The 556016-nt window shown below is 42.4% G+C and overlaps 7 protein-coding genes, 1 long non-coding RNA gene and 1 pseudogene across 25 annotated transcripts; 4 read left to right on the top strand and 5 right to left on the bottom strand.

Annotated features, from left to right (window-relative positions):
• Positions 1-22441: 22441 nt before the first annotated feature.
• On the bottom strand, positions 22442-117489 carry ATP6V0A4 (ATPase H+ transporting V0 subunit a4). Of its 7 annotated transcripts, XM_053218027.1 has the most exons (26): positions 117252-117489; positions 116527-116844; positions 95079-95173; positions 94900-94965; positions 94688-94806; positions 93910-93932; positions 91486-91619; positions 90322-90400; positions 89930-90024; positions 82643-82768; positions 82099-82193; positions 80393-80519; positions 75328-75410; positions 74112-74205; positions 71355-71567; positions 67717-67867; positions 66731-66870; positions 64988-65145; positions 61827-61920; positions 57647-57765; positions 55813-56029; positions 52677-52778; positions 31416-31544; positions 27655-27772; positions 24333-24504; positions 22442-22866 (listed from the first exon to the last, which is right to left on the bottom strand). In XM_053218027.1, exons 7-26 carry the CDS (start codon positions 91600-91602, stop codon positions 22773-22775), a joined length of 2523 nt encoding a protein of 840 aa, XP_053074002.1. In that variant the 5' UTR covers positions 91603-91619; positions 93910-93932; positions 94688-94806; positions 94900-94965; positions 95079-95173; positions 116527-116844; positions 117252-117489; the 3' UTR covers positions 22442-22772. The 7 variants fall into 7 exon arrangements, with proteins under 7 accessions (XP_053074002.1, XP_014922531.1, XP_053074003.1 ...); XM_015067045.3 differs by lacking the exon at positions 93910-93932; XM_053218028.1 differs by lacking the exon at positions 94688-94806.
• On the top strand, positions 116429-124722 carry TMEM213 (transmembrane protein 213). Of its 5 annotated transcripts, XM_027075562.2 has the most exons (4): positions 116444-116714; positions 120262-120333; positions 121180-121392; positions 121473-124722. In XM_027075562.2, the coding sequence occupies exons 1-3, from the start codon at positions 116633-116635 to the stop codon at positions 121347-121349; spliced, it is 324 nt and encodes a 107-aa protein (XP_026931363.1). In that variant the 5' UTR covers positions 116444-116632; the 3' UTR covers positions 121350-121392; positions 121473-124722. The 5 variants fall into 5 exon arrangements, with proteins under 5 accessions (XP_053074006.1, XP_053074005.1, XP_026931364.1 ...); XM_053218031.1 differs by lacking the exon at positions 121473-124722 and having other exon boundaries at positions 116429-116714; positions 120265-120347; positions 121180-121318; XM_053218030.1 differs by lacking the exon at positions 121473-124722 and having other exon boundaries at positions 116433-116714; positions 120262-120347; positions 121180-121318.
• A 16064-nt stretch (positions 124723-140786) lies between these two features.
• Positions 140787-291878, bottom strand: KIAA1549 (KIAA1549 ortholog). The gene is made up of 22 exons (XM_053217785.1): positions 291810-291878; positions 288870-289060; positions 288195-288754; positions 230574-233240; positions 226093-226181; positions 224823-225000; positions 223215-223345; positions 220638-220821; positions 219344-219403; positions 217729-217877; positions 207438-207615; positions 204324-204508; positions 196951-197147; positions 195130-195245; positions 186501-186706; positions 184759-184982; positions 183647-183800; positions 177777-178094; positions 166927-166973; positions 160290-160447; positions 148932-149077; positions 140787-146525 (listed from the first exon to the last, which is right to left on the bottom strand). Exons 1-22 carry the CDS (start codon positions 291876-291878, stop codon positions 146271-146273), a joined length of 6462 nt encoding a protein of 2153 aa, XP_053073760.1. The 3' UTR covers positions 140787-146270.
• Positions 291879-305587: 13709 nt separating this feature from the next.
• ZC3HAV1L (zinc finger CCCH-type containing, antiviral 1 like) lies at positions 305588-317907 on the bottom strand. The gene is made up of 4 exons (XM_027075564.2): positions 317463-317907; positions 316441-316576; positions 311544-311802; positions 305588-309766 (listed from the first exon to the last, which is right to left on the bottom strand). The coding sequence occupies exons 1-4, from the start codon at positions 317828-317830 to the stop codon at positions 309633-309635; spliced, it is 897 nt and encodes a 298-aa protein (XP_026931365.1). The 5' UTR covers positions 317831-317907; the 3' UTR covers positions 305588-309632.
• Positions 317908-324642: 6735 nt separating this feature from the next.
• On the bottom strand, positions 324643-386109 carry ZC3HAV1 (zinc finger CCCH-type containing, antiviral 1). The gene is made up of 13 exons (XM_027075565.2): positions 385331-386109; positions 368287-368422; positions 362990-363242; positions 358356-359492; positions 357577-357675; positions 354579-354702; positions 351608-351782; positions 348977-349097; positions 344244-344346; positions 341440-341521; positions 340546-340676; positions 339149-339282; positions 324643-328538 (listed from the first exon to the last, which is right to left on the bottom strand). The coding sequence occupies exons 1-13, from the start codon at positions 385636-385638 to the stop codon at positions 328273-328275; spliced, it is 3069 nt and encodes a 1022-aa protein (XP_026931366.2). The 5' UTR covers positions 385639-386109; the 3' UTR covers positions 324643-328272.
• LOC128314705 (uncharacterized) lies at positions 333087-338181 on the bottom strand. The gene is made up of 2 exons (XR_008296596.1): positions 336594-338181; positions 333087-336494 (listed from the first exon to the last, which is right to left on the bottom strand). It is a non-coding gene; the product is annotated as an uncharacterized LOC128314705 (long non-coding RNA).
• A 16394-nt stretch (positions 386110-402503) lies between the features above and the next one.
• Positions 402504-450258, top strand: IFT56 (intraflagellar transport 56). Of its 4 annotated transcripts, XM_015067050.3 has the most exons (18): positions 402508-403551; positions 404058-404195; positions 407023-407115; positions 409938-410052; positions 412032-412081; positions 415986-416131; positions 417040-417211; positions 424923-424997; positions 429591-429693; positions 430942-430997; positions 432319-432372; positions 433273-433336; positions 435298-435386; positions 435599-435682; positions 437838-437907; positions 439580-439686; positions 444991-445124; positions 447959-450258. In XM_015067050.3, exons 1-18 carry the CDS (start codon positions 403549-403551, stop codon positions 448068-448070), a joined length of 1665 nt encoding a protein of 554 aa, XP_014922536.2. In that variant the 5' UTR covers positions 402508-403548; the 3' UTR covers positions 448071-450258. The 4 variants fall into 4 exon arrangements, 3 of the variants coding, with proteins under 3 accessions (XP_014922536.2, XP_026931368.1, XP_026931369.1); XM_027075567.2 differs by lacking the exon at positions 402508-403551 and having other exon boundaries at positions 404100-404226; XM_027075568.2 differs by lacking the exons at positions 402508-403551; positions 404058-404195; positions 407023-407115; positions 412032-412081.
• Positions 450259-469115: 18857 nt separating this feature from the next.
• On the top strand, positions 469116-555554 carry UBN2 (ubinuclein 2). 5 transcript variants are annotated; one of them, XM_053218021.1, is made up of 17 exons: positions 469116-469589; positions 475261-475350; positions 495916-496017; positions 499702-499839; positions 500687-500790; positions 502788-503277; positions 507958-508028; positions 513155-513284; positions 516443-516561; positions 517064-517177; positions 517762-517905; positions 518631-518681; positions 520785-520827; positions 524744-526294; positions 532391-532622; positions 533056-533145; positions 536204-546553. In XM_053218021.1, the coding sequence occupies exons 1-17, from the start codon at positions 469116-469118 to the stop codon at positions 536251-536253; spliced, it is 3993 nt and encodes a 1330-aa protein (XP_053073996.1). In that variant the 3' UTR covers positions 536254-546553. The 5 variants fall into 5 exon arrangements, with proteins under 5 accessions (XP_053073996.1, XP_053073995.1, XP_053073998.1 ...); XM_053218020.1 differs by having other exon boundaries at positions 475258-475350; XM_053218023.1 differs by lacking the exon at positions 495916-496017.
• LOC113604272 (uncharacterized) lies at positions 486106-486174 on the top strand (annotated as a pseudogene).
• Positions 555555-556016: the final 462 nt, after the last annotated feature.

Genomic DNA, 556016 nt, shown 5'->3' with positions numbered 1-556016 from the left:
ATGAAGAAGAAGCTCATCAGACCATACCATGTGGATGCGATAATACAAAATCCAGTATGTGGGAAGTTGTATAAGATAAGTGACCTAACTTCTTCAATGAAGAAATGGCAAGCTAAAAAGAGGAAAGGGGAAATTATAGACTAAAACAAAAGTGACAAATCAACCAAATAAATGAGTTGATCTTATCTGGATCCTCAGTCAAAAAAACTGACTATAAAACAGCAACAACCAAGAGAATGAGAGGAAAAAACGATGAGAGGAAAATCAGGTCAATGTCAACAAGCATGAAAGTTGGATGATAGCAAGGAATTTCTGATGACACCATTAGGTGGGAAAATGATCTTATGGCTATGGCAGAAAAAAAGAATCCTTACATCGTAGGGATATGTATACTAAATATTTAGGGACAAAATGATGTGATGGCTGGGATTTGTTTTAAAATAATTCAATGGTAGGGTGGGAGAGGGTGCATAAGAAGTAGATGGGCATATAGAAGAATAAAGAATGGCCATATGTGGAAAATTATTGAAGGAGGGTGATTGGTTCATTGGGGTTCATTTAATACCTGCTTTTGAAGATGTGTAATATTTTTCGAAATAAATAGTTCAAAAAGTGAAGTTCTAAGATTTTAAAATAACTTTTCCAATGTCAGACCACTAGTAAATAGCAGGATCAGAACTCAAACCAAGGTATTTTTTCCCCAACGTAAAGAACTAGCCACAAACCAGTTTATAGCCACACATCAAGGTCATTTAAGTTGGCTAGGGGCCAGCTCTGTATCTTATATTGCATGGACTCCTGTGAAGACGTTGAGAGAAGGTCTGATATGTTCTCTGCCCTAAGGAGTCCTTATTCTAGTTGGGGACACCAAAGATACACATCAAAACAACTATACCATAATGTAGCTATTATTTATTTTCCTAAAATGCTGTCACAGAGACACAAATATTCCCAGATGAGAGAGAGATCAATAATGCTCAGAAGTAAGTCCATGAAATCCTCTTTCTCAAAGGAAAACATGAAAAGTTCAAAAAGCTGTTGCTTTCCCACAGTGGAAAAAGTAAAAAATAATTGGCCTCTCAGCCCATGTAAGAGCCTGAAAATCATTCAGACAGACTGTTCTGGAACTACCGCTCCCTTTCCAGACTTTGTCCAAACACCCTTTGGATAAGTGCTCTTTATCTGGTAACTTCTATAATGAAGTAGTTAGCGGAAAAATCCCCTTCTTTTGATTATAAAAAGGACTTCTATACACATCAAAAATTGGCTATGACTAACACACTTACAATTTGGAAGATGAACAAGTAACAGATTTAACTTAATCAAAATTTGAAAACAAGACCATTCCATGAGAATGGCATAGTGGTGATGATTGTACAACCTTGTTACTGTACTAAAATTCACTAAATTATATGCTTTAAAATGGTAAGTTTTATTGCATGCAAATCACATCATTTTTTTTCTTTCTAAAACACAGTAACGCAAATCATAGCAGCAGACTTAAAAATCAAAAGTGATTCAGGCCATTTATCGTCTTCGAGAATAAAACCATTTCGTTGGGCGGGAAAATAATCTTTTAAATCCCAGTAAGTTCATTTTAAGTTCAGTTACAAACAAAACGCTTAACAGTAAGCTCAATCTTCAGTCTTCAATCAACACTTAATCTCTCCTACGAGTCAAGTTTTACGACTTCTCATAGCAATCAAAACATGGTTTACAATTTTAACCATCACAAAGGCTTATGTTTTAGAAGAGTAATAAAACAACCTCTGGCAATTCTACTTTTCATAGTGAGTGGCAAGAAAAGACACACAGGAAGTCTGTTTTTTACTGAGCAGAGCAAGTTTTAATTCATATGCTTTAAGCTGATTAGATCATTCTGGGGGTCATGAATATCCTACATTCCTCCATTTTCTTATCAGCAAAGAGAAGCGATTCATCATGGAGGACCTGGAAAAAGGTATTAGGTCCAAGATAATTACTTCACAGCTTTCTTGAATGAAAACGGATCCCAGTAAGGGAGACTCCCATCCGTGATTTCATTCTTTTTTCAAGATTTTATTTCTGGGGAGGGGCCAAGACGGCAGAATAGCCCGGAAGCTTTTTTGTGTGCCTCTCGCCCCTAAAATGCAGCCAGATCAACACTAAACCGTCTTGCACACCTAGAAAACTAATTTGAGGCTTAACACGACAATCTACACCACCTGAACCACAGAACTTGGCAGGTACCTGGTGCAGAGAGGTTGGGGGGGGGGGGAGGGAGAAGCTGCAAGGGCAGGGAGCGGTTTTTGCTCGCAGAGAAGGGGGGAGAGTCCGGGAAAAGCACCCCACCCCCACCCCGTCCCACCGAAAGAAGCTGGAAAGAAAAAAGGAGAAGTGGAAACAGCCACGTGGGTCTGAACCAAAAAGGGAGAAAGAAGAGGGTTTAAATTCCATTAAGACTCTATATACTGGGAGAGCACAGAGTGTGAAACTCTGCAGCTCCATACCTGGCACAGCTCCGGTAGGAAGGGTGAATTCCCAGGAGTAGAGAGCAAGGTCTGAGGGGTCCTCAGGTCACACAGGGAGTGGCGGTTCCCCTGTTGGGAGGACATTTGAAAGAAGCTGTGCAGCCTCCCCACTGGCTAAGGTCCCAGCAGACCCTGGAGAAGAGCCACATTCGCTGGTGCTGGAATAAGGACATTGAGGGTGAAGACTGGCACCCGGTGTGTGTTGTGATGCTCCATAATCCCTGCAGCGCTGCGGCTACACAATGGCATGAGCTTTTTCTGGGGGTGGGATGGCACCCAGCCGCAGTCTCTGGGCATCAGCAGCAGGGCAGTCCTGTGAACGTTCCTGGGTGCGGCTGGCACCGGGCCATTGCTCAGGAGACCCTCCCCCAGAGGATCCGACCCGATCAAAGCTACAGTCCCTCAGAAGGGAGGGGTCGGGAGACACAGCCGCATCTGAGATAAAACTCAGGAGGCAGGTGCCACCTGGCAGCCTAGCAGCTTGGTCACCGACAGCGTAGAAGCGGGGAGTGGACGGAAGCGGGAGACAAAGGCAGGGTGCTTGATTGCAGTGGGGGAGAGCACAGAGTTCTGATACTACAGTCTGGGTACCTGGGTGATGCCATTTCACCCGCCCCGCCCCATGAATGCGCCTACACACCTAGACACCCCACAGCAATCCACTCCAGGAAGCTAACCAGCGCCATCTAGTGGAGGTGGAGCCGTTACACTAAACCCCGCCCAACTGGGCCAACAGGGCTCTTGACAACGCAAATCTCTCCACCTGCTTAGTTTACGGAGGATTAAGTGCTTCATAGCTTGACTTCTATGGGAAAGCGGAGGTAATTTCCTATTTCATTCTGTTCACTGGTCTTTTTTTCAGTTTTTTTTCTTTTTCTTTTCTTATTCTTGAATAGAGAAAGAAAAAATTTATTATCTTCCATTTTTATTACAAGACTGTTCTTTATTTTTCTCTACTCTATTTTTTACTTTTTTGTACAATTTTAAAAATTCTATTCAACTTTCATCATTTCATCTTATTCTATTTTATTGTATTCATTTTTCAAATTTTCAAACGTTTTGTGTTTTTCTTTTCTTATCTTTCCTTTTTTTCTCTAATCTACCAAGCCTCTTCCAACAACCAGACCAAAAAGTACCCAGGATCTAGCATCCTTTCTTTGGTTTCTTTGTGTTGTTTTTAATTTTTTTTTCACTTTATTAATTCCTTTCCTTCCTTCAAAATGACGAAACAAAGGAATTCGCCCAAAAAGAAAGAACAGGAAGAAATGACAGCCAGGGACTTCATCAACACAGATACAACAAGATGTCTGAACCAGAATTTAGAATCATGATATTAAGAATACTAGCTGGGGTTGAAAATAGATTAGAACCCCTTTTTGCAGAGATAAAAGAAGTAAAAGCTAGTCAGGATGAAATGAAAAATGCTATAACTGAGCTGCAATCTCAAATGGATGTCGGCAGCAAGGATGGATGAGGCAGAGCAGCAAATGAGCAATACACAGGACAGACTTATGGAGAATAATGAAGCAGAAAAAAAGAGGGAAACTAAGGCAAAAGAGCATGAAATAAGAATTACAGAACTCAGTGACTCATTAAAAAGGAATAACATCAGAATCTTAGGGGTCCCAGAAGATTATGAGAGAGAAAAAGAGGTAGAAAATTTATGTGAGCAAATCATGGCAGAAAATTTTCCTACCCTGGGGAAAGACACAGACATCAAAATCCAGGAAGCACAGAGAACTCCCGTTAGATTCAACAAAAACCAACCATCAACAAGGCATATCATGGTCAAATTCACAAAATACTCGGGCAAGGAAAGAATCATGAAAGCAGTAAGGGGGAAAAAAGTCCCTAACCTACAAGGGAAGACAGATCAGGTTTGCAGCAAACCTATCCACAGAAACTTGGGAGGCCAGAAAGGAGTGGTCTTTTCTTGGGAGGCCAGAAAGGATATATTCAATGTGCTGAATCAGAAAAATATGCAGTTGAGAATTCTTTATCCAGTAAGGCTGTCATTCAAAATAGGAGAGATAAAGAGTTTCCCAGACAAACAAAAATTAAAGGAGTTCATGACCACTAAACCAGCCCTGCAAGAAATTTTAAGGGGGACTCTCTAAGGGGAGAAAAGACCAAAAAAAAAAAAAAAAAAAAAAAAAGACCAAAAGCAACAAGACTAGAAAGGACCAGAGAACACCACTAGAAACTCCAACCCTATAGGCAACATAATGGCAATAAATTCCTATCCTTCTGTACTCACTCTAAACATCAATGGTCTAAACGCTCCAATCAAAAGACATAGGGTAACAGAATGGATAAGAAAACAAGATCCATCTATATGCTGTTCACAAGAGACCCATTTTTGACCTAAAGTCACCTTCAGAATGAAAATAAGCAGATGGAGAACCATCTATCATCCTAATGGCCACCAAAAGAAAGCCAGAGTAGCCATACTTATATCAGACAATCTAGATTTTAAAATAAAGGTTGTAAAAAGAGATGAAGAAGGGCATTACGTTATAATTAAGGGATCTGTCCACTAAGTAGACCTAACAATTGTAAACATTTATGCTCTAAACATGAAGCGCCCAAATATATAAATCAGTTAATCACAAACATCAAGAAACTCATTGATAATAATACCATAATAGTAGGGGGTTAACATCCCACTTACAACAATGGACAGGTCGTCTAAACAAAGGGAACAATGGCTTTGAATGACACACTGGACCAGATGGACTTAACAGATATATTCAGAACATTTCATCCTAAAGCAGCTGAATATACATTCTTCTCGAGTGTACATGGAACATTATCCAGAATAGATCCCATACTGGGACACAAATCAGCCCTTAGCAAGTACAAAAAGGTTGAGATCATACCGTTAATATTTTCAGACCACTACGCTATGAAACTCAAAATCAACCACAAGAAAAATTTTGGAATGATAACAAATACTTGGAGACTAAACAATATCCTACTAAAAAATGAATGGGCTAAGCAAGAAGTTAAAGAGGAAATTAAAAAGCACATGGAAGCCAATGAAAATGATAACACCACAGCCCCAAATCTCTGGGACTCAGCAAAGGCGGTCATAAGAGGGAAGTATAGCTGGGGGAAGATGGCGGCATAGGAGGACCATGGCTCACCGCACGTCCTGATCACTTAGATTCCACCTACACCTGCCTAAATAACCCAGAAAACCGCCAGAGGATTAGCAGAATGGAGTCTCCAGAGCCAAGTGCAGACGAGAGACCCACGGAAGAGGGTAGGAAGGGCGGCGAGGCGATGCGCGCTCCACGGACTGGCGGGAGGGAGCCCGGGGCGGAGGGGCAGCCTGCCGGCCAAGCAGAGCCCCAGAGTCTGGCTTGCAAAAGCGGAGGGGCCTGACGGACTGTGTTCCGAAAGCAAGTGCGACTTAGCGTCTGGGAGGTCATAAGTGAACAGCTCTGCTTGGAAAGCAGGAAGGTTGGAGGACAAAGGGCGGGAGAGCTGCTGAGCCCCGGACGACAGAGCTCAGTTTGGCGAGGCACAAAGGCACTCGCCAGCGCCATCTCCCTCGCCCATCCCCCAGCCAAAAGCCCAAAGGGAACCAGTTCCTGCCAGGGAACTTGCTCGCTCCTCGCAAACACCCAACTCTGTGCTTCTGCGGAGCCAAACCTCCGGCAGCGGATCTGACTCCCTCCCGCTGCCACAGGGCCCCTCCTGAAGTGGATCACCGGAGGAGAAGCGAGCTAAGCCTGCCCCTCCTGCCCCCGTGCACCTTGCCTACCCACCCCAGCTAATACGCCAGATCCCCAGCACCACAAGCCTGGCAGTGTGCAAGTAGCCCAGATGGGCCACGCCACCCCACAGTGAATCCCGCCCCTAGGAGAGGGGAAGAGAAGGCACACACCAGTCTGACTGTGGCCCCAGTGGTGGGCTGGAGGCAGACATCAGGTCTGATTGCAGCCCCGCCCACCAACTCCAGTTATACACCACAGCACAGGGGAAGTGCCCTGCAGGTCCTCACCACTCCAGGGACTATCCAAAATGACCAAATGGAAGAATCCCCCTCAGAAGAATCTCCAGGAAATAACAACAGCTAATGAACTGATCAAAAAGGATTTAAATAATATAACAGAAAGTGAATTTAGAATAATAGTCATAAAATTAATCACTGGGCTTGAAAACAGTATAAAGGACAGCAGAGAATCTCTTGCTACAGAGATCAAGGGACTAAGGAACAGCCAGGAGGAGCTGAAAAACGCTTTAAACGAGATGCAAAACAAAATGGAAACCACGACGGCTCGGATTGAAGAGGCAGAGGAGAGAATAGGTGAACTAGAAGATAAAGTTATGGAAAAAGAGGGAGCTGAGAAAAAGAAAGATAAAAAAAATCCAGGAGTATGAGGGGAAAATTAGAGAACTAAGTGATACACTAAAAAGAAATAATATACGCATAATTGGTATCCCAGAGGAGGAAGAGAGAGGGAAAGGTGCTGAATGGGTACTTGAAAAATAATAGCTGAGAACTTCCCTGAACTGGGGAAGGAAAAAGGCATTGAAATCCAAGAGGCACAGAGAACTCCCTTCAGACGTAACTTAAATCGATCTTCTGCACGACATATCATAGTGAAACTGGCAAAATACAAGGATAAAGAGAAAATTCTGAAAGCAGCAAGGGATAAACGTGCCCTCACATATAAAGGGAGACCTATAAGACTGGTGACTGATCTCTCTTTTGAAACTTGGCAGGCCAGAAAGGATTGGCATGAGATCTTCAGTGTGCTAAACAGAAAATATATAGCCGAGAATACTTATTCCAGAAAGTCTGTCATTTAGAATAGAAGGAGAGATAAAGGTCTTCCCAAACAAACAAAAACTGAAGGAATTCGTCACCACTAAACCAGGCCTACAAGAGATCCTAAGGGGGATCCTGTGAGACAAAGTACCAGAGACATCACTACAAGCATAAAACATACAGACATCACAATGACTCTAAACCCCTATCTTTCTATAATAACACTGAATGTAAATGGATTAAATGTGCCAAACAAAAGACATAGGGTTTCAGAATGGATAAAAAAACAAGACCCATCTATTTGCTGTCTACAAGAGACTCATTTTAGATCTGAGGACACCTTTAGATTGAGAGTGAGGGGATGGAGAACTATTTATCATGCTACTGGAAGCCAAAAGAAAGCTGGAGTAGCCATACTTATATCAGACAAACTAGACTTTAAATTAAAGGCTGTAACAAGAGATGAAGAAGGGCATTATATAATAATTACAGGGTCTATCCATCAGGAAGAACTAACAATTATAAATGTCTATGCGCCGAATACTGGAGTCCCCAAATATATAAAACAATTACTCATAAACATAAGCAACCTTATTGATAAGAATGTGGTAATTGCAGGGGACTTTAACACTCCACTTACAGAAATGGATAGATCATCTAGACACACGGTCAATAAAGAAACAAGGGCCCTGAATGATACATTGGATCAGATGGACTTGACAGATCTATTTAGAACTCTGCATCCCAAAGCAACAGAATATACTTTCTTCTCGAGTGCACATGAAACATTCTCCAAGATAGATCATATACTGGGTCACAAAACAGCCCTTCATAAGTTTACAAGAATTGAAATTATACCATGCATACTTTCAGACCACAATGCTATGAAGCTTGAAATCAACCACAGGAAAAAGTCTGGAAAACCTCCAAAAGCATGGAGGTTAAAGAACACCCTACTAAAGAATGAGTGGGTCAACCAGGCAATTAGAGAAGAAATTAAAAAATATATGGAAACAAACGAAAATGAAAATACAACAATCCAGATGCTTTGGGATGCAGCGAAGGCATTTCTGAGAGGAAAATACATCGCAATCCAGGCCTATCTCAAGAAACAAGAAAAATCCCAGATACAAAATCTAACAGCACACCTAAAGGAACTAGAAGCAGAACAGCAAAGGCAGCCTAAACCCAGCAGAAGAAGAGAAATAATAAAGATCAGAGCAGAAATAAACAATATAGGATCTAAAAAAACGGTAGAGCAGATCAACGAAACCAAGAGTTGGTTTTTTGAAAAAATAAACAAAATTGACAAACCTCTAGCCAGGCTTCTCAAAAAGAAAAGGGAGATGACCCAAATAGATAAAATCATGAATGAAAATGGAATTATTACAACCAATCCCTCAGAGATACAAACAATTATCAGGGAATACTATGAAAAATTATATGCCAACAAATTGGACAACCTGGAAGAAATGGACAAATTCCTAAATACCCACACTCTTCCAAAACTCTATCAGGAGGAAAGAGAAAGCTTGAACAGACCCATAACCAGCGAAGAAATTGAATCGGTTATCAAAAATCTCCCAACAAATAAGAGTCCAGGACCAGATGGCTTCCCAGGGGAGTTCTACCAGACGTTTAAAGCAGAGATAATACCTATCCTTCTCAAGCTATTCCAAGAAATAGAAAGGGAAGGAAAACTTCCAGGCTCATTCTATGAAGCCAGTATTACTTTGATTCCTAAACCAGAGACCCAGTAAAAAAAGAGAACTACAGGCCAATATCCCTGATGAATATGGATGCAAAAATTCTCAATAAGATACTAACAAATCATATTCAACAGCATATAAAAAGAATTATTCACCATGATCAAGTGGGATTCATTCCTGGGCTGCAGGGCTGGTTCAACATTCGCAAATCAATCAATGTGATACATCACATTAATAAAAAAAAAAAAAGAGAAGAACCATATGATCCTGTCAATCGATGCAGAAAAGGCCTTTGACAAAATCCAGCACCCTTTCTTAATAAAAACCCTTGAGAAAATCAGGATAGAAGGAACATACTTACACATCATAAAAGCCATTTATGAAAACCCCACAGCTAACACCATCCTCAATGGGGAAAAACTGAGAGCTTTTTCCCTGAGATCAGGAACACGACAGGGATGTCCACTCTCACCGCTGTTGTTTAACATACTGTTGGAAGTGCTAGCATCAGCAATCAGACAACAAAAGAAAATCAAAGACATCAAAATTGGCAAAGATGAAGTCGAGCTTTCACTTTTTGCAGATGACATGATATTATACATGGAAAACCCGATAGACTCCACCAAAAGTCTGCTAGAACTGATACATGAATTCAGCAAAGTCGCAGGATACAAAATCAATGTACAGAAATCAGTTGCATTCTTATACACTAACAATGAAGCAACAGAAAGACAAATACAGAAACTTATCCCATTCTCAATTGCACCAAGAAGCATAAAATACCTAGGAATAAATCTAACCAAAGATGTAAAAGATCTGTATGCTGAAAACTATAGAAAGCTTATGAAGGTAGTTGAAGAAGATACAAAGAAATGGAAAGACATTCCCTGCTCATGGATTGGAAGAATAAATGTTGTCAAAATGTCAATACTACCCAAAGCTATCTACACATTCAGTGCAATCCCAATCAAAATTGCACCAGCATTCTTCTCGAAACTAGAACAAGCAATCCTAAAATTCATATGGAACCACAAAAGGCCCTGAATAGCCCAAGTAATTTTGAAGAAGAAGACCAAGGCAGGAGGCATCACAATCCCAGACTTTAGCCTCTACTACAAAGCTGTAATCATCAAGACAGCATGGTGTTGGCACAAAAACAGACACATAGACCAATGGAATAGAATAGAAACCCCAGAACTAGACCCACAAACGTATGGCCAACTCATCTTTGACAAAGCAGGAAGGAACATCCAATGGAAAAAAGACAGTCTCTTTAACAAATGGTGCTGGGAGAACTGGACAGCAACATGCAGAAGGTTGAAACTAGACCACTTTCTCACACCATTCACAAAAATAAACTCAAAATGGATAAAGGACCTGAATGTGAGACAGGAAACCATCAAAACCCTAGAGGAGAAAGCAGGAAAAGACCTCTCTGATCTCAGCCGTAGCAATCTCTTACTCGACACATCCCAAAGGCAAGGGAATTAAAAGCAAAAATGAACTCCTGGGACCTTATGAAGATAAAAAGCTTCTGCACAGCAAAGGAAACAACCAACAAAACTAAAAGGCAACCAACGGAATGGGAAAAGATATTTGCAAGTGACATATCGGACAAAGGGCTAGTATCCAAAATCTATAAAGAGCTCACCAAAGTCCACACCTGAAAAACAAATAACCCAGTGAAGAAATGGGCAGAAAACATGAATAGACACTTCTCTAAAGAAGACATCTGGATGGCCAACAGGCACATGTAAAGATGTTCAACGTCGCTCCTTATCAGGGAAATACAAATCAAAACCACACTCAGATATCACCTCACGCCAGTCAGAGTGGCCATAATGAACACATCAGGAGACTATAGATGCTGGAGAGGATGTGGAGAAACGGGAACCCTCTTGCACTGTTGGTGGGAATGCAAATTGGTGCAGCCGCTCTGGAAAGCAGTGTGGAGGTTCCTCAGAAGATTAAAAATAGACCTACCCTATGACCCAGCAATAGCACTGCTAGGAATTTACCCAAGGGATACAGGAGTACTGATGCCTAGGGGCACTTGTACCCCAATGTTTATAGCAGCACTCTCAACAATAACCAAATTGTGGAAAGAGCCTAAATGTCCATCAACAGATGAATGGATAAAGAAATTGTGGTTTATATACACAATGGAATACTACGTGGCAATGAGAAAGAATGAAATATGGCCTTTTGTAGCAACGTGGATGGAGCTGGAGAGTGTGATGCTAAGTGAAATAAGCCATACAGAGAAAGACAGATACCATATGGTTTCACTCTTGTGTGGATCTTGAGAAACTTAACAGAAACCCATGGGGGAGGGGAAGGAAAAAAAAAATAAAAGAGTTTAGAGTGGGAGAGAGCCAAAGCATAAGAGACTGTTAAAAACTGAGAACAAACTGAGGGTTGATGGGGGGTGGGAGGGAGGGGAGGGTGGGTGATGGGTATTCATGAGGGCACCTTTTGGGATGAGCACTGGGTGTTGTATGGAAACCAATTTGACAATAAATTTCATATATTGAAAAAAAAAAGAGGGAAGTATATAGCAATCCTGGCCTTCCTAAAAAAGGAAGAAAGTTCTCAAATACACAAACTGAGAGCTGAATACACCTCAAAGAGGTGGAAAAAGAACAGCAAATAAAACCTCAAACCAGCATAAGACAAAGACAGGAAATAATAAAGATGAGAGCAGAAATCAATGCTATCAAAATAAAACAAAACAGAACAGATCAATGAAACCAGGAGCTGGTTCTTTGAAAGAATTAACAAAATTGATAAACCTTTAGCCAGTGTGATCAAACAGAAAAAGGAAAGGACCCAAATAAATAAAATCAAGAATTAAAAAGGAGAGATCACAACCAACACAGCAGAAATAAAAACAATAATAAGAGAATATTATAAGAAATTATAGGCCAATAAAATGGAAAATCTGGAAGAAATGGACAAATTCCTAGACATATAAACTACCAAAACTGAAATAGGAAGAAATAGACAATTTTAACAGACCCACAACCAGTAAATAAATTGAATTAGTCATCAAAAATCTCGCAAAAAATCAGAGTCCAGGGCCAGATGGCTTTCCAGAGGAATTCTACCAAACATTTAAAGAAGAGTTAACACCTATTCTTTTGAAGCTGTTCCAAAAAATGGAAATGGAAGTAAAACTTCCAAACTCATTCTATGAAACCAGCATTACCTTGATTCCAAAACCAGACAAAGACCCCACTAAAAAGGAGAACTACAGACCAATTTCCCTGATGAACGTGGATGAAAAATCCTCAACAAGATACTAGCCAACGGGATCCAACAATACATTAAAAGCATTATTCACCATTGTAAGTGGGATTTATACCTCGGATACAGAGCTGGTTCACTATCCACAAATCAATCAACGTGATACATCACATTAATAAAAGAAAGGGCCAGAACCACACGATCCTCTCAATAGATGCAGAGAAAGCATTTGACAAAATACAGCATCCTTTCTTGATAAAAACCCTAAATAAAGTAGGGATAGAAGGATCATACCTCGAGATCATAAAAGCCATACATGAAAGACCCACCACTAATTATCATCCTCAATGGGGAAAAACTGAGAGCTTTCCCCCTAAGGTCAGGAACAAGACAGGGATGTCCACTCTCGCCACTATTATTCAACATAGTATTGGAAGTCTTAGCCTCAGCAATCAGACAACACAAATGAATAAAAGGCATCCAAGTTGGCTAGGAGGAAGTCAAAATTTTACTCTTCACAGATGACATCATACTCTATATGAAAAACCCAAAAGATTCCACCAAAAAACTGCTACAACTTATCCATGAATTCAGCAAAGTTGAAGGATATAAAATCAATGCACATAAATTGGTTGCATTCCTATACATCAATAATGAAGCAACAGAAAGACAAACAAGGAATATATCCCATTTACAATTGCACCAAAAACCATAAAATATATAGGAATAAACATAACAACCAAGATGTGGAAAATATATAGACTGACAACTATAGAAAGCTTATGAAAGAAATTGAAGAAGACACCAAAAAATGGAAAAACACTCCATGCTCTTGGATTGGAAGAATAAACATTGTTAAAATGTTGATACTACCCAAAGCAATCTACCTATTCAATGCAATCCCTATCCAAATAACACCAGCATTCTTCACAGAGCTACAAAAAAACAATCCTAAAATTTTTATGGAACCAGAAAAGACTCCAAATAGTCAAAGCAATCTTGAAAAGGGAGACTGAAGCTGGAGGCATCACAATCCCGGACTTCAAGACATATTACAAAGCTGTAATCATCAAGACACTATGGTACTAGCACCAAAACAGACACTCAGACCAATGGAATGGAACAGAGAACTCAGCAATGGACCCACAAATGTATGGCCAACTAATCTTTGGCAAAGCAGGAAAGAATATCCAATGGAATAAAGACGGTCTCTTCAGCAAGTGGTGCTGGGAAAACTGGACAGCGACATCCAGAAAAATGAACCTGGAACACTTTCTTACACCATACACAAAAATAAATCCAAAACAGATGAAAGACCTAAATGTAAGACAGGAAATCAAAACCCTAGAGGAGAAAGCAGGCAAAAACCTCTTTGACCTCATCCACAGCAACATCTAACTCAACATGTCTCTAGAGGCAAGGAAAACAAAAGCAAAAATGAACTCTTGGGACCTCATAAAAATAAAAATCTTCTGCTCAGCGAAGGAAATAATCAGCAAAACCAGAAGGCAACCGACAGACTAGGAGAAGATATTTGCAAATGACATATCAGATAAAGGGTTAGTACCCAAAATCTATAAAGAATTTATCAAACTCAACATCCAAAAAACAAATAATCCAGTGAAGAAATGGGCAAAAGACATGAATAGACACTTCTCCAAAGAAGACATCCAGATGGCCAACTAACACATGAAAAAATGCTCAACATCACGCATCATCAGGGAAATACAAATCAAAACCACCTCACGCCTGTCAGAATGGCTAACATTAACAACTCAGGTAATGACAGATGTTGGCGAGGATGCAGAGAAAGAGGATATCTCTTGCACTGCTGGTGGGAATGCAAACTGGTGCAGCCACTCTGGAAAACAGTATGGAGGTTCCTCCAAAAAATTAAAAATAGAACTACCCTACAACCCAGCAACTGCACTACTAGGTATTTATCCAAGGGATACAGGTGTGCTATTTTGAAGGGGCACATGCACCCCCATGTTTACAGCAGTGCTATTGACAATAGCCAAAGTATGAAAAGAGCCTAAATGTCCATCAATGGATGCATGGATAAAGAAGATGTGGGGTGTGTGTGTGTGCATATATAATGGAGTATATATAATGGAGTATATATAAAGATGTGGGGTGTGTGTGTGTGTGTGTGTGTGTATAATGGGTGTGTGTATAATGGAGTATTACTTGGCAATCAAAAAGAATAAAATCTTGCCATTGGCATCTACATGGATGGAACTGGAGGGTATTATGCTAAGTGAAATTAGAGAAAGACAAATATCATATGACTTCACTCATATGACAAATTTAAGATATGAAACAGATGAACATAAGGGAAGGTAAGCAAAAATCATATAAAAACAGGGAGGGGGACAAAACACAAGAGACTCTTAAATATGGAGAACAAACAGAAGGTTACTGGAAGGGTTGTGGGGGGCGGTGATGGGCTAAATGGGTAAGGGGCATTAAGGAATCTACTCCTGAAATCACTGTTGCACTATATGCTAACTATCTTGGATATAAATTAAACAAATTGTTTTTTTTAATAAGATTTTATTTTTAAGTAATCTCTACACCCAACGGGGGGCTCAAACTTACAACCCTGAGATCAAGAGTCTCACAGTCTACTAAGCCAGCCAGGCACCCCATATGATTTCATATTTTTCTTGATTGAAAGGGAGACTCATTTTGTTTCTATCATATAAATGAAACTAAAATGTAGCGTGATTTTAGGCCACCGATGAGAAAAAGAAAAGAGAATTCCTTGTGGTAATGACAATGGACTTCAAAACATAAAATCTTTGCATATAACACTTGGTTGTAAAGTGAGAAATATTTATATGGTCCAAAAAAAAAAAAGTTTGTTCATTCATTTTCAGGTTTAGAGTCAGCATTTGAAAAACTACATGGACTTGATTATGGTTTCAGAACTGAATGAAAATGTTAATACCCTCAACAATGACTAAAACTATCCTTAAAAAGAGAGAGATGAAGTCAGTAAGGAAAGTTGGATGGATGGGGCGGCAGCCCACCCAAAAAAGCATGAGAACCGGAGCTCTAAGTATACTAACAGTAATCGCAAAAACAGCCAATAGAGTAACTAAAAATAAAAGCAAGGAAAAAAACAAGAACAATATAATAACTTACCTAACGTGAAAATATGTACCCCCAGATGGTACATTTTATATTTTACGTAGATATATGAAAATTCCATGACAGTGACTATCTTCGGGGCAAAGGAAGGAGAGCTTGGGATGCGGGTGAACGGGAATGAAAAAATGCATCCATATAAACCTACACCTTGTGCATGCCAGGCATTAGAGCATGTCCGTGCTGCTGGAGGAGCTCCCACCAGCTTCCGAGGGCGGACTGTATACATCTCTTCCCAACTCTGTATTCAGTAACATCATGTTGGTAATTCAAAACCAGCCATGGTGAGACTATTTACAGCAGAGAGATCGGCAGACACTACAAATCTAGGCACCATCCCCCTCTTCAACCCAATCTTTTTATTAAACACACCACTACCTCAAAGCCCCTATTCTTCCTTCCTTACCAGTGACTCTTAACCAGCGACAAGGGAGGCTTGAACATTTTTTCCAGGTGATCGTTACTGTGAGCCCTACGTAGCCCCCACCTGATATCCATCATTCTATGCCCTTCGAACAGTTCGTGTCAATTTGGCAATGGGTCAAAAGCTTTAAAAGCTAGTTTCATCTGAACGGGTAATCCCAGTTCTTGTCATTTGTTCCAAGGAAATATCTCAAATATGGAAAATGCTCTCTATACAAAGAAGTTTATCTAAACACTTTTTTATCCAAGTCTATTTTAACAATAACAAATAGGAAACAACCTACGTAGTGAAAGTAGTAGAAAGGAAATGGTTAAACTGATAATACATACAGCATCTAAAATTATATTGAGGGGGGCGCCAGGGTGGCTCAGGTGGTTATGCACCTGACTCTTGATGCTGGTTCAGGTCATGACCTAATGGTCATGAGATCAAGCCCCGCATTGGGCTGCATGCTAAGCATGGAGCCTGCTTAAGTTTCATTCTCTCTCACACTCTCTCTCTCTCTGCCTCTGTCTCTCTCTCTCTCTCTCTTCCCCTCCCCCCCCCCCGCCCCTCTCCCTGGCTCATGCTCTCTCTCTAAAAATAAAATAAAACAAATAATTTTATATTGATGTAGACTTTTTAATAACATGAAAAACAGTTGCGATTGGTTTTTTAAAAGGATACCTATAAAATATTAGGAGAATGACAAAGAGGAAATCATGACATAAACCTTCATCGTTTATGGTGAATAGTGGATTGAGACTGTCTTCAGTTGATAAACTAAGAAATAAAATACAATTATGTTGTTTTAACTATAAAGATAATTACCAGAAAAACTTAAAAAACAAAAAACAAGACAAAAGAAATTTCTCTGGGGATGGGGAAAATCAAGTCAGGACATTGTTTATTTCTGTTATAAACTCATCCCGCAACTTGATTTGTTGCCATATGCACTTTCTACCTCAATACAGAAATTATAAAATTCAATACATGCAGACAAAGCACAGACTGTCTGCAACATACATGTTTAACAAAGGCTCGTGGAGGTCAGGAAGGAAACAATGGAGGGGCCAAGCCATGAGGGACAAACACAAAAGAACACATACAGTGCTGACAAATGAAGTTATGTTCAACCTAAGTAGTTATCATGCCTTCAAATTAAAAAGAGTTACCATTTTCCTTTATCAGGTTTGCCAAAGTCTTAAAAATTGATTCTATACCGCGAAAGAGAAATAGGCACTCAAATTATCACTGGGAATGTCCACTGCTACCTTTGCACAAGGCAATTAGGCAGAGATGAAAGAATATTGACTAAGCAATTTCATTCCTAGGATTCATCCTAATGGGGTAGTCGAAAGGTAGACAAAGATACATACAAGGAAGGTCACCACTCTGTTGTTTTCACAACAAAAGAATTGGATACACCCTCAACGCCCACCAGGGGAGAAGTGGCTAAACAGAATACCATTTAAAAGCTCTTAGTGAAAGGCCATTTCGTGCTGAAAGCATTTTCCAAGATGTGTGTCTATAATGCAGACGTATCCACAACGTATGGGTATGTACATATTGATCTCAATTTATAATATTTCACTTAAATAGGTACCTGCATGGAGATTTCAGGAGAGATGTTGTCTGAAACTTTTTGTCTTTCAGTAAGTATTTGTGGAGTACTACTATGTACTAGACCATAGAATATAATGAAAGGGTCTCTGGCGAACAAAGGGACAGATTCAGGCAGGAAGAGTGGGTCCCAGGGTTAAGTGGAGGTTGCTCTGGCACACAAAGGGGGGCCCGTGCTTAACGAGTCCTCAGACCTGGGGAGGCTTCTGCAAGCAATTCTAAGTGGAGGCCTGAAGAAGAAGCAGGAGCCAGCCATGAGGACAAGGGTAAGAAAAGAATTACCTAGGGCAAGGAGAAGTTAGGGTTTTTTCCCCATTCTTCCTTCTTTATGCTTATCTCATTTGTTTGAATTTTTAGAAAGGCTAGTTCTTGTACCACAAAAATTCTTTCTGCAAAAGCAAACCAATGTATAGTTGACGTCTTGCTTCCGGTGTTCACTAGGCCACTGTCCTAGGCAGGCCTTACCACTGCCCCCACTGCCCCCCATCACCGGCCATGACCTATCGGGTCAGCAGTAGGCACTTGACCCAGACATGATCAAATCACTAACTGGCTGGAAGTGCCCAAGGTGGCCTGGCACAGGAAGCCCTCTTTCGTGGTAGCAGTGTTTGCACAACATTGTAAATTACACAACTAAATGCCACTGAATGGGTCACTTTAAAATTGGTATAATGGTCAGTGTTATGTTATAGATATTTTACCATAATTTCAAAAATTAAAACAAGAAAAGCCATTTGCAAATGTGTGTGTGTGTGTGTGTGTGTATGTGTGTGTGCATGCACATGTCTATGGACTCAACAAATAAATGTCGGTAGTACATATAAACCACAAATTACAAGAAAAACATTAGATTCTAATAGATTGATGGGCAAATTATATGAACAAGCAATTCACAAGAATATATAAAAACTGGAAGCAAAACTGGAAAACTGTTCACCTTCTGTAGTAACTGACAAAACGGCAGTCACAAAAAAATCCTTAGGCATCATTTTATACCTACTAAATTAACCTAAGAAGGAAGAAAGGACAGAAAGAAGGAAGGAGGAGGGAAGGAAGAAGGGAAGAAGAATTAGAGGAGGAAAGGAGGGAGAAAGGGAGGGAGGAAAAGGAAGGCTCAGTAGCCACGGTGAGACTGAGATTGAATGGATTCTGTTTCTTCTTCCTCAGTTTCCTTCTCTGAAAATGGAAATAATACCCAGCTACCTGTGGGAGAAGTAGCTTGCTGTCTTCCCAATAAGGTCCTCCCTTGCACCTCGCTGAAGAAAGTGGTCACTGAGAGGCAGATGAAGGCCCTTCTGCCCCTCCCCCCTGCATGATGGCTGATGCTTCATCAGGCATCTTGGGTCATGATGCAAATGTGAAGATGGAAATATGGAAACTTCAGGCCAAGTCTGGCAGAGCATAAGCTAGAAAGAGCCTGGAAACCTTTCCTACGGCTGTGGACCACTTACCTCCAGACATCTACATGGGAAAAAAATTAAGCGCTGTCTGTTGAAGACACTGTTATTTCTAGTCTCTGTTCCTTGAAGTTGTGTGCAATTATTTTATTTTTAGGCTAGCTGAGTGTAGCAGTGGGAGGGAAGAAGGAACAAAGAAATATGTAGATGGCCGTGATCAACGGATGGTAAACACCACTGCACTCAGACCAGCCAGTTGTGTATAATTCTTAACTGAGAAGCTTCCTCTTCAGTTTGTTACAAGGATCAGATGTGATGAGGTTTGTATAATATGGCACAGTGCCCGCTGCAACCTAAGCACCCATGGGAGTACTATTTCTTATCCCTGAATAAGGGTATCAACTAAATGTCTAAAATTTTTCCATAATCACAAATCAAATACACACAACATAAGTTCTTAAGTATTTTCAGAGTTATCAAATGTGTGCAAAAGCATTTACTGCTTAATATTCCACTAACATTAAAACACCTTGGCCTCAGATGAAAAACCACCCAAATGGGAAAAGAAATTACTTGTTTTCTGAAATAGATTGACTATTTGGGTGTTGGGTGTTGGGTGCCATGTTGGGTGGTGGGGAGGGGAGTTCAGTGGTGTAGACAGATTATGAGGATTTGGGCATTCACATCTGCATGCTATAAATGGGCTTACAGTACATGTTATTAAGAGGACACCCAACATTAACTCAAATTTAATAGATCACAGATATTTTCCTTGTATTCTCTAGGGTTTCAGCCAAGTTTCATAAGGAAAAGTTTTCATAAAAAAGGGGACAGAACGTTCCATAGAGATAGATATGAGGTACATTACAGATAGAACTTGTAATCTCAAGTCTGAAATGCAGTGTTGGAAAAGCTGAGTTGGCATCTTCTATTGTTTCCCTAAATCATTCTGAATCCATTCTAACCTAGGAAGAGGAGGGATAATCAGTTGGACCAACTCAAGAAGAGAAGGAATAACATGGTGAAGAATGTTTCCCACCCCTTACCATCAGCTCCTTAAAAACTACAATGGGAAAGTAACCCATGACCTAGCTTCAAAAAATCTGTAAAAGGGGTGCCTGCCTGGCTCACTCTAGGAGCTTACAACTCTTGATCTCAGGGTTGTGATGTTGAGCCCCATTTGGGGCTTTATTTTACTTAAAAAATAAAACCTTTAAATAAATAAATAAACAAAATATCAGTAAGAACTGACACGCTGAGGTCTACTCTGAAATTCAAAAGGCTCACGTGGCATTCAAGCTTCATTAAAATAAATTCCAGGGCACTGATGGACTTTTTATTCCATTGCATTTTGCTATACTGAATTTTTTAGCCAGAAATAATTGAGCCATGTTAGAGCTTTTTAAAACTGAACGTGCTTGTATGTGTGTATGATGTAATTGATTTTGCAATATCATCAGTATGAAGAGGGAACTTTTCATATTCCATGTGCCTTCAGTCAAGTACAAATGGTCAAACTCCTACCTCCCCAACCCCCACTCCAAAGCAGGAAAAGTACATCCAGATCTATGCTGCCCGTCGGAGTTTCTTACCTCTGTATAGTCTTTGGAAAGCTTTCCAGTTTCAGGCTCTTTCGCTCACTCTTAACACAGCCAAGTGTCACGCAGCAGTTAGACCATTGGTGGCCCCAGGAGGGGCTTCTGGACTTACCTGCCTAAGAAGCCCGGCCCCCTGGTCTTCTCCTCCTCTTTTGGCTCAGTTCTGTCAGTGGAATTCTTTAAGGAGCAACCTTGTGGTGTGGGCAAGTGAGTGACATCCAGGTTACACCCCCTTTTCTGTAGCCCTTCACCCAATCCTTTTTTAAAGGGGAAATTATGTCTCTCATTGAGATTAAAGAAGGCTGCCAAATCTTGGAGGAAAATAACAGTTTTCAGGGAGGCCATGGGAACTTCTGGAAAAGCAGGGCTCTAGGTGAGGGGCAGAAGGAAGCTTTGTCCTTTCAAACCTTTTCTCACAGCCATCACTGCTTAGAAGTAAAGAGGCAAAAAAAAAAAAAAAAAAAAAAGTAAAGAGGCAAAGCCTGGTGATCCATGTACACGTAGCATATTTTTAGATAGTTGTTGAGAAGGGCAGTGATGTCCTGAGAAACTTGAAATTATCCAGTGACCTTGGCTTTTATGGATTTAAACTAACATTTACATATGGCTTTTGTCTGTTCTTTCCTTCAGGCAATGTTACCGGATAAGTAGCAGGTCCATGCCCCATGCTTTACACTTCCTTTCCACAACCCAGAGAATGGAGATCACTAATCCCCCATTTTGGCAATGAGCAGAACAACTCAGTCTCCTGCCTGGGGACACATATGATAAAGTATCAGAATTGGAAGTCAAAGATGTCAACTATCATTCTTAGGCTCAACCTGCTTTAATCTCTGAAAATTTTCGAGCAGCTAATTGTGCCTTAAGTTGTGCTAGACAAGTCATGACACTGATACAGAAGGTGACATGGAACCTTCCTCGGGTCTGAGCCATGACACTTCCATGCGCACCCATCAACCCCACTACCAAGCAGGGCAGGAGGGAGCTGAAGAACCCAGAGATATGTCCAAAAGGCAATTTTGGATTTGGTCAAATACTCTGAAATCTTAAGAACTAGATGCTATGTAGAAAGTGCCTTGAGGCGCCTGGCTGGCTCAGTCACAAGAGCATGCGACTCTGGATCTTGGGGTTGTGAGTGTAAGTCTCACGTTGGAGGTAGAGTTTACTTAAAAAAAAACGAGGGGCGCCTAGATGGTTCAGTTGGTTAAGCGTCTGACTTGTCTCAGGCCACGATCTCACAATTTATGAGTTCAAGCCTCACATCCTGCTCTGTGCTGATGGCTCAGAGCCTGGAGCCTGCTTCAGATTCTGTGTGTGTTTCTTTCTCTGCCCCTTCCTCTCTCTCTCTCTCTCTTTCTCAAAAATAAATAAACATTAAAACCATTTTTTTTTAAAGTGCCTTGTAAACTGTAAAGCACTGTACCAATGGTAACAATGCTTAATTCCACTGGTCTAGTTACCTTGAAGATTATGATTAACCTGGATAACTAAATAGTTATCTAAATAGTTGATGACACATATTTTACTCTACAAAACTGGCTCTTAAGAGTTTGACAATCCAGGAGGCTTAGAAATGACTTCAGGGCTGACAGACCCAGAGAGTATCAGGGAAGACCTGTCTGGCAGACTCCTGTCTGGCAGGCTGTTTTCCAGAACTTTCTCGAGTCTTCAAATCTCTTTCTCCAGTTCCTGCAGCACAATGTGCATCCAGCAAACAGTCGCTGATGATATGTTGCCACACTTCATTCCACAGGGCTTAACAACACATAGAGCCACATGGGGCCAGCCCTCCGTCCAGGGAACATTACCCTTTCTTTCCCACCTGGAGTGGAGATTCATGAGAAAGTTCCTAATCTTATAAAGCTTAGCCCCGGCCAAGGAAAAAACATGTCTGAGGAACCAGGAAATGAAAGAATAAAATAAACATAATCCTCTTAAATTAGTTTGTGTAACTCTATTGTTTAGCTTTGGCCTGTAACTATCAATACTAAATATTACAGAATAATTTTGGACAAAGACATCTTAAAGAACAAGGAAATGGCCCAGAAGTTTATTTTCTTGCATATAATACTCACAATATTGCAGGAAAACATCAGTGTAGTGCTCCCCGTTTCTCAGTCATTTCAGTTTTTGACAATGACGACCCCACATGAGGTCGGTTCCTCTGTGACATGGTTAAGTTGTATCAAATTCCAAGGCTTATAAGTAAAATATACACGGCTTCCTGTCTCCAGGTAGCTAAGAACAATCATCCATTGACCGCCTAGCACAGGCTGACATCGAAGACAAAGCTGAACTTCTTTCACAGGCACAGAGACTGAGGCAGAACATGCGGCAGCCACGGGACCTGCCGCTATTCCTCCGATGTCCCTTCCAGGATGTATTTAAAGGAGAAAGGAGAAAACTTGTAACCGGCCCCAACATAGAACTTGTTCTGGAACTCCACCCTTGGGGGATGGGGGAGGGCAAAACCAAAAAAAAAAAAGCGAGATAAAAACATGTAAGCTAGAGGCTGGCCGGGAAGGGAAGAAGCGGGGCATTTGTAAAATCAAGCACAGGGTCAGGAAGGTGTGCCAGGGAAGACACTCAGGTTGGTGGCCACTACAGGGATCCTCGGAGGCTTATAAAAATCCTTCTCTTGCCTCCCAGTCACACTTTTCCTTTCCTATCCCACCCCACTTCCTCCAGGCCCCTGCCAGCAGCCTCTCAGACCACGGCAGAGCCACCCTCCCCCCGGCTCCCACAAGCAGGGAAGCGTTCGCTGTGAAGTCTTATCTCACGAGCTAGTGATGAGAGAATGTTTCACGAGGTTCCACGTGGTTTTTCTTCTCCATCCTCATCTTAACCATGGGACTTACGCTGTTTCACAATACCCAGGACCCTGACTTAACGTTCTCGTAACTTACATCGCAGACATCACGCATGATCATTCACGCTTGATTATGTTACAGGGTTCATTTCCTTAAGGACGTGGGGAGAGCCGATGTCATAACCTGAGGCAGGGGCGCTGTGATTCCCTCCACTCCATACACGGAGTATGTAAAAACTTTTCTTTATGAACAGCGTGCACAGAGGGAGGTAGAAAGCATCGGTGAGAGCTAAAGACAGTCTCTCTGGTTTAAGGGTATGAGCACACACTCAAAATTCTTGGACAACCTATGACTTGTTAGAAAAACAGGAGCTTCAACAAATGTTTTCATATTTGTAAGCCTAGTGAGGGCTCATAGTCTCTGGACACATCTGCGGATGTCAAGGGCCTCCTGTGAGTGCCTTCCTCCTTCCAGGTACCCTTCTTCTGTTCCCACTTTGTAGAGGTTAGTAGCCTGTATTTCTGGTATAGTTCCTGCACTCAGCACCAAGGGCCTAATGTCCCAGATTCACTAAGTATGCCGCTGTGAGACTATCTCAGATCTGTCATCTTACCAATACTTGAAGTGTTCCTTATCTTGAAGCTAGTTGTGATATAATAAACGAACTCTTAAAAGAGAACAAGGGGTGCCTGGGTGGCTCAGTCAGTTAGGCATCTAACTTTGGCTCTAGTCATGATCCCACAGTTTGTGAGTTTGAATCGGGCTCTCTGCTGTCAGTGCAGAGCCTGCTTTGGACCCTCTATCCCTCTCTCTCTCTCTGCCCCTCCTCTACTCTCTCTCTCTCTCTCAAAAATAAATAAACATTTAAAAAGTAATAATAAAAATAAAAGAGAATGAGTAAATGGGAACTAACATTAATCCTAGGGCAGCCATCATATGTGTATACACATACACACAGGCACACACATACACACACCTCATCATGTAATATTAAGCCAACAGGGGACTCAAACTGGGTCAGGATGTGACCTCAGCTGGCTGGTCCTATGGCCCATCATCTCTCTCTAGAGCACACAGAGCCTCCCCAGTGCAGCCACGCTCACCAGTGTAGTCGCAGGGCGTGCAGGAACGCAGAGAGACCCTCCATGATCAGAAGGATGGCTACCGTCAGAACAGCAAATATGGCAAAAATGATAAAGACTCCAATGAGTCCTCCCCAGCCTCGCACGCGAAGGCCAATGTTCATCACCATGGTCCAGAGCACTTCAGACAATTCTGTAAGAGCAAGAGAAACCTTCTCAACCACAGAGTTTATGTGGCAAGTGCAGGGTTTTTTCATGCCATATACCTGGGTCTGCACACCCTAGAATCCCAACAATGTGCTCTTCAGGTAGAAAACTCAGGCACATGTGCCCTGGGGTACCTGTATGAGACTGTCTAGGGCAGTGCTCACAATAGAGGAGTTTCTGTCATGACAATAAACATACGGAGGCACAGTATTCACCAGTGAAAGTGAGCAAACTACAGTTACCAGCAGCAACATGAATAAATCTGAGCAACAAAATGTTACACCAGAGAAGCGAAACACAACAGAATGTGTAGAATGTGATTTGATATGGACTGCATGTTTGTGTCCCGCCCACCCTCCAATTCCTATGTGGAATCCCTACCCACCACAGTGAGGGTATTTGGAGAAGGGGCCTTTGGGAGGTGATTAAGGGTTGATGAGGTCATAAAGGTGGGGCCCTCATGATGGAATTAGTGCCTTTATAAGAAGAGACACCAGAGAGCTTGCTCACACTCTCCCTTTCGGGGAGATACTACCATTACATTGTTGGGTTGAGACTGGAGGTCACCCAGCCAAAAGGTCAAAGTGGCATGGCCCAGAGAGATAAAGACCTGTCACTTGCAAGTGGATATTTGGACACGATGAGAAGAGAGACATGTGAGGGCACAAGGGGGAGTATCTGCACCTGTGCTGTGCCCTGCCCCCCAGCCCTGGCTTTCTGCTGGAGTAACACAATGGGAAAGTGTGTTAATTTCCAGTGTTTCAATCTCACCTCCTCCTTGTACCCCCATCTGGGTGATTTTTGAAGCATGTATCCAAATACAGCCTCCCTCAACTTAGGTCTCAGCATGGCACTGATGAACAGATGTGATAGAGTAAGTACATTTCCATTGTTTAAGCTGCTGAGATCGGGGCTGGTAGTGACTGCAACACGTTCTAGCCTTGGTTGACTAACACAGCAGGCTCACTACTGGAACCACACAGGAAAGCCAAGGCACACACAGGTTAGCCTGCTTGCCTGAGTTACTGAGCTAAAAGTGGCAGAAGAGAAACTAGGACTTAAATCAGCATCTGTTTTCTGCCAAACCACCTCTTCAAGCAAGTTTGTTAGCATGAGTTGAAGATATTCCGTGGGAACTATATGTCTCAGGAAGTTCTAGAAAGATCCAATGGGTAGACCGTGCCGGGCAGCTATAAGCCATATGGATTTTCTGATGTCAAATTGCATCTTCAATGGGCATGGACTGGTCAGAGAGCACCCTCCTGTCCCATCTGGGCTCAGCCCTCTTGTGACGTGACGCTTCCAAACCACATCTGGGATCAGAGCTAAAGGCTGACATTAAACACCACTTGACCACACAAAGCTCAGAGATCCACTTCGGGGCCCTGGGAAACCACCTCACATGAGTGCATGTCAATGCACAAGCAAACACAGGCAGGTGCTTGTGGATGTATGCATCCAAACACCTGTGTGCACACAGGTAAAGTGTATGTGTGGGAGTTGATGTAAGGAAATGAACACAGCCCAAGCCGCGAAGGCTAACAGTGAGTACTTGCATTTCTGCTAAAAATCAAGAAGCAGGCTCACTTTCCTTGCTTTGGTTTCTACCCATCTAGCACACACTTTGGCCTGATCTCTCACACATTGTGCTCAGGGCTGGGAATGCAGGGGTGGAAATCAGGGTCAATGCCTTTCAGGAGCTCACAGTCCAGTAGGGACACAGGCCAATCAGGACTGAACTGCAATCAGTGTTAGGAGGGGGCACTCCCAGAACCCAGGGAAAGGGCACCTGCCAGACTGGGGATCAGGGAGGAAGATTCCCAGGAGAGGTGCCGTTTGCATGAACTCTGAAGGAGGAATTAGAAATCAAGTGAGGAGAAAGCTAAGGAAGAAAGGAAGATTTCAGGAAAGGGGGCTGCAGGGCCAACACAGAGAGGCCCAGAGTGCGTGGCAGCCTCAGGAGCCTCAGTGCAGGTCCTGGTGGCCACTGCCTATGAAATGGGTGGGTACCAGGGGCTGGTGGGGCATTAAGGGCAATACCAAGGGACGAGACTGGAAAATCAGGCAGGGATCAAGAAGGATCTTACAAAGTAACTTGATGAGTTAGGATTCCAGACTTAAGTAACCCCTGGGGATGGAATCCCCAAAATTGGGCTTAGCATGACCCTGTGAGGTGGTGAGTACCGCTGGTGGGGGGGTGGGTGCAGGTCAAGGGTCAGCCAACTGGCCTACTTCCCACCAATGCTCACAATCAAGGCAGGCCTTCTCTCAAAGTGAACCCCCCAAAGATGGCCATGTTCTAATCTTAAGAAAAAGCTATATGGCAAAAAGGGATTAAGAATGGATTAAGCAGGGGCACTTGGATGGCTCAGCCAGGTAAGCACCTGACTCTTGATTTCGGCTCAGGTCATGATCTGACAGTTCATGAGTTCGAGCCCCAAGTTGGGCTCTGCACTGACAGCGTGGAGACTGCTTGGGATCCTCTCTCCCCCTCTCTCTCTGCCCCCCACCTCAACTCATGCTCTTATGTGCCCTCTCTTTCTCTCTCTCTCTAAATAAATAAACTTAAAAAAAAAAAGGAATGGATTAAGCAGACAGGATTAAAGTGAAGGGGTGCTGAGATAAGGAGATCATCCTGGATTATCCAGGTAGGCCCAAGGTAACCACATGGTCCTTAGAAGAAGAAACCAAAGGAGTCAGAGCGAGAGAAAATAGGGACATGATGAATGAAGCAGGAATCAGACTGATGAGCCCAAGAGCCAAGAAATGCAGGTGGCCTCTAAAAATAGAAATGGCAGGGAAATGGATTCCCCCCTAGAGCTTCTAGAAAGAACCCAGCCCTGCTGACATCTTGGTTCTACAACTCCAGAACTCTAAGACAGTATATCTGCATTTGTCTTGAGCTGCTAAACGGGGGCAATTTGTTATAGCAGCAACGGGAAACTGACACAGAGGCTAACTACTCCAGTAACATAAAGTCAGACCTACAGAAAAAGTCACTTCTTCCTAAGAAAAACCAACCATTCTTTGGGCAAACATGCCGTAAATAACCCAGAGAAGGCACTTCTCCAAACAAGCGCTTTGCTTCTGTTTCCCAGGGGAGATCTGATCGTGACCCCGAGGGCAGCTCACTCACGTGCATGAGCCAGGCTGAGGGCCCAGAGCCGGAGGTAAGAGGCTGTGTTTGAAATGCAGCCCAGGCAGTACTCGATCGTGTGGATGGCTTGATGCACAAAGATGTCCCCAAAGTTGAACTGAAAGAGAGAATTTTTTATTCTATTTCATTAAGTATTTCCTCCATGAAAGGTCTTACTAATGATACACCGATGAATAAAACATGTGCTCCGCTCTTAAGGCACTTCCAGTCGAACTAGGGGAAAACAAATATTAATATGCTCGTAGAGAGAGAGTTAGCAGCGCAAAGTAGGGTACAGTGTGTGTGCAGGAACATTTCCCAGAAGTAGCTGAAAGAAGTTCAAAGAAGAGAGACCGGTCGGTAAGGTGTCACAGGAGGTGAGGTCTGTGCTGGGCCGGGAAGGCTGGGGACGCATCTGGAAGTAAAAGATAAGCAAGATCATTCCTGGTGAAGAAAATGACTCCCGGTGAGGAAAAGGTGGGTGCTTGGGAACATCAGGAAGGCAAGTTCTGGGTGGGAAACAATTTGGCTGGAAGTAGGTGCTTGTTTGGTGAGGACTAGAAAGGAGCCCCCAGGTGCTGAAGTTTCAGTAAAGAACAGAGTTGGGAAAATAAGTTGGAGTCAATGAGCAACCATAAACAGCATCTGAATGAAAAGTGGCCGGGGTGGGGAGGGGGAATAAAGAAGTCTTGGGGGGATGATTAATCTGTGACAAAATGGACTAGCAAAGGCAGAGCCTTATAAGCAAAAAAGCCTGTTTGTTGACTAGCTCACTAATCTAGAGATGAAGGGGAAGAAACAGCACACACACAGCAAGAGCATGCTGTTCCCTTCATGCACTCTGATGCTGTCAGGGGAACAGTGTGACTGGTACCATCCTGGCCCTCGGGTGGCTCACAGCGTGGTGGGGACAGGGTGCATGGAAAAGTGCAATAATCAAGACTCAGCAGTACTGTGGGAATGCAGAAAAAGGGCCTCTGACCCAGCAGGGGCCAGGGTCAAACAGGGCTCTGAGGGTCTTGAGTCCGAGGGGCTAAAAGAATGCCATTGACAGAAATGGATAAGTTGGAGAAGGACATTAGTGATAGGTTCAGGTGTGTTGTGTCTCCGGTGACAGCTGGCCACACAAGTAGAATCTCTCAGCACACAGTGACAGAGGAAGAACAGGTTCAGAAGAACAGTCCGGGCTGGAAGTGAACACCTAGGACTCACCTGTGGGAGGTAAGGGGACCAGGAAGACACACGAGGGAAAGATCACAGAGCTCCCAGCCTGGGAAAAGTTCATGTGGAGGTGAGAAAGAAAGACATGGATGATGGAAAGAAGAGGTCAGAGTCCCAGAAGGAGTCACAGGGCTGCGGACAAGGATAGAGAAATACCGAGGAAGGCACGGAGGGTGCAGTCAACCATGTCAGGAGCTCTGGAGAGGAGACAGGAGTCAATGCAATGAAAGACAGGACTCAGCAATGAAAACAGCTGGGAGGAGGTGAAAGGCAGGGAAGGGCAGAGAGGGCAGAGAGGCAAGGGAATGGAGGAATGAGTGGTGAAGAACGAACCCCACCCAAGGAGAGGGCTGGCTTTGTCCTGGCTCCAGGGAGGCAACCTCTAAACTCCTGACGTCTCCCACCTGAAAGAACTGTCTGTGTTCTTCACGGTGAGCCCCTGGGACCACATCGGACGGCTCCTGTGGTTGGAGGGTTGAGACTTGGAGCCATGTGTTACCAGCCCAGCCTCCAGGGAGAGGATGGAGTTGGAGAGTGAGCACAACCACTGAGTTGCATGCCTACATAATGAAACCCCAATAGAGCTTTGGATGCTGGAGCTCCGGTGAGCTTCCTGGGCTGGCAATGCTGTGTGCACACCACCACATGTTGAGGCTGGGAGACTAATGTCTCTCTGAGGACACAGAATTCTGAATTTGGAACCCTCCCAGCGTCAGGTTCTGTCCACGCGCCTCTTCCTCCAGCTGCTTCTGATCTGTATATTTGAGCTACAGTAAAAGCCTAATTGTAAGGGTTAAACTTCATTGAATTCTGTAAGTCGTTCTATAAATCACCAACCCTGAGGGAATCTGAGGGGACCCTGAATTTGTAACTGACTGGTCTGAAGAGAGGGTGGTCCTGGGGGCCCCCAAACCTGTGGCTAGTGTCGGAAGTCTTGGGCAGACTTGGCAGTCTGCAGACCTTGACCCAGAGTTTGGCCAACACCTGGTGTAGACAGAGGTCAGAGAGGACCCTGAGGGGACAAAAGAGCCAAGCCTGTATATATGCTTGGCAATGGACGATCCACACATGATTGTACTTGGGGGAAGGGACCTACAAATGGAGCCTCAAGTCGCCCAAACAAGGGCAGCCAGTACATGGCAGAGGCAGAAGATGAACACCGAGAGGGTAAATATTGAGGGCATGGGAAGAACAGACGAGAGAGGTTGTACTGGACGGGCTGGGACTGGATGAGTCAGACGATGTGTGGGCTGGATTCTAAAACATCCCCGCAGGTCTGGCAGGCTTAGTAATATTAATAGCCACTAATATGGGTTACTTTCTGTACCTGGAATCTTCTCGGAAAAACTTGATCCAGATTTTTCATTATTTCTAATTGACTATCCATTAGTTTAAATGAATTTTTTTTTTAAGTAATTAACACCACAAATGGAACTTCTTATAGCATCTCTCAGGCTTCACAGGAACCCCGTCCCCACTCCAGGATTAGAACAGAGCTCCAGTTAAAGTCCCCAGCCCGTTCAGGCTTATGGGATACTTCGGTGGTAATATAAAAACAGCCACCTGCCTTCAGCTGGGAAAATGTGGCACATTCCTGAGGGGGAGTGGCTGCTCTTGGACAGAAAGGCGCAGGGAGGGAGGAGGGAACAAAGCAATTCCTGAATTCACAGGAGAGGCAGATAACGTTACAAAGATAGGTCAGCAAAGTCTCAGCAGAGCCAGGGTTGGGTTGAGACAGGAGAACAAAGAGGGGACAGCAGCTGGGCATGCTTCTGCTGGGGAGGCGGGCTGAGAATAAACAGCCTGCCTTTTACTTCTTCAGTCGGGCTAGATTCGGGCTCTGCTCTCATGGTGTGAGGGGTACTGACTGGGCACCTCATAATAAACATAGCTGACTCCCAGGGGTACAATTCTGAGTCAAGGAGGCCTCACTAGCAGGGCGCCTGGGCAGCTCAGTTGGTTAAGCGTCTGACTCTTTGATTTCGGCTCAGATCATGATCTCACAGTTCGTGGGATCGAGCCCCTCCTCAGCCTCTGTACTGACAGCGTGGAACCTGCCTGGGATTCTCTCTCTTCCACTTTCTCTGACCCTCTCCTGCAACTCACACTTGCTCGCTCGCTCTCAAAATAAATGAATATACTTTAAAAAAAAAAAAAAGGAGGACTGACTAGCACTGAGGACCTTCTCTGTCAGTAAATCTGAAGGCTGATATTCACCCCACGTTCACAGATACAGCAGTAACTGGGTTAAAATATTAAAACACTACTAGATTGGCTGGTGAGTAGCTGTTGTTCTGATCCTATATGCACTCCCCCTCCTTTGGGACCACCCCAACTTCCCATGACTTTGCAACTACAGGACTGCCACCAGCAGGGTCTCCCTGACCCTCCCAGATCTACTGCCTAAGTGCTTTCAGGTGAGCTGGTGCCCATGCCCTACTTACTGGCTGTTAAACATTTGACCATCACCCTTGGTGAGATCCCACATCTAGAATCTGTACAAACTGGGAAATCTTTGTTGGGTGTTGAATCCCACATACCTCTTCTTCATGGTCATCCTGAGCCCCGTGGCCACCTGCAGAAGCCCTCTGACCTGTGCTCATGGAAGGGCTGGAGTTGTCACCTTCAATGTCCTCGGTGGCATCTTCTTGGATCATGGATGCCTGCAGCTGTCAGCAAGGAAGGAAGTGAAGCACTAAATTCACCCTTTGAACTAGAATTACAACAATTCTACATAAAATAAAGGCTGTTGCCAAATATTGACTATGCACCGGACACTGTTCTAAACTCTCTCTATATCACTTCGTTTAGCCTTTGTAACAATGTTTTCAGATACACACAATTATCACCTTACTCTTCTGAGAAGGAGATGACAGCACAGGAAGGTTAAGAAATGTACTCAAGATCATACAGCTTGTAAGGCTAGTTAGTGGCAGAGCTAGGACTCAAACTCAGGCAATCTGATTCCTGAGTATGCCCTCTTCTCCATGGTGCTCCAGAATGTGCCAAATTAATCCGTCTTTACAGTAAACCGGTGCACGTACAAGAGTACCTTTTATTGTTAAAAAATAATATGCATTGTCATAAAATTGTCCGTTGGTACCTTTGACATAATCTTGTGACCGACCTGAACAGCCAGATTTCTATAGGCAAAATTAGGGGAGATTAGTGACTGCTATGGTCTGAATATTTTGTATCCCCTCCCTAATTCATATGTTGAAATCCTAAACCCCACAGATGATAGTAGTCAAAGGTGAGGCCCTTAGGAGGTACTTAGGTCACGAGGATGGAGCCCTCATGAACAAGACTAGTGCCGTTAGAAAGGAGTCCCTACACAACTCTCACCCCTTTCACTGTGTCAGGACACAGTGAGAATGTGGCTAAGGACCAGGAAGGTGGGGGTCTCACCACAGTGAATATGCTGCAGCCTTTCATCTTGGACTTCACAGCCTCCAGCACTGAACAATAAATTTGTTGTTTATAAGCTACCCAGTCTGCGGTACTTTGTTATAGCAGCCCAAAAGGACTAAGACAATGACTTTTTCAATACTAATATAAGTTTTAAAAATAAAAACATCACTTCATAAAAATAGCTAAGAAAAAAATTCAAAGAAAGAAAATCTAGGTATAATTAGCATGTAATTTGGCCTAGTTTTATCCCTAGGTCTGAATAGAAGATCTCTTTCAAGTCACTGTGAAACTTAATGTCCCATGTCCAAAGTGTTTCCTAGAATGATTTCATGGGGGAAGGGGGGGTATTGCAAATTAGGCATTAAGATGTCTTTGCCTTTCTTTCTTTAGTGGTTCTGCACTTACTATTTACAGAGCCATGGGCAAAGGTAAAAATGGAAGTCCATATGCCATATATTTAAATATTTAAGAGTTATAAATCAAGCCAACAGACTCCTAAACATATCCATCCCTAAACTCTAGCCCTTTCTGGTCATTATCCTAGAATTGATTAAAATGAAGATGAATAATTTTATAGAAACATGATACTGGACTTTGTGAATCCTAGTGCCCATCTTCCCCACTTTACTAAATACCCCACTATGTTTGAGCAGAGTTCCCAGCGAAATAAAATGCACAACTCAATTTTAAATTTAGTTACTGACAACTTTCTAAAAACACATGTGCCCAAAGATATGCACAAGGATATTTACAGATTATCTGTAGTCACTAAAACTAGAAACAGGTCGAGGACTTTCAGGGAAGATGGCAGAATAGGAGGGTCCTAAGCTCACCTCATCCCATGGACACTCCTAAATAACACCCACATCAGTGTAAAGAACCCAGAAAACAACCCAAAGACTGGCAGAACAACAGACCCTCCACAGCTAAAAGTAGAGAAGAGGCCGCATCAGAAAAAGGTAGGAAGGACAAAGATGAGGTTGGGAAACAAACTGACCTATGATACTGTCTACAGGAGGAAGGGACACACAGGCATGGAGAAGGGAGAGGAGCAGACCCCACACCAGGCGCCCCACGCCTGGGGGACCCACACTGGAAGGACAAATCCTCATATCATTTGGCTCTGAAAAACAGAGAGGCATAACGTAACAAGTTCTTATAATCAGTGGGGCTTGACACCTAGAACTGTAAAACTCAGCAGGCTCTGCCCAAGGAAAGTCAGGAGGTGACAGCAAACTGAGTCCCCACCCTGAAAGAAACAGCATAACAAACAGACCTGCTGAGATACAACAGAGAAGCCGCAGTTTGAAAAATAGGGATATAAGGGAAGGAGATTTACTTATTAAACTCAGAACTTGTGCTGGAGGGGCAGAGACTTTAAGAGACTTCTCCATGAACAAAAAGCTGGCATAGCCATTTCCCTCCCCATCCCCTAGCCTAGGTACACAGACACCTGCAGGAACCAGTCCAGCCAGCGAACACTCTCCATCTACCTTGTTAACAGCAACCCCACCCCACCAATACCTCTGCATGCTTTTCTGCGGACCACAACTCCAACCTACCCCTGGCAGAAGTCCATCTAAAGCAGCACCACAAGCATGGCAGTGTGCAAGCAGCCCCCACAGAGGCCAGCACCATCCCAAAGTGATTCTTGCCCTGGGTAAAGGGGGAGATAATCACACAAACCTGTTCAAGTGTGGCCCCAGCAGTGGGCTGGGGGCAGATATCGGGCCTAACTGCAGGCCCTGCCCACCAACAAAAGCTTCCAAGGGACAACACAGGGAAAGTGTCCTGAAGTTCAGTGCCACTGCATCTCTGGCAAATGCCTGGTGTGAACCACCTCAAGCCCAAGGTGGTCCCAGACTGGCCACAGGGACCAAACCCTGCCCACAACAGGTAAAGAGTCATTGCAGATGACTGGACTTGCAGAAGAACTGGACTGAAGAAGCTCAGCCACAAAAGTAGGGCAAACACAATATGCATAGGAAACATCCCTGAAGCACAAGATCCTAGAGAACAGGGGACATTGCACTACTTTCAAGAGCAGAAGACATGGCTGACATTCCTAACACATAGACACAGAGAGTGAGACAAAACGAGGAGACAGAATAATATGTCCCAAATGAAATAGAACAAAATCACATCAAGAGAGCTAAGCAAAAGAGAGATAAGTAATATGACTGATAGAGAACTTAAAGTAATGGTCATAAAGATACTCACTGGACTTGGGAAAAGAGGGGAGGACCTCAGTGAGACTCTCAACAAGGAAACAGAAAACACGAAAAAGAACCAATCAGAGATGAATAACTCAATCACTGAGATTAAAAATACACTAGAAGGAATACATAGTAGGCTAGTGAAAGCATAAGAATGAGTCAATGACCTGGAGGACAGAGTGATGGGAAGCAATCAAGCGGAAAAAAGAAAGAAAAAAGAATAATAATAATAAATGAGAATAGATTAAGGGAACTCAGTGACACCATCGAGTGTAATAACATTTGCATTGTAAGGGTCCCAAAAGAAGAAGAAAGAAAAAAATGGAGGCAGAAATTTTACTTGAAGATATAATAGCTGAAAACTTCCTGAATCTGGGGAAGGAAACAGGAATCCAGATCCAGAAGGCACAGAGATCCCCCAACAAAATCAACCCAAGGAGGTTCACATCACAAATGGTAATTAAAATGGCAAACAGTAGTGATCAAGAGAGAATTTTAAAAGAAGCAAGAGAAAAAAAAAAAAAAACGGTTATATACAAGGGAAACCCCATAGGGCTATCAGTGGACTTTTTAGAATAAACTTTGCAGGCCAGAAGGGAGTGACATGATATATTCAAAATGCTGAAAGAAAAAAAACCTGCAACCAAGAATACTCTGTCCAGCAAGTCTATCATTCAGAATAGAAGAGATCAAAAGTTTCCCAGACAAATGAAGGTTAAAGACATTCACCACTACTCAAACAGCCCTACAAAAATGTTAAAAGGGGCTCTTTGAGTAGAAATGAAAGATTGTAATAAAGAGTAAGAAAAGAAGCATAAAAGCAGTAAAATTAAGTACATCTATAAAAACGAGTCAAGATGTTCAGTAAGTAAAAGGAGGTAAAGTAAGACACCACATAACTAAAACATGAGGAATGGAGAAGAGTAAAAGTTTAGTGCTTTATGAATGGATTCAAACTTAAGTGACCATCAATTTCATATGGACTGCTATATACATAAGATGTTATATATAAATGTAAGGGTAACCACACACCAAAAACTGGTAACACATATGCAAAATATAAAGAAAGGGGAATCCAATTATATCACTAAAGAAACCCACCAAATTGTGAGAGAAGAGAGCAAGAGAAGAAAGGAACAGAGAATTACAAAAACAACCACAAAACAACTAACAAAATGGCAATAAGTATGTACCTATCAATAATTACATCGAATGTAAATGGACTAAACACTCCAATCAAGAGATATAGGGTGACAAAATGGATAAAAAAACAAGACCCATCTCCATGCTGCCTAGAAGAGACCCACTTCAGACCTAAAGCCACATGCAGATTGAAAGTGAAGAGTGAAAAATATTTATCACGCAAATGGAAGTGAAAAGAAAGCCAAGGTAACAATACTTATATTAAACAAAATAGGCTTGTTTATGTTTATTTTTTTATTATGAAATTCATTGTCAAATTGGTTTCCATACAACACCCAGTGCTCATCCCAACAGGTGCCCTCCTCAATGCCCATCACCCACATTCCCCTCCCTTGCACCCCCCGTCAACCCTCAGTTTATTCTTAGTATTTAAGAGTCTTTTATGGTTTGCCTCCCTCCCTTTTTCCCCCTTCCCCTCCCCCATGGTCTTCTGTTAAATTTCTCAGGATCCACATAAGAGTGAAAACATATGGTATCTGTCTTTATCTATATGACTTATTTCACTTAACATAACACTCTCCAGTTCCATCCACGTTGCTACAAAAGGCCATATTTCATTCTTTCTCATTGCCAAGTAGTATTCCATTGTGTATATAAACCACAATTCTTTATCCATTCATCAGTTGATGGACATTTAGGCTCTTTCCATAATGTGGCTATTGTTGAAATTGCTGCTATAAACATTGGGGTGCAAGTGCCCCTATGCATCAGCACTCCTATATCCCTAGGGGAAATTCCTGGCAGTGCTATTGCTGGGTCATAGGGTAGATCTATTTTTAATTTTTTGAGGAACCTCCACACTGTTTTCCAGAGCTGCTGCACCAGTTTGCATTCCCACCAGCAGTGCAACAGGGTTCCCATTTCTCCACATCCTCTCCGGTGTCTACAGTATCTACAGCCTCCTGATTTGTTCATTTTAGCCACTCTGACTGGCGTGAGGTGATATTTCAGTGTGGTTTTGATTTGTATTTCCCTGATGAGGAGTTACGTTGAGCATCTTTTCAAGTGCCTGTTGGCCATCTGGATGTCTTCTTTAGAGAAGTGTCTATTCATGTTTTCTGCCCATTTCTTCATGGATTATTTGTTTTTTGGGCATGGAGTTTGGTGAGTTCTTTATAGATTTTGGATACTAGCCCTTTGTACGATAGGTCATTTGCAAATATCTTTTCCCATTCCGTCGGTTGCCTTTTAGTTTTGCTGATTGTTTCCTTTGCAGTGCAGAAGATTTTTATGTTCATGAGGTCCCAATGAACTATTGGGGATGTGTCAAGTAAGAAATTGCTGCGGCTGAGGTCAGAGAGGCTTTTTCCTGCTTTCTCCTCTAGGGTCTTGATGGTTTCTTGTCTCACGTTCAGGTCCTTTATCCATTTTGAGTTTATTTTTGTGAATGGTGTAAGAAAGTGCTCTACTTTCATTCTTCCGCATGTTGCTGTCCAGTTCTCCCATCACCATTTGTTAAAGAGACTGTCTTTTTTCCATTAGATATTCCTTCCTGCTTTGTCAAAGATTAGTTGGCCATACGTTTGTGGGTCCACTTCTGGAGTCTCTATTCTATTACATTGGTCTGTGTGTCTGTTTTTGTGTCAATACCATGCTGTCTTGATGATTACAGCTTTGTAGTAGAGGCTAAAGTCTGGGATTGTGATGCCTCCTGCCTTGGTCTTCTTCTTCAAAATTACTTTGGCTATTCAGAGTCTTTTGTGGTTCCATACAAATTTTAGGATTGCTTCTTTGAGCTTCTAGAAGAATGCTGGTGCAATTTTGATTGGGATGGCACTGAATGTGTAGATTGCTTTGGGTGGTATTGACATTTTAACAATATTTATTCTTCCAATCCATGAGCACGGAATGTTTTTCCATTTCTTTGTATCTTCTTCAATTTCCTTCATAAGCTTTCTATAGTTTTCAGCATACAGATCTTTTACATCTTTGGCTAGGTTTATTCCTATGTATTTTATGATTCTTGGTGCAATTGAGAATGGGATCAGTTTCTGTATTTGTCTTTCTGTTGCTTCATTACTAGTGTATAGAATGCAACTGATTTCTGTACATTGATTTTGTATCCTGCGACTTTGCTGAATTCATGTATCAGGTCTAGCAGACTTTTGGTGGAGTCTGTCGGGTTTTCCATGTATAATATCATGTCATCTGCAAAAAGTGAAAGCTTGACTTCATCTTTGCCAATTTTGATGTCTTTAATTTCCTTTTGTTGTCTGATTGCTGATGCTAGAACTTCCAACACTATGTTAAACAACAGCGGTGGGAGTGGACATCCCTGCTGTGTTCCTGATCTCAGGGGGAAAGCTCTCAGTTTTTCCCCATTGAGGATGATGTTAGCTGTGGGCTTTTCATAAATGGCTTTTATGATGTTTAAGTATGTTCCTTCTATCCTGACTTTCTCCAGGGTTTTTATTAGGAAAGAATGCTGAATTTTGTCAAATGCTTTTTCTGCATTGATTGACAGGATCATATGGTTCTTTTCTTTCTTTTATTAATGTGATGTATCACGTTGATTGATTTGCGAATGTTGAACCAGCCCTGCAGCCCAGGAATGAATCCCACTTGATCATGGTGAATAATTCTTTTATATGCTGTTGAATTCAATTTGCTCGTATCTTGTTGAGAAGTTTTGCATCCATATTCATCAGGGATATTGGCCTGTTGTTCTCTTTTTTTGCTGGGTCTCTGTCTGGTTTGGGAATCAAAGTGGTGCTGGCTTCATAGAATGAGCCTGGAAGTTTTCCTTCCCTTTCTATTTTTTGGAACAGCTTGAGAAGGATAGGTATTACCTCTGCTTTAAATGTCTGGTAGAATTCTCCAGGGAAGCCATCTGGTCCTGGACTCTCATTTGTCGGGAGATTTTTGATAACTGATTCAATTTCTTCTCTGGTTATGGGTCTGTTCAAATTTTCTATTTCTTCCTGTTTGAGTTTTGGAAGTGTGTGGGTGCTTAGGAATTTGTCCATTTCTTCCAGGTTGTCCAGTTTGTTGGCATATAATTTTTCATAGTATTCCCTGATAATTGCTTGTGTTTCTGAGGGACTGGTTGTAATAACTGCATTTCATTCATGATTTGATCTATTTGGGTCATCTCCCTTTTCTTTTTGAGAAGCCTGGCTAGAGGTTTATCAATTTTATTTATTTTTTCAAAAAACCAACTCATGGTTTCATTGATCTGCTCTACCGTTTTTTTAGATCCTATATTGTTTATTTCTGCTCTGATCTTTATTATTTCTCTTCTTCTGCTGGGTTTGGGGTGCCTTTCCTGGTCTGCTTCTAGTTCCTTGTGGTGTGCTATTAGATTTTGTATTTGGGATTTTTCTTGTTTCTTGAGATAAGCCTGGATTGCAATGTATTCTCCTCTCAGGACTGCCTTTGCTGCCTCCCAAAGCGTTTGGATTGTTGTATTTTCATTTTCGTTTGTTTCCATACATTTTTTTATTTCTTCCCTAATTGCCTGGTTGACCCATTCATTCTTTAGTAGGGTGTTCATTAACCTCCATGCCTTTGGAGGTTTTCCAGACTTTTTCCTGTGGTTGATTTCAAGCTTCAGAGCGTTGTAGTCTGAAAGTATGCATGGTATGATCTCAATTCTTGTATACTTATGAAGGGCTGTTTTGTGACCCAGTATGTGATCTATCTTGGAGAATGTTCCATGTGTACTCAAGAAGAAAGTATATTCTGTTGCTTTGGGATGCAGAGTTCTAAATAGATCTGTCAAGTCCATCTGATCCAATGTATCATTCAGGGCCCTTGTTTCTTTATTGACCGTGTGTCTAGATGATCTATCCATTGTTGTAAGTGGGGTATTAAAGTCCCCTGCAATTACCACATTCTTATCAATAAGGTTGCTTATGTTTGTGATAAATTGTTTTATATATTTGGGGCTGCAGCATTCGGTGCATAGACATTTCTATTTGTTAGCTCTTCCTGATAGATAGACCCTTTAATTATTATATAATGCCCTTCTTCATCTCTTGTTACAGCCTTTAATTTAAAGTCTAGTTTTTCTGCTGTAAGTATGGCTACTCCAGCTTTCTTTTGACTTCCAGTAGCATGATTGATAGTTCTCCATCCCCTCACTTTCAATCTGAAGGTGTCCTCAGGTCTAAAATGGGTCTCTTGTAGACAGCAAATAGATGGGTCTTATTTTTTTATCCATAATGATACCCTATGTCTTTTGGTTGGCGCATTTAGTCCATTTACATTCAGTGTTATTATTGAAAGATATGTATTTAGAGTCATTGTGATGGCCATAGGTTTCATGCTTGTCTCTAGTATTTTGTGGTCCTTGCAACATTTCACTCACAGAGTCCCCTTTAGGATCTCTTGTAGGGCTGATTTAGTGGTAACGAATTCCCTCAGTTTTTGTTTGTTTGGGAAGACCTTTATCTCTCCTTCTATTCTGAATGACAGACTTGCTGGATAAAGGATTCTTGGATGCATATTTTTTCTGTTCATCACATTGAAGATTTCCTGCCATTCCTTTCTGGCCTGCCAAGTTTCAGTAGATAGGCCTGCTACTACCCTTATGTGTCTACCTGTGTAAGTTAGGGCCTGTTTATCCCTAGCTGCTTTCAGAATTCTCTCTTTATCCTTGTATTTTGCCAGTTTCACTATGATATGTCATGCAGAGGATAGATTCAAGTTACGTCTGAAGGGAGTTCTCTGTGCCTCTTGTATTTCAATGCCTGTTTCCTTCCCCAGATCAGGGAAGTTCTCAGCTATGATTTGTTGAAGTACACCTTCAGCCCCTTTGTCTCTCTCTTCTTCTTCTGGAATTCCTATGATACAGATATTGTCCCGTTTGATTGCATCACTTACTTCTCTAATTCTCCCCTCATACTCCTGGACTTTTTTTTTTATCTCTCTTTTTCTCAGCTTCCTCTTTTTCCATAAGTTTATCTTCTAATTCACATATTCTCTCCTCTGCCTCCTCAATCTGTGCTATGGCCGCCTCCATTTTATTTTGCACCTCATTTACAGCATTTTTTAGTTCCTCATGACTATTTATTAGTCCCTTGATCTCTGTAGCAATAGATTCTCTGCTGTCCTCTATTCTTTTTTTCAAGCCCAACAATTACTTTTATGACTATTATTCTAAGTGCTTGTTCCGTTATATTGCTTAAATCGGTTTTGATCAATTCGCTAGCTGTCGCTACTTCCTGGAGTTTCTTTTGAGGAGAATTCTTCCGTTTCATCATTTTGGGTAGTCCCTGCGGTAGCTCCAAACTGCAGGGCACTTCCCCTGTGCTATCTGGAGAAACTTGTGTTGGTGGGTGGGGCCACAGTCAGACCCAATGTCTGCCCCCAGCCCACCGCTGGGGCCACAGTCAGACTGGTGTGTACCTTATCTTCCCCTCTCCCAGGGCCAGGACTCACTGTGGAGTGGTGTGGCCCCGTCTGGGCTGCTTGCACACTGCCAGGCTTGTGGTGCTGCTTCAATGGGATCTGGCCAAGGGCATATTAGACGGGGTGGATCTGCAAGGTGCACAGGGGTTAGAGGGGCAGACTTAGCTAGCTTTGCTGTCTGTGGTCCCCTGTGGGAGGGGCCCTGCAGCACCAGGAGGGAGGCAGGCCCATCAGAGGGATGGATCCACCGTGTTGGGCGTTTGCACGGTGCAAGCAAGTTTGGTGACAGGAACTCCATGCATGTTTATTTTTGAAAGAGAGTGCAAGCGAGGAAGGTGCAGAGTGGGGGGGGAAGGAGGATCTGAAGCAGTCTCCATGCTGACAGCAGAGAGGCTGATGTGGGGCTCAAACTGATGAACCAGGAGATCATAACCTGAGCTGAAGTCTGACATTCAACTGACTGAGCCACCCAGACACCCCTCAAAATAGACTTTTTTTAAAAGTGTATTTATTTATTTTAAGAGAGAGATAGAGAGCAGTGAGAGGAGGCATGGGACAAAGAGAGACAGAGGGCGAGAGAAGAAATCCCAAGCAGGCTCCACACTCTTAAGGCAGAGCCCAAGGTGGGGCTCAATCCCACAAACCATGAAATCACGACCTGAGGTGAATGCTGAACCAACTGAGCCACCCAGATGCCCCCAAAACACTGACTTTGGATGACACATTGGGCCAGATGGCTTTAACAAATATATTCAGAACATTCCTTTCTCAAACAGCAAAATCCACATTATTTTCAAGTACACATGGAACACTCTCCAGAACAGATCACCTGTTAGGCTAGAAAACAAGTGTTAACAAATTCAAAAACACTAAAGTTATAGCATACATCTTTTCCAACAATAAGGCTATAAAACTAGAAATAAGCCACAAGAAAAAAATCTGGAAGGAACACAAATACATGGAGGTTAATTAACAGGCTACTCAACAATGAATGGGGCAACCATGAAATCAAAGGGGAAATCAAAAAACACATGTAGACAAATTAAAATGAAAATGAAAAGACAAATGATCCAAGATCTTTGGGATGCAGCAAAAGCTGTTCTAAAAGAGAAGTTTAGGGGCGCCTGGGTGGCTCAGTCAGTTGAGCGTCTGACTTCGGCTCAGGTCATAATCTCACAGCTCATGAGTTCAAGCCTGCGTCCAGCTCTGTGCTACCAGCTCAGAGCCTGGAGTCAGCTTCAGATTCTGTGTCCCTTTCTCGCTCTGCCCCTCCCTTGCTCATGCTCTCTCTCTCTCTCTCTCTCTCTCTCTCAAGAATAAATAAAACATTAAAAAAAGAGAGAAGTTTATAGCAATACAGGCCTACATCAAAAAACAAGAAAACTATCAAGCAACCTAAACTTACACCTAAAGGAGCTAGACAAAGAACAAAAAACAAAACCCAAACTATTACAAGGAAGGAAATAATAAAGATTAGAGCAGAAATAAACAGAACAGAAACTTAAAAAACAAGAGAACAGATCAATGAAACCAGGAGCTGGTTCTCTGAAAGGATCAACAAAAATTGATAAACCTTTAGCTAGACTCATCAGAAAGGAAGGAGGGAAGGAAGGAAGGAAGGGAGGGAGGGAGGGAGGGAGGGAGGGAGGAAGGAAGGAAGGGAGGAAGGAAGGGAGACTCAAAATCAGAAACGAAAAAGGAGAAATAATAACCAACAGCACCAAAATACAAAGAATTATAATAGTATAAAAGAGTATATGCCACCAAACTGAACAACCTAAAACAAACAGATAAATTCTTAGAAATATATAGCCTACCAAAACTGAAGCAGGAAGAAATATCAATGTTATCCATCACATCAGCAAGAGAAAGGATAAAAATCGTACGATCATTTCAATCGATACATTAAAAAATTTGACACAGTACAACATCCACTCATGATTTTAAAAACCCACAATGTAGGTTTAGAGGGAACACACCTCAACATAATAAAAGCTATATATGAAAAATCCATAGTTAACATCACATTCTATGGTGAAAAACTGAGAGCTTTCCCCCACCCCAAGATCAGGAACAAGACAAGGATGTAAACTCTTGACACTTTTATTCAACATATTACTGGAAGTCCTAGCCACAACAATCAGACAGCAAAAGGAAATAGATGGGATATGAATTGGTGAGGAAGCAGTAAAACTTAAATGACCAGAAATGAGTAGGAGAGGAGTTAAAATGGCGGAGAAGTACAGAGACTGGGATTTCCCTAGTCCCTCAAACACAGCTGTATTGAGGTCAGAACACTTGAAACACCCAGGAAATTAACCTGCAGAGTGGCAGAGGGATATCCACAGGTTGAGGGAGACAGCTTGGCGGGACAGAGGTGCGTGTATGGGAATTGGGGGAGATAAAACAATGTAGGCATTGAGGGGAGGGAACCCCCTATGCGGAGAGACAAAGGAGAAAGATAGAGAGGCTGTGGTACTGGGATGTTGTGCTAGTACAAGAGAAAAACCTCTCCAGACCATGGACTAGGGAACAAGAAATATAGACAGTGTCCATTTCTATTTGCAAACAGCCTCAGGAGCTGAAGATCGGAGTTTCCAAAAGGGACAACTTTCTCTGGACCTGAGTGGCAGTGTGCACGTGTCTCGGGGGGAGGGGAGCCGGCCTTGGGGGGCATTAGTGATCTCAGGGCACACTGGGAGAGAACAGTCTCCTTCCTCGAGTACTGTGGGAAGAGGGTTTATTGCCTCCCCCAAGGACAAAAGACCCTGCAGGCACCAGTCAGAGGCCTTTACAGGGCAGGGTGGAGGGGTGCTAAACTAGAATAGGGTCCACACAGTGCAGGACCCTTTAAGACGTTGGGTTTTGAATCCCAGCCAAGCACCTAGGAGGTGAGGGAGACTGTGGAGCAGGGCAAGCTGCCTGCCTGTGCTACCCTGTGAAGGCTGCTTGAACAGTGTGGTCTGGGACACCTAGTCAGGGGAAGGAAGATTGGGGTGTCACCATTTTTCTCCCCATCACCTTCATGGTGGGGCTTCAGGGAGCAGCACACAGCCCCCAGTGGAGGCAGAACCCACTTACACCAAACCCCACCCCTCCTGGCAACTGCTTACCTACCTGAGTGGGACTGACAGTGATAAAACCAGTCTCTCCTCTAGACCAGCACAGCCACTGGTCTAGGCACCAACAGACAACTGTCCTGCAGTTTTGTATGTTAGTCTGTTTCTCTCTCTCTCTCTCTCTCTCTCTCTCTCTCTCTCTCTCTCTTCCCTTCTCTTCTCTTCTCTTCTCTTTTCTTCTTTTCTCTTCTCTCTTTTTTTTTCTTTCTACCTTGTTTTTTCTTTTGGAATCCGGCTCATGGCTTCTGATTTGATTTTTGGTCAATCCTTACTCTCTCTCTGTATATGTTTTTTCGGTTTTGTTTGTTTCATCAGGCATTTCTACTCTATTCTTTTACACCTTTTCTAGATCTCCTTTCTTTTCCTTTCTCTCTCTCTGGATTAACCTTATCATTTCTTTGATTCTCTGCTTGGTCTTTTTTTTTTCTTCTTCACCCCTTTCATTTTTCTCTTTGTATGGGATCAGGTTCCCAGCCCTTCCCTTTTTTCCAGGGTTACTTCAACGAGCAAATCAAAGCACACCTGGTGGAAAGTCCCAACACTCCACCACGATGAGTAAGGAGGAGCTCAGCAGAGGACTGACTAGTGGGACAGAACAGCCAAATACACAACCACAGAGTGCACGCAGCACATTCCAGAAACATCTCCTGAAGTGCCGGGCCCTGGACAGTGTATGGCTCCTTTTTAATATAGTAGTACTTGCAGTGCATGGCACATAACAAGCTATTAAAACACGTAAAAGACAGAAACCTAGCCAAAATGACAAAACAGAAGAATTCTCCTCAAAAGAAAATCCAGGAAGGAATGACAGCCAGAGAATTGCTCCAAACAGATATAAACAATATATCTGAACAAGAATTTACAAGAACAGTCATAAGTCTAATAGCTAAGCTTGAAAAAAAAAAAGCGTATAAGACAGCAGAGAATCTATTTATGCAGAGATCAAAGACTTAAGAAATGGTCACAGTGAATTAAGAAATGTTATAAATGGGATGCAAGCTAAACTAGACACAGTGACAGTGAGGATGGAAGAAGCAGAGGAGAGAATAGGTGAAATAAAAGATAAAGTTATGGAAAATGACGAAGCTGAAAAAAAAGAGGGAAAGGAAATTATTAGAACACGAGGGGAGAATTAGAGACCTAAGTGATTCCATGACATGAAGTAATATCCATATTATACGAGTTCCAGAAGAAGAAGGTAGAATGGCCAGAAAGCTTATTTGAACGAATTAGCTGAGAAATTCCCTAATCTGTAGAGGAAAACAGACATCCAAGTACAAGAGGCACAGAAAAATCCCTTAAGTCAACAAAAACAGGTCAACACCACAACATATCATAGTGAAACTAGCAAAATACAAAGATAAAGAGAGAATTCTGAAAGCAGTTAGGGACAGAACAGGCTTTAACCTACAAGGGTTGACACATAAGGATGGTAGCAGACCTGTCCACTGAAATTTGGCAGGCAAGCAGGGGGTGGCAGGACATATTCAATGGGCTGACTAGGAAAAATATGCAGCCAAGAATCCTTTATCCATCAAGGCTGTCATTCAGAATAGAAGGAGAGATAAAGGCTTTGCCTTCCCAGAAAAACAAAAACTGAAGGTGTTCATGGCCACTAAACCATCCCTGCAGAAGATCCTAAGGGGGACTTTGTGAGTGGAAAGCAACAAAGACTACAAAGGACCAGAGACATCACCACAAACATGAAACCTACAGATAAAACAATGACACTAAAACCTTATCTTTCAATAATCACTCTGAGTGTAAATGAACTAAATGCCCCAGTCAAAAGACACAGGGTATCAGAATAGATGGGAAAAAAAAAAGATCCATCTATATACTGCCTACAAGAGACTCATTTTAGACCTGAGAACACCTGCAGATTGAAAGTGAGGGGATGGAGAACCATCTATCAGGTTACTGGATGGCACAAGAAAGCCAGAGTAGTCATACTTACATCAGACAAACTAGATTTTAAAACAAAGACTGTAACAAGAGATAAAGAAGTGTATTACATCATAATTAAGGGGTCTATCCATCAAGAAGAACTAGCAATTATAAATGTTTATGTCCCCAATGTGAAACACCCAAATATATAAATCAATTAATCACAAACATAAACACATGTATAGATAATAATACCATGATTGTAGGGGACTTTAACACTCCACTTATAACAATGGACAGATCATCTAGGCAGCAAATCAATAAGGAAACAACAGCGGTCAATGACACATTGGACCAGATGTTAATGACACATTAACAGATATATTCAGAACTTTTCATCCAAAAGCAGCAGAATACACACTTTTTGATTGCATATGCAACATTATCCAAAATAAATCACATACTGGGTCACAAAGCAGCCTTCAATAATTATAAAAGGATTGAGATCATACCATGCATATTTTCAGATTATAATGCTATGAAACTTGAAATCAACCACAAGAAAAAATCTGGAAAGCTCCCAAATACATGTAGGCTAAAGAACATCCTACTAAATAATTAACAGGTAAACCAGGAAATTAAAGAAGAAATTTTAAAATATATGGAAGCAAATTAAAATAAAAACACAATAGTCCAAACCCTTTGGGATGCAGCAAAGGCAGTCCTAAGAGGAAAATACATTGCAATTCATGCCTATCTTAAGAAGCAAGAAAGGTCCCAAATACACAACCTAACCTTACACCTAAAGGAGCTAGAAAGGCAGCATCAAAGAAAGCCCAAAGGAAGCAGAAGAAGGGAAATAATAAAGATGATAGCAGAAATAAACGATATAGAATCAAAAACAAACAAACAAAAAAAAAACAGTAGAACAGATCAATGAATCTACGAGCTGGGTTTTTTTTTTTTTTTTTTTAAGAATAAATAAAATTGATGGGAATGTAAGCTGGTGCAGCCACTCTGGAAAACAGTATGGAGGTTCCTCAAAAAACTAACAATAGAACTACCCTACGACCCAGCAATTGCACTACTAGGCATTTATCCATGGGATACAGGTGTGCTGTTTCGAAGGGACACATGCACCCCGAAGTTTATAGCAACACTGTCTACAATAGCCAAAGTATGGCAAGAGCCCAAATGTCCATTGGTGGATGGATGGATAAAGAAGATGTGGTATATGTACAACAGAGTATTACTCAGCAATCAAAAAGAATGAAATCTTGCCATCTGCAACTACATGGATGGAACTGGAGGGTATTATGCTAAGTGAAATTAGTCAGACAAAAATCATATAACTTCATTCATATGAGGACTTTAAGAGAGACAACAGATGAACATAAGGGAAAGGAAACAAAAATAATGTAAAAACAGGGAGGGGGACAAAACAGAAGAGACTCATAAATATGGAGAACATCAGAGGGTTACTAGAGGGGGCATGGGAGGGGAGATGGGCTAAATGGGTAAGGGGCACTAAGGAATCTACTCCTGAAATCATTGTTGCACTATATGCTAACTAACTTGGATGTAAATTTTAAAAAATAAAAAATGAAATTAAAAAAATAAACAAAATTGATAAACCCCTAGCCAGACTTCTCAAAAAGAAAAGAAAGAGGACCCAAATAGATAAAATCACATATAAAAGAGGACAGATCACAGACAATACCACAGAAATACAAACAATTATTACAGAACACTATGAAAAATTATATGCCAGCAAACTGGACAATCTGGAAGAAATAGACAAATTCCTAGATACATACACACTACCAAAACTGAAAGAGAAGAAATAGAAAAATTTGACCCATAAACAGCAAAGAAATTGAATTGATTATAAAAAAATCTCCCAACAAATAAGAGTCCTGGGCCAGATGGCTTCCGAGGGGAATTCTGCCATACAGTTAAAGCAGAGTTAATATCTATTCTTCTCAAGCTGTTCCAAAAAACAGAAACTGAAGGAAAGCTTCCAGACTCATTCTATGACATAGTCAGCATTACCTTGATTCCCAAACCAGACAAAAACCCCACTAAAGAGGAGAATTACAGGCCAATATCCCTGATGAACACAGATGCAAAAATTCTCAACAAGATACTAGCAAATCGAATTCAACGGTAAATTAAAAGAATTATTCACCATGATCAAATGGGATTCATTCCTGGGCTGCAGGGCTGGTTCAATATTTGCAAATCAATCAATGTGATACGTCACATTAATAGAAGAAAGGATAAGAAACACATGATCCTGTCAACAGATGCAGAAGAAGCATTTGACAAAATATAGCATCCTTAATAAAAACCCTCAAGAAAGTCGGGAGAGAAGGAACATACCTTAACATTATAAAAGCCATATATGAAAGGCCCACAGCTAATATTCTCAATGGGGAAAACTGAGAGCTTTCCCCCTAAGATGAGGAACATGACAGCGGTCCAGTCTCACCGTTGTTGTTTAACATAGTGTTGGAAGTGCTAGCCTCAGCAATCAGACAACAAAAGGAAATCAAAGGCATCCAAATTGGCAAAGAAGAAGTCAAACCTTCACTCTTCACAGTTGACATGATACTCTACAAGGAAAACCCAAAAAACCACCAAAAAAAATTGTTACAACTGATAGAAGAATTCAGGAAAGTTGCAGGATATAAAATCCATGTACAGAAATCGGTTGCATTTCTACACACCAATAACGAAGCCACAGAAAGAGAAATCAAGGAATCAATCCCATTTACAATTGCACCAAAACCCAGAAAATACCTAGGAATAAACATAACCGACAAGGTAAAAGATCTGTATGCCGAAAACTATAGAAAACTTATGAAAGAAATTGAAGAAGACACAAAGAAATGGAAAAACATTCCATGCTTATGGATTGGAAGAACAAACATTGTTAAAATGTCAATATCACCCGAAGCAATCTACACATTCAATGCAATGCCATTAAAATAGCACCAGAATTCTTCTCAGAGAAAGAACAAAGAATTCTAAAATTTGTACAGAACCACCAAAGTCCCTGACTAGCCAAAGTAATGTTGAAAAAGAAACCAAAGCTGGAGGCATCACAATTCCAGACTTCAAGATGTATTACAGGGCACCTGGGTGGCTCAGTCGGTTGAGCGTCCGACTTCAGCTCAGGTCATGATCTCATAGGTCGTGAGTTCGAGCCCTGTGTTGGGCTCTGTGCTGCCAGCTCAGAGCCTGGAGCGTGCTTCGAATTCTGTGTCTTCCTCTCTCTCTGTCCCTAACACACTTGCATTCTGTCTGCCTCTCTCAAAAAATAAATAAACGTTAAAAAAATTTTTTTTAAAGATGTATTACAAAGCTGTAATCAAGATAGTATGCTATTGGCACAAAAACAGACACTTAGATCAATGGAATCGAATAGAGAACCCAGAAATGGACCCACAAATATATGGCCAACTAATCATTGAGAAAGCAGGAAAAGGTATCCAATAGGAAAAAAAGACAGTCTCTTTAGCAAATGATGCTGGAAGAACTGGACAGTAACCATGCAGAAAAATGAAACTAGACCGCCTTCTCATACCATACACAAAAATAAATTCAAAATGGATGAAAGACCTAAATGTGAGGCAGGAAACCATCAAAATCTACAGGAGAAAACAGGCAGTAACCTCTTTGACCTTGGCCACAGCAACTTCTTACTTGACACGTCTCTGAAGGCAAGGGAAATAAAAGCAAAAATGAACTACTGAGACCTCATCAAGATAAAGAGCTTCTGCACAACAAAGGAAACTAAAAGGCAGCCAATGGAATGGGAGAAGATATTTGCAAATGACGTATCAGATAAAGGGTTAGTATACAAAATCTATAAAGAACTTATCAAATTCAACGCCCAAAAAACAAATAATCCAGTGAAGAAATGGGCAGAAGACATGAATAGACATTTCTCCAAAGGAGACATCCAAATGGCAAACAGACACGTGAAAAGTGTCATCACCAGGGAAACATCACTCATCACCAGGGAAATACAAATCAAAACCACATTGAGATACCACCTCACGCAGGTCAGACTGGCTAAAGTTAACAACTCAGAAAAACAACAGATGTTGGCGAGGATGTGGAAAAAGGGGAACCCTCTTGCACTGTTGGTGGGAATGCAAACTAAACTGGTTCAGCCACCCTGGAAAAGTGCGGAGGTTCCTCAAAAAATTAAAAATAGAATTACAACCGACAACCGAGAAATTGCACTACTTGGAATTTATCCAAAGGATACAGGAATGCTGATTTGAAGGTGCACATGCACCCCAATGTTTATAGCGGCACTATCAACAATAGCCAATTTATGGAAAGAGCCCAAATGTCCATCAACTGATGAATGGATTAAGAAAATGTGGTGTATATACATATATGTACACAATGGAATACTACTCGGTGGCCCTCTAGTGCAGAGGTTTCCAAACCACTTTCTGCAGGGGCCGCAGGTTATAGCGTATAGAGGAGCCTGAATACGTGGGACTTCTGCTCATACCCCTGAGGCCCATCAGAACAAATATGTTTATAATCTCAATATACTGGGCCTCCTTAAGGTTTCACGGAGGGAACTGGATGGGGGGCAAATAACGCCCTAGTGGGATCATCTCTTGGATGGAGGTGGTAGAAATATTTCTAACGAAACATGAAAAAGGATCACCAAGACCCTAATCAGCAGCCTATAAAACCGATCAACAGCCATGTATTCCAAGGAATCCCAAGGAGACAGCCCTCCATGCAGTCTTAGGGAGCTCCTACTACCCAGAGTTGGTTTAGGGGGTATCATCCAAGATGGCAGACTAAGAAAACCCTCTATATTTCCTTCCCTATTGTGTAAGTTACCATGGGGTAAAGAGAGAAATCAACCAGGTTGAGATCAGCAACTGTTTACAGCTTTTGCGTAGCAAAGAGCAAGGGAAGCTATTGTTTTAGAGTCTGGGGACTCAGGTGGGACTCATGGACTTAAGCTCATTAAATTTACGGACAGGTAGAAAAGAGAGTTGCATCTATGTCTATAAAGAGCTATTTGCCATGTTCCTTTGAAGTACTCGGTCACCTCTAGACAGCCTTCCACCTCAGCCACGCTTTACCATCTGGGTCTCTTACAAATGGACTAAACAATAAACAAGTATTCTTCTTTGCTTCGCCTTTCTATTTATTTATCTCCCATATAAATTGTATTTATCAGACAATTTCATAACTAAACAAGGCAGGCAGGACACAATAGGGAGAGAAGCAGGTGATGTGGAGAGAGGGTGCCACCTAGGGACGAGCCTCTGGAACTCCAGTCTTCTCATCTCCAGGTCCAGAACTCAGCCAGGTCAATACCCAACAGATATTGGGGGGGGGGCGGGGGGAGAATTTATCTGAAAATATTTACAACAACTTAAAACATATGTGATCTCAGCAAGTTCCACTTACTCTTTTGTACTGATGTAGATAGAGAAAGCAGAGAGTGATAATCTGAAACAGCACTCGTGTGGATTTCTAGACTTTGACGTGCCCTAGGAGGTCAATCTTCCCAAATCCCATTTGATTTAAACTGATAGTAAACTCTTCTTCGCTCCCTGAGTAACTCTGGGGCTCAGAAGCAGTTCAGACAAAAGGAGGAAATGGACTGAAATTGGTGTTTGGCAATGGGGAAAAATCACAAATAAATAGAAGCTGGCTTACTTGTATGTGTTTACAACTTCACTCAAACAATCTATGACATGATAGATGAACAGTGAAACCTCACAACTTTAAAATCTAGTAAAAACAACTTTCAATATTCATTAATAAACTAAAACTGTAGTAAAGTACTTTTATTTCCAACTAATGAAACAACCGTGTTCAGACTGTTGTAAGTCATTAGCTACCTGTAGACTTGGTGCACACACATGTGTATACACACACATACACGGATGCACACACACACACACACACACACACACACACACACCCTGAGCAAAGTTTGCAAAATATAAGATTTAAACATGCTTGCCCTTAGTAGAACATTATTCTAAAATAAGACCCCCCCCAATGGGAAAGGATGAAATATGGCCTTTTGTAGCAATGTGGATGGAACTGGAGAGTGTTATGCTAAGTGAAATAAGTCATACAAAGAAAGATACCATATGTTTTCACTCTCATGTGGATCCTGAGAAACTTAACAGAAGACCATGGGGGAGGATAAGGGGAAAAAAAAGTTAGAGAGGGAGGGAGGCAAACCATAAGAGACTCTTAAAAACTGAGAATAAACTGAGGGTTGATGGGGGGTGGGAGGGAGGGGGAAGTGGGTGATAGGCATTGAGGAGGGCACCTGTTGGGATGAGCACTGGGTGTTGTATGGAAACCAATTTGACAATGAATTTCATATTTAAAAAATAAATAAAAATGAAATAAAATAAAATAAGATCCCAGGGAAATGTGGAGCTCTGTAGAAGGAAACATGCCATGGGGGGCGGGGGGGGGGGGTAGTTTCTTTAGGTCCTTCGGGTCTCAGGAAGCCCAGCAATCTGTCTAAAGCCCAGACTTCTATTTTCAAGGAGCCCACGTTCTTACCCACAGTGAGTGAATGTAAATGAACGGCTCTTACCAGGGATTTTTGATGATTGGCTCTAAGAATAAATGGCTTAATCAGAAGCATCCAAGGCACAGAAATCAAAGCCATGATAACAAAGAAACTTTGGACTTCTTGCTGTAAGATTAAAATGGTAAGATCCCGTCATTTTAAGGTGATCACACAACATACTTCATATGATAAAAATGGTAAACATGGATCATTTTAGTTGTACCTATTTTAAGAGATCTAAAGCATTTCAATGAATCCACTCACTTTTTACATCTTGGAGTACTCCTATTTCGGACCAGTGGTGCCCTGTGTCAATCCAGGGTAGTCACTGGAAACCCACTCTCTTATTCTTTACCGAGTACCCCCTTGCTATCTACCCATACCATATGTGAACAAGTATTCATGAGGCACATAAGGGCAGCTTTATGTATCCCTTGCCCCATGGGAATAGCCCCTGGCCCTGCATGAAAAGTGTGACAGGCCCCATGACTTCACTGGTCACTCTGTTGTAGCCAGAAGTCCTTGGGTCACTTTAAGTCACAAGCATTTATCTCAATTAGTAATTTTATCTTTCCAGTGCTAGATAATTATCTGAGCTCTCTTGCTCTTTCAAAATAAAAAAACAAAGCTTCCTTACGCTCTCCCCTGACCAGCACGCTCTCGCTGTGGGTGAGTCACATGACGTGGGGCTCTGGGGTAGCCATGTTGAACTCTCCCCGGCTGTCTCCCTCACAGTTCCCTCTGGGATGAGGCACCCATAGTCTTTATGCTTCTGCTGAAACTCGGGAGTGATCCCCCCTTATCATCCTGCTACACGCTTCCTATCACGCCCTCTTGCCCCGGCCTCGCTTGTGATACACCTTCTAGTCACCAGTTTTGAAGAGTGACCTAGAGCTGTCAAAAGAACCAGGCAGCCCAGGGAGGCTTGGCCAGAGCTATTGGAAAGGAATGGACACTGGGTGCTTGGAGGAAGGAAAAACGTTCCTTGAGCCTTCCCTTTTCTTCAACTGTTCTGGCCAAGTTCTCACTGAACGCCAGGGGATGATTTTTAGCCCAGTTGTAACAAGATTTGCCCTGCTAACGGTGGGAACATCTTATCTGCCCAATCTTCTATGCTTCTCCACTCTGGAAGGCTCAGGAGAGGGAGGGAAGCCACAGAAACACACACTGTGCTTGCCAGCTCTGACTCCCTGCACACAAAGCTACCTCCCTGCAGTTTGTCCATCTTTATGTGAGGCTTTCCCACCTCGTGATGTACACAGCAACCAGATATTTATATTTATCTGTTGCTCTTGTCCTTTGATATCCAGACAGGGCACCAAGTCGGCCAGGGCAGTGTTGGGAAGGGGCTGAATTTATCAACTGACATCGTCTCTTCCAGCTGCATGACCCTAAAATGACGTCATGGAAACCTGAAACTATGTCAGGATAATTCATCTTCATACTAGGGCGTGGGGAAACCAGCCAACTCCCAGTAAGGGTTTTGAATGGGAAAAAAGCTGGAAAAGTCACTCACTGTGCAATGTTCAGTGTATATGCCAGACCAGGTGAGGACTTTAGTTTCTAGGGAAGGAGTTAGCACATGAAATAATTGATGAGTCTGAGTCCTTTGCCTCAAAGGGAAGACTTGTTTGGGAAATACAAGTAAACTTTCATTCGGACTCCAGCACTGAGTCAATGAACCTTCCAAATATATTTACTTAGTGCTTACAATCTATGGGTGGTTCATACAACCATTCATTGATGTATAACAAAACGTGCTACCATAGTAAAGTAGGGTTACCTCATAAGAGCTTTCAGAGGCACGTGTCTTCTTTCACTATCATCTAAAATCCTGCCTGATTTTTCAGGGTGCCTGGGTGGCTCAGTCGGTTAAGCGTCCGACTCGTGATCCTGGCTCAAGTCATGATCTTACCGTTCGTGAGATCGAGCCCCACGTCAGGCTGTGCGTTGACAGCACGGAACCTACTTGGAATTGTCTCTCCGTCTCTCTCTCTCTGCCCCTAGCTCACTCACGCACTTTCCCTCTCTCTCAAAATAAATAAATTTTAAAAATTAAAAAAAAAATATTCCTTATTTTGCATAAAAAATGCCCTGTCACAAAGCATTTTCTCTTCTTACTGTTTGCTGCTCCCACAGAGGAGGGGGCCACACCTAGGAATCAAACTCATGAGGCCGTGCATGGGAGGAGCGGAGCATGTGTTTAATGCGGACATGCAGGGTGAGCAACCACGGGTAAGTTACACGAGCAACAGAGGGTCACCTGGCACTGGGCAAACAGCCATGGTACTTGCTACAGAGCAATCACAACTTATGTAAGCACAGCCTCCCTGAGCGAAAATCTACCTTCACACGGTATCATCACAGGGAGAGGCCAGAGGGAAACTATTTGTGTTAACCAAGAGTTACTCACTGAGTTGTTTTTATATCCAGCTCCCATGGAACATTTATGCTTTTTTTAAAAAAAAAAAAAAACAAAAACGTTAAGTCGACAATGAGGCTGAATTGCTAAGTTGATAATGAAGTTCCAGAAGTGGAAGAAATCAGAACGGCCGCACGGTCCAGGTGCTGGGAGGTACTGTCCCCGGAAGAAGAATCAAAAGAAAAAGAGAGCCAGAGAGAGAGAAGTCATCTCTAACTAGCCATGGAAGCTCTGAGCAGGAAGAGCAGGGATTTGGATTCTAGTTTTCCAGGGGCCCCCTGCCCATGTCAACAGAGGGACTCCTCTTCTGGTCTCTTGCCAGTTTCTTTCTCATACACCTCAGCTTATGTTTAGAATCAAAGATGATGACATTTTAAGGTGCTATGCAGACCATGTGCGGTTTCAGGCCAATCCATCCGAAGGACTTGTTTTTTTTTTTTTTTCCTTTCTTCATAGACGACGCACAAGCCAATTTTCAACTGCACAGCGATACCCACATCGGGCCTCACCCCAACAGGAGCAGGCAGAGCGGCAGCGGCATACCGTCCCCAGCACCTGTGCACTCATCCAAGTCTAATAAACACCTTCGGAAATTGAAAGGACCTAACAACCCCGGCAGGGTGCTAACCTGGTGCAGTCTTGCAAATGACTACACTCTGCAACACTTGGGAGCATGAGACAGACGTGACACCCCCCCGCCCCGCCCCAGCGCATAAAAGAAGGAAACGCCACAGATACCTGATGTCTGTACAGGGGTGCATTGGAAGGGTCGTCATAGTTAAACAGAAACATGTTGATGAAGTGGATGAGGATGCTTGGGGCGTGCCAGGACATGTGCACATCAAAGTGGCACCACTTGAAAATGATCATGAAGACCAAGTATCCAAACAGACACAGGATGAAAATCATCTCAGGAATAAACTGCAGAACGATGTTGAGAGTTCTTCCGAAGTATCTGGGGGTGGGAAACACACCCATTATCCTCCCCAAAGCACGAAATGTTCTTTCCCCCCCCCCCCCCCCCCCACCGCATCCACTCTCCTGGCAAGCAGCAGTTATGCATGGATGGAGAAGAAGAGAAAGGAAGGATTCAAGAGAGCCAGAGTCTGGAAGGTAGCGTTGGAAGCAAAGGGCATGCCTGTAGGGAGAGCTGGGGATCCGGCCACAGTTTCACCTGCACATCTAGCTTATACGAACACATTCAAGGGCACAAAGAGTGTGCCCTTGAGGAGCGACTAGGAAGCGCTTCTTCTAAGACAGGGGTCGGCAAGCTAAGGTTCACGGGCCAAACTGAGCCCGTCACCTGTTTTTAAACAGCCCAAAGTTAAATAAAAATAGGTTTTATATTTTTAAACGGTTGGCCAAAAAATCAGAAGAAGGAGAAGACTAGTTTATGACACATGAAAATTATACGTAATTCAAATTTCAGGGTTCATTGATAAAGTTTTATCAGAACACAGTCACATTCCATTTACAAATTGTCTATGGCAGCTTTCATGCTACAATGCCAGGACTGAGTAGTTGTGACAAAGGCCATCGAGCCTGCAAAGCTTAAAATATCTACCCTCTGGCCCTTTACAGAGAAAGTTTGCCAACTCCTGCTCTAAGATACAGAGAGAGGCTCAGAAGGCTGAGTTGGGGGCCACCAAGTTAAAATGTCAGAAAGGGCCCCAGGCCCATTGCTAATTCTAAGAGTTATCTGAGGGAAAGGGGAGATCCCGCAACAAAACATGACTACTAGACAGAGGCCTGCCTGACATGCAGTGATACCAATGATAATCTGCTCCAGAAAATACATTCTGGGATTACCTCCCATTTAACCCCACGGCCCTTTCAGGTAAGCAGGAGTACCAGGGGTCCCTAGTCACTAGTCGTGACTAGTTTGCTCACTAAATAGATCTTATTTTTCAAGCAGAACTGTACTTCTGTGAGCTTTCAGGTCGGCGGTCACCATGGGACTGGCTCTGGCCGGTGGGAACGGAAGGCGTATGGGTCACTTTGGGGTGGAAGCTTAAGAATCAATGTGTAATTGACCAGTTTCCATGTTTTCGTACATTTATATCCTTAGAGAACAGGTTTAAGATGTTTAGAGAGGCAGGTCGATAGAAGGAAAGGAAAGATAAGACAACATTAACAGTCCAAGTGAGAGGGTGCAGCCATTTGGAAGACACTACATCAGGATTCTAGGACTCTGAGGGCACGGTGGCCCAAATGCACTTATGTCTCCACTTGCCCACTGGTGGGAGCTAATCCTGGATATAGCGGTGACCCCAAGTCTTTCAGGTTGAAGGGGACAGAAGATGCTACGGGCTTGCCAGTCTCTTTCTGAACCCTCAAATATGCCTGAGGCGAAAGGTCACTCATATTTCAGTGACCCAGCTTGGGACAGACAGAGGTCCCACTTCTGCCAAACCTGCCCGTCCTGGCTCAAGCCAAGAGACACAGCGAAGCGCTCCCTGTGGCAAGGAAGAAACCCTCACACAAGGAGACGCAGGACCAATGTAGCGGCTCAGTCACCGCTCATCAATGACGCGGTCAGATCAACGGGCAGAAAGTTCATCGTGAAACTCACACATGATTGAAAAGGCTGAGAACGACACCGAAAACCATCTGGACAATTCCCAGGATAACTGACATCTTCATCTTGTAGGAGTTCAAAAACGTTAGTTTGTTTGAAGCCAAGTTCCAAATCTGGATGGGAGACATGACAAGGAATACGTGAGATCGGAGTCGAGAAGTTCTCCCGGCATCGGGGGAAATAGCAGGACTCCTCCTGAGAAAGTCACTCTGGGGACCATCCATCTTTTCACATTCTGACCCAGTTCAATGCGGACATTTTAGGTTCAGGAAAGGAAGGGGACCAAACCCCTTTTAAATGCGATTCTAATGACAAGTTTGGCAGAATTATTAGTGCCATTAGGAAGATATTACGTGGCTAGAAGAAAAAAAATCCTACACGATTTCTCCTCTGTTCTAAGGGAAAAGACATTCTGAAACATCGTGGAGAGATCTCAAACTGGCCTCACTTCCACTTGGTAGTGACGTAGAGCTCTGGCCCATGAATTTTTCCAATCCCTTCTTGAGAATACCACCTTTGACTTGGCATTTCTAAAATGCTTCACGTCACAAAGCATTTTCCAGGGCCCATCGCAAGAAACCACACTTAGAGTCAATATTTGTTAGCGCTATGGGCAAGACATGTTCCCTGCCTTCCACACAGTCCCTGTTTTTTTTTTTAATTTAATTTTTTTGAATATTTATTTTTGACAGGGAGAGAGACAGAGCATGAGTGGGGGCAGGGGCAGAGAGAGAGGGAGACACAGAATCAGAAGCGGGCTCCAGGCTCTGAGCTGTCAGCACAGAGCCCGACATGGGGCTCGAATTCATAAACCGTGAGATCATGACCTGAGCCGAAGCCGGACGCTCAACCGACTGAGCCACCCAGGCGCCCCTACGCAGTCCCTGCTTTAAACAGAACTGCCAGGCTTGAAAAGTGAGGGGCACATGTCCCGGCCCTCCCACCAAGACTGACACACAGAGCAAGCACTCAGAGTGGCTAGGGGGTTGGGTAGGGTCCCATGCTAGTTAATGGCCCCACTCACTGGCATTCTTCTTCCCCAAAGACATCTCCAATATCCCCATGGTCTCCACTCCCACCCCTATGTAAATGGTTCAGTCTTTGCTCTTACCTCTCAGCCCTCTTCAACTTTAGACACATCCCAAACTGCCTGCTAGATATGTCTTAAGGGTGGGGCACCTGGGTGGCTCAGGTGGTTAAGCATCCTACTTCGGCTCAGCTCATGATCTCATGGTTCGTGGGTTCGAGCCCTGTGTTGGGCTCGGTGCCGAAAGCTCAGAGCCTGGAACCTGCTTCGGATTCTGTGTCTCCCTCTCCTTCTCTGCCCCTCCTCCACTTGGGTGCTCACGCACCGGCTCACTCTCTCTCTAAAATAAATAAGTGTAAAAATTTTTTAAAAAGATTATTCATATGTCTTAAGGGTTCGCTATACCACATCTCAAAGGTAACAAAGCCACATCTTCCCACCTAACATGACTTCCTCCTCCAAACTACTTTGCTTTGGGTAAGAGCTCGAAGCTCTGCTAGGCACGGCCTCAATGCAAAGTCACCCTGCACCCACCCCAGGCACACAAGCAGGCAGGAACCACACCTCACCGACACGTCCTTTACAATGTCCTGAGCAGCTGCCAGCTGGACCATCACTAAGGGGGCTGCTGGCAAGGTAGGCAAAGGGTCTCTAGTAACAGGTGCCCAGACACCAGAGACGTCTCCTCTCCCTTCGCCATCTGCCTTGACATTTGGGCTGCACCAGGCTTGCCCTGTACCCTCTGCTCTTCCCTTTGCCCGCCTGCTTGGCCAGCCCTACGGGATCACCGAACATGGTTAGGGCAGGGTCCCCAGCACGGTTTAGGCCCAGTCAAATCTGATGAACTATAAATTAAGTACCAGGCACAAACTAAGCTCTTTAAATGTACTATCTCATTTAAGTCTAACAACCCTACGAGACGGATGTAAATATTCGCATTTTACAGAGAAGGGAAATTTATCTCAATCTCGGGGCGATTAAGTTCTCTACACACCTAGGAAGAAATAATACTATAGCAAATAGGTTATTTGACCTACTTATTTTCCAGACTCTGTTCCAGGTGTTTGATACATAAAAATCATTTAATCTTCTGAGCAACCCAGTGAGTTAGCGCTGTTGTTATATCCATTTTGCAGATGAGGAAACAGAGACACAGAGGTATTAACTTGCTCAAAACCACATAGTGAGGAAATAGAAAAGGCAAGATTTATACACAGCTATCTGAGCCAAAAGCATAGGCTTTTAACCATTGTGTTACGTTCATTTATTTAAAAATACATACACTTTTTCTTTTTCTTTTTTTTGGTGAGAGAGAGAGACAGGGGGAAAGGGAGAGAGAGAAAACCAAGCAGCCTCCATGCTGTCAGCACAGAGCCCCACACAGGGCTCAGATCATGACCTGAATCAAAATCAAGGGTCTGACGCTCAACCAACTGAGCCACGTAGGAGCCCCTCTACGAACACTTTTAGAAAGACCTGTCAGCTCTGATAACCAAATATCTTATGATGTGATTCACAAAAAAGGCTGCACATGGTCAATAAATGCTGCTGTAGAAATTTGCATTATGTAAAAATCCAACCCTTCATTAATATATATAGGGTCTAATACAGGCACAGAAACGTTCTGTTAAAGGGGGTATCTCTGGGGAACAGAATTGCCAGAACATCAGAGATAGGGAAGGAGACTCTTTCTTTTCTAGTTTATACTATTTTGTGGATTTTTAATCTCATATAACTCTTATTTTTTCACAAAAAGACCAGGAATGTTCAAAAACGTAAATGTTACTAGGGAAAAAGTCAATTCTTCTCAACATCGCACTCCTCCTCTACCCCTCACATGTTTCCTTTCTTCTCTATCGGGAAGATGATAAAATTGCCACAGTAGATACTCTGGCTCCGTGGGTTCTGGGCTACGATGGCCTTTGAGGAGCAGAACCGGGCAGACAGGATATGCTGATGATTCAGGGGTGGGCTGGGAAGGTGAAAAGAGGACAGTGGCAGCAAAGACATTCAAAGCAAAGGAAGGTCAACCAGACCCTCTGTCTGTCCTCCTCCGCAGCCCGCGTGCTAATCGTGAAATTCCTCGGACCACAGAAAAAGCCTTTCAAGCAACAAAAATATCAACTTGCGTTTGTTTTCAGCACTTTGCGGCTTACAGCTCAACTTTCAAGGACTTTACCTCGTGTGATAAAATTTAGAATACGAGTGTCCCTGAGTGGCCAAGTATAAACAAATCCCGGGTGATGTCTTCTGCCTTTGTAAGGGAGGGGAGACAGGCAAGCAATGGGAGGACTCAGGCTAACCGAAGAGGAGACAACCCATAAGATCCGAGAGTACAGTTTTAGGGTCCGTACTGTTTACTCTCAAATGGCAGCAACTAAAACTAAGGTCTCAGGATCTCTCCCACAAAAAGAGTTTAGAAGAAACATTTATTGACAACATTTGCCAAGTTTCCGTCTAGCTCGGTCAAGCTCCCGGCTAGCTCGGTCAAGCTCATTTGGAGCACAAGGCTGCCACCTAGTGGCAGTTATGTGTTGGGCCATCACGTATAAGCCAACAGGCATGTGAGCCTTCTGGAAATCCCTTTAGATCTGAAAGGCTGTGCAAGGAAGCACCTTTGTTTCGCTTGGCTCAAATCCAGTTGAGACAGATATAACGAACACAAAAGTTAACTCGTACCATTTTTTTAAAAAAAACTTGTGTCAATTCTTAGGCGGTAAAATTAAGCAAAGCTAAGAGCAAATCCATACTTTGCTAGGATAAGGGAGATGTTACTCACTACAAGAAAATGCCAAGGTAAGGAACTTGATCCGGATGCTAATAACTTCTCTAACATGCATACTTTCCAGGCAACCAAGGGCCTTTTAAAGAAGCAATCATTAACCACCAGGGGTATAAATTATTGGAGAAGGAAGCAGATGTTTGAGCAACTATATGGAAAATGACCCAGGGGCTAGGTAAAGGGTACAGGTAGGACATTTACTTGAGTCCTGCACAGTGCCACAAAACCTCCAGTATATGTAATTCTAGCTCAGTGTGTAAGTTTGTTGATTTCAAAGGTTCTGGCACTTTCCTCCCCTCTACATAGAGATCTCCTCAGCAAGACATTTTACGTAATAAATATCTAACCCAAGAAGACATTATTACCGGATCAATCCCAAATGGGTATGGATTTCCAGAGTACACTCCTGGAATGGCTGGGTCCAGCTGTAAATATGGATTTGTTTCCATTACATGTGCACTAGAGAGGGGAAAAGGAAAAATAAAAACAAAACCAATGATTAACCAGAGGTAGAAAAAAACACTATAGTGCCGTTGGTCATGAACTTGTAAGCCAATCAAAGCCTCACTGTTGGTGCAACTCATCATTTGGCTCATTCAATCATTCCATGAATGGGTACTGAATACCTACTATGTGCCAAGTATTGTCCTAGGTGCTGAGACTATGCACATTACCATCTGGCCCCAAGACACTCACAGTCTGAGTCTCCAAAGGCTCTCAGCCTGGTGGAGTATTGTAAAGAAAAGCAGTTATACTACGTCAGAAAAAAAGTCGGTCAGGGATGAAGGAGCATATAAGAAAGAAATCTCAGGCCGGGGACAAGCCTGGGAAATCATCCCTGCGTACACATGGGCTCATCTGGAGGTATAATTTGGCTTTCACCCACAGACCCTAATCTTCATGAAACTTAGCTCTCAAAAGTTGCAGTCCATTGAATGTCTTTATTTATTTATTTTTTTGCTCAGGTAAGTTTTTTAAATCTTAGTTTTTATTTTATGTGCAACAAAGAAATTTTAGAACAGAAAATTTCAAAACTACATAATAGTAAAGAGCATAATATATTAAACTTCCATATAGCTACCCATTCCCCAGTTGTCAATACATGCCCAGTCTTTTCCATCTGACCCTCTACCCAGTGCTGCCTCCCACCAAATGAATCATTTCCGATTAACAGACCGCTACTTTTATCCACACATATTTTAGTATATATTTTAAATGATACAGACTTAAAGAAAATTAACACAGTCTAGTATCATACCTTAAAAATTACGAGCAATCACTTAAAATCATCAAACATGCAATCATTGCTCAAATTTTCCCAAATTACTCATAACTTTTTAACTGTCGGTTTGTTTAAATCATTGAATGTCTTTAAATCAGTGTCCCAGTTTTGCCCGGAAGCATGAACGTCAGTGGGTAGGAATTTCTTACTATCTCTGCAAGCCCCAAGGGGATGAGAATATTAGGGGTGTTTGTTTGTTTGTTTGTTTGTTTGTTTGTTTAACAGAGCACACATCTATAGAAGGGCCAAGAAGGAATACTGAAATGATGAAGAAAAGAGTGCTGGCAACTTTGGTTGGCTACCTAGAAATATACTCCCTCCCTCCTACAACTGAGGTGCTCGAAGGTGTTAGGGAGCAACAGGGGGGATCAGGAAGCCTGATCTCAATGACCAGACCCTCAGGACACAGTGGGAACAGATGGCCTCACTGGCCGTCTCAGACTCAGACCCTAATGCATGCCTCAGTGCATACGGTTACACCGAACTAGAAGAGGTTTGTTTGTGTGTGGACAAAGCCGCTCCCGATAAGAGGGAACCGGCGCCCACAGCTAAGGCATGACCTCTGCTGTTGACATAAACAAGTTCACAGAACACCAACATCAGACAAAGCCACCCTCTGACCTTGGTGGATCCAGACAAAAACAAGACCGATCCACATCATATCTGATATTAAAATATGGACATATCAAAATAAGGGCAATGCCCAAACCACAAAAATGACCAAACATTGCCCTCATCCTCCTAGAAGCCAGACCCTGTAGGCCCTTTCCCTACGTCCTCTTGCTGAGATGCCCATGCTCCCCCACTGGTACACCAGCTCCCTGAGTTAGTAAATTCAGTTCTGGGTGATGCCAGGCATGCTTCTGGTGGTCCTTGGCTGAAGAACGTTGTGACAGTGTCCCTAGTCAATTCTCAGGGAAAGCAAGCCCGAGACCTAGCTTGTGACTGGTGACCAAAACCAGCTTGCTGTGTCCTTTGCCACTCTGATGGATGACTGCAATTTTCTTTTGTCTCCCTGTTAATAAGGTCCCACTTCATACAAGGGATGCCTGGCATGTGGCTGAGTGTCCCTCAGACTGGGCTTGGCCTCCGAGAGCCTTGAATTGGGGCAGGGGTCATTCCATTCACAGGTGCATAAAAGAGTACTCGAGCCCACATTTGCAGAATGACAAAAAGCCAGGTGACTCGGACCTTTCCCAATCACGCTCCTGGGTAAATGAGATTTCATGGAGGTAGTTTGGTGAAATTGTGCTGATTTAACATGCTTCAAAGCCCATCGCTATGCTTACGAGTTTACATCTAAAGAGCAGAACTAAGTAATTTGTCTTTAAATTTATGAAAGCTTTGTTCTCCTAGGCATCTCTTCAGGGTACTTAATCGTAAAGCAAGTACAAAAACAAAAGCACTTGTCAATATAGCCATCTGTATTCTGGAAAATGTCCTATCCTTCATTTCCTTCCTTCCTTCTTCTGTTCCTTCTTCCTTTCCTTCTTCCCTTCCCTTCCCTTCCTTCCTTCCTTCCCTTCCTTATTGTTTAATAGTCCTGTCCTCTACTGCAAGGAAGCTGGACCAGCAAAGAAACTAGGGGGGATGCATTGACCCCCCATGACACAGCCACCCACACAGCTACTCTTCGCCAGCTACTCTATCCTACCTGCCCTCCTCACTCCATCACCCAAAAGACAAACACAGGGAGCTGCTTATGAAAACTAGCCACCCCCTCCTTTGCTTTTGACATTGAATGGAGTCACTCTGAACCATCAAAGAAAATGCCCTTCAGGTGAGTCTGGGGCCTCGAGCACTGGAAACCAGTGATTTATATAATTCAACACCACATCAGGCTTCTGTCCTAAGTGCTCACTGCGTCCAGTCCCCTGCTGGAACTAGGTCTGCTTCAAATGCAACCTTCTCCTCTGGGGAACTTAGCTTCTGTGACTGACACCAAGATGCCCAGTTTGTACCTGCCTCACTATTTGTTTTCACAGTAGTGTTGGCACATGCTACAGACACCATGATATATACTTAATTGAAATGTTACAAACTATCTCCACACAATAGAATGACCAGCACAGTTACTGAGGGACTGGTTGGAGGTTGCTCACTTGGTAAATAAAATGGAATCATTCGTTGAATTTGTGGGCACGCCTCTGAGCAGAGCCAGGCATAGACTTCTTGACCATGAAAAGTGCCCCTGAAGCCACCTGGACAGCCAAGCGAGTGACCCACCTCTGTCTGTAAACTTACTTCCACGTGCCATTTCTGAACATCGGTCGGACACTCCAAGAAGAGCCAAAGATGTTGAAAGACTTGGAGAAGCAGTCATTGTAAATCAAGCCCGTGTAGATGGAGAAGATGCCCATAAGGAGAATCAGATAGCGTCCGTGGAAGAAGGTGTTCCAGATCTGGTCTCAGGGAGACAGAGAAGATGGCCGTCAGGGGGGTTGGCACCAGAGCCTGGGGTGGGGGGGAATGTGTTATGGGATGTCTCCAGCACCAGTGGAACATCCACGGCAAGGCACAGAGGCCCCACACAGAGGGGCCACAGCACGGGGCAACATCAAAGCGATCCAAATAGAGCACACACACCGTAATTTCCCCGAGCCTAAATGCATCGGTCAGAAAAGTCCTAGACCAGTGGTTGTTACTGTGGAAGAAAAACCATATAAGCCTCAGAATCTTTACGTCATCACTGGTTAGAAAACATAACTGAAGGGGCGCCTGAGTGGCTCAGTCAGTTAAGCATCTGACTTCGGCTCAGGTCATGATCTCTCGGTTCATGAGTTCGAGCCCCGCATCGGGCTCTGTGCTCACAGCTCAGAGCCTGGAACCTGCTTCAGATTCTGTGTCTCCCTCTCTCTCTGGCCCTTCCCCTCTTGAGCTCTGTCTCTCTCTCAAAAATAAATAAACATTAAAAAAAAAAAAAAAGAAGAAGAAAACATAACTGAAGCGGAGGCTGAGGCCTCACACGTTATGGAGGGACATGAAAGTGTGCAGCCACTCTTTCAAGTACTTCTAGGAGACAAGCTCCGAGCTGGATGCATATGGCAGCTAAATTTCATGGCAAGTCAAAGCTCCACTCATTCTGTCATAAAATCAAGTCTTGTCTAAGCACGTCCACTAAGAAGAGTCAAGTGCTTTCTATAATACTGGATGATGGGTGTCAATCATTCACAGACCTGCCAAAGTGTAGCTCTGAGATTTCAATTCTTTATTCTAGGAAGCTACGGCTCTTACAATGTTGGTCACACAAAACTATATTGGCCAGAGGTGGAGTTTCCCACTAACCTCGCTTATGATTAAGCTGCTGTGACATCACTGAACTAGCTCTAGTTAAGACAACTTGTAATAAAAGTTTGCAGATATTCTTAAAATTCAGAACACAGCTAAAGGCATGTTTCCAGCTTACAAGATGTATTCCAGTGAACACAGAGCTCATAAGAACACTGAGCATGGACTGATTGTGGGAGAAGGGCTCTGCCATGAGAAAAACTATTTGTGACATTTTAAGTGAAAAAAAAAAAAGGCCACAAATTAATATGCAATATGTGAGCCCTATTTTTAAAAATGTTGAAAAATTTGTGTATAAGCGCAGAAAAAATACAGGAAGATAGATAAAAACATTAGTTGTGATTTTCTCTAGGTAGTTAAATTGTTGTATTTTCCCAATTTTAAAAAGAAACATATATTGTTTTTTATAATCAAAGAAAAAAATTCATGTTAGGAGGGAAAAAACTTAGAAATAAAGAGAGATCAATGCCTTGTCAAGCAATGTACAAAAAACAAAAATGCTGAAAGAAATTGCACCACACCATCCAAAGCACTGACCTTTGGACAGGAATTTCTAGGCTGAATTTTGGCCCCTTTATCCTTTCTATCCTTTGCTTTTCATAAAACAGGTTGGTTTCTTTAGTGAAAACAACATACACATTCTTCAGATTCTACTTATAACCTCGGAGAACTGAGGCAAGGTATTCGACGGACACCCACCTCGTTGTTGGTCTTCTGGGAGAGCAAGCGTCTCTCATTAAGGACCATCCAAAGGGCTGCCAGGAGCATGATGATCCCATGACCACAGTCTCCAAACATCACAGCGAAGAGGAAGGGGAATGTGATGATGGTATAGGGAGCTATAGAGGGGAGACCCACAACAGCCTGAGTCCTTCCCACGGCCAGTGGCTCCATCAAAGATCTGTCTAACATGATCCGTGACCCACAAGCTGGTTCCCTCGTATCTTTCTGATTCTGTCTTCCCTCCCCATCCCCAACATTTGCTAAGCTCACACACACATTAGCTTATCAATAAGTAAGCATTATAAGTCCCTGTTTACAGATGACCTGAGTTTTGAAGCAGTTTGGTGACTTGCCCAAGATCACAAAATGTATCGGGTCTTAAAACCAGTTTCCCATCTCTGAGTGTTTCGTATACTCCACATGTATCACACACCTCTACTCACAGGATACCCAGCCTATGGGGTCGCTGCATTACAGGTCACAAGATTAGGACTCTGCTTGGAGAAAAAGAGCACTATAGACTACGTGGCTGAAGGGCACCTGGTCTACCCTTTTTATTTTACAAACCAGACTACCAATATCACACAGCTTATGTCACTTAGAATCCAGTCTTCTGACTCCAAGTCCTGGAAGCCAGCTGTGTGTTCCCATCTCACCCACAAAACAGCTACAGCTCTGTGAAAATGTTGAGAGATGACCCCACTGAATCGTTAAGGAAACAAGAACTGAATTTGACTGCCTAATAAGGCGATGGTTCAAGGGAAAACAGGTGAAATCTTGACAAAGAACAAATCTTTCACTAATCACCGTTTAGGCAACCAATGCAGAGCATTAGGAAGCCAAACAAAATTTTAGGAATGATCCAGTTTTAAGCAATTCACCTCCTAGGCTACCCAAGGGGTAAATCTTAACCAGTTTTCATTTTCAAGTTGCCCCATTATACAATGCATCAGACACTTTACCTGGGTTTATTTCCCGGTAACTGCCCACACCATATGCATCTACAATATTCTGGAAGCCAGCTGTGAATTTATTGGTCCTGTTAAATGTGGGAGGAGATGTTTTAGACTGCACTGCAGTCAGGATGGGGACCATGGAGGAGCCACTTAGTTCCTACAAAAGAACAAACAAACAAAAAAAATTGACAAAAACGTAAGGAAGAGTGTGAGCACATGGATGTCCAATTCCTGCCATCCCTTATAGGTGAACTTGGGACAATTTCTTGACCTCTCCGACACCCAAAAATACCTTCCTAATATCTAACTTATCTTACAGGAGAGTCATCAAGAAAGTGGAGTTCTGGCCATTTCCATTCTCCTGCTCCTGCCAATTCACCTGTTATGCCCAGTTCTGGGTCCTCTCCTCTTCCTTTCTCCCTACTCACACCCTCAAGAGTTAACCCACTTTCTCGATTCTGCCCTTTTCTTCCAAATGGTCCTACTCCCTCCCCAGTTTCGATTCTGTTTTAATTTCCTGTCTGGGCTTTCAAACTCTCATGTCTCAGCAACCCCACAATATCCAGGAGCCTAAAATCAAACTCATCAACTTGCCCCAAAGCCAGGTTCTCCCTTGGCCTCCCTGCTCCTTCAGCAGACTCCGTTCTCCCGATCCCTGAACCTTGGGAATCATCAGACGCGTCTCTTCTCCTGGTTCAATCAATCGATCACCAAATCCTGCTGATTGTCCCTTTAAAGTCCTTCTTTTTCTCGCTCCCATAACCACTAGCCTAGCCCTGAGCCTCCCCATTTAGCCTACGCTGCAGATGGTGCAATCCTTCTTTCATAAAATGAAACAAACAAGTACTGCTTCCGTCATGTTACTCCCCTACTCAAAAATCTTCAAAGGCTTCCTATTACCTAGAGAATGGAATCAAAATTCTTCCATTTGGTCATCAAGACTTCCTTCCAATATTGACTATTGCTCCCTTCACACCTTCACCCCCACTACTTCTGCACAGAAACGGGTGACTTTACACCAGCCACCTCTCTTCTTCACTTACCCAGGTATGAACCGTTCCCCAGGCTCACTCCCCAGGAACCTTTCGGTCAGTCCAGAGTCTAACGGTACTTACCACCTGCCCACTCAGTGGGACTTAGCACTGGCTAAATGACTGCCCATCAATCCTCCTAAAATGCCATGAGGTCCGTATCACCTTCCTACCCAGCCCCACTTGACAGGTGAGGGAACAAAGGTCCAGAGAGGTTAAGTAACTTCCCCTAGGTCCCACCGCAAGCGGTGGAGTTCTTTACTCTCTTGTGATATATCTTTTCATGTGTGAGATTATGATCTCCCTAAGGGCAAGAATTATGGTGCTTCATTTTTCTTAACATGTGCCCCAGCAGCTGACATAACCCCTGGCATAGAGTAAGTATATTTTGCTTGTTTGTGATGCTGACAACGAAAGTTAGCCTATTACACTTCTCTCCTCACCTCCCACCCACGTAGAGCCTTCTACTCCTATCTGGGAAAGACTTGTTATTTCAGAGGGCTGAAGACACTGAAGAAACAGTCCGAAGCAGACTTGTAGAAGTTTGGCCCCTCTGTGATTACAGGATGACCCTGTCTCGTTCACATACGTGCGTCAGGACACCTCCCCGGTGGCCCTGCTGTCTTGTCCATATCGCACGGAAATGTTTCTAAAATGCAAACTGGATTGTGCCGCTCTAGCATGGGCATAAAATCAGATCCCTTATACCACTGTTAAGTCCTTCAGGACCTGCCCTGCAGCCTCTCCCTGACCTTCTTCCCATTCTTGAAACTTGCCACACTTTCACTCCAGCCAGGTGGGCCTGCACTCCACGCTCCTCCCCACCTCCCTCCACCTGCTCACTGACGACCCTTCCATGGTTCAGCTCAGGCATCACTTCCTCCAGGGAGCACCCCTGCCCTTCCCAAGCTGGGTGAAATGAATGCTCTTTCTAGGTGCATTGTTGGACTACCATATGGGGACATTTAAATCCAGCCTTCTGGCTTCAGGATCACAGTCAGGTCACTTGTACTTTGTGTGACTCAGTTTCCTCATATGTACAAAGGGGATAAAGATAGCTCCTGCCTCCTAGGCCAATTCCATGTCAAGGCCTTTACTTCCAGATCCTTCAGCTTGAAATTTCTCCCTCCTCTCCTGTCACCTGCTCCTGCTCCAAGCCACCCGCTCAGAGGGGCCTTCTGAGGGCAACAGCCCTATCACAGTATTGTAAGACCTAAAATTCCAGGTGTCACCTTGATGTCTTTGAGTCTCACAGGGCCGCAAAGTCCAAGCCATGAGTTCCTCTGTTTTCATCAGATTTGCCTCCCATGGAGGGGGAAGGGCTCCCCACCCAGCTAGCTCTCCCATAGGCCAGACCATTTGCACACTGCCCAGTCTTCGGCCCAATGGGCTTCACCCTCCTGCCACCCCAGAAAGGTATTCTAACAAGCTACTCACGTCCTCCCCTGGAAACCAGACCCCCTCCTCTTGTGGGAGGCTGCCTCCCATAGCCCAGCTGGCTCATTGTGCCCCCAAGTGCAAGCCCCAAGTACAACCTCCATGCGGCCCTGTGTGGGGAGTGGTGTCCTCTTGCCCTGGGCTATAAGCATATGTGACTAATCAACTGCTGCCAGTTTCATGTGTCCGATGGCCAGTGTTGTGTGTTTGGCCATCTTGTACCATTTAGGGCAGAGTTTCTTTTCTTCACCAACGGGGTGAACAGGTGATCAGAACAAAGCCCATCTCCCCCCACCCCATCCTCCACCATCTGCCGCCCTCCTGCTCACCACCATCACCACCTGAAATCACATTAGTTATGGACATGCCTACTATCTGTCTTCCTTTCTAGAAAGTCTGTCAGACCAGGGCTTCGTTCTGCCTGCATAGCCCTGGATCTGTTCCTGGTGCACAGTGACCATCTGGAGAGGTGAACGACGAAGGCTGTAAGATGAACCAAGGTACAGAGTGCAGAGCATAGCTGTGGGCACAGAGTGAGCACAGGGGTCTGGCTGTTTGTCTTTCTGGCCAGACGGTGACCTTCATGAGGGAACGGACATACCTACGGTCACACCACATGTGGGACCTACAGTCTCATCTAGCAGAGTGACTACCACATCAGTGCTCAACATGCGCTTGCAGTAAATCAGAGAGATGGTGGATATCTGTCAAACATCGAGAAGAAAAGGAATTTTCTGATACATGCCCAGCACTAGATTAAGAACTGAAGATACAGGGGCGCCTGGGTGGCTCAGTCAGTTACACATCCAACTTCGGCTCAGGTCATGATCTCGCAGTTCGTGAGTTCGAGCTCCGCATCGGGCTCTCTGCGGACAGCACAGAGCCTGCTTCAGATCCTCGGCCCCCTCCCTCTCTCTCTCTCTGTCTGCCCCTCCCCCACCTGTGTGCACGTGCTCACTCTCTCTCTCTCTCAGAAATACATAAACATTAAAAATTTAAAAAAAAAAAAAGAAGAACTGAAGACACAAAGATGAAGGAGACTTGCCACTTGTCACCAGCAAGTCACTTACGAACTTCATGTGACTTAGGAGGATGACAACCTTAGCGCCTGACATAGGGGCTGCGGAGGCTGGACGTGACTCCTCCTCCCCCTCCCCTGCTCCATCTGCCACTCACCATGCCTTGCTCTAATGCCCTCTTGATGCGCCCAGTGTCTGCCACCGGGAACCAGATTTCAGCAATGACGCACTGCTGGGTGACGTCAATGTTGCACATGTTCAGGATGTGGTAAATAGCTTTCATCTTCTGCACTTTAATGACCCAGGAGTGCCAGTTGGCAGCTGCTTCTTGGAGGAGGCGCTGACGGTGAGACTCTGTTTGTGTGATGACCTGGGCGAGACAGACACACAGAGAAACAAGGAACACACAGGGAGCCCCGCAATGGGGCAAAATGGAAGCTCGTCAGTCATAAAGGCTTCTTCCGCTCTGGGCTCCCTCCTCTGGCCTGTGGCCCTTCCCCGCCCTCAACCCTCATGAGCAGAGTATCTTCCCTTGTGGAGGTTAATACCCTTGGGCAAAGATCATATCTTCCTTTTCTTCTAAATTCCTTACAGTACTATTGTCATACGTTGAATTGTGTCTCCAAAAAAGATAGGCTGAGTCCTAACCGCTTGTATCTATGAATGTGACCTTATTTGGAAACAAGGTCTTTACAAATGGAATTAAGTTAAGGTCATACTGGAGTGGGGTGGGCCCTAACTAATATGACTGGTGTCCTTATAAGGGATTTGGACATCTAGGCACACAGGGAAGAATGCCCGGTGTGATTCAGGCAGAGACTGGAGTGAGGTATCTACAAACCAAGGAACACCAAAGATTGCAGACAATGACCAGGGGCTAGGGAGATGTCTATGTCTCTTCAGGCTGCTATAATACAATACCATAGAGGGTGGCTTACAAACAACAAAAACTTATCGTTTGCAGTCCTGGAAGCTGGCGGTCTGAGATCAACGCACTCACCATCACGGTCAGGTGAGGATCCTCTTCTGGGCTATCCTCACATGGTAGAAGGGGCAAGCGAGCTCTCCGGGGCTTCCTTCATAAGAGCACTAATCCCATTCACGGGGGCCCCCTCCTCATAACCCAATCACTTCCCAAAAGCCCCACCCCCTAATACCATCGCCTTGGGCATTAGGTTTTCAACCCAGGAGTTTGGAGGTGGGGGCAACACAGAAAAGGACCGCTTCCTAGAGCCTTCAGAGGAAGCACAGCCCTGCTGACACCTAGATCTCAGATTTCCAGCCTCTAGAACCGTGAGAGAATAAATTTCTGTTGTTTTAAACCACCCAGTTTGTGGTAATTTGTTATAGCAGCCCGAGGAAATTAATACATCTATCAAACTGCTTTTCGTACCTAATGTCTTCAATAAACAACAAGTGAATTAATGAAGGAGGGAATGGACAATTTTGCCCACAGAGTTTATTTATTTAATGGGATTCATTTTTGTTCAGGGCTATAAGAGAGTACCCTTCTCAGCAATGTTCTCAGGTGGCTCCCCAGGAGCGTAAGTTTGGCATAACTTCTTTTCCCCATGAGGTTTTCCTAAAATCTAGTAGGGAGCGTTCGGGGAAAGGAGTTCAAGGGTAATTGCTTTAGGGAAGCACAGTCTCTTTGACAAGTGAGAAAGAAGGAGGAGAAGGGATTAAAGAAATTAAGCAAAGATTTTTCTGGGAAGGCAAAGACGTTTGTTATCCTAAGAGTTTTGAAACACACACACATTCCCACACCTAATTCCTGAAGATACTCACGGAGGATCCAGAACTGTGCTAACAACCAACACGGCAGACACATGCGGCCATTAAAATTTTAAACTTAATTAAAATGAATTGAAAATAAAAATTCAGTTCCTGGTCAGTCAGAGAAAGACAAAAATCCTATGCCTTCACTCACAGGACTTTAAGAGACAAAAGAGATGAACATAAGGGAAGGGAAACAAAAATAATATAAAAACAGGGAGGGGGACAAAACAGAAGAGATTCATAAATATGGAGAACAAACTGAGGGTTGCTGGAGGGGTGGGGGGAGGGGGGATGGGCTAAATGGGGAAGGGGCATTAAGGAATCTACTCCTGAAATCATTGTTGCACTGTATGCTAACTAATTTGGATGTAAATTTTAAAAAAAGAAAAAAGAAAATTTTAAAAAAGAAAAAAAATGAATAAATGTTAAAAAATTTAAAAAACAAATTTTAAAAAAGTGAAAAAAACATTCAGTTCCTCAGCTGCCCTAGCCACGTGTCAAGTGCTCAGTGGTTACGTGGAGCTCATGGCCACGGCATTGCAAGTCAGACAACATGTCCACAGAAAGTTCCGGTGGAACGCATTCATCTACAATAAACAACCTGATGTAGGCCCAGCAGCATTCAGAGACTACTTTGAAAGTCTACTGAAGCAAGTGTTCTAATCACAGAAGTGCTGAGTGTCACCCTGGGGGACGACTAACTTTACAAAAGGATCTGAATTTGAGGTATGTGCCCTCGGTGAAACAGGACTCACTCACTGTTTTTACAGAAGTAATTGGTCAGCTCAAAGAAGTGTGTGAGTCCATGGAAAAAGAAAACGTCAGACTGGTTGGTCAACTGAATTGGCTAGTTAGCTGTACCATAGATGTGGCCTCGGTGATAATATCAGACTGGGTTGGCCACCCAAAAGCCGACTGGGGCTGCGGTCAGTTCTCAGCCCAGGAAGAGCAGGACTGACATCCCCAATCACCCCCTGCACCCCCGTGAACACTGCTTTCTGATTACGAAATCTCCTGCAGTGGTAGCTGGGAGAGCACAGCTACCATTCCAGCCAGGCTGGAAGCGAGGGCCCTGGGACACAGGACTTCTCTGGAAGTGGGGGAGGTAGGTTACGCGCCTCAACGCCTCACTCACGGTGATTAAATCTTCCAGCTTCACATTGATGCCGGCCAGCATCTCTCTGCGCTCCGCTGCAGGCTCCGGGCAGGGATATATGATGGCTCGAAACCTGTGTTTCATACATTCCAAAGGTCACAAGGCGGGGGCTTACTGCGGAAAAGCATTCCGCATGTCCTCTTCTGCTAGCCATCACTGGCTTCGGTTGGATGGCCATCCTTTTCTAGAATAACTGTCTCTTTGGCACTCGGAAAGCGAATCCCAGTTCTAAGGGTTCCCAACGCATCGCTCGCACTATTTGAATTAAAGCTATGGTTCTATTATATGAATGAGCTTCGTTCAAACCAAAGAAACTGTGGGCTGTTATGTAAATAAGACTACAGCGTGACTTGTCTCTTCTTGTCCCCAGAATATATTAATGCAATAACGTCCTTCCCTACTGAATAATTTCTGCTGGAATAAAACGATTCTGTAAAATCAGAAACAATTCAGCATGCAGTTTGCCTACTCATTAGTGGCTGATAAAGGGTGTGAGAGGGAATACACTTATTTGATTACAATGTCTACTTTTAGTTACCTTGAGTTTTGCTGATTCAAGTCCTCTCTGCTCCTAGTCCCACAGCTCTTAAAAATTATTTGCATTTTAAAAAATTTAGGGGCGCCCGGGTGGCTCAGTCAGTTGAGCTTCCAACTTCCGGCTCAGGTCATGATCTCACAGTCTGTGAGATCGAGCCCCACGTCGGGCTCTGTGCCGACAGCTCAGCCTGGAGCCTGCTTCAGATTCTGTGTCTCCCTGTCTCTCTGACCCTCCCCTTCATGCTCTGTCTCTGTCTCAAAAATAAATAAACATTAAAAAATTTTTTTTTAATTTGTTTATTTTTTTTTTTTTGAGAGAGATAGAGAGAATGTGAGTGGAGGAGCAGCAGATAGAAAGGGAGACCAGAATCCAAAGCAGGCTTCAGGCTCTGAGCTGTCAGCACAGAGACCAACTCAGGGCTCGAACTCACTACAAGATCATGACCTGAGCTAAAGTCAGATGCTTAACTGACTGAGCTACCCAGGTGCCCCATAAAAATCAGTCTCATGTTTAACATTATCTGGTCAAACGTCAGAAAGTTGTTCTAAAATCCTAAGGGATCTCAAAGAAGGCCCAGTCAAGAGTACTCTGTCTCCCATCCCTCTTCACCTAATCATGACCCAATCCCTGATGAAAGAGCCATGAACAGTCTCTTACCCATCACAGATCTTCTTGATTTTCTGTCTGAGTTGCTCTCCTTGATAAAATATGATGAAAATATTCTTCTTAATTTCTTCTTTCTGGAAAATCAAAAATTATATTTATATATATATAATGTTTTCTTTGTGGTTATAATGTAACAGAAATGTAAAATCTTGTTTTCATATTTTAAAAAAATTATAAATTTGGGGCACCTGGGCGGTTCAGTTGGCTAAGCATCCAAATGAAAGAAAGAAAGAAAGAAAGAAAGAAAGAAAGAAAGAAAGAAAGAAAGAAAGAAAGAAAACTTCACCCTCTCCCAGTTAATCTAATTCGTTATTCCTTATGATTGAGGGCAAGGCCCCTGAAACAGGTCAAGGCAGCCTTAAAACAACAACCAACAACTGGCTACACTAGCTGGACTACAGCTGGGTCTGTTTTCAGCTCTAACCCTACACTTAAGAGACGGGTTGATAAACAAGAAACCATGCAGAAGACAGGAATCAGGATATTATAAAGCTTAAAATGAAAATAGCTGACCTAGCTCGCTAAAGTTAACTCACACACAACTTTTAATGTTTATTTATTTTTGAGAGAGAGACAGAGACAGGGCATGAGTGGGGGAAGGGAGACACAGAATCTGAAACAGGCTCCAGGCTCCAAGCGGTCAGCACAGAACCCACCACGGGGCTCAAACTCGGGAACGGCGAGATCATGACCTAGGCCAAAGTCGAATGCTTAACCAACTGAGCCACCTAGGTGCCCCAACTCATATACAACTTCTATATTTCAGGGGTGAGTGGGTGTTCGATGTTTAACAAAGATAAAGCCATGCCTAATTTTTGACTCACTGTATGCCCATAAGAACACTGATTAAAATGCAAATCGAAAGTTCAAGTTTGACAGTTCACAACAAAGAGAAAATATATATTTCACAAATATATATGAAAATGTTCAAGCAAAGAAATGAGCTATTTTGCTCTTATTTAGTTCGGGGTGGATGGGGGTAAAAGTAAAGTTATGAAATCCATTGTTGGAAAAGTTATAACCACACACCATTCAGAGCACTGGAATCAGGTATGGCCCCACTGAAAAGTCATTTGTCAGGACCCATCAAGTGTCATGAAAATGCCCATACCCTTTAAACCAGCAATCCTATTTCCTTGAATTTATATCATGGAAATAATTCAAAAGAAAATAATCCACATGCACGAAGATGTTCATCATAGTGTCTATATTCTGGAGAAACACAGGAAATAAAGTCCATAAATAGATAGTTAATGTCACATCACCTCACTGGAAATCCTAGGCATCAATTAAAAAGAAGATAAATTGAATCGTCTCTTTGGCAGCAGGTGAGGGGTATTTAAGATTTGGGGAGCTGCTTGGTTTACATTATTTCCAAAGGTTCCTTTGTCCAAGAAACACTGGTCCTTTTCTGAATCCTTCAATTCCACTTGTCCCTCAATCCATCAGAACCAGGAATCTGCTCTGATCTCATCTGATCTGCTCAGTGACCTTCAATGTTAACAGGCTAAGGTCATCCTTTTCCAGATGCTGACTTTATAAATACTGTCTCTACCACCATGACTATTACATGCCAAAACATGTAATAGTCATGTTTTGATAGTCAGTTGTCAAAGTGATGATTTAAAGTCAATTTTTGAAATAATATCTATAAGGGACACATAGTGATATAGAGGAATTTTGTATTAGCTCAGATCAAGAGAAGGCCAAAAAAATGTTTCCATGTTTATTACTACAACCTGCCTATGGCTTATGAACAAGAGAAAAATAGCACTAGAGAAAAGTAAGCTTTCTTCCTATTTTAAATTTCATTTAACTATGAAATTGTTTTCCATGAAATAAAACCTAAGTTAATTTTTTTTCCCCTCTATCCTGGAAAAGATGATGACACTCAGAAATAAGCCCAACTTGGAATTAAAAAGTAAGGTGACTTAGGGGCGCCTGGGTGGCTCAGTTGGTTAAGTACCGGACTTCAACTCAGGTCATGCTCTCACAGTCTATGAGTTCCAGCTCCATGTCTGGCTCTACACTGACAGCTCAGAGCCTGGAGCCTGGTTCAAGTTCCGTGTCTCCCTCTCTCTGTCCCTCTCTTAACCATGCTCTGTCTCTCTCTCTCTCTCTCAAAAATAAACATTAAAACAATTTTTTTTTAAGTAAGGGAATTTAAATACTAACTGGAAGGGCAGAGGAAGTAAACCCTACAGAATTAATAGCAGGAAGTGCGTGGCACTCAGCAAAGAGCCCTCTCAACATCCTTGTTTGAAGCATCCTGTCCACTGACTACCAATATCAGTATGCTTGTTAAAAATGCAGAATCTGGGGGCACCTGGGTGGCTCAGTCAGTTAAGCATCTGACCTCTTGATCTTGGCTCAGGTCATGATCTCACAATTCATGGCTCCTCAGTGACAGTGCGGAGCCTGCTTCGGATTCTCTCCCTCCTTCTCTCTCTCTGCCCCTCCTCTGCTTGCACCTCGCCCTCAAAATAAATAAATAAACTTTAAAAATAAAATAAAATAAACCCTCTAAAAAAAAAAAAAAACAGGGCAGAATCTGAGGCCCCACCCCCACCCCACTGTATCAGAATCTGCATTTAACTAGGTACCAGGGTCACTCATGTGCCTGTGCACACTGAAGCTTGGATTGCATTGACTGAACTCAGTTCTTAGCTAAACTTCCAGGAACTGGTAGAGCTGTGTCTTGGAGGTGTTACCAACAATCAGACCTTGAACTGAACTTTTGTAGGTTTTTTTTTTTAGAAAAGGGGGCAGATACTGGCACAAAAACAGACACTCAGACCAATGGAAAAGAATAGAGAACCCAGAAATGGACCCACAAACGTATGGCCAACCAATCTTTGACAAAGCAGGAAAGAATATCCAATGGGATAAAGACAATCTCTTCAGCAAGTGGTGCTGGGAAAACTGGACAGCAACATGCAGAAGAATGAACCTGGACCACTTTCTTACACCAGACACAAAAATAAACTCAAAATGGATGAAAGACCTCAATGTAAGACAGGAAGCCATCAAAATCCTAGAGGAGGAAGCAGGCAACAACCTCTTTGACCTTGGCTGCAGCAACTTCTTACTCAACAGGCCTCCAGAGGCAAGGAAAACAAAAGCAGAAATGAACTATTGGGGCCTCATCAGAATAAAAAGCTTCTGCACAGTGAAGGAAACAATCAGCAAAACTAAAAGGCAACCAACAGACTAGGAGAAGATATTTGCAAACAACATATCAGATGAAGGGTTAGTATCCAAAATCTATAAAGAATTTATCAAACTCAACACCTAAAAAACAAATAATCCAGTGAAGAAATGGACAAAAGACATGAATAGACACTTCTCCAAAGATGACATCCAGATGGCCAACCAACACATGAAAAAATGCTCAACATCACTCATCATCAGGGAGATACAAATCAAAGCCACAATGAGATATCACCTCACACCTGTCAGAATGGCTAACATTAACAACTCAGGCAACGACAGATGTTGGCGAGGACGCGGAGAAAGAGGATCTCTTTTGCATTGTTGGTGGGAATGCAAGCTGGTGCAGCCACTCTGGAAAACAGAATGGAGGTTCCTCAAAAAATTTAAAATAGAACTACCCTATGACCCAGTAATTGCACTGCTAGGTATTTATCCAAGGGATACAGGTGTGCTGTTTTGAAGGGACACATGCACCCCCATGTTTATAGAAGCACTATCAACAATAGCCAAAGTATGGAAAGAGCCCAAATGTCCATCAACAGATGGATGGATAAAGAAGATGTGGTGTATACATATACAATGGAGTATTACTTGGCAATCAAAAAGAATGAAATCTTGCCATTTGCAACCACAAGGATGGAACTGGAGGGTATTATGCTAAGTGAAAGTAGTCAGTCAGAGAAAGACAAATATCATATGACTTCACTCATATGAGGGCTTCATGGGACAAAACAGATGAACATAAGGGAAGAGAAGCAAAAATAATATAAAAACAGGGAGGGGAACAAAACACAAGAGACTCTTAAACTTAGAGAACAAACAGAGGGTTGCTGGAGGGGTTGTGGGAGGGAGGATGCACTAAATGGGTTAAGGGGCATTAAGGAATCTACTCCTGAAATCATTGTTGCACTATATGCTAACTAACTTGGATGTAAACTAAAAAATAAATATAAAAAAGAAAGATATGTTAAAAAAAATAAATATACATTAAAAATTTTTAAAAATAGAGGTGCCTCAGCTGGTTAAGCATCTGACTTTAGCTCAGGTCATGATCTCACAGTTTGTGAGTTCAAGCCCCGTGTCAGGCTCTGTGCTGACAGCTCGGAGCCTGGAGCCTGCTTGGGATTCTGTGTCTCTCTCTCTCTCTCTCTCTCTGCCCCTCCCCTGCTCGTGCTCTGTCTCTGTCTCTCAAAAATGAATAAATGTAAAAAATAATCAATTAATTAAAAAAAGTTTTTAATAAAATATACCATGAATATATATACAATAGAATATTACTCGGTGATCAAAAGAATGGAATCTTGCCATTCGCAACAATGTGAATGGAAGTAAATGTATTATGCTAAGCAAAATAAGTCAGAGAAAGACAAATATATGATTTCACTCATATGTGGAATTTAAGAAACAAAACAGATGAACATAGGGAAAAGGAAGGGAAAGTAATATAAAAACAGAGAGGGGAGCAAACCAGAAGAGACTGTGAAATACAGAGAACAAACTGAGGGTAGCCGGAGGGGACTTGGGCAGGGGATGGGCTAAATGGGTGATGGACACTAAGGAGGGCACTTGTTGGGATGAGCACTGGGTGTTAACATGTAAGTGATCAATCGTTAAATTCTACTCCTGAAACCATTACTACACTATATGTTAACTAACTTGGATTTAAATTTTTAAAAATAAAAGAAACGAGGAAAAAAGGGGGGGGGGCACAGAAAAGAAAGGAAGCAGATATTAGCTTCAAAGAACTACAGACTCACTGTTTCAGAGAAGCCCCACCCCCACCGCGCAGGCCCAAGGCCCCAGGAAGCCGAGGAGAGAGTTCTCTGTAGCCCGGGACACCCACCGTGACGGGATCCTCCAGAGTCACATCCATCTCACTGAACTTCAGGTAGATGTTCCCTCGGCAGACTCTCCACAGCAGCCTCTCAAAGGAAGCCATCCTCTCCCTGTTGATCACACCGGCCGTGAACCTGAGCAGACAGAGGCACTGCTGAAGCACGGAGAGCAGGAGGTAGGGAGACGGCCCCGTAGGACGTGAGGTTATGCCACCAGGAGACAGAGGCCCACTTCGCCCTGAGCAGGAGGCAACGACTCAGCCCTTGGTGGCAGGCGTAGGGAGGCCACCCTGCATCAGAGCCCCAACCCCACCAAGTCGTGTTTCCTCTCATGTGTTGAGGTTTCCCTACTCACCCCGATACTACGTATTCACTTATTTGCGATTAGAAATACAGTAGACCATTTGTTATGGCATCAGAACTAAAGAAAGGAACTATCCCAACTGCTCCACAATGGGCTCTGGGTATTTTTACAAATAATGTACTAAGAATGAAATATACAGGGCGCCTGCGTGGCTCAGTGAGTTAAGCCTCTGACTCTTGATTTCTGCTCAGGTCCTGCCCCTCCGGTGGTGAGACAGAGCCCCAGATCAAGCTCCGTGCTGAATGTGGTGCTTGCTTAGGATGCGCTCGCTCATGCGCTCTTTCTCTCTCTCTCTCCCCCTCTCCCTCTCTCTCTCTGCCCCCCTCCCCTACTCGTTCTCTCTCTCCTCTCTCTCTCTAAATAAATAAACTTTAATTTAAAAAATAGAAGTGTTGGGGCGCCTGGGTGGCTCAGTCGGTTAAGCGTCCGACTTCAGCTCAGGTCACGATCTCGCGGTCTGTGAGTTCGAGCCCCGCGTCGGGCTCTGGGCTCATGGCTCGGAGCCTGGAGCCTGCTTCCGGTTCTGTGTCTCCCTTTCTCTCTGACCCTCCCCCGTTCATGCTCTGTCTCTCTGTCTCAAAAATAAATAAACATTAAAAAAAAAAAATTAAAAAAAATTTTTAAAAAATAAAATAAAATAAAAAATAGAAGTGTAACATACATACTAATTTCCATTCATCTCTACTTTTAAAACCATCCAGGTGTCTAGATAATTTCTGACAGAAACTTTATACTCATTTCAAAATGGTTACTTTCGGCGATCTATTAGTTTAAACCTACGCTGATCCCATATTACCTTCTGATCAAATATTTTCTATACGGATTCATCAATTTGACTTGGACACTGAATGAAATCCCTCCATTTTGAATCACCACACATTTTGGTGGGTATCATCATATCACATTACTGCCCCTTATGGATGAGCTGCTCACATAATTACCTCATTTCTAATTGCACTTCAAATGGCAAACTCCAAATCTATTTTATTATCAAAGCAGTATTCCGAAGATAAGGAAGCGAAACCCATCTAAACAATTCTTGCCATAGTCTTGCCCTTGCGTGTGGGGACAACACAAACATTGTACTCTTCAGGCTCCAGCATGTTAGTTTCACCACTAACACGAAGTTATCACTCCACCAATCTGAAAAGGTTACTCTGGGGTTTATTACTGTGTGGAGGCCTTATATTTATTGAAATAGTCATCATTCCAGGGGCTAGTTCATTCATTCATTCATTCATTCATTCACTCACTCACTCAAACACTTGGGGAAATCCAACACCAACCAGGCACTGAGCTGTGGACCAGAAACCCATCTACATGTAACTTTCAGAGCAGAGAGACACTAACCCCAGCTTTCCAGTCACATATGCAGGCGTGGCTCTCAATTCCAGGAGGCCAGAGGTATCCTCCGTAAAGAAATCATCAGCTAGGCTGGTTTCGGTCTGAAAGTCAAAGAACCATTTATTTTCTTTTACATGCATTTGGACTACCTTAAAATCTCCCTGCGTCTCAAGGGTTTGTCCATGTTTCATGAAACTTTAATTTTCCACAAAGAGTTAGTAGAATTCAAAAAGTAGAGTGCTCCTTGCCAGATCAAAACCTTCCCCAGTCTTTTACTACCTAAAGCCCAAACCTGTCCAATCTCATGCTTTGTTCTGACTTTGTCTTGGTGTTTAGGGCGCGTACTTTTTAATGAGCGCCATAACATTTCTGCCTTTAGTTCACAATGGCAACATGTTTCACCCAGAATACCCTCCCCCTCACTAATGACCTAGCCATGGGACAGAAACACAGTGATTTATGCATATTCCAAAACCAGTCAGTTTTCAAAATGGAAACTTGAGGCCCTGGGGGGAAAGGTCCCTTTAATAAATAATCCCCAGATAACAACCTCGAAGAAGTCCTGGGTTTTCTTCAGGAGATGTTTGAGTTCGGTCAGTTCTAGGAAGCTTTTCTTTAAAGCCTGCTGGTTCTGGTTGGCTTCCTGTAATTCTCCTTCCAGTTTTTCTAGAAGAGTCTATGCAGAATGGAAAAAGAAGGTAAAGCAGGCAGAAAGTCCTATGACATTTGCCCTACCTTTACCACTACAAATAACTAAATATCAAAAAGAATTCAGTGCATCATAAGGTAGCCTGGAGTTGAGTGGCCCATTCAGTGCAACACAGTATGACCACAGAGCTACAAGCTAGATCCGTTTTCACCAAATGGGGAGGATTAGAAAACACTTTGGGGGGATGGAAATTAGCTTCCTGAGGAAGGCAAGGCATTTCAGCAAAGTACGTGTCTCTCCCCCATTTCAAACACTTAAAAGGGAAGCTAAAGTGAATTTACATGTTGAGAATTCCTTCCACCTCAAATACACTGTACTGATAAAATACAAAAAGAGAAATCACTAGTTCTGGGTTGGAGTCTGGAGAACCAGGTACGAGCAAGAGAAAAAGGCTACATAGAGAAACGGCAAGATAGGCAAGAAGACAAAATCAAAAAATAAGAAACAATCTTTCTTCCAAAATGAGCATACAAAATGAGTAAGTCTCAAGAAGAAATCTTACGATAAGAAAAATCACCAACAAAATCAACAGTCAGAACACAAACTCACACTGAGTGCAATTATTTTTATGGAATAGTCTGAAAAAGAGTTTAAGGTTTTTTTTTTTAGAATGTTCAAAGAGCACCACGTACACACACACACACACACACACACACACACACACACCCCTACACACACACACACACACACACACCACTAAATTATTAAATAAACATGTCCTAAAATGAAAAAACAGGTAAATATAAAAGGGGAACCATTGGACATGTGGGGCGCCTGGGTGGTTGAGTCAGTTAAATATCCAACTCTTGAGTTCGGTTCAGGTCATGATTTCACAGTTCATGGGTTCAAGCCCTGAGTCGGGCTCCTGTTCTGACAGGTCCGCACTGTCAGTGGGGGAGAGATTCTCTCTCTCCCACTCTCTCTGCCCCTCCCCAGCTTGTGCTCACTCTCTCTCTCTCTCAAAATAAATAAACTTTAAAAACAAGAAATCTTGGAAATGTAAAATATAGGTATTGAAGTTCAAAATGTAATAGGTGAGGATCTCTCTGTTGGGCACAATTTGTGAATGCACTACTGAGATTTGGCAAATAATTAAAAAATTTGAAAGCTCAGGGTGCCTGGTTGACTCAGCTGGTTAAGGGGCCAACTTGATTTTAGCCCAGGTCATGATCCCAGAGTGGTAGGATCAAGCTCCACATCAGGCTCTGCACTGACCATGGAGCCTGCTTAAGATTCTCTGTCTCTCTCTCTCTCTCTCTCTCTCTCTCCCCCTCTGCCCCTCTCCCTGACTCTCTAAAAAAAAAAAAAAAAAAAAAATACACACAGACACACACACACAGACACACACACATATGAAAGCTCATTTCTCACTTATTCAAATGTCCAACAACAATAGAATGGATGAAGTGTGGTACATTCAATACAAGAAACACTACCCAGCAGTGAAAATGAATTAATTTCAGAAACATGAAACAATATGGTGTCTTAAAAATAAAACGATGTAAGAAAACAGAAAGTTGCAAAAGAATAAACATGATTTCATTTACATAAAACTAAAATGTGCAAAGCTAAATCATATGCTATTTAGAAGACTAAATATGCGATAAAACTCTACAGAAACAAAGAAAAGAAAAATACAAAATTCAGGACAGTGATTGTCTTCAAGGGGGGAGGAGTGCAGAGGGGAGTGGGGAGGAGAGGGGAAGGGAGAGGGGGGAGGGGAGGGCACACAGAGGGCTTTACCACCATCACTGTGGTCACCTTTATCTCATTCGGAGTGATGGCACTCAGTGTTTACTGTATCATTATTCTTTATACCTTACACACAGTTTCTAAAAATTCTACTGTATCAATTCAACATTTAACAAAAACAATGGTCAGTGAATCAGCAACCATAATAGATGAAAGTGGATTAAGGTCACCTGTTAAAAGATGGAGACGATCAGGCTAGATATTTTTTTAATCTACCTAAGAGACACTTTTACCAAAGAGATTAGAAAATAAACAATAAAACAAAAATATTTCTGCAAATGTTAGTTCTCCTCCCTCCCAAAAAAAGCATATTAATATCAGAAAAAAATTGAATTTTTAGTATTTTTTATGATGGAAAATTTCATACACATTGCAGAGAGAACTCCACCATGGGCCCCACATGCACATCACCCAGTGATAATCACTACCCTAAATTTTGAACACTAACTATAGTGGCAGAAAGTTGGGGGAGAAAACGAAGTTTTTTCTTAACTGCTTCTTAACCATTTGCTCTATATGCTCAATGATTCTATTAAAAATAGTGCTGGGGCCTGCTAGGAATTTACCCAAGGGATACAGGAGTATTGATGCATAGGGGCACTTGTACCCCAATGTTTATAGCAGCACTCTCAACCATAGCCAAATTATGGAAAGAGCCTAAATGTCCATCAACGGATGAATGGATAAAGAAATTGTGGTTTATATACACAATGGAATACTACGTGGCAATGAGAAAGAATGAAATACAGCCCTTTGTAGCGACGTGGATGGAACTGGAGAGTGTGATGCTAAGTGAAATAAGCCATACAGAGAAAGACAGATACCATATGTTTTCACTCTTATGTGGATCCTAAGAAACTTAACAGAAACCCATGGGGGAGGGGAAGGAAAAAAAAATGAGGTTAGAGTGGGAGAGAGCCAAAGCATAAGAGACTCTTAAAAACTGAGAACAAACTGAGGGTTGATGGGGGGGAGGGAGGGAAGGGTAGGTGATGGGCACTGAGGAGGGCACCTTTTGGGATGAGCACTGGGTGTTGTATGGAAACAAATTTGACAATAAATTTCATATATTAAAAAAAAAAAAATAGTGCTGGGGCACCTGGGTGGCTCAGTCACTTGGGCATCCAACTTCGGCTCGGAGCATGATCTCACGGTTCATGAGTTCAAGCCCCGTATCAGGCTCTGTGCTCACAGCTCGGAGCCTGGAGCCTGCTTCAGATTCTGTGTCTTCCTCTCTAACTCTCCCCACTCACACTCTGTCTCTCTCTCTCTCTCTCTCTCTCTCTCTCTCTCAATAAGTAATAAACATTAAAAAAAAAAACCTTTTTTTAAAATAATTCTGCCTTTAAAAATATTTTGGACAACAGCCCATTATTTAAAACATAGTTTACAAAGTGATAGTTAAATGCAAAAAGTAGAAAATTATAATGTAGACAATGGACATGGGGTTACATAAAAATATAGCTGATAAGGATAAAACCTAAAAACTGAGAAGTTATGGCAGTTTCTGCTGAGATGGTGGATTTGTGGGTAGATTTTTTTTCTGAATTAGTATTTCCTCCAGGATTGTTATGAAAGCCTCTTTAGAAAATTTGCAAGTCAAGGGCCCAAAGCCACTTGTGTACTCTTGCACAATCTTGAAGGATTCCCCTTCATAGGAATGCTGGAGGAACACTCAACTGCCAGACCGTTGAATCAGTCTGTTCCCTTGGTCAATGGTTAGACAAATATTGCTACGTATAAGCTCATGCCATTCTAATTTCATCTTTACAACAAATAATACCCAGGAGGAAAATACTGAGGAAGGGCTGTTGGTACACATTGGACTGTAATCTAACTGGTTACCAGTATAAATGTATGAAAGTGTAGAGTTTCAAAACCAACCAGTGGGCCAATGCCTACCTCCTTTGGAGGCAATGATTTTTGTTTTTTTTAAGTACTATCTGAAATGTATAACCAACTCAATATCTTCCAAAATATCCAGGTTTTAGTATGGCCAGATCCAAAATATTTTCCAGGGGAGTTGCCAGTCTCATATCTCTGTTAGAGTATCTTTATTTATACTACTAAAGGCTTCAAAAATTTCAAGAATTTTACATTATCTTTAAAGAAAACAAACAAACCCAGCCAGAGATAAGGCTCAGCTCAGTGAAGCTCCCCTACCTTCCTGCCTCCTTTAATGGGCCCTTCCTTTTCTTAGCATAAAATATCCAATTTTTTTAATCAAGATCTACAGGGCCTTCCAGGATCTGGCTCTGCCTACCTTTTGACGTTCTTTCTCACTGCCTCACCCCTCCCTCCTTTCACCACCATCTGCTCTAGAAGCTCCTAATGGACGTGGCCATGTTTTGTTTCTCTCTAAGCTACCTTGTGCATGGTGGGCACTCAAAGTTTTATAAAAGGAAGGAGAGAAGGAAAGAAAGGGGTAGTCCCCTCAGTTATAATGTCCTTGGCTAAAGAAAACAGCTGGCTGAGGCACAGCTGATCCCAGAAGCCAGTCGAGGAGAGGCCTCAGTCTAGAGTAGATACAAAGCATGAGTCATTTCCCACCAGAAAGATGATTAGTTACCAACACATTGGATCCGGCAATTTCACTTCTGGGTATTTATCCGAAGGAAACAAAATCACTGTCTCGAAAAGATGCCTGCAGTCCCGTGTTCATTGCAGCATCATTTACAAGAGTGAAGACAACCTAACTGCTCATCAACAGATGAACGTATAAAGATGGGGCATATGTGCACAGGGAAATATTACTCAGCCATAATAAGAAGGAAATCCTGCCATAACAATGGCATGGATGGACCTTGAGGGTACACTAAGTAAGATAAATCAGGCAGAGAAAGACAAATACTTTATGATCTCACTTAAATAGGGGATCTTAAAAAAAAGAAAGAAACAAAAGAAAAGAAAAGAAAAAAAACAAAAAGTTGAACTCATAGATACAGAGAACAGACTGGTGGTTATGGGGGCTTCGGGGTGTGAAATGGGTGAAGGTGGTCTTCCAGCTATAAGATAAATAAATCCTTAGGCTATAATGTATAGTACAGTGACAATAGTTAAGAAACGAAGGAAGACAAGACAAGAAAAAGAAGATCCCATCGTGCCAGCAAAAGTCTTGTTCAGTAGCATCATATAGACAAGATTTCACTGCTTCTAAGAACTTTGTGTCCTGGGTGGCTCAGTCAGTTAAGCGTCCGACTTTGGCTCAGGTCATGATCTTGCAGTCGGTGAGTTCAAGCCCCACATCAGGTTCACTGCTTTCAGAGCTGGGCCCACTTCCGATCCTCTGTCCCCCTCTTTCTCCTCCTCCCCTGCTTGCGCTCTCTCAAAAATAAATAAAACATTACATTTGCAACTACCTGGATGGAACTAGAGGGTATTATGCTAAGTGAAATTAGTCAGTCAGAGAAAGACAAATATCATATGACTTCACTCATATGACACTTTAAGATACAAAACAGATGAACCTAAGGGAAGAGAAGCAACAATAATATAAAAACAGGGAGGGGAACAAAACATAAGAGACTCTTAAATATAGAGAACAGAGGCTTGCTGGAGGGATTGTGGGAGGGGGGATGGGCCAAATGGGTTAAGGGGCATTAAGGAATCTACTCCTGAAATCATTATTGCACTACATGTTAACTAACTTGGATGTAAATTAAAAAATAAATAAATTATTTAAAACAAAAAGAAATATAAAGTAAAAAAAAAAAAAAGAATCATCAATGGATCATAGAACAGAATATTTCCATAGCCTCCAAGTATCCCCACACAAAATATTTAAGTGAACAATGGGAAAATATTAACTTTACATGAGTGCAATCTGATGAATACAACCTTAACCAAGAGATCAAATTTAATGTCACCAATTCTGGGACAAATGGATATCATGTGCCAACTTACATAATGCACTGAGAAGGATGTAGTATCACTGTGTGGTATTCCCGGCAGAAATGCATAAGTTGAATCTAATCATAAGCATAGAAAATCAGGTAAACCCAAGTTGAGGGACACTCTAGTAAATGGTTAAGACTTCTCAAAATTGTTATGGTTGAGTAAGACAGTAAGACTGAGGACTTGTGGCAGAGAGATAAGAATAAAGTGCAATAACAATTAAATACAATGCATGATACTAGACTGGAGAGGAGAATAGACAGATTATAAAATTTGTCAAATTTTCTGTAAATGACATTGTTGAGACAGTTGGTCACATTTGAACAAGGTCTGTAAATGAGATATATAATAGTATTGTCTCAATGTTAATGTATTGATTTTGATCACTGTAGTGTGTTTATGCAAAAGGATGTCCTTGTTCTCATGAAAAGTACTCTAAAGTATTTAGGGGTTAAGGATGTATCTACAGCTTACTCTCAAATAGTTTAGAAAAAACTTGTATGCACATTTATCTGTGTGTAGTGTGTATAAGGAGGAGAAAAAGAAAGAAAGAGCGAAAGGGAGTGAAAGAGAAAATAAGAGAAAAAATATGCAAAATATTAACGGTTAAGGTATGTGAGACAAGTATAAACAGGAGTTTCCTGGCCTATTCTTTCAATTTTTCTATAAATTTGTAATTATTTCAAAATAAATGTATCTCCCCCACAAAAAGTATATGGGTTCTGAATACCAATGGGATAAGTTCCTGGCTCCTTCATTTATTAACTCTATGATGACAGAAATGTTACTTGACGTCTGATTCAAATATTTGACCTGTAAATAGGGACAATCATTGACCAATTACAATTACATGTAAAACATACAATATGTTTTGAGCAGTATTTTGGACCTAGGGAATACTCAATAAAAATTATATCTCTCAAATAGATAGATAGATAGATAGATAGATACAACATTAAAAAAGAGAGAGAGAGAATTTATGTCCATCAATGAAACCACTTCTCAAAGTGGCGTGAGCTCCCTTCGGGCTGCAGTAGGAGAAAAAAAGAGCTCTCCCCATGATCTGAAGTGACTCTAAAAATTGTACAGTGGGGGTGGGTGCCTGGGTAGCTCAGTGGGTTAAGCTTCCAACTCTTGGTTTCAGCTCAGGTCATGATCTCATGGTTGGCAGGATTGAGCCCCATCTCGGGCTCTGCACTGACAGCATGCAGCCTGCTTGGCATTCTGTCTCTCCCTCTCCTCTGTCCCTCCCCAACTCACATGCACACACCCACTCTCTCTCTCAAAGTAAATAAACATTTAAAATGAAAATAAAAATTTTACAGTGGGATTTTCCTGGGGGATTAATACTGAAAAGTGGACAGTCACATAAATCCGCCCCTACACCTTCTGCAACTGGGTAAAGATCCGTGAGTGGTTTTTTTTGAGCTCCTCAGGAGACAGGCTTCATGACTGTCTTTAGCAAAGTAGAAAAGAACCTACCTCCAGGGTAATCATTTCCCGTGGGAGAGGGGTTGGTGGGGCTTTCTCTGGCAATTGAACTGTGATCTCATTTTGCATCTCATCTTCCAGAAAACCTGTGGGATGAAACCCCACGAGAGAGCCCAAGGTGATTGTGTTTTCTCACCTAAGAAGTGGGCCCAAGCAGACAGGTACCTTTCAGCCAGCCCAGCTACCTGAGTTCCCTGCCACCCCCGCCCCCGCCCCCCCAGGACTGCCATGGCACCAGCAACCCAACCCTAATTTCCCCACTCTGTCTCTAGAATCACCTCAAAAAGTATACAAACAGGTACATGTTTGTTATAATCTAGTTCTGCAAACCATTTACCTCCCAACCAGGTGACACTTAGACAGTAAACAGAAAACTGGCTTACGGAGAATTCTCTCCAGCGACTCACACCTTCTGACTTCATTCACAAATTTTCTTTGGAAGCTGTTCACATTCACATTTAACTAGAGTGGGGGGAAACCAGAAGCCACACATTAGTAGCAACAGATGCCAATGTATTCCCTTTGGTTATTATTATTATTAATGCTGGGGAATTATTATTATTATTATTATTATTATTATTATTATTATTATTAATGCTGGGGAAGGTTGCTGGAACCATCTTCGGAATAGATACTTCCATGCATGAGACAGGTAAGTTACAGGCAAAACACACCTTGATGTTCTTATACACAATCTCCCAAATGCCTCAGCTCTGGTCTTCCTACACTTAGAAAGTCCTCCCACAGTTAAGGTTTCCTTGCTTTTAGTTGGATTTACATCCAAATGAGCCTTGAAATCCTCAGTGGAGTCATGAATACGACAGGATCTTGAAATTGCATAGCTCCATGCAATGTTATCACAATCATCAACAAAAATTCAGTGTCCTAGTGATGGTGACCCTCAGCTCAGCCCAATAAATGTTATTAAGGAACTGCCTCACATCAGGTCCTGTACTAGAAACTAAGAACACACAGAACAAGACAAGATCCTTCCTGCAGGAGCCTAGTTTTGATTGTGATCTTGGTGAGGAAGTAAAGGAGTAAAGAACGTTGTTCAAAAAAGCTTGGTAAGGATCCAAACCACCTCTGAGAAATGATACCCCAACATCACACTCAAGACTGTCTAGCCCTAGAATGTCACTCTAGGGAGACTGTGCACTTTGTCCTCAGACCAGCTAGTTAGGAACAATTGGTTTCTGTCTTCGGAACAAGGTTTGGTAGTCCACATGCCCATTGGAGACCTCTAATTCTTTGAAGGTACTATGTAGGAAATAAAGTATAATGCCATCTAACATGGAGTGACTGCATTAGAGCCTCAAAACATTCCTATAGAAGAGATACATCTAGAGGAAAGGAGAACATGTTTGCAAGTCACTTCTCAACGTTATCACAAACCTTAGCCAGAACAACTAGAACCACGTGGAATGCCATCTATCCCAGCTCCGGGCTCTACTCCCTGAACTTAGTTCACTACCAAGAAGTTGGTGTGAAAGAGATGTCTACACCCACCCCACCTTCCTCTGGTCTCCCAAGAATGTGGCACCTACATCTTTGAACTGAACCAGTCCAAGCTCCCCAAGCTCAGCCACACAGCAATATGCAGCCTCCACCTGGAGAAACAGCTGGGACAAACACATCTCCTCACTGCGAAACACGGACGCCATCTTGACACAGCCTTGGTCTGCAGGAGACAAAGACATCGGAGGGAATAAGAGTATAGAAGCCTTAGGATGAAAACTGGCTTTAGTTGCATTATATTAATATCTGACAGGGGAAAAAAATCCAACAGGAATGACTCTTAATTCTAAAAATATAAACAAAAACAAGATAGCACTTTTCACCACCTATCGGACTGGCAAGAGATTAAAAAATATGAGTAAAGACCCATGTTGTGGACGGTATGAGAGAGCAGGCATCTTCATACACTGTACTTTAGTCTTGGAAGTGTACATTTGGACAGTTTTTTTCAGAGAGCAATTTGTCAGGGTCTATCAAATTTTATAGCACTCATATCCATGACCCAGGATTTCCACTGCTATTCATCTGGACAAACTTGGAGATGTATGGGAAAATGTATGCACAACGATGTTCCTGATAACATTGTATATCATAATTATAATAAATGGATCTAACCCAGATATCCATCAACAGGACAGTGATTAAGCTGACTCACAGAACCCTGTGCAGTCAGCCAGAATGAAATAAATCTGTATGTATGTCCTCTGTATGGAAAAAGGGTATTCATGTAGAACCCACTCCCACCAAAGACCCTCTGGACTGATCTACCACTGCCAAGCCAAATCAATTTCCCCAAAGACCAACCTTCTGGAATAACTATCACACCTCCAGAACGGGCCCCTTTTTCTCATTTCATTTTATAATATATACAGTAGCTGCTGTTTGACAGACACTGGGGTTATCCCTTCTCTGCTTTAATTATTCTTGTATCTCTATTTCTCATAGAATCAAGTCTAAAACCCTTGATTTGGCCAACAAAAAGACTGTATATCTGGCCTTTGCCTTCCCCTCCAGCTTCATTGCCCTTCACACTGCTCTCTGGACACACAATGTCTCCCAGAGCTCCCTCCTACCTCAGGACCTTTGTCCATGCATTCCCCTAGATTTGGAACCTCACTTTCTTCCTCCCCAAGTCCCCTTGGTTTCCATGCACCCAACACAATCCTGTCATTGGAGCCTCAGTGCAAAGATCCTCTTCTACCCTAAGCCGTTTCAGACCACCACCACCACGTGAAACCAGTACTCCCGGAAGATAAATCATCAGCAACTACTTGTTTCACGTTTGTGTTGCCCACTAACCAGTCAATTCCATGAGGTGAGAACTATGTCATGTTTTCCATTCCATCACCAGTATAGCTCAGCCACAAAGCAGGTTCTCAAAAGTTACTGCCCAATTTATTGACTAGAGACCAAACATCATCCCTCCCTCCAGAATGCATCGCCTGATGCTGCATTTTTTGCCTTTTGACACCTAGATGAATCAAAACGTTTCATACTACCCTCTCTGATAAATAAAGGAATGTTTCCGTAGAAGAGAGACACAAGACATCAGCATCAAGCAGACCAAGAACACAGTGTAAAGGGCCTTCTTACCCCGGCTTTGTCCCAGCAGGCTCTAGACAGGGATCCGCAGCAGGGCGGGGGCTGCAGCTCTCTGGTACTCCCTCGGCCCAACCCCCCTAGCAGGGAGTCCCCAGAGGCAGCTGTGTATGGTCAGGGCCTGTGAGTGGCAGGCCTGGGACCAGGATTCCTTGGGTGGCTTCCCTAAGGCAAAGAGCCCCTCCCGGTGCTTCTCTTCCCTAGGTGCCTACAGAGCCCAGAGGCAGCTCTGTTGTATCAACACCTGCCTGGGAGTGAGGAGAACCTGCCTCACCGGCCAGCCCTGCTCAAACCCCCTCCCTCCCCCAGCCACCTGAGCCCAGGGCCACGACCTTGGAGCCCCACCAGGAAGCAGTGACTTTCTCCTGTAAGGAAAGTAACTCACCCCTCGGTGAGCAGTTTTGGGAAAGGTTTCTAGAGGACTTAGAAGGGCCCTAGAGACAACCTTCCAGTGCATCTACTAAGCACATCAAACACTCCTTCTTGTCACTGTAAAATGAAATCGTTTGGGACATGAAAAACAAATCATGCCCACATCTTATCAACAACTATCTTCAAAAACACTTCACTTGCAACACAAAACAGACAGATAAACACTCAATAGCTAAGATTCAGCTTCCAATGTGGCCCAGGTAAAGAGACAGGGCCAGACATGACTATTTACCCTTTGACCGAGAATTGCTGTCCTGATCAACTTATTTGGTGGAGAGGGGCGAGGAGCAGCGGAGTAAAGCAATTACACCGTGTCTCCTGGTTGGGGGTCCTCTGCAGTGGCCACCTTCGTTCACACTAATGAGCTTGGCAAAGCAGCTTTCCTCAAGGGGGGGAGGGTGCAGATCCCTTCATGCACCCACCTGGGGTGAGTGGCACATGTACCCTAGAACAAGAAGGGCGTTTTGTTGTTGTTGTTACTTTTTAGAGTGGAAAAATTAAAGCAACCGCAAAAGTACAGAGACCAATATAAGGTACCCCCATATTCACACTGCTCAGCGTCAACTGGTGAATTTTGTATCATCAGTTCTTTCACCCACTTCTCCCACCCACCCCAGGCTACGTTGAAGCTAATCCCACACATAGTTCTTCTTTCAAAATATTTCAGTATGTATCTCTAAAAGATACATTTTCATGTACATATATTATATATATTATAATATATAATATATATTATATATAATATATATTATATATTATATATTATATATAATACATATGTAACCTAAAAGATACATTTTCATATACATATATTATATTATATAATATATATTATATATTATACATTATATATTACATAATATACATAATACATATGTAACCTAAAAGATACATTTTCATATACATATATTATATTATATATTATAATATATTATATATTATATAATTATATAATATATATAATACATATGTAACCTAAAAGATACATATTCATATATATTACATATATAATACACACATATAATACCATGGTCACACTTAAAATTCAACAGTAATTCAACAGTAATCAAATATCCCGTCAATATTCAAATGGCCCAGGTTGTCTGAGGTCTTTTTTAGTAAGCGCCTCAGGTGATGCTTGTGCGTTATCAAATTAGAACTATTGCTTTTGAGAACACAGGGTGGACAATCTAACTTTACCTTGGGAGGCAGCAGGGTGAATGCAGGCAGTTTGGGAAGATCACCTGAGAAGGGGCAGCTTGAACCTGGGGGAGCGGAGGCCAGGGCCCCTGGGGGGAGCAGGTGGCCTGTGACGAGGCCTGTAGGAAAAGCAATGCTCGGGTTGCTTCAGACACAGAGGTTGGCCAGAGCTGCCCACCCCACGTGGCGGAATCACTCGAGTCCAGCCTCACCTGGTCAGACTTCTGAAGGCTGAACTCAGGACCCACAGCACAGAGCAGAAGGATTCGAACTGGCAACTGCAAAGAGAATGCCCGACACTGATTCCGTCTCTCTTGCCAGAAGAACTCGAGGCAAGAGGAGCCCCTGCCTCGACTGGTGCCTCCCTCCTCATGCCCCTTCCGCTGCCTACCTCTCATTCTGCTCTTCAGCCCCCCTGGGGTTTGCTGGGTCCCCCGGTCAGTGGGTGGTGCAGACGTCCTCAAATGTCCCGGTGCCCAGGAATCACTGAGGAAAAATATAGACGAAAAGCACACCTCGATGGTTAAGACCAGAGTTTACAACCAAACGACCCGAGCCACGATCCCAGCTCTGCCATTGACCCTGGGGAAGCTTATTTAACCCCAGGTTCCCAGTATCCTCATCTGCAAAGTATAACAGAATATTAATTATTTTGAATGGAGAAGGAGAGGAGGGAGAACGCATTTCAAGGTTTGCTTCTTTTTTTCCCTCCTAAAGTCCTGAGTGGAAAATGCAGAAGGACAACACACTCATAGGACACTGGCAGGACAATAAATTAATACAATCTGTCTGAAAGGCCATGTGTATATCCTTTGACCCAGCAACCCCACTCTAGGAAGTTCATCCTACGAAAAAATGTGGAAGTTGTATATGGAAATTTAACCACAATAATGTCTATTGCAGCATTATGTGTAATAGGTGTGTAACCATAAATGACCTGAATTCTTTCATCCATTCAAAAAATCTTTATTAAGAGTCTACTATGTGGCTCCTTCTGTTAGGGGCTGGGGGGGGCGGGGCGGGGGTAGGGCAGTGAGTAAGAGACAAGAGTGCTTGCCCTCACGAAGCTTCTTGTCCACGGGGCAAGAGACAAACAGTAAACGAGTAACAAGTTAGCCAGATATCACAGATTATAAAAAGTGCTATTATAGAAAGATAGGCTTTAGAGAAAGGAAGAGAGACTACTTTACGTAAGCAGATAAGGCCATTTAGGCTGAGGCATGGAAGATTTAAATGAGTCAGTCTTGCAAAAAAAAGTGGGGTTGTGGGGGGTGGGGGTCGGGGGGGGGTGGCAGGAGGTATTCTAGGCAACAGAAACAGCCATTCAAGAGCAGGGAGGTGTAAGTAACTTCATCCCCACAGCTGATTTATCTATTGAATGCTTCCTCTGCGCTGGGTATCGTTCCTGCACTTTAGAGTTCTTCAAATTACATCACATGGGCCAATCCATTTAATCGTTTCAATAACCCTAGGAGGCAGACAGTATTCTTATTCTCAAGTCACATATGAGGAAATAGAGGCGCAAAAAGGCCAAGAAAGTGGCCCAAGATCACACAGTCACTCAGGACAGGTCATCTAACACCAGAGTCCCTGTTTACAACTATGCGTGATATTGTTTCATAGTCCAAGAAGGTGCAACACGTTCAAGAAACAGAAAGGAGGCCAATGTGGCTGGGGCATGAGAGGGGTGGGGAGAGGGAGTATAAAGCACATCAGAGTGGAAACAGGGAGCCACGGAAGTTCTGATGGGCCGATAGGAAATTTGGATTTTGTTCTTTCGCTTTTTTTAGGAAATTTTGATTTTATATATTTTGATTATGATTAGGAAATTTTGATTTTATATATTTTGATTATGATTTATATATATTTTATTTTTTATAATCATACCAGGAAGCCCTTGGAAATTGTGAAGCAGAGAAATGACATTACTTAACTGATTCACATTAAAAAAAAATTTTTTTTTTTAACATTTATTTCTTTTTGAGAGAGAGAGTGCAAGAGAGAGACAGCGCAAGTGCATGCACGTGGGAGGGGCAGAGAGAGGGAGACAGAGGATCTGTATGCGAGCATACAGCCCAATGTGGGCTCGAACTCATGAACCGTAAAATCGTGACCTCGGCCGAAATCAAGTCAGCCATTTAACCAATGCAGCTACCCAGGCACCCCAACTGATTGACATTTTTGAAAAATTACTTTGATTCTGCTTCTGGAAAGATGGAGTGGAAACACTTTTTCTTCCCAATAACTAAAACTGAAAACCCAGAACATTATACGTACAAGAAATATTAGAAGACTCTGAAAGGTAGAGAGAAGACAGACCTTCTAGGAACCTCAGGGTGTGAGGAATGACAGAGGCAAGTTCTCTGGGGTTTCTTTTGCCTGTTATGTTCTAGGCATGGTGCTGCAGAAGCCAGCAAGATAGGCAGATAGAAAAAAATCCCCAATACAGCCTGCTCTCTCTAGCCAAGGCATCAGGAAAGAGGCAGCCTAGTAAGAAAGAAGACTTTCAGATAGTAATCACTCTAATCCAGCCAAACACCACAGAAAAAAACTGTGATTCTATGCCCACCCATGTCAGCAAATCCCAAGTGGAGAGCCCAGTCTTCTACCCTCCCCCACGTGCACCAAAGCGACACCCTCCAGTGTCGTGTCAGAGAAGGCCAAGTGCAGAGTCTGAACTGCCAGACCCACCCTGTGGTAATAAGACACCCTTTGTTAACCTCACTGGGTGATGTCAGAGGAGATCTAATGGGAACTTTCCCGATTGCCATTGGCAATGAGGCCACCCCCTCATTGAGGTCATGTGGGGAGCAGTAACCAGGCACTCCTCTCCTCCCAGCCAGGGTCTTATCAGCAGAGGTATAATGAATAGAAAAATAAAGTAGGAGAAACCACTCTAGTTAATTTCAAGACTTACCATACAGCTACAGTAATCAAGATTGTGGTGCTGGGGGAAAGACAGACAAACAGGTGAATGCAAGAAAATAGAGAACCCAGAAACAGACCAACACAAGTCAGGCCAACTGATTTTTGACACAAGTGGAAAGCATTTCAGTAGAGGAAAGATCACCTTCTCAGCAAATGGTGCTAGAGCAAATGGACATCCACAGGCCAAAAACGGAACAAAGACCTAACAACCCTCACACCCTTGACAAAGATTAACTCAAAATGGATCAGGGATAAATTTCAAATGTAAAACTATAAAATTTTGAGCAGAAACATAGTAGAGCATGTTCAGAACCGAGGGTTTGGTGAAGAGTTCCTATCAAGACACATAAATTGCTATCCACAAGAGAAATAAAAAAAAAAATTAATTCAAAAATTTGCTGTGCAAAAGATTCTAGAAAAAAGGAAAAAAAGACAAGCTCAAGACTGGAAGAAAATATATGCAAGTCACGTATCTGATAAAAGACTCATACCTAGAATTTATCAAGTTTTCAAACTTCCACAAAATATCAAGCAATCCAACTGGAAAAATGGGCCAAAGCCATACGACATTTTACCTAAAAAGATGTACAGATGGCCACCAAGCACAGGAAGAGCCGTTCAACATTATTAGCCATTAGGGAAATACAAATTAAAACCACCATGAAATATCAGTATATACCTATCAGAACAATGACAAATAATAAATAGTGACAATTCCAAACACTGGCAAAAATGTGGACAGACGGGATGTGTCATGTATTGCCAGTGGAAATGTAAAATGGTACACTCTGGAAAACTGTTTGGCAGTTTTTAAAAAAAATATTTGTTTTTAATGTTTACTTATTTTTGCGACACTGAGACAGAGCATGAGATTGGGAGAGGCAGAGGGAGAGGGAGACAGAATCTGAAACAGGCTCCAGGCTCTGAGCTGCCAGCACAGAGCCTGACACGGGGCTCAAACCCACAAGCCACAAGATCATGACCTGAGCCAAAGTCAGATGCTTAACCGACTGAGCCACCCAGGAGCCCCTGTTTGGCAGCTTTTTAAAAAAAACTAAATATGCACTGTCCTTAGGACCCAGCAATCACACTCATGCTCTTTATCCCAGAGAATGGAACTTATGTTCACCCCTAAAAAATCTATACATCAATCATAGCAGTTTCATTCGTAATAGCCCAGAACTGGAAACAACCAAAATATCCTGCTTATGGTATATTCATACCTGAGAATACCACTCAGCACTAAAAGCAATAACTATTGATAAACACAACAACCTGGATAGATCTCAAGGTGATTAAGTGAAAAAAAAAAAAAAACAATCTGAAAAAGTCATGCAGTATATGATTCCAGTTAGACAACATTCTCTAAATGACAAAAATTATAGAGATGGAGAAGAAATTACTGGTTGTTAGGCATTGGGAATGGTCATGGTGGTGGTGTATGTGTGTGTCTATGAGGGAGTAACATGAGGAAAACCTTCATGGTGACAGAACAGTTCTATAGCTTGACTATGGTGCTGGAGATGTGAATCTATACATGTGATAAAATGACACAGAACCACATACAAGCTTTCTATCATTGTCAATTTCCCCATGTAAATAACCAATGGGGAAAACTGCTTGAAGGGCACACAAGACCTCCCTGTACTATTTGCAACTTTCTGTAAAATCTGTAATTATTTCAAAATAAAAGGTTAAAAAAAAAAAAGATTTAAGAAAGAGCAAAGAAGAATTGTGCTTAGCTGGCGTTATACAGTGGAGAGAGGACAGAGACAAATCTCTGGAGATGTGTGTTCTAAATCAAAGTAGCCCGGGAGGTTTGAGTGGCCCCAGGGAAGGCAGCTACCCATCAGGAGACTCAGTTCCTTCACTGGAAAAGGATCCTAAGCCAGATTGGTGGTTTTCAAACTGGTGCACAGAACCCTGGAGATTTTGCAGAACCTTCTTCAGGGGCCGCTTTGAGGAAGAAGTAAAAGATCAAGGCGGTTAAGCGAACTCTGACACATCTCTGTGATAGAATATAGTGCAGCTATTAAAATAGCATGAAAAGCATTCTATAGACAAGGAAACAGGTTCTTGGAACGCTGTTGATAAAAAGTATTTTATGAAACAGTATCATTGAACTTTCTTCAACATGTATAATCAATACAGGAAAGATGTGGAAGGAACTATACTGAAATCATCGTGGTGGATAGGATTTGGATTTAGATTTATGTGTTTTGTCCTTTTCTTTATTCCCTGATATTTCCGTAACGAACACATAAAGCTCATATATTATAGGTCTTCAACTTTGGGGCCAGAAGGCTTTTGGATTTCAGAATGTCGTCTATTTTAGAAAGTTAAGCCAGGTATATACTATATGTTATATAACACCACATGGGCCCTGGGGGCAGCACGCTGTAATCAAAGCAGGTTAATCCTTCTGTACTTAAATATATACATCCTCACTATGAAGAATCAATAAAAATTACACATGCCTCACGTTAAATCAGGTCAGACTGTGCTGCCACGTGCATAAAAACATCTTTGTTTTCAGAGCTTTATGGATTTCTGGAGAGCAGATCACAGATTATGGACCATAAAGACAAAAACAGTGCAAGAAACTGCTTTGAGGGGAAACTTTAAGCCCTCGGTGATGCAATGTTACAAAACAAAATGTCAACTTGAGTGGGCCTCATATTCACAGCTGTGTAAGTAATAAAATGGACCTGGACCTGGAGACAGATCAGACAAAAGAAGAGAGGGAAGGTAACAGTTGTACGAGAGTAAGGATAGAAACGGCACCGAGTTCATTTCCATGGAGCATTACTGGTGCTCGCTGAGTGCCTCTCAGAGGCCAGCACAACGCTAAGCATCTACAGATGCTCATGAAGCATGTCTTGATGCTTACTCATCCAGGGCTTATTTATGGGGCACCCCCAGTGCGTCAGGCCCTGTTTTAGGCTCTGCAGACACAGCAGGAAACACACCAAGTCGCTGCTTTTTTTTATTATTTTTTTTAATGTTTATTTATTTCTGAGAGAGACAGAGACAGAAGGCAAGTGGGTTGGGGCAGAGAGGGAGGCACAGAATCCGAAGCAGGCTCCAGGCTCCTAGCTGTCAGCACAGAGCCCAAAGCGGGGCTCGAACCCACAAGCTGTGAGACCATGACCTGAGCTGAATTCGGACACTCAACCGACTGAGCCACCCAAGTGCCCCAAAGTCACAGCTTTTATGGGGCTTACGTTTTAGTGGAGATGAGAGAGACCAAAAAGAAACAAGTATTCAATTTAAAAGATAATGTCAAACGCCGATAAACTGAGAAGAGCAGTGTGAGCATATTATTTGGAGATTAAAAAAAAATTTTTTTAATGTTTATATTATTTTTGAGACACAGAGAGACAGAGCATGAGCAGGGGAGGTGCAGAGAGAGAGGGAGACACAGAATCCGAAGCAGGCTCCAGGCTCTGAGCTATCAGCACAGAACCTGATGTGGGGCTCAAACCCTCGAACCCATGAACCGTGAGATCATGACCTGAGCCAAAGGCGGTCGCTCAACCGACTGAGCCACCCAGGTGCCCCTGGAGATTTTGAAAGTAACCATAAAAGGAAAAAATTAGTCAAGTGTAAGAACAAGGCTGCAGATGGAATGGAGAGGGAGGAGATTTGAGCATTGCTCTTTCAAACCCTTTGTACGACTTGATTTTTACAGTTTGTATCCATCAGCTAATTTGAAGAAAATCAAACATTTAATTAAAACGACAATAAAATAAAATAATCTCAAAAATATTGACTGAGCAACTATGAAGTGCCAGGCAAGGCACTAGGCGCTTAAGGTACGAATTGGGCAAAACAGTGCCTGTTGTGGTAAACTCTAGCAGGGCAGGCAAAAGTAATAATCCCAATATCAATGGCAAACAGATGATGCCCACTATGGGCAAATTTAAGACAAAACCCTAAGAAATAGGTATTATTAAAACCCTCGTTGTTATTGTTTGTCTGGTTTGCAGATTAGCAATCCGAGATGGGTAACACATTCAAGGTTGCTCACTAGCAAGTGGTAGAGAGGGGACTTGAACCCAGGTAGTGTGGCCCCAGAGCTGAGACAGTCTAGTCTCAGTAATCAAATTATTATATAACCACGGGGACAAATGTGTCAGAACTAAGATGGGTACACTGAAGGAGAGAACACAGCTCTCTAAGTCGTGTAACTTGACTCCTTCTTGGGGAAAGAAGGCAGTATACACAGGGCAGAGAGAATGAGGGGGTGGGGACAAAGCGGGCAGGATGAGGACATGATCTGCAGGCTGTATTAAGGACTGTGCCTTTATCACAAGAGCATCTGGGGCCCTTGAAGGCTCTGAAGCAGGTAGGGTAGGGGTAAATGGCACAACTTGGAAAACATATTTATTTTTTGTAATGTTATTTATCTTGAGAGAGTGAAGAAGGGGCAGAGGGAGAGAGAGAATCCCAAGCAGACTCTGAGCTGCCTGCAGAGCCTGACAAGGGGCTCGAACCCACAATCCAGGAGATCACGACCCGAGCTGAAATCAAGAGTCTGATGCTTAACTGACTGAGCCACCCAGGCGCCCCAGAAAACACGTTACTAACTGCAGAGTGGATGCAAGGAGAGGCAATCCCCGCAGCAGACAGAGCAGTTCTGAGACCAGCACTGTGGCCCAGGCAAAAGACGAAATATCGTTTCATCGTTAATATCCCGTGTGACAAAATGGAAAGCACACATAAAGCCCTTTTGTGGCATAACGAAGTAAGAAGAGTGATGGTTTGACTTGCCAGCTGAATTAGCTATTTTGACAGAACACCATTCTTACTTGAAAAGAACAGCTGACACACTGTGGTTATTTAGACATAGGCATTTGGCAGGCATTTTCTCAGAAATGATCCAAATGATTCTGTCACTTCAAAGGAAAACAACTGACATTGTTTGTTGCCAGTGATGAAATTCTAACTCTCAAACAACAATTAACATTTTGGAAAACTTTTATGCGCCCACATGAACGTGACAGCTTCTCAATGCTAACAACTTTTCTGATGAGGATATTTCTGTGGGGATATTTATAAATGTGAGTTTTAAAAGTTATTGTATAAAGAAATGGGACAGCATTTGGGAGATCTGCAAAACTCAATGAACCATTATTTCCCAAATGTCCAATGCATGATGTTATAAAGTCATGCTTGGGCAAACGATCCATTGAAAAGTACATGCTTAACCAAGGGATTTTAATGAAAAGGTCATTGATTTGGTTTCAGAGTCCACACTGCAACTAAGCTTTTAGAAAGTACTACTTGTTGGGGCACGTGGGTGGCTCAGTCAGTTAAGCATCTGACTTCTGCTCAGGTCATGATCTCACAGTTCCTGGGTTCCAGACCTGCTTGGGGCTCTGTGCTGACAGCTCAGAGCCTGGAGCCTGCTTCGGATTCTGTGTCTCCCTCTCTCGCTCTCTACCTTTCCCTTGCTCACACTCTGTCTCTCTCTCTCAAAAATAAATAAACATTAACAAAAGTTTTTTAAAAGGCCTATAGTATCAAAGAAAAATGTCCACAACTACTGAAAAGTCTAGTAAAACATTTTTCCTGGGATGAATCACTAAATTCTACTCTAGAATTAGTAGTGAATTCTACTACTGTAGTAGTGTTAGTTATTACACTATCTGGTAACTAACTTGAATTTAAATAAAATTAAAAAAATTTTTTTTCCCTTTCTAAAAACTACTTAGTTACGTGAGACCAGATTTTCATCGTATATTTCAAAAAAAAATAACATAGAGCAATGAGCTGAATGTAAAAATAGATATGCAAAAGACACCCAGCTGTCTTCTATTGGTCACACATTAAAGAGATTTGCAAAAGAAAGCAATCAGTGCTACTCTTCACGAAACTGTTTTGGAAAATACAGTACTTTCATAAAAAGAGGTGTTTATACTAACATAATAAACAGGTTTGTATGAATTTAAATGAGTTCACACACAAGCATTTTTAAATTTGTCAGTTTTAATTCCTAGTGTGGGAAATATTAGTAGATAGGATCCACATAAGCCAAAGCTCTTTGGGGTTCTCAATAATGTTTAAGAGTGAAGAGGCTTCTAGACCAACACATTGGTCTGCCACTGGCCTGGGGTTTATCAGCTCACTAGAACTGCCTCGACAGGGGACACCACAAACTGGGTAGCGTAAACAACAGAACTCATCGTCTAGGAGTCCTGGAGGTGGACGTCTAAGATCAAGGTGATGGGGGTGGGGAGTTACGATTCCTTCTGAGACTATGGGGAAGAATCTGTTCTATGCCTCTGACCTGGCTGCTGGTGATTTGCTGGCCATCTCTGGGGTTCCTTAGCTACAGAAGCCTCTGGGATCTGACTTCATCTTCACATGTGTGTGTGTCTGTGTCCAAATCTCCCCTTTTAATAAGGACATGTTGGTTGGGAGCAGGGGCCCAGACTACTCCAGTAAGAGTATGACTTCATCTTAACTCATTACCTCTACAAAGACCCTATTTCCAAGTAAGGTCACATTCTGAGGTGCGGGGTTAGGACTTCAACATATGAATGGGGGGGGTGGAGGACACAATTCGGTCTGTGACAAGGGGGAAGCAATGAAATCAGGCCTGAGTGTAGGAGACCTGAAAGGTTCCAAGGCAGGACAGAGGAGACGGACCAGGAATGGAGATCGAGGAGAACAGTCAGAAGAAAGAGAATTAGAGAGAAGTGTCTCAAGAATTGTGGAGGGCTCACACAACAGGAGAGCTGAGAAGCATCTGGAGGTGCCTGGTGACACTGATGGACCTCCTTCAGGGGCATGAAGGAGGCAGAATTCAGAGACTGGGGAACTGGGAAGTCACTGGCCGGTGAAGAAAGACAATACCAACAACTCTTCCAAAATACCAGGCTGTGAAAAGGAAGGAGGGAGCAGGGAAGGAACTGAGGAGAAAATTAGCCTCGTGGGAAGATTTCCTCTATTTTTTTCAAGGAAGAGACAGTTAATAATCCAAGACAATTCTGTGAGCTCTAGGGGCCCAGCACGTGTAGAAACTGGCAACTTCTACTTTTCCTTATCTTTTAGGTGCTTGTGGCACAATCACCTTGAATCCCATAAAGGTATCTTTTACATCTCTCTGCAAGTGTCCCGACTGAGCTCGGTATTTTACATGCAGCATTTCATAGCATCGCTGACTCACGCAAGGTCGGAACGATTCAAGTGCGAGCACCCACAGTCCAGGTGGTCTAGGACCAAAGTAAACTTCCCAGATTCTCTCCTGTGATCTCAACAGTGGAGGAAGGAGAGAAAAGGGGAGAGGAGAGCCCTTCACAGTGATGAGCCTCAAGAGGGTTTCTGGCGACGGGCAGAAAAGAGCCAAAGACTGAGTCCTGACCACTCACTGGCCTGAAAGCATCCTTCCTTATTTATTCATTTAAAGATTTTATTTTCTAAGTTTATTTATTTACTTTGAGAGAGAGGGCCAGCAGGGGAGGCACGGAGAGAGAGGGAGAGAGAGAATCCCAAGCAGCCTCCGCACTCCAAGTGCAGATCCCCACACGGGGCTGAAACTCACGAACCGTGAGATCATGACTTCAGCCCTGATCAAGAATAGGATACTTAACCAACTGAGGAACCCAGGCACCTCTCAACCCAATGCTTTAAAGGAAAATGACACTTACAGTTGGCACGAGGTCTTAAGGGAACAACCCCCTTAGAACAGAATCGATCCCCTAAGGCCACCTGTAAGAGTACTGTTTTGGACATTTAGTGGTTTCGTACCACTACTCCTGTTCTTTAGACAAGTCTGGGGCACCATGCCAGTTTGGGCCACTTTACACTTGTCTGGGCAGGTCTCAGGCGAGGCACTTTTGTGCCCGAGGACATTCTATAAGGTGGCTCTTGACCAGCTAAAGAGGCGAGCACTCCCCGTACATCTCTTCAAAGTGGACATTCCTTTAAACAAAGGGCCCCCTTTGTTCCTGTATCCCTCTACCGGGGATTAGGAAGATACTGTGCACGACCACATGTTCAGCGGTACAGGATCAACTTTCAGGAGATCATCATAATTTAAAAAATGAAAAGGGGTAAGTGGAGAGCAAGCTAAAATGCTTGCAAGGAATTTAATCCAAAAATAAAATTGTAGCTGCAGAAGTAACAACCTGATTCTCCACAAACAGTGTCTGATTTTTCTGAACTGAATTCTGGCCAGATGACCTTCCTTCACATAATTGATTTTAACATCCACTTACCTAGCAGTTCCCACCACTGGCCAGGCACTGACCCCACCATCCACAAACCTTCACAATATGCGTTAATGGAGACAAAGTACTAGAGACAGAGAATGGCTTGAGGTTGCTAAAAAGAGAGGGAATGACATTCAACTCACACACACACACACAAATGCAATTTGTTGACAGTAATGTCCAAGATTCACGTCATCAGCACACTGAAGTCAGTGTTCTCTGTGCTGAAACCAGAATCATCTCCTGCCGCGTACATTCCCTTTCCCTCCTGGCCATGGACTCCCTCCAGTGAGTGTCAGAGGGAACAATGGCGCACATCCAACATCAGGTGGGTCCTCACGGATGTTCTACACCTTTCTGTCCCCCAGATCATTCCCTAAAAAAGAAAGAGCCCTCCAACGTCTCTCACTGACTGGCACACTCTCTTCTCCCCTCCATCTCATCTCACCTCCTTCCCCTCAGCACAAGGCTGAGTCTCATTCCTTAGGAGAAGACCCTCCATCATGGAACCCTCCCGCATCCTTTTTCTCCACCTCCACGTTTCTTGACCTGGTCTCTCTGCCTCTCCTCTCCAGAGCAAGCAAACCCACTTTACACCCCTTTCATTCCTGTCTTCACTTGCCAAGTCACAGACTGACTGGAAGTGAGATATAGGAAAATAAAATTTCATCATGAAGAGAAGAGAATGCCTCAACGTTTGTCATGGATGCGTTTTACCCATCAAATCTCCAAATTTGTCACTCAGGAGCCTCCCCAGTTATTTTTCTGTAATAATACTTTCCCCCAAATCCACTGGTGAGGCTCTTTTCAGGCACAATTCCCACCTCTAGTTTCTTCTCCATTTAATATACTGTGTTGAGCAGAGTCACAGAATTGTACCCCTGGAGGAAAACTTTGAGATCCTCTAGTCCAATCCCCTTGCTTTAGGGATGAGTAAACGACCCCAGGGGGTGAAGGGATGTGCCTAAATCCTGCAGCAAATTAGTGGCAGAGCCTGACGCAGAATATGTGCCCCTGATTCTCATGCTCTCTTCATAGCTTTCCTGTTTGTTTCTCAAAGGACATAACATCCTTTGTATCAGGTACTATATGTAGCAGAACCAGTTTATCCCCTCTGGAGAGTCCTGGGGACCCCAGACAAAGATTTTCTCACAGAGGATTGAAGGCAACATTTCCCTGGATTTTTCCCCAAGTGACTCCCTCCCAGAGAACCCCCACCACATCTCTTGGGAAGCATCATCACCAAGGTTACATGACTTCCCCCAAGGTCACACAGAGGGTGACAACGTGAAAAGGGAACCCAGGACTCCTGACTCAGGGCTGGTTGTCCAAGCCACAGGCAGCCTGGACAAGAGACAGATGGTGAAGGAAGGTTACAGAAGAGACCAGAAGACACGGCCGGAGAGAAGAAGCTGGATGCCGGGAAGGAAGGCCAACAATCTCTGACTCGGCTCTCTGGTCCTTTTTACTTTTCACATGGACAAACTGGAAAAGAAAACTGGCTGAGTGTTTACTACAAACGTGTAGTTTATTTCCCTAAAACCTTAGCTTAAAATTACTCTTTGAGAACACGCATCTCTGTTTATTAAACACAAAATGAATCTGACCACACGCAGTGTTGTGCCAACAGAAATACTTTGTACAAATGGTAAGGCTGGGAATGAAGGAGCCAGAAATAGCCACTCATAGGGCTGCAGAGCTGAACAGGACCTGCCCTCCTACTGTTTATTAACTTCACCTTAAAATGCCCTTACCTGTTTGATGCTAGTAACTCACTAACTTTTCTAACAGGTAGAGCTATCCCACAGGGGAACTGGCTGCCTTAACAATTGGTAAGAAGCCTGCTACTTGAGGCATTTTAGCAGAAGTCCAAGTCACAACCTTGAGAGCCAGGAGAAGTCAAATGCAGCCATACCAAACTCTCTAACTTCTCCTTTCATTGCAGGAGAGGATCCTTACTAGGTTAAGGATTGGGCCAGACAGCTTCTAGATCCCTTTCCAACATTGAGAGTCTATGGGTTTTTTTTAAATTTTTTTTTTTAATGTTTACTTATTTTTGACAGAGAGAGAGACAGGGCATGAGCAAGGGAGGGGCAGAGAGAAAGAGGGGGACACAGAATCCAAAGCAGACTCCAGGCACTGAGCTGTCAGCACAGAGCCCGATATGGGGCTCAAACTCACAGACTGAGATCATGACCTGAGCTGAAGTCGGACACTTAATGGACTGAGCCACCCAGGTGCCCCAATACAACTTGAAATTTGATTAAGATTTTTCTTTAATGCAACCAAGGACTTCCTGACATTGAAAATTTTCCCACACAACCAGATAGGTACTGTTAAATGTAGTCTATCTGCTCTGTTGTGACTGTATTGCTTTCCTGTGAAATATCCTTTTTTAAAATATATTAATTTGAGGGGCACCTGACTGGCTCAGTCGGTAGATCATGCAACTCTCGATCTTAAGGTTGTGAGTTCAAGCCCCCACATAGGTGGTAGAGATTACTTAAAAATAAAATCTTTAAAATAAATGAATAATTAAATAAAATGTATTAATTTGATTTTATTGCCTGATTATAAGAGTAATATGTGTTCACTGCAGAAAATTTGAAAGACACATAAAAGTGTAAAGAAGAAAATAAAAATTGTCTCAAAGTGTTAATTCTAGATATGGCTACTGCTGACATCTTGATAGGATGCGTCCCAAGCTTTTTCTTTGCCTATGCACGTGTAATAAATAGCTGGAATCCCACTGAATATATAGTTTCACATCCTGCTCTTTCTGCTTTGTATTACATAGCAAGTGTTTTTCCAAATCATTAAATATCAAAGGAAAAAAATATATCATTCTAAAACATCATTTTAAAAGCTGTCTTTGGGTACCTGGGTGGCTCAGTCGGTCAAGCATCTGACTTTGGCTCAGGTCATGATCTCACGGTTCATGGGTTCAAGCTCTGCATCAGGCTCTGGGCTGACAGCTCAGAGCCTGGAGCCTGCTTCAGATCCTGTGTCTCCCTCTCTCTTCCCCTCACTTGCTCACACTCTGCCTCTCAAAAATAAATAAATGTTAAAAAAATTTTTTTAACAGATAGAATCTATCTTTTATTCCGCTATAAGGTGCTTCTAGGCTTTCATTTTCACAAATATTATAATGTTGAGGTAGAGAATCTTGGATATACATTTTTATGCTCATCTCTATTTCCCTGGGGAAAAAAATTTCCAATGAGCCTCACATAGAAAGAAAGGTGACTAAAATAAATTAACCCTTACAAAGTCTACAACTTAGCTACAAATAGGCCAATATCGGAGACTAGACATATGGTAACACAATGTTGTTGGCCCCAAGTACCTGACTAAGGCAACCCAACCAAAACAAAAACAAAAAACAAAAAAACAACAAACAACAAACAAAAAAACCCATGACTCATCCTACTTATTTTTACAATATGTGTAATTGCAATTATGCACACAATAAAAATAACTAGGTACATAAGGAAACACAGCAACATGGATGAAAACCAGCAGAAATAATAGACAAAAGAAACAGATCAATGGGGGTGAACAAATATTAAAGTTATAAAACAGATTTTTAAAAATTATGGTCACTCTGTTCACAAATATGAAAAATGAGACTGTATAACAAAAAGTTATTTCATAGTGGACAAAATGGAAATTCTAAAACTAACATAACTGAAATTAAGAACCCAATGGGTAGTTATAAAAATAAATTAGACACAGATGATAAGAGTTCTAATAAAAGATAGGTGGCTCAGTTGGTTGAGCATCCAACCAGGTCACAATCTCACAGTTCATGGGTTCGAGCCCCACGTTGGGCTCTGTGCTGACAGCTCAGAGCCTGGAGCCTGCTTTGGATTCTGTGTCTCCCTGTCTCTCTGCCCCTACCTGCTCCCACTCTGTCTCTGTCAAACATCAATACGTTAAAAATTTAAAAAAATATATAGGGCTGAAGAAAATATTCAGAATAAAGCCCATGAAAACAAAAGGATAGAGAATAAAGGAAATAGTAAGAGAATTAGAGCCTGCAGTGGAGAGAAAAGAATGGGACAGTAGTATTCGATGGCCGACAACGTCTCAGTACTGATGAAAGACCTCAAACTCCATATTCACTTGTCTACAAACCTCAAGCAAGACAATTAAAAAGAAATCCATACTTGAACACACTGTAATAAAATTTCTGAAAACCAAAGACAACACAAGAATTTTACAAACAACCAAAGATAAAAGAGACAAATTACTTATGAGGGAGGGTAGTTAGATGGACAGTTCTCAACATAAACAGTGGGAGTCAAAAGAAATAGAATCATATTTTTAAAGCATCAAAAGAAAATATCTGTCAACCTAGAATTCTACACTCAGTGAAAATAACTTTCAAGAATAAAGGAAGATGAGAACATATCGTGAGGAACAAAAACTGACAGCATTAGTCACTCCACTGCGGGAATACTTAAGAAGCATCATAAATGGAAGACCAGACATGCAGAAATGAATCAAGGAACAAGAAATTGGTAAATATGTGGATAAATTTAAGTAAACATTCACTGAATAAAAAAGTAATAATGAGGGACGCCTGGGTGGCTCAGGGGTTAAGCTTCAGCTTAGGTCATGATCTCACAGTTTGTGAGTTCGGGCCCCGCATCAGGCTCTGTGCTGATGGCTCAGAGGCTAGAGTCTCCTTCGGATTCTGTGTCTCCTCCTCTCCCTGTCTCTCCCCAACTTGTGCTCTGTCTCTGTCTCTCAAAAATAAATAAATGTAAAAAAAAAAAAAAGTAATAATGAGTTACCAAGTTAAAAAGATATGTATATAGTTAAAATACATGACTGTAATGATAGGACAATCAGGAATGGACAGGTAGAATTAAAGTTCCAAGCTCTTCCCATTATTTGGGAAGATGGTAAAAGTATCAATTAATATTAGACTTTGATAAAGACAAGAATACGTGTAGTAATCTCTAAAAAAAGGGAATAAAAGACTCAACCCAAAAGTGGTGAGCAAAAAGAGAAAAGAGATATAAAACAGATGGGAAAACCAGAGAGCACTTGTAAGACAGAACTTCAAATCTAAACTGATCAGTAAACACATGCCAAGGTAAACAGATTAAGCGGCCAAATTAAAGACGAAGATTGTAAGACTGGGTTGTTGTTGTTTTTTTTAAGTCCTACACTATGTTTTTATAAAGTATACTTCTAAAACATAATAAGAATTTAGAAAAACTCAAAGACATGATGGGAAAAGATTCAGCATGCAAAACTAAGCAAAAGAAGGGTGATATAGTAACATCAGACAAAGTAAACTTGATGGCACAAAGTATTACTAGGGATAGAGAGGGGTATTTCAAAATGACTTTTTAAGGAAGGTTCAGTTCACTGGGGTGTCAGTTCTATATTTGCATGAGGCCTAATTACAGCCTCCAATATTTAGTACAAAAACAGACAAAACTACAAAGCAAAGAGAGAAACCCACAATCATCTGTCTCAGTACTCAACTGAATAAGCAGACCAGACTTTTAAAAACAGGAAAAATACAGGAGATGTGAACCACACAATTAGCACTGCTGATCTGATGGACTTACATGGAACACTGAACCCCACAACTACATGACACATTCTTTTCAATCACTGCCAAATATTTACCAAAAAAATGGCCATACGATGGTTGTTAATGAATAGCAAAACATAGAAATCATCAAAGTATGTTCACAGATTGCAGGGCAATCCAAGAAAATGGGGGCAGGGAGGGGATGAGATCCAGGACCCACATGGAAGATGGCTTTAGCCAAGAGGAAATCCCATCCTTCTGTTAACCCCACTTCTGTCTGGTACAAACAGAAGCATTAGTGCAGATGAATGAATTATCCTGGGAACTGTTCAGAAATGGTTCCAAATGGAGGGCTCTAGACCTTGTTCACCTTGTTACTTTGATCAACTCTATGGCATGATCTCCAGATTGGACTTCATTTTTCTTAAAAGTGTACTCCTCAATCTCTCCAAATTATAGAGCCATAACGGAACAGCAGTGAGTGTGGTTAACTAGATCCTGCTCAGGTGAAACTACATGTTTCAGTCCTGTGAGCAGCTGGAGATTGGCAATTATTTTGTGAAAACACATTCTGACAAAGCCCTCTGCAGGAAGAGCTATGGACCTATCTCTGGTCACAAGTTAGAATATAGCAGGCATAGTTGTATTTGGGGCCAAGATTCTCTTCAGGACAGTTCATTGGAAATGAAAGCCCCAAGTTCATTTAAATTTTTTTAACGTTCATTTATTTTTTTGAGAGAGAGAGAGAAAGACAGTGTGTGAGCAGGGGAGGGACAGAGAGACAAGGAGACACAGAATCTCAAGCAGGCTCCAAGCTGTCAGCACAGAGCCTGACTAGGGGCTCAAACCCACAAACCGTGAGATCATGATCTGAGCCGAAGTCGGACGCCCAACACCCAACCAACTGAGCCACCCAGGCTCAGTTCAAAGCCCCAAATTCAAAGGCAGTAGTCTCTTCCCAGAGATGGAAGGGATGGGAAAGGGGCCTATCAGAATCACAAGGGAAGCTTCCTTAACATAAAATATCCTACCCATAGGAGGCCATTCCAGGCCACAGAATGCTGAGTTTCAGTCTTTTAGCACAGGGAACACTGTGCCCCCTTCTTCTGTTTTTTTACATGCAATGTTATCAGGGAAAGCAGATAAAATCAGAGGCACTGAGGGCCATGGAATCCCCACCCCTCTGGCCAATTCCATCCCAATCACCACCATGGAGCCTGGCCACAAATATTTTAGCCTGGACTTTTTTAAAAGTATGTGTAACCAAACACCTATCTTAACTATTTAAAAAAAAAAAAAATCTTGAGGAAGTTCCTGCAGAACGTCTAGCTTTAAGCAATCAACTTCCCCATACGCTCTCCAAAGCAAACCTGATATAAAATGTATGGGAGAAGTTGCTAGGTGAGGCAACCAGCTGCATGGAGTTATTACAGACCTGCTTTAAAAAAAAAAAAAAAAAAAACAGCTAATAGTGGTGACATTTATGAAAATAGTTGCTATGCAGCCCTTCCTTTGGGAATTAATGAGTTAGCAGACACCAGTCAAGCCCTTCCTATTTTAGGATAATAAAATCCTTTCATCTGCTAAGAGAATGTTTCTCTTTCAATTGACTCGAAATTGAAACAGTCCCCAGTCAAACAACAGTGGGTTAAAAAGGAGAGAGGGGACAGGTTACTGTTCTTGCCCTCTCCATCTACTAGATCCAGAATTATTTTCATTGGCACAATTTGATACGACGCTGTCAGCTTAGATCAGTGGTGTCACTCAAACCACTGTCACTACCACCCTAGGCCGGGCTGTTTCAAACCTTTCCATGTCCCAGGCTGTCATCATTTTGGAGGGACATGCCCCGCTCACATCAAACATATGAACATGCACCCAACCTCCTACACTCAATTGTTTCTGTTTCCATATTTAAAATGAATTATATAAAATTTGCTTTTGAGAAACAAATCTTTTCTTCTCGAATGCACAGGCTGCTGTTGTTGTTGTTCATATTTTGGCTGAGAACCTCTTTTCGTGAAGGTCTCCAACATTTTTGAGATCCGTGAAAATCTCGTTGACCCCACACACTGCTGTCATCTCTAGGGCCCACTGGATAAATCAGCCCTCGTCTATGAAGCTTAGTGTGGGGTTTACCATGAGGAAAATGTCAAGAAGAGTGTCCGTCCCATTAAGGAATGTCCACCTCCGTGAGAACCCAAGGAGAAAATGTCTCTCTAGTCTGGTATCAGGAACTGTTGTATTCACGCTGTTTTGGTTCTTTTTTCATCTTGTGAGCCCATGAATCATGCATGTGACCATGTTACCCTCTTCCCACTGACCGCCACAAAGCTTAGAAAACATGCATGCCATTTTGTGCTCTAAACTCATTTATATATTTCCTACCCTAACTTTCTCTTCACCTCATTTCTTCCCACTCATTTCAAATTTATTTTATCTAGTTTAATTAATCCTATGTAAGCTTCCTTAAGCCCTTTTTAGACCAAGGCAGGATATAAATAAGCCAATGCGTAAATAACATTATTTTTTCCCCTAAAACTGCCTTTGTCCCATATTTCCTAAGTGCAAGGACCCTGCCGTCAAAAGGGTAGTTAACATTCACTGAGTACTTACTACCGTCGGCCAGCAGCACTGTGTGAAGCACTTCGCATGGATTACTTCATTAAGTCATCAAAGCAAGTCATGAGATAGACCCTCTTCCTTTTCAGATAAAGAACCTGAGGCCTGGATGTATAAAGTAACTTGCCAGGGCCACTTGGTCAAGAAGAGCCAGGCTAGAATTCCACCCGAGGCTGGCCTCATGGCCACCCAGGAACCCCAGCTGGAAACCGTGTCTTCACTCAAGATGCCACTCTCTGGGTTCCCTTCTGTTGAATTAGCCAGCTAGATGCCTCTTGACTCTGTTCCCCTCTTCTCTATCCTTAGTCCAACTTTTAAATTCAGGGCTCTTTCCATCTCTGGCTGGGATTTTTTTTTTTTTTTTTTTAAGTAAGCTCTACACTCAACATGGGGCTGAAACTCAAGATGCCGAGATCATGAGCTCCATGCTTTACCAACTGAGCCAGCCAGACATCCCATCTGGCTGGGATTTTTGCAACAGCTTCTGAGAGGATCTTCTGAATCCAGGCCTGCCCTCGGTGGATTGTCCTCCATGTTTCTGAAATATAATGGTATCCACATGTACAAGTTCCTTACAAGGTGCCCCAGTTGTAAGACAGAGTCCAGTTTGCTTCGTCTGGCATTCAAGACCATTTACACTGTGTACTTAGTCAAACCAAACACATTGTGACCCCACCCCGTGCTTCCAAGATGGTAATTACTCCCTGGACAAGGGGCATACGTTCGTTCATGTCTCGGAGGTCCTGCACACACTGTTCCCTTCTCCTGTACCTAGTGGACTACACAGCTTTCAAGTTTCAGGTCAGCACGCCATCTTTATTGTGAAATGTTCACTGAATCCCCTAATCCCCAACTCTCCTCCACGATTTTCCCATTCTTTGTAGAGACTTCCTCACCATACTTATTTCATTGTGTTGTCATCATTTGTTTGTCCATCTCCCTTACTGGACCCTGAACTCCTTGAAGACAGGAGCTGTGTTGCCTTACCCACTTCAGATCCCTCTGCCATACCAAAGGCCCAGCACATAGTGGCTACTACTCAATAACTGAATGTTCAACCAAGTGGTAAGTCTAAATTAGATTTGTGTACCTGCAGATTAGCCTTCTTAAAGCACTTCCACCCCCAGCTCTCAAGCCCAAGAACACAGGGCCACCACTAAAGTTTGTACCTTAGGGCAAATTAGAAAACAATGCCTGCTCTGAGCTGATGTATTCCAATACACAGTCCAATACAAAGACACCTTTCCTCTGAGCTTACACATGGCTTACATGTCCTTCCGCATAGCTTTGAATGAGCTAGACTTTCTCTCTCACTCTCTTGACTGAACCAATTTTTGTACAAGAAAACAGTGCATATATCTATACATGGCAGGCCTGCATGCACACAGACAATTCTCTTGCCCTTGTGCGTCCTATTCCTTTTATTTGAAAGGCCATCCACTCCCATCTGTGTATACAGACTTTAATACCCAGCCCAAATGTCACCTCCCCTGTGAATGCTTCCCCCATACCTCTCAGGCAGATTTAACCACTCTCTCTTGTGTATTTCCACAACTGCCAAGGATACTATATTGGAGTCTTACCATACAGCATCACAAGTCTTTCTTTACTACTTGGTCTCACTGCTGGCCCATGAGTAGGATCAAGAGTAGATCATGTCAGGCATCATTGAATCCCAAGTATTGAATCCCAAATACCTAGAATGATGCCTTTCATATAAATGGTGGGTATTCAATCAATGTTATTACTTGGTTCAAAATCTTTACAAAGCCTTTTCTTGCCTCCTGATTCTTTCAAACTCCCCAGCCTGGCACTCCAATCTGCTAGCCTCATGGCTATCCATTCACATACCACCTCACCTTCCTCTGGTCTCCTCCCCTATCTGCACTCTAACCACAGTGGACTCTCGAGCACCCCTTCTCTCTGGACCTTTACTCCTCTGTTCCTCCTGCCTACAGTGCCCTCCTCTTCTCTTTGCCTGTCAAAATTCCATTCATCCTTTAAGGCCCAATGCCAATGCCATGTTTTTCATGAAGCATCCTATCAGTAAATGTGGCTTCTTGTTGCTAAGAACCAAAAGTACTTTGTCCTTCTGGAGTCATTCCTGAAACATTACTGTGTTTCAAAGAGGTGTGTTTGTAATAAAAGCACTTTGAGGGCAGGTGTCCCAGACTTTAGCATAGTGTGGTGCACACAGTAGGTTTCAGTAAAAACTGGACTAAAGAGAAGAAGGAATCCAGTGCTCCACCTCAAATGGAAGAGGCAGCCAGCTCAATTTCAAGGAACCAGGAGAGCACAAAACTTCTCTCCTGTCCTCTTTTTTATCAGTAGGGATAAAATGTGAACTCAAGGAAGAATTGCATAAATCGCCCCTCCCTTCCTCCCCCCACCTCACCCCCACCCCTCTCCAGCCAACACAGTTCAGCTTCCCTTCTAGAGGTAAGAGCAAGGAGTGACAGCTGGTTTCTTTTGCTCCACCCCCTCTCTTTTCCCCCAAACACAGAGCAGAAATTCACCTCTGACAACACTGCTTTCAAGCTCCTGCGGACACGGTGCATACAGGACCCATGGCACGCAGCACTCCTCTGTGGAGATAGTGCAGACAGACGCCTTCCTCTCAGCATGAAGCACCTCACCCCTGCACCCCGGGCCACTCTGGCCCTCAGCCTGGTCTTTGCCTCCTTCCACTTGGTTTGCTTGGCAGGTAGAACTGTGAACTTTATTCTTGGCCACCCTGGGAAGGGGGAGGGAGAGGAGGGAAGAAGGGAGGGAAGGAAGGAGGGAGGGTGGAAGGGAGGGAAGGAGGGAGGAGGATTCCTTGGCTAGGGTTGGTCCTGCACAAAAGAAAGAGCAAACATTTCTTTTTCATCTAAAGGATTAGGCAGAAGGTGGTGGGTTGGGGTGGGGGTGTCTTACGTTTACCTAAGACCACGATCAAATAATCAACTCCTTAGCTAGGACAGGAGCAACCATCTCAATTGGCCTTTGCCACAAAGAGGAGAAAGCAATGTACTGACAGTCTCTCCCAGCAAGGGACCAAACTGTCCTAAAATTTTTTTGGTTGCTGTTTCTCAATGGCTCCTTCTCAGTGCCCCTGGCTATTGTGGTTTGCAATCCCCTCTTTGTACTCCTGATCCTCACCTAAGGTCCTCCCTCCTTCCCTTGATCCTGCACTTCCTCTGCAACTTTCACAAAACCTTAAGGTATGAAAGCTGCCAAAGGCTGCCTACCATTCTCCTACCTTCTCCGGGCGTGGGAGATGTTGAGTTATTGTCTTGTCTTCTCACAGAGGCTGGAGGGGTTGAGTGGCAGCCCCTGTCTTGCTTTCTCAGGCTGGGCTCTGCAACTCACGCAGAGAGACCTCCCTTACACTCTCAAGCTCCTGGCTTTGCCCTCCAGCTTTGATCTTGCTCCACAGCTCCTTGAGATTTTCCCCTCCCAAAGCCAACCCGTCAACGTCCCCCTCAGGGCAGTATCTGTCTCTCTCAGCCTCACCACCTCTTCTTCGAAGGTTTGGAGTGTGAGCTCTAGCCACTCAACCTCAACTTAATTCTGGCTTCCACAACTTACCAGCTGTGTGAACTTTAGCAAATTACATAACCTCTCTATGCCCCAGTTCTCTCTCTTATACCATGGGGATAATTGCAGTGCTTATATATAGGGTTGTCATAAAGATGAAATGAGAGTACTGCAGGTAAAGAACTCTCAATAAATTAGCACATGGTAAACATTCAATGACTGTTAGCATATTTGTTTTATTCTCCAATACCCCTCCCCAAGTAAGACTGTTTTACTCCTTTTATTTACCTTCACAGAGACTTGCTTATGATAGGCTCTCAAAAAACTTGACAAATGTAACTACACTGAATTGTTGGGTCCTCCCAGCACCCTGTACTTTGGAAGTGACCCCACCGAGGACCAGTCCCTGACCAGCTGTGCTTATAAGGGAGGAGGATGAGATTTAAATTGTTAGAAATTAATAACTAAGCTATTCAGTTTGAACCATATAAAATTACTGATATTGAGCAATTTTTTTGACTTATTGAAATGGCAATTTCAAATGGTTTAACCTAATACCAGCATCTGATTAAGTAGGTTTTTTCCACTCACTTGCTCTAGATGTAGACCACTTCCATTCTAGGGCAGAGGGGAGATGAAAGTCAAGGCCAAGGAAGTCATCTGGGTTAAAAGGGAAATTAAAAGTTGAATCAGTCTCTCCAAAACAAATAAAGACTGAGTTCTAAGTCATTTAGTTGTAAATAATTTACAGTAACAATCAGATTGCATCAAAGTAATTACTAGACTTTAGGCAGGACACTGGAGTGGCCTGGGTGGGTGGGTGGCATAAAATTAGTGGGCAGCAATTTCATGGCTTTGGCTAAACAAGAAGTTTCCTCCTGACTTGTCCTGCTACGTGACAACAAGCTTCTTTGAAGGACACGCTGACCTGGAGTCAGTGGGGCCTTGAAAGTTTCCAAGCCACACGTTTTTTGTGTTTTTGCTTTGTTTTTGGCATCCTCAAGGAAGCAGAACATCAATATAACGTCCAGAAAAAAATCTTTAAAATTGATCTCTTGGTTTTGATCTACCTAGATTAACACTATCTAATAAACATTTTTTTGATGATGTAAGTTGCTGGGTGGGGGCCAGCAGTACAGGCAGTGAAAGAATTCACCCAAGGCGGAACAAATGAGAGAAGTTTTGCAAGGGAGCAGCAGGCAGGACAGCAAAGGAGATACTGTCTGCCACACGGTGGTGGTGAGGGGCTGTAGTTATAGGGCGGAACGGAGGAGTGTGGGGAATGTATGGAATTTTTCCTCTTTTTTGGTAATCTTAGGAACTGTGCCTGGTTATAATTGGTCAGTTGGGGCCTATGGCTATTTCAAGGTGGGTCACTTGATCAGCCTGTTGGCATTCAGCTCCGTGGTCACTGTGGGCCCTTTTGTCGTCCTCAAGTTTCCAGGGCTCAAGCCCATTGCCTAAAAGTGGCCTCTACAGAAATGTTCCAAATCCAGGCTGTGCTTCCAATATGGTAGTATGTTGGAATGTGGTGATCCATTGTGGTAATTGAGCACTTTAAATGTGGCCAATATGACCAGGAAGCTGAATTTTTTATAGCCACAAGTCACTGCCATATTGGACAAAATGGACTTAGATCATCCATCTGCTCATTGTCAGTTTGAGAGGGAACATGGACAATGGCTTCTCTGGCTTGGGATCTTTATGTTCATGTCCATAGCCCCACCTCACCCCCAAAATGATAGAACTTTGAGAATTCCTGCTAGAGCACTTTTTATCTTTGTGCTCCTTACTTATTAAACGAGAGCCAATTCTAAAGGCTGCATATTCTAGCAACCTGTGGACTTGTTTGTACAGGGTTTCATTTTTGTGATAACCATCTGCCTGAGTAATACCAACATAATCATCAGAAGTACAGAATCAAAGTCAGGTTTCAACATTTATTTGCTCAAGTTTTTAAAGGGAATTGAAGAATTATGGAAAGACATTCTAGTTTTTAAGTGATTGTTTTAATATATACTAGAAAAACCACTTATGGATGTAGCTCTTTGTATAGAAAGCAGCTAAAACAGTGTTTGGAAAGCTGTATACAACAGGCCCTTGGCCACTGAAGAGATGAGATTTGGAGGATATGAGGTGTGAAGGAATGAGTCAATGAGATATGCAGATAAAGCATCTCTGAATGATAACGGTGAAAGGAAAAGGGGAGTGTATTCATTTGCTGTCATAACAACATACCACAGACTGGGTGGCTTCCACAAGTGAAATCTATTCTCTGACAGTTCTGAAGACTTCAGGTGTCACCACCAGATTTGTTTGCTCCTGAGTCCCCTCTCCTTGGTTTGCAGATGACCATCTTCTGTGACCTCACTAGGTCTTTTCTCTGTGCAGGTGCCTCCCTGATGTGTCTTCCTCTTCCCACAAGGACACCAGTCATATTGGATGAGGACCCACCCATATGACTCTGTTTAACCTTGACTGCCTCTTTAAAGGCGCTTTTGTCAAATACAGTCACTCCTGTGGGTTAGGACTTCAATGAACTTCATGGGAGAGGAAACAGTTCAGTCCATAACAGAGAGTTGGCTTTGTTGCATGAAGTCGTAACGTACCTAGAGTGGAACATCTATAATAATCTCATAGTATCACTACTGATTCACAAAACAGATTTCAAACTCTATACCTGGGAATGACTTTTTCTACCACCTGAGACCATCTTCTATCTTTTCTTCCAGAAGCAAGGAACAGCATCAACGCAACCTTGACCACCCACCACCCAGACCCTGGAACCCTGGAGCAGTGTCCCAGTAAGCTTCTCCTGGTAACTGCCCTAACTGCAGAGGTGGCCCTGGACCTGGGAGGGAATCTTAAGCCTCCTTGCTTTCTGTTGTTGTGTCCACTGGCTGAGTGCCTGCCTGGCCTTTCTGTGCACCGGTGTGGTTTGTTCATGGCCTCCAGGACTGCATGCATAGCACATATAAAAAGCTATCTCAGCCTTGGCCTCGATCTAAGCTCATAATATTTAGTATAGGTGGTTTTAGTGACCCATCCACAGGACAGCAGCCAAAGAGGCCTTAGAAACTTAGAAGAGGAAAAAGCCATGAAAATCCGCCTCTATCCTCTGCAGGAGCTTGATTTTGTACCTTTTGCTTATTTCTGTCCATCCCCTACTTGAATATTCCCAATGGCAAGAAGGCCCGAACTTCATAAAGCACCAACCGCTGTCACACACGTCCAATTACTAGAAAGTTTTGCTTTATGCTATTTCTGGCTCCCTTTATGCTGCCCTCACTGAATGACCCAATGTGTTTACTTACGGGCACTTATGAAGGAGGGTAACGGGCAATAACACAGAGAGGTGAAGCATGTGGCTTTGGACTCCTACAGACTTGGGTTGGAGTTCTTGTTCTGCCATCTTGGGTGAGTCACAGCCTCAGCTTGTTCATGTAGAATGGGAACACCAACTGTATCCATCACTCTGGCAGGAATAAATAAGGGAACGTGTGTGAAGCACGTAGGAATAGCGCATGCACACACTTTGGAAATGTTAGCTACCGTATTCTTCCTCCTTGCCTGTTCTTGCGGACGTTGGAGAAGAGCTGGGTGGGCTGGTGTGATGCACCCCGTTGTTCTTGCCCTCCCTTCCCCACCAGATGTGGACTTCTGCCCGCAGGCAGCCCGGTGCTGCCACACTGGAGTGGATGAATACGGCTGGATCGCGGCCGCGGTTGGCTGGAGCCTGTGGTTCCTCACCCTCATCCTGCTCTGTGTGGATAAACTGATGAAGCTCACTCCGGAGGAGCCCAAGGATTTGCAAGCATGAGGCTTAGAGCCGCAGCCCCAAGAATGGCCGTGGCCACCACTGGGTGGGTAACAGCAGGAGGGGAGTGTGGTTGCCGATGTGGTTTCTGCCATGTAACGGTCATCTGTCACCTTTGTGCTTCAGTTGCTCTTGAAAGGGGAGGAAGATGGAAAGGGGGATCCAAGGAAGGAAAGCCAGTGCCGCTTCACACCTAAATTCACAAGGCGGTCGTGCCTTCTGAGCGCTGACAGTCTCCTTTCACAGTCTACGGGGAGTGCTTCTCTTGTAACCACTGCTTCCTTCTGGAAGCACAAGAAACATGCGACCTAGACTCTTGTCCATGCATTCGGAGCTAAACTCAGAGCCTTCTCACCAAAAAGGTCATTGTCTTCCATCCCTCGCTTCAGTCACGGGCACCGCTGTCGCAGTTCAAAACGGAAGCGTCGTCATTGACCCGCTCTCTGTCCTCACCCCCATGTGCCTTGCTTCTCCAGCTCTTGTCCCTTCTTCAAGGTATCTGCCAGGGCCATCCCGCCCCACTCTCCCCGCCGGCACCCCGGTTCTGGCCTTCCTACATCGCCCCTACGTTGTCGCAGACCCATCCCGTGTAGTTCTCACCGCCGGCAGGAACCTGCCTCCCCACTGGCCACTCCCCGGGGGCAGCTGTGAGCATGACCTTCAGTAACACCTAACACAGAACTTCAGTCTGGCCCTCGGCTCCTCGCGGGAGTCTCACCACCTTCCCAGGCCTGTCTCCCCGCACATCCAGGGCCAGGGCGCCGCGGGGCTCCGATGGCCCAGTCTTCAGCCCCCCATCTTCCACTTCTCTGCTGCCAGGCCCTCGCCTCCGGGCCTGCCTTCCAACTCCGCCTCCAGATTGGAGGATTGAAACTCCCTTCCCCGACGGCCGTGGGGGACCTGGAGCTGGTGCTTTTTGGGGCGCATCTGCTCCGCCCTGAAGTGCAGCCCTTGTGAAGACACAGTCCGTGCTACTTCCTCTCGCTCCTGGGGACAGAACGCTCTTCGTAACATTTGTCCCATGAATGAATAGATGAACGAATGAGTCCTTGCCCTAGATGAACTTACGCTTATCACTCCGCATACAGCACTTCCATTTCTCTATAAATGGTTGAAAATAGCCAGTCTCTAAAAAAGCCACTTGGTTTGGTTTCTGTTCATCCTGCACGAGGATGCTGCTGGTCATCGTGAACACTTCCAGTGGGGTCAGGAGGAGAGGAGGGTGGGTTCACCAGAAGGAAGAAAGGACAAAACGACTCTCTCTTTGGGAGCCGATTTCTGCCCTTTGGGAGGGAGTACGTATTTAGAAATAACAATACAGAAAAGGGAGAGGCTTCTGAAGCAGGAAGAAGCATCTCCTGGAGGCGGCAGGTGATTCAAAGCTGCTTGGCTGTTCTTTTAGAAAATCTCGATGCCGGGGCGAGGGAGGGGGGGGTTGTCGCCTGGGTGGCCCAGTCAGTTGAGCTGACAGCTCAGAGCCTGGAGCCTGCTTCAGATTCTGTCTCCCTCTCTATCTGGCCCTCCCCCACTCATGCTCTGTCTCTCTCAAAATAAATAAACATTAAAATTTTTTTTTTTTAAATCTCAATACGGGCCACCTGTGTGGCTCAATGGGTTAAGTGTCCGACTCTTGATTTCAGCTCAGGTCATGATCTCACGGTGTGTGAGTTCGAGCCCTGCATCAGGCTCTCTGCTGTCAGCACAGAGCCTATTTCGGATCCTCTGTCACCCTCTCTCTGCCCCTCCCCCGCTTGTGCTGGCTCTCAAAACTAAGCATTTAAAAAAAGAAAATCTCAGTACATCTCCCTGACAACGGGCACTGAAACAATTGCCTGGCCTCAGTCTGCTGTTTTCTCAAGAGCCAGGTAGTTTCAGAATCTCAGTTGTTGAATCGATAAAATGGGTGGATTTACTGTTCCTACATGTTAAATAAACAACATGCACAGAAGTGTCGGCACGATGCGACGGTATGAACATACACGAGCATGATCCACTTTTTTAGACAGCGGAGGAAAGGGTTTCCACAATCTGTGATGGTTGAATTCTTTAGAGATGGAAAAACCCGGGAAGTCCCACCCTTTGATTTAACATCTGCAAGCATTTTTTTTTTTAACGTTTATTTATTTTCGAGACAGAGAGAGACAGAGCATGAATGGGGGAGGGTCCGAGAGAGGGAGACACAGAATCCAAAACAGGCTCCAGGCTCTGAGCTGTCAGCACAGAGCCCAACACGGGGCTCAAACTCACGGACCATGAGATCATGACCTGAACTGAAGTCGGATGCTTAACCGGCTGAGCCACCCAGGCGCCCCTTAATTTTTTAACATTTATTTATTTTTGAGAGAGACAGATAGAGCATGAGTTGGGGAGGGGCAGAGAGAGAGAGGGAGATACAGAATCCGAAGCAGGCTCCAGCCCGACACAGGGCTCGAACTCACAAACCAGGAGATCATACGACCCAGGCGGAAATCAAGAGTTGGATGGATGCTCAACCAACTGAGCCACCCACGTACTCTCAGAGTGTCAGTTTTCTAAGTGGAAAATGTAGGAAATGGACGTCAGTGTTTACTAACTCAGGGGAAAAGCCTGGAGGGCCGCACGGAAGGAGGCGGGCATAAGGCCCATCCCTGCAACCAGGGCTCTTACCCCGTCTATACCAGACCCCTACAGTAAGATTTCATTTGCTGCTTTAAAAGGCAGAAAGCCAGAACACCGGTCGGTGCCTGACATCCCCTCCAATCCGGACAACTTGTAAGTTTTTAGACTACGTTCAAGCGAATTCAAGTGAATGTGGCCGCCACTGCCGAATTCAGAGTTAGGCGTGTTGTGAATCAATCGCCCTTCTCTCATCTGTACAAGAGGAAGGACAGACCAAACGCAAATAATCCCTCTTCCTTTGAGATGAGAAACACAGTTATATAATTTGACGGTTATGCTTTCCACATGCTTTATCTCAGATCTTCCCTCCCAGCATGGAATCTCTTTATTCTATCAAAGCAAAGATTTGTCAATAAATTAAAAAGGAAAACCTGGAGGGGAAAACCAAGTATCCCCTTCCAGGGATCTAAGAACTCCCTGGTATAAAGCAGCAGGACTTGCCTAGCAGTTTTCATTTAAGATTTTTGCTTTTAGTAAATGATGTCGCCCTCAGCACTGTCACAGGCTGTGTGATACAGAGCCCACACTGCTCAAGGCATTTTCTGTACCAAAGTGTAAGGCGTAGAGATAGAATATTAAACATTAAGGTGTGGTACAATTATCTGACTTTTAAAAATCATCATCTGAAAATCGATTCCGTTTTATATGTATGATACCTAAGGACAAATAAATATATAATTTTTTATTAAAAATAAAATGTGATACTATGCATGCAAAACTCATCAACAAGCCTGAGGCTGGCCTGGGCCTCTTTTCCATAAAAATGCATGTAAATTTACCTTTAAACTTAGAGAAACAATAATCTAGAAATGTTTGTTTTTTAATTTTTTTTTTAAGTTTATTTATTTTGAGAGAGAGAGAGAGAGCATGAGCAGGGCAGGGGCAGAGAGAGAGAGAGAGGGGAGAGAGGGAATCCCAAGCAGGCTCTGCACTGTCAGCACAGGGCCTGAGGCAGGGCTAGAACTCACAAAGCTCGAGATCATGACCCGAGCTGAAATCAAGAGTCAGACGTTAAACCGACTGAGTCACCCGGGTGCCCCTAGAAATGTTTTTGATGGAAAGCAGCTTTCTCTGTGGGCACCCTGGCATCTGTTCTAAGGTCATTTATACATAATGTGCTGTGACTGACTTCCTTGGCTCGTGGTAGGAGTGCCTTGTAGCCAACCTGTACCTGGCGTCTCCTTCCAGCCTTACCTGGTCTAGCGCATCCTCCAGACTTCCTTCCAGAATAATCATTCTTTCTAATACGTAAGTAAATGATCAAGGCACTCCTCTGCCTGAAATGCCCCTGTGACTCCCACAGCTGACAGAGTAAAATCCATACTTTTAGGATGACCCCTAAGGCCTTCTGTAATTGGATCCCCGGGCGTTTCTCTAGCTTAATGTCTTACAAATCCTTCACGCACACCCAGTTCTGAGTGATTTCAGTTCTTAAACATGCCAGGCCTTTCTATCCTCACCACTTTTGCTCTTGACATTCACAGGGCCCAAAAGACACCCTTCCCAAGAGGTAGATTTCTCACGAACCAAGAGAAGCTTACAGCTCAGGTCACCTCACTGCCTGCTTCTCCGCCCCCCCCCCCCCAACTACCTAATTTTGTATTCCTAATTCTGTATTTTTTTAAGAGGGTCTTTTATAATTTTTTTTTCAACGTTTTTATTTATTTTTGGGACAGAGAGAGACAGAGCATGAACGGGGGAGGGGCAGAGAGAGAGGGAGACACAGAATCGGAAACAGGCTCCAGGCTCCAGGCTCCAAGCCATCAGCCCAGAGCCTGACGCGGGGCTCGAACTCATGGACCGCGAGATCGTGACCTGGCTGAAGTCAGACGCTTAACCGACTGCGCCACCCAGGCGCCCCTAAGAGGGTCTTTTAATTGTATACATGTTAGGCCCCATAAACCTCAACCTTGCTCCTCCCCTTCTCCTTCCCTCTTCTGATAGGACCACCTTCTCCCCACATATTCAGAGACTTAAACACCAACAGATTCTAACAGCTCAAGGTCACATCCCTAGGATGACCCAACCTCACCAAATGCTTGCCTGAGAAAGCTCCAGACTGGAAAGATTTAACTCTTTGTTCTAACCAAAGTCTGACAATAGGCACCTGATCACCCTTTCTTTATTAGAGCATTTACTAAAACGGGCTCACAATTGTGAATTCTGCCTCTGTCCCTTTGAGATGTAGATGTCTATTTCTACACCTACATATCTGTCTATCTATCCATCTATCTATCCGCCACAACCGGGACCTGAAAGCTATCCTTTATAAGGTAATCATCGGGAAGGACAGGGCCTCTGTCTCCCCAGCCTCTGGGAGGACAGAATCCTAACTTGGACGACTGACAGCGGGCAGTCACAGCTGGCCTAATCGGCATTTACACTGACCTGACTCTTGTAATTTCTCACTCCGCCAACTCTACTGAGCCCCGGCTCACCCCACTCCCTACCCCCTCATTCCCCCAACACACCCAATCACCTCTGTATAATTGAAGTTGAGTTCCCGCTAGACCCTCTTCCCTAGAGTAATAGTATATTACAATTAAAATCTGTCCTTCGCCACTTCAGCGTCTGACTTTTTTTTACCTTTGACAACGGAGCAGGTTGGACTATACTATCTACCTGCTTGTCTTTCTCACTGGTCCCTCTGAAGGCAGGGGTCCATCCACCCAAGGCCTACATGTGCGGCACACGCTTTAGTAAACATCTGATGATTTAGCCAATCACAGGAGACCCAAGAACATGGCCTGTGCTAACAACCGGAGTAAAGCCGTTACAGGGGAGGAGGCTCTTGGGAAAACTTGGGAAAGTCCTCAAGATTGGGAAACATTTAAATTATTGTCTCCATAAGTTTATAATAAGACATGCTTAAGCCATTTGTGGAAGCGAGTAACTGGCAGGTCTGCCCAACAAGCTAATTCTGCGATGAGAGACAAATGGACCAGGGGCCAGATCATACATAAGAACGGAACTTTGGCTCACAATCTGCAGCAACGAGTCCGGGCAGCCAACCCATTACCTGTCCAGGAAGTCAACTTGGTCTAGGAAGTCCAACTACTGCCTGCACCACCCAGGCCAGGAAGCCAAACCCCTCCACAGCAACTGGCCCAAACAGCCAGGATTTGGTTAGTAACATATAGCTTCGGTGATTTAATTTCCGCCCCCGTTTCCAACGTAGGACCATCCAGGGAAAGCCAAATGTGCCCCTTTAACCAGGCACACGGGATACCCCACTCCTTAGCCCACCTACAGCTGATCCATGCCAACAGCCTACAATCAGGGCGCATGGAAGATGCAGGGCCTCCCCCCTCTTCACGATAAAGCTTTCCCCCTCCCCTGCCTGCCTCTGTCTGCCAAATGGAAGTGACGGTGGCTGGCCCCATCGCTAGAGCAAGCGCGGAATGAATAGCTTTGGCTCCTCAAGTGGTCCTCATTTATTTCAATAGTGACTCTTTGTTGAAAATTTTGTCCCATTCTTCGTACCCTCAAGGAGACGTTTTCACCTCACAGATTCCTGTTACTGGGTCAAATGAAGGAAACTACTGGGAAGGAGGGAGTATTATGGGCTGAACTGTATCCCCTGCAGTTTCTTACGTTGAAGCCCCCAGGACCGCAGAATGTGAACTTATTCAGAAATACGGTCGTTGCCGATATAATGGCTTAAGAGGAGGTCACACTAGAATAGGGCGGGCCCCTAATCCAGCGGGTTTTTTATATAAAAGGAAGACTTGGACACAGATCTGTACACAGGGAGAACAACACGTGCTGAAGGCAGAGATCAGGGTGACGCGTCCACAAGCCAAGGAATCCCAAAGATCCCCAGCAAACTACCAGACACTAGGGGAGAGGTCTAGAACATATTCTCCCCCTCGGAGAGAAAGAGCCAGCACTGTTGACATGTTGATCTCAGACTTTCAGGCTCTGAGCAGTAAGGCAACACATCTCTGTTGGTCTGGGCCACCCAGTTTGTGGCCCTTTGTTATAGCAACCCCAGCAAACTAATGCAGAGCAGGAGTTTTTGAAAAGAGTAGTTTCAACTGGAAACCAAGGGCAGCCTTGTGCTCAAAGGCTTGCAAAGTACAGACCACAGAACTGTAAGCAAGTAGGTAAATAGGCAAGATGCAGTACCCAGGGAACTTCAAGCCATGGGAGTGTGCAGTGATTCACCCTCTACCACAGGACGTCCAGATGGCCTTCCTGCCCCTCCCTGGGCCCCATCATGGTTCTCCTCCCCCACACCACACACTACTTGCCCAAGAACAGGTCAAGAGGGTGGAGACTCTCCTTGGGAGATGCTACTTGAGGTGACGGATGCCAGCCACAGGGTCACACACATCCCGTGCACCCCACAAAGTCACCATTCCATCCAGACTTACCTATGTGAGAGCTGGTGGCAGCAGTGGGTGGAGAATGTACCATTTCAGGCTTCTTGTACAAGCTCTGGGGCAGCAGGAAGTCCCCTTCTGGTAAATTCCTCTAATCAGCCTTCAAGGTACACACGGCTGTGAACATACCTGCAGAGCTCACGTGCATGCCCGCGCCTTGTCCCAGCCCTTCTCTGGGGGCTCAGAGCTTGCTTCCCTCACCTACCTGTCCCTTGACACTGGTGAGCCAGAGTCCCTTGCCTGACTCTACATGGCAGTATGGAAGGAACATGGAGCACTTGAGAAGCCAACACAGAGCACCCTGGAGTCCAGGGTACACATGAGCAGGAGGGCAATTGAAGGCAGCAAGGCTGCTGCCCATTGGCATCTGGAAAGCCCTTCTAGGGTAGCTCATGTTGTTCATTGCACTTACACAGTTTTTCTTGAGGAATGGGCACCTTTAATTTGCAGAGAGGTGTCCTAGGGGCCACCAAAACCTAAGAGGGGGGAAAAAATGACAGGTAAGGTGTAACACTTGGCTTCAATTACAGGCTTGTCTGATACAAATTTCATATTGTTATAAGCAATATATTAAGCATAGAGAATATTTAATTATACTCTGAAGATACTCAGATCAAATATTCTTTTGAAAACTGATTTATAAGCTACCGAGCTGTGACACGGGAGAACCTCAAATGCATATTAGTAAGTGAAAGAAGCCAATCTGAGAGGGCTCCTTGCCATTTGATTCCAACCATATGACATTCTGGAAAAGGCAAAACTACGTCGACAGGGAACAGATCAGTAGTTAGTGGGAGAGAAAAGGATGAATGGGAAGAGTGTATTTTTTGAAAAACCAACTTAGAGAAGACCAGCTAATGGATGGACACCTTCTGCATCACATGCACTGGCATCAAACTTTAATGCCCAATAAGCTCACTAAATCCATTCTTGGGATGGCTGAATAAATTAAAATTATAAATATGCATTTATCCTTAAGAGAACAGAACTCATTTTTTTTTTTTTTTTTTACTTATTTTGGGAAAGTGTATGCCATATTCCCAGCGTGAGACCCAGCCTTCCTCCACGTGAAGTTTTATTCACTCATACCTTGTACTTTCCTCCACTTTTCTGGGTGTCTGTGCAGGATATTGTTGCCATTCTGCCGTCATTGGCCTCTGGAAGGTCCCATGCATTTTTACCCTTTATTCACTTTCATCCCCAATCCTCTCTCAGTTTCCTGCTCCCATTCCATAAGGCAACCACATGAATCCCTATCTATGCTCTTATGAAAAGTTAACGATTATAAGTTTGGGTATTTTGAACCTACCTTACCTAGATCTCATCCTGCCTCTTTGCTCACTCAGTAGTAATGTTTTTAAGATCTATCTACACTATGTCCATATGTCCCAAGCCTCTAGCTGCCACACAGAATTCTACTGTGTAAGCCACCACGGTTCATTTCTCCCTTCCCTCAGATATGCACTCCTGATGGGCTCAAGCCCCCCTTCCACACTGCACCACCATGAAAATCCCCACATGCTCTCTTTATGGGCCTGTGAATGTATTTCCTTGGGAAATATTGCCAGATGCAGTAATGCTGGGTCACAGAAGAAACACATTCTTAATTTAAGTAGTATGGGATACATGCTTTTTAAATCCACACGTAGGTATTTCATTCAATTGCCTCAGAAATTGAAATCGACTTTTTACTATTTCTATCTGCCTGTTCACAATACACATCAATCATGTCCACGCCTTCTCCCAAAATAACATGCACAGCATTCCCACTGTTAGATATTGAATTCGATTTACTGAATTCAATTTTGTTTTGAATCTGAAGACAGAATTGTTATTGATTTGTATCTGATTTAGCATTTTGCTTTCAATGTGAGATTTTTAAAAGTTGGCTGTAAATAAAATTCTAGGCAAGTATGCATTCTGGCTGGTTAAAAATAAAATGTACGGCCCTGTTATCAGATTCTGGGCTCCAGCATGGTCTTCTTGCCCTCAGATGTACCAGGATCATGCCAAGTTTGGGAGAATGTGAAGAAACTGTTTTGTTCAGGAGAGCAATCGGCAGTTGGCTTTTTTGGTACTGAGTGAGACCATCATGTGTTTTTCTCAGAAATGAATGAAGATGTACACAAGGCGGGTCACTTCTCCAAGTCTGCGGAACAATGAACAGATTATGAGGTTAAACACCACCCCGGTTTTTGTGTTAAGATGCTGAGAAAACTTCAGACACCATGACCTATGAGGCTTATGTGGAGGATATTTTGGTCCACTGTTTGGTTTTGTCTTAAAGATTTTATTATTTTTTTTAATGTCTATTTATTTTTGAGAGAGAGAGAGAGAGAGAGAATGAACAACTGGGGGAGGGGCAGAGAGAGAGAGGGGAACAGAGGATCCAAAGCGGGTTCTGTGCTGACAGCAGAGAGCCTGATGCGGGGCTCAGACTCGCAAACCGTGAGATCATGACCTGAGCTGAAGTCAGACACTTAACTGAGTCACTCAGGCACCTCTAAAGATTTTATTTTTAAGTCATCTCTACACCCAACGTGGGGCTTGAACAAACTCAACCTCAAGATGGAGTCTCCTGCTCTACTGACTGAGCCAGGTGCAGTGTTATTCTATAAAATACTACAGTGGAATTTTAAAAAGTTATTTTTAGTACTTTAAACTAATTTTCACAGGCTTGACACATACTATTGGAAGAGTTCAATTCTCCAGGATACAATGAACCTCCCACTGTCTCCCATCATCTCCAATTTGCATTCAGAGATGGCAGCTTTCCAAGCCATCCTGGATAAAGCCATGTGGAAGGCAGCCAGCTCAACAGGAGCAAACAAACCTCTCACCTCCAGCTTCCCAAGGGTAATTCCCGTTGAAGAACCCTAAGCTGGGGGGTGGGGGGCAGGTAGGGAGTAGCAAGGAGCCAGGTGGACAAAATCTGTGGGGTGGAAGGAATTTGCATGTAAGGCAAATCAGATTTCCATGATGGTCTAAGGGTGACAACATTAATTTTTTTTTTTACCCAGAGATATTTAACTTAGCATTTAATGTGATTTACATAAATTATCTTTATGTGCATCTATGGGTTTCAATGAAACCCAAGGAGATAATGTGAGTTGGCCAAAGTCACATTGGAGTTCTTCAAACCCTCATCAGCAAGACTGCCTTGGATACTGAGGCAATATACTAAGTCACAAAATCAGAGTTAGATGAGACCTTAGAGGCCAATGGGTTCCATCTCTCTCCTCCTCCCCTCCCCTCCCCTCCCATCTTTCCCTTCTCTCCCCTCTTCCCTCCCCACTTCCCTCCTCTCTCTCTCTCTCTCTCTCTCTCTCTCTCTCTCTCTCTCACACACACACACACACACACACACACTTTACCACACTTCAAGAAGGATGTGTCCTTGCTCAGTGACCTCCAGTAAACGATGTTCATCACGCCGTGAGAGAGCCCTTTAAAATCCATAAATAAAAATGTTCAGAACTTATGACTTATTGCTGATAATTTGCCTGACAGAAAATAATTCAAAGAAAACAAGACTAGAAAACAGTCTGGAAAATAGTTACTTCTAATAATTTGCTATGCTAGATAATGTAACATATTGGAAAAAGACTGCTAACAAAGAACAGGGTAAAGGTAAGATAACATTGTGGGATATTAGATAGATGTAAAATGATAACCATGAGAACTATGTGGAAACTTTCTTGTTGGTCAAATTATAAAATATTAAAAATATAAATAAAGGGGCACCTGGGTGGCTCAGTCAGGTAAGCATTTGACTCTTGATTTCAGCTCAGGTCATGATCTTGTGGTTCATGGGATCAAGCCCCGTATCCAGCTCCTTGCTGTAAGACAGAGCCTGCTTGAGATTCTCTCTCTTTGACCTTCCCCCATTCACGCTGTCTTTCTCTCTCCCTCAAAATAAATAAACAAACATTTTTTAAAAGTCTCTATAAAAAAATAAATATAAATATAGTTTTGTTTTCTCAGTGTTGGTTTCCGAGGACAATGGCATGTATTCTCAAGGTGGACACTGGGGATCTAAACTGACCCAGGAGTTCTGAAAAATAATTTAAAATACAAAGGAGTCCCTTTAAATCTACTCAGATCATTCACCTCAGTAATTTTACTTCTAGGAATTTATTCCAAGGAAGTAATCTGAAAATCAGACAACTTATACACAAAAGGTATTTAGCCCATCATTATTTATAATAGCAAAACATCAGAAACAACCAAACATCAACATTAGAGAAATGGACAAATTATGGTAGATCCAAAGAAAAAAAACATTATGCAGAAAAAAATATCTAGCCCCTTCCACCATGTGAAGATACAATGAGGATTCTGTAACTCGGCAGATGGAGGGCACTCACCCTACCAAGCTGATACCCTGATCTCCAACATCCACCTCCAGAATTATGTACATCATACTTAGACAATAATGATGAACAAATCAGCAATTCCTTTATTGAAATGTTAAAGGAGGGGCACCTGGGTGGCTCAGTCGGTTGAGCATCTGACTTTGGCTCAGATCATGATCTCACAGTTTGTGGGTTTGAGCCCCATGTCAGGCTCTGTGGTGACAGCTCAGAGCCTGGAGCCTGCTCTGGATTCTGTGTCTCCCTTTCTCTCTGCCCATCCCCCACCCATGTTCTCTCTCTCTCTCTCTCTCTCTCTCTCTCTCTCTCTCTCTTCTCTCTCTCTCTCTCTCAAAAATACATAAACACTAAAAAAATATTTTTAAAGAAAAAGAAATTTTAAAGGAACCGGGAGTGACAACCACAAAAATTTTAAAAGAACCAAGTGTAACTGAGTTGCCAAAGGGGGGAAAAAAATGTTTTTAGTAAAGAAATGAACTCGGATACATGGAAGCTATAAGATAAACAAATAATAAATTATACAAGAATTTGGGGAAAATATGTCTATCTAGACAGAAAATCATGGACAAAAATGAATCTTTAATGACACAAGATAACGTTTATGATAATGCTAAAGAAGGAAAACAGGGGGCACCTGGGTGGCTCAGTTGGTTAAGCATCTGACTTCAGCTCAGGTCATGATCTCATGGTTCATGGGTTGGAGCCCTGCATCAGGCTCTGAGCTATCAGCACAGAGCCTGGAGCCCTGCTTTGGGCTCTGTGTCTCCCTTTCTCTCTGGCCGTCCCCTGCTCATGCTCTCTCTCTCTCAAAAATAAATAAACATTAAAACTTTTTCTTAAAAAATAAAGAAGGAAAACAGGATAAAACATTATATATATACATTATGTCCCTGTACTAGGTAAAAGAAAAGGTATAGTAAAGAGCCTGGAAGAAATGTCATCTAAATGTTGAAGACTGTTTGAGTAAATGCATACTAATCTTGAGCAACATGATGAGGAAATGTGTGTACCTTAATGGCAAGTGTGTGTATGTTTGTGAATTAGATACACTGTCTTCTAAGTTTTAGTCCAACATGTAAAGAACTCGGAACTCTGTTGTAAGGTCCTTACACTACTTGTAAAGCAGTACAGTGTCATCTGCAAATGGACTTGTATTAGTCATAAATGTATATTGCTAATTCTAGGGCAACTGCTTAAAATAGTAAAAATTGATATGCTAAGAGAAGAGAGAAATGGCATGATATAAAATGCTCAAAAAACCAGAGGAGGCAGAAAAAGAAGGGAAGACAAGAAAACAAAAACAAGGAACAAGGTCAGTAGATGAAAATAGTAAAAAACAGAGTAATAATCACTTTAAATGTGAATGGTCTAAATACACCAAATAAAAGACAGAGACTATGAGAATGGATTAAAAAAATAAGACCCAGCTATATATTGTCCACAAGAAACCCACTGTAAATATAAAGACATAGATAAAATTAAAGAGATGGAGAAAAATATACCATACTAACACTAGTCAAAAGAAAGCTACAGTAGCTACACTAATTTTATACAGAGCAGACTTCAGAGCAAGAGAACTGATCAGAGATAAAGAGGAGTATTACAGAATGATAAAGGGGCAAATTTTCCAAGAAGACATTAACAATCCGTAATGTGTAAACTCTTAGCAATAGAGCAACAAAATGTGTGAGGCAAATACTGATAGAACCACAAGAAGAAACAGATGAATCCACTATTACAGTTGGAGTCTTCACCACCCCTCTATCGGTAACTGACAGACCCAGCAGGCAGAAAATCGGTAAGGACACAGTTGAACTGAACACCACCATCAATCAACTGGATTTAATTGACATATATAGACTACTCCATCCAACAACAGCAGATGATACATTCTTCTCAAGCCTACATGTAATATTCACCAAAAATAGACTACATTCTGGACCATAAAACACACCTTCACAAATTTAAAATAATAAATACTACTATGTCACTCATTATGTTACCACAAATAACAGACACTAATAACCTGAATATATCTTACCAGCCACGTAAAATGAACCGGAGTTCATCTTTAAACAAGCACAAGGTTAGACAACTTAATGTGAAATCAAATAATGTTTTTGCTACCTACTAAAAACAATCCCTGAGCTTACAAATTGAAGGAAATGGTAGCATATTCACTTGCAATTTTTTTTTTTCAGAATCAAAAATTCACTGACCTGAATCTGTTTTCTGCTCTGTTTTCTCTCCTTTGCACAGTGGAATAATATCCCTGCTCTTCCGAAGGCTAATCTCCCCACTATGCTCTGAATCCCAGCATCTCTCACTTTTTTCTCTGTCTTCTGCATTAACAGTAACAACTTCCCCCAATTCCATGGATCATCCCCATAAGCACGCAACACATCTGGTACCTCTCATTTTAAGGTTTCCAGTTAGCAAATAAAAATACACATCTAAATCTGAATGTCAGATAAGCAACAATATTTTCGTATGTGTGTCCATGCAATATTTAGGACATACCTAAACTAAAAAAAGTATCCCGTGTTTATCTGAAATTCAACTTAATTGGTTTCCCTGTATTTTATTTGGCAACTTGTATGTCATTTACCCTACATCCCTACCTTTCAGTAACCACCCCATTTCTCTGCATCCCTTCTCAGCAAAATATCTGAAAAGAACTGTCTAAATTCACTTGTCTCTCCATTCCCATCTCCTAGTCTTCCTTCATTCCCCTCCAACCTAGCTTCTTTCTCCAGGACTCCACACAGACTGCTCCTGTCAAGGTCCTCATGATGCATTCATGTGCCGGTAGTATTTCCATACACACTAGTCCAGTGCAGTGAATGTATTTGCTGTTCCATGACATTCTTAACACTGGAGCTGAGATTGCTTTTATACACAAGTGATATGCCAAGTTCTAACTGCAGAAGGGTATTTATAAGCCATTAAACCTTATTCATAGTTATTTTTCCCAGACATACAAAACAATATTCTCCCCCCCAGTGGTGTGGGGGATGGAGTATTTCCCCATTGTACTAACTCTGGGGAAAGCCTGAGCTGGTTTTGGGCAGTCCCTCCTCCATAGCACCATCTCTCCTCCAGGGTCCATATCCTCAACTTCTACCTTATCAGTTCATGAAAGTCTTAGAAAAGGACTGGGTGAGCTGGAAGGTCTCAGGGCCCAGACATGCCACCCTTCTGCTGGAGGCCACATGATGGATAAGCTCAGTGCCATGGCAAACAGGTCCTCACCAGAGGCCAATGGGAAGGACTTCTAGAGAATGGTTTTTCTGTGTTGACCTATTAATTGTTCAGTTCTTTTGACTGGGCCAAGACTTACTACGAAGTATTAGTTCTGTCTTCCAAGATACCGTAAAGCAAATCAATCTCCCTTCTCAAGACAACTCTTTGGATATTTGAAGACAGCTTTGCTTCCTACAAAGCCTTCCCTGCTCATGCGAAACACCTAGGTTCTTCAACTCTTCCTCAAATGACATGGATTCTAATCTTGCCATTCTGGCTCCTCTTCTCCCAGTCTCTCCATCCAATTCATAAACATCCCTTTCCAAATTTGGCACCTATATTCTTCAAGTAACCAGCTGGGGAGGTGGAAATTCTTATATCCTCTCACTGGGTCAGTATATTTCTGTTTGAAGTGTCTGAGGCTGGGTTGATCTTTCAAGTATCCCCAGCACTCCTAACATGCCCATTAACATCCTCAACTCTTTTCCTATTAAGTCCTGTTAGGCCATATTCCATATATATATATATATATATATGGGATACACACACACACACACACACACACACACACACACATTTTAATCCTAGAAGTAGGGCTTTAAACTTAGTAGGAATAAATGATATTTTTATTTATTTTTTGTCCTGTGTTTCTGATTGCCACCCATCACAATATCATCCTTCTAAATTTTGAAGCTTATAAAATTTAGTAGGTCACTCTGAACCCATTGATGTGAAGACCATACAAACTCTAATTTCTGAGGTCCAGGGGCCAGTAACCTCAGAAGGTGAAGCTTTAGTTATCTGGAAAAGGGTTGAGGCACAGAGAAGTGTGTCAGAAACCACAGGTCATGGACCCTGCAGATAGAGCTGAGGCACTATTCCTGCTTCATTCTCCGTGTGGTCAATGGGTATGTAAGTGGCAGGGGGTAGAGACAGATGAAGGGCCAACCAGAGCAGGAAATGCATTGCGCAGAGTTGATGTGTATGCCTAAATTCACCAGTTAAAGAGAAGCCCCACTGTCAAGGAAAAGACATCAAAGCACACACTTTTCACAAGGGTCCCCCAAAAGCCGTTTGTGGGCTGAAGTCTGTAAATTACTAGCATTAAGGCCAAGGGCCAGAAACAATATCGCTTTCTGGACCAGAATAATGCTGTCTGCTACCCACGAAGTCCTCCAAGAGAGCTACAAACACCAGGCACAAAGCCCCCACAAAATTCCACGTATTGTGTCAGGGGACCCGTCGAGCAGTGCCCCCCACTGGTGTGCAGAATTAGGCACTAGCTGGGCCTCTCGAGGTCATGGTGCCATCTTCCTCCAACAGTTAGAAAACTACTGCTTGAAGACCCTCAGACACATCTCCCTGTGCTGCTTTCCAGATTACCCCCAGCACCAATTCTAATCCTTTCGCCCCCCCCCACCCTCCCCCCACCCCATGCTTTGGAATCCAAATCAACAGCTTATTGTAATAGCAACTAGAAAGCAAATCAGTCCCAGTCACCAAATGAGATGAAATTGGCTGAGATATATTTTTTTTAAAGACCAAAATTTACTAAAATCTTGACTGCAATATTTCTGATGGTGGAGTTGTTTTTGTTTCCTTCTTTTTTTGCTACTCTGCATCTTGACCAGAAAAGGTAGAACAAAAAAGGTTAGGGCTAAAGGGCTACATACAGTAATAGGATGTTCTGATTTAAAATTTGGTTATGTCCTCTTTAAAAAAAAAAACAACTGTATTCCTAATCTGTGTATAAAATTGGTCTCACAAGAAATCCAGAAATAACAGTATTAGAGAAATGAAAAGCAATCTAAAAACATACGGGCTCTTGGACTTCAAACCCAGGCAGTGAGGACTCCTGTCTCTTACACTTTAGGACACTCTAAGGGGGAATAGCTTCTTCTAGATTCTGCTCAAAGTAGACCATTCTTTTTTTTTTTTTTTTTTAATTTTTTTTTTTCAACGTTTATTTATTTTTGGGACAGAGAGAGACAGAGCATGAACGGGGGAGGGGCAGAGAGAGAGGGAAACACGGAATCGGAAACAGGCTCCAGGCTCTGAGCCATCAGCCCAGAGCCTGACGCGGGGCTCGAACTCACGGACTGCGAGATCGTGACCTGGCTGAAGTCGGACGCTCAACCGACTGCGCCGCCCAGGCGCCCCAAAGTAGACCATTCTTGCTGCTCTTTAAAAGCAACCACAGGGGTACCTGGGTGGGTCAGTCGGTTGAGCGGCCAGCTTCGGCTCAGGTCATGATCTCATGGTCCGTGAGTTCAAGTCCCACATCGGGCTCTGTGCTGACAGCTCAGAGCCTGGAGCCTGTTTCAGATTCTGTGTCTCCCTCTCTCTGACCCTCCCCCATTCATGCTCTCTCTCTGTCTGAAAAATATATAAACGTTAAAAAAAATTTTTTTTTTTTAAAAAAAGCAACCACAGTGCACAACTACTGTTGGGGAAAAAAAGACCAACATTCATTTGTACGGAAATCAGCAACCCCATTTCAGCTTTTAAGCCATTCTCTTTCTAACTCTTTGTACTGTTTCCTTTAGAACGATCTCAGAATTCTGGGGTGCCTTGGCAGCTCAGTTGATTAAGCATCCAACTTCAGCTCAGGTCATGATCTCACAGTTTGTGAGTTCAAGCCCCGCATCGGGTTCTGCGCTGACAGCTTAGAGCCTGGAGCCTGCTTTGGATTCTGTGTCTCCCTCTCTCCATGTCACTCCCTGGCTTGTGCTCTCTTCTCTCTCTCTCTCTCTCAAAAGTAAATAAATGTTAAAAAAAATTTTTTTTAAAGAACAATCTCAGAACTTTAAGATGCTGAAAGAAAACCACTGATTTAAGGCATATCATCATTTCGCAGAATCAAAACCTAAGTATTTACACTGCTGAATTTTCAAGACACTGGTATAAACCACCCATGACACAGCCACTCTAAAGCAAGTTCACAGTAAGTTTTCTAGACATGTTCTATTTTACGCTTCTGAATGCTATCCTTTGGCAAGAGTACAGCAAAAAATCATTCAACTACACAAATGTGGGTTACCTGGACATGGGGCTGTAATTTTTCAAGTCCTCAACACAGGAAAAATCAAGCCTACACCAGCCTCATTTATTCCTCATGAGGGTGTAGCAAGGAATGTTCAGGAGATCTTTAGAGGAAAAAAGTTACTAAACAAATAGCAGGTGGTCCAACAACAATAAAAACATTTCGTTAGTGTGACTATCTCAGACACTGGTCCAAAGGCTCTCTCTCTTGGGAACGCTACAGTTTCTCGTTTTCTTTTTACCTTAAGCTACGCTTGGCAGGTATAATATGGAAGAGGAGACAGAGGGAAAAGAAATGCCAATTACAGTTTAAATTCATATTCATGTCAACTCGGTGTTCGAGGTCTGGGCATGGGACCAGCCCGACCTTTCTCGTAAGCCTTTGCTACTTCTGGTAACTCCTTGTTCTTCTATAGTTTTGAAGCGATTTGCATGCAGAACATATAACGTTCCCCTTAGGGGAACGAGGTGTGCCAGTTAGTCTACCCTGTATTTTATTTTTTGTTTTTAATCTAAAGCTGTGTTTACTAAAACATAAGGATCTATTCATCAAAACTACCACAACGACTGCTTCTTCAGCTATGTCAAAAACACCAGAGTATCTGGCCATTGTGCGTGCATGTGTATGCTTTAAATTTCCTTTATTTTTCCTTCCAGGATTAATATTTGGTTTTGTCGAATGTGCTTCAACTTTCATAATATCTTATTCTGTTGCTTACTAGGCTTTTGTTTTCTCTTTAACATTAAACCTCTTAATCATTTAAAACATACTTGAAGGTCTCGTTCATAGTGGTCTATTTTTTTCTGATTTTTTAGGTCCAAACTCTCCTTGTGGTTGCTCCTGTGACTTTTCCTTCATGAAGGTTTATTTTCACCCACGACTTGCAGCTGCTAACCACGGTTCCGACTTCAGCAAGAGCTGGCCGCCCAGAGGAGCACGGCAGGTGCTGGGCCGTGGGTGCCCATGGAAGGCTCACGTGAGCCTCTGCACGGGTCTAGGGGCTTGATCTGCATCAAACTTGTTGTAAAATTTTTAGATGATTTTAGATTTCGAGAGAAGCTGTAAAAATAGTGTTTCTGCATGTCCTTTACTGACATTAAGAGAAGTCTTAGTAATCCTAGTAAAGTTCGCAAAACCAACAAAATTAACCTTTGCACAATACCGCTGACTAGCCTAGGGACTTTATTTGGGTTCCACTGGTTTTGTTTTGTTTTTTTTTTCCTCTAATGTCATTTGTTTTGTTCTCGCTGCTCCAGGATCCCATCCAGGTTTCCACATTTCATCTCGTTGTTATGTTCTACGGCATTTTGTTCCCTTGGCTTTCCTCCGTTTCCAGGCGTTGTCTTAGGTTTCATAAACAACTCCAGGTTGACCCTATTACCTTTCAAGATTGTGCAGACTTTGATCTTCTCATTTACCTTTCTAGATAAAGGTAGAGTCCTAATCTTTTGTAGAGTCCTAATCTTTTAATTCCTAAATGAATCTGCAAGCATCAATTTGATTAGTGCAAAACACAGTGAGCAGAAGGGGGTGGCACCAACCCAGGGGAGTGAAAACAATTCTGCGAATTCCACAGGCTAACGAGACTCCTTTCCACTTAATTCCTCAGAAAATCAAAGTCGTAGGTGTTCTCGCCAGGGCCACAAAAATTAGAGAAAAAGATCATCTCCTTCAACCATCACATTTCACAAATGAGAAAAATGATCACGTTACAAAGGAAAGAAACAGAAAAATATCATTTGACACCAATTCATAGCATTTATTGACATTTCCATTTAAAATGCTAGGAAAGCAGTATAAATTGTAAACATGGAAACCAAACACTTGCATAAATTATTTCAAAAACTCTACAGCACATTAGAAAACAGTGCAGCTAATTGAAGGGTAGAAACATAACTGACAAATAGAAGGGAAGGTTCGATTACTAAATCATATACCCACACTGAAATTTAAGTGCCCGTTTGAGACCAGCAAACCATGATTGTCAAGTTCAAGTTGCAGTATTGATGCCACAAGTGGCCTCAATTGACTCTGCGTATTTTCGTACATTATCAACTCACAATCCAGGAAGGAGAGTGCAGGAAGAGTCAGAGGAACGTGGACCTTGACAAAGTAGGAGGAGACAAGCAGGTATCCCAGAACGGCTCTGCTGAGCCTCCTTTCCTGCAAGGGTAATGAGCCCAATCTCCATGCTCCTTCGAAGATGCTCTGGAGGAGGGCTAAGCAGAGTGTATACCCCTTCCTGAAGTGAGCCCTCTGGTGCTTAGAGCAAGTGCGTTAATCGGTGAAAGCCTCCTTCTTTCCCCCCATGAACAAGAGGAACAGCACAGGGTGTCTGGCTTGAACTTGGCCCTGTGCTCTTCCTAACTTGCACACTTAGGTTGTCAAGTCATGAATACTTGAATCAGGGGCATGAGACCCTTCACGACGCTCCAAGTTGTCCAGAAAGTTCCGGTGGAATCAGGGACCAAGCGACTCAAAATCTCTGTCCCTTCTACTATTGACTCTTTCTTTAAATGTGAAGTGGCCCCAGGGCAGAGCAACCCAGAGGAAGAAAGGCAAAGCAAGGAGCCTGCATAACTACCCTGTGGGAAACTAATTTGGACTAGACCACCTCAGCTTAAGACATTCATTCCTTCTCTCACTTGCTTGCAGGTTCCTAACTTTGTTTCATGTTTCCAAAGGCATTTAAAATGCTTTTCCTAAATTTCAATGCTGCTGCGTGTTCTTAAGATAAATTCTCAAATGTACTGTTAACACACACAAGCATGGAATTAGGATCGTACCGTGAGGTTTCAGTTTTCAAGTCTTTTTAATACTAGAGAGAGGAGTCCTAAACACTGAAAGTTGCCTCCAAAAATATCAAAAGAAACCTGAAATATACACACCCCTTATTCATTAGGTAGTAAGTGTGAGCCTGTTACATTTTATGAGTATGTTACAGCAGTTGCTCTTAGAAACCCCTCTCACCTGTTACAAGAATATCCATTAATGCGTTGGATTAAATGTCAGAATGAAGTTCAAGTTACCATCCCATAAAAATGCATTTTGTGATCAAATGGTCAGTGTGCAGGTACAGAAGCAGACCCCCTCACCCTCCCGCCGGGACAAATGTGGATAAGCAGGCTCTGGAGATTGGCTTTGGAGGTAGAAATGGAATGGCTGCAATTCACCTCGAGCAGAGGTCAGTGTGGTACTTAAGACTGGAAGCCCCCTTCTCCCCTGCCCAGAACCTCAACCAGCTTTCCTTTCAACCAGCAAATTCATTCATGTCTGAGAATCCAGTAGGAAAGGGGACGGGAAGTTCATGTAATGATTAACGTGTGAATTACTGCAAAAGCAAATCGGTGTCCGAGTGACCGGTTTGGCCACTGGAGCACTAAGAAGTGCGAATACAGTAAACACTGACCCTGTACACAGTTAAATGGGAGGCTCAAGAAGCACAGCATTACCTGTTTCGGCCCAAAGCCTTCAGGTGCCCCTCTCACCTGTGCTTTGCATCACAGGCCTCACGCCCCGAAAAGTCCGGTTGGCAAAACCCGCTTAGTCTGCTGCTCAAAAGTCATATGCCACCAAAATCAAACCATATTCTGAAATTAAATAAAATCTGGAGAAAATTGTGTAGGTAGCTACAAAGAAGTGGAATGTATTTATTTATAACCTACTCTGCTCCACAAAGGATTTCATGTGGTGTTAGGGCTGACCAATGAGATTGGCTCTATGCCATAAACCTTGGTGGAATTCTTGCAATATTTTCATACTTTATAATTGGTTCCTCCAGCAGTTCTTGGTACCTTTCTCTTCCCTCCTCCAGACTGGATCTCTTGCTGAGCAGACCTTCTTCGCGGACCTGGCCATTTTCTTGCTGTACTACTGCAAACCCGTTCTCACAGTCCCATTTCCTCCTCTTGTTTTATTAAAACTCCTTACAGAGTGCAGTTAGGGATCCTGTCCTCATACTGCAGCAGATCAAGTTCATGTTCAATGACAGCTTCGCCCACTTTCTACGTCCTTCCTCAGGCCTACTCCCAGCTCTTTCCTTGCCATCTCACCACCTCCCCCGTCTTCATTACAGTAGCTTCTCAAGTGGGCTTCTCCCCAGAACCCCGTGGTTTCCAAAGTGCAACTTCCCTTCTCCTGAGTACCCAATGCACTGGTGTATTTTCAATGAATCTTTCTGACGTTCACACCACATTATGTATCTGTATCTTCTTCTGTCTTTTATACCCATCTGTGCTATCTGCCTTAGACTCTAAGATCTCAGAACACAGGGCTCATGGTGACTTTTTTGGTGCTACAAACAGCAAAAAATCATGAGCAGAAAGATGTTTGATAAACTCTGTTTTGAAATTAATGGCAACGGAAGCGAATTTAAAGCAAATCGGGAGAGAAGAAGAGACACACGGAGACCCTAGTTTTGCTCTGGTTACCTCCACGTGAATTCATTCACTGGTAGATGACAGCGTATCAGGCTGTCCAATCCCAGTGCAATCATACAGATAACATCTCACATTTCACCAAGCTTTGTGCTCCCTCCTCAAAGGCTGTTTGCACATATGAGCACATGTGAATCTCAAAACAAGAAATTCTGGGAGGTGGGCAGGGGAGGTCTGTTCTCGTTCAGCTGATGAGGAGAATGAGGCTCAGGAATGGACCTGACACAGCAAGTTGGTGACAGAGTAGTCTCTGAAAACGATCATTTCTCCAACTCTCTCTAAAACTGTAACTCAACTTCATAGCTTGTGTTATTACCACTAGAACTTTCAAACTAAGGAAAAAGAGACACAAAATTTAACTTTTCATTTTAGAACTCCAAGGCCACCCACGATCGACCTGAGGACCTTTCTTTTAAGTAGATCACGTTAACTGAGCATCCGGAGATCCATTTGGGTGTGGTGCTCCCCACAACAGTTAGTCTGTCCTGAGTTCTGTGACAGGTAGACTGCTGCAGGTGTTTAGAGAACACAAGTGCAGACCAAGTGTGGTTTACAACCAACTCACGAACGCTGTGATCCCACGGGCCTGCTCACATCACACCACACACCACCGGTTATCACATGTTATCTTTGGTCTTGACATTTGCTTAATTAAAGTGTATCAATTCTAAGTACAACAATACAGGTAGAATCCTTTCGTGCTCATCTGAAAGGCATCAAGATCCCCTACTGCAGCTCCCTGGAGAACAGACATCTGGTTCTGTGATGGACACAGGAGGTAATGATTCTTAGTACACTGGGTACAAACACAACACTGAGCAGAACAGAAGGGAGCCTGTGTTTATTCCATTTGCTGTCACACAGTCTGAACTCACTGTTAAGATGTCCCAAATAAAATTCTGCTTGGGTATCGGGAAACCTGGTATTTCTGAATGACATGCAAAGTACTCCATTTTGGGGAGAGTCTGGTATGTGACCAAGACTGAGAGGTAAGAAATCAAGCCCAGAGGGGGTCTTCCTTCCCACACTCCTTGGAGCCTTTGAGGGCTGCCTGAAAAGGGGTCTCCGTTCCTTTAACATCCTCGAGAGACTTCCTCTCCTGTGCCCCTTCTCTTCCAGAGGGGCAGGGATGAAATGGCTACATTTAACTTCCCAGAAGCGAGATGCCCTGTATCCTAAGACCATCTGACAGACTTCAATGAGGAAGTGCTGAAACGATTCTGGCCCCCAGTGATTACATTTTGGAAACCTATTTCAGCTGTTGCAGGGTTCTTAAAATTTGATGCAGATTTTGATTCCTCAGAGTCCTGAATTCTGCCTGTTGATTTGTGGTTAGTTAAAAGTAATAGTTGATCTAATAAAAAAGGATTCAGAGTGGAAATCAGTTATCTGTTTTTCTTCTGAACTTCACTCAAGTACCAGAAAGCAGAACGGCCCTTATTATTATCATCCTTCCTCTAATCTGGGAAGTAGGGAAATGTTTACTTCAAGAGTGAATCTCAAGAGAGGCGATACCCTCTGCCAGGCCCCAAGGATGTAAGATGGTTTTAACAGTCACTCAGCGGTCGTGCACAATACAATCAGAAACTGGGAGCAACTCCCTCCTTTCCCTTGTGGTCCTCAAAGCTCCTCTTTACATTTCTTGATTTATTACAGAGAGGCTGGACTGAACTCCATTTCATTTCCAGGTCTTGAACACAGAGAACGTGATTACTAGAAATGCACTCGTGCATAACAATCTGTTGGCCCTAGGAGTTTTCATAGACAATATTTGCTCGTGGGAGATTTCTCATTCAAATGTGATTTGCGAGCAACTCATCAGCTAAGTGCAAGGATTAGTTATGACCTCCTGAAAGCCGCCTCCTCTAGCACTGGCCTTACTGACGGCATGCGCTGAGATGGGATGCTATTGGCAGTCACGTGCGCCCAATTAATTAAACAGCAAATACACTTAAGAATGTAAATCTAAACTTCGATATGTATTTTGAATAACCAAATAAATAGTAACGTTTCCCCTCCCCGCGCTGGGAGGTTTTTTTGTTTGTATTCTCCTCCCTAGGACAAAATGAAATCCTCAACATACTCTTCCACTGAAAAAGCCAAAGTTTGCATTTCACAGACATAAAGGTGAAGGGGGCCCTCGGAGCTGTAGCACCAGAAGTAGAAGGAAAAATGCAGATGATGGCTTCTTTTGGAATCATCAGGCTCTACAATCTATCATTTGGTTTCTCACTAGTAGCTCTGTAAATTCCCAAACAGTCTTAGTATTTTTGTTGTTAATATGACTATTAAAATATGTTCCTATGGAGAAAAAGAGGAAAATCAAGCTGTTAATAAAATGTCTTCAAATCTCTTTTCTCAAAAAACAAAGCAGCAAGTTCATCATACAAACCAGTCTGAATCACATCTTCCCACAGAAACGCTGGATTCCAATAATCCCTAAACCATCTACACAATTTTCATCCTTTACCTTTAAAAAGGAGACTAATTTAGTGATTTTTGTTAGCTTAGTCTTATGGTTTGTCTTCATGAAGTGCTGCTGGCTTTTGGCCAAAAGTACGTAAATTTCGACTGAAACCCAAGTGGTCAAAAAATTGCCAACCGATTAAAAGCATCATGAGCTGTCATGTGACTTATGGCATCTTCTAAAATTGCAACTTGCTCCCTTACATGGGCGCCTAGCCCAGGAGATGCACATCCTCTTACAAACACCCACTCAGTTGATTTCCATTTAGTCTTGCTTCCACGGGAAGCAGATACTTGGCAAATCTGCAAGGCGAGGCCGATCAGCTGTGGAAGTTCTGCACGGCGGTCTGTTTCTGGGAAAGCCGGAGGAGCTCCTCGCGGATCGCTTTGATGAGAGAAGCCGAGGAGTGGCCGGGCTGGAGGTCTTCTGTGGAGCTGGTGGCATAAGCCAGCCCCGCGCCCTGCAGCCCCCTGTGTGGGAGGTTCCCAGGAGGAGCGGAGGGCTCCCTGCCTGAAGTCCTTGGCACCTGGAACAGCGGTGAGGAAGAATACTCCTGATGGCCAAGCATGTGCGTCTGAAAGAACATGGCAAATGTTACTGTATTTCCCACGTAAGAACAGGAGGGAAAGTCAAATTCGCTGGTGGTAGGTGTACTCCCAGGACGACTTCTGACCACTGCCCACCCACCCTGGCTCTCCAATCAGGCCTCAAGGTGGGATGGACAGACTGTGGAAAAAGTGCTGGAGGGGGAGCAGTACAATGCCTAATAAATACTTGCTTAAAAGCAGACAGAAGGAATGATGAGGTTGGCCAAGTCTCTTGGGCCTCTATGTGTGGAGGTCAGTGGTCCACTGGGAGAACAGGAAGGGACCTGGAGAGCTGGGGTCCCTTCCCTGGGGAGATGAAAGGTCAAATGAGGGCATCTGAGAGCTGGAAGAGGTGAGCAAGTCCCTGCAGAGCAAAGGACAAGAACTGCCTCTGCTCTGGGCCTGGAGCTTTGGGAGGGTGTGCCTGTGACACATGCTGAGACCACAGAACACGCACAAGGTCACAAAATCGTTTTCCATTTTATTCATGTGTGTCTATTGACTGTTCTGCAGACCTTTTTCTTTAAAAAGTTATCTGCACTGGGGTACCTGGGTGGCTCAGTTGGTTTAAGCGTCTGACTTTAGCACAAGTCATGATCTCGTGGTCTATGAGTTCAAGCCCCCTGTCGCGCTTTGTGCTGACAGCTCAGAGCCTGGAGCCTGCTTTGGATTCTGTGTTTCCCTCTCTCTCTGCCCCTCCCCTGCTCATGCTCTCTCTCAGTCTCTCAAAAATAAACAAACATTAAAAAAAAAAAAAGTTATCTGCACTGGGGTACCTGGGTGGCTCAGTCGGTTGAGCGTCCAACTGTTGATTTTGGCTCAGATAATGATCTCAGGATTCGTGGGATCAAGCCCCATGCCAGGCTTTGCACTAAGAGCACAGAGCCTGCTTGGGATTCTCTGTTTCCCTCTCTCTCTGCCCCTCCCTACACGCTCTCTCTCTCTCTCTCTAAAAAATAAACATTTTAAAATAGTTATCTGTACTGTAACACACGAGAGTTTTGCCTATATTTACATAATATAAATTTGGCATTCATTTGACCAGAATTATACTTTTCAGTGATTTTTTTTTCATATTTTTTTCAGTGAAAAATCTCTCTTTGGATGTACATATAAGTACTAAATCTGTGGTTTCACTTATGCTAAAAATTAGCCTAATGGTAAACATGGCGTTCAAGCTCTAGAATATTTCTACATTTCACGTTTCCAAATAGTGATAAAAGAGGCAGTATAAAGTGAACGCTAGATCTGATAGGAAAACACAAAGCACAGTAAAAAAAATAAGCTGGGCACAACGAAGGCAGAAAAAGAAAAGTGTGAGCAAATGTCAAGCAGACACCTGAGATTCTAAGTATAAGAGCATATCTGATAGGGGAAAATTACATTCTGGAGTTAATTTTCTTTCTCTGAATAGTAGAACCATCTGGCCATGAAAAGAATTTAGAGTGTCTGCTAGAAAGACACATAAATGCATGTAAAAGTCTTGAGAAAAATGAAGGAAATCATTTGTGGAAATTACCTGTGCCCGTATTGACTCCATTCCTACAAAGGAGCAGTCAAAGCAAGGAGAAGCCTCTAAAAGAAACCCTATGCCTTGGAATGCTCCAACCTGTGAGATGATGGCAGAAGCATCTTGTGGGGGTCATAATGGATATGACGTTGATTAGCCCACAACAAAGCACAAATGGTGAGCAAGTAGGCATGTGAGATCATACACGTGTATACAACAGTAGCACCAAAGATCAAGTCCAGATTTTAGTCACCTACAGGTTCACATTCACTACTTGAAAGTTAAAATCAGTGAGACAGAAAGCAGAATTGTGGTTGCCTGTAGCTGGGGGAGAGGCAAAGGGCACTTAGTGTCTAATGAGCACACACTTCCCATTTTACAAGATGAAAAATGCCAAGGAGATGGATGGGGGTGATGGTTGTGCAACATCATGAATGTATTTGAAACCACTGAACTGGGAACTGGGAAGGGTTAAGATGGTAAATTTTGTATTATGTGTGTTTTACCACAATATAAAAAAATTGGAAAAATTTTCAAAGTAGCTGTTACTTATAGGTCTCTGTCCAGATTTTAATGTAACGAACATCACTTTTATTACTTTTTCTGCAAGGTTATTTTCAAAAATTCACTACTTTAAGTCTAAAATCTGCCTCAATAAAGATGATACACTTTTGAAAAGTTCAATGCCAGTACTCTCCCCCTCTCGGTGGGTGGGAATTTATGATCTAAAAACTGTAGGCAAAAATACACTTATGGAGAAAATAGTGAGGGAGTTAGTTACAACTTTTATGTATGTAGGTTTTAAAGAGCGATCCTCAAAGCAGAGGCAGAAGCAGCTAAATTAAGTGATTATTCCGTGATGACCCACACACAAGATACTCACAGCCTCTCTTCGGCCCGCGTCATCCTCCCCGTAGGAAGGCCAGCCTGGTCCCCCATACTGGCCGCCTCTGCTCGGTGGGATTTCCACTGGCTGGGCTCCAATTCTGCTTGCAATCCCCACCTGTGTCAGGTGCTGAATCTGGGAGCCTGAAGGAACAGAGCGGGCACTTGGGTCAACACTTGTTGAGAAGCGAAGTCGCCTGGCAAGACGCTTGGGTTTTGGCTACAGATCTTCCTTACGGACAAGGGATACAAGCGTTGTTCAAACACGGCCCCAATTCCATCTCCAGAGGATGATACTTCCTAGGAAAAACGGACTGTGGATTTCTTGGTTCCTCTTACTTCCGTTTAATACGGTGCCTAACAGTGATGTTCTTATGTTCCTATATAGACATCAGAGGACAGGGAATAAAGGCTATAGCAGAGGGCCTTTCCACTCATTTCCAAGAGGTTATAAAGAAGGATGATCTTATTGGTTCCAAAGAAAGAAGGGAAAGGTTTTGGAGAAAGCTGAAACCTGGCTCCTGTGTGCTCGTGTTTCTGAGACTCACGAGGAGAGAAAATACAGTATGTATTTGTTCTTAAAAGGCAGGGTGTGTATTTCTTTGATTTCAGAATGTTTACGTACATTTATGTTCACTATACTTACACTGTTTCCACAACTTAGGCATGTCATAATTAAAATTTTAAAGCCACCCACCCAGCCTCTTCAGGGAGCTGTGCTGATGGCAAAGCCAGGAGTCTCTCTACAGCTCATTCTCTACACGTAGACATGCTGTGGCCTCGGGGAGCTATGAAGGCCAGGCTGTAAATGACATATTTTCCTACTCCATCAACTTATGGCATATGGATATATCCCTACTCCATAGATTAAGGGAGACAAAAAAGTGACCTTTAAGCTCTGGGAAATCAAATACTTGTTCCCAAATGCTCCCAGGATCATCAAATCTGTCTATGCTGTGCAGACTGGCCCTACGAGGTTCAGAGATTTCAGAGGTAGGGAAGGCGGCCCTCTCCTTCTTCCAGCCTTCTCCTACTCTAGCTGTCAAAGTAACAGCCTCCATGAACCAAATACATGTTTTTAAACAAAGGAATGGCACAGTTTCATTTGGATCTGTAATAACTAAATGCTAAAGGTCAGAAAAAAACCCTGCTAGGCTCCTGTCAGAGCAATGTACGCAGAAGAGCTCTTGCCAATTGCTGAAGTTTCATAAAATTGATTAAAATTATCAGGACCAGGGCACCTGGTAGGCTCAGTCAGTTAAGTATCCCACTTCAGCTCAGGTCATGATCTTGCAGTTTGTGAGTGCGAGCCCCATGCTGCATTGCCAGTGCAGAGCCTCCTTGGGATTCTGTCTCTCTGCCTCTCTCTCTGCCCCTTCCCCACTTGCACTGCCTCTCTCAAAATAAATAAACAAACTTAAAAAAATAAAATTATTAGGACCATCAGTACGGTTTGCTCAACAGATACTGGTTGAGCAAATCCTGCAAAGAACAAAAATGTAGCACACTGTTCCCCAGCATTTACCAAGGTACACACAAGCGCACAGACAGAAAAGCATACCTTTGTGTTAAAAGTGCAATGGTAGTCGAAATCATAATTCAGACACAATTCTGTAACTTGCTTTGTTTACTTAACAATACGGCACGGGCTTTCCCCATGATTCAAGTGGGGCATCACGCCCAGGAAGCCTGGGTTTGCATTCCAGCCCCAGCAGTGACAGCCCTGTGACCTTGGGCAGCCGGCTACCACTCCCACTGAGCCCTGATGCCTCATTTCTCACATGGGGAAAAAACGCCCACTTCACGATGTTATTTTCAGAATTGAAAGAGATAAAATAGGTCAAGTACCATAAACATAAGAGGCAATTGGGAAATCTTAAATCCTCTTTTTCTGATTCCTTTTGAGCTCTTCATTTTAAATAGCTACACACTTGGGGACTTCCAGAGAAGGTGGCGAAATAGAAGGATCTGAGGCTCACCTCGTCCCACACTGACACCGAGATAACACCCACATCAGTGTAAATAACCCAGAAAACGACCTGAAGTCTGGCAGAACAGACTCTCCACAACTAAACACAGTGAAGAGGCCATATCCAAAAGGGTAGGGAGGGCAGAGGCATAGTCAGGAACCAAACGGACCCTCCAGATTGTCCTCAGGAGGGAGGGTCACTTCAAGTACAGAAAAGGGTGAGGAGCAGACCCCACACCAGGCACCCCAGGCACAGGGGAGTCGAACTGGGAAGACAAACCCCCTTATCATTTGGCTTTGAAAAACCAGAGGAGCTTAACTTCATGAATTCTTACAATCAGTGGGGTTGAACACCCGAAACTTTAAAAACAAGCAGACTCAACTCTGGTAGTCAGGGGGCAAGAGGAAACTGAGTCCCCACCCTTAAAGAGACAAGACAACAAACAGCTCCACTTAGATACAGCATAGAAGCAGCAGTTTGAAAAATGCCTGGGATATAGAGGTATCACTTCCCTGCCCTGCCCCTCAGCCTATATAGGTGACACCTGCGGGAACCAGTGCAGCACAAATACTCTCCACCGAGCTCGCTAACAGTGCACTGCACCCCTGCACTCTTCTGTGGACCTACCCCCTCCCACCCACCCTTAGCACCTCTCCAAAGTGGCTCCAGGTTCCCCCCAGGGCAGAACTGAGAAACCTTGCTAATACCAGGCACCTTATTCCCGCATTCTCCTGCAGACACACCCCCTCCAAAATGCCCTTGGCAGGAGTCCATCCAAAGAGGCGCCCTAAGTGTGGCAGTGTGCCAGGAACCCTGAAAGGTTCCACTCTTTTTTTTTTTAATTTCTTTTAAATCCTAACCATTTTCAACATGCTGTGCCACATATGTCTAGTTTTTCTTCCTTAGTGGTTCATGTTTTGGTAAAGCTTTCTTTGCCTCTGCAGATGTATTGATCTCTCTTAATATGTTACACCATCTTTGTTGTAAAAATACAAGTCAGAAGGCATAGTCCTTAATATTTCTAATTTTATTTTAATAAAGGGAATTGGTTTCCTGGCATGTAGCTAGCCAGGTCTTCTTAAAAAAACAACAACAACAACAAAAAAAACAAACAAAAAACTCAACAGGATAAAAAATGAGAATAGATTAAGGGAACTCAGCAATACAATCAAGTACAACAAGATTTGCACTAGAAGGATCCCAGAAGGAGAGAGAGAAAATGGGCCAGAAATTTATTTGAAGAAATAATAGCTGAAAACCTCCCAAATCTGAGGAAGGAAATAAAAATCCAGATCCTGGAGGCACGGAGAGCCCTCCACAAAATCTACCCAAGGAGGTCCACAACAAAACACATAGTAATTAAAATGGCACAAAGTAGTGATAAAAAGAGAGTTTTAAAAACAGCAAGAGAAAAGAAAACAGTTACATACAAGGGAAACCCCATAAGGCTATCAGTGGACTTGTCAACAGAAACTTTGCAGGCCAGAAGAGAGTGGCATGATATATTCAAAATGCTGAAAGGAAAACAAAAACAAAAACAAAACCTGCAACCGAGAAACACTCTATCCAGCAAGGTTATCATTCAGAATAGAAGGAGAGACAAAGAGTTTCCCAGACAAACAAAAGTTAAAGAAATTCACCACCGCTAAACTAGCCCTACAAGAAATGTTAAAGGGGATCTTTGAGTGGAAACAAGAGAACACAAGCACGCATAAGAAAAATAGGAAGCACAAAAGCTCTACAATTAAGCACAACCATAAAAATCAGTCAAGGGATTTACAAAATAAAAGGATGGAAAATATGACACCATATACCTAAAACACGGGAGGGAGAGGAGTAAAAATTTAGTGCGTTCAACTAAATGGGTTCAACTTCAAGTGACGATCAACTTAATATAGACTGCAATATGCATAAGATATTCTATATAAACCTAATGGTAGCCACAAGGAAAAACCAGTAATAAATATGAAAAAATAAAGAGAAAGGAATTCAAGCATATCACTAAATTAAACCAGCAAACCACGAGATAAGAGAGTAAGAGAAGACGAAAACAGAAAAGAACTACAAAAATACTGTAAAACAAGTGACAAAATGACAGTAAGTGCAAAAAAGCTATCAATAATTATTTTGAACGTAAATGGACTAAATACACCAATCAAAAGATGCAGGGTGATAGAATGGATAAAAAAAGCAAGACCCATCTATAAGGTGCCTACAAGAGACTCATTTCAGACCTAAAGACACATGCAGACTGAAAGTGAAGATATGAAAAAATATTTATCATGCAAATGGAAGTGAAAAGAAAGCTGGGGTGGCAATACTTATATCAGACAAAATAGACTTTAAAACAAAGACTGTAACAAGAGACAACAAAGGACACTACATAGTCATAAAGGGAACAATCCAACAAGAAGATATAACAATTACAAATATTTATGCACCCAACATAGAAGCACCCAAATACAGGAAGCAGCTATTAATAAACATATAGGAAGTATCAATAGTAATACAATAACAGTAGGGAATTTAAACATACCACTTACATTGTTGGATAGATCATCCAAAGAGAAAATCAACAAGGACACAGTGGCTTTGAATAACACATTAGACCACTTGGATTTAACATATATCAGAACATTCTATCCCAAAACAGAATACACATGTTTTTCAAGTGCACAAGGAACATTTTCCAGACTAGATCACAGGTTAGGCCACAAAACAAGTCTCAACAAACTCAGAAAGAATGAAGCCATACCATGCATCTTTTCTGACCACAATACCATGAAACTAGAAATCAACCACAAGAAAAAAATATGGAAAGACCACAAATACACGAAGGTTAAATTCTTTTGAAGTGCACAAAGAACATTCTCCAGAATAGATCACAGGTTAGGCCACAAAACCAACAAGTCTCAACAAATTCAAAAAGACTTAAGTCATACCATGCATCTTTTCTGACCACAATACCATGAAACAAGAAATCAACCACAAAAAAAAATACGGAAAGACCACAAATACATCGAGGTTAAATTACATGTTGCTAAACAATGAATGGGTCAACCAAGAAATCAAAGAGGAAATCAAAAAACACAGGGAGACAAATGAAAAAAGGAAAAAAACTACAATGGCCTAATATCTTTGGGATGCAGCAAAAGCTGATCTAAAAGAGAAGCCTATTGCAATATAGGCCTACCTCAAGAAGCAAGAAAACTCTCAAATAAATACCCTAAGCTTACACTTAAAGGAGCCAGAAAAAGAACAAACAGAACCCAAAACCAATGAAAGGAAGAAAATAATAAATATTAGAGCAAAAATAAATGAAATAGAAACTAAGAAGATAATAGAACAGATCAATGAAAAACAGGAGCTGGTTCTTTCAAAACGCAAACAAAACTGATAAGCCTTTAAACCAGATTCATCAAAAAGAAAAAAAAAAGACTCAAATAAACAAAATCAGACACAAAAGAGGAGAAATAACACCAACACCACAGAAATACAAAGGATTCTAAGAGATTACGAAAAATTATATGCCAACAAATTGGATAACCTAGGAGAAATGGATAAATTCTTAGAAACAAATAACCTCCCAAAACTGAATCAGGAAGAAATAGAAAAATTGAGCACACCGATTACCAGTAATAAAATCAAGTCAGTAATCAAAAAGCTCCCAACAAACAAAAGTCTATGAAAAAATGGCTTCACAGATTAATTCTACCAAACATTTAAAGAATACTTATTCTTCTCAAAGTATTCCAAAAAAACAGGAAGGAAAGCTTCCAAACTCATTTTGTGAGGTCAGCATTACCCTGATAAAGACAACACAAAAAGAGAAAACTACAGGCCACTATCTCAGATGAACATAAATACAAAATCCTCAACAAAATATTAGCAAACCAAATCCAACAACACATTAAAAAACTCATTTGCCACAATCAAGTGGGATTTATTCCTGGGATGCAAGGGTAATTCAATATTCCCAAATCAATCAATGTGATATATCACATCAACAACAGAAAGGATAAGAACAATATGATCATTTCAACAGATGCAGAAAAAGCATGTGACAAAGTAAAACATCCATTCATGCTAAGAACCCTCAACAAACTAGGTCTAGAAGGAAAATACCTCAACATAATAAAGGCCATATATGAAAACCCACAGCTAACATCACACTCAATGGTGGAAAACTGAGAGATTTTCCCCTAAGATCAGGAAGAACAAGACAAGAACGTTGACTTTCACCACTTTTTTTTTTTAGTTTATTTATTTATTTTGAGAGACAGGGAGAGGAAATGGAGGCGGGGCACAGATAGAGGGAAAGAGAGAAAGAATGCCAAGCAGACTCCCTGCTATCACTGCAGAGCCCAACAAGGGGCTTGAACCCACAAACCGGAGAGATCATGACCTGAGCTGAAATCAAGAGTCGGACGTTCAACCAACTGAGCCACCCAGGCTCCCCTCTCATCACTTTTATTCAACATTGTACTGGAATTCCTAGCTACAGCAATCAGACAACAAAAAGAAATAAAAGGCATCCAAATCAGTTAGAAAGAAGTAAAACTTTGACTATCTGCAGATACCTACTAAACATAGAAAACTCTAAAGGCTCCACCAAAAAACTACTGTAACTGATAAATGAATTCAGTAAGGTCACAGGATACAAAATCAATACACAAAAATCTAGTGCACTTCCATACACTAATAATGAAGTAACAGAAAGAGAAGTTTGAAAAAAATCCCATTTACTACTGCACTGAAATGAATAAGACACCTAGGAATAAACTTAACTACAGTGGTGAATGATTTACATTCTGAAAACCATAAACACTGATGGAAGAAACTGATGACACAAACAAATGGAAAGATATTTCATGTTCCTGCATTAGGAGAATACTGTTAAAATGTCCATACTATCAACAGCAATATAGGGGTGCCTGGGAGGCTCAGTTGGTTAAGTGTCCAACTTCGGCTCAAGTCATGATCTCACAAGTCATGGATTTGAGCCCCACATCAGGCTCCTTGCTCTCAGCGCAGAGCCTGCTTGACATCCTCTGTCCCACTCTCTCTCTGCCCCTCCCCTGCTTGCATTCTTTCAAAACTAAACAAACATCAAAAACATTTTTCAACATAACTAGAACAAATAATCTTAAAATTGGTATGGAACCACACAAGACCCCAAATAGCCAAAGCAATCTTGACAAAGAAAAAAAAAACAACTGGAGTTATCATAATCCCAGATTTTAAGATATACTAAAAAGCTGTGGTAATAAAAACAGTATGGTACTGGCACAAAAACAGACACAGATCAATGGTACAGAACAGAGAGCCCAGAAATAAAGCCACAATTATATGGTCAATTAATCTTTAACAAAGGAAGCAAGGATATGCAATGGGAAAAAGTCTCTTCAACGAATGATGTTGGGAAAACTGGACAGCTACATGCGAAAGAATAAAACTGGACCACTTTCTCTACACAAAAATAAACTCAAAATGGATTAAAGACCTAAATGTGAGACCTAAAACCATTAACATCCTAGATGAGAGCACAGGCAGTAAGGTCCCTGACATCGGCCACAGCAACATTTTTCCAGCTATGTCTCCTGAGGCAAGGGCAAAAAAGCAAAAATAAACTATTGGGACTACGTCAAAATAAAAAGCTTTTGGGGGCACCTGGGTGGCTCAGTCAGTTAAGCATCCCACTCTTGATTTTGGCTAGGTCATGATCTCACAGTTCATGAGTTTGAGCCCTATGTCAGGCTCTGCGCTGACAGTGCTGAGCCTGCTTGGAATTCTCTCTCTTTCCCTCTCTCTTTGCTCCTTCCCACCCCACCCCCGTCTCTCCCTATCTCAAAATAAATAAACTTAAAAAATAAAATGAAATGAAATAAAATAAAATAAAATAAAAATAAAAAGTTTTTGCACAGCAAAGGAAACAATCAGCAAAACAAAAAGGCAACCTACAGAATGGAGAAAGATATTTGCAAATGAGATAACCAATAAAGGGTTAGTATCCAAAATATATAAAGAACTGACACAACTCCACACCAAAACAAACAAACAAATAATGCAGGTCAAAAATGGGCAGAAGACATGAACAGACATTTCTCCGAAGAAGACATCCAGATTGCCAACAGACATCTCATCATCAGGGAAATGCAAATCAAAGCCACAAGGAAATAGCACCTCCTATCTGTCAGAATGGCTAAAATCAAAAACACAAAAAACAAGTGTTGGTGAGGATGTGGAGAAAAAGAAACACTTGTGCACTGCTGGTGGGAACGTAAACTAGTGCAGCCACTGTGGAAGACGGTACGGAGATTCCTCAAAAAATTAAAAACAGAATTACCATGTGATCTAAAAATAGAAATACACTACTGAGTATTTACCCAAACAACATGAAAACACTATTTTGAAAACATATATGCACCCCTATGTTTATAGCAGCATTACTTACAATAGCCAAATTGTGAAAACAACCCAAGTGTCCATCAATAGACGAATGGATAAAGAAGAGGTGGTGTATATATACAATGGAATATTACTCAGCCATAAAAAGAATGAAATCTTGTCACCTGCAACAACATGGATGGAGCTAGAGGGTACACTGCTAAGTGAAACAAGTCAGCCAGATAAAGACAAATACCGTATCACTTAACTCATGTGGAATTTAAGAAGCAAAACAAACGTACAAAGAAAAAAAGAGAGAAACCAAAAACACGGACTCTTAACTATAGAGAAGAGATGGTTACCAGAAGGGAGGGGGTTGGGGGGAAGGGTGAGGCGGATTAAGAGGACACTTAACTTGGGGCGCCTGGGTGGCTCAGTCAGTTAACAGTCCAACTCTTGATCTTGGCACAGGTCATAATCTCACGGTTTGTGAGTTCGAGACCCACATGGGGGTCTCTGCACTGACAGCACAGAGCCTGCTCGGGATTCTCTCTCTCTCCCTCTCTGTCTGCCCCTCCCCCACTTATGAGCACATGCATGTGCACATGCTTTCAAAATAAACTTAATAAAAAAGAGTATCTGGGGCGCCTGGGTGGCTCAGTCAGTTGAGCATCCGACTTCGACTCAGGTCACAGTCTCGCGGGCTGTGAGTTTGAGCCCCGCGTCGGGCTCTGTGCTGACAGTTCACAGCCTGAAGCCTGCTTCGGATTCTGTCTTCCTCTCTCTCTGCCCCTCCCCCACTCGTGCTCTGTCTCTCTCTCTCTGTCAAAAATAAATAAACACTTAAAAAAAATTCTTAAAAAAGAGTATACTTTTCTTGATGAAGACTTGAGTAACGTATAGAAATGTTGAATCACTATATTGTATGCCTGAAACTAATATAACACTGCATGCTAAGTATACTGGGATTTAATAAAAAAACTAAAATGAAATTAATTAATTAATAATAAACAGCTGCACAATTTATGCACTGATCCCCTCATTACTAGGCATTTAGAGGGCTCACAATTCTCTATTATGAATAATGTGCTGATAAACACCTTTGCACTCGTTTTTCCCCAATATTTGGATTTCTTTGGGGAGGAGGATCCTAGATTCTCAAAAGTAGAATTAGATTAGCAAATGCAAAGCTTAGTAAGTCATACTGCCCAGCTGCTTTCCCAATGTTTAATGATTTATACCACCACTGGAAATATACTAATAATAATTGCAGCTGATATTCACTGAAAGTTTACAACACGTCAGGCACTATTTTGAGCACTTTGCACCTGTTATCTTCTGTAATCCACACAACAGCCACACTACCCCCACTGTACACAAGAAGAAAGTGGATGTTAATGTTGTCCTGCTACGTTATTATGAAAACAGTTTCACGACTGAAATGGTGTCTCCCCATGGTTTTAAAGTGCATTTCTTCAGTCATGTTCAAAACTGGGCATCTTTCATGTTTACTTTCCTGTGATATACACCCCACACACATACTCCTTCTGTGAATTCATCCTTCCTGTCCTTTGTCCATTTAGGCTCTGAAGTCTGCCCACTTATCAATTTCTTTGAATCATCCTCTCATAAAAATACCTCATGGGCATACCTGCTGAATACTTCCCTGGATTCTATTTTCCTTTGCTTCTACTAATTTTTAGACATATACATATTCGATTATTTTAGTCAAAAGGTAACTCTTCCAGTATATCTTAATATTTTCTATTACAAATTTTTATACAACTTAATCTCTTATTAGAAATTATTAGAAAATAACTTCCTCTTCAAATATTTCATATGTACCATTTCTCTATTCTTCTAGATTAAAGATGAAGCTGTCTGAATTTTGTTTGGGAGATGTAATATGCACCAATGTTCAAATAAGCAGTAATTAACAGGAGAAAGAAAACTCACTGCAAGTACAGCACCTGTAAAATATGGGAAATCCTGTGGGATATCCAGAGATATTTTTGTTGTTGACTGATAGACAATGCAACCTATAATAAATGCCTAGGAAACCATAAAGGATCACTATCCACCAATTATTACAAGTTTCGAAAAGGCTTAAACTAGTTCCTTGTTGACATTATAAAGGTATATATTGTCCAGAAAGTTAGAAAACTGTAAAAGATAAGCAAACATGTAATAGCTCATCTTTTTAAAGCTTCAATTTCTTATTAAACCGTCAAACAGGAAGGTGAAGAAATGAAAATAAAAGTGACTTTGAGTAAAACAGTCAGATGGGTATAACGAACTTCGAAGACTTTTCAAAGCATGCTGAGCTGTACAAAAAAAAAAATCTTAAACTCCACAGACACTTGAGGAACAATGAACAACATTCACAAATATGGTATTTGTAGTATCAACTATTCATGAGATGCAGTTCTGTGACATGAAACAGCAATTTTTAATTCTGGGTAAACTGCCAGGGCCAACCAGCCACATGCCATGTGAGACTCAGCTCAGCCATGTTGGACTTGACTGTCACCTATGAGCAGTGTCCCTCGTCACGAGAACCAAATGAAACAAAAATCTCCCTAGGTTACTGTCCAGCAACATTTGGAGTTGTTTATCACAGGCTGGAAAAGTGCCTTTTTAGAAAACGACACTTGTTTTAAAGCCATACCAAGTGCTCAGAAACAGATCTTTCAGTTTACCGTAAGAATTAAGAAACACTTTCCCTGGCAGAGATGTGCTGTGCACTCCACGTGAAAGGATGTTCTGAGACACTGACACAGGAACAAATCGGAGGACATCAGTCTTGGGATCTCCGCCACTCTCTCTTCCCCCCTCCCCTGCCTGCACCTCTACCGGGATCCCAGGGAGCACAGACTAGTGGAGGAGGTGACGGACACGGGGACAGCGGTACCCTGGGAAGTCTGAAAGGTACTCTGCCGGAATAGCCAGAAAGCAGAGGTTCTCTAGTTCAGAAACGCAAGCTAAACAGCCACATGTACCTGTGGTGCCCCCGACAGGCCGTGGCCGGGCCACCGATGGCATCTCCTCAGGGTAGATCCCTCGGGCAGCGAACGGGGCGTCAGCCGATGCCTGTGTCTGCTGGGACTCAGAAGGCACCAGCTCTGAAGACGGCAGCAAACTGGGACCAAAACCTGGTCTGAAGGCAAAGCAAGCCCAAGCATCAGAACCGCACTGGACCCTGACTCTGGCATTTTATTAACTCCACCTTCCATGCTACAGAAAAAGAAGACCTATCTATTGGTGCAGTATCATCTCCTCTCCCACAACACAGAAATGTTTCCTGTTTGCTCCCTGACATATCTTCAGTACTAAGTACGGTGCCTGGAATAGAGCTGATGCCAGATGACTGAAGAAGAAATGCCCTCATTTACAGACCAAAAGCAGGTGCAGGTCAAGTTCCAGGGCCTGTACGTCTCCAGCCTTGGACTAAAGTGCTGGTTCCCAATCTCGGCTGCACATGAGCATCCCCTGGAGAGCTTTCAAAAACCCTGATGGCCGTGCTGCACCCCAGACTAATGAAAACAGAATTTCTAGAGATGAAACCCAGACAGAGCAGTTTTTAAAGCTCCAATGATGATCCTGCTATTCATTAAGGCTGAAAACCAGTGCTCTAAAGCGGGGATTCTCAAACTTTTTAGTCTTGGGACCCCTTTCCACTCAAAAACTATTAAGGGACTCCTGAGAATTTGTGTTTATGTGGATAGATATTTACTGCATTCAGAATTAAAACTAAAACTTTTTTAAATAACTATTTTCAAAATTCATTTAAAAATAACGGGGTGCCTGGGTGGCTTGGTTGGTTAAGCGTCCGACTTCGGCTCAGGTCATGATCTCACGGTCCGTGGGTTCGAGCCCCGTGTCGGGTTCTGTGCTGACAGCTCAGAGCCTGGAGCCTATTTCAGCTTCTGTGTCTCCCTCTCTCTCTGCCCCTCCCCTGTTCATGCTCTGTCTCTCTCTGTCTCAAAAATAAATAAATGTTTAAAAAAATTTTTTTTAAAAATAACAATATTGAGGTGCCTGGGTGGCTCATTCAGTTGAATGTCCGACTTCAGCTCAAGTCATTATCTCATGGTGAGTTCGAGCCCCGCGTCGGGCTCTGTGCTGACAGCTCGGAGCCTGAAGCCTGTTTTGGATTCTGTGTCTCCCTCTCTCTCTGCCCCTCCCCTGCTCATGCTCTGTCTCAAAAATAAATAAAACATTTTTAAAAAAATTTTAAATAACAATATTAAGCATCTCACATGTTAACATTTTCTCAAGTAGTCAACGATATCTTCTAACCCATTCCCCCCAAAAAAGTAGTTTTACTTTTTTTCAAATTTCCTTAATAGAAGATATCTGGATTCTCATATACCTTGTATTCAATCAGTTGCTTTAAGTTATTTTTTTAAATGTATTTATTTTGAGAGAGAAAGAGTGTGTGCACATGAGCAGGGGAGGGGTGGAGAGAGAGGGAGAAAGAGAATCCCAAGCAGGCTCTACGTGGTCAATGCAGAGCCCGATGCAGGGCTCAATCTCACGAATACTGAGATTGTGACCTAAGCCAAAATCAGGAGTCGGATGCTTAACTGACTGAGCAACACAGTCCCTGTAAGTTATTTAAAGAAGATGATCTGACTTCACATAAATACATAGTTGGATAGGAATATTTTATTTTTTTATTTTCATTTTTTTGGATAAGGAAGATCTTAATAGGCTTTTCAGATAATATTCAAATAATATTTCAGACAAATATTCTTCTTTGACATACCGGAACTCAGCAAAGTTTCCTCAAGGGTTAGTGGCAATATACAATCTGAAGAGTATCAATTAACTTTTCATACTCAGGTATATTCAAACCCACTACTAGTTTGCACTTTGAATGGACCCATGCACGACTTTCTTTGTTTTCTTTTTTTAGTTTTTTCAATGTTTGTTTATTTTTTCAGAGAGAGAGACAGAGGCAGAGCATGAGCAGGGGAAGGGCAGAGAGAGGGAGACACCATCTGAAGCAGGCTCCAGGCTCTGAGCTGTCAGCACAGGGCCCAACACAGAGCTCGAACCCACGAACCATGAGATCATGACCTGAGCCGATGTCCGATGTTTGACCGACTGAGCCACCCAGGCGCCCTGAGATTTTGACATGAGTCATTTGGAAAATATCAGTGCCATGCTTTATGTAGACTTTCCAGATATTGACACATTTCATTTCAGAGTACCAAAAATCACATTCATTAGCATCACCACTGAGCTCATCAGAAAAAAATCCCTTAAGCACTAGGAAGCTGTCAAGCACCTAGTGGCAGACAAGTTTCCAAAATTCAAATTTTCACTTGAAGGCTCAATTTTATCACTGGCAACAAATCCTGCCCGCTATTTTTCTTGACGTGACAGGCTCTCTTCCTTTATTTTCAAGACAGTGGCTGCCAAACAACCCGAGTCTGAATAACAATGTCATCTGATGGTCTCCTCAAACAAAAAACATGGGAGCAGTTCAGATGAGTTCTTAACTCCCACAACGGAACAAGTGCTTCTCCTTCACAATTCCGTTTTCTGCAAAGCGCTTTATGAGTCTTTCCTCCTTTGTCCTACAGACTATTAAAGACTCAAGGGTTTAGGTTTAAAAAAAAAAAAAAGAATAATTTTTACTACTTCATCAAGAACATACTGCATAACCAAAACACCGGCGTTCTGAAAACGTTGTGATTGCACAGTGGTAAAGAATACAATGACCACTTGGGCCGTGTGGTGCCACTGATTCATGATAAGGGTCATGCAGTTTCATCCACCGCTGCTTTTGTGCCTCAGTGTAATCATCAACAATTAAAAAGATCAAATAATGTTTTAGTATTATTATGAACCACGGTTTGGACTTCACAGGCAGCCCCCCCCCCCAAAAGGGTCTCAAGGACCATCACGGGTCTGAGAATCCCACCTTGAGAACCACTCTTCTAAAGAAATTCAAGAATGAAAAAGCATGATAGCTTAATTACGGTGCTTTGCAAATGACAGTCAACCAGGAATTAACAGATCAAACTAGTTTGATGAGAACACAGACTGACTTCGCCTGTATTCTGTAGCGTTATTTCCAGAGCATATCTCATAAATTGAAACCCAAAGCTATTTATGTATTGCTCTCTTTAGATAACTGCGACTGTTTTAGATTGACCTGAGAGAGAGAGGTCTGGTATCTCTGACCTTACAGATCTAAAAGGCACACTTTTCCTTCAACATCTGGATGTTGGGAGTTCACATAATCTCCTCATCTCCTGACCCTCTTGACCATCCACCGAAGAACTACTCTTGCCCTTTCCTTATTTCTACTTTGCCCAATTATCCTCCTCCCGCCTACGTTGACGTCGTTTTTATCCTAAATTGTGTGTTCGGATACTTCCGTGTGATCCAAATCCCCCAGAACCCTTTAATGTAACTGTAAAATTGGTCATCCAAACCAGAACACTTTTCAGAGTGGAAGTTACTAGTATCTATGCCAGAAAAAGAGGTGTAAACTGAACTGAACTGGGCAAACCAGATCACATGGCCCCCATCGTTAACTTCTGCCCTGGGTCACCTAATCTTCACATGCTCCCTTTATCTCTGTTGCTTGTGGACCACAAAGCAGTGCCTGGGCTGGGGAAAAATAAAACAAGCCCCTCTGAAAATGAGGACAAACAAAAGACAGAAAAAAATGAGGAAACCAGATAACATTCCTACTTCTGTGTGACTTCTGGTGATTGTAAGAATAGTCGACAGGTGCCTGGGTGGCTCAGATGGTTAAGCATCTGACTCTTGCTTTTGGTTCAGGTCATGATCCCACAGCTTCTGAGTTTGAGCCCTACATCAGTCTCCATGCTATCAGCACAGAAACTACTTGGAATTCTCTCTCTCTCTGCCCCTCCCCGACTCACGTGCACCTGTGTGTACACTCTCTCGCAAAATAAACCAAATAAAAAAGAACAGTTGATTATGATTTCTGCAATTAACTCTGGTTTTCTGCAATTCCCGCTTTGTAATAAATCATTTGTCCACTCATGTGTGAGTCTGCTTATGGATTCTCTATTCTGTTCCTTTGGTCTATTTGTCTAGCTTTATAGCAATACAACACTGTCTGAATTACCTTACAGCAATTTACAACTTTCAGATTATTCCTCATACCCTGTTCTTTTTCCTCAAAGTGTCTTGAATATTGTTGGCCCTTCACATTTCTACAGAAGTTTTAAAATCAGCTTGTCAGTTTCCACATTTTTTTTTTAAAAAAAAACAACAAATGACTAGGATTTTAAATGGGATCACAATGAATCTGTAGATCACTTAGGGAAGACTGGTATTTTTAATATACTGAGTTACCCAATCCATGAACATTTTCTTTAGAGGGCTTGACTATTTATGGTGAGATGAATACTGAGATATTTTATGTTTCTGAATGCTATTTTATGTAGTATGTGTAAAAGTTTTTATTTTGTCTGATGCTCATAACAGAAATAAAAGAGATTTTTTTCTATACTGATCTTATATCCAGCTACTTTGTAATTTATCTATCTTGCTAAATTCTCTTAATTCTAACAATTTATGTGTTGACATTTTAGGTATTTCTACTAAAAAAAATTGTATCATTTGAGAATAATAACAGTATTATTTCTTTCCTAGAATTCCTTAATCTCTTCCTTCCCTTCCCTTCTTCCCTCCCTCTCTCTCTCTGTCTCTTTCTTTCTTTGCTTTATTACACTATCAAGAACCCCAGGACAAAGTTGAATAGAGGTAATATAATCTTTGCTGAGATAACTATAACCAGATTAGACAAGTTCAATTCTATTCTTTGTTTGCTAAGATTTTTACCATGAATGGACGTTGAATTTTATCAAATGCTATATTTAGTGGAATAAGATTCCCCTCCTTTATTCTCAAAACAGTGAATTACATTGATTTTTTATTTAATTTTTTTATTATTATTTTTTAAGTAGGTCCCATGCCCTGTGTGGAGCCCAATGTGGGGCTTGAATTCAGAACCCTGAGATCCCCTGAGATCAAGACCTGAGCAGAGATCAAGAGTCAGATGCTCAACTGACTGAGCCACCCAGGCACCCCTAGATTGGTTGATTTTGTTTTTTAAATGTTAAATTACCCTTGCATTGTTGGAATAAATCTAATTTGGCTGTGATAGGACATCCTTCCATATACAATACTGGATATCTTTGCTAATATTTAAGTTTCTGCACCTATGTTATGTTCACAAGTAAAATTGGCCCGTAATGTTTTCTTTCTTACAACGTCCTTGTCCTTGTCTCCTCCTTGATAGAGGAAGAATGCGGTTGGAGGTTGGGGGGGCACCTGGGTGGCTCAATCAGTTAAGCATCTGACTTTGGCTCAGGTCATGATCTCGCAGTCCGTGAGTCTGAGCCCTGCGTCGGGCTCTGCGCTGACAGCTCAGAGCCCGGAGCCTGCTTTGGATTCTGTGTCTCCTTCTCTCTCTGCTCCTCCACCTCTCACGCTCTGTCTCTCTGTCTCAAAATTAAATAAACATTAAAAATAATAATGAAATAAATAAAAAGAATGAGGTGGGGAGCATTCTCTGTTTTTATATTCTTTAAAAGAATTTGTAGAACACTGGCGCATTTTCTTCCTTCAGTATCTTTAGTAGAATTCACCGTTAAAGCCAAAGTTTTCTTTGTGGGCAGGATTTTAGTAATGATTTCAATTTCTTTAATAGTTATATGTCAATTCAGATATTCTCTTTCCAGGAATTTTTCCATTTTAAATTTATTAACAAAAGGTTCAGAAAATCTTCTTAATTCCTATAAAATCTTTTAAAAAATCTGTCTTTTAAAAATCTATCAAAATCTTTTTAATTTTTGAAAGATCTGGATTAATATGTCCTTTTCCATTCCTCTTATTGATAATGTTACACAGCTTACTTGATCAAGCTCTTCAGAGATTTATCAATTTCATTAGTTTTCAAAGAAGTAACTTTAGCCTTGTCGATCTTCTCTATTATGGTATTTGTTTTCTATTTCATTAATTTCTATTCTTATTTTTATTATTTCCTTCCTTCTACTTCCTTTAGGTTTAATTAGACCTTTTTTTTTTTTTTTACATTGAGATGGATGCTTAGATCACTGGTATTCAGCCATTTTTCTTTTCAAATGTATTTTGATTCATTTAAGGCATCAAAGTCCCCGCAAAGCCTGGCTTTATCCCACAACTTTCACTATGTCAAATTTTCAAGACTCCAAGGCCCAGGGGTCTGCCCAAAGTCTTGCTCAGGTTCTCAGTCACCTCTTCCGGGATTAGCAGGCACCCCAGGGAGAAAGTTCACCCAAAAGGCAGGGCTCCTTTCTCTGGACTCCCTGGATCTTGGCCCCATACCATTCCATTGCCCTGTTAGCTATCTGGGTTTTATTTTGTTTTATTTTAAAATCTTGTCTGGCTTTTCCAGATGCCCTGAGCAAACAATCTAGCCTATCTTTACTGGAAGCAGAACTTAAAATTCCACCTTTTTTCTCCTCTTCAGGTTAACTCAAGAGAACACACAACCCAGAGGTTTGTATCTGCTCATATTAGCTAAAAGAAACGAGTTTACAAAATTTGTAAAAACCAGTCGATATGAGGAAGTCCTAATGTATTTTCTCCCAAAAACTTTACCTTGGCAATGGGCCTGATGGGGGAGTCATTCCATAGTCTTCATATCTCTGGAAGAAAAGCAAAAGGAAATGAAGATTAACGTGCAACACTTATTAGAAAGTGACAACAGCAAACTTACAAGTTTAGGTTTGCAGGATCAACTTTCAGGAGAATTATTTTCTCATAAAAAGTTGGCACGGCATTGAGGCATTCTGCCATCAAATAATACCAGAAGTTTCAGCTTGGGGAACTGGGCTACCACGCTTTAAACACACACACACACACACACACACACACACAACTATTTTCTAGAACTTTCTTTCTTTTATAAAAGAATGAGTAACAGATAGCCTTTCTGCAGCTTCTCTTCCCTACAGGCTCATTCTCTACAAATCTGTATCTTCTAAAAAGGTCGGCCTTGATGGCCACACTTAGTACAAATGCCCCCATCAATGTGGGCATGATCATTCCCAGAACCAGTGGGTGTCCAATAGCAATTCAAATACACTCACAAAAGTAAAGTATGTGAATGCTGCACCATGTTGTGGAACAATGTGAAAAAAGAAAAAATACAAAGAGAACCAGAAATTAGAGAGACTCTTAAAGACGAGGTGAACACTTTCAGTTTCTGATAGTTTTCCTGTTCCAAAGAGCCCAGCCATACTCTGTCCTTGTGTTCCATCCAGGGCCCCAGAGCCTTCAATCAACTCTTCCTACTTGAGCTAATCTCAAGTATTCTTTGGCTAAATCAATGTCAATATGGCATCAGATTCAAATAAACGTGTGTCTGTTGCATTCCTCATTAAATCAACACACCCTGTCCCTATCATACGTTGTACTCCTCTTCCAACGGTTCTTTCAACAACTGTGAATTGTTATTTTGGAACCAGATATTTCAGCAGAACAATAACTCTGGACAGAGTCCATCCAAGTTCAGTCAGTTTGAACCAACCGGTTGTCCAGGTTCTAGTGTTCCAAGTTCCTAAGTCAGCCTTGCTTCTGGACCTGTCCCCATTTTAGATCTTTTTTTTTTTTTTCAAATCTGCCATTTCATGAATTATTATTTTGTGGTAAGTGCTATAAGCACTAACTCAGACCCCAGTAACAGTACAGTAACAAAGGGCTCACTACCTCTATTTTATAGATGAAATCAACTCACAAGGAATTTAAGTAATTTCCTCCTAGTAAGTCCAGGCTTAATAATAAAAGACCATGCTTTTAACCACTACACTACACTGCCCATGGTTGCCAACCAGATTTCCCCCCTTGAATTAATCTCTACTTTGTGAAGAAAAGGAGAGGCTTTGGAGTCAAACAGACTGACAAAGCTACTCGACTTCCCTGGGCCTATTTCCTGATGCCAAGAAGAATAGAATGAACCCTACACCTCATAGAGTTTGATGGGATTATTACGTCTGAAACTATGCTCAAATTACCTCACCTTTTGAACCTTTCTGTTCCCATCCCCTTGGCAGAGGGAGGGGGATTAGAACCTTGCAGAGTTCCCCAACTGATGTAAAATAGCCAGAATAGAAGGAAAAGGAGTTTCAATTCCTTCTCCAAATAATTAAAGGGAAATCTGAGACCAGATAAAGATTATTCCCAGCAGCCCTTCTGCTTCTCAGCAGAGTTTGAGTTTTTTAAACACATTCATATGCAAAATAAAACAAAACAAAAAAAGATGGAAGTTTATGTATCAGCATTTCAGGAGGTCCAGTAAGTAATAAACTAAAAGACAAACAGTAAAAAAATAGCTGTCCACTCTTCACATGTTTTGCTATCATGGCGCCAGGCATTTCAACTCTATTATAATCAGAAAAAGAAAGTGCTTTGTCCAGAGGCTGCATGCCCCGATGAAAGGTTTACAAAAAAAATCACAGGGGCCCCTGAGTGGCTCAGTTGGTTAAGAGCCCAACTTCAGCTCAGGTCACGATCTCACAGTTTGTGGGTTCAAGACCCGCATCGGGCTCTGTGCTGACAGCTCAGAGCCTGGAGCCTGCTTCCGATTCTGTGTCTCCCTCTCTCTCTGCCCCTCCCGTGCTCGTGCTCTGTCTCTCTCTCTCTCTCAAAAATAAACAAACATTAACTTTTTTTTTAAAAATCACAGACATAATGACAGGTGTTTAAGTGGGTCACACCTGTATAAATCTTTGGGGGATGAAATAGAATTGTATGGTTTCAACAAGCGACATCAAATAAAACTCCCATTTTAATGCATCCCTTCTTTCTATTTATGAAACAGGCCAAAAGAGCAAGAAGGCACATTAAATGGTTGGTGGAATCTGGGATGAGTCGTAAAATGTCCTGGTTCAGGCATCCACACTCGGTCCTTAGAAGACTGTTCCAGGGAGGTGAACTTTACTCAGGAAAGCAGAAATACACCTATCAAGTGGCCTCCGCACCAATGCGTAACTAATACCCTTACACCAGCAACACAGAAAGAGTAAAAATGTCATCAGATGGTAAACAAAGGCCCATCCCTGTGGTCACTGAAGACACTTTGAAATCCACATTCTTATAGTTTTTACTGCAGTCAGAAGGAAATAAGGGGTAATCAGGTTCCTCCTGGGAACAAACAGTAATTTATGACCAATTTGTAAACTTGATAAAATTATATTAGATATGCACAGACACACCTGTGATTCTGGTTTTCTACTATATCAAACTGCTATCATCATCAAAATACATAAGGGTAACATCAAAGGTCCATGATGAGAAAACCACTCAGTAACAGTGTTTACGAAAATCTTGCTATGGAGGTGAGATCTTGATTAAGATAGTAGATTAAGGCACTATCACAGAATTGTTCATCTCCAACACCTATCAACAACGAACGAATAATAAAAGTAATAACCCAAATCAGTAAAAAAACTATTACTAAAATTCATCAGCAGAAACCAAACAAGCAAAGAAAGGAACAGATTCATGCTATAAATGGAGGAAAGTAGTGGCCAGGAGAAAAAAAGGACTATGGCTGAATAATGACTGATATAGTAAGAATAGCAATTCTTTTCTTTTTTCTTTTTGCGAGAGAGAGAGAGCCAGAGTGCAAGTGGGGAAAGCGCAGAGAGAGAGAGAGAGGGAGAGAGCATCTCAAACAGGTTCCACACCCAGGACAGAGCCCGAAGTGGGGCTCAGTCTCACAACTGTGAGATCATGACCTGAGCTGAAATAAAGAATCCAGTGCTTAACTGACTGAGCCACCCAGGCATCCCTCAATTCTTTTTTTTAAGTTCAAAGATGAGATGATACAACAACAGAATGAATGGAAATGAGGAACCAAAGAACTGAAGTAATTTGGTACCAAATTATGTGTGGAAATGATTTGAGGACCAAAACAAAGCCATTATGACTCTAAGAAATCAACTAGCAGGGGAAATAACAGATATGGCTTAAAATCAAATCGATGCCACACAGAAAAGGCCCATGATAATTATAATGAAGGCAGAGAAACCAGGACAAAGTAGCTAAGGCAATTAGAGATAAAAGGATAGGTACAAGAAACAAAGATGAGCCAACACGAAGATAATTGGTATCTTTGACTTCAATAATTAGAGTAAGAAAATTATTTTTTCAGATACAAAAGAAAGTTTCCCTGAAGTGAATGAAAGAACTGAATCTGAAGATAAAACGGCCACTGGTTATTTGGGGAGGGGGGGAGGGGGAATGATTCAGAAAAACTGGCTGAGTGCCCAGAATTATTTACGCTTCCTGGCACGTAGGGTACATCCATCTGTTATTAGGAAAGGGGAAATTAAGACGGCCATGGATTTGTTCGCAGAACAATTCAAAGAGCATTAGGAGGAGAGAGAAGTAACAGATAGATGGCAGCAGTGAACAAGGTCATGTCAGAAAGTGAGATGAGAACTCTTCCTTTGGAAAACTCCAGACTAAGTCAAGCAGCTCCCACAGATTTCCCTCTCCAGCCAGGTCCTCCTGTCCTCCATAGGAGGCATCTCCTATGTCAGCCTCCCAGCTCCCCAGCCTGCTCAACACCAGTATATGGCATTTTACATATCAGCCACCACCCTGACATCCTCCACTCAAGACCAGAAGCAGAGGGACTATTAGGAAGCTCTTGCAATGACGGTAAGAGACGATGGTAGCTCCAATCAAGGTAAGCCAGAGGACTTGAGAGGAACAATCTATAACAATGCAGCATGTTTAACTGACCCCAACTCCCTGTCCACGCCCTTCGGCATCTTGCCCTTAATGTCTCCCTGCTGGGGCATTTGGGTGGCTCAGTTGGTTAAGCATCCAACTTCAGCTCAGGTCATGATCTCCTAGTTCGTGGGTTCGAGTCCTATGTCGAGCCCTGTGCTGACAGCCTGGAGCCTGCTTTGAATTCTGTCTCCCTCTCTGTCCCTCCCTCGCTCAGGCTCTGTTTCTGTCTCTCAGAAATAAATAAATGTTTAAAAAAAAAAATGTTTCCCTGCTTCTGGTCTTGCCCTCTAACAAACCATTCTCCAGTCTAAAATGAGAGCAATCTGTCAAACAGGCACACCAAATCATGTCTTTAGCCTGCTCAAAACTCTTCAGTACCCACCACTACCCTCAGGATAAGGTCTAGGCTCTATCCCATCAGCTTCTTGCTTTCTCTCTTCTGCCTCATGTCTCACCACTCTTACTTCTAGCTGTTAGTCACCCAAAACTGATTTCATTGTTAAGAACATTTGGGGGCAAAAATATAAACAGGTTTATTTCATTATAATTGATATACAATGAACTGCACATATTTACGTATATGAATTGATCAATTCTGCCATCTGTTTGTACCTGCAAACCATGCCCAACAAGATAATGAACATATCCATCACCACCCAAGTTTCTTGGTGACCCTCTGTAATCCCTCTGTCCCACACCCTTTCCTAAACCCACCCCCTCCTTAGGCAACCACTGATCTGCTGTCACGAGTTTGTATTTTCTAGAATTATATATAAACGGAATTATACAATATGCACTTTCTTGTTGTCAAGAGGGTGGCTTCTTTCCCTACCATTTTGTCATACATATAAATAACTCAATCCTTTTTACTAACGAGTAGTATTCCACTACATAAATACGGTACAATTTGTTTATCTCTTCACCTGTTGATGTGCATTTGAGTTGATTCCAGTTTGAGTCTATGACAAAGTTGTCACAACGTACAAGTCTTTGCCTGGACATATGTTTTCATTTCTCTTCAGTAAATATTTCAGAATACAATGCCTGGGTCATAAGTTAGGTATAGGTTTAATTTTTTAAGAGACTGCCAAACTGTTTTCCAAAGTGGTTTTTCTTGGTTTACATTCCTAACAATAGTTTATAAGAGCTCCACTTGTTCATATTCTAACAAGTGTATAGGGGCGTCTCATTATGATTTACTGCATTTCACTAATGACTAATGAAACTGAACATCTCTCCATCTGCTGATTCTTTGTATTTGTCTGCCTATTTTCTGTATTTCTTTTTTGGTGACATCTGTGTTCAAAAACATTCCCATTTCTTACGGGATCATTTGAGAATATGAATCTCGTTCATTTTATTGAGATTAGACTTAGGGCCCAGGATACAGTCTATAATCTTAGTAAATGGTCCATGTACTCTTCTTAAATTTCAATTCCAGGGTAGTTAACATACAGTGTTGTATTAATTTCAGGTCTGCAATAAAGTGATTTGAAAACTCTATAAATTACTCGGTACTCATAATGATAAGTGCACTTTTAAGTCTCCATCACCCATGTACTCTTGAAAATGTATACTCTTTTTGTTCTTCTTGGGTAGAGCATTTTATAAGCGTCAATTAGTTCAAGCTGATAGTAAGTATTAATTTGAGAATTGTTCAAGTCTTCTCTACCTTAATGATTTTCTGTATACTCATTCTATCAATTATTGAAAGAGAAGTGTTGAAGTCTCTGCCTATAACTGCGGCTTCCTTTATTTCTGCATGCAGTTCCCCCAGTTTTTGCTTCATGTATTTTGATGCTCTATTACTAGGCACATAAACATTTAGGATTTTAGGTTTTCTTGATGAACTGACCAGTGTATTATTTTGAAATGATCCTCTGTGTAATGTCCTTCACTATGATATGATTTTGGCGAATATTAATATAGCCACTCCAGTTTCTTGGGATTGCTGTTAACATGGTATATCTTTCTCCATACATTTGTTTTTCTTTCTCCATACTTTTAACCTATTTATGGCTTTATATTTGATGTACGTATCTTGTAGGCAACAGATAATTGGTTCTTATGTTTTAGCCTATCTGACAATCTCTGTCACGTAACGGGAATATTTAGACCATTCACATTTAATGTGATTATAGATAGGGCTAGATTTAAATCTACCATCTTGGTATCAGTTTTCTGTTTTTCCCATCTGTTCTTTGTTCCCCTTTTTCCTCTTTTCCTGCTTTCTGTTGGACTGAGTACTTTTTATCATTCCATTTTTACTCTTTTGCTGGTTATTAGCTATTATTTTGTTATTTTGTTTTTAGTGGTTGCTATAGAGTTTACGTTCTATATATTTCACTTATCAGTCTACCTTCACATACTATCATTCCACTTCGTGTATGGTATAAGAACATCAAACCAGTGCACTTCAATTTCTCCTCTTTTAGCCTTTGTGCTTTTTGCATTTTCACACATTTTACTTCTAGGTATGTTATAAACCCTACAAAACACTGTTATCCTTGTTCTTTCAACAGCCAATTATCTTTTCAAAAGATTTAAATAATACAGAATTTTTTTAAATTACCCACATATTTACACTTCTAGTGTTTTTCATTCATCTATGTAGATCCAGATCTTTATCTGGTACCATATTATTTCTGCCTAAAGAAGTTTCTATGACAGGGGCACCTCGGTGGCTCCATCGGTTAGGCGTCGACTTCAGCTCAGGTCACGATCTCACGGTTTTTGAGTTCGAGCCCCACATCGGGCTCTGTGCTGACAGCTCAGAGCCTGGAGCCTGCTTCAGATTCTGTGCCTCCTCTCTCTCTCTGCCCCTCCCATACTCATGCTGTGTCTCTCAATAATAAATATTAAAAAAAAAAGAATTTTCAATGACATTTCTTGTAATACAAGCCTGCCAGTGATACATTCTTTCAGCTTTTATATGTGTGAAAGGTTTTTGAAAGATATTTTCAGTGGATAGAGAGTGCTAGGTTGACAGTTTTTTCCTTTAGTTCTTTAAAGATTTGTTTCACTGTCTTCTGGACAATGAGAATATTGTTGTCATCCTTACCTTTGTTCCACTGCATACAATGTGTCCTCTTTCTCTGGATGATTTTTAAATCTTTATCACTTAATTTAAGCAATTTCATTATATTTTTTGGCACAGTTTTCTTCGTGTTTCTTGTGCACAGGGGGTCATCAATTTTTGTAGATCTGCAGATTCATAGTTTCCATCAAATTTGAAAAACTTTTGGCCATTATTTAATTATTTTTTCTAACTCTCCTTCTTTTCTTCTGAGACCTCCAATTACATGTATATTAGTCCACTTGAAGTTGTCCTCAGGTCATCAATGCTCTATTCATTTTTTCAGTCTACTTACTCTGTTGCATGTTGGCTTATTTTTTATTACTATGTATTCAAAATCATTAATCTTTTCTTCTTTAATATCTGATCTGCCATGAATCCCATAAGTATATATTTTATCTCAGACGTTATAGTTTTCATCTCTAAATTGATGTGCATCCTTTCATGTCCTCAATGCCTCTAATACATTCAATCTGTCCTCCAGCTTCTTAAACACATGGAACTTCATTATAATTATTCTTTTAAAATCCTTGTCTACTAGTTCTGTGTTATTTTCTTGCCTATTTGCTTAACTGGTTAGTTTTGGATTTCAGACATTATTAATTTTACCTTGTTGGATGTTATATACTTTTGTTTCCCTATAAATATTCTGGGGCTCTGTTCAGGTTCAGGTATTGTGTTTATGCTTTGTTAGGTAGAACTAGGGAAACTTTAATCTGGGGTTCATTTTGCCCCACTACGGAGGCAAACCAATGCTCCTTCTGAGTAATCTAACTGGCGCTCCATGAATTATGCAGCTTTCCACTCTAGAAAGAAAGGAACAGCTTGGGCTGTTGCAAGAAAATACCACAGATTGGGTGGCTTAAACAAAAGAAATTTATTTTCTCATAGGTCTATAGGCTACAAAGTCCAAGATCAAGGTTCCAGCAGGGTTTATGTTGAGAGCTCTCTTTCTGCCTCACAGACAGCTCACCTTCTTCTTGCTGTGTTCCCACATGAGAGAGCACTCTGGTGTTTCTTCCTCTTCTCATGAGAGCACCAATTCTATCAGATCAGGGTTCCAACTTCTGACGTCATTTATATATTTTTTATGTTTATTTTTGAGAGAGAGAAAAAGAGCAGGAGCAGGGGAGAGGCAGAGAGGGGGAGGGGCAGAGAGGGGAATCCGAAGCAGGTTCCAGACTCCAAGCTATCAGCACAGAGCCTGACGCGGGGCTCGAACTCACGTACCGTGAGATCACGACCTGAGCCGAAGTTGGACACTTAAGTGACTGAGCCACCCAGGCACCCCCCACTTATGACCTCATTTAAAGCTAATCACCTTCTTAAAGACCCCAGCTCCAATACAGCCACATGAGGTTTTAGGCTTCAACATATGGATTTGGGGGCACACAATTCATCATATAATAGGAACTTATTTCTACATCTGTGTGAACTCTGAGGACTATTCCCTTTAATTTTTTAGGCAGTTCTTTCCCTAGTCTTAGATAGTTTCATCATACCCTTAAACTGATGAGTACTCAGACAAAGACTCTTTGCAGATCTCTAGAATTCTCTCTCTGCTTTCTTGTACTCTCTATTGTGAAATGTAGCTACCTTTTCCTCCCCTGCCTCCAACTCTGTCTTTCTCAACTCAGAGAGACTACTGTGCTCTGCCTGAGGTCTCCCTCCCTGCACTGCAACCAGAAACTCTCTCAAGATATAAATTGGGACAGGGGCACCTGGGTGGCTCAGTCAGCTAAGTGTCCAGACTTCAGCTCAGGTTATGATCTCACAGTTCATGGGTTGTGCTGACAGCTCAGAGCCTGGAGCCTGCTTCGCATTCTGTGTCTCCCTCTCTCTCTGCCCCTCTCCTACTCATGCTGTCTCTCTTTCTCTCTCTCTCAAAAATAAATAAACATTAAAAAAAAAGATATAAACTGGGACATGTGTAGAGCTCAGCTCATTTCTCAGCAATCCCTCCTTTGCTGCCTAATGCCCAGGGTTGTGAAAATCTTTCCTTTTCCATTATTTTAGGTGTTTCTGGAAGCAAAGTAATCCAACCTTGTTCCTTCATCTTGTCCAGAAAAAGTTTGTACTGGACACTTACTTCTGTCTCCGCCATGCTTCCCTACTACAACCACTAATTAATCTTCAGTCTTCTACTTAGATCACATTTTATCTGGAAAATCCTTCTAAACACCTCCCAGCTCAGGCAAGGGCTCCCTGGAGGTACTCTCCCCCTGCCAAGGGACCTGCCATGCTGTGTTAGAATTACTGCCTCAACTGCCCACATACCCCCTGCCATCATGCAGAAGCTGGAGTTGTGAGCTGTGCAACTGCTCTATCCCAACACCTAGCAGAACACCCCAACACAGCACAGATTTGTGCTCCACAAATCTACCTGAAGGAATAAACAAATGAAAGAAGCTTAGAGAGCAGCTGAAGCCACATTCACTTTATCAGTGAGTTTGTTGTGCATCATCCATTTCCTTGAAGAAAGATTATAAACTACTAGTTATAATTATGAAGTATTTAATACTTACAGTTGTAACATTGAAAACAATAACAAGATGGAATGGTATTCCACCCCCGCCCCCCACCGCGTGGTAGCAGGTATTGAAGAAAATCATCTATTACTAACGGCGTACTGTGAACATTCAAACCAATTTCAGAGATAAAGATGCCTTTAACATATGTTCATTACCACCCAATTTTACCTTAATATGGGTAATGAAATCAGAGGACCCAGTATAAACACTCCTTGAGAAATTCAAATTGTGACTAATTAACTTCCCTCCAGAGTCAAATGCTTTAGTCCAATCACCCAATCTAAAATTAGCGGAAAAAATATTAATGTCACATCTTTCAGTTTTACTTCTTCCCCATATTTTGAGAAGCCACATTTGAAAGGATTGATGGCATACAAAAAAAAAAAAGGATGACAAAGGCAGATGAAATGCTGAAATGTCAAGACCCAAGATGGAAACCTGATATTTGAAACGGTTGTCCTTGCCTGCCTGTGGGCTAGCTGCCTACAATCCCAGAGCCTCAAGGACTACTGCAGTCCCCGGGGGCCCTCCAAGAAGCCTAATTACCTGGTATGTTCTAAAATGCACCTTTTATAAAGACATCAACGAGAATATGCTTTGACAGTTACCCCACCTCCATTTCAGGACACTGAACGGAACCCAGGAAGAGACTCCCATAAAATACCAGTGTTGCATAAAAACATAAAAGGATACTTCCCACATTAAGAATTAACTTAGGAGAGTGGTGCCTGGGTGGCTCAGTCGGTCTGGCTTCGGCTCAGGTCATGATCTCACCATTCGTGGGTTCAAGCCCCGCGTCGGGCTCTGTGCTGACAACTCAGAGCCTGGAGCCTGCTTCAGATTCTGTGTCTCCCTCTCTCTCTGCCCCTGCCCTGCTCACACACTCTCTCTCTCTCTCTCTCCCTCCAAAATAAACAAACATTAAAAAAAATTTTTTTTAAGAATTAACTTAGGAGAATAAAAAACCGAGACCCCTCAGCCAAGCTTTAATTCTTATCAAATACAATCAGTATCATCGCAGTGATTCTGAAACTGAGGGAGGAAGACCACAAAATGCCAACATATGACCCACACGAGAATTCTAGAAGGCCAGGACTTACGCTACAGGGGTTGCTGGCTGTCTGAGCAGGGCTGTAGAAGGACCCCCACTGCGTGGCTCGCCTCTCGTCCCGGGAAGGGGTGCTGTTCACAGGCAGGACAGCTGGGACCCCGGGGCCTGTGACTGCAGCACTGGCAGGCTGGCTGCTGGGGGCCACGAGGGCAAAAGCGTCATCCAGGAGGGAGTGCATGGTCTGGCGTGCCTCCTCGATGGACGGCTGAGGCGGGATGTACTGGGAGGCTGGGAAGGGCAGGCCCGGATACCTCCCCAGCTCAGCAGAGGACGGCGTCTGTACATCGGCCGGGAGATCGGGATCAGACTAGGGCAAGACAAAGAGCAAAGGGAACAAGGATCAGATGTGAGCTTATGTGGTGACGTGAAACCACAGGGCCAAAATGGGATTTAACAATTTTCACTGACAGTGAAGAAAAAGTCACCCATAAGAATTTTTTAAATGGCGGCTAACGATGGTGGTAGCAGGCGGAGCCTGAATCAGGATGGAAGGAAAAAGTGAAGTATTCAAAAATCACTTGTCCATCAAAATTCAACCAACGAGCTGAAATGCACTTCAATACCTGCAAGTGTGTGTTTTTATTAAATGTCCCTAAGCAGCCAAAAATGATGTCTCAGAGTCTTAGTTACTAAACTACCTAGTCAACTTTTCATAGATACCAAAGTCTAAAGCAGTCTATTGACTACAATAAGAAAAAGCAGCCCTACACACCCTCAAGAGAGTTCAAAGTCACCACCATATTACACCTGTGTGTATAAAAAATGTTGACATTGAGGTGCCTGCGTAGCTCAGTCTGTTAAGTGTCTGCCTCCTGATTATCGGCTCAGGTCATGATCTCGTTCATGGTCTTGAGGCAGAGCTCCACGTGGGGCTCTGTGTTCATCATGGAGCCCATGTGGGAGTCTCTCTCTGCCCCTCCCCCACACACGCACACATACACGTGTGCACTCTTTCAAACTTTTAAAAATTTAATACTTATTGTAACTACTTGTTATAGTAAACAGAGAGTATTCAGAAACCACGTTTTAATTTTTAATTTTTTTAAGTGTATTTATTTTGAGGGGTGTAGGGAGGGTCAGAGAGAAAGGGAGAGAGTGAGAATCCCAAGAAGCTCTGACTGTCAGTGCAGAGCCCGATGCAGAGCCTGAACTCATAAACCCATGAGACCACGACCTGAGCCAAAATTAAGAGTCGGACGCTTAATCGACTGAGGTGCCCCCAGAAACCACATGTTTTTAAATGGAACTATCTCTGGATAACGTGAGTCATCAAGAAAGGTTTAAATATTATTCTATACAGGGGTACCTGGCTGGCTCAGTCAGTTAAGCACCTGACTCTTGATGTTGGTTCAGGTCATGATCCCAGGGTTGTACTCTCTCAAAAATAAATATTAAAAAGAGGGGGGAGGGGCGCCTGGGTGGCTCAGTCGGTTAAGCATCCGACTTCGGCCCAGGTCACGATCTTGCGGTATGTGAGTTCGAGCCCCGCGTCGGGCTCTGTGCTGACTGCTCAGAGCCTGGAGCCTGTTTCAGATTCTGTGTCTCCCTCTCTCTCTGACCCTCCCCCGTTCATGCTCTGTCTTTCTCTGTCTCAGAAATAAATAAGCGTTAAAAAAAAAGGGGGGGGGGAAAGAAGGGCACCTAGGTGGCTCAGTTGGTTGAGTGTCTGACTTCGGCTCAGGTCATGATCTCGCAGTAAGTGGGCTCGAGCCCCACATCAGACTCTATGCTGACAGCTGAGAGCCTAGAGCCTGCTTCAGATTCTGTGTCTCCCTCTCTCTCTGCCCCTCCCCTGCTGGATCTCTCTCTCCCTCTCTCTCTCAAAAATAATTATTAAAAAAAATTTTTTTTTAAAAAAGCCTCTGTCCTGTCCAACAGATGATCCATTATTACTCATGCCAGCATCAAACATTTAAGGGCAGTCACTGCTTAACTCCAGACAGAAAACCACACTACAGACTGGCAAACCACAAACGGCCCACAGACCTGTTTTGCTTGGCCTGTGCAGTCTTAAAAAAATAAAGAGCTAATATTTTTTAAAACCTGAAGATTTAATATTAACACTCAGATTTGTGGATTCTCTTGGCAGAACCTGAAGCTGTGGCATCACCCGGCCCTTACTCCTCCAACAGAAACAACTGCTGTTGAGCAGTGGCTGGCTCTTGAGATGGATCCGTGGCTCTTCCCCTCCCAACAGCAGGGGGGTGGTCCCATGCTGTGTATGTGACACCTCGGTCTCTTTCTCTAAAACTGGGCTATCCCAGGAAAGGTTCCAGTAAGTGAGAGCTGTCCTCAAGGAATTGTAAGGATTCGGGGCCCCAAGGGGTTCTCTGACGTATGACGAGCGCTAGAAGAACTCTGTGTTCCTTTCCTTACGAGGCTGATAAAAGGTCCACAGGCAGGCCCTTCTCCCATTCTTGGATTTCTTGAAGAGCAGAAAGGGAAGACTGTGGTCAGTAGTGTGTCACCAGACTAACAGTTCATAGTGGAACAAAGGAAAAGGGTGTCTATAACACATCCCACTGGCGAGTGAAAGGGTCTCTCCAAAGAAAGAAGTGATGCTCCTGGTGGTGGTTCCAGGAAGTGACTAGTTACCTGTTGTTTACATGAAAGAAGGCAAGAAAGAAACAACAGGCCCAAAATGGAGTCACTGCCCCCCCCAGGAGCAAACCAAGACTTCACTGCATTTTCAGCCTCTTCCAGGAATGTGACCTTTAACCAGTCAATCTGGAAATTCCTGATCTGCACCAGTGAGGTAACAGGCGTGATAGACCACCCCCCCTTCCCCCAGAGAAAGGTGACCTTGCCTGAAACAATTCGCTCTTTGTTAGAAAACTTCCTTTTCTGCCCCCTTCCATTTTGTACAGCTCCTCGGAGCTCCTTTCAACTCTCCGCGTCTGATGCTGTGGGATTCAAGAGCTGTTGAGTAAAGTCTATGAGATCTTCAAACTTACTCGGGTGAATCCTGCTTTATAGCGTTGTGTGGCAAGGAAGCGAGCATGTGGCCACACAAAAAACTGCAAGCCTGAACAGAGATTCCAACAGTTTAACTTTTACAGCAAAAAGTATGCTGTGAAGGAGGGACTCCTGAATCTTGCCAAGAAGGCAAAGAGCTACGGAGCCATGACGTTAGAGCTTCCCGTTCTTTCTTCTTCCGGTCTCCTCATTTTGCAGGCTACACTGCCAGCAACTTGCAGGCCAACAAGAGATCTTCATTTTTCTGTATCTCGACACCTGTAGGGTGTTTCACATAGAAGTGGTAGTCAATAATACAGGGGGAACCGTGGTCTATGGAAAGGAAGATTTATCCAGGATCCCTGCTGGAATTTGCATTCCACTCTCTTGAATCTCAGCCTGATAATTTCGTTATTAGTCAATGTGTTTTCCTTCGGACAGGTACACATTCGCCCATCATTCCTCAGAAATACATAGGAAGTTTTTACCTTCAGTCATCAGACAGGATGTACTCTGGTGCCCATTTTGCAGTCTTCTGTAGGAATTCTAAGAGAGTGATCAGACACCCTGGCTGGCCCAGGACAATGTCAGGGTACGCCTGCTGTCCCAGTATAATCATTAATAGAGACTTTTCACTCTCCCAAGTGCCAGGCTTGGATGATAAATTGTATCAGGGGTAGACAAACCTTTTCCGTAAAGGGCCAGACAGCAATTATCTTAGGCTCTGTGAGTCACAGAGACTTTGCTGCTCTGTTGTTTAACTCTAACACTGCAGCAGGAGCAGCCATAGAGAACACACAGATGAATGGTGCAAGGGCACAACAGTGTTCCAATAAAACTTTACAAAAACAAGTGGCTCGCTGGATTTGGCCTGAGGGCCATACCGTGCTGAGGCCTGAATTATAACGGTAACCCCAGTTGCCAAGAAATCTAGGAATATTCCTTTCACCCTAGGAGAAAAGAGCTCATAATGAGAAGACATTTTGAAGGTAGAGTGTAAAATTTAAGAAAAAAACACATGAGTAGTATAATCTTCAAGATGAAATACTAAGAAAAAAGGAGTTAAAAAAAAAAGCGGGGGGGGGGGATTATCTTTGAAAGCGTGTGTTTCAGAATTTTTATGGAATGGAAAAAGCCCATATAAGAAAAATTTCATTTTAAGTAATCTCTGAAAAAATGAAGCCGGCTGACTGAGGCGGAGCTCTCCAGGGAAGGGCTGCTTTCCACCAGCTGAAGGAGGGGTCTCTGCTTTCCACTAAGAAAAAGAGCAGGAAGTACAAGGATGATCCGGTCACCCTGAAGGAGGCCTGATTTCGGATCACTGATGAAGACAAATGGAGAGAGCAAGAAGACGACAAAAGACTTCATGGCAACAGATGACGGGACTCAGAGCTACTTAAAAAAAGACGGGATGGGGCTGCGGATTCCCTCTGAGAGATGAGCCCTGGCTGGCTTGGGAAGTCAAGGGGTAAGAAGGAATGCACCCCCCACCCCACCCCACCCCCCCGCCACCTCTTCTATTTATCGGTTTCACGCATCAGGCCTGCAAGTCTCCGGTGAGACAAAAGCAAAAGTTCAAGTGACCATCCTGGGGAGCCCAGGGGACAGTCTTCTCCAGGTGAAGCCCAGACAGCCACCTGTCCACAGCACAAGAACACTACAAGAGCGCCACCTGCTGTATGAATTGCCAGCCTGGGCTCCCCCGTCTCAGGAATTCATCCACAGCTCATTCCATTCAGGAGCACAACCGTCTCAACCGGAGAACCTTGCGACTCCGTGGGATTGCACCAATCCTCACAAACAGGCACGGCCAGTCTTCAAAACACCAGAAATACAGTCAGTTGCCAAGGAAAAGTCTGGTTCTTTCGGATGATCATGATTTGATGCTATCTAGCCCCAACGTCAGTGTGGTGTTTGCCCTATCTCCATAGTCTTCATATCTTTCCAGGGTAGTTATTTGTCTAATTTAGGAGGCAATGGCTGGTTGCATAAATTCTGTCCAAAGTGATCATGTGCATCACAAACCCCTTTTCCAAGATGTGGGGTTTTTTTGTTTTTTTTTTATTTTTATTATTATCTTTTTTTTTTTTTTTGCTAATGTCTCTCTAAACAAGGATGCCTCTGTAAGCGCATCTCCGGAGGGAGGAAGGGGTCTTGTGCAATGAGCCAGGTTTGCACCCCGGCCCAAGGCTACCGGTGTCCTTCCCGCACTGCTGGAAGTGCCACATCTGGCTCTCCCTCCGTCTTGGGTTGTCTTTGTGTCACAGACCTTTGGGGAGGCTGGCACTTTCTTCCCTACTCAATGGGGTCTGTGTATGTGTGCCTTAATGCTATCAATGTCTGCCTTTAACACTTCAAGCAATTCTGTGTGTGCCCCTTTCCGTTTGAAGAAAAAAAAGTTTAATTCCGTATTTCTTAATTTCCATTAAGCTCTTTGTTCCATTAAAATTACACACACACACACACACACACACACACACACACACACACACACACACACAATACCTTCTTGCACTCTAGGAAGAGAAGGGATAGACAAAACCCTAAATACCCCTCCTATCACCAAGAAACCCAAACAATTCTATGACTGGGGGAAGGAAGAAAAAATTGTTTTCCAGTTAACTTCCAGGAGTACCCATCCTAAAGCATAAGAGAACAGGGCTTGTGTACAGAAAGGACAAACACCGGGTTACGTTTCCAGAGGGCTCACTTCGCAGCCTGCTGGACTCTGTGATTCAAGTCTCCTCTCAAAGGAGCAGCCTACCAGTTCCCTCACTCCACGTGTCTCATGGCCCTGAGTGTCAGTCATCGGCAGCAACATCACACAGGGCAACAGCCACTAGTGGTCACTCTCCTAAGAGCCACCCCACCCCGGCTCCGGAGGCGAGAGTCAGCGTTACATACTGGGCAACCAATGTAGGCAGAGTTGTGGACACCGGGGGGCCTCTTGTAAGTGCCATCGCTGTCTGTGGTGATGAGTCTGTCCTTCTCAGCATCTCCGGGACAGCCGTTGACCTGGTGTTTTCGGCGTGGTTTAGGAGATCGTTTTATCCTGGAGCTGCGGGAGGGGGTGGGGCAGGAAGGAGATTATCTTCATAGGAAATAATCCTTCCTGCCAGTAGCTTATCCACTAAACACAAAGTATTTTCCAAGCATCTGGGATACGGTGGCCACTGTGGTAAACACCCCATAGGATACAAATATGTAAGACATAGTCTCTGCTATGAGGAAGCCACAGTCTACCTGAGCATATTAAACGCACACAACAACAGAGAGTAATATAAGGTAATATATGACCGTGACTTTTTCCGGACTTTCAGAAAAGGGCAAGATCAGTGTGAGCTACCGGTATCATGACTGGCTATACAGCACCTGAACTAGGTCTTGAAGAGCAAGTAGGATCTGCAGAAGGGGACGGATGTGGGGAGAAATGCAAGCAGATCAATGTTTGGCGGGCAACAGCAGGCCCATCTAAGGGAGAGAAAGTTCTGTCTACACTGCTGGATGGGGGAAAGTAGCCAGAATGGGGAGGCAGGGCGCCTCCTGTTACAGGGCAGGTTCCATGCGGCAGGGAACCAAAGCCGTTACAGGTATTGGGCACAGCAAGACCAACCAGAGCAGTGATTACAGCACACACACGCGCCTTAGGGGCAGGGGTCCGGAAGGCCAAGAGACCAAGACTCGGAGGACAGCTATGGGAAAAGAAATGCACCTGCACCTGGCACGGACGGGTGCCCACGTGAAGGAGGTGAAGGTACTGGAGGTAAGGGTGGGATGGGAGAGGAGGGAGATTCCCCAGTGAGAGAGACTCGAGCAGAGCCATCTGAGAAAGAGAAGGTGACTGCCATGTCCAACTAGCTGAATTCGGGGAGGCAGAATAAACCCAGGGCCAGGGTTCTGCGGCCCCTGGAGGAGCAGGCGGGGGAGCATGAGAAGAGGCCCAGCAGGAGGAAGGCCGACAGCGCCTCCACAGGCAACCCTTGGGGGGTGCCCCTGCCCCCTCTGCGGACGCCCACCTCTTCCTGGGCTCTATGAACACTGAGGGCACGCTGGCCGTGGGGTCCAGGATCTTATCAATCTGCATCTGCGCCCTGCGGTATACGCGGTGCCGCTCGCGCGTGTCGCCCGAGGACAGGTCGTCCACCACCGGGAACTCGTAGTGGCCACGGCGCTTGGCGCGGAGCCGGATCTTGTTCCGATGGTGCTCGATCTCGGACTTGTGCCGCAGGGCCGTCTGGATCTGCGTGGCCGAGGGGAGAGAAATGAGTCACATGGAATGTTCCCGAAGGTTCCTGCCACCCACGTGAAGACAGCATCTTGGGGAAGGCCTTTCTTTTCCCCAGACCCGTGTCCAGGCCCCAAAGGGACAGGCACTCCCACGCGGGGGCATACATACCTATGAATCAAGCACTACATTTTAAAAAGAGAGTAAAAAAAAAAAAAAAAAAAAGATGTATGCTATCAAGTTGAGAGGCCACAGGCCTGGTGAGCACATTCCCTTCTTTCTTTCCACCAGATGGAAAATCCACTTAAAGGAGGATTTACCCGTAGCAGGTACAGAGGCGTGCAGACAGCTCTAGGTTAGGACTGGGGCTGAGCCAGGCCAGGACTCGGTGAGAAGAGACAACACACACCATCCTAAACCCGGGACACATGTTCTTGTCACATTCTTAGCAAGAAGCCAATGAGGGCTAGAGAGGGAAAACTCTAGGAACTCTTGATGGGACTTCGGTAAGATGATCTACTTCAAGGATCACCTTTAAAGTGGGCAGGGGGTTTCCACCACACCAATTGCTTATGACTTCATCCTGGCAGAACTCACAACAGTAGCAGGTATTTGTTAGGGGCAGGAAATGCACAGCATGAAGGTATGTGCAGTCCAAAATGGCTCAGGCCAGGTCAAACCTTTCAAGTTCAAGGTAACAGTGACTTGGCCTGGCCTTCTGCTTCCCCAAATCTTACCAACTCACTCTTCCAGGATTCACTGGAAGACGATTTTACTACGCCTTCCTAGATCCTTGGGGTCAGAGCGGATCTATCTGGGATCACCCCCCAATTCAAAGGTTCATTAGGAAAACTGATAGGACTTAGCATTTAGTCCCATTTAATACAGCAAAAGGACGCAAATTAAAATAAGCACAGGGTATGTGGGGTGAAATCTGGAGGAAATAAAGCACAAGTTTCTAAGAGGCCTTTCCCGGGGGAGTCACACTAAATATGCTTAATTCCTCCAGCAATGAGTTGTGACAACACATGTGAAATGTTGTCCAACAAGGAAGCCCATCAGAGATGCAGTGCCCAGGATCGGTACTGGGGGCTGTCCAACAGGCACCCTCTGCCTAGCGTGTACCAAAATCCCAGAGTCCCAGAAGGAAAAGAGATGTTCAAATAAGTCATAACGTTTGCAAAAACGGTCTGGGCACAGTGAACCACTCTGTTCTGGGAATGGCAGGAGCCTTTCTGACATGTAAGTTCCTCAACATCAGCCAAGGGCCAAAACAGGACTCTTGAAGGATAGCAGTCTCATGTTTGCCACATGAACTCTCTGCACAACGGCCAGTGTGCGAAACGGTGTCCTTGAATGGTATCTGATCTAAAAAAGCGGAGCATAAAACTTAAAATTAAGCATACTTCTTAGCAGCTCCAACCTTCAACACTGCAATGTTCACTTGTTGGTAAGCACTGACCAAATCAGAATGTGGGTTTTTTTTGTTTTTTTTGTTTTAATATAAATGTACTTTTCAATATGAGCAAATACCTCTTTGTTAATTTTGTTGGTTTCTGCCACCCGGTCGGCCAGTACGGTGTGCTGAACTGGAGGTCCTGGTATCGGCTGCATGGCAATCAGCTGTATCTTACTGGGAACCCGCCGGCTGGCCTCTGATGACCGGGAGAGCCTGTCCACGTGCTCAAAGATGGAGGCTGATGAGTGCTGCTCGTTCCCTGAACTGGGCGGCGGCGGCCCTGGAGCAGAAGGAAAAGCAAAAGCATAAATAAAGCCATCCCAAAGAAACAGCAAATAATCAATCGTGACGCTGCATGGTGTCAAAACTTGCCATGTTTTGTCTAACGGCATCTCAAAGTCTTCAGGAAGGAAAGAGAGAGGACAGGAGCTGCTTAGTCAGTCACTAAGCAACTTGCACAACTTTTAGAGGAACATTGAAAGCAGCTCTGAACTTCCGCTATCAGTTGGAATGATAAAAATTTAGCCACCAGGGCAATTATACTGATAGAAAAACAAGAGAATAGGGAACAGTGGACATGCAGGTATGTGCTGGTTAACAATGAATACCTCTGGAAAATTACAGAAAAGTTATGAAAGAAATTGAAGAAGACACACAAAAAATTGGAAGAACATTCCATGCTCCTGGACTGGAAGAACAAACATTGTCAAAATGTTGGTATTACCCAAAGCAATCTACATATTCAGTGCAATCCCTATCCAAATAACACCAGCATTCTTCACAGAGCTAGAACAAACAATCCTAAAATTTGTATGGAACCAGAAAAGACCCTGAAAAGCCAAAACAATCCTGGAAAAGAAAACCAAAGCTGGAGGAATCACAATCCTGGACTTCAAAATATATTACAAAGTTATAACCATCAAGACAGTATGGTACTGGCACAAGAAAAGACACTCAGCCCAGTGGAACAGAATAGAGAACCCAGAAATGGACACACAAACGTATGGCCAACTAATCTTTGACAAAGCAATAAAGAATATCCAATGGGATAAAGACAGTCTCTTTAGCAAGTGGTGCTGGGAAAACTGGACAGTGACAACCAGAAGAATGAACCTGCACCACTTTCTTACACCATACACAAAAATAAACTCAAAATGGATGAAAGACCTAAACATAAGAAAGGAAGCCATCAAAATCCTAGAGAAGAAAGCAGGCAAAAATCTCTTTGACCTTGGCCGCAGCAAATTCTTACTCAACACTCCCTCCCTCAGAGGCAAGGGAAACAAAAGCAAAAATGAACTACTGGGATCTCATCAAAATAAAAAGCTTCTGCACTGCGAAGGAAACAATCAGCAAAACTAAAAGGCAACCGACAGAATGGGAGAAGATATTTGCAAATGACACATCAGGTAAAGAGTTAGTTTCCAAAATCTATAAAGAACTTATCAAACTCAATACTCAAAAAACAAATAATCCAGTGAAGAAATGGGCAAAAGACATGAATACACTTCTCCAAAGACGACATCCAGATGGCCAACCGACACATGAAAAAATGCTCAACATCACTCATCATCAGGGAAATACAAGTCAGAACCACAATGAGATACCACCTCACACCTGGCAGAATAGCTAACATTAACAACTCAGTCAACAACAGACGTTGGCAAGGATGCAGAGAAAGAGGATCTCTTTTGCATTGTTGGTGGGAATGCAAGCTGGTGCAGCCACTCTAGAAAACAGTATGGAGGTTCCTCAAAATGTTAAAAATAGAACTACCCTACGACCCAGCAATTGCATTACTAGGTATTTATCCAAGGGATACAGGTATGCTGTTTCAAAGGGGCACAGGCATCCCAATGTTTATCGCAGCACTATCAACAACAGCCAAAGTATGGAAAGAGCCCAAATGTCCATCAACAGATGAATAGATAAAGAAGATGCGGTATACATACACAATGGAGTATCACTCGGCAACCAAAAAGAATGAAATCCTGTGGTGCCTGGGTGGCTCAATTGGTTAAGCTATCTGATTCTTGGTTTGGGCTCAGGTCATGATCGCATGGTTTGTGAGTTCAAGCCCACAATGGGCTCTGTGCTGACAGTGCAGAGCCTGCTTGGGATTCTCTCTTTCCCTCTCTCTCTGCACCCCCCAACTCATTCTGTCTCTCTCTCAAAAATAAATCAATAAACAAAAGAAAAAATGAAATTTTGCCATTTGTAACTACGTGGATGAACTAGAGGGTATTATGCTAACCAAATTAGTCACAGAAAGACAAATATCATATGACTTCACTCATATGAGGAATTTAAGATACAAAACAAATGAACAAAAGGGAAGCAAAACTAATATAAGAACAGGGAGGGGGACAAAACAAAGAGATTCTTAAATATAGAGAACTGAAGGTTGCTGGAGGGATTGTGGGTGGAGGGATGGGCTAAATGGGTAAGGGGCATTAAGGAAGATACTTGTTGGGATAAGCACTGGCTTTTATACATACAGGATGAATCACTGGAATCTATTCCTGAAATCACTATTACGCTATATGCTAACTAACTTGGATGTAAATTTTAAAAAATAAAAATAAAGGGGTGCCTGGGTGGCTCAGTCAGTTAAGTGTCCAACTTCGGCTCAGCTCATGATCTCATGGTTTGTGAGTTCGAGCCCCGCGTTGGGCTCTGTGCTGACAGCTCAGAGCCTGGAGCCTGCTTCGGATTGTGTCTCGCTCTCTCTCTCTCTCTGCCCCTCCCCTGTTCATGCTCTGTCTCTATCTCAAAAATAAATAAAACATTAAAAAAATTTTTTTAATAAAAATAAAAAAGAATTCTCACAGCAAAAGAAAAAAAATTAAAATAATGAACACATCTAGTCTTTCAGTTCTGACACACAAAGAAAACTAAGTTGAAGAGCCACAAAAAGAAAAAGCTGCTGCCAAGAGGGAATTTTTCCCACTTAAAAAAACAGGAGTGGTACCCTTAAAAAAGGGGGACACTGCATGGCATGCATATCTTACTACATTGAACTTTAAAAATTTTTTTAACGTTTATTCATTTTTTTTGATAGAGCATGAGTGGGGGAGGGGCAGAGAGAGAGGGAGACACAGAATCTGAAGCAGGCTCCAGGCTCTGAACTGACAGCACAGAGCCCGACGTGGGGCTCGAACTCAGGGACCGTGAGATCATGACCTGAGCTGAAGTTGGGACACTCAACGGACTGAGCCACCCAGGCGCCCCAACATTGAACTTTTCAGAAAAGTAACCAGAACTTCAAAAGAGAGGGATGCCCCGGTGGCTCAGTCAGTTAAGTGTCCAACTTAAGCTTGGTCGTGGTCTCATGGTTCATGAGTTCGAGCCCCGTGTCCGGCTCTGTGCTGACAGCTCAGAGCCCGGAGCCTGGTTCGGATTGTGTGTCTTCTTCTCTCTCTGCCCCTCCCTCACTCACACTCTGTCTCTGTCTCTCAAAAATGAATAAGCGTTAAAAAAAATTAAAAAGAAAACAGAGACCGGACCTTAGTAGAATGGGTGATTTTCTCCAATTTCTTGCATTTTCTCTAGTGGGGATTTTCTCTAATGCATATGACTTTGGTAGTAGATATAATCCCAATAAACTTTACGTTTCAAAAGGCAAAGAGAGAGATGCAGAAGGAATGAAGAGATGGGAAGAGCTTCATAGAGGTACTTAGATACACTCCCTCTGCTAAGCCACAGTTGTCCCCTGAACACTCTGGACAGTGCTTTACAATACACGACCAAGAGGTCACAAGAAGGAGCGAGAGCGTGTGGAATCTGTTTTAATGCACGCACATCAGTGGTGTGTATGTCTTTGTATTTCGTCTCAATTTGAATTATATCCCACACAATTAGAAATGATTTATAGAATTGTGAATGAATGACGCCTCTCTAGCAAGGGAGCATCGTTATCTGGATTCAGGCTATTCTCGGGCTTTCCTTCCCTGCCCTGGGCCCAGAGGGAGCCTATTTGTGCAACACAAGCACAGCCGGCACCACCATTCACCCTGTGGCAGCTACTCAAATTGCAGGCACAAAGCCTAAAAGGGGGTAATTAGCTTCGCCAGACAGGCTAGCCTTGCTAACCCAAACTTTGACAGTAACAGCAAATGTCACAAAGGGGAACCCTTTAAGCTACTGACACTTAAAGATGAGACGCTTTCCTCCAGAAGGGTTAACAGACCGGGGCACACAGATGACAAAGGAAGATCACCATTCCCCGACTTTCGCGCTGTCTTCCTGCCTGGGTACCTCCCAGCTGCAAGCCTATGCCTCGCTCCTGTCGGTGCCCTGTTCCAGTCCCCAGCTGTGGTCACGGTTTGGCACAATTCACCAACTGCAACCAGACAATATATGTATGTGTATATATCTGTAACGGGGATATACTTTTTTAAGTTTATTTATTTGGGGGAGGGGTGGGGAGGGTTAGAGAGAGAGAGAGGGAAAGCGAGAGAACCCCAAGGAGGCTCCAAACCATCAGTGTTGAGCTCGATGTGGGGCTCAGACTCATGAACTGTGACATCATGACCTGAACCGAAGTTGGATGTTTAACCAACTGAGCCACCCGGGCGCCCCATAACTTGGTTATTTTTATGTTTGCTATATATTGTACAAATAAAAACTACATGGACAATAATGACCAATGGAAGGTACAACTGGGATACACAGAGATTAATCTGCATGAATATGCCTTAAGGTAATAGGAGACTTTGGATTAAAACCCATTTATATTCAAATAGAAAACCAAAAAAACTGTAATGATAGAAATTAGAGTAGGAAGATGTAGACAAAGCAGAATGACAGGGGAAAGAACTATATGAAGTACTGAAATGGTGAAGCTATAAAACATTTTTAAAGAATATTAATTTCATTATCTGCAGGTAAATACAAAGTACACTTCGCTAAGGCCCATGGCCCCCATTAGTATCCTGGGAGGCAGCGATCACATTTCTCTCTTCCTCTTCCTCCCATTCTAGCACCTCACCCGCCACAGGCACTAAGCACAGATATGCTGAATGCAGGACTAACCAACCAGTCACTTCAACTAAGTTTATAAAATTTTACCCCAGAAAGGCATCTGGGAATCTGCTTCAATGAAAAGAATTCTTATCTGTGAATTTAGTCATTCTATGAATGAGTGCTCCACAATTCCTTGACAAACTTTGATGTGATAGGCAGTCAAAACAGTTGCCCTGCAATCTCCCCCAAATTATTCATTTGCTTTGCAAACTCCGTAACAACGCCAAAGGAGGTATCGGCTTAGCTCCAACTGAAACTTCTAGAAGTCCATTCTACAATTCAGAACTTGTGGAATTCTCATGAATGAAGTGCCAACTACTTAAAAATCACATCTTTGGGGCGCTTGGGTGGCTCAGTCGGTTGAGCGTCCGACTTCAGCTCAGGTCATGATCTCGCAGTCTGTGAGTTCGAGCCCCGCATCAGGCTCTGTGCTGACCGCTCAGAGCCTGGAGCCTGTTTCAGATTCTGTGTCTCCCTCTCTCTCCGCCCCTCCCTGACTCATGCTCTCTCTCTGTCTCAGAAATAAACATTAAAAAAAATTTTTTTTTTAAATCACATCCTTGCACGCACATGTTTCGCAGTCCTTACCTACTCAGTGGATTCCCGATGACAGAGGAGGAAGGACACAACATTAGGCAAGAACACCACAATGGTGGCACAGTACCAGGCTGAATACCATTGCCTTCACACGAGGAAGGTGCATCGTCTCCCTAGCTCATCTCTCTCTTCACAGCTCTGCTAAAGGGAACCCGTGGTAACAATGTGACTTACTCTAAAACCACAATAACTGTGAACACAATGACATCTAAGTAACCTCCTAAGGGTCCATAGATGGTCATATATATGCATCATGGTCTACCCACCTTCCAAAAATAGTCAGCTGGGCAGGGGATAAAGCACAACCTCTAATAGACCAAAATCAATGATGCTCTTTTTTCAGCCACCATTGCAATGTGGGTCAGATGACTTGTGACATCCATTGCAAGTCTTGCCAACGAGTCAGAAAGGACCCAGAGGCCAGGGCACCTGCTGTGTTGAGACAGAACACTGGTCCCAGGGCAACATGAAGGAGGGACCCAAGTGGTTCTCAGGCAACTATGACTTGTCACAAAAGAAGGACTTTTACATGAATCACAAAATAATTCAAAAGCTGTGATTAAAAACTCACAATCCTTGGGAATGCTAACTGGTGCAGCCACTCTGGAAAACAGTATGGAGGGTCCTCAAAAAAATTAAAAATAGAACTACCCTACAACCCAGCAACTGCACTAATAGTTATTTATCCAAGGGACACAGGTATGCTGCTTCCAAGGGGCACACGCACCCCCATGTTTATAGCAGCACTATCAACAATAGCCAAAGTATGGAAAGAGCCCAAACGTCCATCGATAGATGAATGGATAAAGATGTGGTGTGTGTGTGTGTGTGTGTGTATATACACACACACACACACACACATACACAATGGAGTATTACTTGGCAATCAAAAAGAATGAAATCTTGCCATCTGCCACAACGTGGATGGAACTAGAGTGTATTATGCTAAGCGAAATTAGAGGAAGACAGATATCACATGACTTCACTCATATGAGGAATTTAAGATACAAAACAGACGAACATAAGGGAAGGGAAGAGAAAAGAATATAAAAATAGGGAGGGGGACAAAACATAAAAGACTCTTAAATACAGAGAACAGGGGCGCCTGGGTGGCTCAGTCGGTTGAGCGTCCAACTTCAGCTCGGGTCACGATCTCGCAGTCCGCGAGTTCGAGCCCTGCATCGGGCTCTGGGCTGATGGCTCAGAGCCTGGAGCCTGCTTCCGATTCTGTGTCTCCCTCTCTCTCTGCCCCTCCCCCGTTCATGCTGTGTCTCTCTCTGTCTCAAAAATAAATAAACGTTAAAAAAAAAATTAAAAAAAAAATACAGAGAACAAACTGACAGTTGCTGGAGAGGCTGTGGGAGGAGGAATGGGGTAAATGGGTAAGGGGCATTAAGGAATCTACTCCTGAAATCACTGTTGCACTACATGCTAACTTGGATGTAAATTTAAAAATAAATTAATTTTTTTTTTTAAACTCCCAATCTTTTCTATAGGGTATTTAAGTTCTATGCAAGCAAAAAAATACCTTCATGGTAGCTTTAAAGAAGTAAACAAGATCTTTCAAGCGAAGTGATATTTGTAGTGAGAAAATCATCTTTCTAAAATATGAAAATAATGTACAGACTGTGGCGTCTCTTCAAATCATAATGGTGACATCTTAGCTTCCAGAACTCACAACATCTAGTGTACTTGCCTCCTTCTGCGGACAACTCAGTCCCACACCTGACATGCTTACTAGTTGGATTTTGAGTATGTGTTGATAGTGATATTTGATTTTTGTTAGCCACACAGAAGATACTGGTTTTAATACTGTCAGTAAGGAGTTAAATGCAGGAACTAAAAGCAAGATTTTCTCAGACAAGCAATGAACAGAAACTGAGAAACTCCAGAACTGATTCTTTTTTTTTCTTTTTCCCTCTCAAATATTTCCTTCCCAGAATCAAAATTAGATTTTAGTTCTGTCTGTCTGAAACAGAGCACCTGTTACCATGGTGCTTAAATAAGTTTTACAATTCTGTGAAACTGGATCCAATAAAGAAAAAACTCTTCCTTTATTCTAAGGGAGTTTTCTTTAACATCAAAAAAGAGCTGGAAGGAATCTCAAAAATGAGCTAGTTTAGTCCTACAGAAGCCCCAAAGGCTACGGGACTTGCAAGGTCACCAGCATGGCAATGATAGATCAGGCCCTCTAGCTTCCATCTAGAATCTGTTCATTTATAGAATATGGTTCACTTGGTACTGCATTTTGAAACAAAGAAATTTATGACGGCAAATGTTGAAGTATAAAAATTACTATTAAAAACAGTATCCTGGGGCATCCCAATTTTCTTTGCATTACTGAAATGGCCCTGAAATATAAATAAAACTCCAGCAAATACAACAGCTGTACTAGCACATTTACTTAACAGAATCTCTTAAACTAAAGCCAAGCTACCTTGCCATCACACCAAGAAATGCTCCTAAGTCTAGTTAGACCTGTGGGCTTAGTTTTGTCACGGAGCAAGAGCTCCATGTTCATGTCTTTGGGACGGACACGAAGTCCGTTTCATACCTGGCCTAAAAAACCACAGACTACAGATTCAAATATGCTACGCCACCCGATTGCACCGAATGACCTATAGGAAGAATGATCTAGGAACAGAACCAAATATAATGCATTTGGACCCATGATACATAAACGACTTTCTGGCAGTGGCAGCTGAGAAATACTGGAATTGGATCCTAAGAAGGTCACTAAATCCTGGAGGTAGTGTTTGCGAGTCTGGTTGTAGTTTGATTTCCTCCTTGTTCTTGGGGGAGGCAAACCATTAGGACTCTCCACTAGAATGGAACATGGCTATGAACTTCCAAACGTACTTGAGTGAATCCCTAACCTCTAGCACAGTCCCCCGCCTCAATCCAGACACCAGAACCACATCAGACAGTGACGGTTGATGCTGAGAAACTCACCATATGGATAACAAATATTCCACTGCAGATTTTTTTGTTAAATGTTTAGCATGTGAAATACCGTAAAACCTTATCCTACTGGAATCTCCATTACTACAGTTAACGTGGAGAACGGGAAGAATCACTGACCACTCTGTAGGGCTCTGTGGGGCGGGCCATCGTTCGCCGTTCCTGGTGTCTTGTCTCCTGCATCCCTCTCACTGGACTCCTCACTTACGGTAGAGTCAGCATCTGATGGAGAAACTCTACAGACACAAAACAAACACAAGCATTAGGAAAAAGAAAGAAAGGGAGGGGAGGGGAGGGGAAGGTCCATTAACTTAGGTGTGGAAGGCAGCCTTCGAGGCAAAACAGACAGAAATGAGACCGTCCAAAAAATCATCTACAAGGAACACACACTCACAGCACATAGTCCCCTCGTGAAGACAGTATAACAGGGCTTATATGGTTCAGCAGGCTGTGTTTCAGCAAATACCAGGAAACTAAGTGCCACACTGGAGGATGGTCCCTCGGCTACCAGGGCCCTGGCCTGGCAGTGTGGGTCCAGCAGAGACTGTATCAGAAGATCTGGGGTTAAGGCCCGGTTCCAGGTCAACTGAGACTACAGAATTCCTAGGAACCCAGGGTGGTCCTGAAGACACCCCAAAGAACCCCACAGCTTCGGCAGAAGCCAACACTTATAACACAAAAGCAACAATCACTCCTGAGATTTGATTCTACATATAAAGAGCAAGGATGTCAGAGAACCCAGGCTGCACCAGGCTAATGAAAATCCTTAACCAGTTAGTAGCCCTTCTCTGTGTGTCCCTAAGGGATGCTAAAATACTACCTTAACCGCAGACCACTGAACTGTTGTGACTAATGTCTAGAATGGGACTACCAGGGGAGGGGGGGGAAAAAAACTTGGCAAAATTATACTAACGTTTTTGATGATCTTTAATGATTTGATTTATTCTTAGCCTGCAAGATAATTAAGCAAGTAACATCTCTCTACATAATTCGCTTTCTTTTGTAAAGATCACGTTGTAACATCCATTAAATTCTTAAAACTAGGCCAGAACCCCCGGGGTAGGTTTTCTGATAAGTCAGAAATTGTGACATCGTTTCAAGTGTTGGTATGATCACACATTTTTCTCCCCCTCTTAGCAGGAGATCAAGATTTGGAGTTCAAAGCTTCAAGGAGGGCTGATAATTTGAAGCTTCCATACCGTGGCGTGACCAGGCTGAGTTCTACAGTCAACTGCATAAAACCTGATCCTGATCTTTGACCAAGCTCCAGCCCTTCTCACAGGATCAGAGGGTGAAAAGGGGGACTTCCAGGCGGCATGTTAACAGGCAGTCCTCCGTGCGCTTTGCTTTGATAGGAAGAATGGAAATACACTGGGAATGGGGAGCTGGGCAGGGGGGAGGTGGTGCGGAGCCCATGGAAACACGCTAACGAGAGAGACAACAGAGACGGCTGGCGAAAAGACAGGCGAAGAAAGGAGGATGCGATGAAAGTCACCTGCAGACAAAGCTACCAAGTCATAGCCAGCCTCTGGCATAATGTCAAGGGCAAAACCAATATGGACTGAGTGTGTATTATGTGTCAGGCATGTTTTATCTATGACTTCTGATAATCATGTCCTGAGGGCCTAGAATGACCCACCCCAGAATACACACACTTGAGCTAGTCAATACCTCACCAAGTCTCAGGGGGACCACCAAACCACGAGAGGCAGCGATTTATAACGCTAAATACTTGAGAAAAGCACCTGGCCTCCTATGGCAGTCCACCCGAGTGGATCAAGAGCCCTTGGGTTCGTTAACTTTGGGCAAGCTGGCGCCAGTCTCCTGGAGTTCCAGACCCAGGGAATACTCACCATTAGCTCTTTTGACACTGGAAACTGACAAACTGAAAACGGAAACATGCTCTGAGATAGAGAACAATACAGAAAGCCCAATAAGAACCTTCCTCGGTGTCGGACGTTCTTGGAAGGGATCTTTGCCTTGGGGCTGGGCACATCTCCGTTTTCAGAGGGTGTGGTGTGATCCTTGACAGGTCCCGGCAGTGGTGCTGGCTCATGAATAATCAGTATGTCGTCTTTATTGTGCTGACCCAGATGCTGCTTCGCAAAATCAAAGCCCTTCACGCTAGGGATCTGCAACTAAAACACACAGACACACCCAAGCGAGAGAGTCAATCTGAAGTCCCGGGACTGTAAAAGGGGATTGTGAGGGCCAGCAAGATTGTGAGTGCCAACTTCCGACCCGAGATCGCGCTTGCCACCCCACCAATCTAACTGAACAAGCATCTCTAAAACATCAACAGTGTGCACAGGGCTGTTTATACCTAGAGTTGGCAGAAAAGGCAGATATTTACGAAAGATGAAAGAAGATTATGGGACCAAATATCTAGACCATGATACAAAAGACACTGCAAGACAATACCTGGCCACCATCACAGTAGCATGATCATGTGCTATGCAGTGGATTAGATGGAGACAGTGGCACGATATACTGGGCGAGATATATATATATCTATATATAGTGGGCGAGATATTCTTTATTGAGAAATGGAGACTGAGGCCGGGATTCGCAGGACAGGAAGAACTTGGAAATAAATGCAAAAGGGCAGCTACACAGAGAATGTCCTAAGACTGTGTCAGGGGTCAGAGAACACCTGAAAGCTGGGAAGAGAGCACATCAGCTGCCCTAGAAGGGTCAGAATGTGGGGAGAGAGAGAAGGCTGCCCAACACCAAGTGCCAGTTTCTAGAGCAGAAAACCACTAAGCGTTTCTAAAGAGGCAGATTTCCAAAATCCAAGCAGACAGGACACAAAGAGACCAATTGGGAAGTAATGAACAATTCTAAAGACGAGGCAGAAGGATATGGAAGCCAAATACAGACGCAAGAGGCAAAGGAGGGAGAGCAGCCAGTGATAACTTGAATGACTTATAGGCAGGCATCCTGAACAGTGGAAGGCACATTCGTCACAAAAGAATGCTAACCTGAGGAGATAAAAAGACAAGTTTCACTTCAGACATGCTTCAGATTGAGATAGCAGGAAACGCTCCAAAGGAGGAGAGCTTGGTGTCACTGGACATAGAGGATGACAGCTTGGGGGAGATTTCAGGCTGGAGATAGGACTTGGAGAGCATCTGTACAGAAGATGACGTGAAGGGGTCCTGAGATATTTTTAAAGATGGAAACAGAGTCTGTGGACAAAATGTTGGGTAACATCTAATAGTTTGGGGCTCAGAGGAAGAGGCGAGGGAAAAAAATAGGTGACTTTCAAAGAAATAAAAGAATTTGTGAAGTCTAATGTAATACAAGGCAAGGAGATAGAGAAGTTCTAGAAAGGAGTGGCTGAAAGAAGTAATGCGGGCACAAAGAGAAAGGAGAAAGAGGTCTTTGAAAAAGCCCAGCTCTCACATTGGTGGATGCGGAAGTCCTACCTTAGGTACGTGGTGGCAACACCAAACCCACAGCCAATGCCCCGTGGACCTGCCGTGACAGAGTCCACGCCTCGGCTCCCAGGGCTGCGCTAACACAGGAAAAGTGCTCAAAAGTATATAGAAATGTGGGCAATAAAGGTGAGGCACCCTTTGCGGTGACACTTAAAGTGTCAGGGGTCAGGGGGAGGCATTATGTGTCATTAATTGGAACTTGAAGAGTATAGGAAACTAAACTGCATTTTAATAATTGCCCCACGGGTCTCCTTGGCAGGAAAGCCACATGCACACCAAAGCCCTTGGCGAGGCTGTATTCCACACTTTATAGAGAGTCCATCGGTCAAAGACAAAGGCCAAAACAACCGAAGGAGTTATTTTAGACAATGGGCTATGTGTAGAAGCAAAAGGTTTTGGCATATTTGTGCTAACTTCATGCCAAACGAGTGACAACACCAAAGGCTTAGATCTGTGATCTCGAAGGTCTTTTTAGCACTAAAAGTCTACAATCTGTGAATAGAAAGGAAGTAGTCGGTAATAATGACTTATTCCAGCAGAGGGGGACAAAACTTACTATAAATGTAGTTTACAAAGCTGTTACTTGGAAACAAGAGGCAAAGACCCGGTGAGGCTCTGTTTTCTAAATTAATGATCCCGTGTGACCAGAGCAGACTACTCCACCACAGACAGGGGCCGTTCGTGAGTGTGCCTGTGGTCTGGGCATCACGCTGGTTCCCCTTTCCTACCTCCTGTCGTAAGAGTCCTTCCCTTGCTTTTTACCCCTGCCGCGCCCCCTGTTAGTTCCATAAACAAACTGCCTCTAAATGGAAGAATCACGGATATAATCAATAGTCACTGAGTCAACCCCGTCAACACTATTTAGTAAATCTCGGTAAAATCTTCTTTAGTGCACTTCCCAGTAAGAAAGTAAATGCCTCTAATGACCAGGAAACAATCATTTTTGCAAGGTAGACAGTCAGCTTTAGAAAAACTGAAGGAGGAGCCACAGACTGCCTCCTCCAAGTAAAGGTCTCCAAAGTGAATAAAGGAAAAAATACAAACCGCACTGCCTCTGTGGTCCAGTCTGTGTACCCCAAGTCTAGGGATTGATACTGGTCACCTACCCTGACAAACTCTCAGAGTTCGTGCAAGAAACAAACACATGTATATGTCGAAATGCTTCATAAAATGTCTAAGTACCATCCAGGTGCAACTGACAACATCGCTGTTGCTATTGGCTGATGAAATGTCAAGCAGTTAACAGAAATTGCTAAGTGTTCTCAGGCGTCAGATAAAAGCTATAAAGTTAGATACAAAATTTTCTAATTCAGCACCAAGATATGACAGGGTAGACCCTCCATAAATATTTGATAACTAAATGAATTTTAAAAAGTCATTTGGAGCTCCAAACTTACTGGATCTTGTGGGGAACCAAGGAAAGGCCCTGCCGGCTCACTGTTGATTCCCACCAACATCTTCGAATATATCCATTAGATCTTGCACTACTTACAAGCAGGGTGAGTCACCACCTTCAACAATAGAAATTTGGCAACTAACCTGTGCTTCTGCACAAAACAAAAGCTACCTTAGAACACACAAAAGGAAGAAATTAGAGGAAAACTTGCCCACTTATGCAATTAGCTCCTTTTGTTTTATCCCTACTTTCCAGAATGCTTTTTTCTAGTTTTTCCATTTCTTAAAAACAAACAAACAAAAAATCTAGAGTTAAGTCTGGCTGTATTGTGTCTCCGGCTTCCCCATGCAGAATAAGCTTCAATCAGTATTTTATAAAAGAGCCACAATTAATTAGGGCCTTCAATATTTCTCTAAGGACCCATTATTTCTGAGGAAAGATGGCTCTCTTTTGTTCCATCCCTCTTTAATATGTCACAGAGGGGGCAGTCCCCATTGTCCGTGCCCCACTGGAATACATCGCCGACGAGTCAGAGAGGGCTGGTAAAGCAGGTCAGCCAAAGAATAGGAGAGATGCCTGATGAATTTTAAAATGCATGAGCCATAAATATAATACGACCTGGGTGGAACAAGATGGAGCGAATCCCCAGCTCTCCGGTTAGCCTGAACCCCTGGGAAGGAACAGTTAAGATGACAACAGAAACCACAGAGCAAACCCCAAACGTGCCTGAATAAAAATTTGCAGTCTCGCAGACCGCAGCACTGTCTATGCATTTCTTATTTGGTGGATGTGATCTGTGAAAAGTCACCACGGTCGCCATGCTGATTCCATTCAGAAGGCGAGGACAAGGAGACGTTACTACCGTCTGTCCCTGCTGCAGCCCTGGGACCTCTGGTCACCCTGCGGTCTTGGAGGTAGCAGCCAAGTGACAGTGGGGGAACTGAACTCCCCACAAACTAGGTGCTACGGGGTCCTTGCAGAGAATCAAAGAGCAACCGCAGGGGATGAGAGGAATTTGGCTGAGATGGAAGAAATGCCCATGAAGCTTCTCTCTTCCATCAGCTGTCCACACAGCCTTCCACAGTGGTCGTTCCCGGCATGAATATGTTCAAGCTGCTCTCCCTGCTGAAAATCCATCATTGGCTCCTCACTACCTAGAGCACCACTGCCAACCCCTGATCTGTCCTACAACCCCTCCCAGCCTGGCTCTTGCCTACCGTCCCCTCAGTTTTTCCTGTGCCCTTCCATAAACCTTTGCTCCATCGTTCCTGACAGATAGACCATTCCCTCCACCTGAGCCCACTTCATCTGGTTCATCTCTTCAACCTCTGAGCTTCAGCCCCAGCATCACCCCTTCCCAGAGGGCAGAGGCAGCCCACTGTCCAATGGGGTAGCTGCCCCTCCTCCCTGCTTCCGTGGCAGCCTGGACAGACTTAGGCTGCAATGTGTCAGTGTCTGGGTCACTTGTCCTCTCTTACTAAAGGCCTCGAAGGCAGGGATTGCATGTCATCTGGACTTGTGACCCAGCCTGGCCCTGCTTGGCTCAGAGCAAAGGCTGGGTGTTGGGTGACCGGATAAGCAGTGACTGAAGCAGCTCCCTCTGGCTGCCCACAGTGCCCACAGGTCAGGAACCATGGTCCCACGCCAACAACAGAGTATGGACTACCCCATCAGAAGGAACAAGCTTCCATGGGATCAGCAGCATCTAGCCAATGCCATCCATGTCTTTAAATAGAGCCTCAAACAGGGCGAGGTGGGTCCAAGCTGCAGTTTTTCTGATACTAGTAAAAAGTGATGGCTTTGGGCTACAGATTAAATAGACTACAGATAAAAGAAAGATATGCGTTAGGTTTGTTTTTTTTAATTAGTGGAAATAAAAAAAGACCCTGTCTCCAAATGTGACAGAATGGTCTCTCCCTCTTATCATATGTCAAAACGAATCCACTCCCAATCTGAAGAGGTTTCTTGCTCATTACAAGGGGTAGTGGGTGTGGACTCTTGGTCAGCACATTTATTGTTTCCAGATGTTTGTAGCTCTGAGATTTGCTCGGGGGATCTAGGGGAGTAGCAGTGCAGCAACATCGGGGGGGGGGGGGCAGGGTGAGCACAAGAAGGAGAAAGAACTCTTGAAGTCACAGGGGAAGCTGGCATCTTTTCAAACTGCCCCAAGGGATGGGCTAGAGGCCCCTCACTACTGCCACGTAAATCTTAGAAGAAACAGTTGTAAAGTAGAGATATTTGTTTCTAAACTAAACACAGATCATCCTTTTCCTATCATAAACACGAGACAAGACCTATATAGCGGGTTCCTATGCCAGCACAACAAAGACCACGCTTCTGAAATGTCACGGGGCTTTGGCCCCCCTTCCAGTGTCAGAAGACACTTACTCCCTCAGGGGCCCCCTCCACGCAGGAGACCTTCCTACAAAGGGCAACTCCGAGGGCTGGAGGTTCTATTTGAAATTCTGTCCATTTGATTTATAGCAACATCTGGGGCACGAAAATATTTCGGAAGTAAAAGTAGGAGAAGGAGAAAACTTGGGGAATATCCTGTTTTGAACTCAAGGGATGTTGTCCTCTGACAGTTGAATGAAGGAACAGATGACAGATGGGCTTCCATGGGGAGTGTTTATGTTGGGCAACATGGAACATGAAAGACCTGACGACATACCCATCTATACTGGGTAAATCTCTCTGTAACATTACTCTTTTCACCGGAACAAAAACATTTCCAAACCTACTGTTGATCTTAGCACAATGAAATTCACGCAATGAATGATTCAGCACATCAAGCATTTTTTCCAGGTTTTTTCCACGCCACTACCTTGCCTAACAACAAAACAACCTTAGCACACTATGTAAATAATAAATGAAGACAGGTAATAAATAGAACCTTAGTGTATAAAATGCTTCCAATACATTTGAGCGCCTGGGTGGCTCAGTCGGTTAAGCGTCCGACTTCGGCTCAGGTCATGATCTCGCGGTCCGTGGGTTCGAGCCCCGCGTCGGGCTCTGTGCTGACTGCTCAGAGCCTGGAGCCTGTTTCAGATTCTGTGTCTCCCTCTTTCTCTGACCCTACCCTGTTCATGCTCTCTCTCTCTCTCTCTCTCTCAAAAATAAATAAATGTTAAAAAAAAATTTTTTAAACGCTTCCAATACATTTGATAATCATAAGCTTCTAACTTAGTCACGGCTTTGCATTTTAGTTAATTCATAAGAAAAAAAATACTTATTTTTTTTCTTTCAGCAGGTATAGGTTTGTAATGGGCAGCATTTCTTACAGCCAAACAGAATAAATTTCAAAGGCTAACTAACAGGCAGCCCTTTATTTCTTCTTGTTCTGCCTCTTGCTTGCTTTTTTTAATCAAACTTCTAGAGTCAAATGAGCCCTCTAAATGTGTGAGACCCACAGAGGGTGTACATTCATAAACACAGTAGATGGACTACCATTTTCCATTCCCTTGGCAATGGCTAATTGGCACGGTGGGCTAGACGTATGCAGCTACTGACTTCTTCTTGGGTACTTGGCATGTTTTTGCTCAGAAAAGATCAACCAAAACTAGACACTTACTAAGAGTCAATATCTTTGCTCTGAAACTGCTATGTGACAAACATTGCAGGAACCACTCAAACATAAATGTGAGAACTGCTATTATTATAAAAACTAAATTGAGTGCTTTGGAATGACATGAAAAAGATGTTTTAAAAACACTGCTGTCAAATTAGGGGTAGGTGAATTAACTCTAAAAGATGGCAGACTTGGAGTGGGTGTTGAAAAAAAATAATCTAGAGAATTCTGCACTCAGGTTGCTGGCTCTTCTCTAAAGAAACCCAAGCTGGAAACAGCAGCTGATGCATTAGAGGTGTTATTTCTTACAAGAAAAACCACACAGAATCTTCTCAGTAAACCAACAATCCCAAAAATAAAATACAAAAGAAAAAAAGATTCAGAGTATATCAAAAGATTGGCAAGTAAGAACCCACTTGTATATTTAAAATGTTTAAGGCATGCAGTATTATTTTTTAATGATTACATGATCTTAATCAAGGTGGACAGTGGACTTCCAATATGGTGCATGGAAAATAAACCAACCATCTAGTGAGGCCGTGTATGAACGAAATTGAGATACAGATCTGAGAAAACCCCCCTTAGCTCCTGTTCTCTGAAGCCATCCAGGGTTAAAATAGATCAGAATTCATACAAAAATGGATGTGATCATCTCATAAATAAAATCACACAACCTGGGAGCTTATAACATTCCTAAGCCTTGATACAGCTTAATCTTCTTGGCACATATTTAATTCTAAGAAGAAACAGGGTTCCAGTAAGCAAATATGAGGCAAAGGGATACCACCGTTAAAGCCACAAAATGTCCCTACTAGCTCCCTCTCCTGTCTTTCAGTATCAAGAGCCTGAACTCAGCCTACCCCAGCCCGTAAGACGGCCTATGTGAACACGGGGCGGTTACGCCCCTTACCTTCTGACGCTGCTGGATGTTGGCCACCGTGTCAGGCTGGAAGTCCAACTTGTCCGTGCGGCAGAGTTTCCAGTAGAGGATGATGACGATCACCGTCACCACGAGCACTGGAATGACCACACCGACAATGACCCAGAGGTTGCTGCTCTGGGACTCTGGGGACGGCCTCTTCACTCTGTCCAAGGCTGCAGACAAAGAAGACAGGTCATTTGCTAATTCTTCTGCACTCATTTACTGGACAGCCCTTCTGTGAGGAACACGAAGAACATGCCTTGTTCTGTGAGAAACCTGGAGAGTCCTTGTCGTTTCAGGTCAAAACAAGTAGTTGGAGGCTGTGATCTCCTGATGGCTAGAAACATGACTCAGTAAACAAACACAACACAGACTCTTACGTCCTCAATGCATTAGCGACCATGGTGACATAGGTGACGTGTCTAAAGGAACATGGCTCATCTGATGGCAGAGCTAGGTTAATTCCAGGTCTCCTGACTTCCAGTGTGTTCCACCAGCTCCATTGTAACCTCACTCCAGGAATGCTTCCATACTAAAAACCAGAAACCCCAACAAGTAATCTGTGAGCATAGCCTTAATTTCCTCACCTGCTTCTCCCTCTAAACCCCTAAAGCAAGATTTGAGGTACCAGATGTCAATTTTTAAATTATGTGAAATCCCACTTACTTATGCCAAATCTGCCACTCCCCACCCTCCTGACCACCCCAACCATTGCCAAGCCTCCCATCTGACGTGATCTTGGAGGGATAGGCTTCAACCCCTCTGCCTTTAATTCCTTCACCAGCTCCTTTCCCTAACCTTGTCTCCTGATCCAGGGCCCTTGACCTCTTCATTCTGCACCCATCCTCTCAAAGGTCTCAGCTCCACTTAAAGCTCAGGTTCCAATCACCCGACAACCCAAACCCAAATGTCCCCCTCCCCTCTGCCCAACCTCCTCATCCGTTGTGATCACTTCCTAAAGACCTCTCCATGACAATAGTAGTTTCCTCCCTTTCTAAGTTGTTTTACTCTGGTTACTTTGGCCTTGCAATCGGTACCTTACTATATTTTAAAATGCATTTTATTACATAAATGTGTTATCTTGATATATGGCGCCACTCCACTCATTAATATGGTCATGACTCTAAGTCTTGTCTCTTGCAATACATTTCAGTCTCCACAGGCAGGGGCTAAGTCTTACGCTTTTTTCATATCCTATAATGGTTAACATGTGCTATGGGATCAAAATGTTTCTGCTCAAAGATGTAACAACACAAACATTCCCGGTGCCGGCTTAAGTGTGGGTTTAGGCCCTGAGAGAGTGACAAGGGAAGGGAGCGAGCCCTCTGAAGCACATGCACTATGCAGAAAGCACAAATGAGAGAGCACAGGCTATGCGGGAAATGAAAAAGAGGACAAAGTGTTAATCTTATTTTTGAATTTGACCTGAATATAGTCTATATATGTGACTCATTTTGCATGAAAACAACTGACCATACGGAAAGAGTGACAGAATCAAACTGAGGAGCTGGGACAAGTGGATCCTCTCCTTGGATCTCACCTAGTAACACCCTGGGGGAGGCACGAATTCACCAAATGAGGCCCTGATACCAGGGTCTATGGCTGCCCTAGGGCCTGACGTTGGCTGAGGCTTCCAATCCTAGGATCCTTACCCTGTGGATTTTAGCAAGAAACTGAGGAAAGAGATGTGCAAAGAGCAAATGGAAGTAGTGGGAAAGGTGCCCGTACCATATTGCCATCGATCTTTTTTCAAAAGTGAAGTGCTTAGCTGGAATGCTGTGAGCACACAGCCTGCTTGAGATTCTCTCTCTGCCTGCCTGCCTCTCTCTCTCTCTCTCTCAGGATGGATAAATAAACTTAAATTATTTCTCATAAAATAAAAATAAAATAAAATAAAATAAAATAAAATAAAATAAAATAAAATAAAATACAAAACGTCCTAGATGAAGAAAACTAAGAGCTTTGTTTATTTTTTTTCTCACTGCTCTGAAACAGAACATACTAACATGCAACCGTATCTGAAATACACAAACACAAACCACCAACAGCTATTTGCTTAAACTCTCTCCACTGTCATCTATGAATCAGGCAAAATGTGCCCGGGAGTCCTCGTCCTGCTTAGTTTCCAGGGACAAGTACAGATTTCACAAAGAATCTTCCATTATCAAGGATAGCCGTGAAGCTGTCATTTTTCAAAAGTGCCTTTGCCTCCTCTGTGTTCCCTACAAAGACCTTTTCAAGAGTCTCTGATGCTCAATTACTTCTCAACACTTACTTATCCCCTTACCCTTGGGAGAAAATATCACCAAGCTCCCTACAAGGATTGCTCTCTGGCTCATAATGCAAGAACATCCACATTAAAATAGCAGCCTGATTCATAAGGGAACATTTAGAGAAATACGCTCTTCCACGCCCCTCCTTCTCCTTCATTTTAAATACCCAAAATCTGGGAGCTGAAAAATAAGGCACCGAGAGCAATCACTGCCAGGGGGCCAAGTATCTTCCAACAATAATACAGAAATATCAAAATACCTCTTTCTAAATTGTGAAGTACTGTGAGGATGGGGAGGGAGAGAAATAGCAATGAAAAGGGAACGGATCAAGGACTTCTTTGTGTTAAAAAACTCAGAAGGAAGCCAGTAAATGCAGAGGGCACCTCCCAGCTTCCTGTGTGACTAACTGTCCCCACCAACGTTCAAAATACGACAGACAAGATTTTGGAATAAATACAGAGAAAGCAAGTTATTTTACCGAAGACAAAATTTTTAAAAGAAAAATAGTACAGGAGCAGGGGAAGAAATATTACAGTTAACTTAAGCTATGAGAACTCACTCTAACACTTGGGATACAAAATGCCAGGTAAGAAAAACAGCAGTGAAGGCTAAGTCAACAAAATAAACAAAGAAGGACTTGTCGAGTGAATTTGCACAACTGACATCTTACTCGAGCGTCCTGTAATAAGGGTTTAAGACAGAAATCTACTCTGTGCACATAAGAGTGCTTTAAATTCAGATTTCGTTGTCAGAAAACAGACTGGCTTTTGACCACAGCACAGCTTGACAATACTTGACAATACTTAGGGTCTATGCCTCATGTACTTACGCTGGGCAACAGCACCTTGAATTCGGTAACCCAAGATAATGGCTGCTCTCTGGATATCTATCTTGTTAATCAGATCTGAAGACTTGACTGCACTGAGTCTTTCTCCATCTTGATCCTCCACAAAGTAGATGAGCTGCACGGGATTGTCATCTCCCTCTAGCCTTGACACGTTTACCATCTGAAAGATAACAGAAACCATTAGCATTTTCAAAGCTCATGTTTCCAGATACCCTTTCTCAGGGCACTCCATCTTGACTGTGGTATTCAGGATTCATTCCAGTCCTCATACTGAGCTCGCTACACCATTCTGGATCCCACAATCCCCACGAGGCTGTCTTGATGGGAAGGTGGACGGTTAAAACGAAAGTTACTCTGTACGGAATAACAAATGTGCTTCATCTTGCTCAGAGTCTGCTCTGAGACACATGGGCAAGTCGGATACAGAGAACGCAAGGCTGCCAAGTCCAGCCAGTCTAGAATTGCTACCAACCAGCTCCAGCACATCATAGGAGAACACTAATGTCCTCCCCACGTGAATCGTAACCGTTAGGTACACCCCTGGTTCCCAGAAACTATTACTGGTTCTATCCAATCTCATCTTGAATCTTATCAGGATTCTCTCTTTTTTTTGGTACGAGGTTTCTCAATCTTCTCTACTGCCATTTTGGTTCAGTGGGGGGCTATCCCAAGTATTGCAGGATATTCAGCAGCATCACTGTCCTCCACTCACTAGATGCCAGTACCAGTAACCATACCCTCCCACACTAGTGGTGACAAACAAAAATGTCACCAGACATTGCCAACTGTACCCTACATGGCAGGGGATGGGGGCAGCAAAATCACCCTCACTTGAGGACCACTGCTCTCAAGATGATAAATCTCACAAATTCTTTAACATCCCACTCTCAGTGATAAATAGATCATCCAGACAGAGAATCATAAGGAAATAGCAGATTTGAGCAACACTATAGACTAAAGGAACCTAACAGACATTTACAGAGCATTCCATCCAGTATCAATAGAAGTGAATACACATTCTTCTCAAGCACACGTGAAACATTTTCTAGGATACCATATGTTGGGCCACAAAACAAGTCTCAACAAATTCAAGAAGACAGAAATGATATCAAGTGTCTATTCTGACCCCAATGGTATGAAACTAATCCATAATAGGAGAAAAGCTGGAAATTTCACAAATACAGGGAAATTAAACAGCACACTCCTGAAAACACCAATAGACCAAAGAAGAAATCAAAAGGGAAATTTAAAAAGTATCTTGAGACAAATGAAAGAAACACAACATACCACAAACTTATGGGATACAGGAAAAGCAATTTAAGAGGAAAGTTTATAGCTATAAACACATACATCAAGAAAAAAGAAAGATCTCAAATAAAAATTAGCTTTACACCTCCAGGAACTGGAAGGAAGGAGGGAAGGAAGGAAGGAAAAAGACAACACCTAAGCCCAAAGTTAGCAGAAAGTAGAAAATAATAAAGTTTAGAACAGAAATAAATAAAATAGAGAATAGGAAAAGTGAACAAAACTATGAGTTGGCTCTAAAAAGATAAAATTGACAAATCTTCAGTGAGACTAACAAACAAAAGGACTTAAATGAAAGTTATAAATAAAATAGGAGACACTGCAATAGATAACAGAAATACAAAGGATCGTAAGAGAATACCATAAATTATACACCAACAAATTGGATAACCTAGAAGCAATGGATAAACACACATGACCTACTGAGACTGAATCACAAAGAAACAGAAAATGTGAACAGACCAATAAGGACTGAGAAGATTGAATCAGTAATCAAAAACTTCCCAACAAAAAAAGCCCAGGACCAGATGGTTTCACTGACGAATCCCACCAAACATTTGAACTATTAATGCTAATCCTTCTCAAAATTTTCCAAAACAATAAAGAGAAGGGAACATTCCCAAACTCATTTTATGAGACCAGTAATACCCTGATACCAAACTCCAATAAGGGTACTACGAAAGAAAGAAAGCAAGAAAGAAAGCAAGAAAGCAAGCAAGCAAGCAAGCAAGCAAGAAAGAAAGAAAGAAAGAAAGAAAGAAGGAGGGAGGGAGGGAGGGAGGGAGGGAGGGGGTGAGGGAGGGAGGAAGGGAGGAAAGGAGGAAAGGAGGAAAGAAAAGAAAAGAAAAGAAAAGAAAAGAAAAGAAAAGAAAAGAAAAGAAAAGAAAAGAAAAGAAAAGAAAAGAAAAGAAAAAAAGAAAGAAAGGAAGAAAGAAAGGAAGAAAGAAAGAACAGAAAGAAAGAAAACTACAGGCCACTATCTCTGATGAATTAGATGTAAAAATTCTCAACAAAATATATTGCTAGCAAACCAAATGCAACAGCACATTAAAAAGATAATGCACCAGGGCACCTGGGTGGCTCAGTCAGTTAAGAGACTGATTTTGGCTCAGGTCATTATCTCACATTTCATGAGTTTGAGCCCCACATCAGGCTCTGTGCTGACAGCTTGGAGCCTGGAGTCTGCTTCAGATTCTGTCTCCCTCTCTCTCTCTGCCCCTCCCCTGCTCATGCTCAGGCTCATGCTCTGTCTCTCTCTCTCTCTGTCTCTCTCTCAAAAATAAACAAACATTAAAAAAAAAATTTTTTTTTAAAAGATCATGCACCGTGATCAAGTGGGATTCATCCTTGAGATACAAGGATGGTTCAACATATGCAAATCAGTAAGTGTGATATATCACATAAAAAAATGAAAGATAAAAATCATATGATCATCTCAAAAGATGTAGGTAAAGTATATGACAAAACTCAATATCCATTAATGATAAAAACTCTCAACAAATTAAGTGTAGAAGAAAATACCTCAACATACTACAGGCCATATATGACAAACCCACAGCTAACATAGTGGTATAAGGTTGAAAGTTTTTCCTATAAGATCAGAAACAAGAGTGCCTACTCTCACTATTCCTATTCAACACAGTACTGGAAGTCCTAGCCAGTGCAATTAGGCAAGAAAAAGAAATAAAAGGCATCCAAATCAGAAAGAAAGAAGTAAAATTTATCACTATTTACAGATGACATGATATTATATATAGAAAACCCTAAAGACTCCACCAAAAAAAAAAAAAAACTATTAGAATAAATGAATGCAGTAAAGTTACAGGATACAAAATTAATACATGAAAATCTGTTATGTTTTTATGCATCAACAATAAGGTATCTGAAAAAACAATAAATAAAACAATCCCATTCACAACAGCATCAAAAATAATAAAATACTAAGGAATAAACTGAACCAAGGAATTAGAAAATCTGTACACTGAGGGGCAGCTGGGTGGCTCACTCAGTTAAGCACCCAACTTCGGCTCAGATCACGATCTCATGGTTCATAAGTTCAAGCCCCACATCAGGCTCCTCTGCTGTCAGCACGGAGCTTGCTTTGGCTCCTCTGTCCCCCTCTCTATGCCCTTCCCCTGCTTGTGGTCTCTTGCTCTCTTTCAAAAATAAAATAAACACTGAAAAATTAAAAAAAAAAATCTGTGCACTGAAAATATAAGATGCTGATCAAAGAAACTAAAGACACAAATAAATAGAAAGATATCCTGTGTTCGTGGATTGGAATAATTAACATTGTTAAAGCATCCATATTATCCAAAGCCATCTATAGGTGCCGTCTATTGCCGTCAAAATTCCAGTGGCATTTAGAAATAGAAAACAATCCTAAAATTCATATGGAACCACAGAGGACCATGGTGACAAAGGAGCCAAGAATACTCAATGGGGAAGAGATGGTCTTTTCAATAAATGGTGCTGGGAAAACTGTGTATTCACATCCAAAAGAATGAAAGTGGGCCCCTCACAAATATTAACTCCAATGGAAAGATTTAAATGTAAGACCTGAAACCACATAACTCCTAGAATAAAACATAAGGGCAAGGCTCCTTGACACTGTTCTTGGCAATGATTTTCTGGATATAACGATGAAAGCACAAGCTACAAAGCAAAAAATAAACAAGCGGACTTTATCAAACTTAAAAACTTCTGCACAGCAAAAAAGGAAAAAAAGATTCAACAAAATGAAAAGGCAACCTACAGAATGGAAGAAATTATGCACAAATCAAATATTTGATAAGGGGTTAATAACCAAAATATATAAGGAACTCAAACAACTCAGCAGCAAAAAACACAAAAAAACTCTGATTTAAAAATGGGCATTATGGCACAAGAACAGACACTCAGATCAACGGAACAGAATAGAGAACCCAGAAATGGACACACAAACGTATGGCCAACTAATCTTTGACAAAGCAGGAAAGAATATCCAATGGAATAAAGACAGCCTCCTCAGCAAATGGTGCTGGGAAAACTGGATAACGACATGCAGAAGAATGAACCTGGACCACTTTCTTACACCACACACAAAAATAAACTCAAAGTGGATGAAAGACCTCAATGTAAGACAGGAAGCCATCAAAATCCTCGAGGAGAGAGCAGGCAAAAACCTCTTTGATCTTGGCCGCAGCAACTTCTTACTCAACACATCTCCAGAGGCAAGGGAAACAAAAGCAAAAATGAACTACTGGGACCTCATCAAAATAAAAAGCTTCTGTACTGCGAAGGAAACAATCAGCAAAACTAAAAGGCAACCGACAGAATGGGGGAAGATATTTGCAAATGACATATCAGATAAAGGGTTAGTATCCAAAATCTATAATGAACTTATCAAACTCAATACTCAAAAAAAAAAATAATCCAGTGAAGAAATGGGCAAAAGACATGAATAGACACTTCTCCAAGGAAGACATCCAGATGACCAACTGACACATGAAAAAATGCTCAACGTCACTCATCATCAGGGACATACAAATCAGAACCACAATGAGATACCACCTCACACCTGTCAGAATGGCTAACATTAACAACTCAGGCAACAACAGATGTTGGCAAGGATGCGGAGAAAGAGGATCTCTTTTGCATTGTTGGTGGGAATGCAAGCTGATGCAGCCACTCTGGAAAACAGTATGGAGGTTCCTCAAAAAACTAAAAATAGAACTACCCTACGACCCGGCAACTGCACTACTAGGCATTTATCCACAGGATACAGGTGTGCTATTTCGAAGGGACACATGCACCCCCATGTTTATAGCAGCACTATCAACAATAGCAAAGTATGGAAAGAGCCCAAATGTCCATCGATGGATGAATGGATAAAGAAGATGTGGTGTGGGGTGCCTGCGTGGCTCAGTCAGTTGGGCGGCCGACTTCGGCTCAGGTCGTGATCTCGCGGTCCGTGAGTTCGAGCCCCACGTCGGGCTCTGTGCTGACAGCTCGGAGCCTGGAGCCTGTTTCGGATTCTGTGTCTCCCTCTCTCTGACCCTCCCCCGTTCATGCTCTGTCTCTCTCTGTCTCAAAAATAAATAAACAGTAAAAAATTAAAAAAAAAAAAAAAGAAAGAAGATGTGGTGTATGTATGTATGTATGTACATACATACAATGGAGTATTACTCGGCAATCAAAAAGAATGAAATCTTGCCATTTGCAACTGGAGGATGGAACTGGAGGGGATTATGCTAAGTGAAATTAGTCAGAGAAAGACAAAAATCATATGACTTCACTCATATGAGGACTTTCAGAGACAAAACAGATGAACATAAGGGAAGGGAAACAAAAATAATATAAAAACAGGGAGGGGGACAAAACAGAAGAGACTCATGAATATGGAGAACAAACTGAGGGTTGCTGGAGGGGTTGTGGGAGGGGGGATGGGTTAAATGGGTAAGGGGCACTAAGGAACCTACTCCTGAAATCATTGTTGCACTATATGCTAACTAATTTGGATGTAAAATCCAAAACAATAAAAATAAAAAATAAAATTAAAAAAAAATGGGCATTAGATCTGAATAGACATTTTTCCAAAACAGATATACATATGGCCAACAATTATATGAAAAGGTAAACATCACTAATCATCAGAGAAATGCAAATCATAACCACAATGAGGTATCACCTCACACCTGTTAGAATAGTATCAGAAAGATAATAGATGAGTGCTGATCAGGAAGTAGAGGAAAGGGGACCCTTATGCATGGCTGGTGGGAATGTACAATGGTGCAGCCATTGTGGAAAACAGTAGGGAGGTTCCTCAAAAAAATTAAAATGGAACTACAATATGATCCAGGTCTCCCACTTCCAGATACATAGCCAAAGGAAATGAAATCCACAAAATCTTGAAAAGATATCTGAACACCCCTGTTCACGGCAGCATTACTTACAATGGCCAAGACATGGAAGCGACCTAAGTGTCCACCTCTGGATGAATAAAGAAGATGTGATGTGACACACACACACACACACACACACACACACACACACACACACAAATGGAACATTATTCAGTGACAAGAAAGAAGGAAATCCTGCCATTTGCAACAATATGGATGGACCATGAGGGCATTATACAAAGCAAAATAAGTCAGACACAGAAAGACAAATACTGTATGATCTCACTTATATGTGGAATCTAAAAAAGCCAGATTCACAAGAACAGACAGTAGATGGTAGTTGCCAGGGGCAGGGGGTGGGAGAAATGGGTGATGGTGGACAAAGGGTACAAACTTTCAGCGACAAGATAAATAAGTTCCAGGTGTCCAATGCACAGCACAGTGACCCTAATTAACAATACTGTATTATATACTTGAAAGTTGCTCAGAGTGTAGATCTTAAAAATTCTCACCACATACACAAAAAAGGGAACTATGTGAGTAATGAATGTGTTAACTAATTTTACTGTGGTAATCATTTTGCAGTATATACATACATCAAGTCATGACGTGATACACTTTAAACCTATACAGTGTCATATGTCAATTATATCTCAATCAAGCTAGAAAGCCATGCTTAAATTCACAATCTCCTAGGTCAAACAGTACTTTGATTTGTCCCAAAATTGCTATCTCTCAGGTGTTAAAGGTAGTCCTTTCACATTAGGACTTCGGAATCTGTGTACCTCCTATATCAGCTTTATACAAATATACCTTTCTATTTTGTTGCTGTTTCTCTTAATAATATGCAACAATTTCGCTGCCCCTTTAGACTCCAGCAAACTGCACGACTGATGTCCTGGGGAAATGCCAACAATGAGTCCAAGCCCTCTATTTTAGACAGACAACTTGAATGTTTGGTCTCTACGTTTGCAACTGGCAAAATGCAGCTGCTACTTGGCCAGCCACGTGTGCAGAATTGTAATACTGCCCCGTGTTCTGGACTTGGCTGCTAGACTCCTCCCTCATCACCGGAAACTTCTGGCAAATCAACCATTTCATGATTTCACTGTGAATGCCTTCTTTCAGATTATTTATAAGCTCCTTAACAACACAGGTCCAAACTCTCATCCCTGAAGAATCTGTTCTTTATACCTCTCCATCCTGAGAAGGGCTCATCTATCCTGCCCTTTGTTTGCGATTTCTAGGCTAATTCCCTGACCACTTCTATTCCCTAACCACCTCCTCCTCCCCGGAACTGGGCTGTAGTGATTAATTTTTATTAGCCTTTAGAGTGGAAGACTATCAAAGGGCTACTGAAAAGCAAGGAGATTATACCCACCTGTGTCACTATCTGCATGCCTGTTTATTACACTGAAAAGTTCTGATACATTTCGGAAATGGGTTTTTCTTGCAGAAACCAGGTACCCATCTACTTGGGTACATAATTAAAGATTCTATAAGCTTATTCAGTCTGAAAGCAACGATCAGTAGACTCTAATTCTAGCATCCTTTCTAGATGACTTACCAGATTCATATCTGGAATCCATACAACCACAGTACAACGTGGCCATCATTTGGGGCAACATTTTCAATTTCATTTTTTAAATTATTTTCTGATTCAAGTCACATGTTTACTCTACAAATTATATGCTCACTGTGAAATTTTGAAAAACACACAAAAAGTATAAAGAACAAAATGAAAATCACCTGAAATTCAACCAACCAAAGAAAATCACTGCCAACATTCTGGCATATTGCCATTTTTTGCATAGGTTTTATATTAATATTTGGATGAGAGTACAGACATTCTTTGGTAGTCTCTCTTCACTTGAGCATTTCTCTATATCACTCAATAATTTTTAAAAAATGACACCGGCTACATAACATTCCAACATGAGAAGATTCACTGTAATTTATTTACTCGTTCTCCAACTGCAGGACATTTAGGTAGTTTTAATACTTTCACTTTTGCAGATTAGATTTTGATGAAGAGTCCTACACTACTGTAGATGAACCCTTGTCCACACATCTTCACACTGTGTCACTCTAAGGGGGACGAGATGTCGGGCAGGCCTCTACTTAATCCATCAGATGGCACCACTGGCCATGTGGCTTGGCTCCCACAAATCTCATATTCCTACCTTAGGGAACTTGCACAATGAAAGTAGCACCTCATTATGCAGCTTTGTGGTGCTCTGTGGGGAATAAGCTTAGGAATTCCCTGAGCTTGCACCTATGGGTTAACAGGGCATATAGGAACAGGAAGCCTCAGGATGAAAGCATCCAAAATCAGGTAAACAAGATTAGGTATTCAGGGAGGAAACGCCCCCCAACTTAGTACAACAGCAGAAAGCTGCTTTCACAGCAAGGAAGGACCAAAATAGGTAAGCGGGGCTACAGACCGCAGCAGGGCTAAGTTGCCCAGAGCAGAGCTAAGTAGCAAAAGAAAGGTGCCATTAGCAAAAGAAAGGTGCCATGTTGACCCTGAGGTGGCATGCTGTGTCCCTCTTGTCCCCTAGGCTAGCTAGCTAAACACACCTTGGTGCCTCATGCCCGCAGTAAACAATCATATGCCCAGCACCAGGATTTTGTTTTATATTGACCAAAACCCTTAACACTGTCTATCTTCGAAAACCCCTTTTCCCTCATACCCATGAGTTAATGTTCACGGTTTCATTGTCTCTTTGTGCACATCCATCACGCTTATAAGCCTTCTGATCCTAATAAAAACGGAGCAAAAACCCTTACTCCGGGCTCTTGTCTCCTCCCGGACATTAGCCTCTCTCTCATTTTAATCCTCCATCGGCTCTCTTGCTGGACAAGAGAGAACTTCAGACCCAGAGTCTACAATGGTGCTCTATAACTGTTTTATGTGCATAAATTAACCTCCACCAAGACCTTGAGCTCTGTGAAGCCAGGGCTGCTAAATAGGGCAAGGCTTTTTACGTGTCATTTTAATTTTTTATTTTCTGCTTATTTAATATTACTCTCAATGTTGTATTAGTTTTTAAAACTTTCTCTATACTCTACTGCACCTGACAAGGAAACCACTCTGGGGAGGGGAATCAAGAACTGTGCTTATGGGCAAAACTTGCTAAGAGGGTGACAGAGCAATGATGCCAGCTCAAGGCACCCCCCCCCCCCCGTCGTCCCCCACCCCAGGTCCAGCTGTGCACCTTCCTCTCTGTTGCCTCCAAACCACCCACCTCTCTGCCCCTGCACTTCTGGGTCTCATCCCACTCTCCTGTCTCTGCAATGCCATGGCTCTAAATATCCCAGCTTGCTAGCTCTGTAAGTCAGCAGTCGAAAAAGAAAAAAAAAATCCAAAAATAACATAATTCACATTGAGATGGGAATAAATTACAGCCCGAACCTCCGACTCTCTGTGAGCGTGTGAATTTCTTCACAGATCATTTCTCGGTTCTGTCATTCATAACCTTTCTGCTAGTTTACAAAATGAGACGTATGGTGACAGATGGCAGGTACCTAGACTTACTGTGGCGGTCACGATGGAGTGTATGCAAATATCCAATCATTATCTTGCACCCCTGAAACTAATATAATGGTACCTATCAATTTTGCTTCAATTAAAAAAAAAAAAGTGAAGACCACTGGGTAATACGAAACAACCACGGTTGACAGGAGGCAGGAAGGATGAAGTGCCTGCAGAGAGGGCACAAAATTCTCCTCTCTCCGATGGCTTAAGGTCTCTTCCAACTGGATGATTTACAGCGCGGATGCTATTAATAATACTTCCACTGCATAAAATGGACATTTTTGGTAATTAAAAAACTACTCGGCAAATAAGGTCACCTGATGGCAGGGCAACCCAGTGACACACTTCCTTTCCTCTGCTCCCCACGGGGTCTATTTGTCTAGACGCTAGTTGAACTGAAATGCTCCCACGTTCAGCCGCTACCTGATACTGCCACCAGTCTAAATGAGAATTTTCTCACGGCACTTTCCATTTGCATGAAAACACAGCGTGTTTTTAGACAGCGCCTCCCCCCTCCGCCCCTCCTCCCTTGGCCTTCTCAGAGTACCTGCACGATGCTGTTCCCGGCAGCGATGGTGGCCCTTCTCCACATCCGCCTCCGGGTGGACACCTCGCTGAGCAGCTGAGCCAGTTTGCGTTCCATCTCAGCCTGAAACACTTCATTCTGGAGCTGCTTCTCGACAACGCCCAGGAGAACTACATTCACAAAACAAAACACATGCAGGCGCCAAAACAAGTTAGCAGTGGAGGAAAAATGGGTGCGTGTGCAGGAGATGTTAACATAGGGTTGCTATAGAGTGCCAGTCCCTAGGGAGGACACACTAAGAGGAGAAAAAGGGAATGTGGACAGGGTCACGGGGAGCCAGGAAGGGCTGCTCAGAGGTCTCATTTACAGCTCCAAGCTCCAAGTGCTACACAAACTGGTGGCCACAAGTCCCAGGAACTCAGCAGTGGAAGAGCTTTGGAGCTAAGAACTCCCACACAAGATCAAACATTTTATTTGCACTTATTTCAAAACTTCTGGAAATGGTCTGAGTTCATATGTTATCTTGACTCAAGACTTAGACTCGTAAACTGACCCAAGAGAGAAGGGTGCCTGCCTTAAACCATCTGCCATAAACAAGATTATCGAACAGATAACGGGCTGGTCGGCGCATTACAGGGGAAAAAGGCGTGTGCTTTTCAACCAGAACTGGCTCAAATCTGCTCTGAGACAGGACCACAGACAAGTCCCTTAAGTGCTTTGAAAATTATCTGGAGGGGCGCCTGGGTGGCTCAGTCCGTTAAATGTCTGACTTCAGCTCAGGTCATGATGTCGCAGTTCGTGGGTTCGAGCCCTGCATTGGGCTCTGTGCCGACAGCTCAGAGCCTGGAGACTGCTTCAGACTCTATGTGTCTCTTTCTCTCTGCCCCTCCCCTGCTTGCTCTCTGTCTCTCTAAAAAACTAAAATGAAAAGGAAAGTATCTGGAAAATGGTGCCACTGTACTATCAAAGAGGTGGAGCCTTTACACGGGCTGTTGTATGTGAAGCGAGGAGGGTCTGCAGGTACCGAGAACCCATAAGTTGTGACCATGACCACTGTACATGCTTCGTCCCCCCGACCAGTTACTTACTGTGCCGCTCACATGCTGGGCGCACAGTGAGGGTGTAACCACCTCTTACACTTTGATTACCCAGTTAGAAAGCCTTTATCTGCAATGCCACAGCTATAAATATCTGACCCAGGCCCACACAACTTTTAAAAAAGCTTCTTAAAAAAAAAAAACAAACCAAAAACAAAACAAAAAAGCTTCTTACTTGCTCACCAAGCTTTCATCCTCATACAACCAAATAAATAAGGCTTTTTAGAAAAAAAGAAATCCTTGCTTTGGAACCTCATCCTGTTCTGGATCAGAAGACGGTCAATTCTTGATAGACGTTCCCCCGGACCTGACGTATGAGTTTTAAAGAAAGCCAATTCTTTTTTGTGCCATAACTCAGTGGGGCGCATTCCCACAGCTGAATCCGAATTCCTTTCTCATTCATTCTTTGCCAGGAATTTAAGGTACATTATGCCCTGAATTTAGGACTCGGAAACAAGAAAGGCAGTATCGCGCTCAATACGCCCGCACAGACTTTTTTATTCTTACAGTTTCCAAAACATTATGTAAGTTAAATATACCTGTTCTCACCCAAGAGGACTTCAGCAGCTGGGATAAGTTGAGCTGTGGGTACTGGAAGGCTATAAAAAGAAAAGGAGGGAAATCTGTAAAAAGCAGGTTTGCAACCATCAGAAAGGTAAGTCTAGAGAGTACCCGGTAAGTCACAGCACACTGACTTTCCTATACTACCGAGCGCAAAATATGGAAGAACAAGATGCCAGACTGGTGTGAAGGCACAGACAATATGCAGTTTCTGAGCATGAGAGTCTCCAGGAGAAAGACACAGAGAAAGAAATAGAAGGCTTGTTTGACTGACACTGTGGACAGTGCTTCACAGAGAGAGCCCGCCCACAAGGTCCCCTTGAAATCTCATTGTTCCAGAGCAATGGTTTTTCACACTGTGTTCCCCAGGGCCCTAGGCTTTCCCAACAATGACTCAGGGTCCCTATGTCCTGGCTTGCCTGGGATAGTCCCAGGGCACCCCGGCTGTCCCACATACTTATTATTTTATCCCTACCTGCACTGCACAGAACTGAAAGGTGCTATTTGTAAAGAACAATTCTCTCCCTGCCTGCTCTTGCATTTGATAAGTTACTCTTTCTAATTTAATTAACAGCACACTAAAACACAGAAAGGTCCTTAGACCATTTGGCTGTTCCATTCTGAAAAAGAATTTGATGTGGGTTTTTTTTTTTTTTGCCTGACTTCAACTCTGGAATCTGCTGTTTTTTTGAAGTAAACGTTTTCCCCACCCCCACCCCTACTCCATTTGCACCGTGAATCTAACTGCTTCAGCCAGGAAGAAAGGTTTTGTTTGGTGTTGTTTATTATTCCTGGTTTGTTTTTTTTTTTCAGTTTTACACGTACATGCAGTAAATTTTACTCTTTTTTAGGATACAGTTTTATGGCTTTGGACAAACGCACAAACTTGCATAACCACCGCCACCATAAAGAACAGAACAGGCACATCAGCCCCCCCCCCCCCAAATTGCCTTCTGCTACTCTCTTGCTGTCTAGCTTCCCTCCCACCCATCACCCCTGGCAACCACAGGTCTGCTCTCTGTGCCTCTGGGCTTCACCTTTTCCAGAACTGTCTTCATCTTTAACAGCCCAGGTTACTCTCAAAAGACAATACTACACCCAGGCCTGAGGGTGAGGAGGGCTCTGGGGACCCTGCCTTGACTCTGAGAAGCTCCAATTTTAGCTGATTTATAGTCTGGATTTCAGCCAAATATTTCAAGTGAAAAGAAGAGGTCCAGCAACGAAAATATCCGTGGTCACTTCCCCAGGGATTCAGGCAACAGCAGTACTCACGTTCAGCAATCTGGAGCACTGGGTATCCCAGGTAGAAACTGAACTCCACCACGCTCAAGTTCCTGAGCAGCTGGCTCACTTCCGTCCCGTTCAAAAACCCCTGTGCGCCTCTGACCGCAAAGATGATATTCACCGGGCCCCGCCGAGGAACCGGCCTGGAAGCACCCATGGTGACATTCAAGATCTGAAAGAAGGAAGGTGGGATGAGCTTCCAAAAGGAAGCAAAACATTCGGCTAAAAGCCTGTCATTTCTCCCTCACCGTTTCTCTCGTTGATTTTTTTTTTTTTTTTGAAGGAGGTAACGTTTTCAAAGGAACGAACTGGCTTCACCACCTGGTTCCCGTCTGCGATACTTAAAATTCTGTTTACTGAAAATGTTTTTTACATTGGGTAGTGCACTGAACACAAGTATTTATAGTCCCTCCCGCTCCCTCCCACCCCAAATCCCCACTGAAATAACAATAGAGCTGAACAAAGGGGAGTAAACCCACAACAGGGCTGAGAATGGAAGAAAATCAGAGATTCTGTCAAATTCCTGGAAGATGGAGAGAGGGTGGGATCATCATGATAGAAGCCAGAACTGAGGGAACTGAGACCCAAACCACACACAGGCCTGGAGCCCAGGAGCCAAGAGCTGGCTGCCCCAGGAGAGCTCTGCAGGAACGGTCACCAGAGGAGACAATCAGGACAATTAATCAAAGCCCGTGTGCCAAGAAGTCGAGTTGACTTTCTCCCTCTTCTTTCCTTTCTAACTGCCACACACAGGCCAACACACAGGAGCTGGCGGCAGCCACATCTTCACCCTGACCGGCCCAAAAAACCGCTCCCTGGGCAGAAAGGATCTTCCCGTCAGAGCAAGCTTAAAGACTGTGGGTTTGGACCCTAACAAGAAGGTGGGGCAAGACTGCGATAACCCCAATGCACACAAGAGACAGAGAAGGAAACAAAAGGAAAAAAGCAGCAGAGCTGCGGTGAGAATTACACCGAAGCGCTCCATCCCCAGGAACCCTTATCCTACAGGGAGGCGGGAGGTCCCAGTCTGTCCCACCACCTGCAGTGGCATACTCTGCCCGACCCAGTGCTCCAGCGAATTCTCCCAGCGGGAGACAGGGCGGATACAGACACAGACACCACAGCTGAAGGGGAGAGCAGCCAAAATCAACAACCTGCTTCTTCACTCCTAACGGCGACCAACCCACGGTCTCCAAATATTTACAGTAAACTAGGAGCACGAACGCGAAGGAACAAGATCAACACAGAACAACAGCTGCAGAGAAAACAGAGACAACTTGGGAACCAGAAGGCAACTTCTAGCAAATTCTCAGTAATCTCCTCAGAGACTTTTCCAGGCGATAGCGCATCTTCACTCAAGGTAATCCTGCATCTTTGCAGAAGAAGCCACAAAGAAAAAGGAGCAAAGAACAACAACAACAACAAAGGATAGCTGAAAGAAAATTCAGCAGAGGGACTGAAAAACATGATGGATGCAGCTGAAGATGAAATTAATGACTTCAGGGGACAAAGTTTAGAAGATCTGTAAAAATAGGGAATTTTCAAAAGAGATGGACCATATAAGAAAAAATAAGAAATATGAAAGGTGGATCCAGGTACACCAAAATCTATTTAATATAAATTGTAGAGGGGACCTGGGTGGCTCAGTTGGTTAAGCGTCCAACTTTGGCTCAGGTCATGATCTCACAATTCGTGAGTTCGAGCCCTGCATCAGGCTCTGCACTGACAGTGTGGAGCCTACTTGAGATTCCCTCTCTCTTTCAATCTCTCTCTCTCTCTCTCTCTCACACACATTCTCTCTCTCAAAATAAATAAATAACCTGTAAAAAATGTGTAAGTCATAGAAAAAGAGAAAAAAGAATGTGGAGAAAAATATCAAAGAAATACAAAAACATTAGCAGTTTCCATACAATACATACAAAGCCTGTTTTGTTGTTGTTTTTTTTTTTTAAACATTTATTTATTTTTGAGAGAGAGAGAGAGAGAGAGAGAGTGTGTGAGCTGGTGAGGGGCAGAGAAAGAGGGAGACACAGAATCCAAAGCAGGCTCCAGGCTCTGAGCTGTTAGCACAGAGCCCAGTGCACGGCTCAAACTCAAGGACCATGAGATCATGACCTGAGCCAATGCAGGCTGCTTAACTGACTGAGCCACCCAAGCGTCCCCAAAGCCTGTTCTTTAATTTGTGGCTATATTCTCTGTTTTTAGAGTGAAGTGCTACATTTCATGGTATTCCACAACGTGAAACACTAGTGTATTTAGGCATTTAGGTTGATACCATTCCTTCTTAGAACATTCTAGAATTTCCGGCATATGCTCATCTCTCTCTAGTTTGCCACATTTGAGCTCCCTAGTTATCCTGTTACTCTACAATCTTCAAATATGCCTAGCCTACTCACACCATGTGAACTCAGGGCCCTGGAAAGAGATCAACCTTGATTCATGTGAACAGAACCTCTTCTAAGAGAGGAAATGAGGAAGAGTGCATTATGGCCTAAACGAAACATGTGAAGCTAGTTCGTCTTCCAAAGACAAAGCACCTTGTTCTGCATCCCGCGCTATTCTCACCTGCACAGTGAGGTTATGCGTCCCCTGGTGGTGTTTGCTCACTTCTGAAAGAGCTATCATCAGGCCTTTCTCGATGCGCTGGGTGAAGCTGCACAAGCCAGTATCCACACTCTGAGGCACAAACTGAAGTACTGAGAGAAGGAAAGCAATCACAGGCCCACGAACCAGGCGTTGCTTTAGTATTGACGAATGAGGACGGGAAAAATACTATCTAGCTCAACTAACACATCCATAGCACGCGATGAAGTACTAAGAGGTATCACTGATGGGTATGGTAGCACAGAAACCTGAGAGGGCTGCCTCTGCACCAAGCATATATATATATATACGATGTGAAGGTGGCTCGTATCATTTTAAAATGGAAAAACAGGGGCGCCTGGGTGGCTCAGTCGGTTGAGCATCCAACTTCGGCTCAGGTCATGATCTCGCGGTCCGTGAGTTCGAGCCCTGCGTCAGGCTCTGGGCTGACAGCTCAGAGCCTAGAGCCTGTTTCAGATTCTGTGTCTCCCTCTCTCTCTGACCCTCCCCCATTCATGCTCTGTCTCTCTCTGTCTCAAAAATGAATAAAACATTAAAAAAAAAATTTTTAATGGAAAAACAATCAGCATCAAAAGATTCAACTGACCGAAACATTCCAAATATGAAATGTGAAATCTTACATAGTTACAGGTGAAATGACAGGATATATGGTATTACTTTAAAACACTCAATTCCTCCAAAAAAACACTGTGGGGATAGATGAAACAAAACTGGGAACACATCGATAATTTTTCAAGCGCGGATGTGTGTGGAGTGTATTAACAGTCCTCATCTCTTAGGGCGCCTGGATGGCTCAGTCGGTAGAGCACACAACTCTTGACCTCAGGGTTGTGAGTTCAAGCCCCACACTGGGCATAGAGCTTACGTAAAAATATAATGACTTTTATTTTTTTTTAATTTTTTAATGTTTATTTTTGAAAGAGAGAGAGAGACAAAGCCTGAGTGGGAGAGGAGCAGAGACAGAGGGAGACACAGAATCCAAAGCAGGCTCCAGGCTCTGAGCTGTCAGTACAGAGCCCGACGCAGGGCTTGAACCCATGAACCACGAGATCATGACCTGAGCCGAAGTCAGATGCTTAACTGACTGAGCGACCCAGGCGCCCCATGAATTTTTTTTTTAAAGGTCTTCGTCTCTTAGAAGCATGGGCTGAAATATTTATGAGGGAGATGACATGGTGCCATTTCAAAATAATGTGAGAGGAGGGCACATAGATGTAACAAGACTGACTTAGGAGTTGAAATTTGCTGAAGCCATATGAGGAATACATGGGGGGCTCATTCAACTATTCTGTGTACTTTCACATCTGCTGGAAATTTTCCATAATTACAACGTGGTTTTTTTATTTTATTTTTTTTAATATGAAATTTATTGTCAAATTGGTTTCCATACAACACCCAGTGCTCATCCCAACAGGTGCCCTCCTCAATGCCCATCACCCACTTCCCCCTCCCTCCCACCCCCATAATTTTAAAGAAATTTTTTTAAGTCCTCCCCCAATATTTTAAAAACATAAAAAATACAGTGACATTTTATTGACAAATCAAAACAACTATGCTCAGTTTTCTCACCCGTGTGCACTTGGAACCTGGACTCTGGCACAAGGAAGGAAGGTTTCACAGCCAAGATTAAAGGAGTTTGGTCACGTACAAGTTTACTGTTTATAAGTACATTTATGACTGATATCGCCGTGTAAACAAAAGGCCCAGATGTTACCAGGAAAGTGAAGTCAGCGAACAGTTCATAAACCTATGAAAATTTAAAAATACAAAAGACAATAATTATCAAATTTGAGAGTACTGTAACTCAAAATTAAAGGAAGTTGTACAAAGTAGAAAAATAACAAAGTAAGGTGAAAAGTAAATGGGGAGCTTTAAATGAAGGGGGAGGTCTGCAAAGATCATCAAAATTTTATTTTAGTTTTCCCTTTTACAGACCCGCCGACCTTCTCAAAAATAGCATAAAATTATAAAAGCAAAGACAGCAAAAAAAGAAGAGCAGCCAATAATATGAACTGAATAATGAGTTATGGAGAATTCCAGGTTGTATTTTACAAGGTTAACTTCAAAGTTGTCGCATTTAATCCACATATGAAGGAGCCCTTATTCTGTTGATCAGTGCTAGCCAAAAAACATTCATGAGCCACAAACGCAACTTTGAAATTTCTAGTAGCCACATTAAACAACATAAAAAGAACAGGTGAAATGAATTTTACTTCACCCAATATATCTGAAATGACATTTCAACATGTGGTCAACCTAAAAAATCACTGGTGAGATAGTTTACGTTTCTTTCTTCACTCATCTTTGAAATCCTGTGTAAATTTTGGACTGACAGCGCATCTCGATTCAGACAAGCCCAAATGTCATGTGCTCGGGAACCACGTGTGGCTCGTGGCTCTGTTCAGGATGGTGCAGGTCTACAGCGTGGCTCTCTGACCTCACCACAAGACAGGAGGTATGAGCACAGGGGCCACTGTAAAACGTACGGAAATCTACCTCTATCTCACTGAGTGTACAGATATATGCATATGCGCTCATTCTAACATCTAATTCAAATTCTAATCCAAGTCCTTTTATGTAAATCGAGGGGCGCAAAAGCATCACATCATCATCCCCATCTCTGGTCTTAGAGACTTTTTCCTCCAATTCTGCCAACACATCTCTCCAGTGGACTACACCTGGCCTCACGTGAGATCAGGGCTTCCCCGATAAAGTGACATTTGAATGGCTATCCAAAGCAGGAGCAGGTGTTCACCAACAGGAGGAGGGGGGGAGAGGAAAGCGCATGCTAGGACGGAGAGGTGCCGTTAACCTGGGCTCCAGGGCCACAGGGACCCACCTTGAGCTCCACAGCACGGTTGAAGTGGATCCTCAACACCTCTTTGATGGACGTAATGATGTACTCCTGCACGGCTCTCCGGGCCAGCACTGCAAGGCAAAGCCGACCACCAAATGCACATCAGTTTCATTATGAATACTGTGGGCATCACACTTCTGGTCCCCAAGGCGGAGCCCATGCTGTGCCAAACTGCGACAGCAGGGCCCAGAACCATTTTTTAAAATAAGGCCCAGACTAGGAAGAACAGAGGAACAGCAGCGGATCTTGAGGCTACCAGGTAAACCGTGCTCACCACACTAAGAAAACCCTCGAGTGTCTCTGCACCAGGGGCTGAGACCAGGGATCAGTGGCTGGGGCCCCGCCAGGGAACAAAGAACACAGAGTTCTCATTGTCAACTGGGCAAATAGTAGGTTTTTCTCTTGGCTATGTCCCTAATGGTAAAACACCAAGTTTTAAAAACGCTCAGCAGGAATATTTTAGAAGGCCTTAAGATGTTACTCAACAAAACTAGATGACCTCTCCCACTATAAAATGAGGTCTCCTACCCCAGCTTTCAACACGGGAAGTGAAGGGGTTTCACTAGTAATGGGGGAAAAGATGTTCACAATTCCCATGTATTAAAATTTCATGTAGGAAGTAAAATATTTCTTATAACACAGTCTAGCTATATTTAACTCTCCTTTCACATCTAAGAAATTCTATTTTAAAATCTGTAATAAGTAAGCCTCTTTCTCGGGGTTTGGAAACATGTCCTGCTCCCCCTTCTCTTCCCCATTTTTTCTTTCCTCTTCCATTAACTTCTCATAATGCGGAATCTAAATACATTTGAAATTATGATTCAGTTTCCCTCTTCCCTAGTCTAAGTTTTTAAAACTAGAGACAGAATCATGCTGTATCTTTCATTCTTTGAAAAAACCCAAACGTTTAAGTTACATTTGATTGTTTTCTCTACTGATCAGTAACTTTTGATAGGAAAAAATGAGAGTTCATGAGACCAGGAGAACAAATCCAGACACCCTGACTGCCTTGCTGAGTGACACCAGTGGCCAGCTTGGCCTGGTCTGCATGGGCTCCAGGAGAACTAGACTGCAACACTGATTTTAAAGAGAAAGACAAAAATGAGTAGGAAAGAAAAAAGCAAATGAAAGGAAGAAGGAAGGGAGGGATGGAGGCACAGAGGAATGGAGAGAGGGAAAGAGGGAGGAAAGATCTCAAAAGCTGAACTTGGGGAATATAGAGACAGAATGGAAAATCAGTGACAGATAAACCCAAAACAGGACACAAGGAAGCACACATCGTACATAGCCCCATCTAAAGGTATCACTCGGGGGGACACCTGGGTGGCTCCGTCAGTTAAGCAGTCGACTTCAGCTCAGGTCATGGTCTCACAGTCTGTGAGTCCGAGCCCCGTGTCGGGCTCTGTGCTGACAGCTCAGAGACTGGAGCCTGCCTTGGATTCTGTGTCTCCCTCTCTCTCTGCCCCTCCCTTGCTCATGCTCTGTCTCTGTCTCAAAAATAAATAAAAACATTAAACAAAAATTTTTTTTAAATAAATAAAGGTATCACTCGGGAGAACCATCCAAATATTACTCTGAATAGTCCACACGGCCCACCATGATCAACTCCACCTTCTCTGGTTAATCTGGGTAAGACCTAAAACTGTAACATCAGGTTATACGTGCAGGAGTCTTTGGGGGAAAAGGATCGTCGGCAACATATATCTCACAGTTTCTCCAAAGATCTAATTTAGGCCAAGAGAGGCAAAAAGGGCGGCCAGGGTCTGTCAGGTCCTGAGTGGGAAGCACAGCCTCACCCCTTAAAAGATACATGCCGTCGGGGGCACCTGAGTGGCACAGTCGGTTAAGTACCGGGCTCTTGGTTTCAGCTCAGGTCATGATCTCCCAGTTCCTGAGCTCAAGCCCCTCATCCGGCTCTGTACTGACAACGCAGAGCCTGCTTGGGATTCTCTCTCTCCACCTCTGTCTGCCCCTCCCCTGCTCTCTCTCTCTCTCTCTCTTTCAAAATAAGTAAACTCAAAAAAATAAAAAAATAAAAAAGAAGAAGATATATCCAGTCAAGTGCTCTCCCAAGAGTCCACTAAGGATCAACAGAGTGTTCTTACTTTTACTACAGAACTCCATAAAAAGAACCCTTTCAGAGGACAAGTACTCACCCCAACCCTCTCTCTCTTCTAAGTAATTACCTAAAAGAAACCAAGGCCAAATCTAAATGAGGATTCTACACGAAGTGATCCTTCTTATGGGTCAAAGATAGCATTTGTTTCCATTTAAAAATACAATGCAGGGGCGCCTGGGTGGCTCAGTCGATTGAGTGTCTGACTTCGGCTCAGGTCATGAGCTCGTAACTGGAGTTCGAGCCCCTCCAGTTTAAGCCCCGCCTCTGGTTCTGTGATGACAGCTCAGAGCTTGGAGCCTGCTTCCGATTCTGTGTCTCCTTCTCTCTCTGCCCCTCCCCCACTCGTGCTCTGTCTCTTAAAAATAAACAAACATTAAAAAAAAATTTAATACAACGTAGCAAAAAAACCATAATGCAACAGCCTAGGTACCTATGCACAACTCTACACATTTACTAAAACTGCTGATGTGTACATTTACAGTGGGTCAAGTTTACCCCAAAGGCTATTAAAAAATACACAATCCCTAACAAAGGATGCCAAATCCATTAACTGTATGTCCTATATGAAAGTTAATCCATTCTATAAATGATATCCTTAAGAGATACTTCTAAAATGGTTTCTCATTATTTGTAGAAAAATTTGAGGGTCGCCTGGGTGGCTCAGTCAGTTAAGTGTCCGACTTCGGTTCAGGTCGCGATCTCACAGTTTATGAGTTCGAGCCCTGTGCCGGACTCTGTGCTGACAGCTCGGAGCCTGGAACCTGCTTCGGATTGTACGTCTCCCTCTCTCTCTCTCCCCCTCCTCCCCTCACGTTCTGTCTCTCAAACAATAAACATTGAAAACAATTTTTTTTTTAATTTGAAAGGACACACTGCAACTCTAAGTATCAATAAATGTCATGGAATTCAAGAAATAAAGAAGCTTTCAGTAGCTCTTTCAATGAGCTTCTTGTAGCGGACCATATAAAATAGATTTGTAGAAAGGCAGAAAAAGTATCATGTCTATAAGAAACTCTTCTCTCTCATCGGGACTACTGTTATCCCCTAGATGAACGTTTATCACTGGCCCCAACCTCATTTCCTAGCATAATTACTGCACAGCCTAATTACCAGCCAAGCTGAACCTCCTTGGGCTGTCTGACCTCTCCACCTGTGCTCACACCCTCCACCATGAGGACACTTTCTTCCATCTCCAGACGACAGCCTTCTTGAGTATGTCAGTCCAATTCACATCCTTCCAAACCCATCCCTCATCATCCCAAGGCCATTCTTCTAGAACTCTTCTTGAACAGCTTCAACCATTCTTATCACAGCACCAAGAAAACACGGCTCGTGTCCACCCTGCTAGAATCTAAGCTCCTTGAAGGTCAGAACCACATCATTCATCTAGATAACCCTTAAACCTTCTAAAAACACCTCACGCATGCTGAGTGCTCAATAATTATTTGTCAGATGAATTCACAAATACTTCCTTGTTTGGGAGAGGGAGGGAGTTAGGAGAGCACAGGCTTCAGCTGCTCCCACCATCTCAGAGGATGGGGTCTCCGCCATGATGAGCAGAGGATACATGGTTCACCTCACTGACGTGATCTCCTCCTACCTCACCCCACCTTTCCCTGTTCTCTCCGATTTCGTGCGACTATAGCAGTGGGGCAGATGCGGGGGAAGCGTCTGCTTGAAGCTAATCACTCAGGCTGTGGACAAGGGGCAGAGATAAAAGTCTGTGGACCGAGATCAGAGGACACGGGGCTGCTCTCTGTTTCATTCTTGGATTCTCAGGATCCAAACGACATTTCCAGGAACATGTAAGAGCACAGCGGCCCCCTTAAGGAAAAGAATAATAAATTAGGAAGAAATTACAGCGGCTGCCCTTACACATTTGCCCAACTAACTGCTCGAACCACACCTGAAGGTTTTTGTTTTCACGACACCAACTACACGTGCACTGGGTTACGAGTTCCAAAGACAAAGATCCTAGCAGATGTTTCTACGGTCGTTTAAATCTTTTATTTTTCTTACTGCTACTATTAACGAACACGTAGTACTCTGTGGGTGTTTCTTACGTGCCAAACGCTAGGTTAAGTATTTTATATGCAGTAATGCATTTAAATCTTTAATAACCCAATGCAGTACGTGCCATGATCGTCCTCGTTTAATAGTGGAGGAAACCAAGGTGTAGAGAGACTCGTTAAGTGTCCAGAGAACTCACAGGAGAAAGGCGAAGGAGTGAGGGCTACTGCCCAAGAGCTCTCCGGGCCCGAAGCCCGTGCTCTTTCCCAGGATGCCTTGTCTTGGAACATTCCATCCAAGCGACCGAGAGAAGTGACTCGAAACAGGGCCTTACCGGTTGTGATCAGATAGGCATCGGGAACCGTAATATCACACACATACGGCGGCTTGGTGGTGACCAGTGCTGGACTATGAACCGCTGCTTCAGAAGTGGAGGTGGGCACGGGATGAAGGGATGGTGGGGGGTGCACAGAGCTGCTCTCGTGGGGATTCCGACTCGTGGTTCTGCTGCTCAGGGTGCTGCCGTCCACAGTATCCCCAGGGGCAGCACCAGCAGTGGGGGTGCTCGGATCAGTGGAGGCGAGCACTGGCAAGTCTGTGGGTGTGAACGACGGGCCCACAGGGACTGGCTCTGTTGGAAGAGGTGAGGGGCTTGCCTCAGAAACAAACGAGGAGGCTGATGACGGGTACACATCGGTGACTGGGAGCGTAGTGCCGGGAATGACTTTGGAGAAAGAGAAGACCGACGTGTGACCGTCCGAAGCGCTGACACTGTCGCTGGAAGGTAGCGGGGTTGGAAAGAGGGAAGAGTCCACGACAACGGGGGTTGTACGAAAAGCAGTCAGAGGTGATGCGGAGTGAGTCCCAATGGTCAAAATGTCGAGGGTGGGCTCAGAACTGGAGGGCGCCAGGGAGGTGACCGCCGATTCATGGGCAATGAGTGACCACTCAAGATAGGAGGTAGTTTCAGTGAGGGCTGAGGTAAAATGAGCTTCGGGACCGGTCAGCGAAACCGTGGACGCCTCAGAGACCTTGAGAGAACCCGAAGGGAAGCTGGAGAGTAGGGGCATTTCAGAGTAACCAGGAAGAAAAGTGAATGTATTTGAAAGAAGGTCTGAACTTGGCCAGAGCTGCGAAAATTCAGAGCTCGTGGGATTAGGAACGGAAAGCGGAGGGGCCTCCAAATTGACAGAGTCAGACAACGGGAGTGTCTCAACCAAGGAAGAAAACGCCTGAGAAATGAAGGCCGACGCATCACTCGATGTCCCTGAAGACGGAGAGGCAAGTGTTTCTGAGGATGGAGACACCCAACTGCTGGGTTCCAGGGGTGGAGTTGAGAAAAAACTGGATGCGGAATCCAGACCGAGGCCGGTGACATGTTGGGAAGAGCTGCCGGGCTCCCAGTCGAGGGAGAGTGAAGGCTCTACTGACGATCCCCGAGTAGAAGACATAAAAGGACCTTGGTCTCTGCTAGCGGGCGACGGCGTGTTCCGGTTTGCTGTGCCCGAGTCAGGGAGCACGCTGCCGAGCAGCGAGGGAAACACGGCTGTCACGCCGGACGGCGTTCCTGGGCTTTCGGGGACAGAGGAGGAGCCCAGAATGGCAGTATCAGGTGACACTGGCACAGAGAGGCGGCCGCGGGAAGGATCCGCTTGAGTGGTCCCAACGCTCCCCATACCCACATCGTCGGCCGAAAGACCGACGCTGGCTCCTGAGATGCCAGCGGATGGAGAAGAAAGCGGAATAACCGGTCGGGAGGGGAAAAGTGTATTATATTCCTGGGGATCGTCTTCAAATTCAGGGAAGTCCGCTACTCTGCTGCTCGGCGGAGAGAGGCTGCTCACTCCCAGCGTGGTCACCGTCAGGGCACCATCCCCTGATCCGACGTCTTTCTCCACCACGCTCGCTGACGCAACGTGCCGAGGCGACGCCACGGCGCAGGACACGCACCACGTGTACGGCCTGAACGGAGCCGCCGGGCTCGGGACGTGAGTGTCGTCCACGGGCCTCGGGACCCCTGACTCGCCAGGCAACCCTGACGCTTCCCTGGCGCTGCCGGGAAGAAAGGGGTTATAAGAAACATCCGCTGGCCGAGTAGAAAAGGACACAAGCGCGAGAGATGAGAACAAAGCCGACTTTGTACGGCCGCGGCCACAGGCAAGGGCTGTCTGTGCCAGACTTGCAGCGGGGTCTGTTCTTGGGAAGATGGTTTCTTCTAGACTGCGACTCAGAGCCGTAGGCATGTCGGGGTATCTGTCCGTGCCTGTGGCCAGAACATCCTCCGGAGGTGGGGAGACCTCGTCCCAGGAGGGAAAAGCCTGTGGAGGGATGCCACTGCCTGACAGCGGAGGCTGTGCGGCCAGAGAGCCAGAAAGAAGGGTTTCTCCATCCTCTGTTCCTGAAGCCGCGATCTCCGGCAAAGTCCTGCTTGCCGAGTGCCCGTAAGTGTCAGTAGGATAAAGCACCAAATTCCTACTGGGACGCGGCAGTATGCCCTCAGAAGTGGAAAAGGCTGACCAAAAAGCACTGAAATGACTGGCGGACTCGGCATACGTTGTTGGCTGTGGCACTGTGTTTTGCCAGGCTGACGTCATTTGCTCATCCTGGAAAGAAATAATGGGCAAAGAGGGAGTCATCACTGGCGGGCTGACTGGGAGATGCTGCAGCGGAGAAACCACGCGCGAAGTGGCCCAGGGAGTTTCCGGCAAAAAGTTATCCATTTCATCATCATCTCTGACTACCTCACTGCTCGTCATCGACACATAATTGGCCACAAGGATGCTGTGATCTGCCATACTTTGGGTCAGTGTTCCTGGGTTTAAAAAGACTGTATCAAAAATAGTGGCAGATGGAGATGATGTGACCTGGAGAGAAGGGCTTTGCTGGGACCCTGGAGCAGTTTCTGTTAAGGCCACATGTGCAGTGCTGTGCACGGTGCTTTTCTTCATCGTGAGCTTCACGGAGGATAAAGAGAGGTTGTGCTGTTCCAGAAAGAGCTCATCTACAGAGAGAATAAAAGCTGGGTTAGTTGCAATCAAAGCCATACTGCTAACGCTTTGTTTCAGATGTAAGAATTTATTCATTGAACAAATATCCACTTGACTATGAATATGTACAATTCACAGTTGTAAGTGAAACAGCTAATTAGGAGCCAGAAATTGCCAGAACAACCGTCAGGGTAATATCCACAAATATTCATCAATGTGAGCACCACCTTCACTTCAGCTTGTGTGGAAGCAGATCCTGCCATTTTTTCTCTTACTTTCAAACGACACCACAGAATACCGGAAATGGAGGAGGTCTTAGGAGGCTGTGTGGTCCATTCTGTCTCATTTATCACACAAGAAAGAGAGATGAGAGAAAGTAACTAAATCAATTACATAATCACCCAGACAGAGGTGGAGTGAGAACCTCAAGAGAAGCCTGCCTTGAATTCCAAGCCCACATTCCTTCTCTTCCACAAGAGCCGGCTCTCAAGAGAAATGAACACAAGAACCCTGAAAGCATCACTCTCTACACAGGTAAGAGAGTTCAAAAGATCCTAGTTTAGGGCCACCCACACCAAGGCCCCAGACTCCCTCCAGGCTCGGCTCCCATCATTCCCTGTTCCCCTCTCACACCTTCCTGACTACGCTCTGGCCCATCCGAACTCCCTCTGGCTTAGGGATTCTGCACATTCTTGTCCCTCTGCCTGGGATGCCCTTCCCCGGCTCTCCACCGGGATTATTCCTACTGGCCCTGCAGATGCAACACAGATACTGCCTCCTCCTTCAATGCTCTAAAGTGGAGTGAGTGCCTCTCCCAAGGCTTCTTACCTGTCATATCCCTTAGCAGGCCTCACTTAAATTAACTGTCTGCTCATTACACTGCGAGCTTCCTGAAGACAAGGACAGTTGATCTGCCTTCCCAGTGCCTAGCACAGTGACTGACATATAGTCAGAGCTCAATACATGTCTGCTAAATGAATGAATGAATGAATGAATGAATGGTGTCTGAGAACCAAGTTCTGTTATGTGCCCACAACATCCTATCTTCCTCTCAAAACTTTCGTATTCTTTACCCTTGTGATAGCTGTCTTAATCATGGAGGTGGCTGAGGTGTCTCCACCTATAATTCAGATACAGAGAGGCAGGATATATACTGGCCCAGGCCCCTAATGAAGGCCCAGAGCATGTGGTATGTCCACTGAAGCACAGGCTGAGGACTGAGCAGCTATCATGACCCATAACAAGACCCTCCTCTTGCTCGTCCAAACAGTCTATCAGAACGTGAGTGTGTGAATCGTTTAGAGACAATCTTGAACTTGACCTTTTTACTTTATTTCTTGAAGTAAATTGTTTCTGTTCTATTCCTGGCACTAGGGCAGACTGGAGATCTCGATGTCTTCTCACATCATAACGCTGAATTATGCTTACTAAATGTTCGAAAACATCTTTTTACGTGACTAGATGAGCCTGCAAGGTGATAAGGGACGTGTGCCATACACAGGAACAAAGGAAGAGTTGGAGTAGTCATCAAGCACTGCAGTCACTGGAGAGAGGGACACTGGACCAGAGAGCCTCAGATAGAGGGACACTTAGAACACGGGGGAATAAGGGACGAGTGTTGGGTCTGAACAGGTGAAGAACACAAATGAAGACCATCTCCAAAAAGGTGAGACCTGAGAAGGACCATACTCTCCGGGCAAGAGTGAATTAGGAAGAAAAACAGCCACCTCTCTGAGAACAGTAAGAAAAAATATCTGTATCAACCTTGACTTTATGTATTTTATAAAATGTCCTCCCAACTTTGGAATCTTTATTACTTGCGTGGTCCTAAAAGTTGTATGTTTAGAATCATGACTCTCCAACGCCTATCAGAGGTTAACATAAATCATCTCTAGAAGAACACTCACAGAGCAGGCATCAAAGTATTCGTGCAGCTAGAGTTCCAATAAATATGAGTGCTACATTTAAAATTACAAAACACGTATAGAAATAAGGTACTATGAAAAAAGGTCAAGAGAAGCCCACAGAAATAGTGTTGGAGCTGTAAAGACTTTAGATACTGGAATGTGGGATACGTTTTTTAAAGTATGTTTAATCCCCTTAAAATAATAAAGAGGAGACTGAAAACATGAGTAAGGAGCAAGAGACTGTAAAAATGGCCAGAAAGATTTGAAAAATAATTAAAAGAATACTTAGAAATGAAAAAACAGAGAGACACCGGCTGACTGAGTCAGAGGAGCATGCGACGCCTGATCTCAGGGTCAAGAGTTCAAGCCCCACGCTGGGTATAGAGATTACTTAAACAAATTTAAAAATTTTAATAGTTAAAATTTTGAAACTCAATATGCAATATACAAAATAGCAATTTAGAGGGGCCCCTGGGTGGCCTAGTTGGTTGAGTATCTGACTTTGGCTCAGGTCACAATCTCACAGTTTGTGATTCTGAGCCCCGCATTGTGCTGTCAGCACAGAGCCTGCTTTGGGTTCTCTCTCTCTCTCTCTCCCTCCCTCCCTCCCTCTCTTTCACTCTCTCTCTCTTCCACTCCCCACTCACACTCTCTCTCTCCAAAGTAAATAAACATTAATTTTTTTTTTTTTACATAGCAATTTAGATATAGCTAAAGAGAGATTTAGTGAACTGGAAGATAGATCTGAAAACTATGCAGAAGGGAGTACAGAGAAACAGAAAGGTGAGAAATATAAAAAAGAGAAGTTAAGAAGTATGGAAGATAGAATGACACAGTCTAACATACATCTGATCCAAGTTTTTAAAAGAAATAATAGAGGGAGATGGGTAGAGACAGTATTTGAACAAATGGTGCTAAAAACTGTCCAAAATTAGTAAGAGACATGAATCCTTCAATTCAAGAAAACCAAGAAATTCCAAGTCAGGTGAATTTTGTAAAAATTCACACCTACACACATGATGACACCACAGAACACCAAAGACGGAGAGAAACTGTTAATGAACCAGAGAAAAATACTGGCAATTACACCATCAGGTAACCCCTTCAGAGAACTAGGAGCCAAGTGATAATGAGGAAAATCTTGAAAGTGCAAAGAGAAAACATCCGACATCTTAGATTTGAATAACTACTACTTTCTATTTGTTAAATTAGGGACATTTTCAGATAAACCAAAAGTGGTAATACCAACAGAAGACCTTCAGTAGAGGAACCTCCCTAAACAAGGATATACTTCCAGGGGAAAGGTAATTATCCCAGAAGGAAGATCTGAGAAGAAAGAACAGAGGATAAATAAATGATAAAGATATGGCTAAATCTAAACAAATACTGGTGGTATAAATGGACAACACTACTACTATGTAATTTGTGAGGTTAAAAAACATGTACTACAGAATTAAAATAGTTTATTACAATCACACAGAAGCTGAGAGAGGGCATTCAGAGATATCTGTGACTCATCGGCAGAAATGGAAATCAAGACTAAGACAAAATTCTGTGAACAGATTTTGTGCGTATTCACTAAAATTAGTAAATGATATTTAGTCATATATTTATTTAGATAAAATATTTCTAGCTGGCTCCACCAGCATGTGAATGTCACAAACTTACACCAGATATAAGCTGTTTAAAGGGTCACACTCCTTTCTATGTAATGTGACTTTTAAAAATGTGACTATTCAGCACTCTCAACAATAGCCAAATTATGGAAAGAGCCTAAATGTCCATCAACTGACAAATGGATAAAGAAATTGTGGTTTATATATACAATGGAGTACTACGTGGCAATGAGAAAGAATGAAATACAGCCCTTTGTAGCAACGTGGATGGAACTGGAGAGTGTTATGCTAACGAAATAAGTCATACAGAGAAAGACAGATACCATATGTTTTCACTCTTAGGTGGATCCTGAGAAACTTAACAGAAGTCCATGGGGGAGGGGAAGAAAAAAAAAAAAAAGAGGTTAGAGAGGGAGACAGCCAAAGCATAAGAGACTCTTAAAAACTGAGAACAAGCTGAGGGTTGATGGGGGGTGAGAGGGAGAGGAGGGTGGGTGATAGGTATTGAGGAGGACACCTTTTGGGATGAACACTGGGTGTTGTATGGAAACCAGTTTGACAATAAATTTCATATTAAAAAAATTTTTTTTAATAAAATAAAATAATAGAATAAAATAAAATAAATAAAATATGAGAGTATCGTTTATTAGGGGCTTCTGGGTGGCTCAGCCGGTTGAGCGTCCGCTCGAGTCATGATCTCACGGTTCATGGATTCAAGCCCCGCGTCGGCCTCTGTGCTTATGGCTCAGAGCTTCAGATTCTGTGTCTCCCTCTCTCTCTGCTCCTTCCCCACTCGCGCTCTCTCTCAAAAAATAAATGTTAAAAAAATTTTTAACAAATAAACAATAAAAAATACTAAATCATACAATAAAAAATAATATTAGAGATTTCAATACTGTTAGGCATTTGCTGTCTTCCTTACAACCTGGCTCTAGGATTTGTCTATGCACTTTTACTATTTACCTATCCCATTCCAAGCATGGGTAAAAGTAATCCTGATACTTCCCACAACTCTGGTGAAATAAGTAGAGGCTGTACTTTTCCACAATAAAGGTTAAATGGTTATAAATCTAAGAAGTAATAAAATCAACATTCTATCCAACTACGAAGCACATAGATATTAAGGTTTTTCTAAGGACAAACCATTTTATGTACTTTAAAACTCTGCTATAATTTATTTTGAAATATAAGATCTGAATAGACAGCAAGATCCCTTTTAAAATGAATCAGAAACATGTTTGAAAATACACTAGCGGGGATAAAACAGTAACGAAAAGGGGTGCCTGCGTGTCTCGGTGAGTTGAGCATCTGACTCTTGATTTCGGTTCAAGTCATGATCTCACAGTTCATGAGACAGAGCCCTGAGTCAGGCTCTTTGCTTTCAGCACAGAGCCCACTTGAGATTCTCTCCTTCTCTCCCCTTCTCTTTCTGTCCCTCCCCTGCTTGTATGCGTGCTCTCTCCCTCTTTCTCAAAATAAATAAAAAACTTTAAAAAAAAAAAAGTGAAGAAAAGCAACATTTTGTGGCTAATTTATGAGCCCAAGTATCCGATGTAATTAGAATTCCATCAACTCTATTCACAAAGGACACAGAAGAGGGAAAGCAAAGCGGTCAAAAAGATGAAAAATTCACCAGATAGTAAAAAAGAGGAACAAACACTTCTAAGAAATGTGACGTGTGCCAAGCTCTCTTCTTTTTGGCCAAGCCCCAGGAGAGGAGAAGCCAGCTCTGAAAGAGACAGCAGCTGAAATGCCACGGGAATTACTTCTATGGTTAATTCAGGAAGAGGTTAGAAAACCCAAGCGAGGCTCTCCCAGCAGAAAAGGCTTCACAGACTCGAATTTCAAGCCCTGGAGATCAATTTTCAAGCTCTAAAGCGTTAGTTCACCAGAGTGAAAGGCTGTCTCTGTGATGACAGAGAGAAAGGAAGGGGCTGGGGAGACACCAGTGCTCCTCACTCGTCACGCACCCAAATGACGTGGGGGTCTTGTTAAGATGCGGGCACCGTCCCGCGGGGCTGGGGCGGGCGCTGAGCTTCCGTGTGGCTCTCAGGTGGTGACAGATCTGCAACCACACTGAACAGCCGGTGTCGAGACACCTTCTGCCACGGAGACCACACAACACATACCTACTAGGTGCCTACCTTGTGCCTCACTCAACCTGGGCTGGGATCTCACCGTGCTGTAGGTAACAAGAGTAGGGACTGCCCTAGCGCCAATGCTGAGTCATGGTGCTTAAAAATTCACAAGGCAGGGGCGCCTGGATGGCTCAGTCAGGTAAGTCTCTCACTTGGGCTCAAGTCATGGTCTCCTAGTTCATGGGTTCGAGCCCCACATCGGGCGCTGTGCTGACGGATCGGAGCCTGGAGCCTGCTTCGGATTCTGTGTCTCCCTCTCTCTCTGCCCCTCTCCTGCTCTCTCTCTCAAAAATAAGCATTAAAAAAATTTTTTTTTAATTCACAAGGCAAACCCACAGAATGCACAACAGCAAGAGCGAACCCTAAGGTAAACTCTAGACTGTGACAAATGATTTGTCAATGTAGGTTCATGAATTGTAACAAAGGCGTCATTCGGTGGGGACGCTGATAACGGGGGAGGCTATGCATGTGTGGGGACAGGGGACATATGGGAAATTACACCTTCTGCTCAATTTTCCTGTTCAGTGAACCTAAAACTGCTCTTTGAAAACACAAAATCTTTTGAAAAAACATATTTATGAAGCTCTTAAAAAACTTTTTTAGAAATCCATGAGGGAGATGCCCATCTCTAGGAACTTGATGGTCTTAGTCTTGCAAGATAAGCAAGATAATTTGGTGGGTTTTTTGTTTCTTTTTAATCACATTGTTCTATCTAGAAATCATCTCCCAAATATGATAGTCGATCATGAAGTCATGGACTTTCCAACCTGAATGGATCGTTAAGACCTTAGCCAATCCGATCATGTTGCAAAGGAGGCTCAAAGAGTTTAAGCTGACTTGCTTAAAATAGCACCCGGGCTGTACGGCAGCCTAGAAAGGCAGGTTCATAAATTCTCAGTGAATGAATACTCCTCAAATGCCACAGCACATTCAGTCAAATCAGTCCGTTTAATTACAATTACTAGTGAGGAAATGACACTGGAAAACACGCTAACTTCTATTACACTGGAAAGGAGCCGAAAGCACAGGCTAAATTCTGTGCTGCTGAAACCCATGCAGAGGCCTGCCTTTGGAGCTATGAGGAACCACCGTCCACCTGGGGACAGCTCACAGGTACAGGCAAGGGTGTTACGAAAACAAAACACCCTCTGAGGGCTAGCCTGGGAAACCCAGTGGCAAAAATCTCTGAAGAGCTTTAATCCAAACACTTGTGACCGATTACTTCTGCTTCTGTGTGAAACTGTGGTTTTCAAAACGGGAGGAGTCATCTCAATCCTGTGTAGACATTCAGCCTACTACCAAAGGAGAGCCCCCTGGAGTTTCCAAGAGTTTAACAAGAAAAGCAGATCATCTAACCACTACCCAATTTGGTCAATAGTTAGCAACTTTTATTCTTCTTGTAGTCCCCAGGTTGTCCTAATGATGATTTTAGTGCCATTATTAAAATCATCCTTCCCCCTTCCCACTCTTCTCCGTAGTTTAGAAAACAGGATCTTTCTTCACTTTCTTTCTCAGGTACTCAGGTACATGAATACCTTCTGCCAGATTACTCTCTCCTCCAACTGGTCCTGTTTTGTTTTGTTTTTTTTTTTTTAATCAAATTATCAGGTAGATAAGAAATACTACTCATAAAAACATATTTGCCAGGTATACAGGTAATAGTACAAAGAAGACTTGAGATCCCATCACCTAGTTTAAGAAAAAAGATTACCCTTTCCCTCTGGCATCCCCCGGGGACCTCTCCCAACCCCTTCCCTTCCACTGAGTCACTCGTGAACTCTGCCTTTCTCACAGCCTTGCTTTTCTTTCTAGTCTTTTCACATGTGTGTATCCGTAAATAGAATATATTCTCCAGCTTTGAGCGTTTTCAAACTTTATCAAAATGGTGTTATATTGCATGTATTCTGCTACAACTTATTTTTCACTGCATATTTTTTGAGATTCATCCAAGTGTACTTTTTTTGCATGTAGTTATCATTCTCACTTCAACATGAATTCCATTGTACGGACATACTAAAATTTAACCATGTATTGTTGATGTACAGCTGGACCACTGTCAATTTTGTTATTACAAACTTTTTTTTAAGTTTATTTGAGAGAGAGAGAGAGAGTGTGTGTGTGTGTGTGTATACACGGGGGAGGCTGAGAGAGAGAGAGAGAGAGAGAGAGAGAGAGAATATCCCAAGCAGGCTCCATGCTGACAGCACAGACCTCAGTGTAGGGCTTGAACTCATAAAACTTGAGATCATGACCTGAGCCAAAAATCAAGAGTCGGATGCTCAACCAACTGAGCCACCCAGGCGCCCCTACAAACAGTTCTGATATGAATTTTCTTACCCATTATTTGGTACACAAATGTATACATAAAGTATAGATGTTCATGTGAGTATGTGTGTGTACATGTATGTGTGTGAATAGGTATGCTTGTACGTGTGCACTTGCCTTTTGAGAATGTATATGCATGTGCACACGCATGTGTATGTGTATGGGTGTTGATGTGTTGTGTACATATGCACGCACGAGAATAGAACTACTGGGTCAGAGGAGATGTTCATCTGAAACTTTACTAAATGATGCCAAATAATCTTTCAAAGCAGTTGAATCAATTTATAATCCCACTCTTGATCCTGCAAATTCTTACTCATACTTAAACATTCCTGGCCATTCAGGTTTTTACTAATCTGGCTGATGTGAAAGGTTTTAAGGTTTTAATTTGCATTTCCCTGATTACAACAGACATTGCTGTTGCCTCTTCTAGTGTCTTTTCAATTCTACTGCCCATTTTGCTATTGGGTTGCCTGTCTTTTTCCTTTTTTTTTTTTTTTTTAATGTTTTATTTATTTTCGAAAGACAGAGACAGAGCACAAGCAGGGGAGGGGCAGAGAGAGAGGGAGACACAGAATCCAAAGCCTGGAGCAGGTCTTGAACCCATGAACGGTGAGATCATGACCTGAGCCGAAGTCAGATGCTTAACCAACAGAGCCACCCAGGTGCCCCCTTCTCAGGCATTTTTAATACATTCTGAATACACAATACTATGTCAGTTATAACTTCTCCCAGTTTGTGGCTTGTTGACTGATTCTCTTTATGTGGCCTTTTGATGAACAGAAGTTCTCAATTTTAATATGGTCAAATTTACCAATCTTTTCTGTTACTGTTTGAGACTCACGTGCATTGGTCTTAAGACAGAAGGTTTTAGAAATCGTTCCCTACATCAAAAGCCATAACAATAGTCTTATATTGTCATACAAAGGTTTTAAAGTTTTGCCTTTCTCACTTAAAGCCACGTGTGCCTGGAGGTGTAAAGTGTGTGCATGCAAGTGTCTCTGTGTGTGTGTGTGTGTGTGTGTGTGTGTGTGTGTACATGTACATAATGTGAGCATGGACAAGAGTATCCCAGACCGATGTCACTCAAAGCAGTTGCACTTTGCGTTACTGGCCTGCGATGAAATAAGGTGCTTGAGCCAGGATATAACTCAATGCATTGATTCTTCAGAGAGTAGGTCGTGCTACAAAAATATGTCAGCTGAACCAGAAAGCATGCTCTGCAAGTGGTCAATTTATGCTCTGGTCTGAGTTCCTTATCTCATCTTGGATGGAAGAATTTGCAGGCCAGCTCATTGCACAGTACCATCTGGGCAGAGGATGTGGGATCTGTACAAGGTCCAGTGGGGTGGGGCGGGTGGGGACAGAACTGGTAATGCAGCCCACTGAAGAACACAGAGAAGACCAGTATGTCTGAGAGGGAGGGAGGGAGGGAGGGAGGGAGGGAAGGAAAGAAGGAAGGAAGGAAGGAAGGAAGGAAGGAAGGAAGGAAGGAAGGAAGGAAGGAAAAAGTGCCCAAAGACAAGGTTAAAGGGAGTTAGGGGATCAGAACATTCAAGGCTTGGAAGCCATGATGTTGCAGATAACAATTTAGTAAACACAACGGGAGGATTGCGTTCCAATGGGAGCATTGAAGGCATTTAGATGCATGACATGATCAGAATGGTGGTTAAAAATCCCTCCTGCTGTAGTATGAAGAACAGGTTAAAAGGAGGCAAGAGGAGATGTGGAGAGACTGGTTATATGGTCACAGCAGTTGAAGCTTGAGAAGACAGTGGCTCACATCAGAGTCGTCTTTTCAGAACTCTGCTACACTCAGTGGGGCCAGGAGACCATCAGCATCAGCCGGGGTGTTTCAGAAATACAACCTCTCTGGCCCATCAAGACACTACTAGGTCACAAACTGCTTTCAACAAGATTCCAAGTGATTCGTGTGCCCGTGAAAGTGTGAGAGCACTAGCCTGAGATTTTCTTTTTTTTTTTTTTTAGAGAAATCCACATGGAGATATCAAGTTTGCAAACAGATATGTGAGCCCGGAGATAAACCTGCAAAAGTAAGAAGGAGAAACCTGAGAAGCAGGGAGAACCAGGAATATGAGATGACAAGCAAACAGAAAAAGAGTTTAGGAGTCAGGAAGGGGTCTGGATGACCCAGAGAGGTCAAGAAAAGGAAAGCTGGGAAGCACCTCCTAGATGTGACAATAGGTCTCTTTAGCCTTGTGGTGGCAGAAGTCAGGTTGCCGTGGGTTGAAAAGTGACTGACAGGTGATGTAATGGGGAATATGTGCAGCAACTTTTGGGGGAGGTTTAGCTGTACAGGGCAGGAGAGGAACAAGATGACAACCAGAAGGGTCCAGGGAAAGGTGTCTGGTTCTCAGATAATAGGTAAGAATCACCGAGGAGCTCAATAAAGATGCAGGCTTCTAAAAATGCAAAATGTCAACCCAATCAAGAGAAAACATCAGACAAACCCAAAGGCATTCTATTAAAGACCTGACTCTTCAAAGACCTCAAAGTCATAAAAGACAAGGAAAGACTGAGGAACGGTCATAGACTAGAGAAGACTAAGGAGATGTGACAACCAAATGCAATTTGGAATTCTGGATTGGATTCCAAAACAGAAGGGAGAAAACTGGTGAACTCCTATAAAGCCTGTAGTCGAGTTAACAGAATTGTACCAGGGTTAATTTCTTCACTTTGATAACTCTACTAAGATGATCTAAGATTCTAACATTAGGGAAAGCTAATTAAAGGTCTATGGGAACTCTGTGTATTAATTTTTTAACTTTGTTATATCTCTAGGATTGTTTGAAAATAAAAGCTAAATTCAGGTTGTCATTCAGTAGATGGGGCGGGGGGCTTAGGAATTGGGGTGTGCTTGTGTTTGCTGCTGTTCTTATTTCAGAATCAACGTTTTGAACCAACGCCATGGGTAATTCTACTGTAAGTACAGGGACTTTTCTTTGAAAGGTACTGGGCTAGAGCAATACCAATGGAACAATCCAGAAGAGAGGAAGAGATGGAAGATGCAGTGGATAAGTGAGGAACCCAGGTGGGAGAGGAGGAAGAAGAAATGGCAACCAGAGGGGAACTGGCCTTTGATCCTCAATTGGAGGACAGACTGAGAAGGGAGTGCAGAGACAGGGCCTCTGTGCACACATGCTGGTGAGAAAAGGAGGGAATTTTGGTCAGAGGAAGGACGGGACAGAGCACACTGGAGAATGTGTGAAGTCGACACGGAGCGGGGAGCAGGGCTGCCTACAGACATAAACAACATGGCCAGGCTCTACCAAGGAGCCACAGTCTAAAACAGAAAGGAGGTTCTCCGTGTCCCATGCTGTTCCCAAATCAGCCTTTCAGCCTACATTTCGATGTGGGGCCTTACCCAAAGAACAATGGCTGATGAGCTCTCTGCAAAGAAAAGTATCAACCTCAGAGTGAATGGCAGTACCCAACGGCATAGCCCCAGTGTTTGAAGATCTCAGACTATGTAAAATTTCTTTTAGACATCTTCCTGTGACATCTTTTGTTGTTCAACTTTTATTAAGTCACAGGCAACATTAAAATGCCTATATTCCCATAGTTCACATCTGTTGTGGACTAAATTACATCACCCACCCCACCATAAAAATCCGTATGTTGAAGGTCTAACCCCCCAGTGAGGCTGTATTTGGAGACAGGGCCTTTCCAGAGGGAGACATGGTTAAATGAGGTCATACAAGTCGGGCCCTGATCCAACAGGGCCTCCTCGTAAGAAGAGGGGGAGACACCAGAGCTCACTCTCCTGGAGCACTGGCACAGAGAAACAGCCACGTAAGAACACAGCAGGAAGGCACCATCTGGAAGCAGATAGAGGCCTCACCAGGGACCACCCCCACTGGCACCTCGATCTTGGACTTGCGGCCTCCAGAACCATAAGAAAATAAAGGTCTGTTGTTTAAGCCCTGAAGTCTGTGACACTTCGTTTTAACGGCCCAAGTGACTAAGACAACACCTTTCATTCCCAACTCTAACAAGAGGTACTAGGATGGAGTAGGGATTACCGGAGACAGGAGCCTACAGGCTTTGGGCCCTACCATTGGCTACCACAGTTAATTGCCAACTTTTTTTTTTTTTTTTTTTGGTATTTATTTTTGAGAGAGCACAAGTGGGGGAGTGGCAGAGAGAAGGGGACAGAGGATCTAAAGTGGGCTTTGTGCTGACAGCAGCAAGCCCAACACAGGGCTCAAACTCCTGAATCGTGAGATCATGACCTGAGCCAAAGTCGGACGCTCAGCCAACTGAACCACCCAGGTGCTCCAATTAACTGCCGACTTTGAGTAACTCCGTTCACATTCCTGGGTCTCAGTTCCGTCTTCAGCTAATAAGATACAGAGTTCCTGAAAATCACTACCTGAAAAACGAGCATTCAAGTGTTGACTCTCTATGTGCAGGCCTGAAATATGACCCTGTGCTCACACTATAGGTTTTCTCCGTCGGGGTTTTCTGTTGTTTGCAACGGAAACAATTCTGGCCACATAAGCAGGAGGGGAAATCAATGGAAGAATACCAGAGGGCCCACAGAATGGACAAGGGGCTCAATTTCAGAAGAGACACAAAAGCCAAGTGCGACCGGGCAGCAGAGAAGCCTGCCACAGACAGCGTCCGCTGACGACACACGCTGGAACTCTGCGGGCACAGCTGCCAATGGACGGCCACTGCCCTCGCCCGCCCCCCAGCTCTTCTACTCCGTGGCAAAACTTCTGCAAAATTCAAAGTCTAGCTGGGAGGGTCCCACCGTCCATGCCTAAATCACATGCCACATTGCCCATCAACCCTGCAGTCCTCTGACCCTCTCACAACGAAAGACTTCCTGAAAAGGGAAAAGGCAGCTTCCCAAAATGATAAATGGCCACTACATCAGTGGCGGGGGGTGGGAGGGGGGGGTTGGTTTTAGCCAATAAAAAGCACAGCCCTTCAACACTGGTATAATATGATCCCCGTCAGAGAAGGAGACAACAGGGCCAAAAGCTCCAGAACATTCCACAGAGAATAGAAGCGGGTCCCATTCTATCTCAAACTTGCTCACTTCCCTGGAGAAATCCCCTATAATTAGTCATATCTTCCATTTCCTCCTCTAGGAGATGGGGACACAGATAACAATTAAGATTTCACTAAAACACGAAGAGAGCTAGTGAGTAACTTCAGAAAACAACAACTGCACTCAAGACTAAATAAAGGTACCACAAAGCTTTTTAAAAAACTCATACTATTGGGGAGGCTGGGTAACTCAGTCGGTTAAGCAGCCCACTTCAGCTCAGGTCATGATCTCATGGTCTGAGGGTTCAAGCCCCACATCGGGCTCTGTGCTCACAGCTCAGAGCCCGGAGCCTGCTTCGGATTCTGTGCCTCCCTCTCTCTCTGCCCCTCCCCCACTCTGTGTCTCAAAAATAAACATTAAAAAAAAGTTTCATACTATTACAGCTAAAACATCAGTAGTTTTAGTGCCCCATCCCTTATCCGTAGTTTGCCTCCACAACTTCCGTTAGCTACAGTCCAGAAGCACGATTCTCCTTCTGACATATGGTCAGAAGGTCAACAGCGGCCTAACGTGACATCATTCACTTCACTTCACCTTGTCATGTAGGCATTTTGTCATCACATACCAACACAAGCAGAGTGAATACAGTATAGTAAGATATTTTGAGAGACAGAGCAGATTCACCTTCTATTATAGCATATTGTTAAAATTGTTCTATTTTGTTATTAGTCCTTGTTGTCAATCTCTTACTGGGCTCGTTTATAAATTAAGCTTTACCAAAGGTATGTCTGATAAGAACAAACACAGCATATATAGGGTTTGGTACTATCCACCACTGCAGGCATCCGCAGAAATGGGTCTTGGAACGCATACCTCGTGAATAAGGGGGGGGCCACTCTATAGGCTTCAGGTTGGGATTTAGGGACTCCCTAATTCTTGGCATGATTTTCTCATCTGAGCAGACAAGGCTATTGAAATGTCAGCTTGATTCAAAGCATGGGACAGAGTATTTATTGGAAGATGTCGTGTTGCTTTGTCTTATTCTTTCCGAAATGAAACGCAGTCCTCTTTTACCAACCTGCAAAAGCAAGACTGTCAGCACTTGAAGTAACGAAAACAAACCGAACCAAACTCTCTCAGCTCACTGAGAACAAAGGCGAAAAATTCTCAGTCAGCCATCTGTTTCTAAAATAATTTAATTCAAAACACAGTCCCATAACAACAGGGAAAAGGACACCGTCAGCCTCAAGATAATCTCCCGTCTCTGGTTACACTCAGGCCTGGAGTGGCACACGACATCCATGACTCAGCATGAGGAGGCACTTTCCCTCCCAAACACAGGGGCCAGCAGACGTTAGTTTCCACACAAATGCACAAGCCCATAACTAAGTGACCAGGAGACATCCCCGCCTCACTGGGTGGGTCCAATTCCAACGAACAGTAAAGAGCTTATGCTCTTATGCTACAGGCTCAATTCCTTAATTCAGCTCTAAATTAAGCTTTTATATCATAAGGAGAGCAAGGGGTTTAAAAGACAGAGGGGAGCCATTCCGGCTGGAAGCAGCCACATAGACAAAGGCTCCATGTCTGGACAATGTGGGATGTGTTTGCGTAACAAATGGTAGTGGCTCCAACTGGTTGGAGAGAATGCTAGAAAAGTTGGCTGAGGAACGTGAGAAAGTCCGTGTGGACAATGGGGATCCAGTGGGTATTTTGAGCAAAGTGGCCTTTTTCTCAGTTACACTGCAGAAAAATCACACTGCAGAGTGGAAAGAAGCAGGAACCAGTGATCCATCAGGTACACAGCTCAGGTACACAGCCAACAGGGTGAGAGTAAGCAGAGCATGATCACACAGGAATGGAAAGAAGTTACAACTCAGAGAGACCGCACAAAGGTAAAACATGATAAAACTTGGCAGCTGGCGGGATGCATGAGGGAAGAGAGAAGAAGAAGTCCGAGGTGATTTCTGAGTCACAGATTCAACTGTCCGCTACAGACAACTCCATCTGAGTACCAAACTGGCCCCTAAGAAAACCCTGATCTCCCATTGGGGCCAGTGAACACCCACCCTCAGTCCCGGTCTTCTGGTTAACTCTCAGATCTCTTCATCCTCATCACCACCACGTAAGATAAGAGTCTGTGTCCTCAACCTTCCTGGCTTAGCACCCTAGCAAGAAAGAAAGGTCTAAGGAGGCCACTAAGGAACAAGCAAAGTGCTGGTGACCCAGAATGATGGACGAAGGTCAGGAAAGTTGACTCCGAGGAGGCTGTGTCTGAGCCAACACCTAGAAGACAAGGAGCCAGGAGAAAAAGCATAGGAGATTAAATCACTCCAGGCAGAGCGGATGGTGCGTGCAAAAGCCTGAAGCAGGAAAGACTGAAAGACAGATGTGAAAATAGCTGGTGTGCACAGCACCGAGGAGAGCCTGGTGTGCACAGCTGAGCACAGGAGAGCTGGTGCGCACAGCACAAGGGGAGCCCGGCTCCGGGCGAGGCTGGCGCAGAAGGCACAAAGCCAACCCCAGGTGGGCAGAGATGTGATTCTAGTGCTCCAAAGAGCAATTTGGGCTGAGGATAAAGATTTGGTGATTATTGGCGGAACGATGATCATGGGGGTCAAATGACCCCCATCAAGGAAGAGAGAGAGAAACAAAGTTCAACTCCCATACTCTGATTCATTTAAGGGGCAGCAATCAGAAGGGGCCACCGTTAGCAATCACACCAAATAGAGCGCTATTTACATACACTTTTCTACAATGCAATTCAGTCAAGCACACAAATTATTCTCATCCTTACTTAATTTATTTCTAGTCACTGACAATCTTTCCCAAACCCCCTCTTCTGCCTGCTTATTGGTATGAAGAGCTTACTGATTAGCAATTATCCATAGCATTAACTCTCTAAGTATCTATAATTACGACTTCTCTTAGTCTATTTGAGGGCTCCGTGGGACTCCAGGATGAGGAATAACATGAAGTTAATGTAAATACTAATTTGCCGAGAAACTAACCAGACCAAATATGTAGATAAGCCAAAAGGCAATTTTCCAAAATTGAGGCTTTACCAGTATGCAGCGTTCTATATTTGTTTTTGCTATTTGAAGTGTCTAAATGCCAGCAGCAAACCAATTTCAGCATTTTGAACTCTTTATGATGAAATTTTCAGAAATACCCCCAAAAAAACTGAAAGACTAGAACCCATTACCAGGCTTCAACGCTAACTTTTGGCCATGCTCACTCTTTTTTTAGTGACAGTAAAGCAAATCCCAGATACAACTCATTTCACCAATAAATACTTTGGTATCTCTGATAAGGACTTTAAAAAACCATAACCATAATCATTATCACAGCCAACAAAATTAAAAATAATTCCTAATGTCATCTAATTACCCATTCCACACTTAGTTTTCCTTGACGGCCTCAAAATACTTTTGTACAAGTGCCTTTTTCAAATCAAGATCCAAACCAGGTACACACCCTGCTTTGGGTGATATGTCTCCTAAGTCTCTTTTACTCTATACTAGTTTCCTCCTCCTTTTTTATTTTTTTTAAGCTCTCACGATTTACTTATTAAAGAAAAAGGTCATTTGTCCCTGTAGCCAGCCCATAGTCCAAATTTGGCTGACTAGAGTCTCATGGTGTCATTTAGCATGTTCTTCCAACCCTCAAATTTTCTATAAACTGGTCATTACATCGAGAGGCTTCATTACATTCAGTATCAATATTTTTAGCAAGAATACTTTCTAGGTGGTCTTTCATATTTCCCATTGCATCACATCAGGACGTGCCTGATATCTGGCTGTCCCACAGTGGGTGACACTAAAATTTATCAGGGCTTTTAGGTGGTGACAGTCTGTTCTATCCATGGTAAGACTCTTCATCAACTTTTCACCTAATGATTAAACAGTCAAGATGATTATTGCTTACATCTATTAGGGAAGTTGGAAGGTTTTCAAGCCTCTGTTAATTAAAAGATATTCCTAACACTTCCGAGATATATTCGCAGAAAGAATAATAATTATTTGGTGTCTGAAACAGTAACATAATTACATAACAACATATTTGTGTGCGTTTGAGAACATTTCTTAAGTCACCTAAGAATTCAATGTGAAGATGTTGAATTCTGTACTGTTCTTTAGAAAGATTACAGATAAATTACTAACTCTGCACATAAAAGAATAAAGCCTTATGTCTGTATGTCACTCTCTGAAGTTCAAAGTTCCTAAAAGGTAGTGAATAAAAAATAAAGGAAATCTTGGAAATGAAGAGAACTATGGAGGAGGAAATAAAATGTCAGAATATCTCCAAAGTGGTACTTTTATTTTAGTCCCTTCCCAAAGGAGACATGAACGAAGTACTAAAATAACCTTAAAACATGATGGTCAAACAGCTTCAATTTCACTTTTTTCCATACCCCTTAGCAGGAGCTTCTAGAAAACAGCAAAAAAGAATTTAATCTTTTTCTTCCCTGTCCTATACGTCAAGAAGTTAATAAACAGTTTAATACCTCTGTGGACAAAAGCAAGAATCCTCCCCGCCTCCAACACTGGAGATTAGTTAATACCTTCTGCGGAATCATTTAATGACCCTGAGAAAGTCTCTATTAATAGCCAAGTCTCCCAGGCCAGCCTGCATGTCCCCCTGGGGCAGGGAGCCTGCAGCTCACTGAACATGCCTGCCTGGCCCAAGTGGTAGGGGAGGGAAGTGGGGGTGCCCTGCCATCAGGTGTGACCTCCAGGGATGGTGATGAGGGAGGCTGAACTCCCTGAATACGGAATGTTTCAAATGTTGCAATGGTTGCCACCGAGCTGTATACTTAAAAGTTATTAAAATGGTAAACTTTATGTTGTGTGTATTCTATTGCAATAAGAAAAGTTGCAATGGTCAGCTGAGCCTACAGGGTTATGTCCGCGACAACCACCCCTCCGCGCCGGGTGATCTCTCTGCCGTCAAAACCCCTTGCTCTAGGGGCACCTGGGTGGCTCAGTCGGTTAAGCGGCCGACTTGGGCTCAGGTCATGATCTCGTGGTCCGTGAGTTCGAGCCCCGCGTCGGGCTCTGTGCTGACAGCCTGGAGCCTGTTTCAGATTCTGTGTCTCCCTCTCTCTGGCCCTCCCCTGTTCATGCTCTGTCTCTCCCTGTCTCAAAAAATAAATAAAACGTTAAAAAAAAATTTTTTTTAAACCCCTTGCTCTCTCCACAACACCACACCACCTCTGTGGGGAGGCAGATCTTAAACTGCACCTAAGAGTTTTCAAGGAACATTTCTAGATTATCATTTTTATTCTTGAATAGCTATGCACAAAAATCTAATTACACAGCAAACAAGAATTCTACATATTAAAAATGGCTTCCCAGTTTGAAAACTACGCTCATTGCATCCCAACACAGGCTTATCAAACTTGGGCTCAGTTGGTTGAGCATCCAACTCGGTTTCAGCTCAGGTCGTGATCCCAGGATCGTGGAATTGAGCCCCGCATCAGGCTCTGAGTTGACAGTGCAGAGCCTGCTTGGGATTCTCTCTCTCCCTCTCTGTCCTTTCCTGCTCACATGCACACTCTCTAATAAATAAACATAATACATAAATACATACCTAAGGAAATAAACGATACAGTAAGAATAACATGTCAGACACTATATCCAGAGGGGTATGAAACTAGCTTCTAAGGCCAACTGTGCATCAGGACTGCTTGTGGGTGCTGCCGCAGAAAGACAGTGTACCTGGCAAAGGATGCTTAGGCCCGTGAGGAGGCCCAAAGAGGCGATCCGGGAAAGGGTTGGGAACTTTCCCAGTGATGAGCTTTCCTGGGCACTGGGCCAGTAACGCATTCGCTGCCTCACCTGCAAGGACAAATGGGAGGTGGGGCCCGCAGCAGGAAAACTCAGGCAGGAATAAAAGGACCAAAGGACCTGTGACCCCCAGCAACCTGGGGTCTCACACAGCAGATGGGCAACTAAAATGGGTTCCTCCAGGTTGTCTATCTTCAATCGCTAAGGAATGCTTTTAGACCCACAAGAAAAGCAAGGACATAATCAGAGAGCTCCTCATTCTTCGTGAAAACGGTGATCACAATGGCTCCAGAGTGCTCCCTCTGTTCCTGGATACCTTGCCTGTAAACCTCAATTCTCACAAAGCCCTACTGGAAGGTACAGGAAAGGAGGCGCCCAGAACTCCAGCTGGTCCCAAGCCTGGCAAGAGAGTCAGGACGAGGACCCTGGTCTGTCTGCAGCTTCGATCACAACATACAAAATGACTACCCTGCATTAAGGAAACAACACCCATCTGAATAAATTTTAACTTAAAAGCGATGTAATTGCCAAGAAGCACATGAAAAGATGTTCAGTGTCATCAGTCATTAGAGAAACCACAACGAGATACCAATTCACACCCATTAGGAGAGCCATACTCTTCTAAAGAGACCAAAAACAAGTGTTGGAAAGCATGTGGAGTAGCTGGAATCTTCATACGCTGCTGCGGCATCCGCCGTGGAAACAGTTTTGCAGTTCTTCAACAAGTTAAACACGGAATTACTCTATGACCCAGTAATTCCACACCTAGGGGTAAACCCAGGAGAACTGGGGCGCCTGGGTGGCTCAGCCGGTTAAGTGTCCGATCTTGATCTCATGGTCTTCGAGTTTGAGCCCTGAGTCGGGTTCTGTGCTGACAGCTCAGAGCCTGGAGCCTGCTTCGGATTCTGTATCTCCCTCTTCCTCCCTCTCTCTGTCTCTGTCTCTCTCTCTCCCCCCTGCTCATGCTCTGTGTCTGTCTCAAATACACATAAAAAAAAAAAAGGTAGGGGCACCTGGGTGGCTCAGTTGGTTAAGTGTCCAACTTCTACTCAGGTCATGATCTCACGGTCTTTGAGTTCGAGCCCCGCGTTGGGCTCTGTACTGACAGCTCAGAGCCTGGAGCCTGCTTTGGATTCTGGGTCTCCCTCTCTCTCCACCCTCCCCCACTCATCCTCTGTCTCTCTCTCTCTCTCTCTCAAAAATAAACATTAAAAAAAAAGTTAAAAAAAAAAAGTAAACCCAAGAGAAATGAAGACAGGTGTTTAAAAAACAAAAATTTGGGCGTGCCTGGGTGGCTCAGTCGGTTAAGCGTCCGACTTCAGCCCAGGTTATGATCTCGCAGTTTGTGGGTTCGAGCCCCACATCCGGTTCTGTGCTGACAGCTCAGAGCCTGGAGCTTGCTTCGGATTCTGTGTCTTCCTCTCTCTGCGCCCCTTACCTGCTCACACTCTCTCCCTCTCAAAGATGAGTAAACATTAAAAAAAATTTTTTTAAACAACAAAAAAGCCCCCAAAAATTGTACAGGAATGCTCACAGCAGCACCATTAACAACAGCCAATCGGTGGAAACGACTCAAATACCCATCAACTAATGAACAGACAAAATATGGTACATCCACACAATGCAGTATTATTCAGCCATAAATAACAAATAGAAGTAGTCATACATTCAACACAGATGAACTTTGAAAACATTATGCTAAGTGAAAGCAGCCCCCCCACACACACACATATTGTATGATTCCACTTGCATGAGATATCTAGAATCAGCAAACCCACAGAAACAGCAGATTAGTGGCTACCAGGGGTGGGGGAGGGGAGCAATGGAAATAGAAGTGAGGGTTGCCTAACACAGTGAATATCTTTAATGCCACTGAATCGCACGCTTTAATTAAAATGGTAATTTTAGGTTACATGTATTTTACTATAATCTTTTAAAGCAATCAATTCAAGGGCTCAAATACAAACACTCCAAATTAAACATCCTTATGCCAATTTAACTTTGGTAAGCCTGCTATACTAAAGCTGACTTTCCTATCAGCTCAGTGTTTCTCAGAATGATCCTGCTCTCAGAATCACCTGAAGATCTTCTTAAAATGTGGATTTCAGGGCACCTGGGTGGCTCAGTCGGTCGAGCGTACCGACTTCGGCTCAGGGCACCATCTTGCAGTTTGTGAGTTCAAGCCCCACAGCAAGCTCCCTGCTGTCAGCACGGAGCCCGCTTCAGATCCTCCGTCCCCCTCTCTCTTCTCCCTCACTCACCCACTCTCTCTGTCTCTCTCTCTCTCTCTCTCTCTCAAAAATAAACATTTTAAAAAATGTGGCTTTCCAGGCATCTCCCCAAACTCTCCAAGAGGATGGGACTGGGGAAATCAGTGCCTTAGCACCCACCATCCCTGTCCTTCCCACCAGTTCCTGCCAGTTCCCACCAGTTCCCCGGAGCTTCTCAAAAGGAAGGTGTTAATCACCTCCTTACTACATGCTGACAGCTGCCGTCTGGGCACTCCCTCTGAGCTGCTAGAATCTGCTGTGTTAGCTCTCAGTTGCATTTGCTAAGTCAAGCCCCTCCACCAGGCAGAAGCTGACCTCGGCCCTGCTAACTATTTGCAGTTCTGTGCCACTTGTGGTCCACAGAGATGGTTATCTTGCGTTTGAGCTTGAAGAGACTTTTTGGTTTTCTATGTTTGTACTTCATCTATCGATGTTACATATTTAAATTTGCCTTCTCACCCAAAACTGTGATTGGTTTCTGACCACCTTCACTTTAAAACCAGATCCCTGGGGCACCTGGGTGGCTCAGTCAGTCGAGCGTCGGACTTCAGCTCGCAGTTTGTGGGTTCGAGCCCCACGAGGGGCTTGCGGCTGTCGGCACAAAGCCTGCTTCGGATCTTCTGTCCTCTCTCTCTGTCCCTCTCCCCCCTCCCACTCATGCTCTCTCTCTCAAAAATAAATAAAACATTAAAGAAGTGTTTAATAAATAAAAAATAAAACAAAACCAGATTATTAATACGGTTTCTTCTAGGCATACTGAAATCATCCTTTAAGACAAACCAGTTTTTAAATAAAATTGTAAATTTTTTTATACGAGTGGCAATTGTGAAATGTATCTCCAGTATGGATCAACAGAAAGCTTGGCAAGTTTTGGTAGTTTTTAAACTGGTTCCCCCATCTCTTACCGACCTCCCTCCCCCCACTGTCCCTCCCCCACGTCTCCCCAGTCCTTGTGTTCTCATCTGCCTCTTGTCTCCTCCCTTTCTTCAGCTGGTTTCACATAAGACTATGAAACCAAATAATATATTATATTCATTGTTACATTTACTAAGTGGGGCTCATTATTCTCTACTTTTAAACACTGGTAATAATTTGTTCTTTAAAAAAGTTTTTTTTCTGCTTGTATATAAGCCTTGGTTGATGTCTCTAGAGGAATCAGTGGCCTCTAAGAGAAAAAAGAGTCCTGATTACTGACACTATTTAAAAAAGAATACAGGGCATCCTCAGTGAGAATTTTAAACCACTCTACTGTCATGATACAATCACTGCCTCTTTCACTTGGCTACAGACAGGACGAAAAGTCTCTCACAGACCAAAAGAACTTTAAAAAACAAATAAAGGACTTACAGCAGTCTTATGCAGGGACATCTAGAGGTCCCCAGGTGTTTGGAATCCCTGACCCACCCGCTGTCTGTAATGTCCCCGCCAATCTAACAATGACAAGGACAAATGCCCCTGCAGCTGACACTACCCAGCTGAGCACCACTGACATGTATGAATCTCCACCGGGGCAGCCTGGGGAGAAGAGCAGAAGAGGACAGGTGAACAACCCCAAGCCGCCCTCGGCCAACTGGTATAGGAAAACCTCAACAGTACATTCCCTTGGATTTTATTTATCAACATGTTCACACCAAGTAGGAGGGAATCAAAGTACACTTTCCCACTTCCTTCTACATGATCTCATTGTTTTTAAGTCTGTTAGTACAGAATCATTGTTTATCCATTGTGTTTCTTGTGTAATTTGTGGTCGCAGTGCTGACCAATTTCCCTGAGATGAAATCGAAAGCAACAAAAATCCATTTATTAACATCAGCAATAGCTACTATTCACTGACTGCCTACTATAGGCCAAGTTTTGTGCTAAGCACCTTTAAGACATTATTATATCACTTAACTTCCCCAAGAACCCATTCTGCAAACGAAGAAACTAAAGGTAGGTTAAGGAATCCGTAAGGGCCACCTGTTTGTAGGATGTGGAACAGGGATCTATACATGGGTTTGCCGGCCACCAGGTGCTCGTGCGCCTGAACCCTCTGGACAGACAGCCCGGGCGGTGGTCTCCAACTGGCGGGTCACACACTCCATCAAAAAATTCCCAAGCACACCTCCACTTATATACTTTCATTCTTTTAAAAACTGTATACAAAGCCTAATGTTTTAATATTAGGAGTCTTACAAATCATATGCAAACTACATTTTAAAAGAAGGATGTAGGAGCGCCTGGGTGGCTCAGTCAGTTGAGCGTCTGACTTCGGCTCAGGTCATGGTCTCAAGGCTCATGGGTTCGAGTCCCGCGTCAGCTCTGTGCTGACAGTTTAGACCCTGGAGGCTGCTTCAGATCCTGTGTCTCCCTCTTTCTCTCTCTCTCTCTCTCTCGTTCACTCTCTCTCTCAAATATAAACATTAATTTTTTGTTTGTTTAATAAAAAAGAAAGAAAAGAAAAGAAGGATGTAGGGATGTCTGGGTGACTCAACTGGTTAAGCATCCGACCCTGGTTCAGATCATGATCTCGTGGTTCATGGGTTTGAGCCCCGTGTCAGGCTCAGTGCTGACAGCTCAGAGCCTGGAGCCTGCTTCGGATTCTGCATCTCCCTCTCTCTCTCTACCCCTCCCCTGCTAGTGCTCTGTCTCTATCTCTCAAAAATAAAAAAATATTTTTAAAAAATTTAAGAAGGATGTAAATATGTGATAAATGACATTATTCAATATCAATATTCAGGGGCCAGTTTCTTACCACATCTGATAAAATACTCCTGCGGGTGGAACTGTGACTCCCCAAAAAGATATGTTGAAGTTCTCACCCCCGCTACCTCAGGACATTACCGTCTTTGCAAAGAGGTTCTTTACAGAGGTAATGAAGTTACAGGGAGGTCATGAGAGTGGAAAGGGGAAAGGGGAAATTGAGACACAGACATGCTCTGATGGAAAAATGAGGTGATGACCAGGGAAAAGACAGTCATGCAGCTGGGGTCATGCATCTTTAAGCCCAGGAAGGCCAATAATCGCCGGCAAATGCCAGAAGCTGGAAGAAGCACACAAAAATCCTTCGGAGGACGCAGGGCCCTGCAGACGCCTTGATACGGACTTCCTGCCTCCAAAACAGTGAGATGATACGTTTCTGTTGTTTGAAGCCAGTGTGGGGTGCTTGGTTTCGGCAGCCCCAGGAGACCATACAGATGCTGCTACTGTCCTTAACAGCAAAGAGGCTGAAAAGCACACCCAGGAGCAGGAAGAGCACAGGCTCGGCTGTCCCCACTTACCTGTTTGCACAGTTAGACTACATGCCACGAGTCTCTACCCCTTCAGCAAAACCATTTGAAGCCACCTGTCTACTAGCGAAAATTTGTTTATATATAATTCGGAAATCTGCTCACAAGAGCATCCATCCACCTCCATCCAACCCAAGCCACTGAAAGACAGCAAACAGAACAGACTCACTGCCAACACCCCCATGCCCCAGGCTCCCTGTCTGTCCCTCAGGATGCTTTATGCTCCGTATGTGACATGAAACCCTCTGTCATACAGACCGAGTGAGGGTGTCAGGGTCAACCCGTACATTACCTATTGCAAAACAACTTCTTGATTTTTATATACAAAATAGGTGTTTTTAAAAATAAGTAAAAGTTCTCCTCCTTTCTCCTGCCCCACCTGGAGACAAGCCCATCCTGCTATCTCATCACACGGGAAAGAGACAGGAAGCTAATGCATACCTGTAGGACTCACCTAACGTCTTAACTACCATTCAGAAGGCCAACCAACTCCATGTTGATAAAGGTCAAATAGTCTAGTCTCACCGGGTCAATATTTACTCAGTATCTACTACATACCAAATAAACGAAATAAATGGTGCCACAGAAACATTAAAAAAAAAAAATAGCCAAGAAGAACTTGAAAATTCTGGGGGTGGCAAGACAATGAAGTGTGTTTGCAAGAGCAGTGGAATTTCCAAAAATACGGTGAGATGCGCTCGAGGAAGGCCTTCGTAGCACAAGCAAGACTTAGATCAGGACTGAAAAATGACTAAACTTACAGAGCAAAGGCATTTGTCTTTCGGGCTGAGGAGGGAGAACATATTATCACAAAGCAGCGGGGGGGGCTCAGGGGATGGGGGGGCTTTGGGTGACCCAGAAAGTGCACACCTAACCTCAAACATCCAGATTCAAGTTACTCTAAAAATTCTTCCAGAAGTGCAATATATACAACAGAATATGAAGAAGCTCCTTGCATATTAACATAAAATGATCTCTAAGATGTGTCATTAAATGAAAACAGCAAGGTACAGAACAGTGAACATGGAAAGTCGTTTGGGGAAAGGGATACACACAAGCACACACACGCTCTTGTTTGTATTTGCATTAATCCCTGCAAGAATACGGAAGATCCTGATACCCTTCAAGGACTGGCACTGGGTGGCCAGGTAACAGGGGGACCAGGAGAGACACTTTCTATTTGTAGTTTGTGCCTTTTGTTAATTAGATGAAGTTTACCCGATGAAAGTACGTATCGTGTAGCCACCACCCAAAACAAGACACAGAACATTTCCATCAGCCCAGAAAGTTCTCTCAGGCACTTTCTAGTCAATCCCACATCCCCAGTTCCTAACTCCCAGGCAATCACTGTCTGACTCTTACCAACATTTGCACATAGTTTTTCAAGTGTCAATGCCTAAAGGGGCACTTCTCCACAGACCCCACCATCCCTTATTGTCCTGTGATGAGCCTGCTTCATTTATTTATTACCTGCCTGATTCCTGCCTACAGACATCTGAGTTTGTGACCTCTGCCTTTTGAATTTCGAACCACGTGAAAGTATGACCTATTCAATAAAAAATTAAGAACAACTTTAAAGTAACAAAATACAAGAATACCATGCCTGCCGATTCTGGCCGGAAATTTGTGATAAGTGATTTAAATACATATTTCCTGAAAAATAGTTAACTTGCTCTGTATGGAGAAAACCCTAAATCAAACTTACGAAACGTTGCAACGTTTCCTGAACTCCTCACTTAGCAGCCTCAGAAGACTCTTAAACACAAATGGCTACGGAAGGAAGCCAGGGAGAAAGACAAGGAGGGAACGTCACAAAATAAGGGGTGTTGAGATCAAGCACAAGGAGCCACAAAGACACATTCTCAGCATGGTGCCACCATTCATAAAAGTGGGCTTGGTGAGGCTGGGGGTTCTGTTACCTCAAGATAATGTTGGCAATGCTTCCAACTTTTAAAAATAAATACGGGGCACCTGGGTGGCTCCATCGGTTAAGCATACGACTTTGGCTCCGGTCATGATTTCACGATTCACGAGTTCAAGCCCTGCATCCAACTCTGTGCTGACAGTGCAGAGCCTGTTTGGGATTCTCTCTCCCTCTCTCCCTCTCCCTGACCCTCCCCCGCTCTCGCTCTCATTATCAAAATAAATACATAAACTGTAAAATAAACAAATAAATAAGTCTGCAGGCCAATGAAACCAACTTCTTCAGGCTAAAATTCAAAACGGGAATACCAGGAAATGTTGGCCTCAAGACTGGAGAGTTCCTCCCTCGTGCACAATTGGTGAAAATGCAAACTGGGACAGCCACTGTGGAAAACAGTATGGAGGTTCCTCAAAACATTAAAAATAGAACTACCATATGATCCAGAAACTCCACTACTGGCTACTTACCTGAAAAATATGCAAACACTAATTTGAAAAGATGTAGGCACCCCTATGTTTATTGCAGCATTGTTCCCAATAGCCAAATTATGGCAGCAACCCAGGAGTCCACTGATAGATAATTGGGATAAAGAAGAAGTGATACATGCACACACACACACACACACACACGGGAATATTACTCAGTCATAAAAAAGGAAGAACTCTTGCCATCTGCAACAACATGAACAGATCTAGAGGCTATAATGCTGAGTGAAATAAGTCGGAGAAAAACAGATGCCATACGATGCCACTTATATGTGGAATTTAAGAAACAAATGAAGAAAAAAAAAAGAAACCAAAAAACAGACTCAACTACAGAGAACAAACTGATGGCGACCCAAGGGGAGGTGGGTGTAGGGATGATTGAAATAGGTGAAAGATTAAGAGTCTACTTATCCTGGTGAGCACTGTATAATGTATAGGATTGGTGAATCATTATATTGTACAGCTGAAACTAATATAACACTGTATGTTAACTATACCAAAATTATTTTTTATTTAAAAAATTTAAAAATGATAAAAATATTGAGAGATCTTAAAGTTACCTAATAATCACTTGTGTTCCCTGGAATGAATGAAGAGGCCCAGGGGCACTGAGGACCCTGGACAAACCCCAGAACTGCCTATAACACACCAGGCTCCCAGTGCCCCACGGATGTGTCACACACACTAAGCAAATACATCTGAGCCAGCCCCCAGCGTAGGAATGGGGGCAGCTTGTGCAAGTTCAAGAGACCAGTGAGCAGATCTGAGGTCAACAGACTGTGCCAAGCCGTAATCCTCCTAAATAATGCCACATTGTCAAGAAGATGGCCGAAGCCATCTTTGTGCAGATTTTAAGATCTGCACACGGGGCGCCTGGGTGGCGCAGTCGGTTAAGCGTCCGACTTCAGCCAGGTCATGATCTCACGGTCCGTGAGTTCGAGCCCCACCTCAGGCTCTGGGCTGATGGCTCGGAGCCTGGAGCCTGTTTCCGATTCTGTGTCTCCCTCTCTCTCTGTCCCTCCCCCGTTCATGCTCTGTCTCTCTCAGTCCCAAAAGTAAATAAACGTTGAAAAAAAAAATTATATAAAAAAAAAAAAAGATCTGCACAAAAACAAGTTACGCGGCAACATGGGCTAATACTTTGGTGGCCTCCATCGCATTCAAATTGGTGTCTGACACCAATTTAATACTTTAGCTGTTAGAAGTCAGGAAGAGGAAAACCTTGCTAGGAGGGGTTTGAGGGGCGACTCAGTCGGTTAAGCATCTGACTCTTGGTTTCGGCTCGGGTCACGACCTCACGGTTCATGAGCTCAAGCCCCACATCGGGCTCTGTACTGACAGAGAGCCTGCTTGGTATTCTCTGTCTCCCTCTCTCTCTGCCCTCTCTCCCCCCACTCGATATCTCTCTCTCACACACAAAAATTAACTTTTTTTTTTTTTTCCAAAAAAGAGGGATCTGAGACTAGAAGAGGCAGAGGCCTGGGGGGTGAGAGCGGAAGCACTTCTGAAGGGCAGGTAATGTTCTATTTCTTGACCTCAGTGTTGTTATACAGCTGTATTCAGTCTGGGCAAATTCATCAAGCTATATACTTAAGAGTACTCTTATATATCTATAATATATAATAAACAACATAATATATAACACTTTAAGGTACAAGTAAAAGGTGTAGAGATAAAGAAAATTTCAAAAATTGTATTTCTATCAAATTTGCAAAACCCTTAAAACACTTCTAACAGATCCATCCAACGCTCCCAACTAAGCTGGTCAGTTAGTTTAAGCCACTTAGCTAAACTATTCAAAAAGGGAAAGGTTGCCTATAATCTTCCTTCTAACCTTACTAGTCTTCCAGAGGAGAATATGCTTTGTGAGCTGTAATTCGTGTGATGAGATGAATTCTTTAAAAATCTGTATGGAAACCAGCTCTGGAATCTGAATTATATGTAAATACCTTAGGGGGCTCTTATCACCTAAAGACTATTTAGCACAAGAATAATCACTTCCAAATTACCTTCCAGTGCTTGCTTCTCACCTTCCCTTATCACAATGCTGAAGCCAGAGGCAAACCCACCAGCCCTGTGATCCCTGCCCTCTCCACTCCTGGGGGGGGGGGGGGGGGGCCCTCCTCCCTCCACCCTTCCCCAGGGCTGAAACCACACCCTCTGATCAGATCCTCTCCCCTGCTTTGCTACATTATCAGCACCATATGATGTCTCCACCGCCTTCACCCTCACCCTGGCCCATCTCTGTCACCACAGTTACCTCCCCAACACTCCTTCCTCCCCAAGGTCAAATGCACCTCTCCCTGCCCCACCAACACATCTTCGTGAGTAACCTGAAGCCAAATGTGGCATCACAGAAGGCAGACTCACGGGACCTTCCCTCCGCCCATGGCTCCGTCTCACCCCATCCTTAAAATCTTCTCTCTCTCTTTCAAACATCAGAGGCTTTTTGTCCCTAGAACATTTTGTCCTTAATCCTGTCGCTGCCCCAGCTATTTCTCCTTTTCCTTTCCCTTCTCTTCCTTGGGCATTTCCTGAAATGCACCGTTAGCAATCTCTTCTCTGCATGTCCTCTTTGATAGGTTTACACTCACGTGGCTGGCCCCAGGGACTGTGTATGTCCATCCCTGGAGTTCTGGGAGCCACTCCCCAATGAACAGAACTGCACTGGCTCATGCTATAAACCCACTTGTTAGACAATAACACGGCTTTCTCCAACTGATCGGAAGCACCACCGACTGAACAAGTCGTTCCTCCAGGATCATTCAGGACCATCTGTGTTAATAAAATGCCAATTTGGTGAATACTCTGGAACCAAGGTAAATTCAATACATCCTGAAGAGCAAATTACCAAAGAAAAGAGTAGTCTAGAAGCCCGAACAATGGCCAGGACTTTGAAAGTGTTCATGAAGTGATGTGAGCTACCTTTATAAATACTGCAGAATATAACTGCTTTGTTTCAGTGAAACAGTTTGGCACCAATGAATAACTAATACATATGGAAAGACCAGTATCTAGAATCAGACAAACTGGGTTTGAGTCTCCACTAATGCTGAGTTCACCAATCCTACCTATAGTGTTTCCATCTATAAAAGGAGGAAAAGAACACATGCCTCACAGGTTTGTTAGATTAAAGGAGATAATGCACGGCTGCAATGCTGATGCCTGGGCTCCACTGAGATTCTAAACTAACTTGTCTGGATACAGGCTGGAATTTTACATTTTCCCAGGTGATTTAATGTGTACAAGGTCAAGAGCCACTGAACAAAACCGTGGCAAGCTTTCAAACCACATGTCAGTTATTCATATAATTATTAATAATATGGCCTAGAAGGCGTGCCTGGGTGGCTCAATCAGTTAAGCATCCTGTCTTCGGCTCAGGTCATGGTCTCGCAGTTTGTGGGCTCCAGCTCCGCGTGGGGCTCTGTGCTGACAGCTCAGAGCCTGGAGCCTGCTTTGGATTCTCTGTCTCCTTCTCTCTCTGCCCATCCCCCACTTGTGCTCTGTCTCTCTCTCTCAGTAATAAACATTAAAAAAAAATTTTTTAATAATAATAATACGGCCTAGAAAAATAAGAATTCAGAGTTCTAGGCATAAACAAGATTAGGCACATAAAAGAAATCAAGCTAAGGCAGGTGTTTTAATAATCTAGAAGAAGCTTAAGTGAACACTGGTCTGAGGGCACATAAAAACAAACATGCTTTCTTGTTCCTGCTCTTCTCGGCAGTAAAATTAAAAAAAAAATTAAAAAAAAAGTAGTTCCCAGGAATAAATTAAGGACTCTATACATCAAGTGGTGTTCATGAAGGTCATCCATAGTTAAGCAGCAGGAACTATGAACTGTTGATGCGAATTCCCAGGACCTGAAGATCCAACCAGCTGCTAATATAATAATCACCTAATGGGCCACTTTAGCAAAATATTCATACTCTCATCTAAAAATTTATTTTTCAGCCACTGAAATCTGCACTTGGCATTAAAGACACTAACACTTGCTCTTATCAGTTTTGTCACTTTGTGATACTTTTAAGATTTTTTTTTTGGATCCTGAAAAAATATTCTAGAAGGTTCTATGAGGCCTTTTTTTTTTTATGCTTATTTTTAAGAGAAAGCAAGCAAGCACGTGCACACGAGTGGGGAAGGGGCAGAAAGAGAGGGAGACAGAGAATCCAAAGCAGACTCTGTGCCATCAGTGCAAAGCCCAATGCGGGGCTCAAACTCACGAACTGTGACATCATGACCTGAGCCGAAGTCATGACCCAAGCCAAAGTCAGACACTCAACCAACTGTGCCACCCAGGTAACGAACTGTGTCACCCTTCCTACAGGAAAACACTGCCAAAGAAAAAAAAAGACCCACAATGAACAAGTTGAATAATCTACAGTGAAAAACAAAAATATGAAAGAAAAACAGGCGAAACAAAATGAGAGCAGCCACCCTAGGAAAGAACATAGAGCTAAATTCAAAAGGGCAAGTTATGTGATCCATATTCTCCAGAAGAGAGTCAATGGAAATTTAATTACGAATTTTCACGTAATAAAATTTTAAAGCTATTTCCTGTAATACGTATAAACATTCTCATCTATCATCTACATGATACAAATACGCACAATGAAACAAAACAACGGAACAAGTGCTCATTTCACACTTACTGTGATTCGTCCATTCAAAGGTGCATTTTTTTTCACATTCTAAGATACCTGAAATTAGGTTGCATTTAACAACCAACAGTGTCTCCTGGCTTAAGTGGCAGTGCTTTCGACTCATGATTTTTCTTTCTCAGAGGTACAGAAAAATAAATGGTCCATCATCACACTGTTGATGGCATCTTAGGTTCAATGACATAGCACACTAGTAATCGGCAGTAATATTACTATGTCAAAGCTTTATGCTGGCAAGGAGCTAATAATCGAAGCAGGGAAACAAGATGGATACACAAAAACTTAGACTGACAATAATAAAACTTAGTTACTAATAAGGGCAAATGACAGAAAGTGCTAAAAGAAGAGGAAGCAGAGGGCATTTGTACAGGTTTTTCTTAAGATTTAATTTTTTTATAAAGTTAATTTACTTATTCTAAGATAGACAGTATGTGAGCCAGGGAGGGGCAGAGAGAGAGAGAAGGAGGGAAGGAGAGGGAGAGAGGGAGAGAGGTAGAAAGAGAGAGAGAATCCCAAGCAGGCTCTGGTCTGTCAGTGCAGAGCCGGATGCACGGCTCGAACTCACAAACCACAAGATCATGACCTAAGAGCTGGACTGAGCCACTCAGGCACCCCTAAGATTTTTTTTTTTTTAAGTACTCTCTACACACCTAACTTGGAGCTCAAACTCACACCCCTAAGATCCAGAGTCACATGCTCCACTGACTGAGCCAACCAGGCGTCCTGCATTTGTGCAGTTTAATTCTGTCACAGCGCAGTCACAGAGCCTTTGGACGGGCCTACGCTGCCACACAGATCAACAGGAAAGACCCCAAACGGGATAAAGCCAGGACTCCGATGAAGTCCCTGCACACATGGCCTCCTCTGAAGTGCCCTCAGGTGGCTCTACCTTCTCTTATATAAACACCGACAGGCTCCTACTATGCGCCACAGACGTCACCCGATTTCTGGGATCTGGAGACACTGTCCCTGACCCGAGTTGCTCAGAATTCAAAATAAATCCCTACAGGAGCTGCAGTACAAGATGATCAATTCTGGAGATGGCTGCACAACGTGAATGTACTTAGCGCCAATGCACGGTGCACTTACAAATGGTTAAACGGTAAACCTTGTGTCATGTGTATTTACCACAACAGCCAATCGATCTATCAGCCACTAGTACGACAGGCAGTACAGAAACAAGGAAAACGGCTGCAGCACAAAGGAGGGGCAACGCTGGGTAACAAACAGCAGAGGGGAGGCCCCAGAAAAGAGCCCAGTTCTCCAGCCCCCATCCTCTCACCTCCAGATCATACCACCAGCGCCCAGGAAACAACGTCCCCACATCCGCAGTGTGGCCGAGATTCCCAAAGCCACACACCCTCTGTCTCCTGGGCTCTGAATCTTTAAAGATGTGCATAGGGTAGAGACCTCCTTCTGGGTAAACACCTGTTCACAAGGAGAGATGGAACAGTCCATGACCAGACAGCAGGGCTGGGAAAAACATCAGTCCTGGCCAGATACTCTCTTTCTGGAAAACAGCTCAACTATACAAACCATAAATCTATTTTGCAAATCCCAACACAGAGAGCATTATTTCGAAACAGTTACTCTGGAATGCATTCTGGTTTACACACACACACACACAGGGTTTGTTTTTTTTTTCTTTTAAAGTCTATCCTTTTTGACCCAGTTATTCTCCTTCTATAAACCCATCCTAAAGGAAATAACTAGAAGTTCAAACGTCTATGTACAAAGTGGTTCATCATAGCATCATATATAATGGCAAGAATAGGGAGCAATAAAGATACCAAACAATTAAAGAATGACTTGAAAAATTCTGCTCTACAAAGGAATACTATGCATTCAACAAAAAAACATTTCAAAGAATATGTAATAGTGGGGTGCCTGGGTGGCTCAATCGGTTGAGCGTCTGATTTCAGTTCAGGTCATGGTCTTGTAGTTCATGAGTTCAAGCCCCACATCAGGCTCTGTGCTGACAGCTCAGAGCCTGGAGCCTGCTTCAGATTCTGTATCCCTTTCTCTTTCTCTCTCTCTATCTCTCTCTCTCCTTCCCTCCCTCCCTCCCTCCCTCTCCCCTGCTCATGCTCTGCCTCTGTCTCTCAAAACAAATAAATATTTTTAAAAAAAATACGTAATAGTATGAGAAATGTTTGCCAGAAAATAAGAATTACAAGGTGCAAAAGTATCTAGATAGCATGATCCCATTCTATGAAAAAAAAAGTCAAATCTATTATATATACAAGTATGTACATTTCCTAGAAGCCTGGAAAAATATATAACAAACCCTTCACAAAATAGTTAGATGCTAGAAATAAAGATGCTTATTTTCTTCTAAATATATTTCCACACTCTACAAAGTACATATAAATGAGTATTATTTGCCACCAGAGACAAACCTTTCTTACCCCAGCACAGAAGGAATCAACATTGCCAGGAACTCAGACTCAGATGCTATTGAGATTGATTGACTGATTGATTGATTGATTGATTGATTGATTTAGGACGGTGCAAGTGAGTGAGGGGCAGAGAGAGAAGGAGAGAGTGGGGAAAACAGGGAGAGAGAAAGAATCCCACACACACTCCGCATGGTCAGCATGGAGCTGAAGGGGGGCTTGAGCTCACCCCAAGCGGGGCTCAAACTCACAAACCATGAGATCATGACCTAAGCGGAGATCAGATGCTTAACCGACTGAGTCATGCAGGAGCCCCTACTGTTTTAAATGACAATCATCTCCAGGGATTCAAGTTAAGATGTAGTTTTGAGGTTCAACCACATGGAGGTGACTGATTAGGATCTTCAAGAAAGTAGTGGGGGTATGAAAAGGAGTTCTGAATTCTGTTTCAGAAGGAGGAAATAGGTAAGAGGCAGTGAAAAATAAAAGCCCAGCTTGGCACTGAGGAAGGCACTTGTTGGGATGAGCACTGGGTGTTGTATATAAGCGATGAATCACGGGAATCTACCCTCAAAACCAAGAGCGCATTGTACACACTGTATGTTAGCCAATTTGACAATAAATTATATTTAAAAAGGGGGGGGAAGCCCAGCTTTATGAAGTTCAGGTTACCAAACTCACCAAATCATTATTTATCCTAGTTCATTTGATTATTTACACAATCGTTCATTCTTTCATAGAATCATAATTTCAATCATCCATTTAATGATTTAACAAATGTTTATTGAGAGCCAGATATGGTGCTAGATGGTGATACAAACACACATCTCTACCCTCCCGAAGTTTCCAATCTAGTTAAAAACAACTATAGCACAGAGTAGCCAGTGCTATAATAGGGATGCACATAAAGGAAAGGTGTCTAAACCATTCTGGTATTCCTGGAAGGCTTCCTGGAGGATGTGATATCTGTCCTGCGATTTTTGAGGGAAGAGTAAAATCAGGCAAAGGACAAGAAAGAGCACTCCAAGCAGAAGGAACAGCATAGAAACAGCATGTAAAAAAGGCACAGATGCACAAAAGAACTCAACATGGTTCCCCTTATGGGGAATGACCATATGGCCAGGACAGTGTGGTAGGAGGAAAGGCAGAAAATGAGGCAGGAAAGGGGGAAGAGGCCATTAACACAGGCAGACCGCAGAAAATGAAGACGGAACAGGAAGACTGCCATCTGGGGCATCACATTGCCCTTCTGATCAAACAAACTTAGTGAACACACTAACGAGGACACGAGCCAAGAGGCTTACAAAGAATACTGCAGAAATCCAAAGTCAATTTCTAAACCTTGACCATACCAGCTACTTTGTTAAAGCACGTAACCCTCAACCCAACTCACCCCCCATATCATTTGCCGTCTCCTCTTTATTTCCATTGCCCCTCTACTCTCTCTCCTTTATCCACCTTCTACTATTCGGTCTTTCTTCTGCTGTTCATTTTCTCTCCAAGCACCCATGCACTCCACCATGGGCATCTACATGAAAGTGTGTCTGTACTTATACATGTATTTCCATGTATATATATCTACATGTGCATCTTAGTACATACTGCTATTAACCTGGATACTTGTACACACAATGCTTCTTGATATACTGACGTGTCTGCATATTTTGTATTTGTGAAAATGTCTATTAATGCATATTTCTGCCTTTTCTCATCTTTGCATGAGTGTTTTCCTCTGGATATCCATGCATGTTTATCTCTGATTATGGTTTTGCACATTGGCACCTGCAGGCCTCACACATGCAGAACATGGGAGCGGACGGTGGTTTCAGCCTCCCCCAGTCTTGCCTTGGGGAACGCTGCCTCCACCATGGTTTATGATCTAGGAACATCGGTTGCCCAAGATGCCCATTCTCTCCTGGCCAAGGAATGGGCACCAATCCTAAGCCGCGGGCTCTCTCCCCCAAATTTGAATCTTGACAGAATAATAAAAAGGCTAAAACTCATCCTGCTGGCTCTGCCCTGAAGGAACAGTCACCACTCCTACAGTCCGGATCCTGAAGATGCAGGCCCTGGGGCATCTTGTCAAGGCCACAGAAGTAGAAATTGACATATATATGTGATTATTTATATAACTTCCCAGCTGTAAAGTTCTCTAACTCAGGAACTATTTTACAATCTGTCACATACTTCCCATGATGACAACTTCACCTGGGACTGTCATTTAGAACTGTACTTCTGGGGTGCCTGGGTGGCTCAGTTGGTTGAGCGTCCGACTTCGGCTCAGGTCATGATCTCACAGTTTGTGGATTCGAGCCCTGTGTTGGGCTCTGTGCTGACAACTCGGAGCCTGGAGCCTGCTTCAGATTCTGTGTGTGTGTGTGTGTGTGTGTGTGTGTGTGTGTCCTCTCCCCTGTTCACACTCTGTCTCTCTCTCAAAAATAAACATTTAAAAATAAAAAAAAAAAAAAAACTAAAAGAATACCACAAATCATGACCATGAACAACTAGAAAAAGTACCATGCACCCATTCATTCACTCACTCACTTACTAGTACAAGACACTGTGTTGGGCATCATGGAATAAAAAGATGATTCTAATGGGATTTACACTATGGGGGAAAAGGGAGTGAGGGATCATGGTGGAGAGGCCCAAACAGCACAGGGTCAAAGGTCTTTACATTTATTTCCCATAAAAAGCCTGCAGTTAAAACCCATATCTTGTAAATGGAGAAAATATAATCTTTGTTATGATTGTTTTTAACCCTGACATTGGCTATCAGTTATTTTAGCATGAAATAGGTCTTGAAAGTTTGGTTGCAAAATAAGATTTAAATTTATGTTGTTAGACATTAATTTTTCTTGATTAGAGGATCCATTAACAAATGTATTTACAGAGTTATGTAAATTTTACCATCAAAGAGTCGTAAGACAGTTAAATTCCTAGGAGCTGACCTGCTGTGTCAAAGGGCATGAGCCACCCTCACTTGTAATGATCACAGAGCAACTGCAGGGAACCGTGCCTCTGAATCAGATATGACCCTTCTTTAAACACTAGCTTTGAGGACTACCCATGTTCAATAGCAAATGCCATGGCCGCATGGTTTCAGGTCAGTTCTCAGGACTACAGGGCAGAGGCCAAGAAGACTGCTGATCCCATGACATGGATAAGATCTGGTCGCGTTTGAGGTTTCAGCTTACACAGAACTTAATCCAAGATAGACAAATCAAAGCAGGAATTAGAGTGATGTCCCCACTCCAACTGGTCGAAGGCTCACTGGGCCACTGGGGTCCAGGAGAAACAGAATTTGTCCCCTGGAGCCCTGTGGCTTATCAGATAGCATGATACGTCAAAAAATAAAGATTAAAATGTTTCCAACGCCAGCAAGGGGCTGAACCTCCCAGACACCCCAGGCTGGAGCCCAAGGTGCAATGGCAGGCACCTCACAGTTTATCTGGAACCTTCTGGGGTAAAGCTGTTCCTTCCATATTGAGTGTGCTTTTCTCAAGAAACGCTTTCTCAGGCGCTGCAGGACTCGACAGACATGTGGAGGTGCCTTCTGGATTTTCCAAAGAGATCAAGCTATTCGGAAGACATACTCTTATGAATCAAAATCTCTAAGAACGTGAATGATAAACACTGGGAAATTGCAGGCGCACTACAGATCCCACGATATGGGCAAAAAGGTGGATGGGACACAAAGTGCAGTCTCTTCCGGAAGTTCATCATAACCTCTCTCCGTGTAGTTCTGTGGACAGACGGGCCCCTCGCAGGCCAGCAGTACAGCCTGAAGAGCAGGAGCCATCTGCCCTTGGCTCTGATCCAGGTGGCAATCAATCCCCACATCCTGCCCTCCACCAAAACACAGTGGAGTCTCCTCCAGGAGCACAGGTAAAATCCCATTCTAAGTTGTCCTAGGAGCAGGCTCAAGACTGGACATTTGGCACTTGAAGGGGACCTTGAATAGGCACCCAATGAAAGAGCAAAGAACATCTGTAAGGTCGCAGGGAGTTGCTTGACACTCTTCAAGTCTATGATGGAAATGCTGCTGAGAGCACTGGGGAATTCTCAGGAGACTGAGGCAGTCCCAGCAGCTGGACAGAAAATGGATCTAGGAGACTTTTATCATGGGTTCACAGAGCCACTCTGGGATCAGCCCCACAGTGTACCTTCTCTACCTGCCACAGAAACCCCCACAGGGCCAACGGAGTGTGCTGCGGCACACAAGTGGTCCTCACCTGCGTAGGCCCTTAACCACTCAACAATCCCTTCAGAGTTTCCTGCTCTTCTCCTTCTGTCGTGATGCACAGATACTACAATCAAACAATTTTTTCATGGAGCCCAAAGTGCTCCTGCCGCGTCACACTTAAATGATAATCACAGCACCATCAAAAAGAAAAAGGGACCATCGGGCATTAACTTCCTCAACAGCATGATCCTCCCAGCCTCACCAGCACCCACCACTCTTCCCCTCCCACCTGCCTCCGTAGAAGAGGCGCCATCTTTCCTGCCCAAGGAGTCTGAATCCCTCCTCCCACCCCCCCACCCCGTTACTAGCTGTGTGACCTGAGGCAAGTTACTTATCTCCTTGGATGCTGCTGACTTCTTCATCTGTGAAAGGGAGTTAATCATTGTTTGTCAGAATTAAATAAATTAACACAATTAATACATGTTGAGCACCTACAAGAATGCCCGGCATATGGGAAATGTACATTAAATATTACTTAGCTGTTATCATGCCTATTGTTATTATCATTTATTTCTGTCCACTCTGAGAACTCGCTCCAGTAATGGTACCTTTCCATTTCCTCTTCATTTTCAACCATTTTGGGCTTGTAGTAATCTCCAAAGGTGACCACCATCAATTCATAAGTGTATGCTATTCCATCCATCAATGCGTAGTTCCCATTCCCTCCTGCCCCTTGAGTCTGGGCTGGTCTTGTGAGTTGTTCTGACCAGCAATATGCAAAAGAGTCAACACTGTGGCTGCTTCTTTTTAATTTTTTTAATTTTATTTAAATCCAAGTTATTTAACATATAGTGTAATAATCATTTCAGGAATAGAACTTAGTGATTCATCACTTACGTATAATACCCAGTGCTCATCCCAACAAGTACCCTCCTTAATGCCCATCACCCATTTAGCCCATCCCCCCACCCAACACCCCACCAGCAACCTTCAGTCTGTTCTCTGTATTTAAGAGTCTCTTATAGTTTGTCCCCTTCTCTGTTTTGATCTTTTTTCTTCCCTTCCTCTATGATCATCTGTTAAGTTTCTCAAATTCCACATATGAGTGAAATCATATATTTGTCTTTCTAACTGACTTATTTTGCTCACATAATACATTCTAGCTCCATCCACGTTATAGCAAATGGCAAGATTTCATTCCTTTTGATCGCCGAGTGATATTCCAGTGTATGTATATGCCACATCTTTATCCATTCATCTGTTGATGGACATTCAGGGTGTTTCCAGACTTTGGCTATTGTCGACAGCCTGGCTTCTTTGGGCTCTTCCCAGACTTTGGCTATCGTCGACAGTCTGGCTTCTTTGGGTAACTTTCAAGCTCAGGATCTTAAGAGAACTGGCAGCTTCTGCTTCATCCCTCCTGGAAGGCTGCCGCCAAATATGAAGTCCTACTGCCCTGAGGCCACTATGCTTTGAGAAAGCCCAAGACAGTCACATGAGAAGAGAGAGGGAGGGCATATGGAGCACCAAGAAACTGGACACATGAGTGAAACCCTCTTAAACCTTGCAGCCCAATCCCGGTACGAACCACCAACAGCCCAATTAATGGCTACAGGGAGAAGAATCACCCATCTGAGCCTTGTCCAAATTCCTGACCCACAGAATCATGAGAAATAATAGATCATTATTGTTTCAAGCCATTCAGTTCGGGGGTGATTGTTACGCAGCAAGAGATGACTGAACAATGCTCCTCTTTAGCACTAAAAGAATGCTCCAATCTTATATCCCACCTTAAAAACACAATATCCCACACAGTTCCTTGATCCTTATTGCTTCCTTTGTATCATCACTGCATCCTCTATTACAGCAGTAACCATGCTGTTGTATAGTTATTTATGTATAGGACCATCTCTCCTACTTGACTGAGTTCCTTGAGGGTCATGACTGACTGCCATATTTATTTTAGTATCCCAACATCTAGCACATGGTGGTGAGAGCTCAGAAAATGTCAGCTGGCAAATGCACACATGTATGATGAATGGGACCTCCATATAACCGGTCTACCTCCAGGCATGCATTCTGGCACTGGAAACCCCAAGACAAAGATGGAATGGAGAAATTTCCAGAACTACACAAAATGCAAAAGGTACAGGAAAGAGACAAAGGGAAGTAACAGCATGGTGGAGTCTGAAGCCACACGTTGAAATCTGCTGAGATTTGGGGGTTGCTTCCGCAGCACGACCAGCTTATCCTGACAGAATACATATTCTACATGTGGTTTTCCTCTCAGGAAGAAGTGAATCCTGAATTGCAAAGAGGGAGAAGAGGAACTTGAAGCCTGTCAATGAGTAAAATCAATATAAACTGTGATGAAAAAAAAAAATAGGACAGCTTCAGGCCTAAGATTTCTTGATATTATTTAGAAGGTTAAACTTTAACACCAGATCCAGGCAAGAACTCCAGGTTTTAATACGCTGTATTTTGTGAAGAACTAGAAAGGCCTTGGGCATATAAAACAATGGAAGCAGGACAGTGAGGTGCACCGGTTGAGTTTTGAACAAGATATTTCTTTTAAGGCATCAACTTACTCCCACCGAAATTTCAAAGTTAATGAGAAATTGATTTTAAACCAGTGGTCGACACCGATTTACCAGCAAAGAGAATGTATTACAACCACACGCTTTGCTGTCAGAAACAAACCACAGAAAAAAAGTGTAGTCGAAACAAAGTAGAAATATTATCAAACCCACAAGGATCCGATCCAGAATGCGAGAGAGGAAATGGAGTACAAAAATGTCACTCGGTGTTAAGAAAAATATTATTCTCTGGGCTGGAAGACAGGGAATACAGGCTAGGCTCATAATATTAACTTTCTGAAACTTTTTATTTTTAAACTTTCTCATTTGTAATCTGCTGGGATCAAACAAAACGACACTTCCACGCACCACTGTAACTTTCAAAAGCCTCTTCCTTCATTCCGAGTAACCAATATGGTGAGCACCTTCTATGTGAGGCTGTCAGGGACCAAGGGAACAAGACCCGAGTGAAAAACATCAAGCACCGGGGGCGCTTTCTGCTGGCTGTTAAACACACCTCTCTTACGGAGAAGGCCAACCTCACATACAAGTCGCGCTTGAACTAGAGGACCCGGCTCCAAAAAGCACCAATAAGCTGCCTCCGTTGCCTACTAATGTCGACCAATCAGGACAAGGCCCTTCCAACCAATCAGGGGAAGGGAACGGTCTCCATCCAAGCAGTGCTTCCCCTACTCTAAGTTAGCGCTGTGTCTCCCTTCGGCCGAAGCTGTAGTCGCAATAAAGCCTTGTCTGTGCCTTTGACTTTTGGGTCCAGCCTCATTTCTATCACTGTGGAGGGCCTTAGGCATGCCCGCACAGCTAGGGCTTCTGTCACGGGCAGGGGCCACAGGTGACCCCGACTGCAACGCTCCATCCAAAGAGTTCACTGCACCAAGCAAGCAAAACTTATTGAGTAGACGTTTTAATGGTAGAGTCATTCTCTAGCGTGGACCCAGAGCGAAGGAAACCCTGGCTGGGGTACACATCCCCACCTCAGGAGTAGGAAGGCTCTCACTAGTTGTGTGATCTTGAGCAAATTAGTGAACCTCTCTGATCTTTACCTTCTCATCTGTAAAATGGAGATCATAACAGCACCCACCTCCCGGAGATAGTGTCTAGATTAAAAAAAGATACACTGTGCCTAGCACGATGTTTGGCATATGGCTAGCACCCTCTAATTGTTGGGTATTGTTCATCATTCCCAGCTCAGCCCAGAGATTTCTGCAGGATAGAAGCAGAGAAAGGAGTGCAAAGGGGGCCTCAGCTGACAGTCCCCAATGCCAATTAGCAATCAAAGAAATGCAACTGTAAAGGAGTCGGGCAAAGATAATAAAGATTGGTAACAGCCTGTATGATGGAGGTCGTAGAAGCAAAACCCGTACTCTGAATCATTGCTAGAGAGAGGGTAGCTTGCTTCAACTTTTCTAGAGAGCAATTTGGCAATATGTATCAAATGTTAATATACGAATACTGCCTGGTCCAGCAATTCTATCTCTGGGAATTTATCCATCCTATAAGGAAATAATTAGAAAAGTACGTAAAGGCAGATATACAAAGATGCTCACAGCAGTGTCTTTTATCACAGCAAAAGCTGAAAGCCACGGAATTACCCACGAACAGAGAACGGGCTAAATAAAGTATAGAACATCCACAGCGTCAAACAAAATCATAATGTGGATCTACATTTCCTAACAACGTAAAGATTCGATGATAAAGTGTGAAGTGCAAAAAAGCAAGTTAGCAAACAACATGGCGAGGATGATACTGTTACTTTGCGTGTATGTGTATGTGCTTGTACGTGTGAAAAAGAAGTCTGAGAGGAAAACCACCAAAATGTCATAATGGTTATCTCTTAGCGATTTTCACTTTCCAACGTACATCTTTTTGTACCATCTGAATCCATTTAATGTGCAATCGACTTTACATTTGAAGCTTCATCATATCGCTCCTCTGCTCAAAACCCTCCCACTGCTTCCCACCTCACCTGGAGTAATGCCCAAGCCCTTGTGAGGGCCCACGAAGCTCCATCCCAGCGCCCACTTCCTCTACCCCCAGCACCCACCTGAGCACCTGCTGATCCCCACCCCCACCTACTCACCTTTGAGCATCTGGGCCTCCTCCCCATCCCCCAACACCAGGCATACTCCCGCCTTTACGCTGGCTACTTCGTCTGCTGGGAACAGTTTCCCTAAATACCTGCTTGGCCCATGTGCTTACCTCCTTCAAATCTTTGATTAAATGTCATCATCGTGGGTGAACTGAGTCCTCCCCAAATTCCTATGTTGAAGTCCCAACCCCCAATACCTCAGAATGTGACATGTGATTAGTTAAGATGAGGTCATAGTGGAAGAGGAGGATGGCCCCTAATCCAATGGAACTGTCCCTGTAAAAAGGAGAAATCATGCACACAGGGAGAAGGCCACGTGAGGATCAGAGGCTTACGGCCACAAGCCAAGGAATAGGGGACATGCCTGGAAACGCCCTCCCTTAGCGCCTTCGGAGGGAACATGGTTTTGCCGAGCTAGATCTGGGACTTCTAGACTTCAGAGAACCATGTGCCAATAAACTGTTGTTTAAGCCACTCAGTTGGTGGCATTTTGTTATGGCACACTCTAGCGAACTAATAGACTCACCTTCTCAATGAGGCCTCCCTAACCACCCAGATTAAAACTTCAATTCCTCACTCCCAAGCCCTCTCTCTGCTCTCTATTCCTTCCTGTGCTTATCACGTAGTGACACAGCATACAGTCAACCCGATGTATCCCCAGGACCCGCCACAGTGGCCAGTCACTCAAGAAAGGGTTGAAGTGGGGTGCCTGGGTGGCGCAGTCGGTTAAGCGTCCGACTTCAGCCAGGTCACAATCTCGCGGTCCGTGAGTTCGAGCCCCGCATCAGGCTCTGGGCTGATGGCTCAGAGCCTGGAGCCTGTTTCCGATTCTGTGTCTCCCTCTCTCTCTGCCCCTCCCCCGTTCATGCTCTGTCTCTCTCTGTCCCAAAAATAAATAAACGTTGAAAAAAAAAATTAAAAAAAAAAAATAAAAAAAAAAAAGGAAGGGTTGAAGAGTGAATGAGCAAACCACACAGAGGGACACAGGTAAAGTCTGCCCTGATGAAGCCTGCTGTCTAGTGGATGGAGACAGTGAATAAACAGACATATGCAACATGGGGATAAGCACCATGGAGAAAAATAAAGCAGAATCAGGAGCAAGGAATTATGAAGGAGGTTACTGAATTTTTAAAACTTAGTTAGAGAAAGCCTCCCTGACCGCATGAGATCTGAGCAGACCTGAAGGGATGCAGTAAACCATGCAGATAATATCAGAGATAAGAATGTTCTAGGCAGAGGGAACAGTACATACACATTATTGCCATGAACACATAATATTTTTATAATCAGGAAAAAAACCAACAAAGCTACTATAATCCTGAAAATGCATACAAATATTTAAAAGCCCCGTTTCCAGCAGTGCCTGGGTGGCTCAGTCAGCTGAGCGTCCAACTTCGACTCAGGTCATGATCTCACGGTTCGTGAGTTCAAGCCCTGCATTGGGCTGTCTGCTGTCAGCACAGAGCCTGCTTTGGATCCTCCATACCCCCCTCTCTCTGCCCCTCCCCTGCTGGAATTCTCTCCCTCAAAAATGAATAAAATACTTGAAAATAAATAAATGCCTCATTCCAAGGACTAGGAAGAAGAATCTGATTTTACAAAGTCCTAAGGCTCTATTCAGCCTCTATTTAGGCCCAAGTCGAAAACTCCAATCCTATACCCCCAGTCCAGTCCCCCATCCCATCCTCCATCAAACAGCTGCCCAGGAGAAAAACATTCAATAATACACAGATGGTGCCGTGAGGTGAGATGAAGGGAGAGGTAAAGGGAGAGGTGAGAGGAGAGGGGCGATGGGTGAGGGGAGAGGTAAAGGGTGAGGTGAGGGGAAACGGGTGAAGGGAGAGGTAAAGGGTGAGGTGAAGGGTGATGGGTGAGGGGAGAGGTAAAGGGTGAGGTGAGAGGTGATGGGTGAGGAGAGGGGTGATGGGTGAGGGGAGAGGTAAAGGGTGAGGTGAGGGGCAACAGGTGAGGGGAGAGGTAAAGGGTGAGGTAAGGGGCAACGGGTGAGGGGAGAGGTAAAGGGTGAGGTAAGGGGCAACAGGTGAGGGGAGAGGTAAAGGGTGAGGTAAGGGGCAACGGGTGAGGGGAGAGGTAAAGGGTGAGGTGAGAGGCGATGGGTGAGGGGAGAGGTAAAGGGTGAGATGAGGGGCAATGGGTGAGGGGAGAGGTAAAGGGTGAGGCGAGGGGCAACGGGTGAAGGGAGAGGTAAAGGGTGAGGTGAAGGGTGATGGGTGAGGGGAGAGGTAAAGGGTGAGGTGAGGGGCAACAGGTGAGGGGAAGATAAAGGGTGAGGTGAAGGGTGACGGGTGAAGGGGGACAGGTGAGGTGGGGTGAGGTGACGGGGTGGGGGGGGGTGAGGGGAGAAGTAAAGGGTGAGGTGGGGTGAGGGGCGATGGGTGAGGGGAGAGGTAAAGGGTGAGGTGAGGGGCAACAGGTGAGGGGAGAGGTAAAGGGTGAAGGTGAAGGGGTGAGGTGGGTGAGGGGAGAGGTAAAGGGTGAGGGGGAGGAGGTAAAGGGGGGAGGTGAGGGGCAATGGGTGAGGGGAGAGGTAAAGGGTGAGGTGAGGGGCAACGGGTGAGGGGAGAGGTAAAGGGTGAGGTGAAGGGTGATGGGTGAGGTGAGGGGCAACGGGTGAGGGGAGAGGTAAAGGGTGAGGTGAGGGGCAACGGGTGAGGGGCAACGGGTGAGGGGAGAGGTAAAGGCTGAGGTGAGGGGTGATGGGTGAGGTGAGGGGTGATGGGTGAGGAGAGGGGTGATGGGTGAGGAGAGGGGTGATGGGTGAGGGGAGAGATAAAGGATGAGGTGAGGGGTGACGGGTGAGGGGAGAGGTAAAGGGTGAGGTGAGCGGTGACGGGTGAGGGGAGAGGTAAAAGGGTGAGGGAGAGGTAAAGGGTGAGGTGAGGGGTGATGGGTGAGGGGAGAGGTAAAGGGTGAGGAGAGGGGTGATGGGTGAGGGGAGAGGTAAAGGGTGAGGTGAGGGGCGACGGGTGAGGGGAAGGTAAAGGGTGAGGTGAAGGGTGACGGGTGAGGTGGGGGGGTGAGGGGAAAAGTAAAGGGTGAGGTGGGGTGAGGGGTGATGGGTGAAGGGAGAGGTAAAGGGTGGGGTCAGGGGAGAGGTAAAGGGTGAGGTGAGGGGTGATGGGTGGGGTGAGGGGTGAGGGGAGAGGTGAGGGGTGACGGGTGAGGGGACAGGTGAGGTGAGGGGAGAGATAAAGGGTGAGAGGAGAGGTCAAGGGTGAAGCGAAGCAGTCCTGAGGCAGAGAGGCCTGAGATCCTAGCCGGTGCCGTAAGCCAAGTGCAAGGGCTATGAGCCCTCTCCTGGCCACCAGACACTGACATGTCCCCCTGCCCCAATCCAGATCTGGCCGCTGATGGTCTGCAGAAGCCCTTTCACCCCAGCCTGTCACCTCGGCCCACCTGTCCCCACAGTGAACACCTGCTGCGTGCTCCTGCCCTGCCCCCAGACCCCCACCCAACCAGCTAGTCCTCACCCAGTCTCACCTTGGGTTGTTTTTTCTTTAATAATTGTGGTTTAAAAAAAAAAGTATTAACCACCCACTTCTAAGTGTACAATTCGGTAATGTAACATATGTTCACACCGTCGTGCGACCGGTCTCCAGAACACTTTTCATCTCGCGGAGCCCATGAAACACTAACTCCCCTTTGCCCCCCTCCCCTCAGCCCCTGGCAACCACCGTCCTACTTTCTGTCTCCACGACTCTGACAACTCTGGGCACCTCACGGAAATGGAACCCTACGGTTTTTGTCTTCCTTTGATGGGCGTACCTCCCTAAGGTCCATCCGTGGTGCAGCACGTGTCCGAATTTCCTTCTTTTTTAAGAAGGAATAATTCCATTGTAAGGATAAGCCATATTTTGTTAATCCGTTCACCTCTTGACAGACGCTCGGGTTGCTGCCACCTCCACGTCAGCTTTGACACCTGTTTGCTTCAGCCACCTCCACGTGCTTTTGTAATCGTCGGCAGCCTCCCTCCCTGACCCTTGCTATCAGCACAGAGAAATTAAGGGCCAGGCAAAAGGCTTCCAAATACGCTCAGGGCCCGTGGGGAGACACGGAGCAGGACCAGCTCTGTGACGTGCACGTCCAGCCAGACACCGGCTCAGCTCTGAACGTGCTACAGCTCCCTGCCTCAGTTTTCCCAAGCAACTTTAAAATCGGGGCTGTTTGGGGGCGACTGGGTGGCTCAGTCGGTTAAGCGTCCGACTTCGGCTCAGGTCAAGATCTCATGGTTCGTGGGTTGGAGCCCTGCATCGGGTTCTGTGCTCACAGCTCAGAGCCTGGAGCCCGCTTCAAATTCTATGTCTCCCTCTCTCTCTCTGCTCCTCCCCTGCTCATGCTCGGTCTCTCTCTCCTTCAAAAATAAATAAAAACATTAAAAAAAAATTTTTTAATAAAAATAAAATAAAACAAAACAAAAAATACAATAAATAAAATAAAATAAAATAAAATAAAATAAAATAAAATAAAATAAAATAAAATAAAATCGGGGCTGTTTACAAGTTAAAGACTCCTCAGTAATTAGGTAACAACTAAAAATGTCTGAAATGCACCCAACCTCAATGAGAAACAGCCGAGGCCGGAGCTTCTCAGCCCTTACTGTGCGTACAAATCCCTGCGAGATGCTGGTAACAGGTACATTCGGTAGACCTGGGGTGGGGCCAGAGACTTCCTGTCTAACAAGCTCCCAGGGGCTGCTGATGCTGCTTGTCTCTGGACCACACCTGGAGCAGCAAAGGCCTAGCGCCTTCTCACCACCCGTTCACACCTGTCTCCTGGGCTTTGCCCAAGTTCCCCTCAAAGCTGGCTTCAGCAGATGGTTTGTTTTGTGTGTTTGAGGCTTTCCCCCTTTGAAAGCTCCCCAGCAGTATTTACCCAGCGTTTTAACGCAGCCCTTCAGGCTGTCTGGCTCCAAAGTTAATCCTAGCACCCAAAACGATAGGGATGAAGGGTTCCTTCCACAGGCCCAAACAGGAGACAGGAGAACAAAGAAAGAAGCAAAGACCGCTTCTAAATGACTCTGCCGATCACCAGGAGGTGGGGGGCTCCTGAGGCCCACCTCGAGCCAAGACATGCCAGGAGACAACCCTGGGACACTGTCGCCAAGGCTCTGGGCCACCCAGGGCTGCTAAAGCAGCAAGCAGAGGGCACTCACCCGGCCTGCTACCAAGACTGGCCTTCCGACTTCCCCAGGCCCCCGCCACTGCCTGGCAATTAGTGCCTTCACCTCTCGCCAGGCTTCTCTACAAACCAGTTGTGTTTTCTCAAGCCCCCGAATCCCACCCCTGCTTGCCATCCTCCCAAAAGATCATCTTGTCCACCTCTCTCCACAAAGCTATCCCCTCCCCAATGTCTGTCTCCAGAGTAGCCCCCCATTTCTCCCTCCCGCCCTCACTGCCCCCTTTCCACCACCTCCTTTAGCCCCACAGTGTCGCATTACTCCTATTTCCTAACTGCACAAGAAGCCCCTGCCTTTCCACCCCCCCTTTTACCTTCCCCTAACTTTCCGCCTTATTTCACTCCTTGAACGCACACAGCAACCCCCCCCACCCCAAAGTGGAAGATGGTCCTCTGCAGGCTGCTGGTCTGTCACCACAAAGTGCACCCTGGGGTTGGAAAGCCCTTCAGCGCTGACCCTCAATGTCTACAAATCCTGAGTGCCTGAGGGAGGGCATGGAGGCCCCAGGCACTTGAAGGGTTGGAGATGCTCAGTATAGCAGCTATTTACGGACTGGTATGGTAGTATTTCAGTATTTTCACTCCCAGCCAAATGTCCGTAATAAACGAATGGGTTATAAATCAGGGCAGGTCTAGTGAACCGTTTTGTGCTAAAGTTCCCTGGTCAAATGCAATAGGGCTCTTACACACTATGCACATAGATTCAATCCCTAAGGCAGGTGTATCTCAAGGTCTCTGAAAATCTGGATTGGCTCCAGAGCAGTCTGGGCTGACTCAGGCGCCAGTGATCTAACACCACTTACTCCCAGATGGTTGGAACAGGAGGCATTACCTCTTAGCCCTGAGCTTCCCCAACTTCAAGTGTATGTACGAAATCGCCTAAGGATCTTGTGAAAATGCAGATTCTGACTCAGAAGGTTTGGGGTGGGACCTGAGATTCTTTCCGCATTTCTTTTTATTTTTTTAAGTGTATTTATTTATGTTGAGAGAGAGCGAGCATGTGCACGCATGGGAGGGGCAGAGAGAGAGAGGGAGTACGAGGAAAACCCAAGCAGCCTCCATCCACTCTGTCAGCACAGAGCCCTATGCAGGGCTCAAACCCACGAACCATGACAGCATGACCTGAGCTGAAATCAAGAATTGGATGCTTAACCAAGTAAGCCACCCAGGCGCCCCAAGATTCTGCATTTCTAACAAGCTACCAGATGGTGACGGTACTGGTCTGTGGACCACACGTTCACAGTGAGTAGCAAGGTTAGATTTTCACTAATGAGGAGAAGCAATGCCTAAAGCTCTAAGCCACAGCACTAGCACACCTGAAGCATTATCACTGAAGATGGATAAAAGGAAGAGACGAAGAAAAAGACCACGAGAGAGCAAAGTATGTGTCCCAGGGGTGGAGATGCAGGTGGTTAGAGGATTTAAAAAAAATTTTTTTAATGTTTTATTTTTATTTGTGAGAAAGAGAGAGAGAGCGCGCGTGCAAGGGAGAGGCAGGGAGATACAGAATCCAAAGCAGGCTCCACGCTCTGAGCTGTCAGCACAGAGCCCAACGCGGGGCTTGAACCCATGAACCATGAGATCATGACCTGAGCCGAAGTCAGACACTCAACTGACTGAGCCACCCAGGCGCCCCGAGGATTTTTTTTAAAAAAGAAGAATGGAATGAACTGCCTTGAGCAAGTCACTGGGCTAGAACGACAGGACAGGGAGAGAGTGACACAAACATTCGCCAACATTCACAACACCATTCACAGGACTGTCGCTGTCTGTAACAAGCTCATTCCAAGGTATCCAACATGTGGACTTGAAATATAAGAACTAAAAGGGAATTTAGAGACAATCTCAGTGACCTCTTCTTACAATGATGAAGAAACCCAGGACAAGGTAACTTGTCCACGGTCACAAAGCAAGTTATCAGCAGAAAAGAGCACACTCCACACTCGGGTCTGCTAACTCACAGTTCAACATGCCTTCCAACAAATCACGCTGCTGGAGCACATGGAAGAGAAATCACGTGAGCCGCTGATGGAAGGTGGGTGGTCGCAACTTGGAAACAAATTAGACCAGTTACGGCAGCATCTTCCTATATGAGAAAATCAACCTAATCATAATTGTAATTACGGTAACTAGCTGCCTCTAGCACCCAGGGCACTGATAGACAACCTGTGACTCCCAGGTCCCCAGCGAATTTTAACAACTCCCTGGCTGGGTTCTGTTTTCAGGATTAAGCGAGGCATTTCCTGACAAAGAAGGTAGCAGCTGTTCCCAAGTGGCCAGGACTGAGAATTTAAAACGAAGTCCTCTATGCCCTTGGACTCCCATCTCAAAGAAAACCAAGCGAACAAGACTGAACAAAAAACAATTTCAACACAATTTTCCATCAATCGTTCTAATCATGAAAAGACAATTGCAAGATATTAAGTGTGTACCCCCCAAATGCTATTAGTTTTAAGCTTCTGGGATTACAGTATCTGGATCAGTGGTTCCAAAGTTAAAGCGCCTAAAACTCAGCTATAAACTTGTTAAAAATGAAGATTCCCAGGTACCACCACCGAAGATTCTAATATAGATACGTCCAGGGTGAGCCCCAGAAATCTAAATTCTTAACAAGCAGCCCCACATCCCTTAGTGATGTTGATGCGGGAGGGCCAGGGATCACACCTGTGAAACATTTAAAGTCTTTGTTTATAGGATACTAAATTGCTCAAAAAGTACAACAAATGCTCGCCTCAAAATGACTAATAAAGTAAGTACATTAAGATAAAAATTTAACAAGCCATGAGAATAAATGCAATGAAAAAAGTTAGAAAAAGAAAATCAGATTTTGCTAATCAAAATAATCACAACTTCCGCATTTCTAAATTATGAAAAATTTAAAAGAAAATGCGTTAGGAAGGGGAAAGTACAACAAATGAGAGGAAGTGGTCATTATCCTTCATAAAGATGTAAATATATACACCCAACACATAAGTGATCAAAAACACAGAAAATTCACAGAATACAAATACAAAATATACAAAAAAATACCCAACCCAGAACTAATAAAAAAAATTTAAGCAAGGAATTACAAATTTATTTTACAAAAGTTTTAAAAATATGGGAATGCAAGCTGGTGCAGCCACTCTGGAAAACAGTATGAAGGTTCCTCAAAAAACTAAAAACAGAACTACCCTACGACCCAGCAATTGCACTACTAGGTATTTATCCAAGGGATACAGGTGTGCTGTTTCGGTGGGACACATGCACCCCATGTTTATAGCAGCACTATCCACAATAGCCAAAGTATGGAAAGAGCCCAAAAGCCCATCAACGGATGAATGAATAAAGAAGATGTGGTATATATATACAATGGAGTATTGCTCGGCAATCAAAAAGAATGAAATCTTGCCATTTGCAACTACGTGGATGGAACCGGAGGGTATTATGCTAAGTGAAATTAGTCAGAGAAAGACAAAAATCATATGACTTCACTCATACGAGGACTTTAAGATGAACATAAGGGAAGGGAAACAAAAATAATATAAAAACAGGGAGGGGGACAAAACAGAAGAGACTCATAAATACGGAGAACAAACTGAGGGTTGCTGGAGGGGTGGGGGGAGGGGGAGGGGCTAAATGGGGAAGGGGCATTAAGAAATCTACTCCTGAAATCATTGTTGCACTGTATGCTAACTAATTTGGATGTAAATTTTAAAAAATAAAATTTAAAAAAGTTTTAAAAATAATACCCAATGCTGGTGATGATGAAGAGAGGCAACTGCATAAATTTTTAGGATTTCCGTGTTACAGCGTTACAGAAATAGTTGATTCATTCAACAACCACTTACGGAGCACCTCGTAGGTGCACCGAGCACCCTAAACAAAACATGCAAAGATTCAGCCTGGTAGGTCTTAGATTTAAATCACATTCTAACTCCCCTTCTAGAAACGTATGCCAAACACACACACACACACACACACACACACACACACACACACAGACAACAAATACAGACAAAGCCTTATCCACATATCTATTCATCATAGCATTATTTATAACAGCCAAAAAAGCTGGAAATATAAAAGAATAATTAAGGAAATTATTAGGATGGAACACCATGTTTTCAAACAATATTTAATGAATAGGAAAATGCTTAGATTAAATAATGAGCGAAAAAAGTAGTAAATGTATTTGTGCAAATATTTCATTTCACTTTTTTAATGTGAACAGCAACAAAAAAACTATTTAGTGTTATCTATGGGTTGTGGGATTATGAGTATCTGTTTTCTGTACCTTCTAGTAATTTCCAAATTCTCAGCAAAATTATCACATTCATAGTAACTATTATTTTAAGGACTTATCCCCGAATAAGATGAGGAAATGGAGCACAATTCTTTCTTTTTATACTGTGGACGCGGGATCGCCTAAAAAATACATTCAAAAGCAAGTCCAAAGTACTACAAGTTGTTTCCACAACAGTGAACAGTCAAGACCAAACTTATAAATGTTTAAACAAACAAAAAAAAGGGCACATTCAAAATGCTGAATGAAACAGAAGTAGGCAAGAAATCAATAAAACACAGGAATTTAAATATAGACTGAAAGGTGGACTCCATTTAACAGAGGTTAATGAGAAGACTGCCGAAGGAGATGGTTTTCAGCCGGCCACACGAGCGAGACTGCTGCCTAACCCAGGAAATCCCATGCAGGATTATGACGTGCCACTTTCTGAACAACGCTCTTTAGAAGGAGAACCACCACAGCAGGGTTCAGCAAAGCCTCCCCCATCCCCACTCTAATGGTGAAAAGACAACACTCAGGACGAGGAGCCAGAGGATCCTAGTGGCACAGAGGAGACGTGGGCCAAACAAGTGAAAGGCAGCCTCTTCCCAGGATTCAACCAGCACTCGCCATGCCCAGGCCTCCACCGTTGTGGCTTCTCACAGCCTTCAACAAGGGGGTCAGGGGCCACCTTTAAGATAGGTCTTCTCTAAGGATGGCCCACGCCTTCCTGCCCGCCAACAAGTCCACGCAGGGATCTGCACTCACTTTGGGTTTCCAACTGGATCCTTGAGGACAGACGCCATGTCCTCCACTTCTAGCGTTGAGATTCTATCACCTGGCCTAGAAGCAGCCATGCAAACCCGAGGAGCCCGGTACACAAATCAGCGAAAGGATGAAGTCTCCACTTCAATGAAGTCAGCTCCAGCACCGAAATATAATGAACTTCACATCTCCAACTTGAACGTTTGCATTGGGGGTTGATGGGAAACAGGAATGACTTCTAAAGACAAGTTACAGAGGGACAATGCAAACAGCTAGATACTTTAAATTTATCAAAAGAATTACTTCTACTCTCCACCACATCTACAGTACATCCCGATGGCCACGCTCACACGGGGAAGCTGTGCAGAAGTTAAGTGCAGAGAGTGTGGAATCAAACTAACCTAAACTCCTGAAATCTTAGCTTCCTCATCTGTAAAATGGGCATAATCGTGCCGAACTCAAGACATGATTGGATCATGTCTACAAAATGCAGCATCTGGCACAGAGGACACACTGCGTAAATGGAAACGATTAGTGTGCCAGGTATCAGATGGGCTTTCTTTGCCGACTAAAGCCAAGGGCACTCTTCATGATTATCTCTTCTCACAGAAAGCCCCGAGTCTCCTCTCCTCTGAATAGGCAGAAGGCACTAATGAGAACTGACGGGCTAGGGCAGGCGAATTGCTTGCACTCTCTGTATACTGCCTTCAAGAGACCCGTTCTGTCGCCCATGCTCTGGTGTGGCTCCCTGAAGCAGTGTTACCCACCCCACCCCCCCCCCCAGCTGTGGGAAATCTTTGTGGAGTCCTCAGGTGTCTATAAGCCTAGAGGTCATGGGGCAGTAGGGGGGAAATGGAAAAGTAATGAGTTTGCACTAACTAGCCAGTGACCTTGACCAAGCCAATTCTCTGTATCAGTCTCCTCTGTAGTAAGGGGAGTGGTTCCATTCTATGATCCCTGAAGTCCCTGCCTGTGTTTCTATTGCACCATCCCTTATGTGGCACTGGTTATAATTCCGACAGTGATGTCCAAGGGACACCTTCAAATGTGTTCCATTTCCTTCCAAAGCCATTTGGCAGTCCTTTGGCCCTGCTCCCATGAGAAGGGAGGATTCGGAGGAGATTCCGTGGCTCTGCTTGTGCTCACCGTGCAGAAGCCCTCCACCCAGAGCTGCTCATTCCACCTTTCCTTTTCTGCCCCCAAAGTGGTCGAGTGTGTGTGCCGGGCCAATCACCAGCTTGGAGTGTGTCAGCTCAGAGATGGTTTCCAGACCATCCTGTGTGTGTGCTCAGGGTGGACAAATAAACATTTCAGACAAGCAATATGAATTAAATCATTTCAACAACAAAACCCGCCCACATGCTCCTTCATAAATGAGCCTTTTAATACCATGCTGCCGAAGAGTCAGTAAACTGCATCTATTATAAAACAACCCTTACTCCTTTCATGCCCTGACACTTAAGAATCACAATATTTTCACACTCTATTGTACTGATGCATTTGCAGAAGTAAGAGCAATAGCTATTTCCCTGGAAAGATCCATGGCCAGGGCGCTTTCCAAGAGATTTTCTTTGAATGTTCTTTGTGTCCTGGTGCACTGGGGGACACCGCCAGCCTGCCTGCATCTGGGGGACGCCGGGCTACTCGGACTAAGGCAATGCCGTCTCAAAGCACACACCCCGAATGGGCCCCTTCGCCCCTACAATAAAGTATTCCCAAACATTTGATATACCACACTGATAGAAACATGCACAAATACAATTTCAGTGCCTGCCTTTTGCAGAGAAAATAAAGGCACATTTGGAGAAGCCACAGACCCGCCTCCGGCTTCGTGGATACCAGGAGAGCTTTGCAGACCTTTGGCAAGACTGGCCAGAATCCGTTCGCTTTTTTCCTTTTATTTTCGCCGTGCCTCTTATTTGCTGGGCCCAAGAAGAATGGAAAAAGCATCTCAAGAAAGGAGGGCTAGGGAGCGGTGAAGAATAAAAGAGGGTGGGCGGGGAAAGCACGATTTTGAAAATAACAGCAATAAAAAAAGGCAGGGTCGCGGCCCGAGGGTCTCGGCGGTGCTTACCTGGGGCGCATGAGGCCGGCCGGGCCAGCAGCAGCAGCCAGAGGCCGGGGAGCAGCAGCCCCGGGCGGCGGCGGAGGCGGCGGGCGCGGCGGGCGGAAGGCCCGTGGCCGCTCGGCCCCGGGACCAGCGCGACCCCGGCGCGGGTCTTCCCCTCCATGGCCGCGCCTCGGCGTCGGCGCCGCGCCCCCGGCAGTCCCGGCCGGCGCCCCGGCCCGGCCTCGCGGCTCGGCGCTCTCGGGCCCGGGAGGGGCGGCCGCTGCGGCTGCGGCTGGGACGGGGCGCCGCGCACCGGCGCGGAGGGAGGCCGGCGAGGCGGGGGCGGGCCGGGGGCCGGAACCGCGGACAGGGGCCGCCAGCCGCACGCCGGCCTCGCCGCTCCGCCCCCTTCGGAGCCTCCGAGCCGCTGCTCGGCAACGCGCGGGCCCGGGCGCGGGGAGGCGAGCACCACCTCCCGGCCGGCCGGGCGCCTGCCTGCGGGGCGGCCGGGCGGCGGGCGCGGGGCTGGGGCGCGCCGGGGCCGCGCCGCGCGGGGCCGGTGCCGGGTCTCCCCCAGGACCCGCCTCCCGGGAGGAGGCGCGGGGTGGGGGGGGGGGGGCGCGGGAGGCCTGGGCCCGGCCGGCGGCCGGCGTCGCCCCGCCCCGAACACCGGGGCCCGCGGCCCGGGTGGCCCCGCGCGTTCCGCCCCCGGGGGCGCCGGGAGGGAGGGAGGCAGGCCGGCGAGGAGGGGTCAGGGCCGGAAAACCTGGCAAGCCCGGAGGGCGGCGGGCCTCTCGCTCCTCCTCTGGCGCCTGGTTTCGCTCTGCTCGGTCCAGTGCGGGACAGCAGGTGTGAGTGGGGCGCCGGCGTTCGTAGGACAGCCTTCGGGGCTGCGGAGGGGACAAAGCGGAGGGAAGGTCGGGCTCCCTTCGCAAGAACACCACGTGCAGTATTGGAGGTGAGAGGAGCGCACGCACAGCTCTCCCCGTCCTTTCTCCCTCTAGAGGTTCTGCCTTCGGTCTGGGTCGTTAAGGAGCCACCGGACGCTCTGGGCCCGGGAGGCTCGCCAACCCCGCGCGTAGTAGGCCTTCGGAAGGCGCCTGCTGAACCGAATTGCCGCGGAGCTGGAGAGAACCGCGCACGTCCAGGCCCTCTTAGGCAATGGAGAGATGTCAGGGGATGGACGTCGGGAGAGTCAGAGTTTGACGATGGAGGGAACGTGAGGAAAGCGAGGAAGGGAGTTCCCGTTTGTCGAGTACCTGCTACGTGCCGGGCATCTAACTGAACACACCTGGTGGTGTAAAGGTCTTGGAACGTGGAATTGGCAGTTTGGGTTCGTTGCGTCCTGTTAGGATGCTTGCACTAGGCAGGGGATGAAAGGTGTAAGCTGGGGGCACTATCTAATTGCCCAGGAAACTATGATGGTTAAGTGGAAAATGTGAATCATCTCCATTGACAGAAGGGTCCGGCTTGCTCTCCAGTCCGGTTCCCAGCTCCAACCCTGCTGGGCAATGTGCTCCCTGGTGAGATTACTGGAGAATCAGTAATAGCCCTTCCTCTGAATGAGTCTGAGGCACCCCTCTGTAAGTACCTTCCGTGTTAGTTTCAAGGAAGATAATTGAGAATAAAGGTTAAAGACAGCTTTTGTTGACGTTCCTAATTTGTTTTCTACTTTACCATGCCTCCCCATCACAAACAGTCCCATGTTCTCAGCTGATTCTCCACCGGCTCCATACCTTACCATCAGCCCATAATCTCCAGGAGTACCTCTGTGGAAACATTGCCAGGGCACCTAGGCCGCTCAGTCGGTTAAGAATCCCACTTCGGCTCAGGTCATGATCTCACATTTCGTGGGTGAACTCATGTCGGGCTCTGTGCTGACAGCTCAGAGCCTGGAGCCTGCTTCGGATTCTGTGTCTCCCTCTCTCTCTGCCCCTCCCCTGCTTGCTCGCTCTCTCTCTCTCTCTCTCTCTCTCTTTCAAAAATAAATAAACATTTTTAAAGAAGAAGAAGGAGAAGAAGAAACATTGCCTGTTCAGGCAAGTCTGGCAGCGCCTGGATACGATGTCCCTAGATCTGTGACCTCTTATTCATGCCTGTCTTCATCCATGGAACTCATTGTATAAAGTGTCATTTGACTACAAACCACTGACTTGAGAGGATTTTTTTTTAGAGAGAGAATCTTTTTTTAAATATATCATTTAATGTTTATGTATTTATTTTGAGAGAGAGAGAACAAGTCAGGGAGAGGGACAGAAGAAGAGGGGGAGAATCCGAAGCAGGTTCCGCGCTGTCAGTGCAGAGCCCAATGCAGGGCTCGATCCCACAACTCTGGGATCCTGACCTGAGCCGAAATCAAGAGTCAGACACTTAACCAACTGAGCCAACTAGGTGCCCCCTGAGATGATTAAATTGCCTTGTCCCGTGGTATTATCTTCTGTTATGAATGTATGCTTTGCCTCTGGAACCAAATTAATATGAAGTTCGAAGATGGTGTCATCCTGCTTAAGAATTCCCAGAGCACCAGTAAACCCCCGTTTTACTTGAGCCAGAATATCCACCTGTCCAGCGAAGAGTTCAACCTTTCGGACTTGGCCCCAACCTCCAGTCAGCTCCCACCTACACTAGAACCAGGGTGTCAGGGAAAGTAGGCTCCCTCTCCATTCTTAGCCAATTCAAAGAAAATAAAATATTTGCCCAGCCATTAAAAAGGGATTGACATCAGTGGGAAATAAAAACTGCAAATCTGAGATAACAGAAATGGCTCAATGTCACCAAGTCCCTATAGAAAGTCTCCTAGTTTCCACGCTCTGAAGGCATAATACTGAATGTTACCCTGTTAGGATTTAGAGCATTCTGCCTGAGTGTCTAAGAAAATATCTCCTGGGCTCTAACCATCCAGCTAGCAGATTGTGTGACTTGGAAGTCCAAAACAGACTGGTACACAGTAGAAGCACATACATGCCCCTACATGTGTAAACACACACAGCCATACACACTTGTGTCTGAGAAGAGAAGACCTTAAGGCCTTAGGGCATTCATACCAAATTATGCAAAAAATAAATCCAGCAAACACTTCTGGGCACCTACTATGAACTACTAGTGCTGTAGGGAGATATAAAAGATAAAAACAGGAGTGCCTGGGTGGCTCAGTGGGTTACGTGAGTTCAGCTCAGGTCATGACCTCATGGTTCATGGGTTCAACCCACACGTCAGGCTCTGTGCTGATGGCTCAGAGCCTGGAGTCAGTTTCAGGTTCTGTGTATTCCTGCCTCTCTCTCTGCCCCTTACCCGCTTGTGTGCTTGCTCTCTCTCTCTCAAAAATAAATATTTTTTTAAAAATAAATGATAAAAATAGTGATTTTAGAGATTGTCTCCTACAATTCTCATTGTATAGATAAAGAAACAAACCAGGGAGATGAGTTTACTGACCTAGGGCTGAGCCCAAACTGGAATTCTCATCTCCTGTTTTCCAGTAAAATATAATCTCTAGGGGAGGAGGGAAAATTAGCCTGGGTTCTCAAAAGGTTTGCTGTCTGGTTTGGGGAGGGTGAGAGTTAGGATCAGTAACACCCTTAGACCTAAGCACAATGGGCCTCAGTTTTCAGAAAGCCCACTCTGGGCCTCCTCCAACTGCACCTCTCCCCCATAGGACAAGAAGTCGGAGAAGCCAAAGGAATACTCGACAAGGAGCCCATTTTCCCCCATGCTTGGGTACCTAGGACCCCAGAATTCCCTTCCTACTTGGTCCCATGCTCACTTCCAAGGCCTGTATGGCCTCTTATTCTCAAAGGGTGGGCCAAGGTATGTCTAGTCCCAAGGAGCAGCCAGGGGTAGGGTAGGGTTCAGGCAGCAGGTAGGGTGAGATGAACATGTGAAACCTAAGGGAATGAAGCCAAGAACCAGGAATGGGAAGAGAGGGTGGAACAAATTCCATATTTGTATGGCAACTTGGCTGCCATATTCCTGCTCAGGATCTCCAGGAGTCTGGGAATTCTCCCTTTGAATCTAGCCTACAAGGTCATCATGAAGGTATGTTCATCAAGGGAGGAGGATAGTAATATTTAATAGGTTGCTTGCTTGGCATATAACTTACTGGTATTTCAATGAATGCTATGTAAGCCTCCAGTTGTATTTTGAAACTGTGCCCCTTAATTCTTAGGAGTAGGTTAGAAATGAGGACAGACTGACTACCCAAAATGTTGGAAATGACTGAAAGACAGTAGGGGATAGCACTGAAAGTCCTGGACTGGGAATCAGAACAGCTGAGTTCTAAACTCTGCTCTGTCACATAAAAGTTTCTTATCTCAGGGAAAAGCTACTCTCAAACCTCAACCTTTCTTATATGATGCCTGGCTTGATTATGCCTACCTTGCCTAATAATATATAAGTGTATCAAACCATCACATTGTATCCCTTAAACTTGTACAATGTTATGTGTCAACAATACCCCCAAAATCTGGAAGGAAACGGGAATAAGAACCATTGAGTTAGAGGTTTGAACCAATCTCTCTGCTAAAAATGAGAAGACAGGAATAGAGAAGAGAGAAAGGAGCTGGGGTAGAGCAAGGATGCAAATATCTGGCTAAAGGGTCTGGACATAATTTTGTAGGCCATGGGGTATCGTTAATAATTTTCGTGAGATATTATTAGAACTAGGCACAAGAAGGATCACTCTATTAACAATATATAAGATGATTTGGAGAGAGGAGAGAGTGGAGAGACCAATTAGGACAAGGTCTTAACTGTGCATGCCTGAAGTTTCAGGATCATAACATTTTTCACCATCAAATGGACAGAACTTTTAAAAAATTGATTATATCCATTTGTGCCATAGCGTGGGGGAAATAGGCATTCTCAAATTCTACTGGTGGGGGTATAAATTGGTAGAGCCATTTTGGAGGACAATTTGGCCTTATCTATCAAAATTTAAAATCAGCTCACCATCTGGTGTAGAAAATTCTATGTATAATACACTTTTGCTTATCCCTCTTTTTTTCTTTTTCTTTCTTTCTTTCTTTCTTTCTTTCTTTCTTTCTTTCTTTCTTTCTTTCTTTCTTTTTCTTTCTTTCCTTCTTTCTCCCTTCCTTCCTTCCTTCCTTCCTTTCTTTCTTATCTTCTTTCTTTCTTTCTTTCTTTTTCCTTTTATTTTCCTTCAGTTTTTGATGTTGTTGTTATCGTTTTTTAGTTAGGCTTAATTCAGATAGGTAAATTCAGTAATTTAATCAGGTAAAATTCACCTTTTTTTAAGTTTACACTTTAATTAGTTTTGGAAAATTTGTGAACTCCTATAGCCACCACCATGTTCAAGACATAGAACATTTCTGTTACCCTAAAATTTTCCCTTATGCCTGCTTGCAGTTTACCCCGACTCTATCCCAATCCCTGAAAACCATTGATCTAATTTCTGCTTCTAGAGCTTTGCCTTTCCCAGAATTTCATATACAAGAAATGATACAGTAGACTTGGTGTCTGGTTTCTTTTACTTATCATAAGGTCTCTGAGATTCATCTACCTTGTTACATGTATTGGTTCCTTTCTATTGCTAATGAGTATTCCATAATGGATGTACCACAATTTGTTTATCCATTCACCATTTGATGGACATTTTGGTTGTTTTCAGTTTATCGTTTTGGGGGGTTGTTTTGCTTGGAGGGTTTTTTTTTTTTTTGGTTTGTTTTTCTTTTTAAACTGTTTTCTTAATGTTTATTTATTTTTGAGAGAGAGAGAGAGCGTGAGCAGGGGAGGGGCAGAGAGAGAGGGAGACACAGAATCGGAAGCAGGCTCCAGGCTCTGAGCTGTCAGCACAGAGCCTGACATGAGGCTCGAACTCATGAACTGCGAGATCATGACTTGAGCCCACGTCGGTTGCTTAACCAACTGAGCCACCCAGGCAGCCCCTGCTTTTTTGTTTTTTGTTTGTTTTTGGGTGCTTGTTTGTTTGTTTGTTTGTTTTTGGCTAGTATGAATTCAGCTGCTATCAGTGTTTATTTCCAGGTCTTCATGTGAACGTCTGCTTTCATTTGTCTTGGGCACATATCTAGGAATTGAACTCCTATGTTATGTAATAATTGTATATTTAACTTTAGAAGAAACTGCCCAATTGTCTTCCAGAGTGGGTATAGTTTACATTCTCACCAGCAATGTATGAGAGTTCCAGTCGTTGCAGATCCTTGTCAGCACTTGCTTTGGTCAGTCCGTTTAATGTGGTAGGGTATGGAGTGATATCTCCTTGTGGTCGTAATTTGCATTTTCCTAATGACTAACAACCCTGAGCACCTTTTCATGTGCTTATTTGCCATTGATATTTCTTTTTTGGTGAAGAAACTCTTCAAATCTGTCACTCATTTTTTTAAAAAAATTTTTTAATGTTTATTAATTTATTTTAAGAGGGGAGGGAAGGGCAGACTCGGTCCCATGAACCAAGAGATCATGACATGAGCTGAAATCAAAAGTCAGATGCTCAGCCAACTGAGCCATCCAGGTGCCCCAAATCTTTTACTCATTTTATAATTGGAACATTTGTCTTATTACCAAGTTGTAAGTACCGTTATAAATCCTGCATACAAATCCTTTTGTGGATTAGTATTTTGTAAATATTTCCTCCTAGTCCATAACCTATCTTTTAATTCTCTTAACAGTATCTGTCAAAAAGCAGAAGTTTTTAAATTTGAAGTCCAATTTTTATTTACTCCTTCTTTTTTTGTGTCCTATGTAAGAAATCTTCACGTAGGGGTGCCTGGGTGGCTCATTCAGTTAAGCACCTGACTCTTGGTTTGGGCTCAGGCCATGATCTCACAGTTTCATGGTTCAAACCCCACATTGGGCTCTGTGCTGACAGTGTGGAGCCTGCTTGGGATTCTCTCTGTCTCTCTGCCCCTCCCCTGCTCTCTCTCTCTCAAAATTAAAAGAAAAAAACTTTGTGGGTTTGAATGGCAATTAGAAAACAGATGAGACATATTCTGGATGCTAAATCCACTGATGAAATATGAAGAAAGAAAAGAATAAAAGACGGACGATTCAGAGACTCTAAGGCTACATACGTAAGGAGAAATGAAGGGAAGTCAGTTGGACAGGCTGGATTAGGGGGAAAGATCATGGGGGGCTGAGCGGTTGGCTGTGGAGGCCGGCCAGCACCCAGGGAGCAACGTTAACACTAGCAGTGGGCAGTGAGGGTGAGCTGAGGCTTGGGAGATAAGGCAGGTAGGGCTCAAAATACAGATACGGAAATCATTTGCACAGAGCTGTTAGCTACGGATGTGCCAGTGAATGGCTGTGTCTGGGAAGACAGGCGAGAAGAAAAGAAGAGGGCCGAGGACAGGCCCCCCCGAGAGAGAGAGCTTCATTATGGAAAAGCTGAAAAGGAATGAAAAAAGTCAGAGAAAGACTCTGAGGGAAAGGCCTGGAGGGAAGTTCCAGAAGGGAATGGTCAGTGTCAGAAACAACAAGGACTGAGAAAAATCTCTTTGGACCTGATGATGTGGTCATGAAAAAGAGACTTGCCATTGAAATGGTGGGGGAGAGGGGCAAACAACTAGGGTAAAAGAATGAGCTGCTTGGGAAATAATGGTGGCCACAGAGAAGGGTACACAGCAGAACTGAGACCTATTTTAGGACAGATAAGACTGAGCATCCCTGGAGACAGGAGGGAAGGTGTCTGAAGACAGTGAGGGAATAAAGAAGTGCAAGGGAGGGATCACCGAGTACAGTCTCAGAGCTTAGAGGAGATGGAACCAAGAGGAACACGCACTTCTTTTGAAAAGGCAGATCCAGTGCCCAATGTATCAGCAGAAGGGCTTAATGAAATCATATTACAGTAAGGAGGGAATGCATGCTCCTCTGTCAATAAATGTAGAAAAACATACAGCATGTTTGGGTTATAACGTTAAATGGGGGAATAAAACCTAAATATAAAATGGTTTATGGGCTAATATAAAACAATATATATGACTGGAAAGGAATTGTGCAATACTTAAGATTGCTGTAGTAAGATGAGGGATTATGAGCATTTTATCCTTCGATGTTGTTGTTCCATTTGTCTTGTCGATAAAACTGTTTGGAATGTCTTCCTCCAAGAGAAGATGATAACAGGCCAAGATGGAGGCTTTACGTGATCTCTAAAGTGTTTCTCTCTCTTCAACACCACAAGTCTCAATTTTGGGTGACAGAATTTGAACTTTAAATGTGAAAATCCAGGGGCACCTGGGTGGCTCAGTCAGTTGAGCATCCGACATTCGCTCAGGTCATGATCTTACAGCTTGTGGGTTCGAGCCCCACGTCAGGCTCTGTGCTGACAGCTCAGAGCCTGGAGCCTGCTTCGGATTCTGTGTCTCCCTCTCTCTCTGCCCCTCCTCTTCTTGTGCTCTCTCTCTCTCTCTCTCAAAAATGAGTAAATATTTTAAAAAAATTTTTTTAATAAATAAGTAAATAAATGTGAAAATCCAAAAAAAGGAAAAGATCAGCATGAGCTACAGTAGGTAGGAAAGGGGTCACAGATGGCATGGGGCTTAAGTTGGGTCTTGAGCGATGGGAACAATGGATAACATTTGTTTAAAAAAAAAGAAAAGATGGGGCACCTGGGTGGCTCAGTCAGTTAAGCATCCAACTTTTGGTTTTGGCTCAGGTCATGATCTCAGGGTTCATGGGATTGAGCCCTAAGATGGGCTCCACATTGACAGCATGGAGCCTGCTTAGGATTCTCTCTCCTCCTCTCTCTCTGCCCTCTCCCCACTCCCACGTGTTCTCTCTCTCAAAATAAATAAATCAATTTTAAAAAGGGAGAGAGCAGGAGATAGGGGATTACAGAGGAGAGAAAGTAGAAAGGCAAGGCAAGACAGTAGAAATTAACAGAATGTGGGCAGGGGACACTTGCCTATCTGGAAGAAAAACTATTTAAAAGGAATCTGGGGACAAAAGAGCAAATAGGTAGGATCAGATGAGCTTGTAGCAAGCAAAGAGTTTAGACCTGCCATGATCTAAACTAAAGATAGGTTTCCCCCGCTATTCAAAAGTAGGGCGCTCCTATGAAACCTTTCTTAAATAGAAATAGCACAAAGTGGAGAGTATATCCCACTTTCTGAAAGTTGGAAAGACATACATTAGTACAATAACAACTATTTTCATAAAAGTGAAAATGTTCTTTGGATTTCTTTCATTAGCAAAAACAGGTACTAATATAAGTCTTTTACAAAAGTGAAGTGGCCTAATGTGAACTTTCAGAAAGTGTAGGATACTTGTCATTACAAGGACTTCCTGCCTATCAAAAGGGAAGGAAGCCTTTGGAGGGAGTGACATTGTCAAAGCACCCATGACCATAAGTATAATGTTTAAAACCAGGATCCTTGTCCTGGATGGAATGGGCTGGAAATGTCTGTCCCTCTTGCACAGTTTAGTAGCCATCATGGCAAGTGAGAATGTTCTTGAAGCACAATCCTGACCTTGCCTCTCTGTCTGTTGCAGTTTCCCCTAAAATCCTTCCCCCCCAACACACAAGCTGCCACTGACCAACTGGCTAAGTCCTCTGCCCACACTCTCCATGGTCATTTCCCACTATAGCCCCACACCCAGCAGCTCCCTGAGGCATGCCAAAAATCCACATTAGAATCACGGCAACAGTTGGTGAAAGCTGTTTTTAGAATCACCCTCATTCTCTGGCATTCTACTAACTCCAACTCACATATGACTGTGTTCTCAAACTCAGGGGCTCTGGCTCAAGTTCAGAATGAGAAAAAATGATAGTCGTCTAGCTCAGTCTCTTATTCTTCCGTCTTGTCGTGAGTTCGACCAATTACATGAGTAAATAAACCAAACCCATACTAACTAGGTATCTGTCCTGATGACCCTGATTCTCTAGAAAACCCCTTCTTCCCTCAAAGCCCTCAATGGACACCCTTGCTAGGAGAGATCTCTGCTCTTGAACTTCTTGGAATTGTGGGCGGAGGATTGCTTCTCCAGAAAGCCTTCCTTGATCTGCCAGAGCTGGCTTTGTTGCCCTTCCTCTGGGCTGCCATAAGTCCCCGTGATGCCCCTGTCACTGCACTGACCACACAGAATAAGACTCCATGTGTCTCTGAGTCCTTCAAGGGCAGAGACCTTCTCATTCGCAACTATTTATTCCCTAATGTCTAGTGCAGTGCATGGCAGGTTTTAGGGCTCAACTCATGCTTGTTGAATGAATAAGTAGAAGTACAAGAACTAAGTTCCAAGCCAGCCTCTTCCCTCACCTCATGCCTCCCTGCACTCCAATGAACAATTCACCTCATTAATCAATTAGATTAACTCAGCAAACTACCCGAAGGGGAGCATGAGTGTCCCCAGTTCTTTGGTGCCCGGGCCAGAAGGGATACACTGACAGAGAACTTCTCAGACCTCAAAGGATGTCCAGAAATGCCAGATTCCTCTACTCTACACTATGAAACACCAATGGAGACTGCATGAAAAATATAAAAGGTCACTTCAGATATGACATTACCTTGGTCTTACACAGAATTCAGTAGGCTATGGTCATTGGCTGCAGCAAACATTTATTAAATTTAGTGAACCAAGACTCTTCACAGAAATAGAGGAAAAACACAATCTCTGCCCTTTAGGAAATGACAATCTCCAAACAATAAAATATGCTCACAAAATTTGAATTTTATAGGCTCTGGATAAAGAGCATCGGATTGTGAGAAGCTGGGTAAAATTATCTGCCCACGAACAACTGTGTGTGGAACTCATCTGCCCTTTAAAAAGGCAAGTTAAGAAATTTCTAGACCAGCGCTGTCTACAAGATGGAACGTTTCTGGGACATTGGAAGTGTTCCATAAATCTGTGCCATCCAGTGAAGAAGCCACTAGCCACAAATGGCTCTTGAGCCCTTTAAGTGTGGCTAGTGTAACCAAGGAGCTCAATTTTTAATGTTTAAAAAAAATTTTTTTTAATGTCTTCATGGATTCAACACACTATTTTTTTTAAACGTTTATTTGTTTTTGAGAGGGACAGAGACAGAGCATGACCAGGGGAGGGGCAGAGAGAGAGGGAGACACAGAATCCCAAGCAGGTTCCACGCTATCAGCAGAGAGCCTGATGCAGGGCTCGAACTCACAAACTGTGAGATGGTGACCTGAGCTGAAACCAAGGGTCAGATGCTTAACCAACAGAGCCACCCAGGTGCCCCACAGACACAACTTTCTACACCAGAGTTTTCTCATTTGTAAAATGGGAATAATCATAACTACCTCGTACCACCCCATAGCACCCTCTAATCTTCCGAGCATCAACTTGAACTTCGGGGTTTGGGTGTGATGGGCTTGTCTGCCTGAGATTCAGACCAGAATCGAATGCAGCCACCATCTCCTGTGACCATAGATGTCTGAGGGACTCCCATGTACAGCACAGATTTGCCACCAGGTGAGCAAAAAATAAGACATCTGCCGATAAAACAGCTATAGTGAAGACAAACACTTCATAAATATAGATACAGAACTTTGAAAACTCCCCTTCACGCTTCAAACAAAGTCCATTGCTCAGCACGCCCTGCAAAGGTTCTCCGACTCCTGCACGAGAAGTCCAGCCTGGGAGAATGGTCCTCTGGTGGCCCCAGCACCTGCTCCTCTCCCACAGCCCCTTGTCCTTCACCCACCATTGATTCGAAGCACTCCTCCTCATGCCAATCCTCCCTGACTTCTCCATTCCCATCTAAGAAGTCATGTCCCTTAGCCTCTTATTCCCGAGCACCTACTACTCGCAACTGCATACTTCATTCTGCATTTGGTTTCATGTCTATTTTGCCACTAAACCGTAATCTCCCTGAGGACAGACGCTATTACTTCTTGTTAAGAGAGGAGTTTTTACACGATGGCTGATTGCTCAGACTCGGGCCAGGACTCTGTATTTATGTTACATCTCCACTACTTGTTAGCTATGACACATTAGCCATTTTGTGCCTCGGTGTCCTCATCTAGAGAATGGAACAATAATAATAATAACTCCCTCACGAAGCTGTATGAAGATTAAATGAATTGGTATACATAAAATTCTTAGAAAAGAGCGTAGCACATTGCCAAGCTTTACGTCAGTGTTAGTGTTAGTTAGTAGTACCCATGGCCACTATTTGGTCAATACCCGGTACAGGGTCCAGCACAAAATAGGGTCTCAGTAAATGAATGAATGAATGAATGAATGAATTTCCATCAGACTACTATAGTGATGTTTTTACATTTTTTTAATATTTATTTTTGAGAGAGAGAGAGAGAAGAGAGAGAGCAGGGGAGGGGCAAAGAGAGAGGGAGACACAAAATCCAAAGCAGGGTCCAGGCTCCGAGCTGTCAGCACAGAGCCTGACGCAGGGCTCAGGGCTCGAACTCACCAACTGTGAGATCGTGACCTGAGCCGAAGTCAGACACTTAACCGCCGAGCCACCCAGGCATCCCTGTTTGTTTGGGTTTTTTTTAATACTATAGTAATGTTTTGATCTTTTTCTTTCTGACCCCTTTCTGCCAGGTTGAAGCATTGACAATAATCTCTCAAAGCATGCTAAGTAACTATGATAGTGACTGGTCAATTTCTGATTAATGTGATTTTTCTTGTTTTTAAAGACACAGACACCAAGTTAATGAAGTACCTGTTCCCAGCTTCTGAGAGTTTTTAAAAATATTATACAATGACTTTGCAATATCCACAAAGTAATCTTCTGATGTTCAGTATTCATCCTGTTGACATGATGAATATATTCGGAGTTTCATGATCTGCTAGTCTTGTATTTCTGGAGATAAGTTCTACTTAGGCATGGTATAGTTTGGAACACTGGGTTTAGATGAAGACAGACCTGACTTTAAATACTGGTTTACCATTCATTCGATAACCATGTAACTTTGGCCGTGACTTTTCCGAGCCTTGGTTTCCTCACCTAAAAATGGAAATGTTAGTAGAAAACCTACCTCGTCGTGTTGTATGAAAAGAAGTTAAAAAATTGGGTCCCTCAGTAGTGTTATTGGCAGTAATAATATACCATGATAATTATTATTGTTCTATACTTCGCTGGAATCTTATTTAAGAATTTTGTAACTAGATTCAAAAAATGAAACTGGCTTCTAATGGAATTTTTAAGGAATTTTCCTTGTCAGTGTTAAGAATAGCACCTACTTAGCTCACAGAATTAAAATGGGATCATGACATAGCTCTCATTTTTCTAAAAAGAACTTTAATTTTTTATTACACATTGTAGAAAAGGTAGGATATACAGGGAATCAAGTTTATGAATATTAAAATTATCTACAGTCTCACTTAACCAGAAGAAGCATTGTTAGCATTAGACTCTATGCTCTCCCAAGCATTTAAATGCACAAATGTGGGCACATACATACCCACATTATCATGCTGATAAAAAGTTAGGATCGGGCTGTACACAAAATTTTGTTGCACTAAACACTATATTATGAACGTCTTTTTACCTTAATAGGTAATACTCCCCAAACTCCCATCATTTTTAATGGAGGCATTGTATTCCAAAATACAAACCTATCATAAGTTGTTCAGCACACTCCCTAATGTTGGACAATTAGGTGGTTTCCTTCATACGTAATGCTGCCTCAGACATCATGCTAGGTATTTCTATTGGCCCACAATCCACCCTCCACCCTTCTCCACCATGCTGTTTGCTTCGAGAAGCGAGACTTTGCAAGACTGCCTCATTGGGCTTCTTCCCTCTCTGGCTTCCGATGCATCTGGCCAGTGTGGGAGGGGGTGGGGGTGGATAACACCAGCAAGAAATCTGATAATGGAAAAGGAACCAAGGGTATTTATTCCCCCAGCTCCCACCCTGAAAATACTACTAGTTGGCCGTGTCCTCAAGCATAAGAGCTAGAATGCATCTGGTGGGAGGTTCTCTCCTAGGACTACTCCTGCCGGGTTCTTGGAACAGCTCCTTCCCTTTGTGCCTTCATGCTTAGGGTGGTATGGTGCCCCCACCACTGCTAGCCCAAGTTATGCCACCCACCTTTGTGGGTTTCCCTTGACCCTGCCTACCTCTTCATAGATAGTCCTTCATTAAATTGTCTCCATTTATCCATTTTAAGTGTACCATCTCCTTCTTGCCAGGAACCTAACAAATATAAACAACTTTGTAAGTAAATTCCTGTCTACATCTTTTATTATCATATGATAAATTTCTCAAACTGGAATTATTTGATCAAAGAGCATGTGTATTTTTTTTTTTAATGTTTTTATTTATTTTTGGGAGAGACAGAGACAGAATGAGAGTGGGTTAGGGGCAGAGAGAGAGGGAGACACAGGATCAGAAGCAGGCTCCAGGCTCTGAGCTGTCAGCCCAGAGCCCGACGTGGGGCTTGAACTCACGAGCCACGAGATCATGACCTGAGCCGAAATCAGACGCTCAACCGACGGAGCCACCCAGGCACCCCAAAGCATGTGTATTTTTAAGACCTTTTACAATATTGCCAACTTGCTCTCCAATATACCATTCCTCCAGCAGTAAAGGAGAACTTCTGCCCTCAGGCCCCTTGTCCAACTGGATGTTATAATTTCTTTTCATCTTTTGCTATGCTCGTAAGCACTGCTATACTATAGAGACAGTCTCATCTATGAAAGTCTGTGTTGGGAGGAGATCAGCTAGTAATCATTGTGGTCTATTTGTTTTAGTTTTCCCTGCATAACTTTCTTGGTGTTTTATTCTATTACCTGTTACAAATTGACCGGTTAGCCCATATTTGGCCTTTAAGAACTCATTAAAATTATACCTGATTTCATCCTACCCATGTGTAAGGGGGCCATCTCTCCCCCATGCTCTGTCAAAGCTGAAATCATTTTTATGTCATGTCCTTCCATACACAACCTTGTCACTCTTTGGATTTCAGAACTTGACTTATGACTAGTCTCTTTTTAATTAATAATTTATTTATTTTTTAATTTACATCCAAGTTGGTTAGCACATGGTGCAACAATGATTTTAGGAGTAGATTGCTTAATGCCCCTTACCCATTTAGCCCGTCCCCCCTCCCTCAACCCCTCCAGTTAACCCTCTGTTCTCTATATTTGAGAGTCTCTTATGTTTTGTCCCCCTCCCTGTTTTATGTTATTTTTGCTTCCCTTATGTTCATCTGTTTCGTAACTTAAAGTCCTCATGAGTGAAGTCATATGATATGTCTTTCTCCAACTCATTTCGCTTAGCATAATACCCTCTAGTGCCATCCACGTAGTTGCAAATGGCAAGATTTCATACTTTTTGATTGCCGAGTAATACTCCATTTTATATATATATATATATATATATATATATATATATATATATATATATGTATGTCACTTCTTTATCCACACATGTATTGATGGACATCTGGGCTCTTTTCATACTTTGGCTATTGTCGATAGTGCTGGTAAAAACATGGGGGTGCGTGTGCCCCTTGGAAACAGCATACTTGTGTCCCTTGGATAAATAACTAGCAGTGCAATTGCTGGGTCATAGGGTAGTTCTATTTTTAATTTTTCGAGAACCCTCCATACTGTTTTCCAGAGTGGCTGCGCCAGTTTGCATTCCTACCAGCAGTGCAAAAGAGATCCTCTTTCTCTACATCCTCACCAACATCTGTTGTTGCTTGAGTTGTTAATTTTAGCCGTTCTGACTGGTGTGAGGTTGTATCTCATTGTGGTTTGGATTTGTATTTCCCAGATGATGAGTGGTGTTGAGCATTTTTTCATGTGTCAGTTGGCCATCTGGATGTCTTCTTTGGAGAAGTGTCATGTCTTTTGCCCATTTCTTCACTGGATTATTTGTTTTTTAGGTGTTGAGTTTGATAAGTTCTTTATAGATTTTGGATACTAACCCTTTATCGGATATGTCGCTTTCAAATATCTTCTCCCATTCTGTCGGTTGCCTTTTAGTTTTGCTGAGATTTATGACCAGTCTCTTACTCTTGACTTATGACCAAGCTTGAGAAAAGTTACGATTTTGTAGGTTATCTGATTCTTCTTGTGACTTCCCACATCCTGAACTGAAGTGCAACTCCACATTTAATTTTTTGAAAATTTAAGTAAATCAAGAATATTTTTTTTTAATTTCTTAAAAGCTTACTTATTTTGAGAGAGGGAGAGAGCATACATGTGGGGGAGGGAGGGAGAGAAAGAGAAAAGGGGAGAGAGAGAGAAGCCCAAGCAGGCTCCACGCTGTCAGCTTGGAGCCCAACAACGCGGTACGCAATCCCACAAACTATCAGATCATGACCTGAGCCGAAACCAAGAGTTCGACGTTCAACCAACTGAGCCACCCAGGCACCCCGAACTTTTGAAAATTTAAGTAAATCAAGAATATTTCTGTAAAAAACAAGACATAAAACCATATATTCATTACCACCTTCAATGTGCATGTACTTGCTAATGGAAGAAATTGAATCCTGCCTCTCGCATGTCACATGGAAAACTTCTCCTATAAATATTGAAGAGTAATGTGAATTGGTTAATAGTGCAAAAATGTTCCCCAGCTGCCATGTGTACTTGCAGTAAATACCACACAACTGCAGGTATGCCCAGAGCTACTGATCAGAAGACAAAGAGGAAGGGAAATGGAAACTGGAAACCACTGATTGTGCAAGGACCTACAGTATCCAGGCAATCCAAAAGGCAAGGATCTATAATATCTAGGCAATCCAAAAGGCAGGCCTTGACAGGTTGATTCGTTTTTACTTCCCACACGTTTCCACCACAGAAGCCCTCCACAAAGTCTGAAACTATATCTGTTTCCAATGATGACAGTGGTTCAGCCCACAGACCTGCACAGAGTTCACAAGCAATCATGTTTTGTGTTGAGGACGTAGGATAAGAGATGTGGAGAAGCATTTCCGTGGGGCCTGAGTGGTATAAATCGTAAGCAGAGAAAACCTTTTAAAGCAGAGGCCCAAGGCAGGGTCCTCTCTTGCCTGGGTCAGGGCAGTACTGATTTAACTCATCTGTGTTTTGATCATTAAACAGGGTAGTATATCTAAAGAACTTAGAACAGCACTACACAATGGTATTATGAGTGATGATTACTTCCTTCTGAATACATTCCTGTATTCTGCCAAATTTCTACAATGATATAATACTTTATTTTCCAACAAATCTCTTGGAAAAATATTCCTAAATAATAATAGGGAAATTCAATGATAGAGTAATACGTTATTTTACAAATAATAATGAATATGAGGTGATGGATGTGTTAACTAACCTTAGTGTGGTAATCATTTCACAATTATATACATGTATCAAATCATCATCTCATACACCTTAAACTTATACAGTGTTATATGTCAATAATATCCCAATAAAGCTGGGGAAAAATTTTTTTAAATAATAATGACATTCCAAATCAATGAACAAAACTCAAAACAGCGCTTAGAATAAACATACTTTGAGCATATAGCAATAAAAATAAAAAGGAAATTGCATACACATATAAAATATAAATCAATTTTATTTATGAACGTATAGATGTATATAATTATAATAAAAATTACCAAATAGTGAAAAGAAATACATTAAAAGAACATATGTCATAACAGAGTTACTCAGAATTTAAGGAGGTTTTAATATAGTAAAACCAGTAACATAATCATGTTAGGTGGTTAAATGATAAAAATTATATGATTATACAAAGATACCAATTCTTACTAAAAGCTTCCAACAATAAATGTTTTTTCCCTTATTAAATAGAGAACATTTGTTTAAAGCCAACAATAAACTTCATATGTAATGAAGAAACATCAAAATTTAGATTTTAACACAATTTTATTTAACACAAAGCAAAACAGAAATACATAAGAAAAGACAAATATGTCTTTTTTGCAGCTATGGTTTTACATTTGGAAGAAACAAAAAGGCCACCTAACACTGGTAGAACAAAGATAATTCAACAAAAGACAAATATTTAAAAAATTAATAGCATTCTAATGACAGAGATTCCCATACTGAGTAGCAATACAGATGTATTTAGCTAAGAAAAAATTAATGTAATAAGGGATATATAAGGCCTAGATAAAACCAAGAACAAATTATCACGAGAGAAATCAAGGAACCCATCAGTAAGGAAGCGACTTAATTCTTTGATGGGAGGAATTAGTGTCATAAGCATAAGTCTGAAACAGTTCATTTTAGACCTTGATGATTCCAAATGAAGCACCAAAAAGATGTTTACCTTAAATAACACATTCCTTAGGGGAAAAAGGACTTTTTGAAAATTAAAAATATATATGTGGGGGCAAAAAAGAACAACGAAGACCAGTATCATACAGATTCCATGGATTCAAACACAGAGTTTGATTCATTACATGACAAAAAATACTTCTTCACTGCGAAGTGTCCAAAAAGAAGAAATTACGGTTTTGTTTTGGCTCAAAGCTAGGGAGTAAAAGCAGAAAGCCTGGCAAAGCAAGTGCTACGCGAGAACTTTGAGAATGCTAAGAGAATGGCCTCTCTTGGGGTCAGGAAAGACTAGCATTTTAAAGAATCTGGTTTTGCCAGGTTTCAAGGCAGGAAGAGGGAAGGATTGGCACTTAACAGGAACATCCTTTACAAACAGAGAGTCATAAAATAAAATGGCACATTCCAAAAATTACAAGTAGGTCAGTACACACAATATTGGTCTGCATTTTCAAAACTCAGTCAAAGCCCAATATTTAAAAACCTGAAAATGTATCATAAAATCTGGATCTGGCTTCTTTCGACTAGTTGGACAACATGACAGCCTGGGTCTGCACGCCCACATGGGTATGAGAGGCAGGTACCCCCTCAGATGGGCAACTTGCTACGACACGTCCTCTCTCCCCCCATTTCTCTTACAGCCAGCTCACATCATCCATTTAGGTCACCTGTCTCATCCAAGAAGGCATTTGAGTTTATGACTCCTACCTTGCATTGTGGGGACCAATGAAGGTTATGGCAAAAGATAGCATGTGATTAGATCTGCATTTCAAAAGCCCAGCTGGGCACAGGGTGGAAGGCTTGGGGATGGTGGGGTGGGTAGAAGGTGGTAAGGAGACCAATGAAATCCACAAAAGCCTGTTGTATGAAAAATTAAAATGGGACTGCCATCACTGAAGGAAAGCAGGGGGCCACCTCGCACCTTCTATATAAATACTCTCACAAGACAGAACTGGAAGACCAAGGAGTCCTACATCTGTGGCATAAGAACAAGAGCTGATGAGGATTGGAAACAAGGCTGTGTGTAGGGGATGGAAAGAAAGAGGCAGAGGAGGACAAAAACTTGAGAGTTCTGAAGGGAAACTAATCTCCAACACTGGGTAACCAGTCTGACATAAGGAACCAGGAGAAAGACGAGTATGAGAACAATTTGTAGGGTTTTGCTTTAAGTTGGTAGTTAGTTGATACTCCAAAAATAAAGAAACCAAAGAAGGGACGAGTCTATAGGAAAGTTAATATTTAACCTAGGTTATGTTGAATTTGTGGGGCCTATGGATGTGCACCTCCCTCATACGCCCTGATAAATGACCAAAGAAAAATCATCTCCAATTCTCCTGTAGTAACTTTCCAACAGCTGAATCATGAGCTGGAAATGAGGGTCAAGTATAATTATATAAAATATCTTTACAGAATGAATACTAACAGAGCTAAGCTTTAAAGGGAATATTATACATTCTCTATGTATTTACTGTACATAAAATATTGTAACAGAGATTACAGAGGGCTAATAACTGCACATAAAAGCATAATTAGAAGATGTATAAAAAAAACACAATACTGTAAAAGTCCACCAAGTCTCTTAATAGACAGGATATACATACATACCCTACACTTTCCATTAAGAATTTAAGATGGCTAAAAAAATTTAATGAAAAATTAAAAAAGAATTTTAGATGGCTTATAGCAAAAATACACATAGTGAAAGGATAAAATGTAAATAATAATAATAAAATGTAAAAATAATTTTGTAAAAAAAATAGCACCAGGAAAAATCAGAACTAGGAAGAAGGAAACAAGGTATGCAGAACAGAAGGGCTTTCAGAAATACTGCTGTGGACAACCAAAGTGAAAAGATTAACCGCGTGACTCTTATTGTCCATGAGGAGAAAACACAGCAATTTCTCACTCTGAAAAGGATGTTTCTGCACACCTTCCCCAATAGAGAAGACAGCATTTCATGATAAAACATGCTTCTAAACTAAATTAATTCAGCTTTATGAAAAACTCACTACCCTTGTCCCTATTTCTCAAAGGTGTTACCGCAGGAAAGTTAAACTTAAAAACAAACCAACAAAACTTTACACACTGACATTTGGGGATATCACAACAGGAAACCCAGAGAAAGATTTCATGATGCTGCTTCTCTGTACCCCTCAATGAAAACAAAGAACCAAACATCTGAGCTTAACTGGATGAAGGAAGCTGGCCGGGGTGGAGAAGGGAGATAAAGGCAACGGGAAATGGGTGAGGTACATAGGTTTCTGATGGTCTCTCCTGATCCACAGAAAGAACGGATACGACTTTGAGGAACAGAGGAACAACATACTGTTTAAACGGTAGCAATGCAGCTTTGGCAAAGAAATGTAATAAAAAACGAAGAGTGGACAGAGTGAGGTAGAGATCTTTGGTGAGCACTCAAAAGTTATAAAGCTATGGTACTGGCTGAGGACGGATCCACAGAGGTGGGTATCATATGAGCACGGTACAAGTGATATCCTCTCGTGAAAATCAAGGAACCTCATCGAAAGCCATGCCATATCAGCACAGAGGAGGGCCCCAGGAACTGAAGGGCAAACACGAAACGCACCGTATAAGACATACAGAAAACACACACAGGAAAATACTCACTTGCATATACTTAAAGAAACGCAAACCAAAAAGACAGTATCCTTTAGCACCTACAAGCCTAAGCAAAAGAAGAAATTTAAAAATTCAGTATGGTAAGGATTTTAAGAGTCCTATTCAAAATTTGTGAGAAAGAATTGAAATATCCCAGAATAAGGGAAACAGTGAAGTAAGCGATCATCTGTTCGTGTATCCGTGCATTCAAATGATTATACGTGATAAAATGCGAATAGGGAAAGGTGCTTATGAAACTTTAAGAAAAAACAAGAGTACAAAGCGTACGTATTCTAGAACTACCACTATGTAAACTGTGTATATGGGCGCATAGGAAAAACCCTGGGTGGGTCACAGAGCAAGTCAGCAGAACCCACTCCTTTTGGAGCTCCCGCCGGCCTGGGGAAAGCTCTTGGGGACTTCGGGCAGGATGGGCCATCTTCACGGTGCACGCTGGACCGACCCCAACCATACTCACGTCCTATCCTCTCTGCCTGCTCAGCGTCCAACCACATCCCCGACCACCGTCCTCTTTGATTTTACAACTTGTGAGGTAGGTACTACTACGACCGTGACTGGAAAATGATGAAATGAATGAGCTTACAAATTAAGCTCAACAGAAGCTTTGTTTTCAGACCTTCTAGTTGGACACGCTTCTTCTTTCACTGACGCCCTTTAAGGTTTACCTGCATGTGGTTTCTTGGCTGACTGAGCGGGGCCGGGCACCAGAGGGCTGGCCTCTGGAGCGCCGGCTACGTGTACTCCTGGTTCCTCAAGGCCCTGGGAACACTCAGCAGAAGCTGAATTCCCTAAAAAGAAGACGAAGAGATGAGCTTTCCTGGGACACCTCTTTTATCGCTCTCCATTTCATTTTGTGTTGGGAGCATCGGCCCAGCAGATCAGATCCCAGCCAAAAGTCCCAACACTGCTCTGGATTTGGAGAGTTTGTGTTTTCTAGATTTATTTCACACACACACACACACACACACACACACACACACACACACACACACACAAGTTCATAGTTAGGAGAGACCCACTAAACAAGACCAGATGAGGGTGATGACAGGCCCTTTACCTGGCCTAGAAGATCCCCGCCATCATTCAGGCTTCCCTAGACAGCCTCCAACACTACCTTCAAACCACCCGCTCAGGAAGTCGGCCACGACCATCCCAACAGAAGAAAACCCCGTATCAAGAAGCACCCGGGTGGCCCAGTCTGCTAAGCAGCCATCAGCATGGAGCCCATTTCAGATCCTCTGTTCCCCTCTCTTTCTGCCCCTCCCCCCACCTCTCTCTCTCAAAAATAAATAAGCATTTCAAAAGAAGAAGGAAAAGAAAAGAAAACTCCGTATCAATAGTTTGGAGACTCTGACTTTGCTGGTTTGGTTTTCCCAAATTTGGCAATTCTCCTAAGCCTATCACCCACTGAAACTGATTTTCAACTATAAACAAATCGAATAGAATAAGTAACCTGAATGCACTGTAGTTAAAAGTACACCAAACCACACTTTGTAGACCCATTTTTTAACGGTAGACTATGCAGCAACATGGGAAAATATTTATGATTCTTGATAAAGTGAAAATTTTAAGATACTAATGCATACTTCGAGCACAACTAGACTGGAATTTGTATAGTAACAGGAGGGACGGCCCTGCAAAATAAATGGTAACAATCATTGTGGATGGAGTGAGTGGAATCATGCAATTTATATCTCTACTCTCTACTTTCTAAATTTTTATGTAATACGGTTAAAATTTCTTAATAACTAAAAAGAACATACTTTCTTACAAGTTCTCATCACAGGAAAACAAACTTTGTAACTATGTATGATGACAGATGTTACCTACACTTAGCTGCGATCATTTCTGCTGTGTATACAAATATCGAAATATGTACCTCTGAAACTAATACAACGTTGTATGTTTACTACCTCAGCAAAAGTAAAGAAAGAAAAAGAAAACACTTTAATTCAAATTTAATAAAGAAATCCATTCCTGTGTTTTCTTTCCCTTTCTAGGCCACTGGCCCACCTCCTTCCTCTTTCTTCCTAACCAAGCTGTGAGGACAGTTGTACCTACTTCCTGGCCCCCAGCTTAGTGAGGAGGCACACTGCTCAAACCCTTGGGCAGATGTTATTAGCCGGCGGTGCAGAAAGTAAACTCTATCCCTTCCTTCCTTTTAGAACCACAGTTCTAGGGGCACCTGGGTGGCTCAGACGGTTACGCGTCCAATTCTTGGTTTCAGCTCAGGTCATGATCTCAAGGTTTAGTGACTTGGAGCCCCGCATCGGGCTCTGTGCTGACAGCGCATGCTTAGGATTCTCTCTCTCTGCCTCTCCCCTGCACCTGCTGTCTCTGTCTCTCTCAAAACAAGTAAGTAAAGTTTAAGACAAAATTAAAAAAAAAAAAAAAAAAAAAAAAAAGAAGAAGAACCATAGTTCTCCATCAGAAAACATCAGAAAATATTGGTCCGGTTTCCCCGAGGATAGAGCAAAACTTACAACGTGAGGTGCTGTCCCCCGCCCAGACTCACTTTCTGGTCAAAACTATGTGTCGGTAGTGTTCTCCCTCTGCTATTCTCACCTTGCCTTTCAAGCACCTTGTGCAGCTTCATATGCTTGTAGGTAGAGATTATCTGAAAATTAACGACACTTGGGACACTCAGTCCTTGGTCCTGCAGCAGCTTCAGGGCTGCGGCATGAATGAGCTGATGGGACCGTTTGCATTTCTGAAGTCTGCACTCCCCTCTGACAAAGGACTTGCACACGTGAAACTTGTTGCACATCTCCTTCATGTTGCAGTAGCCATGCAGCGCTTCCCCTCTGTTGTACAGCAAACACACCTGGCACAGAAATGGAGCAACACTTGACACGTTTGGTTGCACTGTCATTTACGGCAGTTGGTGAAAGAAAAAAAAAAATTATTTTTACGATTTTAGTTTTTAAGTCATTTCTACACCCAACGTGGGGCTCGAACGCACAACCCTGAGACCAAGAGTCACACGCTCCACTGACTGAGCCAGCCAGGCACCCTGAGAAAACATTTCCGCAAAAGAAGCGTGATCAGCCGAGACTTGGGCCATCATATGTTAAAATATAAACTAACTAAACAGTATGACACTGGTTCAGGGATGTATAGGAGATGAAGAAAAAGAGATCCTACACCTAGCCTCAAAATAAAAATATTCCTTAAAGATTTGATAGAGCTCAACAATAAAACTGTATGAGCCTCGTGTTTTCTTAAAAAATTTTTTTTAACGTTTTTATTTCTTTTTGAGACAGGGAGAGACAGAGCATGAACAGGGGAGGGTCAGAGAGAGGGACACACAGAATCTGAAACAGGCTCCAGGCTCTGAGCTGTCAGCACAGAGCCCGACACGGGGCTCAAACTCACGGACCGCGAGATCATGACCTGAGCCGAAGTCGGCCACTTAAATGACTGAGCCACCCAGGCGCCCCAAGCCTCATGGTTTCTTCTAGAAGACTTTTTAACTAATATGTGGTTCCGTGCGATTTTAAATTGTTTATCTTTTTTTAAAAAATGTTTATTTATTTATTTATTTGGGGGGGCACAGAGAGAGGGAGACAATGAATCCCCAGTACGCTCTGTGCTGCACAGGGCCCAACTCGGAGCTCGATCTCACAAACTGAGATCACGACCTGAGCCAAAATCAACAGTCAGTCACTTAACTGACTGAGCCACTCAGGCACTCCTAACTTTTTTATCTTAATGCTTTTGTTGTTCAAAAATAAACACTATTCTGGCTTTCTGTATTTTCTTAAAACAGTTTTTTAATGTTTATTTATTATTATTAGTTTAATGTTTATTTATTTTTGAGAGGGAGATAGAGTGTGAGAGAGAGAGAGGGAGACACAGAATCTGAAGCAGGCTCCAGGCTCCGAGCTGTCAGCACAGAGCCCAACGTGGGACTTGAACTCATGAACCACAAGATCACGACCTGAGCTGAAGTCAGACACTTAACCGACTGAGCCACCCAGGTGCCCTATTTATTATTTTTGAGGGAAATAAAGTGATCAGGCGAGGGGCAGAGAGAGAGAGGGAAAGAGACAGAGAGTCCCAAGCAGGCTCCACACTGTCAGTGCAGAGCCTGATGCAGGGCTTGAACCCACGAACAGTGAGATCATGACCTGAGTGGAAATCAAGAGTCAGACGCTCAACCGATGGAGCCACCCAGGCAACCTGAAACCATTTGGATGAGTCATATTTTTTTCTAGAAATGTGTCCACTTCATTGAAGTTTTCAAATGTATTAGTATCACATTGTACGTATTTCCAATGTGTGTTTCTTTCAACACCACCAAGTAATTCTCAGAGGACAATGACCAGATGTCCCACAGATTTGAACTCCCCCCGAATACTGTCTACCCGGACATAGCGGCAGATCCCACAGGTTAAGGGCTCAGTCTCACGAGGCTGCCCCACTTCAAATGCCCATCTGTTGCTGCCTGAACTGCTATAAAGGTCATCGCCACCTCCTCCTCCAGTTAATGTGCCAGAACAGCTCACAGGAGTCAGATGACCACTTTATTATAAAATGATATAACCCGGGAACACGCAGGTAGAAGAGCCACATGCGGAGAGGTGAGGGGAGAAAAGGTGTGGAGCTTCCATACCCTCTCCTGGGGCCTCACTCTCCCAGCACCCTCCGCGTGCTCACCACCCTGCACGCTGTCCGGAGGTCTGTCCTTTTGGGTTTTTATGGAAACTTCATAACACAGGCATGATCGATTACATCATGGGCCACTGGTAAATGAACTCCATCCCTAGGCCCCTCTGCCTTCCCAGGGGGTGGAAGAGTGAGGGGGAGGGGATAAAAGTTACAACTCTCAGGGCGCCTAGGGGGCTCAGATGGTTAAGCATGCGACTCTTGGTCTCGGCTCAGGTCATGATGTCACAGTTCATGGGGCTGAGCTCCGCGCTAATAGCACGGAGCCTTCTTGGGAACCTCTCTCTCCCTCTCCCTCTCTGCCCCTCCTCTGTTCACACAATCTCTCTCTCTCTCTCTCTCTCTCTCTCTCTCAAAATAAATAAATAAAGTTAAAAAAAAAGTGTTGGGAAAAAAAAAAGTTGTTCTCCTGACAACCAGCTCCCGTCCTTAGGTTACCAAAGGGCTTTCCAAAAATCACTTAACAACAGACACCTTTAGAGCTCTCATCATGTGGGAAATTCCAAGGGTTTTAGGAGCTCTATGTCGGGAATGAGGATGAAGACCAAAAATATAGTTATCATTATAACCATAAGATCACAATGTTTGTCCCTATCGTCTTTTTATTACGTGATGTATCTGTTCCTGTGTACTGTGTCTTTAGGAGAGTGGTGGAAAGGGGTCATAGCCATTTCCATACAAGAGATGTGGGGCACCATTCCTGATTCCTCCGTGGTCCCCGCTACCAAAGTGGCCATGCTGCGTGTCACAGGATACATACCTCCAGTGCTGGGTGACAGGACCAGGGGTGGGCTCCTGTCCCAAGTGCAGCCAGCCCACTGGCTGCTCACAAAACACTGCGGTAGTCGGGTATGACAAGACGAGACTGGACCCAGGAGAGCAGGCATAAGCCACAAGGAAACGGGCTCAATAAGTTCAATAATGTAACAATGTTAAACATCTGTAAGTCAAACAATATCGTAAAAACTAAAAGGTTGGGGCGCCTGGATGGCTCAGTAGGTTGAGAATCCGACTTCAGCTCAGGTCATGATCTCACAGCTCGTGGGTTTGAGTCCCGCGTCGGGCTCTGTGCTGACAGCTCAGAGCCTGGAGCCTGCTTCGGATTCTGTGTCTCCCTCTCTCTCTCTCAAAAATAAATAAACATTAAAAAAAATTCTTTTTTTAACTAAAAGGTAACTGGAAGCGTCGCCAACCCTTCTCTCTCAGAGAGGAAGGACTGGACTGGACCCCCGTTACTGCCATTCTCTTCTCCCTTCCTGCCAATAACCTGCTCCAGCTGCGGCTCCGGGTCCTTTTGGCAACATCGTTGGAATGTATCTAGCTTATAACCATGACTGATCAAGTCTGGCTTCAAAGCCCAAAGAAGTGAGAATGGAGATGTGGATGCCAAGAATAAACCCCGTGGCTAAGGCCGACTCCAGTGCTGCCTTCCACATACAGATTCTACTGCCTTGAGGGCGGCCTTTGCCATCTCACCAAAGGCTCCAGCTCATACCTCCAAACTTGTGACTTCCTTCCCTTCTCGACCCTGAACTACCTTAGCATTAACGGGGCACCACACTCACAAACCACCCTCCGGTTTCCCAACATCCCCCCTTCTTCCCACCCCACCCCTCTTCTGGCAACTTGAATGTCTACGACAGCATCAGTGCTAGAGTAGAAAATTCTACTTTTCACTGGTGGGCTCTTGTAATATTTTCTTTGGGGATTCCAACTGTTTTGTTTTCAAAAAGTCTTTGTGTATAGCTAAACAGATACAAATATGCTAATTTCACCATGACAGCAGTTCTAATGGGCACTGGTTAAACATTTGGAACTAAATCATTTCAAAGCAATTAAAGTTGGTATCTAAAGCCCCAAGAAAGTAAATGGGGGAGGATACTTTCAACAAACGTGACCACAAAAGGGACCTGTATCATTACAGACATCTAATAGGGGCGCCTGGGTGGTTCAGTCGGTTAAATGTCTGACTCATGATTCAGCTCAGGTCATGATCTCATAGTTTCGTGAGTTCGAGCCTCAAGCTGGGCTCTGCACTGAAAGCATGGAGGCTGCTTGGGATCCTTTCTCTCTCTCCCTCTCTCCCTCTCTCTCTCTGCCTCTTCTCCACTTATACAACCCCCCCCCCATAAATAAACTTAAAAAAAAAGACACCTTATCAATTAATAGGAAAACAAATGCCTCAACAGAAAAATAGGCAAAAGCATAAACAGGCAATTCACAAAACACAGGCTTCATAGACAGACGTAAACTTAAATCTGCTATGTACTATGTGACCTTGAGCAAGTTAATGTAGCTGAGTCTCAGTTTCCTCACCTGTAAAACGGGGACACGTTATTAATGAGCTAAGATATGTGAATGACTTAGCCTTCAGTAAGCAATCAAAAAACTAGTGGGTAAGAGCGCCTGGGTGGCTCAGTTGGAGCCTCCAACTCCTGGTTTCAGCTCAGGTCATGATCTCTGAGTTCGTGAGTTTGAGATCTCTCAAATGGCGCAGAGCCTGCTTGGGACTCTCTGTCTCTGTCTCTGTCTCTCTCTCTGCCCCTCCCCTACTTGCTCTCTATCTCTCTCAAAAAAATAAAAATAAAATAAACTAGTAGCCATTTTCGTTATTTCTTTACCACACGCATCCATCACTCCTTGTGGATCAAAGCCTAAAATCACAGAGACTGCATAAAGGTCAGCACTGCACCATAACCTCCACCCATACACCTGACCTCTACAAGGTGACTTTTGATGTTCTCGATCTCCTTCATCATGCATTCAATATGAGGGTGAGTTCTTGGTAACTCACCTCTGGTAAAAGGCACGGGTCATTCTGTAAAAGCAGGATCCGAAGCTGGGCCTCGTTGAGGCCAAAAAGCCCATGGTTTTTCAGAACTTGGATGTTGACGGGTGTGTGGATATCATGGGAAAGGGTACAGGTAGACCTAGGAGAACACAGAGCTCTGGATCAGAGGCCCAGGTGAAGGGGCCAGTCCGCCAAATTCCTGGCCTTCGACTCACGTGTGAAGTTAAACAATTTTCCCTGAACCCAAAGATACACCACAGCTAATAAAGCCAGCACTAATAATAAAAAAGCCGAGTGGAAGCCACTCTCCTCCCAAGGTCACTTGCATTTTAAATCGGGATGCCTGAAAGCCAGCCAAAGGCACCCCCTGCCCCAGTCACCTGCCTCGATGCCTTCTGTTGTTGGCCGGAAGGTGACTGACCGTACTTCTCCACCCCGAACAGCTGCCCACCCCGCACAGCCCACCGACGTTGGGAGTGAAGTGTGCCCCCGACCCCGCTTTGGGGAGCCTGAGTGAACCAAGGATGACCAGAGGCCTCAGAACACCGCCCTCGGTTTCCTGGGGGTCATTCCAGATCGGGCTTTCTAAACCCGGTGAGCACCGACTCACTTGGGTAAAACTTTGAGGTTACGTGCAAAGAAAGGAAGGGCACTCTCGATAAAGGGTCCGAGGACCTCATAGGTCCGCAAAAGCCCCCCAGTAGGACCACCGCAGTAAACGAACTCAAAAGTCCCAGTCCGGATTTCCCGCGGCCGCGCCGCGAAGGTTTCCGCGGGCAGGGGCTGGACTCCGGGGGGCGAGCAGCGGTGAAGAAATCCCGACCGATCGGGACGACTTCGGGCCTCGCTCCGCGCGGGAGCTGGAAACGCAGGGGAGCCCCCCTCCCCCACCCCCGAGGACGCCGCGGGGGCCCCTTCCCGGGCCTTCCCTTCCGCCCTCCGACGGCGGGGTGGGGCGCACCCCCCGAACGCGCGATCCCTTTTCTCCTTCCCCCGGGGCCCCGCTCCCCCGCCGCCCGCCTCACCAGCAGTCGCGGTTCGGGCACTTGCCCAGCATGTGGCGGCGGCAGAGGTGCAGCTGGTCGCAGGCCTGGCACTCGCCGCGCTGGTAGCGGGCGCAGAGGCGCGCGGAGGACACGGCCACCACCCGCCAGGCGCAAGGGCCGGCGCCCGCGCCGCCCGCGCCGGCCGCCGCCTCGGCCTCGGCGTCCCAGAGGCCCTCCCTCATCTCCACCTCCTGCAGCAGGAAGCGGTCGGGCCCGGCCTGGCGCAGCACGTCCCGGAGCCGGGCCTCCGAGAGCTCCACGTGGCCGCGCAGGTCCCGCAGGAACATGCGGCCGCCGTTGGCGCACAGCACCTTGGTGAGGAAGGAGCACACCGTGGGCTCCGCCATGGCCGCGGCCGAGCACGGAAACCCGAGGCGGGCAGACTCCTCCCAGTCACGTCCACGACTCGGGCCCGAGCTCCCGGGGCCGGGCCGGGGGTGGGGGGAGGGCGCGCCGCGGCGGCAGAGGCGGGGGCGGGGGGCCGGGCGGGGGCCTGCGGGCCACCCGCGGGCGCCACCGCGTTCACCGGGCGCAGGTCAAGGGGAGGCCTCGCCTAGAGGGACGTGGGTGGGGGGGGAGGCGTGACCCGTGAGCAAATGAGAGGATCCGAGGTGCCCATGAGGGCTGCAAAGATAAAACGGGTAATGAGGTACGAGGGGCCTTAGGGGGTTGCTGGGGGAAGGACTCCGAGGGAGCCACCAGCGGCATGTGGCTGTCGAGGCCTTGAAACGTGACCGGTTGGAACCGAGAGGTGATGCAAGTGTGAGATACACGCCCTGGATTGCAAAGGTTTTTGGATGCAAAATATCTCATTGAGACCTTTCTCAGTCGTGTTCACTTGATGATATGGAAATAAAAATGTTCTTACAGTTTCGTCTGTTTCTTTGACTTTTCTGATGTAGCTCCGAGCAAATTTTAAATTACATGTGGGGCTCACTTTATTGTCGTTGGACCACACCAGTCTACGAAGCAGCTATCCTTGTTGGCGAGGATGCGGAAAGAGAAGATCTCTTTTGCATTGCTGGTGGGAATGCAAGCTGGTGCAACCGCTCTGGAAAATGGTATGGAGGTTCCTCAAAAAGTTAAAAAGAGAACTACCCTAGCACCCAGCAATTGCACTACTAGGTATATATGCAAGGGATACAGGTATGCTGTTTCAAAGGGGCACATGTACCTCAATGTTTATAGCAGCACTATCAACATTAGCCAAAGTATGGAAAGAGCTCAAATGTCCATCGACAGATGAATGGATAAAGAAGATATGGTTTATATATACAGTGGAGTATTACTCGGCAATCAAAAAGAATGAAGTCTTGCCATTTGCAACTATGTGGATGAAACTGGAGGGGATTATGCTAAGCAAAATTACTTAGAGAAAGACAAATATCATAAGACTGCACTCATATGAGGAATTTAACATACACAACAGATGAACATAAGGGAAGGGAAGCAAAAAGAATATAAAAACAGGGAGGGGACAAAACATAAGACTTTTTTTTTAATGTTTGTTTATTTTTGAGACAGAGACAGACAGTGCGAGCAGGGAAGGCACAGAGAGAGAGGGAGACACAGAATCTGAAACAGGCTCTAGGCCAGGAGCTGTTAGCACAGAGCCCAACACGGGGCTCGGGCTCACGAATCGTGAGATCATGACCTGAGCTGAAGTCGGATGCTCAACCCACTGAGCCACCCAGGTGCCCCAACATAAGAGACTCTTAAATACAGAGAACAAACTGAGGGTTGCTGGAGGGGCTGTGGGGGGGGGGGGGGGGATGGGCTAAATGGGTAAGGGGTATTAAGGAGGACACTTGTTGGGATGAGCACTGGGTGTTATACACAGGGGATGAATCACTGGAATCTACTCTGGGAAACGTTATCACGCTATATGCTAACCAACTTGGATGTAAATTAAAAATGAATAAATGGAAGCAGCTATCCTTTCTGCCCAACAGCTTGCTCATTTAATGAACAGCTTTTGAGCCACTGCTCATGCTGTGACAGAAAACAGAGACACCTAAGACCTAACGGAGGAACTCAACCAGCTCTCTTACAGGGTGGTTGTGGGGATTAAACGAGTCGATGGCATGTAATGTAAAGAACATAAGAGGAAGGTGACTGACTGGCAAGAGGCCAGAAGACCTTCTCTGCCATGCTTAGAAATTTGGACTTCTATCCTGAAGACGTTGGGAAGCGATTAAAGGAATTTCAGCTGGAAGTGGCAGGGTCCCTCTGCGCAGAATGTTTCTCCTGCTCTAGATGTATCCTTTCTGCCTTTCATCTCTGAGCTTAAATGACACGTCTTCAGCAAGACCTTTCTTGACCTCTCCACGCGGAACTTACCACTGATCGTGTCTCTTCTTATTTCTGTATTTGTAGAATTCAAGCACGCGAAAGTAGGCAATCTGCTTTGTCCTGTTCATTGCTCTGTCCATAAACTTAAAAAACAGGGCCTGGCCATACTTAGGAGAGGTGTTTCAGAAAGATCCCTGGTAGGCGTGAGAAGAATGGATTTCTAGAAGAGCAGGGCAAGATAAGGAATAACCGAAGAGGATTTGAGGGACTGTAACTTCAGTTTTCATTGTGTTGGGATTGCAGTGGACAATCCAAGGTAAGAGGCTCAGTAGGCAGTTGTATTGTAGGCACAGGTCTAGAGTTTCCAAAAGATGCGGGGAATATAGACTTGAGTGACATCAGATTATTAGGTCATTGAAACGGCGAGAGTCGATAAGCTCTCTCCGCAAAATGGAAAGTGTGTAAAGCAAGCATGGGAGGATAGAGCCTTCTATTATAGCGACATTAGAGAGGCAAGGGGAGGAAGAGAAAAATCCTAAGGAAGGCGGAAGTAGCTCTTCCTGCCTCACCTGGGTCTTTTGACTACATCTGCACCTGGACTGTCTGCATAAGGTCTTTGTCCTCCAGAAGGAGCAAGCGTGCCGGCCGTTGAGGCAGGCTGGAATTGCCAAGGCATCAACGCTCCAGGAAGAACCCTCGACTAGTGATGTTAGGGAATGAGTGGGGTGGGGGCCCACTCAGACCCCCAGAGTTGGTAGGAAGGTTATTTTAAACTAAAGACAATTTGAGATTCAGCAGATGTAGAAAGAAGCCTTCTTGGAGCTTCCCTTATTTCACAAAAGGCAGAAACTGCTGGAAGTGAGGCTGCCATAGATCCTCTCTCTGGGCAAGTTTCATGGCCATGAGGAAAAATAAAATAAAATAAAATAAAACAGAGATCACTGGCACCTGCATAAACAAACATTATCACAAACTTCCATATCTCGTTTGTTCCTCTGGAAACCATTTGTTCTTCCCACAGAAGGCTTTTCTCCCCTCTCCCTCTCCCCTATTAATTTAGGTACATAAACCGTAATCTTTAACAGTTTAGGGAGTCCCTTTGTTTCCATATGCGCGTGATGAACTCCCCCCCCCACCTTCTCTCCTGTTAATCTGTCTGTTGTCAGTTAAATTCACACTCCAGAAATTGAACCTAAGAGGATAAAGAAGAGTTCTTCCTACCAGATAGTGGCTAAATATCCCAGGGCATTGTTCCTCAGGTGGAACAATTTCAAAGTGTATATTCCATAGTCTCCCAAAGGTTTGTCAGTGGCATTGAGCCCCAGTTGCCCACGGCTGTAACCTGCTCATTAACATGCCCTATATTGCCTTCCTTTCCCTGACTCACCTCCCCACTTCTCTACCAGTGTTTCTTGGAATCACCTCCCAAATAATCTCCTTGCATACAATCCTTTTCTATTTTCTTCCGAGGAAGCCAGCCTAAGATAGAAACCGATAAAGGGAGCCTAGAGAAAAATGAGATTCATTCATGGACACAGAGGAGAAAGTTTCAAGGAGGAGGTGGTCAGCATTATAAAATGCTGCAGGGAGTTTCCCTACGAGAGTGTTGATAAACTAGGCAAGTTTATTCCAGAGGTATAATGAGAAAAGGCAGAATTCTGTAGGCTAAGAATAAAAAGAAAAATGAGAAAATCCAACTTTTTGTCTTTTAGAGAAAGAACCTGAGTGGGGGAGAGGGGCAGAGGGAGAGAGAGAATCCCAAGTGGGGCTCTATCCCACACCTCTGGGATCTTGACCTGAGCTGAAACCAAGAGTCGGCACTCAACCGAGCCACCCAGGTGCTCCATGGGAAAGTCCAACTTTTTAAAATAAGTTATCTGAAAAAATAAGGTAGTGATAAAATAATAATTAGAGGAAGACGTAAGATGGAGGGAGGTGTTTTATTATAGGAGAGGCAAGCGTAGTTCTATGCCAAGTGAACAGAGCCAATAAGAAGGGAACGTTGAAATTTGGCTGAGAAGAATAATTCAGTGGGTGATTTTCATAAGGCAGTGGGAGAGGACAGGACATGGGAAGAATTAACCTAAGACGGAAGAAGAAAAACCTCTTCCATAGACAAGAGGAAAAGAAGCAAGGATGAGTATATAAAAAGACAAGTTTGTAGGCTTAAGATGGAGAAAAGGTCTAATAGCCATTTGTGTTGTTGTTAAGACTGAGAATGGGGGGGGGTGGGGAGGAGTCACATGAGGAGGCTAGCGAAGGTTTAACAAAGCTGTCCTGTGGGGTTGGGGGAATGAGGGCCGAGGAGAGGGCAGGTGGGCCATGAGAGGGCTTTGCCCAAGTTGAATACCAGGTGTACGTAGTGGTGTTAATCCAAACAGCTCTGCAATTCTCTCTAAAAGTGCCCAATATTAAAAATAAGTAAATAAAAACGAAACTACTCAATGTTTATAGAAACAGAATTTGACGAATCCATTGCTAGGTTTGCTAAATGGATGGGACATAAAGTCAAAGGTTCTAGGTGACTGAAAGTATTCACCGAAGGAGTGGCCAGGTGCTGAAGGGGAAGGGGCGGCATGTGTGTAGGGAATGTGAGAGCAAGAGAGCTAAAGGCCACAGCAGAGGTAGGTTATACAAGTTTACAACATCAGGGGCGCCTGGATGGCTCAGTCAGTTAAGCATCCGACTCTTGGTTTCGGCTCAGGTCATGATCTCAACAGTTCGGGAGTTCGAGCTCCAACTTCAACTCCACGATGATCATGCCTGCTTGGGAGTCTCTCTCACTCCCTCTCCCTCTGCCCCACCCTGCTCGCTCCCTCAAAAATAAACTTTTAAAAAAGTTTACAATCTCAGAAGAGCAATTCTGACTAGCGGCAGGAGGGCAATGGATGTTGATGCCTGAAGTGTGAAGATGTTGAAGAAAAAGAGATTATGAGGATCTAAGGCTAGGAGTGTTGGCTATGTTGTCCACAATGAATGGTTGAAGGGGGAGAGAGGTGGAACGTCAAAGGGAAGGGTAGGGACTGTTCCTTAGAGAGGAAGCCTAGCAGAGTGGTTAACATGTGGGTTCTGGAGCTAGACTCCAGGGGTTCGGAATGCTGGTCTGTTACTCATTAACTGTGAAACTCTGGGTAAGTTATTTGACTCCTCAGCAAAGGTATGGATTCTGGAATCAGAAGTGGTGTGATAACTAAAGTATGGGAATAAATGAGATTCATGGGGAAGAGTGTAAAGGAAAAAAACAAAAAACAAAAGATCCCAGAGCAGACTATTGGGGAATGTAGAGTTTTGGGGCACAAAGGGAGAGACATCAGGAAAGGGCTGAAGAGGACAAGAAGACTGACCAGAGACTGCAAAAGAGAAACACAGAGGGTTGAGATTCAGGTGGTATTTTAGGATTTAACTTTCTAGGATTCAGGTGGTTCCTTGCAAGGTGATACGTCCTCCAACCCAGATTCTGAAGCTTTTTCTCAAACGGCTGCCCGCTCCAGGCACACTTGTCTAGCACAGATTTTTGAACAGGTCGCTCCAAGGGCATGCACTAATATCACTGTTAGAACCTTCTCACTGAAACCTGCCTGTTATTCCCTGCTCCTTCCCAGCCACGTCCTTCAACATGGTCCCGGTGGCTCTCTGCGCCTTTAGCATTGAGCATTGCTGGCCCTTTATGGTAATTGTCTTTACGGTAGCCAAGGCAGGACTCTGAACTGCTTGCTCTCTAGCTCTCCTCCCACCAAATGCTGGACTGAGTTCCACCACAGAAATCAAATAACGGCACCTTTTCCCAACTGCAGCACCAAAAATTAAGACTTTAAATAACATCTTCTCAAATAATCATTTCTGAAAAACGGGGAGCCTTCTATGACAAAGCAAATAAAGAAATAACTAATTAGAAAAGACCAAATCTGCCCATGCTTGGTTTTGCTAGTATTTTTGTGCATTTGAATGTGGGTGCTTTGACAGCAATGGGTTGGCCACACATTGTTTCATTTACCTTGGGATACAGATCAAATGGGTTTCCCTTCACTTGAATCAAATTTCTGGTGGCTCAGTCGGTTAGGCGTCTGACTTCAGCTCAGGTTCTCACAGTTCATGGGTTCAAGCCCCATGTTGGGCTCCGCGCTGACAGCTCAGAGCCTGAAGCCTGCTTCAGAGTCTGTGTCTCCCCCCACCCCCTGCCCTCCCCTGCTCATGCTCTCGCTCGCTCTCAAAAATAAACATTAAAAAAAAATTTTTTAAATAAAAAATTTCTGCTGCCATATAGGGATTTTCTTCCTCTTTCTTTCCATCCAACTTTTGTAATCAAAAAAGAATGAGTGGAGGGGGCACCTGGGTGGCTCAGTCAGTTAAGCACCTCTTGATTTCAGCCCAGGTCATGATCTCACGGTTCGTCAGATCAAGCCCTGCGTCAGGGTCTGTGCTAACAGCCTGCTTGGGATTCTCTCTATCTCTCTGCCCCCTCCCCCCTCAAAATAATAAACTTAAAAAAAAAAAAAAAAAGAATGAGTGGAGAAGAGCTTTCAAAGGAGGGACTGATAAGACAATTCTGCCAATAACCATTTATATTTTTAACTTTTGGGTTCAGCCAGGCTGTGTTCCCGCCCCTGAGACCAAGAAAAGTATATTCGCAGTTTCCGCCTCCTTCTCTAAGCCCCTAGACAGAAGATGTGCCAACCAACTGTGGGCTTGTCCATCACCACCACCTGCCTTTCCTTGGCATTATCCTGACAGCTCCCTGGTCATCAAGTCCTGGAACGAAAAAGCAAGAAGGGACAAACATCTACCCCCCAACGAATAACTTAGTGTGTGCAGCTGATTATATTTTTGGAGATACCTAGAAATAAATATAGCAAATTCAGGCAGCAGAGCAAAATTAATATTTCTCTTTATTGGATAGTCTAGAATTAAGCTTGAAGAAGAAGAAATACAACTGAACTACTGAAATATAAATAGTTGAGCTTACTTTATTCAACAAAAGGCATCCGAGGTATCAGCCAATCAAGCATTCAGGCAAGTATCAGGTATGGCACAGTAAATAAGACGGGTTGACTCGGCCCTCAAGGAGCTTACATTCTAATACAGAAAGTAGATAACTGCAAGGTGGACAGATGCTAAAAATGAACAAAGAAAGGCACAAAGACTTTTAAAACCTGGGGGTTTGGGAAGCAAGCATCTCATCTGATGCAGAAGACTCCTTATGGAGGGAATAGTAAACTGATCTGAGGATACTAAGACATGAACTAAGTCAGTGGTTCTCACGGTGGGATTTTAGAAATTGATAGGTTGTTGGTTTCATAATTATTGGGAACTATTCCTGGCATTGAGTGGATGCCGCCAGGGAGAACGCATGTCTGCAGTAGATGGGTTAGTCCCACACAAAGAAGAATTATTCGGTATCCTATACGACTTTTTAACGTCCTACTGGACATTTATGTAGGACCTACAGCTCGCCTGAGAGAATACCATTCATTTTTTCCTCTTAGGCAGTCCGTTATCCTTATTTCAGTTAAGGCAATTTCGCTCTGTTTCTTACAGTTAAGATATATGGTCTGTTACGACTTACCCTAACACTTGTTTTCATCCTACGCTCACACATACCTCTAAATCTTTCATTTCCCAGTACTTCTTTATAGGAAGTAGCCTCTGGACAACTCTGAAACTCCAACCCATTCATTGTAAGTAGGGGTAAGTATCTACTTCGTGATGTCGTATAGAATAGTCATGCCTGAGCATTTACATATTGAAACTCATTTTATTGTCATTACAAATTTCTTTCCTTCTATTTCTCCATTATAATAGAGTTGGGGCATTAAATTGCTTCTTAAAGAAATCCATGTGTGTAAGTAGACTGTATTCCCTACGATTCCTCTCAGGCCAACAAAGGAGATGTGACAAAATGTTATTGCTCTGAAAAGGGTGAAAAGATCTGCTAGGGTTTATAGTTGCCACCATAAGTGGAGGGGAAGAGAGGGTGCTATTGGCATTGAGTACATGAGAGCCAAGTAGGCGGAACATCTTACAGTATTCTGGACAGTTCCTCACAGTAAGAAACTACTACTGTGCACCCTATACGAATTTTGAATGTCTCGCTAGACATTCTTGTATAACCTACAGCTCGTCTGCAAAAAATACTGTATTTCCTCATTTTCTCCATCTCGACAATCTGTAGATTTCCTTGCATAATATGTTTATTTCAATTAACATTCTATTTCGATATTTCTCTTATAAGTACTATCATATGCAAACAAGTTATGCATCACTAGTTTTTATTCTAAGGTCCACTCCTTTCCCTGCTTTTTCATTTTCTTATACTTCTTTGTATAAAATCAGTTTTGACTTTCTACCTTCTTTTAAATTTACACATTAGGTATAAACATCTGACTAGGTCTTCTAACATAGTTGTGCCCAAGTAATGTGCCTTTTATTTCCCTTTTATGTTAATGTTAACTAGTTTTAAATTTATTTCGGCAATTATGTGTAGGTAGAGTATATGACCATTGAATTCATTTTGAGGATAATGAAACAGATGTTACAATGTATTTGTCATTAAAAAAAAAAACCCAAAAACGAAAAAGGCAGGAGTCCCAATTGAGAACCACTGAGCTAGGAGGAAAGGGGAACCAAAGAAGAAGGGAAGCCAGTGTGGCTTGTGTGGAAGAAAATAAATATCAGAGGGCAGGGAAGGGAGAAATCATAATCATGTGGGGCCATAATAAGGATTGTGAACTTTATTCCAAAAGCATGATCAGATCTGTGTTTTTCAAGATTAAGGAAAAAATTTTTAAATATGGCCATTGTTACTACTAAGTAAACAGTATCTCAGAAGGGGACAAAAAAATATTTCAGAAGTAAAACTGGACTTGGGAACAGCTTGGGAGGAGAGGAAGAAGTCAAGAATGACTTCTGACTATAGAACACTGAGGGAGAAAATGGTTCGTTTGAGGGAGGCAGGTAGAGAATTCCACCTAGGACACATTGCCTTAGAGATGCCTGTGAAATATCCAAACAGAGAGGTCTACTGGGCAATCAGAGTTGGACAAACTGCATCTCTGAAAATGTGAGAACCAAGAGCAGGAAATGAAAACTCCAAACAGGAGCTACCATTCAAGGGAAAAAAAACAAAAGTGCATTAGAGTAATTATTTGTGGCAAGCCTCCCAGAAAATAACCCTGCCCTAAAAAAATCTCTATACATGTTACTGGTGGAGTCCTTGAAACCAAGGGGTTGTGCAGATGTCTGTACTGATCTACAATCTGACTAATACAAAATCAACTCTAATGTTAATTAACTTTTATAATCTGTCTGCTAGAAGGAACTGTAACAGGAAACTTTGGCGAATGAATGTTACACAATGTTGAAAGGAAAAACCTGATTCGTTATAAGGAAGGAACTCTTGGTCTAGGACCCTCAACTGCTTTAAAACTGTACTTACACTTGCAAACAATCCGTTATATGTAGAAAAAAGCCCCTTGCAGGTGCAAGGCCTGTTTGAGGCGTTTTCTTTGTTCTGACTCCGCGCTCACCAGGAAACACATCTCGCCTCCTTAAGGGGCCCACCCTCCAGTAGGGATGGCCCGGCTCCTGATTCCTTGGTGAGTCTCATCTGCTACACCAAACGACTACAAATAGCACTCAGGTTTATCAGTAATATTTGTGTGAATCTGGTTACCGTGACTCATATCCCCCCAAAATACAACTACTTCATGAAAGTCCAACCTGAAAAACCTTCTCTATAATCATATATATAAAAAGCCCAAAATTGGGCAGTAAACTCCAGTTGGTTGCTTCTCTCTGAGCCATACTTTGTGGCTCTTTTTATTGCATTCCAGAGAATCAACCTGGATGGAGTCCCCTAAATAAACGCAGAGATAAAGAAATATATGCCCCAACTCAGATTTACTACGAAGATACAATACTGCAGTTATAGCTATAATACCATTTAAGTTACCTTTTCTTCCCCCCTCCCCAGCATTTTCCAAAAAATACACCTCCCCCTCCAACTTTCCAGTCTTCCATCCAAAGGCAGTACTGTCTTACGTCCTTACATCAAAAGGCGTTTTTAGATTCCTCTCAAATTGCCCAAGTTAATTTTCTTGCAATTTAACCAAAACAAAACCATTGCGTACAATAAACGAAGAGTAGCTGGGAGAGAAACTTATAGCAGTGACAGCAGTTTTAGAAGTCAGTCGTTCCCAGCTACATCTAAGACAGTGGTTCCCAAACTTTAGGACGCATTTGAATCCTTGGGAGTTAGAAGTACCATTGCCCAGCTCTCACAGCAGAAAGTGTTTTAGTTGGAATGGGATGCAGTCTGAACATTGGGATTGCTAGAAGGCTTCCCAGATGATTCAAATGTGTTAACAAAATTGGGGAACCATTGATCTAAGGCAATTTGATAACTACATGAGGAAATGTACAAGTTTACTATCTGGGGCAATCTGGCTCTGTAATGAACAGAATGGTTATGGCCTCCTTTATGACGCTGTAGTCATCATTTCTAACTAATCACGCAGGCTTTGTCTAGTTCAGTATATTCAATCACATATTCTGGGTAAATCTGATCTTTCTCGAAGATGACAAACACGGAGGGATTCAACCTTGCATCCACATAGCTGTCATATGGTGGTGGAGGAGGGCTTATGCTTCCCACAGCTCCTTGAGTAAAATCTCCAACCAGGACTCGAGCTACAAACATCACGATGTTTTTGGTATCATACCGGCAATTTTTATGGGAATAGATGGCATCTTTTCTGAAGTAATTTCCTAGAAATAGAAAAAGGGTAAGAATTATCATAAAAGAAGGCATGTAGTTTGTAAGATTATGTATCCGATGGTGTTATCGGATGATGGGTGTTAACTACCCACGTGTCAGCAACACGTTATAGATACTTATAAACTTCCTTTGTACTTACAAAAGTCTATCATGCAAGTAAATTTCAATGCCGTATATAGCCCTAGTGGAATTACCAAATCATTTGCCACTGTGCTGGGGCTCCCAGTGATGGTGTGAGCCACAGGCTACAGTAACCAAGCGGTGAGGTCGCAGCAGCCCAACTCCTGCAAATCATGCAGGAGGAGTTGAACTGTAAATGATGAACCAAAGATACTCCATCAGAGGCCTTTTTAAATTGTGTACATTTTTTTTTTTTTTTTAGAGACAGAGAGAGAGCAAGCCCAAGAGTGGGGGTGGGGGGAGCAGAGAGAGAGGGAGAGAGAGAATCTCAAGCAGATTCCACACCCAGTGCACAGCCCGATGCATGCCCCCCATATTGCATACATTTTAAGGAACAAAGCTCATTTACTACTGATGGGAGGGTCCTAGAAAATGTGGAAGGGAAAGGTGTAGCACAAACCCTGGCAGAGCTTTTCAAAATAGTTGATCTATTGTCCTCAACTATAAAACAACCTCGACACCACTGAGGTTTCTATACTCAGCAGACCAACAGTGATTTCCTGACAAAATCTCCTATTTTAGGGGTGCCTGGGTGCTCAGCTGGTTGAGCGTCCAACTCTTGGCTTTGGCTCAGGTCATGATCCCAGGGTCCTGGTGGGATCAAGCCCTGCATCAGGCTCTGCACCGGGTGTGAAGCCTGCTTGAGATTCTCTCTCTGTTTCTCTCCCTCTGACCCTCTCCACTGCTTGTGCTCCCTCTCTTTAAAAAAAAAAAAAAAAAAAGTTTAAAATATCCTACTTTTAGGGGTGTCTGGGTGGTGCAGTCAGTTAAGCGTCCTACTCTTGATTTTGGCTCAGGTCATGCTCATGCTCTCCCAGTTTGTGAGTTCAAGCCCTGCGCTGATGGCACTGAGCCTGCTTGGGATTGTCTCTCCTTCTCTTTTCCCCTCCCTTGCTTGTGCGCGCGCGCTCTCTCTCTCTCTCTCTCAAAATAAATAAACTTAAAAAATAAATAAATAAAATTTCCTATTTTAATTTTTGTCATTGCCAGATACTTTTCTCTGTCTTTTTAACAGATGTGTATATTTGCAAATTCTGGTTTTCTATGCAAAAGTTAGTAAGTAAAATGAATTCACTGTATTTATGGTAACAACTATTTACTACTTTTTCATTTATACTATTTATTTTTTATCACTGATTTTTTATAATTTTAGATGTTTGAACTCCAGAAATATTGCTCATCCTGAATAGGTCAGATACTGGCTATTCTGGGTAAATGATGTTCAACACTATCACTGACCTACCATTTCTGGCCCCGCTCTCCTTCCCAAACACAGTTACCAGCTTGGAGGGGATTCTCTCATCTGTTTCTGTGTATTTACATACACATATAACACATTTACTCTGGTACAGTTCGATGTTCTTTTATTTGTCCATTAATGGGATTATACAGTATGAACTGCTCTGTATTTTTTTCCACTTTAGCCCTAGAAATTTTGTTGTCACTTCACCTCACCCTACCTTATTCTTTTCAAAGACTGCACAGAATTCCATTGTATGGATGTATCATAATTTAACTACTTCTGTACTGATTAAAATATAGGTTGTTTTCACTTTTTTGTTATTACCAAGACACTTCTCAATAAATGCTTTTAAAATATCCTAGTAAATACACCTTTGGTAGCCTGTATAAGTCTTTCTGTAGAACAGACTGTAAAACTGTAATGGCTGAGTCAAAGGATAGAGCATATTAAATTTTGACAGATATTACAGACTACCCTCCAAAAGCAGCCTAAAAATTTTAATAGCAATGGAGAAAGTCCGATTTCTCCACAACTTTGCCAGCATTGGATATCAACTATCCTTTTAATTTTTGCCAATACAAAGCACACACACAAAAAATCTGAATTTAATACGCATTTCCCTTAATCCGAGTGACATCAAGCATCTTTTCGTATGTTTATTGGTGTATTCCATATTCTCTGAACTGCTTTTTCATATCTTTGTTTCCTGGTGTATTTTTGCCTTTCTTTTTTTTTTTTTTTCATTTTTTTAAGTTTATTTATTTTGAGAGAGAGAGAGAAAGTGTATTCGACGGGAGGTAGGGAGACAGAATCGTGCAGAGCCTGATGCGGGGCTCAAGCCCACAAATCCTGAGATCATGACCTGAGTCAAAATCAAGAGTCAGACACGTGGCTGAGCCACCCAGGCGCCCTGCCTTTGTTTTTTAACTGACGTATACCCAACACAAGCTTATATTCAAGACAGTGTCCACCCAGATCTTTTAATAATTTCATAAAGTAGGCCAGTAGGTAATTGGAAAATGACCAAAAACACAAACAAAACTCATCATCCCCCAACAATTCTACTGGGCCACACACTCCACCTCTGTCATTGCCAGCGACCCTCCCACCCCCTTCCCAGCTAGGTCCAGCTCCTTAGTTTTCCCAGATGGCCAAGTACGCATCTGTACTACCGTGTTAGTTAGCCCTTCTGCAAACAACCTGGGGTATACAGAGGCTGTGCGTTCTTTATTTGTATTATTTCTGACTCGATGGACACCCACTGCAAACTCTGTATCACACTACCCATCTCTGTGCATCATTATACATGAGTCTGCAAAGAACCATTCCTCACACGTCAGTTTCTGGAACTTCTAAACAACTTAAGCTTTTTTGTAAGGAAATCTCTCTAAAACAGACACGTTTCTCGGATTTAAAAAATAGAACACCTTGGGGTGCCTGGGTGGCTCAGTCAGGTAAGTGTCCAACTTCAGCTCAAGAGCCCTGCATTGAGCTCTCAACTGTCGGATGTCTCCCTCTCTCTCTGCCCCTCCCCCAATCTCACTCTCCCTCCCCCACAAGTGCTTGCTTTCACCAAAAAAAAAAAAAAAAAAGAATTAAAAAAAAAGAACAACTCATTGTGTCCTTTCTTTTCTTGATGCGTCAGATGAATATATTAATCCTGATATATGGGATGTTACAACATAGGGATGCCCTGTTGAGTTACTAAGGGGGACAGAGCCATTTACCCCTACACTAATGGTCTACCCGCAGCATGAAAAACAAATGTTAAAGTTGTGTTTGTGTCTTGTGGATCATTTCCCCTCTCATTCTCCACTTAAAACTGTTAACTTTCTTCTCGCTGCCCACCTCTAACATCTCTTTACTCCCACTCCATGCTTGCTGGGCTGAAAAAAAAAAAAAGACAAAACAAGACACTGTTTTGAAATAAAACTAAATGATTCTGAGAAGCTCCCAAGAATAAACGTACACAAGCTTCAGTATAGGAATTTTATGACAACAACTTGGGCTGCTCGTAACACAGTTATTCGCTCTTTCCAATTCCAAGTCCTTCTTTCAGAAAGCGAACATTTCCAGATAACTGAACTATAACTCTAAGTTATCCATGTAAAAGGTGTCAAGTCAAATAAATAGTATGGAGTTACTGGTAAAAATGTATTTGACTTAAAGCACATGGAATAAGAACAATAAACAAAATTTTCATCCGTATTTGTCTTCAGTGTGCATCTGTAGTGCTTGATAAAGCCATGAAATTATTTGCAACATTCCGAGATAGTTGTGCCTGTTTTAAGGGCACTGAGTTACTTTTATACTTGTTAAATTAATTTTTGTCTATTTTGTAATAAAGTCTGAGTCCTGATTTGATTATTCAGCTATTTTTCTTTTTTTTTTTTAATGTTTATTTGTGAGAGAGAGAGAGAGAGAGAGAGAGAGAGAGAGAGAGAGAAAGTGGGGGAGGGGCAGAAAGAGCCGGAGACACAGAATCCGAAGCCAGCTCCAGGCTCTGAGCTGTCAGCACAGATCCCGACGCGGGGCCCGAACTCACGAACCTCGAGATCATGACCTGAGTAGAAGTCCGACACTCAACCAACTAAGAAGCTCTGAGCTGACAGCAAGGAGCCTTAGGATCCTCTCTCTCCCTCTATCTCTGCCCCTCCCCTGCTCACTTGCCTGCATGCTCACACTCTCTCTCAAAATAAACATTTTTAAAAAATAAAATGAATCATCAGTTTTTAAGAATCACATTTATAGGGGCACTTGGGTGACTCAGTCAGTTGCGCATCTGACTTTGGCTCAGGTCATGATCTCCGGGTTGGTGAGTTTGAGCCCTGCTTCAAATCCTCTATCCCCCTCACTCTCTGCCCCTCCCCCAGTCACATTCTCTCTCTCTCTCTCTCTCTCTCTCTCTCTTTCTCTGTCAAATAAATACACATTTTAAAAATACAGAAAAATAAAAATAAAAATCATATAATCTGGAAGTATATTTGCTTCATTCAGTGATCCAACCCTTCTTGCAAATACCTCTTACACGTGATAGATTCTCTGAACCCCAACATCCTCTTGATCCCTTCTGCCTCCAAATGGATCTCGGCCACCCTACTTTTGCCCTGAACCCTTTTTTTTTTTAATTGTTTAATGTTTATTTACTTTTGAGAGATGGAGAGAGAGTGCGAGCAGGGGAGGGGCAGAAAGAGAGGCAGACACGGAATCGGCAGCTCCAGGCTCTGAGCCTGGAACCCGTGAAACGCCAAGATCATGACCTGAGCCCAAGTCAGACGCTCGACCGACTGAGCCACCCAGGCGCCCCTGACCTGGACTCTTACAACACCTGTAGACTTGGACCCGCATCCTTTCTTACACTGCAGCCAGGCCCTGGCACTTGCTTCCCAAAGCCAGCAGTGGTTTCCGGCTGCCCTCCGGAGACAAATCCCTCCCCTGAGCATGGCTTGCAAGGTTTTTCAGGATCAGACACCGACCTCACCGGCCGCACCTTTTGTCACTCACACCGGACCCACAGCCTGCCCGGCCTTTGTCAATCTCTAGTCTTCATAAACACTCTTCTCCCAACTTTTTTGTTTCATTTTGCCTTTTTTGCCTAGCTAGCTTTTGTTTATCCTGGAGGTCATACTTAGACTTTACAATATGCTGTCTTCCTGTAATCTACTTTATCTTTTTTTTCTCACTCTCAGTATAACTGGCATAATGGGATAATATTGTGCTTTTTTGTTTTTCTTTTTACCATTCTTTGTATCTAACCACCTTTTATCTTAGCCAGACACGTTCTCAGCCTCAGAGAGAAGAATCTTTGAAAGACATCTATAAGGAGAAAGGAAGAATCACGGTCAGCTTTTGATTACCAAAATAGGATCTGGATACGCACTGCAAAAAATAATGGACTCTGTTAACTAGAAAGAGCTGTGAATAAGACCGGGGAAAGGAACCCTCTTCTAGGCTGGGAGTCAAAACGGGTCAAGTTGGCTCCAACTCGGTTATTCAGGGATCCTGGGCGGGGCCTGTCAGGGATGACAGAGAGGAGCCCCGTAGCAGAGGGACCCGTGTCCCACTTCCTGTGTAGAACGCCAACATCCCAATTCTCTGCGGATCCCTTTCAGGTTTTCTACATAAAGACACTCACATTACCTTCAAAAATAACATTTTTGTGGGGCGCCTGGGTGGCTCAGTCGGTTGAGCGGCCGACTTCGGCTCAGGTCATGATCTCACGGTCCATGAGTTCAAGCCCCGCGTCGGGCTCTGGGCTGACAGCTCAGAGCCTGGAGCCTGTTTCAGATTCTGTGTCTCCTTCTCTCTGACCCTCCCCCGTTCATGCTCTGTCTCTCTCTGTCTCAAAAATAAATAAACGTTAAAAAAAAAAATTAAAAAAAAAAAAAAAAAAACATTTTTGTTTCTTTCTTTCCAACCATTTAGCACTGGGAGGAGCCTGGGTTGCAGAATCCTGGGAGATTTTAGATATGTTCTGATGCCCCCAGCACCCTGGATCCCAAATATGTTCCCTGGCCTTAAGAGCCTCCCATCTGGCCTCTTGAATCCAGTTTATAACCAGGGCACGTCCTTCTTTGCTTAGCTACCCCCCAGACATGTGCCGTTTCTTCTAATTTCATCTTGCTTCTATTTCTTTATCCAAGTCTGAGTTTGTAATCATCTCCTCTGACTGTGAAGTTGAGTGGCTTTTACCTAACAATTGTTCTTTTTTTTTTTCTTAAATTTTTAAATGTTTATTTATTTTTGAGGGAGAGGGGCAGAGCCTGAGCAGTGGAGGGTCTGAGAGAGGGGGAGACACAGAATCCGAAGCAGGCTCCAGGCTCCGAGCTGTCAGCACAGAGCCCGACGCGGGGCTCGAACTCACGAACCGTGAGATCATGACCTGAGCCGAAGTAGGACACCGAACCAACTGAGCCACTGAGGTGCCCCTACCTAACTGTTGTTCTTATCCTCAGTCCAGACTGCTCCCCTTAACATAGTCACATACAAAATCATACAGATAACAGCCTAAGGGAGTGGTTTCACACATGCACAAGGCGGGGGGGGGGGGGGGGGGGGGGCTTTACTTTCCCTCAGAGAGGAACAACATCTCTGACATCTACCACTGGGCCTCTTTTAGGACAACTGTCTGAATTTTTTAAGATTATGGGCCCAGTGGTTCAAACCCATCTATCTAGACAGGACTGATACCATCACAGGTGATGCAAGTGGAATGTTGACATTAAAAATAAATACAGGGGCGCCTGGGCGGCTCACTTGGTTGAACGTTCAGAGTTTTGGTTTCGGCTCAGGTCATGATCTCACAGTTCGTGGGTTCAAGCCCCGCGTCGGGCTTTGCGCTGACAGTGTGGAGGCTACTTGGGATATTGTCTCCCTCTTTCTCTACCTTCCCCCACTCGTGCTCTCTCTCTCTCAAAATAAATAAACTTTAAAAATAGATAGATAGATAGATAGATAGATAGATAGATAGATAGATAGATACAAGCAAAACAAAAACACCTCCTAACTCGGTGTAACAGGGGGCAGGCCAAGTAGAAGCATCAATACCTTCTCAAGGGAGGGTAGCATGGGAAACATGGGCACAGCTCCTGGACGGACCCCTGGCCCATCTGTGAGAACTGCAGACCCCATTCTTGTCTCTTTCTTCCACACCACCCACAGGGTTTTTTCTTGGCTATCGAGAACGCTCCTCTTTTGCCAAGTTAAGGGAAAAGTGATCGCACGTGAGTAACACTATCAAACTATCAAGATGCACTTCAGAGGGTTTCAGTGCCCTGCCATTTATAAGATAGGAAAACCAGACTACACGTCCATGTATGTCACTATCAGGGCCAAAAACCTAAGAACACGTATATACTCGATTTCCATTTTCTAGGATATATATTCCTTTGAGTTCTAATATAAGAGAAACATTATCTCGCTCAAGATAGTCATCCCATTTCTAGGTAAGTTTTCCTGATGCATTTAAACTTCATAAACATGAAATTCTCATCCAGTCATTGGCTTAAAACCCTTCGTGAGCTTCCCATGCCCTTAGAGTCAGGTTTCAATTCTTTCCCGTGGGGCCGTATCTTACACCACTCATCCCTCACTTTTCACGCTGAGTCTCTAATGCAGATAAACCCTCCTGGGCCGTTCCCTGGGAACACTTCTCCAGCCGGGTCAGGTGTCCATAGGACCTGTTCACTTCCTCTATAGTAGCTGCACATTTGCAATCACTTAATTAATTATGTGAAGTAATTTGGGGGGCGGGCATATCTAGTTAGTTCACATCTACGTCCCCACTATCTAGTGTACAGAAGGCACTCAAAAATATTTGCTGGCTGACTAGAGCGCCTGGATGGCTCAGTTGAACATCTGACTCTTTTTACATTTCTTTTTACTGTTTATCTATTGTAGAGGGAGACAGAGCATGAACGGAGGAAGGGCAGAGGGAGATACAGAATCTGAAGCAGTTTCCAGGCTCTGAGCTGTCAGCAGAGCCTGACGCAGGCCTCAAACCCACGAGCCGTGAGAGCATGACCTGAGCCGAAGTCAGACGCTAACCACCTGAGTCACCCAGGTGGCCCCTAAACATCTGACTCTTGATCTCAGCTCAGGTCGTGATATCATAGTTTGTGACATGGAGCCTTGCACCGGGCTCTGCAATGACAGAGTGGAGCCTGCTTGGGAATCTCTCTCCCTCTCTCTGCCCCTCCCCTGCTTGCACTCACTCTCCCTCTCTCTCTCTCTCTTTCTTTCTCTCTCAAAATAAATAAACTTAAAAAAAATTGTTGGCTGACTGATTGGCTTCTTACCTTTTGGAGTATGTGTGAATTTAATCTTAGTTGTAGGAGTTGAGCCCCCTTTGAGAATTGATACACTATTAATTGTCTCCTTAAGATGAGTGATTCTTTGTGTTTGTTTGTTTTAAGAATTACATGGCTGATACAACCCAACACCAAAAAATAACCTGATTAAAAAATGGGCAAAGGACCTGAATAGACATTTTCCTAAAGAAGACATACACATGGCCAATAGACGCATGAAAAGATGCTCAACATCACTAATGCGAATCAAATGCAAACAAGAATCAGATTTGATTCGCACAAATGCTAATCAAAACCACAATGAGATATCACCTCACCCCTGTCAGAATGGCTAAATTAAAAAGATAAGCAACAACAAGTGCTGACAAGGATCTGGAAAAAAGGTATGCTTGTGTACTGTTGGTGGATAAACCAGTACAGATAAACCGGAACGGCCACTGTGGAAAACAGTATGGAAGTTCCTCCAAGAGTTAAAAACAGAAATACCACAGGATCCAATAATATCACTATTGGGTATTTACCCAGAGAAAACAAAAACACTAACTTGAAAAGATATATGCACCCCTATGTTTACTGCAGCACTATTTACAACAGCCAAGATATTGAAGCAACCTAAGTGTCCATCAACAGATGAACGGATAAGGAAAATGTGCCAAATACACATACACACATATACACCCATACCTACATACATGCACGCACAATGGAATATTACGCAGCCATAAAAAAGGAAGAGATCATGCCATCTGAGATAACATGGATGGAGCTAGAGGTTATTACGTTAAATGAAATAAGTCAGACCGAGAAAGACAAAGACCATATGATTCCACACATAAATGGAATATAAAAAAAGAAAGAATAAACAATCAAAAACCAGAATCAGACCTATAAATAAAGAGAACAAACCAATGGTTGCCAGAGGGGAGGGGATGGGAGGGTTGATTGAGCAAAATGAGTGGAGGGGAGAGGGATACAGGCCTCCAGTTATGGAATGAGTAAATTACAAGAATGAAAAGCACAACTTAAGGAATACAGTCAATGATACTGTAACAGGGATGTAATGGGACAGATGACAGCTACACTTGTGAACATAGCATAAGGAATAAACGTATCAAATCACCAAGCTGTACTACACTTGAAAGTAACATTGTGTGTCAACTAGATTCAAAAAAAAGAAAGAGAGGGAGAGAGAGAGAGAAATTAAGTCAAGTAAAAAGTAGCTCAGGGGCGCCTGGGTGGCTCAGTTGGTTAAGCATCCAACTCGATTTCCACTCAGGTCATGATCTCACCGTTCACGAGATCAAGCCCCACATCGGACTCTGAGCTGACAGCACGGAGCCTGCTTGGGATTCTCTCCCTCTTTCTGTGCCCCTTCCCTGCTCTCCCTCTCTCAAAAATAAACGAATAAACATTTTTAAAAAGTAGCTCATAATTTAAATAAAATTAAACTTTTGAGATTTTTTTTTTTTTAAGTAGGCTTCATACTCAGTATGGAGCCTAACGTGGGGCTTCAACTCATAACCCTGAGATCAAGACCTGAACTGAGATCAAGAGCTGGATGCTTAACTGAGAGCCATCCAGGTGCCCCTGAACTTCTGAAGTTCTTAAAAAAAAAAAGAAAGAAAGAAAGAAAGAAAAGGATTATATGGGAGAATTTAGGAATAAAAAGAAGGAGCTGAAAAAGACACTGTGTGTGTGGGCAGACCCACGCTACTTTAGTCCCCAGGTGACCCAGCATGGCCTGAGACAGAGAGAGGCCTCTCCTCCCACGATTAGAACCTATCAGTGGCAATGGAAGGCTACTTCTAGTGGCTTCACAGGGTTGGACACAAGTCAGGAAGAGCCATAGCTAGAACGGAAGTAAGGGCGGACAATGTAGCCAACAGGTAGAATCCTTTGCAAGCATGTCTGAAACTCTTCGGTCCTTCCACCCTGCAAAAAAACCCAAGACAGGAAGGAGCAGGACTATGGTACAGCAATCAAGTCCCAGGTCAATGTACCACTCTAATTTGGGCATTTAAGATTAACATGAGGGGCATCTGGGTGGCTCCGTCAGTTACGCGTCTGATTTCAGCTCAGGTCATGATCTCACAGCTCATGAGTTCGAGCCCTGTGACAGGCTCCGTGCTGACAGCTCAGAGCCTGAACCTGCTTCGGATTCTGTGCCTCCCTCTCTCTCTCTCCCCCTGCTCCACCACTCATTCTCTCTCTCTTTCTCAAAAAGAAAAACAAAAGATTAACAAGAGCTTAATTCTCCATGCATGCAAAAAGCCTACACGTGCTGGCGAGTACAAATTCATGGCATATACCTCATAAAAGAGCCTGAGATACGATTCTACTAGTGAGGCGTCTCTATTCTAGCACAAACCTCTTCCATATTTGTTTTCATCAGTCCCATGTAAGATCCAGTCAAAATTATTCGCACAGATAGACTCCACATGGGCGCGGCTTGTGGCACAAAACAGGATGTTTTCCCTTTTGTTGTTCATCTTCATTTTCTTCCTAATGAAGGAAATGTGAGACTTAACGCCCAGAGCATTCCTCTCCCCACTCCAGTTAATGACATTAATCCCAAACCAAAGTCGAATTGCCTTAAAATTTTCTTGTTCCAGCTACAAAAAAAGTAAATTTATGAAAACTTTTAAGTGACAGACACATCTGGGGCGCCTGGGTGGCTCAGTCGGTTAAGCGTCCAACTTCGGCTCAGGTCATGATCTCGCGGTCCGTGAGTTCAAGCCCCGCGTCGGGCTCTGTGCTGGCAGCTCGGAGCCTGGAGCCTGTTTCAGATTCCGTGTCTCCCTCTCTCTTTCTGACCCTCCCCCGTTCATGCTCTGTCTGTCTCTGTCTCAAAAATAAATAAATGTTAAAAAAAAAAAAATTAAAAAAATAAAAATAAATGACAGACACATGAAATCAAAGAATCATAAAAGTGAAGCCGAAAGAGAGAAGTTCGAGTTTACACAATGAAAAAACCAGGGGTGCCTGGGTGGCTCAGTCAGTTAAGCGTCCGACTTTAGCTCAGGTCACGATCTCATGGTTGATGAGTTTGAGCCCCACGTCGGGCTCTGTACTGGCAGCTTAGAGCATGGAGTCTGCTTTGAGTTCTGTGTCTGCTGCTCCCCTGCTCATGCTGTCTCTTCCAAAAGTGAATAAACATTAAAAAAAAAAAAAAGAAAATGAGGGGCGCCTGGCTGGTTCAGTGGGTTAAGTGTCCGATTTCGGCTCAGGTCACCATTTCACGTGAGCTCGAGCGCCACATCGGGCTCTGTGTTGACAGCTCTGAGCCTGGAGCCTCCTTCAGATTCTGATTCTCCCTCTTCCTCTGCCCCTCCCCTGCTAGCTCTCTCTCTCAAAAATAAACATTAAAAAACAAACTTTTTTAAAATGAAAAAACCAACTAGACCCTGAAGACACTCTTCACTATAAAATAAACCATAGGGCGCCTGGGTGGCTCAGTCGGTTGAGCGTCTGACTTCGGCTCAGGTCATGATCTCGCGGTTCGTGAGCTCAAGCCTCGCATCGAGCTCTGTGCTGATGGCTCAGAGCCTGGAGCCTGCTTCTGATTCTGTGTCTCCCTCTCTCTCTGTCCTTCCCCCACTCATGCTCTGTCTCAGAAATAAATAAATATTAAAAAAATAAAGTAAAATAAAATAAACCAGTGAACTGGTTTTAAAGTACAGCTTATAACTAATCCTTTCAAACTTCACGTTGAAACAAAAAGAAAAACAAAAAACAAAGAAAAACCCTGATCGTGTGGCCACCAACCTTTCAAAAGCATTCAAAAGCTTTGTATTCTTGATCTTCTTTATGTTTTCAATCTTGAAATTTTTCATGGAAGCTTTAAAACGCTCGCTTATTGTGTCATATTCCAGAGTCTGCTGATTGATCTCTAACAGCTGAGAAAATTAAAAACCATGTAAACGTGAAACACGAGACATTTAAGAGCACGATATGTCCACACACGTGGCCCCTGATGCCATGGGGTATCCTTGCCAGGCCCCTAGCAGCAGGTGGGATAAGCTGGCTTAGGGTTTCCACATCTGGCAGTTCATTCTATTCAGGAACTCGCTGGCACTGGGCCCATCCAAGCAGGCTGACTGATGGCTGGCAACGCACGATGCTTAAAGGCAAAGGGACGCCCCCTGGAGGTGTCGGGCTTGGTGCAGTGACCTGGGAGGGCCTTAAGCTAGAGCAGGGGCAGAGGCACTGAAGGTGCGTAAGAGGTCTGCACTCAAATCTGGAGCGTGACGTGGACACGGAACGGTATAGAACGAGTACTGCCCCAACCAGGGTAGGTGACGAGCTGAGGCAGTTTGTACCCTCCCCCAGAAACCTGCTTTTTAAGTCCCACTAACAGATGAGGCACTTTCACTCTCTGACTTCCCGCTTTTGTCATCCATGAAGCAGAGATCCTAATAGCTCAGAGGGTTCTCTCAAGGACGCGCCCCAAAGGGATCGGGTATGGCAGGGCAGCAAGGTGACCTGGAGGGGGTGGCTCTTCTCTGGGAAAGTAGCGCCATTACCATTTGGAGGCCTTTGAATCTTGATCCATGAATTTCATAGAAGCCAACCATTCTCTCATCCAAACACACAGATCTACAGCTAAGCCCCTTCCCCCATTTCTAAACAATTGATACACCAAAAAGCAAAAACCAGTACCTCATAACCATTCAAGCCGAACTCCTGCTGAGGGAACAATGTCGAGGTTAACGGCTCTGACAGGGTCTGCACCGGCTGATGCCTACAAGTAAGAGAAAGAATTCACTTGGCTCCCTGTTCCATAGGCCCGAGTTCCGTCCCAAAATTCCAGTCACTAAGCCAAGGTTTCCCAGAGAATATTTTCTTTGTATTTTATTTTGGATTACCTTCCTGTGCTTTCCTGGTATAGTTGTACTAGTAATTAGGCTCTTTTAAAATGCAGTTATTATCCGGGGCACCTGGGTGACTCAGTCGGTTGAGAATCTGACTTTAGCTCAGGTCATGATCTCACAGTTCATGAGTTCAGGCCCCGCGTCGAGCTCTGTGCTGACAGCTTGGAACCTGGAGCCTGCTTCAGATTCTGTGTCTCCTCTCTCTGCCCCGCTCACGCTCTGTCTCTGTCTCTCTCAAAAATAAATAAATGTTAAAAAAAAAAAAAAAGCGTTTTAGGGGCGCCTGGGTGGCTTAGTCGGTTAAGCGGCCGACTTCGGCTCAGGTCATGATCTCACAGTTCGTGAGTTTGAGCCCCGCATCAGGCTCTGTGCTGACAGCTCAGAGCCTGGAGCCTGTTTCAGATCCTGTGTCTCCTTCTCTCTCTGACCCTCCTCCATTCATGCTGTCTCTCTCTGTCTCAAAAATAAACATTAAAAAATAATAAAAAAAAAGCTTTTTACATGCAGTCATTATCCATAATTTGGTAAATTAATGTTATTTTCCCACTGATTCAAGATGTAAAAGCATTCCTTCCTTTTTATATTCCTGCTCAACCTTCAAAGGATCTAATATGCGAGCGAGCATTAAGATGTCTTACAGTGTCTTTGAGAAACTATAAACACTGGAGTAGATGAGAAGCACCAGGGAAAGAATCCTGCTGTCTTTCCTGTAGAAACTGTATTTCAGGATAACTACACAGGAGGAAAACTCTTCCTAGCAGACAGTACACAGCTAGTAACTGCAGAATTGACAGGATTAGAAAACCACCATTTCATAACTGCTGATGAAATAAAGGACTGAAACGGTGACCAGCAGGAGCGACTGTAACCATCGAGTGAGAGAACAGATGAGGAACAGTGAGGTTGTTACACAGAGGTCAGACTGGAATGAACACAACCCTGTCTCGTCTTCGTCACTAAAAATAGGACAACTAGGGGTGCCTTGGTGGCTCAGTCGGTTAACGGTCAGACTTCAGCTCAGGTCACGATCTCGCCGTTCCTGAGTTCAAGCCCTATGTCAGGCTCTGTGCTGACGGCACAGAACCTGCTTGGGATTCTCTGTCTCCCTCTCTGTTTCCGCCTCTCCCCCGCTCTCTTGCTCTCTCTCTCTCAAAATAAATAAATAAACATTAAACAAATTTTAAGGAGGACAACTAGACATTATGTGCCTCCTACTGTGATATGACAGGAAGTACAAAGTAGCAGTTAAATTGTACCATTAACGAACAATGGAACCTTGATCTAATCAAGCCTCTAAATCTTGAACAAGCCATGAGCTCATAGAAATTTCTTATCAGATGACCCCATAGGCATTCAATTTGATACATTCTGGGGGCGCCTGGGTGGCTCAGTCGGTTAAGCGTCCGACTTCGGCTCAGGTCATGATCTCGCGGTATGTGAGTTCGAGCCCTGCGTCGGGCTCTGTGCTGACTGCTCAGAGCCTGGAGCCTGCTTCAGATTCTGTGTCTCCCTCTCTCTCTGACCCTCCCCCGTTCATGCTCTGTCTCTCTCTGTCTCAAAAATAAATAAATGTTAACAAAAAAATTTTTTTTAAAAAATTTGATACGTTCTGAATGTGGGAAATTCTCTAAGGACGAATCGCTTAGTTTCTTAAAAACCAACAACAAGGGGCGCCTGGGTGGTTTAGTGGGTTGAGCATCCAACTTTGGATCAGGTCATGATCTCGCGGTTCACGGGTTCGAGCCCCACATCAGGCTCTGTGCTGACAGCTCAGAGCCTGGAGCCTGCTTCGGATTCTCTGTCTCCCTCTCTCTCCGCCCCTCCCACACTTGCACTCTGTCTCTGTCTCTTTCAAAAATAAACATTAAAAAAAATTTTTTTAATAAAAACAACAAAATGCAACACACACACCTTGTTTTGATAAAAACTGAAATAAATCAACTGTGAAAAAGTCATGCCTGATTTGACACCCACCTTGAAATCTGTTTCACATAACCACGTATCACCCGGGAGGGTGGAGGGAAACCCCAACCCCAAAACCCTTCATGAACAATGTAGATTTTACTGAGTTTCATGAGCACACAGAGGAGAGCGACACAGGATCCTCCACAGCAAAATTTCCTCTAAACAATCCCCTTCAATCAACTGTATCATGTCCAAATCTCCTTGCCCAGGCAACTAACGCTTCCCTCTCTTTTCCCATTTCTTCCTCAGCTGCCTACCCTCTACAAATCCACTCAACAAAACATAAGATATGCAGAAGAACCCACAGGAACACAAGCCCCTCTAATGGTGCATCTGGTTATTTCTAGGCACACCCCTTCGATCCTGCCGTGCACAGTGAAGAGGCTGAGACCCGGGTAGCTGAGGCTCCCGCCAAGTCCCCTGTGAGTCAGAGGAAGAGACAGATTTCCTGCTCGCCTACCCTTTCAGCCACCCTGTACCGCTTCACAAGCACAGAGGATGCAAAAGGAAACTGCAGTGTTATGCAAGCAGGAAGATTTCAAGAAAACAGATGCAGGAGTAGATTGGGGAGATCGGCGGGTGAACACCTACAGCATCCGCCAGCAGGCACTGCTTCTGAACACTTACTTGAACCCCCTTTTAATCTGTTCCACATCCTCGTAAGACACGAATTTTGGCCTTCTGACAACATTCTTTTGGGTCTTGGAAGCTACGTTTGTTTGAATCATCCCTTTAGACAGAAAAAAGAAAACAAACAAGAACCGAGAATTAGTTCTAGAAAACGTTTCTTGTTATTTTTCGTAGGCTAGGAATACAGCAGATCTTCACCACTGAACTGTGACATGTATGAATAAGAGAAAATCCTTTTGGATGGAAGTTTCTCGTGATTAAAAAGCTGTATCCTTCACTGCCCTCTTGTAAGACCCAGAAAACAAAGAGGTGATGAGATGAGCAGTCAGCAATTAATCTAATCTCTAAATTGAAGTCAGACAGTAAAGGGGAGGACGTGGGCAGCCAGATAACAGCACATCATCCATATAAGCTACCCTAAACCAGGCATCAATAATTATGGGTTGGAATGTGGTAGCTAGATCTTGAAGAATTTTTCTAGATCAAGTGTGAAATGTCATTTTTAATTCATGCATGTTGTAGACCCAGGTCCAAGTTGCAGCCAGAGTGAGGTCTTTAAAAAGCAAATCATCAGGGCACCTGGGTGGCTCAGCTGGTTAAGCGTCCACCCTTAGTTCACGTCATGATCTCACAACTCGTGGGTTTGAGCCCCGCATTGGGCTCTGTGCTGACAGCTCAGAGCCTGGAGCCTGCTTCCGATTCTGCGTCTCCCTCTCTCTCTGCCCCTCTTCAGCTTGTGCTCTGTCTCTTTCTCTCAAAAATTAACAAATGTTAAAGAAAGCGTTTTTTGTTGTTTTTCTTTTAAGTAAATCATCACCCGGGGCACATCAGTGGTGTGCAACTCCTGATTTCAGCTCAGGTCGTGATCTCCCATTTCGTGGGTTCGAGCCCCGCATTGGGTCTCTGTGCTGCTGATGCAAAGACTGCTTGGGATCCTCTCTCTCCCTCTCTCTCTCTGCCCCTCCCACGCTCTCTCTCTCTCAAAACAAACAAATACACTTGAAAAAAAAAAAGTAAATCAACTTACATTGCTAGTGAAAGTATAAAATGGCACAGCCACTTTGGAAGACTGTTGGGCAGTTTCCTATAAAGTTAAACACCTGGTGCCTATGTGATCTAGCGATCCCACGCCTTCATACTCACCCAAGAGAAATGAAAACTTACACGAAGACTTGCATTTGAATGTTCTTAGTAGCATCATTATAATAACCAAAATGTGAAAATAACCAAACTGCCCATTAACAGATGAATGGGTAAACCAACCAAGGTACAGCCTTACAATGAAATATTACTCAGCACTGAAAAGGGAAGAACCATTGCACGTGCAACCGCACAGGTGAATCGAAACATTCTGAGTGAAGGGAGTCAGCCACGTGCAGAGAACACCACAAGATTCTACTTCTGTGACGTTCTAGGATGGACAGGACTATAGAGACAGCAAATGGGGGTGGGAAGAGTGACTGCAAAGGAGCATGAGGACACTTTTTGGATCGATGACTGGGAAGCTCTAGAGCCTGATCAGGATAGCAGCTGCACGCCATCGGTCAGCATGCATCCAACTGCACGCTTAACACGGATGCACCCCATTGTAGCAATTCTGCTTCAGTAGAGTTGGTGTAAAATGAAACAAACATAAACAATAAAAAGATCAAATGAGATCATGCCACAGCCCTGCTCCCAACCTTCCCGGGGCTCTCATCTCCCGCAGACCTTCCCGCCGCCCTTTGAAACCTCCAGCTCATCTGCAATTTACGGTCTTAGCGCCAGCTCCTCCCTCTCTTGGGGGCCCGCCTTCCCATGGGCACAGGTGCTCCCTTCCTTCCAAAATTCTTCGCACCGCTTCTTTTTCCCCAGAGCTGGTATCACTTTCAGAAACTGCCTGGTATGTCAGCACCTAGAACGGTGCCTAGTGACATGGGTGGTGTTCCAATACTAGATTCATGAATGACAATATCAGAAACAGGAAAAAAAAGACCCTGGAATACCGCAAATGGCTCCGAACTAGTTTCTATGAACCAAGTGAACGAGAACTGCTGGTCACATTTCTCCAGATTCGGGAACAAGGTCCATTATTGGTTCTTCTCTGTCCAACACCCATTTAAATTGCCAAAACAATAGAATAGTACCCAAAGAATAAAATTTTTTTTCATTTAAGTCATTCTTAATTTCACCATCCAACGGAAGAGATTTCTATTCCTTCCTATTGCCCTCTGGTGTTGGTCATGTGTGCACACAGTTGCACTTACCATGCATATTAATTCTTTTAAAAAAACTTTTGATGTGAGGGGCACCTGGGTGGCTCAGTCGGTTGAGCATCCAACTCTTGTCTTTTTTTTTTAATTTTTTTAACGTTTATTCATGTTTGAGAGACAGAGACAGAGCGTGAGTAGGGGAGGGGCAGAGAGAGAGAGGGAGACACAGAATTGGAAGCAGGCTCCAGGCTCTGAGCTGTCAGCACGGAGACTGACACGGGGCTCAATCTCACGAACTGCAAGATCATGAACTGAGCTGAAATTGGACGCTCAACCTACTAAGCCACCCAGGAGCCCCAAGCGTCCAACTCTTGATTTTGGCTCAAATCATGATCCCAGGGTCATGGGATCGAGCCCCGCCTCGGGCTCTATGCTGGGCACGGAGCCTGCTTAAGATTTTCTCTTTCTCTCTCTCTCTCTCTCTCTCTCTCTCTCTCTCTGTCTCTGTCTCTCCCCCTCTGTCCCTTCCCCGCACAGCCCCTGCTCCCAGGCTCTCTCTCTCAGAAAAAAAAAAAAAAAAGTACAAAATATAAAGAGGCCTCTGATGGAGTATCTTTGGAGCCTGGATCAGGATCCCTGCTTGGAAATCTGTCTCTCTCTTTCCCCCCCTTTCTCCTATACCCCTCCCTAACTCCTGTTTTCTCTCTCTCTCTCTCTCAAATAAAATTTAAAACATTTTTTAAATGTTTATTTACTTTTGAGAGACAGAGATAGAGCATGAGTAGAGGAGAGGAAGAGAGAGGGAGATACAGAATCTGAAGTAGAATCCAGGCTCTGAGCTGTCAGCATAGAGCCCAACGCGGGGCTCAAACAAACCGCGAGATCATGACCTGAGCCGAAGTCAGATGCTTAATCGACTGAGTAACCCAGGTGCCCCTCAAATAAAATTTTTAAAAAATTAAAAACAAAACAAAACAAAAAAACCTTGATTTGAAATACAACATCTAGAGGCACCTGGATGGCTCAGTCAGTCAAGCAACTGACTCTTGATTTTGGCTCAGGTCATGATCTGACGGTTTGAGTTCGAGCCCCATGTCAGCACAGAGCCTGCTTGGGACTGTCTGTCTCCCTCTGTCGCTGCCCCTCCCCCACTCACACAATAGCGCGCTCTCTCTCTCTCTCTCTCTCTCTCTCTCAAAAATAAATAAACATTTGAAATACAACATCTAAAGAGGAAAAGTACAAACACAAACTTGGGAGGTTGCCTTTTTCACTTAACAATATCAAATTTTGACTTTACTGCATGGTTTTCGTAATCATAATTTTAACCAATACTCCAATGAAATTGAATGCCCTGTTTTAATCACTATCCGACCACCCTACAGGCTGTTCCTCTACTATAGCATATCAAATAGGCTTTAATAAACATCTTCATGTTCATAGCCTTTTTTTTTTCCCTTCTGGTGAATTATTTCCTTAAAAAGATTCCTGAGACCATGAAAAGGCAATCATATTTTAATATCTCTTGATATGTATAACCAGATTGCTTTCCAAAATACAGTAGCTGGTATAATGGTTTTTGGAGGCTTAATACCCAACAATTGGTACAGGGCCCAAATGCGAGGTACCACCTGGAATGTCAAGGACGCGAGAAAGTCTTATTTACCTCTTTCAAAGCACCTGTAGGGCTGATCCTGAAAGGGCAACTACCCAACCATATACAGGGAGCGTCACAGGGGTGCAGCTGAAAGGGCAGTACATTTAGAGGGAGGGCAGTTCCTGCCCTGATTTCTTACTAAACACAACAGATTGGTAGAAAGTAAACTGAAAGCCTTCCCATGGCAGCTCAAACAAACATGGCAGAAGGCAAAGTCTCTAGAAAAAGGGATGGATAGGGGCACCTGGGTGGCTCAGTCGGTTAAGAACCCGACTTCAGCTCAGGTCATGATCTCAGGTTCATGGGTTCGAGCCCTGAGTCGGGCTGTGTGCTGACAGCTCAGAGCCTGGACCCTGCTTCAGATGCTGTGTCTCCCTCTCTCTTTGCCCCTCCCCCACTCACGCTGTCTCTGTCTCTCAAAAATGAATAAACGTTAAGAAAAATTAAAAAAAAAAAGAAAAGAAAAGAAAAAGGAAAAGTGATGGATAAAGCCACTAACCTAGACGAAGAAGCCCAGAAGGAACAGGGAGGTTTTACAATTCTGAAGGCACCAATGGGTCCAAAGTCTCTACTATAGTCATCAGCACCTGAACTTTTGCCTCGGCCTGGGAAACAGCCTGTCCATTTAGTCCAATGCCCGCATTTTACAGATGAGGGAGCTGTGGCCCAGACAGGCCAGGTGCTGTTCCCAGGGTTACATAGAGAGCCAAGGCTCTCCAGCACAGGTCTCCACTGGCTTCCACACCACCATCCCGCGTGCCTTGCTAAAAAGGAACCCTGATGCTGTGTTCAGCGTGTATATACACTCTGCTCCCATTCCCACGTGCACACCACGTGCCAGATTCCAACAGTAGTGGTCACTGCCAAACGCAGAGTCTTACCCATAAAACTCAGCTCGTAGCTCTGTGAACCCGCCTGAAATGGCACAATTCCCCTCGGAGAGCACAGAAAGAAAGACTCCAGGTACGAAGAGTCGACGTTTGCAGCTTGCTGTTTGTCGACCTGATTGAAAAAAAAAAAAAAAAAAAGGTAAAGACACTCGAGGGTAGGCTTGTAAGAAACCTCTGCCATTGTATCTTACACAATTGTATTTTAGCCACGGGACTTAAACGGGAATGCAGCTTGCCTCCCAAACCAGGCTGTAAAGGTTGCCAGGCTGGGGCCACGTCTCAAGGCCTACGTGAAGGGTCTAGAAATCAGAATGGATGGGTAAAGGGAAGCGTGTGGATTCTAGTGAGGAGACAAGCTAGGCCACCATTCCACTGTCCCCACCCAACGCAGGGCTGGCAGACTGCATGTAAGCCCGAATAGGAGGGGTTCCCAATATTTAATGGCAAGGAGACACTTGTTCATCATGATCTAAACTGGAGGAGTTAATGACAGCAAGTTCCTGCTGGCAGCCTATGATGGGGAGGGGCTACTGGTCCCTTTAATGACACTCTGGATTCTGAGGCTTTCAGCTACACATACCCCTACTCCTTCCCCAGTGAAGATGCCTGCCGGATATAAGGCGAGGGGGCCACAATGAAAGCCTTCAAGGAAAATGTCTATGAACTAGGTCTCTTTAGCCTGGAGAGGAGTATGGTAAGGGCAGGAAAGCTGGGGCTGGATGCGGGGCTGGAACTCACAAGCCGTGAGATCATGACCTGAGCCGAAGTCAGACGCTCAACCGACTGAGCCACCCAGGCGCCCCACAGCATCCAACAATTAAGCCACCCCGTGAAGATGTTTGTGGCAACAGCTGCTGGGACATGATCTATCAGGATCATTGTAAACAAGACTGCCATCCTTGGCGGGCAGTAGGAAATGAGGTATCCAAGATTAGATAGATGACGGCGCGGGTAAATCACATGCCTTCCTACGACCCCGAAGAGCAGTGACTTGGGCAAACACCTGTGAACACAGGAAGCAGCAAGGTAGGTCTGTCACCTCTGGGGACACTGGTTTGCCAATGCGAATCTCTGTCCTCATCTCCCATTCTGACAGCTGAAGTCCTGTATCTCTGCAGGACCCTATTCTAGGCTGGAAGGAATTTACTCTAGGCCAGGGCCTTTCAAACTCTAATTTGTATGTGAATCACCCAGGAATTGTTTTAAAATGCAGAATAAAATTCTGGGAACTGGGTTTTAATTCTGCATTTCAAAGAGCTCCCCCGGTGCCAATGTTGTTGGTCTGTGGACCTGATTTTAACCAGCAAGACCCTCACGTCTAGATCAGCATTGTCCACTGGAACCTTCTGGAACATTTCACTGTACATGTTCTCTGTGTTTTCCCGTGTGATAGCTGCTAGCTACAAGTGGTCGTAGAGCACTTAAATGTGACTATTGTTACCGTGGAATTGAATTGTTCGTTTTGTTCAAATTCAATTAACTGAAGTTTAAAATTAAACAGCCACAAGGGGCTAGTGGCTGTCCTACTGGACACACCAAGTCAATTTCAGTGTCTGAGCATTTGGACAGCCTCTCAAGCTTCACACTTGGTTTTCCTTCGAGCCCTTCCCTCACACTGTACTCCAGTTCTGATTAAGTGAATGAATGAATGAATGCATGGTAGGGTCTTCAATTATTCTGTTTTCTCCCGAAAGACTTGAATGTGTATCTCATGTTCAGTAGCCAGGTCTTGGTTTTTGTCCTGTGCCTACATTACTGCCTTGATCTAGAGCTAAGGTGTGCCTTTGCCTCGGGTGGTTCTCTCGGGCGTAGGCTCCCTGCCCCTCTACACCAGCTGTCACAGGTACAGCAGCTGGTAAACATCTCCTTGGGTCCGGATCCGCCTGATGCAAACCCCATGACAACCAGGCCCCGCCCTCCAGCTGTCACTCTGTCCTGTACCATTGCTGCCCAGCTGCCCATCCATTCAATCATCACCCTGCCCAACATCACTTCCTCTCCCTGTCTACCATCTATGTAGGGCCAAGTCTTGCTGGTTAAGCACTTGAACTTCCTTAAAAGGATATCAAGTCTACATTCTGGAGAGTTCACAGTCAAAGCATATGCACCTGCCCTGGGTTGACAAAAGCTGCTGTTGTCTCCCTTTCTCCTAGGGAGGCTCCTAACCCAGAAATCGCGGTTGCCCCAACTCATATTAAAAATTCAACTGCAGGAGGGGCATCTGGGTGGCTCCGTCTGTTAAGTGTCTGACTCCTGATTTTGGACAAGGTGGTGATCTCACGGTTGGTGGATTCCAGTCCCCCGTCGGGCTCTGTGCTGACAGCATGGAGCCTGCTTGGGATCCTCTCTCTCTCCCTCTCTCTCTACCCCTCCCCCCCCTCAAATAAATAAGCTTTAAAAAAAGAAAATAATTAATAGCTGTTGCTGTTGATGAACGTAATCCCAGAGTATATGTTTGCTACAAAATATACCAATACAGTTGTGTTATAATGTGAAAAAGTACTAGTTCAACTACACCCATGTGCCATGGATAACCATGTAGGTGTCAGACATTTTATTAATATTTTTTCCTGAAGTGGTCAAGTTTAAACAAGAGCCTCCACAAGGAGGAGCGGTACTCACCTTCTCCCCATATTGAACCCATCTGTCGGATTTGTTCCTCCAGTACCAAATCCATTTTGTGGCAAAGACAAAATTGGTCAGCACTGTGACAGATGAAGGTGTGGAGATACGCCGGATAGGATTACAATTACAAACCATCATCTGGAAGTTGATGTTTTTATTTCCAATAGAAAAGCTGAAGAGGAAGAGTTTAAAGTTAACAAAATACCACCCCGATGTTTATAGCAGCATTACCAACAACAGCCAAACTACAGAAAGAGCCCAGGTGTCCATCAACTGATGAGTGGATACAGATATAGTATATCTATACATATATATATATAAATACACGATGGAATATTACTCAGCCATCAAGAAGAATGAAATCTCACCATTTGCAACGACATGGATAGTGCCAGAGTGTATTATGCTAAGCAAAATAAGCCAATCAGAGAAAGACAAACACTATATGATTTTACTTATATGTGAAATTTAAGAAACAAAACAGATGACCACATGGGCAGGGGGTAAAAAAGAGAGGGGAAACAAACCATCAGGAACTCCTAATGACAGAAAACAAACTGAAGGTTGATGGAGGAAGGTGGGTGGGGGATGGGCTAGATGGGGAATGGGGACGAAGGAGGGCACTTGTTATGATGAGCACGGGGTGTTGTATGTAAGTGACGAATCACTCAATTCTACTCCTGAAACCAATATTGCACTGTATGTTAACTAACTAGAATTTAAACACAAATTTGAAAGGAAGAAAATTAAAAATAAATATAAAATTGTGCCCACAAAACCACTGATTGGCTTAATGTTAGCAACTCATGGTAGGTCAGTTTTTTCAAGTAATACTATTTAAATAGTTACATAATGTGGTCCAAGACCTTTTCAGGAAGCCAGGAAAGTCAAAGTTATTTTCATAATAATACTAAGACATTATTTGCCTTTTTCACTTTCATACTCTCACAGGTGCACAGTGGAGTTTTCCCAGAGGCTACACGATGTGTGATTCTACAGCAAATTAAAGAGATTTGCAAAAATATAAAACAATGGCATTTTCTAAATGAATTTTTTTGCTTTGTTTTGGAAAACACTTATTATTATTTAGTTATACATACATATAATAGTTACTACACATGATAATATATATTTACATAAACATAGTTATATAAAAATATGGTATTTATGTTACCATGTAATGAGTTTGTATTATTTTTCAATGAATCCATAAAAATTGAATTTTCTCCGTTTTGATTTTTAATATGGTAAATACCGACGGTTACAATTCACATAAAGAGAGGTTCTGTGGGATTCTCAATATAGTTTAAGACTGTAGAGGGGACCCGAGACCAACAAGGGTGAAAATTACTGCTCTAAGAAACACCTCCTACATCAGTGGTTCCCAATGAGGAATGGAGACATTTAACAATATTGAAAGACTTTTTTGGTTATAACAATAAAAATCTAGTGGATAAAGGCCAGGAATGCTGCTAAACAGCCCCCCAAAAGTAAATAATTATCTAGCCCCAAAAGTCAATAGTGTTAAGGTTGAGAAAGCCAGAGGCAGATTTTCCTAGGGGGGAAAAACACACCTAGAAACAAGTAAGTAGCTGATGCTACCCTCTAGTGGCAAAATGCAGCAACACAGAATCTCCACCAAAAATTCACTATACAGATGACATGTTTGCAATTTCCCCCAAAAGAATTCCCTTATAGGGGCACCTGGGTGGCTCAGTCGGTTAAGCGTCCAACTTCGGCTCAGGGCATGATCTCACGGTCCGTGAGTTCGGGCCCCACGTCGGGCTCTGTGCTGACAGCTCAGAGCCTAGAGCATGTTTCAGATTCTGTGTCTCCTTCTGTCTCTGCCCCTCCCCTGCTCATGCTCTCTCTCTCTCTCTCTCTCTCTCTCTGTCAAAAATAAATAAACATAAAAAAAAAAAAGAATTCCCTTACAACAGGAAGGACAAAGAGGAGGAGGAGTTGTTGTTAACAGAATCATAAACACAGAAAACAAATTGGTGGTTGCAGAGGGGAGGGAGTGGGGGGATAAAGGGAAGTAAGGGATACAAACTTTCAGTTATAAAGTAAGTCACAGGGATGAAAAACACAGCATAGGGAGTAGGGAAAAAAAAAAAAGAATTTCCTTTAGAAAGCTAGGAGGCACTTTATAAATACGGTCATGTATGGTATCACCCAATTCACCCCTGGCAAAAACAGGTAAGTTATCCTCTTAGATACCTCCAGGATTGAGAAACTAGCAAACACAAAGGAAGGTATAAAATGCTAAAGCAGACAACAAAATGTGCCCTAGAACTGTATGAAATTACTCAAATCGCGTTCTACAACTATGACATTGAGCCAAAGGCTAATTTTGAGCTACAATCACTGTACTTTCCATAGTCCTATCATGAGCTTACAATAATACAAGCTGACCTCTGTGTTGTGTTTTTCTGCAGGACATACTGATAATAACTGTGTCACTGTTTAAATCCTATAAATTTGTTGGGACACCTGGGTGGTTCGGTCAGTTAAGCATCTGACTTCGGCTCAGGTCATGATCTCCTGGTTTGTGAGTCAGAGCTCCGTGTCAGCAGGCTCTGCGCGGACAGCTCGGAGCCTGGAGTCTCCTTCAAATTCTGGGTCTCCCTCTCTCTCTGCACCCCCCCCCCCCCCGGCTTTCACTCTGTCTCTCTCACTCTCTCAAAAATAAATAAAAACATTAAAAAAAATTAAACCACATGAGTTTGCAAATAGTCCCAGAATCCCTAGTATTAATTAGCCAGGTTCTTCGTGACCTTGAATCTACCCAGCTTGTGTTTTTTTCATGAACTCAGTAGGCATTTGCCATTTTTATTTCAAGAGTTATCTCAAACTTGAAGGGGATTCTGAAGGAAAATGGTTTTTCCTTCTCACCGTAAGCCTAGCACTATGCTTTCCTTTGATGGCACTGTGGACCTCAGAGGCCAGAGTCTGGCCACCAACTTACCTGTGGATCTGGGGGTCACAATAGGCCTTCTCAATGTTCTCCATGGGCTGGAGGTCCATCCAGGTATTTGCAAGTAATATCTGCCACCGGTAAGGCAGGTGGAAGTGAACTTTGTTGCAGCTTGCTACAAAGACAAAGAGAGGGGGTCTGAGGATCTGGTGAGTGGGGGTTCTAACAATTCAACCAAGTTCATTGCTGACATTCCCCATTGAGGGCTGCCTTTCCCACCCTGCCAGGTTTGCATGCTAACCCATTTCCAGGCTACGCCTTTACCCATTCCGGTTCTGGCCCACACTGCCCCATATCCGTATGTTCAAGTTCCCTTATTACCAATAGAGACTCATCAGAAAAACAAAACTTCCGGGGCGCCCGGGTGGCTCAGTTGGTTAAGTGTCCGTCTTCAACTCAGATCATGATCTCATGGTTCATGGATTTGAACCCCCCGTCAAGCTCTGTGCTGACCGCTCAGAGCCTGGAGCCTGCTTCAGATTCTGTGTTTCCCTTTCTCTCTGCCCCTCCCCTGCTCATGCTCTGTCTCTCTCTGTCTCAAAAATAAATAAAAACACTTAAAAAAAATTTTTTTAATTAATGTCATAAGCCCATTAATACAGGAATACAAAAAATAGTTCTGTCCTTCAGTTTTCAGTATGTCATGTTTACATCATTTTGAAAGGCTCAAAAGATGTGTGATTACTTTCAAACCAAAAGAGGCAGGTTTTGAGAGCCCAGGAAAACCCAGAGTGGCAATGACTATAGTCTGGCTGATTGAAAAGTATATAACCATTCATCAAGTCCGAATCTCACACTCGTTAGAATGGCTGCTCTAAAATCAAACCAACTCAAAACAAAAAGCCAGTGTTGGCAGGACATGCAGGAACTCACACCCTCGCACACTGCTAGTAAAAATGTAAAATCGTGCAGCTGCTGTGGAAAATGGTGTGGCAGTTTCTCTAAACATCAAACACAGAATTGCCAAAACAATTTTTTTAATGTCTATTTATTTTTGAGAGAGAGAGAAAGAGACGGAGTATGAGCAGGGGAGGGGCAGAGAAAGAGGGAGACACAATCTGAAGCAGGCTCCAGGCTCTGAGCTATAAGCACGGAGCCCGACACGGGGCTCAAACTCATGGACCATGAGATCATGACCTGAGCCGGAGTCAGATGCTCAACCGACTTAGTCACCCGGGTGCCCTGCCAAAACAAGTTTTTAAAGAAACACAGAATTACCATAATATCCAGTGGTTCCACTCCTGGGTGTATACCCCCCCAAAAAAGTGAAAGCAAGGTCCCGAGCAGACACTTGCACACCCAAGGTCACAACAGCATTACTGACAATAGCCAAAAGGTAGAAGCAACTCAAGTATACATTCACAGATGACTAGATAAACAAAATGTGGTATATACACACAATATAATATTATTCAGCCTTCATTAGGAAGGACATTCTCACCCAGGCTACATCGTGGATGAAACACGAGGACATCATACAAAGTGAAATAAGCCAGTATCACAAAAAGACAAATACTGTGTGACTCCACTCACGAGGGACCTAGCATCGTCCTACTCCAATGAACAAAAATGAGAATGGTGGGTGCCAGGGACTGGAGGGACTGGAGGCAGCAGGGGGATGAAGCGTTGCTGTTCAGAGGGTATTAACAGTTTACTTTTGCAAGAGGAACAAGAGTCCTGGATTTTGGTGGCATAACAGTGCGACTCTAACACTCCTGAACTGCACACTTAAACATGATTAGGATGGGGCGCCCGGGAGGTTCAGTGAGTTAAACGTGACTCTTGATCTCGGCTCAGGTCATGATTTCATGGTTCGCGAGATCGAGCCCCACATTGGGCTCTGTGATGACAGCTAGGAACGTGCTTGGGATTCCCTCTCTCTCTCTCTCTCTCGAAATAAATAAATAAACTTTAAAAAAAAATTGGGGCACCTGGGTGGCGCAGTCGGTTAAGCATCCGACTTCAGCCAGGTCACGATCTCGCGGTCCGTGAGTTCGAGCCCCGCGTCAGGCTCTGGGCTGATGGCTCGGAGCCCGGAGCCTGTTTCTGATTCTGTGTCTCCCTCTCTCTCTGCCCCTCCCCCGTTCATGCTCTGTCTCTCTCTGTCCCCAAAATAAATAAAAACGTTGAAAAAAAAAAATTTTTTAAATAAAAAAAATGATTAGGATAGCAAAATCTGTTACGTGTATTTTACCACAATTAATTAAAAATGAAGAAAAAAATTAAAAACTTGATTTTGAGAACACAGGGCAGCATCTTCCTTTTCCGACACAGGTCAGTGAGTCTAAGACCACTCAGGGGTCAAGCAGAGGAGATCCAGTGTGATGCACACATCTGGGGCTGAGCCATGAAAGGGAGAAAGTGGTAGGACACTGAGGGGACAGCCAATTGTCCCAGGCACTGTTCCATGGGAAGCCTGGTGGGAGGGCACAGTGACCAGGTGTGGCTCCTTGGCTGGAGGGCACACACAGTCTGTGGCATGCAGACTCAGGCCATGTGTGAGGATCAACTGGGACGAGCCCACGGCCCAGAAGAGAGACAACGCCTCAATGGCAGGAAATGAGCTGTGAAAATGCGTCGGCCGGGAGACCTTTATTTCTGGGGATTTGTTATTTGTTTGTTTGCTTTTAGTAGATGACAAGATGGGTCTCTGACTAACTAGAATATTTTACCTAAAGCCGAATTACAAAAGGAAAAAGTCTATCACGCAGGGGTGGAGAACCCAGGCTGGCTGGGCAGTTTAGGGTCAAAACCCAACTTGGCTAGTTACGTATGTGAGGTCTTAACCTCTCTGTGCCTCTAGTTGCCACATCTGTAAAATGGGTTAACAACAGAACCTACTATTAGGGCTGACGTGAAGTTCAAAGATGATGGACCATCATCAGGTATATGTTGACCACGCACCTAACATACACTAAAAGCTCAGTAAATGTTGGCCGTATTACTACTAATAAAGCTTCTGCTTCTAGAAAGTCTTTAAGTAACTCACCAAGGTGACAACCTTTACACAGATGGTCAAGACAAATTTCCTGTGGGCCACAGTCATCCATCCTGGAAGAGCTGGTATTCTCAACGTCAGATGCAGAATCTATAAAACAAAAGAGAATGCACGTATGCTGGTCTCAGTGTTTAAACCCAAAATCAAGACACCTGACCTCACAATGGGAAAGGGTATCTGTAACTGGGACCACGTTCGAGAAAATTCCAGATTCACGTGTTGCTCATGAGAGCCTAGACAGCCCCTCCGTAAAAGCCAACATGAACATTTGGGTCACGTGAGAGAGATGCTTAAAAATAACCAAAAATAGGGGCGCCTGGGTGGCGCAGTCGGTTAAGCTTCCGACTTCAGCCAGGTCACGATCTCACGGTCCGTGAGTTCGAGCCCTGCGTCGGGCTCTGGGCTGATGGCTCAGAGCCCGGAGCCTGTTTCCAATTCTGTGTCTCCCTCTCTCTCTGCCCCTCCCCCGTTCATGCTCTGTCTCTCTGTCCCAAAAATAAATAAACGTTGAAAACAAAAAAAAATTAAAAAATAACCAAAAATACACCAGGGCCAAACTAGTCCTGTTCTCAGTAAATGAGGCGGCTTATTCCACACGATACAACTGGTTGGTCCTTCAACCTTCATGTCAGTCTCCTCAGCAGTAACACCCCTTCACCTAACCCTCCGACTCTACGTCCTTTAGTATCTACTGGGGAACATCCAAAGAGAAGCCACCAGCCTGCTGCAGACACAAGTCATGGGGCCCCCTTTGTCCTTCGGTGACTTACACAAATCACAGCTTGGACCTACAAGGTCACCGGCAGGGCCAGCAGAGATCTGGGCAGAGTTCGGACCATGGGTTGCATAGGCTGCAGCTCTGTTGCTTGAGAAGGATGTAGAAGGTGGCACCTTGGGCAGAGTGCTGACTTGTGTGGGGGCAGGGGTCTCCTGAGGAGTTGGCAGGACTTGGGCTCCCAGACCCGGACTTTCAAAGTACAACACGTTTTTATCCCCTCTGCAGGTCAATGTGAAGCCAAAACCAGAGGCACCAGTTTTATTTACATCAGTGGTTTCGTCCGCCACTCGACTGGAGCCATTTGGTGTGCTGTGGATGGATTTACCAGGCCAAACTGTCTTCTCACTGTGGTTACTGTTCACAGAGGCCGCTGCTGGATCAGCGCCATCTGTAATCTTGCCAGTGGTCTGGAGACCACCGTGAGTAGTTCCGGTGTCCTGATTCCTAGGTAACGATTTTTCTCTCTGGCCGCTGGTTGTGGTTTTGTAATTTAGACAACTTGTGGAAGCTCCATCTGTGGCCGCTCCATCAACATTATTATCGAAAAGCGAGAAATACTGGACATTTTGATTCCCGCTTCTGCCCTCGGCATTCGTGCCATCTGTGGAAAGCATCCCCGCGCTCTTTCTGGTGGTTGTGGTTTCAGGTGTCCGTGGAGAACCCAGAGGGGAGCCAGAGGCAGCCTGACTCTGGGCAAACAAACTCCCTCTCCCGGTGCCTTTGTCATTCAGCCAGGACGCAGGGCCCCTCCGGTTGGAAGCTGGCATTGGGTCAGAAGGGAGGGAAGTGCTGCCTTGATTCCCGAAAAAGACATCCTCTGGACCGCCATTCTCTGAAAACCGCTGGCTTCTTTCCATGTGACCTGTTCCTCCAAGATTATCAACCTTAGGCGAGACCGGGGAAGGCTGAGGGCAATCTTGACTTCCCAAATGCATGAACTTGTGGGCCAGCTCCCCTACGGGCATGTCATCCAGGGGAGGCCTGTGGCCGATTTGATCTGAACTGGGGGTGCTGGACTTCTGAGTAGAAGCGGAAGCAGGTGGGAGAAATTCTGGACCGCCCTGAAACGATCGTTCTCTGCTCTTGCTTCTCCCTCTGTATGCCACATCTCTACGATGGGAGCAAGGAGCTAGGAAAAGAAAAACACAAGGAAAATTAGCATTAACAGGATTAGGCTCTCGCTACGGTTCTTCCTCAGCTTTTCCGAGTTTGCTACCCAAGCTCTATTAAATTACTTGTCCCAATCTGGTGTGTAAAAATCTGGAGCAGCTTGTCAAGAGGACGAAGGAATCTGCTCTTGTGCTAGTAAGAAATACCACCCCATGGTCTCAGATAAGAGTCAGAGTGAACCTGGCTCTTCTTGACTTCTCTCTTGAGACTCAGATATGAGCCCTAAACCCCCACACTCATAGGTGGGGCTGTCCAATGTGCTCTGGTTCAAGCCAACAGTCAACCGCTATGGCAGACGGAGAGACCAACTAGTTCAAGTCAGGGAGGATTTTTCAACTCATTTAGATTTTGCCCATATTGTGATGAAGGTTCCCCAACAAATTAAGGGATTCACAAAATTTTCCAGAGCTTTTGCCCGCTTGGGATTCTCTCTCTCCCTCTCTCTCTCAAAATAAATAAATAAAAACTTAAAAAAAAAAAACACAAACATTTAAAGAAAATAACTGGTGTGTGAGCTGTGTCCCTCGGGAAGGTGTGCATGTGTGATAGGTGTGCATGTGATACTCGTATGGAGTATGTGTGTATGATGTGATCGTACGTGTGCTTGTGTGTGGTATGCACGTATGTCCACGGTGTGTTGTGTGTGCATGAGTGTGATATATGAGCTACTGTGGGGGGAGGAAGGGGAGGAAGAGGTCCTTTTCTTCAAATTTCAGAGGGCAGCAGGAATAGTCAAAGCAAACAGCCTTCTCCTGCCAACAAAATAGTTAATTAAGTAAATTAACCAGGGCGGATAATAAAGATCTCTCTCACACACACTGAATTTATACTGGGAAACTACACCAGGAAACATCCTTCCAAGTGTTCCCCTGTTCAGAGAGCGCTGTGATGTGGGAGAAAAAACACCAGATGTGGGGCCAGAACACCTAACCTCTGCGCCCCTGTCTAGCAGCGTGAGGCCTTGAACGCATCACTTTTATTTACTCATAGTAAAAACGATTTAAGACTGCTTGCAATAAAAGTCATCTAAAATGTTTGAGCCTCGGTCTCCTTACCAATTAAGGCTAATAATATTCCTGCCTTTCTGTATAGCTTTGCTGTCAGGAACAATAAGGAGATATTTTGGGTGAAAATACCTGGTTGATTATAAAGCATTTCTCGAATATAAGGAGGTGTTATTGTTTATTACGGATCATAGAATCTTAGAATTATGTACTCTATTTGTTTTATAAAATTCATGTCTTTCACAGCCATTTCACCAAGGCATAAAAAAATTACAAGTGTTAATATCATCAGACAATGTGAAAATGCTCAAGAAAGAGAACAGATCGGGGCACCTGGCTGGCTCAGTGGGTTAAGCATCCGACTCTTAATTTTGGCTCAGGTCATGATCTCACAGGTTCGCGGGTTCAAGCCCTGCATTGGGCTCTGCGTTGATGGCGCAGAGCCTTCTTGGGATTCTCTCTCTCCCTCTCTCTGCCCCTCTCCCACTCACATGCACATGCTCTTTCTCTTAAAATAAGATTAAACATTTTAAAAATCTCAAAAAAGAAAGGAATAGAACTGACCACTTCCCACCCGTCGGAATGGCTAATAACCTAAAAACAGAGAATAACAAGTATTCAGGTATTGGTGAGGAGGTGGGGAAACTGGACCCCTCGCGTATTGCTGCTGGCAAGAGAAAATCGGTGCGGCTGCTATGGAAAATGGGATGACGGTTCCTCACACAATTAAACATAGAATTACCGTGTGATGGTAATTCTCCACACCCAGCTGCCTACCCAAAAGAATGGAAAGCCAGGTCTCAAGCAGGCATCTGTGCACCCATATTTCACAGCAGCATTATTCACAATAGCTAACGGTGGAAGCAACTCAAGGACCCAGCCATGGATGAACAGATACACAAAGTGAGGCATACATACGGTGGACTATTATGCAAAGTGAAATAAGCCAGTGTCACAAAAAGACAATTCCTGTGTGATTCTACTTATATTTGGTACCCAGAGTCGTCCTATTCATAGAAACAGAAAGTAGAATGGGGGTTGCCAGGGGCTGGGGGGGAAGAAGGAATGAGGTTTTGTTTCATAGGTATAGAGTTTCAGTTCTGCAAGATGAAGGGAGTTTTAGAGATCGGCTGCAAAACAATGCGAATGTACTCAATGCCATTGAACACTTAAAAATGGTCTGGGCGGGGGGCGCCTGGGTGGCTCAGCGGGTTGGGCGGCCGACTTCGGCTCATGTCATGATCTCGCAGTCCGTGAGTTTGAGCCCCGCGTCAGGCTCTGAGTAGCCTGTTTCAGATTCTGTGTCTCCCTCTCTCTGACCCTCCCCCGTTCATGCTCTGTCTCTCTGTCTCAAAAATAAAATAAACGTTAAAAAAAAAGGCGGCTCAGTTGCTTAAGCGTCCAACTCTTGATACTGGCTCAGATCAGGGTCTCGAAGTCGTGAGACAGAGCCCAAGTCAGGCTCTGCGCTCACAGATCATGGAGGCTGCTTGGGGTTTTCTGTCTCCCTCTCTCTGCTGCTCCCCCACTCGCTCTCGCTCGCTCTCTCTGCCTCCCTCAAATAAGTAAACATTGAAGAAAAAAAATAACAAAAATAAAAACTAAAAATAAATACATTTTTCCAGAAATAGTACTGAGGACTGTAATTAAATTGCATATAGTTTTGCATTAATGCTAGATTTCCTGCATTAATTGTATTGTGGTTATGGAAGACAGTAGAGTGGCCCGGTTTTGAGGAAGTGTGTGCTGATATATTTAGGTGTGAAGGCTCCTGATGACTGCATACCTCAAATGCTCTAACCCCAAAAATGTTTTATGTGTGTGTCGGCGTTGATATATCGAGACAAAGGGATAGAATAATTGTCACGGAATATTTTTGGGACAAAATGTTAACAAGTGGTGAAACTAACAAAAAAATCTGTCTTCCTCCCTTAAAAAAAAAGCTTTATCAATTAGCTTTTAAAACTCCTTTTTTAAAGTTTATTTATTCTGAGAGAGAGAGAGAGAGAGAGAGAGAGAGACAGACAGACAGCGGGAGCAGGGGAGGGGCAGAGAGAAAGAGAGACAGAGAATCCTAAGCCTCAGAGGCCAATGCAGGGCTCAAACTCGCGTACCATGAGATCATGAGCTGAAACCAAGAGTCAGACACTTCACCAACTAAGCCACCCAGGCGCCCCACCAATTACCTTTTAGAAAAACAATAAACATTTTAACAAATCAGGAGGGGGGGGGGTGGTGGGTGGATAGTGGTTAGCATGAAAATCAAATTGCAAAATTGCACATATGCTATGATTATCATTATGCAAAAATTATGTATACATGTAGACAAGTCCTGAAAGGGAAAACAGTCTTACATGGGGAGATAGAATGATTATAGGTAAAGTTACACTTTCCTTGTGATTTCTGCTTATTTCCGTTTCTTCTGCAAATGGAAAAGTAGAAACGTATTTACCTTTGCCCCTGGGGTGTTTCTTTCGGCCGTGCTTGCTGTTGCAGATATCCTGGATGTTCTGAACCACGCTGGGGCTCAGCCCGTGCTCCCTCATGATGGCCAGCACCCTCCTATCCATCAGGTTATGGGACCTGAGGCAGTTGGCATAACCGCAAATCCCTCGGGTAAAGTGCTCGCAGATGTGGAGTCTTTCGCATGATGGATGCTGGTCACAAATAACTTTTCGACCCTCTCCCTTATAATTTTTGCATATCTGCAGAAGAGAGAAACAAGAGCCTGAGACGATAACACCTTGCCTCATCTGCCACACATTCATGAAGAAAAGCCTAAGTATGCAAAAATGTTGGAAGCAAGCAGGCATACAACAAAGGAGAAAATGCACGCGTCTTCCACAATCTACGATGAGTTGTATTCTACTGATGATTATTTGGGGTAGAAGAGGCCTGCAAACTAACGAAAAGAAACATGAATTTAATAACCTTTTCGAAGAATCAAAATAAGATGGCCGGCCACAGGTAAGACCAAACAAGACCCAAAGGGAGCCCTCCGTCACAAAGGAACCCCAAAGAGGAAGGCTATCAAGTCTTTCTGCAGTTAAAAAGACACGTGGATCTGGGGCACCTAGGGGGTTCAGCTGGTTAAGCGTCCGACTCTTGATTTCAGGTCAGGTCATGATCTCAACTGTCCATGACTCTGAGCCCCATATCGGGCTCTGCGCTGGCAGCTCAGAGCTTGCTTGGGATTCTCTCTCTCCCTCCTGCTCTCTGCCCCTCCCCCACTCACGTACACGCTCGCTCTCTCGCTCTCTCTCTCTCTCTCAAAATAAATAAATTCAAAAATCAAAAAGACACGTGTCTTACAACTGTTGTCTCTACTAGATAGAACGTGGCAAAGTTCCTCAAAAGGGCAAGTAAAGAAGGTAATTTTTATATTTCTTTTTTTTTTTCTTTGAGAGTTAGACAGAAATGACCTGGGGAGAGACAGAGAGAAAGGGGGGGAGACACAGATTCTGAAGCAGGCTCCAGGCTCTGAGCTGCCAGCACAGAGCCCCACATGGGGCTTGAATTTGTGAACCAGCAAGATGGCGACCTGGGCCAAAGTTGGGCGCTCAACCGACTGAGCCACCCAGGTGCCCCTATATTTCTATGTAAGTAGAAATATCTACACATCTAGCTCTGCAGACATGTAGTTCCTACTGAAAAGAGGGCATAAGTGCTTCTTACTGAAATACTGTCATGGGGGCCAGACCATATGATGCAGGACTGCAAGACACGGATTTAAAAGTCTGCAGCCCGGGGCGCCTGGGTGGCTCAGTCGGTTAAGCATCCGACTTCAGCTCAGGTCATGATCTCGCGGTCCGTGAGTTCGAGCCCCACTTCAGGCTCTGCTGACAGCTCAGAACCTGGAGACTGTTTCAGATTCTGTGTCTCCCTCTCTCTGCCCCTCCCCTGTTCATGCTCTGTCTCTCTCTGTCTCAAAAATAAATAAACGTTAAAAAAAAATTTAATAAAAAATAAAAAAACAAAAAAATAAAAGTCCGCAGCCCTACAACTGGCTAAGTGATCTCACCTGAATTACTTACTCCCCAGCCTGTTTCCTTTGCTGTGAAGGAGGAAAATACTTGCTCTGTCCACCTAACCCAAGATGTTGAGCAGATTAAATAATCAAATACGCAAATGTGCCGTGCAAAATATAAAATGGGCTACAGATGTTTGAATCATTACATAAAGAACCCTAAGGATGAAAACATTTATCAATGGTTCCAAGAGACTGAGCAAACCACCTCATTGGTTGACTGATTTATCTGGGCACAGAGACATGAGATTCAGACGCTAGCCAACAATTTAAGTACACAGACAACTTCGGACACCTGATTCAAACAGGTATCATTGCTATAGAGCCTATGATCCAGAGTCCAGACTCTACACCATCTGTGCTCCAGGTGTGGTCCCTGGATGGGCAGCATTAATTCCACCTGGAAACTTACATGCAAATCCTCAGACACTTCCCCATATCTACGGTCAGAGTCACCGGAGGTGGGGCCAGCACTCTGGCTTAACAAACCCTCCAGGCAATTCCGATGCTCACTAAAGCTTGAGAACCAGTGTCCTTGAGGCTTGGGCAGAAAAACAATCAGCAACTTCACAAATGCCACTTTGGCTAACAATCCTATGACGGTCCTAATGAGTAAGTTAAGAATGCTCCTGCCTTTATTAGGCCAGAACAAATGACAACAGGTCTTCCTTTCGTAAGTACATTGTAATTTTACAAGCTTATATATCCGGAAGTCAGGTTTGCCGGATGCTTTCATGTTCTCACAGGCCAAGGCAAAGTGACAAAGTGTGAATATTTTAAGGTTTTTAGGACAGGAGTGTGTCTTGTCCATTGCTGCCTCCAAGATTTAACTCAGTGCCTACCACTTGCAGGAGCGCCTAAATGTTAGCAAAACAGCAAATGAAGCAAGAGGATTAAATGCCTTGTCCGAGATCACACAAGTAGTTGGTGGCAGAGTCAGGACTTTGAGAGACATGGAAGGACCATTGTTGACCAACTATTCCTTGCACTAGCTGAACTCTAGCTGATTCCTTCCTGCTGGACCCCTATGACACTATTCCACCCTACTCACCCACACTAGAACACTCCGGTAGGGACTCTCTTGCCCAACGTTTTCGAACACACACTCATGCTACCAAGGCTCTCATCGATTTTCCACTACAGGACACAGCCCCTCAGACATCTAGTCCAGGAAACAGGGCTGTCTCTCCGTCTGCAATCTCAGCCCTGACGAATGGCGAATGGCAATTAACTTCGTTAGCCGTGAGCCTCCCAGCCCACTAATCATGGGTACTAAATTCTTAAAAGGGAAAGGTGTCCGTGCCTCCTTCTCTGGACTGTGTGATAAACGATGACAAGAGCATTCTTCTAGGAGGACTTTCATAGTGCTTTTGTCAATGGGCTCTTCTGGGATCTCTCAGCAACCGCACCTTCTAGTAGGTTCTTAATTGTTGGCCTCCTCCCTAGAGAATGGAAGAGGTGCCACTGCCCTTATTCTCCAAGGACTTGATATAAAAAGTCCTTGGTGACTTTGGGAGAACTGAAGCAGAGATAAGATCTACTGAGTGACCTTCCCAAACCCCCAACTTTAACACGAGACTAAGGGTGGACCATGAGTCAATGCTCTTCTCAAGCATCCTAACAAGCCTTCATTCATTGTTCCATCACATGAAAGGAAAAGGGAGGGATGCCCCTGTTCATCAATGGGACCTTTAATGAGGTTGGCGTATAAGGTACTTTCCCCATGCTGGTAGCCTTGGGGGGCTGGACTGACACGTAGGCCAAAGACCATAGATATCTCAAGACAAGATCTCTAAACCTTGGGCTCCTGGAAACGGAGAGAGAGACAAATCCAAGTATCCAGGTGAAAGAATGCATGTGGCAGGGAGAGAAAATGGGGAATATTTTCCTCCCCTCATCCCGCTCCCCAAACATTTTTATAGAGTGCTTTGCATTCCTATCTTTCTTGAGCTCAGTGGTCAACTCAAAATCACCCCTCTTGTCATAAGCTTTTTCTTCCCTTAGGGAAACACATGAACTTAGAATCCAAAAATGCTTAACCTTCATGGGGCACCTGGGTGGCTCAGTCGTTAAGTGCCTGACTTGGACTCAGGTCATGATGTCTGAGTTTGTGAGTTCGAGCCCCGTGTAGGGCTCTGTGCTGACAGCTCAGAGCCTGGAGCCTGCTTCGGATTCTGTGTCTCCCTCTCTCTCTCTCTTCCCCTCCCCTGCACTCATATTCTCTCTCTCTCTCAAAAATAAATAAACATTAAAAAAAAAAAAGCTTAACCTTCCAAAGGACCCTAATAGCTATCTTGTCTTATATAAAAGCACATCTGCATTCTAATCTTGCTTATCTTATCTCCGCCCCTTCCATCCATTCTACATGGGTCCTTTCATTATTGTTCTGTGCTTCTCTTCCAGCGTGAGGGTAACATCTCCGCTCGAGGACTCTTCTCAGGCCAGGTACCATTCTTTAAACACCATCCTCCGATTTTCAAGTCAATATTCCTACATGGATGAGACTGCCATTAACTATCTGCCATTGTCCCTCTCTTTCTTCTGGTAACAGAAGCTTCCAAGTTTTAGATGCACACATGGTTACCTATCCAGAAACTACATTTCCCAGCCTTCCTTTCAGCTAAGTGTGACCATGTGATAAGCTCTGGCCAATAAGATGGGAGCAGATGTGCTGTATACAATGTCCAGGTCACGTCTTCTAAAAAGGAAACTGCCTTCCGCTTATTTCCTCTTTACATCCCTGCTGGTAGGAAAATGGTGACAATAAGAACAGCTTCACTGTACCTGGAGATGGAAGCCACATGTTCAAAGAAAAGAGAGGTTTACCTACTGGCCTGAGTCCCTGAATGACATCGTGGAATCCAGCTGTCCGACCCCTCCACTGGCTACCTGCCTACCTACATCTAGGCAAGACGAAAAATCAGCAAACTTTTTCTGTAAAGGACCGGATGGTAAATGTTTTAGGCTTTGCAAGCCATTTGGTCTCTGTTGCAACTACTCAGCTTACTATTGTGTTAAGAAAGCAGGAATGGACAATATGCAAATGAATGAGTGTGGCTATTTCCAATAAAACTTTATTTATAAAACCAGGTAGCCGGCCATATTTGTCCTATGGGCCATAGTTTGATAACCTTGGATCTAGACTATCAAGTGAGAGAGAAATAAAATTACATTTTATTTGTGGGGCACCTGGGTGGCTCGTTCGGTTGAGTGTCCTACATTTGACTTTGGCTCAGGTCATGATCTCACAGTTCTTGCATTCGAGTCCTGCATCGGGCTCTGTGCTGACAGCTCGGAACCTGCTTGGGATTCTCTCTCTCCCTTTCTCTCTGCCCCTCCCCTGCTCTCTCTCTAAATAAATAAGTTTCAAAAATTCTATTTTATCTGGATCAGTACATTTTGAGGTCTCCGGTACAAAAGTGCTGCCTGTACCCTCAACCAATATAATATACCCTGTCATCTTCCAAAACCTCGATTCAAAGCCCACCTCCTTCCAGGAAGCTGTCTAGATGTAAAGCGTCAACTATTCTTACTACCGCATCTTCAGATCACTTTGCGTAGGAAGGAAATTTCTGGAATCTTTGGGTCACTCAGCAATAGCCGCCTGTTGACTGCCATCTGTAGAGCCTGGTGGGAACTTTGAGTCATTGTGTTTCAACACATCCATGACACAACACTGCCAATATTCTCTCTGCTGCTGAAACGAAGGAATCATAACTCACCTCCGGCATAAAAAAGGGGTCACTTTGGACGAGAAGCACGGCTAATTCCTCTTTGTTCAGTCCAGAGAGCTCATGATTTTTCAGGACCTTGAAGTTCTCTTCCGAGAGAACCTCGTGAGAATATTTGCACAGATTCCTGGAAGAAAACGAGAATTGTCAGTGTCTCCCCTTCACAGAAGTTAAGAAAAACAGGGAACTTTCAGTTATCAATGTCCACATCCCTTGGTTACTAATCCTGCCTAAAGAATACACTTTAAAAATATAAATGGATGGGGCACCTGGGTGGCTCCATCAGTTAAGCTTCAGACTCTTGATTTCATCTCTCTCTGCCTCTCTCCCAAAAATAAATAAATAAACTTTTTAAAAAAGTCAACGGGAAAAGAGGTTCCATTTCTCAAATATTTTAATGGCACACAATTATTCATCGCTTTGTTTCTCATATGCCTTATATACCGATGCATACCTTTATGATTTGTGTGGCTGCAAAGTAATGGGAGAAGCTCTTAGCTGTAGGTGTCAAACGGCTCTACAGAAGAAGAGGCAGAAATCCCCTTCACTCTAAGACACTGATGATCTACGTCCACACCGTCCAAGAGGACACACTCATGACGATGGAACTGTTCTAGAACCTGAGCTTTCCAAATACGGCCACTGAGAACTTGAAACATACCTAGTGAGACTCAGGAACTAAATTTTCTAGTTTACTTTATTTTAATTAATTTAAATTTGAATAGCCACACGTGACTAGTGCCTACCATGTGGGTGGCAGAGACTTAGGTTGCCGGTGTTGGAAGTGCAGCGGGAGAATCAGCGTCACCGGAGCCTGTCAGAAATTCAGAATTTCTGGCCCCACCCCAGTTATAATGAATCAAAATCTGCCTTTCAACAGCATCCCCAAACGACTTAATGACATTAAAGCCCAAGAAGCACTGATCTAGAGCATTGAAAAACCCTGACAGCAATGTTGTTTTCATTAGACAAACATAATTTGACAGTTATCAGTGTCCACATAAATTCATTCCACTTTTAACTTAAATACACTACCAGTAACTGTTGCCAAAGCCCTCAGATTTATGGTATTGATAGTTACTAATATGACGGGAGGTTAATATTTTCTAGTTGGCACAACCGTTATCAAATTGTCAGGCGGGTAGGTAATGGCCAGATTTTCACTATAAAAACAGCTACCTGGCTACAATTACCTTTGTACAAATAACCTTCCATCTTCTACGGCATTTTCCTGGGATTTACTCCTTTGGGAGTATTGCCTCAAAAGACACAGTAATTTTCTTGGCAGCTTGTGTTTCCTTTTGATCTACTGCTCTCCAGGAAATCTACCAGCAATCTGTGGCTTTGTCTATTTCCCTGCAAGCACATTAACAAGGAGTTTTATCACTTTTGCTACTTCAGTAGGCATGAAATAGACTTAGGCTTTTAATTTGCACTTTATTAACAAGGCTGAATATTCCCAAATGTTGTCTTGATGCTTGTATTTCCTTACTTACTCCTTTCTTTCCTTCCTCCCTGTTTGTTCATCTCCTTGTTTATTTCAAATAGCTTTGCATTTTTTCCCTTTTTACCAAGAACTTTAAGGTGGTTGTTGCTGAATTGTTTTATGATCAGACCCTTCCAACCTGCCTTTCACAATTTTAATACTTGACTCTTGATTTTAGCTCAGGTCATGAGCTCATGGTTTGTGGGTTCAAGTCCCATATTGGGCTCCTCACTTAGCAAGGAATGTGCTCGGGATTCTCTCTCTCCCTCTCTCTCTGCCCTTACCCTGCTCTCTCTGCCTCTCAAAAATAAATAAACTAAAAAAAAAAAAAAAATCTTAAAGAGTAAAAGTCCAGGGTGAGTAGAGCATGCGACTCTTAATCTCAGGGTTCTGAGTATGAATGAGCCCCACATTGGGTGTAGAGATTACTTTAAAAAGTCACTTATTCAAATGCTGCTGTCTGTGTGTAAGGCATTTCTGAAACTCTCTCGAACTGCCTTCAGATCTAGCTATGGAATCTCCTAAAAAAAAAAAAAAAAATCACAGAAATCACGGAATCAACGACTTGTGTCTGCTACCATCTGAGCTCTTAAAACCCAACCAGCCCTCCCACGCACTTTGCTTCTTCGAGAAGTCCAGCGCAGCTGGTCAGGCTCTGGTGACAGTCTCTATCCTAGCCATGTTCTCAGGCAGGCCCTTCTAGGTCTCTGGCACCTCTTGATAAAGCTGACGTCGGCTCTCTCAGCTTGTTTGGGGGCTCTATGGTTTCAGATAACTTCTCCCAGCTCTCAGCACCTGGGCTAAGGCCAGCCTAAGCCCTCAGCAACTGGGCTGAGACTTCACCTTATCACTCCTCCCACCCCCATGGGAGGGGGGGAATCTGAACAGAATCTGTGGCTGGGAGGGCCCAGCCTCCAGCCCAGGCAGAAAGCCCCTCCATTACCAGATGAATGTGAGACTCATTAAGTATAAGGCTTCTCATTCCACAGGCCATTCTCATTAACGACCCTCGTGGTAGGGAGCTGAAAATGACCTCGGTTGAAACAAACACACCACAGCTAGAAGGTTCCGCTGGTCTGTCTCAGAGATACCTGACAACTGTTACTTGCAAAGAATTTAGAATCTTCACTTTCCTCTCAGCTCCAACCCAGATATCCTGAACACCGTGCCAAGACTATGTCACCCTTTGTATGGCTAAATAAGGGTCATGGTAGAGGACAGAGCCCCTCTCGTGACAGCGAGAGGCAGCCTTGGTCTAACCTGTCCTAGCTGAGGAGGAGTGGGGCACTTCCAAGGTCCCCAAAGTCAACAGTTCCTCTAAATAACTCAAGACCACCAGGCAGCCCAATGGGTCTGCCTGAAACCCGGAGTCAGTAGGCTTTTCCGAGCTCACCCACGACACTCCTGCCTGAAGGAAGAGCCCCAGCCAGCACATGCTGCCCTGGCCGGTCCTTGCTGCGGCCTGAATGAAGACTCAGTTTCACTCCTCATTTCTCTCCACCCTCAGGCAAACTGCTCATTCCTCCAGACGCATGACACTCACCTGCCACCCAGCTTCAGTCTGCAACATCTACGTCCAGCCTCTCTGACCTGCAGGCTCCTCCATGAGAGGCCCTACTCCATTTCCCCACATTCCCTAGATGTCTCCCAACTCCTCAGGGGCTTTCTCTTTGCCCTAATTTCAGCATACTGGGTCAGCCTCAGGGGTGGGGCGGTTCAAGCTCACCTGTTTGGGAGTTAAGCCCAAGAGTACAAAACCCAAGGTTTATTGCACGTTTACTGAGGCACGGCAACTCTGCCTCTGTTATTTAATATAGTCACCACAATAATCCTATGAGGTAGTGGTTTACTTTTTACTTTGGGAGACTGAGGCTGGATAAAATGGGAAATCAAAGGTAACTCCAAAAAAGGAACCCCAATCTAAAAAAATAAACAAAAAAACCCAAAAAAAACCCCTAATCTGGTAAAAACAAAAACAGCTTGAAGCTTTTACAAACCCAAAAGGGAAAAAAAAAAGAAAGAAGGAAAGGAAAGGAAAGGAAAGGAAAGGAAAGGAAAGGAAAGGAAAGGAAAGGGAAGGAAAGGAAAGGAAAGGAAAGGAAAGGAAAGGAAAGGAAAGGAAAGGAAAGGAAAGTCATTCTGGCTTATTTAAACCGCTATTCCCCATTATTAAATGGAAAATCAAGAGTGGAGTAGAAGGAGAGAGAATGCACAGAAATCACATTAAGGACATCGCATGTAGCAAGGACACAAGAAACGATAGAAACTATTTCTTACAACTTGCATTGAGGAGACAATTTCAGCCGAACCGGTTGCAGTTAGAGCCGGATGGAGGTCATGTTTTAGGTTTCAGGTGGCAGAACCTTCCTTCCCACTTTGTGCTGACCACTCTGCCCCAGCTCCAGGGCCCTAATGTTGACCAGAAGGCTTAAGTGGGGAAAAAGAGTGAAAATCTGCCATGGCTTCCTCGGGTTCTCTAAGCCAGTGGTTCTCAAAGTGAGGTCCCCCGACCAGCGTCACTGGAAGGTTGTCAGAAATGCAAATTCTCAGGTCCCATCCCAGACCTACTGGTTGAGTCTCAAACTCTTGAGACTAGATGAAGATTTGTTAGGGGGAAGGTTTGTTCCCTCTAGAAGGTTTGTTAGGGGGAGCCTGGGTGGCTCAGTCGGTTAAGCGTCAGACTTCAGCTCAGGTCATGATCTCGTGGTTCGCGAGTTCCAGCCCCACGTCGGGCTCTGTACTGACAACTGGGAGCTTTGGAGCCTACTTCAGATTCTCTGTCTCCTTCTCTCTCTGCCCCTCCCTCGCTTACATTCTCTCTCTCTCTTTCTCTCTCTCTCTCTCTCTCTCAAAAATAAGTAAGTAAACATTAAAAAAAAAAATTTAGAAGGTTTATTAGAACACAGGTTGCTGGGCCCCACCCCGAGGTTGTGCTCCGTAGGTCTGCGCATGTCTAACAAGTGCCCAGGTACTAAAGCCACTTGCTGCTGCTGGCTGGCTGGGGACATTTGCCAGTAGAGGCTCCAGCTACCTTCTACAAAGGACAGGGGGGCCTGCAGAAGGCGGGGGCACGGCCACAGAGAGTCCCCACCTCCCAGCACAGAGACGAGCTCTCCCACAAACCATTATGAAGTGCTCAGAGGGAAAGCAAGTGTTGGCACAATTCTGCCTGTACTTGGAGCAGATAAACTTCAAACAGCGTGAGTTGGGGTGGGAGATGATAACTTTTTATAAAAAGGCCAAAGATGGCCTTGAAAGAGGCAGAATGGTCTCCGCTTCAGGGATCTCAGGCCAAAGCCTACAAACAAATAACCTTCTTTCACTTTTCCCTTCCAGCCGCAGAACAAAATGTTATTTTAACCCTGGCAATAAATCCTCCCCCGCACCTCAGATGAGGTCTGGGCGGCAGAGTGCCTCTCATCCCTGGCTACGCACAATCATCAACCAGGGAGTGTTCAGAAATACCTAAGCCAAACCCTCAGAGCCTGATTTAATTTGACAGGGGGTGGCAGGTGATTGTACTGTGCAGTCACAACTGAGAATTGTTAGTCGGACTAGTCAGATCAGAATCTAAGGGAGGTTCCCGAATTAGACGGTCACCTCCAAGCTCTGACGCTTAGCGAGCTGGTAAACACAGAGCCGGCCCTGGACTCCACAACCAAACCAACGGGAAAAACATACCAACCTAAGGGAGAGTCTTGTTTTTTGACAGTGATGTGTCTCCAAATACCCCTTCCCTTCTCCCACTAGCCCCCTCAGCTCCCCAACCCCTTGTGGGGAGGGGCTGATAAAAAACAAAGATACAGTTGATTTGCACAGAAAACAGGAAATAGCTCATCGTGATGTAAACCAGGTGAAAAAGGAACCAGGATGTGTGAAAGATAAAATCTAGAGAACGCTGATCTAAAGAATAAAATGTCGCCCACCCATAAAAGCCCTAATGAAGTATTATTTCAAAGCCATGAGACTCCTGTTCGCTCTGTTTGTACAGCTGATGTTCAAGGTTAAGTTGCCATGTGACTAGAGGTAGGGATGGCTCAGTGAATCCGGAAGCCCTAGTAAGATGGCGGGGGAGAATCAGAGCAGACGAATAGAAAGCGCAGGAACAGGATAAGGGACGGTGTGGGGGAAGAGAAAGCATGGAGCTGAAGACAAGAACCGGCTTTAACCACAACTGTACTACCCGGAACACACAAGGTGCAAAGAAGAGAAGGTCGACTCACTGCTGCCACAGGGTGAGCTCAAGGCGTACCAGCTGCAGGCCTCGGCCTGGGGACAGGAATGTACCTGGTTGGCTGCAAGACTCTGGGCAACGGAGGGTGATAGGAGGATGGGGGCCCACAGAGGATGGGAGGGGTTGGGGGGGGTGCTGAGGATCTGGGTGTAGTCTATTGTACCAAGGGTGAGGCACCCCCAAATCGTCTCTCTGTTATTGCAGACAATGCCCCAGACTCCAGCACCCTTAGTACCGCCCATTAGAATCACCTAGGGACTTCTAAAAAATGCCAGTGCCCAAGCCATACTCCATACCAATTAAATCAGAATGTGCGGGGGTAGGAGCAGGGCATCTGTATTTTTTTTTTTTTTTGAGACAGAGGGCGCAAGTGAGTGAGGGGCAGAGAGGGAGAGAGGGAGGGAGAGAAGGAGGGAGAAAGAGAGAGAGAGAGAGAGAGAGAGAGAGAGAGAGAGAGAGAGAGAGGGGCAGGGCTCACCTGAAGTGGGACACAAGCTCACGGAACAGTGAGATCATGACCTGAGCCGAAGTCAGATGCTTCACGACTCAGCCACCCAGGCGCCCTGGGCATCAGTATTTTTTTTAAAGATTCCTCAAGTGATTCCAATGTACTGCAAAGGTTGGGACCCATCACCCTAAGTCCACATCAGGGCTGAGAAAAAGCACAGGAAGGGTAAAGCGTTGAGAGGTGGTGGTGGTGTCACCAGAATGTTCACAATTAGAGAAAGTGACCCACAAGACTCCTCTCCTCACACATACCCCTTCTCCTTCTTCCCCTGCCATACTTCCCAACATAAATCCCTTTGGAAATTAAGACAAATGTTAAACTAGAGGGAAAAAGTAATAAACTATTTAACAGTGGTTTGAGGGTTCCTTTCGCGAGAGAGGAAGGGGCAGAAGCCTCTAGAATAGCCTACTCTTTGCCACACAAAGCATGTGCTCCATAAATATATGCTGATGGAGGGGGCAAGAATGCCGCAGGCTTCCTGTAGGTCTTGTGGTTCTATCACAGAAAAGTAACTGATGGGTCACCCTAACCCCGGAGAAAAGCAATACTTTTTTCAACTTGTGTTCAGCCTGCGCTAAAGAATCCATGTCATTTCTCTTTTATGCCCTCAAATGCCGAAGCCACATGAAACCTCGTTTTTGCAATCTACCAGGAAGCAGATCGGTGCTGTTTCTGAAAGTGTGGTTCACGGACCCCTGCAAAACAATCTGTAGGACGATGGGGAAAATGCAGATCCCCGGGCCCAGCCCACCCCTCTGAACCAGAATGTCTGATGTGTGACAGGGAAATCTGCATTTTCGTAAGCCCTCCCCAAGTGATTCAGATATATATCAAAGTCTGAGAAGTACTGCTCCAAAGCTGGGTACCTACTATCCACCAGGGGCTACCCAAGGCTGATAAACTCAGGGTACAGGAAAAAAATGTTACAACTCTTTACGTGTATTTCTTACCTAAAAAAGTAAAAAAAAATATTGCCTGGGCTATAAGATGTGGAGGAGTAGGGGAAGATGGACCGGTTAACTCAGAAGGTGCACAAGATAGGCCTAATAGAAATTTTCTACACCTTGATCGTAGCGAGGGTTACATGGGTATATATCCGTTTATCAAGACTCTGCAACCTGGATACTTTTTTTTTTAATGTTTTTATTTATTTTGGGGAGAGAGAGACAGAGTATGAGCAGGGGCGGGACAGAGAGAGAGAGAGAGAGAGAGAGAGAGAGAGAGAGAGATTGGGAGACACAGAATCCAAAGCAGGTTCCAGGCTCCAAGCTGTCAGCACAGAGCCCGACGCGGGGTTCGTGAAACTCAAACTCACCAACCGCGAGATCATGACCTGAGCCGGAAGTCGGACGCTCAACTGACTGAGCCACACAGGCGCCGCGCAACCTGGATACTTTAAATGGGTGCATTTTACTGTATGTGAATCACACCTCAATAAAGTTGATTTTAAAGTTCTTTTAAAAGATAAAAAAGTGAGGGGCACATGGGTGGCTCGGTGGGTTAAGTGTCCGTTTCTTGATTTCCACTCAGGTCATGATCTCATATTTTGTGAGATCAAGCCCCGCACCGGGCTCGGTACTGACAGGGCAGGGCCTCTTGGGATTCTCTCTCTCACTCTCTCTGCCCCGCCCACCCCCCCAAAAAATATTTTTTTTAAAAGATAAAAAAGTGAGTAAATATTTAATATACAAACTACGAAGTTACACGTTAGTTATGTGATTTTTTAAGTAAATATATTTATAATAGGAGTCCATGCTCAAAATGTTCTCTATTGACAGGAGTCAGGAATCAAAATGTTTGGAAATTACTCCCCTAGGTGACTTGTTAACCTGATGCTCAGAGTTGGTCTGAAATGGATGAAAATCTTTCTGAAGTGTGGCAGAGCCCAAAGGACAGTGAAACGGGTCTCCATTCTCTCCTCGAAGCCGGAGTCCAGCTCCTCTGTTCCCGCTTGTTTGAAATGATTTCTCCCTGGGCCTGAAATCCTAGGTCCTTCTGGATTCCTTCACTCCTTTTCCACCCCCACCCTGGAGCCTTGCCAATTGCAGAGTAGCCTTTAGGTAGAGATCAGAGATACCCGTAAATATGGTCAGGACCAGTAAGCAAATGAGAACCCTTTTATGGGAGGAAAACAAATCTGTATTTAGTTTCACCATTTAATGCTATCTCTATACTATGTAAAAAGTAGAAAATCTATTGTTATCAGATGCTTCTCTGTCACTTATTCAACATTTTACCAAGATTCATAGGGCCGCTTATAATGTCGTTATGTTTCTTAGCTGAATTTCTGCAGAAAGCTGCAGAAATCGAAAGTCAGATTCGGCCAAATGAAAATAAACATGAAACAAATGTGAAAAGAGGATACAAATTCCCAAATGATTCCTACGGGCCCCACACCCCTCTGGGCCCTGATGTCACAGAAAACAGCAGTCTCTATGGCCATCAGCCTAACTGCGAGACTCCACGGACTGAGGACAACTGGTAACAGAAGGAACTTCCAGAAAGACTCCTCGGTAAATACGCCACACATATGACAGGTAACACGCAAAAGTAAAAGGCAAACCTTTGAAACAAACATTGTGCTAAGTGAAAGAAGCCAGACACAGTGGGACAAATACCGTAGGATTCCATTTGTAAGAAATATCCAGAAAAGGCAAATCCACAGAGACAGATTAGAGGTTGCCAGGGGCCGGGGAGAGGGGAAGACAGGGTGACTACAGATGGGCATAGGGTTCCTGTTTGGGGTGAGGAAAATGTTCTGGAACCAGATAGCCGTAATGGGTGTACAACATCATGAATGTACTTATTGCCATTGAACTCTATGCTTTTTTTCCCCCAGTTTGAAGGTCATTCTTTTTTTTTTTATTTTAATTCCAGCATAGTTAATACACAGCGTTATATTCGTTCCAGGTGGATGTTATAGTGGTTCAGCGATTCTAACATTACTCAGTGCTCATCAAGGTAAGTGTGAACTGTAACACTTGAAAATGGTAAAAAAGTAAATGAAGACCATTACAAGCAAAAAAAAAGACCAATAAAATGCAAAAGAAAAATGAAAGATGGAAATAAGAAGCAACTGCTAAGAATTAGGCGCCAAGTAAGGGAAACGTAAATTTGAGCATTAGGTCTCAGAGCGGCTGGAGACCCAGAAATATGTCATGAGTTAAAACCACGATGAGGTAAGATTTCACATTACTTGTATTGGCACAAATTTTAAAAGGCTGACGATGTCTCCTCCAGCCAGGCTTGCAGGTTTTTGAAGGCCACAGCCTGCAGCTGCCTCCTTTGCCTGGCAAAGCAATAAAAGCTATTGTACCTCCTTATCTGTTCCCCGCCCCGCAAAAAAAGGCCGATGATTGTCAAACGGCGAGGATATGAAGCAAGGGAATGCTCACATTCTCCCAGTGGTAGTAAAATCTTGTATACACACTCGGAAGACAAGTTGGTACCATCGCATAAAACTAAAGATAAACGTAGAAGTTCTACTACTAGACATCTAGGGAACTCTTGGTACACACGGAGAGACATCCCATAAAATTCAACGCACCAGGGTTTGTAACAGCAAAAAATTAAAGACAGTCTACATTTTGATAATGAGAAAACATTGACATATAAAGTGCACGCATTTCCTACAAAAGAAAGCTCTGCATTTCAAAGAACTGAAGCAGGGGACTCGGAGCAAAATGGAGGTCCATGCAGCAAGTGCCCAAATGTTGAAAAGTAAACAATCGAGCTCCGAAGTGGTTCAATTAAAACACGTTCCGTCTTCCTGTCTCAATAACGTACTTTCATAATGAGCTGGAAAGCCAAGTTCGAACGGAGAATTCTCAGACTCCACCAAGTTCTCTGGTGGATGTAGAAGGATATAGAACAATGGATATAGACGGGATATATAGAATATAGATAGAATAGGATAGAGGAGGATGAAGAAAGTCGGCCCTGGCTTGCAACTCTGGCCTACCACTTCTCTCTTCTCACCCGCGGCTGTGTCCCACACTGCTGGAGCCATCATACGGAGGCAACAGACATGCCAGCCGCATGTAGGAAGACCTGGGGAAGAAGCCATCCAGGCTGTGGCAGTGGGTTCGGCAATTCCAGGGTCCCAGAAACCCAGAGCATGGTCTAGAATGAAAGTGGGGACTAGAGGTCCTAGATGGCCTCATGGACTCCTCAAAGAGTGAGTAGGGACACAACTAAAAGAGGGCCAGAACTAGGGTTGTGAAGCAGAGGCCCCAGGGCAGAAGACCATCTTGTCCAGGTCTCCAGACGGTACAGAAACGTAAACAGGGCTCTGTACATTAGGGGTGAGTCTCAGAATCATCATGTTGTGCACACAAAAGCAAATTAAATCCAGTATTTGCACACCTAGTATTGATATCATTTATAGGCTTGAAACCAGGCAAAACGATACGAAATATTGCTTAGAAAGACACACTAGAGGCGCCTGGGTGGCTCAGTCGGCTGAGTGTCCGACTCTTCATTTCAGCTCTGGTCATCATCTTGCGGTTGTGGGATCGAGCCCCACATTGGGCTCCACGCTGAGCGTGGAGCCTACTTGAGATTCAATCTCTCTCTCTCTCTCTCTCTCTCTCTCTCTCCCTCTGCCCCTCTCCCCTACTCACTCTCACTCTCTCTCTCTAAAATAAGTTTTCAATTCAAAAAAAAGAAATGCACACATATATTTAAAAAACAGTAAATGTGTGGAAAAAATAAAAATCAAACTCAGACCTGTATCAGTATGATTGCAAATTGGTACAGCCACTACAGAAAGTACAGAGATTCCTCAAAAAGCTAAAAATTGAACTACCGTAGAATCAGCAATCCCACTTCTCGATATATATCCCCCAAAAAATGAAATCAGTATCTCAAAGAGATACCGGCATTACCATGTTCAGTGTAGCATTATTCACAGTAGCCAAGATATGGAAATTTAAATGTCCATCAACCGATGAATGGATAAAGAAAATGTGGCACACGGATGCAGACACAGATATACAGATATGCCAAGGAATATGCGTGATTCAAAAGAAGGAAATCCCACATGGATAAACCTAAAAGACAGTATGCTAAGTGAAATAAGCCAAACACAAATAACTATATGCTCTCTTATACGCAGAATCTAAAAAGTCACACCCACACAAGGTCAAATGGTGGTTGCCAGGGACTGGAGACGGGAGTGGGGTTGGTAAGGGGATCGCGGTCAAAGGATACAAATTTTCAGTTATAAGATGAACAAATTCTGGAGCTCTAAGGGACACCATGGTGCCTGTAGATAACAATAATGTATTCTCAAAATTTGCTAAGTTGATCAGAAGTGTTTTCATCATCAAAAAAAAAGAGGGAAAATTGATGAGGAGTTAGATAGGTTATTAGCTTGACTGAGGGGAATTATTTCATAATGTATGCATATATCAAAATATCACATGGTGGGGTGCCTAGCTAGCTCAGACTTGATCTTGGGGTCAGGAGTTCAAGCCTCACTTGGGTATACAAATTACTTAAAAAAAACAAAAACAAAAACAAAATACCACATTGTAATACCTTAAATATAAACAATGTTTATTATTAGTCCATGCTACCTCCATAAAGCTGAGGAGGAAAATAGAACAGTTTATTTATCTCTAGTTATCACGTATAAGATGGGGGAGATGATCAAGAAAGAGAATTTGGGGGGAGGGATAATAGCAGTATTGTATTTCTGAAGTTGATTCATGGGTACACAGGTAACTCATTGTATGCTTTATATATTTTCATAAGACTCAAATACCACATAATAAAAACTTCAGAGAGAAAATTACTTTAAAAGTAAACAATTCATGCCCTTTTAATTGGCATAAATGTAAAAAGTCTGATAATACGAAGTGCCAGCTGGCCATAAGATGGGGACACTGGGACTCTCAAACATGAAAATATTTGTCAGAATCTAGAAAAGTTGAAACTGCAACCATTCAACACTCAACACTGCAATTCCACTTCGTAATGACCCACTCTGGAAAAGCACCAGAGACATGTATATTCTTGACAGCATGGTTTGTTATCACAAAAAAAAAAAAAAATTGGAAATATCCCAGATGCCCATTATTGGAGCAGTAGGCACTGAACTGTGCTATAAATCATATGAAATACTATATAGCTGTTAAAATGAATAAATTGGATCCTTATGTATCAACATGAATAGATCCCCAAAAAGTAACACAGAGTAAAAATTCCGAATACATAAAACATGGGGCGCTGGGCTAACTCAGTCAACCTATCTTGGAGTTGTAAGTTCAAGCCCCATGTTGGGTATACAGATTACTTAAAAATAAAATCTTTAGGGGCACCTGGGTGGCTCAGTTGGTTAAGGGTCTGACTTCAGCTCAGGTCATGATCTCATGGCCCGTGAATTGGAGCCCCCATCAGGCTTTGTGCTGACAGCCCAGAGCCTGGAGCCTGCTTCAAATTCTTGTGTCTCCCTCTCTCTCTCTGCCCCTCCCCCGCTCACGCTCTATCTCCTACAAAAATAAACATTAAAAAAATTTAATAAATAAAACAAAATCTTAAAAAAATACAAAACAATACTACATTTTGTGCATATATATATATGTATATATATATACACACACACATACACACACACACAAATGTATGTGGGAGGAAATTATAAAAGCATGGGGGGGCAGAACACACATCATAATCCTAACTGATGTTGCTTCTGAAGACTGGAGGGAATGAGACTAGGAAATAGAAAGTAGTTTTAGGCTTGTTATGGTTTTTATTTTCCTTTAAAAGATAAGCAAAAATGAAAAAACGTAAATATTTATTCTGAGAGATGAGTTATAATCTTATTATATAGTACTTTCTTTTATAGAACTTTTGTCATATTACATATTGAGAGTATATACATACTCTGATGCTTGTCACATTATTCTTTGCAATTTGGGCGTCTTTTTTTTTCAATTTATTAAATAGTCAATTAAACCTCTTCCCATCTACCCACCCCACCCAAAGTTACAATTAACCAAACGGGAAAGGCATACAAACAGGAAAGAGCCCAGAGGAAACACCCACATTGGCAAAAAACCGCAAAGCTAGTTGAAAACGCTCAGGCAGCCCGCTTTACACAGTTAAACAGTCATGTTTGAAAAACAAAAAACAAAAAAACTTGAATTAATGAAAGGTCGTACTTCACACAGCTACTTCACAACACAAGTGGCTAGTTAAGAAACCGTGCAGTGATCTGGATTCCACGGTAACTGCCAGCTACCTGCTATGCGACCTTCGGTAAATTTCTGAAGAGGTCTGGGCCTGAGTTTCTTTATATTAAGATGGGATTTATAACACCTATCTCGAGAGCTATAGTAAAGACTCTCTTGGATACCATCTCTAAAGTGCTTATCATAATGCTTGATAGCTATTTGTTCAATGAATGGTAGTTATTGTTTGCGACAGACCTGGGATTAGAACTCCACGTGTGGGCATGTATTTCAGTAAAGCAAAACAGAAATATCTAAACTGATGCACCAAAACAAATAAATACCCAACAGTGAAGCAAGCCCTTGTTGACTAACATGTACTGCTAAAAGCAATATAAGAGAAAGACTAGAACTGCAAGATAGATAGGAGAAATCCTATCCATGAATATAAAAGAATTTTCATATAAGGAAATATAAAGGAAATTTACTAAGTCCAGCAAATTGCAAACTGCCCTCAGGCAGAGAAAGGTAATGGTTAAGTTCAATATGAGTATCAATTGGTCAACAGATCCCATTACCCTGTAATCCACAAGGAAAGTCCTTTAGACTTCCACATGTCAAGTTTTAGATGATTTTATGAATTTTCTAAGAAAGGGGAATAGTTTTAAAACATACTTGGGGAAAAAACGTATTTTCGAGGTTTTGAGTCAAAAAAAAAAAAAAAAAACACCTCCCAAGAGCCCTATTATGAAGACACAATGCACTTTAATGGATTAAAAATTTGTAATTCTCCTATTCAAAAGTGATGAAAAAGGAAATAAAAAATACAACTAGACCAATAAATGTAGTAAGTAAAAATTCATCACTTCACTAATAAGTTTAAACTTATGGTTTAAAATGGTTTTGATGTTTCAAACCACACACACACACACACACACACACACACACACACACACCCCACACAAATACCAGAATAATATTCATAAAACAAAAAACTAAAGTTCCTTAAAAAAAATACTAAAGTTTTTAAACATATTGTGTGTAAGAAATTGAAAGTTTCTATGGGGCGCCTGGGTGGCTCAGTCGGTTAAGCGTCCGACTTCGGCTCAGGTGACAATCTCACGGTCGGTGACTTCGAGCCCCGCAACGGGCTCTGTGCTGACCGCTCAGAGCCTGGAGCCTGTTTCAGATTCTGTGTCTCCCTCTCTCTCTGACCCTCCCCCGTTCATGCTCTGTCTCACTCTGTCTCAAAAATAAATAAACGTTAAAAAAAAAATTGAAAGTTTCTAAACATACTGGATATGCAACATTTTTAAACAATTATGGATTATGTCTTATAGGTTTTTTCCTGAAGATTCAAGTCCTATTATAAGATAATCAGGGAAATTTGAATGCCAACTGGATATTAAAGTATATTAAAATTGTAACTGTAAAAAATTATAATTGTTGTACTGAGGTTATGTGAATAAAATAGAGTCCTTACCCTTTAGAGATACTAAAGAATTTACAAAACACATAACCCGTTGGAGCCGGGGACAGGGATGGAGAGGGGGACAGGGACAGGGATGGAGAGGGGGAAATAAATGAAATAAGATTGGCCATATTGTGAAGACTGCTGAATTGAAATGATGGGCACATGGCAGTTCATTATGCTCTTTTCTCTACTTTAGTATATTTTGAAAATATCCAGAGTAAACAATTAAAAGAGAAATATGGATTTAAAACTAAAAGCCAGGGGCGCCTGGGTGGCTCAGTCGGTTAAGCGGCCGACTTCGGCTCAGGTCACGATCTCGCGGTCCGTGAGTTCGAGCCCCGCGTCGGGCTCTGTGCTGACAGCTTGGAGCCTGGAGCCTGTTTCGGACTCTGTGTCTCCCTCTCTCTCTGCCCCTCCCCTGTTCATGCTCTGTCTCTCTCTGTCTCTCTCTGTCTCAAAAATAAATAAACGTTAAAAAAAATTTTTTTGAAAAAAAAAAACAAAACTAAAAGCCAATGCTAATTGAAGAATTTTTAGTAACAAAACAGGAAAGAACCAAAAATAAAATAAAATAAAAAGGTAACGAGGCCTTACAACTCCTTGTTATTCAGTATAGTGCTAGAACATTCTATCCCTTTCTATCTTCTACCCTCCACCCTCCTTTCCTCCTCCCAGATTTCCTGGGTTACTGGTGACTTAGGAGGACTCCCTCTACACTCATTCATGATGCACCTCCAACTTAGAAACATACTTTCAAATTGGTGCCTCACAACATATTCAATAATCTTTTTTTTAATAACGGAGCACATTCAGCACTTTTTAAAATTGTTTACCATTTTGTCCTAAACAAACTTTAAAAGAAAAAAACTATCTCATTTACCTCATCCATTTAAAACACCTGTATTTCGTATGCTTTTACTACACATATATTGGGGGTTAGTAATCTACAATTTTTTCCTAAAAATCACAAGATCAAAAGATCGATGGCCACCATTTTGCACACCAAGACATCACTTAAAAGTTTTTAAGAAGGAGCCAAGGGTGAAAAGTACTACTACATCAAGAAAAATTGAGCAGAAGTGCACAGGGAGACAAAACACCGGGAGAAAGACTATGGTCGGAGACAATCGTTCACTAATTGAATAGACGTTCAACCAGAAGTGGGATGGGACGGAACTGGGCAGGAAGGGGACAGGAGCCCTCAAGAGAAAGGCTTTGTGATTAAGGTTGAGAAAGGTGAAGAGGGAGTTGGCCTGGGGGAAAGAAGAGGAGAGTGACTGATTGGCAGCATATTCAGGTACTGATGAGAGGAAGAACCCAGATGAAGCAGGAAGGCAGGGTCAGCCCGTGTACAAATGGAAGCCATCTTTGGATATGTGACAGCTGAACCCTAGGGAGTGAGCTCTCCTAGGGAGACACTGGGAAGACAGGTCAAAAGGCTTAACCCAAATTCGGGGCACACTAGATTTAGGAGGCCAAAAAAAAACGAACAAGGGGAAACCCAGAAGCAGCTGCCTGAGGGAAAAGCCGCACTATTTCAAAGTGGTCCCAAGAATGGGCGGTCACCAGTTTGGGCCACCAGGGAGACGTTGGGGCAGGAGCACTGGGAGAGGACACTGCAACATCGAGGAACCTTGAGGAGGCCCTTTCAGGGCAGGCGGTGCGTACTAGCTTCGGAGATTAGAAAAGTGATAATGAGAGGCGCGGAGGCGGCAAGGAATGGACGCCCAAGCGAAAGGGCCAGCTCGCTGCGGTGGAGACGGATCCCGCTGCGGAGGGTGCAACACGCCTAGGAAGGAAGACAGCGCCGAGGGAAAGACTCAAGATTCCAGACAGTGGGGGCGTTTTCCTTCGTTCTCAAACCTGCCTCCAAAAGTTCTAGACCCAGGCTCGCCCCAAAATACTGTATCCCCGCAGTCTTCCCCGGAGCGATATCGGTTGGCCAAATTCCAGAGAAGATCTGGAGGCGCTGGACGGAGGGGAACCGCCACGAGCAGAAGCACGGGCGGGGCAGGGGCTCTCCCGGGGGAGCAGAGAGGCGGGACGCCGGAGGCAGAGGCGGTCGGGTACGACGTCCGCGCCCGTCGCGGAGCAGCGGGCCCCCGACGGTGCTCCCAGACCCGGGCCTGGGGAAGCCGCCCCTTCTCCGTGCACTCACCTCTCCGACTGCGAATAGCGGCATCGGCCCAGCAGGTTGAGTTTGCAGAGGTGCAGGTCTTCGCACGGTCTCTGGCAGTACTTGCGACGGCAGACCCGGGCTCGGGTGGTAGCCACCACGAAGCCGGTGACCCTGGCCCTGTCGCCGGTCTCCAGCAACACGAATCGGTCGGGCCCAGCCGCCTCCAGCACTTCGCGGAGCTGCGCCTCGGTGAGCGCGATCTTTTCGAGCAGCGCGTCCAGGGCCATGCGGCCCCCGTGGGCGCACAGGATTTTGGTGATGAAGCAGCACACCTCCGGGTCCGCCATGGCGCGCTGCGCTGGCCGGCCGCGGCGCGGGACGCTGCTCCGGGGAGAATCGAAACTTATAGGAGCCCCGGGGGCGGGGGCGGGAGCGGGCGGTGCTGCGCTGGGCGCGCCCGGGACCAGCGAGCGCGCGCTCCTCGCCGCCGTTAGCTGAGCCCAGCGGTTTCGTTTTCCCGCTCGGCCCTGGGTCGGGAGGCCGGAACTCGCCGACCCGATCCCCGTGCCGGACTGAAAGTGAACCGCGACGGCAGCCGAAGGGAAAGAAAGCGAACGGCGCGTGCGGGTCTGCCGGCGACTTCCGCACCCGCCGGACCCCTTCGCTGGGTTCTTGGCTCCGCCAGGGTGACGTTCCCCAGCTGGGCACAGCGAGGCTTCTTCCGAAAGAATTGAAACTAAAAATGATCTGGGGCCCCGGTGGAGTTTTTTATAAGCCAGCCCGAGTGGCGAATGACGCGAGTCTTAGGAGCCCCCTGGAGGAGTTCTCTGTTCTCCGCCCCACCCATTCCGGGAAAAGAGCCGACCTTAGCGAGCGCTCGCCCGAAGCTGGGTGCCCGGCCTCCGCTCTTGGTGAATCTTCTCAACAACTCCAAGGATTAGATGCTGTTATCCTAATTCTGTACTTCAGGAAGTAAGTAACTTGAGTAGACACAACCATTAAGCTGGAACCTGGATGTACCCGAGGTTCTCCAGATCTGGCCCCACGCCCCAGATCGTGGTCCACCTGGCCAGGACCGATGTGCACTTTCTCCCCCAACACCATGCCCTCTTAAAGAACAGCGATTATTGCTCTCGCTCTTTTTCGTCTTTGCACGAGCTTTTTGAAGAAACCCCCCTTCTTGCCACTGTTTTGCCTGCCTGTGATCGGTAACTGGGGTGTCCCAGGTACCACTTAATTCTCAACGGCAAGTGGTCACAGAGAGGCATGCTTAGACATATCCCGAAATTTCAGATGGGTTCCTCTCTTTGTGCGTTTGGACAAGGCCTTATCCCTTGTGGAGACCCTCTTGGACCCCCAGAGCCGGTATAAAGATTGTCTTAAAGTGAAAACATTCGGGCTACAGAAGATGCAGAAGGAATTTTTGCCTGAAATTCTCAATCTCAAAGCAGAGCCTCCTTCAGATACAGCTGCCATTAACCCCCTTCCAAGGGAGCTTCCTGCTAATTCAGCCGCCCAGGGAAGACAGACTGCCCACCATTAGCATCAGAAAGCCCAATAGAACCTTCCTTATTCTCCCATTGAAGCTCTAAATAAACTCTTTTGTTAAATTGAGATAGATAAACTTCAGCTATTCCAGGACTTTTCCATTACTGGGAGCTCCCCCCACCTCCCAATGTGAAAATAAACCTTGTCTTTTCCCCTGTTAATCTGTCTATTGTCAGTTAATTTGCAGACCCCCAACCACCATATCCAACCCTATCCAAGTTGGAAGAAGAAAAAGGTTTTCCTTCCAACACTCCCAAGTTAAAAAAAAAAAGGGGGGGGGGACATTGATCAGATAGGAAATAAACCTTTTTTAAAAAATTTATAGAATTCATGGGCACCTGGGTGGCTCAGTCGGTGAAGCATCCGACTTCGGCTCAGGTCATGATCTCCCAGTTTGCGAGTTTGAGCCCTGTGTCGGGCTCTGCTGACAGCCCTGGATTTGCCCAAAGCCCTGCTTTGGATTCTGTGTCTCCCTCTCTCTCTGCCCTTCCCCCACTCACACTCTTTCTTCTTCTTTTAAAACTTGTGTGTATGTATGTATGTAATCTCTACAACCAAGCTGGGGATAGACCTCATGACCCGAGATCAAAATCACATACTCCTCTGAGCCAGGTAGGCACCCCCATTTTGAAGAATTTCTTAAGTTTACAACTGAATCCTATAAATTAAAAAAAAAAATTTTTTTAATATTTATTTTTGAGAGAGAGGGGCATTCTTCAAATGATCAACAGAAATTCTCAGTTTGGTAATTCATGGGGGATGAACTGTGTCTCTCAGGAATAGAGTTCTTTGGCATAAAAGCCAGCCAAACATGGGGCCCACACAGGATCATCTGGCTTGTTCCCTCTAGCTATCACTTTCATAATTGTCTTCGATCCACTTGGCCTTATTTGTGTTCTAACAGGTTCCCAGGACTGGGTTTTCACTGTCAAATTCAACATAGCATTTTCCATGTGACCCTTACATTAGTTAGTCGCTCTGAACATGCAAAAGTTAAAAAACTAAAAACTAAAAACTGGTCCCTGCCCCCAAGAAGCTTGTATTTGAGAAGACATGAAGAAAATATTAAAACATAAGGGAATCGGTGGCTAAATGCTGCGATGGGTCTATAGGAGAATGGAGGAGGAAGAGTACAGTCTGGCTAAAATGTTGGGAATAGAGGTCTAAAATTCTCAATTCAAATCCATGAAAAACAATTATAAGGGAAAGTGGGAAGGGAAGAGGCAGACATTTGGGGAAATTTTGAAATTCCTGCTGTCACAGGTTGCATTCCCCTGATAAGGAGTTGAGATGTTCAGACGATTCCCTGGGGTGTAACACTGGAGAAAGTCAAGGGAAGACGTAGACTAGGGCTATGGCAGCTGTCAGACAATGATACGGATCTGACAAAGTTTGCCAGCCCGATGGGGAGCGGGAGTGAAATGTTGCAGGATTTTGTTTTACCTCAATACCCAGGAATCACTGTCTCGCCGCTTCAGAGAATTAAGAGATGGACACAAATGAGCAGCCGGCAAAAGTTTATTAGAGTATCAGATTAGACAGTAAGAGTGTGAAAGCTCTCTTTGCACAGAGGAGACATTCGAAAGTGAATGCCCAGGACTATAAGCAAGGGTCCTTGTTTTATAAGGTTCTGGTCACCCCCCTCCCTTTCCCTCCCCTCTTGTGTCTTCTCAGGTTTTACCCTTATTGGCTTGACAACTCTAGGTGCTGGGTTATCCGTTCCTGATTCGCTCGTTTCCATTGTATGAGGGGTGGCCTATGGCCATATCATTCCTTGTGGGTCATACCTCTTTGGTCTACTTATTTTTAGTCAGGTCTTTTTGTCAAATTCCTGAGGGAAACCCCAGGGAGGGTAGGTGTGGTATCTGTTACATTCTTAAGAGGAACCTTATGCCCAGAGGGGTTTGCTGTGGTCAGACACTCCCAACATTGTTCCAAAATATGTGTTTTTCCCCCCCACCCAGGAAACTCAGGCCCTGATTTTTCCCTCTCTTCCTATTTTATCCTATTTTTCCCTATCATGCTAACATTGGACAGAAAAGCCCAAGCCCTTGTACCGCCGCCCTGCTCAGTCGTGGCCAGAGGCCACTGGACAAGTACATGACTCGGGCTCAAACACTGGAGCAGATCCCGAAGGAGCTAAAGCTGGAGGGTATCAGCTCCACACATCTTCTAGCTGTTGGGCAGCAAGCCCTGCCTTGAAGGGGGTCTGACTGACACACTCTTGTCCACTACAGTCACCCTGTGTTCCACATGGATCTATTTGTCCATCCGTATTCAGGGGACGGCTCCTTCAGGGCTTCGTGGGCCACTCTTCTTCCTGTAAGGAAACTTAGAAGAGGAAAATTAATGGAATGAACTCTAGCCCCTGTCACTGCAGTTGGTTGCAAGGCCACAACTAGCCCTTAGCATAGCCCTCCACCAAAGGGACCCCAGGGTGGTTCAATACCTTAACTGTCCCACTCTTGATTTTGGCTCAGTTCATGATCTCACGATTCTTGAGTTTGAGCTCCATGTCCGGCCCCGCATCCAGCTCCACACTGACAGCATGCAGCCTGCGTGGGATTCTCTCTTTCTCTCTCTCTCCCTCTCTGCCTCTCCCCCGTTCAAACGTGTGTATGTGTGTGCGCGCGCGCTCTCTCTCTCTCTTTCTTAAAAAAACAAACATAAAAAAAATTTATTTGAGCATCTCAAATCTCCCACTGCAGAGATTTCCCTTCACCACTGCTTTTCAAGACTATAGCCACCCTCCATTTTCAGCTTGTACTGCATACTGGGATGACTCATTCACAACCCCAACTTGGGCTTTTTCCTTCCTCCTTTAGCTGGTTATTGTGGGGCCCCCTCATATGGTCCTAGGAGTAAGCTAGGGCTGGGACGCCAATGTAACCTAATGAATGACATGGAGACGTGGGCTATGTATTCATGCAGCTTGTCTGTACCTTCTGGTCTTGGTTGTGCTCCATATCAGATGGACCGGTTTCATCTTAGGATGGCTTTAAAATTTTTTTTTTAACGTTTTATTTATTTTTGAGACAGGGAGAGACAGAGCATGAACAGGGGAGGGTCAGAGAGAGGGACACACAGAATCTGAAACAGGCTCGAGGCTCTGAGCCGTCAGCACAGAGCCTGATGCGGGGCTCGAACTCACGGACAGCAAGATCATGACCTGAGCCGAAGTCGGCTGCTTAACCAACTGAGCCACCCAGATGCCCCTTCTTAGGATGGCTTTAATGTTAGGCCTGCCTGACCTGTCGATGTGTCCGATGGGGCCTAGCTTGTGATGGCCCATTCTGAACCCATGATCATTTGTTTTCTCTACCGGGGCCCGGTAGCAAGCTAGAAGCTGCTTTTTAGAAGGAGTGTAACTCTTCACCACAGTGGGTAGGAACTTGTTCCGTAATCCCAGGGGTCTACACTGTGATTCTACTGGGATGTGCCACCAATGTCACACTTATTCCATCACTGACACCTCCAACACTGTAGGCTCTGCTCGATTAGGTAATCTGAACAGAAGGGCTGTTTGTATCACAGCCTGGACCTGCTGCAGAGCTCCTTCCTGCTCTGGGCCCACTCAAAGCCAACAGCTTTCCACGTAACCCAGTATGTGGGCAGCAGGACTTAGGTATGAAATGTGTCTTCTCAAGAACCCAAAGATTCCTAACAGGCTTTGCGTTTCGCTTTTTTCCAGGAAGGGATAGGAGATGTAGCAAGGCGTCGTTTTGGGGGGAGGAGATGTCCCAGCGTGCTGCTGGATCATCGGTCCCCCAGAACCTTTGGTGAAATGGCAGGTCACAAATCGTTGTAGGACTTATCTCCCGCTCTCTGGAGTGGGTACGTCATACCAAACCTCTAGCACAGTCTCCGCCTTTTCCTCCTCCTGCCTGAGCAGTACGGTATCATCTGTGAAATGGGTCAACGGGATGTTCGTGGGATGTCCAAACGTTCTGGTTCTCTTCAGACGATATCACAACGGAGGACTGAAGAGTGAACACAACCCCGTGGCAAAACAGGAAATACTTGCTATCCATTCCGTGGGGATATGAACTATTTCTGACCCTTTTTTGTTGAATGGGATAGAAAGAATGCATTTGCCAAATCAGTGGCCACAAACCACGCGCCTCAGGCTGCGTGGCTCTGGTCCAGCTAAGACACTACGTCTGGCACAACTGCTATTGACCAGGAGTACCTCCTTGCAATAGTCCCTAGTCGTTCTCTAGGGTCCATCCAATTGCTGCAGGGTCAACACTGACAAGTGAAACAGACATATGACAGCGACAACATTTCTTCATCTTTTCAATATTTAAGAGTGGCACTAATCTCTGACACCCCCCCCCTCACCCCTGGAATGCAATGCTATTTTGTGGTTACTCTATTGGCCTGGGGAAGGGGGTGGGCGAGGTGTGGTTTTAGCTGCTCTGCTTGGCCTTCCCTACTGTGATAACTCTCAGGCAACAGGACAAGGAGGTAATGGGAGCCCAACTTCCAAGAATGTCAATCCCAACTGCACATTTGGGGATGAGGGAAATGACAACCAGTGAGGCCATGGACCCAGAGGACTCATCATAAGTTGGACTCTTTTCAGGAATCCATTCGCTCCCGTTCTAACAGGGGGCCTTCACATCTCGGGGTATCAGTTGACCTCTGACCTCCTACACAACAGTCACCCAAATGTCTGGGTATCTCCTGTACGAATGTTGGCCAGAGTGACTCTATCTTTGGCTTGCCATCTTTTTTTTTTTTTTTTTAATGTTTATTTATTTTTGAGAGAGCCAAGGAGGGACAGAGAGAAAGAGGGAGAGAGAGAGAACCCCAAGCAGGCTTTACACTGTCAGTGCGGAGCCCTGTGCAGGGCTCAATCTCATGAATTGGGAGATCATGACCTGAACTGAAATCGGACGCTCAACCGACTGAACCACCCAGGTGCCCCCTTGGCCCACCATCTTTACTATGCGAGCTCAATGGCCTCTCCAGCACTGCTTGTTCCCGCCCCCCTAAAGAATGATGCATATATTCTGTGATCATATCCTGCAAGGAGAGCACTGGGAGATCTGTCATGGTCCCCAGCTCACTAATAGAGGTATAAACATGGACAACATAGTTGCCCCCTCCTGAAGCACAGGAGATGTCAGGAGGATAATTACTGTTAGGTATTAGTCATGTTAATGTATACACTTTGATTTTACTGCTATGCTCACCCTCACATCCCTCTCTTTATAAAAATCCATCAACTAAATCTGAACTTTGCAGAGAAGAGCTGCTCAGCCTCTGATTGTCACCAGCCTGATCCCCCCTGTCAGCAAGCTACCCTGAATAAAATTCTGCGTAAACTGTGTGGAGGTGCCTGCTTTGGTTTTTGGTCTCAAAGTGCTTTTTCAATTTGGAGGATACTGCATGGTTCCTCCACTCTCTCACATTCCCTTTCCCCAGTGTTGTCATCCACATAAATGTTGTAGATCTCTTTGGGAAAGGATTGGAGCCACTATTACAGTTCCTTCACGCCATAGTGGGTTTTTAAAATTTTTTTTAAATGTTTGTTTTTGAGAGAGAGAGAGAAAAAAAACGACCAGGGGAGGGGGCAGAGAGAGAGAGAGACACAGAATCCGAAGCAGGCTCCAGGCTCTGAGCTGTCAGCACAGAACTCGACTCGGGGCTCGAACTCACGAACTGGCGAGATCATGACCTGAGCTGCAATTGGACGTTTTAACCAACTGACCCACCCAGGTACCCTGGGTGTTTAGGTCCTTCTCCCTGGGGACCTGGCCACCTCTTCAGTCACTGGGTTCTGCGTCTGAACACTGGTTCAGGAATGGAAACCAGGTAAGGAATTGTGCACTTTTATCGGGGTCACTGTCTCTCTCATTGTCCTGCTCATTAATCCTTATTCTTTTTTTAGATTATACACAGGAAACAGTACTTTGCTGGCTACCCATCTACTTCCCTCGTTGGGAAATTCTGTTCTGTTCAAAATCTCTGAAGCTCTCCACAGGTCGGGGCTGCTGGCCGGCACTCTGAACTTACAAACCCCTGGCTTTTGCAGTTAAGGGCCATCATCCAGGGTCTACGGCATCAGGGTCCTCTCGTCCCCGTTGCTATCGGTGAGTCAAGTCCTAGGACAGCCTTTCCTCCCATCAGGTATGTCCTATGGGGAAAGCACCACAGAACTATCTCAGTGATGCTAGTGTCCCCCCTCATCGGTGATAAATGGGATTCCACTGGGCTGTTCTCTGAGCCCAGTCCTCTGGTGGATCTTCTGCTGGCCTAACATAATGTATCTATTCTACCATGCCCACTTTTCTGAATCTTTTAATCCTTTCATCTACCGTATGCCACAAAAATTCCGGCATCTCAATATCACTCTTCACGGGCTGTCGCCTTCCCAGGCTTCTAGGAGGCACTTGGAAGCAATGTTGCTCTACCCCTCGGGCCTTGCCAGGATGCTAACTCTTGTATCCCACAGACGGCTCCTATGTCAATGAATTCTCCCATATGCTTGATAGAAAAGTTTTCTCCGAACGGGGAGGTTGGAAATCAGAATAGATGGCTCATTTTAAATTTTTTTTTTTTTACTGTTTTTATTTATTTTTGAGGCAGAGAGAGACAGAGCATGAGCGGGGGAGGGGCAGAGACAGAGGGAGACACAGAATCCGAAACAGGCTCTAGGCTCTGAGCTGTCAGCACAGAGCCCGACACGGGGCTCGAATTCACGGACCGCGAGATCGTGACCTGGCTGAAGTCGGACGCTTAACTGACTGAGCCACCCAGGTGCCCCAGATGGCTCATTTTAGAGGACTAACAAGGAAAGGGGACGAGAGGAGACCAGTGGGGAGGTGGCGGGAAAGGGGGAGGGAAGCGTGAGAAATTGTTCAGGTAGCCAGAGAGAGATTTTTTTGTTTGCTTGCTCATTTATTGCTGCTGATTTACTAGAAGATCTGGGCAAATGTGAACACTTGGAAGAAATAAATCTGGGTAGAGCGCAGAGCTGCAGTTGCTGGGGCAAACTGGCCTGGTAGTAGGCTACAGGAGTCAGCTGAACCACCAGTCAGAGAGGGAAGCCCAAGGCAGCAACAAGCCAGCTATGCTAAGTCATAGAAATTAAAAGTCCATAAACATCAGAGGGTTGAGTCAGATGGAATGTCCAAAGTCCACAGCAAACAGATGTTCCCCCGGAGTTGTGGGAAGTCAAGGGAGGAGTCAGGCAGCCAGACAGGGGAGGGCAAAGGCGGGGAACAAGCCGAGGGGATTTCCCTCATTTGACTGAGCTGGGAAAGGATGGGGCTGCAGGTATTGGTGGAGTGAGAAGGGCCACTCTCCTCCGCGAGGACGAATTTACAGACTTTGCTTTGGTGGTGTTCAAATGAGGAACTTCAGGCTGCCAACCTTCACCTGGTAGCACTAGTCTGAAAGTGGAGGCAACAGGTAGGAGTGACCTAAGGGTGGGGCTGATTTGGTGACGGTGGCGTGATGTAGCAGCCTGACTCCCAGTGAGTCTCGCTTTCTGATGTTTGCATCTGTATGTCAACCCCTCCCACACCAAATAGGAGAGATCTGGTATCTCAACAGGATATTAAAGAAATGAGCCTGTGAATTCCAAGGGTACATCATAAAAAAAAACTTTGTGACTTCCTCCTTGCTCTCTCTTCCATCACTCCCTCTGGGAAAGCCAGCTGTGACTTTGTGTGGACAATCGAGCAGCTCTATGGAGAGATCCCTGTGGCAGGGGACAAGGGCCTCCTACCAACAACCAGCACTAACTTGCCAGGCCAGTGGGTGGGTCACTTGGAATGGGATCCTTCAGCTCCCGTCAAGATGTTAGGCGACTACAGTCCAGCAGACAATTTGAATTTAACCTCAGGAAAAACTCTGAGCTAGAACCACCCAGCTGAGCTGCTCAGCAGAAACCACGTGTGATAAGGATATTGATTGTAGGGGTGCCTGGGTGGCTCATTCAGTCAAGCATCTGAGTTCGGCTCGGGTCATGATCTCGAGGTCCGTGGGTTAGAAGTCTGTGGGTTCAAGCCCCACATCGGGCTCTGTGTTGACAGATCAGAGCCTGGAGCCTGCTTTGGATTCTGTGTCTCCCTCTCTCTCTGCACCTCCCCTGCTCATGCTCTGTCTCTGTCTCTGTCTCTCTCTGTGTGTGTCTTAAAAATAAATAAACCTTAGAAAACATTTAAAAAAAAAGAATATAGATTGTAAAGCTGTTAAGTTTGGGGGTAAGTTGTTAGGAAGCAATGGATAATTAATATAATATACCCAAACACACAAAGTGACAAAAGTCCAAAACACAAAATAATGTGACTGTTTAGGGAAATCGGGTAGGTAATCAAGTCCAGAGGAAGACTGAAAGAATGGATTAAGTGAAGAGAGCAGATGAGAGGGACTGGGAAATAGAGCAGGTTATCGGGTTTGTGTAAGGCTGGACAGAGAACAAGGAACCTGAGATTTCTGAGACCTGTGTACATTAGGTCAAGGCAGGACTGGCCATGGCAGGCAGAGAGAAACCCAGCACCGGGCATAATCTGGGTGGACTTTCATGGCTTGGGCTTCCTCCTCGACTACTGTTTCCACCTGGGTTGCAACATGATTGAGGCTGTGCCGTGAACCCCAAGGCACTGGGTGACGAGACCACCAGGCTCTAAGCATTTACAATGTGTTATGTGCTTGAAATAACACGAAGGCTTAAACAAAGGTGGCATGTCCATACAATGAAATATTATTCAGCGATTAAAACGGATGAAGTACTAATACATACGACAACACAGATGAGCCGTGAAATCATGCTAAGTGAAAGGGGTGCCTGGCTGGCTCAGTCATAGAGCCCGCCACTCTTGATCTCAGGGTCTCAAGTCCGAGTCCCACATTGGGTGTAGAGTTTAATAAAAATAAAAATAAAAAAATAAAAACAGATTTTAAAAAATATGAAACATGCTAAGTGAAAGAAGCCAAACATAAAGGGTTACATACCGCATGATTCCATTTATATGAAATGTTCAGACTCGGCAAATCCATACAGATAGAAAACAGATTAGTGGTTGCCAGGGGCTAGGGGAAAAAGGGGAATGGAGAGTGACTGTTAATGGGTACAGGTTTCTTTTTGGGGTGACTAAAATGTTCTAAAATTAGATAATGGTGATGTACAATTTTGGGAATATAATAAAAAAACCACTAAATCATAGGGGCGCCCCGGTGGCTCAGTGAGTTAAGCCTCTGACTTCACCTCAGGTCATGATCTCACGGTCTGTGAGTTCGAGCCTCACAGCGGGCTCTGTGCTGACAGATCAGAGCCTGGGACCTGTTTCAGATTCCCTGTCTCCCTGTCTCTCTGCCCCTCCCCTACATTCTCTCTCTTTCAAAAGTAAATAAACATTAAAAAAAAAAAAAAAAAAAAAGATGTTAAATCACCTGCCCGGGTCACAACACTAAAGCAACTGAGAGAGCCAAGAACTGAACCCAGGCAGTTGTCCTCAGGCTCCACACTTAACCCACTATGTTATCCCGCCTCTTGCTTATAAATGATCTCAGTGAGTCTTAAGCAAATCCGTGAGGTGGATTTTATTTCCTTTATTTACAGAGGGGAAAAAACTAAAATACACAGAGGTTAAGTAGCCTGCTCAAGTTCACACAGGTAAGAAGCAGGGGAGATAGAGTTTAAATCCAGGCCGTGCTGAGTCAAAAGCACACAATCTTGTGTCAACTTCAGTTCACGATCCTGCATTTCAGCAGCTGGCTGACATAGGGAGTTCCTTCTTTCAGGGCTCACTGGATTGCAATGCCTGGTATCTTTCCTGTTTACATTTTATTATGTTTATGTTGCTTTCTAATTTTCCAGTTATCTCACCACCAAATAATTACATAAGCAATCGGAGGTTGAAATCTGTTTCTCTATATTCTCACATAGAAGATGCCTCTTAGTTTTAACAGGTATAAATGCACGTTACCTTGTATGTTGAAATAAATATTGACTCCCATGTCTTTAACTCATTCCAGTTAAAACTTTGGCCATACTGAGGCACCTGGGTGGCTCAGTGGGTTAAGCATCTGACTTTCGATTTCGGCTCAGGTCATGATCTCACAGTCATGAGATCAAGCCCTGAGTCAGGCTCCTCGCTGGGCATCGAACCTGCTTAAGATTCTCTCTCCTCTCTCTTTCTCTCTCTCTCTCTCTCTCCGGCCCCCCCCCCCCGACTTGTGTGTGTGTGCGTGTGTGCATGCTCTAGCTCTCTCTCTCAAAAAAAAGAAAATTTGGCCATACAGAAGAATTTGGGGATTTTCAAATAGATGTCTCTTTTAAAATTTAGATTATGGAAATTTTCTTTTTAATTTTTATTTTTTAAATGCTTTTTTTTTTTTTTTTTTTTTTTTAGTTTAGAGGGAGAGAGGGATAGAGTGTGAGCTGGGGAAAGGGGCAGAGAGAGAGGGAGAGAGAGAGAGAGAGAGAGAGAGAGAGAATCTCAAGCAGTCTTCATGCTCAGTGCAGAGTGATTATGGAAATTTCCCGTACAAAAATATAAAGGTAAATACACACATGCTCATCACTTAATTTTAACAATTATTACCTATAGATTTTCTGTCATCTAGTTCTTCAATTTATTGGTAGTTCAGCCATGACTATATTATATTTCAGTACTGGTTGAATCACTTTTTTTTTTTCATTTTTTTAAAAGTAGGCTCTATGTCCAATGCGGGCCTTAAACTCATGACCCTGAAATCAAGATTCACACACTGTACCCACTGAGCCAGTCAGGCATCCCTAAATCATTTATAAGAAAACAAATGTTAATAGGTGTCATTTCTTGGGTATGTATTTATAGCTAATTTAAATTTTCTTCTTTTTCATTCTCAATATGTTCCAAAATTTCCATGGTGAGTATGGAGCTTTTTTGTAATAAGAAAAATCAAGTTATTTTAAAATAATTGAAAAGCATATTTCTTTGAAGAGTATGTATTCAAATGCATAATCCTGGAGTCAACTTTCTCTTGCTTAGAAGAGTCAAAAAAAGGTCCTTTCTGCATGAGCCTGTACAATTTAGTGCAGGGAGTGGAATAAAAAAAAATTTTTTTAAATATTTTAAAGTAATCTCAACACCCAACATGGGGCTCAAACTCACAACCCCGAAATTAAGAGTCACATGCTCTACTGACTGAGCCAGGCAGGAGCTCCTAGAATTTGGGGTTTTTTTTGGTGTATGTGTGTGTAAAATTTGGTTTTTAAAACATTCTCTTTTTAATTTTTCTTTAATTTTTTTTTTTAATTTTCATTTATTTTTTAGAGAGAGAGAGACAGAGCATGAGTGAGGGAGGGGCAGAGAGAGAGGGAGACACAGAATCCAAAGCAGGCTCCAGGCTCCCAGCTGTCAGCACAGAGCCTGATGTAGGGCTTGAACTCACAAACCTTGAGATCGTGGCCTGAGCCGAAGTCAGACGCTCAACCAACTGAGCCACCCAGGCACCTCAATTTTTCTTTAATGTTTATTTATTTTTCAGAGAGAGAGAGAGATGGAGTGCAAGCAGGAGAGGGTGAAGAGAGAGGGAGACACAGAACCTGAAGCAGGCTCCAGAGCCCAACCAGGGGCTCAAACTCGTGAACCGTGAGATCATGACCTGAGCTGAAGTCGGATGCTAACTGACTGAGCCACCCAGGCGCCCCAGGTCTGAATTATTTTAAAAAACAGACCAAAAACCCAAAAAACACAGATCTAACAAGATGCAATTTACAGATCATAAAGTTCACCTGTTTTAAGTGTACAATTCAGTGATTTTTAGTAAATTTGGACAGTCATACAACGGTCATCACAGTGTGGATTATTCTTTCTAATTTCTCAGAAACTGCTGTTCTAATGCAACTACAATAAAGTTGCCAGTTCCAGCTTTGCCTCCTACGCATGCACCTAGCTTTTGTGTGTTTATGTTGCGATCTGTTTCACAACACCCTCGATTCAGCTGTAGTTGGGAATAATAGCCTCTTCTCAAGTACACCCAGAATGCCACGTTCTGCCCTTCATCATTAAAGCTACAGCCCAAACAGCCGCTACAGGGATTTAGATGCTTAAAGAAGTATCCCAAACTGCTGGAAATCAGAGACTATTTCGATAGATTTGGCAAGATCTTCAGGATTGCTTATACCATTATTGGCAACACTATCCTTAGACCCTCTTGAGGGAAGCCCTGTTCTGGACTCTGGGTTCTGACTGCACCAGGTGTGAGGAGGCCGTGGAGCCAAAGTTTGTTTTGTTTTTTAAGTTTATTTATTTATTTTTCTAAAAGCTTATTTATTTATTTATTTATTTTTGAGAGAGAGAAACAGAGCATGTGAGCAGGGCAGGGGCGGAGAGAATCCCAAGCAGGCTCCACACCGCCAGCACAGAGTCCCATGTAGGGCTCGAAACTACAAACTGGGAGATCATGACCAGAGTCAAAGTCAAGAATCGGACGCTTAACTGACAGAGCTACCCAGGCGCTCTGGAGCCCTCTTCAGACTCCTTGCAGCCATCCTCACCCTGCTGTGGTGCCCAGGACTCTGAATTCCCTGCTCATACAACCCCAAACTTGTCTCCATACCTGCAGAGGTCTCTTCCCTGAGCCTATCCTGCCTTTAGGTCTGTCAGGGAGTGACAGCTGTCAGGAAAGCAGGTGACTACTGTTTGCATTGGTGGGCTGGGTGTCCACACACATGCCCAAAGCCCCTCGGCATAGGATGGAGCCTGGGTTGAGAGAAGGGCATGGGCTGGCACCTGGGGCTGGCTCTCTCTACACTGCCCCCTCCGGCAACAGAATTCTGGGAAGTCTGAGAATTCTAAATTGGAATCTGACTCCCTTCTATATTTGTCAAGATAGGAGGATAAAACATTTTAGCTAACAGTTTGCTAAATTGATTTAAGATTTTTCAATATTTAGAAATATGGTGTGTGGAGCTCTATTTGTACAATTTCATTTACATGAAATGTCCAGAATAAGTTAGTCCGTAGAGACAGAAAATAGAATGGGGGCGCCTGGGTGGCTCAGTTGTTTTGAGGTTCCAACTTCCGCTCAGGCCATGACCTCGTGGTTCAAGAGTTCGAGCCCCACGTTTGCTGTCAGCACAGAGCCTGCTTCAGATCCTCTGTCCCCACCTCTCTTTGCCCTCCCCCCTCTTATTTAATGTTTTAAATAAAAGTTAAAAAAAAAAAAATATATATATATATATATTAGTGCTTGCCAGAGGCTAAGGTGAGGAGGGGAATGATGAATGACTGCTGACGGATATGGGGTTCCTTTTGGGGATGATGAAAGCATTCTGGAATTTGATAATGGTAATAGATGCACAATTCTGTGAATACAGCTTTCCCCTGCTATCTGAACGTAGAGTGTTCCTATGAAACTTTTCCGAAGCTAAAACATCTTAAAGCAAAGAAGCAATTACTGTTAATTAATTATTTTTTAAAGTTTTATTTATTTCAGTAATCTCCACACCCCACGTGGGGCTTGAACTCATGACCCTGAGGTCAAGAGTCGCAGGCATGCTCTTCTGACTGAGCCAGCCAGGCGCCCCCTACTGTTAATTTGTGCAGGAAAACTTTTGAGTGCTCCCAGATCCAAATAATCACCTCTCTGAAGCTTTTCTGATCCCTTAGGACACATCTTGCTAACAGAAGCACAAAATAAATTGAGATAAAGCACAGATGATCACAGACACAATTCGAAGCTCAGGTGGCTTGATGCTGAGATGCCGAGCGTGGTTCTGGGTAAAGGAGCTGGGTGGTGCCACTTTTGCTGCACTGGTGCATGCTGCCCTGCTTGTTGTGGAACAAATGTGGCACGCTCTTTTTTGCTTTTCTTTATAAAAGTGAAAACCCTCTTCAGATTTCTTTTGGTTAGCAAAAACAGGCACCAATGTAGGGTTTTCATAAAAATGAAGTGGCAAAACATGAACTTTTGAAAAGCAGGGGATACTTGTACTAAAAGTCAGTGAACAGGGGCGCCTGGGTGGCTCAGTCAGTTCAGCCTCCGACTTCTGCCCAGGTCATGATCTCGCAGTTCCTGAGTGGGAGACCCGCGTCGGGCTCTGTGCTGACAGCTTGGAGCCTGGAGCCTGCTTCGGATTCTGTGTCTCCCTCTCTCTCTGCCCCTCCCCTGCTCATGCTCTGTCTCTCTCTGTCTCAAACATTTTTTAAAAGTATGAATTTAGGAGCACGTGGGTGGCTCAGTCGGTTGAGCATCCAACTCTTGATTTCAGCTCAGGTCATGGGTCATGGGATCGAACCCCATGTTGGATTCTGTGCTGAAAAGTGGAATCTGTTAAAAATTCTCTATGCTCCCCTGTGCTGCTTGCTCTCTCTAAAATTAAAAAAAAATAATGATAAATAAAAGGATGAGTTTAATATTTGGATGCTCTTGCAATAAGACTGTGGTAGGGTCCCCTCCCTAAAAAAAAAAAAAGAAAGAAAAAGAAAGAAAAAACTCAAGGCAAACTGGATATACGCATACGTGACATCCCTCACGACCTTGTAACATGAAACCACTTAATCAGAATGCATGTTTGTGTGTTACCATATATGGGAAACAAAAAGTAAAAAATATATAAAAAACCAAGCCACGTGGTGTTCGGGGCTCACTTCTTTGGGTATGAACTCAACGAAGTTGTGCCAGCAGGAATAAAGTTGCTTCCTGGAAAGAAAAGCCTGATGTCACGACTCCGTGCAAGAATCCTGCTACAAGACAATTACAAAAGTATGCAGACTTCTGTAAAGAAGCGCTGAAAATAATTGGTTCTTTTTGAATGTTTTTATTTGTTTTGAGACAGAGCGTGAGCAGGGGAGGGGCAGAGAGAGAGGGAGACACAGAATCCAAAGCAGGCTCCAGTCTCTAAGCAGTCAGCACAGAGCCCGACACGGGGCTCAAACTCATGGACTGTGAGATCATGACCTGAGCTGAAGTCGGATGCTTAACTGACTGAGCCCCCCAGGCGCCCCTGAAAATGATTGTTTTAAACTCAACCAAAAGTAGAAATATTTCTAATATTTGGAACCAAAAGAATTACAAGCATAGTGGTGGTGAATTTTTGCATTTCTTAAGTCTATGTTCCTGTGTCTGAATATAAGGATACTTGTGTGTACATAAAAGTGTATGTATCCGTGAATTAGGGTATGTGGTCATTTACTTATTCTCCAAGTAACAGGTGGTGGGAGGCGGGGGCTGGAACATGAGCAGGATGCAAAAGAATCTAGGAAACCATACCTGCCTCTATGATCTTATGGTATACCTGAGTCTCTACAGGGCTGGTTATCTACAGTTGTATGTAATGTAATTCGACTATGCCACAACTATCTACACACTTGGGAATACTCCAGATGTTAGTTTCTTAGTTGGCTAATTCTCAGTACGAAACTGGGGATGCAAGCCCTCACAAACCCCACAGTTTAGACATACTGTTCCCAGCTGCCTCTGACCAGAGTCCGTAGTCCTTGGTTACTGTAAAAGAAACCTGTAAAAATGCCTCAGGAAATAATAGAAAGTTGCCGCCCCAAGTCTGTGGGATGCTGTTCTGCCTGAGATAACAAACACAGTGTGTCATGTTCCCAAGGGATTTTTTTTTTTTTTTTTTAGCTTAGCGATAGTTACAGAATGTAGAACTTTTGCCTTTGTACTCTAGAGATGACCTCACCAATGCAATCTGCCCGGAGCGTTTTGCAGATCCAGGCCCCTAAAAGCAGAACGACCAGGCCCCTGAAGCTGAACGACCACCTCACTACCATCGCACCGAAACCAGACGGAGACGCCAGAAGGGATAAGATGATCAAGAAAGGAAATGTCATAGATGACCTAATCCCTAATCAATCAGCATGATCCAAGGCCCTGGGATCCTTACCCTGAATTTTCACCCTTTTAAAACCCTGCTTGTAAAGCACGGTGGAGTTTGGGACTTTTGAGCATTCGCTCCCGCTTCTGGGTGGCGCCACAGCAATAAATAGCCTTTCTTCGACTGCGGAAGCTCCGTGTCGGTTGTTATTGGCTTGCCGCCCATCGAGCGGACGAAACGTCTGGTTTGGTTACGAAGGTTGCACTGGATGTCCTTTAAGATTGCTTCCAGCTCTAAATTCCACAATGCGGGGATTTCATCCGACGCATGCAGCCAGATTAATTCGGGTCAGGAGTAAAGTAGATAAATTAAGTCGTCCAACCAACATACATTTATTACAGTTACGGATTATGTTTATCTATGTAAATAATAAACTATTTTGGTGAACTCCCGCCTGTAAACGCCAACTTCCTCGGTTCAGCGATTTTTTTCGAAGCTTCCCGGAGACCGGAGGCCGCAGATCACGTGCCAGTCAGCGCCGGGGGTTGCTATGGAACCCAACACGGTCCAAATCGGAAGTGGTCCTTGAAAATGACTTTCCCAGGAAACTTATATTGGAAAAAGAATACCATTCTAATCCGCCTGTTCTTAAAATCAAGCCCTAAGAAGAGATACAAACGTTCACTCCCAGCACAGCAAACGCTGCCTCTCCTCCTGAGGGGAGAACTTCTCCTCCCGCAGCGGCAGCGGGGAGCGGAACCAAAAGGCGGAGGGCACGGGTTCCCCTGGGAGCTTTTCTGCGCGGCGAACCAGACCCCACCCCCCGCGGGGTTGCCGTGGAGACGGAGCCAGCGGTGTGGATGCAGAGAGGCGCTAAGGCTGGGCCTTTTCTGTCCGTCTGGGGAAGAGGCTCACCGAACCAACTCCCAAGATGGTTAGTGGCTCTGAACAATGAGGGAGGAGAACTTTGAGTGGATCCTAGACCTGGAGATCGGAGGTTCCTAACACACTTCTGGGTTAAGTCTAGGAGTGTCAGCGGTGGATGATCTCCCTGCCCTACCCACGTTCTCACGGGAGACAGGGATGCGACTGTAAACACCTCGATGCTTTCTTCCCTCCCGCTTCTCCACTTCACGTCTAGGCTGCGCGTGGGATGGAAAGCAGACCAAGGGAAGACTGAGATGAGAGAAGCTGCGCCAAAGCATCTCCTAGCCCGCTCTAATGAATTGATAAAGAAGATATCATGTAGTAGCTGTTGGGTTCAGCCCAAGTACAGGGTGATGGCCCTTTTAGTAAAATAGTTGTTACAAAGAGTTTGAATGGGCTTCCCTGGGGTTGGTTGTTAAGGACTTGACATGCAAATCCTGGAGCTGTTACTCTGAGTTTAAATCTGACCATCGGAATTGGATCATACAGCTGTCTTTGTTGCTTCTTTCGCAGATGCTTTCAAGGGCCAAGCCTGCTGTAGGCGGGGACCTACCGCACGCTGACAAGAGAAAGAAGAAAGGTAGGAAGATTCCAAAACTAGAGGAGCTACTTTCACAAAGAGATTTCACTGGAGCTATTACCCTATTGGAGGTAATGTCCTAAGAAGATTGCTTCTTAGGAGGTGAATACCAGAATATGGATGAATGCTTGGGTGAACGCTGGTTTCGTTCCAACGTTGTGCTGTTGGAACAGGTGGATGCTTTGGGAGGGGGGGCTCCCTATAAATCGAGTCTGGCACAAGTTCCAGATTCCGTGTTAACGATAAACCTGATTAAAGATGAACTAACAAGATCGGCTTACTTCTTGAGGGACGCTTTTAATTATGTCTAGTCCCACTGATGGTGAATTCAGCTAAAACTCTGGAGGGACATTGGATACAGCATCAGTTCACACATTGTTTATCCCAACCCCTGACCAATTTATGATTTATTCCTCTTATATCTTATAAAATTTGAATCATTTGAATAATACTACGGTGCTTCATGCTTGTTGCCTAGAATACCATATCTTCAGAAAATATTTCAAATCTTTATGGCAGTACTTCTCAACTTCTAATATGCATCAGAATCACTTAGGGTACTTATTGAAACATACATTCCTCTACTCCTGCCTTAGGGGTTATGATTCTTTCTTTTTTTTTTAATGTTTATTTACTTATTTTTGAGAGAGAGCAGAGGAGGAGCAGAGAGAGAGGGGGGGAGAGAGAGAATCCCATGCAGGCTCCATGCTCCGCACAGAGCCCATCGTGGGGCTCCATCTTATGAACTGTGAGGTCATGAGCTGAATCAAGAGTCGGATGCTTAACCGATTAAGCCACCCAGGCACCCCAGGGATTCTGATTGTTTACAATATGGTGCTGTTCAGGACCTGCATTTTTGTCACGTAGCCCAAGTGCTTCTGACATAGATGATCCAAGGACACTACACCTTGAGAAACTGCTTTGTGGGAATCACATGTTATAGGAGAATGAAGGAGCACACCAAACAGTGAAGAGTTGAAGAGTTTTGACGGCATAGCCCAGTTGTGTTTTGCCAGTCATTTCTCCGAATTACTACTCCAGCTATCTTACTTATAATCTATCAACAATGATTGTTTTAGTGAGCTTTATGTATTTCTCAATCTTCCACGTGTGCTTCTATGTTTCTTACTAGCTCTGATATCGAGCATCTTGTTTGACTTTTTTGGTGTCAGCTTTCTCATCATTAAAGTGGGGAAGTTGACTTGGAAGGACCTTCTAGCTCTGTAAGTCAGTGGACTAAGTGGTAGGTATATGTCTAATTTTTGTCAGTCTCTATTTCTCTTCTCTCTTTTTAGACAACAACCACATTTCCCTTACTGTGTAATCTTGTACTACTTTCAGGTTGTCAGGGAGACTCTGCTCTGTGCTTACATTCTTAGGTGGCCTGTCAAGTGCCATAAGGTATGGGAATGGGAACTGCCATGGTTTGGGGTGAGGAAGTCTCATGAGCTTTCCTTTGGCTCCCGGTAATTCCTGGGACAAATTCAGGAAGACTTCAAATAAGAATGTCTTCAGACTTAAGGCACTGTACTCAAATCCACAGCATTTTGCGAAAAGATTTCTAATGTATAGAATTAACTATAGGAGTAAGTTCTTACCCAGACCAGAAAGTATCATTGGATGTCTCCATCTTGTCACAGTCAAGGCACCCAATATTCTGTAGCAATGATCTACAGATATGTGTCGGCTCCCTATTTAGTTTTTTTATCCATGTTTTTGGTTTATCAGCCTGTAGAATGGAAAACTCTCACCTAACCATGGGAGTTCAGATTCCTCTTTCAAAAGCCTCATTCATTTCCTCGAAAACAGGACTTTTGTTGCCTGGGGAATTCACATATATTTTCTCCCAATGGACAAAAATGAGGCCAGGCTTCTGAATATCCTTAATTCTCACAGGTCATGGTAAACCTGTTCAAGGGTTACAGAATGATTTGCTGATTCGCTCTCAGCAGAAGGTCATAACCTATCAAAGATATATGTGTGCACTAATGGGATAGGCTTGAAGTGTGAGTTTGAATGCATAGAGCATGGAGGGTGAGAACACAGGCGTTGGAGTCAGTGGGCTGTGACAGTCCCTGCTACTACCTTCTCTGGCTCTGGTAGCCTTGAGTTCATTGCTTAATCTCTAACTTTCAGTTATTTGGCGTTAGATACTTCACGTAATTCTTGTGTTCCTTAATATGTCCCAGACATATTGGGATTCTGCTTGGGATTCTCTGTCTCCCTCTCTCTCTGCCCTTCCCTTGCATGTGCTCTCTCTCTCTCTCTCTTGCTCCCAAAAATAAATAAATAAATAAATAAATAAATAAATAAACAAACAAACAAACAAACATTTAAAAAAAAGAAAAAGAAAAATGAACGTGAAATGTTTGAAATTATGCATTTCTTTCAACTGGAAATATTAAGTGAACGAGAAATTTTCATCTTGTGAATATCTAAGAAATAATCTATCTGTGTTATAGTTTTCTTGGATAATATAGAAGTCAAACATTAAAATTCTTTTGATTCCTAACCTTGAAAGGAATTGAGAAGATCATATGGCTATATATGTTGTTTCAGTATAGCCTGTTTCAGTTGCTATGTAACAATAATTGTTCCAGCCTTTTGATGATGCCTCACGAAATAAATAAAATTTAGATTCTGATAGTTATTGCAGCATTTAAGAAATATACAGATACATTCTCTGTGACAATTAGAAGGTAATTGTGCTGAGTTCCTTAGGTATATAGACTTAATTAAATGTTATTGTCTTGCTTCTGTTACTTTCAATTTCCTATTGTTCATCCGTAGCTTAACATAGCAGTTTTTTTAAACAGAGGGTTTATTCAAAGCTTTTCATGTTTCTTGTTTGTTTGTTCTGTTTTTCTGGGTTTTTTTAAATGAAATTTTAACCTGAAGTTCAAACGGCATGTTGGGGAACAAGAAGAGGACACTAATTTGTGGATTGGATACTGTGCTTTTCACCTGGGTGACTACAAGAGAGCTTTGGAGGTTAGTAAAAAAAAAAAAAAAGGTATGGAGCACCTGGGTGGCTCAGTCAGTTGGGCATTGACTCCTGATTTCAGCTCAGGTCATGATCTCACGGTTGGTGAGTTCAAGCCCCATATCAGGCTCTGCACTGTCAGTGCAGATTCTCTCTCTCTCCCTCTCTCTGCCCCTCCCCTGCTCATGCTCTCTCTCTCTCTCTCTCAAAATAAATAAATAAAACTTAAAACAGTTTTTACAAATTGTAACAGAAGGGTTTTGAAAAAGTTATTAAGCTCTGTATTATAATAATTCACGCTCTTAGTAAAATCCAAACAATACAGAAGGGAACAAAAGAAAAAGAAAAAAGTCATCCTATCTCCCTTTCCCAATTCTATTTCTTTGTTAACAGAGGCAACGATTGGCTCTTGTTTGATGTATTGCTTCATAAATCTTTTATATGTGTTCAAGTGTATATACTTATATACATATATATATATACACATATATATATCTTGTTTACTCTTTGCTTTTGCATATATACTAGTGAGATTCTTCAAATCTCACTTAGTATTTCTTAAGGAAAGCTTCAGGAGAAGAAAAAACCCTTTGGATAAAATTTCCATGATGCCTTTCTCAAAAGTTCATTTTTATTTTTCTTGGTTCATTTTAGATAGGAAAGATTATATTATCTTTATATTTCTGCAAGTGCAGTTTTGAAAGTTGCTTTTCTTTGTCATTGTAAACAGTACCTATCTAAAAAAATTTTTTTTAACGTTTATTTATTTTTGAGACAGAGAGAGACAGAGCATGAATGGGGGAGGGTCAGAGAGAGGGAGACACAGAATCCGAAACAGGCTCCAGGCTCTGAGCTGTCAGCACAGAGCCTGACGTGGGGCTCGAACTCACGGACCGCGAGATCATGACCTGAGCCGAAGTCGGCCGCTTAACCAACTGAGCCACCCAGGCGCCCCTAAACAGTACCTATCTAATGAGCAATCTATAGGATTATGAATCTAGATAAAATTTTAGATGCCATCAGTCAAACAGTTTTTAAATCATAAATGAAATTGTTTAAATACTTACCACATATTCTTACCCCCAAAATGTAATCTAAGGTTATTTTAAAACCTGCATAACCAGAATGAAAGTGTCCAAGGTCAGGTAATGAGGTAAGATGATGAACAAAAACAACAGGGGCGCCTGGGTGGCTCATTCAGTTGAACAGAGGACTCGATTTTGGCTCAGGTCATGATGTCATGGTTCATGAGTTCAAGCCCCACATCAGGCTTGCATTGACAGCACGGAGCCTGCTTGGTATTCTGCTTCCCTCTCTCTCTGTCCCTCCCCTGCTCGCACATGCTCTCTCTCTCAAAATAAATAAACTTTAAAGCAACAAAAACTGGGGTTCCTGGGTGGCTCCGTTGGTTAAGTGTCTTACTTAGGCTCAGGTCATGATCTCACAGTTTGTGAATTTGAGCCTCATATCAGGCTCAGTGCTGACACAGCTCAGAGCCTGGAGCCTGCTTCAGATTCTGTGTCTCCCTCTCTCTCTGCCCCTCCTCCACTCGCAATCTGTCTCTCTCTCTCAAAAATAAACATTAAAAACAGCAACAACAACAAAATCAATTAGGGCAAAGGGAAGATATATAAAAGACAATAGAGGCTGATGGTATTTTTGAAAGGTATAGGGAAAAGAGAGTAGCCCATATGTAGTAAGAAAAAGAAACAAAGGAATCTGGTAAAGACTGGTAAATAGGGTATATGGAAAATGTGGTTGACAACGTAAATCTCAGAAGGTGTACTTGGCAGGAAAAAAATACCTTTTTCAAATATAAAGCCAGGGGGCACCTGGGTGCCTCAGTCGATTAAGCATCTGACTCTTGATTTCAGCTCAGGTCATGATGTCAGGCTTGTGAGATCAAGCCCTGTGTCAGGCTCTGCCCTGAGCTGACAGCTCAGAGCCTGCTTTAGATTCTCTCTCTCTCTCTCTGTTCCTCCCCTGTCTGAGCTTGCATGTGTGCATGCTCTCTCTCTCTCTCTCTCAAAATCAATAAATAAATGTCAAAAAAATAAAATGTAAACCCAAATGGGGCCACCTGGCTGGCTCAGTCAGTAGAGCATAGGACTCTTGGATCTCAGGGTTGTGAGTTTGAGCCCCGTGTTGGGCGGGGAGTCTACTTAAAAATATAATAATAAAATAAACTCTTAAAAGAAATAGAATGTAAAGCCAAATAAACTAACCCAGAAAACAATTAGAACGAAACAATATTTATAGTATATTATCAGATTTTAAGTTAACCAAACCTATATATTTCTTATAAGGTAGCTTTTATGTTTAAAGTTTATTTATTTATTTTGAGAGAGAAAGAAAGAGAGAGAGGGAGGAGTGGAGAGAGGGGGGGAAACAGAGAATCCCAAGCAGGCTCCACCCTCTCGGCGCAGAGCCCAACTCAGGGCTCGAACTCACGAACCATGGGCTCATGTCCTGAGCTGAAATCAAGATTTGGACCCTTAACCAACTGAGCCACCCATGTACCCACTTTTTTTTAAGTTAGCAAAAATAAAATATTTTAGTTACTTTAAATTTTGCGGTTTGTTAGCCCATGGATCAGCGTGGAAAGGGGGGAAAAACCCGTTTGAGATTGTGCGCACAACAGCCCACGTGGGTAGGATTGAGCTATAGCTTCAGTATGTAACCTTGAAGGTACAGAACAGTTGAGGAGCATATAGGATTCCCTAAATGTGAAGTTGCCCAGTCCCAGTAAGAAGTCCTATTCCATTATAGAAGAATGGCTCATCGATTGCTTTACGGCTGAAATGAGATCCCTGCTTAATGTGTATTTCAGGAATATGAAAGTGCAACAAAAGAGGAAAACTGCAATCCTGAAGTCTGGGTGAACCTAGCCTGTACCTACTTTTTTCTTGGAATGTATAAACAAGCTGAAGCAGCTGGATTTAAAGGTAAATTGGCCCCTTTTAATATCTAGTATTCATCACTAATGGAAAGAGTTATTTTGGAGATTTTAAAACTTCTTTAATTCCTTTTTCTTTTTTTTTTTTTAAGTTTATTTATTTTGAGAGAGCATGTGCTTGTGAGCGGGGGAGGGGTAGAGAGCGAGGGAAAGAGAGAATCCCAAGCAGGCTCTGCACTGTCAGCGCAGAGGCAAACACGGGGCTCAAACTCATGAACCGTGAGACCATGACCTGATCAGAAATCAAGAGTCAGACGCTCAATGGATTGGGCCACCCACGAGCCCCAATTCATTTTTTACTGAGGAAAAACCAAGTACCATGATAAAACTAAAAACTAACTAACTAAAATCAAGAAATAAATAATAATTAAGAAAAAGAAAACTAAAAAATAGCTTTATTCGTCAAAGAATATTGAACCTTAGCAATTTTACTTTTAAAGAGAGAGTTAATCTCCGTGGTGCTTCCTCTCCCCCACCTCCCCAGAGGCTGAAAAAAAAGGATGAGGGAAGCAAAAGAGCAAGTTATCTTTCTTTTTTAATTTTTTTTTTTAACATTTATTCAGTTTTTTGAGACAGAGACAGAGCATGAATGGGGGAAGGTCAGAGAGAGAGGGAGACACAGAATCTGAAACAGGCTCCAGGCTCTGAGCTGTCAGCACAGAGCCCGACGTGAGGCTCGAACTCACGGACCGCGAGATCATGACCTGAGCGGAAGTCGGATGCTCGACCGACTGAGCCACCCAGGTGCCCTGAATCAAATTAAATTCAAAGAAATGTAGAGAAAGGGGGGAAAGGAACATTTGTTATGAAATTTGTCAGGGAAGAATAACAAATTCCCAGGATAGAATTCTTAGAGAATTAACTGATATATACATATTTAGGAACAATTCCAGCTGAAATTCATGGACACTGTGGAACTCGAAGCCTTTCTTGGTTTGTACTCAAACTGTTTCCCATGTACTAATGTAGTTTTTCTTAATTTTGTTATAGGGCCTTTAAGTCACTTATTTTATCTCATGTTTCTAGATTTTATCTGTGAGAACAGTATTAGATACATAGAAAGTGATCAAGGTAACTATCCTTCTTTCTGTATAAATTTTTTTTTAATACATTGAAGTATCATTTTTTTCCTGTAAAGAGATACGGGGTTAGGTATCTAGGATTAGGAAAATTCTCCAACAGTGCAGAGGAGATTTGGAACTCGAAAGGTGTTAACGTTTTCTCTTGGTTGGCTGTTTCAGGGTGGCAGATTATCATGCTAGATCTATGGAGTAGAGATCGGGCTAGTATTTAAGAAACTATGGCTGTATAATTGTGGAAAAAGAGATTTCAGAAGGACTTGACAACGAATACTGGGAAGCACAACTGAATGAGACTGGATTCCTACATGACCTGAGATAAACATAGCTGTTTGTTTCCAGTGTTTGATCAGTGTGTGGACAGCACGGCGGTGGCTGCTACCAGAATTGTGTGTGCTGTGCTGTGGGTCACCATCATAGAATCCAGTAGAACAAGTGCTGGGGAATAATAGAACCTTACAATGTTGTTTTCCCGGTTCTTGATGCTGTTCCTGCTACTGTAAGTAGAGAACAGGCTAAGATAATATATATCATAGTAGAGACATATCATGATCACGTGTGTAGGATTTGGGAAGTTTTATCTTTGTCTCATGGTTTGTTTTTTTGTTTTAATTTTTTAACGTTTATTTTTGAGGCAGAGAGAGACAGAGTGTGAGCAGGCAAGGGGCAGAGAGAGAGGGAGACACAGAATCTGATGCAGGTTCCAGGCTCCGAGCTGTCAGCACAGAGCCCGCTGTGAGGCTCGAACTCACAAACCGTGAGATCATGACCTGAGCTGAAGTTGGACACTTAACCGACTGAGCCACCCAGACGCCCCTGTCTCATGTTTTTCTTGCAGGGGACTAAGTGCCATTGACAATTAATAAGTAGCTTGAACTTTTTTTTCTAGCTCCAAAAAGCCGACTTCAAAATCGCCTCCTCTTCCACTTGGCTCATAAGGTATTTATGTTCTTGTTTCACACTTCTTGTTTTTAAAATATTTTTTCTTTCTTATTAAAAACAATGGTGAAAGATAATTTAAAAATTTTTTTAAGTTTTATTTATTTTGAGAGAGAGAGAGAGAGCATGCAAGCGTGTGCAAGTGGAGAGTGGCAGAGAGAGAGAGGGAGAATCCCAAGCAGGCTCTGCACTGTCAGCACGAAGCCGGATGCAGGGCTCAAAATTACAAACCTTGAGACCATGACCTGAGCCAAAGTCCTCTGACTGAGCCATCCAGGTGCCCCTGGTGAAAGATAATTAACTAGAAATGCTTGTTAATGAATTTGTAGAACAAATAGAATATAGGTGTTAATTTTATAAAATTTTCTTCCCCTTAATGTTCTTTACCCTACTAATTTATTAAGAGATGTTAGATCTTAGTTCTTCTTAAGTAGCAGTCATTTAAGATTAGTTTCTTTCCACTGTTTCCTATTGTCTCTTGGAAGCACACTCAAAGACACCTTGTCTTAATTTCTAGAAATACATACACACTTTTCAAAATTGCCTTATATCAATAATTTTGGTCATCATCATAAAATTTTTTTCAAATAATTTTCCATATTAAAGAAGTTACACGTTAATTCCATTAGATAAAATGTAAGTAACAAAAATTGAAAAAGGAAATAACATTTACCATATTTAAAGGTAACTACATTTCAATCTTTTGGTATATTTTATCTCCTTTTAGGATAATTATTTTTTGTATGCATATTTATATATGCATTTCTTTGTTTTGCAAGAGTGAGACTCATGTTGAATATATATTTTTATATTCTGCTTTTTTTTTCTATCTATCTTTATACTATGAGCATATCCTTGAGGCACAAATAGTCTTTAAGACTGTGACTTTTTAAAATGTTTTTTATAAAAAACATTTCATTGTATCATGTATCATAATTTATTTAACAATTCATAGTTATTTGACTTTTAGATCATATTTATGTATTTATTTATTTAAAATTTTTTAATACATTCCATACCCCATGATCCTCACAAGTGAACTCCTTAATCCCCATCACCTATTTAACCTATTCCCCCATCCACCTCCCATCTGGTAACCATCATTAAGGATCTGTTTCTTTGTTTGCCCCTCTCTATCTTTTCTATGCTCATCTGTTTTGTTTCTGAAGTTCCACATATAAGTGAAATCATATGGTATTTGTCTTTCTTTGACTGACTTATTTTGCTCAGGATAATATTCTCTAGCTCCATCCACATTATTGCAAATGGCAAGATTCCATTCTTTTTTATGGCTAAATAATATTCCATTGTAAATATATACCATGTCTTCTTTATCCATCCATTAGTCAGTGGGCATTTGGGTTCTTTCCATAATTTGGCCATTGTAGATAGTGCTGCTATACACATCAAGGTGCATTCAAATACTTTGAATTAGTATTTTTGTATTCTTTGGGTAAATACCTGGTAGTGCAATTGCTGGATCGTAGGGTAGTTCTATTTTTAACTTTTTGAGGAATTTCCATACTGTGTTTAAAGTGGCTGCATCAGTTTGCATTCCCAAGAACAATGTAAGAGGGTCCCCCTTTGTTAATATGCTCACCAGCACCTCTTGTTTCTTGTGTTGTTAATTGTATGAGAACAGCATACCCTGATACCAAAGCCAGATAAAGATTCCACTACAAAAGGCAACCGCAGGCCAATATCCCTGATGAACATGGATATAAGATTTCTGAATAAAATACTAGCAAACAGGGGCACGTGGGTGGCTTAGTCCATTAAGTGTCTGACTTCGGCTCGGGTCTTGATCTCGTGGCTCGTGAGTTCGAGTCCCACGTTGGGCTCTGTGCTGACAGCTCAGAGCCTAGAGCCTGCTTCAGATTCTGTGTCCTCCTTTCTCTGTCCATCCCCCCCATTCATGCTCTGTCTCTCTGTCTCTCAAAAATAAATAAACGTTAAAAAATTTAAAAAAAATACTAGCAAACCTAATCCAACAGTACATTTAAAGAATCACTCACCACAATCAAGTGGGATTTATTCCTGGGCTGCAAGTGTGGTTCGGTAGTTGCAAATCAACCAATGTGATACACCACATTAATGAAACAAAGCATAAGAGCCTTTTGATCATTTCAATAGATGCAGTAGAAGCATTTGATAAAGTTCATCATCCGTTCATGATAAAAACCCTCAACAAAGTAGGGTTAGAAGGAACATATCACAACATAATAAAGGCCATGTATGAGAAATCCACAACTAATGTCATTCTCAACAGGGAAAAACAGAGCTTTTCTTCTAAGGTCAGGAATAAGACAGGGATGTCCACTCTTACCACTGTTATTTAACATAGTACTAGAAGTCCTAGCCTCAGCAGTTAGACAACAAGAAGCAATAAAAGGCATTCATATTGGCAAAGAAGTAAAACTTTCACTATTTGCAGATGACATGATATTCTATATAGAAAACTTGGTTAAAAAAAAAAACCTAAAAGATTCCACCCAAAAATTGCTAGAACTGATACATGAATTCAGTTAAGTCACAGGAAACAAAAATCAATGTATAGAAATCTGTTGCATTTCTGTACACCAAAAATGAAGCAGCACAAAGAGAAATCAAGGAATCAGTCCCATTTAGATTGTTTTATTTATTTATTTTTCCATTTAGATTGTTTTAATTTTAATTACAAAAATGTTATTCTGAACATCCTAGAAATGAGCTTACTGAGTTAATTGAATTTGAACAACTTTAAAGATTTTCAATGATATTGCTAAATTATTTTACAGGAAGTTTATCACATCACCCACGTGCAATATATGAAAATAATTGGTGCATTTAAAAATATCACACTGTAGGGGCGCCTGGGTGGTGCAGTCGGTTAAGCGTCCGACTTCAGCCAGGTCACGATCTCGCGGTCCGTGAGTTCGAGCCCCGCGTCAGGCTCTGGGCTGATGGCTCAGAGCCTGGAGCCTGTTTCCGATTCTGTGTCTCCCTCTCTCTCTGCCCCTCCCCCGTTCATGCTCTGTCTCTCTCTGTCCCAAAAATGAATAAACGAAAAAAAAAATATATCACACTGTAATTATCTATCTCTCTGTTTAGTTCTTTCAGTGTTTGCTTTACATGTTTTCCAGACTGTATCATTAAGTGCATACAAATTTAGAATTCTTATATCCATCTAGTGAATTAAAACATCATTATGAAATGCCTCTCTTTATCTCTAGAAATTCCTCTTCACATAAAGTCTACTTTGTCATATTTGTATATCTACACTGGCTCTTTTTTGTATAATATTTGTCTATTATATCCCTTGACATACTTTTAAACTTTCTATCTTACTCTGTCTTTATATTTAAAAAATTTGTTTAATGTTTATTTATTTTTGATAAAGAGAGAGACAGAGTGCAAGTAGGGGAGGGGCAGAGAAAGGGGGAGACACAGAATTTGAAGCAGGTTCCAGGCTCTGAGCTGTCAGCACAGAGCCTGATGAGGGGCTCGAACCCACAAACCAAGAGATCATGACCTAAGTCGAAGTTGTATGCTTAACTGACTGAGCCTGACTGACTCAGGCTCCCCATGTGTCTTTATATTTTAAAATGTCTCTCTTATAAACAGCAAATGAAAGCAATAAAAAGACATAGAAAAAAGAAAAGGGAGAAAGAAATAGGAAGAAGGAGGAAGAGGGTGGTTATTAGCTGTGACTTAAAGGTTTTCCATTGTCAAGGCTATGCCTCCAGAGGCTGTTTTCATTCTTTCTCTGAAGGAGACAGAAGAGAAGATAAGGAACTGAAGAGAAATAAGGAGAACAGAGAGACAAGGTGGTTGAAGGAGGAGTTAAAATCTCTGTACCATAGGTATTGATTAACTGTTCTCTAATATGAATCTTTTCATGTGTTTTTTCCTCTGACAATTTTAGTTTAATGATGAGAAGAAGTTGATGAACTTTCATCAGAATCTTCAGGATATCACAGAAGATCAACTCAGTTTGGCCTCAATCCACTATATGCGATCTCACTACCAAGAAGCAATTGATATTTATAAGCGAATACTGCTAGATAACAGGTCTGTGCCCTTTTATGTCTACTCAGAATCTCATTTTGTTATTTTTTTTCCTGGAAACAGTTTGGCTGAGGACCTAGTATGGTTTCGATCTATTATCACCATGGGTTCAAATGTGTTTGGCTAATAATCTGGCCTCATTAAGAACTCCTTATTCTCCAGATCAGGATTTCTCCACCTTAATTTTGTTATCACCCTTCCAGAGAGCCTTTTTGGACTTCTTTTCCCCAGCCACCTTCTCATGAAGCATTAAAACCACAGATATACCGTGTGTCCATTTACATCTCAAACGTATATCTATGCTTTATACTTAAATGAGTATGATTTTCCATTTCTTCAGAAGAATTCTTAACTCCTGTTGAAAATGCATGGTCTAAATGTATCATTTCAGCATTGTATTACATCGTAGGTAACGTTTTGACAAAATTAGAAATAAACCATTCCTGAGAATTAACATTCCAACTTTTATCACTGACCATGTGGTCTCTCTCTCACTTTCCCAAAATGTCTCACCCACCTGCCTTCTCTCCTTTTGTTTTACCTGCACCCCAGCCATTTCCCCCTCACTCATCGAGTCTCCTTCTTGTGTGTCAGTCCCCTGTACCGCATGTGCTCATTTACAGTTTTTGCCCAGTATGTTAGTTTCATTTTTTTTAACATGAACGAGTAGGAGTTGAATGTTTCCCTTTCTCCTTTCGTTGTCATCTTTCATTCTACTTAAAACGCCCAAATATTACAGTACAAAAGAAAAATATCACACTGATGGTATCTTGGTTTCTTTCTTCGAAAGGCAAATTCATGTTTTCTCCGCCTGGCTGTCCATTTTTAACCATTAAAAAAGTCTTTGTCATTTGACAACATTTCTCTGAAGTAGACTTCAACTGTTAACCCTTAATCCTTTCACCTAATAGGGAATACCTTGCCCTCAATGTGTATGTGGCCCTGTGTTACTACAAGCTGGATTACTATGATGTGTCTCAGGAAGTTCTGGCAGTTTACCTTCAGCAAATCCCTGAAAGCACCATCGCACTCAATCTTAAGGCCTGTAATCATTTTCGCCTTTACAACGGCAAAGCAGCTGAGGTAGTGATGGAAATTTGTTTTTAATTTACTTAATTCTGGTTTGACTAGCCCTATACTTTCTGGGTCAGTCATAAAAATCTATTATAATCTGTTAACTCTTGATTAATATCCCTTTGTCATTGCCAGGGTGATTCTATAAGAACCAATTATATAAGTATTTATATTGATTAGGTATTCTAAAAAAATGTTGACTTCTGAATTCTGAATGTCTACTATATTGCAGATGATCTTTACCTAGATGCTTTACATTAACTTAAATATGTCAACACCAAACACTTCTTCTTCTTCCTCTAAAATAGGTTTGTGGCTGTGTGCTTCATTATCGCCAGCATGTAAATCACATCACAAACCTAGGATTTCCATCAGTCTTTTTCTTCCTCCCCCATCTAATCGTCTACCACTCCCTATCAGGTCTGCATCCTGGATATCTCTTTGATCTATCTCTTCTCCTCTGCCACTGCTCTAGTCTGGGCACTTGTCATCTCTCTTACCATCTTTCAATAATTTCCCTGCCTCTAGCCTTGTCCTCTTCAGTTTAGCCACCGACATTGTTCCACACACCACACTCTGCTGCTCTCAGAGCTTTGCATATAACAGTCTCATTTCTTGGAATGCCTTATTCTACTTGGTACAATTCAGCATCTCTTTTAGGGTCATCCCAAGAGGCAATACTGGTAAGCATTTTATAAATACTTAGAAATTGTGGGCACCTGGCTGGCTCAGTCGGTAAAGAATGTGACTCTTAATCTCCGGGTCATGAGTTCAAGCCCCACGTTGGGAATGAAGCCTACTTAAAAAAAAAAAAAAAAAAACAAACATTAGGGGCTCCTGGGTGGCTCAGTCGGTTGAGCCTCAAACTCTTAATTTTGGCTTAGGTAATGATCTCACGGTTTCATGAGTTCGAGCACTGCATGGCCTCTCCACTGACAGCGCAGAGCCTGCTTGGGATTCTCCCTCTTTCTTTGCCCCTCTGCCACTCACACTCTCTTTGCCTCTCTCAAAATAGGTAAATTAATTTAAAAAAAATGTTTTAATTAAAAAAAATAAATTTAGAAATTGAGTTACTTAAAGGCACTATGCAAAATGCTCGGTATATATTATTTATTTTCCCTTATCCTGTGGATAAAATCTGTTATAGCATCTTTTTTTTTCAAATTTTTTAATGTTTACTTATTTTTGAGAGAGAGACAGACAGAGGGTAAGCTGGGAGGGGCAGAGAGAGAGAGAGGGAGACACTCTGAAGCAGGCTTCAGGCTCCGAGATGTCAGCACAGAGCCTGATGCAGGGCTCAAACCCATGAGGTGTGAGATCATGACCTGAGCTGAAGTCAGATGCTCAACTGACTGAGCCACCCAGGTGCCCCTGTTATAGCTGTCTTTGTAAAGGAAACTGAGAGTACATAGGAGGCCATACATGGGACTCCCTTTTGTTTAACATTCTACACACACACACACACACACACACACACACACTCATGCATGCACACATATAGAGAGGGAGAGGGTATATTCTATACTATATCTATTAACAGATATTTATTTATTTATTTACATAATATGTAAGGGTTTTTTTTTTTAAGATTTTATTTTTTTAAAGTAATCTCTACATACAACATGGGGCCCGAACTTAAAACCCTGAGATCAAGAGTCACACATTCCATAGCCAGTCACGTGCCCCTATACAGGTTATTTTTAGGTTAACTGTATGAGGGAGGCCATGCTTGGAAATTACTTCCTCAACCACTATTTTAGTTGATGTCAGAAGCCACCAGATTTCAAATGTAAAATTTGTGCATGTGTCAAAATTACAAAATCCCACCCTTGCCCAAAAAACTGTTCCAGCTGGCATTGTGCCACTGGGGGAGGAGGGAAAGGAACTGAAACCAGCGAACTGACTGTATGGAAGCAAAATTCAGTGAAACTGCAACGGTGAGGAACATTATTGACACGCTTTAGCTGACAGCAGATTCCACCCCTGGGTGAAACAGTGTTTCGTAATCGTGGGGGAGGGGAGGAGTACTATTTGTGGTTTATGTTGGTGAAGGGTGGTCTGTTGTGGCAACACAGATGCCCGCCACTTCATCTGCTTAGTTTGCCACTGAACAGTCCATTTGTATGTCATGTAAAATACGTTCTTGGGTATGCTCATTTCAACCAAATAGCCCCTGCAGTCTGCCTAACTGGCTGGTTTCCAGCATTAGCAGTTTAATAGTCAACTGGTTTGCAGTTTGATCTCTTTCGGGTTTATAGCCTTTGGTAAGAACAAATAAACAAAATATATTCTCACTTTTCTACCTTGAGTTAATCTTGGGGACTTTGCCAATGTTTCCCAGTCTATTAAATGTTTACATTTTGTCTGCCCATGCTCTTTCCGTAGTCTCGTATGGGTAGCGTGGTTAACCAATATTCTGTAGGTCTGGCATTATCCAAGCCAGGGCACCAAGCTGCATCTCAGGTCTCTAAAAGGCATTCTTTTTCATTTGCAATTGTGTCTGTGCAGCTTACATACTAATTTTATAATGTTTCCAGCAGTAGATGACTATGTCAAATGTACCCTGACAAGCTTTGGCAGGGGGAACTTTAGCTGTTTGTGTTTACTTATAATTTTATCAAACCATTTAAAAATAAGGCATTCCTCTAGTAATTTGTATAATGGGTTCAACCTTATATGGCTCATTCTCTCTACAAACACCAGTAGCATTCTGCTCTTCTATAGTAAGCATGATGTAATCTGTAATGATTCACCTAATTTTTAAAGTATTTTGAATAACTTGCCCAAAATTTTACAAGTGATGAATTCAGCTCTCAAACCCTTGTTTATCTGACTCTAAAGCCCATAGACTTAACTGCAATTTTAGATGAAATTTCTTAGCTCTTTTATGTGATTGTATATATATAATATATAAAATATCATGTGTACTATTTGGTAGTTGCCTAATTGTCTTTAATCTAGACAAGTTTATTGAGGTTTGAAACTTTATTTTGACGTCCGCATCCCTGTGCCTGGCACAAAGCACACATAAAGTCGGTGTCAACTAAGTGTATTGGTTGAATGAGAAACTTAAAGTATGACTTAGAAATTAAGGGAGAATTGTGTTCAAAGAAGGGGGAGGTTCAAAAGAGGTCAGTAAAGATGAAGATTGAGAAAAAGCCATTGGGTACCATAACTAGGATTTCCTACAGTTCCCTACTCTGATGATTAGCATATCATTATCATTGGGGGTTGGATCTAGACAACAAGGAGTTGAGGAGTGGGTGAGTAATTGCTTGGATTGGAATTTGTCATAAAGGATATGGCAGAAGGATGACAATTAGATGATGAAGCAATACAAGCAGTGAATGTAAGATGCTGGGGGAAGGAAGGAGAATGCTAGTTTCAGAGGATAAAGACTTAAAAAAATGTTTTTTAATGTTTATTTTTGAGAGAGAGAGAGAGACAGACAGACAGACAGAACATGAGCAGGGGAGGGGCAGAGAGAGAGGGAGACACAGAGTCTGAAGCAGGCTCCAGGCTCTCAGCTGTCAGCACAGAGCCCAAGGAGGGGCTCAAACCCACGAACCATGAGATCATGACCTGAGCCAAAGGTGGCCGCTCAACCAACTGAGCCACCCAGGCACCCCTCAGAGGATAAAGACTTAAACAAAATCCGCCCCCCAAACTGGGAAGGCTTCCACGGTAGTGGTTAAGAACAGGAGCTTTGAAATCAGATAGACCCAAATTCTACTCCCAGGTGATAGCTGTGCGGCCTTCGGTGAACTACTTAACCTCCTGCAAAGTAAGGAAAGTAATAGACTGACTTATTATAGCCTGCTGTGAAGATTAAGTGATACGATGTACGTAAAGTCCCTAACTTGATGTACATGGCAAACTCTCAGTAAATATTAACATTTATCAAGGATTTTGTAGGCAGAAACATTGTCAAAACTATCTTTTTCTTTATGTTTGGTGCTTTCTCTATTTTGTTTAAGAGGACTTCCTGGCTCAAGATCATATTCTCTGGTATTATCTTCTAAAAACCTCATTGTTTTGCCTTTTTCAAATTTAACTGATCTATAATTATATATATATATATTATTTTTTTAAAGATTTTATTTTTTAAATGTTTACTTATTTTGAGAGAGAGAGAGAGTGAGAACATGAGCAGGGGAGGGGCAGAGAGAGAGGCAGAGAGAGACTTCTAAGCAGGCCTCACGTGGTCAGTGCAGAGCCCAACATGGGGCTTGAACCCATGAACTGTGAGATCTTGACCTAACCTGAAGTCGGATGCTCAGCTGACTGAGCCACCCAGGTGCCCCAAAGATTCTATGTTTTTTAAGTGGGGCTTGAACTCATGACCCCAAGACCAAGAGCTGCATGCCCACTGACTGAACCAGTCAGGCGCCCCTAATTATATTATAATACGTTATATTTAAAAGGTTTAGGGGCGCCTGGGTGGCTCAGTCGGTTGGGCGGCCGACTTCGGCTCAGGTCATGATCTCGCGGTCTGTGAGTTCGAGCCCCAGCTCAGAGCCTGGAGCCTGTTTCGGATTCTGTGTCTCCCTCTCTCTCTCACCCTCCCCTGTTCATGCTCTGTCTCTCTCTGTCTCAAAAATAAATAAAACGTTAAAAAAAAATTAAAAAAAAAATAAAATAAAAGTTTTAATTTCTCAATTAAAAGACAAAGATTGGCAAATTAGATTTAAAAGACAAAACCCTAATATATGTTTTAAATATAAGGGCACAGAAAATTTGAATGTAAAAAGATATATTTCATGCAGAATATTTCCTCTTTTAATTTATTAAAAATTAAAAAAAAAATTTAATTTGAGAGAGCGGGGGAGGGGAGAGAGAGAATGAGAGTCTTAAGCAGGCTCCACACTCAGCCCAGAGCCTGACATGGGGCCCGATCCCATGACCCTGGGATCATGACCCAAGCCAAAGTCAAGAGTTGGATGCTCAACCAACCAGCCATCTAGGCGCCCACATGTGAACTTTTATGATTATCTTCTTTTATTTAGTATAACGTTTATAAAGTTCATCATGCTGTAGCATGTATTACTATTTCATTTGTTTTTATGAGCAAATAATATTCTATTGTGTGGATATATTTCATTTTATTTTTCCATTCATCAGCTGATGGACATTTGGGTTGTTTCCGCTTTCTGTCTATTATGAATAATGCTGTTATGAGCATTTGTGTACGTGTTTTTGGACATGTTTTGGACTTGTTTCCACTTGTCTTGGGTATATGCCTAGAAGAGGAATTGCTGGGTTATATGGAACTCTCTATTTAATTAAGGGACTGCCAGACTGTTTTACAAAGTAACTGTACAAGTTTACATTCACACCAGCCGTATGTAGGAGTTTCAGTTTCTCTATATCCTTGCCAACAGTTATTATCTGACTTTTTTATGCTAGCCATCCTGTTGGATGTGAAGTGGAATCTCATTGTGGTTTTGATTGGCATTTCTCTGATGACTAATGGTGTTAGACATCTTTGCTTGTGCAGTGAGTGCTGCTTTATTATTTTTTTTTATTTTTTTAATGTTTATTTATTTTTGAGAGAGACAGAGACAGAATGCAAGTGGGTTAGGGGCAGAGAGAGAGGGAGACACAGAATCCGAAGCAGGCTCCAGGCTCCGAGCCGTCAGCACAGAGCCCGATGCGGCGCTCAAACTCACAGAGCTGTGAGATCATGACCTGAGCCCAAGTCAGATGCTCAACGAACTGAGCCACCCAGGCACCCCAGTGAGTACTGTTTTAAATCTTGTGCCCTAGGCATCTCACTTGCCTTCCCCTCAGTTCTGGCTGGTCCTGCCTGAATCAGAACTATCCTCATCTTACTAAAAGATTTTCTTTTTTCACTTTCATTTGCTCAAGTGTGCACTGAAGTTTTCCAGAGACAACGTGATTTCAAAATAGATCCAATGCAGATACAGACATGCCAAGCTAGCTGTCCTCTTTTAAGCCTGACATGAAAGAGATTTGCAAAAATTTATGAAACAGTACTACTCTTCTCACTAAATTTTTGCAGTGGTAAATGCAGGGATTTTTTTTAAGTTTATTTATCCATTTTGAGAGAGACAGAGACAGCGTGAGTGAGGGAAGGGGCAGAGAGAGAGTATTCCAAGAAGGCTCTGTGCTGCCAGCACAGAGCCCCACATTGGGCTTGAACTCACAATATTGCAAGATCATGACCTGAGCCGAAACCTAGAATTCGACACTAAACTGACTGAACCACCCAGGCACCCCTACATGCGATTTTTAAAAATGTTTATTTATTTTTGAGAGAGAAAGAGCATGAATGAGGAGAGAAAGGGAGAGACACAGAATCCAAAGGAGGCTCCCAGCTCTGAGCTGTCAGCATAGAGCCCTACGTGGGACTCAAAACTCACGAACCATAAGATCATGACCTTAGCCAAAGTTGGATGCGCAACTGACTGAGCCACCCAGGCGCCCCTAAATGCAGTTTTCTTAATGAAATATATTTATGTTAATATATAGTGGTTTTATTATTATTTTTGATTAATTGAATAATTTAAAATTTCTGTTTTAATTTCTAATACAGTGTATGTTGTAGTGTGCGCTATTTATGTGGGCTATAACCCATGTAAACAAAAGCTCTTAAGGATCCTTAATAATTTTTAAGACTATAAAAAAGATCTTGAGATCAAAAAGCTTGAAAATTGCTGATCTAACCTAATATTACCAAACACTTTAGAATTGCTGCTGTGGACAAAAGAAGGGATTAATAAAAGCATTGCTGAGGTAGATGCACAATCCCATATGAGATCAAGTAGAGCAAGTTTGTAGTGGTTAGTGAGAACAATCGAGAATTTAAATAGTGGGGAGCCTGGGTGGCTCAGTTGGTTGAGGGTCTGACTGTTGATTTCAGCTCAGATCATGATCCCAGGGTCAGGGGATCGAGCCCGACATCAGGCTCTGCGCTTAGCATGGAGCCTGCTTAAGATATTCTCTCTCTCTCTCTCTCTCTCTCTCTGTCTCTCTCCCCCCCCCCTCCTTCCCTCTCCCTCCTCAGCCCTCTGCCCCTCTCCCCTGCTTGCTCTCTGTCTCTAAAATAAAATTTTTAAAAATTTAATTATTTTATCCTGAAAAGGTTAGCTACCTACTGATGGAAGTAGAAAAAGGAGGAGAGGAAGATTACTCAAAATTATAGATTGGCAAGTCAGGAACAACAGAAAGCTGAGGAAGGGCTAAGGGAATTGAGGGTGTTAGTGAGGATGCTAGAAAGGTTGACCATTTGTTCTATGGGGAGCTAAAAGGGTGAGAGAATACAGAAGAGATCTGATAGGTCTAATAAATAATAGGAGAAGGTATTTTAATTATGGTATGTAAGTAAAGGCCAATTCAGCAGGAAGGAGGTACTATGAGAGTTCTGGGTATAGGTGGAATGATCACATTGAAGAACCAACCTCAGTTGTGAAAAACTTAGCTCCTTTATCACCTTTGGCTCTGCAAAGTACAAGTCTTCAGACTTGGGTTGACCAGTTTCACACTTGCTGCTTATTGGAAGGTTCAAGTCATGTAATGTTTATAAGCCTTGATGTTCTCATCTGTAAAATGAGGATAATAATCACACTGACTCTCCGAGTCCTGAGAAACAAATGAAACAGTGTGTTAAATTCCTTGTAAACTATAAAACGTTGTAAAAATATGTGGTGTAAGGACTGTATACTTGCGTTTTCCTAAGCCTTTCCTTTTTCAATTTCAGGCAGAACTCAAAAGCTTGATGGACAACGCTTCTTCTTCCTTTGAATTTGCTAAAGAACTCATCAGGCACAATCTGGTGAATAGCACTATCATCGTGACTGAATTGAGTCTTAATCCTACTTTGGTATATCAAAGCAGTTAGAAGGATACGTGAAGGGAGATATTGCAACAAATACTTCTCTACTCCAAGTGAACTCCTCCTTGCTATGGGAGAGAGAACATAAGTTTTAGATATGAGGTCCTCTCCTCAAGGAAACCCTTACTGGGAGGGCAGTAAGACATATATAACCTTTAGAAAGAAGTGCAAGGCAGTATAAGTCCAAGGGTTCATTTTGTTGGTCAAGACCAAGGAACATCTATCCTTGTGGATTACAATGAATGGAAGGATTTTCTGGCGAAAGTCAAACTCGAGTCCATCTTTATTTTTGTTTTTAATTTTTTAATGTTTTTAAATTTGTTTTTGAGACAGAGAGAGACAGAGCATGAGCAGGGGAGGGGCAGAGAGAGGGGGAGACACAGACTCTGAAGCACGCTCCAGGCTCTGAGCTGTCAGTACAGAGCCCAACGCGGGGCTCGAACTCACGGAGTGTGAGATCATGACCTGAGCTGAAGTCGGCCGCTTAACTGACTGAGCCACCCAGGCGCCCAAAATTTAATTTATTTTTTAAATTTACATCCAAGTTAGTTAGCATATAGTGCAACAATGATTTCAGGAATGGATTCCTTAGTGCCCCTTACCCATTTAGCCCATCCTCCCCACAATCCCTCCAGTAACCCTCTGTTTGTTCTCCATATTTAGGAGTCTCTTATGTTTTGTCCTCCTCCCTGTTTTTATATTATTTTGAAAGCATCTGTATTTAAGGAGCTTTTCTTAAAAGCTTCCCAGATGGATATAATGTACAGCCAGAGTAAGGAAGCACCATATGTATATATGACTGGAAGGAGTATGTCAGCTAGTAAATAGGGATTTGTTTCTGAGAGTGGGATTAAAGAGAGAAATGAGAATACAGAAATTTTCCTTTTGTAATATATAAGTTTTCCCCCTTTGAACATATAATACTTTTATAATTTAAAACAAAGTCTAAAATTACTACACAATGTAAATGGTTGTTATGAGCATTGGCTTTTGCAGTCAGACTTGAGGTCAAAATCAGCCTATTCCATGTACCAGCTTTGGACCTTTGGGTGAGTCACTTAGCATTGTTGAGACTCAGTGTTCTCAGGTGTTCCACAGGGGAAATTACAGTGTCTACCGTATTTTCTTGTGAGGACCAAATGAGGTAACGTGTGTAAGATGCTTTGCACAGTATCTAGCACTTAGTACACATTTAGTAAATCATGTTTTTGTGATCATGCTATGGCCATCAGTCCAAACTGCAGAAGCATCATTGGGCAGAAGAGTCCATTGAATTTGGTTAAAGGAGTTAATTTGTGACTTGTGAGAGTAAGTTTACTAGTGTGCTGAAAGCAGAAGGTTAAGGAGTAAGAGGATAATAAAGTTGAAGCAGTAAAGCCACACACTTTTGAAGTGTGGTACTGAAAGAAAGGAAAAAAATAGGGCACTATCCAGAGGGAGGAAGATTTTTCAAGAGAGCAAAAACCCTTGTGTATGTTTAAAGTTGAGAAGTAGGACCAGGAGCAATGAAGATAGAATAATTAATAGAGAAACGAGATCCAGGTTGACTAAAACATCCCAAACTGGATTGGGAGAACAAATGTTAAAATGCCCCATACTACCCGGAGCAACCTATACATGTAATGCAATCCCTTTCAGAATACCAACAGCATTTGTCACAGAACCAGAGCAAACAATCCTAAAATTTGTATGGAACCGTAAGAGATCCTGAATGGCCAAAGTAATCTTGAAAAAGAGGAACAAAACTGGAGATATCACAATCCCAGATTTCAAGATATACTGCAAAGATGTAGTAATCAAAATAGTATGGTATTGGCAGAAAAATAGACACAGATCAATGGAACAGAATAGAAGGGCCAGAAATAAACCCACAATTATATGATCAATGAGTCTTCAACAAAAGAGGCAGGAATATGAAATGGGAAAAAGACAGTCTTTTCAACGAATGGTGTTGGGCAAATCAGACAGCTACATGCAAAAGAATGAAACTGGGCCATTTTCTTACCCCAAAAGTAAACTCAAATGGATTAAGAACCTAAATATGACACCTGAAACCATAAACATCCTAAAGGAGAGCACAGGCAGTAATTTCTCACATTGGCCATAGTAGTATTTTTCTAGATATGTCTTCTGTGGTAAGGGCAACAAAAGCAAAAAAAAAAAACAAAAAAAAAAAACAGGACTAACATCAAAATTAAAAGTTCTGCCCAGTCAAGGAAACAGTCAACAAAACACAAAAACAACCTGCAGAGTGGGAAAAGATATTTGCAAATGACATCTGATAAGGGGTCAGTATCCAAAATGTATAAAAAACTTATACAACTTGGGGCGCTTGGGTGGCTCATTCGGTTAAGCATCTGCCTTGATCTCGGCTCAGGTCATGATATCACAGTTAGTGAGTTTGAGCCCCACATGGGGCTCTGTTCAACAGCACATAGCCTGCTTGGAATTCTTTCTCTGTCTCTTTCTACACCTACTCCACTCGTGCTCTTTCTCTCTCTCTCTCAAAAACAAAACAAAACAAAACAAAAAACAAAAAAAAAACCACTTACACAACTCAACACCAAAAAAACCAATCCAATAATTAAAAAATGGACAGAAGACATGAACAGACATTTCTCCAAAGAAGACATCCAAGTTGCCAACAGACATGAGAAGATGCTTAATATCATTCATCATCAGGAAAATGTAAATCAAAACCACAATGAGATATCACCTCACACCTGCTAGAATGGCTAAAATAAAAACACAGGAAGTAACAAATGTTGGTGAGAATGTGGAGAAAAAGGAACCCGTGTGCACTGTTAATGGGAATGAAATTGGTGCACTGTGGGAAAGAGTATGGGGGTTCCTCGAAAAATTAAAAATAGATTTACCATGTGATCCAGAATTCCACTGGATTCCGCTGGGTGTTTACTCAACACGAAAAACATGAAAATATTCAAAATTATATATGTACCCCTATATTTATTGCAGAATTATTTACAATAGCCAAATTATGGAAGCACCTCAAGTGTCAATCAATAAATGAATGGATGAATATATATATTTATATATAAATATATATAATTATAATATATATTAATATATTATATATATTATATATATATATAATATATATATTTGTGTGCTTTTGTTGCCCTCACCACAGAAGACATATCTAGAAAATTGCTACTATGGCCAATGTGAGAAATTACTGCCTGTGCTCTCTTTTAGGATGTTTATGGTTTCAGGTGTCATATTTAGGTTCTTAATCCATTTGAGTTTACTTTTGGTGTAAGAAAATGGTCCAGTTTCATTCTTTTGCTCCCCCTACAGCAAATCCACAGACACACAATGGAATATTACTCAGCCATAAAAAGAGTGAAATCTTGCCATTTGGGGTACATGGATGGAGCTAGAGTGTAGAAAGTCAAATGAAATAAGTCTGAGAAAGACACCGTATGATTTCAGTCATACGTGGAATTTAAGAAAACAAATGAACAAAGAAAAAAAGAGACCAACCAAAAAACAGACTCTTGACTACAGAGAACAAATAGCTGATTACCAGAGGGGAGATGAGTGGGGGGATGGTTGAAATAGGTGAAGGGGATTAAGAGTACACTTGTCATGATGAGCACTGAGTAATGTATAGAATAGTTGAATCACCATATTGTACACCTGATGTTAACTGTACTAGAATTAATTTTTTTGAAGTCATGAAATCAAGAAACCAGATGAAAGAATTAATCTTGGCAAAAGAAGGGAACATCTCAGATAAGGAAGAATCAAGAAAGAAACCAAATGGATATTTTTGAGGTAGAAAGCAGAGATTGGGTAGCTCATGCCTGTTGGCCTCGATCTCTGTGTAGTTATTTACGAAACAGCTTGCTATGTGTCAGATACTGTGCTAGGTTCTGGGTATACTCCAGTGCATAAAACTGCTCTCTCGGATAGTATTTTTGTTTTAGCCGTTGTCATTAGCATATGACAATATTCTTATGTGTTTGCTGTTTGAGGCTCTCTCCCCACTTGAGTGTAGCTGTTATAGTGACAAGGAAGTGACTTGTTCTTGCTGCAACGCCAGTGCTTACTACAATCCCAGACCAACAGTAGGCGTTACTATTTATGCAATTCATTAAATGTTACCTACTATGTACCACACATTTACCCCTCTTGATCTCATTCAATCCTTATAATGAAGAAAAAGGCTCAAAAAGGTTATATAAATTCCTTCCTGGAGTTTTTGATATAGAATATTTGTCTAGAAAAAAGTTTTATTATTGACTATTGGGTACTTTAAGAGTTTTCTGTAGTTCTTATGAAAAGGAAACGTATGCGATAGGCGTATGCCTTTATTCTGTTGCTTACACTTATTATAATTTAGATAATGGCTTTTTTCACGAAGGTCAAAGTCGTGTGTATATTGAGAGCTTCAAAAATATATTCATCTTTTCAAAGAATAACTGAGTTATAAGTGGCAGCTCCTTACACATTTCCCCAATAAGTGCATTCATGCTTATTGCCATAATAATGGACTTTTTCTGTCGTTAGGTTGTTTTCCGAGGAGGAGAAGGGGCTTTGCAGGTTTTGCCTCCCCTGGTTGATGTCATTCCTGAAGCTCGGTTAAACTTAGTGATTTACTACCTTCGTCAAGGTAAGAAAAATTTGTCTTGGTCTTGCTTACAATGAGATATGGTAGAACATTTAATCTCTGATTGAGCTAGTTGCTTAACTTTTAAAATCCAAAATGCTTCCAAAAATGTATTTGCAGCAGGTTCATAGGATAGAACAAATTTATTGGTGCTTATTTGTTGTCGTACCTTTTCTCTTGCCTCCAACCTTCTCCCTCATTCTGTTTTTCTTTCTTTCTTTTATTTTTCTGTCTTTTGTTCTCTACCCATCTATTTCAGTTTTTCCATCATTTTTCCTTCCTCTTCCTTACAGTTATTTTTCTAGTGTTCCCCTGTGTATAGTGGACATCCACGTTTTCTTGAGTCTTTATCATTAACTATTTTTTATTTAGTCTAGTTGTCTGCCTTTCTGTTTCTTTCTGCCTGCAGCTTTTTTGAGAAATATTATGATTCAAAGAGAATGTGACATTGACTGCCCTTAAGTAAGGATAAAATTGTAGACACATGCCTAAAGCAGTCTTTTACTAACAGTGATGAGTGCAGGATAGGAGCTACCATGCATTGGTGGTGGCGCTGTGTCAAGGACCTCGGACTAACAGTGTGGGCCTTTTTAGGTGCATGGTAGAAACCAACCAGACAACATATTCCTCATCGAGGAAAATGTAAGTGTTTATTAAAATAAGAACATGAACGTGTAAACAGTTCTATCTGATATATAAGCTCAATGAAGTAGGCTTTTGGACAGGAATTAAATATCGTATGTGTTTTATAAATTAATTTTTATTATAAAAAATTTCAAACTAAGCAAAAGTAAATAGTATAAATGCCCAAAACGAACAGCCAAGTATTCATTCCAGCTTCAACAGTCTTCAAGATATTGCCATTATTTTTTCATCCATACTCCCCCTACAGCAAATCCCAGACTTCATGTCATTTCACTCCTACATACTTAATATAACTTAATATATATTCTCTTTTAAAAAATCGGTTGTTTTTCTTGTATAATTACAATGCCATTGGTATATAATAGTCCATATTCTTAGCTTGAACCCTTTTTTAGGTGCTTCATGGCTTATGGGTCTCCTAAGATATTTTGGTTATCCTTAAGATAATTACTCCACATTGAACTTGATGGAGAGTTAGAAGACAGATAAAACAACTCATACTTCCCATGAACGTTTGAGTACTGAAGGACCGTATGTTTTTGGGACTATTTCAGAAGAGTTTGCTGGAATATAGACTAGTATAGCTACTTATTTCTTGTATTTCAGATGATGTTCAAGAAGCTTATAACTTAATTAAGGATCTGGAACCTACTACTCCTCAGGTAATTGAAAATGTGTTACCATTTTACTAACCAACTTCTGTTGAAAGCAGAATTTCAGAAAGGTAGCAAGAAGGCATATTAGAGAAGATTCCTGCTTATAGAATCTCAGGGAAGACCATATATATTGATCTAGGAATGTCCTGTCAGACTTTTGATATGAGAATGAATATTCTGGATTTTTTATGTTTTTAAACTCCCTTATATGTGGTCATTTCCTCAAAAGGGTTGAGGTGTGAAAAAACCTAAATCTAGGATTACAATGGAACTAACAGCAAGGTATAGAAAGAAACTTATCTCACTAGTATAATTGTTTGTAATTTGTCTTTCCCCTACTAGATTGTTAGCTCTTTGCAGTCAGGGACCGTTGTCTATTTGGATTTCCAACACGATGTACACAAGTATGTTGTAGACACTGTACTCATTGAATGAAAGACTGAAAATGTTTCTAGACCCTATGAAATCCAAGCAGGTATAGTTCTCAAGTGTATTAAAAGCTTCAGCATTGGGATGCCTGGGTGGCTTAGCTGGTTGAGCTTCCAACTCTTTATTTCAACTCAGGTTATGATCCCAAGGTCATCGTATTGAGTCCCACATTGGGCTCCATGCTGAGTGTGGAGCCTGCTTAGGATTCTCTCTCTCTCTTTGCCCCTCCATCCACTCATGCTCTCTCTCTCTCTCTCTCTCTCTCTCTCTCAAATAAAAAAATAAAATAAAAGCTTTGGCATCTTTTGTGTTCTTTTTATGAGCCCTCTTAAATAAAAATAGTACCTGCATAAAAAATTGATAAAGCTGCTAAAGAAGGTGTCTATTAAAGAAAAGAGCCATGTCTGAAGGGATGAAGGTGAGGTCTCAGGGCTCCAAAAGAGAGAATACCTTACAAATGGAAATTACAGGATACTTTTTTTTTTGAGGAAAAAGATTATTATGAAAACAAAGTTATTACATTATTGGAAAGAGAAAATAATGTGTATGTTGTTGTTATGAACAATGGCAGGGGCTAATAAGGTGATAAAAATTATTACATAAATATTTTATTGTTAATTTTTTTCATTGAGTTCAAATAAAACTTAAAGTTTCCACTGAGTTTTGCTGCTTAAGATTGAGAATTTACACATATGGTGAATTCTGTTATATGGACACTTTCCTGAAAACCAAATGAAAGTCTCCTAATTCTTTCATTCAAGCCAAGGATGGAAAAGAGAAAAGTGACTCTGGGTAACTTTTGATAATATATTGAGAGTATTAAGTTGAAATTAATTTGGAAGACATCTCATAGCTACACATTCTCTTAACAGTAATTAGTGTTATTCCATGTTGCCAGGAGTATATCCTCAAAGGAGTGGTCAATGCAGCTCTTGGCCAGGAAATGGGTTCGGTAAGTATGAAATCACTGGTAACATAGAGTCTGCAGTTACACTGTTGTGGAAAAGATCAAAGTGAACGTTCAAGTTCAGCCAGCAATAAGCTTACGATTAGGCTCATTTGCAGTTCCTTTCGTTCCTCCATATCCCCCAACCTAGATTCCATTGTAAAAAGAATTCTATGTTATTTAAAGACCAAAAAAAGAAATCTTTCACCCTAAGAATTGTTGCTTCATCTTTTAAAAGCCCCATTTTTAAGCAGTGTGTTTATACCTAATAACAACTGCAAATCATCGCACATCTTCATTCTTACTTTCAGTGAGTTGCATTAACCTTGCACACCTCTGAGCTGTAATCTTGGCATCTGTAAAATGGGGATAATTGTTTCTTTGGCAAAGACTTTTTATAAGCACTGCCCAAAATTAAGTACTTATTCATACGAATATGGCATCATTTTTGGAACAAAATAGATATAAATAAATCGTTTTATCTCTGGCTCCCTCTACAATAGGCATTAAATAGGTACTGAATCAATAAATGAGTGTATTTAATACTCCTTGTTATAACTATGGCTCCTACCACAAGGTCTGATATATGATAAAGGAGCAATAAATATCTGTTCATTGTGTGAATGAATGACTAAATGAATGAGTTCATTTAATGAAGGTACTTTTAGGATACAATTTGGGAATTCGATTTTTTTCTCTTTTTTATCTGACCCTGGGTTGGTTTCAATTCAGTTTCAGGTTATGATTCTCCAGTTGCTTATGCTAATAAGAATTAGTTTGTTTGGGAGAGGATTTAAAAGAAGGGTATATATTAAATCCTGGCAGATATCTGCAAAGCATAACATATAATACAAGTGAAATATTTTCCGCTTATATCAGCTCTCTCAGCTCTGCTTTGTTTTTCAGAGGGACCATATGAAAATTGCCCAGCAGTTCTTCCAGCTGGTGGGAGGGTCAGCGAGTGAGTGTGGTATGTCTGAAATCTGTACTCATTCACATGATCTGTACTTGTTGGAGTTGGTTCATATATTGACTGGTGAAGTTTGAGTCTCTGTCCGGAGATACGTCTGTCAGGCCTGAAAGAAAAGTATAAAGTAGGAAGTCCTGTGGGAGAGACACAGGAGGGAGTATTGGGTTAGCTCTTCTCAGCATCTCAACTAAAGTGGGATGAGAGAATATATAAATAGAGGAGAATAAATGTAATCTTTAGTTCAGAAGAATTCTTAAAATTCGATTCTGTTTCTTTTTATTTATTTATTTTTTTATTACTTTTTTTTTTTTTTTTTACCGTTTATTTTTTGGGACAGAGAGAGACAGAGCATGAACGGGGGAGGGGCAGAGAGAGAGGGAGACACAGAATCGGAAGCAGGCTCCCAGCTCTGAGCCATCAGCCCAGAGCCTGATGCGGGGCTTGAACTCACAGACCGCGAGATCGTGACCTGAGCTGAAGTCGGACGCTTAACCGAGCCTGAGCCACCCAGGCGCCCCCGATTCTGTTTCTTTCTAATGTTTATTTTTCATTTATTTTGACTCAGAGAGGGAGAGTGTGAGCAGGGGAGGGGCAGAGAGAGAGGGAGAGAGAATCCCAAGCAGGCTCCATGCTGTTAGCCCAGAGCCTGATGCAGGGTTCAAACCCACAAACAGATCATTACCCCAGCTGAAGTCAAGAGTTGGACACTTAACCAATGAGCCACGCAGGCACCCTGATTCTGGTTTTGATTTGAAATGTTAACTTCTCTTGATTTTTCAAGGGCTTTCTAAGTATTCAACTTTCATCATGTCATAGGTATTTTTTCTGGCGGGTCATTTGCCTTTCAATTTTGCCTGTGGTATTTTTTCACATAAAAAATATTTAAATCTTATTCAATTAAGTTTACCTTTTTATGATGATATTATACATGGGTATGTAGGTTAGAAAATGCTTCCGTACCCCCACAGTTAGATAATATTCACTTACATTTCCCACTAGTAGTTTTGTTGCTTTATTTTCTTAAGTATTGATTTCATTGGTCAAGATTGAGTGTAAGATTTGAGAAAGGGCTATCAAAAGGGCTGTGAGTTGGCCAGTGGGAGCTGGTACGGCTGTTTGCACCAGTTGTCTAAGGCCAGCATCTTTTCTGGTGGACAGTGTTCGTAGTGAACTAGGTGTTAAATATTTTTATCACCCCTGAATATTCATTTTCTTTCAAATGTTTCACCACGACCATTTATTGAATAATATTTCCTTTACTCATTTCATTCATTTATATAAGAAACTTTATTGAGGTGCTGGGGATGTAGCAGGAAATAAAACCAACAAGTCTTCCATCCTTGTGGAGCATACAGTCCAGTGGGACAGACAATACACACAAGAAACAAGTAGATCACATGGTGTATCTGACTGTGATAAGTGCTGTGGGGGGAAAATTAAACAGAGCAAGAATGAATAGGAGTCCCAGTGTCAAGGGTGGGGGTCACACTAATTCTCTACTATCTCAAACAGGAATCTGATATCAGACAGAAAGTTGTTCAAGATCAGGACCAGCTGGTTCCACGGCAAATTATTTCTCCATTTGATCTGGAAGTGCTAGGTTGTCTTATAGACAAGTGATGGTGAAGACTAAGCCACATTAGTTGAGTGTGCACGTGTTGGAACGGGTGAGAGACTCAAAGACGTGGGAAAACATACGAGGAATACCGTAGCCTGCAGGGCGTGTGTTCCTTCTGGAGTCTGTGAGTTAGGCCCAAGAGAGATCATTGGTCACCCTCAAGTACTGTGTGACCTCCATTATGCTGGGGTTTTGTCCACTGAACAGAATCTACAATCTCAGAATCTAGAAAGAGGTCTTGGAATACATTCCTATCTCTGAATTATAAAGTGACTCAAATCTCAGCTAAAGAGAACTTGCAGTTTCGTGAATATACCTGGTTCCTTTTCCCATTCCATTTCAGATACAATACCTGGGAGGCAGTGCATGGCTTCCTGTTTCTTTCTGCTTAAGCAATTTGATGATGTCTTGATTTACCTCAACTCATTTAAGGTCAGTATAGAATTTTCTAGATGAGTTTGTATACAAAATACTATATATAATGTGTCAGAGATAAGATACTCATAGAGATGGCCCTTTTACAATGGTGATGTTGGTGGTGTCAGCCCATGCCTTAAAAATCTTTGAGTTTATCTGGTATAACTGATGTTTTTATATTTTGTATGTTAATACTCAATGTGACCTATTCTTGGGATGTTTTCCAGAGTTACTTCTACAATGATGACATCTTTAACTTTAATTATGCCCAAGCCAAAGCTGCAACAGGCAATACCAGTGAGGGTGAAGAGGTGGGTATCTGCTTTTGATGCATTTGAATGATTTCTATTTATAAACACTGTCTGCTTTAACTTTTTGAGGAACCTCCGTACTGTTTTCCAGAGTGAAACAAAACGGATAAACATAGGGGAAATAAAAAAAAAAGAGAAGCAAACCATAAAACAGACTCTTAACTATAGACCACAAACTGAGGTTTGCTGGAGGGGAGGTAGGCAGGGATGGGCTAAATGCCTGATGGGTATTAAGGAGGGCACATGGTAAGCACTGGGTGTTGGATGGAAGTGATGAATCACTAAATTCTACACCCAAAATCACTATTACACAATATGTTAGCTATCTGGAATATAAGTAAAAACTTGAAAATAAATGATAAAAATAAAAACATTGTTATCTTTTTGTCACTGAAACAATGTTCAAGGGCAAAGGATTATGAAAAGTTCTTTTGTTCTTAGGTTATATTAAAAAGTAAAATATGAATAGATGTAGATTTTGTAACTATGTACTGTTTCCCTTTTCTTGATAGCATTTATGAAAGCATAACATAGAGTGAGAAAATTGTACAAATCAAATCAAAGTATACAGCTTGATGAATTTTTAAAGTGAACATATCCAGATAATCAGTACTCAGATCACGAAACAGTATTACCCTAGCCCCATAGAAATCCCTTCATCTACTTGTTTGAGTCCGTCTCTTTCCCCGGAGGCTAACCACTATTTTGACTTCTAACCCTGTAGATTAATTTGTCTGAATCATTCAAAGCAATTCAGTTGAATTATTCAATTCAGTTTTGTTATTATTTAGCAAATTGTTCCACTTATTATTCAAATTCAAATTCTTTCCTAACTTCCATTATGATGTCTTCTTTGTGAAATTTTTTTTTAATGTCTTTACTTATTTTTGAGAGAGAGAGACAGAGCATGAGTAGGGGAGGGGCAGAGAGAGAGGGAGACACAGGATCCGAAGCAGGCTCCAGGCTCTGAGCTGTCAACACAGAGCCCGATGCGGGGCTCAAACTCACAAACCATGAGATCATGCCCTGAGCCAAAGTCAGATGCTCAACTGACTGAGCCACCCAGGCGCCCCTTCTTTGTGAAATTTTATTTAAAATGTGTTTCATTGGGAATGCAAGCTGGTGCAGCCACTCTGGAAAACAGTATGGAGGTTCCTCAAAAAATTAAAAATGTAACTACCCTACGACCCAGCAATTGCACTACTAGGTATTTATCCAAGGGATACAGGTGTGCTGTTTTGAAGGGACACATGCACCCCCATGTTTATAGCAGCACTATCCACAATAGCCAAAGTATGGAAAGAGCCCAAATGTCCATCGATGGATGAATGGATAAAGAAGATGTGGTATATATACAATGGAGTATTACTCGGCAATCAAAAAGAATGAAATCTTGCCATTTGCAACTACGTGATGGAACTGGAGGGTATTATGCTAAGTGAAATTAGTCAGTCAGACAAAGACAAAAATCATATGACTTCACTCATATGAGGACTTTAAGAGACAAAACAGATGAACATAAGGGAAGGGAAACAAAAATAATATAAAAACAGGGAGGGGGACAAAACAGAAGAGACTCATAAATATGGAGCACAAACTGAGGGTTACTGGAGGGGTTGTGGGAGGGGGGATGGGCTAAATGGGTAAGGGGCATTAAGGAATCTACTCCTGAAATCATTGTTGCACTATATCCTAACTAATTTGGATGTAAATTTTTTAAAAATGGAAAAAAAATGTGTTTCATGATTTTCAAATACGTGTATTATCTTTCCCAAGCTTTTTATTTTGATTTCTAACTTAATTGTATTGTGGCTATCCAATGTGGTCTGTAAGACACCAGCCCTTCAAAATTTGTTGAGACTTGTTTTACTACCCAGTAATACGGTCAGGTGTTCTTAAACAAATGTGTATTATGCAGTTGTTAATTATTCTGTTCAAATCTTATATATCCTTACCAGCCTTTTGCCAGCTTGTGAGATCAATAACTGAGAGAAGTATGTCAACATCACCCTGTTTTGTCCTTTACTTAGCAGTCTGGATAGCATTTGATCATCTGTAAGGCTACAACTAAGTGTTAACCTAAGGCAAGCCCATATAGGTACTTTTATTGCAAAAATATCTTCATGTTTATTCCGTTTCTTTCCTCTTCTTACAGGTTTTCCTTTTAATCCAAAGTGAGAAGATGAAAAATGACTACATTTACCTCAGTTGGTTAGCTCGGTGCTGTGAGTCATCTTTTAAATGTTACAGAGGAATCCTCTTTTTCTTCTCTGTTGCATAATCTTCTGGATAGAAATTATAGTGAACATTTATTTATTTATTTATTTATTTTTAAGGTTTTTTTTTTTTTTTCATTTTATTTATTTATTTTGAGAGGGAGAGAGAAAAAGAGCACAAGCAGGGGAGGGACAAAGAGAGAGGGGAGACTGAGAATCCCAGGCAGGCTCCAGGCTGTCAGTGCAGAGGCTGATGCAGGACTTGATCGTGAGATCATGACCATGAGATAATGACCTGAGCCAAAATCAAGAGTTGGACGCTCAAATGACTGAGCCACCCAGGTGCCCCTTGTTTTATTTTTTTATTTTAAAGAGAGAAAGCCGGGGAGAGGGGCAAATGGAGAGAGAGAGAGAGAGAGAGAGAGAGAGAGAGAGAGAGAGAATCCCAAGCTGGCTTCATGCCCAGCATAGAGCCTGACATGGAGCTCAATCCCACAACCCCAGGATCATGACCTGAGCTGAAATCATGAGTCGGATGCTCAACCGACTCAGCCACCCAGGCACCCCTACAGTGAACATTTCTAATTTTTTTTGTAGAATGAGTAAACACTGAAATTAAGCATCATTAATGCTACTCAGTTAGGGTGGCCATGTACACGTATTACGTACATTTACCCTGTAGTTGGTTCTACCATACAACATTGACCTCCATGAATAGTCCTGAAAGGTGTCAAGTTCTTCCTTCAGCCCTGTTCAAGTTTCCAGAATTTCAGTTTACAGTATTCTGTGTTAAATAGGCTAATTTTACCTTTTCATTATGATGAAGACCTGAAAAGTGGTAATGTGTCGGAAACATATTTTTTTAATCTGTTTTTAAAGTTTATTTATTTTGAGAGAGTGCCCACGTGCATGAGCTGGGGAGGGGCAGAGAGAAAGGGAGAAAGAATCTAAAATGGGCTCCGTGCCTACAGCATGGGCTCAATCCCACAAACCATAATTTTTTAAAATACTATGTAGCCTACAACCTTTGTCTGTCTGTCATCTCCTATTCATTATCTTTCCTTGCTCCTTTTTTTTTCACTCAGATTTAAAATGTTCACAGAGTTTTTGAAGTCACAGAAAAATTTCAGCAATCACATGTTCTCAGTGAGGCTGAAACTGTATGAGAAGGATTTAATGAATGATATGTGACTTTTGAGCAGATGAGCAAAGTGGGAACTACTGGAAATCAACCCAATCTAAAAAGACATAATTCTGTGAATCCTAACTTAAATATCTTTTGTATGGTAGAGTTCTGATGGAGAACCAGCTTAATGATGACCTTGCAAGCTTTCTACATAAGGGCTATTTACCATTCCTTTGTCTGTTTGGAACATAGAACGAAATCCAAAGAATAGCAAGATGCAGAATTGTATTTCCTGCACATTTAAAAGGCAAAACTCTGGGGCGCCTGGGTGGCTCAGCCAGTTGAGTGTCCAACTCTTGATTTGCGCTCAGGTCATGATCTCAGGGTCATGGGATCAGCCCCATGTCAGGATCTGTGTTGAGCATGGAGTCTGCTTAGGATTTTTTTTCTCTCTTTCGCTCTCTCCCCTGCTTGCATGCTCTTTCTCTCTCTCTTTCTCTCTCTAACAAATAAATAAATAAATGCCCCAACTTTTTTTTTTTTTTTTTTTTGTAGATATAATGAATAAGAAACCAAGACTAGCCTGGGAACTGTATCTCAAGATGGAAACTTCTGGCGAGTCCTTTAGCCTCTTACAGCTCATTGCTAATGACTGCTACAAGGTGAGTCCAAGTGACACCTCAAGGGAAAACTGAAGGTCAGTCACACAGTGCTACACTGGCCAAATATTAGGGAAGGGTGTCCTAGAGATTAAATGGCCATGTCAGAAATGTCATCCCTGGGGCTTCTGGCTGGCTCAGTCAGAGGAGCATGCAACTCTTGATCTCAGGGTTGTGAGTTCAAGCCCCACATTGGGTGTAGAGAATACTTAAAAATAAAATGTTAAAAAAAAAAAAAAAGAAATGTCATCCCTTTTATGAGCATATGAATTCAGAGATAGCATTTCACGATTTTATATACATATCCAATATGTATGCATATAAGTGAAATATGAAATGTATATGAAACAATGATTTAGAGAGGTTGTTTTAGATTTCTAAAGACTCTGAATCTTTAGATATCATCCAGGTAGAGATAATCATGTGGGAGTCGGAAACTTAATTCTGAAGATCAGGAAAAATGTCCTCTGATATCTAGAGACGTAGATTTGGAGAAATCAGCACCATTTCAATAGTAATTGAAGCCCTGATAAACAGGATTACCTAGGTAAGGAAGTAAAGTGAGAAGAGTAGGGAGTTGCAAACCAAACCTTAGGGAATACTTAGGGGCAAATAGTAGACTGGAGAGACAAAGGAACCATAAAAGAGAATAAGAAGCAATCAGGTTTCATAAAAGACTAGCTGTGTGTGTGTGTGTGGGGGGGGGACTGGACTGGAAAGGCAGGGAGAAGGAGGGAGGACTTTGGGGCCTTATCCTATAGATTAGAAGTTTTTTAACAAATTAACCTCACATTCTGGAAGTTCCTATTGGGGAATATTTAGGTAACACCAGACTAGTGTTAAATTAATAACAGCTCATTTCAAAGTGAATCATTACAAAAATAAAGTGAGTCACTACCAATGGAAAAGGTTGTAAAACATAGGAAACTTGAAAATGTTTAAGTTTTAGTAGATGGCAATGACATTAAGCGAGTTAGGGGAACCAGAGGGAAAGAAAACATTCAGACGGGAATTTAGTTCAGTTGTAGATGTATTAAATCTGAAGTGTGTTTGGGGCTCCAGCTAGAGATATTACCTGTGGGAAATTATTATGGCGAGCCTGGAGCTCAGGTGTTCCTGTAAGAGGTCGGGATTAGAGATACAGTTGTAGAAGTTAACAGTAGTTGGCGGTGGTGGTGGTGGTGGCAGCAGCAGTAGCAGGAGAGTGTGGGCGACAGTGAGGTTAACCAGCCAATGGGGTGAGGAACCACACGGACGCCAGTGGTTAAGGCATAGAAATAGAAGAATCAGTGTAAGAGACAGAGGATGCTGATGGATATAAAGGAAAGAAAAGAACCAGGAAGTGGGGGGGAGGGCTTTTCATTCCTCTTTTTCTTGTTTCAGTTTTATCAAAAGCCTAGGGAGGAGCATGACAAATCTGCAACCTGTTGGAACTGCATGAGACTTGAGAAAACAATAGTGGGTAGAGAAGAGAATGAGATTAGAAAGCCGAGACAGTGAGCGTAGACCACAAAGAAATGGATGCTGAGGATAAGGGGGGAAACATGACGCTAACTTAAAAGGAAAACCATGGTTAAGGACGTGGGGCGGGGAGTATTTTTGCAGGTGGAGGGAGAGGTTGTTTTTGTTTGTTTGTTTTTATTTTTTATTTATTTTTTATTTTTTAACGTTTATTTATTTTTGAGACAGAGAGAGACAGAGCATGAACGGGGGAGGGGCAGAGAGAGAGGGAGACACAGAATCAGAAGCAGGCTCCAGGCTCTGAGCCATCAGCCCAGAGCCTGACGCGGGGCACGAACCCACAGACCGCAAGATCGTGACCTGAGTTGAAGTCGGACGCTTAACCGACTGAGCCACCCAGGCGCCCCTGTTTGTTTGTTTTTAGAGTAGGGAGTTAAAGTATCGTTAGGCAGAGGAGCTGTTGGACAGGGAGGTTAGAGATTCAAGAGAATGGGGGCATTTCTGATGGAAGAAGGCCCTACGGAGATGAGAGGAAGATGGAGTTAATGACCTTAAAAAGAAGAGAAGGACCTTAAAAACCAGTTCAGTCTTACCTACTGTCTCAGTGGTCCCATGACCACCCACTAGTTTGGTGAGTCACTGGAAGGGTTCAGAGGATTCAAAGTTACACTCATGGCTAAGATTTACTACAATATAGAAAAAGCAAGAAAAAGATACGTATAGGAGGAGACTGGAGAGGTTAAGCCCAGGCTTTTTTGTCCTCCCTCTGTGCTAATTGCACAATCATGTCTTTCTCCAGCTGCAAACTACAGAGACATGTATGAGATGTCCTTGTCCAGGAAAAATAGAAAGGGCAAATAGGAGAAAAAATGGCAGAATTAAGTCTTCTAACATGTCAATCACATTAAATGTAAATGGTCTAAATATACCAATTAAAAGATGTTGACAGAGTGGATAAGAAACCAAGACCCAACTATGTACTTTTTACAAGAAACTCATTTCAAATATAGTGATATAGGTAGGTTGAAAGTAAAAGGACAGAAAAAATATATACCGTGAATTAAGCAATTTGTTTAACAAACACATGCTTACCATATGACTCAGCGATCACACTCCTGGGCATTTATCTCAGAAATGAAACCTGTATCCATACAAATACCTATTCCCAATGTCAATAGCAGCTTGATTTGTAATAACCAAAGACTGGAAATAATCCAAATGTCCTTCAGTAGTGAATGGTTAAACAAACCGGTTTGGCATGGACTACTGCTTATTAATAAACAGGAATGGTGATGACAGTCCTGACTGCCTTTCTTGATGTTTGACTGATGACACCTTTTAAGCTTCACCCTTCCTTCTTCCCCTTGTGCCCCACATCTGGACAAAATGATAAGAAATGCTAGGTACTCCCTTCTCTGGTGCCACCAGGTGATTCAGACCACATGAGCCCCTGCTGGTGCTCAGGAACCCTCATCCCAGCCCCAACCACAATAAAAATCTCTTAAGAGATTTGCTCTCTTGCTCTCTCTTAAGAGGCCTGCCCTACTCCTCCCAGAGATCTCAATTATTTAAGTAAGAAATCTTTCCATGCTCTCTTGGTATGTGTATGGCATCATCACTCTCAACATCCAAACCAAACTTTAGGTGGAGGTGCCTTCTGCTTTTTCAAGGTTATGTAATAGGAACCAACTAGTGATATACATAGTAACTTGGATTTTTTTTTAATTGAAGTATAGTTGACACATAATGTTACATTAGTTTCAGGTGTACAACACAGTGATTCAACAACTCTACATATTATCCTGTGCTCACAAGTGTAGCTACTATCTATCACCATACAATGCTATTATGAACCATGGACTATATTCCCTGTACTGTGCCAAAATAACTTGGATTAATAAGGAATAAGAACGACATTATGCTGAGTGAAAAAAGCCAATCTCAAAAGAGGCCCATACTGCTTGATTTCATATACATAACATGCATGAAATGAAAAGTATAGAGATGTAGAACAAATTAGTGATTGCTGGGAGTTAAGGATGATCAACAGGGAGAAGAGTGTGTATGTCTCTAAAAGGGTAGGACAGATTTGTGATGATGGAATCGTTCTGTATCTTGATAGTGATATGAATCTACCGATTTGATGAAATGACAGAACTATACACCCACATTGTAGCAATGTCAATTTCCTGGTTTTTGATACTGCGATACTGCACTATAGTAAGCTGTAACTGGGGAATTTGGGTGAAAGGTACCTGGGACCAAAAAAAAAAAAAGAAAAAAAAAACCCGAAGTTTTAGAGTACCTGGCTGGCTCAATTGCTAGAGCATGTCTCTTTGATCTTGGGAGTGTGAGTTTGATTCCTATGTTGGGTGTAGAGATTACTTAAAAATAAAATCTTTAAGAAAAGAAAAGAAAAAGGTATATGGGACCTCTTTGTACTATCTCCAAAACACCCTATAAATCTAGAATTATTTCAAAATAAGTAATTTTTAAAGATGAACCGACTAGAGCTATATCCAGCCATATAGATGCATCTTAACATAGGCAAGACACAGAAGAATATTTATGGTATTCATAAAGATAAAGTCTTGAAAGACAGATGTTTAATTATATTGTCTAAAGGTATATACATAAGTATAAAAAAAGTCAAAGAACTGATGACCATAAAAGTTGGCATAGCAGTTGCTTCTGGAGGGAAGGAGAGGGCTGTGGTCTGGCAGTGACACAGAGCTAAATAGCTGTCAATGTCTTGTTTCTTGACCTGAGCAGGGATTACTCTTGTGTTCATGTTTTATGCATTAAATTGTACATTAATGTTTCAGGCGCCATTCTATATCTGTGTTATTTCACCAAAAATAATTTTTTGAAGAGCACGTAGGAAGGAGGACTAACCTTGAAAAGGAATAAGAACACTTCTTTCTGTGAAAGGTACAGAAACGAGGGAAGGATGAATGCGAGTACGAGCATAATGTGAGCTGAAGGGAGGAAGGTTGTGTTTTCCCTGAAGGATAGACAAATGCTAAGACTGCAGTAGAGATCTTAAGGAAATTAGCAAAGGTTTAGAATAGCACTTTATGGGAGTGGAGAGGTAACGAAACCACACTGAGCAAGGAGGATTGCCCAGCAAGTTGAAGACTTCAACAAAATGGCAATGCTATATGTTTTTGGCTGCCAGTCAAGAAAACTCACCTAAGCACAGTTTAATAGTATTTGGCATGCTCTACATGGCAGGGGAAATGTGTAGTATATTTGGGAAAGAGTTCTGTCAAAATGAATTAAGTGTTTAGAAGATTTGATGTTTAGAGTAGTAGTCAGTATCCATCTCGGCATTTTAAGAATTTAGGAACAAGGTCAGGAAAAGTCATGTTCTCTTGGGTTGAACATGATCAGATTAACGTAAAATGAATGATAGTAGTCACCTACGGAATGTGTTGAGGAAACCTGACAGCGCGGAGCCTGCTTGGGATTCTCTCTCTCTCCCTCGCTCTCTGCCCCTCCCCCACTTTTGCTATCTCTGTGTCTCTCAAAATAAATAAGTAAGCTTGAAAAAAAGAGTACAGTATAATTAGAAGAAATGACAGATGTGTTGATTACAGCATAACTTGACTGTATGTAGGAAAAATGTTACGTTGTTGAAAACTGATATAAATTGAACCATGTACTCAAATTGTGATTTTCCTTCTTTAGTTTTAGTAAGGAATTGAAATTTATCTAATTCGCTAGCTGAAAATGTCATCACTAACCATTTTTTATACAGTTCTGTTTCACGCTGTCTTTACATTTCGTTTCATTCAGTGCAATCTTTAGATTACAAGTATTATCACAATACTTTCTTTTAATCAGATGGGCCAGTTCTACTATTCAGCCAAAGCTTTTGATGTCTTAGAGAGGCTGGATCCTAACCCTGAATATTGGGAAGGCAAGAGGGGAGCCTGTGTGGGCATTTTCCAGATGATCTTAGCTGGACGAGAACCCAAGTAAGTAATCCAAAAGAGACACTACCTCTGTTCTTTTGGTGTTTGTAACGGAAAAGAATTATTTTCTTGTATTACATCTTCTGAAAACCCAAAACGATAATGATGTTTTATAATGATGAATAGAAGATTAAGATGTTTTATATGTCTATCTGATGTTTTCTCTCCAGAAATTTTTTTTTTTTAATTTTTATTTATTTTGGGGACAGAGAGAGACAGAGCATGAACGGGGGAGGGGCAGAGAGAGAGGGAGACACAGAATCGGAAACAGGCTCCAGGCTCCGAGCCATCAGCCCAGAGCCTGACGCGGGGCTCGAACTCACGGACCGCGAGATCGTGACCTGGCTGAAGTCGGACGCTTAACCGACTGTGCCACCCAGGCGCCCCTCCAGAAATTTTTTATGTTCCAAATCATTTTTATTGGGGACATTGAGTATACTATAGCTTTCAAATGTAAGAGTAAGATATATATTTGGCTCCAAATGAATTGTCATTTTCATTAAAAAAGTCTCTTTCTATCTCTTCTACTCTTTTCTTTGGCTATTAGCTTTTTCTTGTGCACTTACCTTGGGCTTCAAAGATTTAGGAATGGAGTGGGTATGGTTGATAATTTTTTTTTTGTCTCCCTATATTTCAGTAAATACCTGAGACAGTAGATTATATAAAATTAAGTAACATACAGCTCCATTTATAACAAAAATTAAAATACTTAAAACTAAATTCAGTTTTCTAAAAATAACTGTGGAATGTATTTGTTACTGGTGTATAAATAGATGTGGTTATTTTATAAGTAAATAATGTATCAAAAATTACTTCCTTCCTTGTATCTGATTCCATTCCTAAATACTGGTTTAAAGAAATTTATTAGGATGGGGTGCCTGGGTGGCTTAGTCAATTAAGCATAGGACTCTTGATCTCAGCTCAGGTCATGATATCACGGTTCATGAGTTCAAAGCCCATGTGATTGAGATTCTGGCTCTTCCTCTCTCTGCCCCTCCCTCCCTTTCTGTCTCAAAATAAATAAATGAACTTAAAAAGAAAAAAGAATTTTATTAGGTGAAAGAAGATGCCTGAAATGAAAAAACAGAAATAGAAAATATGAGTGAAATCTTAGGGAAGAGGATCCATAGGCAGAGTCACCTATACATTTGATAAGGTAACAGGGAAGTTTTAGTATGCATTACATAAAACATGAGTTTTAATTTTAATTAAAATTAAATTACTTGAAACATAAACACTGGGTATTTGCCAAATCTTGGCCCTGAATTTTCTTCTCTTCCATATTTATTAATATATTAGTTTTCTTAAAAAATTTTTTTTAAGTTTATTTATTTTGAGAGAGAGGAAGAGAGCACGAGGGGGAGGGGCAGAGAGAGAGGGAAAGAGAGGATCCCAAGCTGGCTCTGTGCTGTCAGTGCAGAGCCTGACATGGGGCTCAATCCCATGAACTGCAAGATGATGACCTGAGTCAAAAGCAAGAGTTGGACACTTAACCGACTGAGCCACCAAGGCGACCCTAATATATTAATTTTCTTGAAGAAATCATCCATTACTCTGGCTTTATAAAATTTTACAAATACGGTGGTGACACCCAGTTTAAGGTGATTACCACCTCAAACAAAAGAGAACTTGGGGGCACCTGGGTGGCCCAGTCAGTTAAGCTTCTAACTTCAGCTCACGTCACGATCTCCTGTCTCATGAGTTTGAGCCCTGCATTGCTGTCAGCTGTCAGCACAGAACCTGTTTCAGATCCTCTGTCTCCCTCTCTCTCTGCCCCTCCCCTGTTCATGCTCTCTCGCTGTCTCTCTCAAAAATAAATAAACATTGGGGCGCCTGGGTGGCTCAGTGGGTTAAGTGGCTTACTTCAGCTCAGGTCATGATCTCTAAGTTTGTGAATTCGAGCCCCGCGTTGGGCTCTGTGCTGACAGCTCAGAGCCTGGAGCCTGCTTCGGATTCTGTGTCTCCCTCTCTCTCTGCTCTTCCCCTGCTTGCACTCTCTGTCTCTCTCTCAAGAATAAGACATTAACAAAATTAAATAAACAAACAAACATTAAAAATAAAATCTTTGGGATGAGCACTGGTGTCATGTGTAAGAGATGAATCACTGGGTTCTACTCCTGAAGCCAAGACTACGCTGTATTTTAACTAACTTGAATTAAAATAAATAAAATAAAGTCTTAAAAAAAAGAGAGAGAGAGGTCTTGGACTCAGAGAAGCAACTTGTCAGTATGGAGCTAGAATTTGAACCTAATTCTTTGAACCCAACCCTCTTTCTACTTGGTCATGCAGAATAGGCATAGAAATACGAATACTTACATCATGTTAGGCCAGAAAGATTAATAGCCTGTGTATGGATAGTATAAGTAAATAGGAAAACTTGGGTTGGTGAGAAGGATTTCATAGAATTTCCATTTTAGTATTCCACCATAAAAATAGAAGGCTTGGGGTCGCCTGGGTGGCTCAGTCAGGTAGGCGTCTAGCTCTTGATTTTGGCTCAGGTCATGATCTCATGGTTTGTGGGATCAAGCCCCATGTTGGGCTTCTGTGCTGACAGTGCAGAGCCTGCTTGGGATTCTCTCTCCTTTCTCTCTGCCCCTCCCCTGCTCACACACATCCTCTCTCTCTCTCTCTCATTCTCTCTCCCCCCAAAATGAATAAATAGACATTAAAAAAAAATAGAAGGCTTGGAAGTCCATAACTGGTTTGTGAATACACAGTGAAATAGTCTGTTACCAAAAATGCCTTACTGGAAGGAGCGAAGAACAAGTATGAGTTGATTAGATCTGTTAATTTATATGCTTATTGAAACTCTTTGCCCCTTCAAATCTTTCCACCAGAGAGACCCTTCGAGAAGTACTCCATTTGCTGAGAAGCACAGGAAACACCCAAGTGGAGTACATCATCCGGATCATGAAGAAATGGGCCAAAGAAAACAGAGTGCCTATCTAAAATAGCTCCAGAGTCCTGGGGAACTGGTCACCGCTTTGCTGTAAAATTGGAAATTGAGAATTCCTCAAGTTTAATGTAAGATGCAGGGCTCTATTTTTTGACATTTCCTTCCTTGCTCTTTGAGCCTCAAGATCAGTGACTTGACTTGCTTAGACCTAGCCTCCTGGCTGAACTAAGCACCACAGTCCGTGCTCCGGCCCCTGTGTGATCCGACTAGCAATAAGACTTTGGATTTGTCTGGTGCCTTTCTTCCAAAAAACTCAGAGAACTCTTATGTAATAACTGACTTTAAGGAGAATGGCATAATTTTTTTTTAATGTTAGCACTCCATGGCATTTTCCCATCGCTCCAATAACAAATGCCTTTAATACCCAAGAGCCACCGTCATTCTGTCCTCTTCATTTTAGTCATCTGTACATCATCCCATGTCACTGGGGCATTCCTTAAAGAATTTTGTAATGCATTTCTGACTCTTAGGAGAGCAGAGGTTAGAAATAGCAGCATGATTCTAAGAGTGGCAGTAAGATCCTTTATCAAACTGTCCAGTCATTAATAGATAATGGACTTCGGGGATTACTCTTTCAGTAGTTTTGATGATAAATAACATGTTATTTATCATCAAAGAAACAGGAGTACTACAGCTGTTTAAAAGGTGCATACTATGAAAAAAATCTGTATGGTACATTTCAAGGTATTCAGGAAATAGTATGCAAATCTCATTAGTCACTGCTCCATTATATTTTAGGGAACAAAACAGGTTAAGGATCTTTTTCATATGTTTTGGTGAATAGACATCAGTTTTGAATGTAGGGCTACAAAGGCTATATGTATGCAGTGGGGCCATTAATTAATATGATGATAATAAACATGGGTTGTGCAGAGCCCTTTGAGGGACTTCCTAATAGCTGGACTCTGTCCTAAGTCCTATTCCAGCCCCAGGTTTCTGAGCTCTTGCAACGTAAACCTATCACTGAGCACTTTTAGACTCACAACTGATTTTCAGAAAATAGACATACATGTTTTGATGTAGCAGATTACCTTTGTTTCCACGCCATGTATTTTGTTTCTGTTAGCTTAAGGTACCCAGCGTTACAGGTGCAGAAAGTGCAGAGCCACCCCTCCCCGCATGAGAACTGAAAGAGCGTCCTAACTCCTTGAAGCACTGCAGACAGCTTAGAGAAGTCCCATAGGCACTGCGCCCATTGTCCCTCGCACCCCCGGCACGGCGGTGGCTGAGGGAGTCCTAGAAAATGGAGCCGGGAACGCGGCAGGAGAAGACCAGCGACTGCAGGTAGCCTTTGCCATCCGGACACTTGCAAGGGGTTCTTTCAGTTCCTGTCTTTGATCTTAGACCCAGATCTGATCAGTGTGGAGCACAAGTCAAACTAAAGTGGCCCGAATAACTGCATTTTAGAAAACAAAATTTTATCATTTTTCATATGCCAAAGCTTCTGTGTTCTCATGTCGTTCGTCCTTTTTCAGTAGTCGGTTCTCAGCATCTAAGGTACTAGGTGGATCAGATCTGGGCAGAACCCAATATGATTCTTAGAATTACCTTGTGATTCTTACTTAAGCTCACTTGAAATATGAGGAAACATAATAGTGGGAAAAGATGGAACTCCTCAATGGCTTTTGGCAATGGAATTTGTCTTCCGGTTAATTTCCATTATCGTCAGATCTCCTGTACTCGGTAAGCTTTTCCACTGGTGGTGATTTACTTCTAAATGAGCTTTTGTTGAATTTAACGCTCTAGCTTGTCCCTGTCATTTTCCTGTTTTGGGGGGAAAGCTGATACTCCAAAAATAGCAATTCCTGGAATTTTAAACTAGTTTTTTTAAAAAGTTTTTAATCTATAGAATTGAGCCAAAAAAGCATAAAGGCTAGTTTTAGAGAGATATCATCCAATTGTTATTAAGGATCCTTCTGGAATGTCTTGGCAGGGTCTCAAGATTGCAGAGTCCTGTTGCATGGCTGCTTTTCTTACATGTGATTGATGATACAGGAGAGAAGAAGGTGCAGGCTTAGGAATGTGGTGTCATGTGTACAGTTCAGAGCGTCGATGCACTATTTATAGTCGGTAGCAAATATTACTTGCAAATGGAAAAAATTTTTAACTATTTTTGTACTTCAAAAGAATGATGATATTCTACTGTAATATATTCAAATTAAAGTTTGTTATTTGGTCTTACTATGGTGGTCTGTTGAGTGTAGTAAATGCAGGTCCTGGGTATGTCCTGTGCCTTCCCTCCTTTCCTGACCCCAGAGCAGAGGGAAAAAACAAAGTTTGGGGCGTCACAGTTAACTCTTTACGAGAAAGGAAGGTACATATTTTTAAGAATCCCTGTCCACCAAGGCTGTGGTTCGTGCTCAGTCATTTTAGGTTTGGCTCTGCTGAATCACAGCTCATGGCAGAAGTGTTACGGCCAGTGCACAGGACGACACTTCACACTCAGAAAGCTCTCAAGTACTTGTTTACTGAGAATTAAACATATCGTAGCTGGTAGAGCAAAGGACCTGTGAGAACTGACCTCATAGAATTCTGGTTCCCATCTAATTATTGTTTTATTGTGTGCCGAGCATATACTCGGGGCTGGGGATGCAAGGATAAACAGTGTGGAGTCCTGACCCTTACGGAACCCAGGCTAACAGAAGTATGCAGCACCGAACACAATAGCGTGTGATTTTTGGTGTCAGTAGGAGCAAAGTATGAGAGGAAATGAGGCAATGGCAACGCTTGTATCCCTTGCACATGGACACCTCCTGCCTCACTTGGGAGAAGCAGTGGGGATGGGTCCTGAAACCCAGCAGCCAGCACGGTGCTCAGGCTTCCCGTGTGTGCAGATGTGCAGCGTACGTCCCAGGACGTGGAAGCCAGGGGACGGCTCTCCCTTAAGGCCTGGCACACTCAGAAAGTCGAGAGCGAGTGGGCAGTGCTCTCTTTCAGTAGTTATGCCTGCTTCCTAGTGATAAAACTGAATTCGCGGTTTATTAGTTCCTATACCTAGGACTCTCTCCATTTGACTCGGATAAATAGTCGTGTCTCTCTTTCATCCTATAAAATACTTCTGAGGTCGGTAGGTTTTTGATGGTAATGTTCAAACGGTACTCTGCTTGTTTAGAGATGCTGTCAGAGAATCCGTGCCTGTCACCTACCTTCACTCTGGACACGTGAAGAACATGGGGCAGGACAACGAAACACTAGATGAACACAAGCAGCCTCTGGGTGCGTATGGAGTGTGTGCTACACGGTCAAATTCGTGCTTTTTGTTGCATCAGACACCCTTTAAATGCAATCTAGGGGCGCCTGGGTGGCACAGTCGGTTAAGCGTCCGACTTCAGCCAGGTCACGATCTCGCGGTCCGTGAGTTCGAGCCCCGCGTCGGGCTCTGGGCTGATGGCTCAGAGCCTGGAGCCTGTTTCCGATTCTGTGTCTCCCTCTCTCTCTGCCCCTCGCCCGTCCATGCTCTGTCTCTCTCTGTCCCAAAAATAAATAAACGTTGAAAAAAAAAATTTTTTTTTTTAAATAAAAAAAAATAAATGCAATCTAGATGCCATGTTCACCTAGGGACCGTGTCGGCGGTTGGGGGAAAGGGAAGGAAGGCAGCAGCCACAGCAGGCCCACCGCTCAGGCCGCGCCTCTCAGGGCAACACACTGTACGGAGCTCGGATCTAGGGCATGAACTCGGTGACCCGACTGCATGAACTGTGCATACATTTTATGCATCCTCGTTTTCGTACATTCATTCATGAATTCGTGTATTTATTTGGTCACTTCCTTACCCCACTGTGTCCCAGAAAAGATTGGGATAAGTTACCAAAATGCATGTGACAAAATACAAATAGAAGGCAAGTAAGAGTAAAAGAAGCCCAGAGTAAAGGTTCGAACACAAAAGTACCTACCAGAGTTACTAAAGATGGGCCAGAAGTTCACCTTCAAACTTCCTACCAACCGAAGCAAAGGGTGAAATATAATCAGATACAAAATGCACGGTTCATCTGTGTGAATGAACTCCCTAATGGGAAGAAAAAACTGGGTTCTCGGTGATTTCTGATCGTTCATGGGGTCCTGAATTAGGTTTTCTGTACTATAACTTAACACATTAACTCTCTGCTTAATGAAATTTCAAGGGAATCTTATTGCTTTCCTACACATGTACGAGTCATTCCTATTATGTACAATTAAATAATTACACTTGCCCTTCTATTTTTAATTTCCTCTATAAACATAATTATACTCTCCTTTGCCGGTTTTTGACCGAGGAGTAGTTATTAATATGGTGGAGCTGAGACATGTTATTCAAGTTTTTAAAATTACAAGTGGGAGTGCCTTGACTGGCTCAATCAGTCGAGTATGCGACTCTTCATCTCGTGATTGTGAGTTGAAGCACCATGTTGGGCATGGAGCCTACTTAAAATTTAAAAGAATAATAATAAAATAAAATAAAATTACAAGTGTATGTTGGGATGAAATGCGGGTAACAGTGACCTAAAGAATAATTACAAGGTGCTGTAAAAGCAGTGAAATGATAGGAGGAGATTCGACAGGGAAACACTGTGGAGTAGGTTAAATAGAAAAGGCTCCATGGTGCAAGTGAATCTTAAGCTGAAACTTGTATAAAAACGAAGTAGAGAGTAAGTAAACAATTGTGTCAGATGAAGCATAAAAGGAGACGTGAGAAATACTTACAGACGGTTAGTCTCAACTTTGTTTCAGTTTGTCTATTTTCATATAATTTGTTCTATGAAAAACAGTACGGCCTTGGGGCGCCTGGGTGGCGCAGTCGGTTAAGCGTCCAACTTCAGCTCAGGTCACGATCTCGCGGTCCGTGGGTTCGAGCCCCGCGTCGGGCTCTGGGCTGATGGCTCAGAGCCTGGAGCCTGTTTCCGATTCTGTGTCTCCCTCTCTCTCTGCCCCTCCCCCACTCACTGTCTGTCTCTCTCCCTCAAGAATAAATAAACGTTAAAAATAATTTTTTAAGAAAAAGGCCAGTAGAATAATAAAAATTTTAAACTAAAGAAGAAAAAAATGAAGAGACCTTCAGTTTATACCGAACAAAATTAGTAATTCCTACAAAATTAATAATACCTTTGTATCATCTAATACCCAGTCCTTATTCAAATTCCCCATTGTCCCCACAGTAGTTTTCTAGAATTAGGATCAAAACTAAATCCAGCATCGCAGGCAGCTGTTAAAACCCTTACATGTAGGGGCGCCTGGGTGGCTCAGTTGGTTAAGTGGCTGACTTTGGCTCAGGTCGTGATCTCGCGGTCGGTGGGTTCGAGCCCCGTGTCGGGCTCTGTGCTCACAGCTCAGAGCCTGGAGCCTGTTTCAGATTCTGTGTCTCCCTCTTTCTGACCCTCCCCCGTTCATGCTCTGTCTCTCTCTGTCTCAAAAATAAATAAATGTTAAAAAAAAAAAATTAAAAAACAAAACAAAACAAAAAAACCCTTACATGTATTTGTTTAAAAGACATCCCCTCCCCAATTTTCCCCAAGCCATCGATTCAGGAGAACATTGGGTTATTTGTGTGCTGGAACATCCTACATTCTGAATTTGGTTGATTTCCTCCTCCTAGGATTATTGAACTTGTTCCCATATCACTCAAAGTGCCTTTAAATGGATAGATCTAACAACTGAGTAGATTCGAGCTGGATTATTTTACGCTGCTTAGGTGGCAGGTGCTATTGTGTACTTCCTACTGTGTCATGCCAGGAGATCCATAGTGTCTGGTTCTCCCACTTTCCAAGAATCCATTCTTCTCACTAGTAGACCTCTATCACCAAAAAAAAAAAAAAAAAAAAAAAAAAAAAAAAAAATTGGAGTCAGTTACCATTATTATATCTTTAATTTTATCAAGAAATTTCAGGAAATTTGTTTTCCCTCTTATCACATAAGTAGCTACATAATACTCTCAATTTGGCCTCTTGGTCTGCAAAGCCTAAAATATGTATTATCTGGCACTTTATATTTTTTGAAAGTTTTTTTAAATTAATGTTTATTTTTGAGAGAGAGAGAGACAGAGTGCGAGCAGGGGAGGGGCAGAGAGAGAGGGAGGGAGAGACAGAATCCCACGCAGGCTCCATGCTGTCAGCACAGAGCCCGACGTGGGGCCCTGTCTCACTGACCCTGAGATCATGACCTGAACCGAAATCGAGTCCGCCTTTTAACTGACTCAGCCACCCAGATGTCCTGACACGTACTTGGTTGAAGCCGAGGAAATTCTGCTGTGGTGAAATACCGTTTTAAATTTTCTAATTTTTTTGGCCTTTGCTCTCCTGTGAGTTGCGACTGCCGCAGTGACTGGGTAATCTGCTAATGTGACTAGTATTCTCTCGCCAGTGCTATCATGTCATTACATAAAAAGCATAATGTTTTGCCACCTGATCTGACACAAAATAATTCACACTCCACTGTGCCTTAAAGGCTGAGGACCCATTATTGGAGTTTCTGTAGTTACCAAGTGTGTGGATCCTAATTATCTACTAAAGAAGGGAAAATGACCACTAGGTGGGTCTGTGGACCAGTGGACCCAAAGTAAGATAGACTTTGGCCAGGACTATATTCATTGGCTGGGGCCTGCACTCCAGCAGCGGGGTCGTGATACATTCTAGGACCCTGTGTCTCACAGTCCTCAGAAGAGCTGGGTATTCCTTAGTGTCCTGTCATCTGAGAAAAAGGCCATAGGTCCCTTTTGGGAAAGGACTGAGGAAATCATGAAATACAAATATATGAACTCATACAGTTCTGTGAGTTTTGGCAAATATATACAGTCACGTAACAAGCACCAGAGAGATAGATTGATGGGTTTTTTTTTGTACAATACAAACTATTTTTCATAGAGAATCCCAGGTTTAAGTTTATGCTCACTCTCTTTGGTCACGACCACTATTCAGAGGCTGGGATTTGACCCGGGCATTTGTCCAGGGTGGCAGAGAAACGAAAAAGGAAAATTATAGCGACATCAATGACAACAAAAAGAACGAAAGCATCTCGTGTGGGGGAAGGTGGACACAAGTTGCAAACAATCCATCAAAAATACGATCGATAAATGGCGTTGGACTTCTCAACAGCAACTCTGGAAGCTATAAAACAATGCTACAATGCCTTAAGAATTCTGAGGAAAAGTTATTTCCGCCTAGAAATTGTTATTCAAATATGTAATAGAACAGATATCTTTTCAGACATGTATATAACATAAAATTTTCTCCTGAATTATGTGCTAGACCAAGAATATGGGAACAAACTAAGGAAAAAGATGACATACCATCTGAGAAGTGGGGGCTCCAAGTTAAGAGCAGGTGAGGGGAAGGCCCAGGATAATGATGGGGGACATACTTCAAGACAGCTGTGCACAGTCCCAGAGATCAACCAGTACAGACTGGAGCGGGTCAGAGGCTCCAAGAGAGACGCATTCAAGATTAAATAGGATACCTCATTTATTAACCTATGAGAAGAGAGTATTAGAGAAGCTCTCAAGAAAACCAAGCAAATGAGAGGATTATTAAAATGTGCAAGGAAGGAAAAGTAATCATAATGCATTTCATGGTTCAGCTGTAAAAAGCGTTTATAGCTCATAAAACTGTAAGCACTGAACACTGATTCAACCAAAATCTGATCCAACTGTATTAGGAGCAGGGGGGTTGGAACGTGTCTGTGTATGGGGTTGTGCGTGAGAAAAACCTGTCTTCATATTTCATTGCACTACAATAAATGAAAAAAAAGAGGGGTGGCTGGCTGGCTGAGTCTGAAGAGCATGCAACTCTTGATCTTGGGGTCGTGAGTTCGAGCCCCACGTTGGGTGTAGAGATTACTTAAATAAAATGAGAGGGAAAAAAAGGGGGCGCACCCTGGTAGCTCAGGCAGTTAAGCATCTGACTATTGATCTCGGCTCAGGTCATGATGTCACAAGTCAAATTGCGTGATCAAGCCCCGCACTAGGCTCTGTTAACAGCTCAGAGCCTGCTTGGTATTCTCTCTCCCTCCATCTCTGCCCCTTCCCTGCTTGTGCTCTCTCTCTCTCGCAAAATAAACTTAAAAAAAAAAAAGTCTTCAATTTAGTTCTGATAAACAGAGGAGGCCGGCAAACCAAAGAATTGCAGAGACAAGCCATATTTGCAGGAAGCACTTTGCCCTGTAGCAGAGAAGGCAACATTGTGAACGGCTCCACAGCTACTCGCCAAAGGGGTGGAGAAGAGTAAATGCAGACCCCTGAGTCATAAGCTTAGTACCTGCCAGGTGGGCACATGGCCCTGGGGTCCCCGGATATGCATATTCACCAAAGCGGCTGGTCCAGGGAACCTCAGCTTCCTCAAAGATGAGCAACTCACACAAACAAATGGACAACACAACTAAAGGTCTATAGAAAATTAATACAAGAGAAAAGGAAGGAAGAAGGAAGTCAAATGCTAAACAAAAATACCAGCAGAAAATTGGTAATATGTACATGAAAACCATAACCAAGCATTTCACTCTTACAGAAAGGTAGAAAATAGTGGTAGTTCACTGAGATATCCTCTTTAAGGTATCATTAAAGGTAATAAATCAAATAGTATATAAGTATATCTTGCAATACCAAATTAAAAGAAGAGAAAATACTGAGGTATCTGGATGGCTCAGTCGGTACACTGTGTGATTCTTTTTTCTTCTTCTTTATGCCACTCTTGATCTCAGGGTTGTGAGTTAGAGCCCCACGTTGGGTGTGGAGATTACTTAAAAATTCAATCTTAAAAACAAAAAAAGAAAGTCCTAAATTTCGTCATTGGTCATAGAATGGAATTACAGACAATGTCCAAAAGAAATTGAGGATTAAGTGCACTATAACATTATCCTATTAGAACAAAAACATAAACCTTCCAAATTACCAATGCGGTAACAAACACAAAGCAAGAGATCAGTTCAAGGGGGATTTTTAAAGAGGTTTAAAGAAGAAAGCATGACATAAAATAATGTGTCAGATCTATGCACAAACATACCTCTCATGTCAAAAATACTAATGGACTCCACTCACCTATTACAAGAAGAAGATTGGCAGATTAGATCACAAAGCAAAACCTAACTCTGCTGTTTACACATAAGTAGTGGTAATAAAAATATGGGTAATAGTATAATTGGGCAAATGCAAATAAAAGGGAGCAGGTGTCACAACCAAACAGGGTTGAATCCAGGTCAAGATCATTAAGCAAGTCAAAGAAACACAATTTGAATGACAAAAGGCCCATTTCTCAGTGAAGATATAACAGTTATGAATCTGAAATGGAAGAAATAGCATCAAAAAACAAAAATGATAAGAGTTCTAAGGACAGTAGTAATAAAAGATTCCAGTTCACAATGGTTGAAATGAAAAAAATGTAAGTAAAAGCATAGAGGTAACTTACGTATGACAACTAATAAGGAATATATTGTTAATGTAGCTTATGCCTTGAAAAGAGACTGACTTCCTTTTCCAGAACCCATAGAACATTCAATAAAGCTGTCAGTAAATTAGGCCACAAAGCAAACAACATCAAACATTTACATAAGTGCTTACTATGCCCCAGCTACACATCTAAGCACTTCACACATACTAACTCAATTTAATCCCCACAACTTTAAAAAGTATGTGTATTATTATTCCCCCTTTGCAGACCAAGGCACGGAATGCTGAAATTGCTTGTGCCAAAGTCACAGAGGTAAGTTAGTAACCAAGAGTCTCAAAAATAAAACCAATGCGGGGCGCCTGGGTGGCTCAGTCTGCTAAGTGCCCGACTTCATCTCAGGACATGATCTCACAGTTGGTGAGTTCGAGCCCCGTGGCAGGCTCTCTGCTCTCAGCACAGAGCCCGCTCTGGATCCTCTGTCTCCCTCTCCCTCTGCCCTTCCCCCACTTGTTCTCTCCCTCCCTCTCTCTCTCTCTCAAAAATAAACCTTTAAATAAATAACTAAAAGCAATGCAGAGGTTTTCAAATCACAATGTCATAAGTAGAAGTTACCTACAAAACCGAGAGCTCTGCCACCTAAACATCAAAAAAAGAAAATAAAAAGCCACTTAACCAACCAACCAGAGGCACCTGGGTGGCTCAGTTGGTTGAGTGTCCAATTTGGGCTCAGGTCATGATCTTGCGGTTTGTGAGTTCAAGCCCCACGTTGGGCTCTTCGCTGACCGCTCAGGGCCTGGAGCCTGCTTCAGATTCTGTGTCTCCCTCTCTCTCTGACCCTCCCTTGCTCTCTCTCTCTCTCTCTCTCTTAAAAATAAACATTAAAAAATCAAAAATAAATAAAAATAAACCACCACCCCACCACCAACAAAACAAACAAATTGCAAATAAAAACTTAGACAAAAACCCTCTCTTAATTTTAGGGTAAAAGAGAAAAGCCAAGTTGTATTCGAACTGGATTGGAGATAAAGTTCAGAGGACAGGTGAAGGCCTTTGATTTTTATATTAATATACAGAAAAAAATAAAAACAAGTGACCTAAGCAACTTACCAAGAAGTAATAAAAAGCGGGGGGTGCCTGGCTGGCTCCCTCAGTAGAAATGCAACTCTTCATCTCCCAGTCATGAGTTCAAGCCCCCCATTGGGTGTGGAGCCTACGTAAAAAAAAAAATAATAATTAAAAAAACTAAATGAAGTAATAAGAAGAACATTGAAATAACATAAGGACTCTGCAAGAAAAACTAGTAAACTCTGAAATTAATTCATTTAAAACCAGAAAAATGGTACAACTAATAAGTAAGTGAAGGGGTTGGTTGACTGAAAAATGATTAACCTTTAGCTAATGAATCAAGGTGAGGGATGGGGAGGAGCACACACATACAAAATGTTACAGCTCTTGGATAAATTCATACAAGTGGAAACACTTGGTTAAAGAAAGCATACACAAGTATTCTCACAGACGGTGCTGAATCGCTGTGCACACAGGTTATTCCGATTCCAGTCTCCACCAGCATATTTAAACATATTTAAGATATATGTATTTAGTTATTAAGTACACTCTACCCCCCAACGTGGGACTTGAACTCACGACTCCAAGATCAAGAGTCCCACGCTCTACCGGCTGAGCCAGCCAGGCACTCCTCTGCATTGGTTTTTAATGTTTATTCTTTTATGAATTCAGTCTTTGTCAGAAGTGGAATCAGTGTTTTGCTTGAGTCATGAAAAGAAGCTGTAGGCTTTTCCCCTATTGTCTATACTGTACCACTTTACATAACAGTAAACCTATTGTTCTATAAACGCCTGGTGGAATTTTTCTGTGAAACTGGATGGTCCTGGTCTTTCTTTGTTCTTTGGCAACATTCTTGATTTCTTCCATAGCAACTGGTCTGGATTTTTTTTGTCATCTCTGGAATTAGTTTTGTTATACGTGATGTGTTTTCTATTCTAGGATAAATCATCACCGTGATTCACAATGATTTTACCACAGAGTCATCCACGCTTTCTGCCGTCTCGTGCAGTGGAAATCAAGTGGATTCCTGGGAGGCCCCTTACCCTTTCTTGGAACAGTGTCCTGTCCCCCACCCCCATCCCCATCCACCTGATCCCAAGTTCCTGGTAGCCATGCTTCTTCACAGTTGTTTGATCTGGGGGTGAGCACCTGACCCAAACCAGGCCAGTCAGAGAACCTTCTCTACAATTTTCGTAGAGTGTAAAATTTTCCTGTCTTCGTCTGGGCCGGTCGCTCCAACAAAGATGATGTAAAGAAAAACTGGAGGAAGTATAACAAGGCCATATTTTTAATCCTGTAACTTGGGGAGCAGAGAAAGCTAGTCACAGAGAAAAGAACGCAGAATGAAATAGATCGGAAAGAGATGCAGAAAGGAGACAGAAGGAATATTGTCTGGCATCACGCAGGTTTTCTATCCCTAATTCTGGTTCCATCTTCTTGGGGACTGATTGCAATTCCTTCCCTTTGCTTCTGGGAGATATTCTTGCATCTGCTTTATAAACTGCTCTGTGTATTCAACCCATTTATGCTGATTTCCTTTATGACACTTGAAAACAGAAGTTCTCATATTACTCGGTTCTGAATAATCTACTATTAGCCCACTTGGTGGGGCATGGTCGCCCATTCCATCCCCCCAGGTCACTGCAGTCCATCTCAAAGGCCATCACCATGCTTTCCCTTATTCTATTTACCCACCACCTCATCATCCGTAAGTGCGTTTCCTCCATAACATTTCCCTAACTATTCCAAACTTTTTGATTTCTCCCTTCTCTGAATGTCCATGTACCACCCGCACATTCGAGGAAGAACTGAAAAACGTTGGCCCGGCTATGCCAAATAACACTCGAGGCTTTTTCCAACTCAAGCATCTGACTTTCACACAGAATCTTCTGGTCCTTGGGCTTCTGCAGTGTGAAATTCCCATACCCTTGCCGCATGGGTACAACCTCATGAACCTGCTCAAGACTGAATCTACTATTAGTTTAGTATTTCGTTACTCATAGCACAATTTGCAACAAAACAGTTTCTGCTCAAGGGAACTGTTCCTTGTGCATTCCATAACTTTTCCATTAAAATTAGAAAACAGGAAATCATTACACTTTATAAGCATTAAAGCTGAATAAACATTCAGAATATCCATTAATACATACACTGTATACTGGGGTGCCTGGGTGGCTCAGTTGGTTGGGCGTCCGACTTCGGCTCAGGTCATGATCTCGCAGTCTGTGAGTTCAAGCCCCACCTCGGGCTCTGCGCTGACAGATCAGAGCCTGGACCCTGCTTCAGATTCTGTCTCCGTCTCTCTGTGCCCCTCCCCCGCTCTCACTGCGTGTCTCTCTGTCTCTCTCTCTCAAGAATAAAACAAAAACGTTAAAAAAATTAAAAAATACATCCACTGTATAAACAAATTGTGGTATATTCATAACTGAAATGCTACACAAGAAAAAAGAATAAACTACTGGTAATATGCCACGGATGAATTTCGAAACCATCATGTTGATGGAAAGAAGCCAGGCGTAACACACACACACACACACACACACACATACACACACACATATGTACATACTGTGTTATTAAGTTCATACTGTGTGATTCTGTGTAATGTTCAAGAACAGACAAAAGTAATATATGCTGGATAGAAATGTGAATGGGGCTTACTTTTGGGAGGATACTGAGCGGCAAAGGACACGAAGGACCTTTCTGGGGTGAAGGAGATCTTACCTATCTGGAGTGAGTACTAGGGTAAAGGGCTGTGTACAAAAGGAAAAGCTCTGGGGCGCCTGGGCTGCTCCACCGGTTAAGCGTCCAACTACTCTTGATTTTGGCTTGTGTCACGATCTCAGTTCTTGAGTTCGAGCTCCGCGTGCAGAGCCAGCTTGGGATTTGCTCTCTGTCCTTCTCTCCCTGCCCCTCCCCCACTCGTGCTCGCTCTGTCTCAATGAATAAAATATTAAAAAAAAAGTGCAAGTATGCATTTTCTTGTATGTTAAGAATTCCTAAATTAAAAAAAAAAAAAGATGCAAATGTTTAGTTACCAGAGGCACAGCTAGACTGTCTCCAACCCATATAAACCTCTTCTGTTTCTACAACTGGCTGTGCAGTGTCTCTCCCCGGATCGCTTTTTAGTTTTGTGAATATACATCCAGAGATATTTTATGTATATATACATAATACATCATTTCTCCCAGAAAGAACACAGTGTTCTTCCTCTTTTTACACAAATGGTAGCATATTGAAGGTTGTTCCTCCTATTGCTTTTTTCACTTAAGAGTAGACCTTAGTGATGAGATTTTTAGAAGATTGCATAAAATTCCATTGTATGGATCGTGTCATCATAAGAGAAATGTACACGAAAATCACTTAAATAAATATCTCAGCTTGGCAAAGATCAAAAAGTTATATTGCCAAGGGTATTGGGAAATAGAAACCCTCATGCATTGCTAGTGGAATATAAACGGATACTTCCTATAGAGGGCAATTTATTAAATTCAAAGTGCACGTATTCTTTGATTCTACAGTTGAGTCAGGTTGAACAGACTACATTTGCGGAAAAGTTGTTTGTATTTCCTTTCCTGTGAACTATCTCTTCATATCTTTCTTCACTTTTCTATTTGGTTATTATTGTTGGTGCTCCTTGATCTGTGAGAGTTTTTTACAGATTAGAGACAGTCACCCTTTGTGAAATGTGTTGCAAAATTGTTTCAATTTTGTCATTTGTTTTTGACTAGTCCTGCTTTTCTGTCATGTAGCAATTTATTTTAAATGGTTGAATTATCAACCAGACTTGGAAAGGGCTTCCCCAGTGTGAGATTATTTTTTTTTTATCTCAGTTGATTTCTTCTGAAGTTTTTATTTCAGTTTTTACATTTAAAACTTTGAGTCAGTAGAAATGTAGCCTTTCATATGGCGTAAGATACAATTTTATTCCTGTGTGGACGGCTACCCAGTTGTCTTTAAAAACAAACAAACAAACAAACATTTTTTTTTACATTTATTTATTTTTGAGAGACAGAGAGAGACAGAGCATGGGTGGGGGAGGGGCAGAGATAGGAGACACAGAATCCAAAGCAGGCTCCAGGCTCTGAGCTGTCAGCACAGAGCCCAACGTGGGGCTCGAACCCACAAACTGTGAGATCGTGACCTGAGCAGAAGTCGGATGCTTAACCGACTGAGCCACCCAGGTGCCCCTTTTAAAATTTTTTTTTTTTTACATCCAGTTGTCTTAATCTATTTATTGAATAATCCATTATTTCCTCACTGATTTGAAATTATTGTATATTCAACAAGAGAAAGACAGGAAATGGAAAATGCACAAGTGGAAAAGTGGAAAATGATTATAAACCGGCAATCTGCAGAAGAGAAAACTTAAAAGACCAACAGGTTCTCTGAAGCAATGCTCATCTCCCTTAGTCATCAGAGAAATGCAAGTTGGAATAATAAGGACTGGCAAGAATTAAACTGGATTCGGTGGTGGTGGTGGTGGAATGGAGGGCTGAAGTGATATGGGAACCCTTATCCACTTGTGCTACCATCCTGAAGAGCGGTCCCTCAATGCAAATGTGTGTCCTAGGACTCAACGGTTCTCACCCGAGCATGCGTCCCCAAAACACATTTTCACACACATCCAAAGAGCATATGAATGTGTTCATAGTTGCACTGTGGTGGTGGTGGGGAAGCAGGAGATAATTCGAGGCTTCATCGCTAAGAAAATAGGCGAAACATGCTACTGCAGAGTACTCAAAAGTTATAGGCGCGCCTGGGTGGCTCAGTCGGTTAAGCGTCCAACTTCAGCTCAGGTCATGATCTCGTGGTTCATGGGTTCAAGCCCCGTGTTGGGCTCTGTGCTGACAGCTTGGCGCCTGGAGCCTGCTTCAGATTCGGGGTGTCCCTCTCTCTCTGCCCCTCCCCTGCTCGTGCTCTCTGTCAAAAAATTAGTATACATTTTTTAAAAAAGTTATAAACTGGTGTATCATTACACACAGCAACATCAACAAAATATGATGTTGAGTGAAAAAGAAACAGAATGAGATATGTAACATAATAAACTTACTGCTAAAAATATATGCATATAAAATCACATATTACGAAGTCACATACAAACAAAGAGTTAAACTTCATAATTTCTGTCATTGGAGATGAGGAATGATATTAAGGTGAAATTTCAGAGAGGGAGGGAAGGAGAGGTTGAGAAGGGTCTTGAATAGACCAATGATAATAATGTGCCACATACCAAGTAAGATTAATTCAACGTTGTCTGAATTGAAGAAAACAAAGCCTCGAGGTTACCAAAAATCTCCATTTTGTCAAGCCAGGGAATCATCTCCCTGCCATCATCTTACTAGACTTGGTAGCATTCAACAGCGAGTTGTCTACCCACTTTCTTGAAATCTTTTCTCCTTCTTTGAAAAATGTTTATTATTTGAGAGAGAGAGAGAGAGAGAGAGAGAGTGAGTGAGCCGGGGAGGGGAAGAGAGAGAGAGAGAGGGAGAGAGAGAGAATCCCAAGCAGGCTCCACGCTGTCAGCACAGAGCCCGATGTGGGGTTTGATCTCAGGAACCGTAAAATCACAACCTGAGCCGAAATCAGGAGTCCGACGCTTAACTGACTGAGCCACCCAGGGGCCCAGAAATGCTTTTCTTCTAAGATCATGTTACTTTTTTACTTAAAATTTTCCAATGGCTCTGGTTTCATTTATAATAAAATCCCAACTCCTTACACCGTTGTGTAAGCTGACTCTTAAATCCCTCTCAGATTTACCTCTTACATCTCTCCCCGCCTTGCTCACTGTGCTCTCAGCCAGTCTGACCTTTCTCCCAACCCACCAAGTTCACTCCCTTCATACACTTAGACTTGCTTTTCTTCCTCTGTGATATTCTTCATTTGGATCTTCCCGAAACATTCTGGTCTTGATTCAAATGGGTGTTCCTCAGGCAGAACCAACACAGGAAGGATTACCGTAACATTGAACTATGGTCCATTCTACCTTTTGCTGTCGATTGTCGCTGTTATTGCCAATTAAGGTATTTCCTATTGTTCAGCTCCAAAAGGCAACCATCTTACCTCATTCATTTTGGGGAAGGTGGGAGACAGGAACTTGGGGACAGTCCTGCTGCTCTGGCTGTAGGATATACCACTAAATTTGGAGCACCAAAGAGTGGGGTTGGTGTGTCCCTTTTCCATAAGTACACTTCTCCACAGGTGCAAGAACACCACACCTTGGATTGAACTTTAATCCTCAACACGAGATTTGAGAGTTTGTAAAATTATTACATTGCTGTGCTAAAGATGTGGTGGACGGTAATTTTGCATGAAAAGGGTATGAGTAGCTTGATCTCACAGGATATTTTATATACAACAAAAACGTAACGCCTGATCTTATAGCATTACAGTTCAATAACACTAATAGATATCTTAGATAATCTAAAATCTTAGACAAAGGTATTCTAACTTTGCACTGAAGAGGAATTGAATTTGGGGCACCTGGGTGGCTCAGTCAGTTAAGCATCTGACTCTTGATTTCAGCTCAGGTCATGATCTCGCGGTTCTTGAGTTTGAGCCCCACGATGGGCTCTGTGCTGAAACTGCGGAGACTGCTTGGGATTCCTTATCTCCCTCTCTATCTCTGCCCTTCTGCTGTTTGAGTTCTCTCTCTCAAAAATAAATAAGCATTAAAAAAAAAAAGAAGAAGAGGAATTGACTTTGACCTCTTCCTGGCCTCCTCAAAGGCCCTTACTACTGAACAGGAGTATTTAGGACTTCCCAAATTCCCAAGGAAATGCATCGGTACCCATGCTCTGCCCCTAAAACATCCCAAAAGTAAGAAAATTAAATTTTCCTCATCTATTCAGGTTCTAATAAGGTGGTTGCTAAGGTGGCTATCGGTTTCAAACTGGTGATGGCAACCAGTTAGAAGACTGTGAAATCAATTTTGAGGGTCACAAGCAGCATTTTTAAAAAATGAACTAGGCTACAGCAGCACTTAATTGAATCGAAAGTTCCAGTGGCCACACTAATCCTGGATTATTCAAGGCTGGAGTGCAGGAGGGGAAGCTGGTAGATAAACAGTTACCTCATTGGAATTCCTGGGTTAATTTGTTGTACAGATAACAGTGTAGAGCCTAATTTTACCTATCACAGCCTGTGATTTATGCAGTGAAGTACAGGAGAAATTTTACTTGCTGATAGAAAAACCAGAATTTTCAATTGAGTGTCAATGAAGAACTTAAAGTCTGTTTTTGGAGCAAGGGGTGTCATCACGTATGATATGTGTGTGTGTGTGTGTGTGTGTGTGTGTGTGTGTGTGTGTGTGATACATATCGTGAATGTGTACTATTTATTAATCGAGTTGGTATCAGTTGTTCTCAAAGAAGTTTCTTTGTTATTAGAAGAAATAATAACGTGAGAAATATAGAGGCACCTGGGTGGCTCAGTCAGTTATGCATCTGACCTTGGCTCAGGTGTGATCTCATGGTTGGTGAGCTCGAGCCCCACTTCGGGTGGGCCCCACTTCTCTTTCTCTCTCTATGCCCCTTGTGGGACTCTCTCTTTCCCTCTCTCTCTCTCTGCCCCTCGCTCACTTTCACCCTGTCTCTCAAAAAAGAAAAAAAAGTAAGAAAGAAAAATACAGAAATTGTGTTTGTTTATTTTTAAAATTTTTAAAAATATTTATTTATTTATTTATTTATTTATTTATTTATTTAAAAAGCTTATTTATTTGCTTTGAGAGTGAGCAAGAGCAGGGGAGGGGCAGAGAGAGAGAGAGAGGGAGAGAGACAGAGGAGAGAGAGAATTCTAAGCAGGCTCAGTGCTCTTAGCACAGAGGCTGACACAGGGCTCAATCCGACGAATCCTGAGATCAATTCCCAAGCCAAAATCAGGAGTCGGAGGCTCAATCGACTGAGACACCCAGGCGCCCCCATGTTCAAGTTTAGCTGTTAGATTTGGAAGTGCAGTGAAAATACTGAGAAAAATACGTTATTCTAATAATCAGAAAACAGACTTTACATTTCAAAGAAGAAAAGATAATACATTTCCAGCAAAGAGAGCTTAATAATACCTTCAAAAGTAAAAGGACATTTGAAAATACAGCATGATCAACTTGTCAATAAGCCCTAAAAAGATGTTCTTAAGGAAACGGGCATTAAGTTATTGGCACAATTATCAGTTGCTTCACAAATATTAATGAGGAACACAATCTTTGTGTTTAGCTGTGGCAAAAGAAAAATGGTTTAGCGCTAAGTGCTAAAAAGCTGCTTCATCCAATATGTTGGTGCGTATGTTTTTGGTGGCAAACAAGCTGATAAGTTCAAAGCTATACTTCCTGGAAATAACACAATATCAACTCAATTATCACAGAACCTTGAGAAGAATCAATGATTCTTACGCAGTAACAGTCCAACTAGATGAGAGTACTAATATTGCAAATTATATAATACTTTTATGCCAGATATGTGCAGCAAGACAATTTTATAGAGGAGTTATTGTCTGTATGGAGAAAGATATATTCGCCACTAGGAAATAGCATTTAAGTCACTAAAAAAAAAACGATACAATTTATAATGGAATTGCAAGTGATGGGACAACAAATAAAATCAGGAAACCATAAAGATATAAAAATTATTGAAAACTACTAAAAACAGAAGATAACTTGAAATAGTAAATGAAAACAAATGTATAGAAGATTCATTTGGTCTTCAAAACCTTAAATAATTTTATTAAAGTTGATGTCTATGAGGAGAATAAATTATTGGGGATTAGTACCTCATTTACACAGAAAAATGATGGCCATACATGAAATTAATAATCATTATGTTGGATTAAGATGAAAGAATTTACTGCAAAGAAAGCGGATTCACATTACTATTCACAATGCCTATGTATACGAACTAAGAAATTCAGTTTTGACTCATTTGAAAAATAAAGTTACAGATCAGGCTCAATGGTAGACGAGATGAACGTGCAGCATTACCCTCATGCATTGTGGACTGAAATAAACCTATGAACAGGCAAGGATGTCCACAGCATTAAATAAAATCTTCTGTGCTATTTATATGGATTGGTTTGTACATTGTATTATAAAACATATTTATGCTGTATTAATTTTGTTCTTTATTTTACACCATAAGGTAAGTTCTGTGAAACCTGTATTTCAGCTATGTATCTGTACGTATACTGGGTTTCAGTGTAGAATCTATTTCTCACTGGGAGTTGTGAGAAGTTAGAAAAACACTCAGTACGTTAGAAGTTGGAAGATTATGTTGGAAGAGTCACACGCCTGCAGAACGATTCAGCCCACAGACCACCAGTTTGCTGTCTGAGCTAAGCTGTGGAGGCTACTGGATACGAGTTACCGTACAACTTACTCTGTAGGAAAATACTGAGTGTCTAAGACGTCATACTGACTCAATGAAACGGTCGCGAATTCGTGGTAACATTGTTAATCCGGTTAATAGATTTAACAGAAGGCGTGAATTCTCTTCAGGATTTGGAGGGGGGAGGGCCTCAAATTTGCTTTCTGGTTCGTGGATTAAAATGGACAGTAACTCTCATCCTTTTAAATCTGGATTCCAATTAGTTTATCACACGTGTGCCTACAAGGCGTTCCCAAACAAGGCTCCCCTCCACCCCGAAATGGGTCATTTAGCATTCCACTTGCAGAGAGTACGTTCTCTAAAATACCACCAAATCCTCCTGAGAAGTTTTCTATTAATTTCAACGGTTTAGGCTTTGTGGACGAGCCCAGAACTGTTCATTTACCCAACTGCAAAATGGTACTGCTCATTTTACGACCGTGCCACACACAATCCCCACCGTGGCCGGGCGACAGCAGTCGGTCGAGGAAAGGTAGGCCTGTGGGAGTCAGTGTTGCGCTCTGCGGAGGGAAGCCGCAGGGCGAGTCCGGCTGGAGTTAGCCATTTCCTTTCTTCCCTTGGTATTTCGGGCAGCGGGGCGCTGGGCAGACAGGCACCGCAGCTGGTCCTCGCGTCCCTCAACCCTTTCTCCGTATCCGCCTCGAGTAACCAGCTTGACAACCCCAACTCATTAGAGCCGAGTGCCGGAGGAATGGGCCGGACAGGACCCAGCGCCATGATTAGGTCAGTCCCAGGCGCATCCCGACGCTGGCTCTTTGCTGAGCCCCACGCGCGCCTCGGGTTTCCGGGTGCAAACGGGAAGCTAGGGAAACCCCAGACCCCTCCCTTTTAGGAAGGGCGCAGACGGCGTCTCCGTTTCCAAGGAAACCGGCCCTGCCACTACGTCACTTCCGCTGACCTGTCTGGACTCCAGACTGTTGGGAGGAAAAGAGGAAAACTGAGCCGCAGCCACGACGGTGGACGCGAGCGTCTCCTATCTGCGCATGCGCCCGCTCAGCGGCCTGCTTCTATTTATGTGGGGTATCCAACATGGCGGCTGCGGCGACCCTGGTGATGGCGGTGGAGCCCATCAGAACATAGTGGCTGGGAAGGGGGCACGGTCCGCACTCACGGTGGCGTCGGCAGAGACGACTGAGGGTGGTGGAGGGAAGAAAAGCGACGGAAAGCAAAAGGAAGGGCGGGCAGGCAAACAACTCGGCGTAGAACCGAGCGCCGGCTCGAGCGAAGGCACAGGGCCAGAACAGTGGGGATGGCGGAGCCACGCAGAGTAGCGTTTATTAGCCTGTCACCGGTGAGGCGGCGCGAGGCCGACTACCCGGGGGCCGAACGCGAGCCCGAGTACCCTCGCGAGCCCCCCCGGCTGGAGCCGCAGCCATACCGCGAGCCGGCCCGGGCGGAGCAGCCGGCCCCGAGGGAGGCTGCCCCCCGGTCGGACGTGCAGCCCCCGCCGCGGGAGAAGCCGCTCCCCCAGCGCGAGGTCAGCCGCGCCGAGCCGCCCATGTCGCTGCAGCGCGAGCCCCCGCGGCCCGAGCCGCCGCCGCCGCCGCCGCTCCCTCAGCTGCACTTGCAGCCGCCCCCGCCGCGGGAGACGGCTTCCCGGGCCGAGCCGCAGCAGAGGCCGCCGAGGGAGACGGTGCGCCTGGAGCTGGTGCTCAAGGATCCCACCGACGAGAGCTGCGTGGAGTTCAGTTACCCGGAGCTGCTGCTGTGCGGAGAACAACGGGTACAGAAGATTCCTCCCTCACCCCCCAGACCCTGGGAGTCTCAGGACGCGTCCGCCTCTCCCAGTGGTTGGCACCTTCCGACGCCCACTTTGCGCGTCTCGGGTCGCCTGGGAGGGTGGGCTGGCGGGGGCAGGGGCCGAGAGGGTGGACGAGTGGTCGGTGCTGCTTTCCCCTGCTCCCCAGGGTTGGCCAAGGCTCCCACCCGGCTCCGCCGACCCCCCCCCCCCCTCGCTCGCCTGCTCCGAATGCCGCTCGGAGCCGGTTTTCCTCTGCAGCTTTCGGGACCTCAGAATTTATGTTCCTTTCTGCTCCCCATGCAAAATCTGGGAGCTCTGCAAGTTACGTGGTTGGGTTTTCCTTGTGGAGCTCCAGCAGTCATTCCAGTAGAAAGGAAGAGAAAACCTTGGGGGACACGCCCCCCGGTCGGAAGCCCAGAGATAGTGTAACCCCTCGACATCGTCCTCTTCACTCTTATGTTTGGCTCTGAGGTGTGCTTGCGAACGTTGGGTATTTCTCTTAATTGAAGGGGATTTGAAAGTAATCTGAAAAATTTCAGACTAAGGATTCCGCTCTAGGAATCAAGAAGTGGGTTATTTGGTTACTTATTTTCCTCTCTCATGTTGCTATTGGTAAACCTATTTAGCTTTGTTTTCTGTATAGTTTGTTGTTAGTGTAATTGAATGGGAAGGTGTCTTTGGCGCCTACCATCATACTTTTATTTGAGTGTTTATCATTAGTTTATAGGTCCGCGTTGGAGGATGGTGTATTGGCCATGGTGATTTTTGGAGAACAATGAAAAACATCTTAGCTTTGAATTTTTAGAAACTGTTGAAAATCCATAGGTATGCCTTTGATGGAACTGGTGAACAACGAAGATAGGAGAGAGGTTTGTTGCTAATTGTAATCTTTATTGTAGGTTTTGGTGATCTTTAGAAGTAAACTAGAAAGGGAAATGATAGAGTAAAAGCAGTAAGAACAATTTCCTCTGTCGTTTAGAGATTATGCTCTTTATTAGGTTTGTTTCAGTACAGACCTAATGGACTCAAGAAGTCATTTGTTTTGTTTTTGTTCTCAACTATCTTTATAGTTGAGATGAATGACTCTTTAGTTTAAAAATATATTAATGTCACTTGATTTTGTTTATTTTAAGGCCAATGAATCTTTTGATCATTATTTGTAAATATTGTGTGGTCAAATCACTTTATTATTATTTTTTTCATGTTTATTTTTGAGAGAGAAAGAGAAACAGAGCATGAGCAGGGGAAGAAGGGGCAGAGAGAGGGAGACACAGAATCTGAAGAAGGCTCCAGGCTCTGAGCTGTCAGCACAGAGCCCAATACGGGGCTTGAACTCATGAGCCACGAGATCATGACCTGAGCTGAAGTCAGACGCTTAACTGACTGAGCCACACAGGTGCCCCTAGGTCAAATCATTTTAAATGTTTGCAACCTAAATGAATTGGCAAGGGTAGAGATCATATTGGCCATGTCCACATAACATTTTATCCTTCAGACTCACTTTAGTACCCCTCCTTTTTATAAATTTGATGTTTCTTTTTTCCAAAATAATTTTGAAAATACTGGATTGGAGCATTTTTCAAGTAAATTGTATTTGATCTTCTCATCTAAGTAAGTTTGCTGTTTGACTCCCTCATCTACTTCATACATTACAGATGAAAAGCATCATATTTGGGTAAAAATACATTATGGTAGCTAATATTTACTGAATTCTTCCTATGTGTGTGCTAGACACAGGTCCGAGTAAGGTGTATGGCTTATGGAATCAGTCCAGCAGAGCTCCTTGGGGTAGGAACCATTGTCCCCACTTTGCAAATGAGGACGCAAATGCAAAGTGCTTGTATGTAATTTTGTTAGTATTTCTTTCCATACTAGTACCACTTGTTAATAAAACAAAACTTCTCAAAATTGTATAGTTTAAAAAAATTTAGAGGATCCTGCCAAAATGAACTAAAATGAGAGTTATAGTAGAAATAGGGATTTGTTCTGATCCTCTTAATGCTATGATATTCATTCCATGATAAAGTAATAGTAGATATTTATCTTTTAATTACGACCAAAAAAAGTTAATTTTGACCCCCTACCTTGTTTGTTAACCTGATAATATCAGAACTACTAGTTTCATGTAATAGGAGAAAGATGAATAATTCAGTTTAGTTTTTCTGTTTATGCTCTCAATTTTGGGATATATTGGTCACTTTTTCTTGTATATTCAGCCATGTATCATTTGTTGTATTCTGAATAAAAAAACCCCCATGGTTTATACAATGCACCTTTGCAACCAAGATTTGCCAGATTTACCTATGATAACTCCCAATAACCTATTTTTAAAGGAATTGTAGGAAACGTTTCTTTAAATGAGGTTGTCATATTTCCATGAAAGGAAATCCTAGCAATAGAAACCAACAAAAAAAGTAAAATGAAACCAACAGAATTGATCTGCAAAGCAGTGATTCCCAAATTTGGTTTTTCTTCCCTCAGGAAGAGTCCAGTTATTTTTAAGGATGTTATAATCTTTTCAAAATAGTTTTAATGTTGAGTTTTTGTAATTGAAAAACTTACTGTGTAGCAGAGTTTGAGTAGAAAGGCAAGGAAAAGACATTGTGTAAAATTAAAAGAAAAAAGATTCTAAATTTTGAAATAGCCATCTATCACTGAATAAGATTTTAGTTAATAGGTGTAGGTATAAATCTGTGTCGCATGTGGATACCATCTTTATCGGGATACATTTAAATCATTCCCCTTCATAGATACAAAATGAATAGTAAAACCCTGATTAACCGAATGCAAACAGAATTGTTGCATATTATTTTTTATTAATGAGGCAAAGCGCAGTTAAATGAGTGTATGTTGGCAAAATACGAAACACAAAATCCCTTCTTGTTAGGTTATAAGGACGCAGGTTAGCTAAACCCTTACCTTGTTATCTCTGTGGACTGCTAAGCCCTGATTGAGGTGGTTCGGGATGATGACTGAGGCATGACAATTGTCTCCTCAGAGATTAATGTGTTCACCATTTCTGGCTAAAGGGAAATAGTACAGTTTAGATATAAGTTCTGGCAGTAATTGCTATGCAAGTAATTTTTGTTTAACTTTTAGTAAACCAGGGAATCAGTTAACTAGAGCATCCATTTGTGAATGTGATTAATTGAACATTTAGTATAAAAAGAAAAAGAGGGGTGCCTGGGTGGCTAATTGGTCAAGCGTCCGACTCTTGATTTCTGGTTGGGTCATGATCTCACGGTTGGTGGGGTTCGAGCCCCACATTGGGTCAGTGCTGACAGGTGGAGCCTGCTTGGGTGTCTCTCTCTCTCCCTCTCCCTCTCCCTCCTTCCCCCTCTGGCTCCCTCCCTCCCCCTCCCTCCCTCTCCCCCCCTTTCTGCTCCACCCCCACCCCATGCGCGCGCGCGCGCGCGCGCGCGCGCGCGAGCGCTCTCTCTCTCTCTCCCCCTCCCCCTCCCCCTCTCTCCCCCTCCCCCTCTCTCCCTCCCTCTGTCTCTCTCCCTCTCTCAAAATGGATAAAATAAACTTAAAAAAGGAAAAAAATGATTATGGTGTTAATATAGTTATACTTTTACAGAATTCTATGGTATCCCATTGTCATAGTGCATATTTTCGGTAACGTGAAAGATCTGAAAATGGTGTTAATGAGTTAACATCAAAGGACAAAATTATTATAATGTTTATGCCTGTGGGTAGCTCATAATTTTGATATTTACTGATTTTCAAATCTTTTTTTCCATCGGAAAACCATAAAGCTTACTTAGAGCCTTGAATTGTGGGTAGGGGTTGATTTCTTAACTGTGAAAGGAGAGTGAGTCAGTTTTCTTAAATTTATTTTTACAGACTGTCAAGAGTAAGAGATTTATTTTTGATGTCTCTATGAAGTCTACACAAAATCTTATAAAATGGCACATAAGGTGATTCTTATTAAAAATATATGTCCGTGTGTTTATATTTCACATATAAAACGGGTCAGACCAACAGGAAGACCTAGTGTTTAGACTTCACAGTGACTTGAAGCATAAGTTCATAATGGCAGTCATGGTGGTTGCTCTCTGTCCTTAGGCTCAGGTTAGGGCTGTATCCTGGACATGCTTCATATTTCTTATTTCATTATCAGTCTCTTCCTGCTGGTTTAATTATTCCTTTCAGGTCATATGTATTTTTTCCACAGGTAACTCCTACTGGGATAAAGGATTCTGTAAATATATTACTTATTGCAGTAGATAATTTTACAAGTTGATTCTAAGATTACTTCTTTAAGCTTTAAGAGCATCCTTTTATTCTTATACCCTAGGTCTGATGAATTGTTTTGTATGAATTCTGTTCATATTTTTCTGTCATGTTTTTAGACTGATCAAACCTCAGCCTTTATACCCAGGATGAAATATCTCTGTTCCAAAGTGTGCAGACCTTTGTCCCTGCTGAATTTTTTTCTTCAGATTCAGCTGAATCTGTATCCAGTATTTCAGTTGTGATATACTTTATCTTTAATTCCTGAAAATACTACCTCAGTAAAAATACCTAGCCTTCCTTTTTTAAAAAATTAACTTTCTAGTCAGTTGTTCATAATTGGGTACAAGTAGAATTTTGACGCATATGCAGCTCCTTGTTTCCCCTTTTTTGGGCTGAAAAACTATATATATATGAAATGTGCCTGCTAAAATAGTAAACCTGAGTAAAGGATGTGATTTATGTTTTTGTTTGTTTCGGTAAATGGATGGCAAATGTGGGATCCGAGCTGTTTGTGTGGTTTTTTAAAAACCATGTATTATAATAAACTTTGATTCTTCCCTGCTAGAAGGAGGCCATGGTAATGTAATCTATTTGCAGCTACTTCACTTTTCTAGCTTTGTTTGCAAGTAGTATGTATTCCCTGAATGACTATCCATTGATAACAAGTAGGTGATGGGGCACCTGGGTGGCTCAGTTGGTGGAGCGTCGGACTTCGGCTCAGGTCATGATCTCGCGGTTCGTGGGTTCGAGCCCCACGTCGGGCTCTGTGCTGACAGCTCAGAGCCTGGAGCCTGCTTTGGATTCTGTGTCTCCCCCTCTCTCTGCCCCTCCCCATGCTCCTGCTCTGTCTGTCTCTCTCAAAAATAAATAAACGTTAAAAAAAATTAAACAAACAAAAGTAGGTGATGTAGGTAGAGGTGTTGATGCCCGGCCTCAGCAGAAGGCTATAGCAGCTACAGATACTCTAGTGACAGCTCAGGGCAGATGAATCAGCGGTGACACTGATGAATAACGAGGTGATCCTTTGAGAAGCATTTCCTGACCAAAGCAGTTATCTTTGTTGGGAAGATCTCAAACTAGAGTTATAAGTGGGATTTTTGTTTTTATCTCATTTTCTTGGGGGATTTTTGGCCTTTTTATTTTGGACATGGTGGCCATAGATCATTCTGTAGGAGGAGACAAGTTGAATTGTTGAGCTGTTCACCGAAAAACTTGAGAATGTGTGAGAATCCATTAAAACTGCAAGTGTTATTTTGCTACAGATGAACATTTCTTTCTGGTTTCTTTTAATGCTTCTAACTCATTTGTTAATATTTGGAAATTTTGACTCTCATTAAATTTAAGGATGTGTTTGCCTCTGGTTGAAGCAGTACTAATACTTTTATTTCTTTTCCCATTTTCTTTGAATCAGAAGAAGCCCATTCACACAGAAGACCCATTTAATGATGAGCAGCAAGAGAGGCAAGAAGTGGAAATGTTGGCTAAGAAGTTTGAAATGAAATATGTGAGTATAATATACTCTTCACTAGGTCAGTTTACCCTGTTGGCCTTTTTTCCTCCTGTGACTGGTTGGGAGGGCTTATAATACCCACTGCAAACCTTATTTTGCCCTTATAAATTGCACTCCTTATAGAGTCCAGGTACCTTGTTTAACTTATATTTTCTCCCATCCTTATAATAACACCACATACTAAGTAATATTGAGTGCGTTTTACACATGAAGAAACTGAGGCTCTGAGCTCAAGATCACACAGTGGCAGGAACTAAGCTACATATCCATCCGTGTGTGTCTAGCTCTGATCCTTTGTCTTTCCACTGCCATTGAGAAGACCACTTTAATTCCCTTGGTGTAGTATGTCTCAAGTTTTCATGCCTCTTTAGACTTTAAGAGAATGAATGTGTGTACTTCTGGGCCCTGGGGATCAGAATCAGTCAGAAGCAGCATGAAATTTCTTTGAAAGTCTGTTGTTTACCTTAAACATTCATGTACATTTTAAATCTGTGCCATGAATAGATTGGTATTGGTTTTAATGTAAAAATAAATTCTCATGACCTGATTGTGAAGTTGCTTAACATTTTCCTCAAGTTTTCTAGTAACTGGGTTTGTAGGAAAGCCCTCTCCCCTCCTCACTCCTGATGTTTATCCTATGACTTGACTTCATGGCACTTTGCTAAAACATAACCCATGAAAAGCAAGACCCCTTTCGGGTTCCCCTGTAAGCACTGAAAATTGTCTCACAGAGATAGGAGGTCAGGTGGTGCTAGCCCTGTCATTCATGTTATCCAGATTCAACTAGGATCTTGGTTGACACTAGTTGGCTCCTTGTGCTAATGAAGAATGTATTTGGGGTGAGGGAAAAGTATGAGAATGCTTTGGGATGGGGATCAGGTTGTAGGCCGTACTTTGCCACCTACAAATTGTCCTTTGGTGAGATTATTTAACCTTTGTGGGCCACAGTTTTCTTTTTTTGAGGACTCTTTGAAGCTCCTTCTGGCTTTATATCCTGTAATTATATAATAATTTGGGGATGGACTGGTGGGCGTTTTGATGGAAAGAATAGCAAAAGTTGTTATGTAAACTGTAGTGTTTAATTAAAATACGGTGTTCTCATTATATATTCTGATGTACTATGGCTTGATTTTTATTTTTAAGTAATCTCTGTACCCAAAGTGGGACTTGAATTCATGACCCTGAGATCAAGAGTCCCATGGTTTACTGACTGAGCCAGCCAGGTGCCCCAACGATTTTTTTTTTTTTTTTTTTTTCTGTGAGAGAGAGTGCTAGCACAGGAGAGGGGCATAGGGGGAGAGAGAGACAGAGAGAGAGAATGGGAGAATGAATGAATCCTAAGCAGGCTCCCTGCTGGGCTTGATCCCACCTTCCTGGGATCATGACCTGAACCAAAATCGGGAGTCAGATGCTCTACTGATGAGCCACCCAGGCACCCCCTATGGCTTTTGTATGCAAGTTGATACATTGGTTAAATTTAATGTTCTAACCAGACAATATATTTACATGGTTCAGAACTCAAAAAGTATAGAGTGAAAAATCTTTCATTCTTTTGTTCACCCACATAATCTCACCTCCCAGAGGCGCATAATGTTTTGGGGGGTCCTTCTGTTCTTTGTTTTTTTCATTTACTCTAACTTGGAGATTTTTTCATATCAATACAAAGAGAACTTTCTTCTCTCTCTCTCTCTCTCTCTCTCTCTCTCTCTCTCTCTCCCTCTCTCTCCCTCCCTCCCTCCCTCCCTCCCTCTCCCTCTCTCTCCCTCTCTCTCCCTCTCCCTCTCTCCCTCTCTTTTAGGGTTGCGTGGTATTCCATTGTATGGACATATCACAGTTTATTTAACCAGTCCCCAAATGATTTAAATTGTTTCCAAAAATTTGCTGTTGTAAATAGTGCTACAGTAAATTACTTAGCCGTGTGGTATTTCACAGAGTTGCAAGTTTATCTGTTGGGCAGAGTCCTAGAAGTGGAATTTTTAGGTCGAAAGATATATGCATTTATTTATTTAGTTTGGGTATATATTAACCAAATTACCGGTTTCTAAGTTACCAGTTTCCATTCCTCTAATACTACATTGGAGTGCCTATTTTTTCCATAGGTTATAGAACTAAGAATTAGAATTGCCCTTTGCAAATGGAAGAATTCCTAGCATATGATCCTATAAGTATTGTGACTCAGTGTATGATGTACTGCTTCAGAGTTAGCATTAAATCTTATTGGGGAGCCCTTGGATAGTACTTGCCATGGAAAAACCAATATTCTGAAGAAGGTGGTTGATGTGTAAAATCAAGTTCCAAATAACTGGGTTATATCCTGGTGCTGTAATTATGCAGGGATAAAATATTACTCTTGTTATAATTCAAATTAATAGGCTGTATTTCTTCTCTAGATTTTTATTGTGGCTACTTTATTTCCTTTCTTTAAAATTTTTTTTTCTTTTTTAGTTTATTTATTTATTTTGAGAGAGAGCACAAGCAGGGGAGGGGCAGAGAGAGGGAGAGACAGAATCCCAAGCAGGATCTACACCATCAGCGCAGAGCCCAGTGCGGGGCTCGAACCCACGAACTGCGAGATCATGACCTGGGCTGAGATCAAGAGTTGGATGCTTAACCAGCTGCACCACCTAGGCACCCCTCGTATTTCCTTTCTAAGTAGAGATTTAAAATGTCCTACCCTATGAGGCCTTTATGTGCCATGAGTATTACGGGTATTAAATATGTATGTTTTAACAAATTATTTGGACCCTTTTAATTAAGAAAATCATCAGGTTGAAAGTGATGGGAGAAGATACTTTATCCACCTCTAGGCCCCAGGCTGTCACAAAAGATCACTTCTAAACAGCAAAGATTTGGGGCACCTGGGAGGTTCAGTCGGTTAAGCGTCTGATTTTGGCTCAGTTCATTATCTCACGGCTGTGGGTTTGAGCCCTGAGTTGGACTCTGTGCTGACAGCTCAGAGCCTGGAGCCTGCTTTGGATTCCATGTCTCCCTCTTTCTCTGCCCCTGCCCTGCTCATGTTCTGTCTCTCTCAAAAATAAGATAAACATTAACAAAAAATTAAAAAAAATAAACAGCAAAGATTTTTTTGGAGTTGAGAGGTAGCAAATTGGGATGTCTGTATGTATATTTATATTTATGCATATGTTATATTTCAAGTAAAAAGCCTTAAATAGTATATGTAAAATATTGCAAAATGTTAACCCACCAAGGTTACATTTCCTTTTGTTTTTTAATTTCCTTAAAAAAACTTTTTTGGTGATAAAACGAGGACTTAATTTGGAGGTTTATAAAACATGAAACTAGCTACCTTCTAACTTTTGTTTCCTTCATATAATTTAGATGTCCTTGTCATTATTTCTGAAAATCACTTAAGGTGACTTCTCGCTCTCTGCTTTTTAGAACGAGAGATGCACTTTTTTTGTTAAATTTTGTGTATAAATGATAAAGTACTTGAGGATTTACGTTGGACATACAAAGGGGCATGATAGTTGCTTTCTCTTGGAGAAACTTTCAGAATAATTGGGAAGACAAGACATAGACACACAAATCGAGTACCAAGCCGTGCCTGTGGAAGTGAATGACTCTGGGGATCTGAAAGTGAGCAGAAAGGCCAGTTCCACTCTTGAAACTGGAAGGAATTTTGGAGACCTTGGTGCAGAGTCATTGAATGGATTCTTCCAGTCTCCTGTCAAACCACATTTGTCTGTAATCCCTGGAATAACTTTTCTGCCCATCATAGGATATCGAGTGGATAAGAAGTGGAAGGAGCACAGGATTGTGAGTTAGCACAGCTGGATTCTCATCCTATCTTTACCATGTTAACTAGCTGACCTTAGTGAGGCCTCTTGGCTTTTTTATGCTTTGGTATCTGTCAGGGGAAAACAAGATCTGTCTAGCCAACTTTATATTTATAGCACAGGGGTTTTGTCAGCGTCAGATGAAAAAATAGATTTTTCATGTTGCAGATATTTAAAGTGCTATCTAAATAGGAAATACTGTTTAAACATGTCACTCTCGTGGAGAACTCCGTCTTATTGCACATGTCATAAATTCTTTTTGATATAAACGTGTGTGGGATTTTTAACCTCTATCATTTGACTGCCCCACTGATTTTGATCTTTTAGCTTAGGCATTCTGTTCCAAATGGCCTTTATCTTTGGTCATTCTCCAAACGGTCAATCACCATTTACACACAGTTAGTTATTACAGTCTTCGTAAAGACCACAACAAAGTATTTGGAACCCTTTAAGAAAATCATTGGGCAAAAGCGACCTGGGAGGAGATACGTTGTACGGTGCTAGGCTCTCACAAAAGGTCACTCTTAATCACTGAAGATCTTTATTGACTGTAGTTTACTGTCCAATAGTTCCTTTAGTATCCTGTAGCAAATTCAGATGCCCACTGATCCACCAGCGAAGCAGGCCAGGTGAACAGTAAAGGTGGGGGGTTGTCTGAAATAGGGGACAGCTCCTGTCAGCTGCAGCCCTTCTTACTTTGCGGGGACTTGGGCTTAGGGTTGTCACATCTTTGCATTTCTCAAAAGAAGGTTGAAGTCTGGATTTTCCTCTAATATTTCTTAAATATTGGCTTCTAGTTAAAACACCTACTAGACTAAACAATACATCTGTGGGCCGTGTCCAGCGCTCAGGCCCTAGTTGGAGACTTGGTATACTTGCTTCACTCTTTCTTTTTTTCTAATTTATTTAACTTATCAGTCCATGTACTTTCACATTTGCCCCTTGTCTTCTGTGAGCTGGGTGGTTGGTGGTACAGGTGGGAGGGCCTGCCATTTCCGTTGTGGAGGAGAATGCATTTGTAGGAAGTTTCAGAGATCGGAGCAAGTTAAACTCAGTTGGGGGTTTCCATGATACGGGGGAATAATAAGATGCATTGAGTGGTGGCTGGGTCTATAAGCAACGTTAGTGACAAATTGAGTGGTGTGGTGGAGGGCTGAGGCAAGTTTTCGGGCTTCTTGTGGTCTGGAGTATGTGTGTGTGGCGGTTCCTTGTGCTGGAAAGGAGCTGTGTGAAGTGGAGCTGGCTGCCACTTGAGGGAAAAGGACGGAGAAGGTGGAGTTCAGGATGTGTCCTTTGTCTTGCAGCAGTTGCTTGGGGGAAGGGATGGAGACAATTTTAGTAATTGAAAAGCAGTAACAGAAATTATAGGACTTATAAAATTGTAGACCTAGTACCCTGTATCAAATGGTTTGTTTTTTCCCTCTATTCTGTCCTGTTTTTAATTGCCTGTGTCCTGTTACCTTTTAGGTAATGGAACAATGAATGTTCAGCGTTAATTGCTACATGTTTTCTTGGGAAAAGAGGAATGTAACTGTTCAGTGCTTAATTTTACTTATAGCATACTAAATTGGTTGTTGTATATAAATCTTATTAAATAGCTAAGTCCAACCTTTGATACTTCTCCATAGGTTCCAAATTTTTCTTGTTGGTTACTATAGGAAGAAAGCAGGATACAATTGAAAGAGGTTTGTGTTCCTTTGCTCATTCTCAATTTTAAGGCTCCAAAAGTTTAGGCTAAATGTCCTAGTTTCCTGAATATCCTGAATTTCCAACTCAGTTTTTAGATGGTTTCTAGATTGTGTATGCTTTTTCTGAGGCTGTATACACTCTACATCAGTGAATGAGGTTCGCTTTGATGGGTATAGACTTGTTCTCTGAGCCTTCGAGGGCATAGGAAAACCTGTGGTGGTTGGAAGATTTCTTTTAGTGGTTTTTCTCACTGTTACCCTAGCCATCTTGAAAGATCATGGTATCCTAGAATTGGATATAAATTCAATAATCTAAATGGAAGTGCTTAGCATATCTGGTGCCTTGCAGGGGCTCAGCTGCTCAGCTCTTTGAATCTGAATGACTCTCTGAATAGGAAGTCATGTATTCAGCCAAACATTTATTAGCATTTCTGAAGTCACATTATGACTTTAAAATTCACTTACTTTACCATATAGATTTTGAATGCCACATTTGATATTTAACTCTATGTGATTTTGGACTCTCGGAGCCCTGATAGCTTCATATTTATTTTAAAAGAGAGGATAAGGGTAGATTTGATGGTAGGAAAGTAGTTTTCAGCAATCTTATAAATAAAGCAATTGAAAAATAAAATCAGTTGATCAAATGGAGTTAATACTGTTTTTAATAAAAAAGTATATTTATAAAGTCTTGATTTTCTTTTTGTATACAAGCTTTTTAAAATTGATTTTGCCCTGATACGTTTTAAAGAATGGCAACATCTTTTTTTCTAAATTTTATTTTAATTCCAGTATAGTTAACTTACAGTATTATATTAGTTTTAGGTGTACAATATAGTGATTCAACAGTTACATGTATTCCTCAGTGCTCATTGTGGTAAGTGTACTCTTTTTTTTTTTTTTTTTTTTAAAGTTTATTTATTTTGAGAGAGAACGTGAGCCAGGTGAGGGGCAGAGAGGGAGAATCCCAAGCAGGCTCTGCACGTGGTCTGTGGGCAGAGCCCGATGTGGGGCTTGATCCCATGACCCTGGGATCATGACTTGAGCCAAAACCAAGAGTCAAACGCTCAACTGACTGAGCCACCCAGGCACCCCATGATAAGTGTACTCTTAATCCCCTTCATCTATTTCACACATCCCCCTACCTATCTCCCCTTTGGTAACCATCTATTTGTTCTCTGTTGTTAAGAGGCTTGTTTGTTGGTTTGCCTCTTTTTTTCCTTTGTTCATTTGTTTTGTTTCTTAAATTCGACATCTGAGTGAAATCATGTCTTTCTCTTACTTCCCTTAGCGTTATACTCTCTAGTTCCATCCATGTTGTCCCAGCTGGCAAGATTTCATTTTTTATGGATGAGTAATATTCCATTGTATATATACATATATATATATATATATATATATATATATATATATATATATATGTATATATACACCGTATCTTCTTTATCCACGTATGTATCAGTGGACACTTAGGTTATTTCCATAACTTGGTTATTATAAATAATGCTGCAAGAAGAGAATGGCAATATTTGGAATAACTGTATACTTTCCAATGAGGGACTTCTTCTCAGTAAATACTACTCAATTGAGTGAAAAGGAAATATGCTTTTACATTTAAAATAATTATGGATTGCTTAAAAAGTGTCCTCAAATATGAGACGGACACAAGTGGATGTTAGAAAACATTTATGCACTCTTTCTGGGAGGTTTAAGAATTTTATCAGTGACTCATATTATTCGATAATCATCCATACTTTATGAGGGGTTACAGCTTCCTTGGGAACTTCCTTGGCTGTTTTTCCTCTGTTTTGGCCTTCTGTTAGGTCTGGTCCCTAAAGATCAACATGGTAGGGTTGGGTAAAGCAGTTTGGATAAATCTGCTGTACTACCACAAAATAAATTCTTTTTATGAAGCACAAGTACCAGAAATTTAGGTTCTATAGACCAACAATAGTATGGTACTACATATATAATAAAAACATAAAATAACAACCTTTTAAAACAAACTGAGGTTGGGAGATTCTTAAATATAGGGCAAGAAAGAATTCTTAAAAAAATTTTTTTTTATTTTTCATTTTTTAAAATTTACATCCAAATTAGTTGGCATCTGGTGCAACAATGATTTCAGGAGTAGATTCCTTAATGCCCCTTAACCCATTTAGCCCATCCCCCCTCCCACAACCCCTCCAGTAACTCTCAGTTTGTTCTCTATATCTATGAGTCTCTTCTGTTTTGTACCCCTCCCTGTTTTTATACTATTTTTGTTTCCCTTCCCTTATGTTCATCTGTTTTGTCTCTTAAAGTCCTCATATGAGTGAAATCATATGATTTTTGTCTGACTGACTAATTTCACTTAGCATAATACCCTCCAGTTCCATCCACGTAGTTGCAAAGGGCATGATTTCATTCTTTTGATTGCCGAGTAATACTCCATTGTATATATAAACCACATCTTCTTTATCCATTCATCCATCGATGGACATTTGGGCTCTTTCCATACTTTGGCTATTGTTGATAGTGCTGCTATAAACATGGGGGTGCACGTGTCCCTTCGAAACAGCACGCTTGTATCCCGTGGATAAATGCCTAGTAGTGCAATTGCTGGGTCGGAGGGTAGTTCTATTTTTAGTTTTTTGGGGAACTTCCATACTGTTTTCCAGAGTGGCTGCACCAGCTTGCATTCCCACCAACAATGCAAAAGAGATCCTCTTTCTCTGCATCCTCGCCAACATCTGTCGTTGCCTTAGTTGTTAATGTTAGCCATTCTGACAGGTGTGAGGTGGTGTCTCATTGGGGTTCTGATTTGTATCTCCCTGATGATGAGTGATGTTGAGCATTTTTTCATGTGTCGGTTGGCCATCTGGACGTCTTCCTTGGAGAAGTGTCTATTCATGTCTTTTGCCCATTTCTTCCCTGGATTATTTGTTTTTTGGATGTTGAGTTTGATAACTTCTTTATAGATGTTGGATACTAACGCTTTATCTGATATGTCATTTGCAAATATCTTCTGCCATTCTGTCGGTTGCCTTTTAGTTTTGCTGATTGTTTCCTTCACTGTGCAGAAGCTTTGTATTTTGATGAGATCCCAGTAGTTCATTTTTGCTTTTGTTTCCCTTGCCTCTGGAGACATGTTGAGGGGCAAGGAAGAATTCTTAAATAATAGTTTTCTTTATTGGAGTTACCAATTGTAATCACTTGTCATGACATGCCTTTTCAGTTCCTTGACCTCTTTGAACTAAACAAATTCTCTTCAACTTCCTGAAACCATTAGGAACAATTGAGAAGGAGCAGTTTAGGGTATTTGGAAGGAAGGCCCAATATCCTAAGTGCCGATTCAAGAAATCTGTGTACATTATATCTGTGCTGTTAAGTCAGCTCTTGGGTGTCTTTCCACTGACTTACATTTCTACTCTTTTCTATTGGTGGGTTAAGGAAATCAGTGGAAGTGGAGAATGATAAGGTTGTGACTAGGCTGGGACAAATAGAGAAGCTTGGTGATCAGGAGTTACATTCTTCTCAGTTATAAGATTGCACCTGGGTGGCTCAGTTGGTTAAGTGTCTGGCTCTTGATTTCAGCTCAGTTTCTCACAGCTCAGTGATCTCAGTTTGTAAGTTTGAGCCCCACGTCAGATTCTGCTGGCGGTACAAACTTGCTTGGGATTCTCTCTTTCTGTCTCTCTCGCTCTCGCTCTCTCTTTCCCTCTCCCCCACCCCATTTTCCTCCCCCTCCCTCCCTCTCTGCCCCTCACTCAGTGGTGTATTCTCTCTCCCCTTCTCTCTCAAAATAAATAAATAAATAAATAAACATTAAAAAAAGACTGAAGTCTTAGCATTCACTGTCATGCTTCCTCTGTCTTCCATAGGTGATCAATGAATGTTGCTTATTAGTTAGGTTTCTTATTACCTGGAGTTAATTGGCAGGGAGGTGACCGGGGTGGGATCCTGTAATAAGAACATTTTGTTTGTTTGTTTTCCAGCTTAGTGTTATAGTGTAATCAGACAACATTGGCTTGAAATACTGATTATCAGGTTAAACGGGTACTAATGATTCAGTAAGTCATTTTCTTCTGAGTCATAGTAAACTAGTGATCTAGGGGAATAGATTCAAAGGGGATTCTTCATTTTAGATGTAGCAAAACTCAAGATTATTTTTTTTAATTTCGAAAATAAGTTTTGTATTTTTATAGGATGCATTTATTGTGTAACATTAACAACGGCTAAGGTCTGGAAAATTTATCAAATAAGACTTTGATTCTGCTGCAGGGAGGATCCTTTCTAAGGCTGCTGGAAAAGAGACCAGTTCAAAACAGGCCTATTCAGGAAGACCCTATAATATAATCCTTTGCCAATGTATCTTGATTTCCTTAGAATTAGGTGAAATTCTAATATTTGTGAATTGTCTAGTATTTGGTTCCAGTTTATACCATTTGTGTATCACTGGACTTGAGCGTAACTGGGGAGCCAAAGAACTAGAGGGTGGAGAATGGAAAAGAGGAGGTGAGGCAGAGGGCAAGCCAAGAGAGAATTGTTTCCAGGAAGACTAGGAGATGAGGAAAAGGGAATTGAGGCCAGAAAACTGTACTCTGGTGGCCTCTGTGATGAAGGAGGGAGCTGGGATGTGCCTGACTGTAAATGCTTTGGCAGAAGGCCATTGATAGGTAGAGGAGAGACTATTAAAATCCTGGCTATCGGGGAGGGATTTGAGAAAGAGCTACTTGGGCACAGCGGCGTCAAATACAGGTTGTCCAAAGCTCCTTCCCCGAAGTGGGACTAGGAAGCAGAACCATTAAGGAGTGAAAACCCAAATGGTATTGAACATTTGGTGGGCCAGATGAAGAAATTCTTGAATAGGTAGTACATGCACTTGACAAAAACTCAAAAGATATGAAGGGAATATGATGTAAAGTAAATCTCCCTCCTATTCCTGACTCCTAGCTAACCAGTCCCCCCCGGCAAGAGATAATCACTGTTTGAGTTTCTTGTTCTAGAGATGTGTTTATGTAAGCATTTACATATTTCAAAAGATTTTGTTCAGTGTAAAAGAATACATAAATACAGATAAAAAAGGGAAGAAAGTAAAAATCACTTAATCATCTATAATCCCACTACCAAGCATAACCACTGTTAGTAGTTGGATGTGTAGCCCTTTCAGGGCTTTTAAAAATGCTTGTCTGCTTACAAATGTACTCTCTTGCACTTAAGAAAATTATTTTTAATCATCTAAGTAGCATATGAATACATTCCTGTTATTACAAACAAATTCACAGTGTTACAGCTCTTTGAGAATTCATCCAGCAGGTTTTCTAGTTCCTACCAAAGGGGGAAAAATTCAAACAATACATATTAAGTCAAAATCTTCCTTCACGACTGCCTCCAATTGTATCCCCTCTCCATTGTAGCAAACATGGTTATCTGCTTATTGTGATTCTTTGAGCTTTTTACATATATTTATGGACATATAATGTTGTGTTTTTCATAAATGAGATCCTACTGTTTATATGAGAATTAAAAAAGATCTTATTTTTAAAAAAAGCAAGAAAACAAGATCTTGTTATTTTAATGTCATCTCCACAATTACCAGTTTAGGCTGAACACTTCCTCTTTTAATTTTTTTTTTTAACGTTTATTTATTTTTGAGACAGAGAGAGACAGAGCATGAATGGGGGAAGGTCAGAGAGAGGGAGACACAGAATCTGAAACAGGCTTCAGGCTCTGAGCGGTCAGCACAGAGCCCAACGCGGGGCTTGAGCTCACGGACCGCGAGATCGTGACCTGAGCTGAAGTCGGCCGCTTAACTGACTGAGCCACCCAGGCGCCCCTAGGCTGAACACTTTCAAATGCTTAGTGAATACTGTCTTTTCTATGACTAGCCTGAACTATACATAGCATTTGGTAAACTACTTTTATTGCCTTCCGTACTATTAAATATTCCTCTACCACATGGTTTTAAAATGGCTGTTAGTGGGGCATCTGGATGGCTCAGTCAGTTAAGTGTCCAACTTCGGCCCAGGTCACTATCTTATAGTTTGTGGGTTTGAGCCCTGTGTCGGGCTCTGTGCTGACAGCTCAGAGCCTGGAACCTGCTTCAGATTCTGTGTCTTCCTGTCTCTCTGCCCCTCCCCTGCTCCTGCTCTCTCTTTCTCAAAAATAAATAAACATTTAAAAAAAATTTTAAATGACCATTAGCGTTGAATGGATGTGTCACAGTATATGTAATTTATACCTTTATTATTGTTATGGTGCCATGATTGATAGGGTGCTTGGTGAAGAACTTATACCTGTACATCCTTTGTACAAGTTATAGCAGTTATGTCTTCCTGTGGTAACTCCTGATCAGCTTGATTAGACTAAAATGTTCCTAGATCTTTCTAGTTATGCAGAAGTTATTTGTGCTAGTTATGCAGAAGTTATGTGTAATCATGCCCATTCCAACAGAACCTATTTGTTTTTTTAGTTTTTCCCTAGGTAAATCTTAGAGGCAGTTAGCTGTCCCTAGATAAAAAATGTTAGGAGAGTAGAAAAAGATCATTTTGATTTTAAGTAGAAAGCATGAAGGAGGAAGGGTTTAAAACTTATTATCTGGGAAGGGTGGGGAAATTCAGAGAGGAGTAAGAGATTATTCCCAATAAGGGGAAGGCAGAAGAAAGATAAACTTCAGTGTGCTTAGGAGGAGAGTGGATAGATAGGTTGAATGAATCAGAGTGTTCAAGTTGGAAAATTGTAAGAAAAAGTTGGAAAGGTAGTTTAAATGCCTTTAATGCCTTATTAAGGGTTTTGGATTTATTTTATAATAGGATGCTTATGAAGCATTTTGAACAGAGAAATGATACAAAATGGTATTTTAGAAGTATTAATTGGATGGTATAATGCAGGATAAACTAAGATAAATGAGGGAAGAGAGGCTAATTAAGGCATTCACTACATTTAAGTGAAAAATAGTGGCCGAGATTATAGCAATGGCAGGTGGAATAGAAAGGAAATTGCAGATGTGAAAAACCACATGAACAAAGGTTTGTGGGGAGAGAGTTGAAGTAGAAAGAATAATGAGGAGTTCTAAAAATCAGCAGTTCTGAAAGGTAAGTACCTACAATTCATTCATTTAAATTGTTCTCCCCAGAACCCAGAAAGTTCCCTCTTACCTCTCCATAGATAATCCTCTCCCTTCATTCCTGGTCCCTGGTATTCTCAGACCTACTTCATGTCAGTATAAGTTTTTTATTTGTTTTTATTTTGTGGTTTCTAGAGTTTCTGTGGTTTCTGGGAATCTTAAAGTCTTTTGTGTCTGGCCCCTCTGACTTAGCATGATGCTTTTGAAGTTCATCCATGGGTTGCATGTTGTCAGCGGTTCCTTCCCTTGTGTTGCTGCATAGTAAGCCATAGTTCTTGGCTGCTATGAATAGAGATGTTCTGAACGTTAGCATATAGCTTTTTGGGTGAACATACGTTTCCATTTTTCTTGAGTAAATAATAAGAGTGGGATTGTTAGGTCATATGTGAAGTGTACGTTTAACTTTATAAGAAACTGTCAACTATTTTTCAGAATGGGTCTTCATTTTGCACCAGCCATGTAGGAGAGTTTTAGTAGCTCCACATCCTTTTTAACATTTCGTATCATGAGTCTTTTTAATTTTAGCTAACTGAAGTTTTAAGGCAGAAAAATAGAATGAATAAAATGGGAATGTTCAAGTGGAAGGAGCTAATTTGGAGGTGGCTGACAGTGGGGACACTGGTTTCAGTTTCTGGTATTGAGTTTTTTTTAATTTTTTTTTTTTCAACGTTTATTTATTTTTGGGACAGAGAGAGAGCATGAACGGGGGAGGGGCAGAGAGAGAGGGAGACACAGAATCGGAAACAGGCTCCAGGCTCTGAGCCATCAGCCCAGAGCCTGACGCGGGGCTCGAACTCATGGACCGCGAGATCGTGAAGTATTGAGTTTTAAGGGGTCTCCAAGTAGGAAAATGACCCCAGAGATTCTATAACTTCTCTTATAGAACTTTTAATGGAATGGCACTTTGGAGCCAGATAGTCATGAGTTTGAAGATTAGCTCAATTACTTTCTGTGTGATCTTAGCCAAGTTATTTGCCCTTTCCAAGCTTTAGCTTTTCCCATTTGTCAAATGTGAAATAATAGATGGTTACACTTAGAAGAGGCGCTGATGCAAAGTTAGCACTCAGCGAGTGGTAGCTATCATCATCTTGGTCGTCGCCATCATCATGTTTGCTGCTTAAATATATATTTTATGCCCCCAGTAACTTAGGAGTTTCTTGCACATCTCTGCATTTCTTCCCTTCCTAACCCATCTCCCTTTGCTCATCTTTGCTCATCCCTCACCACAACAGGAGTGATTTTGTTCAGCACTAATCTTGTCTAGTCACTTCCTGTTCTGATCCTTCCACTCATGTTGTCCGGGCATAAACATCTACGGAAAGCCTTGATTAAGACCGCTGTTAGAAAAGTCTGGTACCACCTATATTTTCCTTTCTACTGTGTATCATTACTGTAATTTGTGTAATCTTTCTCCTGTCTACAATACTATAAAATCCATGAAGGCTGGCACTTGGAAGGTACTCAGTTAATTTTTGAGTAGATTATCTTGTTTTAAGATTGTTCAGGACAGGATTTTTACTACTTAATTTAAATTCTTTCTGAGGGTACCTGGGTGGTTCAGTTGGTTAAGCATCTGACTGTGGATTTTGGCTCAGGTAATGATCTCCCGGTTAATGAATTTGAGCCCTGGTTCTTGGATTTGAGCCCTGCATCGGGCTCTGCACCGCTGGTAACCGTATACTATGTAATTTTTTACAATTAAAAAAATTTTTTTAATTCTTTCTGACATTTACCATATTACTTTCTTTTTTAAAAAAAATAATTATTTATTTTAAGTAGTCTGTACAACCAGCATGAGGCTCGAACTCATGACCTCAAGATCAAGAGCTGTATACCCTTCCTGTGGAGCAGCCAGGCACTCCAGCGTGTTACTTTCTATGGCATAAGTTCTTAACAGATATTCTTGAATCTAAGTAGTGGTTTGAAATGAGCTTACATAGAATTATCAGGTCAAATAAGGTAAAGAGTTTTAAAAATTATTTTACTGTATTTCCATTATGACATTAATACTTTATAGAAAGTTTGGAAAATAAAGAAACAAAAAGAAGAAACACAAGAGGATGGCAGAATTCTTGGCAGATGCTTTTAGATTGCTTTCCAGAAGAGTTTCATGGTATACTGTTACCAGCAGTGCTTGAGTGGTCCTGTTTCTTCTCCATTTTGCCAGTTTATAATTTGATAGATGAAATTAGTATCTTTAATTCCATTTATTTGATTTATTAATTACTCTCTGTTGAGTTGTAATGCCGCCTTTCTCATGTTAAATTCTTACCTACTAGGATAGGTTTCTGAACATTGTTGTTGATTTATGTTTATTCTTACATTCCTGGTATGTTGATTTTAACTCCCATAACTTTATTTGTAACTTAATTTTTAAATTTTAATTCCAGTATAGTTAACATATGGTGTTGTATCAGTTTCTGGAGTACAATACAGTGATTCAACAATTCTATATATTACTCAGTGCTCATCAAGATAAGTGGACTCTTAATCCCCTTCACCTATTTCACCCATCCCCCACCCTCCTTCCCTCTGGTAACTATCAGTTTGTTCTGTAAAGTTAAGAGTCTGTTTTTTGGTTTGTCTCTTTTTTTCTCTTTGTTCATTTGTCTTGTTTCTTAAATTCCACATATGAGTGAAATCATATGGTATTTGTTTTTCTCTGACTTATTTTACTTAGCATTATACTCTCTAGATTCATCCACGTGGTTGAAAATGGCAAGATTTCATTCTTTTTTATGGGTGAATAATATCCCAGCATATGTATGTATGTACACACACACACACACACACTCTACATCTTCATTATCCATTCATCTGTCAATGGACACTTGGACTGCTTCCATAATTTGGCTATTGTAAATAATGCTGCAGTAGGCATAGGGGTGCATAAATCTTTTTGAATTAATGTTTTCATGTTCTTTAGGTAAATACCCAGTAGTGGAATTGCTGGGTCATATGGTAATTCTACTTTTAATTTTTTGAGTAGCCCCCATACTCTTTTCCACAGTGGCTGTACCAGTTTGCATTCCCACCAATAGTGCACAAGGGTTCTTTTCTCTCCACACCCTCGCCAACACTTGTTGTTTCTTGTGTTTTTGATTTTAGCCATCCTGACAGGTGTGAGGTGATATCTCATTGTGGTTTTGATATGCATTTCCCCGACGATGAGTGATGTTGAGCATCTTTTCACGTGTCTGTTGGCCATCTTGATGTTTTCTTTGGAGAAGTGTCTGTTCGTGTCATCTGCCTATTTTTTAATTGGATTATTTGTTTTATTTATTTATTTGTTTGTTTATTTATTTATTTATGGTGTTAAGTTGTATAATTTCATTTGCAAATATCTTCTCCCATTCAGTAGGTTGTTTTTTGTTTTGTTTTGTTGATTGTTTCCTTGGCTATGCAGAAGCTTTTAATTTTGATGTAGTCCCAGTATTTTATCTTTGCTTTTGTTGCCGTTGTCTCAGAAGACATATCTAGAAAAATGCTACTATGGACAATGTCAGAGACCTACTGTCTGTGCTGTCTTCTAGGATTTTAAGATTTCAGCTCTCACATTTAGGTCTGTGATCCATTTAGAGTTTATTTTTGTGTATGGTGTAAGAAAGTGGTCTGGCTTTATTCTTTTGGATATTGCTGTCCAGTTTTCCCAGTATCATTTGTTGAAGAGACTTTTTCCCACTGCATATTCTTGCCTCCTTTGTTGAAGATTATTGGTCACATAATTGTGAGATTTTTTCCTGTTCCAGTGATCTATGTGTCTGTTTTTGTGCCAGTACCATACTGTTTTGATCAGTACAGCTTTGTAGTATAACTTGAAATCTGGGATTGTGATACCTCCAGCTTTGTTTTTCTTTCTCAAGCTTGCTTTGGCCATTCAGAGTCTTTTGTGGTTCCATGCAAATTTTAGGATTGTTTACTGTAGTTCTGTGAAACATATTTTTGGTATTTTGAAAGGAATCGTATTAAATCTGTAGATTGCTTTGGGTAGTATGGACATTTTAACAATATTTGTTCTTCTAGTCCATGAGCAAGGCATATCTTTTCATTTGTGTCATCTTCAGTGTCTTTCATCAGTGTTTTATAGTTTCCAGAGTATGGGTCTTTTACCTCCTTGGTTAAGTTTATTCTTTGGTATTTTATTATTTTTGATGCAATTGTAAATGAGATTATTTTCTTAATTTCTCTTTATGCTGCTTCATTATTAGTGTATAGAAATGCAGTATATTTCTATAAGTTGATTTTGTATCCTGAGACCTTACTAAATTAGTTTATTAGGTCTAGTCGTTTTTTGGTGGAGTCTTTGGGGTTTTCTATATGTGGTGTCATACCATCTACAGATAGTGAAAGTTTTACTTCTTACCGATTTGGATGCTTTTTATTCCTTTTTCTTCTCTGATTGCTGTGGCTAGGACTTCCAGTACTATGTTGAGTAAAAGTGGTGAGCGTGAACTTCCTTGTCTTGTTCCTGACCTTAGGGTAAAGGTCTCCATATTTTCCCACTGAATATGATGTTAACTGTAGGTTTATCATATATGGCCTTTATTATGTTGTTAACTCTCATAACTTTAAATATATTTAATATGTAACAGGGTTAATATTCTTCATTTGTTTTTATATTTTTTATATAGTATAAAAATATAGTATATTTTTATATTAGTTTTCATGTATCTGTGCATTTTTATATTCTCTTTAGAGTTCTCTCTGGTTTTTGGGTGAAATAGTCCCTCATGCTTAATTGCATGTATGTAACTATCCTAGAAATACCTCCTTCTGTCTTTTTTTTTTTTTTTTTAACTTCTGCTTCTAACTGTAGTTCTATAAACTAGTTGTAAGGGTCCCAGTTTGCAGACCTGGCAAATGGAAAAAAATAAGAACCATTTATTACATGTGTCGTATATAAGCACACACATGCTGTGTATATGTGTGTGTGTGTGTGTGTGTGTGTGTGTGTATGTTTTGTATGTATATGTTTAATGTTGCCAACTAGTATTTCCTTTTATTTTCTTTTTTTAAAAAAAATTTAAATGTTTTTATTTATTTTTGAGAGAGAGAGAGCCAGCAGGGAAGGGGCAGAGTGAGAGGGAGACACAGAATCCGAAGCAGGCTCCAGGCTCTGAGGTGTCAGCACAAAACCTGATGCGGGGCTTGAACCCACAAACTGTGAGATCATGACCTGAGCCGCAGTTGGACGCTGAACTGAGCCACCCAGGCGCCCCTGCGAACTAGTATTTCTTGAGAAGGATTTTTGTTGTTCTGAGATTATGCCCTATAATGGCTTTATTTGGGGGTCGGCGGGGGGAGAAGGGTTGCCACCTTGTGTTGGTCTCCAAAATTGTTTTTAAAATTTACCTAATTGTAAAAATCTAAAAATACGGGAACTGCTACTTTATCTCACACTGTAATGACTTTCTTGGCGGTAGTGGTATAGTAACAGGGCTGTTTTGGTCACCGAAAAGCATACAATGAAGTTACAGCTTATGGGGGTTAGGTTTTTTAACATCTGGGTGTAATAAAAATATAACATTGAATCAGGATTACTTTTACAAATTACTTAGAAAAGGATGTCACCACGTTGGTGACTTCTCAGCAAGTCCAGCATAACCATTTTTTCCCTGAATCACTGGAATAGATTAAGCGTGGAAATAAGCTAGAGCAGTTTGCTTTTGTTTAAGGGCAGTGTTGCACAAAACGTATCCATCTTTCACTGTTAGAATCACACTTTCCATTGAGAGCTATTCACTGAGAATTGAAACCGAATAAGAGATTTACATCTTGCATCCCATGCTTTCTGCTGGACTTACTCTGGCTCAGTGGTAGCATGTTAGGCAGAATCCTTACCACTTAGTGTTTTCTCTCCTCTTTCTGAGCATCTTCTCACTCATGACCCACTTCAGTAAAAAAATCAGGGGTCATGGAGGTGTTAGGATGATACTTAGAGTAGTTAAATTTGAGTGAGTATGGTTGAATATCTAAAATGAGTTTTGGAGACTAAACTAAACACTTGTTTCAGCAGTGCCACAATAGTATTAGGTTTCCTGTCCACTTAAACTCCTTAAAACAAGCTTATCTATACCATTTACCGTACATGTACCATTTATACCTTACGTAGAATGTTTTCTTTATAACTGTAATCAACCAGTTAAAACCTCCTGAAAGTATGACATGAATAATGGAATGTATACTAACTGGTTCTTTTTATTTTGTTGTTGTTTTACTTTAAAAAAACATTTTTTTTCTTTTAAGAAAAAAATTTTTTTTGGTTTTTGTTTTCTTTTTTTTGTTTGTTTGTTTATTTAAGTAATCTCTATACCTAACGTAGGGCTCGAACTCACAATCCAGAGATCAAGAGTCATAAGCTCTGGGCTCCTGGGTGCCTCAGCTGGTTGAGCAACCGACTTGGGCTCAGGTCGTGATCTCGAGGTTCTTGAGTTAAAGCCCACATCAGGCTCACTGTTGTCAGGACAGAGCTAGCTTCAGATCTTCTGTCCCTTACTCTCTCAAATAAAACAACAACAAAAAAACCCAAACAAACAAGAGTCATTCACTCTGCTGACTGAGCCAGCCAGGTGTCCCTAAAATACTTTTTATTTGAAGAGATTGTAGACTCACATGAAGTTGCACACACAATACAGAGAGGTCCCTTGTACCAATCACCCAGTTTCTCCCAGTGGTAATATCTTACATAACTAGAGTTATCAAGACTAGAAGGTTGACATTGGCACACTACAATTAACGAGCCTTCAGTCCTTATTCACACTCACCGGTTTTTGCATGCATTCGTGTTTCATTTTCTTATATGTCCGATGTGTATAATCCTGTGGTGTTTAAATTTTTTTTTTTCAACGTTTATTTATTTTTGGGACAGAGAGAGACAGAGCATGAACGGGGGAGGGGCAGAGAGAGAGGGAGACACAGAATCAGAAACAGGCTCCAGGCTCCGAGCCATCAGCCCAGAGCCTGACGCGGGGCTCGAACTCACGGACCGCGAGATCGTGACCCGGCTGAAGTCGGATGCTTAACCGACTGCGCCACCAGGCGCCCCTTTTTAAAAAAAAATTTTTTTTTTTCAACGTTTATTTATTTTTGGGACAGAGAGAGACAGAGCATGAACGGGGGAGGGGCAGAGAGAGAGGGAGACACAGAATCAGAAACAGGCTCCAGGCTCTGAGCCAATTCCTGTGGTGTTTAAAAAAATAATTTTAAGAATAGTTTGGATTTACAGAAAAGTTGCAGAGATAATAGAGGCTTCCCATATAGTTCTCACCCACTCTCTCCTATGACATATTATGAATGATGATATCTATACAGTAGATTTGTTACAGCTAACAAACCTACTTTGGTATATTACTATTAATTAAACTCCACATTTTATTCAGATTTTACTAGTTTTCCCCTAGTGCCCTTTTTTAGTTCCTGGATCCCATGCAGGATACTACATCACATTTAGTCATTACATCTCTTTAGACTCATCTAAACTCTGACAGTTTTTCAGATTTTCCCTTGTTTTTAATTATCTTCATAGTTTGAGGAATCCTGGTTAGTTATTTGTAGAATATCCCTTAATGGGACATGGTTTAGTTTGTTTGTTGTTTTTCTCATGATGAACCTATAGCTCGGATTATAGGCTTTTGAGAGAAGACCACAAAGGTGCCATTTTTATCATATCGTATCAAGAGTACGTGCTATCAACATGACTTACCGTGTTGATGTTGAACTTGATCACCTGGCCGAGGTCATGTTGGCCAGGTTTTCACTATAATTAGTCTCTTCACTTTCATACTCTATTCTTTGGGAGCAAGTCCCTCAGCACAACTTATATTCAAAGGGTGGGGGGATTTCAATTCAACTTCTTGGAGGGGGGATTATCTACAGAAATTATTTAGAGTTCTTCTGATAGGTACTTTTAAAGTTTATGGAAACCGCATGAGTACTGATATCAGTCTAACGTATCTGTTCTTTGCAGGGTGGGAAACCCCGTAAACACCGGAAGGATCGGCTACAAGATTTAATTGATATAGGCTTTGGCTATGATGAGACAGACCCATTTATTGATAACTCAGAGGCTGTGAGTAATGTATCTTTAATATAGCAGCAATTCTTTGTTTGGGATAGAAGTCAAGGATAAAGTTACTAAAATAGTTCAGTATTTGTTTTTACTAACTAATCCCCTATTGACGTCCGTCGAAATTGTTTCTACTTTTTTATGTGCTTACGAACAGCTGAGCATCTGTGTACGTTTATCTTTGTGTACTTGAATAACTATGTAAGATAATTAGAGAGTGCAAATGTATGTACAGGATAAATTTCTAGCAGTGGGGTTTATTCATTAAGGGTATTTACATCTTGAATTTGTATTGATATTCCCAGACTTGGGTAGGTGTCATTTCAAATGGCTTCCAGATAAGACCCATATGAATTTGAAGATTGGAGCTGCTGGGTTGAAGTTAATCTGGCAGACATCTTTAAAATGTGCTTCATGTTTTCATTACTGCCAAGCCTTAGTACAGTGGTGGTGATTGAATGCCAGCCTTTATCAAACCCTATCTGTTTTGTTCCAAGCCCTACAGCTTTTTCCCTGGAATCTTCTTTCTTTTATAAAATGAAGAGGAATTTAGGAGAGCATTTAAGGACTATAACAACCCATTGATCACATAGCAAACAAATGCAGGCATATTGTGTTTGGGGTAGGTGAGGTGTATGTTCTTACATTCTTCTCAGTGCACTGGAGAAATCTAAACAAACCCTGGACTTATGGCATCCTCTGCATTGTTCAGTGATTACTTAGAATACGCAGGAAGGGACACCAAGGTAAACATTGTAGTACTACCCACAAATTAGTATTTCTTTTTCCTGTTACTACAGTGCTTGGTTGTATAGATGATGATAAGGCATATAGTGGTAGGAGAATCATAGAACTTCCAGCAGGAGGCATACTGGATACCCTGAGTTGTTTCAGTGTTCTGACATAAACTGGTTTATGTCAGCCTGTTCTATAGGAGTAAAATTTGGACAATGCCCTTTGGAGCAGAGAAGCCTTCTTATTACCAGAAAGGTTGACAAACCTTTTTGTAGATTAGGGCATGGGATGTTTTTAAAAGTCTTGACCTTGATTTGAAATACAAGTCAAAATTCCTAGATTCTAGACTCAACTCGGTTTCTAAAGATTTCTAGACAAATCTTTTAGCATTGCTCAGTTTCCTCTGCTACCGTCAGAATATTTGAACATGGTGTTTTTCATACTGACTTTTGCAACCCATAATTGGATTACATATCACTTTAGAGAGTGTGGCCAGCATTTTTAACAAAAGCGAAGTAGAATAGAATAGGAGCTATCATAGTAAATCATAGTAGATTATGTGAGTTTTTTTTATGTGTGTGTGTACACACTGGGATTTGATGTGTAACATATTTCCCATTTGGGTTGTGGTGAAAAAAATTTGAAAAGTACTGCCTTAATAAATAAGGGTAAGTTTTGTATGTAAACGTTGTTGAACAAAAATTATTTTATTAGTTGCTGACATTTAGAGGACAAGGTAGGTTCCCGTTGAGTAAGAGGAAATTGAACTAGATTACAGGTTGTTTATTGACTCGCAAAATAATTTTGTATTGTTATTCTTACAGATTATTGGGTTCTTATGAGATAATTCAGACATAAGACAATTATTATCCAACCAAATGATTTTCTGTTCTTTTCACTGATTGTAAGCTTTCACTGTTTGTAATTATTTGATAGTGAAAATAATCTGGTTCTAATTAATTTTCAGAATCATGTACCACTTATAAATACCTGAAAATAAATGCTTTTAAAGATTATTTTTAGTCTCACTTATGCTGCCACGTTTTGTGAAGACTGAAAGAAAATGTTTTTCTTTATTTACTAATAAATAATAATACCAGGCATGAATAACACTTTTATTTAGTTTGTCTCTTGTAAATTTCACTAGAACGTTGTGAAGTAAGTGATGTTGTCACTGTTAGACAACTCCAAGATATCCATGTTAAGTGATTTCCTCTGGGTCACAATTGCTAATCATTGGCAAAGGATCTAAATCCAGGCCTTCTGATTCTCAAGTTCAGCTTTCCATTGCCTCTTAACACATTCTACTTGGACGGCTAAATTAAATATGTATAAAGAGCTTGTTCTCCTGGAGAGTGTTCCGATAGGGAGAGCTTAGGAAACACTGCAGCAGACCGATGTTGAACACACCCATGTTGCTATGTAACGTGGTGATGAATGTGTTTCCCACTGCATGATGTAGTGGATGGTTTGGGATACAGCCAGAGCCTCTACCATAAGCTTATAAAATTACTCTGGGGGTTCTTACCCTCTCTAAATTTGGTTTTCACTTATAAAACGCCTTTTTTGCCTCACAAAGGTATCAGGAGGGCCAAGTGAAATAATTTATATGAAGAAGCATTGTAAATTATAAAGCAGTGTAAGCAAAAAGTAATGTTTGTCACGGTTACACATTTCCAAAATAATTACTACAAAGTCTTTTCACTTCTAATTCTTTCTCTTCACTCCTTTGCTTACAGATAGTACCGGACCCTTTCTGAAGGTCTTACCCATAGATCTTTATAGTAGCCCGTCAACTGAAGCAACAGGAAAGGGATTCATTCCTTTTTTTGACTCAGTATGATTAAACTGGAAATTCTTTTTCTATTTACCATTTAATTTAAAAGGATACAGGTTAAAAGCAAAAACTTTTGCATGTAGCCTTAATGTTCTTACAGTAACTAGTACATTCCCTATATTCCTTGTCCAGTGCAAAGGATCTGCTTAACATCTGCCTTTCTTAAAAATATAAAATATGAAGAACCTATAAAGTAGAGTTCTGGGGACCTCAGGTAGCAGGTATCTTGCTTCTATTAGATAAGTAACTTGCTCCTTTTTTCTCAGCCACTATGGACTCCCATCATTTGGCTAAGATTGACCCTCATTTAATGTTTGCTTTTGTCCATTTTCGTCAGGTGAGAAATGATAAACTTTAAAAATCCAAGCTTAGAGGACATCAGCTTAAGTGTTATTTTAGGTCAGACCTTCTATCTAATTTAGACAATTTGCATCTCTTGATCCAGGCAAAGTACCTGGCTCATTATAGTGTATGCTTACTGAACTGGGCAGTTATTTTTCTATTGCGTTTTTAAACACATATGTTATTTTATGTTTTAAACTTTTAAAGAATTTTCTTCATTTAAAAGCTTAGAGCTAAGACATAAGAAATAACTTTGTTATTTATAATCTTATGAATAAAATTATATACTGATATGGTAGGAAATGAAATTTATTCCTTTTCTGTATGTTTAGTCATCTATTTTAACTTGTTTCAATTTCTCATCAGAATCATTTGTCTTTGGGGCACCTGCCTGGCTCAGTCAGTAGAGCATACGACTCTTGATCTCTGGGTGGCGAGTTCGAGCCCCACAATGGGCATAGAGATCACCTAAAAAATAAATAAAGGTTTGAAAAAAAAATTTGTCATTAAGAATAGTAGCAGTGATCCTTAAATTTTTCTCAGCAGATGATGGATATACTGAGGATTTGCTTCATTATTCCAGAATTTCCTTCCTTTATATATATATACTGAGTACTCTGGGCTCATTTTTATCCTAGATACTAACTTTTTCTAAATTTATTCCACAAACATCCTCATTGCAGTCAGTTTTGTAGTTAGGATTTATGGATTTCTTTGATGTATTTGTAGAATTAATAATGGGATATATCTGAAACATTTTATTTTAAATATAGTATGACGAATTAGTTCCTGCTTCTCTAACAACAAAATATGGAGGCTTTTACATCAACACTGGCACTCTGCAGTTTCGCCAAGCTTCAGATACTGAAGAAGAAGATATTACAGACAACCAAAAGCACAAGCCCCCCAAAGTGAGTTTATCCAACACTGCAATGGTAATGAGAGTGTTCAATAAATACGGTATACTTTTTGAATTTACTTGTGGATATGAGAAAAAGTAAAATGCTAACCATTGTTTAATAAATCTGTAGTTATTTACCTGCTTTGAAGTAAAGCTATGTAGATATAGGGAAAATTGATATTTACATCATATGTAATTGTATTTTCTTTTAAGACTTCTCTCTCCATATGTGGTCTAATAATCTACTGTTTGGGGGATAAGGGTAAGTTTCTAGGATAGGTTAAGACTTGGTGTAGACTTTAGCTTTCCCGAGACAGCTAATTCTATTTAAGATATATATGGTTTTAGGAAGTGAATAGTGTGTCCTTAGGTGTTTCTTGAAGCGTGATCCAAAAACTGACTTGTGCCAGAATCACCAAAATGTTTGTTAAAAACTAGGCAGTACTCAAAAACAGAAACAGGTAGTACTCATAGACCCCAAGAGTCTGCATTTTTATTTTTTTTAATTTTTTTTTTCAACGTTTTTTATTTATTTTTGAGACAGAGAGAGACAGAGCATGAACGGGGGAGGGGCAGAGAGAGAGGGAGACACAGAATCGGAAACAGGCTCCAGGCTCCGAGCCATCAGCCCAGAGCCTGACACGGGGCTTGAACTCACGGACCGCGAGATCGTGACCTGGCTGAAGTCGGACGCTTAACCGACTGCGCCACCCAGGCGCCCCGAGTCTGCATTTTTAACAAGCATTTCTAATGCACACTGAACTTTGAGAAAAAACACTGCCCTAGATGCTAGATCGCTAATCTAGCGAGTAAAGCATTGATCCTCTGTTAAGCGATACTTTCTTTATCATTTGCAGATTCCCAAAATAAAAGAAGATGATATTGAGATGAAGAAGCGGAAGAGGAAAGAGGAAGGGGAAAAGGAGAAGAAACCAAGGAAAAAAGTCCCCAAACAACTGGGGTATGTAAAATTAAACACCCCAAGGGAACTAGGGTCAGAGCATGACTAGCTGCCCTTTTGGAAAGATCTATTTAGCATTCATTAACCCAGCTTAGCTGGGACTAATTTAATACTATATTTAAAAGCGTCAATGACCATTAACTTACATTTTAATAATATTAGTATGTATTAAGTATAAGTTTTTATTAAAAAATAAAAGGCTTTGTCATCTTAGAGACTCATGGTGTTTTAGATCAGATTTACAAATTAGTTCATTAAGTATTTTGGTCGTTAAAATTTTTTACCAACAAGAACCAGTTTGAAAAGATGGTATAAACGTTGAGCAAGTTGTTTTCATCTTTTTGTCTTAAAAACTAAACTTATTAGATGCCTGGGGATTGAGGACTGGCAGTAGTCTATGTGTGAATGATTTATAGTTGTTTTAGTATTTAAAAAGTCATTTATTTAGCTCTTCTTTAACACCTGTGACTTTAGGTAATGATATCACCTCTAAATACCAAGTAGAATTTCTCGAAAGACTGAAGTCATAAGAATGAAATGTTTGTACCATACGTCCATAAAATTACCAGTTGGTCTTACTTTTCCATGGCCCTTTTTTGGAGAACCAAGGGACAGAAACTGTGACAGGCTGGATTTTCTTCCCTTCCTCACCAGGGGAGGTACATCTGAACTTTGGGCTATCAGTATTCAAAAGCTTGATGTAGGGAGGTATTTATGCTCTCCTAAGCATGAGATTTTAGTGAACCTTGAATCATTAATTAAGAAAAAACATATATATATTACTAATGCATGTTTTAAATTCTCATTATTTACAGGTAAATTTCTTTAATGCCTTTTAATGAATTTGTTATTTTCTGAAATCTGTAGCTTATTCATGCAACACACACTTATTAAATACCTTTTATATACTAAGCATTGTTCTGGTTTCGGAGTATGTAACAGTAGATAAAACACGGGCCTGCCCTCAAGGCACAAGTGATAGTTTCGATTCTGTAGTGCACCTAGAAGCGTGTATGCCATAGAATGTAAAAAAGATTTCTAGAGAAAGTGTTAACTACACTGAGACACCTTTCCCCCATGGTTCCTATAGGAAGAAAGTTGTCCTAGAAAATCACACATATGTGATTGCCTCACATGGCTGTTCCTAGAATGGAAGGTGAAAATGATCAGAAGGTAGTGGCAAAATAGGGTCTAGAAAGATTTTATATTTCTTTGGCAGTTTGTAGCACAAACCACCTGGGGTACCAGTTTGAAGGTGTACTGTGTGAGCTTCTCTGGTTACTTATAAGGCAATTCTGTTTTCTCAAATACATTTCTTTCTCTCTTTCTTTTTTCTTTTTTCTTTCTTCCTTCTTCCTTCCTTCCTTCCTTCCTTCCTTCCTTCCTTCCTTCCTTCCTTCCTTCCTTCTTCTCTCTCTCTCTCTCTCTGTCTCTCTCTCTCTCGTGCATGTGCACATACACACTTGCACACAAGCAGGGAAGGAGCATAGGGAGAGGGAGAGAGAGAATCTTAAGCTTGCTCCATGCCCAGCGCAGAGCCTCACTCGGGGCTCGATCTCACGACTCTGAGATCATGACCTGAGCTGAAATCAAGAGTCAGATGCTCAACCGACTGAGCCACCCACACACCTCATAAGTGCATTTCTTTACTTGGTTAATTCTTTAGGTGACTACTTTATAGATGTGCTAAAGAATGTGAACATTCCAAAAAGAGTAGTTTGACTTCATAGACTTTAATAATCCTGAGTTACCTTCAGTTTTGTTTCTTTCTGTTGACTTTTGTCCTTTTGTTTTCTTCACTCTGGTGGCCATTTGCCTTTTGACCTTTCCCAAGTGAGTCCAGATGATGATGAAGGTGCTGTTGTAAAAGGATGATGTAAGAAGAAATTTGCTTTCCCACCCATGAAATGACCGTTTTGATTATCTGTGCCTCCTTATTTACACGGGCTTTAAAGTAAAATCCTACACAGTCTAACTGATCCCTTTTTTCTTCACAGAGTTGTGGCTCTAAATTCACACAAGTCTGAAAAAAAGAAGAAACGTTATAAAGATTCTCTTTCTCTAGCTGCCATGATACGAAAATTTCAGAAAGAGAAGGATGCATTGAAGAAGGAGCCTAACCCCAAAGTCCCAATGAACTTAACGACGTCCTCTCTGAATAAGACCCCCTCCACTGCCGTAGCATTGGGAAGTGATGTCTCGGACTTAAATCTGAACACTGCTGATCCGGACCTCCCCATTTTTGTTGGCACAAATGAACATGAACTATTTCGGGAAGCTGAAAATGCCCTAGAGATGCTAGATGATTTCGACTTTGACAGATTACTGGATGCTGCTTCTGATGGTAGCCCCCTCTCTGAGTCAGGGGGAGAGAATGGAAACACCACCCAGCCAACCTATGCCTCTCAGGTTATGCCCAAGGTGGTGCCTACACTCCCAGAGGGTCTGCCTGTCCTTCTTGAAAAACGCATCGAAGACCTCCGTGTAGTAAGTGTAATGATTCCCTTGTTTCTTATTTGCCACACAAACATAACAATAAATGCTTTTTATAAGGCAAAAATATGAACCCACAATCCCAACACCCATATAAACAATTTTTAATTTTCTGTATTTCCTTTCAGGCATTGGCTATATTTATAGGCCTTTGATTTTAAGTAGAAGTAGGTGTAGCTATAGTTATAGCATGATATGGGTGATTGTTTTATTATTTCATTTCAACTTACAGTTTTCATAAATATAATTTTTATTGTAAAAGAAAATCATGTAAACACAACAGAGGGAAGGTAGGGGCAAATAGTAACACTGCAGGAGTGTACCTGAACGTGATCCAGACTGTATTGACATCCGGTTTTTTTATAGTTGATTTTCCAACTAGTCCTTTGTAGCTAATCAGCACCCTTAGTAAGCATGCATTGTTCCCACTAGTACTTGAGAGCTGAGGTTTTAGCATGTCACATTAGATACCTCTCTAGATTGGCTTGGATTCATAATCTTTAACTAGCTGCAAATCCAGATAAATGTCATCACACTTACCCAGTTAATTTCAAGGAGATAGTATTTTGACTAAAAATAACACGCCAAATCTAGCTTAAAATGCCCTTCTTGATTACTTGAGGATTTGAACCCGTGCCATATTTGAACCCATGCCATATTTTAGTCCCCTTTTTTCCCTGACTAGAAAAGTAAAACACACAATACAAAACATATTTCAGGAACACCTGACTGGCTCAGTCGGAAAAGCATGCAACTCCTGATCTCGGAGTCTTGAGTTTGAGCCCCATGTTGGGTGTAGAGATTACTAAAAAAATAAATTAAAACCCCAAAACACCAAATATGTATTTCATACATATGAAAAGATTCCCCATAATCTGACATTCATTCCCCACCCCCCCAACAGAGGTAACCACTATTAACTATGTATTTTTTTGGATTTTAATCCATGCATTTGCAAATGTTATATTATTATGAAAAATAATTAATGGGATTGTAATGTATGGACTGTTCAAAACTTGCTTCTTTCTCCTAGGATTAGTGTAATCCAATTTAAGTCATGTTTTAAAATTTACTAATAATCTTTTTATTGTATTTATTTATCTTAACTTCTCCTAAAATTTAAATATCTGATTAGGGGAGTAATTAGATTTATCTAATTTTTTCAGTAACTGGCCCACAGATTTTATTTAGTAATTCTGTTATTTTTTCTGTTTCATTCTTTAGCATTTCTTCTAAACTTGTGACTTAATTGTAATTCCCTGTTAATTTAGTTACCCTTATTTTATTTTAATGAACTTCATTAGTCCAGGACTTAGAGAAGTGTGTTATTTTTTTTTAACTTTTTTTAAAATGTTTTTATTTACTTTTGAGACTGAGAGAGACAGAGCATGAGCAGGGGAGGGGCAGAGAGAGAGGGAGACACAGAATCCAAAGCAGGCTCCAGGCTCTGAGCTGTCAGCACAGAGCCCAATGTGGGGTTCAAACTCATGGACTGCTAGATCATGACCTGAGCTGAAGTCTGACGCTTAACCCACTGAGCCACCCAGGCGCCCCTAGAGAAGTGTGTTAAAGTATCTCATTGCCAATATTTCTTTTTAAAAATCTTTTTAAAATGTTTATTTATTTATTTTGAGAGAGAGCGTGACCAGGCGAGAGAGGAAGAAAATTTCACACTTAACCAACCAAGCCACCCAGGCGCCCTTATTGCTAGTGTTTCTTAGGTTATAGCTTGTGTTTACCATAGTTTTTGCTTTGTTTATTTCTATGCTGTGTTGTTTGACCCATAAAATTCTTGATGACTAGATCTTTTTTGTGATAATTATCATTTGGAGGTGACTTTTTGTGCTATTAATGCCTTTCATCTTGAATTTAGTTTTGTCTGATTTACTGTGGACTTTTTATTTTTACATAGTATGGCTTTTCTTATCATTTACCTTCAACCTCTTTGATTTTCTTTATTTTAGCTCTTTCTCTTATAAGGCAGCGTAAAAATGGAAATTTGTTTATGGACCTCATTTGAGTCTTTTTCCTTTAACAAATGATTTTAACTTCTTCTAGTTGTTATAATTATGTAATTGATCTTTGTCATTTTATTTTTTATTCTGTTTTATTACTTCCTCCTTTGTTTTCATTCTTTTGCTATTTTCTGTGCTTATTTTTTGAAAAGTATACAGTTTCTATAGTTTCGGCAATAAATGGGTTTTTTATTTAAGCTTTTTAGCTACTCTGTGTAGGAAGTATGGGTCTCATTTCTTTTTTATGGTTCAGAAACTTGAGGTAGGTTATAGCTTGGTCAGGTCCACACAAGTAGTAAGTGGTAGAAATTTAACTAAAATCCAAAGTATGGGCTTTTTGCTCTGCCATTTTGCCCATTCCTAAAATCTTTAGTTTCTTCTAAATTTGAAAAAGTGCTTAGTGATGCGATCCACATTTTTCAAGATGTAATTAATAATAATAGCTGCTGTTCATTTAGCAAAACTTGTACTCTGTCCTGAGCACGGACGGTACTGCCGGGTGTCCCAGAGCAGTTACCAGTCAGGAGGCAGCCCTGTGACTGCGCTCAGTGTGCTTCACCTACTGTGCAGTCTAGTCCTCCCACAGTCCAGTGACGTACGTAGTGTTCTTCCATTTAATGGACGAGGAAACCAAGGTTCAAAAGGTTTAAATGCTTTGCTCAAGGCCACATAATTTTTAAGTGTCTGAGTCATGATTTGAAGGCAGAACCCTGGAGCTCTGTAGCAGGCACTGTGCCTCTGTGTTATATGCTGTTCATTCTCACTTAAGAAACAAAACTGATTAGTAATGAGTGTGTTATGATCTTGTAAAAGCATTGTCTTCCATACCAAAAATTATTCTCTCTGTTGTAGCCCTGCCAGGGTTAATATATCTGTTCCATTGGTAGGAAATTATCAATAAGAAGTTTGATTTCACTTACTGGTATCTGTGACTTCTATTTTTTCTTTGAAATATGAGATGGAGGGGTGCTTGGGTGGCTCAGTTGGTTAAACAGCTGACTCTCGAGTTTGGCTCAGGTCATGATCTCACAGTTCGTGAGTTCAAGCCACGTGTCTGGGCTCTGTACTGAGAGCACGGAGCCCACTTGGGATTCTCTCTCTCTCTCTGCTCTCTCTCTATCTCTTTCTGCCCTTCCCCCGCTCGTGCATGCTTTTTCTCCCTAAAAGTAAATAAATAAACTTAAAAAAAAAGAAATATGAGATGGTATTTTTTCTTTAGGAAGTGAGATTTCATCCTTGGCTTATATGCTTATGTCTGTATGATAAGGAGTTGCTTCTCATGACTCTTTTCTTACTTTGTAATATTCTTCCACTGTTCACCTTCTTGACTTTTTTTGATTCTCTTTCTTGACATTTAGTTTTCCTTACAGCTTTCGTGTATTTCTGCCTGCTGCATATACGCAGTTTTCATTCTTTCTAATAAGTACTAAGGCACATCTTAGAAATTTTCTTCTATTTATTACATATAAAACTGTCAAATAACTTGATGGGTTGACATGGTCAGCATATGGCTTGCTCAGATTATTAGATCAGATTTCTTGATTTCCATCTCATGGATCTCAACTACATCCTTTGTGATTTTCCCAGTAAATTTTGCTTATGGTAGAGTGTCTTGGTTTGTACCCTTGGTTTCTGGGCACCTGGTTAAGGTGACAATAATCATGAAAATATTATTCTTAAGCTCATGGCATTAATATTTGCTTCTCCCTTGATAATAATCTTGGCTAAATTTTTTTGTTATTAGTAATTAGGTAGAACCTAGACTGGCTGCAGTTAGCTGAGTATCTTTGTACGGCATGGTCATGTTGCACAATTGAAATCAGAGGGCTTGTGGTCTGAGTCCTGGATCCACCACTTATTGAGTAGTGTGATTTGGGAGGGAGAAGGAGGCGGGATTAAAAAAAAAAAAAAAGTAGTGTGATTGGGGGCATGCCATGTAACCCTCTGACAGATTTAGGTTCCTTGTTTGTATAATGGGGGCTGTCATACCAATGTCATTGGCTGTTATGAGGATTAAACATGATAATGTGTGTAAAATAGAGGATATCAGACAGATCTTCTGTAGACAGTGTCTGTAGAAAGTGAGCCATCTGCTTTCTGTTATGTTGGAGATCACAGCAGTAATTAATAAAGCAATGGATAGTCAAAATGCACAAGATACTCAAAGCACGAAAAAATCTTGTATTTGGGATGCCTGGGTGGCTCAGTCAGTTGAGCATCTGACTTCAGCTCAGGTCATGATCTCACGGTTCATGGGTTCGGGCCCTGCGTAGGGCTCCGTGCTGACAGCTCAGAGCCTGGAGCCTGCTTCGGATTCTGTGTCTGCCCCTCTCCTGCTCATGCTCTGTCTCCCTGTCTCTCTCTCTCTCAAAATTAAAACAAGAAAAAAAATTTTTAAGTCTTGTATGTATAATTTTGTTAATTTATAAAGATTGAGGAAAAATTAAGTACAGATATAATAGAAAACAGTGGTATATATGCTAAATTTGTTTCAACACTCTGTAATTGCCTACTCATGTCAGGTACTAAACTGAGTATGGATGATCCAAAGAGAAGTAAATCACAGTAGCCTCACCCTTTAGAAGCTTATTCTTTCCTAAATAGATATGGAAACAAATAATGTGTTGAAAGCGGTATTGACAATCCTATGTTTCTCTAGGCTGCCAAACTTTTTGATGAAGAAGGAAGGAAAAAATTCTTTACACAGGATATGAATAATATTCTTCTGGAGTAAGTAATTCTCTTCTTTGATTAAAAAACCTAAAAAATTATTTAAAACTTTAAGAACTCATTTAAAACTATAGTTGATTACAACTTTACAGGTTGAATACTATTTTAGATTTAAATGTATTTTTTTGTCACTTTTTATGAAAGTGTCTTTCTGGAACAGCTCTGAGTGGTCATATTAATTTTGGTATATTTTCCTTCTATTTTCATTCAGACTTGGGAAAAATAATTCCATTGGTATCTAGCAAGGTTGTAGACAAACATTTGGAGACAAATGGAAAGTATGGTTTAAAGAAGAAATTCTGGTTGTGAGGTAGGAGAGAGGCAGTGTGGAGAAGAGAAAAGGAAGAGTGGGAGGGGGAGGCTGCAGGCCGACATATGATACAGGTTGTATTGAAATTAGTGACAGTTTTTACTCTCAGCTGGAGTTTGATACTAACAAAGCTGCACATTCTAAGTTTGTGGCCAACTAAGCTGTCCTTATAAACCTAACAGCTTGTGAATTCTGACCATTGGTTATAGCATTTGAGTGTGTAATTAATTGCTGCAAGCAGAACTGGGCAAAAAAACAATCCTGGAGAAAACAGCACATGTTACTCCTCTTTCACGAAAATGATGTATGCCTGCTCTTAGTGGTTCAGTAGTGTTATATACAAAGAAACAAGGAGTGTTTCCACTACTGTGTGTGAGGCTTGTCTTTTAAATATACAATGAAGGTAGTTTCTCATATAAAAGATGATGGATTGGTTTGTTTTGATAACTGTTTTTAATTAAGTACAATCTCTCTTCTCTGGAATACTTAAAAGATCTTTCTGGTCCCTCATGGACCCATGAAACACCTAACCTAGTATGCCACCGGTGTGGTGACAGGAATTTCTTGTTCCTGTTCTTCATTTTAGCCAGGGATTTTCAGATTGATTCTGTCTGCCTGGAAGCAAGGCAAATGTTTCCTGTCTGCACCAGATCCTTTTACCTGGCTCCCTTTTCACCCCAGATTCAATGAAGAGTGTAACCGTTACTCATCAGAGCTGTCCCAGATTCCACAGTCAGGAATCTGACTAGCTCTTCTTTTTCTTGCCACTTGAGAGCCCTAAGTTTACTAGAGCAGGTCCTTTTCCTGTGACTGAGACCATTGTTTTTTATTTTACTCTTCTGTAAGAGGGACCCTCTTTTTCTCTCCTGAGAGAAACAAAGGACCATCCTTGGGACCTAACATCTCAAATAAGCAGAATATCAACATTCCATTAACAGGCTTCTCTCTTTCTTGCTCTTTCTTTCTTTCTTTTTTTAAGTAATCTCTGCACCCAATGTGGGGGTCAAACTCACGACCCCAAGATCAAGAGTCGCATGCTCTACCCACTGAGCCAGCCAGATGCCCCCACCACCCCCAGCAGACTCCTCTTAATCTCTCCATGTCTGTCTTAAATCCTCTAATTTTTTTGGAGCCCTATTTTTATTTCACAGAGTGTGCTTCCAGTTCTACAAGCCCTAGTGCTCAGAGGTTATTTTTTTCCCTTTTAGTCACTTATTTATGCCCCCTGGCCTCTGTTCCCACTTTCCTAAATATCCCTGATTTCTTTGGACTGAGTTGATCTTCTAAGGGCATATGGCATGTGATTATTTTGAGTAGTAAATTCCCATGAAATGATTCACATGTATTGGCTCTGCCTCACCATTGCTTCTTTATGATGGGGAGAAAGGGAGGTAAGTTTATTGGAATAGGGAACGCTTTTTCTTTTTGCCTAATTGAGTTTGACTTGGATCAATAAATATACAGCATGCCGACTTGATCCTCCCCATTTCCTCCTTTACCTCAAGCAGACATTGCTAAAATCTTAATGCTCTTTGCCTGTGATCTCAATCCAACCTGAGTTCTGTTCAACAGATGCTCTAGGAAGGTACTACCAATCCCAGTGGACACTTGCAGTGAGCCCTGTTGTCTGCCATCTCATTGTTAGACACTCCTTTAAGGAGCTCATGAATGAGTATTGACTTTTGAATCTCAGTATGAATAGACTTATCAGTTGGTCTGTCTGTCTCACCCTCTCTGACATAAAGGAAAGTTACCAAAGTGAGGGGGTTGATCCTCTGCCACAGCTTTCCTTAACTCTCTTGAGGGATTACTTTGCATTTGGAAAAACGAACTTGGAACCACATCTTTAACCTATGCCACACCAGGCGTTCTTTAGGTAACACTAGAACCAGCCCATCTGAATAAAGTCATTCAGGGAAGGAGGGATCTTTTGAATTCTTGCTATAAAATAAATTTTCAATTTTGAGTTTGGGTTACTGCTCCCTAAGTCTTTCTTCAGTTGCTAGTTTCAGTGGTTCTGTTATATGGATAGTATTGGTAGGGTATCTGAAATAGCTGAGGAAAAATTCAAGAAATTTACTAGATTCCGGGGGCGCCTGGGTACCTCAGTTGGTTAAGCGTCTGACTTCGGCCCAGGTCACGATCTCATGGTTCGTGAGTTCGAGCCCCGCATTGGGCTCTGTGCTGACAGCTCAGAGCCTAGAGCCTGCTTCAGATTGTGTGTCTCCCACTCTCTCTGTCCCTCCCCTGCTCGTGTGCTCTTTCTCTCTCTCTCAGAAATAAATGAACAGTAAAAAATTAAAAGAAAAAAAGAAATTTACTAGATTCCGAATTTATTTGGACTTAGGTTTTCTTTTACTAGTGTTTTTAAACTGATTGACTAAGATATGTATTCTGTTTTGTTGGGTTTTTTTTAATGTTTATTTTTGAGAGAGAGCATGAGCCGGGGAGGTGCAGAGAGAGGAAGGAAAACAGAGGATCCAAAGCAGGCTCCATGCTGTTAGCAGAGACCTCGTCATGGAGCTTGAACTCAGGAACCGCGAGATCATGACCTGAGCCAAAGTTGGACGCTTAACTGACCGAGCCACCCAGGAGCCCCTGTATTCTGTTTTTTAAAAAGAGGGAGAAGGGTGCCTGGCTGGCTCAGTTGATAGAGCATGTGACTTGGTCTTGGGGTCAAGATTCCAAGCCCCACATTGGGTGTAAAGCTTACTTAAAAAACAGTTATTAAAAAGAGGGAGTTGATGGGATGGGAAGATTTATTTATGTATCAGTTATGGTGAAATGATTGTATTTCTAGAATTTTGTGTGAAAATATAGGTAAGACTAAGCATTCCTGAGCCAGAAGAATCTTTTTTATAAAGTTGGCCATTGCTTCAGCTGTGGATTCCTATGTTGTGTTTCTTTGAACCTTCTTCAGAGGCAAATGAGAGCCTTGTACATACAGATGGGGGTATAAAAGTGGGTTTCAAACTTATATACTCAGGAAATCCAGTGTTTGTCCTCCAGTGCATTATCAGCAGGTGGTCCCAGTATATGTTTATCCATTTAGAGCCTGTAGTAATCTCATGCTTATAATTTATTATCAGAGGGTTGAGACCCAGTCATTGTAACATTCTTGCATGGATATCTGCTTTGGGGACAGACTTTACTTAAAGAAGGAAAGAAAAGACAAGAAACCTGGTAGAGAGAAGGGGTCAGACTCAGGAAAGTTCATTGCTTTGGGAGAACCTTTATTTTTCTGAAATGTGAAAATACCTGAAATTCAAACTTTGATTGGCATGTGTTTTTAGTCATCTGCAGATCCTTCTTAAGACCTTAGAAGATTGTAATTCTTAGGAAAAAAAATAAATAACTGTATGAGGGATGTGTGTTTAAAATATACTGCTGTCAGGTAGGATTTTGTATGTATTTGTGATAGACCAGTATAGTCTGTAACCTTAAGGGTTAATATGCTTCTCTGATTTTTCCCTAGTATTGGCTTAGCAGCAGGGAGTCAGTTCTTCCTGTTTTCGAGTTTCGCCCTCTTTGGAAACCACTTATTTTTTTAAGTATGTCACTGAGTCAATCTATTCTTAATTGAAATCTCTTACTACTTGGAGTTTCTATTTTATTTTCAGCCTCAACTACCGTTTAATAACAGGGCAAGCGTAGAAAGCATCCTACCCAGAGTCTACACTTCTAATAAAGCTTCACGCATAATCTATTTAACCAAATGTTTATACACAGAACTCATGACAGTAATGGTTGTTTCCCATATGATCCTGTGCATTTGACCTTCTGGTTCTTATAGATCCTAAACATTTTTCTATTTGTATATTGTATTTGACTTCTTTAATACCAAGCGTTTTCTCTTGCCAATGCTAAGAGCATAGTTTTCCACATTTCACTGTTTCTGAACTTGCAGTGTATCTTCTAAGTGATGGATATATTTGATAGGCAGGGTTTCTTCCCCAAAAGCTGTTAACTGAATCTATTTATGAGAATTATTTATTAAATCTATCTATACGTTGTCCTATCATAGAATGTGATGATTTGGATGTAGTTTGTTGCCAAGAGCTCCAGTTCAGTCTTGGCCTTCAAATTAGCATCTGTTCCTATCTTCCTACAATGGCAGCTGCCAGATTTAGTGTCTTCCATCTTGGGAGAAACCTCCGTTATTTCGTGGTAGACTTGTCCAGCTGGGAATATGGTGGCTGTTAAAACTCTTTTCCTTTTTTTTTTTCCCCTTCTTTAAATAACTATTAGGCTAAATACCCATTTAACAATTTATTTTTGATCTAAAAAACCAATTTATAAATGGAAACAGGAACTGAAGAATTGGAATAAATTGAGCCAACTATTAAGTATCTAATTTGTGCAAGGCAGGCATAATAAGGGAGACAAATGGATAAAACAGTCTGTATGTGTAGCCAGAAGAGCTTTACCTCTTCTGGATCTGCAATTTTTTCAGACACCTCTAAGGAAAAAATATTCTAAGAACTCATTGAAACTATGTGACTCTCTAGCTTAGCAATTGTGGTGGGGGGAGAGGGGATGTGAATATCTATCTCTTTGAGGAAATGAGGTTTTGGTTAATAATGGAGTTCCTATGCTTTACCCAAAAATGTAGGCTTTGTCCCTGTTCATCAAAAAATTAGTCACCAGACTACTTATGTTTATATAAATTCTCTGTATATTTTTTTCCTTGAAAAATACTGTCTAGGAAATCGTGGAAAGATAAAACGAGAGAAGAGTCATTGCTTTTACCTCCTTGCTTATGTATTAGTACCTAAAAGAAATTCTGTACTGTTTATTTGTTGTTGTTTTTGTTCAGCATTGAGTTACAGCTACAGGAATTAGGCCCTGTCATTCGTAGTGGTGTCTACTCCCATCTTGAAGCTTTTGTGCCATGCAATAAAGAAACACTGGTGAAACGTCTAAAGAAGTTACATCTCAACGTCCAGGTAAGAAGAGGAACAATAATATCCGTATCTGGAGTTTTATAACCTATAAAGAGACTAGTTTCTATTTGGGGCTTTTGCATATTAGTTGCTTTATACTCTTAATTGTATGTATTGAATAACCATAGGAGATTATTAAAGGCATAGAAAATCTCTTGAAAAAAATTACTTCTCAACAGTTGAAAAGGCTAGACGAGAATGTTTCCTAAGGCGTAGATTCCTGGACTGGTAAATTAATGTCAGTTCCACAGGTGATACAACTTTGCCCTCAACAAATGTCTGACAGATTTATAACTCGGTTTTCTTATTACTGAAATGGATCTGTACAGATTTGTTCATGCCTACGTTACAAAAACTGAGAAAGAATCACAGGGTTACGTGTAAACTTGGAGATTTTTTTGTGTGTAATCATCCATATTTTGCTAGATTCTTCTCCCCTAAAACACCACCAAGTAATTATCTAAGTTTGAATGCTTCCAGTGGTCAGAAACTTATTTCATTATAATATCAGAAAGTTCTTCTGTGCACTGAGACATATCCAGGTGCTTTCCACCCTATTGGTCCTGATTCTACCTTTGAGTCCATTCATAAACCTAATTATTTGTCACCTTCATGGCTTTCATGTTTTTGAAAGCTTGTATTATGTCCCCTCCTTCACTTCCATATAAGGTGGTTTTCAGTACCTTCACTGCCTGATGATTTTTCCCTTATGATTTATTTGATTATTTATTTTTTAAATATTTGTAACTTGCAAGTAATAGGAAATAATGCAGTTTAAGACAAGAAAGGACATTTTTTTTTCTATTAATAAAGGTATTTGATGGAATTGAAAGTACATACGAGGGGCACGTGGGTCGCTCAGTCAGTTGAACATCTGACTTTGGCTCAGGCCACGATCTCACAGTTCGTGAGTCTGAACCCCACATCGGGCTCTCTGCTGTCAGAGCAGAGCCTGCTTTGGGTCCTGTGTCCTCCTCTCTCTTTCCCACTCCTCTGCTCATGTGCACACGCACTCTCTCTTTCTCTCTCTCTCAAAAACAAAACAAAAGAAAACAAAAAAACAACCAGAAAGGGATGGGAACTGATAATTTGGATTAGCTCTTGTTTTTCTCTCCCTGTGTCTTATTTTTATCCTTTTATGTGCATCTGAAAATAAGATTACTTCATTCTCAAGGTTTTATATTATAGAAAGGCCACACACAGAGACTGACTGAACCCTCTCATCCCAATCCAAGTTTTTGGATCAGGAAATCTGATTATACTATGTTGGGTCAACCTAAACTTTTCTGGCCAGAGGTTGGGAGTCACACAGCACAACATGGCTGGCCAAGGGCCTCCATAGCTGATGGGGGAATGAACATGGTGCCCAGGACCACTAGTATTAAGAGCTGATTGGCATAGAATTCTTTATTATAGGTATTATACTAATGTTAATAAAATAACTCTTTTGAATTCAGAAACTGTAAGTTCTTTCTCAACGTAAAGCAGAGTAATCAACAAATGAAATTTACTCGAGGTCACAGATTTTGTGTGACCTGGCTCCTTTTTTTTTTTTGCCTGGCTCCTTCAGACATTGACTGCTGGAGCTCACTGCCATACATTCAGGTGACAGACATGGGTACCAGTGAAAAAAGGAACTAGAGGCAGGAGAACAACTTTTCATACATTATAAAATATTTTCTAAGGGGCATTTCAGATTTGATGTTTGGTTATTTAATATTCCTGTTCTTCCTGTGGCAGAAGACATCTATCTTAACCTTTGATTTTCTTCATATGGTTTTATCATGTATTCATTCTTTCTTTCTTTCTTCCTTTCTTTCCTTCCTTCCTTCCTTCCTTCCTTCCTTCCTTCCTTCCTTCCTTCCTTCCTTCCTTCCTTCCTTCCTTCCTTCCTTCCTTCCTTCCTTCCTTCCTTCCTTCCTTCCTTCCTTCCTTTCAATGTTAATTTTTTGAGAGAGAGAGAGACAGAGCATGAGCGGGGAAGGGGCAGAGAGAGAGGGAGACACAGAATCGGAAGCAGGCTCAAGGCTCCGAGCTGGCAGCGCAGAGCCCGATGCGGAGCTTGAACCCACTGTCTGTGAGATCATGACCTGAGCTGAAGTTGGACACTCACCTGACTGAGTCACCCAGGCGCCCCTGTCATGTATACTTTTAATCCCTAAATACTATATTATTTGATTTTGCATGTTTTTGAGCTCCGTATGAATGGAGTCATACTGTCTCCATACTTTTCCTCTGCAGCTTGCTTTTTTACACTGAACATTATGTACCTCAGATTTAGCTATGTCTTTACCTGTGGAGGACTCCAGTTGTACTGCTCTACAGTGTGTACACTGCTCCATTCTGTTAATACATCCCAGTTATTGTGTCTTTTTTACGGCTGATGGATAGGTGGGTTGTTCCCAGGCAGATAGTCGCAGCTACAGAATTAGGAAGTGATCACCTAGGAACCCTGATACCGGACGTTCACATTTCTTTTAATAGGATTTTGTAGCAGACACTGTAACGTGTGCAGTAATGTTTGTTAACTGGTATGCATGAAAACAGTAAGAGTCTTCCAGTTTCCTCTTTCTCTTTGACCTTGACCGTGTAACTGCTTGCAGCGTAAGTCACAATTGGTAACAATAAACGAAAGAACAGGATGCCAACGTCCAGTCGGTTGTCACCCAAACCAAATTATGTGTTCTAGTGTTGCAAAGCAGTATCTCCTCTCATGGTACCCCATCAAAATGGGGATCGACCGGTAGTAGTCTGCATAGTGTAGATTTTGTTCTTTACTTAATTTTTTATGACATTTGAAGTGTCCATATAATTTCTTGGCCAAACGTGGGGCATTTTTAAAAATGTAAAGGAATACGTTATGTGTCAACTCTACTCGAATAAAACATTTTTTTTAAAGAAACAAGTGTAAGGAACACTATTAATTATGCTGGGGTAATTACCAGGCACAAACTAGGATTCTCGTTGGCTGCCTGGGAAGTATGGTCATTCTAATTTTATATCCAGTGTGCCTCCTGAAGACTGAGTGCTGTAGAAGAAATGTCCATATTTAAATATGCTTACATTTTAAATCTGTAATTAGTGTCTTTTGAGAATCTGCTTGCAAAATAATTTTTTGTAAATGTATTTAAAAAAACTTGTAGTATTTTTTCCCCCCTCAGGATGATCGTTTAAGAGAACCTCTGCAAAAACTGAAACTGGCTGTTAGCAATGTCATGCCTGAACAGCTATTTAAATACCAGGAGGACTGCCAAGCTCGCAGTCAAGCTAAGTGTGCCAAGTATGTACCTCTTCTGTTTGGACTGGCTTTTGCATATGAGAAATATTTTTAGCTCTTAGGGATTGGTCTTATGTGGACTTTATCACCAAATAGAAATCCACATATGCCACTGAAACAGTATAATTGAATATTTTCTAAATGACACAACACTTCCCATTCAGTTGCTTTGATGTCAAAAGCAAAAGTTCTGTTGATCTAGTGGGTGGGTGTGATGAAAGCAAGAGCTGGCACTGGTCGGGTATTTCCCATGTCACCCAATTTAACTGGCTGAAGTATTTTCTGAACTCAAAGATAAGTAATCATGCCCTTAAATGACACAGCTTGAAGACCTAATTTACCAAACTACTTTGTGATGCTCTTCAAAATATTATGTATAAAGGTAGATTATTTACTCTGCCTTTTGAGTTAACATTCAGTTAAGCAATTTAACAGGTGTCTCTGGAGCATATCATAGGCACTGTTGAGTTAGAACTTCGCTTCATAAAATCTTTTTCATTTTTAGGTTGCAGACAGACGAAGAACGAGAGAAAAATGGATCCGAGGAAGATGATGATGAGAAACCGGGGAAGCGTGTCATAGGACCAAGAAAGAAATTCCACTGGAATGACACCATCAGGTAAAATTTAACCAAAGCCTTCACTTTTAACCAAATGGACAATGCGGAACTAAGGTTTCTAATAAAAAGAATATATAGTAAATGGAAGAGTAGATTGGCAGCAACCAAAAATTGGTGTGTAGGAAAAATTTATTCAAGAGAAGTTTGATTTGGTCCTGGTATCTTTAGAGTGCTCTCACTTTTATTTTCATATGCTACTTTCTATAAACTAATCTTCTAATTATTAAGTCAGTCATATTGGCTTCAGAAGGTGAAGTACTCTGTATACATCTGTAATCAGTCATCTTTTTTGACCAATATTTCTGTACCCCAAATAGAGGATTTGGTTGCAGGACTATCCCTTTCAGTCTTTGGTGCCTAGATGAAAGGTATCAAAGGAAATTGTTTCATATTGGGGATTTGGCTGTAGTGCAATGAGTGATGTGTGTTAGAAATTATTTATCTTCATGTCATCTGAATTCTTGAGATAATATTCTTTATTATTGCTGTCAGATTTATGTGCTTAAAAAAATCTGTTTCAAACTTACTTTTCCACAATTTTGCAGTCAGATTTATATATAAATATATATTTTTAATCTGTTTAGAACTTTGTTATGTAACCTTGTTGAGATCAAATTGGGATGCTATGAGTTAGAGCCAAATAAAAGCCAGTCCGCTGAGGATTATCTTAAATCCTTTATGGAGACAGAGGTGAAACCATTGTGGCCTAAGGGCTGGATGCAGGCAAGGTAAGAAATATGACATCCTAGATTTTATTTTACTTTCTTATTGTTGCTGTGTTTAAAGATACATGTATAGAGACAGATATGTGACATTCATTTTGCTAAGAACCTAGTGTGTTTAGCGTTCTCTATAGTCCTCTCAGATGATCTCTGCTTTGAAAACTTCAGGCACTGAAAAGACAAAATGGTTAGTCACAGGGACGTGGAGATACAGAGATACACATAAAGGTGACTTTTTTGCCAACCACTTTCTCTTTTTTTGCACCTGACTTTGCTAATAGAGAAAATGGGTGGAGAGGTAGATGGCTATAAACTTTGGGAGGGGACTTCACATAGGTATCATGAAGATAAGCCTAGAGCTGAATACAAAATTGAGAGTGTAGAAATAGAGACACACAACCTTGGGTTCTGTTGTCAATAGTCAATATAGAGTGGTGTCTCAAAAATGCATAGTCGTCCAATTTAAACCATAAAGCGTTAAGAATGTTAAGATAGGCAGCTGTCGCAACCAGTTAAATCAACAGAAAACATCTTTTGATCTGTTAAAAGATTTAAATAAATAAATCTTCTGTAAAACTCCCTGTAAGATTACTGAATTTACTCTGTGCCATTATAACTTCCATTTGATAAATAAGCAAGTAATAGACTGTTGAAAACCATGTGAGTAAAATGAGAAAGTGGTTATCATTATCTGTTACACAAAAATAATTGTGTCCTTTTAACTTTTGCAGAATGCTTTTTAAGGAAAGTCGGAGTGTACATAATCATCTTACTTCTGCTCCGTGAGTAAAACAGACTCCATAGTTCTTCATTTGTTTTTACTCACATTATGTGCTTTAGTAAACAAAAGTACTATTTATTAAATGCTAGGCAACATAGTACTTAAATGTACATTTAGACGATCTCCATTTTACTACTGCCTTTTTTTCAAAAAGAATCATTTTTCTGTTGACCTGAGACCACATTTATCTGTTTAATAGTTCTCAGGCTAGTCTCCAAACACCTGAATCTATGCTGGCCTGAGATCTGGCGGCTAGGAGCCATGTAGACAGGAAGCCTCTGATGGTTTCCTTTGTTCCTGGGCCTTCTTCCCTCCAGTTATTTTGTGTCCTTTTTCTTTCCCTCTTAATGATGATCAGCATAGCTAACCTGTAGCTTTGTGCCTTCGAAGACAGTTTCTTACACATACCTACCCTGCCTTGCCTTGCCTTGCAGAGTGCTTCATTCTACAAAAGTAATCTATTTTTCATGCCCTTCCCTTCTGTTCAAAACTGGGTATTTCCCTAGTGGTATGATTACTAAAGAAAAGTCTCTGATCCTGGTAGGCAGTAGTAAAAAGCTGGGTTTTTTGTGGTTATATTTTTGGGTGAATACTGGTTGACTCAACAAGAATTTTATATTTACCTACAACTTAGGGCTATTTCTCTGCACCATAGAAGTGTAATAGTAAGAGTTAATAAAATATACAATTAGCAAATCACTGAGAATTTACAGACCACTGTAATTCAATATTCTAAGAGGTCTGGTTAACAACTGGGTAACATTACAAAACTCTCCATCTCCTTCTGTACAATTATAATGGAATTTTTTACAACTCTTAGGAAGAACACTTTGTTAGTATACTATCAGAGTTATGTTGGGTTGATTGTGGTTTTTGGTTCTTGCTATTCTTGTTTATTGAGTATAAATTTGGGATAAGTTTGGTTTCATACACATAGGTTTACTTTGTTGCTGGTGGTTTAATTATCCTGGGGTGGGGGGTATATATATATATATATATATGTGTGTGTGTATGTATTGGTGTCAATAATATTTCTGGTCTTTAATTTCCCTATAGTTCTAAAATCACAAATGTGTTACAATTCAGGTATAAATAATTCATCCCTTTAAATCTAAAGCATATATTTACATAGACCCTCTCTTCAGTTTTTTAGGTGGCTTTATTGTTATGACTAACTTATGTTTTGTTTTGTCTTGTTTTGCTTTGTATCGGAAAGTACAAATCTATGGGATGTGTGGGCCTGATATCTTTTGCCCCAATGGTCTTTATCAAAAAAACTTGGAAAATTACTGTCGCCTTAATGAAGTTGTAGATTGGCAGTTTTAATCAAGATATTTGTTAATTTAATGGATGACATTTCAATTTAGTGAAGTAGAAATACTCAGTGTGAGGTATTTTAGCTTGTTAACCCTTTAGTTATTCGACAGACATTTGGGTACTTTCTCCTCTTATGTAACACATAAGATTTCTGTCTTCAAACTTTTTCACACTGGTTCCCAAAGTTTCCAGGGTTGCATGGTATTTTACTTGCCTTTTATCCTCCTGTCATTTTGACATTTTTTATTTGAATTCTCATATTAAAATAATTTTCTTTAAAAAAGAGAATTTTATTTTTTTAAATAATACCTTATTTACAAGTTCTTGGCATTGGTTCTTCTCAAATTATGGTTTAATTTGAGCTTGAGATTTCTTGAAGATCTGTTTTCTTATAAATAATTATTAATTCTTACCAGTTCTTTGAAGTGGGTCTTCTCAGGCAGCTTTGTTACCCTATCTTCAGTTATTTTTTTAATTCTATTTTGATTATTTACATTTAATTTTTAAAACCTTTTATCATCTACCGTTCATATTTTGCTAATGGTTCAGCCTTTCTTCCAGTTAATTGAAATTGGAGGAAATGTTGCTGTATATTCATATATAAACTGAGTGTGTGTGTGTGTGTGTGTGTATACACATATATAAATACACACATATGTATAGTTCCTTCATAGAATTTTCCAAATAGCATAAGAAATTATTTACCCATGTAATGGCAAGATTAGAATTTCATAATGAGTGACCTAACTGCTACTGAAATGACCTCCTTTTTAATCTGTTGTCTTAGGGCAAAGAAAAAGGTGATTCCTGCACCTAAACCCAAAGTGAAGGTAAGTATTGAACCAAATCTTTAATTGGTCATAATTGAGGAATGTTGAAATACATTCATAAGATGAAAAGGATATATGGTATTTATCATAGATCAATAGGTAGTGTACTCTTAAGAAGAGTGTTTTTAAACTTTGTAAAAATCCTAGAACCCCTGTATTTCCAAGAATAGATGACTGTGTGGTAGTGGGAAATTTGTACACATTAATTAAATTGTAAGATTTAACCTCATACAAGTTAGAAACACTATAAAATATAACAAATATCCTTTAAAAGCACAGCTGAGATTGTAGATGTATAAGAGAAATCCCAAGGGCCCAACGCAAAGAAGCTACCAGCGTGTTAATATGTCTTTGAAACTTTGGTTGCCTGTAGGGGTACTTGCTGATTTTCATCTATCACTTTATGATTTATTTTCAGATTTCTTCTCAGAGCACAGGAGATAGGGTTTTCTTGGGCTTATATAGATTAAGAATTAGACTGAAACTCTGCATGAACCCGGACCTTCAGAGGGTAACACCTTTGGTAAAAGAAAGAACTAGAAAAATTCACTCGCCAGCAGAAAGTAAGAAACTTGTGTGTCTTGGCCTGAGTCCTAGATTAGGGGAAGGAAGTCCTCCCTGAGAATTTAAGGAGTTCAGGAGTTTAATTTATACTACCTGCAAGATCTGGGAAATCCTCAAACTTTGAAAATAACTTAAAGGAATTAGTATTAACCCAAGGCAATTGGCAAATCAAATTTTCCTTGAAATAATGCAGTCTCATAGCAGGCTTCAAAGGCTTGCCACATATATACTGTGTCAAACATGAGCTTACAGTCTGAAAATACAGATTACACAAGGAAATGAATTACTATGAGTGAGAGTCAGCAGAAACATCTGACAGAATTAAATCCCTGAGAGGGCCAAGTGACGGACTTACTGGGTTTCGAACATAAAGGAATTTAACTTGTTTAATATTCAAAGAAGGAGAAGACAGGATAAAAAATATCACAACAGACAAAGCAGTTGAAAAAGAACCAGGTATAATCTCTAGAAGTGAAAACCGTAATCATTGAAAAGTAAAATTACAGAGAAATCCCACACGCTTTATTTAGGTTTTGGACTTTCCCTATAGACTTCATCTCTTTGAATAGATGAGTTTCTTTGCTTATGAGGTATGGCCAGAAGGCCATCCTTCTCTGTGGCCTTCTTAACTTTTAATATTAGAGGCTTTGTAAGTACGAATAGTCCTCTTTTTCTTACATACCTCATTTGTCTTCTAATCTAAATAATGGTGAGCCAGTATTCCATCACATCTGTTGAGTTCATGCTTTGTTTTGACACATTATTTTTAAACTCCTAATGCCCTTCATAAAGTGTTTGTTAAATTTTACATCTATTCAAACATAAGACTAATTTATCAGAATTCTGATGTTGACAAGGATGGTATAGGGAATTCCCTGTTTTTGCTTGTTTGTGTCTTTGTGATTAAATTATTTTTTCCTTTTCCCCAAATGGAAAAACTGTATCGCCGATTTGTGTTTCTCCTACCCTACCGCCCCTCAAATACCTGTTTTAATTACAAAGATAATACAAGGAAATACATTAGAAAATGCAGGGGTGCCTGGCTGGCTTAGTTGGTGAAGCATGTGACTCTTGATCTCAAGGTTGTGAGTTCAAGCCCCACATTGGGCATGAAGCCTACTTTAAAAAAAAAAAGAAAGAAAGAAAATGCTAACAATACAGAAAAATAAGAAGGCAAAAAGTATAAGTATCCAGGAAAAAAAAAAGCTCCTACTTTCTGGTACAAACCCACCCTCCCTTCCCTCCGTCCAAACACCTGTTCATTTATTCATATGACTTAACATTTTATAAATGGGTTAGTTTGCTTTTTGACTCAAGTATATACCCTGAACAATTATCTCTGCCAGTATAAATTTACACAGTACTCTGCTGGGTGGATTTAATGTTATTTTTATAAAGAAAAAATTAATTTGGGGGCAGCTGGCTGGCTCAGAAGAGCATGCAACTCTTGATCTCAGGGCTATGTGTTCAAGCTCCACATTGGCCCTAGAGCTTACTCTAAAAATAAATAAATAAGGGCACCTGGGTGGCTCAGTTGATTAAGCCTCTGACTCTTTAATTCTGGCTCAGGTCATGATCTCATGGCTCATGAGATCAAGCCCCACTTGGGATTCTCTCTTCCTCTTCTCCTCTCCCACCGGTGCGTGCACTCTCTCTCTCTCTCACACGTGCACGGTCTCAAAATGAATAAAAACTTAAAAGATAAATCAGTAAAAGTAAAGCCAGTTTATTCATTAAAAAATAAAAAGTTACTTCAAAAAGCAGTTTTATATTGGTAACACTACCAGTATTATTCTGATACATTCTCCCATCATCAGTTTCTATACTTTTTTATAAAATGAAATTTTCACTAATCACAATTAGATGGATGGCATGTCAAAGCAGACATGTTTTATGCATTACCCATTCATATCTTAACAATTTTGACCTTAATGCGGTTATACTACAGAATTCTGAGAGGCAGTGGGGTTTTCAATCAGGGCTTTTGGAGTAGCAGCTTAGAAAAATTGCTGAAGAAGTTAGGGTTTAAAGCATTTTTAACAGCTGATTTACTGTAATACAGTAGAAGGTGATAGTAGAGACACTTCCTCTCCATTCTTTCCCCACTGTGGTTAAGGTAAGTGTTGTGGTGATATAAATTGATACACAATTTAAGACTTTGGGTTTAGGTTTATTTGGGTTTGTTTTTAAGAAACCAATCAAAGAAACTTTGAAATGATTTTTATGTAATAGTTTTATTTCTTCTTAATTTTAAAAATGACATGAGTCAGATACTTTATATTTCTCTTTTAAGGGAAACAGTTACTTTTTAATTCTTTTGCTTTTTGAATATTTTAAGCTGTGCTTTATGGGGTGCTTGGGTGGCTCAGACGGTTAAGCGATGAAGCGTCTGACTCTTGATTTCGGCTCAGGTCATGATCTCACGGTTCGTGAGGTTGAGCCCCAAGTCGAACTCCGCACTATTAGCACGGAGCCTGCTTTGGATTCTCTCTCTCCCTCTCTCTCTCTGCCCTTCCCCTGTATGCGCGTGCTCTCTCTCTCTCTCTCTCTCAAAATAAATATATAAACTTAAAAAAGAATAAACTGTGCTCTAATTCTCTTTTCTCTTACTTGAATTTTAAGAAGGTTAATTTTTTGAAAAAACAGACAATATTCTCTTAGGTATTCAGAATTTTTTAATTTCTAATAACCCTGTTTTCTTAGTATATGGCCTTGCTCATAGTACACATTTAGTAAATACATGTTGAATACATTACAAACGATTTCTACCATGATAAATAGAAGACATAATTTCGTATGCTTGGACGAATCCCAGTTTGATGTACTACTTTCTCTACGTATGGCTCTGGGTGGCTCTAGCACAGGGCATACAGAGGGCAGAAATACAAGGAAGCAGAAAGCAAGGGTCAGTATCCTAGCAAACCATTCTATAGAAGAAGGGTGGAGTCTTAGGATAAATGCAGAATTTCTTCTAGGTGCAAGGAGAATAAAAAGAGAATAGCCTCTGAACAGACGGATTTGGAATAGCACGTGAAGATCTGATGTAGGTGGGCAGGGTGAACGGGGTTTCACCAATAATGTAACTAGTATGTGAACGTTCCTTTGGCTTGGTTTTAATTTTAAGTCTTCTCAGAAGAGCTTACTAAGGTATGGCAGCTGTTTGCAATGTATCAGATGCTTTGGCTTAGGAGCACAGTTCAGTCAGGAGCTCTATCCTCAGACATGTTTTGGTTTTTACAGTCTATAAAGATTTCCAGTGGAATTTTAATCATCGTGAGAATTTCTTAGTCCTTTAAAAACTGATACTTAATAATTCATTTAATTTTTTCCAATATAATGCTGTTTATGGTAGGAGTGTAGTCCAAAAAAGGACCAGAAAACTCCTGCATCCTTGGTGGCTTCAGTTGGTGGTCCTTCAACGAGCTCTAGCACATCTGCCGTGGCCTCTACCAGTTCTAGCTCTACACCAGCCCAGGAGACCATCTGCCTTGATGACTCACTAGACGAAGACCTTTCTTTCCATCCACCTGCACTGGATCTTGTTTCTGAAGCTTTAGCTGTTATCAACAATGGGAACAAGGGCCCTCCGGCTGGCTCAAGGATAAGCATGCCAACTGCAAAGCCTCGTCCAGGACTGAGAGAAGAAAAGTTAGCAAGTATCATGAGTAAGCTGCCATTGGCTGCTCCTAAAAAACTAGATTCTTCTCAGACTGCACATTCATCAAGTCTTATTGCTGGTCACACAGGGCCGGTACCAAAGAAACCCCAGGATTTAGCTCATACTGGCATCTCTTCAGGCCTTATTGCTGGTTCTTCAATTCAGAACCCTAAAGTTTCCTTGGAACCTTTGCCAGCCAGGCTGCTTCAACAAGGACTACAGAGGTCGAGTCAGATTCATGCTTCTTCCTCTTCACAGACCCATGTTTCCTCTTCTTCCCAAGCCCAAGTTGCTGCCTCCTCTCACGCTCTGGGAACATCAGAGGCCCAAGACGCTTCTTCGTTAACACAAGTAACAAAGGTGCACCAGCATTCAGCTGTCCAACAAAACTATGTGTCTCCATTACAAGCAACCATTAGTAAATCACAGACCAACCCAGTGGTGAAATTAAGTAATAATCCCCAACTTTCCTGTTCATCCCCGCTTATTAAGACTTCGGATAAGCCACTTATGTACCGCCTTCCCTTATCTACTCCCTCACCCGGAAATGGTTCTCAAGGGTCCCACCCCCTGGTTTCTAGGACAGTACCTAGCACCACTACCTCCAGTAACTATTTAGCCAAGGCTATGGTGTCACAGATGTCCACGCAGGGTTTCAAATCTCCCTTCTCAATGGCTGCATCCCCCAAACTTGCCGCATCTCCAAAACCTGCCACATCTCCTAAACCCTTGCCCTCACCTAAGCCTTCTGCCTCACCCAAGCCCTCTGTGTCCACTAAGCCTTCAGTATCAACTAAACTTATTTCTAAATCCAACCCAACTCCCAAGCCTCCTGTACCCCCAAGCTCTTCCAGTCCAAATGCACTAGTAGCCCAGAGCAGCCACTCCAGCAGTAACAACCCAGTCCATAAACAGCCCAGTGGGATAAACCTCAGCAGACAGTCTCCCACCTTGAATTTGCTGCCCTCCAGTCGTACTTCAGGCCTTCCATCCACAAAAAATCTTCAGGCCCCTTCAAAGCTAACAAATTCCTCACCCACTGGAACTGTTGGGAAGAACAGCTTGAGTGGAATTGCAGTGAATGTACCTGCCAGCAGAGGTAGCAACCTTAACTCAAGCGGAGCCAATAGGACTAGTCTCTCTGGGGGAACAGGAAGTGGAACACAGGGTGCTACTAAACCGTTGTCTACTCCACATAGACCATCCTCTGCCTCAGGGTCTTCAGTGGTAACCGCCAGTGTGCAGGTATGTATGTTCTGTGTGTTCGCGTGATAAAACGTAAGCTCGTTTGATTGTTCTCTTCAGTCAGTTTAATAACCATATACATACAGAAGTTGTTTGTAATAGTTTCTTACAGCTTATGGCCAAGGCATGTTCCTGATGTTGACATCACAGTAATGGGGATACTTGGTGGATGAGGTTTCTGTTGGGATGTGGATTCCCCTCTCCCTCCCCCCCCCCCGCCCCCCGTAAAGTAGCACATGCGTACTTTCACAGTTGTTGAAAAACACATAGTATGAATATTTAAAACTGTATGTTGTCAAAGTCCAGAACAAAGCCGTAACTTAGGAGTTTAATATACTCTCACTTGTCTCCTTTCTCCCCTGTTCTAGTCCCTCCTCTCCTGCTAACTTTGATTTTTTTATTTAGACAGATTTATACATTTGTCAGGGTTTTTTCCTTTAACCATTTGTCTTTTCAAGTAAAATTTTTATTTTGCATTAAACTTGCAGTTATTCATACATAATTCTCTCTGTCAAATTACTGTCAATAACCCTTTTATATACCAGTTTCCCTTTTGTGAGTTTTTACTTTACATTTATCTTGCAGTTAGCAGAGTGCCTCACTCAAGAAAGGAGTCTTTTCAAGAAGGCTAACGTAAAACCTAGTTTCCCTTAGCTCTAGCGTACCTGATAATTTCTGTGCCATCACGCTTGAGTATGTATAGACTTCTTGGGTCGCTGTCTCCCTCCCAGTGTTATAAGTACTGTTCCACTGACCTTTGCTTAGTATTTAGGCTTATGGAGAAGTCAGAGGCCATTCTGATTTTTTGTTCCCTTATGTGTGTTTTCTCTGCCTAAATGTTAGTAAGACTTTCTCTTTTTACTTGAAATTCAGGTATTCTCGGATTATGATTAGATTTATGTATAAGGTTTTGTTAACTGTACCTAAAACATGGTGACCTCTTTCAGTCTTATACCTGGTGGCTTTTTCAGCTCAGGAATATTTTGTTCTATGCGTGTCATTGTCTTTTCCGATCCATTTGGCCTAGGTTTTGTGAGAACTCTTTATCACTCATATATTTCATCTCTCTCCTTTCCATGTCATCTTCTCTGTCATTGTTTTCGTCTTGCTGCCACTCCTTGTATTCTGAGACTTTGTCAGATTTGTCCTTCATGTGACCAGTTTGATTTCTTTAATATTCTTTCTCCCTGTTCCCTGTCCCCAGAAGTAATACGTATTCACTGTAGGCAAATTCAGAAAAAAGAAAAATCACCATCCTCCCACCGCTGTTTATATTTTCTGGGTGCTGTTTGAGATTCTTGTCAAGAAAATGGGTTTTACATAATCTGTTTCATAACAAGCTTTTAAAAAATACATAACATTTTATGATGTGTTCTTCAGTTCTTAAATGTTTTTTGAAAACAAGACTTTTATTGATTTGTGGAATTCTGTTGTCTAAAAAAGTACTGCTTCCTGTTTATGTGGAATAGGAACATCTAATGAAAGAATGTTTACCTTAGTGTTTGTAAATATTTCTGCTATTCAGTACAAGCTAAGCATCGGTATTCATAAACAAATGAAACCCAGATCATCACTCTGCCATCCCTGTAGGCCTAGGAATGAATTCATTGTAGAATTCTAATAAAAATGAAATTCAGTTAACTGATACTTCATTAGTTGAAATCTTGGACTCTCTGATGTTTTATCTATTAATTTTACTTTTATCAGAAATAAACTAGCAAACACTGATTAGGGATGGCATGTTAAAATTCAAGTTATAAACTAAGGTCTGGAGAGTTAGTTCACATTCTTACTACTTTTTGATGTTTATCTTTAATTTGAGTAAAGGAGAGATTTATAACAGAAATACCAGTTCCACTCCTTCCTGGTGTCAGTTACTTTTAATTCCCCTAGGTTTTTGTGTGTTTTTAAGTATGAAACATGGATGAAGACAATTTATTCATTTCAGTATTAACTTTTAACTTCTTGTCACGATGAGGCTTTTAGCTCGCTTTATCCCTTTGCCATTCTCCTGAAAGAGTAAAATTACAGCCTTTGACCATGTAAACTATTGTCTCTGTTGAGCCTACTCATAAACTATGGTTTCATTTGCTTTCTTAATACAAGTTTTTGGCTTTTTTTCTGAAGTTAAAAATTCGCTTTTCCCCCCCTTCACTTAGGAATTTAAAGCTAAATCTTCCTCCATTCTTTGTCATCTCCAGTGTCTATCAGTTCTCTTTCCCGCCCGCACCCCCATCCTTCTTGTATTTGATCATTTATCCCGAGAGAAGCTAGATACTTGGCATAACAGTTGGTTTGCCATCAGGGAACCTATATGGCAGAATTTGTGTTTCCAAAAAAGAACTGCTTCCTTCTGGTTTTCTTCCTTTCTGAAACGACTTTATGATGTGAAGGCCTTAGCGTTCCTGCCTTCAGACTGACCCTTTTTGTTCTGTCTTACTGGTTTGCCTGAAGAAAAGGTCAGTAATTGAATAGGGTTGTTGGTAAGTTGGGGAGGACCGATGCCTTTTGGTTTTTAATGTAGCCTCTCTTTGAAACCTGGCGGCCTCTAGATACCTGTTTCTCTAGCGCTCTGATGCTAAAAAGAGATTCCCTATCCGTGCTTGCAAAACATTCAGTTCCTGTCTGAAAGACATCTCCAGCTAGCTGTTCATTTGCAGCGTGAAAAGGACAGGTCCTGAGTATTTAACAGAAGTTAAAATCTTTCTGGGTTCAGATTATCACCGCTACCTTCTTTCTATTTAATAACTTTCTGCTCAAGGCTTTCCTCTTCTTTCTAACCTTTCAGCCTGTCGATTTTCCATGAATTCTGTCTTTGCCACTTTATAATTCCCAAAATAATTCATTCCTTAAGCAAATGTTTATGAGATGTTTAATATGTGCCAGGCGCTCTTCTAGGTGCTGGGGAAATAGAGTGAACATCATGCTCAAGATTTCTCTTCTCAGGGAACATATATTCCAGGTAGAGAGAGAAACAAAACACAAATCTTTAAAAAATATTTTAAGTGTTATGAAAAATTAAAACAATAATATGATAAAGTGTGATTGCTGCTAACATAGATAAGGGAGTTGGGAAAAGCCTCTTTCAGGAGGCAACATTTGAGTGGGGAATTGAATAAGCAGGCCAGTCATTTGGAGATAGGGGGGAATGAACAGTCCAAACTAGAGTGAAGACACTGAGATAGGAAAGAGCCTGACATGTAGGCGTGCACATCTAGACTAGGGAGAGATGGAGAGGTGATGAGATCTGAGATCAAGCAGAACCATGTGATGGAGGACCTTGTAGGCCACGATGAGAACTTGGGGTGTTAATGTGTTCAGTGGGAAGCTTTTGGAGGGTCTTCAACAGGGGAGTGGTATGGTTTGATTTATATTCCAAACGATTACACTGGGTGTCATGGAGAATGGGGGGGGGGGGGGCACTGATGCACTCACCAAAATAAAACATGCGGTTAAAAAATATTACATATTATATATTACATATAATTATATGTACATATATGTACATATATGTATTACATATTGTATATATATGTATTATATATATATATATAATGCCCACCACGGGAAGAGCAAGGTTTTCTTTTATATTTTCTCCTGGAAATAAAATGTGGAGGTCATGGAAGTATTTTTGATTATGGAGCATCATCCTGAACTTTGCCGATTTACATTTGCCTGTTTTATGTTGACAACTTCTCCTATATGCTTCCAAATCATAACGATAGGATACCCAACTTTTGAAAGGTCTCCATCTCATAAGAGAGAGAAATTTATAAATGCCATGTAACATTAAGATAATCTGATGTTTCATTTTAATTTTAGAAACAAAAGTGGATATCAAAGTTTTTTGAAAGCACAAAATGTTAGTTATGGCATGGTATCATTTTCAATTGCTCAGTTACTTAATTTTGGAAGTTGCTCTAATTTACACTTTCCAGCTGTTTTAATACTTCAGTTAGCCTCCTCTAGAAAAGCTTGAGTTCTCCTTATTAGCAGTATCTAATGTTCCTTACTACGGGGTTTACTTGGGGCAAACGGTATTGGAGTGTGTGCACCATATTATCCTGGGATTACAATAGAATTATGATTAAAAAAGAACTCTTATTCTTAAATTGATGCAGGATCCCTTCAATCCAAATTGCTTCAAAGCGTTATTTCTAACTTAGTAATTCTTTCAGATTGTATCTGTTTTGTGTATCATGGTTGGCTCAGTAAGGGAAAGACCTGAAAATAAGAAAAATAGCCAAGTCCAAGCAAAAATGATGGAGATTTGTACTTAAGTGTTGGAGGAACTGGTGGTTTAAAAAAAAAGTTTTTTTTTAAGAAAAAGAATGAGTATGTTGACAATGAATTCATCTTGTCTTGTTATTTTATGATGCCTAAAAACTAAGGTTTCAAGCCTGAGTGTTGAGAAAGAATGAGACTATTAATGATAGCCGTTGACAAATAGGGCGGGGTCGCATGATTGCAGGACCTGATGAGTTCAGTTGTGGTTGATGAGTGTTCCATATCCAAGTGACATTCCTCACTGAGCTTTTAGAGTTACAAGATTGAAACTGTGACAAAGTCAGAACTATGGATGTAAGTTTGAGAGCTAACAAAGAAGAGAAGGAAAGGCTGTTGGAGAAAAGTTGTAAAACTAGAATTGAAGCCTTCTTGAGGATATTCTTCATTTTTTGTTTAGCACTGGCATGGAACATTTGGTGTATCAATCTATGTTATTGGCATATAAGTATGGGGAGATCATTTACATGGATTTTTCATGGATTAACTAAGAAATAGATCAGCCCCTTTATTAATTAGTAATGTTTACTGCAAGAGTAGTTAACACAGAGATAAACCTGATAATAGTTAACATTGATTACTGACTAGAAAATATTCAAAGAATTCAGTTTTGTTGACTAAATTTAGAACCGTAAAATTTTTGGCCAGGGAAACTTAGAATCGGTAAAGATAAGACTACAAAAGAAAATTCACAGTTGCAGAAACTATCTGATACTGAAAAAATTTTACTGTAATTTTTGTTAATAAGTACATATAGAAAAGAGAGTCAAAATGGGGACAGATTATTCCTGAATAGAAAATTGTTCAAAGAATTAAATTAGCTTAATGAAGTATATTTAAGTAATTTCTCAGTGAAAGCTAATTACTGCTTGCATATTTCAGATTTAAATGTGTTTTTCATAAACATGGCATCAAAGCCCAGGCAGAGGAGTATTAAAACACCTTTTTACCTTAAGGAGTCTTAAGTTGAGAAAAGTAGTGAAAATGGAAACCAGCTTTCAGGGGTTAAGGAGAAACTAAATAACATGGAAATGGAGGGTATCATTTAGTAAATTTGATAACAAAAGGAGTACAAATAAGTCAGGTTGTTTCTAGGGGTTGAGGAAGAGCCAGGGATAGCTGTGGTTATAAACAAAACAGAACAAAAACAAAAAAACAAAAACATGAGGACTCTGTATGTGACAAAGCAGAGGAAACATGGGGAAAGGCGTAATATTAGATATTTGTACCAGAAAGTTCTGCATAGGTGGGATTCATGGCATGGTCAGATGGTTAGGCTTGGAGAAGAGACAGGTAAGGCTAATGATGAGGAAGAACATCTGGGATGGCCTCATTTCTTTAAGGCTTTATGATGAAAGCAGATGGTATTGCATTAGGGGCTCTGAGAGAATCCTAGTCTGGAACAATAACCATGGGGATTGTGTCAGGAAGGTGGTAAAACAATGAAATTACCAGTCATTTTCAAAGATCATATTGAAATTGAATGAAATTAATGGCTAGTGAGTGGCTCAGATCTAGGGTTTAGAAGCAAAAGTAGAAGTCTGAGGTGAGAAAGACATGTTAATATAGACATTAAAATAAGTCAAGGAGTCTAAACTGGTGATGAAGAGCTGAGTAGAGAATTATTTCCAAAACCAATATGGTAGCTCTTAGAAATATACTTTTCACCTCGGTCTTTATTTTCTGTCTCATGAAGTTTCTGTTAGAGTAGAGTTAGGACACAGTCTTGCGCCCATGAGGATATTAAATACAATAAATCAATTCAGGTTAAAGATTTGATTTCTTATGTATTTTGACCCCTGGTTTCTGCAGTCCACAGCAGGAGCATCATTATTGGCTAATGCCTCACCTCTGACTCTCATGACATCACCTTTGTCTGTAACAAATCAAAATGTGACTCCTTTTGGGATGCTGGGTGGCCTTGTTCCAGTGACCATGCCCTTCCAGTTTCCCTTGGAGCTACTTGGCTTTGGAACGGACACAGCTGGAGTGACAACCACCTCGGGATCTACCTCAGCCGCTTTCCACCATAGCCTAACTCAGAGTAAGTGGGGTTCTTTTAGTTACTTGCTTACGTAGTTTGACAGAACGGGAAAACTCATGAATTTATACTGATTGAGAGTAGTCCATTTGGAGTTAGTGAAGATTACAGAATTTTCTTTAAGAAATGCAGTTTAATTTCATTTATATAGAATAAATCAAATTGGTGGACTCAGAATTTATTTACAGTTCTTAAATGAACCATCTATACCACATTGCTGTCTTAATGAAATTTATAAGAGGCAGTCAAATTTGCTGAGTTATTTGCATGTACGTATTTATATATGTACATTTTTTCAATGTATGTACTCTAAGGAGGACTTTGAAATCAGGGGCTATGCTTAACGTTATATAAATTAAACTATTTTCATTTTTTATCTAAGAGGGCTTAAGTGTTAGATTGAAGAAGATCACTGACAATTCTGTTTTTCTCTCAGATTTACTAAAGGGTTTACAGCCAGGAGCTCAGCATGCAGCAACACTTTCCCACTCACCTCTGCCTACACATTTACAGCAAACATTCAATGGTAAGAAAGCCACCTATTTTTTTCATCTCATAATATTTATATAGATTTATAGATTGGATTAAACATCTCTGGAAACTAAATGGGATGACAAAAGTTGGAAAAAACAGATTTCACATGACTGAATCCTCATGAGCAACAAACTCCTTGTAAGGAGAGGAAATCGGTAAAGAGACCTTTTGTTACATGTGGAGAAAAAAAATTTTTGAGAGCAGAATAGCACGAGTGGGAGAGGGGCAAAGAGAGGGGAACAGAGAGAACCTTAAGCAAGTTCCACACCCAGCACGGTGCCCAGCATGGGGCTTGATCTCAGGAACGTGAGATCATGACCTGAGCCAAAACCAAGAGTAGGACATTGAACCCACCGAGCCACCCATACGCCCCTGAAGAAAACATGTTGAAGGTATTTGTTGTATTGAAATGATAACGAAGAAGAGGATTCATAAAACAGTGTACAAAAGTCATGTCCAGTAGTTGCAATAGTTCACATTTTGAAGGTTTACTAAGTGCCAGTTAGTCTTGTGACTACTGACATGTATTAGCTAATTTAATCCTTACAACACCTGTGAGTGTGCTGGTAACAATCCCCATTGTTATAGATCAGGAAACTGAATTAGAGATAAGCACCTTGCCCAAGATGATACAGTAGTAAGTGATCTGAGATACAAATCTGGGAAGTCTGACTTGGTACCTTTTCTGCCTTTTAGCAGTAATTCAGTTAATACCCTCCAAACTGTATGCGTTACACACTTGCAGCCCAACTAGATCACTCTGAAATTAGATAGTGGACATTGGACATAACATTGACCTCTAGGTTATTGCTTTCAACAGCAGTCGACCTCAGTAGACTGCTGATACTATTCTTGAAGGCCATTTTCAGGATCTTTTGAACAGAAATAAGTGTTCAACTGGCCTCTTAACTTTGCAGGTTGACTGGGATCTCACTATTCTTTTTGGCCACTGCATTTAAAATGATCTTTGAAGGGGCACCTGGGTGGCTCAGTCAGTTAAGCATCCGACTTCAGCTCAGGTCGTGATCTCACAGTTTGTGAGTTTGAGCCCTGTGTTGGGCTCTCTGCTGTCAGCACAGAGCCTGCTTTAGATCCTCTGTCCCCGTCTCTTTCTGCCCCTTCCCTGCTCATTTTCTCTGTCCCTCTCTTTCTTCCTCTCTCTCTCTCAATAAAGAAATAAATAAATAAACTTAAAAAAATAAATAAAATGATCTTTGAGGGACACCTGCGTGGCTCAGTTGGTTAAGTGTCTAGCTCTTGGTTTCAGCTCAGGTCATGATCTCATGCTTCATAAGATCAAGCTCCTTGAGAGAATGAATATAACTTCTCTATATTCATTTTATATATAATACAAACTTTTTCTGTAAAGGCCTCAACAGTAAATATTTTCAGCTTTGCAGGCCATGTAGTCTCTATCACAACTACTCAACTCCGCCATTCTAGTGCGAAAACAGCCATAGATAAATATGTAGCATGAGTGTGGCTGGGTTCCTATAAAACTTTTTAAAGTAGTGGTGGGCCACATTTGGCCCTTGGGCCAAACCTTGGTCTAGACAATCTCACAGTCCAGTTAATATGAGTATTTTATTTTGTAGTTTCCCAAAGCTGCTTTGAGCACAATCCTTCCTTGCCATTTTATGAATTTAATCATACCTTAGGTCACATCATTCTCTCTGCAAACACAAGTACATAATATCTCATTATGAATGGAAAAACCAATTCCTTAGATGTTGTCACCAAAGTTATTTTAATAGTGTCCTATTTATACAGCTTTTGAAACAATCATCCTCTCTCATTGATACAACAGAGGCAGTTTCTTCAATAGAGGCAGTTTTTTGTTTTATGTTTTACCAGAGTAATTTAGATACCACGTGAATGAACCTAGCAGTGTCACATATGGTCTCCTCCAGCCTTAAGGTTGATCTTGTAATACGGCAATTTGTTCCTTTTCACCTGTGTGTCTCTGCCATTCATGCCTCCCCCTGCCTTTTTCTCTCAGGCTTAGGAGTGGGAGGCTTCATTGTCCTTGCTAAGGCAGTACCTTGTTAAACTTCTCTATATTTTGTTGGCTCTTAAGGTCACTGGGTTCTAGTCTTGCCCATTTTAAATAGAGTGATCAACTAACTAAAATTTAAGAAATAAATCAGTGTATAAATAAATACATACAATAATCAACATTTTCCCAATTAAAAGTTAAAAACCATATGTAAGGAGCACCTGGGTAGCTCAGTCGGTTGAGCGTCCGACTTTGACTCAGGTCATGATCTCATGGTTTTGAGTTCGAGCGCCGCGTCAGGTTCTGTGCTGACAGCTCAGAGCCTACAGCCTGCTTCGGATTCTGTATCTCCCTCTCTCTCTGCCCTTCCCCTGCTCGCGCTCTCGATCTCTCTCTCTCTCTCTCTCTCTCTCTCTCTCTCCCCCTCTCTCTCCCTCTCTCTCTGAAAAATAAATGAACATTAAAAAACAAAACAAAACACACATGTAAAACTAGAAACCGTTGTTCCCAGTTAGCAGACTTTCCTATCACTTACAACTTTTGCCAGGTTAGGACCAAAACAAAGACTCAGCTGGATTTTTCACTACCAGTGTATCCCATTTATTTACATAAATAATCGAGAATTAATTATCAAATGCTATGTCATGGCAAGGAATTTAATTTCACTTGCAAGAAAATGAAATTGACTTAGTCTTCTAAAGGGATCAAAAGATGTGGTAGGTTCCTTGAAGGTGGGGATTATGTCTTTTATGTTCCTTTGTGATCCTCATAGCATTTGACACAGTGGGTTCTGAGGTGGATAATAATAGTATTTCAACTGAAAACCAATCGAACCACAGCCATTTGACTTAAGAGGATCTTTTTTGTTGAGTTCTCTTATGTTTCTCAACCTCTGTAATGCCATGCATAGCATGTAAATTATTAAAGGTTATCTTTTTTAGCAGTGTCATTTCGCGTGGAAATTAAACGTTAATTGTTCTCATTGCTTTGTTTGCTTTTAATATGTATTTTTATAACACACCGACACAGCCCAATTAAACATCTCTTTTCTCAGATGGAGGCCAAAGTAAAGGGGACACTAAATTACCACGGAAATCTCAGTGACTTCCCAGCGAGCAATGGAGATGAGACACTCAGCTGGCTGATGGAATCTACCTGATGGGAAAGTACTCATGTGGTCATAGGGCTGCTGTTCTGTCGATGTTTACATTCTCTCGTCCCAAGCACTGTGGTGAGGAGGAAAAAAGAAAAGAGAACATTACTTGAGTCAAGCCAGGTGCAGGAGGAAGAAATGCTTTCGTGCAAAGTTAGTGACCTGTGGTCTCCTCTAAAGAAAGACAAAGTGACCATATTAACTGACTTGAAAGAGACTCAGTTGTCAAACCCACAGAAGTACAAATTTGATTTTTTTCCCCGGGGGAGAAAGAAGGAATCTGAGGATTTGGGTAAACTCCATCCATCCTGGGGGTTGGATCTGAACACTTGTAGACATAATCGCATAATAAAAGGCAGTCTATCTGGAATTAGGCCAGTTTGTCAGGAGTAACAATCATGTTTATCTGAGTGGACTATGCAGCAAATTTGCCACACAACAAAATTAATGACCCTGTGTTTGATCCAGACAGTAGCTGAGGAAATACTGTACTCTCACAAGTCCTGAACAAACTTGAATCTTCTCCAGTGTGTAGCAACCCCCCATGTAAATCAGTGGACTAAAGATGTTTCAGGAAAGTTATTTTAGCACAGTGATACATATTATTAAATCATCAAGATTTTTAAAAGTGAAGAAATTGAGCCTGTTGCTCTTAACAGACAAACTTAGATGTCCCCTTTTTGTAAAAGGGTCAATTTCATCTTCCATTCAGAAGCAGGTACTTAACTCTCCTTCAGGTGATTTGTGCATCTGGTATTGACTGGTTAATTCTTACTTCCATTCTTGATGTTAAAATGTGACTCTTCAGAAATGGGGATCTTTGACGTAGGGCTGCGACTTCGGTGCTCCTAGCCCCTGCAGGCCCAACACCCTGAACTGTAAACTTCCCCAGCCGCACCTCGGTTCACAACTTCTCCTGGTCTTGTAGCTAGTGGTACTTCAGGTGATTCTTAATTGTTGACAGAGACAGGCGTGAGTGTGTACTACACATGCCTCTTCGTTGGTCATTCAAATGGCATATATATATTTTTGGAATTTTTAAGATAGTATTTTAAAGGGAGGAATTACATTAGGATCATTATGTGTATAAGGGATTATTTTTTATAACAATCACAGTGTATTTTTACTCCCTATATCCAGTGTAGTGAAATTGATTTGGAGCATTTGGGATCTTAAAGCTTTATTAATATTTACTGAGAATATTGATATGTGAGTAAAGCTGCAGATAACGGGATAACAAAACCGCTTAGTTCTTATAGCTTCCTTATGCAAATACATACTCAGCAAAGGATGTTAAGGGAGAAATTTATGGTTCTTTTTGAATATATTTGATTTGATTTTTTTTTTTCCCCTCACCTTTGGTCTTGTCTCCTTTTCTCCCTATTTAGGCTTCTGAATGTTTTCAAACTATACCCATGATTGGTGTAAGCTTGATCCATTTATAACAATAGATAGACTAACCTAAAAAACAGCATGAAATTGATAGTAGCAAGATTTGCATCTTTTTTCATTACAAGTCACCCTATACCCTTACATTTCTTCAAATAAGTGTATTAACCTGGCCCTTTTTTCCTTTTACAAGCACAAGTCCCAAATAGCCTATAGGACTGTGAATAAATTACCACGGATCTGTTCAGATCTGTATACCTATATTTTGACTTCAAAGTCACATTGGCTTGCTTCATAGCAACAAGTTAATAAGTAACTGAAAGCTTTAGTTCCAAGAACTTTTTACAGTAAGGGGAAAGGATTATTTCAAAGGAATCACTGATATAATTACTTGCCCCTAAGAATTTAGTTTACCAGTAAAACATAAGAATGTTGTATCAACCCCAGTTGGAAGGATATTGGGATGTTGCAGCGAGGCTTGACTCGAATCGAATATGTTTAATTAAAGGTTGTTTGGTTTTTTAAATTAGGGAAGCTTACCCAATTCTTGAGTTATTCGAGTGTAGTATACCTGTTGCTTTTATCTAATTTGGAAAAAGAAGTCTTTGTTAATACTCTATGGGAGTTTTCCTTTGGGAAGCAATAGCCTTTGTTTTACTTCCCACACCAGGAGAGAAGTCACAGTGCATACTAATCTCTCTTCCTGCTGATAATTGTGTACGTGTTCATCTGTGTGCATATGAAGATTTATTTATATATAAATTCATTACTAATGTAAGTCAGGGAATAATTTCGGTTTCTTAAATCCATCAGTTCTGAATCATGCTATGTGAAGATCCCTGACAATTCTTGGTTGTCATTAGAGAAGAACAGGATTATCAATTCTTCCCCCAAGTATTATTTTATAACTAACCATTAAAATTATCTGAAGGCTCTTGGCTCTGAAAAGTCCATATATATGGAGATGATATTCTATTCTCTTCACTCTTGATTCCTGGAGGACTGCTACCTGGTCCCCCCCCCCCCCCAGCCCCCCACCACATTTTCACTAACTTTCGTCCATTTCAATCAAGACGACCCTTTTATGTTGTACAAATGAAACAAACATCTTTATATTTCTTAATAGATAGGTATGACCAGAGAGCTCCTAGATGTAAATACAGAACTGTTTCTTTTCTAGATCATAACATTGAAAATGGTGTCCATACTTTATGGGTGCCTGTCTTTACAGTTTTTCTTACTAAATACAACCATATAAATTGGTTATTTTTTAGCACAGAGACTTGTGACTCATACTGTATTTTTGCACTTAAAAGTCAAATCGTGTTATTTTTTAAAACGGTGAGTAATTGGAAAGGATATAGAGCAATGTGTATTTCTGAAGAGCATTAGCAACATCCCAATGCAAAAATAATCAGCACACGTAATTATGTCCCACTCAGCGGGATTCTTGATTCAGGAAAATTAAGCTGTTTTGTTTTCAACTGTCGTGTATTTTAAATTGCCTTCACTGATGTATAAGCTGTTACTGTACATACAAGTTAATCCTCAGTATTCACAAGCAATAACGGTCAGCAGAGTTGTCTTCAGAGATGGCAGTGCTGAGCCTCAGTTGGAGACTGTTTGGGAGCAAAGTGTCAAGCTCATTCAGAGCCTCCAAAGTCAATGCAAGCAATAATTCCACTATAACTCAATTCTAATTCTTTCTCACATGCTTCTCAAATCCAAGTGCAAAAGAAATCATGGTTTTAAAACAGCCTGAAGAAAAACGTTTCGGAAAAAGAAGTGAAGTTAATCTGAAGTCACAAAATCCCGACATTCTGAGGAAATCAGAGGATTGTGTTAGTACATTCTGTCATGCCTGCCACCCCTTTGATGGATGTTGTTAGCCCAAATTACATTTTTTTATATCCTAGAAGTTGAATAGGGTGTATTGCATCACCGAGGTAGGAGGAAGAACCGGGCACATACATGTTTGGATACTGTGGGTTTGACACCTGTTTGAAAACAACTTATTGGGAAAGATTTTTAACCCAGGATCCCCACCCACCCACCCCACCTCACCCCACCCCCTCCAAAGCAGATCTAAATTGTTTACTACCCAGGGTTGGAAAGGGCAGACACGTCAAGTCTGTTCCGGTTGCCCTTACCACTCCCCTTTCCACCTCTACTTGGTTCAAGACGTTTTCTGAAATGGAAATTCTGCTGTTAATCAAACTGCCATTGATTGTGAGAACTCTATGTCCCTTGGGATCATCTCTTAGAACTCCAGTTATCTATCATATTTGCTGCTACATTTGTAACATGAACTTTGCCTGTATTGGTCGATTTTAATCTAATTTACAGTTCTTCATTTCTAGGAGGTTTTGTCATATAACTTTACCCATGTATAGAGTTAGGATACTTTATTTTAGGAGTGTACCGTAAAAGCACACTGGTTGGTCCCTGTATTCTTTTTATTATCACTTAGGTTTTGAATTTATGTTTGCCTTTTTGGTTCGTTGATGTTTTGTTTTGCTTTGTTTTAAATTAGAAATAGAAGAGTGAGAAAAATCTATAATCAGGCCAAACTTGAGAACTTTCCCTTGTGCTTCAGCACTATAGTTTCTGCTGACCATATGTTCTCAAAAGGGGCACTTTTACTTTCTCTCGTGCATGTATGATTGTTTTGTTATGTTTTTTGCTTTTGTAATAAGCAGAAGAAAAATGCAGTAGTAGGTAAATGATTACAAACATGTTCTGCAATTTTATTTTATAAAATTTAAGGGGAAAAGTTTAACTCTCTGTAAATCATTTCTTAGCTCTGGTAAAATGCTTATTCCTCTAAAACACGCTCAGTTCAGGCCTTTGTCTTCGTTAAGTGCCTTTTTTTTCTTTCTTTTTCCCCCTCTTGAAAGTGTTCTCAGATACCCTAAAGTACAGGCTAATAAGTCAGGGGATTCAGGAGGAAGAATCTCATACTTGCCAATATCATGTCATGCTGTAATATTATTCTTCCTTTTTTTGTTTTATAAGTATAAGGATATATGTATAAGATACATACATACATATATATGTATACATATGTAATATACATACCCATATATATACATATATACATATACATATATATACATATACATATATATGTGTGTGTGTGTGTGTGTGTGTGTGTGTGTGTATAACTAGTAGCTGCTGTACCATCGCATCCTTTCCAAACACACTCCTTTCAGTGTTTGCAAAACTTCTGGCTTGTTTATGCCATTGTTTTAGTCAATTCAAATGGGTAGATTGGGAAACTGTCTTTATACAAGATGCTGTCTTCCCCTTTGAGTATCTGTTTGTAGAAGTTAACAAAAATACCTAAATATAATAAGTCATTTATTTCAAGTAAAATAAATTTAGTGGACTCATTGACCATCCTGGATGTAACCCACTGCTCTGTGCCCTTCAAACTTGGCATGAGTACTATTGGAGAAAGCATTGGAATAACAGTCTTTTGTGGGTCAAGTTGATAAGGAGCACTTATCAAGTTATGGCAGGCAAGACTAAAGACATGGGCAGCTAGAGTCAGAAGCTTGGTGTTGTATCTGAATAAGTTTTGAACAAAGATGGCAACTTTGTCAACATTAAACGTGCATCAGATTTTTCTCTGGGAAATTATTTTTGAAGAATTCATATAGCTGCATATCTGTGAAAAGGTTAATAGACTCAGAAAGACTTCAGATACTCATGTAAACACTCATATAACCTATAGCATTCTTGAGAGATCTTCAGTTTTCTTTTTATTTGCCAGGTAATTACATTTGGCTTACTCTGATTTTATGGTTATTTAGATTTCTCCCTTGAACAAACTGGCCTAATTTTCAGTATCTAAGATTCATCTGTTTCTTGTTAAAAACAGGTATGATACATTAAGGGAGACTAAGTTGAACCAATCCTCAAAGCCCAGTATAAATATATCTAATAAGTGCCCCCTTTTAAAGACATTTTAATTGGGAAGAGGAGACGGGTGGCGAACAAGAAAGCAGCGGCTCCTGGTAGCGCTACCTGAGAGCACAGCGCGTATCTGGCAGCCTCAGTTCAGGCGAGTCATTCTTGAATTACTATATTTAACAGGGGGAATATCATTTAACCTTCGTGCCTCAGACTACCCATTCGAAAATTGGGTATAATAATATTCACCTACCTCCCAGGGATATCAGAGACTTTACTATTTCAAAAATACTTTGAGTTTTTCTAAAATGTCCTATAGATTTAAAAAGTATCACCATCTTCCCGCAGAGGCTAAAAAATGTGTCCCCGTGATGGGTATAAAAAGCACCGTATGATTTTTAAGTTTAAAGAAGAATCACTGGAATTCTAATTTAGATGCATATTATTTAAACATATTTGTGGTGGGATGAAAATGGTTAGTTTCAGGTTAATAAGTGGGGGGGGGGGGGGGGAATAACACTAAGTTGCTTAATTGTAAGTAGATTTTCTTTTTTAGCCTTTTATGGTGTTAATACACGTGTGATTTTTGCCAAGGCCGTGGAGCTGCAGCTAGGTAAAGGTTGGGTGATTGGCTACTGAAGTTGATAAATGATCCTGAAAGTTTTTTCCGTCTCACTTTTCCATCTTCTCAGTCTGCTTTCCTTAGAGCACTTGTTTGGTGATGGAAAGCTAAGCTTTTAGCTTCTAAGCAGGAATGGACAACTCCTCATTCTTGTAAATCAGAGATTGTGTACTGTTCATGTCACTACTGGCTTCTCTGGCTTTGCCCTGAAGGAGCAGGCGCTACACGCAGTCAGCTGGGTGTACCGTTAGCCCGGCGACCTCCGTGTAATTCAGACTCCTTCCACCCACGACGGAGGCGGAGTCATCTGCCACTCAGGTTACAGAAGAATGGGGAGAGGGGAGGCAGGATTCACTTCTTAGCTGGGACACGGGTGGGAAGGGTGGGGGTAGAAGGAAACCGGTTTTTGCTCATCTCTAAGGAAGAAACGAAGATCACTTTATCCCACTTTCCCTCCTGGCATATTAAGTAGTGATGCTTACAATTTTCCTTTATCGTTTCAAACAACAGCAACAACGGGAAAAAATGGATGCTGCATTTTTAGTTAGGGCTAAATGCTAAGCAACAATTATTAGAGAGTGTGTGCAGAATTAAATTATAGCACAGATTCAGGGTCAGGAAGGAGAATGTAGACCGTAAGGAAGAAATTATCCAGCTCAAGTGAGTCAAGAGAAAGCACCATGCCCAAGCAGACCGAGCATCTGGGTTAATTCCCACAACTGGCCAAGGCCCATTTAATATCTAGTGATAGGATGTTTTTCCTTAAAAATCACTTTTTGGTTGTTTACTGCTTTTTCCAGATAAGGCCTTAGTTAGTAACCTCTAAATATCAGCTATGCAGATAAACGTACTCTTTATTTTCCACATTTCCCTCTTTTTCCATGCTTCAGATAATAGATGTTAAATGACTTCTACCCAAAGAAATAAGGCATAAGGGTTTTGTTGAATGTGTGTTTGTTCCTCTAGGGAAAATTAACAGAAGCATAACACAGAGATATTTTGTGTGTTCCTCTATCCTAAAATGTGAACTTTATATTCAAAAACTTAAGTACAGATCCTTTTACTGGTGCAAAACTGTAGTTAGAATCATGGAGTGTCTTTGGGTTGTTAAGATAAAATAGTCCCAGTGTTCAGTTCTGAGAACGTTTTAGATTCTGTGGCACAGTGTTCAGGTTTATAGAGCTGAACAGTTGGTCAGACTCTAATTAAAAATAGCTTTGAATATTTAATGTTGAATTCCTTCTTTCCTCATTCTTCTTACCTCTAGTTTGAGCTCTTAAGTTAACCATTTCATCAGCTAGTTGCTACACCAGAATATCACTTGCATGTTGTCAAGAGTCTGGAGCAGAAAGGTTAGACTTTCACCTCCTTTTCTCACTCACCTGGCCCATCTTTCCTGTGTCTCCACTGAATTCAGAAGGGAAGACTACAGTACAGGCATCGTCCAGGAGACTGTTTATATCCTAGCACAGACTCAGACAGGAACTCAGAGGAGTTTAATCAGACTGTCTTTGAACAACTTGACAGTAAATGACATTTTTCTCAGATACTCCCAAAGTACTGTTTGCTTGAAAGTAGCTATTTGTGACCTTTATTTAATTTCCTCATACTGTAATTCTTGAACTTCTCAGTCTTTCTTACCTATTTCTATTTAGAATAGGTTAGCAGTTTTCTGAACTGTTTCCCAAACAGGTCAAGAATACTTCCAGAAATCTCGGTAGTATAATTAAGGGGATCTGTATTTCCAGGATTCGGAATCATCACTGGTGACTGGAATTTTTTTTTTTTTCTCTTCTCCCTTGTATTAAAAACTAGATTACTCTCCTACTACACAGTGTGGTAGCTGTAATTCATGGCCTCCTCTTGATACTTTTCAAGGTTATTCAAAAAAGATGCAGACTTTTATTAAGGGCTCTTATTTCTCCTAATACTCTTCCTTGCTTATTTTCATACTACCCCTGGAATAAACCTACTTTTGCAAAGGTCTGAGTCACACAGGCCATATAAATTCTTGCCAGTTTTAATGTTCCTCAGAAGACTCTGCCCATTATTTTCTCCCATTTTGCTAATAATAATATAATTCTATTTTACCTTAAATCTAGTTTTAAAATATTTTGTAATAGAGCACTAATGGAAACCTAATTGAAATACAAAAAAGATAACTATTCCTCAAGATAACTTGGAAATACTTCTGTTTTTGAAGTTAACAGCTCCACCTACCCCCAAGCACATTTCAGAGTCAGCAGTAACGAAGACCAGCCACTTGGCATGTTTTTCTGTGTGACAACCTGCCTTTAATTTGTCAGGTCTTACCTACCTTGTATTTTCTGTCCTCGCAACCATAAACTTTCCTCATTTTTGGCTGTCGTGTGCTGTTTGCAGGGTTGACGTGCCCTGTGGCAGCACATAGGATTTTTCTTTCCCATACCTGCAAATTTACCAAGGATGACCCCGGTTTGGGCAAGGGGCATTAAAAGACAAAGAAGTTACTCTCAGCTGATAAAAGTATTGCTGTTTTTATATCGTGAGTTTAGAAAATTGGCCAAAGGTGGCCAACTTTTTAAATCCTGGCTATGCCTACATAATTAGTTACATATCCCGTCTAAGACCTTCTGATAAGTAAGGTGCCCTTCCACCAGTAGAGGCAGGTTTGCAACCTACAGATAATTTCCTCTGACCTATGGCCAGCCATAGAAAAGATTCAAGCTTTGTACTGTCCTTTTGTTGGCTGTCGTTGAAAAATTATATTATAGAAAGTATCAAAATATCAAACTGTTCTTAAGAAGAGTATGTAATCTGGGGCTTGCTTTTGTGTTTTGCTCACTAAACGTTGTCGAGCTTAAAAGAAAAGGAAATGAAATCTCTGGCTGGTGAAAATTTTGTGCCCCAAACAATATGTTAATCAAAGTCTACCAAGGTAACTAAGTGATGGGTGTTTTCTCTCTTTCATTACAAGCAAGAAAGTTTATTCGCAGTTGTAAAATTATAGCGGAACTGCAGACCTATTTGCTATAACTGATTGGAAATAAAGATTCTGATTTTTAGTCTGCGTAAGCACATATTTCCAACGCTTGTGGTATGCATTTTGATAAGGGAGAGACTTAGTTTGGTAACAGACGGAAGAAACAGGACTTATTGATACAGTGAACGTTCACTCTGTAGAGGAACTTCCCTCCAGGTACATATCTTCCTCTTACCTTAGCCGCCTCCGCACTTGGTAGAGATGCCAACATGTTTCACGACCGATCTTGAAGGAAGGAGCCTAAAGAATTGCTGCTCCTCTGGGTGAAAGGCACTGATTACTGTAGCGCGTTTGTTTGTAGGGAGGTGCGTTTCTGCTCACTTGAAGGGATATACTGTATTTTAAATAAGTGTGTGACTTAATATTTGGGGATTTTTTTTTTCCTCCTTTAAAACTGGACCTGAACACAGCTTTGAGTTGATATTTGTAATAATCTCAGGACCTGAAAGATTGTAGCATTTAGTGTGTCTTAAAAATTATGTACTGTACCAGCCATGGATTTTTGTAAATATACCTGTCTCCCTTTTTTGTATTATTTTAGTAAGAAAAATAATAAATTTAAATAAAAGGGGGTGGTGATGACATGTGAATGGGTGTGGGTATGTATGTGTGTGTGTTTGTATAAGGCTCTTTTGAGACGAACTGGTGCTTGTTTAATTTCCGGCTCTGAGGAGAGCAGGAATATGGCCAAACTGCTGCTACCGACCCTGCACTGAGCCCAGGTGTTTCCATTTTGTCTTTCCCAGTGCTTGATTGGACGCGGGCCACCAGGAAATGACTCAGAAGCTAAACTCTTCTTCCCACTGCCACCTTGCCTTTGCATTCTCGGTTCTGCACACCCTTTGAACTTCCGTGGCAAAGCTTTCCAAACTCTGGGTGGCTTGTCGGTCTGTAGTTTTCAGAGAGCTCTTGTCACTATTTTCTAAGAAGAAAGAAGGACAGGTAAATTTCGTAACCAAAAAATAATCACACATTTCATAAAACCCTGATGAATTCTGGACATGTGAGAGGGCTTAAACATTCCTAAATGTGGATCTGTGAATTGAGAAAATCAGCCCCGTGGATATACGCCTTCAGTGCAGGGAAAAAAATTTTTTTTTTGTTTTTGTTTTTTTTTTGTTGTTGCAACAGCCTTGCTCATATTCCAGGTATAGTTAGCAAATCCCTGTTTTAAAGCAGGAGCCTTATTTGATTCCGTGTAGATGTTTCCTGTCTATCCTTTGTGACAGGACCTTTTACATGAGTGTTTTTTCTTTTTGTATGTGTTATGTGTTGTATTAAATAAAGAGGAATGTACATATTACTCTTGTGTCTGTTGTATTATTGGGCTAACTTGGATTTTAATACCTCATTCTTTTAGTAGTGGTTGAGCATCTGTTGTCTGTATTGTACTGTGCTGAGCGCTATCGGATTCAGAAGTAAAGGGCAGGGGCCCCACCTTCAGGGTATTGACAAACACTTTCCAATCTCATGACAAGTTAAAAGGTAACAATTCGAAATTTGTCACAAGGGTGTGGTCCATTGCTGCCTGACATGTGAGTTCAGAACAGGGAAGAAATTGGACTGGAGCGATCTGGGAAGATTTTGTCAATTGGATGGCACTGAGCTGGGTCTCAGGATACTGGGATTTGGCTAGGAAGAAGGAAAGGGGAATGTCCCGAGCAGAATCAGGAAATAGACGAGGCTGGTGTGAGGTGTATACTGGGATTGGTAGAAGCCAGACTGTGGAAGTCCTGGAATGTAGGCTTGCTAGGTTCTTCCTCTGGGTTATAGGGTGTGTGTGTGTGTGTGTGTGCGCGTGTGAGTGTGTGAGTGTGACAGAAAGCAAGGAATACTACTACTAGGATCAAAGTTTGAAATGTAGATACGGGAATTCGGCAGAACTGGTCATCTTTGGGGTGTCTGGCTGGCTCAGTTGGTGGTAGAACGTGCAACTTGATCTCAGGGTCATGGGTTCAAGGCTCATGTTGGGGATAGAGATTACTTAAAAAAAAAAAGACCCCCAAACAAGAAGTGATCACCTTTTCAATCCTTACTTGTAGAAGACCTCTGGAGAAAATATTATTAAGATAAAGAGTAGAAAAAGAATTCAATCTTAGAACTCTGGTGAAAGAGTGGGAAAAGATGACATAGAAAGCAACATGTGAGAGAAATTCAACAGTTTGTCATTTATAAGCGAATATGTATATATGCATAGAAAATACAGAAAAGACATATACCCCAAAGTACAGAGTGATTATATGAGTGTTTTTTTCCTTTTACTTATGCATATTTTTGGTGCGTTATCATTAAGAGGAAGAATTTTTAAAAGGGATGGTCCTCATGCATGGGGGAGAGTGTAGGCTGCAAATGCCCTCACTAAAAAACAATATTTAAAGACAGATACGCCAAAGCAGATTCTTGGTAGTAATAGCCCCTAAAGATATCTATCGTTATTCAACTACATTCACCTATGTTGTCACCATCTTGTATATTAACATATTTAAAGGTGTTATTGTAAGCAAGATATTTTTAAATCTGTAATTTCCCTGAGTTTCTTTGACCATGGAATTTTTTCCATGTAACTGCAATTAACATTAGGCATGTAAAGCACTTATTAGCACGGTGACGCGTAGCAAGTACTAGGTAAATGTTAGCTTTTATCATCATTCAACCTAGTTCTGTTTTATTACTGTTTCTGTAGTTTGGAAAAGTTTCTAAGAAGATACTTGGCCCAAGGAGTTAAGGATTTCAGAATAACCTTTAGAGAGCCAACAAGTAATCCAGAAATGCTCCCAGCCTTCCAGAGTTGTACAAGGGCCAGGTGTCCAGAAGGGGTTTTTCAAAGGAGTATAGTGGAATATGTGCAGCAGGAAGTACTTCTGACACTGTCCATGTAGGCAAGAAATTGTCTCAGGCCTGAGCTTTGCCACAGGAGAGTGGTTGGTTAGGAAACGGGTGCATGGAACAGTTCCTAGGGATGGAGTTCAAAGGCAAAGTGAACCAATTGGTGCTGGAGTTAGTTACTTTGCTTTTATAAGTTTATTCAAAGGGAGAAATGGATGGTACAAGTATTTCTGTACAGTGATGTAAACGATTGAAACAGCCTAATGCCATGTTAGGATTTGGTTAAGTAAACAAAAATAATACTAAGTAAAAAAATTTTTTAATAAGAAATGACCAAGATATCCAGGCATTAAGAAAGAGCAGACATAAATATAAACACACACTGGCGCAGAAAAATAGAAAACCCACACTCCCAAGTCCAGAGGCGTGGTGCGAGGGCTTGTTCTGTATCCTTTTACTTAAATGTATTTTCAACAAACGTGGATGATGTGAGAAAGGGCTTTTGTTGGTTTGTTTTTAAGAAACAAACAGGTGGGCTTGGTTGAAGAAAGAAATGGGAAAGAGGCTCTTCCCTGTCTCATCACTGGGAAAAGGGAAAAGACCTTATTTCTTCTACTCAGATCCTGCTAGAGCCCCAAATTGGCTCTGTTTTGGAGGGAAGGCACAATGAACTGCTTGATTTAAAATAAAAATCTTTGGAAAAGATTATCCTTGTACTTGGTTAAAAAAAAAAAAAAGTACATGGGCATACAGAGTGCAAAGCGTGTCTTTCCTGGCTATAGTCCCTGTTTTCTTTCCTCAGAGCAACCCCTGCTACGAATTTCTCCAGCTATAAGTATAAATATGTACCTGACTCTTTTCACATAAATTCAGCATACGCACTTTGCTGCACAGTACCTAGCATTTTTTCCAGTTGTCTCAGAGATCATTCCACATCAGTACATAGGGGTCTGTTCTGTTCTTTTTGACAGCTCACAGTCTTCCATACTTACGGTATCATCACGGTTCATTGTATTTATTTTTATTGATGAGCACTTAGATTACTATCACAAGGCAAACTGTAACATCCTGTGTATGTACATCACACGGAAGTTCGTTTTGGCGTGGGTAGTAATGACCTAACATCCTAGATTTGAAAGTCAGGGTCTGGAATCTCTGACGTTGCTTCTCATCCAAGTAAAGCTTTGAGAAATGCCTGGGAAAATCAATCTCTTGTTTAAAGGAATTTGGAAAATTGAAAATAAAAGCAGAAGAGGTGACTCTGGGTACACCAAGGGTGGAGTCACACGCGAGGGAGATCATGAGTTTCTTCAAAAGACAGCCCCCTCTGATGTGTCATGCGTGTCCTTGCCTCAAAAATGATGGCCCTTCCTCGTCAGTGTGTGCCTTGACATGGCTTGTTTTTTTCTGTCTGTATATTTACCTCTTCTGTGCCCTGTGTCTGTCCCTTTACCATTTCCCCACTATCTTTTTTCTAGTAGGTGGCATAGCATGAAGGAAAACAGGCTGACATTAGACAGATGGGTTCACGAGTCCCCGCTCTGAAGCTGTGACACTAATTTAGACAAGATGCTTACCTTTTAGCCTGTTAACTTATTTCTACAGTGATGATAGCGACGATGGGTGTGAGGTTGAATTAAGAGACTGGATGTGGAAAGCACCTAGCATAGTGCCTAGCACATAAGAGCTAATTAATGGTGGCTACATTATTCTCTCTCTCTCTCTTTTGCCTTTTCTTCTTAAATTCATACTTCCTCTTGCTCTCCTAACTTCCCAAACTATAGAGGTGAACCATAGTGGGTTTTTTTTTTTAATCTTTCTTAAAAAAAAAAAAAAAAGCTTACAGTACAGGAGTGGATAAATATCAGAATTCTTTGATTGCAGATGTCAAACCCCTGGCTTAAAAAGTAACCAGAAACTTGTCTAAAAAGTAAAGTCGGTTAAACACAACAGTAAAGAGAATCTTTTGGTTCGTAGAACTGAGTTGTGTAGAGGTGAGCCTGGAGTAGGGGAAGCTTTATCCAGTGATTCGGCGTCCTCACCGTCTAGCCATGTCTCTGCCCTGGCATTCGAAGTGCCAAGATTTCACAGATAGCCCTCTGACAGCCTCAGGCTCTCCCTTCGTGGCCAAGTGGCCGCTGCACTTCCAAACTCCATGTGTGTGTCGTGTGTTAGTTTATTTTTGCCTTATGGTACCTCACGTGCAAAGCAGTGCATTAATCACGTGCCTCCAATCATAATACATGGTTCACCATCATTCAGTACAGCAACTCATTCCCTCATTTTATTATACATTCAGCTTCTCCTTCCTTCCTTAGTCCCCAGCGCCCTGTGTCTCATAGGTGCCCTCTTGATATGTGCCCCTTGTTATGCATGTTCACTTCTAAAATAGTGCTATTTAGTGCGTGTACAAATTTCATTTGTACGAACGGTCTGGGCCTATACATTTTGCTCTTTCCTACTTTTCTCACTTTTCTTAAATTTGTCCATGTTGCTATGTGTACATCCTGTGTGTTGCTGCTTATCACCGCGTAGTATTCCATACTATGTATCCACCACGTTCTACATACCCGTCCCTCTGGAGGTGGATACCTAGGTTGCCTCTAATTCCTTGTTATTGCAGGAAAGGCTATAGGCCATCTCCTGCCGATTGCCTGTTCATCTCCGCTTATTATTCGATTGCGTTGTATCCTTTTGTTATAGGTAATACTCTCTTACCAGTTGTAGGTGTGCTTGATATTTTAGTCTGTGACCCCTCTTTCAACTTGGTGGAGGATATCCTGAATTGAACAGAAAATGTTAATTTGTAATAGTCAAATTGATCTATTTGTCTACATGTATGTTGAGGTGCTTGTTAGGAGATATTTCCCTATCCCTGTGTCGCAAATATATCTTCCTGCTCTTTCTTCTATTAACTTTATAGTTTTAAACTTTCTCCGTAAAGGTATTGTTCATGTATTGATTTCTAGGTACTTTATAGTTGTCGCTTTTATGAGTGGTCTATTCTTCTCCGTCCGATACTCTCATGGTTTTTGTGGGTAACGAGGAACGCTGTTGATTTCTGAAAGTTGAGTTTGTGTCCAGCAACTTTGCTGAACTCTCCTATTCCAGTAACTCATCTGATTATTTTATTAGCTTTTCAATGAAGATGATCATATCATCTACAAAAAATGACAGGGCGCCTGGCTGGTTCACTTGAAGAGCATGCGACTCTTGATCTTGGGGTTGTGAATTCAAGCCCCATGTCGGGTGTCGAAATTACTGAAATCAATACATAACCTTTTCAAAATGACAGTTTAATCTCCCTTCCCAATTCTTTCACTTTCGTCTTATCTTAGAGCATCAGACTGGTCCTTTAATACTATTTAAACAGTAGTGTCAAAGTGACATCTTTGTTCCTTTGTTCCTTGTCTCAATTTTCTCAAGTGTGGTGTTTATTCTAGGTTGTTGGTATATAGATTTTAAGAAGTTAAGAAAGTTCTATTCCTAATTTTCTGGGAATGCTGATCATAAGTGTGAACTGGATTATAGCAAGTACATTCCCCCTAACCCTGATACATGATCAGCACTTCCAGAAAATTTCTGAGCAATGTGTTCATAATTTTTTCATTCTTATAATCTTTATTTTCTTTGTTTTCCTCTTGCATTCTGTTTCCTTTATACGCATCTTCTCCCTTGTCCTCCTTCAGTCTTGCCAGTTTTCTTCAGTCTTACTAATTTTTCAAGGAATCATGAATTTTATTGGGTGCACATATGTTCGTTACGGTGATATCTCTTTAATCTATTTTTTCCACCAATATATAATGTCCTTCATTTTTCTTTATGATGTGTTTTGCCCTGATATCGCAGTTATCTATATTCTGAATAATATCCCATTGTATGACTATATCACATTTTTAATTTATCCATTTATCAGTTGATAGACACGTAGGCTGTTTGTACATTTTGGATATCGCGAATAATGCTGCTATGAACATTTAGGTACCATACTCCCCCATCCCACCCCTGATCCAAGTGGCATACGTTCCGAGACCCCCAGGGGATGCCTGAAACTGTAGATACTACTGAACCCTCTAGATCCTATGTGTTTTCCTATGCATACATACTGATGATAAAGTTGAATTTGTAAATTAGGCACAGTAAGAGATTGTCAATAACTAAAAATAGAACAATTGTAACAATATACTGTAATAAAAGTTATGTGAAGATGCTCTCTCTCAAAATATCTTATTGCACCGCCCTCACCCTTCTTGTGACGGGAGATGACCAAATGCCTGCATGATGAGATGAAGTGAGGTGAATGACGTAGGCAGTGTAGCATAGCATTAGACTACCCCTCACCTTCTGACTCTGTGTCCGAGGGCAGATCACCTGCTTCCAGCCCATGGTTGACCGTGGGTGACTGAAATTGCGGAGAAGGGGGACCACTGGACAGGTTTTTGTGTGGATGTATGTGTTCACTTCTCTCAGGTGTGTACCTAAGAGGCCATATGGTAACTCTGCGTAACTTTTTGAGGAACCACAAAACTGTTTCCCACAGTAGCTGAAACATTTTGCACTCCTACTAGCAATATGTGAGAGCTTAAATTTCTCTGCATCCTTGCCAGCACTTGATATTTTCTGTTTGTTTGATGATAGCCATCCTGGTAGGTATGAAGTGGTACCTCATTCTTTTGATTTGCATCTCCCTAATGACTCACGGTGTTGAGTATCTTTTCATGTGCTTATTAAGCAGTTAGTATATTAGTATAATTATAGTATATAGCTTAGTACATTAAGTATAGAAGTACTTTTTCGAGGCGAGTTCCCAAAGAGACTGTTTGCTGTAAAGTCTCTGAGGCCTTGCATGTCTGAACATATTATCTTTGCATTCTCACATTTCAATGAGAGTTTAGCTGGATATAATATTCCAGGTTATTTTCCTTCATCACTTAGAAAACATAACTTGATTGCGTTTTGCCTCCAGTGTTTGTTAGAAACATCGATGTCAATCTAATTCTTACTTTTTTGTGGACTAGCTGCTCCTCCTCTCTAGCTTTTAGAATTTCATTTTTGTCTTGAATGGTCTTAAATTTCACTAGAACGTGTCAAAGTTTTAGTTTTTCCATATTTACCCTGTGTGATGCACCATGAGATCTTTGTATTGGAATCTTTTTTATCTTTAATTTTTGAAAGTTCTGGGGCGCCTGGGTGGATCAGTCGGTTGAGTGACCGACTCTTGATTTCAGCTCAGGTCGTGATCTCATGGTTTGTGAGTTTGAGCCCTACATCGGGCTCTGTGCTGACAGTGTGGAGCCTGCTTGGGATTCTCTCTCTCTCCCCCCTCTCTGTTCCTCCCCCACTTGTGATCTGTGCTCTCTCTCTCTCAAATAGATTTTAAAATTTTTTTTTAAAAAGCTCTTAGGATTTCTGTAAATATTCCCTTTCCTAAATCTATTTCCTCTCTTTCTGGGACACATATCATACATATATTTACATCATATCACCATCATCATCATCATCATCATCTCTTTAATGTTCTCTCATATTTTCCAGTACCTTCTGAGAAAATTCCTTGAGCTGATCTGGATCATTATTCATTTTTCAGCTATGTAGTCATTCTTGTTTTTATCCAATCTTTTGGCTTTATTCACCTATCACGTATTTCATACCCACTATTTCCATTTGGTTCTTATAACTGCTTGTTTGTTATTATTGTTCTCCTATCTTAGTAAGGATCTTTACCGTGCTTCTTGTAAGTTCTTGTTTTGTCTTGTTCCATTCTGGCTTGTCTAGCACGATTCGTCCCAGTTATTGTCTCTTTTGTTGTGACTCTACTCCTCAAATATCTGATGATTTTCACTTGGGAGCTTGTTTTGTCCTGGGCTTATAAACAGCTTTTTTAGCTGGTGATGTATATACCAAGGGGAGGGGCCAAGCACCCTAGCATGTGCTTTTAAGAAGTGGGTTGGGAGCCTCAGGAGCATTTCCCAGAGCAAAGTCCCAGGTACCAGAGTCAGATTTTGACCCACACTGTGGGTCCAGTCACATGGGTCATTATTTTCTGCAAACTTGCTCACAGTGGCTTATTTCTGTATATTTGGTGATTTTTTAGTATATATCCCTGCACTTTATAACTTCAGCTATGGGCATTCTTCGAGGCCTAGATTTTTATAAAGTATGTTCCTCTAAAGGGCATTTGAGTTTGCTTCTTCCAAGCTCCTAGGAACATTACCAACCCAGGACCACTTCAAACTAAATGTTAGCTTAGGGATTTCAGGGCCTCAGAGATAGGATGAATTTCAGCCACAAATGCATGTGAATGGTTATTGCTAGTAGTTAGGAACTTTAGAAGAAGGCTCTCCACCCTGCTACCCTACCCTGAGCTGAGATTAAAACAGAAGGGTCTCAGGGCTCTTGGCTGGCTCACTCAGTAGAGCATGCTACTCTCTGACTTAGGGTTGTGAGTTTGAGTCCCACATTGGATGTAGAGATTATTTAAACAATAAAATCTTAAACACACACACACACACACACACACACGCAGAAAAGTCTCTTCTTGGTGAAGTCAGGGATATTTTTTTCATTCCCACCAATGAGGCCAATGTTAGGGGTTCCATCATTTTGTAAGACTTTTTGATCTGACTCCCACCATGCTAGTCTGAGGCCTTTTTTCCCTTCTGTCTACAGTAAATTGAAATCCCGACTGTAGACCACCAGGGATCAACAGATAGATATCTTCAGGGCAAATCAGTGCTCATTTTCCTAGTCCTCCTCCTTCCTCACCTCTGGCTACTCTGGCTCCCTTTGCTGTCAGCTCTGTCATGCTCTGAAGAAGTGTTTTTACGTGTTTGTTAAAATTTCACTCAGTGCTTGAGGCGTTTTATATTGAGAGATTTCTCTGCACGCCTAATCTTTCATAATGTCAAAAACAAAAGTCCTGTATGTATTTTGTATAAGCTCATTATCTCTCTATGTAAATATATAATATGCAAACATTAGTATTGAATATGAAATTATAATATATACGCTACTTAGTATTTAATTCTATATGAACTGTACATTCACATAAGCTAATTATCTATGTAAATATATAGTATGCAAACATTAATATTGAATATGAAATTATAATATATATGCTACTTAGTACTTAATTCTATATGAACTGTACATTCACAGTCCATTTCATAAGTCAGACTCTTGCAGATCACCTACAGCGCGTCAGGTGTCCTGATGTAAGAACAGGAGTTCCATAAGGAGGAGGGGTTGACAATGGTGACTTCATTTACTAAAACGGGACTCTTTCTGTGTCAGTTTCACCAGAAACCCCAAAGGCTGAGAACAAAACCATAGGCGCCAATCTGTCCACATTCTAAAGGGAGGAGGAGCCAGATCACCTATGCACCCACCCTAAGAAGTTGTGAAATGGACCCCCGGGGAAGCACTAGCTCAATACTGGGAAGGATTAGCTCGGCATCCACCTCAGGCTATGGAAGAGAATGTGAGAGGATTTCTTTGGAAGTAGCTGTCTGTATGCTTGGCCGTTTCCCCTTCTCCCCAAGCAGGGGAGGGTGGGGGGTGCTCCCTCTTTGCTTCCTGCCAAATGAGGGGGCGCTTCAAGAGGACCACCTGGGGAGTTTGATACAGCCTGCGGAGTTTCAGGAACAAAGGGACTGGTGTCTGACTTCTTCCTAAAGTCTGAAGACAAACTGTCGGTGGCTAGCTCCTTGAGAAGACAGAAGAGGAGAGAAGACTGCGCTCCAAATGGCTTGCACGCCCCAAGTTCCTGGGTTCCCGAAGGCTTGCTGTGCTTCTTGAGAGAGGCAGGCAGGTTTGGCCATTTCAAGAGGAGTCCAGCCAAAGGGAACACCTGGAGGGAGGAGATGACATCAGTGGCAGGGAGGCTGCTGGAGACCGAGGGGCTGGGGCAGGCAGGCACCCTAAGGAACTGGAGACGGCAT

Source organism: Acinonyx jubatus, chromosome A2, assembly GCF_027475565.1.
Source record: "Acinonyx jubatus isolate Ajub_Pintada_27869175 chromosome A2, VMU_Ajub_asm_v1.0, whole genome shotgun sequence".
Lineage (NCBI taxonomy): Eukaryota > Metazoa > Chordata > Mammalia > Carnivora > Felidae > Acinonyx > Acinonyx jubatus.
The sequence above is the reverse complement of the archived record's forward strand: the minus strand, read 5'-3'. Positions and strand labels throughout refer to the sequence as shown.

Excerpts from the sequence above, each read along its gene's own strand:
- ATP6V0A4 (XM_053218026.1), bottom strand. Across the intron at positions 82,194-82,642 it reads AAACCCAGGACTTCTTCGAG|ACCGAAACCAGCCTAGCTGA; the intron begins GTTGTTATCTGG and ends TTTGACTTTCAG. Across the intron at positions 67,868-71,354 it reads GGGCATTAGAGCAAGGCATG|GAACTAAGTGGCTCCTCCAT; the intron begins GTGAGTGGCAGA and ends GTTCTTTTGTAG.
- TMEM213 (XM_027075562.2), top strand. The coding sequence starts at position 116,633 with ATGAAGCACCTCACCCCTGCACCCCGGGCCACTCTGGCCCTCAGCCTG. Across the intron at positions 116,715-120,261 it reads CCACTTGGTTTGCTTGGCAG|AAGCAAGGAACAGCATCAAC; the intron begins GTAGAACTGTGA and ends CTTTTCTTCCAG. Across the intron at positions 120,334-121,179 it reads AACCCTGGAGCAGTGTCCCA|ATGTGGACTTCTGCCCGCAG; the intron begins GTAAGCTTCTCC and ends CTTCCCCACCAG.
- KIAA1549 (XM_053217785.1), bottom strand. The coding sequence starts at position 291,878 with ATGGGGGAAAATGGGCTCCTTGTCGAGTATTCCTTTGGCTTCTCCGAC. Across the intron at positions 226,182-230,573 it reads TGCCTATCTGATCACAACCG|TGCTGGCCCGGAGAGCCGTG; the intron begins GTAAGGCCCTGT and ends TTTGCCTTGCAG. Across the intron at positions 197,148-204,323 it reads ACATCCAGCAGCGTCAGAAG|TTGCAGATCCCTAGCGTGAA; the intron begins GTAAGGGGCGTA and ends TGTGTGTTTTAG.
- ZC3HAV1L (XM_027075564.2), bottom strand. The coding sequence starts at position 317,830 with ATGGCGGAGCCCACGGTGTGCTCCTTCCTCACCAAGGTGCTGTGCGCC. Across the intron at positions 316,577-317,462 it reads TGCCCGAACCGCGACTGCTG|GTCTACCTGTACCCTTTCCC; the intron begins GTGAGGCGGGCG and ends GTGTTCTCCTAG. Across the intron at positions 311,803-316,440 it reads ACCCGTGCCTTTTACCAGAG|GTGTGTTTGCTGTACAACAG; the intron begins GTGAGTTACCAA and ends TTTCTGTGCCAG.
- ZC3HAV1 (XM_027075565.2), bottom strand. The coding sequence starts at position 385,638 with ATGGCGGACCCGGAGGTGTGCTGCTTCATCACCAAAATCCTGTGCGCC. Across the intron at positions 359,493-362,989 it reads GAAACACCCCAGGGGCAAAG|CTCCTTGCTCCCATCGTAGA; the intron begins GTAAATACGTTT and ends TTCTTTTCCTAG. Across the intron at positions 344,347-348,976 it reads CTACGAGCTGAGTTTTATGG|GGATGATTCAAACAAACGTA; the intron begins GTAAGACTCTGC and ends TTCTGTCTAAAG.
- IFT56 (XM_015067050.3), top strand. Across the intron at positions 437,908-439,579 it reads CAGTTGGTTAGCTCGGTGCT|ATATAATGAATAAGAAACCA; the intron begins GTGAGTCATCTT and ends TTTTTTTTGTAG. Across the intron at positions 445,125-447,958 it reads TTAGCTGGACGAGAACCCAA|AGAGACCCTTCGAGAAGTAC; the intron begins GTAAGTAATCCA and ends TCTTTCCACCAG.
- UBN2 (XM_053218020.1), top strand. The coding sequence starts at position 469,116 with ATGGCGGAGCCACGCAGAGTAGCGTTTATTAGCCTGTCACCGGTGAGG. Across the intron at positions 469,590-475,257 it reads TGCTGTGCGGAGAACAACGG|AAGAAGCCCATTCACACAGA; the intron begins GTACAGAAGATT and ends TCTTTGAATCAG. Across the intron at positions 518,682-520,784 it reads AATCATCTTACTTCTGCTCC|GGCAAAGAAAAAGGTGATTC; the intron begins GTGAGTAAAACA and ends CTGTTGTCTTAG.